This window comes from Canis lupus, chromosome 19 (genome assembly GCF_003254725.2).
Source record: "Canis lupus dingo isolate Sandy chromosome 19, ASM325472v2, whole genome shotgun sequence".
Classification (NCBI taxonomy): Eukaryota; Metazoa; Chordata; class Mammalia; order Carnivora; family Canidae; genus Canis; species Canis lupus.
The window spans coordinates 13050682-13592380 of NC_064261.1; the positions used below are offsets into that span (position 1 = coordinate 13050682).

The following is a 541699-nucleotide window of genomic DNA, read 5'->3' on the forward strand; positions in this document are numbered from 1 at the left end:
AGGACAGTAATCATATTTTGTATGACTTGATAAAAACATGTCTTTTCATTAACACACTGAACAAGCAAAATAAACAAACCCTTACTCTTAACAAGTATTTTTAAAGACAAATTCAGTAAATCTTGAATTTATGAGAACTCGGTGAATCATTAAAGAAGGCTTCACCTTTGTGTGGCCCATATGGTTTTCACATCTAGAGATATGTGCGATGGGTGAGGGCAATGCCATTTCTTATAAAATGGGAGACAGTGTATTATCAGAGAAATCAATTTTACAAAAGATTACTTGTGGTAGTTGAGAATCTGGAAATTGATTCCTTTAAGATGATTTATGCCTAGGTAAACTTCTCTGAAAGTATTTATGTGCTCCTGGGCATACCCCCAATTTGAGTATCGCTGTGTTACACCATACTACCTTGACAACACAAGGAAGTTTCTAAAGTGTTTTTGTCAAACTTGGGAGATATATTTATGCCTCCCTTTACCCTTAGATTATATGCTCTGTTTCATGAGAAAAAAGTCGTGAGAGGCAATGAGTGGCAGTGGGGGGTAGGGGTCACTGGAGTGTCACTGAGCCTGGGAGAGGCCATGGGTCATGGAAAGGCAGTTTCTCATATCCTGCTCAGGGACTGGATATTTATGGTGAAGCAAAAGTAATATAGTGGTGATGCTGGAAAAACATAATCAGCAAAATTATTAATAAATAAGAGTAGAGAATTAAAAGTGAAACCATATCATAACTCAGATTCAAGACCTGGTGACCAATTCATGGAATTCATGCCCTTGCCAGTTGTTTTGAGTCAATAGAAATAGCAGCATCTAAGCACCCTACTACCTCTATTGAAGTAAGTGAGCCACCACAAGGACAGAAAAGTGTTCATAATTTCATTACCCCAGGACAACAAAATTAAAAGGAATCTGACTTTTCTTACTGTTTTGAGATTAAATTCACGAGATTCAAAATATTCATAGCCTATTGGAGAAAATATCTTTACAATCCTGAAGATTACTTGTCCAGTGCTTAGCCCTAATAATAGCTAGTGTTTAAAAAGGGCTTTAACAGATGCACTGTTAAATGCTTTATAATCTTTATAACACTCAAAGTAAATGCAATTTTGTAGATGAAGGATTGAATTTAGGTGACTCAGGATTCAATTCACGTTTCTAGTAAGTCATCTCTAGAATAGTGGTTACTATACTTATGTGGCTTCACAAATCCTGGTAGGAATCTGATCAAAGCTACGGATTATCTCCCCATAAGAACTTGTAAGTATATAAAATTATACATGCTAAATTTGGGGGTCTCACAGACCCTCCACCTCTCAAAGCCTTTCTATCAACTCATAAAAGGTTGTCTTGGGGAGCCCCGGTGACTCAGCGATTTAGCACCGCCTTCATCCCAGGGCCTGATCCTGGAGATCCAAGATCAAGTCCCATATCAGGCTCCCTGCATGGAGCCTGCTTCTCCCTCTGCCTCCCTCTCTTTCTCTCTCTCTCTCAACCTGCGTCTCTCATGAATAAATAAAATCTTTAAAGAAAAAAAAAAAGGTAGTCTCCTCTTAGATTATACTGGCATTCAACTGGAAACCAGAGCATTTAAACATTAAACAGTACAGTACCATGATTATGTTGTAATGAAAGTCTACTGTATCTTTTTTTTTTTTTTAAGAAAGAGAGAGAGCGAGCACATGAGCAAGTGGGCAGAGAGAAAATCTTAAGCAGGCTCCATGACTAGCACAAAGCCCAACATGGAGCTCCACTGCATGACCCTGAGATCATGACCTGAATTGAAATCAAGAGTTTGGTACTTAAACAACTGAGCCACCCAGGCACCCCAAAGTCTAATGTATCTATTTTTTTAAAGATTTTATTTATGTATTTGAGAGACAGGGAGAGCAAGAGAGAGAGAGAGCATGAGCAGCGTAAGGGACAGAGGGAGAAGCAGACTTTGAACTGCGCAGGGAGCCTGATGCTGAGCTCTACTGAGAGACTCCAGGATCATGACCTAAGCTGAAGGCAGACACTTAATGGACTGAGCCACCCGGGTGCCCCAAGTCTAACGTATCTTAAAACACACTGAGTGGGCTCCTGGGTGGCTCAGTGACTCAAGCATCAGGTCATGACCTCAGGGCAACTGGGATGGAGTTCCCTGCTCAGCAGGGAGTCTGCTTGTTCCTCTGCCCCTCCCCTCGCTGGTGCTCTTACTTGAGGGTGTGAGCTTGTGCGTGCACATTTTCTCAAATAAATAAAAACAAAACAAAACAAAAAACACCTCACAATACATTGAGAAAGTTATTCAATTTTGTAGACCTGGAATACTACCTAAATTAAAAACAACAAAGAGCACATTCTGCTTTTTTTTTTTTTTTTTTTTTTTTTTTTTTACTGAAGCAGATATGTATAGTACATTGGTAGAAACCATTCTATTAATGAAATCATGTCTTAATTGGCCACGTTAAAAAAAAAAACTCATTGTATAGAATTAAGAAAACTGGTAAAGTAATAAGCCAGAGGTGCTTCCTGTAATTAATTGTGTGGCATATTTCCATCATGACTAACATACCATTATCTAAGAACACTGTAGTATTGTTAGTTGACAATAACCCTAAGGTAATATAAAATTTAGAATCATGTTCTGGATAAAATGTTCAGTTTAGTTTTTATTTACCATACCTAATTCTGAGAAAACATTTAAGTGCATAAATGATATTGTTCTGAGAAAACATTTAAGTGCATAAATGATATTGTTCCCTAATCATGATTTTCTCCCAAAAGAGGAGCTACCATATAGCACTCTATTAAATGGTGCTTCAGTAGGTTAAAAAAAAAAAAAAAAAAGTCTGGTTAAGATGAAGAGCTTGGAGTCTAGAGCCAAACTTAAGCTCAAATTCTTGCTCTGCAATTCAACTAGCTGTGTGATAACAATTTGCTCTAGTTATAAGAGTAACATCTAATTTTTTCATGTTTCAGGCAGGATCAATTCCCTAACTTGCTGTGTGATTTAATTGTACTGCTTAGGTTAGCCAGACAATTAAACATACGTATCTTACAATTTTCTTGTTTACATCTTGAGATTTAATCAGACATAACACTAATGAAGCATTTCCAACTTTAAAAGGACAAAAACACAAAGCAATAGTATTTTTATCTTTAACAATACACAAATCTTAAATGTTAACTATATTTATTTACTAATAACTAAGCACAGTTTGGCATTGCCCTAACAAGGTAATCATGAGTTGTTGAGACACATAGGACTATTAGGAATGCAAGAGTAATTGATTTAATTATATGTCACCACAAGATGGAGAGTTCTCTCTCACACACACACACACACACACACACACACGCACACACTTCTGTGGAAAGACTAGATTTGACTTATTCCATTCTGCCATCTAGTGGTGATATAATTAGGTATTATTCTCTATTGGATCAGTCTCCTATGCAATAAAAATAAGCAGTTTCATAAGAACTAAAAAATTAATTGAAAGACAAAATTTAAGCACAGAAAGGAAAGTGGTAACATCATTTAATATAATGGAAAGGAGGAGCATATCAGAGAAAGAAGTCAAGGAGAAATGTCAGAGTGGAGTCCCAAACTGGCAAAACAGGTTTAAAACATAAAATCTATTTTAAAATCTAAAATATGGATTTTAAAACATGACTTTCTTCCTTGTACTTAGAATAAAGAATTCTAAATATGACCTCACCTATTTCTTTAAAAAATAAGTAGTGTGGATTTAAATAATATTAACATTGCCTTTTTTTACTTATAAAACTGAAAACTACAAAATCATAAGGAAGCATCTAAGGTTCCTAAAGACTTACATAAATTTTGGATAGGGCTATTTAGATGTATAGTAGATTGTGTTTTCATTGAATAATAATGCTTCTTTTGCTTGAATTTTACAGTTAAAATTTAAGGAGTTAATTTTTTAAAAATTTTACCAAAAAAATATACATACCATGTCAAATGTACAGAAACAATATTAGAAAGCAAAGGACTAATGTTTTTGATAAGCAAAAAAGCTCTATGAATCAATCAGAAAAAGATAATCACAGAAGGAAGACATAAAGGATATGATCAAGCCATCTATAAATAATATGGTTAATAATAAAAATTACCACTCATTAGTATCCTCATTTAAATGACGTTAATAACATTAAAATAGTATTTTTTGTGTCTCAATCTATCAAAGAGAAAGATTTATAATAACCAGTGTTGGTGAAGATGTAGGAAAGCAGGTGCTGTTGGGGAAATATAAACTGTGCAACCATTCTGAGTGTTAAATGGGAATACATGTTTACTTGGAATTTCAACTCCTAGGAATTTATACTAGCAACACAGGTTTCCCCTGCTATCTGGAAGTAGAGTGTTCTTTCTTAAAAAGGTTTTACTTATATATTTATTTGAGAGAGAGATAGAGAACAAGTGTAGGAAGGGGCAGAAGGAGAGGGAGAAACCGATTCCCCACTGAGCAGGGAGGCTCACTCCATCCCAGGACCTGGGGGTCATGACCTGAGTGGAAGACAGTCACTTAACTGACTGAGCCACTCAAGACTCTGCCTGAAGTAGAGTGTGGCTTTAAATTTTTTATTATTTATGTATTTATTCATGAGAGACAGAGAGAGAGAGAGAGGCAGAGACACAGGCAGAGGGAGAAGCAGGCTCCCTGTGGGGAACCTGATGTGGGACTCGATCCCAGGGCCTGGGGGGATCACAACTTAAGTCAAGGTAGATGCTCAACCACTGAGCCACCCAGGTATCCCTAGTAGTGTTCCTTTTTTTTTTTTTTTAAGATTTTATTTATTCATAGAGACATAGCTAGAGAGAGAGGCAGAGACACAGGCAGAGGGAGAAGCAGTCTCCATGCAGGGAGCCCGATGCGGGACTCGATCCCAGGTCGCCAGGATAACGCCCTGGGCTGCAGGCGGCACTAAACCGCTGCGCCACCGGGGCTGCCCCCAAGTAGTGTTCTTAAGAAATCTTTCATAAGCTGAAATGACTTAAAAAGAAGTATCCTCCCCACTTCTTAAAAAGTATCAAGTCCTCATTGCACCACTTTGCTTTCACAAAAGACTACCTTAATACCTGTTTTTAGTAAAAGACCTCCAAAGAGGTTTTCACTTTAACAACAAAAACCATTACTATACAATGTAAATCTTTCATAAAAGTGAAGTGGCATATTATGAACTTCCCTCCAATTCTGATTTGATTTATACACAAAGATCTATCTGTAGGGATATGATTAAATTGGTGTTTAACAGCTTAAACTCGGCCACATGCTAAAATTCAACAGATGAGTATAAACTATGATGTGATGTGAAGTATATGCTGGAATATTATGTAACTTGTAAAAGTCCTAGTGTAGAAATATTAATGACATCGGTAAATGCTCACCTTTAGTATGTGGAAAAGCAGGTTATAACACTGTATGTATAGCATGATACCAATTTTGGTTTTTTCTTTTTTAAAAAGGTACTTTATTTTCTTCTTTGTGCTTTTCTAAATCCCTCAGTTACATGTATTACTTTTATAATCAAAATAATGATAAAATTTCTAATTATTACATATCACAAAACTCTTGATTACCGTATTTTCATATAAAATATACAATTTTCAAATCAAATTTACACTTGCATATTTAGGTGAGTAGAAATCTTAAACACAGGTTTCAGATGTATGTGTTCAATACAAAAAGGATACTGAGAAAATTTTTTAGATCATTTCAAGAAACCGCATTAAAGCTAGTAAGTATGATTTGGAAACTTCTCAGTGAAAAGCCAGAACTACATATCCACTTAAGAAAACATCTAGAAATTTATTATTCTAATCCCTTGTTTTGCATTCTTTTCTCAACATCTCTAAGTAAAATTTATTTTCTAAATATTCAAATTTGACTATTTCTTAAAATTACCACATCAAAATGACCCCCAAATATTAAACTATAGATTATCACTTATGCATGGGTAACAACTAATGAAAATCTTTTTTCCTGATTAATAGTCCATTTATCCAAAGATTGTATGTATTTCGATGTTGTCATCCCATAAGAACAAGACATCAAAGAGAAAATAATAATTTAGTGTATTAAACTAGCTGCTCTGCCAAGAAAATACATGTGGTAAATATAAATGGATAAATTTATAACTGGAACTTCCTTCACAAAATATAATAGTCTTCTACTAGCAGAATTTGAATATTACAGCTTTCAACTATATTCTAAACAAAATAATTAAAAATCAATTCCAATAATTTAGAATAAGTGCTTTATTTTTTAATTACCACAAAAACTGAAACTATCATTTACATCAGTTGCAAGAGCAATAAAAATCAGAAATCAATTTGCTATAACTCTTGAAAACATGAGCATAAAACAAAACTAAAAGAAACAAAAAGGAAAAACCAAATACTACTTTTAAACTGAAGATAATCTCACTACCTGTCATACCCACCTGCAAATGTACAAACAGAAGATGCATTAGAAACAGGGCAAGATTTAATTGATTTAGAACAAAATTCCTAACCAATCCCAACCCAGTTTTCAATTACTTGTGCATGTTTATTATAGAGCCACAAAAAGTAAATCTCTTCTAATATGTAACCAGCTGATGTCAATTCAGAACATTCCACACTAGCACAACAATAACTACGGAAATCATGAGGTATGACTAGAGAAGGAAAAAAGCCAAACCCAGCATCCAAAGTGCACATATTTCATACTTCAATTTAACTGCAATACAGTTCTAGTTTGGTTAAAAAAAAAATTTCCTTAAGCTATTGGTCTAAAAGAAGAGCAAATGTATTTTTTTTTGAATTTAAAAAATATATACGTAATCTTCCTTTGTTTTTGATAAGTTCAAATATGAATTGATAACAGGGTAATTGGATTCTTTAGGAAAGCTCTATAGAAGAGATGAATACAACATACGATATCTTCTTTAAGAAGTATGAGCTGAAATGTTTAGGCATTCCTTGCATTGTTTTTCTATATATTTAAGGAATGCTGTTCTTATAAACAATTGCTTTGAAAAAGAAATACTGAGACCAAAATACATTACTAGAGGATCTCTCTAAAAGGTCACCAAAACTATCCTTGCTCATGACATCAGGGAAAATGAGTTTTCAGAATTTATCTTGTTAGAAAAAAATGCTACCGCTTTTCTTCCTTTTTCTTTTTTGTGATTATCACAATCAAACATCAGAAGATTTTCCCCAAATAAATACTGATGTAAATGTTGATTTCAAGGGCAAACAACTTTTGTAAGAGTCTATTTCTCAGGCATTTCACCATCTGTTGAGACTGAGGCAGCACTGTTCTGGTGTGAATTGTCACTGGACTCCTGGGAAGTATTCCTTCTGGGACAGTTTATTGGGACCTGAAGCTGATTAGCAGATGTAGGCTTAGCAGCATTTGGTGGCTTTGCAGAGGAATTAGATGGAAGTCTATGACGACTACTGTCCTCACCAGAAGTAGATGAATGTCTTTTTCTTCCAAATTCCTCACTAATCGGGGGCTGCAAAATGTGAAAGACAATATAGTGACAATTTTACTGTTTTCCCTGCCCTCAAAATCTAAGGTCAGACTTTTTCAAAAAGATGGAAACTATGTTGGCATTTCAGTAGATTCTATTACTATAACAAAAACTTCACAGCAATTCAAGGTATTAAATTTTCTCAACTAAATCACCTTACCTATATTTGTTCATTCTTTCAATTAACATTTTTTTAAAAAAAGATTTTATTTATTTATTCATGAGAGACACACAGCGAATGAGAGAGAGAGAGAGAGAGAGGCAGAGACACAGGCAGAGGGAGAAGCAGGCTCCATGCAGGGAGCCCGACGTAGGACTCGATCCTGGGTCTCCAGGATCACGCCCTGGGCCAAAGGCAGGTGCCAAACCACTGAGCCACCAGGCTGTCCAACATTTTTTTTTTTTTTAGAAGATTTTATTTATTGATTGATGAAAGAGAGAGAGAGAGAGAGAAAGGCCAAGACACAGGCAGAGGGAGAAGCAGGCTCCATGCAGGGAGCCTGATGTGGGACTCAGTCCTGGGTCCCCAGGATCACGTCCCCAGTTAACATGTTTACTAAGATTCTTGTATGTTTTAGGGCTTGAGCTGCATTCAGGGCATAAATATAAGGCTGGGTTCCCTGCCTCCAAGAAAATGTTTCAAAGAGGCTATTTTCCTTCTTTTTTCAACTTCTCAACTGCAAAGCACTTATAACTCTAATCCCTTCCAACCCTAAACTCTTATCCTAGACTTGTTTGAATGATAGTTTAACAAATAAATGAAAGCAGCAGAGAGAGAAAAGAGATACCAAGTCAAATATCTTTAGTGAGTCTGAAGGTTTATCTAGGATTTCTAGGATAAGGAGAATGAAAAGCATTATTGATGGTACTAATTTTAAACATTTTCAAATAAATATCCATTAAGCTCCCAAATCCTCTCAGATTGCAAGCAAGGACAGGGTAGGCAGTGAAAATGTATTCTGCACTCAGAAACAGTCAGCTTGTAAGGACTTTCCAGTTGCAAGGTCTTTCCAGACTTGGGAGTCCACAACTATAACCACCAGACTATTTTCATCTGAAAACAAGTTAAGACCGTAGCCTCCTTTTTCCAATCTTCCACTGTATTTAAAAGCAGAGGCCTGAATTCTTAACTTCTGTTCAGATAGGGTAAAAGGGTAAAAGTCACTATTTATAGAGTAAGGATGTCTTTGTGACAGAAATGGCGAGGCCACTCTAGAAACATCTTGATTCCAGAGACAGGCACTTCTATTAATTCTGTTCCTGGGCTATCAAGACTATTTACACAAAATATAACACAAACAAATTACAATACTAACCAGAGATGGACCTAGCATTCCTTTCACCTCTCTCTTTTCTGTTCTTTTGACTCTTATTTTTCTTTCTTTTCCTTTTTCTTATTTTCATCTCATTCTTTAATTCTTTCCTCTTACTCTTGAAATCAAATTGTTTAAGGCTTACTCTTCTGTCTCTATATTTAACATAACATGACATGACATTCTTATCTTAATTTTATTATGTGGAGAGAAACCTAAATCCATGTTATATCAGCACATATTATGAAAGTAAAGGATAAAAGTACATAGAAAGTGAAAAATTTTTGAATTGTTAGTGAGAAATTACTAATATATCCACATCAAAGTCACTAAATCTACAAAATGTTTAATTATAGGGGTATATCAAAATTAAAGTGAACTGACAATTGTACTGTGGTTACATAAGATGTTAACATTTGGGAAATCTGGGTAAACAGAGTAAATGGGAATTTTTGCACATGTTTTATTATTTTAAAAATATTTTATTTATTTATTCATGAGAGACACACAGAGAGAGAGGCAGAGACACAGGCAGAGGGAGGAGCAGGCTCCATGCAGGGAGCCTGTGTGGGACTCGATCCCGGGTCTCCAGGATCACGCCCTGGGCTGAAGGCAGTGCTAAACTGCTGAGCCACCTGGGCTGCCCTGCACCTGTTTTAAAGTTTAATTTCAAAACTAGAAAATTACAATTTCAAAATAAAAAGTTAAAAAAATAAAAATTGTGAAAGTAAAGAAAGTCGTGATAACTCAAAATATGAAGGTAATAAAAAGACTATAGAAGAAAGGACTTAAAACTTACATCAATGCGGAAGTCTTCTAACCTCTTAAAGCTACAGAGGTATTCCTGAAGTTTTGGGTCAATAGACTGTGTCTTAGATTGAGAATATTTTAGGTAAGCCCAAAACTTTTCTAATCCATACAGCTGACCTAGTAACAAAGAAAAATATACACATTATACAAAAATTTAAAAACAATTCATATTGAACATGAGCCTACCAGCAATTAACCATTTATCTTCCAGCATATATTATATCTAGATTTTGAGAATAAGACATTGTAATAATGGCAGCAACATTTAGTAGTAAGCATTTGTTATATGAGGTATTAAATGGTTTTTATATTTTAAACTAATTTGAACCATATATAAACCTGTAATGTAGGTGCTCTTATGTATATTACTGATGAGTAAACTGAGGCTAACAGTAAAGTGACTTAACCAAGGTCACACAGCTACCAAGTGGTGAAAATGGGATTCAGACCTACATATGGATTTCGCCTAAAGCTTGCACTGTTACCCACTGTACTATTCCATCTTTCCAAGCATATTTGCTGATGTTTCAAAGAATTTTCATGCAGTGGAACATCAGTGAGTATTATCACGTTTGTCAAGGGAAAAATGGCAAAATACTACGCCATAAAGGAAACACTTGGGTGTGGTTATTTTCCAACACCTCACAGGAATGATCTTACTATATGGTGCCCCATCCTTCAACAAGAACCCTAATAGTGGCCTGAAGATCTTAAATGACCTACTCTGAAGAAAACAGTTATGAACTCCTTTTATTTAGTGACTCAGGTTTGCAATTTCCAAATAGAATAAGATCATTGGTTTTTTTGGTTTTGTTTTGTTTTACCAGATTCGTAGTCTTTTTTGGTTTCTTCTTGGAAATCTTTAAAAATTTCTTGTCTGAATTTTTTTTCCAGTCCATAACTATAAAACCTGAACAGACATTCTAATCCATACCTGTAGAGAGGAAATAGAAGGTTTATAGTAAAAATTTTGCTATGGCAATGCAAACATTTCATAGATAGAAGCAAACATGATATAAATAAGCCCCTCCCCCGCAAAGGCTTAAATGTGTGCAGGGTTTTTGTTTTTTTTTTTAGTTTAAGTGGTTATTTAGTAATCCATAGATGGCTTTGCTATTTTTGTTCACTCAACCACAGCATCTGATGGAAGTATACTGGGAACCTGCAAATTGAGAGGCAGCCCATGGACAACTACACTATGGCTCCTTTAGACAGAGCCCTCTCCTTGGTATTTGTGAAGAAATGTTGAAAAGATTTAGTGATACTGGGAATATTTGAGTTTTCCCAAACCAAGGTTTATAATGGTGTGTTTGTGCATGGTTTTAAATACTTTTGAACACAATCTTCAGTCAAGAAATATAAAGACTATACTCTTGTGCCCCAGACCCTATGTGTGGTTGATCCATTCAACTACAAATGACAAACCTAACAATGGCTCCTCATAGATCTTCCCTATTTTATTTTATTTTTTTAAAAGATTTATTTATCCATAGAGACAGAGAGAGAAAGGCAGAGGAGAAGCAGGCATCATACAGAGAGAGCCCGACGTGGGACTCGATCCAGGGTCTCCAGGATCACACCCTGGGCTGCAGGCGGCGCTAAACCACTGCGCCACCATGGCTGCCCAGATCTTCCCTATTTTAGTTATTAAAGTATACTTTTTTAAAAGATTTTATTTATTCATGAGAGACACAGAGAGAGAGAGAGGTAGAGACATAGGCAGAGAGAGAAGCAGGCTCCATGCTAGGAGCCCAATGCGGGACTCAATCCAGGGACTCCAGGATCACACCCTGGGCCAAAGGAAGATGCTCAACTGCTGAGCCACCCAAGTGTCCCATAAAGTATATTTCATAAAAGATATTTTGCTAAAATAATTTTAATTACTATATATATCAGAAAACAAATTTCCCTTCTATTCTTCTGTAACTACCTAGAGGACCCAAGACAGATTTTGGACGGGGGATTAGCAAACTATATGGGCTCAACCTTTAAATTAATTGTGATGAGTAGAACCCATGAGAATGAACAAAGTCAACAAGACAGCAGTAAAACGACCATGTCTAGCTTACTAAACTAAAACATGTCAAAATCAAAAGATTCTTCAGAATGCTTAAGTTGTTCTGGGTGCCTTACAGGAATAAAGAATACAATTTCTGGTAGTCTTTCTTGACATTACTGGTTACATAATTTTATCTGGCTTTTATTCACACGAAGGTGCGTGTGTGTCTTCTGTAGCTAGTTTATTTTCAAGATGGAAAGTGATGGTCTGTCCAGAAGAATAAATAGGTTTCTTGGCAAGCCACCAAGAGAGCTGTAGGACTACTAACTATACACCCACACACTGACCTGAGCTCTTTGCTTTGGAAGCCATTAGTGATGCTATTCTTTGAGCTTGTATGACTGAAGGCTGAGGGGACTAAAGACTAAAGAACACCAGCTCAGCAATGACAAATCACCTTGATACTTCTTTTATGGGATATTATATTGATATTAGTTATATATTAGTTTATATTGGTAAAGGCCAATAGACTACTACAATATTTGGATTTTTAGTCTTACTTTTTAGTAAACCAATTCCAAAGACCAAAAGTATGACATTAATAACAACCCAACTATGCAGCCTAACTGCTAGAGTGAAGATCAGGGGCAAATAGCCAGCCTCTCAGTTGTTATTTATTCATTTACCTCTCATTATGAGACAGCTTAGATGAGTGAAAACATAAAGGCTGAGAAGCAGAACTGTATTTGAATTCTAGGACTGTAATTATATCCCTGAAAATGGGAATAATGATATCCTACTTTTTAAGAATAGATGACATAGTATTTGTAAAGCATTTAGACCACAGCTGACACATTGAAGATACATGATAAAGGTTATTTCTCTCCTTCTTTCTTGAAACTACCTTATTGCTTAAGTTTAGTCAATGGATAGATTTAGTATTGATCTTCTTCCTAATAACAACAGCAATTTATTGAACACTTACTGTGTATCAGGTAGTATGTTAAGACCTTTACAGGTTCTGTTTTGTTTAATCTTCACAATAACCCTATGAGGATAGTTACCATAATTTCCTCCACTTTATAGATAAATGACCTTAAGCATATTGGGAATAATATCTTGCCAAGATCACAGTAAGTTAACAGGCTGGGATTCAAATTTAGGTCTGATTTCAAAGCCTTCAGATGCTTAACTACTGTGCTAAGGAACAGCTAATCCAGGCTAGTCATGAACACTGCAGAAACATACCCAAAATTATGTGTTCAAAAGCTACTAGAAACATACACAGATGACTATAGGAACACAGAAAAACTCCCAACCTAGCCTTGGACAGCCATGGGCATATCAGAAAAGTTATTACAAAGTCAAAGAACAAATTGAAATTGTTTTTAAAAAGACAAAATATGCTAAAATTAATTAGAACAATGACTTTCAATTTTTTCCAAGTCCAATAGTAAGAAAAATATTTTATCTGGTTACTAAGTCAACACAGTATGTGTGTATATACAAGCATATACATGTTTTGCAAACAATTCTTAAATGCATTTATGTATTAAGTATGAAAAATTTAGCCTTACTGTATGTTGTCAGTATGATATTTTCCAAACTACTATATTGACTTCACAACCCACTAATGGGTTGCACATCCCATTAGCACATCATACTTTGTATGAGAATATCAAAATCAGAAATAGCAAATTTTGCCTTTTGTGCCAACTCTGGTAAACTGGAAGCAGCTATTAAAACTTTGGTAAGACTATAAATCTGAATTCAAGAACATGTAACAGTGCTGGGATTGATTAGAGATGTAATAACAGAAGAGAGAGAAATAGAGGTAAACATACTATGTATCTGTCATTCCCAATCAAGATAAACATTCTGGATGAGAATTAGTCTTTATTTTTATACAAATTAGGGAAAATGTAATTTTTTTCTAGAAAAATTTATTTCTAGCATCTTGTATTCCTCTCAAAGATTACAATATCTGATTAACAGTATATTCTTATTTAAGATTTATAAGTAGAATCCATTTTTTACAACTTAAAGAATGGTAAATTTGAGTAAACAAGGAGTGTAAAATTATCTTTTTTTTCTTCTTTCCATTTCTTCTTCCTTTCTCTCATTTTCCAGGAATAAATAGTTTGCATGAGCCCACTTCATGTTCCTTCTCATCCTTTTAGTCTGGTCTCAACTCTACCATATAGACACTCTCAAAACTTCTCCTGAACATTTTTCAAAGAAGTAAGGTTTAACCTGGATGAAAAGAATGAGTTAGCAAAGCAGAAGGAGGAAGAAGAGAAGAATAAGCAGAGATGAGAATATATAGAAAAATCTAGAGGATAGAGCTTGGGTCATTCAGAGAACGTGTTCTGCACCACTGTTGCCTAGAAGACTAGAGCACACTAGCAGGAAAAAAATGAGATTTGATAGATGAGTCTGGACATATCATGAGAGGCCTTATTTGTTCTTGGTTTCAGGCATCTTAACAACTAGTTTGGCTCTAAGTATTTGTGAATTTGCAAGGGAGGTCTCTAGTGGCTCTTTCAGATTTCTTTTGGCCTTTGTGCCAGCCCCCAAGGTGGTTCCAAATAATCCTACCTCCTGATATTCACAACCTTGGGTAGTCTCCTCCTATCAGGTACGGTACCAGGGTTGGTCTGTGTGAATAATACAATATTGCAGAAGTGATGGTATGTTACTTGCAAGCACAGGTTATATAAGACATCAAGGATTCCTCTTGGAAGTTCTCCAACTTTCTTAGATCATTTGCTCTGGATGAAGTCATGTTGTTAAATGCCCACCGGGAAGCCTATGTGGTGAAGAACTAAAGCTTTCTGCCAACAGTCATGTGAATAGGCTTGAAGAGGATCCTCCAGCCTAAGTCAAGTCTTCAGAGGCTGCAGCCTGATCTAACATCTTGACTGCACATGAGACCTGTGAGTCAGAACCACCCAGCTAAGCTATTCCTAAGGTCCTGACCCTTAGAAACTATAAACTAATAAATGCTTCTGAGTTTGGGGATTCCTATGCAGCAATAGGAAATGAATATAGCCCTCTTTCCAGTTACGTTATGCTACCCTCATAGTTCAAAACTGGGCCATTTCAGTACTAGTTTTTAAATTATTTTTTTGAAAACTCCCTTTAACTGTAAAAATGTGAGAAAATATTTGACCTGTAATTTTCTTTTGCATCTTCCCAAGCAAGTTGTCTAAATTCCTCATACATTTTTTTATTGAAGTGATCTCTGAGGAAAAAGGACCAGAAACGAAAGAGGGTATTCATTTCTTGGGACTGGCCAATTCCCAAGCGTTTTCTCTCTGGAAAAGTTAAAATAATAAAACATTTTTTTTTTTTTGGTTAAAGAAACTTATTAAAGTCAAATCAGCAGACATTTTACATGGCTTAAAATAAGAAAAGCTAAAACATATTAATCTCCAAAATGTATCTGGGTTTCTTCTAAGTAAGGGATAAGTATGAATCCATTTTCTGACTCATTGCTCAAATTTAAGCATTTGTCAATGGTAAGAAGAATATGCTAAACTTTCTTCATGTAGCTAAGCTACAAAAATACATGAAATACATAAGTAATTAAGGTAATTATAACAAAATAAAAGAATATCTTAGCCTGATGTTAAATATCACATTTTTAAATATTATATTTTAGTTTTAAACATAGCTACACAAAGGACAAGCATCTTACCACTTAGGCATCTTCGACGATACTTGTGGTACACTTGTTGGGTAAAGCCATTTTCCTTCAAAAGTTCATGAGAAGGGTGCTGGAACTTTGGGAATGAATGAGGAGTACATCCATAACCTCCTACTAGTGGTGCACCTTCTGAAGGTGAAGCATTTGAACTGCTGTTTGAGGAGGGGGGAAAAAAGCCTTCAAACTGAAATATCAAGAACCAAGTGTTTAAACCAAGTGTTTAAACAATTTGTGCTATTTGTTATTGAGTCTGAACAGTGGAAAAGACTAAAACTAAACTAATGACATAAAGATCTACGTATGAATTACTTTTTATATTCAACACACAGGTATATTCAGAAGTTGATAAAGAACAAGGTTATAAATTCCCATACTAAAGTAGTAAGTAGAAGCAGATAACTGAATAGCTAGCTTATTCCTCTGCCAGATCTGTTATTAGTTTAGTTTAGTTTCCTATGGTATTGGAGAAATTTCAATTTTCATGAGTAATTAAGTAAATGATGTAAACTGGACAAATGGAAATGAGAAATAAAATCTGGTACAAAGGCAGTAATTTCATGAGTCCAAAGACAAACTTGCAATTCTGTACATCAATTCCACTTCTGAAATAGCTCCTAAATCGATCTCTTCTTTTTTATCTGCACTTCATTATTCAAATATAGGCTTTCTTCCTCTTTCACTCAAACTAACCGGTCTCGTTTCTCAAATCTCCCTCCTTCTATCTTATCACCAAAGTGATCTTCCTGTGTTTTGTTCTGTTTTTTGTTTTTTGTTTTTGTTTTTTCAAAGTGATCTTCCCAAGACACAGATCTGAATCAGTGGTTTTCAACATGTGGTCTATGGATGCTTCCCAAGAACTCTTCAAAAAGTTTGCAACTCAAGACCATTTTCACAATAACACTAAGGTATTATTTGCCCTTTTCACTGTGTTCATATTTGTACTGATAGTACTAAAGCAATTGGGTATAAAACCCCTAATGCAAATGGAGGCAGTGGTACCAAACTTTAGATATTAGTGATTATATTATTCACTGCTACGCATGCGCAAATTTTTAAAAATGCCAGTTGTTTCAACGTAAGATGTCCTTGATGGAGCAAAAAAATTAATTTTGTGAAATCTCAGTCCTTAAGTACTTGTCTTATTGTGTGTGACAAAATGGGACAAAAGCTTTAGTTTTGCAAAATGAGAAAGTTCTGGAAATGTTTCACAACAATGTGAATATACTTAATACTACAGAACTGTACACTTAAAATGGTTAAAATGGTATTTTTTGTGTGTGCTTTTTAATCACAATTTTTTAAAAATGGCAGGGGGACCCCAGGGTGGCTCAGCGGTTTACTGCCTGCCTTCTGCCCAGGATGTGATCCTTTAGTCCTGGGATCGAGTCCCACATCAGGCTTCCTGCATGGAGCCTGCTTCTCCCTCTGCCTATGTCTCTGCCTCTCTCTCTCTCTCTGTCTCTCATGAATAAATAAATAAAATCTTAAAAAAAAATAAATGGTGGGCATGCCTGGGTGGCTCACTTAGTTAAGCATCCAACTCTTGGTTTCAGCTTGAGTCATCGTCTTGGGTTCCTGGGATTTAGCTCCCAAGTAAGGCTCCATGCTCAGCTCAGAGTCTGCTTGTCCTTCTCCCTCTGCTTCTCCCCACCTCCTTCCACCCTCTCCCTCCCTCAAATAAATAAAATCTTTTTAAAAATGCTATGGAAGCATAAAGCACTTTTGCAGCATTATCAAAGTACAATGGGTATTTTTATGGACTGTTTGTTGAATTCCTAGCCCCTAATATAATGGTATTAGGAGGTAATTAAGTCATGAGGGTAGAATTCTGATGAGTATGGTAAGTGCCCTTATAAAAAGAAACATAGAATAGCTTGCTGCTTTCTTTCTGCTATTTGCCATGTGGGGATACAAGAAGAGAGTCCTCTGCAAAGCAGGCCCTCAACCAGATACTGATCTTTTGGGACCTTTATCCTGGAACTGTGAGAAATAAATTTGTTGTTTAAATTATGGCATGTGTGCTATAGCAGCTTGAACTGAGACAATTATCTAAAGTCAAAGCTCTTGTGTGATAAAGTTGTGAGTGGACCTAGTTGATTTTTTCATGGAACATAATTTTTAATTAGAAAGCAACAAATAAACTATGGTTATTCAGACTTCATTTTGTGTTAGACATTTCCTTGTAAATGAACAAAATGAATCCATAATGTCAAAGAAAACAGCTTTCATACAAACATTCCAATTTTGGAAACCTTGTACTTGTAACCATGAGCCTGATAGTTTACACTAATACTTAAAGACTTTTCTAATAAAATCAGTGGTGCTTTTTTTTTTTTAAGGAGTTTGTGTGTGCATGTCTGCATGTATGGTAAAATATATACGATATTTAGAATTTTAACCATTTGTAAGCATGCTTACTCTTCAACTGCATTAAATATTCACAATAATATGTAACTATCACCACTATCTATACCTAAAACTTCTTTATCATCCCCAGTTTGTGGACTTTAAAACTCCATTAAACAATAATTAGGCTTTTCTTCCTTCCCTCAGCCCCCAATAACCTCTATTCTACTTTCTCTCTTTAAATTTGACTGTTCAGGGTATCTCATATACAAGTAGGATCATATTATATTTACCCTACTCAGTCCCATTTATTTTATTAAGCATGTTTTCAAGGTCCATCTGTGTTGTTGCTGCATAAATTAAACTTTCATTCTTTTATATGGTTGAATAATATTCCATTACATGTATATACCATACTGTGTTTATGCTATAATCTGTTAATGGACATGGGTTGTTTTCATCTTTTGGCTGTTATGAATAATACTTCTATAAACATGGACATAAAACTGTTTGTTCAACTCCCCGTTTTCAGTTCTTTTCAGTTCCACCTCTACATATCTAGAGGTGGAATAGCTGGCTCATATGGTAATTGTATGTTTTAATCTTTTGAGAAAATGACAAGTGTTTTCCATAGTGGCTGTGGCATTTTATATTTCCACAAACAATGCTCAAGGGTTCCAATTTCTCCACATCCTCACAAACATTTATTTTGAGATATGTATGTATGTATGTATGGATGTTTGTATTTAAGTATGCACTCCATGCTGGGCGTGGAGCCCAACATGGGGCTTAAACTCATGACCCTGAGATCAAAACCTGAGCTGAAATCGAGTCAGGTGTTTAAGCAATGGAGCATCTTAGGTGCCCCATATTGTCAGTTTTGGTTTTTTTTTTTAATTATATATATCAGACAGCTCAGGATGCCTTAACAAAAGACCACAGACTGGGTAGCTTAACAGAAATTTATGTTCTCACAGTTCTGGAGGCCAGAAGTCTATTAGAAGGTGGAGGAGGGGCAGTAAAATATGCTCTAGACTGAGAAGGCACTTTGAGACCAAAAATCAAAGCCACTCCATACTGTTTACAGTTTTTTATTCAGGGCAATTTACTGAAAAGGGGATTGGGTGGACGGATGATCTTGGCACTATGCAGCTATTTTCCACAAAGTCCAGACCTTAATCTACAGAATTTATAGAGCAGTGGTGGGGAGTTTGGGCGGGATATCATTGTGGTGAGGTCAAAAGGTAGTTATCTAAATTAGCATCATCTGTATGCCAGAGGGATCTCTACTACGTTATCTGAAGTGGTGCAGTCTAGGGGTACCTGGATGGCTCAGTGGTTGAGTGTCTGCCTTCAGCTCAGGTCGTGATCCCTAGGTCCTGAGATCAAGTCCTACATTAGGCTCCGCATAGGGAGCCTGCTTCTATGTGTCTCTCATGAATGAATGAATAAAAATCTTAAAAAAAAAAAAAAAGTGGTGATGCAATCTATACACCAGAAGGATAATCAGAGTAAGCCTTCCCTCATTCCATCTAGAGTATACATTAACCTCCAATGGGCCTGGAACATGTAGCCCTGTGGGAGGTCATTGTGCAGACAAGAACAAGATGGAAGGCAAAAGATAAGAGTAGGTATTGTCAGTACTCCTTTTGTAGGAGTACTAGGTCAAAATGCCAGCAGCACTGGTTTCTGGTGAGGCTTCTCTTCCTAGATTAGAGAGAGCTACCTTCTCAATGTGTCTTCACATGGCTTTTTCTCTACATATATATAGAGATTCCTTGTGTCTCTTCCTCTTCTTGTAGGGACATGAGTCCTATTAAATTAGGCCCCATTTTTATGACTTAACTTTAATGCATCTCCTTAAAAGCTGTCTCCAACTATAGTCACACTGACGGTTAAGACTTCAACATATAATTTTAAGGAGAAACTATAATACCATCCTAGTAGGTGTGAATAGGCATCTCTTTGTGGTTTTTGTGTTTCTCTAATGACTAATGATATTGAACATCTTTTCATTGGCTTATTGGCCATTTGTATATCTTCTCTGAAGAAATAAATGTCTATTCAAATATTTTTGCCAGTGTTCACTTCGGCAGCACATATACAAATATTTTTGCATTGGATTTTTTTTTTAGTTGTCAAGTTTTTGGAGTTCTTTATATATTCTAAGTATTAATCCCTTACCTAATAAGTGATTTGCAAATATTTTCTCCTATTGAGTAGGTTGTCTTATGACTCTGATACTATCTTTTGATACATAAAAATTTTTAATTATGATAAGTATATATTTTTTTCTGTCACCTGTGCTTTCGGTGTGATATTCAAGAAACCAATGCAAATCTAAAATGATGTAGATTTTTCCTTTATGCTTTCTTCTAATAATTTTATCGGTTTTTCTTAACATATTTTTAATTTAAATTAATTAACATATATTATTGGTTTAAAAGGTAGAGGTCAGTGATTCATCAGTCATATATAATTCCCAGTGCTCATTATATCATATGCCCTCCTTAATGTCCATCACCCAGTTACCTCATCCACCCAACCCCTCAACTCTCCAGCGACCCTCAGTCTGGTTCCTATGACTACGAGTCTCTTATGGTTTGTCACTGTGATTTCATCTTACTTGACTTTTTTCCTCTCTTCCCCTATTATCCTCTGTTTCTTAAATTCCACATATGAGTGAGATCATATGATAATTTACTTTTTCTGATTGACTTATTTCACTTAGCATAATACATGTTAGCTCCATCCACGCCTTTGCAAAAGGCAAGATTTCAGTTTTAAAGATGGCTGAGTAGGGCAGCCCCAGTGGCACAGCGGTTTAGCACCGTCTGCAGCCTAGGGTGTGATCCTGGAGACCCAGGATCGAGTCCCACATCAGGCTCCCTATGTGGAGCCTGCTTCTCCCTCTGCCTGTGTCTCTGCCTCTCTCTCTCTCTCTCTCTCTCTCTGTCACTCATGAATAAATAAAGCTTTAAAAAAAAATAAAGATGGCTGAGTAGTATTTCATTGTATATATGTACCACTTCTTTACCCATTCATCTGTCGATGGACATCTGGGTTCTTTCCATAGTTTGGCTATTGTGGACATTGCTGCTATAAACACTGGGGTGCAGGTGGCCCTTCAGATCACTACACATTTGTATCTTTGGGGTAAATCCCTAGTAGTGCAATTGCTAGGTCATAGGGTAGCTCTATTTTCAACTTTTTGAGGAACCTCCATACTGTTTTCCAGAGTGGCTTGTGCCAGCTTGCATTCCCACCAACAATGTAAGAGGGTTTCCTTTTCTCTGTATCCTTGCTAACATCTGTTATTTCTGGACTTAATTTTAGCCATTCTGATGTGTGAAGTGCTCTCTCTCTCTTTTTTAAAAATTTTATTTATTTATTCATGACAGACAGAGAGAAAGAGAGAGACACACAGGCAGAGGGAGAAGCAGGTTCCATGCTGGGAGCCCGACGTGGGACTCCATTCCGGGTCTCCAGGATCACACCCCAGGCTGAAGGCAGCGCTAAACCGCTGGGTCACTGGGGCTGCCCGTGAAGTGCTATCTCATTGTGGTTTTGATTTGTGCTTTCCTGATACTTAGTGATGTTGAGCATTTTTTCAAGTGTCTGTTGGCCATTTGGATGTTTTCTAGGGAGAAATGTCTTTTCGTGTCTTCTTCCCATTTTGTGATTGGATTATTTGTTCTCTGGGTGTTGAGTTTGATAAGTTCTTTATAGATTTTGGATACTAGTTCTTTCTCTGATATGTCATTTACAAATATCTTCTCCCATTCTCTCAGTTGTCTTTGGTTTTATTGTTTCCTTTGGTCTGCAGGAGCTTTTTATCTTGATAAAGTCCCAATAGTTCATTTTTGCCTTTGTTTCCCTTTCCTCTAGGCACCTGTCCAATAAGAAGTTGTTCAGCCGATGTCAAAGAAGTTACTGCCCGTGTTCTTCTCTAAGTTTTGATGGTTTCTTATCTCATATTTAGGTCTCTCATTTATTTTGAATTTATTTTTGTATATGATATAAGAAAGTACCACAGTTTCATTCTTTTGCATGTTGCTGTCCAGTTTTCTGAACACCACTTGTTGAAGAGACTGTCTTCTTTCCCTGGTTTGTCCAAGATTGGTTGACCATATAGTTGTATGTTCATTTCTGGGTTTTCTATTCTGTTTCACTGATCTATGTGTCTGACAACCTTTTTTACAAAAATGGAAAACTTTATTTTCAAATCATACGAAATTGAAGGAGTTCTAAGAAGCCAAAACAATCTTACAGAGGAAGAATAAAATTGGAGAATCAACATTTAGTAACTTTGAAAATTACTACAAAGCTACAGTATTAAATTAAATTAAAATATTATGGTCCTGGCATAAAGATGGATAAGTGGACCAATGGAATAGAATAGAGAGCCTACAAATAAACTCTCATGTGTCTGGTCAGTTTATTTTCAACAAGGGTGCTAGAACTCTTCAGTAGAGAAAAGAATCATCTTTTTAACAAGTGGCACTGGAAAAACTGAATATCCAACATCCAATATCCAGCAAAAGGATGGATAAGGATGGATCCAGAACTTATTCCCCATACAAAAAAAATAATAACTCAAAATTGATCAAAACAAATGAAAAATGAACTATTGGGACTTCATCAAGATAAACAGCTTCTGAACAGTGAAGGAAGCAATCAACAAAACTAAAGACAACCTACAGAATGAGTGAAGATATGTGCAAATGACATATCTGATAAAGGGTTAGTATCTAAAATCTATCAAACTCAACACTCAAAAACAAATAATCCAGTTAAGAAATGGGCAGAAGACACGAATAGACATTCTTCCAAAGAAAACATCCAGATGGCTAACAGACACATCACTCATCATCAGGGAAATACAATCCAAACCATGATGAGATACCACCTCACACCTGTCAGAATCGCTAAAATAACAACATAGGAAACAACAGATGTTGCTGAGGATACAGAGAAAGGGGAATCCTCTTACACTGTTGGTAGGATGCAAACTGGTGCATCCAGCTGGAAAACAGTAGAGAGATTCCTCAAAAAGTTAAAAATAGAGAACTATCCTCTGACCCAACAATTGCACTACTAGGAATTTACCCAAAGAATACAAAAATACTAATTCAGAGAGGTATATGCACCCCAATGTTAACAGGAGCATTATCAATAATAGTCAAATTATGAAAAAGCCCAAATGTCCATTGACTGATGAATGTATAAAGATGGAATATTACTCAACCATAAAAAAGAACAAAATCTTGCCATTTGCAACAATGCGGATGGAGCTAGAGTATTATGTTAAGCAAAAGAAGTCAGGGAAAGACAAATACCATATGCCTTCACTCAGGTGTGGAATTTAAGAAACCAAACAGATGAAATACAAAGGGTAAAAAAAAAAAAAGAAAAAAAGAAAGAGTGGCAAACCATTAAACAGACTCTTGGGGATCCCTGGGTGGCTCAGAGGTTTGGCGCCTGCCTTTGGCCCGGGGCGTGATCCTGGGGTCCCGGGATCGAGTTCCGCGTCCGGCTCCCTGCATGGAGCCTGCTTCTCCCTCTGCCTGTTTCTGCCTCTCTCTCTCTCTCTCTCTATGTCTATCATAAATAAATAAATATTAAAAAAAAAACCAGACTCTTAACTATAGAAAACAAACTGAGGGTTACTGGAGGGTGGGAGGATGGGTTAAATGGGTGAGGAGTATTAAGGAAGGCTCACTCCATGATGATCACTGTGTGTTGTATCTAAGTGATGAATCACCAAATCTTACAGTTGAAAGTAAAATTATACTGTATGTTAGCTAACTGGAATTTAAATAAAAATTTGGAAAAAGATAAAAAGGCTGTTGGAATTTTGATAAGGATTTTATTGAATCTATAGATCACTTTAGTTAGCACTGATATCTAACAATATTAAGTCCTCCTATCCATGAACATGAAATGTCTTTCCATTTAGTTAGGTCCGCTGTAATTTTTTCAGCAATGTTTTGTAGTTTTTAGTATACAAGACTTTTACCTCTTTGTTTAGATTTTTTTCCCCATAAGTATTTAATTCTTTTAAGTGCTAATGTAAATAGAATTGCTTTCTTAATTTCCTTTTCAAATGTTTAATGCTGGCATACAGAAACACAACTGATTTGTGTTTTGTACCCTGCAACTTTGCCAAATTTTTAAATTAGCTTTAGTATCTTTCTTGTTGATTCTCTGGGAGTCTATATATAGAATCAGTCTATATATATCTGTGACTGGAGATAGTCTTACCCTTTCCTTTTTAATTTGATATCTTTCCTTTCCTTCTCTATTAGCTCTGGCTAGGACTTTCAGTACAACATTGAATACCAACAGTGAAAGCAGGTATTCTTGTCTTGTTTCTGATCTTAGGAGGACAGATTTCAATCTCTCACCACTGAGTATGATGTCACCTGTGGGTCTCTCATAAATACTTTTTATCATGTTGAGGGATTTTTCTTCTATTCTTAGTTTCCAAATACTTTGTAATCATAAAGAAGATGTTGGAGGGCAGCCCGGGTGGCTCAGCGGTTTAGCGTCACCTTCAGACCAGGGCGTGATCCTGGAGACCTGGGATCGAGTCCCACATCGGCCTCCCTGCATGGAGCCTGTTTCTCCCTCTTCCTTTCTCTCCCTCTCTGCGTCTCTCATTAATAAATAAACAAAATCTTAAAAAAAAAAAAGATGTTAGATTTTGTCAAATGTCTTTTCTGTATCATGTGGTCATTTCCTTAAATTCTTTTTTAATTTTATGTATTTATTTTAGAGTACGTATACAAACGGGAGGAGAATCCTCAAATTGACTCCCCATTGAGCTTGGAGTTTGATATGGTGCTTGAACCCAGGACCCAGAGATCATGACCTGAGCCAAGATCAAGAGCCAGCTACTTAACCAACTGAGCCAGCCAGGCAACCCTAGCATTTCCTTAGTTCTATTAACATGATGTATTTTCTTATGTTGAACCACCCTTGCATTCCTGGGATAAATTCCACTTGGTCATGGTGAATAATCCTTTCAATATACTGCTGGAATTTTTAAATTAATTAATTAATTAATTTATTTATTTATTTAAAGTAGGCTCCACGCTCAACATGGGACTGGAACTCACAACCTTGAGATTAAGAGTTGCATGCTGGGATCCCTGGGTGGCGCAGCGGTTTGGCGCCTGCCTTTGGCCCAGGGCGCGATCCTGGAGAACCGGGATCGAATCCCACATCGGGCTCCCGGTGCATGGAGCCTGCTTCTCCCTCTACCTGTGTCTCTGCCTCTCTCTCTCTCTCTCTCTCTCTCTGACTATCATAAATAAATAAAAATTAAAAAAAAAAAAAAAAAAGAGTTGCATGCTCTACTAACTGAGCCAGCCAGGTGCCCCTGACAACTGCTGGATTTCATTTGCTAATATTTTGTTGAGAACCTCTACATCTATATCCATAAGGTACACTAGTATAAAATTTTTATTTTCTTGTGATGTCTTTATCTGGTTTTGGTACTAGGGTAATGCAGGCCTCATAGAATAAGTATTCCTTTCTCTTCAATTTTTTGGAAGAGTTTGAAAGGGATTAGTGTTAATTCTTTAAATTAACACTAATTAAGTAGAATTCACTTCAAGTAAAGCCACTTGGTCTGGAATTTTCTTTGTTGGGGGACCTTTGAATAGTGGTTTGATCTCTTTACTCTTACATATGGGTTGAGAATTTGTATTCTTGAGTAAGTTTAATGTGTATGTTTTAAGGAATTTGTGCATTTCTTCCAAGTTATCTATCTATTGATGTATAATTGTTCATACTATTCTCTTTGAATCCTCTTATTTCTGTGAAGTTGGTTAGTTGTTTCCATTTCCATTTCTGATTTTAGTTATTTGCATCTTCTCTTTTTTTTTAATAAATTAATTTTTTATTGGTGTTCAATTTACCAACATACAGAATAACACCCAGTGCTCATTCCGTCAAGTGCCCTCCTCAGTGCCCGTCACCCATTCACCCCCACCCCCTGCCCTCCTCCCCTTCCACCACCCCTAGTTCGTTTCCCAGAGTTAGGAGTCTTTATGTTCTGTCTCCCTTTCTGATATTTCCCACACATTTCTTCTCCCTTCCCTTATATTCCCTTTCACTATTACTTATATTCCCCAAATGAATGAGAACATACACTGTTTGTCCTTCTCCGATCGACTTACTTCACTCAGCATAATACCCTCCAGTTCCACCCACGTTGAAGCAAATGGTGGGTATTTGTCGTTTCTAATGGCTGAGTAATATTCCATTGTATACATAAATCACATCTTCTTTATCTTTGACAACCTAACTAAAGAAACTTTGTTTTGTTGATCGCAAAAGAATGAACTTTTGTTTTTGTTTTTTTAGATTCTATTCATTTATTCATGAGAGACAGAGAGAGAGGCAGAGACACAGGCAGAGGGAGAAGCAGGCTCCATGCAGGGAGCCGACGCGGGACTCGATCCTGGGACTCCAGGATCACACCCTGGGCCAAAGGCAGACACTCAACCCTGAGCCACCCAGGCATCCCTCAACTTCTGTTTTTACTGATTTCTCTACTCTTTTTCCTTTATTGTTTATTTTTGCTCTCATTTTCAACTTTTCCTTCCTTCTGATAGCTTTGGGTTTAGTTCACTCTCAAGTTTCTTAAAATATAATGTTAGGTTACTGATTTGTGATCTCTTTTCTTTTTAAATACAGGCATTTATAGCTGTAAATTTCCCACTGAGCACTGAGCAGTGCATTAAGATTTGGTATGCTATGTTTTCACTTTCATACATCTCTAAGTATTTTCTAATTTCCTTTATGATTTCTTTTTCTGACTCATGGGTTAAAAGTGTGCTTAACTGCCACATATTTGTGAATTTTCCAGTTTTACTTCTATTATAGACTTCTAACTTCATCCCATTGCAGTCAGAGAAGATACCTTGTATGGTATCTGATTTAAAATTTATTGAAGTATTTCTTTTGACCGAACACATGCTCTATTGTGGAGAATGTTCTGTGTGTATTTAAGAATGTGTATTCTGTGTTACTATTGGGTAGAATATTATATATATAGGTTAGGTCTAACTGGTTTATTATATTGTTCAAGTCCTCTATTTTGTTACTCATATCAAGTTGATCTATGCATTATTGAAAGTAGTATATTGAAATCTCCAACTACTCTTATAGAGCTGTTTATTTCTCCCTCCAATTTTTTCAATTTTTGCTTCATATATCTTTTTTTAAAAAAAATTATTTATTTGAGAGAGAGAGAGGTGGGGACGGGCAGAGAGACGGAGGGAGAGAATCTCAAGCAGACTCCCTGCTAAGCATGGAGCCTGACACAGGACTAGATTCCATGACCCTGAGATCATGACCTGAGCTAAAATTAACAGCTGGATGCTTCAGGTTCCCTGCATGGAGCCTGCTTCTCCCTCTGCCTCTGTCTCTACCTCTCTCTCTCTCTCTCTCTGTCTCATGAATAAATAAAATCATAAAAAAAAAAAAAGATCTGGATGCTTAACTGACTAAGACACCCAGGTGCCCCAATTTTTGCTTCATGTATCTTGAGGGGCTATTATTAGTTACATGTATCTTCATATAATTAACCCTTGAACAATGCAGGAGTTAGGGGTGCTGACACCCTACACAGTCAAAACTCCACATGCAATTTTTTACTCTCTAAAATCTTAACTACTAATACCTACTGTTGACCAGAGGTCAATATACACAGTCAATTAACACATACTATGTATGTTAAATGTATTATATACTATACTCTTATAATAAAATAAGCTAGAGAAAGAAAATGTTATTAAAAATCACAAGAGAAAATAGTATTTATAGTGCTTTACTGAGAATCTAGAGTATATGAATCTGTGTTAATATCAATCAGTCTAGGATTTATTTTAGCAACATTCTGCACACTAGGACCAAATATAATGGAAAGAGATTTGGAGTTCTCAGTTTGAGATTTGGGGACATTAGAACCATAAAATAAGTCTAAGAGCAAGAATCTAAAATTCTATCAAAATTTATGAGACAGGGCAGCCCGGGTGGCTCAGTGGTGTAGCGCCGCCTTCAGCCCAGGGGTCCCGGGATCGAGTCCCATTGTCAGGCTCCCTGCATGGAGCCTGCTTCTCCCTCTGCCCATGTCTCTATGCCTCTCTCTCTCTGTGTCTCTTATGAATAAATAAATAAATAAAAATTTTAAAAAACATGAAATTTATAAGACAGACACAGAAAGACAAGAAAACTAAAATTTTTAATCAAAAGATAATGCAAAAAAAAAACAAAAACAAACAAAGAACAAGACATACAAAGGTGATCCACCTATTGCCATGATCACATGGTGGACTTCAAAATAACTGTGATTAGATTAATATGTTGAAGGATCTCATGGAAAAAGAGAACATGTATTGACATAGAACTTCAATAGGAAAAAGAAAAATCTTATTAAAAAGTCAAATGGTGGGGATCCCTGGGTGTCTCAGCGGTTTAGCACCTGCCTTCAGCCCAGGGTGTGATCCTGGAGTCCTGAGATTGATTCCCACATTGGGCTCCCTGTATGGAGCCTGCTTCTACCTCTGCCTGTGTCTCTGCCTCTTTCTGTCTCTCATGAATAAATAAATAAAATATTTAAAAAGTCAAATGGTAATATAAAATATAAGAAGTACAGTATCAGAACTGGAGAATCCTGTAAGGAGGTTGTCAAGAAACTGGAAATGGGTCAATAAAAATTATCCAACGTGAATTACAAAGAGAAAAAGAGTAGAAAAAAAGAGAGGAGATCATCTAAGAGCTGTGAGATATTAGCAAATATCTAATGTATACATAATTAGATCCCCAGAAGAAGAGGGAATGAACAATAAGAACACAGGGCAAAAAATACTTGAAGAGGTAATAGATGAAAATCTTCCTAACCAAATAAAAGATAACAAACAATTTAAATCCAATAGCCTCAGAGAACCACAAGCAGGATAAATCCCTTGTGTATCCACACATATTTACGCATACATCCATACCCATACTAGATCCATCAAAGACTTTAATACCTAATAAGAGTATCTTTCAAAACAGAAAAAAACTTTTCTTGATTAGCAACAGTTGACAGAATCCACTGTTAACAGACGTGTACAAGAAATGAAGAGCACTACAAATGGTAAAAATAGAGCAAATGTTTTAAAAATGGGTCATGTTGGGGTATCTGGGTGGCTCAGTTGGTTAGGCATCTACTTTCAGCTCAGGTCATGGTCTCAGGGTCCTGGGACTGAGCTGCAGAGATTGTCTGTTCATCTGGTTCCTTGCTTAGTAAGCAGTCTACCTTACCCTCATCCCTTGCCCCCTCATGCACTCTCTCTCAAATAAATAAAATCTTTAAAAATAAATAAATAAAAATGTCTCACGTCGCTTGCCTTAAAAGCTAACTGTCTAAAGAAAAATAATTAACAAAGCATAGTACAAAGGATGGGAGGAAATGGAACTTTACAGTATTAAGATTCTTATGCTATACATATAGTCGTATAACAATATTTGAAAGTAGACTAAATTAAAATGTATATTATGAACAGAAGACCAGAAAAAATAAGAGAGATAACTGAGAAGCCAATGGTACAGATAAAATAGAATTATTATAAAAACTCAATTGATCCAAAAAAAAACAGAAGGAAAAAGAACAAAGAAGAAACAAGATTAATAGAATATAAGATGGTAGATTTACAACCAACCATATCCATAATTACATCAATGTAGACAATCTAAAAATAGGAATGTTGATAGTGGGTGAGGCTGTGGTGTGGGAGGCAGGACATGCAGGGAGTATAAGGGAACTCTTAGTACTTTCTATTCAATTTTTGCTGTGAACCTAAAACTACTCTTAAAAAAAAAAAAGGTCAATTTAAAAAATTCACACTCACTATTATAAATATCTGACTGTCACCCCTTAATTAAGCTCCAGAAAGGCAGGGACTGTAATTATCTTGTTCCCTGCTGTATACTCAGTGCCTAGAAAAGTGCCCAACACAATGTTAAGCCCCTGCTTTCCTGATATATTTTACTTGTGGAAAAAGGTGGAGTGGTGCCTGGGAATGAATAAATCATTATATAGATAAATTATTAATAACAAAAGATATAATGTAATAAAAAATGAGTTGTAAGAAAGATATTCCTGACTAAATGTTCCATTAAATGTTCTAACTAAACCAAAAGTTATTGACTAAACATCTTTCCCCATTATTTGTTGATCTCTAGATATAGTGCTCTGATTAAAAAATATATATATATCCTGGAAAATAAACGCTCAAAATCACTTAGAACACAAAATGTATACAATAGATATACAAAAAACAGATACACATTTTATTTATTAAGGACAATATAATGAGAACAAAATGTAAAAGGATCAAATAAATATCACTGGAAAGACAGAGGCGGGGATTTTCAGTTCATGATAAACTTACTAGCTTGTCTTTGAATGAAAATATTTAATCTTTCCCTTGTAGTAATCAGTCAAAAAACATTTTTTCTTAAAGGTAAGTTTTCTTTTAGAAAGTAGGTCAGATAATTATTCTGAAAATATCTATATAAACACAAAATGGGTTTACAAGAAACACAAAGCAATTAGCAGTAAATCACCTCTGCATCCACTGTATAGGACAAAACATACCATATTATATTATGTAACTGGCACTATATCAAAGGTTTTCTCTATCATCTCTTTTGAGGTAAATAATAGGCTTTTTAAAAGAAATTCAAGCTAAAAAAAAAAAGCACTTACTACTAACAATCAGCTAATCTAAGTTATTTCCTGTAAAAAGGAAAAATCTCAAAATAAAAATGTGTTTTATTTCCATATTCTTTATATAGTTTGAATGGGTTGTTTAGCATATTAACTCACTAAGAACATACTATACTATTGAGAATCTGGAATCTTACATAAACCTAAGTTTTTTTTTTTTTTTTAAAGATTTTACTTATTAATGAGAGACATGGAGAGAGAGTGGGGGCGGGGGAGCAGAGACACAGGCAGAGGGAGAAGCAGGCTCCATGCAGGGAGCCTGACATGGGATTCAATCCCAGGTCTCCAGGATCAGGCCCTGGGCCAAAGGTGGCACTAAACTGCTGAGCCACCCGGGCTGCCCAACCTAAGTATTTTTTATCTAAGAGAACACATTTGTGGAAAAACTGGTTTAAATGGGAAAAAAAAATTGTCCCACTCAATTATTCCTTAATGTACTTATTAGAAAATTGTCCCACTTATTTCCCCACCTTTGGCTTCATTTTAAAAACTATTTATTAATATAATTAAGTTTTAAATATTCCAAATGTCTAATTAGTACCTGTTTTCAACAAACTTAAAATAAAAAACAAAGCAATGTTTGACAATTATAGTACCTGACAGAAGATGTTCTTGGCCCGTGATCTCTGGAATCCATTACCCAACCAACATGACATTCTAGAGGGGGATTTGTACTATGTCTCGTTTTTCTTTTTCTTGGACTCTAAAGAAAAAGAAGTCAAACATTGCAATTATTTCAGTAGTGTGAACTTCACAAGTAAATTAAAACCCTCTGACTGTAAACCAGCTCAAACAGTTTCATACTGTGGATGACATTATGAAATCACATGAAGTCACAAAACTCAAATATCTCACATACAAGTTACAAAACTTAACAAAGAAGATCCTTTGCTAGGTTTCAACACAAGGATTACAAGATATACAGCTGAGTGTGATTCTTCATTATATCATCTGATTGACATTAATTACACTACAATTGTAAAGAAGTTATTCCTTAACCTGAGAAAACATCACTATGGTAAAAATACAATTTTAAGTGAATTCTTACAATCTAAAATATATATTTTTCAAAATATGATAAAACGAAAAAGTCTCATTTTGTAATATTAAAGGATATACAATGCAGGCTTTATGTTCCTGGTTGTTTTGTGTACCTTTACATCAATAGCTTTTGGTTCTTTAACAACAGGATAAAATCTTGGTGTTTTGTTTGGATCTTGTAACCTGGGTGTTCGAGGTGTTTTAGGTGTCCTCACAGGATGAATTCTAGGAGATTCTGGAACTGCTGTGGGCAATGAATGGGCCAATGTTGCTAAAGATATTCCTGAAACATCAAACAGCTTCTGGGCTGATTCATCACTCAAATCTGCAAAATAAAAAGCTAGTTCAATGTACTTAGATGCTAAGAAAGTATTTTATGCTCAAAAGAATTTTTCATTAGAAACATTTCAAATATGTAGGAATAAAAAACACTTGTCTGCACATCACCTAGCTTTTACTAGATTTTAATTTTGCTGTATCTGTTTCTGACTTTTTTAAAACAAAAAAATAGGCTGAAGCCCACTGTATAACCTTCCCCAATCCCATTTCACTTTTCCTCCTGAGAGACAACTAAGCTTTCAAATTTGGTATTTTTATCTATTATATGCATATACGTAATAACATTATTTTGCATAATTAACTTTACACAAATGACATCATACTCTATGTATCTTTTTACAAGCTTTTACAATCATATTTCGAGACCTGATTATTCAAGTTCTACTCATATAGCTTTGTTTGGTTTATTCACTTTTACTGCAGAATATTATGCTGTTATACAACTATACACAAATTTATCCATTCTCCTGAAGATATATATTTATATTATTTCTAAATTTTTGGTATAATCAAAGATGCTGCAATGAACATTGTTAAACATGTCCCTCTGTACAGATAGATGTGAGCATGTCTCTAGGGCTCATATGTGAAATGGAAATGTTGACTAAAATGACACATGTATCTTCTGACTTACTGAGTACTGATTGCCAAGGTCCTTTCAATAATGAATGGTTTCACCGATTTATAGTCCCACCAGCAGCATGAAAAAGTCTTAGCAATCTAATACCCTGGTTAAGACTAGGTTTTGTTTAGACGTTTAAATATTTTTCTAATAGGATTTAAATCAGGCTTCCTGCATGGAGCCTGCTTCTCCCTCTGCCTGTGTCTTCTCCCTCTGCCCGTGTCTCTGCCTCTCTCTCTCAGTCTCTGTGTCTCTCATGAATAAATAAATAAATAAATTTTTAAATTTTTAATTAAAATTTATTTTCTTATATATTATCCCATTAGATGCTAAGAACAAGTCCCAGTGGTTCCCTGAAAACAAGGGCCATAATCTTTATTTGTATACTAATGCCTACGATAGTGCTAAGAAAAAAACATACCAACCAAATGACTGATAACTGAGTTGTGTTAATACAGATTTTCCTTGGACATAAAAGTTATGCAATCTCAAGGATAAAACTATGATCATACACTGAAAAATATGTAAATCCAGCACCTCTGTAAAAGAAATATGTAAAGATCTAGGAACAATAACAGTAAGCTAACATCCAGATTATGGTCTCCAAATTCCACTTCCCATTGATTTGGTTCTCTAAAAGAGATATAGTCTGGAGCACAAAGTATAATATCAGCCTGGGAAATCCTGAGTCAGAAAGCAGTGAAGTTAAAAAAGAAAAAAGAACCTAGAATAGGTCATAAGGATACAGCAGCAAACTTCAGTGGACCCCACTAGTCAAAAATGAAGTACTCTCACCACTAAAAATAATGATAGAAATTGATTAAACATGTCAAATAAGTAAGTTCTGTGAATTCATAATGGTACCGTAAAACTTAATCACATTTGTAAGTTGCTAGGGCACAAAACTTAACTCTTCTAAAAACTGATAAACCGAATACAAGAAATAAGCAATTTTCCTTCCTTCCTTGGGAAGACTGAACTTCAGAGCAATGAAAGTGTTGATAAAATAATATTCTTCTTCATAGAATTCTAGTTAAAAAATACAGAAGGTATGATAGAATTAGAAGATTACTATTTTGCAACTCTAATGAAATAGAGGATCTAGGGAATATTCATTGATAACTCTTAAAAGCATTTAGTAAAATGTTGAAGGGAGATTCAACATCAAAGATACAATCCCTGAAAGGAACAACTGATAAACAGGGCTTCACTGAAATGAAAAAACAAAACAAACAAACAAAAAAAAAACATCTGATACACAAATGACACTGGCAAGAGAAAAAGACAAGTCAAACTAAAAGAAAATATTTGCAAAAGACATATCTACTAAAGGACTATTAGCCAAAATATATAAAGAACTCTTAAAATTCAACAAAAAGAAAACAAACCAATTTAAAAAATCTGAACAGATACATTAAAGAAGAGATACATATGACACATAAGCACAGGCAAAGATGTCCCACATCACATGTTACCACAGAAATATAAATAAAAATCAAATACCACCACACACCTATGAGAATGGCCAAAATCCTGAACTCTGGAAACACCAAATGCACACAAGGATATGGAGCAACAGGTTCTCTTATTCATTAGTGGTGGGAATGCAAAATGGTATAGTCACTTTGGAAGACAGTTTGGCAGTTTTGTACAAAACTAAACATACTCTTACCATATGATCTAGGAATCACCATTCCTTGGTACATACTTAAAGAAGCTGAAAACTTATGTCCACACAAAAACTTGTACAGTAGCTTTATTCATAACTGCCAAAACTTGGAACCAATGAAGATCCTACAGTAGATGAATGAAAAAACTATGGTATATCCAGACAATATACAATACTGTATATTATGCAGTACTAAAAACATATGAGCTATTAAACTATGAAAACACATGGAGGAATTTTAAATGCATATTACTAAGTGAGAGAAGCCAATGTGAAAAGGCTACATACTGTACAATTCCAACTATTCAATATTCTGGAAAAGAAAAGCTATTGAAACAATAGATCAATGGTTGCTAGGGGTTGGAGGGATGGTGGGAGGAATGTGAATAGGTGAAATCTAGAGGATTTTCACTTTGTATGATACTATAGTGGTGGATACATGTCATTATACATTTGTCAAAACCCAAAAAAATGTACAATACCAAGAGTGAACCTTAATGTAAACTATGAACTTTGGGTAATAATGATGTGTTGGTGTGGGTTCATCAGTTCTAACAAATGTATCACTCTGATGTGGGATATTGCTATGAGGAAGCAGCATCCTTCATTAGATGGGTAATAGTCATGTAAGCTCAGGGGAGGGAGAAAATGGGAAATCTCTGCATCTTAGTCTTAATTTTACTGTGATCCTAGAGCTGTTCTTTAAAAAAGTCTTTAGAAAAAAAAGTTGAAACTTTATGATGAGTGGATCAGGCCAATAACATTTAAACCTAATAATGATCAATCATAGCAGCAGTAAAAGAGAGCCTAAATACAGTATATGATGTAATTGGAAGTAAATAACTCCTTCTAAGAAATAGTCTTGTGACCAGAAATATAAAAATCCTGAATATACTAAATCTTCCACATCTAAATACTAGTTCATATGGAATAGAGGAGATAAAGGAACATACTGAATGATATGAAGATACAAACAGTTAAATCTGGATTATAAAAAATCTTATGACAAATTAATCAGTTTCTTCAAGTCATTGGCATGGAAAAACAAGAGGAACGCTTACAGATTAAGAGTAACTTAATTGTCCTATCGATCAAGTGGAATGTATGTACCTTTTTTGGCCCTGATTTAAACAACCAATTTGAAAAAGTACATACCAGACACCAGGGAAAACCAAACATAAGCTGCACATATATACAATGAAGTATTTGCAGAAGAAATGATATTTGAATGAAATGAGACTCAACATGAGATACCAGAAACAGATGGGGAACAAGGTACAGACGAAAAAAAGAATGTCAGACTATTAACAATTGTTGAAATTTGGTAACATAAAAAAAAAAAAAAAAAAAAATTTGGTAACATAATTACTTGGGGGTTCATTAAATAGCCCCCTCGACTTCTGATTTTATCCAACATTTCCATATTAAAAATCAAGTTTATTTTCAGGTTTATATTTATTTTATTCCAGATTTAATTACATGTAAATTTTACCCACCAATAATAGCAGATATGTCAATTTTGTGAAGACTAAAACCTATAGACTGTTATCTCAAAAGAAACATTTTACAAAATTTTTACAATCTATATACCAATTTAAAATATTGTGAGATAAAATTATCAAAAATGGTTAAGATAAGCACAAATATGTAAAATATTTACAGTAGATATAAAAATTTTATTGCTAGAAATAAGTAATTAGGGAACAAGAATATATTAACTTTTTTTTAATCAACTATAAGCCTAGGATGAAATATGAGTATCATCTGGATATTATACTTCTTAATCAAAATGATGGGGCATCTCTTGTACAAGAATGTTCAAAAATTATTTTTTAAAAAAATTATTTTTCATAACAGCAATAACTGGAAAAAATAAAAATATCAACTGTTGAATAGAAAAACAAAATGTATTATGTACATACTATAGAATACTATTTATCAATATAAAAAGAAGCAAAGGACCAATATGAGCAATGTCATGGATTAACCTCAAATATATTAGTTGAAAAAAGTTGGATGCATGACAGCATACCATATGGTTCCATTTATATGAAATTTCTACGAAATGCAAAAACATAGAGACAAAAAAAGCAGATTACTAGTAACCTCAAACTGAAGTTCAGTGTTGAGACTGACTGCAAATGATCATAAGGGAACTTTCTAGCATGATGAATTTTTCTAAAACTGTATTGTGGTGCTACTGTATAAAAACTATACAAAGTTACTGAAACTCATGAAACAATACACAAATGGGTTAGTTCTAGTATGTAAAACCGTATCTCAAAAAAGCTATTTAAAAACAAAACAAAACAAAAAACAAACCCAGCTCATCTACTCTTCAGGGAACCTCAATTGTAACCGTCTATTATACAATTTTCCTACAAGTTTCTCAGAGTGATATTTCAGAGAACTAGGCAAAAGTACTGATTTTCAAAGTATAGTTCCAACCAGCATCATCAGCATGACATAGGAACATGTTAGAAGTATATATTTTCAGGTCCTACCTCCATTTACTAAACCAAAAATTCTGGGTACAGAGTCCTTTAATTTGTTTTAACAAGCCCTTCAGGTGAATGCAATCTTGCTAAAGTTTAAGAACCAATGGACTAAGGGGTATGCTAACTATTCTTCTACTTAACATATCCCAAATTTTTACTGCCAAATCAAATCTTTGCACAGCTGCATACCTGAACCGTATGAACCTTGTCCCTAGTATGTATTGTTTTTATAGATAGAAACTGCCTTTAATAGTATTCAATATTACGCTATTGGTGATCAATGAAGAATGATAATAAAAAATGCTACATAAGGACCAGCAATTTCGTTTCTTTTATAAATACAATGCCTTTGAAGCAGCAGATGTTTTCTGTAAATGCAAGATTGTATATAATTTTGGCTTTTCAGGTTATAAAGTTGTTGTTGAAACTACTCAATCCTGCCACTGTAACACAGCCACAGACCACATGTAATAAAGGTATGGCCAGATTAGATTATATGGCACGCCAGTTTTGACTCATAATGTATATTCACTGAACCTGAAGAGTCAGAAAGATATCAAAATACTGGATTTATAATTTGCTGCAAAAGAAGTTATTACAACTACATTTTATGTAGTTGTAATAAGGTAGAGGAAAATATAAACATATCAAAAGAGATAAAGATAACAATAACAAAACTTCTAGAGAAGAAAAAAATAAACACTGAGGGGAAAAAATGCACTGAATGGATATAAAAATATATTAGACACAGCAGAAGAAAAGAGATGAACTTGAAGAAATAGGAGTAGAAATAACCCAAACAAAACACAGAGAGAGAAAAGAAACCGGGGGCGTTGGGAGGGAGGGAGAGAAGAGAGCATTAGTGAGACATGGAACAACTTCAAGTAGCCTAATATACGTGTAATTGAGATCTTGTAATTGAAAAGGAAACAGAAAAGAAGTACAGAAAAAATAAAAATTTAAAATGTCAACTATTAATTTTAAATAATTCTGAAATTTTTCCAAATTTGATTAAAAACACATCTACACACAGATTCAAAAACCCAAAAGCCCCAAGTGCAGGAACACGAAGAAAATTACACCAAGGCAATCATAATTAAATTGCTTACAATAAGAGATAAAGAGAATATATTAAAAACAGAATCAATAGCATTTATCCTTAGCAGAGAAAAAAACAATTAAAAAATTAATAAAGCCTCAGGAATCTGTAATAGGACAACAAAAGGTCTAGAATGGATGAAAGAGTGCAAAGCTAAAAAAACTTTTTAAAGAAATAATAGCCAAAAACTCTTGAGTTTGGCTAAAGGCATTAATTACAGATTTAAAAAACTGAGAGAACCTCATAAAGAAGCCCATGCCCAGACACACCACCCACCTAGGTGCTGAAAATTCAAGACAAATAAAAATTCTTGAAAGTTGCTAGAGAAAAAGAACTAATTATATGTATAGATTTAATGACATTTTTTTTTTTTTTTTTAAATAAGAAAACATGGAAGCCAGAAAGAAGTGGCATGACAGTTTTAAAGTGCTGAAAGGGGGCGCTGGATGGCTCAGTTTGTTGAGCATCCATCCTACTCTTGGTTTTGGCTCAGATCATGATCTCAGGGTTGTGAAATTGAGCCCCCACATCGTTGTTGGGCGCTGCACTCAGTGGGGAGTCTATTTCAGATTCTCTCTTGCTCTCTCCCTCTCCTTCTGTCCCTCTTCCCCCACTCACATGAACCACTCTCTTTCTGTTTCTCTCTCTCAAATAAATAAATAAATCTTTAAAGTGCTGAATGAAAAGAACTGTCAATCGAGGATACTATACACAGTGAAAACATTGTTTGGGAATGAAGGTTAGATAAATACATCATCAGACAAAGGAAAACTAAGACAAATAGCCAGCAGAACCACCTTCAGAGAACTGCTAAAGAAAATATTTCAGACAGAAGGAAACGACATAAGAAGGAAATGTGGAACATCAAAAGTAGAGGAAGAGCAAGAGAAATGGTAAATATCTTGATATGTATATTCTCCTTTCAAATTCTTTAGAATATACTTGGTAGTTATCATTCTCAATGGGGAAAAACTGAGAGCTTCTCCCTGTCAGAAATACGGCAGGGATGTCCACTATCACCATTGCTGTTCAACATAATAGTAGAAGTCCTAGCTTCAGCAATCAGACAAAAAGAAATAAAAGGCATTTGAATCAGCAAAGAAGTAGTCAAACTCTCACTCTTTACAGATATGATATTCTATATGGAAAAACCAAAAGACACCACCCTAAAATTGCAAAAACTTTTACAGAAATTCAGTAAAGTGGCCGGAGGTAAAATCAGTGCACAAAAATCAGTTGCATTTCTATACACTAACAATGAAACCAAAGGAAGAGAAATTAAGGAGTCAATCCCAGTTACAATTGCACCAAAACCCGTAAGATAATGTAGGAATAAACTTAAATAAAGAGGGACACCTGAGTGGCTCAGCAGTTAAGTGTCTGCCTTTGGCTCAGGGTGTGATCCCAGGATCCGGCATCAAGTCCCACATTGGGCTCCCATTGGGGAGCCTACTTTTCCCTCTGCTGTGTCTCTGGCTCTCTCTATGTGTGCCTCACATGAATAAACACATCTTTATTTAAAAAAAAAAAAAAAAAACTAACCAAAGAGGCAAAGGATTGGTACTCAGGAAACTATAGAACACTCATGAAAGAAATTGAGGAAAATACAAAGAAATGGAAAAAGGTCCCATGCTCATAGATTGGAAGAACAAATAATACGAAATTAGAAAAAAAAAAAAAAAAGGCAACTGTTTCCTTTTTCTGCCCTCTCTGGATTATCTGTAGTTTTTTTTCTTCTAATTTTAATTTTCCTATGGAAAGTTTGGCCATATATGGCCTTTTTTGTATAATTATTTTATAATTTATTTTAATGGTTACTCAAAGGATTATAAAACACAGACTTTGCACAGTTTACTGAGAAGAAATATTTTACTCCTTTAGTAGGAATGTAGAAACTATTTTCAGTGTGTTTCTTTATGCTATACTACCTAGAGCAATCTATATATTCAATACAATCCCTATCAAACCACCATCAACTTATTATGTTGGAACAAATAACTCTAAAATTTGTATGGAACCAGAAAAGACCCTGAATAGCCAAAGGAATGTTGGAAAAGAAAACCAAAACTGATGGCATCACAATTCTGGACTTCCAGCTCTATCACAAAGTTGTAATCATCAAGGCAGGATGGTACTGGCACACACAGATCAATGGAACAGAAGAGACAACCCAAAAATGGACCCTCAACTATATGGTCAAATAATCCTTGACAAATCAGAAAAGAATATTCAATGGAAAAAAGTCTCTTCAACAAATGGTGTTGGGAAAACTGGACAGTCACATGCAGAATAATAAAACTGGACCACTTCCTCACACCATACATAAGAATTGACTCAAAACAGATGAAAGACCTAAATGTGAGACAGGAATCCATCAAAATTCTAGAGAAGAACACAGGCAGCAACCTCTATGACCACAGCTGCAGCAACTTCTTACTAAACACATCCCCAAAGACAAGGGAAACAAAGGCAAAAATGAACTATTAGGACCTCATCAAGATAAAAAGCTCTTGCAGAGCAAAGGAAACAGTTGATAAAACCAAAAGACAACCAACAGAATGAGAGGAGATATTTGCAAATGACATATCAGAGAAAAGGCTAGTATCCAAAATCTATAAAGAACTTATCAAACTCAACACCTAGAGAACAAATGATCCCATCACAAAATGGGAAGAAGACATGAACAGTCATTTCTCCCTAGAAGACATCCATGGCCAACAGACACTTAAAAAAAAATGCTCAACATCACTCGGCATCAGGCAAATACAAACTGAAAACCACAAACTCACACAGGTCAGTATGGCTAAAATTAACAAGTCAAGAAACGACAGATGCTGGCGAGGATGCAGAGAAAGAGGAACCCTCTTACACTGTTGGTGGGAATGCAAGCTGGCACAAGCCACTCTGGAAAACAGTATGGAGGATCCTCAAAAAGTTGAAAATAGAGCTACCCTATGACCTAGCAATTGCACTACTAGGGATTTACCCCAAAGATACAAATGTGTAGTGATCTGAAGGGCCACCTGCACCCCAGTGTTTATAGCAGCAATGTCCACAATAGCCAAACTATGGAAAGAACCCAGATGTCCATCGACAGATGAATGGGTAAAGAAGAAGCGGTACATTTATACAATGAAATACTACTCAGCCATCTTTAAAACTGAAATCTTGCCTTTTGTAACGGTGTAGATGGACTAACATGTATTATGGTAAGTGAAATAAGTCAGTTAGAAAAAGTCAATTATCATGATCAATGATCTCACTCATATGTGGAATTTAAGAAACAGAGTATCACAGAGGAAAAGAGGGAAAAAATAAAATAAGATGAAATCAGAGAGCGACAAACCATAAGAGATTCATAATCATAGGAACCAGACTGAGGGTCGCTGAAGAGTTGAGGGGTTGGGTGGATGGGGTAACTGGGTTATGGACATTAAGGAGGGCATGTGATATAGTGAGCACTGGGAATTATATAAGACTGATGAAGCACTGGCCTCTACTTTCAAAACCAATAATATATTACATGTTAATTAGTTGAATTTAAATAAAATCAATTTTTTTTTAAAAGTAAAACTTAGATGAGATTTTCAATGAATGAAGATATGACCATAGGATAAAGAAACACACTGAAAATAAGTTTCTACATTCCTACCGCAGGAGTAAAATATTTCTTCCCAATAAACTGTGCAAAGTTTGTGTTTTACAATTCTTAGAGTAACCATTAAAATAAATTATAAAATAATTATACAAAAAAATTATATAAACTTACCATAGGAAAATTAAAATTAGAAGAAAAAAAACTACAGATAATCCAGAGAGGGCAGAAAAAGGAAAAAGAGCAACAAAAAGTAGAGAACAAAGAGAAAACAAATAGTAAATGGTGGATCTAAATCCAAACGTATTAATAATTACTTCAGGGTAAAAAAAAAAAAATTACTTCAGGATAAACAGTTTAAACACACCAGTTAAAAGACAGATTGTCAGATTGAATTAAAAAAAAAAAATGACTCAACTTCTCTTACATAATCAGAATGGCCAAAATAAAAAAGACAAGAAATAAGAAGTGTTTGTGAGGATGTGGAGAAAAAGAAGCCCTCTTGGTGGTGGTAATGTAAATTAGTACATTTCTGAGGAAAACAGTATGGAAGTTACTTGAAAAATTAAAAACAGATATATCTTATGATCCAATAATTCCACTACTGGGTATTTACCCAAAAACACTAATTTGAAAAGATATATGCAAATTCCCCTTGTTTTATTGCGTTATTTACAATAGCCAAGATATGGAAGCAAACTAAGTGTCCACACACAGATCAATGGATAGAGAAGATATATACCGCACAGTATGCAATATTCCTCAGCCATAAAAAGGGATAAGATTTTGCCATTTGTGGCAACGTAGAAAGAACTAAAGGATACTAAGCTAAGTGAAATAGTCAGAGGAAGTCAAATACCGTATGATTTCACTTATATGTTGAATCTAAAAAACAAAACAAATGAATAAACAAAAAGAAGAATCAGACCTATAAACACAGAAAAAAGCTGATTGTTGCCAGACGGGTGGGGCTTGGGAAGATGGGCAAAATAAGTGAAAACAAAATGAGTGAAAGGAAGCAGGAAATACAAGCTTCTGGTTATAGAATAAGTCATGGGAATAAAAGGTACACCATAGTGAATATAGTCAATGATGTTGTAATAGCACTGCAGGGTGACAGATGATAGCTACACATGTGGTGAGATACGAAGTATACAGAGATCCTGAATCAATACGTTGCACACCTGAAATTAATGTAACCTGCGTGTTAACTATATTCAAATAAAAGAATTTTTTAAAAAGATGACCCAACTGTATGCTATGTATAACTAACTTAATAGGCTAAAGCAAAGGAGGGGAAAAAATACACTGTATATCATGCAAACAGTAATCAAGACAAACCTGGAATGGCTATATCAAAATAAGATAAATTAGATTCAAAACAAAGAAAATTACCAGAAATAAAGGCAATATTTACTGAATAAAAAGGTCAACTCACTAAGAGGACACAAAAGAGAGGTGAATTCCACCTTCCCCCCTTTTTGTTCTATTCAGGCTCTCAATGGACATTGGGGAAGACAATCTACTAAGCCAATTCAAATGCTAATCTCATCTAGAAATAGCCTCATTGAAAAAATCCAGAAATACTGCTTAACCAAATATTCCGTCATCCTGATCCAATTAAGTTGACACATAGGATTAACATTACAAAGGATAATACATGAAAATCAATCATATTTCTATATAATAGCAATAAACAATTAGAAAGTAAAGGTTTTAAAGCAACATTTACAATAGCACCAAACCATAAAATATTTATGGATATGGCTAATAAAATATGTACACCCAAAACTTGTATCCAGAATAGAGAACTCTCAAAGCTCAATAAGAAAACTAGGGGTGCCTGGGTGACTTAGCTGGTTAAGTGTTTGCCTTCAGCTCAGGTCATGACCCCCAGCGTCCTGGGATCAAGTCCCACATCGCTGGGCTCCCTGCTCAGTGGGGAACCTGCTTCTCCCTCTCCCTCTGTCACTCTATCTGCTCGTTCTCTCTCTCTCTCAAATAAACAAATAAAATCTTTTTAAAAAACTGAATATACACTTTACTAAAAAATTAAAAATACAAAATAAGTTAATAAAAAGACATTTAAAAATAAAAAGAACTCAATAAAAAAAATTAAAAGTTTGAGCAGATATTTTACCAGATATACTAATGCCAAATGAGCACATAAAAAGATACTCAACACTGTTAGTCACAATGAGATACCGCTACATATCTATTAGAATGGCAATATTTTTTTTTAAACCAAGTGCTAGTGAGGATGTGGGGCAATTGGAACCATCATGCATTGCTGGTGGGAGTAAAAAAATCATATAGCAACTTTGGAAAACAGGCTTAACAGTTCCTTAAACATACACTTACAAGACCCAGCAATTCTAAGTCTTTACCCAGATGAAATGAAACATATTCACAAATTTGTAAGCAAATACTGATAGCAGCTTTATTCATAATCACCAAAAATTAAAAACAACAATACATGCCCTTCAACTAATGATAAACTGCTTACATCCAATGCAATGGAATACTACTTACCCACAGAAAGGAACAAACACCACACAAAAATATGGATGAATTTCAAATGCATTATGCTAAATGAAAGAAGCCAGACTCAAAAGACTATTTTCTATGTGATTTTATTTATATGATATTCCGGCTAAAATATAAGGACAAAAAAAAATAGGAAACAGGCTGCCAAAAAAGTTGGGCATGGAGTTGATGAAAAAGAGACATGGGAGAATGTGTAAAGCATAATGAACTGTGTTTTAGAAGGTGACAGCTACGTAATTGTATGCATCTGTCAAAATCCCAGAAACTGTACATACAAAAAACATGAAATTTAATGAATATAAATTATATTTTAAGTTTTTTCAAAGAAATCAAAATGATAACTCTGGATCCTTATAAGGTGGTCAGAATGAAAGGAGGGGGACAGGTTAGGAGCCATTAAAATTAACAAATGGGAAAATGATGGTATCTTCTGCAGAGTGATAGAAGTAGAGACGGTGAAAAGTGGTCAGGTTCTGGGTATATTTTAAGGAGTTATGAAAATAATCAGCTAATGAATAAGATATAGAAGTTGAAAAAGAAAGATCAAGGATGACACCAAGATTTTTTTTTTTTACCTGTTAGAAAATGGAATTAATATTTACAGAGATGCGGAAGTCTGTAAGAAGTCCTTGGAAAGGGGTGACAATTCAGACTTGGTTAAGATTTTGGACATGAAATTTGGGATGTTCATAAAACATCCAAGTGAAACTGTTGACTACACAGCTGATGTTTATAAAAACTAAGGATGGAGGTCTTTATCTACACATATAAATTTGATATTCATTAGCATAATGCTATTTAAAACTATGAGACTAAATACTGAGAAGTTATTGAGGATAAGAAACAAATGTGAAGACTGAGTCCTAAATCATCCATAGCTTGGGGAAATGGGGAAGAATTAGCAAAAAGACTCAATGAAGTAGAAAGAAAATTAAGTAAATAGTGTCTCGGAAGAAGAATGTGTTTCAAGACAGAGCATAATTGATCTAAAGCTGATGTTAGGTAAGATGAGGATTGATTTAATACATCTTAAACATGGAGAGATTTGGAGGCACTATCAAAAGCTGATTTAGGGTGTGACAAGCAGAGGGCTGTTTGGATGCGGTATAGGGGATAAACAGGAAGACAGATACTGAAGACCGTGAAATCAAACACCACCTTTATGCCTTAAATTCTAAATGGCATCAGCAGTTTTTTTTTTTTATTAGTATCATTGTTTTATAGCATTTCCCACTTTTTTAATCTTTATTTTTAAAAAAGATTTTATTTATTTTAGACAGTGCTTGCGAGTAGGAGTGGGGGGGACAAGGGGATATGGAGAAGGAAAGAGATCATCTCAAGCAGACTGTGCGCTGAGCATGGAACCAGACACAGGGCTTGATCTCACAACCCTGACCTGTGACTTGAGCTAAAATCAAGAGTCCCACACTCAAGGTTTCCCCTCACCCCTTTTAACCTTTTAATCTTTCTGTATACTCTATTCAGCAGAGAGCTGAATTTTCTTTAAATTCATCGATAATTGTTTTTCAAACTGAAAGTTAATCTATTTGGCACTTTTTTTATCATAGCAATACTGGATTGACTTTATCTTCTTAAGTTTCGCTAATTTAATTTTTTTGTTCCTATTCTTTAAAATTGGAAGTTATAGCACAAAAATAAAGATTGATATATGACTTTAAAAATGGAGATTATTTATAAACTGAGAACAAGAAATTAAGCACGAGGGATGCCGGGTGGCTCAGTGGTTGAGTGTCTGCCTTGACTCAGGACGTGATCCTGGGGTTCTGGGATCGAGTCCCACATCGGGCTCCCTGCATGGAGCCTGCTTCTCCCTCTGCCTATGTCTCTGCCTCTCTCTGTGTGTCTCTCATAAATAAATAAATAAAATCTTTAAAAAAAAAAGAAATTAAGTACCAAAGAAATTCAAGTTTTCCAAGTACACTGTATTAAATATCTGAGATTTGTGCAAATATCTGAAATTTAATTTAAAAAGCTTACTTTACCTAGGAAGACAAAATTTTAAAGAAACATAGAGTTGATACCTATGTACCCACCAACTAGATCAACACATAAATTCCAGATGCAGGCAAGCCTATGTGCAGACCTTTCAAATGGGTTTCTCCCCTTTTCTTAGGAGTAAACCACTATATTAAATTTTTTGAGTTAACAATTCCCACTGCTCTTCACGGTGTCTATGTGCTATGCATATACCATGAATTTTATGTTTCATATGATACTAGATTTAATAAACTCCTTTGTGTCTAGCTTATTTTATACAACTTCTATTTTTAAGATCAACCCATTTTGTCACAATGAGCTTTAGTTCTTTCATTTTCCACTGCTGGATATTTTTCCTTTATGTGAATATAACACATCTTATTATACAGTCTATTATAAATGGGCATTTAAAATTTTTCATTTGTTTTTTTCTATTATGGCAATGTTACTATAAATGGTCTTTTGGTAAACATTTACAAGAATATCTCTTGAAGTGAAACTGTTGGTTTATAACATGATATGTCACTGTGGTTAAAACTGGCAAATCTCAACAAAGTAAAGATGAGAGCATCTTTTCATATTTACTGGCCATTCACTTTTTCTCTGTATGAATTTCCACTGTTTCATTTATTATTTTTTCTACTAACAGTAACAGTTTTTCATGTTGATTTTCACAGTTTTAGATTTTTATGATACTAATTTTTTGTTACTTTTATACACTGCAAAATTCACCTCCTAATTTAGGACTTTCATTCTCTCCATGATGTACTTAGCAGCATAAATTATCAATTTTAATGTACTTAAACAAGACAAAAAATCTTGTAATTGGGCTGAACACACTTAGTGGAATACCATAAAACTTATATTTTTTGAAGTATAAAGTTGTTTAAAAGTTTAAGGAGGGGCAGCCCCGGTGGCTCAGTGGTTTAGCGCCGCCTGCAGCCCAGGGTGTGATCCTGGAGACCCTGGATCGAGTCCCACGTCAGGCTCCCTGCATGAAGCCTGCTTCTCCCTCTGCCTGTGTCTCTGCCTCTCTCTCTCCTCTCTGTGTATTCTCATGAATAAATAAATAAAATCTTAAAAAATAAATAAATAAAAGTTTAAAAGAGATTTAGGACCACTTGGGTGGCTCAGTCAGTTAGGCATCTGCCTTCAGCTCAGGTCATGATCTTAGAGTCCTAGGATCAGGCCCTGTCTCCAGTGCCTGCTTATTCCTCTCCCCCTGCCTCTCCCCCAGCTTGTGCTTTTTCTCTCTCTCTGTCAAATAAATAAATAAAATCGTTTAAAAACATAAAAGTTTAAAGATATTTAAAAGAAGTAAACTTTCAGTATTCATAGTAATAATATAATTTAATATTATTCTAAAACTATTTTATCAAAGGATAAACAAGTAAATAATTCTGCTACTGTGGTTAGGAACAAAGTTTTTTTTTTCATGTAGGTAAAAAGCAGTACAAATACAAAATCACACAAATTAAAATTATAACCTTTAATCCTAAAGTTGAACAGAAAATATCACCATGAATTTATAAAGTATTTTTCTTTAAAAAACAATTCTAAGCTCTTTCAATTGAAAAAGCCTAGAAACAATAACTAACTCAGTAGCAACTCAAGTACTTACAAAACTTATGCCTGCTGGCAAACAAGAAAGTTAACGTCTCAACTCCACTATCACAGAAGAAAGCAGTGAGACGTAGACCTGAAGCTAAAAGCCAATAAACTGATGAGTGGCAAAAGCATCAATATGAGGGGATCCCTGGGTGGCTCAGCAGTTTAGTGCCTGCCTTTGGCCCAGGGCGTGATCCTGGAGTCCTGGGATCGAGTCCCACATAGGGCTCCCTGCATGGAGCCTGCTTTTCCCTCTGCCTGTGTCTCTGTCTCTCTGTGCCTCTCATGAATAAATAAAATCTTAAAAAAAAAAAAGCATCAATAAGATAACTACAATATGGGTACCTGAGTTGCTCTATTGGTTAAGCTGCGATCTCACAGGGGCCTGGGACCCAGCCCTATTATTAGGCTTTCTGCTCAGCAGGGGGTCTGCTTCTCTTTCTCCCCTTGCTTCCCCACCTCGTGCTCCTTCCCTCTATCTAATAAATAAAATCTTAAAAAAACTTCAATACAGTGAAACACATCTAATGCATTTATGAAACCATAATGATAATTTAAAAATGAACAAAAAAATTAAACCTCATTGGTGACCAATGAAATATGTTAGGGAACCAACTCATCACTTTGAAAACTAGTGAAGAGAGAAAAAAAAAACTGAGCATTTATTCTCTTTCCTGTAAGACCTCTATCTCAGGATAAACAAATAATCAATTAGGGGGATTTCTTTTTATGGAAGTATTCTATCTACTAAATTTAAGAAGCAATGACAAAAATAGAATCATCACCATTTGGCAGTCCCTTGTGACATAAAAGCTCCAAGCAATGATTATCAATGGCTATTAAGGCCACAAAGAGACAATTGAGCATTATGTGCCTCCTGGTAGAAATATTCAGTAATTATATATGACATATTCTTGTAAAAGTTTAAGCCTCAATCTGATCAAGTCTCTGTATCAAAGTAACAGTTACTGACAATTCAGGACCTGAAAACATGTTGAATGAGACCATGGAGATGTAATCATCAAAATTCAGAATATGAGACATTATAGAAGACAACAACCCAGTTCCTCCAACAATAAATTGCAAGGAAAAAAATTACTTTGAACTTACAAACAAGACCTATCAACCTTAGAATGTTCAAACATACATGGATCCCAATTTTTTTTAAGTGATAAATGAGGAAATGTGAGCACTAATTAGATACTTGATATTAAGGAATCAATATTAATTCTAGATGTGATAATGACATGTTATTTATATGTTTAAAAGAACTCTTTTGAAGGACACATACATGAATATATAGGAATGAAAAAATCTGAACAATAATTATTAGATGTTTGCATCAAAATAATCCAGTGGGAGTAAAGACAATGAGTGGAACTGAGATGAAACGAAATTGGCTATGAAATTAAGTAGCAAAGGGCACATGGAGGTTTTATTACATTACACAATTTGTTTTATTTTGGCATATGTTTGAAGCTGTCCAAATTAAAAGTTTTTTTTTTAAAACTGCCTTCATGAAACACTATAACAAAATCACTTACACTTGCCTGAAAATGTCAGATTCCATTTATGTATCTCCCAAATGTATTCATATGTTCACACTAAGCTAAGGCCGTAGGACAAAAGAATGTTAGTGGTATATTTTAAGGAATCGGCAAGTCAGTGAAAAACTTTATTTCAAAAAGAGAAACATTGCCAGCAATCTTAAAATTAAATGAAACACATAAAGAACCAACCAATTCTGCCTGCTTTTCAGTAAGCATCTGGGTTTGAGCATAATCTGGGGTTATAACAGATGACTTCTAGATCACCTGCCTATTCATCAAGAATAAAGTGAGATTATGCTATAAAGCTGACTTCTCAAATTTACAGTCTGTAGTTTCAAGTCTCTCAAATGTTTTGAGGTTCACCAAAGGATAAACAAAAGTCGACTTTTAAAATTCTAGTCTTTTACCAGATACCTAATGCTTTTTTTCCACAGATAAAAAAGCAGCAAACTTTTAAAACAATTTAGGACTGCTTTAATATTATTCAAAAACTATTACACACAAAAGCAGATTTACATACCTTGCCTGGACTGTGAAGGTGCTACAGGAACTTCTTGGTTTGGCTCAAAAGGAAGTTCAGGTGTTAGGTTTTCAAACTGTTCTTTACTAATGAGATTTAGCTTCTTAAAGTTCTCAACTTCTTGCTGAAGTAGAATGGAGGAATCTAATTACTAAACTGGCTAGTAGAGTAACCAACAAACAATAACTGATACCAACCTCAAAAAAGGAGTTTAACTATAAGAGAATAAAAAAGTCCTAATAAAGAATCTAGTATTATACTTAACAATTAATGTTGAGAATTTACAAGAGGCACAGAGAACCCAAAAGTATTATGAATAGTATACAATCCAAATACATTATAAGAGCATACATTCTAATCATTCATTATTTGTTAGGCATTTACACACAAGTCCACTAGCATATTATAGAAGTTACAAAGTAATCTAAGGTATGTTTCCTACCCTTAAGGAATTTGCAAGTTAGATGGAAAAATAGAAATGTACACATAAAAATTAATACAAGGCAGCATTTGAAAATGGTAATATTTGGTATAAGAATTGAGATCATCAGGGAGGCATCACAGAAGACATGGAACAAGAATAAGAAATTTAGAGACAAGCATTCTAAATTAGGAAATGTGAGCAAAGATGAGACGCTTGGAATAAGCAACCATTTCTTAGAAAATAATTCAGTTAATGAGAAAAATCTCTGTAGAATCAGTGGCAGAAAGGCCTGATATAGAAATGAGAGAAACCTGTTAGAAGACCTTTACACCAGGCTAAGAAGTTTTCACTTCATATTCTAGTAATGGGAAATACGTGATGAAAGATAAATCTAGATGGCCCTGGAGGTTCATTTCCAAACCCCATTTATAAGGTTAGCAGCAAGGAGGCTCAGTAGGTCTGAATTTTTTTGAGCTCAAAGGAAAACTAGGCCATACCTGCCCCTTGGGTTGCTGAGGCTTCCCCTTTCTAACAACTGTTACACAGTCATTTAGATGTTTTCTGCCCTGACCTACATATATAGAGAGGACTACAGAAAAGAGGCCAATCTCTAGTGTAAGGTCACTTGGTCATGTGCATGAAGACCATTCATGCCTGCCCTAAGCTGTGAAATAAAAAACATCTGAGAGACTCCCTGCACACTACTACTTTTTATAAGTTTCCTCCAATAAACCCTATATCACATCTACATCACTCAGTGTTAATGGGTCCATGATCCTTTACAAAACGAGATTCAAAGAGGGTTTTAGCAGGTAAAAAACATAACAAAACTGTCAGATGGACCAAACTATATATCATCATTACAAAACAATCACAGTACCTTGCTCATAAAAGCTAACCAAATAATGTTTCCCTTCTGCCTTCAAACATGAATAGTTGTTATCTTACATCATTCATTAGATCCTGCTAGCCTTTTAAACTAGGATCTATCATGTTTTCATGAAAATACATTAAATGATTACTTCAGCTTCTGTACCTGTGCCAATACTGCTTTCCCCAAAGTCTTCAATAAGCTCTTTAAGCTAATCCAGAGTCATCACTCCTCACTGTCCCTTATCTTGCTATAGTGATTATTAGCAATTCCTACTAAAAAAAAAATTTAGCTATGACTATCATATGCCAGAGATAAATAATATAGTTCTAACCTGATGGGGACACTAAAATAAAATGCTTCCATTTTATTTTAAACTTTTTAAAATAATTTAATAAGGTACCATATATACATATACACACTAGAGAAGTGCATAAATCATTAAGTACACATCTCAATGAGTAATCAAAAGTGAACTGACCTGCATGACTACTATTCAGGTAAATCTTTATTTTCAGCACCCTAGAAGTAACTTTCATGCCTCTGCCTCTCCCTAAAGACAATCAATTAGCTGACTTCAATTGTATAGGTTTATTTTGATAGGTTTTGAACTTTATAAAAATGTAATCATAATATATGGTTTCTTTTATACAAAATTATGAGATTCATCTATAAGAGGTCAGCAGACTATAGCCCCTAAAGGCCAAATTGGTTTTTGTAAAAAGTTTCGTTGGAAGATGACCACACTTGTTCGCTCACCTGCATGTCTGCTTCATTGCTACAACTGAAGTGTAGCTGGGACAATGTATGACTCATAAAGGCTAAACTATTTACTATGTAGTGCTTCAGAAAAAAAATTTCCTAATCCCTGCTCTATGGTATTCTATTGAATGATGACATCATAGTTTTTAAAACTTCATTACACTGTTGGTAAGCATTTAGTTCCTTTCCAAATCACAGGAATTACAAATAATGTTGCTATAAATATATTTTTACAAAACACTTCTCTTGCTGATAAAGATACACATTTTTTAAAAGACTTTTAAATTTTATTTTAGAGTTGGGGGGGCAGGGGGAGAGGAAGAATCTCAAGCAGACTCTGGTGCCCAATGTGGGGCTCCATCTTACAACCCAGGGATCATGACCTAGCCAAAACCAAGAGTCAGATGCTCAACTGACTGAGGTTCCCATGCACCCCAAAGACACACATTTCATTGAATGTTTACTAGAACTGGAATTGTTGAATAGAGTGGTATGCTTCTACTTTGGTAGAAAATGCCAAATAGTTTTTTGCAGTGATTGTGCCCATTTATGTTCCCACTAGCAGTACATTAAAGTTCCTATTGCTCTACATCCTTACAAATACCTGGTATTGTCAGTTGAAAACTATGTAGCCATTCTAAAAAGGACCAAACTATGGATAGACAAACTTGGATGGACCTCAAAGGCATTATGATTAAAAAATACCAATCTCAAAAGATCACTTGAGGTACGATTCTATTTATAGAACATTACCAAAATGACAAAACTGTAGAGATGGAAAACAGGCTACTGGTTACCAGGGGTTATGAACAATAGAGGGGAGGCATGTGAATATGAGTCTAACAGCACAAGGGAGATCTGTATGGTGATAAAATAGTTCAGTTCTTGACCGTGATGGTAGTTACATAAATCTACATATGTGATAAAATGGCATAAAACTATACACACACATTTGTGATAAGAAATGTCAATTTCTTGACTTTAATATTGCACTTTACTTATGTAAGATATAAACTTTGGAGAGAACTGGGTGAAGGGTACACTGGATCTCTCTGTACTACTTTCCCAACACCCTGGAACTCTAATCTCAAAATAAAAATTCAAAACATTAAATATATAGCCACTCTGATAGATTTATCTGTAATCACATTATGGTTTTATTTTGCATCTCTTTGATTACTAATAGTGCTAAAAACCTTCAATATATTTTAGTTGCACAGCCTCTTTTGTGAAGTGACTATTCAAATCTATCATGCATATATTAAGATTTCATTTCAGAGAGAGAGAGATGGTGAGAGAGACAACACCCCCCAATGGTGGGGGGAGGGGTGAGCAGGGAGAGGTACAGGAGCAGGGAGCAGGGAGCCTGACATGAGGCTCAGTCCCAGGACCCTGGAATCACGACCTGAGCTGAGGCACATGCTTAATCGACTGAGCAACTCAGGTGCCCTCAATTCTATTACTCATTTTTCTATAAATTTCTCTTACTGATTTATGAATGCTTTTTTTTAAGATTTTATTTATTTATTCATTGGCGACAGAGAGAGAGAGAGAGAGAGAGAGAGAGAGAGAGAGAGAAGCAGGCTCCATGCAGGGAGCCAGACGTGGGATTTGATCCCTGATCTCCAGGATCACGCCCTGGGCTGCAGGCGGCACTAAACCGCTGAGCCACTGGGGCTGCCCTTATGAGTGCTCTTTATAAAATGTAACTTTTCTTCCACGTTCTGGAAGAAGGAACTTGCATTTTCACTCTCTTATGGTGTCTTCTGGTGAAAAAAGTTCTTTTTAATGTAGTACATTTTATAAGTCATTTCCTTCATTGTGTAACTTCCTGTTTAAGAAATCTTTCGCCTTTTGGAACACTCTTTGACTATTGCTGGGAATGCAAACTAGTGCAGCCACTTTGGAAAAGAGTATGGAGGTTCCTCAAAAAGTTAAAAATAGAACTATCTTATGATCCAGGAACTGCATTAGGTATTTACCTAAAGTATACAAAAATATAGATCTGAAGGGGTACATGCACCCTGATGTTTATAGCAACATTATAAGAGCCAAACTATGGAAAAAACAGAAACATCCTTGAGTGATGAATGGATAAAGAAGAGGTGGCATGTCTGTGTGTGTGTGTGTATGTTTACATATATAAAGAGGTAGTATGTATATATATAAATATAAATAAATATACGATGGACTATTTACTTAGCCATAAAAAAGAGTGAAATTGGGATCCCTGGGTGGCTCAGCAGTTTGGCGCCTGCCTTTGGCCCAGGACGTGATCCTGGGGTCCTGGTATTGAGTCCCACATCAGGCTCCCTGCATGAAGCCTGCTTCTCCCTCGGCCTGTGTCTCTGCCTCTCTGTGTCTCTCATGAATAAAATATTTTTTAAAAAAGAATGAAATCTTGTCACTTGCAACAACATGGATGGAGCTAGAGTGTATAATGCTAAGCAAAATAAGTCAGAGAAAGACAAGTATCATGATTTCACACATGTGGAATTTAAGAAATAAAAGAGATGAACATATGGGGAGGGGAAAAAGTAAAAAAAAAAAAAAGAGAGAGAGAGAGAGAAGGGGAAACAAATAACCTAATGATAGAGAACAAACTGAGGGGTTTTTGGAGGGAGGTGATTGGGGAATGGGCTGAATGGGTGATGGGTATTAAGGAGGGCACTTGTGATGAGCACTGGGTATCATATGTAAGGGGTGAATCACTGAATTCTACTCCTAAAACCAACAGTGCACTGCATGTTAACTAAAATTTAGATAAAAATTTAAGAAATTTTAAAAAGGAAATCTTTCCCCTTTCTAAAGATGCTATATACCCCCTCGTTATAATTTTTCACCTGATTATGATATTAACATATTCTGTTAAAAAGTTTGGGGAGCACAAGGTAATAAAAGCAAAAAGCAACATACACACACCTATCATATAGATAGTATCATCACCTAGAAATTTTATTATTTTACCTTTCACATTGAGAATCACAATACATACAGAATTGATTCTTTGTGTATAGCAGGAGCTAAGGGCCAATGTGCACTTGAAAAAAATGTGTATTCTGCAGATGTTGATGCAGTATTTCACTATGTCAATTAAACAGTTAACTGTATTTTTGCATTTTCTATTTCCTTACTTATTTTTTGATCTTATTCTAAATCTTTCACCTTTCTTTATAAGACAAGTGTTTCAAAAACTCCCACTATGATTATATGGAACACTTCACATATTTGTGCGTCGTCCTTGTGCAGGGGCCATGCTAATCTTCTCTGTATCGTTCCAGTTTTAGATGTGTGCTGCCGAAGAGAGCACCAAAAACTCCCACCATGATTATAAATTTTTCTGTACCTGTCCATTTTTGACTTATGTATTCTGATGCTATGTTATTAGATGCATACACATTTAGAAATATATTTTCTGGGGATCCCTGGGTGGTGCAGCGGTTTGGCGCCTGCCTTTGGCCCAGGGCGCGATCCTGGAGACCCGGGATCAAATCCCACGTCGGGCTCCCGGTGCATGGAGCCTGCTTCTCCCTCTGCCTGTGTCTCTGCCTCTCTCTCTCTCTCTCTCTCTCTGTGTGTGTGTGTGACTATCATAAATAAATAAATATTAAAAAAAAAAGAAATATATTTTCTGGGGCAACTAAACTTTTTATACTTATAAAGTGTCCTTTTTTATCTTGAATAATTCTTGTCGCCTTAAAAATTCACTTTATCATCAGACTTACACCAGCTTTGTTGTGTTTATTGTTAATATTTATTCAAATCTACAAACATATTTAGCCTTTACATTGCTCTTCATTCTTTTCTGAATCTTCAAGCTTCCTCCTAGAATCATTTTCAAAATCTTTTTTTTTCAAAATCTTTTGACATCTCCTATGTAGTCAAATAGCCTGAAAAACTCCCTTTAGTATTTTCTTTGAAGTAGATCTGAAAATAAACTTTCTCATTTCACAAAGCTGAAATTATCATTTTACTTTAATTTTTAAATAAATTCATTAAGATATAATTCATATATCATAAAATTCACCTGTTTTAAGTTTATAATTCAATGATTTACTTTTATTCCAGAACACTCAGTTCCCTTTCAGTACTGTGCTTGTATCATCCCATTGTTACCTGGATTCCATTATTTCTGCTAGGAAGTTAGCCATAAGGATTTTTTTTTTTTTAATACTGTAGCTTTTGAGTGCATGGGTGGCTCAGTCAGTTAAATGTCTAACTCTGGTTTCAGCTCAGGTTGTGATCTTTGGGTCATGGGACTAAGTCTCATGTTGGGCTCTGCGCTCAGTGCAGAATCTGCTTGAGATTGTCTCCCTTTCCCTCTGCCCTTATCTCTGTGCTTTCTAAAATACAATAAAATATTTTAAAAAAATTTTAAAAACTGTAAGCTTTTAAAGTAACCTGTCCTTTCTCATTGGCTTGTAGTATTTGTTTTTGGCAGTTTTACAATGATGGCCTTGGTGTGGTTTCCCTTGAATTTATCTTCTTTGGAGTTCCTTAGACTTCTTAAATTACCCCTCTTCAGTTTTGGTAAAATATAACCCATAATCTTTTAAAATATTACTTCTGCCTTATTCTCTCACTCTTCTCTCTTCTAAGAATCCAATCAGGTATATATTAAACCTTTTGACTATATCTCCTATGTCTTATACTTTTTTCTGTTATTTCCCACCTTTTTTGCTCCATGCTTCACTATGGAGTCTTTTGACCTATCTTATAGTTCAGTAATTCTGCATTCAGCTCTACTTATCTACTTTTAAGCCAATTCACTGGGCTCAGTTATACTTTTCATTTCTGGAATGTCCATTTGGCTCATTTTTAAAGTTTCTAGTCCTCTGCTGAAACTCCTCACTTTTTTAAAAGCATATTAACAATAGCTAACAAAATCTGTTTTAGAACTCTGTTCTCTAAATCTCAATGGATCTATTTCTTTTGTGGGTTTTTTTTCTACAGATCATCCTGTCCTCTTATATGCCTGATTTTTTTCAAGATTTTATTTATTTATTTATTTATTTATTTATTCATTCATTCATTCATTCATTCATTCATGAAAGACACACACACACAGAGAGAGAGAGAGAGAGAGAGGCAGAGACAGAGGCAGAGGGAGAAGCAGACTCCATGCAAGGAGCTCAACATGGGACTCCATCTCGGGTCTCCAGGATCACACCCTGGGCTGAAGGTGGCGCTAAACCACTGAGCCACTCAGGCTGCTCAATGCCTGATTTTTTGAGAGTCAGACATTATTATTAAAAATTTGAGGACTAGGATGCTATTTTCCTCCAGAAAGGATTTGTTTGCTTAAGTCAAATGGCTATAAGCATCAGAATGCTGATTCAATAAAAGATTAAAATTATTAAAACCAGGGAAAATCACATATAAAAAGCAAGCAAAAATTGTACACCTAAAATGGTTAAAACAGTGAAATATTTATGTATACATCTACAATTGAAAAAAGACATTCAAGAAAAAAGAGAGAGGCAAGTAGACCATCTTGTTGTGTCATAAAGTATGGAAAATGCTAAACAGATGAGGACATATCAGCTGTCTATGAGTCATCTTGAGAGAGTTCTAACCTGACCAGATTTGAGACATTTTGAACATCAAAATTAATAATTACAAGGGCACCCAGTCAGTTAAACATCCAACTCTTAGTTTTGGTTCAGGTTATGATCTCTGGGTTATGATATAAAGCCATGCTTCAGCTCTGCATTCAGTGAGGAGTCTGCTTGAGATTCCCTCTCTCCTTCCCTCCTTAACCACCCTCCATACTCTAATATAAATATTTTTTTAAAAAGAATAATGACAGGAATAAAAAAGGAATCCATTTGAGAGCCCATACTGACACTAAAAATAAACAGTAGAGAATTTTTTTTACAGAAGAATGCAAGGTAATTAACATAAAGGAAACAAAAAAATTAAAAAATAACCATCATATAATAACCACAATAATAATTTATTCAAGCAACAATGGAGGTTAAAACACTGAGTGGAGCCTGCTGGGGAGAGGTTTCAAATGGTCACTCCAGGGACCCCTGGGTGGTGCAGCGGTTTGGCGCCTGCCTTTGGCCCAGGGCCCGATCCTGGAGACCCGGGATCGAATCCCACATCAGGCTCCCGGTGCATGGAGCCTGCTTCTCCCTCTGCCTGTGTCTCTGCCTCTCTCTCTCTCTGTGACTATCATAAATTTAAAAAAAAACAAAAAAAAAAAAAACACAAAAAACAACAAAAAAAAACAAATGGTCACTCCAGAGATAACGTATTAATTACAAAGGGAAAAACGTACTTTTACAATGAGGAAATATAGTACACATCTTGATAACCAAATGACCAATTCTATAACTGACATCATTATGTCTCCTGAGGTAATGTATTGAACAGTGCACATCCCTCATGTAATATTTCTGCCAAAATATTTCACTTGAAATTAATCATATGGAAATGCCAGGCAAATCTAAACTGAGAGAAATTTTTACAAAATTACTGACCTGGATACTTCAAAAATGTCAATGTCATGAAAAAAAAAAGGCTGAAGAACTCATCTAAATGAAAGAGCATTAAAATATGTAATTCTAAAAAAAAAAATGTAATTCTAAAAGCAACGTGCAATCCTTGGTTAGAGCTCGTATAAAAAAGGAGGGGGGTGGGAACCTGGGTGGCTCAGTGAGCTAAGCATCTACCTTCAGTTCAGGTCATGATCCTGGGATCAAGCCCTGTGTTGGGCTCCCTTTTCAGTGGGGAGCTTGCCTCTCTCCATGCTTGTGTGCTCCCTCTATCTCTCTAAAATAAAAAAGTGAAATCTTTAAAAGTAAATAAAAAGTTTTAAAGGACATTAAGATAATTGGGAGAAATCTAAATATGGACTGTATATTTGGTAATAGCATTCTATCAATGCTAATGTGCTTGATAGTTATGGCTAGGTAAGAGAATGCACTTGTTTTCAGGAGATACAGGATAACAGATGTAGTGGCAAAGTAATGTAATGTCTACAACTCTCAAATTGGAAAAAAATCACATATTTTATATACAACTATGAATGTATTATATATAGAGAAATAAAAGCAGATGTGGTTAAGATATTAACAACTGTTGAATCTAGGTGAAGGGTATATTGGTGTTCATTATATTATTCTTTCAACTTTTCTAAAGGTTTGAAACACTCCAAAACAGAGGGAATAAAATACAGATGTATATGACTGATAAATAAACATGTTTATAATACATATTAAAAATAATACACTTAAAAAATAATACACTTTAATATCTTTCAGAAGTATATATTTATCTACAATTCATATTGGCAAGAATAAAAAGAAGTTTAAGCAGGAAGGGTTCTCCTCAGCCAAGTGTTTGTAAACAACCCATGGTACTTCAACTTTCTCATCTGCTATTTATATCAATATGAACTGCACTACAGATGGCAGAAAGAGGTGAACAGTTAAGATTTTTTTAAAGGATGAAAATTACCTTAGAAAATACAAGAAACCAATAGAAAGAAAAATTAAAGTTGAGACAGAATATGTCCTTTTGTGGATCATGATCCCAGAAACCATTTATTTTCTTGGCTTCTTCAAATAAAACTGTATGTAACTACACATATTTTTTTTTCACCTAGTAAGTACTAGTGGACATTCTTTTCTTTTTGTTCCCCTCTTGTGCTTTTCTATACTTAAAAGTTCAGTAATTTTTCCAGTTTTAATTCTCCCTGCTATACTAAAATCTGCATTTCTGGCTTTCTTACCATCTCCAGGATTTAGAGAGAAGATAAAAGACATTTTAGATGAAGAGATACCAATCAATATTTTCAAATCTAATCTCAATATCATTACCTTTCAGTTTTTTCTTAATTTTCCTATTCCTACCACACTGATACTACAAATCGTTTCTTTAAAATCTCTTCCCAATTTGTCACTTTTTCATTCTCATAAATCCTAGAACATAATCAGCTATGAATGAATATTGAAAAAAATAATAATATCCCTTTGGCTCAGCATTTCATTTCACTATTGATTATTATAAATGAGAATTTTAACTCATTTTCTGCCCTCTCCAACTCTAACCTAGGCTAATTCTATTAAATTAAACCACATTAAATCATATTTTGATCACATCACTTTATAAGAAATGCAACTGCTCCTCATTCTAAATTCCTACATAGCTTTCAAGATACTTGACAGTCTGATCCCAAAACCTACCCAAACAATTTTAAATTTCAGTAAAGTAGCATCACTAACATTTAACTTATAGAAATTAGATTTAGTGGTGCCTAGGTGGCTCAGTCAGTTAAACATCTAACTCTTAGTTTCTGTTCAGGTCACGATCTCAAGTCCTGAGATATAGCTCTGTGTCAGGATCCATGCTCAGCAGGGAGTCGGCTTGAGGTTCTCTCTCCCTCTCTGTCTACCCTCCCACCCTTAAATATCTTTTAAAAAAAGAAATTTGATTTATATTTGTGCAGAAATAACAATAACTGCAATGTATCAGCAATGCAACTGCCATTCTACTCAATAAACAAATGTATTAATGTAGTTAAACCCTAAAAGGCTAACTCACATAAGGAAAAAAACAAAAAAGAATGTGTACATTTTAATAATGTCCTGACCACTGGAAAGTTAAGTGTCCAAACAAGTATAGTTACAACAAATCCTCATGGGCCTAATTTTATAATTAAAGGGTTTGTCTTGCTTTTTGTTTTTAAGTAGGATCTATGTGTAGGGCTTCCCTGCTCACTGGGGAGCCTGCTTCTCCCTCTCCCTCTGTCCCTCTCCACTTGTGTTTTCTCTCTCTCTCTCTCTCTGGCTCACTCTCTCTCAAAATAATAAAATCTGTAGGAAAAAAGAGAAAATAACCACAAACTAATATAAAGTAGCTATTTTTAGCATTGAACAACTATCAGTGTAAGACTGGTCTTCGAAAGGAGAAATTCACGAGGTGGACTCCACCATCACCTGAGCTTTCTTTTTGGATACAATTTCCCAACCATGGCATAGGAAGCTTCAGCCCAAGGAAAAAATGGCTGTCCTGCTGAGCTGAGAAGGTAGTGCTTAGCATTCCAGGAAGCTGAAGCAATGGAATCTGTGAAAAGAACATTAAAGAAAAGGGAGCTATGAAGGGTAAGGGGGCAGTAAGTTCAAGTACTGGTTAGATCCCTGATGGCTAATCTACATACAAGAAGGACAAGACTTCCTGAGACATATCCAAAAGTGGCTGCTATGGGGCTGAGCTAAATAGGTACACAGGTCCACAGTGTTGGGAAATGGCAAGCAGGCAAATCTAGTTGATAATGGAGACCCCTTATTAACCACTCAATAATACCCAGGTGCACCAGGTGAGATACACCTTAAAAAATAGGACTTGCTATAAAATAAAGCCCATACCGTAAAGAAGGATCTACTCTAGGTTTTCTAGCATAGCTTAACACAAAACTTGGCAATATGTTGGGTAAGACAGTTTAGAGATTAAGTTCTGTCAAGCTAAAGGCTTTCCACAAATCTGACCAAAGAGGAAAAATCAAGCCCACACAATTCCAAGGTGGCCAGCCAACTGAATAAGAAAACCAACATTCAAAAAGGGAAGGGGACATCATCTATAATCTCCAAAATATAGTATTTACAATGTTCTGTAAAATATTTTTTAAATTATTAGATGTGAAAAAAAACAGGAGGGACGCATGGGTGGCTCAGCAGTTGAGCATCTGCCTTCGGCTCAGTGTGATCCTGGAATCTGGATCGAGTCCCCCATCGGGTTCCCTGTGGGGAGCCTCATTCTTCCTCTGCCTATCTCTCTGCCTCTCTCTGTGTGTCTCTCTCATGAATAAATAAATAAATCTTTGAAAAGAAATGGAAACAGGAATATGTAAGCCACAGGTCAAGAAAAAAAAAGCAGTCAATAGAAATTATCTTCAAGATGTCTCAAATGTTGGACTTTAAGACAAGAACTTTAAAGCAACCATTACATATTTATGTTTGATGAAATGTTGGAAAAGATAGCTTCAATGAGTGAACAGATAAGGAATCTCGGCAGAAAAACAGCAAACAACAAAGAACAGAAACTATAGACCTAAAAAGTTTGTATTGAATAAGTTTAAAAAGAGTGCAAATGGCAGACAAAAGGTAGGTTATTAAAGACAGATTAGTAGATATAATCCAGTGTGGGCAGCCCAGGTGGCTCAGCGGTTTAGTGCCGCCTTCAGCCCAGGGCCTGATGGAGTCCCATGTCAGGCTCCCTGCATGGAGCCTGCCTGCTTCTGCCTCTGCCTATCTCTGTCTCTCTCTGCGCCTCTGCCTCTCTCTCTCTCTCTCTCTCACATGAATAAATAAAAACTTTAAAAAAAAAAAGATATGATCCCATATGTAGAACAACAACAACAACTAAAAGTAAGAAAACAAAGAACCTCAGGATCTCTGAAACTACAAATTGGTTTAACAGACATGTAACTGAAATACCAAAATCAGAAAGTAACAAAGAATAGGAAAAAATAATAGCTGAAATTCTCGGAGTTTTGAGGAAAATTTCAAATAATCCCAAGAATTTCAGTTAACCCTAACCTGAATGTATTCAAAGAAAACCAGACTGAGATACATCACAGTAAAATTGAAAATGAGTGGTAAAGTGGAAATCCTGGAAGTAGCCAAAGGGGGTAAAAACACACCTTACATACCAGGGAACAACAATACAAATGGCTGCCTTATTAGAAACAGAATATCATCTGTAAAAATGCTAAATGGAAAAACTTTCAATCCAGAAATTAGTGTGAAATAAAAACATTATATCAGGCAAACAAAAGCTGGGATGAACTGTCAGCAGACCTGCACTAGAAGAAATGCTAGTAAGTGCTCTTTAAGCTGAAAGAAAAATGATAGCAGATAGAAACATAGTATGGGGCACCAGGGTGGCTCAGTTGGATAAGTGTCTGCCTTTGGCTCAGGTCCTGATCCTGGAGTCCTAGGATAGAGCCCCACATCGGGCTCCCTGTTCAGCAGGGAGTCCTCTCTACCTCTACTCCTTACTGGCTCTGCTCCTTACCACCACACCTCCTCTCTCAAATAAATAAAATCTTTTTTTAAAAAAAGAAACATAATACAGAAAAGAATTAAAGGGATAAATATAAAATACTAATATACTAATTGAAGTAAATCAGAGAAACACAAATACAGTATTATTTCACTTACACATGGAATCTAAAATACAAAACAAAACAAATGAATAAACCAAAAACAGAATCAAACCTACAAATACAGAGAACAAACTGATGGCTGCCACAGGGGAAGGGTTGGGGAATGAGCAAAATGGTTAAAGGGGAGTGGGAGATACAGGAAAACCATTAAGGAATGAATAAGTCATCAGGATAAAAGGTACACCACAGGGAATTTATCAATGGTATTATTAACAGTGTTGTATGGTAATAGAATGTAGCTACACTTGTGGTGAGCATACCATAAAATATAGACTTGGATCACTATGTTGTACACCTGAAACTAATGTAATATTGTGTGTCAACTATATTCAAATTTTTTAAATTTAAGTAATTTTGTGCTGATGGGGAAGAAAAGATTTTTTCTCTTCAATGTCTTTAAAAGACAGCTGATATCTTTGTTTTTTAACACAATTGATACTTTAAAGCAAAATAATAACATTTTAACATGAGATTTAGAATATATGTAAAAGAATATAGCAATAGCACAAAGGTAATGGAATCATTTTTTTGTAATTGTATATTTGTAATTTGCATTATTTGTATTTGTAATTGTATTTGCAATTTGTATTAAATGTTAGGTGAGAAGTAAAAAGTATAAAGTGGTACAGTCCTGGCTCTAAATAAACTGTGAAGTTAAGGAAGAAGCAAATTATTAGCCCTAGAGTAAACACCAACATAAAAACTATAAGGAGGTCTAACTAATATTCAAAAGAGGAAATGAATTATAAAAGGTTTGTTTAACCCAAGAGGATCTAATACTTAAAGGTCTCTAATACTTAATTTTAAATCATATTTCTAAATAATCTACAAACAAAAGATATCACAAGGGAACTTATAAAATATTTCAACAAAATGATAACACAGCAGATCAAAATTTGCCAGAAATTAAATGAAGCTTAGAGAAATTTATAGCTTTAAATGACTGTAACAGGAAGAAAGGTTTATTAGTGAATAATATGTTTGTTTTAGGAAGCTAGAAAACAAGAGAAAATTAAATCCAAAGTAAACAGAAAAAATAAATAATATACGGCAAAAATCAATGATACAGAAACAACACTGAAAACATAAAACTACAATATTGTGTGAAACATTTTTCACTGTGATTTTAAATTACATTTTCCTAATTAATAATAAGGCTAAGCATTTTTTCATTTGTCCATTAGTCACTTGGATTTCCTCTTTTCCAAAAACCATATCCCTGACTTTTGGCAATTTTTAAAAGGGGCTTTCTATTTTTACCTATTGAGTCTTTAGAATAATTATTTGGTGCCATATACATTGTAAAATATATTCTCTCAATTTGAAAATTATCTATTTTCTATAGAGTATTCATTAATAAATATTTATTTTGGGTTGTTCTTTACAATTTTTATTAAGGTATAATTTGCATTGTTTCAGGTGTACAATATAATGACTCATTACTTACTACTCATAATAATGTGTATGTTTAACCTCCTTTATTTCACCCATCCCCTCACCTACTTCCCCTCTGACAAAGTTTTTTCTCTATATTTAAGAGTCTGTTTTTAGGTTTTTTTGGTTTCATGTGTATAAATTCCACAAGTGAAAGCATACGGAATTTGTCTTTCTCTGACTGACTTACTGCACTTAGTATTCTATCCTCTAGGTATATCCATATTGTTGCAAATAGCAAGAGCTCATTCTTTTTTATGGCTGAATACTATTCCACTACATATATGTATTATATATAAAATATTCCACTATAGTGTGTGTATGTGTAGGAATAAAAAACACTTTACATACATATATATGTAACACTTCTTTCATTCATCAATGCACACATCAGCTGTTTCATATCATGGTTATGGGAAATACTGCTACAGTAAATGTAATGGATGTATATCTTTTTTAATTAGGGGTTTTGTTTTCTTTGGGTAAATACCCAGTGGTGGAATTATCAGATCATATGGTAATTCTTTTACCTTTCTGAGGAACCTCTATACTGTTTTCCACAGGGGCCGTACCAGCTTCCATTCCCACTAACAGTGCACAAGAGTTCTCTTTCCCACACCCTTGCCAACATTTCTTATTTGTGTTTTTTATTTTAGCCATTCTAACAGGTTATAAAGTGATCTCTTCTTGTGGTTTTAATTTGCATTTCCCTGATGTTTAGTAATGCTGGGCATCTTTCATGTGTCTGTTGGCCCTCTGTTATGTCTATCCAGGTCCTCTGCCCATTTTTGGATTATTTGCTTTTTGGTGTTGAGTAAGTTCTCTATATATTTTAAATATTAGCCCCTTATTGAATACATCATTTGCAAATATTTTCTCCCATTCAGTAGGTTACCATGTTGTTTTGTTCATGGTTTCCTTCACTGTGCAAAAGCCTTTTATTTTGGCATAGTCTCAACAGTTTAATTTCACTTTTGTTTCGATTGCCTCAGAAGACATATCTAGAAAGAGACTGCTATGGCTGATGTCAAATTACTGCCCATGTTTTGGGAGTTTTATGGTTTCAAGTCTTACTTTAAGGTCTTTAGTTCATTTTGAGTTTACTTTTGTATATTATGTAAAAAGGTGGTCCAGTTTCTTCGTTTCCATGTAACTGTTCAGTTTTCCTAGCACCATTAGTTGAAGAAATTGTCTTTCCATTATATATTCTTGCTTTCCTTGCTTCCTTCCATTATATATATATATCCATATATGTGTGGGTTTATTTCTAGCCTCTCCATTTTATTCCATCAATCTATGTGTGTATTTTTCTGCCAGTACCATACTGTTTTGATTACTATAGGATTGTTATGTATCTTAAAATTTGAGATTGTAACACCTCCCGCTTTGTTCTATCTTACTTAACATGCTTTGGCAATCTGGGGTCTTTTGTGGTTCCATACGAATTTTAGCATTATTTGTTCTAGTTCTGGGGGAAATGTTTTTTTTTTTTTTTAAGATTTTATTTATTTATTCATGAGAGACACAGAGAGAGAGAGAGAGAGAGAGGCAGAGATACAGGCTGAGGGAGAAGCAGGCTCCATGCAGGGAGCCCAATGTGGGACTCGATCCTGGGACTCCAGGATCATGCCCTGGGCCGAAGGCAAGCCCTAAACCACTGAGCCACCCAGGGATTCCCTCTGGGGGAAATGTTAATTGTATTTATAAAGATTGCATTACATTTCTTTGTAGTGGTACATTTTATTTGTATTGTGTGGACATTTTAACAATATTGGGTCTGCCAACCCATGAGCTCAGTATAGCTTTTCATCTGTTTGTGTCGTCTTCAATTTCTTTCATCAATGTTTAATAGTTTAAGAGTACTGGTCTTACAACTCCTAAGTTAAGTTGATTCTTGGGTATTTATTCTTTTTGGAGCAATTGTAAATAGGATTATTTTCTTAATTTCTCTTTCTGCTTCATTATTAGTGTAAAGGAAGCCAACAGATTTCTGTATGTTAACTTCATGTTCTACGACTTTACTGAATTTATCTTTTCATCAGGCAGTCATTTCTAGTAGTTTTTTGGTGGATTCCTTAGGGTTTTCTAGATACAATATCATGTCATCTGCTAAAAATGAAAGTTTTACTTCTCCTTTGTCAATTTGTAAGTCTTTTACCTTGTTTTCTTGTCTTATTGCTGTGGCTATGACTTCCAGTACTCTGCTGAATAGAAATAGTGTTACATCATCCTTGTCTTGTTCCTGACCTTAAAGGAAAATCTGTTTTTCACCATTGAGGAGGATGTTAGCTGTGGGTTTTTCATATATGGCCTTTATTATGTTGAGGTATTTTCCCTCTAAACCTATTCTCAGTTATCATGAATGGATGTTGTACTTTGTCAACCACTTTATCGGCATCTGTTGAGATCATCAAATAGTTCTTATCCTTTCTCTTAATATATCGTGTTGACTGACTTGTGAATACTGAACCATCCTTGCATTCCTGAAATAAATCCCAATTGATCACGGTGACTAATTTTTAAAAATACGTTGCTGGATTTGGTTTGCTAAGATTTTATTGAGGATATTTGCATCTATCTTCATCAGAGATACTGCCCTGTAGTCTTATGCTGTCTTTACCTGGTTTCAGTCTCTGTTAATGCTGGCTTTATACAATGAATTTGGAAGGTTTACTTCCTCTACTATTTTTTGTAACAGTTTAACAAGAACAGGTATTAACACTCCTTTAAATGTTTGGTGGAATTTACCTGTGACGCCATCTAGTCCTGGACTTTTGTTTCTTGGGGGTTTTTGGATTACTGATTTAATTTCACTATTGGTAATTGGTCTAATTCTCCCTTTATTTCTGAATCACTTATCCATTTCCTCTAGGTTGTCTAATTTGTTGGCATAATATTTTTCATAATATTCTCTTATAATATTTTGTCTTTCTGTGGTGTTGCTTTTTTCTCCTTCATTTCTGATTTGTTTTCTTGATGAGTCTAGCTGAAAGTTAATTTCACTTATCTCTCAAAGAACCACTCCTGGTTTCATTAATCTACTTTTTTAGTCTCCATTTCTGTTCTGATCTTTATTATTTCCTTCCTTCTACTTTTTCAAGCTCTTGTGGGCATAAAGTCAGATTGAGTTTTTTCTTGCTTCTTGTATTAGGCCTGTATTGCTACAATCTTCCCTCTTAGAACAGCTTTTACTGTATCCCAAAGTATCTGGAACATTATATTTTCATTCTCATTTGTCTCCATGTATTTTTTTATTTCCTCTTTGATTTCCTGGTTGACCCATTCATTATTTAGTGACATGCTATTTAACCTCCATGTATTTGTGTTCTTTCCAAGATTTTTCTTTTTTTAAGATTTTATTTGAGAGAGAGAGCAAAAGAGGGCACAAGCAGGGGGAGGGGCAAAGGGAGGAGAAGCCCAGCAGGGAGCACGACACAGGGCTCAATCCCAGGATCATGGGATCAGGACCTGAGCTGAAGGCAGAGGCTTAATCAATCGAGTAATCCAGGCACCCTCCAAGCTTTTTCTTGTGATTGATACAACAGTGTGAAACTGTGATACCCAGTTTCACATTGTTGTGGTTGGAAAAGATGGTTTCAATTTTTTTAATTTGAGATTTGTTTTGTTGGCCTAATATGATTTATTCTGGAGAATGTTCCATGTGCACTTAAGAATGTGTATTCCAGGGGTGCCTGGGTGGTTGGTTGTTTAAGCATCCAGCTCTTAACTTTGGCTAATCACGATCTTGGGGTCCTGGAATTGAGCTCCACATCAGGGCTCCATGCCCAGCACATAATGCTTGGGATTCTCTCTCCCTCTCTGCCTCCTCCTGCTTTGCTGATGCACATGCTCTCTCTCAATCGATAAAATCTTTTTTAAAAGCAAAATGTGTATTTCATTGTTTTTTTGAGTGGAACATTATGAATATATATCTATTAGGTCCATTTGGTCCACGTCATACAAAGCCACCATTTCGTTGATTTTTCTGTCGAAAGATCCATTAATGTAAATGGGGTTAAAGTCCCCCACTATTATTGTGTTTCTGTCAATGTCTTCCTTTATTTCTGACAATGGTTGCTTTATGTATTTAGGTGCTTCCATGTTGGATGATAAATCATCTTGTTGGATTGTTTCCTTCATTATGTAGTGTTTTTTTTTGTCTCGTTATAGTCTTTGCTTTCAAGTCTATTTTGTCTGACAATATATATTGCTACGCCAGCTTTCTTTTCACTTTCATTTGCATATGGTAAATGTTTTACTATCCCTTCACTTTCACTCTGCATGTCTTTAGGTCTATTTTATTTTATTCTTATTTTTATTTATTTATGACAGTCCACACAGAGAGAGAAAGAGGCAGACACAGGCAGAGGGAGAAGCAGGCTCCATGCACCAGGAGCCCGACATGGGATTCGATCCCGGGTCTCCAGGATCACGCCCTGGGCCAAAGGCAGGCGCCGAACCGCTGCGCCACCCAGGGATCCCTGTCTTTAGGTCTAAAGTGAGTTTCCAAAGTCACTGTATAGATGGGGGGTCTCTCTTTAAACTAATCAGTCGGGATCCCTGGGTGGCGCAGCGGTTTGGCGCCTGCCTTTGGCCCAGGGCGTGATCCTGGAGATCCGGGATCGAATCCCACATCAGGCTCCCAGTGCATGGAGCCTGCTTCTCCCTCTGTCTGTGTCTCTGCCTCTCTCTCTCTCTCTCTCTCTGTGTGTCTATCATAAATAAATAAAAAAAAAAAATTAAAAAAAAAATAAACTAATCAGTCATCCTGCATCTTTTAATTGGGATAGTCCATTTACATTTAAATAATTGAAGGTATGTACTTATCACCATTTTGTTACTTGTTTTATGGTTGTTTTTGTAGTTTTCCTGTATATCTTTCTTCTCTTGCTCTCATCCTTGTGGTCTCTTAGTGATTTGCTTGGATTCTTTTTACTTTTTGTGTGTCTATTATAGGTTTTTGATTTGTGGTTATATTAGGCTCACATATAACATTTTATGCATATTGCAGTTTATATTAAACTGAGGGTCACTTAAGTTTGAACCCATTCTAAAAGCATTCAATTTTTATTTTCCTTACATTTTATGTATATGATGTCATTCTTTACATACGTGTCTTTTTATTTCACGCATCCCTTGACTGATTTTTGTAGATATAACTGAATTTACTGCTTTGTGCTTTAACCTCCATACTGGTTATATTGAAATAAAAATTAATACACTAAAGGGAATCAATAGCTGATTAGAAGAGGCAGAAGAATGAATCAGCAATCTGGAAGACAGGGTAACAAAAAGCAACCAAGCTGAACAGGCAAAAGGAAAAATTATAAAAAATGAGAAGAGATCAAGGGAACTCAGTGATATCATCAAGCATATTAACACTTCCATTATAATATCAAGTAAGATCTAGAGAGTCTTTTATCCATTAGTTTTAGAAAAAAGTCAGTAATAATCTACTATCCTTATATTTTCCTGTCTGATCTCTTTGGTCTAAAGCCTCTAAAAAACTTCCTCTAAAAGAAATAGGCTTTAGTCTCCTACTGCTCACTATTAGGAATCTTTGATTTTTCTAAGAACCTTAGTCTCTCATTCTACAAAAATGACTTTTTATCTTCATCACTCTCGACATTTTCACTAGCACCATAACCTTGACCCAGTTCACTGAGAAAGATTAAATCATGAGGAGCTCACTCCCTCTATTTCCACCACCAAATCTACAAGCTCTCCTACACCCATGTTCTACTTCTCTCCAAATAAAGACAGGATCACTTTGAAAGGCCAATACCTCTGTATAAATGCTTCTCAACTAGAAGTGACTTTGCCTACAACCCCCCTAAAGGGTTGTTTTTTTTTTTTTTTTGTATTGTTTTGTTTTGTGGGGGTAGGGTTCTACTGGCATCTGAAGGGTAAAGGCCAGGGATAATGCTAACAATCCAATGTTGCACTAGACAACCCCCACAAAAGAATTATCTGATTCAAAATGTCAATAGTACTAAGGCTGACAAACCCTGAATCCACATGCTCTGAATCCTACCCAGTCGCTGAAAACTTAGCCCTGTTTTTCTTCTCCCTTCTATACTTTCAACTCTCCCTTTCCACTCCACCATTCCCATCACCATGTAAATGTTCCAGTACTTTCTAGTCTTTAAAAATACACACACACACACACACACACTGCTCATGTTCCTTCAAGTAATTTCTCCATATCTTATACCAGCTTAATACCCATATTATTCAATATAATATTTAATACTCACATACATGTGAATGTATTATACTCATATTTCCACTAGTCATTTCTTCATTCAGACTTTTCCCCCAATTGTTCCACTGAGGTAACTCAGCAAGTTTCTTCTTTCCTGTTTATGAAGAGGCTTATAACTAAATTCAATGGTCAATTATGGTAGCTATCTATTGCATAGATTTTCTGATCTAATTATCTCCAACCACCCACCCTACTCCCAATAACATCATCACTATAAATTACTGGGAGATCGTGTATTCAGTAGTCAGTCATGTTCACTACCACATTCCCAGCTACCAGTACTGCCTGGCACATAGCAGGCTCTCAAGTATTTATGTTAATGATTGAATCCCCAGCAAAGAGTTAATTATTATAAAGCTACTGTATCTGAAGAATGTATATTAAAATAAGGCACTGACATATACAAGGAATTATGGCTGGAACTTAAATAATGGGGCAAAACCTGAAATCAGGTCTCCTGATTCACCTGTCTCTCCAGCAGGAAATAAATGCAAAACATTACAAAACAATTTTTTTTTAAGATTTTAAAGTAATCTCTACCAATAATATGGGACTTAAACTCACAACTCCAAGAGTCTTATGCTCTACCAATTGAGCCAACCAACCACCCTTCAAAACATTTCTAGAGAGAAAGTGACTATATGTGGTTTGGGGCCTCATGTTGTGCATGAGAGGAAAGTGATCTGAGTGTCTTTCAGACTAAGGTATTAGGAGGAAGAATTAAGAATTTTACATTTTAAAATATACAAAAGGACTAATCATGGAAATGTCTAATACTGTGGCATCTAATAACAACCCCACAGGCTATACTTTGATGTCAGAATTTCTATGTAAAGCTTGAATCTTCTGCATTCTTTAAATTCCTAGTTTTCCCTGCATTGGTATCATCCATTATTCCTGGCCCCACATAACGATATGGCCTGTGCTCTTTCTCACATATGCCCAGTCTTTACAGTTTTCAAGTATTTATAACCCTATGAAGTACAGAAGAACAATCCCCATCTGAGATTCACAAAAGTAAGTTTTTGGTCCAAAACTGTACTCAGTGAACTTGTGCACAAGTTGATTCTTGGTCAGGAATAGGCCTCAATGTTGCCAGAGAGGTTCTCACTTTGGTGGTGTTCTCTAATGAGAAGGGGAACAGCTCAATTGGTGGTGAGGGAAAATTTAGATGATTCTCTTGTCAAGTCAAGAGGATGCTAATATGATGTCTGCCAGGTGATGATGTGGTATCTCCTGGTTAATTTGTACACCATTTCCAGCTATATACCAAAGACTTCTCCACAGCTGAAGTTCCTTTCACTATCTGCAACAAATACAGACAAGGGCCTACCTGCATTTTATGGGGAATGTGGCAAGAGACAGTGAAGTAGTCAGCAAAATCAAGAGTAAGTAGCAGCCACTGGGTATCCACAATACCAGAACATTTTCTGGGTCAAGGCAGAAGAGAGACCCCCCACTCAGCATACTCTCTCAACAATGTCTCTGCAATGGTCTCGATCATTCAGCAACTGGAAATATTTTCTTATACAACACAAAGCCAGTAACTCCAAGGAGAACTCTGGAAATTGACACTTAGACCACCAGTAATAACTTCACACAATACTCCAGGAAGTATTGGACAAAGCTGGCATACTGTACAACTGCAAATGTTATGAGCCTACAGATGAGATAAACAGGCTGACCGATGTGATTCAGAAGCTTTCAATTTGAAGGTTCCTCCTGAAATGCTGGAAACAAAGGTATGAGCATATTTAGGTTTCCACATAAGCAACTTGGACAGTGAGTGCAATGATAGAGAAACTGGTTGTAATGGTTTCTCTCCACTGTTCTGCAGATTCAAACTAAAGATTTCTAGTTAGGGGGCGGTATCATGAGAGATAGTAGACTGGGTAATTCCTGAACCTCATGAACCCAGAGGCCAGCAAGCAATATGAGTAAAAAAGACACAGAAGCCCACCAGCACATCTCTGGGATGGAAGGCCCATCTGTATGTCTTCTATTAATAGTGCCTTCAACACGGTCCAAGTTTCCACCACCAACCCAAACAGACCACTGGACAAGAAGATGAATAGTTAGATGCAAAGAAACAAAAGACAGACTCAACCTACCTTGTGTTTTAGCCCAAGGAGCAACAACCCTGCAGCTCCAAGAAGTGAATTAGTCAGCTTTGGCTTGCCTCTTCTTGTCCCTCACATCCCCATTCATGCTAGCCTGGTTTTAAGTATTGTTATAAAACATGCCATACAGAAGAATGTATTAAATATACATGTGCAACTTATCCAGAAAACATTCATATAACAACTAGAAACACAATACTGTTAATACATTAGAATCCCTGCGTATCCTAGTCCCTCTTTCCCCCAAAAGCACCGAAATTCTGACCTATATGATCAATCATTCCTGACTTTTCTTTATATGACCTTGTATGTATATATACGTTTCTGAAAGATACATGTTTGACTTGACCTGCCCTTGAGCTTTATGGAGTCATATTCTGTATACAATCTTTCTTAACTTCTTACACTTAGCTGTTTTATAGATTCATTATAAAGATGTTTATAGCTGTCACTCATTTTCACTACTATATAACATATACATTGTTTACTATACCATAACATGTCCAGTCAGTAGCTGATAGGTATTTTGGTTATTTCCAAACTATGAATATAACGAACAACTCTATACTGTCATGTATTGTTCCTGACATTTTTAGGTTCCTCTAATGCAATGTTGTCCAATATAAACATAATGAAAACCACAAGTAATTTAAAATTTTCCAATAGCTCCATTAAAATACTTTTAAAACAGTGAAATTTTAATATTTTATTTAACCAAATATTATCATTTCAATATGCAATAGTTATAAAAATCATTGAGCTCGTTTACATTCTTCTTAACTAGGTCTTCAAAATTCAATATTATACATTTAAAGCAAATCTCCTCTTGGACTAAACACATGTAGAAAACTCAACAACCACATGGGTTAATATTGGAACAATGCAACTTAAAAGCATATTCTTATACAGATTCTAAGCATAAGATATGGATTTACACTTTTTAGTTCCATATATTAACGAAGTTCTTATTCCAAATACTCCCAAAGACTTCCATCTGATGTTTTAATTTCGCTGATATGGGTTTTATGAAATATTTCACTGACATTTTAATTTGTATCTTCTTGATTAATAATGTAGAATACTTCATGATTTCAATCATCTTTTAATGAGTTCATATAATCAGTTTTCTACTGTATCTTTTACTGATCGGTACCCTTTTAAAAATTTCCTCAAGTAATCAATCTCTATGCCCACCATGAGACCTGAACTCACAACCCCAAGATCAAGAGACGAGTGGTCTACCAACTGAGCCAACCAGGTGTCCCTCTGCATTTGTTTTACAATACTTATCACATCATAAATGGAAACTATTTTTTCTTCACTTCATGAACTACATATGCACTTTTTGATGTTAACAGAAAATTTTTATGATAAATTTTTAAAATTTTGTACTTTGTGATTATGCCTTTTGTGTCCACTTAAGAAACCTTTTGCTACTCTGAGATCATAAAGATCTTTTACTACCTTTCCTTAACAACTTTTTTGCTTTTGCCTTTCACTGGAATAGATTTGAATGACACTAGAAAGCAGAATTTCACTTCCCCCTGCCACACGCACAATTTTTTACCACCATGTAATAAAAATCCCATTTTCTCCATGATTTCTAACTCTATCTTTCATTTGCCAAGTGTTCATATAAACATGCAACTGTTTTGTGATTTCTTATTCCATTTCTATAGTCCATATCTTTAATTTGCTAAAATAAGTTGCCCTGCTTTTATAGGAATGTGATGAGTTTCTCGTTCCTTACATTTTCATATAAATTTCATTTTTTAAAAAATACCTTATTTATTTATTTAACAGAGAGAGAGCAAGAGCACAAGTAGCAGAGCGGCAGGCAGAGGGAGAGGGAGAAGCAGGCTCCCAACAGAGCAGGGAGCCTTAGGAGGAGCTCAATCCTAGGACTCTGGGATCATGATCTGAGCCAAGACACTTTAACTGACTGAGCCACCCAGGCACCCCTCATTAATTTTAGAATCAGCTTATCAAATTCCTCTGGAAAAAATCTGTTGAAAAACTTACTGGTATTTAATTGACGTTTGAAATGATTTTGGGAAAATTACCCTCTTCATCACACTTTCAAACATGAACTTGGTATTTCTCTTCCTACTTATGTCTTTATTAACATCTTTCAATTATTATAATAATCTCCTTAAAAGCCTTTTACCTCTTTTTTTTTTTTTTTTTTTTTAAGATTTCATTCATTTATTCATGAGAGATACAGAGAGAGAGGCAGAGACACAGGCAGAGGGAGAAGCAGGCTCCATACAGGAAGCCCGACATGGGACTCCATCCCGGGTCTCCAGGATCTTGCCCTGGGCTGAAGGCAGCACTAAACTGCTGAGCCATCCAGGCATCCCATCTTTTACCTTTTGAAAGGTCTACCATCCAGGCATCCCATCTTTTACCTTTTGAAAGGTCTACCTTTTAAAGATCTATTCTATGGGAGGCAGAAGGGTCCCTCAATGATATCCAGATCCCAATTCCTGTAACATATAATTATGTTAAATAAATAGCAAAAAGGAATTTGCACACGTAATTCAGATTTCTAATAAGCAACCTTAAGATAGGGAGCTTACTCTGGATTAAGCAGACAACTTCCTCCAACCAGACAAAAGAGATGTGGTGGGAGAAAATCTCAAGCAGATGAGAAGCAAGACTCCAGCAGCTGTTACTGATTTGAAGACTGACAGTGCAATCTAACTTAGAATGCCGGTGGTCTAAAGGAGTCAAGAGGCTCCAGTCAAAATGAAAGGAAAGACCACAAATCTACATGTAGCCACAAAGAACTGAATTCTGTAAACAACTGAATAAACTTGGAAATGATTCTCACATAAAACCCATAGATAAGAGCTCAGGCAGGAACACCTAGATTTCCATCTTGTAGACCTGGAGTAGAGAAACCAGTTGGCTTCACCAATAATATAATCTACAAAATTATGTATTTGTGTTAGTTCAAGCTGCCAAATTTATGATAATTTGTTATGGCAGTCAAAGAAAATAAACAGGGATCCCTGGGTGGCGCAGCGGTTTGGCGCCTGCCTTTGGCCCAGGGCGCGATCCTGGAGACCCGGGATCGAATCCCACGTCGGGCTCCCGGTGCATGGAGCCTGCTTCTCCCTCTGCCTGTGTCTCTGCCTCTCTCTCTCTCTCTGTGACTATCATGAATAAATAAATAAAATCTTAAAAAAAAAAAAAAAACAAAGAAAATAAACAGATTCACAACTACTCTGTACAATTAAAAAATAAAATCTTAAAAGTCACTATAAATAAAACACTGGGATCACATCAAACTAAAAAGTTTTTTGTTTTTTTCAAAGAAAGAGAGTGCACATGCAAGAGTGTGGGGGGCAGGCAGAAGGATAGAGAGAATCTTAAGCAGGTTCCACACCAGCACAGAGCCCAACATGAGGTTGATCTCACAATCCTGAGATCATGACCCAAGCCAAAATCAAGTCAGACACTTAACTGACTGAGCCATCCACATGCTCTACACTAAAAAAGCTTTTATACAATGAAGAAAGTCATCAAAAAAAAAAAAAATCTAAATGGGAGGCAATATTTGCAAATGATACAGCTGATAAGGAGTTAATATCCAAACTATATCAAGAACTGTAACACCAAAAAGCAAACAAACAAACAAACAAAACAAAAAGTATGATTTAAAAATAGGCACAGGACCTAAACAGTTTTCCAAAGAAGACATTCACGTCAACAAACATATGAAGATTATCAGTGTCACTAATCATCAGGGAAATGCAAAGCAAAACCACAAAAAAACATTACTTCACACCAGTTAGAGTATCTAGTACAAAAAGACAAAAAGTAACAAGTGTTAGCAAGGATGAGGAGAAAAGGGAACCCTCTCCCAATGTTGGTAAAATGTAAATTGGTACAGCCACTATGGAAAACAGTATGGAGGTTCCTTAAAAAGTTAAAACTAGAAATACCATATGACCCAGCACTTTCACTTCTGGGTATTTATTCAAATAAAATACTAATTTGAAAAGATACATGTTTATTGCAGCATCATTTATAAAAGCCAAGATATGGAAGCAAACTAAGTGTCCACCAATAGATGCATGGATAAAGACGACATGGGATATAGATATAGATATATCTTCCATGTGATGGAATATTATTCAGCCATAAAAAACAAAATCTTTGCCATTTATAATGCATTATGCTAAGTGAAATAGATTTGATAAAGACAAATACCATGTAATTTCACTTACATGTGGAATCTAAAAAACAGAAATAGACTCATAAATAGAACTAATGGTTACCACAGGAGAGGGGGGTAAAGGGGATTAAGAGGTGAAAACTTCCAATTATAAATTACAGAAATGAAAAGTACAGCATAGGGAATATACTCAATGATACTGTAATAATTTTATAGGGTGACAGACTGTGGTGAGCATTTTATAATGAGCATGATTGTCAAATCACTATTGTACACCTAAAACTAATACTGTATGTCTACTATGAGTCCATTTTTTTTAAAAAAGTTATTATTTCCACCTAACTGCTGCTATATAGAAAAAAATTTCTGGATTTTTAAGGTTTTATTTATTTGAGACACACACACACACACACACACACACACACACACACACACATACACACACAGCATGAGCAGGAAAAACAGACACCTCACTGAGCAGGGAACCAGATGCCAGGCTCAATCCTAGGACTCTGGGATCATGATCCAAGCCAAAGGTAGACACTTAAGCAACTGATCCACAAAAAATTATTACCCAGAAAACTTAGTAAGCAAAATTTCTAATTCTGATCACTCAACCATAAAAGACTTTTGGATTTTCTGTATTTTCGTTCTTTCCTTACTGGTGTAACAAAGATATTCCAGTGTATTTAATAGATTTGACTGTGAGCAGCTCTTATTCTGATTACAAGAAACTGGCTTCAATTTCATCATTCACAATGTTTTGTGGGTTTTGCAAAAACCCTTTTAGGAGACTGCATTTTATTCCCGTTGCAAAAATACCTCCTGTGTGCTTCAAATGTATTTTTTGCATTTATTAAGGTTATCACAATCTTTCTCTAATCTGTTCATGACAATTGCATTGACTGATTTTTCAACTTTACAACTTGACTTACAATCAATTTGCATTAATGAAATGAAAATGTGGTTATCCTCTTTCTTTAAAAACAATGAATTTGATTTTCTTTAAATTTAAAATATTTATACCTAGATAACCTGTAAAGCTGGATATTCATTCATATTCTCAGGAATTTCTCATTCATGTTTTCAGGTATCAGTATCAAGGTTATGCTCTTTTCAAAAAATAAGTGGCATATTTCTTTTTCCCCCCACTCATTCAACAAAGTATCTGCATACCTACTATTAGCTGTATTCACTGGAACCTCGTGCATGGCTGGAATTACACCAATTTTAGAAAAACATGCTACTTTTTTTTTAAAGATTTTATTTATTCATTCATGAGAGAGACAGAGAGAAAAAGGCAGAGACACAGGCAGAGGGAGAAGCAGGCTCCATTCAGGGAGCCCGACGTGGGACTCTATCCCGGGTCTCCAGGATCACGCCCTGGGCCGAAGGCAGGCACCAAACCACTGAGCCACCCAAGGATCCCACATGCTACTTAAAGCCAAATTTTCTCCAAGTCTGAAGATTTATAAAAATGGTTTCTATCAACTTCCTTTTCCAATAAATTTTGCTAAATTACATATTTTTCTAGAAATTTTTCCGTAACTATATATCCAAATTATTGGTCTAAAATTCCTTCTTAAATTTCTCTAGTCAGTAATTACATCCCCAATTTCACTACAGTGAAAAGAGGTACATTTTCCTCCTTTTTCTTCATAAATTTTAGTCTTTTCAAAGAATTAAGTGGTGGTATGATGAATTTTGTTGTTAGATCTAATTATTTAATTCCATATACTTTTATGGCGATTTGTTCATTCTTTTTTAAACTTCTACCATCTTGGAAGCTATAGCAGCAGATTGTATTGTTGTTCAAAGCCTGCATTCCCTAAATTAAGGGATCATGCATACTAACTTTTTATACCTTTTGAGAATATACATCTCCAACCGCATAAATTTAGCCACATCATTTGCTTTAGCCAACTGAATGTAGGAAATTACATAAAGAACATTTAAGCATCAACTTTAAATACATCTATACATTTTAGCTCAGCACCTCGCTCATCCAGGTATGTGAACGAATAAGCAAGTACTATATAATGGCTGCACTTTTTTCAGCATGAATCCCCAAAATGAAGAGACACATACACACACAGCTGCAACAGCCAAACCAAAGCCAGTATCAAGCAATATAAGAATTCTTATTTAAGTCTCTAAGATTTCAGAGAAATTTTTTATATAGCAGACTTATTAATTTCAAGCTTTTCCTCTAATATCTGCAGTTAAGCCTATCTCTTTAGGTGTACTTCTTAAATTCAGCAATCAGTACATTAGAAATTTTCTAATTTCCACTATTGATCTCTTCATTGGTGAGTTAATCAACATATAATCTTTGTTCTAAAACATACAGCATCTTATTACTTTACTTAACTTTTAAACTAACTTAATCCCACTAATAGTGTTTTATGTAATATTAATGCCTTGAAATTCAATTTATACACCACTGAAACTCAAAGTACTACAGATATGCTCAGAAAGATCATGTACTCTATAGAAGATAGGTACAGTTATTTCTCAAATTACTCTGATTTTTTATTGATTAGTCCTTGTTTACTTTGGAAGTAAATTAAATCACAATGTGACTGTGGATCTGTTCTATCTATCATTTGTTTGATATTAAATACATTACATTTTAAAGTTATACTTTTCAGGAATCCCTGGGTGGCTCAGCAGTTTAGTGCCTGCCTTTGGCCTGGGGCGTGATCCTGGAGTCCCAGGATTGGGTCCCACATTGGGCTCCCTGCAGGGAGCCTGCTTCTCCCTCTGCCTGTGTCTCTACCTGTGTGTGTGTGTGTCTGTGTGTGTCTCATGAATAAATAAAATCTTTAAAAAAAAATTAAAGTTCTACTTTTCTGGGGTACCTGGGTGGCTCAGTCAGTTAAGTGTCTGCCTTTGGCTCATGTCATGATCAGAGTCCAGGGATTGAGCCCCATGTTGGGCTCCCTGCTGGACAGGAAGCCTACCACTACCCCTGCTTGTGCTGTCAAATTTTTAAAAATTAAAAAAAATGTTATTCTTTTCTGATAGTCTCTTTTAATCATCACAAAAGGACTCTTTAGCACTTGTAATGCTTTATTTTTTCAAATCTACTTTGTAAAACAATTATGGTATCAATATGTTTTTTTTTTTTTGCTTACTTTTTTTTTAAATTTTTATTTATTTATGATAGTCACAGAGAGAGAGAGAGAGAGAGAGAGAGGCAGAGACATAGGCAGAGGGAGAAGCAGGCTCCATGCACCGGGAGCCCGACGTGGGATTCGATCCCGGGTCTCCAGGATCGCGCCCTGGGCCAAAGGCAGGCGCCAAACCGCTGCGCCACCCAGGGATCCCTTTTGCTTACTTTTTATTTGGGAGGTAGCTAGATGCTTTTATAATTTTTACTTTTAATTGGAATAAAAAACCTTAATTTAAGATTTACCATCCTAACCATCTGTAAGTGTACATACAGTTCTGTAGTATTCAATATATTCATTGTTAAGCAACAGACAGCCAGTTTTTTTCATTCAGAGAAACTAAAACTCTATACTAATTAGCTCCCCATTTCTTCTTCAGCAGCAACTGCCATTCTGCTTTGTTCCTATAAATTTGACCTCTTTAGTACCTCACTTTAGAGGTGGAATCACATGTCTTTGTTGCTTATTTCACTTATGTCCCCAAGGACCATTTATATTGTATTATGTGACAGATCTTCTTCCTTTTTAAAAGCTGAGTAACATTCCACTAAATGCATATATTTTGTTCATGCATTCACCTAATGATGGGCATTCGGCTTAGTTTTTGGCTACTGTGAATACTACTGCTAAAAACATAACTATACAAATATCCGTTCAGTTTTTTGAGGGACAGCCATACTGTTTTCAATAGCAGCTATATCATTTTATGTTCCCACCAACAATGCATAAGGGTTCCAATTTCTCCTCATCCTCTCCAATAACTGCTATTTTCTGGGTTTTACTTTTTATTTTGAAAGTAGCCATTTGGGATGCCTGGGTGGCTCAGCAGTCGAGTGTCTGCCTTTGGCTTAGGGCATGATCCCGGAGTCCCAGGATCAAGTCCCACATGGGGCTTCCTGCATGGAGCCTGCTTTTCCCTCTACCTATGTCTCTGCCTCTCTCTGTGTTTCTCATGAATAAATGGATGGAATCTTTAAAAAATAAAAATAAAAAAAGAAAGTAGCCATCCTACTGAGTGGGCAGTGATACTTCATTGTGATTTTGATTTTTTTAATAAACAGTGATCATTGAACATATTTTCTTTTTTTAAAATAATAATTTTTATTGGTGTTCAATTTGCCAACATACAGAATAACACCCAGTGCTCCTCCCATCAAGTACCCCCCTCAGTGCCTGTCACCCAGTCACTCCCACCCCCCGCCCACCTCTCCTTCCACCACCCCTAGTTCGTTTCCCAGAGTTAGGAGTCTTCATGTTCTGTCTCCCTTTCTGATTTCTTCTCCCTTCCCTTCTATTCCTTTTCACTATTATTTATATTCCCCAAATGAATGAGACCATATAACGTTTGTCCTTCTCCAATTGACTTATTTGAACATATTTTCATGTGTTCATTAGACACTTGTAGATCATCTTTGGAGAAAAGTCTATTCAAGCCCTTTGTTGATTTTTTTAAACTGGGTTTCTTGCTGAGTTGCTGGATTTCTTTATATATTAAAAATATTAACTTTTAATCAGAGGATATGCAAGTATTTTCTGTAGGGGACTTTTTCATTGTTTTAAGTTAATATACATAAGTTATTTATTTTCATGAATTCCAAACTGTTTTTATTATATGCTTTGGGTGTCATATCCACGAAATCATCACCAAATCAAATATGAAGATTCACCCTGTATTTTCTAATAGTTTGTCTTTAATCTTTAAAATCTTTTTACATATGATGTTAAGGGAAGGGTCCAACTTTACTCTTTTACATGTGACTAATCAGTTTCCCCAACACCATTTGCTGAGATGGTCTTTTCCATGTAGTGATCTTGGCACATATATTGAAAATCAATTGATCATACAGTTGACTCAAAGGTTTATTTCTGGACTCTATATTCTACTTCATTTATCCTATGTCTGTCTGTATGCTCATATCACACAGTTTTATCATAGTTTACTGTTTTGAAATTAAGAAATGTGGTATTTCCAACTGTATTCTTTTTAAAAACTTTTCTAGCTCTTCAGGGTGGCATAGGATTCCATATCAAATTTGCCTAATTCTGCAAAAGATGCCATTAGGTTCTTGAGATTGCAATGAATCTGTAGATCACTTTGGATAGCACTGACTTTAACAAGAAGTTATTAAGATATAATTCACATATAGTACCATCTACCCCAGTGTATGAGTCAACTGGTTTTTATCATACACAATTTTGCAATCATCATCACAATCAATATTACAACATTTTCATCACTCCAAAAAGAAACCCAGTACCCATTAGCAATCACTCTCTGCATCCTACCAAAGAAATTTCTACCCTACACAATCACCAATCTAATTTTTGTTTATTCTGGATATTTCATTCAAGCAATCATACAGTATGTGGTACTTAGCATAATGTTTTCATGTTGCAGTGTGTATCAGTAAATTCATTTCTTCCTATTGCTAAATAATACTGTTATATGGTTAAACCACTTTTTGTTTATCCATTCATCAACTGATTTTCTTATATTATAATCATCCTAGTCTATATGAGGTGGGATTCTCACAGTGATTTTGATTTTTCATTCCTATGGTAGCAGATGTTAACTAATTTTCCATGGGCTTATTAGCCATTTGTTTATCTTCTCTGGAAAAGAAGTCTATTCAGATTCTGTGCTCATTTTATAATTGGGTTGTCTTTTTATTATGGACTTATCAGTTCCTTATTACAAATAGAAGTCCTTTAATAAAAATATGATCTGGAAACATATTCTCCTAATCAGCTTTTTTAAAGCATTTTTACAGTTTTAGCTTCAAGCAAAATTATAGGAAAAATACAGAATTCACCATACCCTATTCCTCTAGAGACTCCCCAATATCAACATTCTGCACAAGTGTTTACATTGGTTACAAACAGTGGGCCTATGCTGCAACATCATAATCACCTGAAGTCCATAGTTTATACAAAGTTTCACTCTTGGTATGTATATCCCATGGGTTTTGATACACAAATAAAGACATGTATTCACCATTTACTATCCTATAGAAAAGTTGAACTGCACTATAAAAACCTCTCTGCTCTGTTCTATTCATTTATTCCCCTCCTAAACCCTGGCCATCTTGGATCTTTCTACGATCTCCATAGTTTTCCTTCTCCAGAATCTCAAATATTTAGAATCATACTGTAAGTATGCAGCCTTTACAGATTGGATTCTTTCATTAGTAATATGCATTTAAGATTCCTCCACTGATTGCTCATTCCTTTCCAGCAATGCATAATATTCCATTATCTAGATATAGCACAGTTTATCCATTTACCTGCCAAAGGATACCTTGGTTGCTTCTAAGTCTCAGCAATTGTGAATAAAGCTGCTGTAAACAACATGTGCAGATATTTTTTTTAACATGTGCAGATATTTAAAAGTAAACTCTACTTTCAACACAGGGCAAAACCTCACAATCCCAAGATCAAGAGTCACATACTTTATTGACTGAGGCTGCGAGCAGCCCCAACATATGCAGATTTTTGTGTGGCCTTAAGTTTTCAGTTCCTTTGGGTAAGTACCAAGGAAGGTGATTACTAGATAGTGTAGTAAGGGTATGTTTAGTTTTGTAAGAAAACAAACGTGTCTTCCCAAGTGGCTGTTAAAATTTTTCATTCCCAACAGGAATGAGAGTTCCGATTGCTCTATATCCTCAACATTTGAGGGTTTCAGGGTTGTGGATTTTTGTTCATTCTAATGTGGACATAGTACTATCTCATTATTTAAATGTGCATTTCTCTGATGGCATGATGTGGAGTAAATGTTTATCCACCAACTGTACAACTTCTTTTGGTGAAATGTCATCTGTTCAGATCTTAGCCCATTTTTTAATCAGGTTGTTTTCACATCATTTAATAAAGTCTTAAAGAAAAAAAATTTTAGTATATTTTGGATAACAGTCCACTATGTGTCTTTTGAAAACATTTTCTTCCAGTATGTGGTGTGTCTTCTTACTATGGACAGTGTTGTTTGCAGAGCAGAAGTTTTTTTTCATTTTAAGGAAGTCCAACTTAACAATTTCTTCCTTCATGGACATTGCTTCTGGAGTTGTACCTAAAAAGTCATCAACCAGGGGCACCTGGATGGCTCCACTCGTTGAGTTTGACTCCTGCTTTCGGCTCAGGCTGTGATCTCAAGGTAGTGGGATTGAGCCACTCACTCGTCAGGCTCAGCATGGAGGTATGATCCACTTTGAGTTACTTTTTGTGAAAAAATACAGTCTGCGTCTAGATTAATTTTTTTACATGTAGGTGTCAAGGTGTTCCATTGCTATTTGTTGAAAGATTATATTTTCTCCATTGTATTACCTTTGCTCCTTTGTCATAGATCAGTTTACTGTATTACTGGAAGTCTATCCCTGGGCTCTCTATTGTGTTCCATTGATTTGTCTATTCTTTTTTTTTTTTTTTTTTGTCTATTCTTTTACCAATACCATACTGTCTGAATCACTGCAGCTTTATAGTAACTCTGAAGTCAGGAAGTATCAGTTCTCTTAACTGTTCTCCTTCAATGCTGTACTGCAATCCTGTTTTTCTGCCTTTGTATAAATTTTAGAACCAGTTGGTCCATCTCCACAAAATAAATTCCTGGAATCTTATTGATTGGGATTGCATTCAATCTACCTATCAGTTTAGGGAAAACTAAAAAATTTGAGTCTTCCTGTCTCATTTAGTAGTTCTTTCTTTCATCAGTTATCATTTTCCTCATAGAGATCTCATACATATTTTATTAGTTTTATACCTCATTATTTCATTTTAGGGAGAGGTGCTAATGTAAATAGTGGTTTTTTTTTTAGTCACTTTCTTCAAGATGTTCTCTGAAGGACAAAATTTAAAAATTTTTTATGATACCCAATTTTTTTCTTTTGTTGCTTGTGCTATTTGAGTCATATAAGAAACCACTGTCAAATACAAAGTCATGAAGATTTTCTTCTGTCTTCTTATGTAATACATAATATTAATACATAATACATAATAATATATGTATTACATATATTTACATACATATTACATATATGTATTTACATATATACATATATATGTAACCATATTACATATATGTATTTACATATATATACATATAATGTAACCAATTTTATTTACATATACTCTGATGACATTATTTTTGCTATCTAAATACCTGGGTTTATTAAATCTACCACTTTACGGCTGCCTGAGTGATTCAGTCAGTTAAGCGTCCAACTCTTCATTTCAGCCCAGGTAATGATCTCAGGTCATGAGATCAAGCCCCAAGTTAGGTCCCACACTCAGCACAGAGTCTGATTGAGATTCTCTCCTTCTGCCTCCTCTTCCTCACTCACTCTTTCTCTCAGACAAATAAACAAACAAATCTGCCGCTTTATTTTTGTGCTAGAAGCCCCTTCTTATTCTACATTTTCCCTTTCTCCTAGTTTCACAGTTATTTCCTCTAATTTTTGAATGGGTGTCCTTCAAACTGCAGTACAAAAACTTTAAAAACTAATCAGTCTTTTCACTAGACACAAAAGTACCTTAAATACTATTCACTTATTTGCTCTCTCCAAGTTTGTGTTCATGTTAAATCTCCAAGACAGTTATATAGTTAGTATTTAGATTTATTCACATAGCTCTTGCTTTGTTCTGCAGTCCTTTCTATATATCTGGCATATGAAATAATTTATTCCACTTTTGCACTTTCTCTTGATGAGGCTTTCCTAGTTACAATCTCTCTCGTTATATTTCACCCTCTTACATAAAAGACATTTTTTGCAAGGCATACAATTATAAGTTGATAGCTATTTTCTCTTGGTATATTAATACTATTATTCCATTGTTTGTTGCAATCGACTGTTAACTGTTGGAAAGTCAGCTGTTCACTGTCCTTTAAATGTAATCTTCCTTTTTTTCTTTCCTGGCAGCTCTACTGTGGTATCTCTCCCCAATTCAGAAAAAGTCCCAGATATTACCTCTTAAAATAATGACTCTATCTAACCCATTTTCTCTCACCTTTCCTTCTGAAACTAAGATTGTCTATTTTAGACCATTTTTATCATTCTATTTCACATTTTTTTCATCTTTTTTCAGAAATAAAAAGCTATAAAATCCAGGAGCTATTAAATCCTATAACTTGATTTGAAATGTAGTAAATAATAGCAAAGACTCCCTGGAATATCATTCCATATTCTTTCATATATTCTATCTCTTCGTCTTTCTGTGCTGATTTCTAAGTAGTTTATTGTAAACGGTCTTCTAATTCAATGATTCTCTAATTGTATCTAATCTGCTGTTAATTCCTTCAATTGATTAATTTTAACCTTAACTGTTTTTACTTGCAGAAATTCTAGGAATGTTATTGGTTTACAATTTCTTCGTCCCTACACATATTTCTTTAAGCACAGTAAACGGCTACTCCATATTCTGTTTACTAATCCTATTATCTAAATTACTTCAGGATATGGTATTCTCACATTATTACTCACATGTGGTACCGTATTTCCTTGTTTGACTATTAATTTTGTGAGCTGCTCACACTTTCCTTTTAAGATAATTTGAGTAAGTTATTCAAGGTCTAGGATAAAAGTAAATGTCCTCACAAAGGAGCTATATTGGCTTCTGCTAGGTTTCTGGGAAATTAACAGGTCACAATCACATTAAATTCATGATTAGTGTTTACATTAGTCATTTAGAATTAGTCTGGGTGGCTCAGTTTACATTAGTCATTATGAATTTGGGACGTCTGGGTGGCTCAATGGTTGAGAGTCTGTCTTTGGCTTTAGGGCATGACCCCGGGTCCTGGGGTTGAGTCCCACATCAGGTCTCCCACAGGGAGCCTGTCTCTCCCTCTGCCTATGTCTCTGCCTCTCTCTGTGTGTCTCTCATGAATAAATAAACACATAAATAAATTTTTAAAAATAGATACTAAGAATTTAAGTTGCATGATTGTAAGTACTAGGTCATGTTTTTTTTCTTCCTATTCTGTTCAGCACAACTAGGGAAATTCTTTTACAGTCCTTAGAGGAGCAAGTGAGAAAGCAAGTTAAGTCCTCTTTCACTGAGGATCTATTTCTTTTAGGCACCAATGAAGACTTGCTGGAATCCCCAGCTTTGGCTGAGCCCCAGGTTTGTGTCTTCCCCCCCTTTATTTGGGGGTGTTCTGCAAAGTTGATCTCCCAAATTCCCCAAATTCCCAAATGGTCTCTAGGACAACACTGGTTTCAATATGCCACACTTCTTTATGGTTTTCTTCTGATAGTAACTTACCTGGCCAATCTTTAAGAATTTCAAGTAGGTGTTTTCTCATCTATTTAAAGGCCATCTGAGTTGTTCTCAGCAGTAAGAACATGGCAGAAACAGAAAGCTTATACTCAGTCTCGTGCAGTTCAATAGAACTTCTGGATCCAGCAAAAACTCCTTTTGCGAAGTCAGAAAAGATCACCAACTAGGACACCTGGGTGGCTCAGTGGTTGAGCGTCTGTCTTCAGCTCAGGTCATGACCCCAGATCCTGGGATTGAGTCCCACATCAGTCTCCCCACAGGGAGCTCTCCCTCTGCCTATGCCTCTGCCTCTCCCTCTCTGTTGTCTCTCATGAATAAATAAATAAAATCTTAAAAAAAAAAAAAAATAAACCACTGTATTGATTTGGCATTCTTGTTATTTGTATCTTATTCAGTCTGTCCAGTTCTTGACACATCTGATCATTCTTTTCCCTAAAGTCAGTTTTTAGCTTCCACAGCATCACTTCCTATTAAAACTCCTAAATGATGATTCCTTGGGGCTCAGCTCTGGGTTTTATTTCAACATTTCCTCTGCTACCAAGTTACCTTAAGTTACCATACCTATCTTCTAGACTACTTTTTAATAACCTCCCAAGTGGATTTCTTCTGGTACTCTTGTACCTTTCTATCTAGTCCATTTTCTTTTCTTTTTTTTTTAAGATTTTATTTATTTATTCATGAGAGACATAGGCAGAGGGAGAAGCAGGCTCCCCACAGGGAGCCTGATGCAGGACCCGATGCTGGGATCTCGCTCAGAGCCAAAGGCAGACGCTCAACTGCTGAGCCACCCAGGAGTCCCTCTAGTCCATTTTCTATCACAATAACCAGAGTTATCTTTTAAAATAAAAATTAGGTGGCTCAGTCAGTTAAGCATTTAATTCTTGGTTTCAGCTCAGGTCATGATCTCAGGGTCGTGACCCCACATCGGGCTCCACACTAAGCACAAAGTCTGCTGGAGATTCTCTCTCCTCCTCTCTCTCTGCTCCTCCCCCTGCTTGCTCTCTCTAAAATAAAATCGTTTAAAAAAGAAAAAGAAAAATTAGATTATGTCCTACTGCCTCTGTAATACTCTCCAAGGTACTTTATTTGAACTTTAGATAAATTCCAAACTATTTAACATGGCCCACAAAACCATAAATGATCAGACTTCTGTCTATATACTGCCATAACTGTCCTCTTCTGTAATACTATGAACAAATGGGCTTGTTTTCAGTTTTTCACATATACCAAATTATTTCCTCCCTCAGATCCTTGCCACTTGCCATTTCCTTTTCCTACTACATGGTTTACCTGGTCTTTGCAGGGTTTAATCTTATGCATACTTCAGATTTCACTGTAACTATGACTTTCTCAGAAGTATTCATTCCCTGACAATCCAACCCAGTAGCATCCTGTTCTTTTCCTTTAGCATGTTTATCATAGGGGTACCTGGGTGGCTCAGTTGGTTAAGTGTCTATCTTCAGCTCAGGTCATGATCCCAGGGTCCTGGGATGAAGCCCCATGTTAAGCTGCCTGCTTGTGGACAGCCTGCTTCTCCCTCTCCTCCCTGCTCCCGTTCTCTCTCACTCTCTCTCAAATAAATAAGTAAAATTTTTTAAAATTCTTTAAAAAATTTTTTTGATATATTTATGATTATTTATTGTGGGTTTATTTCAATGTCTGTCCTCCCAATGATTTGTGAAAACCAGGCATGTAGAGACCCTATTGTTATTTTCCCATTCCATACATAGCACCTAGCACAATGTCTGGCCCACAGCAGGAGTTTAACAAGTATATATTATATCATTATCTTCTTTCCCTTTAAGCAGACCCACAGGAAAAGTACAACTGTAATCAGAAATTACATGTTGAACAAAATTAGAAACAAGGGGAATAAGTCAGGTGATAAGAATGTACATACAGGCTAAAATACAATATACAGGGATCCCTGGGTGGCTCAGCAGTTTGGCGCCTGCCTTTGGCCCAGGGCGTGATCCTAGAGTCCCGGGATCGAGTCCCACATCAGGTTCCCTGCATGGAGCCTGCTTCTCCCTCTGCCTGTGTCTCTGCCTCTCTCTGTGTGTCTCTCATGAATAAATAAATATCTTTAAAAATAAAAAATAAAATAAATAAAATACAATATGCTTATGAAAGAGCCATAATGCTTACAGACATATAGCCAAGATTTCTTTCCCCTAATATTTCATTGATAAGTTGGTAGATGCTGGTTTTTAATTAACTCAATATATGGCTTTTCATTATTGTTGTCTACACTTTAGTGAAAGCAAATAAATAATCACCTACAAATGTTTCTCAAGATGGCCTGAAAGTTATTAGGAGCTCAAAGAATTTCCCCACAGAAGCAATATTATCAACAGTGGTTAGATTTTCTTTGGTTAGTTCATAATGTTTAATCCATAATCCATTTATCCATTTAACAAATATGAACTGAGCACTACTGTGCCAGGAACTGTTGTAGCACTAGAGATAGAATAGTGTACAAAATAAGACAAAAATTCCCATCTTAATAGATCTTATATCCGTGTGATCAAAACAGAAAAGTGCAATATACAGAAAGGTAGATAGTGAAGAACAAAGCAGGGTAGAGAGAGAGGAATGGAGAGAGTGTAACTTTAACCTACTATTTAATTTATTTCTAGCTCTTTCTGTTCCAAAAAGATTTAAGTTAGAGATTACTTAGAGAACCTAAGTATCACAAATAAAATAACAATGCTTAGACAAGGAAAGACTTTAAACCAAGACACTATAAAAACACACTTCCTTTTCATAGCAGCAGACAGAGAGAACTCTTCAGGCTCCTAAGTCACAGAAAAGTTACAATAACCTGAGGCATCGTCTCCAAAAAAGCAATGGCTAGAGAAGGGAAGAGGATGAATGCACTGATAGAAGTTCCAGAAAGAAGAAGAAATGAAGAGCCAAGAAGGAAAGCACACTTCTTGTTAAGGACATGAACCTCCATGGACTGCCACTTTCTTCTATTCAATCACTAGTTGACAGTGATTTCTTCCTACAAACTGTAACTATTTCTGACCAAGATCTCTCTTTTATTTGGCATAGTATAGTTACACAACTTACCCATTATTCTATCCCCCAAACAAATATTTAACTTTTTTAATGTCAGAAAAGGAACCCTTTAATTCCTATCTTTATCATTAAAATTCCTATGAAAGGAATGCAGAGTGTCAGTAGACTACTCTGGTTCTTATATATTTTACCTTAATAAAATATCAGAATGTGGGGTGAAATTCAAGAAGATAAAAAATTGGAACAAGGTTTCAAAGAGCACCCCTAATACAAAAAGGGTGCTTGTACAAGCAGAGACAATCAGCTACTTTAATATGCTATCCTTTGTCCACAACCAGTTCCACTACCATTAAACAGTACCATAGACTAAGGAGAGAATGATGAAAGGGAGCAACAAAAGTAAACCTTCTCTAAAGCCCTGCTCATTTAGCTGGGGTGATAATAGGCCAAGGTAAGAAATGAGCATATAAACTAAGCTTGTCCATAACTTCAGATTTTTTCCTTCTTATATGAAATAGCCTCCTTATTGTTTTTCACTTGAAAAAAGGCTTTTAGTCAGTGAGTGCTAATTTTTTTGAAATTAAAGTACTCATTTCACTGTCATTTTAATAAAATTATTTCTCAGGTTATGACTATCAGATATATTCTGGGAATTTTTCAACATTTTATTTATTCATATTCAAAATATAATAAAATAAAAGCTTCAAATTCAGGAAAATGCAGGGAACCAACATATATTTTAAAAACTGGTATCAGCAGAAATGTTAGCCACAAAAAATTACCTTTATGGCTGTGTGTTTGTTTTCATCTTCTCCCATCCATAGATCCTGTTCATAGTAATATAAGCCATCATTAATGACTTTAGCAAGTTCAGATGTAATTTTTGCCCGAGACATGTGGTTGCCTGTTCGATCTCCTCCAGGATGTTTTCTCATGTAAGGTGGTGTCTGAGTGACAATTAAAATCTTGTTTAAATCCTGGTCATCAATTTCATAATCTGAATCATTATCAGACCAATCCGTAAATGTGTTTTTTCGTCCTTCTATTTGTTCTATCTCTTCATCAAATAAAAAATCAAGCTCTTCTTGCTCTTGCTCATCTGAAGGATACAGCTGATTTGATGCCTCTTCAGGTAGAGATGATGATTCCTGATGGAAGAAAAATGGCATTTTACTTATAAACAAACATTTCTGTCACTTTAAAAATAAACATCACATAATAATGTTACAAATTAGTATTATAAAGCCTGTAAGCCCAGCGACTAGTTAGCAGGCAAATTATGAAAGAAAATCAAGACAGTATTGTTCTGACCCACTAAATGCAAAGAATTTGCTAAACACTTAAGCTTAGCTAAACAAAAAACACAAAATTGAGTAAAAGGAGGATTAAAGAAAGACTCCTTTAAAATTAGAATGGTGGGATGCTGAGGTGGCTCAGCGGTTAGGCATCTGCTTTTGGCTCAGGGCTTGATCCCGCGGTCCTGGGATTGAGTCCCACATTGGGCTCCTTGCATGGAGCCTGCTTCTCCCTCTGCCTCTGTCTCTGCCTGCCTCTCTCTAGGTCTCTCATGAATGAATAAATAAATAAATAAAATCTTTAAAAAATAAAATTAGAATGGTGCCTAAGTCCATCCATTTTAGCAGACCAACTCATCTTACAGATGAGGGGGAAAAAGGCTTAGAGATATGAAATTAATTTGTCCACAATTTCTGAATTAGTCAGAACTAGAACAATCAAGGTTTTCTGACTTCCAAATTCAATAATCTTCCTAGTCTGAATCCTCGCAATTATATTAATGCCATTAGCTAGGTTTCCAATAGCTAATCCCTCTGCCCAATCTTCACCCTCACTTACTGTGGCCTGGTTTTCCTATTAAATTTACCCTAACCTGCACTAAACTGTTGAACTTGACCCTTCCTGAAAAGATTAAAATTGCTTCCTATTAGATGACATAACAAGTCCAAAACATTAGATCCTAGATCTTCTAAAATCCAACCTAGTCTAGATTTACAAAATTCTTAACACAAAAAAAGACTTCTCACTGTCATTTTCCAAGGCCATTCTTTGACCAGTCCTTATCCTTCAGCAAATGCTAACTCTCTTCTGCCTAGAATAAAACAATCCCTCTCTCTCAGAATTTCTATTAATGCAGCATATAGTCATTCAGCCAATAATTATCTGGGTCCTCACTGTGAGCCAAGTACTGTTCAAGGAAAGGATATACAATAATAACTAGTAACTGCCCAGACAGAGCTAATACTCTAGTAACTGGAAGACAGTCCATGATGCTTTTACTTAAAAAAAAAAAAAAAAATAGTTTTAACACATTATGAATATATTTAAAAACAAAAACTATATACCTTTGTATTCACATTTGCAAGGGCATGAAAAAAGTCTGAGAATAAACACTGAACTGTTAATAATGGTAAACCTTGGACAGAGTCTCTTTTTACTTTATATCAGTTATATTTAAATTTGTTTCAAACAAAAATTTTTCACTCATGAGGAAGAGACAAGAGATTTGAGGTTGAAGAGGACTTAACTGAGCATACTTATAGTAATGATTCACAGTAAAGAAAAGAATAAATTCATATCAATATAAAAACAAGTATTATACCATCAGAAAAATCAGAAATTGTTCTGACTTTCTGGAAGGTAGAAAGCCAATGGGATTGGACTGATAATGAATAAGGCTAAAGGAAACAGCAACTTTGAATCCATATAAAGACAGACACTTGTTCCACTGAAGTCCTAGAAAGTTCTGAGATGGTAAGCAAAATGAGCAGGAACAGACTATGTGACAGCCATTAAAATGGATATTTGAGAAACCAACTATAGAATATAGCTAGAACAGTCCATCCAACACCCTTATCTGAGAATATGAAGTTATAAAATCTGCTCCTGACTTAAAGTCCAAGAATTGCTTTCTAAACAAAAATTTGCTAAGAGAATGTTCATGGAAAGAAGCTGAACAAATCCCAGTATTATTCTAAACTTCTAGAACAGGGTTGTGGGGAAAATGATAAGATAATTTTACCAATGAATATAGTACACTAAGGAATTCCATCTCCCAGAGAAAAGTACTGATTTTATCAATTCTGGAGATCCAGAACTAGCATGACTATTCTCTGCCAAGGTCTAGAAGTCTAACAGGACTTTTACTCTTAACCAAAAGTGTGCACAATCACACCTCACATTCAGGAGAAAAGCTGTCTGGATGAGCAGATCTTCAAGGCCACAAAAGAAGTCCATACCAATTTATCAGTAACTAATATGAACCATCAACTAAAGATCACCACATATTAAGAAATAATCATAACCCTAAAAGAGGACTCAAAAAAAGGTGGAAATATCATAATACAGAATCTATTTTAAGTTTCCAACTCCAGAAAAACAGTAGCCAGATGATAAATCAAACATCAGATAAAAAATACCAAAACTTGGAAAAAAAAAAAAGAAAGAAACATAAGTTTTCCCCAAATAAAGGACATGAATATTCAACACAGTAAATAAAAACAAACCAACTCGAGTATATCATCTGAAATTTTAAGAGTGGGGATGAAGAAATAATCTTAAAACCTCAACAACAATAAAATCACCTGATACAAAAAAATCTAAAGGGACGAAATTTCACAAGAAAAAACTGACCAAGGAAACAGTGGAAAAAGCTTTTAAATTTCTAAAACTATCTCTGAACAGCTATACCCACTCCAGAATGTATATTTTTAAATGATCATTGTTTTTAATAAGTATGTTAGCAATGTTGTCATTAAGTAACCTACCTTAGCAGGTATCACTGAAATATCTAGGCCCCCAGAACCTACAGTCAAGTCAGCTTTCCTCCAAGCCAGATCTTTACTCTGTAATAGCAGAATACATTTCAGATCTTACTAATGGCACCAACAATCTTTGGCCATAAAACTGAAGGTCCTAGATTTTATATGATTCTCTTTCCACTATTAAAACCAGATGCAAAAAACAAAAACAAAAACAAAAACAAAAACAAAAAACAGATGCCGGGCAGCCCAGGTGGCTCAGCGGTTTGGCCCTGCCTTTGGCCCAGGGTGTGATCCTGGAGACCTGGGATCAAGTCCCACATTGGGCTCCCTGCATGGAGCCTGCTTCTCCCTCTGTCTGTGTCTCTGCCTCTATCTCTCATGAATAAACAAACAGAATATAAATAAGTAAGTAAATAAATACATATATACATACATACATACCAGATGTCATTAGCAATTTTCTGGCCCTATATATCGGAATCCAATATCTACCCTTCCAAAAACTCTTTTTTTCTAATTGAGTCAAAGATGCTATTAATTTTAACAGGAATCATTATTTTGTTTTTAAAAATCAGAACAATTTTGCTTTATTAATTAGCACACTCCCTGATTTAAGCCCCTTTAGAAAAAGAAATCAGTTTTGGAGAATTTTAAGTTGCTTGGCACCCAACTAGTCTTTGTATTAATTTCTGGTACTTCGTAACTTTCCTTTGCCAGCTCCTGTAAGAAAGAGAAAATATTTCTTTTTTTTTATTTGAGAATAGTTGATACACAACGCTGCATTAGTTTCAGGTGTACAACATATCAATTCAACTAAGCTTTATGTTATGCTGTGCTCACAAGTGTAGCAACCATCTGTCACCATAAAATGCTCTTACAATATCAATGGCTACATTCTCTATGTTGTATCTTTTATTAATATGATTTATTCATTCCATAACTGGAAGCCTTTATCTCCCTCTCCCTTCACCCATTTTGTCTATATCCCCTCATCCTCTGCCCTTCTGGGAAACATCAGTTTGTTCTCTGTATTTACAGGTCTGAGTCTGCTTTTTTTTTCACTTTTTTATTTTGTTTTTTAGATTCCACCTGAGTGAAATCCAATAGTATTTGCCTTTTTCAGTTTGACTTATTTAACTTAGCGTAATATCCCCAGATCCAAATGTCACAAATGACACGATCTCCATCCTGTTTTATGGCTAGTATTCCATTATATATGCATACCCTATCCTCCCTATCTATTCATCTATCAATGGACACTTAGGTTGCTTCCATATCTTGCCTATTGTAAATAATACTGCAATAAACATTAGCATGTCTTTTTGAATTAATACTTTCATTTTCTAAATTTTTTTTTAATTTTTTATTTATTTATGATAGTCACACAGAGAGAGAGAGAGAGAGGCAGAGACACAGGCAGAGGGAGAAGCAGGCTCCATGCACCGGGAGCCCGACGTGGGATTCGATCCCGGGTCTCCAGGATCGCGCCCTGGGCCAAAGGCAGGCGCCAAACCACTGCGCCACCCAGGGATCCCAATACTTTCATTTTCTTTGGGTAAATACTCAATAGTGGAATACCTGATCATATGGTAATTTTGATTTTTAAACTTTTTAAGGAAATTCCATACCATCTTCTGTGGCTGTATCAATTTATTCCCCTACCAACAGTATATAAAGTAGGAACCATTATTTTAAAAGAAATATTGAAATGTGGAGTTTTTCTAATGTGAAGGAAAACACAGAGATCTTGGAATAAATACAATACTATACAATCTTTGTCAATGATCCAGGACACTATCCTTTTGTTTTGTTTTTGTCAGGACATGGTCCTTATCCTCCCTAGCTATACAGCGATGTTATTTGCCATGATAAATATAGAAACTAAGTTCTTTAGAAAATCTTATTTGGAGAAAGCTGCTTTAGGTTTTTAAAAACTTATTTTATTATAATAAATTTATTTTTTATTGATGTTCAATCTGCCAACATACAGAATAACACCCAGTGCTCATGCCGTCAAGTGCCCACTTCAGTGCCCGCCACCCAGGCACCCCTACCCGCCGCCCTCGTCCCCTTCCACCACCCCTAGTTCGTTTCCCAGAATTAGGAGTCTTCCATGTTCTGTCTCCCTTTCTGATATTTCCACTTATTTTTTCTCCTTTCCCCTTTATTCCCTTTCACTATTTTTTATATTCCCCAAATGAATGAGACCATACAATGTTTGTCCTTCTCCGATTGACTTACTTCACTCAGCATAATACCCTCCAGTTCCATCCACGTTGAAGCAAATGGTGGGTATTTGTCATTTCTAATGGCTGAGTAATATTCCATTGTATACATAGACCACATCTTCTTTATCCAGTCATCTTTCGATGGACACCGAGGCTCCTTTCACAGTTTGGCTATTGTGGACATTGCTGCTAGAAACATCGGGGTGCAGGTGTCCAGGTGTTTCATTGCATCTGTATCTTTGGGGTAAATCCCCAGCAGTGCAATTGCTGGGTCGTAGGGCAGGTCTATTTTTAACTGTTTGAGGAACCTCCACACAGTTTTCCAGAGTGGCTGCACCAGTTCACATTCCCACCAACAGTGTAAGAGGGTTCCCTTTTCTCCGCATCCTCTCCAACATTTGTGGTTTCCTGCCTTGTTAATTTTCCCCATTCCCACTGGTGTGAAGTGGTATCTCATTGTGGTTTTGATTTGTATTTCCCTGATGGCAAGTCACGCAGAGCATTTCCTCATGTGCGTGTTGGCCATGTCTATGTCTTCCTCTGTGAGATTTCTGTTCATGTCTTTTGCACATTTCATGATTGGATTGTTTGTTTCTTTGCTGTTGAGTTTAATAAGTTCTTTATAGATATTGGAAACTAGCCCTTTATCTGATACGTCATTTGCAAATATCTTCTCCCATTCTGTAGGTTGTCTTTGACTTTCGTTGATTGTATCCTTTGCTGTGCAGAAGCTTCTTATCTTGATGAAGTCCCAATAGTTGATTCTTGCTTTTGTTTCATTTGCCTTCGTGGATGTATCTTGCAAGAAGTTACTGTGGCTGAGTTCAAAAAGGGTGTTGCCTGTGTTTTCCTCTAGGATTTTGATGGAATCTTGTCTCACGTTTAGATCTTTCATCCATTTTGAGTTTATCTTTGTGTATGGTGCAAGAGAGTGGGCTAGTTTCATTCTTCTGCACGTGGCTGTCCAATTTTCCCAGCACCATTTATTGAAGAGACTGTCTTTCTTCCAGTGGATAGTCTTTCCTCCTTTGTCAAATATTAGTTGACCATAAAGTTGAGGGTCCACTTCTGGATTCTCTATTCTGTTCCATTGACCTATGTGTCTGTTTTTGTGCCAGTACCACACTGTCTTGATGACCACAGCTTTGTAGTACAACCTGAAATCTGGCATTGTGATGCCCCCAGCTATGGTTTTCTTTTTTAAAATTCCCCTGGCTATTCGGGGTCTTTTCTGATTCCACACAAATCTTAAAATAATTTGTTCTAACTCTCTGAAGAAAGTCCATGGTATTTTGATAGGGATTGCATCAAACGTGTAAATTGCCCTGGGTAACATTGACATTTTCACAATATTAATTCTGCCAATCCATGAGCATGGAATATTTTTCCATCTCTTTGTGTCTTCCTCAATTTCTTTCAGAAGTGTTCTATAGTTTTTAGGGTATAGATCCTTAAAAAGACTTATTTATTTTTATTTTTAAATTTTTTAGAGAGAGAGAGCATAAGTGGGGGAGGAATGGGGAGGGAGCATGAGGGAAGTGAAGATAATCTCAAGCAGACTCTGTGCTGAGTCCCACATGGGGCTGGATCTGGCCACCCTGAGATCATGACTTAAGCCAAAACCAAGAGTTGGACACTTACCCATTGAACCACCCAGATGTCCCCTCCTAAAGGGGGTAAAAATAATAAGAACCACCTCTTTTAACATTTAAATACAACATGCTTAGCCACCATTGCTAATTAAAATTTGATTTTAGGGTTTTGATTAGGGTCTTCCAAACTCAGCATTCCTGACCTGTTAGACATGATAATTCTTTGTTTTGGGGAAAGGGGGGTGCACTGTAGGATGTTTAGCAGGATCTTTGGCCTCCACTCACAAAATGCAATAGCACTCCCCCAGTTTTAACAACCAAAAATGTTTCCAGACATTGCCAAATACCCCAATGAAGCAAAATTTCATCACTCCATTCCTCCAGTAGAGAATCACTCTTAAATCCCCTCATGCTTCCCTTCTTCATGCTGTGATGGTAAGGATAAAGAGCCTTATTTATAATATTCTTCAATCTGATAGTCTTCTTTATCCTTCCCAATTCCAAGTCCTATTATTTTCAGTGACCTTACCTTCTCCTTACAGAGCTTACTTTCAATATTTGAATCATTGGAGTACCACTCTTTCTGCATTTATTTGTGGTAAACTTTTTACTTTGAGCTAATAGTACATTCATATACAGTTGCAACAAACAGAAAACTTACAATTTTTTTTACCCTGTTTCTCTCAATAGTAACATCTTAAAGTATATAGCACAATATTACAAACATATACACTGAAATGTAAAATAACCCATTAATCTTACTGAAATCTCCCACTACTTGTACTTATTTTATTTTATTTTATTTTTTTTGTACTTATTTTATTTATGGTTTAGATCAGAGCAATTTTTAGCACTTTTGAAATTTTGTGTATCCAAACATGAGTCAAAAATACAGCAGTTCTGCCATCAAGAATCTCTCCTGTGGTTTCATAACATCTCACTCCCTCATGCACTCTTAAGAAATCAATTTTTTCCTTTCTCAGCATACACAAAAATCACCAAAACACATATATACCTGATTTGTACCCTTTATAAATAATAAGGTCACAAATAATAACAAACTGGTAATACAAATTCACAATTTATAAAGATTATCAGCTTTAAAAAATTTGAATTTAGTTACAAGTAAAAAGACCATGTCAAAATATTCTTAAATCATTTTTTTTTTAAGATTTTATTTATTCATGAGAGACATGCAGAGAGGCAGAGACACAGGCAGAGGGAGAAGCAGGCTCCATGCAAGGAGCCCGATGTGCGATTCAAACCCAGGAATCTGGGATCACTCCCTGAGCCAAAGGCAGGCGCCCAACCACTGAGCCACTCAGGCGTCCCAAGATAAATTTTTTAACTTATTTTCAACTACTGAGTAAACTGTTTTTACTTATGGCCAATGGATCCAATTTTTACAATTTTTTAAACTTTTCCAAATTGTATATATTTACTTGACAAACAAAATACACTGGCCTTACTACAGGAATGTACTACACTTCACTTGGTTTATAACAATTTACCTTCAATTTCACTGGAGATGGACGATGTCTCTTTTTTACTTCTATCCAAGGTTCTGAGTCCAAGTCAGGCAAACTAGTAGACAAACCTCTAGACATTGCTTGAAGATTACTTGTTTCAGTATTTTTCTTTGGGTTCAGCAGACTTCCAATTCTTGGAGAATTTGGGGCAGATTCTAAAATTTTAAGTTAGTACTTAGTTAAAACAATGGTTTTCTTACTGATAAAATACTTCATTTTCTTTACTTGGGCTTGATTTTTTTTTTCCAACAAAAACATGATCAATCAAATCTCAATTACAATTTTTCCAAAGACTTTCAAACCTGAAAAGATGTAATTTAAGATGTATCTGAGGGAAGCCAATGAATAATAGATAAAAGAAATGTCACCAACTCTTACACAGATCACATTCATTTAAACTTCTTAAGCATATCAATTGAGTCACTCACTGTGATAATACATCTAATTTGGGAGTTAATTCCCTGTGAAACCTTAAAATCTATCAATTATAATGAAATTACGGAATCTCAAACACTATTAAGCCATAGAGTAAATGCATATTTTATTCAAGGCAGTATCAGTCCTTTACTGTTCTGTTATAATCTATAGTAAGGCAGTCATTATTCATAATTTTCTTATTTCCTTTGCTTAAAGAGTTTTACCTAAATGCAATGTACCCACTTAGCTCATATTGGATACTATAAAGAACAGAATGCCACATTATTAAACTGCACTGCCCTGGGCACCTGGGTGTCTCAGTCATTTAAGGGTCTGTCTCCCTTCAGCTCAGGTCAGGAATTCCACATCAGGCTCCCTGCCCAGTGGGGAGTCTGCTTCTCTCTCTACCCCTCCCCCCATGCTCCTTCTGTCTCTCTCAAAAAATAAAAACCTTTAATAAAACAATTTACATTGCCCTGGCCATAAAATTTAAAACATTTTTTAAAACTCTGATGGAATTAAAAATGCTTTTCTCCACACTATATAATCAAAATAAATGCATGCTCTATAAATAAAATCCTAATCACTTTAAAATTTTTTTAAAAGTCAAAAGAATACTTATTTTAAGTTATAATGCAATATGTACTTCCTTTGGACAAAATGTTTTAAGTACAAATTAATACTCTAAAATTCTAAACATCATTTAATTTAGTCCCGAAAGTCAGTTACTTGAAAATATTGCAAAGGTTGAATATTACATATAGAAAGCTGATATAAATCAACAGAAACAATTCTTTTATTTACTAAATGAAAATGGAAAGGCACATTCCAGGAGTTTGGGTTTGAGAAGAATATTCCAAGATTTTACTCTCATCTACTACATGCTAGAATCAAATAAGTTATTATCCTCTCCATGAACACAGTTAGATCCAGGATTCAAATATCAAATGACTACATTACTTTTTTTAAGAATACATTGCTTCGTAACAGAAAAGACTCTAAAACTGCATTGTCCAGTATGTAGCCACTGGTCATATGGAGTTAATGAGCACTTGAAACAGGAGTAGTCCTAACATGTGCTAGTAAGTGTAAGTAAGATACATATCAGATTTCAAAAAAATCTAAAAATATAAAATGGATCTTTTTTTATATTAATGTTAATTAATATAAAATTTTTATATTAATGTTACAATATTTGGGTATATTAAAATATTTTAAGTATCATTAAAATTAGTTTCATTTGTTTTATGACTTTTCAGGTTTTAAAATTATTAGGGTTACATGTGCAGCAAACATTGTATTTTTATTGGACATTGCAGCTTACAACTTTCTTAGTTAACAGTACATATATTATCAATTGATCCACAGAGGTAGTACCAGTGAAATGCTAGACTTGGGCTGCAAGTATTAATATTAAAGTTATAGGAATGGGAATACATTAAATAGCAGAAAACCCTATTTCTAATACTATAAATCACCTATGCTCATGCAGTAAAAATAGACTGAGAACCACCACCCTAACAAGTACGAGAATTAACTAAATTACTACGCATAGTTCACATATAAATTATAAGAACACCACCTGGCACATGGAAGGGAAAATCAGTTAACTACTATTTTTAACACAGAAATTTAATCTTTAAATGCTTACTTAAGTTTATTATATAATCATCTCTAAATACTCTCTAAGCTTGAAAGTTTCTATCATGAACTCAACAGTTTTACTATATCCACAACATGTGCTTATAAATTAAATGACATCAAAATACCAAAGAATTTGGGTAAGACAATAAAATTTAGAATAGTCTGAGTTTTTAAAAGGAAATATTCACCTTGTAATTACTTATAATTACCACATTATCTCTTTTCTTTTACAATGAAAAGACTTCAAACATTATGTGTACAAATTTTAAAGGTAATGGTAAAGCCCTAATCTTCCAAGAACAAATGAATATTACTTGGATGACTTGACATTAAACTTACAGATAAAAATTTAGATGCATACTTTGACACTTAAAGGTTCTAATTTGTGAAAACATAGAAAAAAGTTTATCTTTGCTGTTTTCATTAATTGAAAATTGTCAACATCACTCTCCAGAGGTAAATCACCATATATATTCCATGATTATCTATCTAATTTCACTTCTTTATCCACTGTGAAACCAGGTAATTATATAGATTGCTTTAAAAGGATTAAATACTTTATGTGTGGCACATTCAGGAATACTTCTGTAACTTTTCAAAGGAAATTCCACAGCTTATTCAAAAATCATTAAGGATCCTTCTACACATTTTTCAAAGAACCAAAAACAATACCAAAAAACCCCAAGATGGTCAGGTACCTCTCTCAATTTTGATGAATGAAATCCTTTTACTTAAAGAGTTGATACTATAATACTATATCCACAGAACTGTAAAACCTAAATTTTAAAATTAACATCTTACCATTCCCATAATCAACATTTTCTGGTGCATTGAGGTCCTCTGTTCAGTGCAAAGGTGAACTCATGTTACACAATTCAACCTCCATAGAGGGAAAAATAGACATTTTAATTTCTTTGATGGAAAAAAACAAAAATGTTTAAATATCTAACCATATAAATCCCTCATAAAATATACATCAATGGTTATGTTTTTGAAATTTAAAGTCTTCTCATCAGAGAGAGAGGATATAGATAAAATTTCTTTACCTAAAGGTACAGATAAACACCATCTACATTTCCTATTCCTACATCCATTTCAAATTTTTGGTGGCATAATTCTCTCTAATGAATTTAGGACCTAAGGCTTTCTCATCAGAGGATAACTATTAAGGGCAGAAATTCATGGAAAAGGCTGAATTTACGTATTTATTCCTATGGCGTAATGTGAATCTGTGTAATTCTACGAACATTCTTTCTATATACCTTCATTATCCATCTAATTACAGATCTATAATCTAAAGAACCTAAGAACTTTGACATTTAAATATACAGTGATTTGTTTTGATAATATGTATGAGATGTAAATGAGTGTATATTTAAAAAACACAAAATGTACAAGACATTGTGATTTTATTCTTGCAAATTTTATTAATAATGCATAAATGGTTAAATGAACAGGCATCACCAAGTTAACTGACCTACCTTAGCTAACCTGTGAAAAAAGTATTTTCTATTTTTATCTAACCCACCTAATGCCTGTTCATAAGCAGGTTAAAAATGTCATCTTGGACCCCAAATTTACACAAATAAATTAATCTAACTCATACAATCAGACATTAAGTCTTTAAGAAAACCTAAAAAATATCACTTTTCTTCAACTTTTAAAACATCTGCCCAAGTTGCTTGCTAAGGTTAGAGGCACAGAGGGCTGACAATCAAAGGAACACTAAATAAAAATATCTGTCAGACTGTCCATCGGTACTTTATTGATGGCAGGTCTCACGTCACGTACTGGTGTATAAAAAATATATTTTGAGGAGTTTAGAAAAAAAATAGTCTTGTTTATTTCTCAAATTTCTTATCCTTCAATGTCCACATTAACACATCATATAGTCCATGTGAAGTAAGATGACAATATGGGAGCTGTACACTGTACACTACACAGAAGAGCAAATCAAATAGCAAAGGACCTAACAATCTGGGAAATGCCACTCGTGCCTCTCTAGGTTTGCTTTATTGATTGGGACGCAGGTACACAAGTCTGGAAGGATAAGACAGTATCTTGCAATATTCCCAGAATGATAATTAACTTTCCCACCATAAATAAAAGTAGCACATGCAGCTCAGGCTAATTACACACAAATGGGTGGCTCCTATAAAAACCACTGCAGTCCTCTGGTCTCTCTCCTCATCATCACAAAGGCGTTTATCTCCAGTGTAGTGGTGGCCCAACCTCCTCCACAAGGAGTCGGGAGTAGACATTCTTGCACAGCAGTAAGTCTGGTCGCTTTCATTTCTGCAGCACGATTTGTTCCAATGTTTATAATATTTCAGTGAGTCACCTATTCCTCTGCATATTCGATCAAATGACATCCAAGCATCAGTAGATCATCACCCTGACTGAAAAAAGTTTAAGCACACACATTTTTTTCCCAAGAGGGAATGTCTTAAAAATGATCCAGGAAAATAATTCTTAATATTAAAGCAGTTTTTGGAAATTCTAATCACCATGAATCCTTTAACCTATAATAACTTCATAACAGTACCCCAATGCTGCTTTTGAATATAGGTCATCCCATCTTTACGAGATTGAAGCACACTAGTAACAAAATTAAAGTCAGCCCCACCCTTGAGTCTTAAGACTTTTAAACTACTTTAGACTACACCAATCTTACAAGAGGAAACCGACACAACATATCTATAATCATCTAGGTAAAATTAAGATAGGTATAAATTCCACATATGACAAAGTACACAATTTAAGAATAGGGCAGAGCTTTACCCATAATTCTTAAATCACTTCGTAACTTATGGCTCTGAGGGGTGGGGGCAAAATGAATAGAATTTAGAGCATCAAAAGTCATTTAGTTATCTTTTAATTTTTCTATAGAATCTAAATAAACTTTTTTAAAGGATAGGCAAATTGGACAAAATAGCCCACCATTACACTGCTTGCTCTAGAAGAAAAGCTGTTACCTGTATGTGAACAAAAGGCTTGGCCTGGTACAAACTCTGGGCAATCAATCAGTTGAGAGAAGTCTGTTTGTGGCACACTACGTGGAGGAGGGCCTGGAATTGGCCACTTTTCTGGTTCTATCTTTTTTCTCATTTTCTCATCCACAATTTCCACTTCTGTGCTATCTTTCAGTGCCTATAAAGAGATATTTTGATCTATTAAAGAACTATCATTCAAAAAACTATAATTGTACATACTATACTTCTAATAACCTAAAAAAAATTTTAATTTGACAGTAGCAGAAATTATCACAGTAAATGTTTCAAAAATATCAATGAATTAATTACTTAGAACAAATCTCTAAAGCATTTGCCCCTGTGATAGGTAACAGATATCCTCATATAACATGCAACAGATAACTTGGTTTTCACAACAGAATAGGATTATTACATCAACTAGAAGCAAACTACTTTTACCATAATTTACTTCCAGTTTTATTCTCTCATATTTCCTTTTATCTTACCTTAATACCACCAAATAAAATTAACTCTATTTTAATAATTATCACCATTACTTAAAATACAAGAAATACACATACACATTCCTGACAATACCCTATAATGTACACAGAGAGGAAACTGAGGCTCAAATAGATAAAGGACCTTGATAAAAATCACAGACTGCATATGAGGCAATACTAGGACTCATATAATATACTGACCACCACTAAAACTCTTAGCCACTGGCTATAGTGCTTCGCAAAATAAATATGCTATAATTTAATGATAAAATAAAACTAGGAAAAAAAAAACCCTCAAAATAAGATTTATTGATCTGAATTCTACCTGAAATTCAAGGGTACTCACCTTTTAAGAATTAAATCAGGAAAAATATAAATATAAAAACTGAACATATATGTTATTTTATAAAAGTTAAAACTCACCATATTTTAGTGAAAGAACATATTATATGCATTACTTTTTACATGTGTATGCCCCCCTTAGTATTAGTATAGTACTCAGTTTGCAAGTTATATTTTCTGTAACTGGACAGTACTTTAAAATTATTAAAATTTATTTTTTCTTTTATTTTAAAGATTTTATTTGTTCATGAGAGACACAGAGAGAGGCAGAGACATAGTCAGAGGGAGAAGCAGGCTCCACGCAGGGAGCCTGATGTGGGACTCCATCCCGGGACTCCAGGATCACGCCCTGAGCCAAAGGCAGACGCTTAACCACAAAACCACCCAGGCATCCCTAAAAATTATTCTAAAACAAATTTGGATGGGAATCAGGATACTCTGAAAAAATAGTCTGAAATACGGAATAAAGGAATTAAGGAAGAAACCTATGATAAGGGGTTTGAATTGGTGATAGCTATAATTTTTCCTAATATATATTTTCCTGGTTTTATCTACTGAACATTTTAGAAACAATGACACCCTAGTAGCAAACCCTGGTATACCCAGGATCCAGATCCTCACCACAACATGAATGAATTTCAAAAACTACCAATGAAAAAGTCAGGAGACAGAAGAATCCCATTAACTCAAATGCATACAAATAAAACAGATAAAATTAATCTACGCTAATATAATCAGAAAAGTGGTTTGGGATGGAGCAGAGGGTTGCGGGAGGAGCAGGACCGACTGACTAGGAAGGGCCATTAAGGACGTTCTTAGAGTAATGGGCTAGATCTTTCTGAGGGTAGGCTTATACAATTTCGAAATTCAATGAACCTAAGACTCCTGCATTTTACATACACCTGAATTAAAAAAAAAAACACTTTGAAACTTTCCTATTGTTTTCAATTTTTCAGAACAGTGTTTGGAAAAAGAATGCCAATATGTTGATAGAATATGGAGCAAGTGAAACATTCAATGGTGGTACTTTTAACTGGTTCAGTAATTTGGAAAAAATGTTTAGCAGTTATCTACAAAAACTGAGTGTATGTATGTATCCTATTACCCATGATTTCAAAGGAAAATAAGTGCATGTGACCATCAAAAAATATGTACAATAATGTTCACAACAGTACTACAGATTCAAACTGGAAAGAATCCATGTATCTATAAATAGCACCATGGAGAAGTATATTGTTTTATATTCATATAATGAAGTTCTGTCCCAACATGGATAATGAACAACTGTTACACACCAAAAACATGGATAAACCTCACAGAAGTGATAAGGACAAGTCAGATAGAGAAGAGTACACATACTGATTAGATGAAATTGAAAAACAAATGAAAGCTCTGAGGAGCAATTACCCTTGAGGAGAACAGTGGTACAGGCTAGGAGAGGGCAAAATGGAACTTTCTGGGACACTGTAAACGTTCTCTATCTTAATCTAGGAGGCAATTACACAACTATATACATTGAAAAAAGTCATCTGTGATCCTATAATTTCTAATATACAGTGTACAAATCATGTCTCAATGTAAAAAGAAATTGAGTGGGGGAAAAAAACCAAAGTTGTTTACATACGACTACTGAATAATCTAATATATGCTTTTTTTTTTTTTTAGAAAAAGGGCATTATAAGATATGTAGTATAACATGTACTAATCTCAGGAGAAATAACACATAAAAAGGAAGTAACACTGATTGTTACCAAGAAAAGCTTAACTAGTTCACTGTTTGGGAAAGATGAGAAGGAAATTTGTCACTACATACCCTCTGAATTTTAAATCACAGGGAATTTATTCCCTATTGAAAATGTTCAGGAAGAAAATAAAAGAGAACAGAACTGAATGTTGTGATTTGGACCTTCAAAACATCACACAAAAATTATATTTTATACAAAATTAAGAAAAAGACCTAGACAAAACAAGAGTTTTATTTAAACCAAACCATGATTATCTTGAACTCCTAAACAGTGAGTTATAGTATTCAATTACTATCTCTGGGGGAGCCTGGGTGGCTCAGTGGTTGAGTGTCTGCCTTCAGCTCAGGGCTGGGATCGAGTCCCACATCGGTCTCCTCACAGGGAGTCTGCTTCTCCCTTTACTTATGTTTCTTCCTCTCGGTCTCATGAATAAATAAATAAAATCTTAAAAAAAAAAAATTCTGGATACCTGAAGGCTTTTCTAATTATTAATTTAGGTCCTTTTCTTAGTGGTATTTATTACTATGAACAACCACCAATGTTAGAATATAAAGATAATGTATTCCTAGTTCCTGTCCTATGCCTCATACTAAAAGAAAAGATTTCCAAGTGCAAAGACTTAGAGATAAGACAGAGGCACACAGATTGAGGAACCATAGTCAGTCAATTTGGAAGATAGTTTCAGATGAGAATAGTATGAATAGCTTAAGAGCCTTATAAATATTACATTAATTACTTCTCTTAAGCCCTTATACTCTATTTTAAGTATAATTTGCCCTATTTTTACAATGAGAAAACAAGCATGAAAAAGTAACTTAGTTATACAACTGATTAGCTACAGATCAAGGATTAATTGAATATTAAAAAAAAAAAAAAGTCACGAATAGCTCTCAGCTGTGGAGCAAAAATCAAGAATGCAGTAAACTGGATCTACCATATGATCCAGCAATTCCACTTCTGTGTATACACCCAAAGAAAATGAAAACAGATTCTGGAGAGATATCTGCATGCCTACGTTTACTGCAACATTATTCACAGTAGCTAAGATAGGGAAACAAACTAAATGCCCAACAACAGATGAAGAGCGGCATGCAGGCATGCATGCAAGCATACACACATACACACACACACACACATCAGATATATCCATATAGATCTATGTATCAGAATATTATTCAGCCATGAGATAGGAGAACATCTTGCCATTTGCAACATGGATGGACCTTATGGACATTATGCTAAATATGGTAAGTCAGAGGAAGACAAGTACTATATGATATCACTTATATGTGGAATCTTAAAAAGTTAAACTTAAAGAAAAAAAGTAAAATGGTGGTTACCAAGAAACAGCAGGTGGGGGGATAAGACTGATGTTTTTTAAGAGGACTAACTTGCGCCAAGTTGTGAATAATCCAAAGAGATTTCATGCACAGTACAATGACTACAGACAATACTGTATTATAATTATGTGATAAATATCACTATAATAGCAATCATTTAATGCTATATATATATCAATGTAAAAAACAAAAGCACATACAGGAAGCTGAAAATGGATGGGAAGAAACAGATTCAGTAAGATTGGATGTGTAGAAAACCTCAACCAAGGCAGATAGGGGTGTGAAATAAAATAGCTTCTTTTGAGGGTTTTTCAAGAAAGGAAAGACTTGAGCATATTAAAATACATATAACAAAAAGCTGATAGAATTGAAATGAAGATCCATAAAAAGGAGTCAACAATAGAAGGGCATCCTTGAAGACAAACAATAATAGCAAATTCTTATTTAGGGCTTACTATGTGTGCCAGATACTATATCATTACACATTTCATCTAGACAGCCCTATGAAGTATGTACTGTTACCATTTCCACTTTACCGAAGTCTCAGGACAATGCACAAAGTCACAAAACTACAAGGATGTGTATGCAGGTTCTCAAGTCCATGCTCTCAATATGCTTATATTTCAAAGCCCAATGAAACCTGACATTCTTAACAGAAAAATGACAACTTCCCCACTGTAACCAACAGTGGTGCAAAATGAATATTAAGTGAATGTAGACCTATGCTGTTCTAAATCACTGTGCTTGGGACGCCTGGGTGGCTCAGTGGTTGTGTGCCAGCCTTCAACTCAGGTCATGATCCTGGGATCCAGGATCGAGTCCCTCATTGGGCTCCCTGCGAGTAGCCTGCTTCTCCCTCTGCCTGTGTCTCTGCCTCTCTCTCTCTCTGTGTCTCTCATGAATAAATAAATGAATCGTTTAAAAAAAATAAATAAATAAATCACTGTGCTTATGTATTTCTGTATTTCATAGAAACACAGTAATTCTAACCATAATAGTAACACAAAAGTTCTTTTAAATATCTCATCCCTAATGCTTTAAGTTATAAGGAAACAGATAATCAATAACCTAAAACCTATGCCTGAGGACTTAATGGAAACACCAAAAGACCAAAAAAGCATACAATAATGAAATTACAACAGATTTCTAAAGAAATACAGAGTAGGGGAAATCAGTAACAAATTCACGAAAAATGACAACTGAGGTAGATTTTTGCTATAGGATGACAGAAGTAGTTAATAAACTCATTCTACTATGAATATAATAACATTTTTCTGAAGACTAAGCTTTGCAGGAAAAAACTAAGTTTTCTTCAAATTATAGTATAAAGAAACTTTTAGATGTTTTCTTTAAAATAAACAAATGTTATAATGGCAGTACTTGACGTAATTTCTTTCATAAGACAAAAACTCAATTACACATTAACAAATAGCAAATCACTAGTTTATATTGTTTTTGAAATCTTGAATCTTCCTGTAGTTAGTTTTTAAATCATGGAGCACATAGGTTTAAAAAAAAATTGCTAGAAATCAAAGAAGTCTGTTAAAATAAAAATATGAGTCCAAACCTGGGAAAAAATATTTGTAAAATACAAAGGACTTGTATCCAGAGGAACTCTTACAATTATAAGAAAACAAACATGCCATTAAAAATAGGCAAAATATGTGGATCTTTTCAACAAAAAAAGGTACACCGAAGGTAATTAACACAGAAAAAAGATGCTCAGCATCATTATTCATTAGGGAAATGCAAATTAATACCATAATGAGGGACACCTGGGTGGCTCAGTGATTGGGCCTCTGCCTTCAGCTCAGGGCATGATCCTGGAGACTCCAGATCAAGTCCAACATCGGGCTCCCTGCATGGAGCCTGCTTCTCCCTCTGCCTATGTCTCTGCCTCTCTCTGTGTGTCCCCCATCAATAAATAAATAAAATCTTAAAAAAAAAAAACACACACACACAATGAGAAACTACTACATATCTATTATTCCAAAAAACTGATAATACTAAGTGCTGATAAGGCTATATAACAAATGCAACTCATGCAAAATGGTCAAACCCACTTTGGATATCTTTCTTACAGTTAATATACTTAAATTAAAATACATGCCAGCAATCACAATCCTCAATATTTACCCAACAAAAATGGAAACATACACCATACAAAGACCTTTCTGCTTTACTCATAATCTCTAAAAACTGGAAACAATCTAAATGTATATCAACCAATGAATGGATAAACTGTGGTACATCCATACGGTAGAATACTAATCAACAATAAGAACGAACTACTGATAATGTACATGAATAAATCTCAAAAGCACTATGCTGAGAGAAAGAAATCAGAAATAAAAGTCAACAAACTACATACAAACATGTAACTATTTTTTTTTTGGAAAAAGCAAAACTAAAGGGACAAAAACCAGATCAGTGGTTTCAGGGGATATGTATGGGAAAAGGGATTGCTACACAGGGGCACAAGAATGTAGGTCCAGCAAAACTATAGTAAAAGGGCAAATTTGATTAAATGTATACAGGGAACAGAAAACCAAAAATGTTCAAAGCATTTCTACAACAGTGCAGACCAAAAAATTAATAAAAGCATTAGAATACAAGTGGAAAGACTATTTCAAATTAGCCTTTCTACAGCTCAGGAAAAATTCTCAAAATTTTAATGAATAGAAATATATGGTATTTTGCAGCAACCCAAGAAGACTAACGGACCTAGAAGATCCAAGTTTGAAGGATCAGGTTAAAAACAGGTGGAAACATCATTAATGAACACCATGAGGGGTTTTCCAAGGTTAGACATTTTTTTTTAATGAGGAAAAATTTTATTTATGCATTTATCATTTATAGTATCCTTAATTCTTTTGTGTACATGCTTTATAAAATGAAAAAAACCCATGAGATGTAGTCTAAGCCTTAGGCAACTACAGATGATTTTTGCATTTTGCCCTTAAGGTTTTTAATATACTTTTCAGAGCAGTTTTAGGTTCACCACAAAATTGAATGTAACTGTTTTGTTTTGTAACTGTTTTTGTAAACAAATAATTACCTCTAAAATGAGATTAAGGTTTGTAGTGAGAGCCTGAACACGGTGGAAACCAGCAATCAGGGAAATAGGCAAGAAACCTTGTTCATCCATCTTTCTCCTAAGAAAGAAGTCCCGCTCTAAATTTTCTATACTGAAGTAATATTCACTGAAAAAAAGAAACATAAACAAAAAGAAATGAACATAAGTTTAATTTATTTATTCAAAAGGATATAAAAATATCTATAGCTTCTATGTCAATGGCTTTAAAATTATTTTATTAATAAATAAAGATTATTTTAAAGATTAAGATTTAAATACATAAAGATTAAATACAACTGAGATATATAGGGTAAATACAAGAAGGAGCAAAACCCTACTGAGTTAATAATTTCTTATCCATGAGTAGCAAGAAATTTAGAATACTGATTCTCTTCCAAAAACCTAACATTAGGTAAAACTGATCTAAGTAGAAGTATAAAGAATTAACCAGCATTTTACTTTAAAATAATTCAGTAACTGATTTTTTTTAAATGAGTCAATTAAGTGAAAATTTTCATTAAAAGTTATTTTAACTAGCTTCACTTAAAAACTAAATAATGACTAAACACATCAACAGATTCCCTTCCAACTTTTTCCCTATCACTATGCAGAACATTAGTTTTGGAAGTATCCTTTGTCAAGTTTATGGAGTAGATTATTACAGTTTCTGTTTTGTTTTTCAAATTGATAGGGTACTGACACTGTTTACTATTTCTGAATCCTAGCAATCAGCACAATGCTGAGTAAAAAGTTAGTGACTACAGAAGCACAGATATACACACAATAAATTATATATTTGTAAGATCTCCCTTTTTCTTTGATGGAGAGAACTATAAAAGACATTAAGAATAAACAGAATATATGGCTAAACAGGAATATCTATTGTACTATGAGGTACATGGAGATAAAAATACAGAAAAAGGTTAAATACCTTAATCTTCTCTAGGAAAGTACTGTGAGAAATGTAAGTGAAAAAACTGCATAATCAATAACTACAAGTTCCAAGACACAAAGATAATACATATATATTTAATAATGGCATTTGAGAAACACATTTAAAATTACAGCCTCCATAAAGAATAATAATAGGATTCTAGAGAGACCAAGAGGACAAATGGGGGGAAATGCAGAAAAGAATACAAAAGAAATACATGACATCAATGATAATATGGCCTATGGGTTAATAATCCTATAATGCTTCCAAATCAAACAGTTTTCAAAGATCAGTGGCAAATCATGAGAAAGTACACCAGATCATATACTTTGGTGTTAATACTGGGTGACTAAAGATATCCTTGAAACATTTAGGTGAAATTCTAACTTTGAAGAAATAATCACCCATAAATGAGAAATGACTTTAAGCTACTTTTCACTGGGAGAAAAAAGTCTTAGTTTAGAAATGTAAATACGTTATTTCTTTATACTCAGATATTTATCCGACTATCAAAGCTCCCCTTAGATGAGTGAAATATTACTGACATCTCACTAACACCAGTAAATCATTTACTCATCTTAAACACTGAAGAAAAAAACATTCTGATTTTGTTATACCTAAAAAAAGCCCTTTTCACAGTGCCTGGCATGTGGTGGGCACATAATACATGTGTTCTATTTTTTGTGACACTTCAAAAATCCTGATTTTCACAGGCCTGACATAGTAGGCACAAAATACATATGCTTAAATTCTAAATTTTCACAAATTATGACATTTAATTTAATCACAAATTAAAACTGTTCTTACACAAAACTTCTCAATCACCCTATTACCTACAGTATATATGTCTTTAAACTTCTAACGGGATACAAACTACTCATCTTTAAATCTGAATGCCAGAAGAGACTCTCCTGGCTAGAAATCATCAAGATCTTAAATTTTTAATATTCTGACACCAAAAATGATAAATTATCAATATATTTTTCAGTTAAATAATCTTAAAAACTCAATCATCCATAATAGTTTTAAGCGTCTTCAAAATATATTTAGCACAATTTTCCACAAATGCAAGAAAGTTTTTTACTAACTTCTCAAAGAGAAAAAATGTAAACCCTAATCAATGAGCCTACGAGAAACCTCAAAGATAACAAAGATAAAAAGCATGACTCCTCAAATCCAGAAGTCCACTAATCAAAGAATGATTAACAGTAAAGAGCCTTTCTAAACCTGCTGCTCTAACATCTGCCAAAAACCCTACTGCTAAAACAATAACCAAAAAAGGAGTCATGCCCAATGTTGTGTCTGACATTTTATTCAGTGTCCTAGGGGACATTATCATGTCCTACCTTAGAAGCTCTGGATTCTACACTGCATGATCAGAAACTTTGTCAACACTGAAGTAGCTCTGCTCCTCCCTCACTTGTATGAGCACACTGGAGGCCGATTATCCTGACATGGAGTTGCATATCCACTGTCAGGTCTCAGAAGGGACCTGGCAGTAAGAGTTACAAAAAAGACAGGAATAGTGGTTTGAAGTTGATAGCCACATGCCAGGCACTTTCTGCCCATAAAAAGGCCCTTTTCTTCAGTGTTTGCGTCAACTGTAACAGAAGAAGCAAGAACAAAATAAGCAAGCTGCTTCATATTGTATGTAAGCCAATCAAATCCACCAAGAAGGCATCCCAGGAAGATGCCTGGATGATGCTGATGAAAAAATTATTTTCTAGTAACAGAGTAGAGTCAGTTTTCTTTCTTAAGTAAAGGCAGATGTTTTTAAGATGCTTATAACTCTTTCAAAACTAGGCTTTTTTGGCACTTTTTAAGAATAAAAAAAAGTCAAATTTCAGCAAACTGGTTATGCAAATCACTTGGGGACATTTTTTTCACCACTGTATAAACACACTATATAAATATGCAAAACATTCTGTACAATACTAATGTGTACAAGGGTTATTTTTTTCTTAAAGACAATAGAATATTCTAACTTCAACTTCAGTATTCAGAAGGCAACCATTATGAGTAGAGTAAAAAGTCTGAACTACAAAAGACGTAGTTCCCTTTCAATGTGTCACAAAGAAAACTTAGAATTCTGAAATCATTTGCTAAGAAAGTAAAATATATCACCATATTTTGCCATTTATGTTCACTTGCAAATTTCAATATAAATGTATATTTGCAAATAGGAAATCAGGCCTTGTTCAACTTCATATATATACATAATCGCAGTTTTATATTTACCCACTCATCTACTACCACGACAATATCCTTTCAACTAATATCCCTTAAACAGAGAAATACCTGAACAGTAGACAAAGCGGGCATCTTATATAACACAACATGAACCAATGTAAGTTTTTTTAAAATATTTCATATATTTTACTAACATTTTCTAGAAAACATATAACACGAAATTCTTCCAATTTTACTAATAAACAGCTTAGAAAATGCATTATAATGTATTCACTATCAATGATGTTAAAGTTTGATGTTACTATCCCATCTATGTCTGACTTACATTTGGCGTTTAATATACTCTTTAAGCAATGCTTCTTCCACAGGATACACCTGTACACCTGTACCATCATCATAGTAATACATCATACTGGTATTAAGTTCTGTTTGAAATGGCTGATCAGTCCTTTCACCATGTTCTCGATAACCATATGAGTAATCGAAGTTCACTTGATGTAAAGAAAAAAGAAAAATGATTAAAAATTAAAAAAAAAAAAAGAGAAATAGTCCGTATAAAGAAAAATCCAAAGTATTACAACGGATAACAAATAACACTATCTTTACTATCAGACCAAAAAAAAAAAAAAATTAGTTAAAATATTATATGGAATAGGGGAAAATTAAAAGGACTTGCACACTTTTTCAAACTTCATCTAATTTAACAAAAAATTAATGTCCTACGTCGAGGATTTCCTCTGCCTCGTCCTCTTCCCCGTCCTCGGCCTCTTCCTCGGCCTCTAAAGGAACCTCGGATATTGCCACCCTCACTTCTCACACTGGAAACTTCATCTTGATCGTCTCTCTTTTCTCTATCACGCCTCCAACCTTTTAAAAACAAAATTATTTTTATACATTCCAATCTGCAACAGTGAATATCATGATTATTTTTATGAAAACATGGAAACTATCCCCTCCACACTTTGTAACTGGTTATTAGTAACCAGGCATTCTTCAGATAGATACAAATTTAAGAGATTTCATAGGAATTTGTCAAAATGTCCCCAGCATAAAAGAAGGCCTACAATAATATCGACATATAAAGAAGACATTCTAATAAGTAAAATAACATAATAAAAAGATAAAGAGGTCCTTTGTTAAAATGGTACTGTTGAAGATTCAAGGAGTTCTAAGACAACTGACTTTGCATTATACAAAAATTAAAAGTAACTTTTTATAAAATGTTTAAGGAACAGTTGCCTCAATTTAAATAAAAAACATTCCTTTTAAAGATAAAAGGAAATGAAAACACAGAACAAACTAGAAGAGGGGCACCTGGGTGGCTCAGTCAGTTAAGCGTCTGCCTTCAGCTCAGGTCATGATCTCAGGGTCCAGGAAACGAGCCCCCTGAGTCGGGCGTTCCCTCCCCCTCTGCCCCTTCCTCCTGCTTGTGATGGCACTCTCTCAAATAAAATCTTAAAAAATAATGGAAAATATCTGCAGTACAATATAGGAATTATATCCAGGATATATATATATAATGCATTAGTGCACATACACACATAAACATAGTAACTCAATGGGAAAAAATGGCTAAAAGACAGGTACACAAACAGGTATGCAAATGGACCATAAATATAGAAAGTGGCATTCAGCCTCGGTGGTCATGAGAAATGAAAATTAAGACAGAGTATTAAGACAGGCCGACAAAATTTTAAAGTCCTATGATATCAAAGACTGACCAAGACAGAAAAAGGTTGAACACTGTATACCATTAGCAAGAGCAAAGCCAGGCACATCCACTTTGAAAAACAATTTGGAAAAATCAAATTCGAAGGTACATATATCTTAGAGACCAAGGTTTTTCAACCTTGGCACTGTTGACATTGTAAGCCAGATAGTGTAGGGAGATGGAGGATGTTTAGCATCATCCATGACCTCTACCCAAGAGATGCCAGTAGTGGGCACTCACCCCCCACCCACCAGTTGTGAAAACCAGTACTATCTCCAGACAATGCCAAATGCCCCCTTAAGGGGGAGAAGGGGGAATCACTTCCATTGAGAACCACTGCCCTAGATCCTCTTTAATGCGTATCTTAATATAGTCTTTTTCAAACACATCTGTCTCAACCCACAGGAAAGTCTTACTACTCTCTATGTTACACCCTAAAACACACAATTTTTTTTTTTTTTTTTGTAATTTAAACAGAATTGTTGGGGTGCCTAGATGGCTCAGTCAGTTGGGTGTCTCTGCCTTCAACTCAGGTCATGATCTCTGGGTTCTGGGGAAGAGCCCCACATCTGGCTTCTTGCTCAGCAGGAACTCTGCTGCTCTCTCTGCCCCTCTGCCCCTCCTCCCCCACTGCTTGTTCTCTCTCTCTGATAAATAAAATCTTAAAAATAAACACAATTGTCATGAAAAGCATATTCTGAGTGAAGCACTCTAGAGCCTATCAATTTCTTTAAAAACCTGATCATGACCCAGTACATCAATTGCATAATGCACTCATGGGCTGCAATCCGAAGAAATTACCCCAAAGAGTGTGAGGTTGAGTGTCTGCCTTTGGTTCAGGTCCTGATCTCAAGGTCCTGGGATCAATCCCCGCGTGGGGGAGATGGGGTGGTCCCTGCTCAGCAGGGAGTCTGCTTCTCCCTCTCCCTTTGCCCCTCATCACCTTGTGCTCTCTCTCATGCTCTCTCAAATAAATATTTTTTAAAAATAACAACCAGAAACAATCCAAATATCTACCAATAACAGATTTGATCAAATAGTGAAATATACATAAGCAGGGAAAAGGACTCACAACAATACAACCAACATGCATAAATCTAAGAAAATTAAAGTGAAAAAAATGAGTGCCAAAGAATATATTGATGACATCATACTGAATGGCAGTTTCAAGTAAAAATACTCAAAAACCAAACATTCACGCCTTTATTTCTGGGAAGAGAGGAAGTGGGATGAAATTGAAGAGGGCACACAGGGAAGTTCAAGGGTAAAGGGCAATGGTAATATGCTTTTCTAAACTTGGTGCTAAGTTCCCAGCATTGATCAAGGTTCGTTACAACCTTCATGTTTTCTTACATGCCCAATATTTACTTTATTTTAAAGATTTTATTTATTTATTCATGAGAGACACAGAGAGAGAGAGAGAGAGAGAGAGAGGCAGAAACACAGGCAGAGGGAGAAGCAGGCGCCATACAGGGAGCCTGATGCGGAACTCGAACCTGGGACTCCTGGATCATGCCCTGAGCTGAAGGCAGGCGCCCAACCGCTGAGCCACCCAGGCATCCCATATTCCCAATATCTAGTAAGAAAAATCGTTAATTATAAATATATATTACTTTAATATAACAAAGTAATATATTTGAAAAACAAAGATACAAAGGTAAAAAATGTCAGTTTTTCTGTAGACAAGTTTCATAATTTTAAAGTCATATTTTGTGGACAACTGAACAAATATAACTAGATTTCAGATGATATTAGGGAATTACTGTTGATTTTCCTAGATGCTGCAACTTCTTAGGACATCAGTGCTGAAGTGTCATGTTTATCTGCAAGTTACTTTCAAATGATTCAACACATAGGTGAGTTAAATATAGCAAAATTACCAACTCTAGGTAGTGGTTAAACAAGTATTCACTGTATAATTTCTTTCAACTTTTTGTGTGTTAAGTTTTTCATAATATAACTGGAAACTTTCAGGTGGTAGTATTATGTTTGTAATCTTTTTTTTTTAAGATTTTGTTTGTTTATTTATTTATTTATTTATTTATTTATTTGAGAGGGAGAGAGAGCACAGAAAAGAGGGAGAGAGCACAGAGAAGAGGAAGAAGCAGATTCCCCACTGAGCAGAGAGCCTGACATGGGGCTCAATTCCAGGAATCTAGGATCATACCTGAGCCAAAGGCAGACTGCTTAACCAACTGAGCCACCCAGGCACCCCTGTAACATTTCCTTAAGCTTCTCCTTTCACAGGACAACATATACACTTTGAAAATTATCAGACCTAAGATTTCAGCAGAGACCTATAAAACCAAATGCCTATCTAATTGGTGTAACATATCCTACTGTCCTCCTCTGCTTTCTGAAATGTGAGAAATCCTGTTGACATAACATATCTGGGAAACGATCTTTAATTTTAAGTAATAACATTACATGTGAACGTAGTTTATACATGTATAATTTATAGCTCAGTAAAGTTGACTCTTTAATAAGAGTCACAAATAACCCATAAGAGGCTCTCATTAGCCAAATCTGGGATAATCTAAGCATCGAGCTAAAACCTCTCGGTAATGGATTATAATCCACTGAAAAAAATAAGCCATTAAGTCCACATTGATAATAAGGGAAGCCATTCCTTAGAGTGGAATGTCAACTAGTAAATATAGAAGTAATGATACAGTAAGAAAAATCAGCATTTGCAATGATTATGGTAATAACTAAATAAGACAAGAATCATCAATGGAAAAGTCATGTGGAAATCTGATGAAAAACTGGGTATTTCCAAAATTTCAAAGTCTCTCGCACAAATTACACATTAATTATAAGGGAGAAAAAAGCATATCATAAAGAAACCTAGAGCACATCACTTTAATGAAGTGCTCAAAGTTAACTAATATCAGCAATAAGATAAACCAAGATCATGTGCATTTCCATGCACTGAGAAGAAAACCATTTAATTTCTGCAGTATTCCCACCAAAAATTCAAAACCCAAATCCATTCATGAAGAAACATCAAAAATCCCAAAGTGAGAATTATCTACCACCTGTCTCAAAGTCTTCAGGGGAAAAAAACAATGTCATAAAAGATGAAAACAGAAGAACTATTCCAGATTAATGGAGACTAAAGAGAACAAACGATTAAAGCAATGCATATCACATTAGATCCTGGAAAGGAGGGAGAAAAAAAAACTGAAAAGGACATTATGGGGAAAGTCAGCCTGTGAACAGTCATACCACATTACTGTTCTATATATACTCTAAAAGCATTTAGTGTTAAAAGGAGCACAGTGGGGACACCTGGGTGGGTCAGTCAGTTAAAGAGTCTGCCTTCCGCTCAGGTCATGATCCTAGGATCCTGGAATTGAGTCCCACATCAGGCACCCTGCTCCAAGAGGAGCCTTCTCCCTCTGCCTCTGTGTGTCTCTCATGAATAAATTTTAAAAATCTTTTTTTTGAGGTGCCTGGGTGGCTCAGTGATTGAGCATCTGCCATCAGTGCAGGGCATGATCCTGGAGCCCGGGATCAAGTCCTGCATCAGGCTCCTTAGGGGCAGCCTGTTTCTCCCTCTGCCTCTCTTTCTGTATCTCTCATAAATAAATCAATAAAATCTTTTATAAATAAATAAATAAATAAAAATCTTTACAAAATAAAAACTTTTTTTTAAAAGGGCTCAATGTCTGCAACTTATTCTCAAGTAGTTTGCACTTTACACAGTTATTAAAATTGTGAACATTGGGCAGCCCAGGTGGCTCAGTGGTTTGGCACCGCCTTCAGCCCAGAGCGTGATCCTGGAGTCCCAGGATCGAGTCCCACGTCGGGCTCCCTGCATGGAGCCTGCTTCTCCCTCTGCTTCTGTCTCTGTCTCTCTCTCTTATGAATAAATAAATAAAATCTTTAAAAATAAATAAATAAAATAAAATTATGAACATTAAGTTCTTTAGTGTCATTTTTCTCTTAGAAGGTAACTTACTTCGTGTATCATTTCTCCTATTATTATATGATGATTTATTTGCATCAGGTTGACATCTTGAGCTGTTCCGAGATCCTGGTCTTTCTTGACTGTCTGGTCTTACATCATCTAAGTGGAGTGGTACCCACTTGTGCTTATTAGCTTGAAGAAAACCAAATAAAATCATTTAATGACAATGTACAATTTTCATTAAAGCTTTGCAATTCTGAAAGGAAGCTAAATTTTAATTAAATGGAAGACATTGTCTGTCCTTAAAGGTTCTTGTAGAGAACCGAAATAACTTTCTTTTCACAGAGCTCCCTGATAAATTTGTCTGTGCAAATATTTATAAAATTCATGTGAAAAGCCAATTGATGGAATATCATTATTATTCTTTCACTTTCAAGCAAAATACCCACTCTTTTGTTTAATTCTGATGAATAAACAGTACATGCAATACACTACTCCTAACACTTGACTCTTACACTTTAAAATGGGGTATATCTACGACCCAGCAATTGTACTACTGGTTTATTTACCCCAAAGATACAAATGTAGTGATCTGAAGGGGGACCTGCACCCCAATGTTTATAGTAGCAATGTCCATAATAGCCAAACTGTGGAAAGAGCTCAGATGTCTAGAGCCATCGACAGATGACTAGATAAAGATGTGGTATATGCATATACAATCACTACTACTTAACCATCAAAAATAATGAAATCTTCCCATTTGTAACAACATGGATGGAACTAGAGAATATTATGCTAAGTGAAATAAATCAGAGAAAGACAATTTTCATATCATCTCACTCATGTGGAATTTAAGAAATAAAACAGAGGATCATAGAGGAAGAGAGGAAAAAAATAAAACAAGATGGAATCAGAGAGGGAGACAAACCATCAGAGACTCTTAATTATTGGAAACAAACTGAGGGTTGCTGGAGGGGCAGGTCATGAGGGGACAGAGTAACTAGGTGATGGACATTAAGGAGGAGGGCACATGATGTAATGAGCACTGGGTGTTAATATAAGACTGATGAATAACTGACCTCTACCTCTGAAAGTAATATGTTAATTAACTGAATTTAAATAAAATTCAAAAATAGAAAAAAGAATGGGGTATATCTGGTAGGACATTGCACTGTACACACTGAAAAAGGTTGGCTGATGATTCAAAACACTTTGGTTTTTTTTTTTTTAAGAAATTTATTTATTTATTCATGAGAGACAGACAGAGAGAGGCAGAGACACAAAGCAGGCTCCATGCGGGGAGCCCAATGCAGGACTTGATCCCTGGACTCCAGGATCAACGCCCTGAGCGTGAAGGCAGGCGCTCAACCACTGAGTCACTCAGGCATCCCATGTCTCAAAATGTTTAGTTTTCTACTCAATATATATTTATGACTAAAACAAGAAGACTCATGCGCAAAGGAAAAACTACCAAGGTAATTAAGGGAAAGGGAATTATCAGTATGCAACCACAGTACTGATTTCCTATAAATCCTACAAACTATGGTCGGACAAGAAAGAGAACATGAAAGAATCTGTGAGATTCTCTAGTACAAACAAGTCCTTCTTTTAAAGATAAAAAGAGGGATTCCTGGGTGGCTCAGTGGCTTAGAGCCGCCTTTGACCCAGGGTGTGATTCTGGAGTCCTGAGATCGAATTCCACATTGGGCTCCCTGCATGGAGCCTGCTTCTCCCTCTGCCTATGTCTCTGCCACTCTCTCTCTCTCTGTCTCTCATGAATAAATAAAATCTTAAAAAAAAAAGATAAAAAGATGTGTGCTCTAAGGAGAGTCAATTCATGACTCTTAAATTTATATATAAAAACCTGGATTTGGGGATGCCTGGCTGTCTCAATCAGTAGAACAGCAACTCTTGATCTTGGGGTTGTGAGTTCAGGACCCATATTGAGTGTAGAGATTACTTAAAAATAAAATTAAAAAATAAAACCAATCTTTCCTTCAGAGGTGCCTGGGTAACTCAGTAGTTGAGCATCTGCCTCTGCTCAGGGCATGATCCTGAAGTCCTGGGATTCAGTCCTGCATCAGGCCTCCCGCAGGGAGCCTGCTTCTCCTTCTGCCTATGTCTCTTGTTTCTTTCTTTCTGTCTCTCATAAAGAACATTTTTTAATTAATTAATTAATTAATTAAAAACTTGGGGGCAGCCCCAGTGGCTCATGGGCAGCCCTGGTGGCTCAGCGGTTTAGCGCCACCTTCAGTCCAGGGCGTGATCCTGGAGACCCGGGATCAAGTCCCATGTCAGGCTCCTTGCATGGAGCCTGCTTCTCCCTCTGCCTGTGTGTCTCTGTCTGCCTCTCTCTCTCTTGCTGTGTCTCTCATGAATAAATAAATTTAAAAAAAAATACTTGGATTTTATTGTTGGCTGATCAGTTTTAACTGAAAGCAATTAAAGGGACACCTGGGTGGCTCAGTGGTTGGGCAGTTGCCTTCGGCTCAGGTCATGATTCCAGAGTCCCGGGATCGAGAGCTCTCTGCATGGAGCCTGCTTCTCCCCCTGCCTGTGTCTCTGCCTCTCTCTCTCTCTCTGTCTCTCATGAATAAATAGATAAAAATCTTAAAAAGAAAAAGAATATATCTAAAAAAAATTTTTTTAAAGAACATACCTATGCCCATCTCTCTACGTGCAACTTCATTCTATACTTACATAGAATACAAGTCAAATGCAAAAAAGGAAAGCCTAATAGTTCAAGAATGTTACAAAAGCAAATCAGTTACCATTGCAGATGGTATCCTGGAGAAATCTAATAAAATACCCATTGGTGACTAATAGGAACCAACTGATTAATTCTTCATTACTACAACTTTCTTCAAAAAATTAAAATCAAAATGAAGATAAATTGCCATTTGCAACAACAGGCATTATGCTAAGTGAAACAGTCAGAAAAATACAGTATAATCTTAATTACATGTGTAATCTAAAAGGGCAGAGTTCACAGAAACCGAAAGTAGACTGGTGGTTGCCAGGGGTGGGAGAAATGATATAGGTGGTCAAGAGGTACAACCTTCCAGTTATAAGACAAATAAGTTCTGGAGATGTAAATAATATACAGCATGATGACTATGTATTTGAAAGTTGCTAAGAGATAAGATCTTAAAAGTACTCATCATAAGAAAAAAAATTATGACTGGAAGAGGATAGATATTAACTAAAATTGTGAAAATCATTTCACAATTTATACATATATCAAACCATTGTGTTTGTGTATCTTAAACTATACAATGACATGTATCAATTATTTCTCAATAAAACTTCTGGGAAAAAAAAGCAAAGTTTTAGAGGAACTAACCTCTCTTTCGTTGATTACTTGACTGAGCCTCATCCTCACTGGCATTTTCACCAGGACCATCTAATTTTGTTTCCCGGCTTTCTTTGCTCTCACTGTTAATTCTCTTTTCAACCTTGTCTTCTCTTTCTTTTCTATTTTGTGGTTTCTTATTTCCTTGGCTGATGACACTGTGACACTGCAAAAAGTTTTTCTGAATGAAGTAATATCCATGAACATTTTCACTAACATATCCAAAAATTTGTGCTTAGTCAACCTTTTCTAAATACTGTAAAACAAATAACAACTTTTACCAAAAACTACTTTTCAAAAGATACTGTTAAAAGTCAAGCTACAGATTGGGAGAAAATATCTGCTAAGTATTTGATGAAGTACTTGGATCCCAAGTACATAATGCTGTGTCAAAATGCAGTAATAAGAAAACAACCCCATTTTTTAAAAAATGGGCTACAACTGAACAGACGCTTCAACAAATGATATATAGATAGCAAATGTAAATGGAAAGGTACTTGGCATCATTCATTAGTCAGAGAAATGCAAATTAAAACTACAGTGTGATAGCACCACACATCTAATAGAATTAGATTAAAAAACTAACTACACTGAATATTAGTGACGCTGAGACACAACTGGAATTCTTATACACTGTTGGTGGGAATGAAGTTTAGTAGTTTCTGAAAAAGCTAAACAAATAGCTACCACACAATCCAGTCATTCTGTTCCTAGTTATTTACCCAAGAAAAAAGGACAGAATATATCCATGCAAAATTTTGTACACAAATGTTCATACAGCAGCTTCATTTTTAACAGCCAAAAATGAATACAAATATCCATTCATAGATGAACAAACAGCATTTCATTCATAAAATGAAATAATACTCAGCAGTCAATAAGGAATGAATTTCTGATACACATTAACGACATACATAAATCTCAAAGTATTCAAACTAAGTGAAAGCCAGGGGGAAAATTCATATTATAGGACTCCAGTTACATAAAATTTTAAGAAATGAAAATTAATTATAAGTAACACAAAGCATATCAGTGATTGCCTGGGTTGATGGGTGGAATATGACAGGGAGAATTATAATAAAGGAGTGTGAAGAAGCTTTTGAGGTAACGGTTAGGTCCATTATCGTGATTTTGGTGATGGTTTCACAGGTATACATAGGTCAAAACTTATCAAATTGTATACTTCATGTGCAGTTTATTATATGTTATTTATACACTAATTAAAGCTGTTTAAATATATTATCTACAACCAGAAAGCAATACTGTACAAATTAAAAATAGGAAAGTGTAGTATCAAATGAAAAAATGTAACCAGATAACTATATATGGTAACCCTCCTCTTAAAAGCCCCTGATAGAGTATGTCAGAACCATCTTTTAGTTTCTTTCATAGTTCAAGTAAAAGTCCATTCATTGAACACTTGATTTGATATATACACATATAACATATATGTATATAATTAGCACTTCAATACATATTAAAAAGATTATATCAAAAAACATAGCAAATTCTGAAACAAAACAGGCTTCAAATTAGATTCATATTAAAAATTAATCTCTTTTGGGGTACCTGGGTGGCTCAGTCCACTGAGTACCCAACTCTTGATTTCAGCTCAGGTCATGATCTCATGGTAGTAGAATCAAGCATGCTTTAGGCTCTGAACTCAGCAAGGAATCTGCTTGAGAGTCTCTCTGTCCCTCCCCAACCTCCGTATATGGGAGGCTCTGTGTCTCTCAAATAAATAAATCTTTAAAAAAATTAATCTCTTTAATTGTAAGCATTACATTAAGATAACAGCATGGCAATCACCCTTCCAAATGTAAGAACACCTCCTGAGAATACAATCAGATGAAGACAATGTGATAAATAAAACCAAGTATCTGAAAAATGGGTTCATAAGAAAAGTTCTCAGCACTTCTTTATTAATGTAATTCCCTAAATCTGAAGTAAAATAAATTCTGCATGTTGAAATGAGAATATTTTCCCTTTATTAAGAAAAAAGCCTTAAAGCAATACTCACTCCAGTGTTCACTAATTCACTTGGTGTTGGCCAATTCGCCATATCGCTGAAATCACTAGCCTAAGAAGTAATAAATAAGTGTTACATCTGCAAATTAGAAATCTTATGTAGAAAGAATATTTTCTAAAAGTGAAAGCAATTTTAAAAATTACCTACATACAATTATATGCAGGCATTTGCCAAATTAATTCAAAAGCTTCTCCAAATAACAGAACACTGAAATAACAATGCTTGGGTCTTATGATCCAACTTCAAGCACTATTTAATGAAGCTGACTACAGTGACTTACATAGGATAACGAAACAAATTAATATACACAGAATTTGACAAAGGCTACAACTCTCTAGTATATCGTATAACAACTTTAACCTAACATCAGTGATACAACTAAAAGAAAAGTACACAGTAATCTAAAAGTTTCTAACATATCAATTTTCAAAATCAATACAGCTAAGAAGTATTTCATGTAAAAACATACCTTGTTGGATTTCTTTGTCTTGAGTTTTCCTGCTTTTATAATTTTAGGGGAACTGAGCTCTAAAAACAACAACAACAACAACAACAAAAACCATGCAGAATTGGTCTTACAACCACTTAATTCAACATATTAACTATTATATCAATTTCAGTAAGCCAGTGTTGTCATCATTTCCAACAAAACTCAAAGTTCTGAGAGAAATTTTTAACAAGAAATCAACTATAATTCAAACATAGATTCAAATTGGTCTTCAGTGTTCAAATCAAAAGTAAGAAATATCAGTTTAAACTGCTTGACCAATCATTTCTCTCACAGAATACAACAGGAAAAAATCAGAAATATAACATGTTTCAATACAGTAAAGTTAGGAACTCACTTTCCAAAGGGATACATTTTGCTATACAATTCATATATTGACATTCATCAAGGACAATCCAGACAATAAATCAGAAGACTTCAAACAAGGATAACATGTTTGACAATCATAATAGGTTGTATATAGGTAAAGTCATAAAAAATAAAAGTTTGTACAAAACTATCATAGTATTACCACGTGTCCCCATCTTATTTAAGACAGTAGTTGACAACAGAGACTGACTCTCTAAATCAAAACTTTACATTGTCTTTTAGTTTTTGGTTCATTACTTAGCAACTAGATGGTATATCACCTACTGAACATAATCTAAAGTAAATATTGAAAAGCAGAATAAACTTGGGATCTGTTATCTACAAAAAAACATAATAATCCAGCAAAAATGAACCCATAAAATCATGACATTGACCAATTCATAGAATGAAGCAATCTTTGAGTTAAAACTCAAAAGCGGGGCAGCCCCGTGGCACAGCGGCTTAGCGCCACCTGCAGCCTGGGGTCTGATCCTGGAGACCCAGGATTGAGTCCCATGTCGGGCTCCCTGCATGGAGCCTGCTTCTCTTTCTGCCTCTTTCTATGAATAAATAAATAAAATCTTAAAAAAAAAAAAAATCAAAAGCAGGGATCCCTGGGTGGCGCAGCGGTTTGGCGCCTGCCTTTGGCCCAGGGCGCGATCCTGGAGACCCGGGATCGAATCCCACGTCAGGCTCCCGGTGCATGGAGCCTGCTTCTCCCTCTGCCTGTGTCTCTGCCTCTCTCTCTCTCTCTCTCTGTGACTATCATAAATAAATTAAATTAAAAAAAATCAAAAGCAGATTTTTAAAAAGAATACTTATCAAAGGAAGAAGGATGGAGGATTAAGATGTTACCAGGGATGGACATACAAGGATCTGGAGTATTACAGTAATTCTATTCCTAAACCAGGATAACAAGTACCCAAATATTTCTTTCATTTTTCTTTATACTTAAAGTACACCTATATATGTGTAAGTGTATGCACATGTGTAAACGTGCATAAGGATAAACATTTCATTAAGAAAAATTAAATACAAGAATATGGGTAAATAGGGCATAAAATGGGGACAGGAAAAAATCTAATTTAATAGAGAACAGTATTTGCCTGAACATTATCTAGAATTTGAATGAATTATGTTCTACATATACTATTTACCTTTTATGAAAATCATACAATATAGGACATTTATGGGACTTTCCCTTCAACAAGGTGGAAAACATGTCCCAAAATACTGCTAAGTCAAGTAAATTAAGTATCTGGTAGTTACAAAATAAGCCTTATACAAAATATTTGATGTAATGTTAAGTAATAAGGGAGAGGGCACACAAGCAGATTTTATTTAGCTTTATTACAAATCAATTAGACATTAACAATCACAAAATTAAGGTCAGAAACTAAAGATAAAAAATTATTCTGACCACATAAAAATCAACTTTTTAACTTTGTTACTAAACGACACAATTAAGTTACTAACAAAATTTTTAAAGATACTTGAACATGATAGAAAATTAACCTCTTGATTTAAAAACCAATATGGTTCCATATTCTACTCAGACATGGATTATAACATCCAGCTAAAAGATAATAAATAAGTTGGGAAGGAATACTTATTTCTTTGCACATTTAGAAATTTTAAAATGAGATTTTGATTTCTACAAATTATTTTGGACTCAAAATCTTTAAGTTTTCTTTAAATTTTAATCCCTCAATTTATGTCCTGTAAAAAATCACTAAGCTGTACACCCTGAAACTAACATAGCATTAGTATGTCAACTATACTCAAAATACCATAATTTAAAAAAATACAAATGGGGCACCTGGGTGGTCCAGTGGTTGAGCATCTGCCTTTGGCTCGGGTCATAACCCGGGGTTCTGGGATCCAGTTCCGCATCAGGCTCCCTTTGGGGAAGCTGCTTCTCCTCCTGCCTATATCTCTGCCTCTCTGTGTCTCTCATGAATAAATATTTTTTAAAGTATTTTATTTATTCATGAGAGACAGAGAGAGAGAGAGACAGAGACACTGGCAGAGGGAGAAGCAGGCTCCACACATGGAGCCCAACGTGGGACTTGATCCCTGGACTCCAGGATCACGCCCTGGGCCAAAGGCAGATGCTTAACTGCTGAGCCACCCAGGCGTCCCTAAATAAAATCTTTAAAAGAAAAAAATACAAATGGCCAAACATAAAATGGCATTCAATTGCACTAGTAAAGAAATGTAAACTAAAACAAAATACTTTTTACCTATTATATTGACAAAAGAGAATGCTAAGTATTGGCCAGTCTACAAAGAAATGGACGTTTCTCAGGGCAACTTGGATGGCTCAGTGGGTTAAGTGTCTTCCTTTGGCTCAGGTCTTGATTCCAGTGTCCTGGAAAATCTAGCCCAGTGGGGAGCCTTCTCCTTCTGCCCCTCCCCCTGCTTGTGCTTGCTCTAACTCTGTCAAATAAAATCTTAAAAAAAAAAAAAAAAGAAGGAGGAGGAGGAAATGGACATTTCTCTCATGCTGTCGTTAAAAGTGTAAAATAGCATACTCTTCCCAGGATAATCTGTCATTTAAAATAACATATAACTTTTAATAATGCAATTCTATTTCTGGGAAATTACCTGGGAAGCAAGACAAAGTACAAAGATGTCTGTATAAAATGAAAGAAGCCCATCAGGTTTTAAAAAATAGTTTACAAAAATAGGACCGGTAAAACAAGCCTAAGAATGGTAATTTTAACTAAGAGTTTCCCATGTTTCAACTAAAATGGAGGAAATTGACCTGGATATTTATAGAGAAAACCTAAGACTGAAAACGCAAGCCAGTCTAGAAAATTAAAAAGTTAAAATTAAAATATATTATGCATACATTGTTTTCCAAATAGGTAAAACCTAAGAAATAAATTTAAACTGCTAATGGCTTCAAACATATACCTAAGTATACATGAACAGTACGTGATCTTCATATTTCTATTTTTCAAATAGCACTAGTGAGACACTAGACTAGTGCAACTTTTTGAGTAATATTCCAGTATCTTTAAATCGTTATTCTTTAACTCTGGGAATCTATAAGCTATAACCTGTAAACCTCAACTGATATGGAAAACTATCCATTTTAAGGTCTTAGACACAGGAACCAATAACTGCAACACTATTATCTAGTCAGGTAGATGCAACATCTTCAATTGTTAACAGTGATTTATTGTGCACAGTTAGGATCAAAATCCCTCGTTATTCAAACTGTGATACGTCAATCAGGATCACTGACATCATCTATGAACTTACTAAAAATACAGAATATCAAGTCCTACAGAATCAGATCTGCATTTGAACAAGACCCAAAGTGGAGGGACGCCTGGGTGGCTCAGCGGTTGAGCATCTGCCTTGGCTTAGGCCATGATTCCGGAGTCCCAGCCCGGCATCCCAGCCCAGGATCGAGTTCCACCTCTCAGCCTCTCTCTGCCTCTCTCCCTGTCTCTCTCATGAATAAATAAAATCTTAAAAAAAAAAAAAAAAAAAAAAAAACCAAAGTGGATTCCTAAATGCATTAAAATTTGAGAGTCACTAGTATAATCTCTTCTCTTTAAAGACTGACTCTATGTCTAACACCATAAGATGTCTGTTACAGCAAGATGACATTTGGTTATAATTTTTTTAAAGCCAGATTTTTTTTATCAAATTAATAAAGTCCACAAATTGAGTACCATTTAAATGAAAGCCATTGCTGTGGACAATATACAAACAAGAAGACAGCTTTTGCCTCAAAGAACATTACAAACTGGAAGAAGAGATAAAAAATGAGAATATGTAATCCCAGTACAAGACACTGAAGGATAATTTCTGTGAGAGATATGGAATATTAAGGGAGAGCAGCTTAGAGAGGTCAAGAAGACTACATAAAGGAGTCAGCATTTGAATTTGTTTTTCAAGGATAAACAGAATTAAAACAAAGGGAATGATGATGAGCAAAACCTTAACAGGCAAGAAAACATAAGGCATTTAATCCAAAACAAAGAGTACACAGAAGGGTACATAAACAAAAAGAAGCAAAAGGCTAGAAAACTAGGGTAAGACGGGACACATTACAGGTTCCCTCCCAATTTAAGTATTCTCTTAAACCAATGTGTAGGATATTTAAATAGTTGGGGGGGGGGGTGTGCAACGACACAGGGACAATTTTACTTTAATTTTCATAACTATAATCTTTAGCAAAGTTTTAATTAAGCAAATGTACTGATAATTACCAATATTTCACATAATTTTATATTTAAGGGAGAAATATAGTAAAATGCCATTTTGCTACAGTGAGTGCTTTTAAAAAAACTACTTCTTATTACTCTAAAAGTGAGAGAATCAACTTGTACAGTCACTTTAGAGAGCAAATTGTCAAGTAATACCCTATAACCTAACAATTCCAATTTTCATCATCTATCCTAGAGAAAGTCCGACATATCCACAAGAGGTATGTAATTTTTAAAGTAGGTTCCATGCTTGGTGAGGGGCTTGAACTCACTACCTCAAGATCTACCACCTGAGCCAGTCAGGGGTCCCCAAACTCAGTTATTGTAAAGAGAAAAAAACAATAGGGTCAATTAACTTTCAATCAACTTTAAATGAAAAAATGGAGGATGATATTAAGTTCTAAACACATTTGCAATACACTATGTTTGAAAGTAACTATATAGAAAGGTCTGAAATATATATTCAGTAAACAAGTAGCACCACTTATCTCTTTTCTTTAAGATTTTATTTATTTATTCATGAGAGACAGAGAGAGAGAGGCAGAGACATAGGCAGAGAGAGAAGCAGGCCCCATTCAGGGAGCCCGATGTGGGACTCGATCCCAGGACTCCAGGAGCATGCCCTGCGCCAGAGGCAGGCACTCAACTGCTGAGCCACCCAGGGGTCCCTGATTATCACTTTTCTTGAAGACATCTATAGTTCTGTTTTTACAAGGAGAATGTATTTATGTATCATTTACATAACTTATTTAAAATGTTTTTAGGGTAATAATAAAGCTTATTTGTGGTTTCTGGGAAGCAGACTTTAAGAAAAAGTCGAAAAAAAAAAAGAAAAGACAAGAGCTGAGGAGGTCAGAGAAGATCAAGGATGAAAAACATGGGAAAAAATCGGTGTATAGAATGTCTTCACGGAGTAAAAATGCTGAAATTATATTAGACAGCTGAATTTTGATATGCTGAATGCAGCCATAACTACTGGTAAAAAAATCAATAAATCCCATATTGTGGGGCACCTGTGTGGCTCAGTGGTTGAGCAACTTTTTGGCTCAGGGTGTGATCCCAGGATCCAGGATCAAGTCCCACATCAGAGGGAGCTTGCTTCTCCTTCTGCCTATGTCTCTGCTTCTCTGTGTCTCTCATGACTAAATAAAAATCTTTTAAAAAAAATAAAAACACAAAATTGCATATTGTGATTTTAATGCAGGTCTCCAACAAAACAATTGAACTACTTTAAACAAGGACAGGACAGACAGCAGGACAATCCTTTCTGGTCTCTTGACTGAATTCAACACTGTTGTGACACTGTTCTAGGCCTCCTGGATAAGCCAGGCTCCGGTTGAAAAGAAGGCCTTATCTAGTTTAAGAGGAAGAGCTATACATAAGCCAAAACGATCCTACAAGTGGAATAAGGTGTCTCACAAGGGCTGAAAGAAGCAAAAACAATTCGCTTGCAGTTCAATCAGAACTGTAGTTTCTAACAGGGAAAATTCATGATTATCTGTCCTGAAATAATCCCCTTCATGTCCTATGTTTCTATCTCTGATAATAAACTTTTATTTTGTTTGTAATAAAATTATGTGAATGGAATCCCTATGTATCTTTAAGAGAGTGACAGTAAATCCAGGTTTGGCCAGGACAAGCATGGTTTAAGTCTATTATTCCAACATAATATCCTTCTCTTTGCCTCTACAATATCCTGGTTTGTCGGATAAATTACATAGGCCCTTTACTAACAGATTATTGCTATTTTGTACCTACTCTGAACCTTAAAGGTCCTCTGCTATTTCATTGTTGCAAATTTGCTTAGGAGAATAGGAAGCCAAGGGGGGAGGTGGGGGGGTTATGGATGACACTATGTTATTAACTAGAAGAAATGAATACACCCATTTCATTCATTTACAGGGCTCAGACAAATTGCCAGAAGTCAACTAGCTAGTTGGTAACAATATCTGCACTAGAACCCAAGTCTCTCAAAACAGTGCATTTCTAGACCATAATCTCTAAATTACTCAACTACAAATAGAAGTTGTGGTAGAACAGCCGGCATTGGGGAGAGTTTATAAAGTTACTACTCAACTCCAAGTAGTGAAAAATGGTATGCCTGTAAAGCACAGAATGGATTCCAAGAATAGAAAGAACTGCCTAGGGACGCATGGGTGGCTCAGTGGTTGAGCGTCTGCCTTCCGTTCAGGGCGTGATCCCAGGGTCCAGGATTGGGTCCCACATCGGGCTCCTTGCCGGGAACCTGCTTCTCCCTCTGCCTATGTTTCTGCCTCTCTCTCTGTGTGTCTCTCATGAATAAAAATAAAATCTTGAAAGAAAGAAAGGAAGAAAAAGAAACTACCTACAATGAAACATCAACAAAACTGAAATTCCCCTGAGCCACATATAACTGAAATATCACCTTGTTCTTAACCTCCATCAAAGACTAAGATCCCCAATGAAGGCACCTGAGGTTACTTGAACTGTTACTTTTCAAAAGGACATTTCCAATTAGAATTCCTGAGTCTTACCTTGAAAGTTTTAAAACCTGTCAAATTAACTTTACATTCAAAAGACAGTTCATTTTTGGGGTAGTTCACTGAATATAAATTATAATTGTGCGTAAGTCTAAAAGTAGGGAGCTTGGACAGCCCATTAACATTCATTAGGGCTTTCTCTTTGCTAAATTAATGGAGATAATGCTTTATGATTTTCGTTTGCTTGAGTTAGTGATAGTAGTAAACAGATTAAAAAAAAAAAAACAGATCTTTATAGCTAGAAGAGAATGGCCATTATATTGAGAGCAAATTTCTAGGCAGTTTTTTCTGCAAGTGCCAAAATTTATCATGAATGATGAGTAAGTATTACCATGTCAAAGCCAAAGAAATCAACACTTCTCACTCTACTGGAGTTCCTCTTAAGAAATGTTAATATACCTGCAAATAATGTATTTATAGCAATCCCTCTACAGTTATACCACATCCTTTAATTCACTTGATCCTCGTAAACCTGTACACATGCTCATTTTCCCCATTTTATTAACCTTTAAGAAAAAAAGTGAAGATTTGCAATAGTTATAATTTCTATATAAAAAGTTCAAGGGACGCCTGGCTGGGGTAGCGGTTAAGTGCCTGCCTTCAGCCCACGGCGTGGTCCTGGACGCCCGGGATCGAGTCCCACATCGGGTTTCCTGCGTGGAGCCTAATTCTCCCTCTGCCTGTGTCTCTGCCTCTTTCTGTGTCTCTCATCAATAAATAAATATTAGGGGAAAAAAGTTAAAGGGATGCCTGGGTGGCTCAGCGGTTAAGCCTGCTTTTGGCCCAGGGGTATGATCCTGGAGACCCGGTGAGTGAAAGTGAGTACCGCACAGTAGGTAAGCACACAGCCTGGAACCAGACTGCCTGGCTTTGAGTCCCATTTAAAATGGTTTCTATCCCATACGGATGATTGTAAAGAATAAATGTAAAACGGAGCCTGCTTCTCCCTCTGCCTGTGTCTCTGCCTCTCTCTCTGTGTGTCTCTCATGAATAAATAAATAAAATCTTTAAAAAAAAAAGTGTGCTGGATACATAGCATGTTCTACGTGTTAGCTAGTAGTTAGTAATATTAATTAACTGTGCACATATTACATTTTATTTATTTATTTTTTTTAAGTAGGCTCCATGCCCAGCGTGGTGCCCAATGCTTGGTTCACACTGACGACTGTGCGATCAAGACCCGAGCTCAGATCAAGAATTGGACACCGGGCAGCCCGGGTGGCTCAGCGGTTTAGCACCTGCCTTCGGCCCAGGGCGTGATCCTGAGGACCCTGGATCTAGTCCTGCCTGGGGCTCCCTGCGCGGAGCCTGCTCCTCCCTCTGCCTGTGTCTCTGCCCCCCCCCCCCTCTCTCTGTGGGTCACTCATGAATAAATAAATAAAATCTTAAAAAAAACAAAGTTCAATGAACTTACTAAAACTTAATTTAGAAAATGAAACTAGGAGACAACTGCCTTTTGCGTTGTTTAGCACGTTCATTAAACTCAAACATTAAAACTACGACCGAGATGGAAGCACCCGGGGCCGCACCGCGCGGTCCTCTCCCCTAGGAGGGCGGGGACTGCCCTCTACCTAGCGCGCGACCCGCCTCCCGCGTCCACTATCCTCGGTCCGACCTATTTTCCGCCACAATCATGATTCCGAGCATTTTGTCAGCAGCATTACTATGAACGATCTCTTGTTTCAAAAACGGAGGGTTTCAGCTTACCAGTGATTTCACCACCACCACCACCACCACCACAAAAAAAATCACAATCTCACTTCCACTTCTCAATCCCCTTGCTCCGACTCGCTTCGCCCACCCCCCCACCCCACCCCACCCCCACCCCCTTTTTTTTCCTACAAGTCCACGAAAACTTTCCCATAGGACCAACTGCACCATCTACCTGAAGTCGGCTCTCCCGGGTCACTATGCCGCTGGGGGGAGGGGAGGCGGGGAGGCAGGGGGAGGCGGGGGGAGCAGACCTCGAGGGAGGCCGCGCCAGCCCCGCGCCGCGGCTGCGAACCTCCCGCAGTGCCCCCACCCGTCAAGGAGAACCCGAGGTCCCACCTCTTCCTGCCGCTCCCTTCCCAGATGTCCATTTATGTAAATAGGCAGCGTGAATGACACCTTGGAACAGAACACCTCCGAGTGACAGGGAGAGGCGGCCCGCCCCTCCCCCAGCCCCACGACCGCCTCTGCAGCCGCGAGAAATCCCCCCTGCACACACCCTCCCAGCGCCCGCCGCCCAAAACCACAGACCTGCCTCCAGGGTTTCCAGGGGGCACGGCGGCGGCCCCGTCCCGGCAGGGGACAGGTGCTGGGGAGGCTTTTTGGTCCAGGGGTTCTCTTTAGGCGGCGGCGGCGGCGGCGGCGGCGGCGGCTGCAGCTTTTCCTCCCGGCCGGCCGCCGCCTCCTCCTCCAGGGCGTCCTCCGCCCGCGGGGCCCTCGGGAAGGGTGGCGGGGCTCCCCCGCCCGAGGGGCCCCCGGCGCCGCGCGCCTTGCGCGCCAGGTGCAAAGCCAGGGGTCGCACGGGCACGGCCGCCTGCGGCACGCTGCGCCCCAGCACCAGCGCCGGCGACGGCTCTCCCCGCGCCCCCGCGCTGATGGCTGTCGCGGCCTCCTCGCCCTCGCGTCCGGGCGCCGTTACCAACAGCGACTCCTTCTCGGCGGCCACCGCGGGGGGCTCCTCCCGGGGCCGAGCGGCGGGCACCGCCGACATGGTCCCCTGGCCCCAGCCGCCCCAGCCAGGGGGGGCCCGCGGCCAGGGAGCCCGACTGCCCGTCTCTCCGCCGGGGAAGCGACCGGCTCCGGCCTGGGGCACAGAACCCAAAAGCCCGGCCGCCGCCGCCGCCGCCGCCGCCACCGCCGTGCAGCGCCCGGCGCGCCGCCCCTCCCCGCGTGGAACGGAGCGCTAACCGCCCGCCGCCCAGCCCGCCTCGCAGGCTCACGCTCCGAGCCAGACAGCAAGCGCCGGGCGCCGCAGCCGGGAGCCGCGAGCCCTCACCTGGCGCAGGCAGCGGCGCAGGCGAGGCGAGGCGAGGCGAGGCAGGCGAGGCAGGCGAGGCAGGCGAGGCAGGCGAGCAGGGGCCGGGAGACCTCTAGCGGAGCGCAGCGGGCGCGTGCCCGCACAGCCGGTAACTGCTCCCGGGGGTGGAGGCGGGGGGCGGGGAAGGGGCGGGCCCGGTGGGCGGGGCGAGGCCGTGGGGGCGGGGCGGGGCGGGGCGGGGCGGGGCCTCCCGGGCGGCGTGACGTGGCCGCTCCCCGGCTCCCGCCGTCGCCAGGCCGCCGCCCGCGCTGCCTGACTGACGAGCCCGCCCGGGTGCCGCCCGGCCTGAGGGCGCGGCCCGCCGAGGGTGGGGAGGGAGGGCGAGCTGGCCGAGTCGGCCGCTCGCGGGCCCCCGCCGCCGGGACTGCGGGAGCAGGGGCGGGGCGCGCACCGGGCCTCTGTGACTCGCGGCGCGCGGGCCGGGGCGGCCTACGCACGTGGCCCGGGCGGCGCGGGGCAGGTGGACCCCGGGTCGCGGCGGCCTCTGCCCGCGACCCAGGCCGGGCCCCTGACCGCGCCGTTCCGTCCTTCTGTCGCCCGGTGAAAAAGTCCCCCCACCCCGAGATTTGGGAGGGTGGGCACCGCGATCACCGGTGATCCCGAGCCACGTCCAGGATGGAAGTTGTGTAATCTGCAGGTAACTGTTTGTGAGACCTTTGCCCGGGCGATCGGCTTAGTGCACTTCCCGCCCTCATTTCCACCCTCGAACCGAGAGGTTTTTTTAAAGTGTTCCTGAGCAACACAGCTGGTTAATATTTCGCCGACTTTGTGTTGCTGTTGTTGTTGTGACCCGCCCCCTTAATTTGTAGAGATAACACTTGTTTACAAATTAACCATGTTTCCTAATTTTTTTTTTCTTTTTCCTGGAATGGATATACGTTTAACAGGTAGAACCTGGGCAGCTCCCGGTGGCCCAGCGGTTTAGCGCCGCCTCTGGCCCAGGGCGTGACCCTGGAGACCCGGGGTCGAGGCCTGCGTCGGGCTTCCTGTGTGGAGCCTGCTTCTCCCTCAGCCTGTGCCTCTCAGTCTCTCATGAATAAATAAATTAAATCTTTTAAAAAATTGTTTAAATAAATAAAAGGTACAACTATGTTCTGATGAACTCCACTAAGAGCTTTCTACCTGGCACTGAAATTGAGTGAGTGAACATTGGTTTCATAGGCACGGATTTGTGACTTAGTAAATGTTGATGTCGCTGTGCAAGGTCTCAGAAAAGAGGTTTGACCCCGTGAAAATTTTTTCACCAAAGGGACACCCCCCCACCCCACCCCCGCCACAAAAAAAAAAAAAATCTGTATGCGTTTGTATGCACCTGGCCAGGGGTCCCTTCTGGCTTCCTCTAGAGCTGCCTAACGAGGCAGTAAGCTTGTACAGGACTCTTGTCTCAGGGGTCTCTCTCTTCAAACTCGAGATGGTTTTCATTTACTCAAAAGTTGTACTAGGCATTTTTTTTTTTTTTACCGTGTTCCCACTTGGGGATAAGTATTTCCTTTTTTTTTTTTAAAGATTTTATTTATTCATGAGAGATACAGAGAGAGAGAAGCAGAGACACAGGCAGAGGGAGAAGCAGGCTCCATGCAGGGAGCCCAGCACAGGACTTGATCCCAAGACTCCAGGATCATGCCCTGAGCGGAAAGCAGACGCCAAACCACTGAGCCACCCAGGGATCCCTAGGTCCCTAGGGATATATATATTTTTTTAATTTCCCTAAGGTTAGCAACCTATTCATACATTACAACAATTATAATAAGGCCTTTCTTGTTTTCCCGTATCACTGGTTTCCAATTTATCTGACCCTAAGCAACCTTCAGAACCCAGGACCAGTTAAAGAAGCCCTGTCCTTACCTTTACTCCCAAGGAGGCATCATCTTTACTAGCTCCGTTATTGGTAAAGCTTTGTTTTGTTAACTATAAACTCGCTGCCCTTCAGGTTAAAATCAGCCTTTTGGAGTCCTGCCAGGTAATGCTTGTTCCATTTACAAAAGCTCAGCAACAAATTCGCGCTGGTTGTGACTCAGAGAACATCTTCTATTTTACCATCTATTTAAATACGGATGAATTAAAGACTGATTCTCTTGAAGGAAAGGTTATGGATGGAATGGTTTTCCAAAGTTAGATTCATATGGGCTACCTAACCATGGTCGGTGGTTTCGTTTGTTGCTGTTTTGTTTTGTTTTGAAGTGAAGAACTGTAAAGATGCTTTATTGAAGAAATACAGGAGTTTCTTGGAAATAGGTTGTGCTTATAGGAAAAGAAGAACTGGAGGGCAAATGTGTACTCAGAAGGTCTCTAAAGAATTCAGTAGTTTGGGATGCCTGGGTGCCTCAGATGGTTAAGCATCTGCCTTCCGCTCAGGTCATAATCCTGGGATTGAGCCCTACATCAGGCTCTCTGCTCAGCGGGGAGTCTACTTCTCCCTCTTAGTCTCTCTTTCTCAAATAAATAAATTTAAAAAAAAATTCAACAGTTAGCATATGGTGATCATCACCATAGTGCAGTGCCACTAATGTCAGTAAGGGAATTGGCAATTTGTTGCCCCCTTTTTTAAATATTTTATTTATTTTTTAATATTTATTTATTCATGAGAGACACACAGAGAGAGAGAGAGAGGCAGAGACACAGGCAGAGTGAGAATCAGGCTCCCTGATCACGCCCTGAGCCAAGCGCAGACGCTCAACCACTGAGCCACCCACGTGTCCCAAAGATTTTATTTATTTATTCATGAGAGACATAGTGGGAGAGTGGCAGAGACACAGACAGAGGGAGAAGCAGGCCCCCCGTTGGGAGCCAGATTCGGAACTCGATCCCAGAGCCCCAGGATCACAACCTGAACCAAAGGCAGATGCTCAACCACTGAGCCAATCAGATCCCCTGTTGCCCCTCTTTTAAACACATATTAATAACTATTTCCACATAACTGCCTCTTGGAAACAAGGTCACCTTTATCTTCTATTTGCCTTTCCACCCTTTTCCTGCTCTTGTGCCAGGCAGGGCTGACCTGTCCAGATTGCACCAAAGGATCCCCTCACAGTCCTTGATATTTCAATGGGTTCAGGCAGTAGGAAGTAATCTACAAGAGATAGGAGGCCAGAAGGTAATGAGGTCATAGTCTATGTTCCCCAAGCTTGTGAATTTCATATTCACCCAAGATTAACTGCAGATATTCAGTTAACCTCTCCAATTCTTACCTTTGTCCCTTCAGGCCTAATAATAACTGCTAGTCCTTAGGATACTATATTATGGCCTGTTGGTTTCCCTGACTCGGGCTGCACCTCTGTAAGTCACCCTTCCAATAACTCTATTCGGATTATGCAGTTGAAGCTTTTCCTCTGATTTTAAGATTTTATTTTTAAGTAATCTATACACCCAATGTGAGACTCAAACCTACAACCTCAAGATCAAGAGTCGCACACTCCACCAACAGCCAGCCAGGTGCCCCCATCTCATTTTTGATGGGACCTTGACCAACCTAATTTGCCATTGCTGAAACTCCATTATGGTTTTTTGTTTTTTTTTAATTTATGATAGTCACACAGAGAGAGAGAGGCGGAGACATAGGCAGAGGGAGAAGCAGGCTCCATGCACCGGGAGCCTGATGTGGATTCGATCCCGGGTCTCCAGGATCGCGCCCTGGGCCAAAGGCAGGCGCTAAACCGCTGCGCCACCCAGGGATCCCTGAAACTCCATTATGTTAAATCATTTGGCCTCTGCTGCTAATTGTCAGATTCTTCCTCTGTTTCTTAGTTCAAAATCAAGAAAGACTGGCTCAATTTATTTTTTGTAGCCAAATCATTTTCCATCTTCCTATGAATTATTTGCTCTTGAGTAGAGTGTCTGTCTAGCCTGGAGGAACAAATTATTTGGTTCAAAACACTACCATCAAGGCAATGAGGGTAGGAGAACCAGTTAGTATGAATGTAAGAGAGGTACATCCTTTAACCAAGTTTTCTTTTTTTTTTGTTTTTTTTTTAAGATTTTATTTATTTATTCATGAGAGACACAGAGAGAGAGGGAGGCAGAGACACAGGCAGAGGGAGAAGCAGGCTCCATGCAGGGAGCGCAACGTGGGACTGGATCCTGGGTCTCCAGGGTCAGGCCCCGGGCCGAAGGCAGCACCAAACCACTGAGCCACCCGGGCTGCCCTAACCAAGTTCTCTTAGTCTTTCCCTATCTTAGTGAATGGCACCACATTCCAGTCTGTGTAACCCAGGAGTCATCATTTCATTTCCCCTTGCCCTCACTCTCCATAATTCATTCCTTTTCAAATGTTTCTCAAGCATCTGCCAGGCAGTGTTCTAGGCACTCACCAAGACCAGTACCTCCTGAGGGTCAAGTCCTGCTTTCCCTGCTACCACCATCCTACTGTCACACCCTCTTAATTGGCCTCTCTGCCTTCACTTAGATTTATTTGATAAAACTGTAGAGGTCACATGAAATACTACCTATAAAATGCTTATCAAAAACCTTGGCCCAGTGATACTACCTATTTTTATTGCTTTTAAAATCACAGACTTAACCAGAATAAATGACCTTAATTTTACTGAGCTACTGAGAAGCCTGGTTAGTTTATTTATTTATTATTTTTTTTAAGATTTTATTTATTCATGAGATCCACAGAGAGAGAGAGAGAGGCAGAGACACAGGCAGAGGGAGAAACAGGCTCCATGCAGGGAGTTCGTTGTGGGAATCTATCTCGGGACTCCAAGATTAAGCCCTGGGCCAAAGGCAGGTGCTAAACCACTGAGTTACCCAGGGGTCTCCTATTTATTTATTTGTTTATTTATTTATTAATGGAAAACTGGTACATATAGGGTTATCTTTTCAAAGAAGAGAAACTGGTTCTCTGAACCCTAGAAATTATGAAACACTTAAATTATCCTTATACAAACTTGATGATCCTATTGTTCAAATGAACCTTTTAAAAGATGAATCTTGTTTTTCCTGTTTAGAGTATGCTTATATATTGTGAGATGATTGAACCTCGTCTTTCTCCCCCTCTGCCTGGTGTCCTAGGAAATTAAAGTCCCATGAGAACATCAAGATCTTTGTTATTATTACCAGTACAATTTAGGTTCAAGTTGGTAAAAACCCAATGTACAAATAGCTGTACTGTATGCTAGAGAAGTTTCAAAGAATGCATTAGATATAAATTATTTCAAAGTCCTGCAGTCCAAGGAGAAAATAAAACTGAACCCAGAGATTTATTTTAACGTCTTATAAAATAGCCACTTTTTAAAAGATTTTTTTTTTTTTTTAAGATTTTATTCATTTATTTGAGAGAACAAGCAAGGAGGGAGGTGTTGGGGAAAGGAGCAGAGGGAAAGGAAGAAGCTGCAGGGAGCCAGATATAAGTCAGGGAGCCCAATGGGCAGGGGGCTCATCCCAGGACTTTGAGATCATGACTGGAGCCAAAGGCAGCCATTTAAATGACTGAGCCACCCAGGTACCCCCAAAAGATTGATTTTTTTTTAAAAGATGTACTGAGCCATCATTACCTCCAAGTTACAGAGCCTTGGGCCCTGTTTATCAGAATAATAGCTTTCATTATGAGCTGAATGCTCAGATAAGTACTGCATACTTCCAATTATCTTTAACCTTCAAGGCAGGGTCAATGCTACTGTGTATTTGAAAGGCTTTGCATCTTCTTTTCAGTAAATAAATTATCAATCTTAGATACTGTGAGAATAAAAGAGTCTTTAGAGATTTTTGCTCTATTTTTACTTAACTACAAATAAGTAAAAACACTGTGCTTGCTATGCAAACATAGTTCAAAACAAATCTAGGCTACCTTGCAACCAAATTGCTGTTCCTAAATGAGTTACTCTCTTTACTTTTAGGTAAGTTTTAATAGACCAGTGTAACAGAAATAGAAATAGAAACTCTAAGAACTTTAAGTGTCAGCCAATAATAGCTAAGGTTGATATTCTAAACTGTCTTTCCTGTCACACTATTTAGTATTCTTTCTTTTACAATAACTAATAACAAATAATAGGAAATAATATTTAATCTTTTTATACTCTAAAAATAAACTGTAAGCTCAAGGAAGCATAACTTTTTCTTTTCCAGTTTTCAAAGAAGATGACTTTCAAACAATAACGTTGGTAATCTGTCTGAATTATTCCTATCCAGTTATATTTAATGTTAGTATAGCCTTATAAATACCAGTGGGTGCCTGGGTGGCTCAGTGGTTGAGCCTGAGCCTTTGGCTCAGGTCATGATCCTGAGGTCCTGGGATCAAGTCTTGCATCGGGCTCCCTGCAGGGAGCCTGCTTATCCCTCTGCCTGTGTCTCTGCCTCTCTCTCTCTGCATCTCTCATGAATAAAAGAATAAAATATTTTAATAAATAAATAAATAAATACCAGAGGTGAAGGATAGTTGGAAAAAAGATAGGCAGGGCAAGGGGGCCCCACCCTAAGAGGAAACCACCCTTAAAAAGATTTTACATCCATCCTGGAAGGATCCCTCCACCCTTTTCTATACAAAAATCTGATTGGATGACAGGTGGAGGGAGGGTTAATCAAATCAAACAAGCCCATTAAAACCCCTAGACTTAGAAACTCTGATGGCAACTCTCTAGGGTGCCCTCCCTCTTTGGGAGCTTTGTACGCTATCATTCAATAAGCTTTACTATCGCTCAGTAAATCTTACTTTGCTGTCCACCACTCTTCCTCTGGTCTACCTCTGACACCAATGGAGAAGAAATCCTGTAACACTAGCACAACAAAGAGATTTTTTTTTTTTTAAGATTTTATTTATTTATTCATGAGAGAGAGAGAGAGAGAGAGAGAGGCAGAGACACAGAGGGAAAAACAGGCTCTATGCAGGGAGCCCGACATGAGACTCTATCCCAGGTCTCCAGGATCAGGCTCTAGGCCGAAGGCGGCACTAAACCACTGAGCCACCGGGCTGCCCCAAAGAGGAAATCTTTAAGTTCAGGTTCAGATGAACTTAACTGGTTGACATCAGAAAAAAAAAATAACCTTTGTAGAGAAATTAAGAAAAAGTTCTTAACAGCTTTTTAATACTTATCATGGTTTATTTTAATCAATCGAATAAATATTCACCGAAAGCTTACTGTAATTCAGTAACTAGGCTAGACCCTGGGGATACACTGGTCAATTCAGGAACTTAAACAGACAGAAGACATTATGCAGTGGCTTTCATACCTCATAAGTTGATAAGTACAATTGAACCAGAAGTTTCACAAACCCCTACCTACCCTTACTAAATGAATACATTCTTATGTGATCTATTCTGTTCCACTTCACTTATTTTAAAAAGCACTAAATTAATTAACTTCACAGCGCAGGTACAGATTATAAACTACAGTTTAGAAAATGACAGTAGGGATCCCTGGGTGGCGCAGCGGTTTGGCGCCTGCCTTTGGCCCAGGGCGCGATCCTGGAGACCCGGGATCGAATCCCACATCGGGTTCCCGATGTATGGAGCCTGCTTCTCCCTCTGCCTATGTCTCTGCGCCTCTCTCTCTGTGACTATCATAAATAAATAAAAATTAAAAAAAAAAAAAAAGAAAATGACAGTAGCACAATGATTAAACTGAAACTAGATTATCCGGGTTCCGTTGACAGCTCTGCTGCTTCCTAACACTAAAACAGGTCAAATTCCTTAACTTCTCTGTGATTTAGTTTCCCCATTGGTGAAACACGAATAATGGTTGTACCTACTTTGTATGGTTGTTGTGAGAATTAAAAGTGTTAGTTTATTTAAAACTCATTGAGTGGTGCCTAGCAAATAGTAAGGCCCATTAACTACAAGCAATCATTGTTATTATTTTTTTTTTATTTTATTAGAGACTAACAAAAAGCAAACTCAGTAACTACAGGTTGTTGATGACTGTTATGAAGAAAACAGATTAAGGAGGTAAAATTTAAAGTGAGAATTAGGGCAGCCCCAGTGACCCAGCGGTTTAGCGCCACCTTCGGCCTGGGGTGTGATCCTGGAGACGCGAAATCGAGTCCCGTGTCCGGCTCCCTGCGTGGAGCCTGCTTCTCCCTCTGCCTGTGTCTCTGCCTCTCTCTGTGTGTCTCTCATGAATAAATAAATAAAATCTTTAAAAAAATAAATAAAGTGAGAATTAAAGGATGAGGGACTCCTGAATGGGTCAGTGGTTGAGCGTCAACGCCTTTGGTTCAGGCCGTGATCCCAGGGTCCTGGGATCAAGTCCTGCACTAGGCTCCCTGCATGGAGTCTGCTTCTCCCTATGCCTCTCTCTGTGTGTCTCTCATGAATAAATAAATAAAATATTTTTTAAAAAGAGAGAGAATTAAAGGATGAGAAGGAACAAGTTATGGGGCAAGTATTCTATCAAGATGAATATCATATAGTTTGTGAATATAGGTGAAGTTCAGTAGGGTGAGGTCCAGAGCCAACAGCCAAGAAAGAATGGAGACATCTTTAGTGTACAATGGTGATTTTATTAAAGCACTGGGACGACACCCATGGGTGGCAGAAAGAGCTGCTACTGTGAGGGGGTGACTGATTATATACTTGGGAGTTGGGGATAAGGAAAAAGGGAGGTTTTCAAAATAATTTTCGTATTGCTAAAGGGGACCTACATGATACTGGAGGCCTTGCCATTGTCAAACTAAGATGGTTTTTCCCTCTAGTTAAGCATTAACATTAAGACAGTTGGGAACTTCCTTCTGGAAGTTAGATTATTGATAAGAATGCTTTTTTCTTGTAAATCACTAGAACATTTTGTAAACAGAGAGACTTAAATCTTGCTGGATTGTAATCTCTGTAAATTAACCACTTGTTTTTTTTCCTTCCCTTAGCTTTAGGGCAGTCAGGAGTGCCTGAGGACTGTCACACTTATCCCACCTGGGAGTGGGGGCGGGTGTTATGGGGTGTCATCCTGTGCTTTTGTCCTCCCCTTGCTTTCTGCTCCTTCATTAAATGGAGCGTCATGTTAAGGATTCAAAGATGAAGCCGGGGGTGGGGGGGTTACCAAGGCCCAGAAAGAGGTGGTTTATAGTAGCACATAAACAAAGCATGGCTGAAAATGAGGCTGAGAGATAGCCTAAAACAGACCTGCAGGGGCTTCTAGATTATGGCAGAATTAGTTTTTGTTGTTGTTATTGTTTTAAAGGTTTTATTTATTTATTCATGAGAGACACAGAGAGAGAGAGAGGCAGAGAGAGATGCAGGGAGCCCCATGTGGGACTCGATCCTGGGATCACACCCTGAGCCAAAGGCAGATGCTCAACCTCTGAGCCACCCAGGCATCCTTTATGGCAGAATTTGAATTTTATTTTCAGAGCAATAGTAAGCCACTGAAAAGTTTGAATAATTAATTCTCCTGTTGCTGCAATACGGAGAATAAAGGGGGATAGTCAATGGCAAAATACAAAATGTGAAAAACCAAGAAGCTGTTATGGTCGTCTAGGATTGAGATGGTGGTGGTCTGCCCTCAAGTAGTGGCCCTACAATATGACAATACAGTGATTTAAGATTCATCTTGAGGGGATCAGTCCCGGGATCGAGTCACACGTCGGGCTCCCGTCATGGAGCCTGCTTCTCCCTCTGCCTCTCTCTGTCTCTGTCTATTGTGAATGAATAAATAATTCTTTAAAAAAAAAAAAAAGATTCATCTTGGAGGGCAGCCTGGATGGCTCACAATTTAGCGCCACCTGCAGTCCAGGGCGTGATCTTGGAGACCCGGGATTGGCTCCCACATCCGGCTCCCTGCAGCCTGCTTCTCCCTCTGCCTGTATCTCTGCCCCCCCACCCTCTCTGTCTCTATGAATAAATAAACAAAATCTTTTTTAAAAATCCATCTTGGAAATTAACAGAACTTGCTGATCTGATAGATGTGGAAAATAAAGAAAGAAATCAAGTTCTAAGTTTCTACCTAGAATAACTAAAGTAGAGGCTGAGATAGGCGAGTGGATATAGGATCTTTGCCCCATTTTCTTAGCATGGAATGAAGTAGGAGAAAAATTGGAGAATTAACAGCAAGTGGTACACCCTACATGTAAAATCTGAGAGACTAAAAATATGAAGAATGAATTTAGGAAAGTCATGTTCCACCTCATTAAAAATCAGGGAAATGCAAATTAAAATCACAGTGAAAAAACACTGTACCTCACCAGAATGGCTTAAAAAAAAGTGACGCTATCAAAATTGTTGATGAGCATAGGAGTTAATGGGAACTCTTACACATCTGTAATATAAACCAGTACAGCCATTTTGGAAAACTGTTTGATAGTATTTCCTATAGTTGAACATGAAGACATTTCTACCCAGCCATTTTACTCTTGTTATATGTATATACCCAACAAGAATGTGTGCACACATGCACCAAAAAACACAAGCAAGGTGTTCATAGCAGCATTCTTTATAATAACTCTTAACTGGAAATAATCTAAATGACCATCAACAGTAGAATATAGTGGCATAGTTATTCAATATGATACCATATGATTTTAAAAAATGAAGAAACTACAGATACAAGTAACAATTTGATGACTAGCATAGACCTAATGTTAAATTGTTTGGCTAAAAAAATGGTGGACATAAACCAATTCACTGTGATTTATATGAAACTAAGTTTGCGTAAAGTTCAAAAAGATAAAAATTATAGTGTTAAAAGTAAGGATAGTAATTACCCTTGGGAAGAAGGAGGGAGTTGAGAAAAAAAAAATGTGGGGGCAATTGAGTGGCTCAGTCGGTCCAATTCTTGATTTCAGCTCTGGTCATGATCTCAGGACTGTGAGATCAAGCCCCATGCCCAGCTCTGCACTGAGTGTACAATCTGCTTAAGATTCTGTGTGTCTCTTTGTTCCTCTGCCCCTCCCCCGCTTGTGCATGCATGTGCACACCCACATGCTCTCTCCCTCTCTCAAAGAAAAAGAAAGGTATGGGTAATCTGGGTGGCTCAGTGGTTGAGCAGCTGCCTTTGGCTCAGGTGGTGATCCCAGGGTCCTGGGACCAAATCCACATCAGGCTTCCTGAAGGATGCCTGCTTCTCCCTCTGCCTATGTCTTTGCCTTTCTCTCTGTGCCTCTCGTGAATAAATAAATAAAATCTTTAAAAAAAAGTATGAGGAATATGATTATTCATGGTAATGACTCAAGAAATTGCCTGTGAATGCTCAGAGGATCATAATAGATTGTTTATTTTTGAATAATTTCCCTGTGTATGTGCTCAGTTCTCTCATCTATAAAATAGGGATAATAATGGTACCTACCTCATAAAGTTGTGAAAATTAGATTCGTTAATATACATAAAATGCTTGATATACTACCTAGCCCATGATATTAAAAATGTTGAAATGTTATGTATTGTTACCACAGGTATGTAGTGATAGAGAGGGGACAATGTCTTTAAAAATTTGTACATTAATTGGCCAGTGTGCTATAAAATATACAATTGACCCTTGAACAACATGGGCTTGAACTACGCAGATCCACTTATACATGGGTTTTTTTTTTCAATAAATATAGTACTGTTAATGTACTCTCTTTTCCTTATAGCTTTCAAAGTAACATTTTCTTTTCTCTACTTTATTATAAGAATACAGTATACAAGACAGCATAAAAATATGTGTTAATCAACTATGTTATTCATAAAGCTTCTGGTCAAAAGTAGGTTACTAGTAAAGTTTTGGGGGAGTCAAAGGTTATACATGGATTTTTGACTGTGCAGGGGTCAGTGTCCCTAACCTCCACATTGTTCAAGGCTCAACTGAATTAAATGTTGCTAGTGTTTTCTTGAAATGAGAGGGCCGTGGCTCCTGAACTTGAACATTTCTCAAAGTGGCGATGGATGTATCTGTCCTTGATAGATAAAGGACACAAATATAAAGACACCTACTAATTCCCTTGCTCTCCATTGCTCTTGATTCTGTGATGGCCAAACCTGGCTTCCCATCAAAACTTGCCTATAGATAAAGGATATGTAGATTAGTGAAGACAATAGTCTAATTCAGTGAATAGTAACATTATTCATTGAAAAACAGTAACTTGTGTTTGATATTTAATGCATCAATTTCTATAGTTCATCATTGAAGAGAAGATCTATTTTATTTTCTACTTTAGTTTTCAAACATAAACGGAAGTAGAGAATATTGTAATGAACTCTCATTTACCTATCATCCAACTTTAACAACTAACCACATTTTGCCATTGTTGTTTCATTTATGTACACTCCTGTATTAGTTTTCTATTACTGCCATAACAACTTCCTACAAACTTAGTGACTTTAAACAACACAAATTTATTATTTTACAAATCTGTAGAAGTCCAACATAGGTCTCATGGGGCCAAAATCAAGGTATTGGTAGGGCTGCATTCCTTTATGTAGCCTCTAGGCAGGGAATCCATTTTTTTGATCTAGCTTCTAGAGGCTACTCACATACCTAGGCCTGAGTCTTTTCCTGCATCTTCAAGGCCAGCAATGGTGAGTTAAATCCTCACATCACATCTCTCTGACCTCCTCTATAGTCAAAGCACTCTTGCCTCTCTCTTATGCTTCCTCCCTCTTCCACTGTGAAGGACTCATACTGTTAGATTGGAGCCATCTGTATCCTGTAATCCAGGATAATCTCCCTATCTCCAGATCCTTAACATAATCACAGCCTCAAAAATCCCTTTTGCCTTTTAGGGTAACACATTCACCAGTTCAAAAGCTTAGAATATCTCTACAGAACTTTTACTTTCTGCCTACTACAACTTCCAAATACACACACACACACACACACACACACACACACACACACGTTACTGTTTCTTCCTGAACTATTTTATTTTTTTAATTCATTCATAGAGACACACACACACACACAGAGGCAGAGACACAGGCAGCGGGAGAAGCAGGCTCCATGCAGGGAGCCCGACGTGGGACTCGATCCCAGGTCTCCAGGATCAGGCCCCAGGCTGCAGGCAGCACTAAACCACTGAGCCACCGGGGCTGCCCTTCCTGGACTATTTTAAAGTAAATCCTAGACATCATAAAATTTTCCTATAAATGTACAAATGACCTACTTATTAATAAATCCATTGGATTTTCAGCCTTCATTTTTATTTTCCTCCAGCTTTATTTATCAAAGTTAAGTACTCAATGGTAGCTAATAATTAATAATACACACACATAAATACTACACACTATTCTAAGTGCTTTGCATATGTCAACTCATTTAATTCTCAAAGCAGCTACATAAAATAGAGATGATTATTTCCTCCATTTTCAGATGATAAGACTGAGAGTGAATAAAATGGCTTGTCCAAGATCATTACATACAGTTAGGAAGTGCCAGAACAAAAATTTAATCTCAAACATAGTTCTCCGTAGTTCATATTCTTAACCATTATATTATACTGCCTTTCCTTTTCCTTAAACTTGTTCAGCAATACTAAAAAGTAGCTTGTTGTAATTTATTTTTTAATCCAGTTAATCAGTATATATGGCATATCCAAATGGTACAATACTGTTTATAGTGTTTAATAGAAAAGAAGTCCTACCTCACTGAGTCCTAATCTGTAAAGTCAGCATATTTCAACTTTGACCTGCCACTATAAAACATGAGGATTTAACACACTAACATGATCCTATCCTCCATTCCCCTATTTTTGATGTTTGTAGGGTTTTCTGTTGTTTACTTTAAATAACACTTAAATGTTTACTTGAATATTCTATCAATTTTAGAATCTCTTACATCCTCACTCTGTAAAATGAGAATATATGACCCAACCCTTGTTCTATCTTCCAATTTTTGTTTCCTTTGTATTAACATCTTAACCTTTTTGATTGTGAAATATAGCATGCACAGAAAAGTGCCCCTCAAAAGCAAAAACACACAAATGTACAAATTAATGGGTAAAGTGGACAACGATGTGATGGCTACCCCAGTTAAGAATTTGAACTCCCAGGGATACCCTGGTGACTCAGTCCGTTGGACATCTGACTCTTGATTTCAGCTCAGGTCATGATCTTTGGAACATGGGAGCAAGCCTCACATGGGGCTCCATGCTCCATGGATAGTCTGCTTGAGATTCTCTCTGCCTCTGCTCCTCTCCCTACTTGTATACACAAGCACAGGATTTCTCTCTCTCTCTCTCTCTCTCTCTCTCAAATAAACCAATCTTTTTTTTTTTTTAAGATTTTTTAATTTATTTATTCAGGAGACAGACAGAAAGAGAGAGGCAGAGACATAGGCAGAGGGAGAAGCAGGCTCCATGCAGGGAGCCCAGTGAGGGACTCGATCCCGGAACTCCAGGATCACGCCCTGGGCCAAAGGCAGGTGTTCAACTGCTGAGCCACCCAGGCATCCCTCAAATAAATCAATTTTTTTTAAAAAAAAAGGAAAGAAAAGAAAAAAAAAAAAAGAATTAGAAGCCCTCTGACATTCAATTGCTGAGCTACCCAGGCATCCCCAGTTTCTGGTTTTCCTTGAGTTCTTGATTTTCCTCTTTTCTCTGCCTCTGTGGTATTACATTCTCATTGTTTAACTTCTTCTTTTCTAGCCACTTCTCAGTCTTTCTCTTTAATTCTTCTTTGCTTAAACATTATTTGATGTCTTAGGCTAACAGATTTCCAAACTGTGCTCCCTAAACTCTTAGAATGTTGGACACTCTTTTAGGGAATCTTTAAGGTTGAGGTCAAAACTATTCTAATAATAATATTAAGATATTTGCCTTTTCCCTGTTGATATCCGTACGGATGGCACAAAAGCAATAAAAAAATAAATCTGCTGGTGACTAAGCACGAATCAAGCCAGTGGCACAAACTATACTAGCAGTCATTGTATTCATCTGCCACACATTCGTAGTAAAAAAAACACAAATAAAAAAATAACCCCAAAACTGCAAGCTCCACCTAAGAATGACCTTGGTGAAGCAGTACAAATTATTAATGTGATTAAAGCTTAACCATGTAAATGAGTCTTTTGATATTCTGTGTGATGAAATAGGAAGCACACATAACTCATTTCTACTGTATATTACAGTGTGATGGTTATCTTGAGGAAAAGCACTGAGATTAAGTGAACTAGCTCCTTTTTTTTTTTTTTCAAGGAATCCATTTGCCCTTGAAAGAATACCTGAAAACAGACTAGGTTTATTCATGCTTAGATAATTTGGCAGACATTTTCCCAGAAATGAATGAAGTGAACCTGTCATGTCAATGAAAACAACTGATGATATTTGTTGCTAGTGATAAAATTCAAGTTATCAAGAGAAAATTAGAATTGGAAAATGTGTAACTACAGCTCAGCAGCTTCCCAATGCTTAAGACTTCTTTTTGATGAAATCAGTTGTCATTTTAATAATATACTCTTTTGATGTTGTGTAATGAAGTGTGTCCATATTTATATATGTCAATATATATAAATTATATATATTTATATATAAGTCAATATAAGTACTGCGTAACTAAGCCAGTAGTTTTTTAAATGACTAAAAACATTACCAGATCATACATTGGTAAGGCAAAGGGTAAGAAAGACTATTGGCTTTCCTTTTCTGACTTAAATGTTTTTACTAGGAACACCTGGGTGGCTCAGCGGTTGAGCGTCAGCCTTTGGCTCAGGGCGTGATCCCGTGTCCTCGGATCGAGTCCCATATCGGGCTATTTGCGTGGAGCTTGCTTCTCCCTCTGCCTTTCTCTCTGTCTTTCATGAATAAATAAATAAAATCTTTTAAAGAATGTTTTTACTATTACTACATAGTCCTTAAATATGAACAACCATATTTATTACTATTTAAGTGTTTGATTCCAATCATAAGCACTAGTGAAAATGTATTACTTAGAAAATAATTCAGGGTTATATGAATATTCTAGATCAGGACTCGGCAAACTATGGCCCATGGGCCAAATCTTGACCAGCACCTATTTTTACAGGTGCAAGCTAAGAATGGTTTTTACATGTTTTAACTGTTAAAAGGAAGAACTTTTTTGTGACACATAAAAGCTATATAAAGTTTGAATTTCAGTTCCATAAATAACTTTTATTGGAATACAGCATGCTCATTCACTTACATATTGTCTGTGGCTGCCTTTCACACCACAAAGACAGAGTTGAGTCGTTGTGAGAGGAACCATATGTAGTCCTGTCATCACTTTGTACTATTGCTAAAAGGCAAATATCAAGAGAGGAATCTAATAGGTTTCCATAAATGTGGGACGCCTGGAAGGTTCAGCCATTGAGTGTCTGCCTTCAGCTCAGGGTGTGATCCTGGATCCAGGGATCGAGTCCCATGTCAGGTTCCCTGTGAGGAGACTGCTTCTCCCTCTGTCTATGTCTCTGCCTCTCTCTCTGGGTCTATCATGAATAAATAAATAAAATCTTTAAAAAAATACCATAAATGCTTTCCAAATGATGATGAATATATATACATATAAACATATAATATGTTTAATTAAAAGCATTTGCTTACAAATGTATGTCTATCAGTTTTTGGCAACACCCATCTGTATGAAAAGACATTTTCAAAGTTGAAATATACAAAATCAGCATTAACAGGTGAATATTTGGAACAGATTTTTTTTAAAGATTTTATTTATTTATTCATGAGAGATACAGAGAGAGAGAGAGAGAAAAAAAAAAGGCAGAGACACAGGCAGAGGGAGAAGCAGGCTCCACGCAGGGAGCCCGACATGGGACTCGATCCCAGGTCCCCAGGATCACACCCTGGGCTGAAGGTGGCGCTAAACCGCTGAGCCACCCGGGCTGCCCTGGAACAGATTTTGATGACAGGTCAATAGAGTGTTTTCTGACACTAACCACCAACTCTTTAGTTCTCCAGTTGTCATACAACCAACTGGGTGTCCAACAATTCAGTTCAGTTCTGACACTACCCAGAGTTAGTGTCCAACATCACAGGTTAAAGGACTCATTCCCACAAGTCTACCCTTACTTCAGACAGCAGCCACAAGTAGGGTACCCAGGCCACCCACACTTTTGCCCATCCAACTACAAATCAATTCCCATACTCCTTCCTTAGATTTGATAATTTGCTAGAATGGTTCGCAGAACTCAGGGAAACACTTTATTTATGCTTACTAGTTTGTTATAAAGGATACAACTACAACTCAGGAACAGCCAGATGAAAAAAAAATGCACAAGAGAAAGTATGGGGAAAAGGTATTCAGAGTTTCCATGCCCCCTCTGGGCATGTTACCTTCCCAGCACCTCAGTCTACTCATAGAAGCTCTCTGAATCCCACCATTTAGGAGTTTTTCTGGAAGTTTCATCACTTAGGCATGGATGATTAAACCATTGGTCATTGGGGATTAACTCAAATTCCATCCCCTCTCCCCTATTGTACTGACTATATAATAAAAGCCAAAAAAAAAAAAAAATCAGTGTACACATTGCCAAGGTAACCTCCAAGACCACTGTGTTTATCAGCAAAAACAGGGGAATCCTTGATGATCCTTCAGACCTCAACTTGCCCACCAATTTCAGAGGAAGAATGGGAGACATGGAGTGACAGAAGTTCTTCTTGGGGTATTTGGGCCTAGAGGTTAAAGAGGACTTAAACAAGTAGCAAAAGGCCAGGCTTGAACGGCAACTGCACAAAAGCTTGCCCCCTCTTCTTGAAAGATTTCTCAGGGCAAAAAGCAAGGATATGACCAGAGCATCAGTCTGGCCCTAAGTCATCCGTAAAAGGAAAACTGTGCATTCAGGCTGGGGCCACCCTGCTATGTGGAGCCTTGTTTATCCCTGCAGGCTTTGCCACTGAATTGATGCTCTTTCAGGAAGTGAAAAAATGAGCTTTCTAGCCATAAAACTAGAGGCATCTTTATAGGCACCTTCAACCAACAACACTTCTGCAGCCAGAACTTCAGACTTGAGAGGAAATGTCTCAATTGCTGCCTGTCCCTGAGAGGAATTTCTTTCCTACGGATGGATCTTCCTTTGGCTAGATTAGTGACAAAACTGAGTTGCATGGGAATATAAATTACAGGGGCCAAGAGTGTAAGTGCCTTGCTTACCAAGAGGAGTGGGGGACGAACAGTCCAGCTCTCTTCCAGCTGATATTAAAGCTCTCTTTAAGCTAGATATTAAAATTATATACAAACTAAAATAATGCACTATTCACAAAATTTTTTTCTATTGAAAACAAAGTTATTTTTCATTAAGTGTTATTTATGTTAATATTTGTGAATGAGCAAGGTAGAATGAGATCATACTGGACTAGAGTGGGCTCAAATCCAATAATTGGTATCCTTATAAAAAGAAGGAAATTTGGAGACAGATACAGAAATGAGAATGCCACAAGAAGGAAGCAGAGATGGGAAGCAGAGATGCTTTCACAAGCCAAGGAATGCCAGGGATTGCCTCCCATTACGAGAAGCTAGGAGAGGGGCGTGGAATAAGTCCTTCCCTTGAGACTTCAGAAGGAACATGGCCTTGTAGACACCTTAATTTTGGACTTCTTACCTCCAGAACTGTGAGAGAATTTCTGTTGTTTAAAGCCACCAAATTGGGGCGCCTCAGTGGCCTTGGGGCGCCTCAGTGGCCCAGTCGGTTAAGCGTCTGCCTTTGGCTCAGGTCATGATCCTGGAATCCTGAGATCTAGCCTCATGTAGGGCTCCCTGCTCAGCGGGAAGTCTGCTTCTGCCCCACTCCCCACCCCCGCTCCTTCTCTTTCATTCACTCACACTCTCAAATAAAATCTTAAGAAAAAAACCCCCACCTACCTAATAAAAATGTTTATATAAGTGTGCATATTCCATTACTTAAAAAAAAAAAAATAAAGCCACCAGTTTGTGATACTTTTTTTTTACAGAAGCTTAGGAATCTAATACAACATGTAATAGGTTTATCATTGTTATTTTTAAGTTATATAAAAATATTCATTAATTTTAATTTGTAGTGTGATAATATAATACTCATAAACAAAAGCTCTTTAGGGTCTTCAAATTTAAAAGTACCGAGTTCTGAAGCTAAAAAGTTTGAGAAATATTATCCTGTGTCCTTTTCCTTCCCTGGGCTCCTCAAAATCTTAACCAAGTCTGTATTATCTGATACCATATAAACACCAGTGACTGCAAATTTTTATCTTCTGCTCAGACCTCTGAGCAGAAGCTCTAAGTTTCCAATTCATATATCCTACTGTCTATTTTTAGACATCTGAAAATCTGTATTTGCCAGACTAGCTTCTAGATCCACCCCCTCACACTGGTCTTCCAGGGCCCTCTCTTTGAAAAGCTCCACTTACGTGTCCCCCATTCCAATCCATTACCAATCCATCATCAGAATGTCTCCGGAATCCATCCAAATTTCTCCATATCCACTAACATCATAATTTTAGCTATCATCTGGACCACTTTGATAGGCTTATAGTTGAGTCCCTTGCATGGCCCCCTTGTAGGGGGTTAGTTGCGTTAGTTGTTCTTATGCAGCCAGAGAGAACGAGCTATTTAAAACGCATTAAATCATACTTAATCCCCCCATCTCCACATCTCTCCAGCCCATCCTCACCCACACTACCTGAAAAAACCTTTTTTTTTTTTTTTTAATTTATTCATGAGAGACACAGATAGAGAGGCAGACACAGGCAGAGGGAGAAGCAGGTTACCCGAGGGTAGCCAGATGTGGGACTCAATCCCAGGACCCAGGACCATGCCCTGAGCCAAAGGCAGATGCTCAACCACTGAGCTGCCCAGGCATCCCACACTTATTTTTGGGAGCAAATTCCACTAGAAAAAATCTAATTCTGTGATAAATTTTTCTATAATGCATTTAAGCCAATTTCATTTTCATATTAGTTTTTTAACTAAAATAATTTGTTTTGATCAATTCTTGTCCCTCTTAATTTTATACTGTGAATTTTCTTTGAAGATCTTTATTTTGACTCATTTTCCCAGGTCACATTTGCAGTTCTAAATAAAGCTTGTCAAATTTTTATAAATTCATAAATTTTTAATCAATATCCCTTTAGCTGTGTTTGCTTTCATTTTATGTTGATTAGTTATTTCATGAACTCTAATATTTACTGGATTAATTCACACTAAAACTGTTATCAAAAAAAATGTGAGTCTTCATCCCTATATATATATTTTTTTACTTGTGCAATTACAGCCATCATTACTTTTGTTTTCTGTTGCTTATTTCTACAAGTATTTTATTTACTGATTATTAGAATTTGTTCTTTAACTAATAAGCTGTCCACTTCACATAGTTCAGGATTACTTTATTATCAAAATCCTTTACCAGCCTAAAAATTCTTTCAATTCCTTGGGGGTACAAAGAACATTCTCAGGGTCATAACATTCTGCTTTGTAAATATGTATCTTTTTGCTAAAGTTTTTCTTATTTTCATATACTGCTATGCAACCAATTCTGCAACTTGCTTTTTTTACCTTAAAATATTAGATTGGTTGTCCTGGTTTTAGGGAAGCTTTTTAAAAACTAATTCATCAGTTTATTTCTCTATTTTATTCACTTTCCAATACATCTGAGTTTTACTTGATTTAGAAGACAGGTGGCTGAAAACAGGGCAGATGAGCTATATTGTGGAAAAAGCTTTGCCACCTTTTTATAGGAGAAATGTTTATCAGAATTCCAGACTGTATGCTGAAATAAATACTTGAAGGTGTGTTACATCTGCAACATTTAAAGTATATTTTCGAGTTTGGCAAAAGATTTGGCACTGAAGAAATATTTAGATATTTTGGGCTAGTCATCCACTCATAGAAATTTACCATATACCATTAAACTCAAAGAAAACAAAAATGACAGCATTTGGGTTTTTTTTTTTTTTTTTTTTTTTTTTTAGTGTTTATTTGAAATAACACATGCTATGGCAAAACTTTTTAGCAATAAGGTCATTTATTGATAAGTTTGATTTGTTGTTCTATCTATTCCCACTCCCCTGATAATCATTCTATAGCCTTTCAGTTTTTTTTCTATGCATATTTTTTTTAAGATTTTTTTAAATTTACTTATTCATGAGAGAGACAGAGAAGCAGGCTTTCTGCAAGGAGGCTGATGTGGGACTAGATCCCAGACACTGGTATCACACTCTAAGCCAAAGGCAGACACTCAACCTCTGAGCCCCTCCCAGGCATCCTTTTTATGCTTATTTGTTTATCCATTTTACCATACTGTATATGATTTCAATTAATAACTCTTTGATATATTTATATATCTATGTAAAGGTAAAACTACTGTTAAAAAGCTGAAGATTTCTAGTCCCTATTAAGTGGTTTTGAATATCTAAGCTCTGACCTGATTTTTTTTGTGAGGTGAACTCATATATACTCACATCCATATGGAAGTACCAGATAAGTTTTTTTTTAGCATCAAAACATTTTAAGTAAGAAAACTTTGTTCTCTTGGTGCCATTGCTCTTCTTTATTACTGCTTACAGAATATAACTTCTCTGATCACGGGAGTATGCAGATCATGATATAGCTCTTCTGCAGCAGCTGGATCATTTAGCCATTGGCAAAAGGTGGGGTGCCTGGCTGGCTCAGTCAGCAGAGCATGCAACTCTTGATCTCATGATCCTGAGTTCAAGCCTCATATTATGCATGGAACCCACTTAAAAATTTTTTTTGACAAGTGGCTGCTGTTGATCATTCAAAACCATACTAATTTTGTCTACTATCATTTTAATAACTCACAAAACATTTTAATTACAAAATTACACTTTACAACAGAATTAACTCCAGTCTATTTGTGTTGCAGCACTTGGAGTTTCATGAGAATGAATGATGTTCATAGTAAATATATGGTATCTAAAAGAAAAACCTGGAGGCATCACAGTTCTGGACTTCTGTTATATTACAAAGCTGTAGCAATCAAAACAGTATGGTACTGGCACAAAAATAGACACATGGATCAATAAAACAGAATAGAAAACCCAGAAATGAACCCACAACTGTATAGTCAATTAATCTTCCACAAAGCAGAAAAGAATATCCAATGGGAAAAACACTGTCTCTTCAACAAATGGTGTTGGGAAAACAGGACAGCAACATGCAAAAGAATGAAACTGAACCATTTCTTGCACCATACACAACAATAAATTCAAAACGGATGAAAGACCTAAATGTGAGACTTGAAACCATAAGTATCCTAGAAGACCTCTTTGACATCAGCTGTAGTAACATTTTTATAGATATGTCTTAGAGGCAAGGGAAGCAAAAGCAAAAATATTCTGTAAGGACTTATTCAAAATGATAAGCTTCTGCAAAGCAAAGCAATCAATCAACAAAACTAAAAGGCAATATACAGAATGGGAGAAGATAGTTGAAAATGTCATATCCAATAAAGGGTTAGTATCCAAAAATCTATAAAGAATTTATCAAACTCGGGCAGCCTGGGTGGCTCAGCGGTTTCGTGCCATCTTCAGCCCAGGGGATCGAGTTCCCACATCAGGCTCCATGCATGGGGCCTGCTTCTCCCTCTGCCTGTGCCTGTGTCTCTTTCTCTGTTTCTCATGAATAAATAAATAAAATCTTTAAAAAAAAAGAATTTATCAAACTCAACACTCAAAAAATGAATAATCCGGGATGCCTGGGTGGCTCAGTGTTTGATGTCTGCCTTTGGCTCAGGGCACGATCCTTGGTCTAGAAATCGAGTCCTGCATTGAGCTCCCTGTGAGGAGTCTGCTTCTCCCCCTGCCTGTATCTCTGCCTCTCTCTCTGTATCTCTCATGAATAAATAAATAAAATCTTTAAAAAAAGAATAATCCAATTTAAAAATGGGCTGAAGACATTTTTTCAAAGACGTACAAATGGCCAACAGACACTTGAAAAGATGCTCAAAATCCCTGATCGTCAGGGAAATATAAAACAAAACTACACTGAAATATCACTTTACACCTCTCAGAGTAGCTAAAATCACCAATACAAAAAACAACAGGTGTTGTCAAGGTTGCAACCACTGAGCCCCTCGGCCTGCCCCTTTACTGAGGTTTTGTTTTGTTTTGTTTTGTTTTGTTTAATTAAATACTCATGTCTTTGGGCACCCCGGGGGGCTCAGCGGTTTAGCGCTGCCTTCAGCCCAGGGTGTGATCCTGGAGACCTGGGATCAAGTCCCACGTCGGGTTCCCTGCGTGGAGCCTGCTTCTCCCTCTGCCTGTGTCTCTCTCTGCCTCTGTGTGTGTGTGTGTGTGTGTGTGTGTGTGTGTGTGTGTGTGTGTGTCTCATGAATAATGAATGAATAAATAAATAGAATCTTAAAAAAAATAAAAATAAAAACCTCAGTAAAAGCATGGGTATTTACTATGAAATATAGGATAATAGTATACTTTAACTGGACACTTGGAATAATATATATTTCATAGAAGGCTGCGTATTATGCTAATATCTATGTCTTAAAAAGATAGACTACCTAGAACATTTAATGCCTAATTTAAAAATATTATTCCAAGACTGAAAATTCAATCATAAAATAATAAAAATACTCCTATTTTCTTGTTTAACAATGTTCAAAACAACACAAGGTTATCAATCAGAAAAATTAAGGATAGCCAATTATGAAATCTTTTGGTTTTACAGTTAGCTTTGAAATATTTCTTTCTTATTCAAGGAATTTGTTCTGTTACCCTTTCCTGAATCAATAGTTGCTTCTCTCCTGGATCAGTCCCATAAATATATAGACAAACATTAATGTCTACTATCAAACAAAATTTAATTTAATTTTTTTAAAGATTTTATTTATTTATCAGAGACATAAAGAGAGGCAGAGACACAGGCAGAGGGAGAAGCAGGCTCCACGCAGGGAGCCTGACATGGGACTCGATCCTGGGTCTCCAGGATCCCACCCTGGGCTGAAGGCGGTGCTAAACTGCTGAGCCACCAGGGCTGCCCACAGAATTTATTTATTTTTTTAATAATAAATTTATTTTTTTATTGGTGTTCAATTTGCCAACATACAGAATAACACCCAGGCCTCATCCCGTCAAGTGCCCCCCTCAGTGCCCGTCACCCATTCACCCCCACCCCCCACCCACCTCCCCTTCCACCACCCCTAGTTTGTTTCCCAGAGTTAGGAGTCTTCATGTTCTGTCTCCCTTTCTGATATTTCCCACACATTTCTTCTCCCTTCCCTTCTATCCCCTTTCACTATTATTTATATTCCCCAAATGAATGAGACCATATAATGTTTGTCCTTCTCCGATTGACTCATTTCACTCAGCATCATACCCTCCAGTTCCATCCACGTCGAAGCAAATGGTGGGTATTTGTCATTTCTAATAGCTGAGTAATATTCCATTGTATACATAAACCACATCTTCTTTATCCATTCATCTTTTGATGGACACCAAGGCTCCTTCCACAGTTTGGCTATTGTGGACATTGCTGCTATAAACATCGGGAAAATTTAATTTTAAATCATTTCCCCATCTAATTATGCTGGTCTTTCTTGTACGGTTTCCCAAAGAGAAGCTTGCAGTTGCTTGCTATCTTTACAACCTGGCCTTTTTTTTTTCCTCTATATAAATTTCTCAAGAAGATATTTCAAATGAGATACCTAATAAAGGGTTAGTATCCAAAATCTATAAAGAACTTATCAAACTCAATATCCATAAAACAACTAATCCAGTTAAGAAATGAGCAGAAGACATGAATAGACATTTTTCTAAAGAAGACATCTAGGGTAGCCCGGGTGGCTCAGCAGTTTAGTGCCACCTTCACCCCAGGGTGTGACCCTGGAGACCCAGGATCGAGTCCGTTGGGCTCCCTGCATAGAGCCTGCTTCTCCCTCTGCCTGCGTCTGTGCCTCTCTCTCTCTCTCTGTGTGTCTCTCATGAATGAATGAATGAATGAATGAATGAATAAATAAATAAATAAATAAATAAATAAATAAAGACATCTAAATGGCTAACAGACACTTGAAAAGATGCTGATCATTCATCATCAGGGAAATACAATCAAAACCATAATGAGATACTACCTCATATATGTTAGAATCACTAAAATTAACAAGCCAAACAACGGGTGTTGACAAGAATGCAGAGAAAGGGGAACCCTCTTGCACTGTTGATGGGAATGCAAACTGGTGCAGCCACTCTGGAAACAATAGGGAGGTTCCTCAAAATATTAAAAATAGAACTACCCTATGATCCAGCAATTGCACTACTAGATATTTACCCAAAGGATACAAAGATACTCATTCGAAGGGGTACATGCACCCCAATATTTATAGCATTATCAACAATAGCCAAACTGGAAAAAGCTCAAATGTTCATCAACTGATGAATAAATAAAGAAGATGTGGTATGTATATGCAATGGAATATTATTCAGCTATCAAAAAGAAAGAAATCTTGCCGGTTGCAATGACATGGATGGAGCTAGAGGGCATTATGCTAAGTGAACTAAGTCAGAGAAAGAAATACCATATGATTTCACTCATGTGGAATTTAAGAAACAAAACAGCTGAACATATGGGAATGAGGGAGAGAAAGAAACCATAAGAGACTCCTTTTTTTTTTAACGTTTATTTGTTTTTTAAGATTTTATTTATTCATTCATAGAGACACACAGAGAGATAGAGGCAGAGACACAGGCAGAGGGAGAAGCAGGCCCCATGCAGAGAGCCCGACGTGGGACTCGATCCAGGGTCTCCAGGATCAGCTCTGGGCTGCAGGCGGCGCTAAACCGCTGTGCCACCGGGGCTGCCCCCTTAAGAGATTCCTAATGATAAAAAATAAACAGTTGTTGGAAGGAGGTAGGTGGGAAATGGGCTAGATAGGTGATGGGTATTAGAAGGGCACTTGTATGTAAGTGATGAACCACTGAATTCTATTCCTGAAACCAATATTGTACTGTATTTTAACAAACTAGAAATTAAATAAAAACTGTGGGGATAAAAGTGAGAAGAGAAGAACTTTCAGATATACAAGCTTCAAAACCTCCTATTACTCCTTTCTGAGGAAGCTTTCAGAGGATGTCCTGCTTCCAAACTGGGAAGAAAACCAAGAGAAAGGAAATCAGAGGAACCAGAAAACCAGAGATTCAACACAAGAGAAGAAATAGTAGTATTAGAGGAAAGTAGGCTGGAGAGAATTAGGCAAGGTAGGTCACCAGGGTTAAAAGTCAAACTTACATATTATTAAAAAATCTGGCAAAATCATTGTTATGTTGCTTGGCTGATCTCTCTACAGAATTTGGAAAAAAGTAAAGTTTTAAGTACATAGGAAAGGAAGCAAAGCAATTCACTACAGGAAAACAAAGTGTAATTTAATAGAATATGCTTAGCTCAGCCGTGAACAATTTTTACTTAGTCATAGTAATATAAATATTATACACTCATTTGAGGACAGCCCAGGTGGCTCAGCGGTTTAGCGCTGCCTTCAGCCCAGGGCATGATCCTGGAGATTCAGGATCGAGTCCCATGTCAGGCTCCCTGCATGGAGCCTGCTTCTCCCTCTGCCTGTGTCTCTGTCTCTCTCTCCTTCTGTGTCTCTCATGAATAAATAAATAAAATCTTAAAAAAAAAAAAAAAGTATTGGACACCTAACTGACTCAGCCACCCAGGTGCCCCTTACACTGTGAACTTTTAAGCAATTGTTTTCAAAGAGGATATTGCAGTCGTTCTGAGAAAAGATAACGAAATCTTGAGCTAAGACTGTGTAATGGGTTTGGAAAGGAGCAGAAGACTATTGACGTGTTTGGGAAATAACAAGCCTGGGAACTGAGTCGGTATGAGAGGAGAGTATAAGGGTCAAGGATGTTCCTTTTTGTTTGAGTAACTGGATAGGTGGTGGCTACCAAAATCTATATGAATAAATAAGAATGGATTGGGAGAAGCTTAGGAAATTCCTTACAGGTGACAGGGATAATGAGTTCGATTTTGGATATTTTGAGTTCTCAGATACCTCTAAGTTGACTTTAGAGGTTACTGAATTAAGATTGATGGAAGTTAAGTCAGCAAAGTTAAGCTTAGAAGATAAAACATAGCTCTCTGGTGTACATCTCTGTTCTAAAAATTGTAATTAATGAGGGTTAAAGAAATTGAGGAATTTATTTAGGAGCTGGCAAGTGTTAGGACTGACGTGGGTTCCAGTAAAAGTTAGGATGAAGAACACATTGGGATGCTCAAAACTCATAGGGATGTTGTATCCAGTGGTAGAACTGAGAAGAGTAAGACTTTTCCATCAATTTAAAAGAAATATTTAAAAATCAGCTTAGGTAGTTCAGTTGGTTGATGTCGGACTCCTGATCTTGGCTCAGGTCAGGTCTTGATCCTCACGGTTGTGAGTTCAAGGCCTGAGTTGGGCTCCATGCTCGGTGTGGAGCCTATTTAAAAACAAAAATCAGTTTATGTAGGGTGGTTAAAAAATTTGGGAAATATGGGGATCCCTGGGTGGCTCAGCGGTTTAGCACCCACCTTTGGCCCAGGGTGTGATCCTGGATTCCCGGGATCGAGTCCCGCATCGGGCTCCCTGCAAGGAGCCTGCTTCTCCCTCTGCCAATGTCTCTCTGCCTTTCTCTCTGTTTCTCATGAATAAATAAATAAAATCTTTTAAAAAAATATGCATTTGGTTAATCTTTTCCTCCTCTATTCTGATGAATTCAGTTCAACGAGAGACATGATTGCCTAAGTTCTAATTTGAAAACCTAAAGACCTGGTAAGTGTCATGACACAGAAGAAAATTACTAGCCTAGCCCCCAGAATCTTTATTCATTTTTGAGATACAAAAGAGTGATTTAAAGACATGACCCTAAAGCAGAAATATGAGCAAACCCCAGATAGTCCTGATGGTACAATTCTGCAAGTGAACACAACCCTGTATCTTCTCAAAGTAGATTTTATTACTCAAAAGGGCTTCCCAGTACATCTCTCAGATTACCAATTTATTTTCTTCTACTTTGTAATCTAAGACGACGTTGGTATAAAATAACATCTAGAAAGAAGCCAGTGAAGTAATAAATGTGCAAATGTATTTATAGTTCCAAGTAAAAAATAAATTTGCATTCCATATTATCATTGTCTCTCAATTAGCCAGTTGCTTTGTTGAGGAGTTGTTGATGTGGGAAACAAAGGCAGTAAAATTATTAAATTTCCTTACCATCTACTGCCCGTTGACAAGTCCTTGAAACAGGCAGAGTGACATTCCTCTAGGGGCTTAACTGCTTCAAGGTTGATACTTTGCTAAGGACAAAAGGCAATCTTAGCCCGACCCCCAGGATCCTGTAAGTCTACTTTAACATATAAAAATTTCTTTGGAAAAAAAATTCCTTTGGGAAATAAATAAATAAATAAATCTTCCTTTGGAAACTTCCTTTATCTCTACCCGCCCCCCCCACCACCACCACCCCCAAGATATGTGTTGGCAGTCATCCCTCAAGCATGACCCACCAATATACATCTGAAGGGGCTCATGACTGAGTTTTTACTAGCCAGTAATACAGGACCTTTCCTGACAATAGCTGGCCTCCTCAAGATCCTGGAAACCTTGTTTCCAAAATACCTGGGAGGCTTCCCTTCCTGCTCCCAACTTTCAATGGGCCACTCCTCATGACCCCCGTGCAGCTCTTTCTGCTCTATCAGGTCTTGTCCCCCTGCCCTAATAAAACCACCTTTTTGTACCAACGACGTTTCAAGAATTCTTTCTTGGCCATCAGCTTCCAACCTTGACATCTTCCCTACATCATTGTGACTTGAGGAAAGAATGCTCATGGTTGAGTATCTGCCTTCTGCTCAAGTCATGATCCTGGGGTCCTGGGATCGTGTCCTGCATCAAGCTTCTTACGGGGAGCCTGCTTCTCCCTTTTCCTATGTCTCTGCCTCTCTCTGTGTCTGGCATGAATAAATAAAATCTTAAAAAAAAAAAAAAAGTAAAGAATGCTCAGCAGGTGAAGCTGTTGAGTACTGGTTTAGAGTTGAAATTTGTAAAAACTCAGGGCAGGATCAGTAATTGTCTTCTGCCTAAGTATAAGGTCTTAAAGTCCGATGTCATCTACAGGGCAAGGGAAATGGATCAAAGGTGTGAGTTGGTAACAAGTGTCTCTAAAACATACACTAATACAGGCAACTATTTTGTTGACTGAGATGGATGGAAAAGTCCAGGAATAACTGCTCTGGAAATGAATGATTTCTAAAGACATGCTTTAGCTTTTCAAAGAGCATCATATCTGCGTTTTTAAAAGTAATTTCATAAGGTTAAGAAGGGAAGGTGTAATCTTTATGGTTAAAGAAAATAAAGGAAAGAGGTTAGCATTTCTGAGCTTATACTTGTCTCTGCTTTAAGTTGCCAAGATGAGTTAAAGTTTAAGATTTAAAGAAGCTCTGCTGCACGAAAGTGCCCAAATCCACCCCCAGCTCATCCTACTCACTAACACATCTACCCATAACAAAATAGCAGAAGCAAAAGGAACACAGGCCCTCTTGGCTACTTTAATACTTCTGAGGTGCAAAGAACACCCATAATTATCAGGAATTCCTTTCCAAAATCTATGTTGATTTACTGACTTTACATTCTTTCAACAGCTATTCCTCTTCCTTGGAGACCTTTAAAGCACACGGTTCTTAAACCTGGCTGCACATTAGGATCACCTAGGGAGCCTTAAAAATACCAACTGCAAGCCAATTGAATCTGAATCTCTGGGGTAAGAGAGATCCAGCATAGGTAAGGACACTCACTCATCTGCTTTTAAAACTCCCCAGGTAATTCTAATATGTTCCAGGCCTGAGAGCCAATTAGAGCCACGGCCCTTTGTTTCTTAAAGTGTAACCCTTGGACAGATCACATCAGCATCCTAGGAAACTCGTTAGAATACAAATTTCTCGAGCCCTGCCCCACTTACTGAATCAGAAACTCAGGGTAGTGGGGTCTGGAAATCTGTGTTTTAACAAAGTTCCAGGTGATATCAATGCATCTAAAATCTGAGTACCAGACTCTAATTAGCTGTTTTTGAAAATTTAATGTGTATTTGAACCTTCTTATGCAAATGCAGATTCTGACTCAGTAACGTTGGGGTGGTGCTTGAGATTCTACATTTTTAACAAGCTCCCAAGGATGCTGCCAATCTACTGACCACACTTTCAATAGCAAAGGGCAGGATACAACTTTATTTCTATGGAATTATCTAGTACATTATATAGGAAAAACAGCTATACCTCAGTTAGTCACAGGTTTATACACAGAATAGACTTTTTGTGCTAAGTTTACATTTTCTTTCCATTAACACAATCTGGTGAATCTGCACATTAGCTCTCTTGGTTCTTTTTTTTTTTTTTTTTTTTTTTTAAGATTTTATTTATTCCTGAGAGACACAGAGAGAGAGAAAGAGAGGCAGAGACACAGGCAGAGGGAGAAGCAGGCTCCATGCGGGGAGCCCAACGTGGGACTCGATCCCTGGTCTCCAGGATCACGCCCTGGGCCGAAGGCAGGCGCTAAACCGCTGAGCCACCCAGGGATCCCCACTCTCTTGGTTCTAAGGAAAATCTTTCTGGGTTTTGTTCCCAAATTTTCTAAACTGTTTTCAAAGTCCTTCATGAAATCATTGATTTCCTAGGATTCTCTCTATAAGAATATTCCTAGAATTAAGCTAGTCTACTCCTGCAAAATGATCCAAATGTACCTCTATTCCCTTTGTTTCATCCGCCAAAATCTATTTCCAAACCCAGTTTCTATAGCAGCCTCTGCCCAGCATCCTCACTTCTCAGTCTTACAGTTATCTCTAGATTTTAATTGCGTGTACATTTACTAGCATAAATCTAAATATATCCAAGAATTATGTCTAATTATACAACATTCATATAAGTATGATCTATCAGAATGCTGGTTTCCCTGGGATCACATGTATTTTGGTGGGGGGAAATCTGGCTCTTGTTGCAGATACGGAATACTAACTATTCTGCTGGTCTCCCTTATTTCTGTCTTACCTTGTTTGGTGTATAATAGAACTAAGGAGGAACACACAATTCAAGTTTGAATACATTAATCAAATGCGACACAAGTATTCTGTATTCAGAAAAAATCCTCTTGAATATATGAAATAATTAACTTTTTAAATATACTTTTATTGTGAAGTATAAAATATCTGGAAATGATTTAAAATTTTTTCAGTAACAGTGTTAGTTCAATAATCTTTATGAGAGAGCACCACATTAAAAATTACATTCATAACAATCTAAAATGCGTATGCTAAAATAATTAATAGTGATTACAACATTAGTGAGTCATGAAATTCAGAGGCTTTTCTAACCATAGATCTAAAACTGGGGTTTCAAACTCAAGTGTGTTCAGGGCTAAGATGGAAACACAAAGTAGTGAAGTAGCCTGATAAAAAAGGGAGTCTATGAGACTGGCAAACTAGGGAATGCATGCTCAGTTGAAAGACTTTTCAAATTCAAACAAATTTTGAAATATTATGCATACTGAATAAAACAGCTGTGGGCTAAACTGCTTTGTATTGACTGCCAGTTTGCAACTCGGGCCTAAATGATTTTTTAGCAGTTTATGTACCCAATTTTCAAATTGGCAGACAGCATTTTAAAAAATGTATCTATCTCTATCTATATCTATAGATACAGATATAGATATAAAGCTTGAGTCATTATTTTGGGATAAATGGATAAAAAAACTGTAAGAAAAGTTATTTTGTACCTTAATCAATTTAGGAAGTTGCATGCATAATATTCTTAAAAACATCTGGTTAAGAAATGAAATTTTTAAAATACTCTTTCACATTTATTTGGGAAAAAAACTAGTTATGCCTAAGAGTTAATTAAAATGAGATGAAATTTCATTCTTTTACTAATAGAAAGTCATATATCACAATACATTATTGCTTAGTAAGAAATATTTAGGTGAAAAATAAATATTGGTTTTACTAAGGCGTAATTCAGAAAGCAATTCAATCATATTGCCTCACTATATAATAAGAAAATGTTTGAAATTCAGTTGACAACGCATTTTGCTTTATCTTTAAAGGGTATTTTGTTTAAGAATTTTCGTACATTTTATACTTTCGGTTAAAAGTAAAGGTTCTAGTCTGAAGATATAAAATTACGATAGACCAAATGGCTGTAACCAAATTGATTTGGTTTGCTATGTCAAAGCAGGCTTACAGAATTTACAGTTTTGTATACCACCAATGACTTCACATTAGTGACTTTTAAATAGTTTTTAAAAGTAAAGATGATGGAGACATTAAAGTGATAAATAAAATCTTTTAAATGGCTATGAAGGCACATTATAATTTAAGGTTCCTTGCTAGACCAGGAATACATATTTCAAAATAATCCATAAACAATACAGATTTCAAACAAATAAAACTCAAATATATTTATTCCAAACCTTGATACAATTCCCAAAAATATTTTCTACCTTTTTCAAACATTTTAGATCTTAGCTTTAGAAGTTTAACATAAAAAGAAAGCACCAAATCTAGCCATATAATCTCCCACTTAAAAAAGTTAGTAGTTATGGTATCTTTTTCTGTAAAGTTCTATGGAACAAGTCAATTTCATATGTGGCCTTTAATTTCTGAAATGAAAAAGCCAAACCTGTTAAATATATCTACCTAAAGTTAGATGTTTAGCAAACCCAGAGTAGGTATATAAGAAATGTTAAGACACAGTATCAAGTAATGCGATAGGTGTTCCCTTATTTGCATTTTTCATGAATTAAAACTTTAGGGGAAATATGTTTGGCATCATTTTTTAACCTAGTATTTGGCAAAGTTTTAAAGTCCAGCCAAGTCATATGCATCTTATCTGCATTCCCACATTTGTTTTATATTAAAACCACTTAAGTATGAAGCAATTGGGATTTTTTAGAATTCAAAGTTAACACTGATTTTATACATCATTAAGTATTTCCATGGCAGAAATTAAAGTTGAAGATAAGAAAAAACATGTTCTCAAATCAAGTCAATAGTAGAACTATCATATAAGGGTATAGAATACATGCTGATGTATTATACACTTAGTTTAAGTAGTTCTTTAAAAACCAATAAGTTTTCTATGAATAAATTTAATTAATAAATTATTCACAATTAAAATATAGTTTTCATAAATAGTAACAACAGACTAGATATTGCATATATGGGATTCCCACAAAAACAATAACAAAATACTTCAACATTATTTTATCCAAATATTGGTTTACAATTATTCAAATGTATTTAAAGAGCATTGTTGACTGATCATAACAATGAGTTCCAGACTAAATTGATAGCAATTAGATATCGTGCTGTCCGCTTGTTCTTCGTATCATCAAAGGATGAAATTCCTTTTATAAGAAACATGATGGCCATACTGGTTACATATAGTGATCCAATTAGTTAGCATATTTACGGAGGAAGCGTTCAAATGCATCATAGATGGCTCGTCTAAAATTAAATATGAAAGAAAAACTATAGGTAATGAGCATAGAAAGAAGACAGTACTTTTTTCAAAAAAGATTTTACTTATTTGACAGAAAGAGAGTGTATGTGTGGGACCACAAGCAGAGGGGGCAGAAGGAGAAGCAGACTCCTCGCTGAGCAAGGAACCCAACATAGGGCTCAATTCCAGGAGTTTGGGATCATGGCAGACACTTAACCAACTGAGCCACCCAACTTGCTCAGATAGTACTTTTACTGTAAATTATTTCCAAAGTTACCTGTGACTTGCAACCTAACTTCATCTCCAAATAGCTCTGAAAGAGGCAGGTACCTAAGGGTGGGTGTTTGGATCCATGTAACTTTACTGCTGGTAAAAAACCTCAAAAGTGCTTTCAGCTGATGGTGTATTCAGGAGCATTTTTTTTGTGCCTTAGAACTTATATAATATTTATGTATTTATATAATATATATGCAATATAAATATGTATGTCACTTGTTGAATATTTTTTTAAGTTTTTATTTACTTATTGAGAGACCCAGAGAGAGAGAGAGAGAGAGAGAGAGAGGCAGAGACAGGCAGAGAGAGAAGGAGGCTCCATGCAAGGAGCCCAATGCGGGACTTGATCCCGGGTCTCCAGAGTCACGCCCTGGGCAGAAGGCAGGCGCTAAACTGCTGAGCCACCCAGTGATCCCCAACTTGTTGAATATTAATTGGCCACATAACTTTTCTTTTTCCTTCTTTAAAAATTTATTTATTCATGACAGACACAGTGAGAGAGAGGCAGAGACACAGGCAGCCTCCGTGCAGGGAGCCCAATGTGGGACTCGATCCCGGGTCTCCAGGATCACACCCCGGGCTGAAGGTGGCGCTAAACCACTGAGCCACCTGGGCTGCCCCACATAACTTTTCATAATGTAGTATTCAACCTTTTTTATAAATTATGATAAGGATGCTTTTTCTTCAGAAAAACACATGTTCTTAGCAACTGAACTAAAAGCAAAAGCCTTAGTTTCCAATTTTACCTTCAAAAAGTGTTTTAATGGGATGCCTGGGTGGCTCAGCAGTTGAATGCCTGCTGTCAGCCCAGGGTGTGATCCTGGAGTCCCAGGATGGAGTCCCACATAGGTTCCCTGCATGGAGCCTGCTTCTCCCTCTGCCTATGTCTCTGACTCTCTTTCTGGGTCTCTCACGAATAAATAAATAAAATCTAAAAAAAAAAAGTGTTTTAATATTTTAATTGGACATTTAAGGTGATATCTAAGAGTTGAACTAAATGAGTGACAACATACAAAGAATTATTTTTTGGATTAAAAAGAGGTGAAACATGTCAAACATATAGTACACACAATTCTTCTATTATATAGCTATGCAGCTGGCAGTTTTGAAACACATCATGCACAGGGCACTAATTTAAGTACTTTATGTGAACTTATTTAATCACTAATGATTAATATAGCTCAATGATACCTTTTGCCATCAAATTTGAATAGAAGTAGAAATAATATGGCCTATCAAAAAAATGGAGTCATAGAATAAGTTTTTATAACTTCTAATAAGTGCTAGAGTCATACAAGGTTATTAGCATTAAAACCAATATTTCACTTCTCATTTAAGGTTCAATATTCACATGCTACTAAAAAACAGTGCTGGATTTTTCTACAGATGCTCATGCCATTCTGAGAGAAGAAAGTGGAATGAAAAACTCATGATGAACCAAAGCAAGTTTTAAAACCCTGGTGTTCCTCCCTATATCCTAAAATACCTGGATATTAATATTTGAAGAGGATAGAAACACAAATAAAATATGCCTATCATATGCTGCTTCCCTAATTCTTTAAAGAAAAAGGAGAAGAGAAGGATGGGATAGGAAAGAGTACCACAATGTGATAACTGAGGGAGGCAAGGAGAAAAAAGACTAAACGTACAATAAAAATACTTGATCATCTATATTTTTTGAGGCAAAAAAATTCCAAAAACTGAGCAAATAAATAGATAGATACCTGTTTGGACCAATCATCTTACCTGAAGAGTCCTTGTTTAAACAGATAAGCACTAATATGACCCCCTTCTAGATATCGGATTTCACAGCCGGGCCAAATTTCTTGTAGACTTCGAACTCCTGTTCGTGGAATATAAGCATCTTCTTTGGCTTGCACCACTATAATAAGGCTTGGATCAACTGGAACTAGGGATAGAATTTTAAAAGATGCAACATATATATACTTTTAAAAAGCTCTAAGACTTTTGTACAAATAATATTAATCATATTAGAAAATGAAATACACCTGACAGCACACTAAGCAAAACATCTGTCAAACAAACCTTTTTATTTTTTTAATTTTTATTTCTTTTTATTCTTTTAAAGATTTTATTTATTTATTCATTACAGACACAGCGAGAGAGAGTGGCAGAGACACAGGCAGAGGGAGAAGAAGCAGGCTCCATGCAGGGAGCCTGACGTGGGACTCAATCCCAGATCTCCAGGATCATACCCTGGGCTGAAGGCGGCGCCAAACTGCTGAGCCATAAGGGCTGCCCCAAACAAATATTTAAAAAGATTTATTTATTTACTTATTTATTTGAGAGAGAGAGGGAGGGAGAGCACATGTACTAGCAACTGAGCTAGTGGGAGAAGAGGCAGAGGGAAAAGCAAACTCCCCTTTGAGCAGAGTCTGATGTGGGGCTCGATCCCAGGACCCTGAGATCACAACCTGAACTGAAGGCAGCTGCTTAACCAACTGAGCTATCCAGATACCCCTAAAACTTTTTGATTAAGTTAAAAATCAACTATAATATAATACCATAACATTTATCTCTAATACAATGAGATGAATACTTTTAAGAAGATACACAATCTATTTTTAATTAATTAATTAGATGTTTTTAGATTTTTTTTTTAAGATTTATTTATTTATTTATTTATGATAGACATAGAGAGAGAAAGAGAGGCAGAGACACAGGAGGAAGGAGAAGCAGGCTCCATGCACCGGAAGCCCGACGTGGGACTCGATCCCGGGACTCCAGGATCGCGCCCTGGGCCAAAGGCAGGCGCTAAACCGCTGAGCCACCCAGGGATCCCCTGTTTTTAGATTTTCATGGATAAAATATGATACAGTTAAATAACCAACTTATTCTGGAAAATACATTCTAGAGCCAACAATAGACATACTCTTGAAAATAGGAAATTATTTTGTAAAGCAACCTTAAAAATATTTCAAAAGTTTTTACACATCAGCATTTTTTATTTTTTTTTTATTTTTTTATTTATTCTTTTTTAATTTTTATTTTTTTTTATTTTTTCACATCAGCATTTTTAATTTCAATATAAAAATTGGTACCTGAGAAATTTGCCACATGAGTACATTCATCCATGACTCCTTTCATGAATATTAAAGATTCTTTCTGAAGATTGTTTCTTCTTTGTTCTTTACTAAGTAGGTGATATGACTGTGGATTGCAACTTGTATAATTACTTTTGTTGGTTGGAAGTGTTTGATTGAAGGATTCCATCTTAGAGGTGTCTTGCAGTAAGAGTCCTTCTGATGTGGCACTGATAGATGTTTTACTAGATTTATGGCACTCACTAGGTTTTTGGGATACAACTTGGTCTGTCATATCTAAATTTAAAGTTCTAGAAACCAGATTAAGGTTAGTTAGCTTGTCTGTGCTGATAGGGAAGCGTTTCACAAACTCTTGTCCCATTTTGAAAGAATCTGTCTGAATATACAAAAGAAAACATCATTTAGTATAAAATACATTTTATTTAAGAACCTTGTTAAAGACAAAACACAAATGTCCACCAATGGATAAATGAATAAATAAAATGTAGTACATACATATAATGGATTATCATATAATCTTTTTTTATTATTTTTTTTTATTAATTTATGATAGTCACATAGAGAGAGAGAGAGAGAGGCAGAGACACAGGCAGAGGGAGAAGCAGGCTCCATGCACCGGGAACCCGACGTGGGATTCGATCCCGGGTCTCCAGGATCGCGCCCTGGGCCAAAGGCAGGCGTGAAACCGCTGCACCACCCAGGGATCCTGATTATCACATAATCTTAAAAGGGAGTGAAACTCTGATACATACTATGACATGGACGAACTTTGAAGACATGGTAAATGAATAAGCCAGACACCAAGGACAAATACTGTATGATTCCAACTTTTATAAGGTACCTAGAGTAGTCAAATTCATAGAGACAGAGAGTTGAGTGGGAATTACCAGGGGCTGAAAGGAGGCGGCAACAAAGAGTTACTGTTTAATGGGTACAGAATTTCAGTTTAGTGAAATGAAAAAGTTCTGGAGATGGACTGCAGTGATGATGTACAGAGGTGATGGTTGCACAACAATGTGAATGCACTTAATAACATCGTGGAGCTGTATGCCAAAAAATGGTTGAAACAGTAAATTTTATGTTGCATATATTTTATTACAACTTAAAAAATAAAGAAAAAAGAGATAAGATTATTCTGAGGACTAGGATAAATAAATGACATACTATATTGCTAAATGTCTCCTATTAAACAGTAAAGGGTATCATTTAGTCTGCATCACATTTTTATTGTTAAGGTTTTGAAATCATGACCTGCCTTCATCTCAGAACTTCCAAAAGCCTTATAAGTGTATCCTGGCAGTACCATATCAGCCACCTCAAATCCCTTTCTCAGGTTAAATGAAGAAGAATTAGAAATTATCAAGGAAAAAAGAACACCTATTAAAATCTCAAAAGTATGTACTCAGTTTAAGGAGTTGTAAGTACAACATAATTTAAGTAAAGATAAACTTTGTTAGGGACTCCTGGGTGGCTCAGTGGTTGAGCGTCTGCCTTTGGCTCAGGGTGTGATTCCAGAGTCCCAGGATCGAGTCCCACTTAGGGCTCCCTGCATGGAGCCTGCTTCTCCCTCTGCCTGTGTTTCTGCCTCTCTCTCTGGGTCTCTCATGAATAAATAAATAAAATTTAAAAAATAAAATAAAAAAATAAACGTTTTTAAATACTAAGGGCAGAGTCAAAAGAAAAAAAATGACAACCTCGGAAAATATATTTGCAACTTATATGACAAAGAGCTAATTTGCTTTATTAAGCGCTAGAAGTGAATACAAAGCTCAAAACCACAATAGAAAAAGTGAGTTAAAAAAAAAAATGAGGGATCCCTGGGTGGCGCAGCGGTTTGGCGCCTGCCTTTGGCCCAGGGCGCGATCCTGGAGACCCGGGATCGAATCCCACGTCGGGCTCCCGGTGCATGGAGCCTGCTTCTCCCTCTGCCTGTGTCTCTGCCTCTCTCTCTCTCTCTCTATGTGTGACTATCATAAATAAATAAAAAATTAAAAAAAAATGAGCAAAGGACATGCACATAAAAGTGACCGACAATGAAATATAAATAGCTCTTAAATTTAGAAACATATTCAATTTCACTTATAATTAAGTAAATTAAATAAAAACAATCCCAATTTTCACCTCAGGTTAACAAAAAACAAAACAAAACTTTTAAGTTTGCTAACACACTAAATTTGTGAAATTATGAGGAAACATAAACATGTTCCTACTGGTAGTATAAACTGACATGACTAGAATTAGATAAAATCTAACCACATTACAAGTGCAACATTTCTAGGAATTTATACTTATGAAATGACGTATGTACAAATTTCTTCATTGTAGCACTGTTTATTACTGGTGAAAAATGAGAAACAAACAGGGTACTAGTTAATAAATCATGGAACATCCATCCACATGACTGATTATTATGCAGCAGTAAAAAGAAAAAGGAAACATTTGTGTATAAAAAAAGGTAAGGAAAAAGTTCATATTTCTATTGGTTTGAAAAATTCCTTGAAATATTAATAAACAGTGGGTTATTTATTGAGGGAGATAAGACCTACACAAATTGGGAATAAGGGTAGGACTTGTTTAATTGTATGTCCTTTTATATTTCATGATGTTTCAACTATATGATTATACAATCTCCTTCAAAAATTAAAGAATGAAAAATTGGTTGAAAGCAAGAGAAAAACCAAACCCAACAACATGGCTAACAGAACAAATCACTAAAGTCATCCAGACCAAAGAAATGTAAAAGGGAAAGGAAGTTTAGAAACATTGAGAAATGTAAGATCAAGCACCTCAGAATTACTCAGAGTGGTACACCAACAACTTTAATTATTTATTTATTTTAAAGATTTATTTATTTATGATAGACACACAGAGAGAGAGAGAGAGAGGCAGAGACACAGGCAGAGGGAGAAGCAGGCTCCATGCCAGGAGCCTGATGCGGAACTCGAACCCGGGACTCCAGGATCGCGCCCTGGGCCAAAGGCAGGCGCCAAACTGCTGAGCCACCCAGGGATCCCCCATCAACAACTTTAACTGCTTTTGACTGGAAAACAGTTTTAAAAAGAAGGAATAAAGAATAAAAGAATAAAAAAGAAGGAAGCCATCTTGAATTCCTTGACTATGCATTACTGTGAACTAGTTCCGAGACAAAAAAAACTTGTATACAACTACCAAGAGTCAGAGGCACAAGAAAGTGCCGGGTAAGACCACACTGCCATTTTAGACAACCAAATTTTTGATTCTCTCTTTAAAAAGATTTTCATATTGAGTTTTCTCATAATTCTCAAATATAGGCATCTTTTTTTATTATATGTACAGGAGGACACAAGGAACTAACTAGCCCGTAGAGGTATTTTGTAACCAAGTACTTAGGCAAGTAATTACCTTCTGAGGTTATACAAGACAGACTTTACAAGAATGAGATTTATAGTAGTATAATTATAAAAAGTCCTAAGAGTAGAGATTCTCTTTTTCTTTCCGAGATTTCTTGAGATTCTCAGTAACTTCCAAAGTGAATGTGTAAAATTTAAAAATTCATAAAAGAACAAAATTCATGAAAGGAATTGACCAATCACCTTAGGAGACCAACAGGGAACCAATACATTATCCTGAAAACTGACAAATTAAGGGAAGAATCAAATATTTATCCTGCCTTTCCTATATGAACTAAACTACTAGGTAACCAAATAATAGATAAGTGCCTTTTTATATAAGCGTTCAAACTAATAAATACAAAAGTATCAGCATTTTGCAGCCCTCCACTAATTAATAGACATAAGCATTAAACATCAATGGAGGCTTACACCACAAAATAGAGACAACCAGACATTATGTGCTTCCTATACTCCTACCAAAGAAATAAAAACTGAATTTAATTGAGCTTCGAGACCCAGCTGCCAACTTCAGGCAATATAGAGCATGGGTGAACGTGCTAAACTGTACCATGAGAATGCAATAAAAAACAGCTAGACTGTGAGAAACTCCACATGTAAATAGCCTAAATTCTTCAATAGATAAATTATAAGGAAAAGGAAAAGAATAGAAGTGAATTTACAGATTAAAAGATACTGAAAAGCACATCAAATAAAAGAATTGTAGTGTCTAAGGATACACATTTGGACAATATAATTATTTTAAAGGTAGAAAAAAGTAATTACTATAAAAATCAGGATAATGATAAATACTGGGGGAGAAGGGCTTTTTAATTAGGACACATGGAAGTGGTTTCTGAGTTAGGTGTTCAATTTCTGTTCCATTGTTCTAAGCCATACATTTGCATTATAGGACTTTTTATATTTGTATTTTATTTTTAAATGAAGAATCTTAGAAACTAAAAAATAGTACTGCTTTTTTTAAAACAAATTCATGATTCTTTTTAAAAATTTTAATCATTAAACATAATCATTTCCCCCCATGTTATGCAAAGATTAAAAATACTTACTCCACAATATTCAAGCATGTGAATAATTTCTTCTTCATAAACTGTCTGTGTATAATACTGCTTTTCCAGCTCTCTCCAATTAATTGATTTACTCAGCACACCCTGAAATAACAAACTCAGTTAAGAACAAATTAGGCCATAAAACATTTTGTCCAATAATTTTATTATTAGTGTGCAGAAAAGAGTAAACATAGCAGGCTTGAAATTTCCTATCTTTAGAAAGTCCTGCTTGCAATGTTAGCCCTTGATAAGAGTCTGGAAACTTAACTAATAAACATTTCCTCACCCCAATCTACATCTTCTAAATGATAAAGCGGGTCACTGTGCCTAAACTGCTTGTACCATGTAGTTTCTGCTGAACATGTACTTTCCATCTGGAATTTTGGTACATGTGAGACAGAGGGTGCCTAAGTGACTGACCCCTGAAACTCTGGACTGCCAGGCGCAATTGAGCTTCACTGATGGACATTTTGCACATACTATCACAACCCACTGCTGGATGAATTAAATACATCTTGTGAGATTCCAATGGGAGGTTGTGTTTGATTTCCTTTGGACTTTGCCCCATGTGCCTTTTCCCTTTGCTGATTCTGTATTGTATCCTTTTGATATAATAAGTCTTAGTCATGAGTAAGATTCTATGGCAAGTCCTGTGATTCCTTTTAGAGAATCACCAAACCTGGAGGTGGTTTTGGGAACCCCCAAAACAATTACCTTTAATTATATATACCTATCGAAATATTAATTGCAATTAAATTACCGTAGTGAAGACCCCAGATGCTGTGGACCAAGACAAACATGGAATCAACGGCATGGGCTTAGGCCAGTTGGATACTGCTAAGGAAGCCATCTGCAATACGTTTAAGAGTCAGTTAGAGAGCTTCTGTTTAAATTTCTATTCATTAAAATGAAAAGTATTTAATATTAAGCAATAGTCTGGGTGGTAAATGGTGAGATAAGACATGAACACAAAATCTCTAAATACTTGGGGCACCTGGCTGGCTCAGTTGGTAGAACATGGAACCATTGATCTTGGAGTTGTAAGTTTGAGCCTCACAGTGGGTATAGAGATTACTTAAAAATAAAATCTTAAAAAAAAAAAAATTTCTCTAAATACTTACAAGAATGTCTAGTGACCTTCTTAAACTCCCCAAATCATAAATTCAATAACAACATATAACTTCCCTCTTAGAAAATAATACAGTATATTGGAAAATTTTAAGTAATCTCAAGACCCTTCCCAGAGAACTACTTTCCTCGGGGTAAATATAGAGCAAATATGCTGAAATGTAGATGCTAGGCAGCAGGTTAATCATATTCATTACTGAAACGACTTGCTCAGGTACAGCAAAATCACAACATAGCATAAAATCTCAGACCTTTGAGGCTGACTGAACTACAAAGCAGATTACCTAACTGATATAAAGTAATGTAGTGTGTATGTTTAGAAAAGGGAAAAGTTATTTTTGGCTAGAGGAATCAGAGAAGGCTTCATGAAATGGCTTTTAGGGGAAATGAAAGATGAGATTGTCTTCCATATAAAAAAAGACAGTATGATCAAAGGCAATATGGTGAAAAAGTACAAAGACAGGTAGGAAAACAGCCAATATACTTTAGTTTGGCTGGTCAATTGGGACACATGTGGCCAATGGAGGGGGAGATAGTCAGGTTTGGAAGGATTGAATGGTATCAATCTTAGAGTTAGAGGTCCCTTTTGCTCTGTATATAATGGGGAATTAATAAAGAGGTCTGAGCAAAGGAGTGGTGGCATTGTCAAAGAAGTGATACAAGGAAGCTAGAATGATAGTAGTTTCCAGGATTGATTAGAGAGGGTAAGACCTGAGGTAGGAAAACCAGTATAGGAAGTAATTCAGGTGAAAGTTTTAAGACCCCAATCTAGGTCATAACAATGGAAACACTACTAGGTAAAAAAAAAAAAAAAAAAGAAAAAAAGAAATCCTTTTCTACCCTTCAAGTTCACTAATATTTTTTTTTAAATCAGTTTTTGAATACATATATATATATATATATATATATATATATATATATATATGTATAGTTGTTTCTTTTTAAATGTATTGAGTGGCTATATGGCCAGATAACAAACTAGAGCATATTATGAGCCCTTCCTGAACCTACTGCTTCATGGAGAAAACAAATTGCTAGACAAGTAATCATAGTGCAGTGAAAGAAGTACTAATGAGAGATGAAGTAAACTCTGGAGTTAGGATGGGAGTCAGGAAGAGCTTCTCATAGGAAGTAAGCTCTAGACTGGAACCAGAAGGGCAAACTGTGACTTGGCTAGGAATGAAGAGGCCCCTGAGAGATGTCAGCATCTGGCATAGCTAGAGCCCAGGGCAATAGCAAGCCTTTGACAGGTTTTAAGTAGGAAAGAACGGAGATGAGATTTAGGAAAATCACTCTAGTTATGTTATGGAGAAAAACTTAGAAGAAGATTAATGAGAGAAAAAGACGAGAGACAGAGAAACCAATTGGGAGGCCATCTGAGTACACTCTAGAAGACAAAGGTAAAACAAGTTGGTGACACTGGGGATAGAGATAAGATATAAATGAAAAGTATTTTCCAAACTCACTATCTTCACCAATTTAACAGCAAAATAAGGCATTTATACTTGAGATGTGAGAAGTTTTATGAAAAATCAACTTTTAATAAAATATTAATCAATACCTGAGCTATAACTGTGAAGTAATAAAATGTCTCCTTAAATCATACCCAAAAAATCATTGTAATTGGAACAAAAGTTTGAAACCAGTTTCTGCTTTTACCAAAACTAAAATTAATTCCATACCTCAAGTGAATTTTTAAAATAACTACATTCTCTAAATCTTATGAACATAACCATAATTAAATATCAGTTGAAATTAAAAGGCTTACATGTCCTCCCATGGATATTCCGGTCATTCCTAGAGGTCCATAACCCTCTCTCTCTAGCCAGTGCAAGAGAGCTGTAGATTCTAAAACAAGAGCTCCTCCCATCACAAAAAGGTCAGACACGTTTTTTAAGCTGGACCTTCTAGCCTCACAAGACAAAAGAGAAAATTATTTATGTATTTACATTTTAACATATGCAGATTTCAACAGGCAGCAAGATTTCATGTTTTTTTTTTTTCATGTTTTTCTTTTAAAGGACCAGATAGCTGAGTAAAACAATGAATAAATTGATGGAATTAGAGTGCTAACATTCTACAGTTAATTAAAACTTATCTTTAAAGCTATATCTGCTCTTTATTGAATCTTGATTGAATTTCAATTATTTAACTATTTTTGAAGCCCAGGAATAGTATTTATTTGATAGTGTTCAAAAAAACTGTTAAAAAACCCCATTTATAGTTGTCCCTCCTATTATCACAACATAACTTCAAGCATAAATATTTTTAAAAAGCAATGTAAAAGAATTTGACCTAATATTTATTACTTCTAAAATCTTAAATGTTGCTTATTTTCACAAAATACACAATTTATTAATATAATCAACTGGAAAATTTTGGTTTTTAAAGATTTTATTTATTCATTCATGAGAATACACAGAGAGGAGAGAGAGAGAGAGGCAGGGACACAGGCAGAGGGAGAAGCAGGCTCCATGCAGGGAGCCTGACATGGGACTCGATCCCGGGTCTCCAGGATCATGCCCTGGGCTGCAGGCGGCGCTAAACCACTGAGCCACCGGGGCTGCCTGAAAATTTTGATTTTTTAATTGTACAATTAACATGTTATTATCAGTTTCAGCTGTATACATATATGTATATAGACATACTCATTACTCAGTGCTCACCATGGTAATTGTAGTTACTGGCACTATACAAGGTTATTAAAATGTTCTTGACTATATTCCCTATGGTGTACTTTTCATCTCTATGACTTATTTATTTTATGATTAAAAGTTGGTTGGAAAAGTAATTTTTTATAAAAATACATATTTTGATTAACTTAAAGGCCAATTCAACTAGAATTTTGTCTTTAGAAATTAATTTTACATGTAAGTACATTTCCTCAGAAGCAGCACTTACATAGATCTTTTTAGATTCCAGAACCATTCTTATACAGACATACTTCATTTTATTGTACTTTTGAGATATTGTATTCCTTAGAAATTGAAGGTTTATGGCAACCCTGTGTCGATTAAGTCTATTGGTGCTATTTATTCAACAGCATTTGCTAACTTCATGTCTCAGTCACATTTCAGTAATTTTAAAACTTTTTTGTAATAACAAAAAATACAATAGTATTTGTTATGGTGATCTGTGATGTTATAGTTGTAGTTGTTTTGGGGCACCATGGAACTGCAAACTTAATGGACAAATGTGATGTGTGTTCTGATTGCTCCCCTGACTGGCTGTTCACCTCCGTCTCTCTCTCCCACCGTCCTATTCCCCAAAGACATAACCACCTTGAATGTAGGCTAGTTAATACTCCTACAATGGTTTCTGTGAGCAAGTGAAAAGGGGAGTCACATGTCTCTCACTTTAAATCAAAAGCTAGAGGGCCACCTGAGTGGTTTAGTGGTTTAGTAGAGCATGTGACTCTTGATCTTAAGATTGTAAGTTCGAGCCCTATGTTGAGTATTGAGATTACTTAAAATCTTATAAATAAACAAAAAAACAAATAAATAGAAATCAATTTTAGTCTATGTGCTGCCGAAGCGAGCACTAAATAAATAGAAATCAAAAGCTAGAAATGATCAAACTCAGAAAGCAAGGGATATCAAAACCTAAGATAGCCCTCATGCTGCAGTTAGCCAAGCTGTGAATGTAAAGGAAAAGTTCTTGAAGAAAATTAAAAGTACCACTCCAATGAACATACAAAATAGAAAACAAAATAGTTTCCTTGCCAATGTGGAGATAGTTTTACTGGTCTGGATAGAAAATCAAAACAGCCACAATATTCCCTTAAGCCAAAGCCTATTCCAGAGGAAGGCCCTACCTCTCTTCAATTCTTTGAAGGCTGAGGAGGTGAAGATGCTGAAGAACAATTTGAAGCTAAAAGAGGTTGGTTCAAGAGGTTTAAGAAAGAAAGCCATTGGGGCACCTGTGTGGCTCAGTGGTTAAGCGACTAATTTGATTTCAGCTCAGGTCATGATCTCCGGGTCATGAGATTGAGCCCCACTTCAGGCTCCATGCTCAGTGGGGAGTCTGCTTGAGATTCTCTCTCTCTCCTTCTGCTCCTCCCCCAACTCTCACACACACACTCTCTCTCTAAAATAAAATAAATCTTAAAAAGAAGAAGAAAGGAAACCATCTCTATAACAAAGTGCAAGGTGAAGAAGTGCATGCTGATGTGAAAGCTATAGCAAGTTATCCAGAAGATCTAGCTGAGATAAATAATGAGAGTGACTACACTAAACAGATTTTCTTTCTTTCTTTTTCCTTTTTTTTTTTTTTTCTTTTTGCCATCTAGGACTTTCACAGCTGGAGAGGAGATATCAATGCCTGGCTTCAAAGCTTCAAAGAAGGGGCTGTCTTGTTAGAGGCTAATGCAGCTGGTGTCATTAAGTAGAAGCCAGGACTCATTTACCATTTCAAAAATCCTAGGGCTCCTAGTAATTATGCTAAATCTACTATTTCTTGTTCTATGAATGGAACAAACAAAGCTTAGATGACAGTGTATCTCTTGACAACACAGTTTACAAACTATTTTAAGACCACTGTTGAGACTAACAGCTCAGAAAAAAATTCCTACTGCATTGACAATGCATCTAGTTACCCAAGAGCTCTATTGGGGAGTAAAACAAGATTAATGTTTTCAGGCCTGCTAATGCAACATTCATTCTATTGCGCATGGATCAAGGAATAATTTTGACTCTCAAGTCTTATTATTTAAGAACTACATTTCATAAGGCTATAGCTACTATAGATAATGATTTCTCTGATGGATTTGGGCAAAGCTAATTAAAAACCTCGTGGAAAGGGGTCACCATTCTAGATGCCAGTAAGGTCACTTGTGATTCATGAAAAGAGGTCAACATATCAATATTCACAGGAGTTTGAAAGAATCAGATTCCAACCCTCATGGATGACTTTGACTTTCAGTGGAGTAACTGTAGATGTGGTAGAAATAGCAAAGGAACTAGAATCAGAAGTAAAGTCCGAGGATGAGACTGAATTGCTGCAATCTCATGATAAACCTTTAATGGACGAGGAATTGCTTCTTATGGTTGAACAAAAAAATGCTTTCTTGAGATGGAATCTAAACTTGGTAAAGATGCTATGAAAAATTGCTGAGTGACAACAAAGGATTTAAAATATTACATAAACTTAGTTGATAAATCAGTGGCAGGGTTTGAAAGGATGGACTCCAATTTTGAAAGTTCTGTTGAAGGTAAAATGCTATGAAACAGCATCCCATGCTTTAAAGAAATTGTGAAAGGAAGAGTAAATTGATGTGGCAAACTTTGTTATTGTTTTAAGAAATTATCACAGCCACCCAACCTTCAGTAACCACCACTCCTGATCACTCAGTAGCCATCAACATTGAGGTAAGACCCTCCACCAGCAGAGATATGACACTCTGAAAGCTCTGATAATGGTTAGCATTTTTAAGCAATAAAGCTTTTTATTTCATTTTATTTTATTGAAGTATAGTTGACACACAATGTTCCATTAATTTCAGGTGTACAACATAGTGAGTTGACAAGTCTTTATGTTATGCTATGCTCACCACAACTGTACCTATCATCTGTTACCTTATACAATATTATAATACCATTGACTATATTCTCTATGCTGTACCTTTTTATTCCTGTGACTTCTTCATTCCATAACTGGAAGCAATAAAAAATATATTTTTAAAGATCTATTTATTTATTTTAGTGAGAGAGAGGTGGAGGGCAGAAGGAGATGGGGAGCAGATTCCCAGCTGAACAGGGAACCCAACACGGGGCTTGATCCCATGACGCTGAGATTATGACCCAAGCCGAAATCAAGAGTTGAAGGCTCAAATGACTGAGCCACCTAGGCGCCTCAGCAATAAAATATGTTAAAATTAAGGTATGTATTTGTCTTTAGAAATAATGCTATTGTACACTTAGACTATAGTATAAACATAATTTTTATATGCACTGGAAACCAAAAAAAAATTAAGTAGCTTTATTGCAATATTCCCTTTATTGCAGTGGTCTGGAACTGAACCCACAATATCTCCAAGGTATGCCTGTATAGTGATAAAAGACAATACTATCTTATTAGTAAAGCGTCCAAGTTAGAATCTATTTTCAAAATTTAGTTCACATAAAGACATACATAGTTGGCTACTGGATGAAACCTTGTCAAGATGTACAAAAATTCATTTTATCAATGGTTGTTTATTATGTGTATATGTAGAGTGGTTCTGCACAAAGAACCAGGTGCCTGCCATAGGAATGCCAAGTTGTGAAAAACAGAATTCTGGCCCCCAAAGAGCTTATTATATCCACTGTCCTACCACATCCTCCTCTCAGAGCTCTAAGTCCATAAGGCAGAATTTCTCTCTATGGAAACTCTGTCAAAATAGATCATACATGTGCTTCCTCATAAAAGAGCTCATTACCCTTATATTTGTTTCCTATCCTCATTCCAATGATCTATTTATAATCGCATAATTTCCCTGATTGTTTTCGCCTTGTATGGAACTTTGAATTCTCAGGTATACCTCAGTTTGCTCTTTTATATATAAGTTACTGAGGTGGGGTTCTGGGACAGTAGTTATTTCTAACAGTGAACCCAGTCTCAAAATATTTAAGAATTTTTGATGAAAATAGGCATAAGAGGCCTTTTAAAAAGTCAGATAAAAATAATTTAAATTACAAGCCATTTCCTATGATGAATTATTTGAAAAACTCAAATATATTGGTGTATTATATCTCTTGGATATATGATATATAATAGTATATTTTATAAACATGATTCTCACATCAATTCTGTGTGGAAGAAACTATATAGTATTTCTACTTTATAAATGAGGTAACAAATACTCAGACCAAGATCAATTATTAAATGGCAAGTTATGATTGTAACCTATGTCTGTGTGACTTAGTCAAAGTCAATCTTTCTGTTAAAACCATGTTGCCTCTAATTATAACCCAATAAACTCTTTTGGGTTTTTAAGCACCAATAGACAGGGTAAAAATGACACACCTAATTCTGAATTCAGAGCTCAGTTCCTGAATAAGAATTCTTTAACTATTTAGCTTGGACATTAATTTTCAGATTTCACAAAGTTTATTCATATATGTATATTTATACATATATATATAAATGTATACATATGAAAAAATACATTTATACATTTAAAAAAAAAGTAGCCTCCAAGCCTAGATGGAGCCTAATGTGGGGCTTGAATTCACAACCTTGAGAGCAAGACCAGCTGAGATCAAGAGTCAGATCCTTAACCGACTGAGCCACCCATATGCCCCTCACTAAGTTTATTCTAAACTATCCTCCAAAGTTATAGCTTTGCTTCCAACCCATCTCACTTTCATCTGTACCTCTTCCATGTCATGACCACAGAGAACATGTGACTTCTAAATCTACCTTTCCAGAACTTTATAACTACCTACTTAACTTTTCCACCTGTAAGTCTAATAACATCACTAATTTAACACATACGAGTCAGAACTTTTGATTTACCAACAATATCCAATTTATCAACAAGTCTTATTTCAACTTCAAAATTATATCTCAAATCCATTAGAACTTCTTTCCATCTTTACTGCCACTACCTTAAAGTTGCTTTCTTCCCCTGCATTGTTGCAGTAGCTTTCTATTTAATTTTCTGCTGCTGCTCTTGTCTTAGTAAGCCAAAATGAGCCTTTAAAAACACAAATCAGGGATCCCTGGGTGGCGCACTGGTTTAGCGCCTGCCTTTGGCCCAGGGCGTGATCCTGGAGACCTGGGATCGAATCCCACGTCGGGCTCCCGGTGCATGGAGCCTGCTTCTCCCTCTGCCTATGTCTCTGCCTCTCTCTCTCTCTCTCTCTCTCTCTCTCTCTCTCTGTGACTATCATAAATAAATAAAAATTAAAAAAAAAGATTTATATAAAAAAAAACACAAATCAAGTCCTCCAAAGTTTTACAACTGTACTTACAGTAAAACTCGAATCACATGGCTCTTCATAAATCTGGCCCTTGCCTACATTTCTGACCTTATATTAACTCTCCTATTTCATGCTTATAACAGGCTTTTCATTTATTCACCCTCTCTTCCTCAAGGTCTTCACCTTGGTGGCTCCTTCTCATATCATGTCCTTATAGCTAATACTACTTCAACCCTGCAGCTACCCTCTATTATTCTTCACTTGATTGCCCTGCTTTATTTTCTTCATGGCATTGATAAATATCCAAAATCATCTTATTTATTTTTATCTCTCATCCTAGAATGTAAGCTCTATGACAGTAAAGACCTTGTCTTTTTGTTGCTATCTTTCCAATGTCTTAGATCAAACATTTATTGAATGAATTAAAACCAAAAACAATATAGATTATGGAAATACAAAAAAATTGCCTTCAAAGTTCATTATTTTAAAAGACCAAAAAGAGATTATCTTCAGATTACCTCTACCATAAATTGTAAGAAGATTGGTGTTTTATTTCATGAAGTAAATGTACTTTAAGAAGGAAAATGTATGAAACATTTCTTCAATTACCATTTTACAAATAAAATATATCTTCCAGAGGCCTACTAAAAATTTCTCTTATCAAACATTTTAAGTGAAAAAGTTTAAAATAAAAATTTAAGTCAACATTCCTACTATAGTTTTACAACAGAATTATTTCCCCAAATAACATTTGCATGTTAAACTTAAAAATGATTAACTGAAGACTAACAAAAATTTTAATACTGCTGAAAATTTGGTATAAAGACTACAAAAGTGAAGGTGACATATACTTACATTTGGTCCTTGGGTTTCCTGCAGCCATTTAAGAATGTGGGTCAAAGAGAAAGTTTTAAAATAATTAAATACAGTCTGTGTCTTAAACACATTAACTTAAGCAAATTAGTTATATTTGTACACAATTTGATACTGAAATAATTATTTTCTAGTTATCTCAAATAGGCTGTTTTGTTGGAGTTCTCAGGTTTTTCAACTTATTTTTCTATTTTCTTTTTAAAAACATCTTTATTGATGACACATACCATACAATTCACCCATTTTAAGGGTACAGTTTAATATGTTTAGTATATCCAGAGTTGTGCAATCTTCAACTTAATTTTTAAAATGAAGGTTTTTTTCATGTTTATATGTTGATTACAGAAAATCTAGAAAATACAGAAAAGCATATTAGAAGAAGAACTACTTCATCTACAGACAACCATATTCATATTTTGGTGTTATTTCCAGTATTTTTTCCTTATGCACAGTTTTTTTTAGATTGATTTTCTATTTTTAGGTTTTTTGCTTATCTATGTCATACCATAGAGTTTTGTTTTTGAATTTTGCATATTTTTCATACATTATTGTAAACTTTTTAATAATAACCATTAAAATTTACTGAATGTCTGTTATTTACCAGGCATTCTAGACAGTATTAACTACTTAATACTTAGAGTGACCTCAGAGATTATTCCCATTTACCAATGAAAAATTGAGGTACTAAAAGGTTAAGTAACAGGTCTGAGGTTATACAAATGGTAAGTGGTAGAGCAAAAAACATAATTAACTGTATAACATTCTAATATTATGAGCCACAATTTACTCAACCATTTTTTTATTGTTAGACATTTAAGCTATTCCTAATATCTTACTATTATAAATAAAGCTATATGAGTATCTTTTCTCTTTTCTATTACTTTCTCTTTTGTTTTTGTTTTTTTTTTTTTAATGGGGAGAGGGGCAGAGGGAGAAGGTGAGAGAGAATCTTAAGTAGGCTCTATGCACAGTGCAGAGTCCAATGCAGGGCTCAATCTTATAACCCTGAGAGCATGACCTGAGCTGAAATCGAGTTGGATGCTTAATAGACTGAACCACCTATGCACCCCCCCCTTTCCTTTGTATTTTGTCCTTAGAATAAATTTCCAAGAATCAAAATCACTGTCAAAAGACATAACATTTTTTAAGGCTCCTGATACATATGGTAAAAATGCTTTCCCAAAGTATTAAACTGGTTTTCATAGCCAATAGTAATAAGAGTGCCTATTTGTTTTTACAATAGCCTCACAACTATAGTGTTTTATTTTTAAAATATTTGGTAATGTTGCTTTAGCTTTGCATTTCTCTTATTACCAGCAGCGCTGAATATTTCTTTATATCTGTGCATCACTTTCGTTTCTTCTTCTGGGAATAGTCTGACGTCATCTTGAAAGTTAAGTTAAGTACTGTTCTAAACCTCAACTGATGACTTAAATGTAAATGCATTTAAAACATGAGGGTTTCCTTAACAGCAAACATTTGACTTATTAATATTAAAATCCAGCATAAGTTTTACAAGAAAAAGAAGTACAATTTATCTTTATTATACAGTAGAAGCATAATCCCTACATTGGTTTTTTAAAGGCATGAAATAATTTTTCACTGTGTCCTTGCTTCTTAAATATTTTCTCAACTGACAACTAAATTTAACTGGTTTAGAAAAGCTGGTTACTATCATTCCTTTTGATAACTAAATCTGTGAATAAATAAATAAAGGATTTCTAGGTATTACAAAAGGATATAATAAGGGTTTTCTAATAACAGAGAGGCCATTCGGGCTTCTTTAATCATAGGACGAGCCATTAGCGTTCGTCGTCTCCAGTAATGCTAAGGAAAGAAAAGATGACATACTTAAAGAATATAATAACCACATCTGTGTTACACACAATATGTTAACAAATTATGGATTAAGGTATCATAATAGAGTCTTACATGATCTCCCGTTCCAGCAAGATGAATGCATACAGGTTTATATTTGCTGTTCCATTCTTTAGGAACTATAAGTTGGAACCTATTTAAAACAAAACACATCAATGAAATTCTCTTTAACGGATTTTTTTAACTAACTTTCAATTTGTAGAAGTTACATAATTAAATTATTTGGGAGAAAAGATCATTCAGATTTTTGACATTCAAATTATGATTAATGTTTGCACAAAGGCAACTAAGATATTATAAACTTGCTTTGTATTAGGATATTAAGATATTCAGTACAATATAAATGCAGAATTTATTGTAATCATTTTTACCTAGTTCAATACAAGTTTATCTTTTTATTTTTATTGAAGTTCGATTTGCCAACATATAGTATAACACCCAGTGCTCATCCCATCAAGTTCTGTTCTCAGTGCCTGTCACCCAATTACCCCACCACCCTGCCCACCTCCTCTTCTGCTACTCTTTGTTCGTTTCCCAGAGTTAGGAGTCTCTCATGTTTTGTCACACTCAATACCACAAATATGCTTTATAAATGGCATAATGAGGGATCCCTGGGTGGCGCAGCGGTTTGGCGCCTGCCTTTGGCCCAGGGCGCGATCCTGGAGACCCGGGATCGAATCCCACGTCGGGCTCCCGGTGCATGGAGCCTGCTTCTCCCTCTGCCTGTGTCTCTGCCTCTCTCTCTCTCTCTGTGACTATCATAAATAAATAAAAATTAAAAAAAAAATAAATAAAATAAATGGCATAATGATATATTCTTATTTGGAAAGAAACCAATATATATAAGTAAGTCTTAGAAAAAACAGTTCTTTAGATAGCTCTGATTTTTCTCCTTATAGGAATAATGCTTGCTGTTGTTGTATCAATAAAGTAGTTTGTCATCAATTTTGTTTTTCGGGCAGCCCGGGTGGCTCAGCAATTTAGCGCCGCCTTCGGTCCAGGGCATGATCCTCGAGACCCAGTATCGAGTCCCACGTCAGGCTCCCTGCATGGAGCCTGCTTCTCCCTCTGCCTGTGTCTCTGCCTCTCTTTCTCTCTGTGTCTCTCATGAATAAATAAATAAAAATCTTTTTAAAAAATTTGCTTTTCAATTTGGAGTGTAAGAGCAATCCATGGTAGAAAAAAAAGTTTTCCGGGATCCCTGGGTGGCGCAGCGGTTTGGCGCCTGCCTTTGGCCCAGGGCGTGATCCTGGAGACCCGGGATCAAGTCCCACCTCGGGCTCCCGGTGCATGGAGCCTGCTTCTCCCTCTGCCTGTGTCTCTGCCTCTCTCTCTCTCTCTGTGTGTGTGACTATCATAAATAAAATTAAATTAAATTAAAAATTTAAAAAAAAAAAAGAAAAAAGTTTTCCCTACTTGTCATCTTCTTATTGTAGTATTTTGCCTTTCATTTGATGTTTTTTCCATATAGACATTCTAACAGGTATGAGGTGATATTTAATTGTGGTTTTGCTTTTGGTATTTGGCATTTCGGGGTCTGTTTTTATGCTATATCATTTTCTTGATGATTAGTGATGTTCAGCACCTTTTCAGGTACTTGTTGACCATATGAATATCTTCTTTGGAAAAATGTCAAATTAGTTACTCTGTCCATTTTTTAATCATTTGTTTTTCTGCTTTAAGTTGTGTAAGTTTAGATATTTTGATACTAAACCCTTATCAGATATATGATTTGCAAATATTTTTTCCCATTTCATAGGTTGCCCTTTCCTTTTGTTGATAGTCTCCTTTGCTGTGCAGAAGCTTTTTTAGTTTGATGTAGGCCTAGTTGTTTATTTTTGTTTTTGTTGCCTTGCTTCGGGTGTCAGATCCAGAAAAAATTTAACTTCAAGACTTGATGTCAAGCCGGTGACTGCCTATGTTTTCTTCTAGGAGCTTTATAGTTTCAGCATTATGTTTAAGTCTTTACTCCATTTTGAATTAATTTTTGTTTGGTGCAAGATATTGGTCCAGTTTCATTTTTTGCCTACAGCTGTCCAGTCTTCCTAATACCATTTACTGAAGAGACTCTCCCCATTGTATATTCTTGGTTCTTTTGTCACAAATTAAGTGACCATATATGGTGGATTTATATCTAGGCTCTCTATTCTCTTTCATTGATCAATGTGTCTCTTTTTATGCCGATTCCATACTCTTGATTACTATAGCTATATAGTATAAAAATTTGAAATCAGGGAATATGATGCCTCCAGATTTGTTGTTCTTATTCAAGATTGCTTTGGCTAGTCAGGTGTTTTTGTGGTTCCATACAAAATTTAAGATTATTTGTTGTATTTTTTTGAAAAATGCCATTGGAATTTTGATAGAGATTGTAATACATCTGTAGATTGCAAACATATGGATGTTTAAACAATATTCATTTTTCTAAGCCATAAGCATGCAGTATGTTTCCATTTATTTGTATCATCTTCAATTTCTTTCATCAATGTCTTATAGTTTGCAGCATACTAATCTTTCACCTCCTTGGTTTACATTTATCACTAGGCATTTTATTCTTCTTGATGCAATTGGAAATAGGATTGTTTTCTTAATTTTTCTTTCTGATGGCTTGGTATTAGTGCATAGAGATGCAATTGATTTTCGTATATTCAGTTTGTATCCTGCAACTTTACTGAACTTATTATTAGTTCTAACAGTTTTTCGGTGGAGCCTTCAGGCTTCTCTATACATAATGTCATGTCATCTGTAAACAGAGACAGTTTTATCTCTTCCTTTCTGATTTAGATGTCTTTCTTTTTCTTGCCTAATTGCTCTGGCTAGGACTTCCACTATTCTATTGAATTAAAGTGGTGACAGTGTGCATACTTGTCTTGTTCCTGATCTTAAAGGAAAAAAAAATTTAGTTTCTCCAATGGGACATGATGTTAGCTATGAGCTTGTCATATATAGCCTTTATTATATTGACGTATGTTCCTTCTATATAGTTTGTTGAGAGTTTTTTTATCGTAAATGGATGTTGAATTTGTCAAATGCTTTTCCTATTTCTATTGAGATCAACGTATGATTTTTATCCTTCATTTTGGTATAACACAGTGATCGATTTACAGATATTGAACCATCTTTGTATCCCTTGGATAAATTCCACTTAATCATGGGACATGATCCTTTTTGTGTATCGTTGAATTTGGATTGTTAGTATTTTGTTGAGGATTTTTACATCTATGATCATTAGGAATATTGGCTTGTAATTTTCTTATGGCTTCCATGTCTGGTTTTGGTATCAAGGTAACGTTGACCTTGTAAAATGAATTTAGAAGGCTCCCTCCTCTTCAATTTTTTTGAAGAGTTTGAGGAGAGTCGTTTTTAATTCTTCTTTAAATTTTTGGCAGAATTCACCAATGTAGCCATCTGGTCCTAGACTTGTTTTTTGTAGGAAATTTCTGATTACTGATTAAATCTCCTTTTGGTAATTGGTCTGTTCAGATTTTGTATTTCTTCATAATTAAGTCTTGGTAGGTTGTACTTTCTAGAAATTTATCCAATTCTTCTAAGTTGTCCAATTGGTTGTTGCATAATTGTTCACAGTAGTCTCTATGACTCTTTTATTTATATATCAACTGTAATGGCTCCTTTTTCATTTCTAGTTTTGAGACTTCTTTCTTTACTTCTTGGTTAGTGTAGATAAAAGTTTGTCCATTTTCTCTATCTTTTCAAAATTACAGCTCTTAGTTTCATTGTTCTATTATCTTTATAGTACTATTTATTTCCTCTTTGATCTACACTAATTCCTTCCATTAACTTTGGGCTTAGTTTGTTCTTCTTTTAAGTTCCTATTATAAACTAAGTTGTTTATTTTTATAAAAGATCTTTCTTGGGATCCCTGGGTGGCGCAGCGGTTTGGCGCCTGCCTTTGGCCCAGGGCACGATCCTGGAGACCCGGGATCGAATCCCACATCGGGCTCCCGGTGCATGGAGCCTGCTTCTCCCTCTGCCTGTGTCTCTGCCTCTCTCTCTCTCTCTGTGACTATCATAAATAAATAAATAAATAAAATTTAAAAAAGTAAATAAAAGATCTTTTTTCTTAATGTCAGTGTTTACCACTATGAACCTGCCTCTCAGAACTGCTTTTGCTGTCCTGTGTTAAGTTTGGGTATGTTGTATTTTCATTATCATTTGTCCCAAAGTGTTTTTTGATTTCTCTTTTGATTCCTTCTTTGACCCACTGGTGTTTCAATAGCATATTGTTTACACATATTTTTGAATTTTCCAGTTTTCTTCTTGTTCTAGTTTCATACCAGTGTGGTTGGAAAAGATGCTTGATATGATTTCAATTTCTTAAATTTATTAATATTTGTTTTGTGACTGATATATGATCTATCCTGGTGACTACTCCCTGTGAATTTTAGAAGAATGTATATCCTGATGCTGTTGGATATGTTTTGTGAATGTTAAGTCCATCTGGTTTTTTTTTTTTTAGTGAGTCTCTTTATTGTTGTGTGTGTTGTTGTTGTTGTTTTTTTTTTTTTTAAGATTTTATTTATTCATGAGAGACACAGAGAGAGAGCGGCAGAGACACAGGCAGAGGGAGAAGCAGGCTCCATGCACCGGGAGCCCGAGGTGGGACTTGATCCCGGGTCTCCAGGATCAGGCCCTGGGCAGAAGGTGGCGCTAAACCGCTGAGCCACCCAGGCTGCCCTGTTGGTTTTTTTTTAATTGAAGATCCCTTACTGGTCCTGTTTCCATGAGTGCCAAGACCAGGAGAAAAGGGGAGGGGAACCAGGCGGTGCAAGGAAGGGTCATCTCCACAACATTCCATTTATACACAGAACTAAACAGACAAGCACAGAGTCACTATTGCAGTTAGAAGTTTGCAGCATGGGGGATCCCTGGGTGGCACAGCGGTTTGGCGCCTGCCTTTGGCCCAGGGCACGATCCTGGAGACCCGGGATCGAATCCCACGTCGGGCTCCCGGTGCATGGAGCCTGCTTCTCCCTCTGCCTGTGTCTCTGCCTCTCTCTCTCTCTCTCTCTCTCTCTGTGACTATCATAAATAAATAAAAATTAAAAAAAATAAAAATAAAAAAAGAAAGAAGTTTGCAGCATGGGAAAAGGGAGGAACCGGTGGGGACTGGAGTGTCGTTAAAAAAAAAAAAATACAGGCTCCTCCCCAAACTGAGGTGCCTAGGGGAACTTAGTCTGCTTCAACCCAAGAGGAATCAGAAGATCAAAAGGGGTTTGGGAAAGCCAGAACCATCAGGGATAGAGGGAGGAGGAAGGTCCAGGGGGTGAGGGGGCTGTTTGGCAACTGGGGTGAAGAGATTGCCCTCCCCCTGCTGGGATCCCCCGAGTCCCTTTGGTCTGGCAGGAAGGGGGCAGCTGCAACCCCCATGGGCAGGTCTGGGGCTGCCAGATGCTCCAGGCAGGGGGCTGGAGGGGGCTCACAAAGGCTTGCCCTCCAGAGAGATGATGGCACTACCCCCAGTTTCTCTGCCAGGGTGCAGCGGTCCTTGACCTCCTCATCGCAGTTTGCTTGTAATTCATGCTTGATCCTGGTCAGCTTTTTTTTATTGATGGCATCCTTGAAGCTGGCATAAATCATTTTGCTCTTAAAGGGTGCAGATTCAGATGCCCAGAAGATAAACACCAGGTCCTCCTTCTTGTTCTTCTTGGTCTCATAGGTTGCATCATAGAGGGCATAGCGGCAGTCCTTGTCTGGTAGCATCTTGACAAAGATGGCGAAGGGGTTGTCTACATTCTGGCCCACAGTACCTACCAGGATCTCCTTGCCCTCCTCAAGGATGATGTCCTTCTTGTCCTCACTCAGGCAGAAAAGTACTGCCTTCTTGCGCTTCTTCACCTCCTCTGGTGTTGAAGACTTCTGTACCTTCATGTCACTGAACACTTTGATGACACCGTCAGAAACGGCCACGCCCAGAGGCTATGTTTCCAGAAGCGAAAGGGAGATAGCAAAAAGGCCAGAAGAGATGAGAGCCGCTGCAGCTGCTGCCAGGATCCGACTGAACCAGGTCCATCTGGTCTAATGGATAGCTTGAATCCTATATTTTCTTACTGATTTTCGGTTTGGATTATCTATCTATTGTTGCATGTCAGGTATCAAAGCTCCCTAGTATTAATTGCTGCCTTCCAAGTTTGTTAATTTTTTTATATATATATTTCACTCCTATATTGAGTGCATAAATATTTACAAATGTTATTATATTCCCATTAGATTGATCCCTTTACCATTATATCATGACCTTCTTTGTCCCTTATCCAATATTTGTCTTAGAGTCTATTTTGTATGATATATAGCTACCTCTACTTTCTTTTGATATTCATTTGCATGGAATATCTTTTTCCATCCCGTTCAGTCTATGTATGTCCTTCTATCTGAAGTCTCTTTTTTGTTTAACAGGTTTTTTTTAGTTTATTTACTATGTAAGTTATCTCTACACCCAACATGGGGCTCAAACGCATGACCCTGAGATCAAGAGTCACATGCTCTTCCAACTAAGTCAGCCAGATGCTCCTGCAAGCGCTAAGTCTCTTATAGGCAGCATATAGTTGGGTCCTGTTTGTTTTTAAGATTTTCTTTATTTATTTGAGAGAGAGAGAGAGAGAGAGAGAGAGAGCGTGCGCACAAGTAGGGGGAGGGGCAGAGGGAGAAGGAGAAGCAGACTCCCTGCTAAGCAGGGAGCAGGACATGGGGCTGGATCCCAGGATGCCAGGATCACGACCTGAGCTGAATGGGCAGACGCTTAACCAACTGAGCCACTCAGGAACCCCAGGTACTGTTTTTTAATCCATTCAGCTGGTCTGTCTTTTGATTATAAAGAGTTTAGTTGATTTACATTTAAAGTGATTATTGATAGATACAAATTTATTATTGCCATTTTGTTTATTGTTTTCTGGCTATTTTATTATTCTTGTTCCTTTCCTTGTTTTTGTCTCTTCCTTTGTGATCTGATGATTTTCTCTAGAAGTATGGTTAGATTTCTTTCTTTTTGTCTTTTGTTTATCCAATAGGTTTTAGCTTTGTGGTTCTATCAGGCTTATATAAATCATTTTATATGTATAACAGCCTATTTTAAGTTGATAACAACTTAAGTTTGAATACATACTAAAGCTCTCTATATTTTTATTCTGCCCCACCCCACATTTAATGGGAATAATGCCAAATAATGACTGTAATTAATACTAAGCAATTAAAAATAACATGGAAATGATTTTCTTATAATTGTAAATTAAAAAAAACTTACTACTTTAAGTTTCTGGATAAAAATTCTTACCTTGCAATAACAGATTCAATTGGCATTATATCAGGCACATAGTGGGCCATGGGGGAAACAAAGTGTCCATCTAGGATCTTACAATCTGATTGCTCTTCAATCTAAAAAAAAAAAAAAGCAAAACCAAAACGTAGACATGTAGACTAAGATATCTTGGTCTTCATACATGTTTTCCTATAAAAAAGTTCTATTCAATTAAAAACTTTGACTACATATTCTTTCTCCCCCAGTTAGTTGTTTTTTTTTTTTTTTTTTTTTTTTTTTTTAAGATTTATTCATTTTAGAGAGAAAGCAAGCAAGCTCAGTGGGTAGGGGCAGAGGGAGAGGGAGAGAGTCTTAAGCAGACTTCGCACTGAGCATAGAGTCCAATGTGGGGCTTTGATCTCACGATCCTGGGATCATGACCTGAGCCTAAACCGAGCCTGACACTCACCTGCCCGTACTATCCATGCATCACCCCCCAACTCAGCTTTCAAAGACATAGCTCGGGTGGCTCTGGGGTTTAGCACCGCCTTCAGCCCAGGGCATGATCCTGGAGATGCGGGATCAAGTCCCCACGTCAGGCTCCCTGCATGGATCCTGCTTCTCCCTCTGCTTGTGTCTCTGCCTCCCTCCCTCTCTCTCTCTCTCTCTCTCTCTGTGTCTCTCATGCATAAATAAACAAAATCTTAAAAAAAAATAAAAAAAAATAAAAATATATGGTTCAGGACACCTGGGTGGCTCAGCAGTTGAGCATCTACCTTTGGCTCAGGGCGGGATCCCAGTCCGGGGATTGAGTCCCGCATTGGGCTCCCTGCAAGGAGTCTGCTTCTTGCTCTGTCTTTATCTCTGCCTCTCTCTGTCTTTCATGAATAAATAAATAAAATCTTAAAAAAAAAAAAAAAAAGACATGGCTCTTACACATTTCCTTTCCTTTTACATCCTTTACTATAGCATAGTTGGAAAAGTAAACTATAAATAAACCTCATTTGTACAACAGCACGAAATAAGTCAAAATAAATCAAAATAAAATACTAGTTGGAAGAATTTAAAAATATAAAAATAAACATGAGAACAATTTACAAATAAACTGTAAAAATAATTTACTGCAATCAAATAAGGGTTGACTTGATGTCAAATATGTTAGAATGGCTCATTTTAAGCAATCCATTGATGCAATGAGTCATGTAAACACATTAAATAAGAATATGTATCTACATACATAGCAAAGGCATTTGTTAATATTTAACACCTAAACTTCCCCTCCTCAAATAGTTATACTTTAAAAGATTTATTTATTTCAGAGATTCAGAGAGTGCCTGTGCACACGTGCACATGAGGAGGGGCAGAGGGAAAGAATCTCAAAGACTCCCTGCTGAGCAGAGCCTTACCTAGGGCTCTACCTCACAACCCATGAGATCACAACCCAAGCAGAAACCAGGAGTCAGACATTTAACTGACTGAGCCACCCAGGTGCCCCTCAAATAGTTATTTTTTTAAGTAAAAATTTTTTATCAGGACAATAGTCAAAATTAAATTAGCAGTAAACACTACATATTTTTATTAAAATTGGAAACAAAAAACTTTATCTATGAGCTTATTTTAAAACACAGCTTATTTTAAAACACAGATTCTAGCCAGCAGTGTCAATATTTTTTATTAAATAATCCATTTTTTTTTTTTGGCAAATGACTTAAAATGCTTTTTTCTTTAAAAAAAAAAAAAAGATTTTATTTTTCCATGAGAGACAGAGAGAGAGAGAGAGAGAGAGAGACAGGCAGAGGGAGAAGCAGGCTCCATTCAGGGAGCCTGATGCAGGACTCGATCCTGAGGCTCTAGGATCATGCCCTGGGCCAAAGGCAGGCACTAAACCCCTGAGCCACCCTGGGATTCCCTTAAAATGCTACTTTATCATGAAGTAAGTTTTAATAAATTTTGGCAAATCATTTTCAATCCTTTATTGGTTCGTATTAGCCTATCTTCTTTTTCCCCATTTTTTAACAAGTTTCTTTTAGTTTCCAAGTTTTAATTTAAATTCTAGCCAGTTAATATACAGTGCAATATTAGTTTCAAATGTAGAATTTAGTGATTCATCACTTAGCATACAACACCCAGTGCTCATCACAAGTGCCCTCCTTAATATCCATCACCTGTTTCACCCATTCCACTACCTGCCTCTCCTCTGGTACCATCAATTTGTTCTCTACAGTTAAGAGTCTGTTTCTTTGCCTCCCTCTCTTTTTTTCCCCTTTGTTCCTTTGTTTTGTTTCTTAAATTCCACATGAGTAAAATCATATGGTATCTGTTTTTCTCTGACTTATTTCACTTAGCATAATACTTTTTATTTAGCTCCATCTATGTTGTTGCAAATGCTAAGATTTCATTCTTTCTGATTGCTGAATAACATTCCATTGTATATATACACCAGTTAGTCAAAAAGGAGAAACCCAAATGCCCCTCAGCTGATAAATGGATAAACAAGATGTCACATATCTATACAATGGAATATTATTTAATAATAAAGAAGTGAAGTACTGTTAGATAACATGGATGAAAACTGAAAATTTGCTAAGTGAAATAAACCAGATCCAAAGGTCTTTTACTATATAATTCCATATGCAATGTCTAGAATAGGTGAATTCATAGAGATAGCTGCCAGAAGGTAGGAAGCTGTGTGGAAGTGGGAAGTAACAGCCAATGTTATATGGGTATATGGTTTCTTTTTGGTGAGATAAAAATATTCTGGAATTAGGTAATGATAGTGGTGAGGACTGCACATCTTGGGAATGTAGTAATAAAAAACAACAGTAAATTGCACATTTTAAAAGGGTGAATTCCATGGCAGGTGATTTATATCGGTTTTTAAAAACCAAGAGAGACAGTGATGGGGAGAATAGAGAGAGGAAGGAACTCTCTAAGAATGCATTCCAAAATCTTAAAGTAACTCTTCCTTGGGAGAGAAATGGAATTAAGTGGTGGAAAGTGGCAGAAAGTTCAAGAGTTTTGATTTTTTACTTGGTATACTTTTAATTTGTTTAAGTCTATGATTTTTTTAAAAAAGATTTTATTTACTTATTAATGAGAGACATAGAGAGAGACAGAGGCAGAGACATAGGCAGAGGGAGAAGCAGTCCCACAAGGAGCCCGATGTGGGACTCAATCCCAGATCTCAGGATAAGAACCTGAGCCGAAGGCAGACACTCAACCGCTGAGCCATCCAGGCATCCCAAGTCTATGATTTTTAATAGAAAAAAAGAAAAAAGAGAAAATAGAAATATTTAGCAAAATTGAGGGAGAAATGTTCTAAATTCAGAAGCTACAAAAAGAAGAGCTATATGGTATAGACAAGGGATTTCTAATTTATAAAATTTTGTTTTTAGCAGTGGAACTATTTTGAAAAATGAAATCTTCTAAAGATATGCAATACATATAAGAGATGAAACTAGAGTTACGTAGGTTAAAGGGCAATAAGGGATGTGAAGCCCAGGCATTTTTATCCCCTCCCCAACAATACCTCAATTATTCAATTATATAGACCTAGAACTGCTTTACAGAAAAACATGGTTGCTAAAAAAAACAAAACTATTTCAAATATATTTTCTCATCTTCTCTAATGATAAGCCATTTTCTTTTTCTTTTTTAAGATTTTTATTTATTTATTCATGAGAGACAGAGAGAGAGAGGCACAGGCAGAGAGAGAAGTAGGCTCCTTGCAGGGAGCTTGAGGCAGCCGACATGGAACTCGATCCCTGGAGTCCAGGATCATGCCCTGGGCCTAAAGCAGGCACTAAACCGCTGAGCCACCCAGGAGTCCCTAGCATTTTCTTTCTATCCTTCTCTCAACAATTAACTACATAACGTTTCCCTGATGTTATTTAAAAGCTGTTTTGGTAACAACTTCTCATGCGCAGATTCTCCAACTAGAATACTTCCCTGCATTACTTAGAATTATTCTGAAATGTTGAATAATTTATTTTAACCCTCCTGATCCTAAAGATACAAAACGAGGCTCAAAAACATTGAGACTTATCGCTTCTCAGCCTTTTGGTTAAGATCAAGTGAAACAGATCAAGACTTAAATATTTTCGTATATATATATATTTTAAGGTTTATTTATTTATTAATGAGAGACAGAAAGAGAGAGAAAGAGAAAGAGAGAGGCAGAGACACAGGCAGATGGAGAAGGAGGCTCCATGCAGGAAGCCTGACGTGGGACTTGATCCCGGGACTCCAGGATCACGCCCTGGGCTGAAGGCAGGCGCTAAACTGCTGAGCCACCCAGGCTGCCCAATATATTTTCCTATATTTAGGCAAGTACCAAATATATGCTCTCAAATATACATGAATTATAACTATAATAAGCAACCTTTTAGGATAATATGGTATTTATTTTAATAATATTAAATTAAAATCTATGTTGTACTCATGTTTTGTTTACTATTATACTCCAACATTCAGCCTACTCTTTTTTTTTTTTTTAAAGATTTTATTTATTTATTCATGAGAAACACAAGAGACAGAGGCAGAGACACAGGCAGAGGCAGAAGCAGGCTCCCCGCAGGGAGCCCAATGCAGAACTCGAACCTGGATCATGGGATCAGGACCTAAGCCGAAGGCAGACACTCAACGGCTGAGCCATCCAGGCGTCCCCATTCAGCCTACTCTTGATACATATTTATATTAAACCAGAATCTCTGTAACTTCATTTCTCTCATTTGAATACCTTATCAATGTGTACTGGATAATCACTTGAAACCAGATTCTGACATCTTTCTCGATTTCCAATCATCTTTCTGAATTCGAAGAGTCTATTATAAGCAGGAAAAAAAAAAAGAAAAAATTCATTATGCCCACTGTACTGAAAATGATCTATAATGCTGAAAAATTTGCAAGTCCAGTTCATAAGCTATGTCAAAATTTAATTTGAATCATTAGAGGAAAAAGAGGAATCTACTGGTTTTTATTCAAGTTGGACATTTTGCCTCATAAAATATGTGAGAAATGTCATTGTTCAAAAAGCAATTAACATATACAAGACTCATAATTAAAGGGATAAATCCTGAAGATTCACTTTCTTAAGTCCAGATATTTCCATGAGCTATGGTGTATCTCAGCTTTATCGTCATAACAAATACAAGTTACCCGAGGAAGCTAACTAAGTCCCTGGAATGCTAAGCAACTTAAAAATAATTAAAGTTAAAAATCTAGTTTGTATTTAGGAGCTCTTTATTTTTAATTTTAAAATAGTTCAACAGTTCGATTTATGATTATATGGTTTAAAACAGGAAATAATTAAAAAGGCAAAAGGAAATAATTACATTTTATATACTTTTAATGCTTAATTTGTCATTTTATATTTATAGTAAAGAATTTTATCACTAAAATTTTTTTAAATGTTTACGAAAACAAATTTAGAATAAGCATTTTGAAAAAAAAAAAACTCACCTTTTGAGATCTTCTGGCCTACCCCATCCTCTGATAAAAAGTTTTGTGAGGAGAAGTCTTCGATATAGAATATCTAACTTGCTCACACCCATTAGTAGCAAACAAACATCTATGAAACAAGATTTAAAATGACTTTAAAATATTTTATTTTAGGCAGGTGGTCAATTTCCTAACCATCTCTTTAAATATCAGGTGAAAATTAAAGATTGATCTACTTTTTGTAACTTTCAAATATACAAATATGTATTTTTAACTATAGTTACCATGCTATACATTACATCCCCAGAACTACTCACCTTATAGATCTTAAAAGTAGTCATCACGCTGAGTGAAGTAAGTCAGTCGGAGAAGGACAAACATTATATGTTCTCATTCATTTGGGGAATATAAATAATAGTGAAAGGGAATAGAAGGGAAGGGAGAAGAAATGTGTGGGAAATATCAGAAAGGGAGACAGAACGTAAAGACTGCTAACTCTGGGAAACGAACTAGGGGTGGTAGAAGGGGAGGAGGGCGGGGGGTGGGAGTGAATGGGTGACGGGCACTGGGGTTATTCTGTATGTTAGTAAATTGAACACCAATAAAAAATTAAAAAAAAGAACTTAAAAAAAATACAATCAGTAGAAAAGATTAGGAGTGATTGGCAGTGATTGTTGTTGAATGGTAAAATAAAGGGGGAGATTTATATTAAAAAAAAAAAGTAGTCATCACAAGAAAAAAATGTGTAGCTATGTTAGGTGATGGATGTTAAACTTACCACGTTAATCATTTCACAATATATACAAATATCAAATCATTTGCTATCAACTTTAATATAATGTTATATATTAATTAAATGTCAATAAAACTGGGAAATAAGTTAAAGACTAAGATTAAACTATATATCTTGAATTTAGTCTCTTGGATATAAGACACACGAAAAAAGAACTTGGATGAAAGTAGAAAACATAAACTCTGTATTCCTTTAGGGCAGGATCTTCCCATTCTCAGCACAGTAATAGTAAACGCTCTTTCTATATATATATTAAGATTTTATTTGAGAGCAAGAGCAATCGAGAGAGAGAGAGAGAGAGAGAGAGAGAGAGAGAGAAACTGAGCACAAGTGGGGGGGTGAAGGAAGGGGGAGAGAGAGGGAGAAGCAGGTTCCCCACTACAATTGGATAACAATTCTAGTGACTCTTACTTACTGCCAAGCACCATTTTGTACAACTACAAACACACATACACACATTTTTTATTTTACATACACACATTCTTGTTTAAATCTCTCAGCAACTTTATGAAGAAAGATCTATTACCCCAAGATGAGGAAACTGAGCCACAGAGAAAATAAGTGATTTACCTAAAGTCACACAGCTAGTAGTAGGCGGAGCTAAAACTGAATCCCAGGCACACAGTGAGATCTAACTATTCTACGCTGCCTGTCTACTACACTATAGTGCATGAAAAGTAATAATCAGTGCTACTACATTGTACTACTTTTCAATTTTACCAAACATTTCTTAAATATATATTTTTTTAATTTTATTTTTTAAAAATATCTGCCTCTGTCTTTTCAAAATGAATGGTATAGTTTTGACTTGTGGACAAAACCTGATTTATTCTACTTAGAAACATGGAAAATGGAAATGTGCATTTTCACCAGTGAACGTTAGTATTTCTTTATTATTTTGAATATTTTTATGGAACTATCCCTATGTTTTATACTTCTCTTTGATTTGTAACAAAATTAACTTAATGCTCCTCTCTGTTTACATAGGTATATAATCAAACCCACCATCCAACTGGGCTGGCACTTGTTTTTGTGACTGGACCAGCAAAAACAAATCATTCATATTGCCTCTCACAATTCTCAGGACCAAGAACAAATATTTACTAGATAATATACTTGTTAAACAATATAATCTAAAGACAGAATAAAGTATTTAGTATTTTTTAATACCACCCAACTCTTTTTTTCACAATTTCCATGTGTTATTCAATTTTTTTTTTTTGAAGATTTTATTTGTTCATGAGAGACAGAGAGAGAGGAGAAGCAGAGACATACACAGAGGGAGAATCAGGCTCCCTACAGGGAGCCCAATGTGAAACTCGATCCCAGGACCCCAGGGATCACACTCTCAGCCAAAGGCAGATGCTCAACCATTGAGCCACCCAGGTGTCCCTCAATTTTTATTCTTGATAAAAATTTGGTTCTGGCATAATAATGCATATCCAGCTTTATTATACTACTTCTATCTACCACCATAAATAAACAAACTAGGATTCTGATTACTAGACTCCATGAATTATCATCAATTAGTTCCCCAAAGCTAAACCATTCTAGGACAGTGTAACACAAATAAGTTTCTGAACTTTAAGAATATGACCTTTTTCATTTAGGCAACAAGTATTTATTTATTAAATACTTATAATATGCCAAGAATTATATTAGGCCCCAATATAAGAAGATCAAAGCACATTCTTCCTCTCACAGATCTTATAATGAAGTAAAACAATTTTTTTTAAATTAAGCAAAAAATAGACAGATGATGACAACACTATAATGATAATATAACAAGACAGTGTAAGAAAGACCAGAAGGCTCTTTTGATAGTCAAAAAAGTTCCACTTAACCAAAGACATAATACTTAAGCCAAGACCTACATAACAATATGATGTCGACAGACAAGACTTTAAATTGCAAATATCATTAAAACCATATACTTCCTGAAGTCTACTCATGGACAATGTTTCAATGAAGTCTGTAAAAACTATCTAGTCAGTAGGTAAAGGCAAAGCACAGGAACAAATAATTTATGTAAGAGGAAAGGCAAGAGAAAATGATCACACAGTCTCTTCTTTATTTGCTAATTCAAAGATGCTCATTGTAACGTTTTTATTTTTTTCATTGTAACATTTTTAAATTCAAAGTAGACATAGTGAAAAAGGGAAGAATGGTCTTGTTTCTATTACCTCCAATTCTACTTTTCAGAGCTATTTAGTGCTAACATTTTGGAATATTTTCTCTTTGACATTATTTACTACCTACACAAACTTTAAAAACACTAGTTACATTACATATTTTTTAATAGATTTTATTTATTTATGAGAGAGAGAGAGAGAGGGGCAGACACAGGCAGTGAGAGAAGCAGGCTCCATGCAGGGAGCCCAATGTGGGACTTGATCCCGAGTCTCCAGGATCACACCCTGGGCCAAAGGCGGTGCTAAACCACTGAGCCACCTGGGCTACCCATATTACGTATTTTTGACAGGATTCAAACATAAAAATATACAGAAGAGGAGTGACTGGGTGGCTCAGTTTGTTGAGTGTCTGACTCTTGGTTTCAGCTTAGGTCATGATCTTGAGGTCGTGGGATCCAGCCCTGCAACTAGCTCTATGCTCAAGGCAGTCTGCTTGAGATTCTTTCTTTTTCTCTCTCTCCCTCCCCCCCCCCCTTTAGAGCATTCTTTCTCTCTCTCTCAAATAAATAAGTCTTTTAAAAAATATATATGTGTGTATATATATATAGAGAGAGAGAGAGAGAAAGAGAGAGAGAGAGTAAAGCTGAGAAGTCTCTCTTCTTTACTTCTAAGTTTCCTCTCCTTCCAAAAGGTAACCATTGTATTTAATGCTGTATACCCGTGACTCCTATCCATTTATACATGTACACATATTTTAGGAGTTTTTGGTGTGTTTGTTTTTAAACACAAAAGAGACTAACAACATTATTTGTCTTTTTCCAATGTTGTTCCTCACCCTGCTGATTTATAGGACTGCCTCATTTTTTTATATTAGATGAGTTTAGCCCATTTATATTTATTATTGTGATACTTTCTGGATTTAGTTGTTATTAAAAAATTATTCACATTTAATTGTTTTGCAGTTGAGTGTATATAAATTAGAAAGAGCTGTGTTTAAGGTTCAATATGTCATAATGGCTTTAAGAGCATGAACTCTTTTCTGGGTTGCACCCTCTACCATGTGACTTTGAACAAATCAGTTATCCTTTTTGTGAATCATCTGTAAAATGGGGAATAATGACAGTACTTACCCTTTAGGATTGGTTTGAGAAGTAAATGAGTTACTATTTATGAAGCATTTTAACAGTACTTCACAAAAGTGCTATATCTATGACTAATGGCAACGATATTACTGGTTATCCTTATTGTGGGGCCTCCCAATCAGATAGCAGGGCCACCAAATATGGGGTGATATGTTCAGATGGATGCCAGTAGTGCAGATAGTGAAAGAATTCATCCAAGCAGAACAACAGAGATAGAAGTTTACTAAATACACGCAAGGAAGTGGCCAGCAGGACAGCAAAGACTGTATCAGAAGTCAGTGATGGGATGCCACAGTTTGAAGGCAGAGTGAGGGAGTATGGGGACTTATGGAAACTTTCCTTTTTTGGTAGTCTTAGGAAAATTACCTTAGGTAATCAAGCGTGGGGTGGGGTGGGGTGGGGTGGGCGAGGGAGAAGGAGAGAGAGAATCTCAAGGAGATTCCCCACTAAGTGTGAAGTCCCATTCAGGGCCTGATCCCATGACCCTAAGATCATGGCCTGAACAGAAATCAAGAGTGGGACGCTTAACTGACTGAGCCACCCAGATGCCCCAACTAATACCTACTTTTTAATCTAGAATTCTATAAACTTAGATCTAGTTCTAAAACCTATATCCCATTTTTAAAACCCTTTCAAGCAGCTCTTACAAGTGTTGTTTTGGTGCTTAAATGTGTACAATGAGTTTCCCATATATATCCCATTTATGATTATCATAACTTATGAAATATCCTTTTTGTAATGTAACCAATAGTGTGTTCAATCCATATATTAATTTAGTAACACTGTTTTTTTTAGCCTTTCCACCCAGAGTTTTATTTGCTCCATTAATATTTTATTCTATCCTTTATGTATTTTTTTTCCTTTATGTATTTTTATGAAACATGACTATTATTTGTGATAACTATTATGAATAGGATTCCTTTTTCCTTATACTTTCTCTTGAGATGAATATTACTATTTCATAAGAACAGTTTATTCTAGATTTTTCCCTTCAATCCCACAATTGTTGTATTAGAATTGCATTCCAGGAACGCCTGGGTGGCTCAGCAGTTGAGCGTCATTTTTTTTCTTAAAAAGCAGATTTATAAAAATCCTTAGGATAGTAGATTAAGAAATGTAATCCTGGAATTTGGTAACATGCATGGAACTTTTTTCACTTTATACTTGTGACCTTGGGTTTCTGATATGGCTTAACTTGTAAGAGAAATTGAAGAGATAGTACGGTATGGTGGAGAGATGCATATTCCATCACAGAGGAATAAAGCTTCCCTAAGTATTTGATACATTCATTCCTGGAATACAATTTTTTTAAAGATTTTATTTATTTATTCATGAGAGACACAGAGAGAGAGGGGCAAAGACACAGGCAGAGGGAGAAGCAGGCTCCATGCAGGGAGCCTGATGTAGGATTGGATCCTGGAACTCTGGGATCATGTCCTGAGCCAAAGGCAGATGCTCAACCGCTGAGCCACCCAGGTGTCTCAAGATATTTTAAATAATACACCTAGTTGTAGGGAATAACGATCTGAAAATGAAAAAAAAGCTAAGGAATATTTTTAAAAATAATTTGTACTAAGTGTATCTTATTACAAAATGGTATCTTGTAGAATTCTGCATGGGAAAATTCTAATTAATGATATAAACATAAACCTTGTGTCTGTTGTTAACAGGTTTAAAAATAGTATCTCAAAAGAACAATGTTATAAATAGAATAGAGGAGAGATGCCTAAGTGGCTTAGCGATTAAACGTCTGCCTTTATTGAGGAAATTCAAAATCTAATAATAATAACTAATCTTTTGTAATATAGGTCTAGAAATGAGAAAAGTGAAACTTTTTTCTTAGGATTTTGTGTAATGGGGGTTCAAAGTTAGTGCCCTTATCACCAAATTGGATGAATGGATAAGTAAAATGTGGTGTAAACATACAATGGAATATTATTCAGCCTTAAAAAGGAATGAAATTCTAACATATGCTACAGTGTGGAAGAACCTTGAGGACATTATGCTAAGTGAAACAAGCCAGTCGCAAAAAGACAAATACTGTATGAGTCTATTTATATGAGGTACCTAGAATAGCCAGATTCATAAACAGAAAGCAGAAACCAGAATCCCCAGGGGCTGAGGGGATGGGGAAAGGGGGCGAGTATTATCTAATGTGTAGAGAGTTTCAGTTTTGCAAGATGAAGACTTCTATAGATGAGTGGTGGTAATGTTTGCACAACACTATGAATGAATTTAATACCACTGAACTGTACACTTAAAAATGGTTAAGATGGTAAATTTATATGACATATATTTTACCACAATAAAAAAAAAGGAAATTTAGAAACGAGTTAATTTGATAATCTATCTTCCAAATTCTTCAGAAGTTAACTGATACTTTCTTTCCCTCTTGATAATTTCTCAGTAAGCATAAGTAGTTCATTATCCTACTGATCTAAGAACAGATTCAAAGCATGTATTATTCTCTTCATAAAAATGCCATGCCATGATTTAAATATTTGAAGGCCTCACTAATGCTTTTAAATAGAAATTTGAAGAACAGGGATCCCTGGGTGGCGCAGCGGTTTGGCGCCTGCCTTTGGCCCGGGGCACGATCCTGGAGACCCGGGATCGAGTCCCACGTCGGGCTCCCGGTGCATGGAGCTTGCTTCTCCCTCTGCCTGTGTCTCTGCCTCTCTCTCTCTCTCTGTGACTATCATAAATAAATAAAAGTTAAAAAAAAAATTTAAAAAAAAAAAAAAAAAAAAAAAAAAAAGAAATTTGAAGAACAGATCTCTTTAACTGGTTTCCCTAACCTCTCACTTCCTTTTCTTGAGGATTACTTTCCAAGAACCCAGCCTACCTGGGTTTTCTGCTTTAGGGTCTCATCTAGCTTCAATCAAAGTATCAGCTGGGCTGTGTTCTCATCTGGAAGCTTGAGGGAGGAAAACTTGCTTACAAGCTCACTCAGCCTTTCTTCACAGCTACAGGGATGCAAGTGTCAGTATTTTGCTATTTGTCACCCAGAGGCCAACCTCAGCTCCTAGGGGCTATCCATGGTTCCCTACCATGTGGCTCTCTTTGTAGGCAGTTCACAAAAAAGCAGCTTACCTCTCAAGGCCACCAGGAGAGTGAGACTGAGTATGCTAGCAAGGCAAAGTCTAATATAACCTAATGTAAGTATGGGAGTGTCATACTATTAGCTTTACCATATAACATATCATCATATCATGGGCCATTTATTTTCTCTATAATGGCTGGAAAGGGATGGGGGCTGATGTCTTCCTCTGTAACATGTACAGCTTCAACAGCAAAAAGCAGATTCCATATTCGCATTAAAAAAAAATCCCCCCCCAAAATCCCAAATTCCAAAACTCATATTTACAGTAAGAAGAAAACCCCTCATGAGACATCCTATTTTTCTACCCAATATTCTTCTCAGTTGGTAAACAAAGACAAATAAATATACAAAAATAAAAAGTTCAAGGGAAGCAGGAAAGGACCTGAGAACAATGAACTCTTCAAATACTTTCTAAAGTACTATGTTTGTTATATGTCTAAGTTGTTTAGTCATTTCTAATTTTCAATCCTATACCAGAAAAGCTTTCCAAATCACTTTAATTCCATATAATATAAGCTATAACAGTCAGCATTCAAAATCTAGAGCCAGTACATTCCTTGCTATATTTACCTGCAATGAACGACTGGCCAATTAAGTTATAGAAAACAAATCAAATACACACATAACTTGCTATAAGTTTGGTTATGGAGTTTAGGATTACAAAGAACTTCTTGAATCCCATTTCAGTCCCAAGAATAATATTAAAAACCAGGTTTTTTGGGACGTTCTAAACACATAAGTCAGCAGCCCCGGTGGCGCAGCGGTTTAGTGCCTGCCTTTGGCCCAGGGCACGATCCTGGAGACCTGGGATCGAATCCCACGTCGGGCTCCCGGTGCATGGAGCGTGCTTCTCCCTCTGCCAATGTCTCTGCCTCTCTCTAGCTCTTTCTCTGTGTGACTATCATAAATAAATAAAATTTTTTAAAAATAAAATAAAATAAACACATAAGTCTTCTGGGTAGGGCTAACTGCTATCCAGTGCCATCATGATAACCTAAGTCTAGGGTAAAGATAACTAGTTCACCAGAGAAAGGCACCATCTAGATCCACATAAGATACTTAAAGCCTCTATATCAGGCTGGATTGACACCAGTGAGCTTCTGCAGAGACAGGATCCATTTTTGAAGTATATATCAAGCCAAACAGACACAACTGTCATCTATGTTTTAATATAGCCAGTGCAAAAGGAAAAATCGAAGTACTTCTACAAAAATAAACTTCTACAAAAATAGAAGTTCTACTGCAATGCTAAGGAATGAAAAGTCTTTCCTAGAAATGAGCTCTATTACTGAAGCGGCACTCAGTGTCTATATAGTACTTACAGTGCCATATACTACTTTTATCTCCTATTACTCTAATTGTTTTTTTAAAGAGAAAAACATTATTCATGAGAAACACTGAAAGAGAGAGGCAGAGTCACAGACAGAGGGAGAAGCAGGCTCCATGCAGGGAGCCTGATGTGGGACTCGATCCTGGGACCACGATCACGCCCTGAGCCAAAGGCAGATGCTCAACTGCTGAGCCACGCAGGCATCCCTATCATTCTAATACTTAAGCATTTAAACAATGAAATCCTGGTTTTTTTCCTGGATTTTTATCTTCATAAAGTTGACACATAAATAGGAAGTTTATTTGCTCAGTTGTTTTGAGAGGTGGATATTTAAGAAGTCATGGAAGGAAATTCAACAGGTGGATTGTTTCATATCCTATGTGAAACACTGAGGAAATAATCTAATCTCTCTTCAAATTTAGCTCTACTTTTCGATGGGCTTTAAAGAAAGTAATTAAGAGTCTTAAAAGATTTTTAAAATATTTCTTTGGGTGCACTGTTCCTAAAAAATGATTTTTTTCTTTCTTTTTTTTTTTTTTTCCTATAGTACAATACACAGATCTTACTTAGATTTCACCAGTTCTACACACACCCATTCCATGTACTTTTGTGGTCTAAAGTCATCACTTGGAGGTAGCAATGGAAAATAGCAGTGTCAGAAGACCTGGGTTTCTTCACTAGCTATGTGACCTTGAATGCCACCTTAATTTACAAAACGGGAATAATATCTGGCCTACTATACACACACAGTAGCAAATTATTCAATTTACATAAAAATTGATCACTTGTTTTGATATATTTTAGGAGATACAGGAAAAGATTCTTCTTAAAATTATTTTTATAGGAAGGCTGTTGGTGAAAAAGCACCCGCTTTACAGTCAGGAGTCCTATGTTTCTTGGATTCTAGCTCTGTTACTTACTAGCAGTGTGACCCTAGGAAAATTAACTACTCTTCATGCTCTCACTTTCCTTGTATGCTTGACAGAATCCTAACACAGAAGATTGTTGTAAGGATTAAATGAGGTAAGTCAATAAGCACTCACTCAACATATATTCATCTAGCAATTATTCTTCTTGGTGCAATACTGGTTAAAAGTTCCTTTGTGGGGATGCCTGGGTAGCTCAGTGGTTGAGGGTCTGCTTTCCGCTCAGGCCAGGATCCCTGAGTCCCAGGATCAAGTCCTGCATCCAGCTACCAGCAGAGAGCCTGCTTCTCCCTCTGCCTGTGTCTCTAACTCTCTCTGTGTGTCTCTCATGAATAAATGAATAAAACCTAAAAAAAAAAAAGTTCCTTTATGAAATACACACACACACACACACAGTGCTAGATTTCAGGGATTAAAAAAGAAGTCACTGATACATTAAAGCAACCTTATGGCAAACACACACACACACAAATGTTTTTTACCAATATACCCTCTTGGAACCAGTCATGGGAATCTGGTAAATTCTTGGAGCTGTTACAAACAAATTTGCAAGACTGAATCCAAGCACAAAGTATCAGGTCTGGATTCAGAAAACAGTTCTGGGGACGACTGGGTGGCTCAGCGGTTTAGTGCCTGCCTTTGGCCCAGAACTTGATCCTGGAGAACTGGGATCTAGTCCCACGTCAGGCTCCCTGCATGGAGCCTGTTTCTCCCTCTGTGTCTCTGCTTCTCTCTCTCTCTCTCTGTCTCTTATGAATAAATAAATAAATCTAAAAAAAAAAAAAGAAAAGAAAACAGTTCTGAACTAAGAGGGAACACATTTCAAATTTAGCTGCTCACCATGGAATACGCCTGCTAGGATAAACACAGGAAGGTCACAAACAAGACAAAAGCCAAAAGTCATGGCCTATATACCACAGAACAGATAACTAATATAGGGCCTGGCACAGGGAAGCTGCTTATAAATATTGGTCGAATTAACCGAATTGAGTCCCAATTCTGCCACTTTCACACCAAGCGGCTCTGGGTAAGTTGTCTACTTCTCTGAACCTTAGTTCTCTATAAAACAGAAACGTGTCTGCTCTACCTATCTCACAGGACCAGTTGTAATCAAATGAAATCACATGAGAGTGTATCAGTCCTAATAAAACAATAATCATGACACACATAATGACCACTGCTACCAATTAGCTTACAAGCCTACTCGCAGAAGATGTTAATATGTAAGCACCAGGAAAGAGACTGCATCAAGATCTACTGAAACAAAACTGAAACACCCGTGCTTTCTAAAAATGTCATCTTTGGGCAGCCCGGGTGGCCCAGCGGTTGAGCGTCTGCCTTCAGCCCAGGGCCTGATCCTGGAGACCCGGAATCGAGTCCCGCGTCGGGCTCCCTGCATGGAGCGTACTTCTCCCTCTGCCTGTGTCTCTGCCTCTGTCTCTCTCTTGCGTCTCTCATGAATAAATAAATAAAATCTTAAAAAAAATTAAATTAAAATGTCATCTTTATGATGAAAGGAGCCGGTCACTGCTACACCGAGGCTGGGCCTTTTCCAACCCCCAGGTTACAACAGCAGGGTCTGCGGAGTGACATGCATCTTGCAAGACTGAAAATCGCCCCGTCCGCGCAGGCGGCGGGGAGATGCCGACCTGAGGGTCAGCAGATTAGAAAGAGCTGGCCCCCCACCTGCACAGCCCCACGCAGGCCCCAACGAGGCACTACCTTTGCATTTAGCAGCGCGAGACAACGGCAGCGCCGAGACCATTGCACCTTCCACGGCGGGTCAGAGACCGCCCGCCCGCCGGCCTCCCCCGGGGCGGCCACAGCGCGCCCTGAAGCCCCGCCTCGTGCGGGGCCCGGACCCCCGCGCCTGCAGCCGAGCCCGCGCCTCCAGTGCCTGCCTCCCGGCACGTAGGCAGCGCGCGCAGGGGCTCGGGGAGCGCGGCCCGGACCTGCTGCGTACTCACTGGCCGAGCCGAGGGCGCCTGCTGTCCAGCCGCCGAGCCTCCTGGAACCGCCGCTCCCCTGGCTCCCGGGACTCGCTTTCCCTCGGAGCCCCAGCAGCAGCGACAGCAGCCTCTCCAGGAACGCGGGAGCCAAAGGGCGCAGCCAGCCAAGGCTGGGGAGGCGGGGGAGCCGTTTCGTCACGCCCCGAACCCTCTCAGGCCGTCGCGCGCACGGTCCCAGGCGCCCGAGACACCCGCGCGCCCCAGGAGAGCGAGGACGCAGGGCCCCGCCCCCGGCCTCTTCCCGCCCTGCGCCGTCGGGCCTCCCACGTGACTGAGTCTCTGCCCCGCCTCCCTCGCCCCGCCCACCCCGAATTGCCGGGCACGCACGCGCACTTGCGCGCTCGCGCTGACAGCTTCGGCCGAGGGGAACGCGAGGGAGCAGGAGGTGTCGCGAGAGTTGGCCTCACCGCGTCGGGGGCGGCGGAATCATGGCGAGCCTGGGGTTGGAGGCTGAGCAGGAGCCGCTCTTAGGCGACCGCACACCCGGAAGCAGGTGAGCGGATGTTGGAGGAAGGCCCCCTCACCTTCCTGCACTGTTGGGGCTGGCCCCCTCGTCCGGCGTCAGCCTCGCTGCGCGCGCAGCGGTTGCGCGCGATCCGGCGGTGGCTCCTGCTGCCGAGGCGCGAAGTTCGGCGGCGCGGCGAGCCCGCGGGCCCTGGGGAAGGCGTGACCGACCTCCAGACGCGCCCTCGGCCCTCCGCCCGCTGCCCCCTGCGTTCCCTGTCCCCTTGGAGCTCCTCGCTGCACGCGTTTCACGGAGGTTCCGAAATGATGCTTTTAAGTGGATACTTGAAGATACTCCTCCGTTTGGCTAAATTGCGCGATGACTTTTGATACCTTGTTAGCAGGTCAACCTGTACGAAACGGGCACACCTTTCCCCTTTGCCAAGTATATTGACTTAATTTCCCAGAGTTTGAGGATGAACTGTATGTAGTTCGACTCCTAATCCTGGTTGTATTGGGCCTACTTTACGGACAGTAATTCAGATTTGTTACAGTTTGTCTCACTACGCAATGAAGTATCTATTTTTTTTTTTGTCTTTAGGAAAACGGGACTATTTTCTTTGAAACGTAATTTGTCAAATTAATTGATACACATGGGATCCCTGGGTGGTGCAGCGGTTTGGCGCCTGCCTTTGGCCCAGGGCGCGATCCTGGAGACCCGGGATCGAACCCCACGTCGGGCTCCCAGTGCATGGAGCCTGCTTCTCCCTCTGCCTATGTCAAAAAAAAAAAAAATTAATTGATACACATTAAGCTGTCGACGACCATGTTAAGTTTTGCACATTTGTCTTTTAAGCACCGAGCTTTTATTTTAACCACTTTGTTTGAAACTCCCTGGGCGCTGTGTGTCTTTGGTCTCTGATTTACTAGACGGACTATATGTCTTGCAATTAAAAAAAATTTTTTTTAATATTTTATTTATTTATTCATGACAGAAAGAGAGAGGCAGAGACACAGGCAGAGGGAAAAGCAGGCTCCATGCAGGGAGCCAACGTGGGACTCTATCCGGGGTCTCCAGGGTCATGCCCTGGGCTGCAGGCGGCGCTAAACCGCAGGGCCACCGGGACTGCCCTGTCTTGCAATTTTATCTACACTTTACTTGCAGATCAATATGGTTATTACCAGTGCCGAAATATGTCATAATAGAAGGATGTCCTCAGGGCCCTATTGAGACATCTTGGACTATTTGCTTCTATACTAGTTTATTTTACACTATTTTCTTACTAGTTTATTCTATACTTGCTACACGTTTAACGTTTTATGTCTGCTTTTTAGCTTTTCTACCTGTTCTGTTGCCGGCAGACTCTTCCTCAACATATTTTTGTTACCTGTTGACGACACCAGTTTTTGTTCCTGTCAGCAACGTCTCTTCTCCCAACTTTGAGACTTGTAGTTTGCTGCTGTTTTGAAAACCATATCCAAGCTTAATAGAATTATGTCCAGTTAGAACATGGAAGCTATGACTAAGGGCTAACCCGCTCTCTTATTAGTCAGGTGCATGTGCTTCAGGGCATACACTTTGTGACATTTGGATTTATCAAAGTTTTTGCTTCTACCTGATTCTTGGCTGTTTTTCCCATAGATTCAGGATCCTTGAGTTAATAGATGTGGTCTCATAGTATATATTCTACAACTGTGTCCAAGGAAATCTGCTTTAAAAAGTGATTTTTTCTTATTCTTATGTACTCCTATGCTTCATTTATTTTTTTTTCTAAAGATTTATTTATTTATTCATGAGAGACAGAGAGAGAGAGGAAGAGACACAGGCAGAGGGAGAAGCAGGCTCCATGCAGGGAGCCAGATGCAGGACTTGATCCCGGGACTCCAGGACCAAGCCCTGGACCAAAGGCAGATGCTAAACCGCTGAGCCACCCAGGGAACCCCCTCATGATTCAACTATATCTGAGTGAGTGATTGAGGCTCATTAGGGTGCATCTGAATTCACATGTTCTGTCCAAAAATAAAATAGTTGATCATTTTAAAAATTAGGATATATTTTAAGAATAATTCAATACTCTTTTAAAACATAGATTCCCTAGTAAAATGAACATATGTATTACTAATTGTCAAGCCCTGCTCGCTTTGAGTAAATTGTAGACACTTCAGCCTAGTTCACCATCAACTTTACCTCACTAAGAAGGTTAGATTTATTTTTTATTTTTATTTTTTGAATTCTACCAAACATTTTTAATTAATTAATTTTAAAGATTTTATTTATTCATGAGATAACACAGAAAGAGAGAGAGGCAGAGACACAGGCAGAGAAAGAATCAGGCTCTAAGCAGGGAGCCCCATGTGGGACTCAATCCCAGGTCTCCAGGATCACGCCCTGGGCCAAAGGCAGACACCCAATTGTTAAGCCACCCATGCGTCCCCAAACATTTTTAAAAATTCAATTTGCCAACGTATGGTATAACAACCAATGCTCATCACATCATGTGCCCTCCTTAATGCCCATCCTGCAGTTCCCTATCCCCCCAGCCACTTCCCTTTCCATAACCCTTTGTTTCCCAGAGTCAGGAGTCTCTCGTGGTTTGTCTTCCTTTCTAATTTTCCCACTTGGTTTCCCCTCCCCCTTATGGTCCCTTTCACTATTTCTTACATTCCAGATAAGAGTGAAACCATATGATAATTGTCTTTCTCCAATTGACTTACTTCGCTCAGCATAATACCCTCCAGTTCCATCCACATTGAAGCAAATGGTGGGTGTTTGTCCTTTCTGATAGCTGAGTAATATTCCATTGTATATATAGACAACTGCTCTATCCATTCATCTGTTGAACGTCTCGGCTTCTTCCTATAAGTTTGGCTATTGTGGGCATTGCTGCTATAAACACTGGGGTGCAGGTGTCCCATCATTTTACTAGGGTATTTTTATTTTTAGCTTCTTGAGGAACCTCCACACTTTTCCAGAGTGGCTGTGCTATTTTGCATTTTCACTAGCAGTGTTAGAGGGTCCCCTTTCTCCACATCCTGGCCAACATTTGTTTCCGGTCTTATTAATTTTAGCCATTCTCACTGGTGTAAAGTGGCATCTCATTGTGGTTTTGATTTGTATTTCCCTGATGACAAGTGATATGAAGCATTTTTTCATGTGCCTATTGGCCATGTGTAGGTCTTCGGAGAAATGTCTGTTCATGTCGTCTGTCCATTTCGTGGTTGGACTGTTTGTTTTTTGGGTGTTGAGTTTGATAAGTTCTTTATAGATCTTGGATTCTAATCCTTTATCTGATATGTCATTTGCAAATATCTTCTCCCATTCTGTAGGTTTCCTTTTAGTTTTGTTGACTGTTTGCTTTTTATCCTGATGAAGTCCCAATAGTTCATTTTTGCCTTTGTTTCCCTTGTCTTTGGGGACGTGTCTAGTAAGAAGTTGTTGCAGCTGTGGTCATAGAGGTTGCTGCCTGTGTTCTTCTCTAGGATTTTGATGGATTCCTGTTTCACATTTAGATCTTTCATCTATTTTGAGTTTATGTATGGTGTAAGAGAATGGTCTAGTTTCATTCTTCTGCATGTGGCTGTCCAATTTTCCCACATTATTTATTGAAGAGACTGTCTTTTTTCCAGTGGATATGTTTTCCTGCTTTGTAGAAGATTAGTTGTAAGAAGGTTAGTTTTAATTTACTGGTCTGGGGAGTCCTCAGTGGTCTCCACTTACCCCATTTATAGTGTTTAAGAGAACAAGAGGTTACCAAACTTTTTCTGTAAAGGCCCAGATAGTAAATATGTTAGACTTTGCAGGATGTGAGGCAGAATCAAAGATACTATATAGGTACTTAGATAACAAGAAAGAAAACAAAGTCTCACAAAATTTTTTGGTAATGAAATTTAAAATATAATAAATGAATAAATTTTTTTGCAATACAAATCCATGATAGGAATACCATTCCTTTTTTAGGGGTGGCATTTTGCTTAACTAGAGTTAAGGGTCGATGTTTTTGGGGCATCTGGGCGGCTCAGTTGGTTAAGCGGCTGCCTTTGGTTCGGGCCATGATCCCAGGGTCCTGCTCCACAGGGAGCCTGCTTCTCCCTCTCCCTCTGCTGTTCCCCCTGATTGTGTTCTCTGGCTTGCTCTCTCTGTCAAATAAATAAAATAAAAATCTTTTTTTTTAAAGGTGATTTCTATTAAGTTGCTCACAAATATTCGTTTGTAAAAACTATTCTTCAGTAGAAACTGGTGATCTAGAAACAGGTGATAGGTTTGATTTGGACTAAAGACTATAGTTTGCTGATCCTTCTTTTAGAATATCCTAAAATGTTAACAGGTGCTTAAAATTTTTCTTTGCAACTCTAGCCTAATTTCTGTAATACAGATATTACTAAGCCTTCTGGTCTTATAGAACATATCCTTATAGAACATTCTCAATTTATTTTTATCTTCTAAATTCTGTACTGTAATACCATTACACTGTTTTGTCAATGAGCACACATTCTTTTATCTTCTTTGAATATGGGTTCATTTGCTCTTCAGTAGTTCACAAATGCTCTCGCTGGTAAATATGGTTTTTTTGTTTTTGTTTTTAAGATTTTATTTACTTTTTCATGAGAGTCACACAGAGAGAGGCAGAGACAGAGGCAGAGGGAGGAGCAGGCTCCATGCAGGGAGCCTGATGCGGAACTGGATCCCAGGACCCTGGGATCACATCCTGAGCCAAAGGCAGACGCTCACCCACTGAGCCACCCACGCGTCCCTCTCTGGTAAATATGTAATTTTATTTTTCCCTCAGTAAATCCAGAGTCATTTTTTTAAAAATAAAGTACTGCTGTTTACCCAAGGCTCCTTGTATTAAATAATAATCTATTGAACCTAAATTTGGTACTTTTTACTTATTCCTGTTAAATTTTATCTAATTTATTTTGGTGATCAATTCACTCCAGTATTTCATGTATTCTTCCTAGTTTTTAAGTTACAACTTTGACAAATTGTCTTGGAAGTTCAGCATTCCTTCTTATGCCTTTATGATACAAGAAAGAAACCTTCAGAAAGTCAGTCTTAGCCATGTGACATGGTTGGTTGAATCATCACAGTTAAGAAAAATATAATAAAAATGGTTAATGGGGCACCTGGGTAGCTCAGTTGGTTAAGCCTCCAACTCTTGATTTCAGTTCAGGTCATGATCTCAAGTTGGTTAGATCAAGCCCCCGTCAGATTCCATGCTCAGCGCAGGGTCGGCTTCTCTTTCTCCTTTGGCCCCTCCCACTCACACTCTTTCTAAAATAAATAAATCTTTTTAAAAAAATTATAACTTGACTGAGGGACAGTTATATTCTCCTACGTTCCTACACTCTCCAGCAGAATAGAAAGATGCACTTCTTCACCAGACTTATACTTTTTGAATTAAAAAAAAGTAAAAAGTAAAATTATTTCAAAAAATTTCAAGTCCATAGAAAAGTTGAAAAAAGAGTACAATGAATACCTGTATACCCTATCACTGTTAGCCTTTACCATGCTGCTCAAATCTCTTTCTATATGCACATACACCCACATATACCTTTTTGCCAAAATTCCCAAAAGTAGTTTGCGGGTATTATGACACTTTATCCCAAGTATTTCAGTCATCTTCTTCTTTTATTTAAGATTTATTTTTAGGGAGTGCACACATTCTTGCAATGGGAGAGGGGGAGAGAGAAGCAGACTCCCCGCTGAGTGCAGAGCCTGACCTCACAATCCTGAGATCATGACCTGAGCTGAAACCCAAGAGTCAAAAAAAAAAAAAAACCCAAGAGTCCACTTCTTTACCACCTGAGCCACCTAGGTGCCCCTGCAGCCTACATCTTCTCAAAGCAAAAACATTCCTTTACACAACTATGTCACTGTAACTATAGCTAAAAATACAATACTAATTCAAAATATCATGCAATATGTAGCCTATACTCAAGTTTTTTTCAGTTCCAAAAATATACTTTATAGCTATTTAAAAAAAGACAATAACAGGATCTAGGGACACTTGGGTGGCTCAGTCAGTTAAGCATCTGAATCTTGATTTCAGCTCAGGTCATGATCTCTGGGAAATAAGCTTAGGTGATGATCTTGGGTGACGGGATTGAGCTCCACATCAGTCTTCGAGCTCAGCAGAGAGTCTGCTTGAGATTCTCTCCCTCTCCCTCTCCCCCTTATCCCACTCATGTTCACTCTCTATCACTCTCTCTCAAATAAATAAATCTTTTTTTAAAAAAACGGAATCCAATTAATGGTCATGCACTGATTTTTATATCTTTTTTTAAATTTTTATTTATTTATGATAGTCACAGAGAGAGAGAGAGAGAGAGGCAGAGACACAGGCAGAGGGAGAAGCAAGCTCCATGCACTGGGAGCCTGACGTGGGATTCGATCCCGGGTCTCCAGGACCACGCCCTGGGCCAAAGGCAGGCACTAAACTGCTGCGCCACCCAGGGATCCCCTGATTTTTTTTTTTTAATTTTTATTTTATGATAGCCTCAGAGAGAGAGAGAGAGAGAGAGAGAGAGAGGCAAAGACACAGGCAAAGGGAGAAGCAGGCTCCATGCACCTGGAGCCTGACGTGGGATTCGATCCCGGGTCTCCAGGATCGCGCCCTGGGCCAAAGGCAGGCGCTAAACCGCTGCGCCACCCAGGGATCCCTCCCCTGATTTTTATATCTTTTTAAGACTCTCTCAATCTATAACCTTCCCCTGATTTTTTATCTCTGTTGTTTCCAACATTGAATCCTTGGATAATTCTAGGTCAGTTTCTTTCTTTCTTTCTTTCTTTCTTTCTTTCTTTCTTTCTTTCTTTCTTTCTTTCTTTCTTATCTTTCTCTTTTTTTTTCTAGGTCAGTTTCTGTAGAACATCTCACATTCTGGATTTTTGGCATGTTTCTTTTTTTTTCTTAAGATTTTATTTATTTATTCATGACCGGGGGTGGGGGGGGCAGACACAGGCAGAGGGAGAAGCAGGCTCCATGCAGGGAGCCCAAAGTGAGACTCGATCCCAGGTCTCCAGGATCACACCTCGGGCCGAAGGTGACACTAAACTGCTGAGCCACTGGGGCTGCCCAGCATGTTTCTTTTTTAATAGATCAGATATTTCTGGCAAGAACATCCCATGGGTTATGTTGAGAATATCCCAATATATTAACATTAGGAGGCATCAAATATCCAGCCATCCCACTATTCAGGATGCTAGGCTTGACCACTTGGTTAAGAGGGTGACTGCTGTATCTCTCAATTACAAAGCCTTATTTTCTATTTTGTGGTTACTAAGTAGACAGTGGGGTGATACTTTAAGACCCTGTGACTATCCTGTCCTCAACAACTTTTCAACCAGTTGTTTTAGGATCCATCAGTTATCCTTTCTTTCATATATTATTACATGGAGAGTAGTGATTAAATAACATTTTTCTAATTCTGTCATCCTTTCAATATTTAATAGCTGTCATTGAAAGAAGAAAGATTTTTGACTGAGCTCCAAATCAAGTTGAAATTAAACATTTTTATTATATTTTTTTCAGAATCAAATTATTTACTTCTCTTGATTCCCTAACCTAGATAAGATATGAGCAAAATAGTTATTTGAAATTTTCAGGCTTATTTTAATGATTGTTTTTATTAGTGATGGTCAGTTTAATTTCTGATATCCAGGAAATAATAATGGTTTCATTAAAAATATAATACCCAATGCTGGAAAGTGATACCAGAATCCAGTGCTGCAGGATTGAATAATGGGTACCTTTTGCTGATACGTAATTATCTATCTTATGTTCCAGATTCCAATATATTGATTTCCAAATAGATGGTCCCTGACTTATGATGGCTTAACTTATGATTTTTCAACTATACAATGGTACCAAAGAACCATACTTCAGATTTTGAATTTTGATTTCTTCCTGGCCTAGTGATGTGTGGTAGGCTACTCTCTTGTAGTGCTAGACAGTGAGCTGCTACTCCCAGTCACTTGATCACCAATATAACCAATTTATACACTTACAGCCATTCTATACCCATACAGCCATTGTGTTTCTCACTTTTAGTACAGTATTTTATAAATTACATGAGAGTGCTCGCTTCGGCAGCACATATACTAAAATTGGAACGATACAGAGAAGATTAGCATGGCCCCTGCGCAAGGATGACACGCAAATTCGTGAAGCGTTCCATATTTAATAAATAAATAAATAAATAAATAAATAAATTACATGAGATATTCAATACTTTGTTATAAAATAGGCTTTGTTTTAGATGATTTTTCCTAACTGGGCTAATGTCAGTGTTCTGAGCATGTTTAAGGCAGGCTAATTTAAGGTATGATGTTCAGTAGGTTAGGTATATTAAATGCTTTTCCAAAAAAAAAAAAAAAAAAGAGAGAGAAAGAAAAAAAAGAAATGCTTTTCCAACTTAATGTATTTCCAATTTATAATGGGTTTAAACCCCATTGTAAATTAAGGAAGATCAGCATGGGTATTTGGGGTTCTGGTTATTAGAGGGGGAGAGGGCTGGAGGGGCAGAGGTAAAGGGAAAGAGAGAATCTGAGGTAGGTTCCATGCCCAGTGCAGAGCCCAGTGAGGAGTCCCACTTGGGGCTCAACCTCACAACCCTGATGTCATGACCTGAGCTGAAACCAAGAGTTGGTTGCCTAACCTACTGAGCTACCCAGGCACATCTGGGGTTCTTCTGTTTTTCAAGTGTGCTATATTATGGTGAAAAGTCTATTTTCATGGAATGGAATATATAATATTAGAAACTTTATATTTATTATATTAGCAACTAATATACCTGGCACATAGTAGATCTAATTAATGTTATCTTCTTCTTCGCACTCTACCACACCCAATCACATCACTTTTGAAAAAAGAAAGTTCCTTTTTTGAAGACTAACTTGACAACCGTAAGGTCTATTTTAGAAAATAGCTTTGGAACATAAGAAGACATTCTGTCTGTTGTGCTTATATTATTTGAAAATATAAGGCTCATAGTAAGGTAAATTTATTAACTCTTTCTGTATGTGAATGTGAAAATGCAATGAATCCATACACACCCTCATGTATTACCTAACTGAAGGAGGATAGAGCTTATCTGGTAACCCATGTTGGAGCAAAGGCAAGAATGTCTTAGGGCTCAGAATGTCTTAGGTCACAACATACTTTTCTGGTGTCACTTCTACATTAATTTTGCTTAAAGTACCCAGCCAAAATAGCTTCCTGCAGCAAACTCAATTTACTGTCGTCATATAGAATCTGTCTTACTAATGACATAATTATTTTTTAATATGTAATAGCTGTATATCCCATCCACAGGAGATCTAATTGTTGTAGCTAGTTTGATTTATTTTGATATACTTTATTTTGTCAGTTTAACAAATTTCAACACTCAATTTGTAGCAGGTCAATGATAGCCAAGTAATTGGTTGACAAAATGTTATACCCTTTTAAACTACGTCATGTCTCCTAAGTTTCTATGTGTAATGATATGTTAATATAATCCATGGAAATTGAAAGAAAAATTGCTTACTCATAGATAATTAGTATAGTAAAAACCAATATTATAAATTATACCTCTGTCGTATCTTCTTTATTACTTTAGGAGAAAGAAAATAAAATTGTGCCATAGAAAGATTGGCACATAATGAGATAACATTATACTACTTTTTCTTCTTTAATCCTAGAGAATGGGATATTTTAGAAACTGAAGATCATTATAAGAGCCGATGGAGATCTATTAGGATTCTATATCTTACTATGTTTCTTAGCAGTGTAGGTAAGTATTAGAAATTATATATAATCTTAAAAATTCAAATAAAGTATCTTATTTTAGTGTCACTTAATTTTTAAATTACTTATTATTTTGGTAAAAATCACATAATATAAAATTTTCCATCCTAACCATTTTTAAGATCAGAAGTGTTACATTTGTCTACATGATTATATAACCTATCTCCAGAGTTTTTCATCTTGCAAACCTAAAACTCTGTACCATTAAACAACTCCTCGTTTGCCCTTTCTCCCATGTCCTGGCAACCACCATTCTTTCTGTATCTACTTCATATAAATGGAATCATACAGTATTTTTCTTTTTGTAACTTGCTTATTTTATTTATCCTATTCTCAAGGTTCATCCATGTTATAGGATGATCAGAATTTCTTAAGGCCTTATTTAAGGCCTTCCCCCTTGGTGGGGAAGAAAATCTTTTCTTCTACTTTCTTAAGTTTTGTAGCTTGCCCCTGCAAATGAAAGCAATGGAAGACAGATCAACAGAATGAAATCTTGTCATTTGCAACTACATGCTACATGAGTGGAGCTAGAGAGTATAATGTTAAGCGAAATAAGTCAGGCAGAGAAAGACAACCTAATTTCATTCCTATGTGGAATTTAAGAAACAAAACAAAAAGCAAAGGGAAAAAAAGACAAACCAAGAAAGACTTTTTTTTATACGATTTTATTTATTTATTTGACAGAGAAAGAGCATGAGTGTGTAGCGTTCTCCAGTGCACAAGCAGGGCGAGCAGCAGGTAGAGGGAGTAGAAGCAGGCTTCCCTTTGAGTAGGGAGCCTGATGCAGGGCTCTATCCCAGAACCCTTGGATCATGACCTGAGCCAAAGGCAGACACTTAACAGACTGACCACCCAGGTTCCCAAAGAAACAGACTTAACTAACTATAGAGAACAAACTGATGGCCAATCAGAGGGGAGGAGGAAGTGGGGGGGATGGGTGAAATAGAGGAATGGGATTAAAGAGTGCACTTGTCATGTTGAGCACTGGGTAGTATATGGAAGTGTTGAATCACTTATTGTACACTTGAAACTAATATAACACTGCATGTTGACTATACTGAAATTAAAATAAAGTAAAATTAAATACTTCTAATTTTTAGCACTCAATTATCTAAAATTATAATTTTAATTTTAATAACAAAAAAGGAAAATTTTTAACTTTAGGTTTTAATTAGCATGTTAAACATTTTACCTGTTTATAAGTTTCTTGTTTTGTGTGTGTGTGTGTGTGTGTGTGTGTGTGTTTAAGATTTTATTCATGAGAGACACAGAGGGAGGGGCAGAGACATAGGCAGAGGGAGGAGAAGCAGGCTCCATGCAAGGAGCCGGATGTGGGACTCAATCCCAGGACTCTAGGATCACACCCTGAACCGAAGGCAGATGCTCAACCACTGAGCCATCCAGGCGTCCCCTGTTTATAAGTTTTTGATTGTGAAATTGTAGCCTTGATTTCAAATATTAGTTTACTCTTTCAGTCCTCTTTTCGTCAAAACAATGTCAATTCAAAATACATTAAAATGAAACTAATAACTAAATTATTTTTTTAAATAGGCTTTCTAAAAAGAATGAAGTATTGATACTGGTACAACATGGATGAAACTTGAAAACATGCTAAGATAGAAGCCAGACACAAAAGACTACATGCTGCATGATTCTGTTCATAGAAAAGTCTAGAGTAGGAAAATTAATAGAGACAAGTAGATTAGTAGTTGCTTAGGGGTGGCTGATAGGATGGAAAACAGCAGAGTAAAGGGTCCAGAGTTTCTTTGTGATGTGACTAGAATGTTCTAAAATTGACTGTGGTGATGGTTGCACATATCTGTGATTATACTAAAAACAACTCATTGTATACTTTAAATGAGTAGGATATATGGTATGTGAAGTATATCTTAATAAAAGTGTTTTTTAAAAAATAGCCTTGGGACACCTGGGTGACTCAAGGTTGAGCAGCTGCATTCCGCTCAGGGCATGATCCCAGAGTCCCAGGATCGAGTCCCACATCACACTCCCTGCATGGAGCCTGCTTCTCCCTCTGCCTATGTCTTTGCCTCTCTCTGTGTGTCTCTCATGAATAAATAAATAAAATCTTTTTTAAAAAATAAAAAAAAATTAAAAATAGCCTTTATAAAATTTTGATTGGACATGCCTAACATTTAAAATTGACAAATAGGATTATAGTTTATCATTACAGCTTTTAAGCAATAAAGAATAGTAGAGATAATGAATTTTCTTTTAAGGTATAGCCGTATTGAAGTCTCTCAGTTGTTTACAGCTACTGTCCCATTTAGATGTTCATATTCCTTTCTGGTTGTCTTCCTTACAGTCAATTATCTCTGCCAAAGAGGGCTGCCTGGGTGGCTCAGGGGTTGAGTGTCTGCTTTTGGCTCAGAGCATGATCCTGGGGTCCCCAGATCGAGTCCCACATGGGGCTCCCTATGGGGAGCCTACTTCTCTCTCTGCCTATGTCTCTGCTTCTCTCTCTGTGTCTCTCATGAATAAATTTTTAAAAAATCTTTTAAAAAATTATCTCTGCCAAATAACATGGATTAGAAGTCTACCACTTCCTGTATAACAGAATAGACTTTCCTTCATTCTTTTCTGCTATAAAAACTTAACAAAACTTTCTATTTACGGTAAAGACATGTGAGTACGAAGAAATAGGTCCTCTGCTTTTATTATCTTAATTATGGCCAGGTTCTATAATTATATCTTGTTTTCAAGTCTTTAATGTTAACTGATAAATGAAACTGCATTACTTGGTAAATTAAACGTTGTGGGGCATAAATTTGTAAATTCAGAATGATATTTTAAAGTCCATGTTACAATTTTTTTTAAAGATATTATTTATTTATTCATGAGAGACCGAGAGAGAGAGTGAGAGGCAGAGACACAGGCAGAGGGAGAAGCAGGCTCCATGCAGGGAGCCTGATGTGGGACTCGATCCCGGGACCTCAGGATCATACCCTGGGCTGAAGGCAGATGCTAAACTGCTGAGCCACCCAGAGATTCCCCCCATTCTAACAATTTAAAAATTGTTCTATAAATAATGATGAAATTATTTTTAAGTATAAATAACAGCTTTTGCCTCTTTACAGGATTTTCTATTGTGATAATGTCAATATGGCCATATCTCCAAAAGGTTAGTACATTTCAATCTGTTATTCTATTAAGTAGCTACAATGACAGTAACTCTTATGTAGTTAAGAGTTTTCTTAAGAGTCTCTTTGGTATTTTATTGATTTAATTCTTACTAGAGTAACTTGAGATAATAATTCCCCAGAAGAGGCTTAGGTAAGGTGATCTAATGTTTTACTGTGCAAACTAGAACACTCTTGAAGTGAAGGGAGTACTTATCAGGGAAACAGGATTATACCTGGACAGTCCCAGGCAAATGTAGATGTGTGGTCACCTACCTATTCGCCACTTGCACATCCCATCAGTACCCACTCCTTGATAAAAAAGAAACTATACACAGTCTGAATTCTCAAAATGTACAGTTCTATGGAATAATTTTGTGCTTTACTATAGAATTAATTTGAGTTGTCAGGTGACATTGGGTTGTTTTTTTTTTTTTAAGATTTTATTTATTCATGAGAGATACAGAGAGAATGAGAGGCAGAGACACAAGCAGAGGGAGAAACAGGCTCCATGCAGGGAGCCCGACATGGGACTCGAACCTGGGTCCCCAGGATCATGCCCTGGGCTGAAGGTGGCATTAAACCACTGAGCCACCTGGCTGCCCTGTCAGGTGACATTGTAAAAAGAATAGATAATATATGTATTTTGATGCTGTGGTTACTAGATGGGAAGGAGGGAGTGACAAAAAGAAGCAAGTTAAGCAGGTACCCTGACATCAGTTAATCAAGTCCTGCCAGTTCTATCTTTTTTTAAAAAAATATATTTGACATATAGCATGATGTAATTATCTGTCAATTCTATCTTAAATCTCCAGTAAGAAACTTACTGAAAATCAGTAAATAAATTGCAGACATAATTCATCTATAACAGCATTTCAGTTAAGGTTCTTGATGGAGTTCCTCCGTACTCTCCAACCTCTTATTCACTCCTTAAACTGGTACGATCTGATTAACTCCTCTGCTACCTTGAAACTGCCCTCATCAAGGTCTTCAATGATTTAATTGCTGATCAAATAGATACTTTTCACTCCTTTCGGTGACATTTGGGTAGCATTTGACATTGTTGTCCTCTCCCTGCTTCTGAAAACCCTTTCTTAGCTTCCATACATTTCTCTATCCTGGCTTTCCCCTTACATATTTGTTCTTAAATTCTTTTGTAAGTCTTCTTTATCAACCTGTTCCTTTTATGTTGGTTTTCCCCAGAGGTTGGGCTGTGTATGTATGTGTGTTGTAGCCTAAATCCTAAGCCTTGGCCCACGTTATATCAATATCCAACAATTTGTTAGATACCTACTTGAATGAACCTAGCTTCCTAGGGGCTTTATACATTTTCTTTTTTTTCTGGAATGCTTTCCCTCCCTTCATCTCTCCTTTCCTCTGTCCTTCCTTTCCACCCTACTTCCCGATTATCTTTTATTCATTCTTCAAGGCTTTGTTCCAGTGTCACCTCTTCTGAAAAGCCTTCCCTGATTGTTCCCCAACCCAGTTTGAGTTAGGTTTTCCTATTCACTTTAATACCCCCTGTATCATTATCATTTATCATTGAATGTTATAAAAGTCTGTTTATAGAGAGTTAACTTCCCTACCAGATTGTTAAGATGTTCAGATGGCTTCAATAAAAATACTAGACATATTTGATGAATACTTAGAGATTTAAAATAATGCCTGTGATTCAAGAAGCTTATTGACATTTCATATTTCATTTTAGATTTTTTTAGTTTCTATGGATATTTAACTTTTTGAAAATGCTGACTTTTCTATTTTCTTTTTTTTTTTTTTTAATTTTTATTTATTTATGACAGTCACAGAGAGAGAGAGAGAGGCAGAGACACAGGCAGAGGGAGAAGCAGGCTCCATGCACCGGGAGCCGGATGTGGGATTCGATCCCGAGTCTCCAGGATCGCGCCCTGGGCCAAAGGCAGGCGCCAAACCGCTGCGCCACCCAGGGATCCCGAAAATGCTGACTTTTAAAATGACAGATATTTTAAAATAAATATAAGGACAGAAATACAAATTTCATTTTTACTGATTTGGTGCCACATTTTCAGTGCTATTTTGAAATTTATTTGAAAATTAATCAAAAAATTATATTACATGAAATTATTACCCATGATGCTAAAAATTCTTTTTCTTACTGGCAGAGTTACTAGAATTAAAGCAAGATATTTAACAATTCTAGAGCAATATCTTCTTTGCCAAAAATATATTTCCATATATCAAAACTCTTTATTTCCATGGTCCCTGTATTCAGTCTGTTTAACCTCAAAATTATCAAAGGGAAGATATTTACAGTAATTCAGTCTACTCAGCACAATATGTTGAATTTTGAAAAGGTACACTCCTTTCTCCAGAAATTTGAAATTTCTTCAAAGGTAAATTTAGTAAGTACATGAACTTGTAACTAGTTCTCCAGCAATACAAATAAGAGTTTCATTAAAGAACTTACCAACTAATTTTCTCAAGTTTTTTCATAACAATAGTGAAAGCTCAGTGCGTGCCAGGTAAAGTACTAAGACTTTCACCTCTTGATATTCATAACAATGTTGTGAAATGATTATTATCACTCCTGTTGGGCAGATGAAGAAAGTTAGGTAGCTTGCCCAAGGTCACACAGCTAGAAAATGACAGAGCCAAACCTATCTGAAACCAAAATCTGATTCTTAACCACAGTGCTGTGTTACCTACTATCTTAATAAAACTGACATATTAGTAAAAACAAAGTACTAAGAAATGTTAGTTTTTATACTGTATAGGTAACATTCATTAAGTGCATATATATGCTGACATTGCCCTAAGCACTACACATGTATTGGCTCAAATAATTTTTTTTTAAGATCTTATTTATTTATTCATGAGAGACACAGAGAGAGGCAGAGACATAGGCAGAGGGAGAAGCAGGCTCCTCGCAGGGAGTCTGATGTGGGACTCGATTCCCTGACTGGGATCACTCCCTGAGCCAAAGGCAGACGCTCAACCACTGAGCAGCCCAGGCATCCCTGGCTCAAATAATTCTTATAACAACTCTCTGAAGTTATCTTCATTTGATAGATAAGAAATTAAAGATTGTGATTCCCACGCCCGCCCCCCCCTCCACCCCCCCCCCCCCCCCCCCCCCCCCCGCCCCGCCAGCTACTCAAATACCAGATAAGTAAAACATGGTTTGGAAACTCCTTGGTGATGAAACTCAGTTTGGAAACTCTGTATTAACTCATCTTTGTATCCATATTGCCTAGCACAGTTTTTGTCACAGGGAAGGATTCAACGACTGTTAGTTAATAAGCAATAATCTATAAGTAGATTATTAAAGAGGCTTGGAACACCCATTTTCATGTCTTAATTCCCAAAGCAAAGCATGAAGATTTCTAGAACTTTGACTTTGTCAATATTTTAACATGTTTAGAGAATAATGTTTTGAAATTCAATACCATGTCTTTGGAATTTAGGAAGGGTTTTGGTTTCTTCTTTTTTTTCAGAGAAGATACAGATCCAACTTTCACTGAAGTGTACAAAACTAAACAAGTTAATTACAGATGATTACCAAATAATATACATCCATAAAGGTCTAAAAGTATGGGTGTGGGGCGCCTGGGGTGGCTCATCTAGTTAAGCGAACAGCTCTTGATTTCAGCTCAGGTCATGATCTCAGGATTGTGCAATAAAGCCCTGTGTGGGACTCTGCTCAAAGCAGAGTCTGCTTGAGATTTTCCTTCCTCCTGTTCTGAATGAATGAATAAAATATTTTTTAAAAAGTTTGGGTGCATGTGTGTGAGAGAGAGAGATGGTTTCAGAGAGAAACAGAGAGGCAGGCAGACAGACATGGGCTGTTAGGGGGATGTTTCTAATTAAAAAAAAAAAAAAAAGAGAAGAAATTCTGGAAGACTTCCCAAAATCAGTTACACGAGAGCTGAGTTTTGAAGGTCTACAGAAGTTGGTTTCCTAAAGAAAAGGTGGAAGCCAGGGAATTGGGAGGTTGGGAAGGCATTGCTGGTGGAAGGGGGCAGTAGAGAAACCAGCACAAAGGCTTGGAGGCAAAGAATTTGACTCATTTTGGAAACTTCAAACAGTTCTGTGTGGTTGGAAGTTAGAATTGGGGGAAGGGTACATGCAGAGAGAGAAGTTGAGCCAGGAGAGACAGTGGCCAATTTATGAGCTAGTTTTTCATAATAAGCAGTTTGGATTTTATTCTGAAGACAGTATGGTAGAGATAACCAGAGGTGGCCAGAGGACCAGAAATAAGATACTGTTACTACTTTGAGAGAGAAACACACATGAGCACAGATAACAGTTCAACTGCTGAAGTGATACCTTCTGTTACAGTGTAGAACCTGTATCTCTTAAAACATTTTACTTTCCTGTTGCAATTCTAGCAGAATTCTAGAAGGTTCCAGTTTTCCAGTCACTGTAAAGAATAGAAGCCAATTAAAATAAAAGTTTCTATTGGTCTCTGGAAAATATTGTTAATATTGTAAGCCATCCCTGAGAGTTAGCTTCTGTCCATGAGACGGATACTTGACTTGATATCTGAAAAGACACTTTCATCCTTTTGCTTTCAAACCACTACACATTTATCTTAAATTGAATTTTTACTGCTTTTTTGAAAATTAATTAAATTTTATGACATGAAGTGATTTTATATTTTAATAGATCAAAGGAACTAAAAGGTAATATGGGTAGAAAATAAAAACCAGAGTGCCTAAAATAAGAGATATTTTTAAGCTAGAACTTTAATATTGTGTATCATTATACATAATTACTCTTATTTCTCATCTCCTGCAAGAAAATGTACCTAAATATTTCCATTTTAAACTACTTAAAAATATCTTTAGAAAAGATAAGGCTGTGGTTTTCTTTAAGTTGTTCTACCATTTAACTTATATACGTTTAATCTCACTTCCTAAATTTAATGGTTCTTATTTTTCCAAATTCCTGTATAGGAATACCATATATATATTTTTTAATCTGTCAATTTATTCCATAGTCTCTTTTGTAAGCTAAAATTTTGTTTTCTGAAAGTATTTCATTTTCTGAATTTAATCATTTGGTTTTTTCCTCAACATTCATCATGATATATAAACCCTCTTTCAGTGTCTATGTTAAATGGAAGAATTAGTAATAGGTTTTTGGTTTTTTTTTTAAGATTTTACTTATTCATGAGAGACACAGAGAGAGAGAGAGCCAGAGAACAGGCAGAGGGAGAAGCGGACTCCATGCAGGGAGCCCGACATGGGACTCCATCCTGGGACTCCAGGATCATGCCCTGGGCAAAAGGCAGGCGCTAAACCGCTGAGCCACCCAGGGATCCCAATAATAGGTTTAATGAGAGAATTGCCTTTCAGCTTTTGTGTTTTTGTTCTCTGTAAGCATTTGACTACTGTGCCTAATTAAAAAATATATATATATTTACAGTGCTAATGGATATTTAGCTTATGGAGTAGTATAAGTCTAAATAATTGTATTTACATTATAAGAATTAAAGAATGGCATGCTATTTTTATGATGCTCTTGTTTTATATATGTAATGTGATTTGGGGTTTTTTGGGGATTTATTTTTTAACAAGATTTTTTATGAACCAGAAATTCCCATAATCATTCTAAAAAATGAAGTTTCCCAAGGATTTTTCCTACTGTGTAGTGAATTGGTAACACATTTAATTGTAATGTTAGAAGTTTGAATCTCTTACTATACGTAATAGTGTTATAAAACTTTTATGTTAGAATTATTATTTTTTATTTTTTTATTTTTTAAGATTTTATTTATTGACTCATAGAGACAGAGAGAGAGAGGCAGAGACGCAGGCAGAGGGAGAAGCAGGCTCCTTGCAGAGAGCCTGACGTGGAACTCGATCCAGGGTCTCCAGGATCACGCCCTGGGCTGCAGGCGGCACTAAACCGCTGCGCCACCGGGGCTACCCTGTTTTTTATTTCTTTAAAAAGAAATGTTACATGGTCTGAAAAATATAAGTTTTAAACTTTACTTTTCTTGGATAACAATTCTTAAAGCATTTTTATACTTTTTTTCTGCAGATTGATCAGACAGCTGATGCAAGTTTTTTGGGCTGGGTTATTGCTTCATTTAGTCTTGGCCAAATGGTAGCTTCACCTGTATTTGGTTTGTGGTCTAATTATAGACCAAGAAAAGAACCTCTTATCATCTCTCTCTCCATTTCGGTCGCCGCTAACTGCCTCTACGCCTATGTCCACGTTCCAGCCTCTCATAACAAATACTACATGTTGGTTGCTCGTGGATTGGTGGGATTTGGAGCAGGTAATATGTATGTATGTATATGTTTAGCTGTGTCCAATTCACATTCACCCTGACATTTATGGCCCTCTCTCACCTGATGTCACCACTTCTCAATCTCATATCTTTACATATAGATCTCATTGCAAATAGACAAATACCTTTACTATTATTTTGGCTTTGCTTGCTCATGATGTTTCCATTACCTATAGTTTCTTTATTCTGTTCCCATCATTCTTTATCCTTCAAGATTCAGCTCAAATTCTACATCTTCCATAAAGCTTTCTTAGGTAACACAGACCCTTCCTTTTTCTAGCATGTCTGTGACACCTGCTTATATACTGTTTTGTACTGTCTTCATCCTTTATTACCAGCCATACAGTAAACTTTTTATAGAGATAATTTATGACTTCCTAAAATATTCTGTAACCCCCTGCAGAGTCTCCTGAACATAGTAAGAACTCAATACATCTTTTTAAAATCAAATTGATAGTGGATTTCTTTTTCTGTTTCTTATATTTTCGGTCCTAATCATGCAGAGTTTGTAACATCCTTGTTTTAAAAGCAGTTGTGGCAATTAGTATTATGCTGTTCACTCAGTGCTTTCTCCATATTTAACGAAGAAAAAAAGTAACATTTCTATAATGCCATATTTTCATTCATTCAGATCTTTGTGTTTTCATGTTACTAAAAGCAATATTTTCCATTAATTGATACATTTGCTCAGTGTACATGCTTTGTATGATCATAAAAAGGAAGTAGTGATATTTGTTCTGTATAAAGCCAAATTGAATTTTATATGAAGAATAATTTCTTTTACTTGGAATTACTGTATCTTTTTTTAGGAAATGTAGCAGTGATTCGATCATATATTGCTGGTGCTACTTCCCTTCAGGAAAGAACAAGTTCAATGGCAAATACTAGTGCATGTCAAGCATTAGGTTTTATTCTAGGTCCAGGTAGGTATTTTTCACATGTCATTACTTGGGAATTACATGGGAAAACTTTTGAGGTTTAAATGGAATCTAAGTGTAAAACCTCATAGTTGAAAAGAAACTGGTATTTTTTGATCCAACAGGAGGCTAGGCTTTTTATATGTGTTAACAAATGTCCTCTAAAGTAAATGATATGTTTCATTTTACAGATTAAGACACTAAGGCATAGAGAATCTAAGTAAATTATTTAAGGTCAGCCAGATAGCAAATGGGAAATATGAGGTTCAAACCTAACTCTGACCCCTATGTTCTGTGAAATAATCATTTAGCTAGACATCTCCATAATACTTTGCTTTTTTCCCCATTTATTAGAAACAAAATTCTTTTGACTGAAGGATTTGAGGAAACTTATAGGAGGTTCTTTACTCTTTTGCTCTTTGCCCATACCTTTCAGACTTTTCTAAGGTTGAAGAAAATGAAAGAATTTTTAAAGATTTATTTACTTATTTATTTGAGAAAGGGGGAGCACAAATGAGAGAAGAGACAGAGGGAGAGGGAGAACCAGACTCCCCACTGAGCACAGAGCCTGACTCAAGGCTCCATCCCAGGACCCTAGGATCATGATCTGAGCCAAAGGCAGATGCTTAACTGACTGAACCACCCAGGTGCCCCCAAAATGAAGGATTTTTAAAAGGCTATTTAAAGACTATTCTTCGGGGATTCCTGGGTGGCTCAGCAGTTTGGCGCCTGCCTTTAGCCCAGGGCTTGATCCTGGAGTCCCAGGGTTGGGTCCTGCCTTGGGCTCCCTGCATGGAGCCTGCTTCTCCCTCTGCCTGTGTCTCTGCCTCTCTCTCTCTGTGTCTTTCATGAATAAATAAATAAAATCTTAAAAAAATAATAAAAAATAAAAAAATAAAGCCTGTTCTTCCAAATCTTCATTTGAACTCTGAGTGTAAAACAATATTAATGAGATTTAATACTTCCCCAAGACAAGTAGATTTCTGCAGATTCATAGATTAGTAATTTTTATGCTTAGAAAAACATTGAAAAACCATGTAATTGGCTGATGCTATGAATATTGCGGTTTCGAATATCATCACTTTGAATCCAGCTCAGTTTACTTCATCATTAATATCCCACCCTTACACCCTGTTTCCATTACTTCCTTTTAGGTAGCCAAGGAAAAGCTCTATAAAAGAGAGTCTAATTTATCCTTCATCAAAATCTAAAGTTTCAGTTTAGTATTCTGGAGTGAAATATAAGCACACATGTAGAATAATTGTATCTATGACTGTATTATAAAATACATGAGGACAGGGCAGTCCGGGTGGCTGTGCCTGTTTAGTGACTCCTTCAGTCCAAGGCATGATCCTGGGATGAGGTCCCGCATCGGGCTCCCTGCCTGGAGCCTGCTTCTCCCTCTGCCTGTGTCTCTGCCTCTCTCTCATGAATAAATAAATAGTCTTTAAAAAAAAAAAAATATATATATATATATATATGAGGACATAGTCTGGGTCTTTTTCATTTATCCCTCTACCCTCAGTATCTAGCACAGTACTTGGTATAGACTTAGGTTCTCAGTAAATATTTTGACCACATAAGTATTTTAAAGATTAAATAATGATAAAGTACATGAGGTAAAAGCATGTAATAAATCTCATATAGCATTTTATTTTACTTTTTTTTTTTTTTTTTAAGATTTTATTTATTTATTAATGAGAGACACAAAGAGAGGAAAAAGGGGCCGAGACACAGGCAGAGGGAGAAGCAGGCTCCATGCAGGGAGCCTGATGCGGGACTCGATCCTGGAACTCAATCCGGGGACTCCAAGATCATGCCCTGGGCCGAAGGCAGGGGCTAAACCGCTGAGCCACAAAGGGATCCCGTCATATTGCATTTTAGAGCCAAGAAAACTGACGTTTAGAGACAGTATCAGCTAGTATAAAGGCAGACAGGACATTAGGAAAAAAAAAAAAAAGACCACTAAAATTTATATCGCCTTGTTCATTGATTTGTCACATTTTCAACCTAAGAATACAGGAAATAATCAAAAAAGGAAAAGAGAGGAAAAAATTATTTTAAAGGTTATCTTATTTAAATATTTTATATTATATATAGATGAGTAAATGTAGGCCTGAAGAGGATTATATGACCTTTCCTGTAATAACCACATTAACAGCACTAGCATTTGTTGAATGCTTACTATGTGCTAGATACTATCCTAAGTGTTTTATGTATAGTATATTACTTCATTCTTACCTTAAGGTTACATGTAAATTATGAGAACAGCCAGTTGTAGAATCTAAATCAGGAAAGCAAACTAGTACTCTTCCAATCTGAGTTTTGCCGTAGAGCCAAAATTTTAAAAATATATAGAATTTAAATACTATATGCACAGTAAAGAAATATTGACTTAAAACATGACATTCTATTTCTTAAAATGAAGTTGTGATTTATTTATGAAAGAAATTGGATAATTTAGATTTCCTGTGGAGATATTTTTTAAAAAGAAAGATACTGACAAGTTACTTTAGATATAATACTTTGTGAATGCATGTACATCAGTATTTCCCAACCTTTTTCTCATTGTTGTCCCTCTATTGAGCCATTTTAGGCATTTTTTTTTTTCCCTAGTACCACAGGTCAATTGTATATCTTTTATGTACTGTTATGAATGTCTATACTTTATACAGAAAAAGTAATATTTTGTCCCCTTCCCCGAACTTTCTTGCCTCTATTGAGATGCATGATATAGATAAATGATCCCATAATGTTGCTTCCAATCTCATGGTAAATGTCTTTCAGAGTTTTTTTAGCTTCTGCTTCCTACTTACTAATTCATCTGTATACATTTTATTTTATTAAGTTTTTCAGACTTGTTTTGCACTCATTGGAGAAAAGGGCGTGACATGGGATACCATTAAACTACAGATAAACATGTATACAGCACCAGTTTTACTTGGCGCATTCCTGGGAGTTTTAAATATTATTCTGATCCTTATTCTATTAAGGTAATTAGGTATAAGTGATAAACTACCTTTTTAGATTGTGAAATTAAATAAGCATTATCATTAATGGAAGATAATTATCCCTATAAAGCCTTTATTTGGCTTTTGATGTCCATAGTTGTGTTCATGTTTTTTCGATCAGCTAATAAATATAGTACTCATAACTGCTTGATATAGTTACTTGATATAGTACTACTTGATATATTAACTATAGATTTCTAAGTAGGGAATAGCATGAAAGCAGCATTTAAGTAGATTAAGGATTGGTATCAACCTTAAATACAAAAGTTACTTATAGTATATCTCTCTTATCTTTTATATATTAGAAGAGATTTTTATAAAACTACAGACGTTTTATTACTTTATATTTCTTTGGACTACTTTATCCAAGGACCCAAAAACATTTATAAAAAATGTTTAAAATCACTGGAAAACTTCAATATTTATTAAAGTAGATCATGTATGCTTTTGAATGAATATTATTTTTCATTTATATGATAATATAGTAAGAATTGTAACTTGTATCTTTTAAATTTTGTTGGTTATATTTCATCGGTAATAATTTTCATTACTCAGAAGTCAGTTAAAAAAAAAAAGAAGTCAGTAAAAAGAACTGTATCAGAATGTGCAAAAATAGAAGGCTACCAATAAATTATAATCATTTATTATACTAAGTTTTTATTGGATACAATACTTATGTTTTTCTTTTTAAGAGAACATCATGTGGATGACTCAGGACGACAGTGTAAAAATGTTAATTTTGAAGAAGGTACTGTTAACCTGTTTGACTAATTACTGTAACATTATCAAAATGTATCTGATGATTCTGTTTGCTATTTACTTGGATTTTGCTTCTGGGGATAGTACAGTGGGTGACTGGGGAGGATCTTCAAATTAGAAAGTTACTTAAATTGATTATTTTTTTAAAAAAAGCATGCCCAGATCAGTTATTTGGTGTTCATGATTGGTAAGGTTAAAACCATGGCTAAAAATCACTTCATCTTGTTTGTAAAGAGCCAATATCCTAAAATCCTCCAGTTCTTTGGAATGATTTCAGTAACTTTCCTACCAAATGTATCTTTCTATCTCAAGCATTTACTTCTTTTTTTTTTTTTTTAAGATTTTATTTATTTATTCATGAGAGACACAGGGAGAGAGAAAGGCAGAGACACAGGCAGAGGGAGAAGCAGGCTTTCTGCAGGGAGCCCGACATCTCCAGGATCGATCCCCGGTCTCCAGGATCAGGCCCTGGGCTGAAGGCGGCGCTAAACCACTGAGCCACCTGGGCTGCCCATCTCAAGCATTTCTTTACTTCATCATGGGAATGGATTTGTCTTTTGTATTTGTATTTTAATTTTTTTTTTTTTTTTTGGATACTCTACAAAGGTACACTTTCATCCCTTAGATCTTTCTCTGGTTCAGAAGTAGGGACCCAATCTGGTCAGTAGGTATATTTTAGTAAATAAACCATTATTTCAGTACTAATTATGTCCTCCTTGGGGAGTGTCCCCCTCTGTGCAAAAGATTGCAACTCAGTTCTTGCCTTTAAGGAGTTTGTGAAGTTGTGAAAAAGACATAGTGTTATTTTACCAAGTACTTTAATAGCCATTTTATTTTAATTTTCACAATAAAACTAGTGGAAGATAAAATTAAAAGTAGTAAGGTGGAGAGCAGAGTGGTGAGGAACGTTAGTAAGTTTTTGAAAAAAGAAGTATGACAATAGATTCCATGTGAGACTAATCCAGATGTGTGAAGGTCTGAACTAGGAGAGCAACTTAAGAACAGAGAAGGGATAGATGTGAGTTTTTGAAGAAAAAAAAAAATCAAGATTCTTGATAGTTTGGATAGGGAATATTAAGGAATAGGGGGAGTTGTTGAAGAGGTCTATCGGGTTTTGAGTCTAGATAAATGAGAGAATGGGAGAGAACAAGAATTTAGGAAGGGACATTGGCTGAACATAGAAAATGATTTCTAAGCTAAATCTACTGCTACACCAGAACAACTAAAAAATGCTGGAGTCATTTGTAATTTTGGCAACAGAGATCAAAGCTAGAGATACAAATTTTAGAGTAAGCCAGTGAAAAACACTACAATAAAGAGAATGAGAGAAAAATGGAAAGGAAGGGGTAGATGAATCAAGTGTGGCAACATACTGTTGAATATAGGGGCTGAATATATTTCAAAATAAAGGAAAGGAAGGAAGGAAAGAATGGTGAGGAAATACCAGCAGGGAGTATAAGCTGTTTTGCTTAAAATGTGAGAAATAGGATGCTATTTAAAAGACCTATCAGGTTAAAGGAATGAACAAGTAGAAGAGGGTGAGTATAAGATGCTGAGAAAAGGAAGAAACATCAAAAGCAAAATCTTTCAGAAGTTGGAAGGGGATAACAATATCGATCAGTGCTTCGCGGACTTTTAACATGCTTAGAAAGCACTTGGAAACCTTGTTAAAATGCCACTTCTGAATCAGTGGGCCTGGAGAGAGGTCTAACTAGGGTTGCCAGATAAAACACAGGACAGCCAATTGAATTTGAATAATTTTTTAGTATAAATATGTCCCATCCAGTTAAATTTAGGTTTCTGAAAAGCAATGAGTAATCTTTTAGTATAAATATGCCTCAAATATTTCATCAAACATTACTTTTCTTCATCAAACATTCCTATATTTAAATTTCAAATATTGCACGGAAAATACTTAAAGTTGTTATTTATCACAAATTCAAACTTAACTGGATATCGTGTATTTTTATGTACTAAATCTGGCAAACCTAGTGAGATTCTGAGCATCTACATTATAATAAAGCTATCATGGGAGCTGATGCTGCTGGTCTATGAACCATACTGGGGAGCAGAGTTCTTGAACCACACTGTCCAATATGGTAACCACCGGCTATATTTGGCTATTTAAATTTAAATTAAATGACATTTAAGAAATCCCTCAATCACAGTAGCAACATTTCAAGTGTTTAATTATGGATATATGGCTAGTGGCTGTCTTAGGCAACATGGTGAAACAACATTTCTATCATGTGAGAGTTCTATCACACATCACTGCCCTAAAGCACAAATGAGAGTTTAGAAAGACCGATTTATTTTCTTTATTAAGAATTCTATGGGAAAAAAAAAAAAAGAATTCTATGGGGATCCCTGGGTGGCTCAGCAGTTTAGCGCCTGCCTTCGGCCTGGGGTATGATCCTGGGGTCCCGGGATCAAGTCCCGCATCGGGCTCCCTGCAGGAAGTCTGCTTCTCCCTCTGTTTGTGTCTCTGCCTCTCTTTCTGTGTCTCTCATGAATAAATAAATAAAATCTTAAAAAAAAAAAAAAAAGAATTCTAGGTACTTCAAAATATTCCCAAAAAAAAAAAAACATTTTAAAATTTCAGTGTAAGTATTTAAATAAAATGTGTCCGTTTTTTCCCTATTATTAAACATATTATCATTGGATAGATTAGAATTTCTAGTTATATAGTCTTTGAATCATCAATATATTAATATAGTGTTTTCTTAAAATTCTTAAAATTTGAATAACCAGGCAATCCTCACAGTCTAGGATGCAACATTTCTGAGCTTTCCCACTGAGGCCAACAGTGGGTGGAGGCTGTAGGAAACTAACCACATAGGAAGAAAACTCCAGTTTGAGTTAGAGCAGTGTTGCTTTTTGATTCAAGGAGTAAAGATTAGCTTCTAGATGATAATGGAGAATCAGGAAGGTCTCTCCAAAATAATACAAGGCCCACAAGGACCAGAGTCAAGAATCCTGAGATACAGAGTCAATGTCTATTATGAAAAAAATTATAGAAACTTACTGTGTCTTAGGAAAGTAGCCCCTTGCCCCCTGCTGCTGCTACACATACACTTAGATACACTTAGATAGCATAAAATGAACACATTCTTGAATTATTTGCCAGAGTTACTCTGAATAAGTGAGTTATAAAACAGCATGACAAATGTATATAAGTAGATATATATGGCTTCACACTTCTCAGTTATATCAGGAATAGCTAATATTGAGTGTGCAGCTTAACTACATAGTTCAAGGTAAGTCAGTACACTTACTTTGCCCTCCTAATTTATAAAACCACCATCAAATCTTGGTGGTTATTTGCAATATATGTATGTGTGTGTGTGTGTGTGTGTGTGTGTGTGTGTGTGTGTGTGTGTATATATATATATATATATATATATATATTAAAGATTTTATTTATTTATTCATGAGAGACACCGAGAGAGAGAGAGACAGAGACGTAGCCATGCAGGGAGCCCAATGTGGGACTCCCATCTCAGGACTCCAGGATCACACCCTGGGCCAAAGGCAGGCGCTTAACTGCTGAGCCACCCAGGTATCCTGCAAAATATATTTCTTTGTGAAAATATAAGTGATAACATAAAGACTTTGAGAAAATGTGGTAATAACATAAAGATATTTACTAATACTAATTTCACATAGCATTGAAATTCAAAATATATAGCCACTGAAGTGAATGAATCACAGAACTAACTGATTTAGTAAACTATTTGAGATCTTCATTGAAATCCTCATAAATTTAAGATTCCAGTAAAATAGAAAAAAAAAACTTGCAATGGAAATTTTTTTTTTTTAAAGATCTTATTTATTTATTGAGAGAGAAAGCACGCTTCAGTGGCTGGAGGGGCAGATGGAAAGGGAGAGATAATCTCAAGCAGACTCCACCCTGAATGCAGAGCCTGTTGCAGAGCTCTGTCTCACAACCCTGAGATCATGACCTGAGCCAAAACCATGAGTCAGATGCTTAAGTGACTAAACCACCCAGGCACTCACAATAAAAACTTAAAATAAGTATTTTTAGTATGAGATCATTTTATAGAATTTTATAAAATATATTCCTATTTTGGATTGAGAATAAGCTAATAGAAAATATGAATGCTTCCTATAGATAAGACAATTGAAGTATATCTCCTGGGAAGAAAATTCACTTTATTTTTAAATGCCATTTTAGAAAATTATTTCTGTCATATAAATCATTACTTTTAAACTGCTTTGAAGCCTAAAAGTGATTTTAAATGTTTAGTCAAAAAAATAATAAATAAATGTATGTTTAGTCATAGAATTTGCTACATATAATTTCTATACTGTTTTAGTGTTGTAAGAAAGTTTAAGTAATATAATTTTTCTCCTGTTTATTATAGCAAGTACAGATGAAGTTCAGGTTCTCCAAGGAAATATTGATCAAGTTGCTGTTGTGGCCACTAATATTGTGTTTTTCGTGATTCTATTTATCTTTGCCCTTTTTGAAACGTAAGTTTTATTCTGTCTTCATCTAAATCATACTATATGAATAACTTGCATTTCTTGATGCAACATTAATCAAGCATATCAATGTTCTCAAAACTTTAAGACATTTTTTGTCATGATGTAAAAAGTATATATAAATTTTATGCTTTTAATTTGAATATAGTTGATTCTCTGTAATCTTACTACTTTATCTTACTTCCTTATAAAGAAATCTGTTTCACTAGTCTTTCCTTTCTTTCTCAGAGTTTTATGATAAATATAGTTATAAAACTTCAGTGCCATGATTTAACTAACTTTAAGCTATATAACTATTTATGTATATGAGGGTCAGTCTGGTAGTGTTAACTCTAAGTGCTGATCCTGAAAACTAGTATATTACAAAATTTCTGCCTTGTGTAGGTTTGTTGACCTTTAGCTATCATATGACTTTTTTATTTTTAAAATGCCTTTCTAGGATGCCTGGGTGGCTCAGTCTGTTAACCATCTGCCTTCTGTTCAGATCATCATCCCAGGGTCCTGGGATCGAACCCTGTATTGGCTCCCTGCTCAGCAGAGTCTGCTTCTCACTCTCCATCTGCTTCTCCCCCCATTCATGCTCTCTCTCACTCTCTCTCAAATAAATAAATAATTTTTAAAAAATGAAATTAAATGCCTTTCCATTATACTGTAAAAATAGTACCTTCTTGGTATAAATATTCTAAACACTAAAACTGTATCTCCACATCCACTTCTTTCCCTGGAAGTAACCACTGCTAATAGTTCAGTATTAATTTTTCAAAATTTTTTTTCTATACAGTGTAAGGACTAGCATGTGTGTCTATTAAATCAACAGATTGTGACATTATCATTTGAAATTTTGGTTTATTCCTTTGTCAATAATTTTAACATTTGTATGCCAGCACATGTAAATTTTCTTTATTTTTTTATTTTTAAAATTATTGAGATAGATGAAAGTTTCAGTTCATCTGATTTGGGAGCATTTTTTTAAATTGTGGTAAAATATACATAACATAAAATGTACCATTTTAACTATTTTTAATTTACAATTCAGCATTAAGTATATTCACAAATGTTGTACAACCATATCCAGAATTTTTTCATCATTCCAAACAGAAGCTTTCCACCCATTAAACAATAATTTCCCATTCTGCCTCACCTAGTCCCTGGTAGCCTTTATTCTACTTTCTCTGTGAATTTGGCCAAGCTAGATACCTCAAATAAATGGAATCATATAACACGTTTCCTTTTGTCCTTTTGTATCTTGCTTATTTCACTTAGCATGGTGTTTTTAAGGTTCATCCATGTTATAGCCTGTATCTGAATTTCATACCTTTTATGGCTAAATAATATTCCATTGTATGCATATAGTAGTTTCGTTTATCCATTCACCTGTCAATGGATATTTGGGTTGTTTCCACCTTTTGGCACTTGTGAATAATGCCATGATGCTGTGATGTTGGTGTACAGGTTATCTGGTTGAGTCCCTGCTTTCAGTTCTTTGGGTTGTATACCAAGAAGTGGATTTGCTGGATGACATGGTAATTCTATGTTTTACTTATTGAGAAACTACCAAACCATTTTCCACATCAGCTTCTCTGATTTTATTTTATTATTTTTTTTTAAATTTTTATTTATTTATGATAGAGAGAGAGAGAGAGAGAGGCAGAGACATAGACAGAGGGAGAAGCAGGCTCCATGCACCGGGAGCCCGACGTGGGATTCGATCCCGGGTCTCCAGGATCACGCCCTGGGCCAAAGGCAGGCGCCAAACCGCTGCGCCACCCAGGGATCCCTTCTCTGATTTTAAAATAAAAAAATAGTGATGTTCTTTTTTTTTTTTTTTTTAAGAATGAACATTTTAAGTATGTTTCAGTTCCATTTTGTAGCCAGTTAATAGAGGGAATAGAGTAGGGAAAGAAGCTTGGCAAGGAAGGAGACAGACATATAAAAGAATACCATTCAGAAGTAGAAAAGAAATACATACATTCAAAATAGGGGTGAAAGAGACTGAGGAAGAAAAAATATAACACGTTTCTAATAATTATAGTAACACTCTTACTATTATGTTATTACTTTTTAAACCAATTTAAACCAATTTAACCATGATTAGTTAGAATGGTAAAACTTATGGTTGGTTTGTTCTTTTCCTGTCCTTCAGACTTTTTTGCAATGTGGATATATTACTTATAATTAAAATAGATATTAGTAAATAAAAATACAAACAGCCAAACAGTAGCTTGTATAAGTAACAACAAAATGTGCTTTTTTTTTTTAAAGATTTATTTATTTATTTATGATAGACATAGAGGGAGAGAGAGAGAGAGAGGCAGAGACACAGGAGGAGGGAGAAGCAGGCTCCATGCCGGGAGCCCAACGTGGGACTCGATCCCGGGAGTCCAGGATCGTGCCCTGGGCCAAAGGCAGGTGCTAAACCACTGAGCCACCCAGGGATCCCCAAAATGTGCTTAAAATGTGTTTTTTTGTTTTTTTGTTTTTATGTAGAGCTGGTGTCATTAAGGGATGCAAATTCTTTAATGTGTCAGTATCATTATTAAAGCTTCTATTTCACATTTATCATGACTATAATTTCAATAAAATAAGAATAATTTGTTTTTCTTAGGATTGTTACTCCATTAACAATGGATATGTATGCCTGGACTAGAGAACAAGCTGTATTATATGATGGAATAATACTTGCTGCTCTTGGAGTTGAGGCGCTTATTATTTTCATGGGGATTAAATTACTTTCCAAGAAGTAAGTTATGTATTTTGTTTCAGTGAATTTTAAAATAGACCTTTAAAAATGACAGACTTTTAAAAGACATTTAAAAATGTCTTTTTTAAAGTGAAACATGAAATAGAGCTAACATAAACAAGTGTGTTAGTAAAAATATTTAAAGTTTTTCTCTTCTTATGTATTACTTTCAGTCCTTGAATGTTTTGCAAACAGATTTAAGGTTTATTAAGGAAACATGATATTTCTATACCATATGGCATATTCTTTGGTAAAACAAGATATTTTACAAAGTGAATTAATTGTCTTCTAATATATCTTTTGTATATTCTGTTTTATTTAAAGTATTTTTAAAAGTGTATTTTAGAAAACTTTATCTGCTGTATGGTAATATATATATGCAACAGAAAAGATTTAATGGTTAAGTCTGGAAAATTCTGATTAAAATAACCAAACTTCTGTACTCTAAAACTTCCACATCTTCAGTACATATATATGATGTCACCATAATGACAAAGCTATTATGTAGCATTTCTCAAAGTTACTTGTAACTTGACCACAGAACATTTTTTATTTTTTAAAAAAGATTTTACCCATTTATTTGACAGAAAGAGAGAGAGAGAGAGAGAGAGAGAGCGAACACGAGCAGGGGGAGAGGGAGAAGGGAGACTTACCACTGAGCAGGGAGCCAGATGCGGGTCTATATTCCAGGATCCTGGGATCCTGTCTGAGCCAAAGGCAGACACTTACTAGACTGAGCCACCCAGGCACCCCAAGAACATTGCTTTAAAGAAGCGTTTTGTAAAACTACAGCTGTAAAGAACACGCTTTGGGGAAAGTACATGTATAAAATTAAGTTCATTCATATAGTCTGAGATGGGACATTAGTTGATGAATTTAAGCAATTCTAACAATTTAATATTCCTAAAATGCTTTAATAATACTTCAGAACTTTTAAAGTTGTAAAATCAATTAACAAATCTTGAGTCAGTGTGCAGGGTGAGGTTCGATGGGAGATACTATGAAGATTCCTATGCTTATAGAGCCAAGTAGAGGGTCCACGATAAAGACACAAACATAGACATAGATTTATATTCTAAATTAAATAATAGAAAATGCATTACATCTTCCTACAGAAAAAGAACAGTCCTGCTGATAAGCATTCTTATAGATTATCCAACTCCATACCTTCAAAGAGCCTGTATTCTATTCGGTGGGAAAAACCAATAAACAAAAATATGATGTCAGGTAGTGGTAAGTGCTATGAAGAAGAATGGAGAGAGGAAGAGAATAAATAGTAGCAAGGGCAGGGTTGGAAGAGAGTGGCAGTGTTAGAAAGAAGCAGGAAGGCAAGTTTGGCCAGAGCAGAATGAAAGAAATGGCAAATGGGAGAACATCAGGTTAGAAAGATGTGAAACCTGATAGGTATTCTGAGGGTGATGTGAAGTGATTTTATTTTGTTTTGGAAAGTCTTTGGTCTTGTTTGTATATTTCACTTTTTATTATGGAAAATTTCTAACATATACAAAGGTTTAGAGAGCATCATGTCCTGAATTTCTAATATGCATTACCCAACCTTAGCAATTACTAATCCTTGGATAATTGTGATTGATCTATACCACTACCTACTCCACACTCCCTATCCCTATCCTCTATCCCTGGATTATTTGGAAGCCAATCCCTGATATCATTTCATATCTTCCATAAATATTTCAGTATGTATCTCAAAGTTAATGATGACAACGTCATCACATCTAAAAAAATTAACCATGGGGCACCTGGGTGGCTCAGTCAGTTAAGCATTGACTCTTGATTTCAGTTCAGGTCATGATCTCAGAGTTGTGAGATGGAGACTTGCCTGGCTTTGGCTCTGGCTGGGAGCCTGCTTGAGTTTCTCTCCGTCTCTCCCCCCAGTGCATACACACATAGTGCTCTCTTTCTCTCTCAATTAAATAAATCTTTAAATAAATAACAAAAATAAATTTAAAAATTAAGTGATTTCTCACTATCATCAAATATCCAGGCAGTATTCTAATTTCCTGTACTGTTTCAATAGTTTTTAAGATTTGTTTTGTTTCATACTGTTTTGTTTCACAACTTACTTGACTAAGTTCCTTAAGTCTTTTTTAATCTATAGGCTTTCTGTATTCCTTTTTTTTCCTTATAAATTAAAGAAACTAGGATGTATGTATACTTTATAGTTTCTCACATTTTGGATCTTGCTAATTGAATTCCTGTGGTGGGTTTTTAATTTTTTTTTAATTTTTATTTTTTAAGATTTTATTTATTCATTCATGAGACACAGAGAGAGAGACAGGCAGAGAGACAGGCAGAGGGAGAAGCAGGCTCTATGCAGGGAGCCTGACATGGGACTGGATCCTGGGTCTCCAGGATCACGCCCTGAACTGAAGGCGGCGTTAAACCGCTGAGCCACCCTGGCTGCCCCGGTTTTGTTTTTGTTTTTTTAACATTTTCCTGTGTTTATTATATTTCTCAAAAATTGGAACTTAGATCTAGAAGCTTGATAAAATTTGAGTTCAATTTTTTGGCAAGAATATACTTTATATGTGGTATTATGTGCTTATATCAGGAGAAATGTTACATTTTGTTTATCTCATTTTACACTGTTAATGACTTGATCATTCCTAGATTCATTAATTTAATAGATTATTGTACAGTGCTGGGTTTTAATTCCGTTGTGTCTTTATTTAATTTTTTGGAATATTTTCTTTAGAATCTTCTCATCACCAACTATTTGTTTATCTTGAGGTACAGTTTGTATAGGAATGACAAGAAGACTATTTCCTTTAATTAACTGATTTTTTAAAATAATGAGTTGGCATCCTAACATTCTCTAAAAGTAACCAAGAGTTCTTTTTTTTTTTAAGATTTTATTTATTTATTCATGAGAGAGACACACAGAGAGAGAGGCAGAGACACAGGCAGAGGGAGAAGCAGGCTCCACGCAGGGAGCTCGACATGGGACTCGATCCCAAGTCTCCAGGATCACACCCTGGGCCGAAGGCAGGCACTAAACTGCTGAGCCACTCAGGGATCCCAAGAGTATTTTAATAAAATATGAATTCATATATTATAACATTTTTATATGTTTTAACCCACTGTCATTACTATTATTTTTTGTGTTCACACTGTTGTGTTTTTGGCCAGCATTTTCAGATTGGCTCAGAGTACCTTTATGTAGATATTAGAAGTGCCTGGTAGACTGATAGCTTCTATATTCTCTAGTATGAAAAAAAGTATCCAGGCTCATCTTTTTTTTTTTAATTTATTTATTTGAGAGAAAGAGAGCAGGTGTGGGAAGAAGGCCAGAGGGAGAAGCAGGGAGACTACCTGGGGTTTGATCCCAGGACCCTGAAATCATGACCTGAGCCGAAGACAGATGCTTAACTGACTAAGCTATCCAGGCTGCCCTTCCGGGCTCATCTTATACATTTTCTATTCCAGATCTGAAATCCGCTGGTTCTATTTAGTAGAAATTTATATTTAACATTCATATTAACTGGTATATGACTAAAAGCATCAAGATACTGTATCATAGTTTTTAAAATATTAAAGTAATGAAACTATGTAATACTGTTTTATTTTTAAATTACAGAGTTTCTGTTCTTTAACAGGATTGGCGAGCGTGCTATTCTACTGGGAGGATTCATCGTTGTATGGGTTGGCTTCTTTATCTTGTTACCTTGGGGAAATCACTTTCCCAAGATACAGTGGGAAGGTATAGCCATACATGTTTCTATAATGTTAACCCCTGTTATTCATCTAAAATTAGCAAGTAATGTACTGTACTAATTTTATTTTTATAGATCTGCATAATACTTCAATTCCTAATACCACATTTGGGGAAATTATTATTACTCTTTGGAAGTCTCCAAAAGAAGATCACAATGAAGGACCAACTGGTTGCCCAATTGGACAAGCTTGGTGCTTCTACACCCCCATGATCCACCTGGCCCAGTTCCTCACATCAGCTGTGCTCATTGGAATAGGCTATCCATCCTGTAATGTTATGTCCTATACATTATATTCAAAAATTTTGGGACCAAAACCTCAGGTGAGTCAATTACTCTGATACTGCTATTGCAATTAAATGAAATATAGTTGTAAGCATTCACATTTTTTGCTACCATTCTCTATTTTTATACAAGCTGACTTAGCAGATTTTTATCATATTTAGCACTTTTTTTAAAAAAAAGATTTGATTTTATTTTGGAGAGACAGAGAATAAGTGTGAGAGTGAGGGAAGAGGCAGGGAGAGAGAGAAAGAATCTCAGGCAAAAAATAAAAAAAATAAAAAAGAATCTCAGGCAGACTCTTTGCTGAGTGCAGAGCCTGATGCGGGGCTCAGTTTCACTGCCCTCAGATCATGACCTGAATCCAAAACCAAGAGCCAGACACTTAACTGACTGAGCCACTCAGGTGACCCTCAAGTTTTATTTCTGACTCTTGTTTTTAGTAGAAGTTGTTTAAATGGTCACAAAATGAAAATATTAATTTCTTCTTTAAAAATTACACCAGTGGTTTTACATTTTCAGGGCAAAAATTAATGTTTCTATTGAAATAAGGCAGAGAAAAGAAAATGTTTAATATTGTGTTTTTAAGCTATAATAAACACTTCTGAGTTTTTTAACCTATAAAATTGTTTTTTCAAATTTTTAAAATAAAAAATAAAAGCATATTATAAAAGCAGATTACAAAAGATAGTTGTAACAAAATTCAAATAGTTTGAAATGTGTACAGTAGAAAATGAAGGCTTCCCTTAGCCTCAACACACTAAAGCTGACCCTTGTCCATTTGTATACTTCTGGACATTTTTTTTCTTTTTTTTAAAGATTTTTATTTATTTATTCATGAGAGACACAGAGAGGCAGAGACATAGGCAGAGGGAGAAGCAAGCTCCCTGCAGGGAGCCCAACATGGGACTTGATCCTGGGACTCCAGGATTATACTCTGAGCCAAAGGCAGACACTCAACCGCTGAGCCACCCAAGTGTCTCTCAAGACATTTTTCTTTTTTTTTTTTTTAAAGCTTTTTTCTTTTAATTTTTTTTATGATAGTCACACAGAGAGAGAGACAGGCAGAGGGAGAAGCAGGCTCCATGCACCAGGAGCCTGACATGGGATTCAATCCCGGGTCTCCAGGATCACGCCCTGGGCCAAAGGCAGGCGCTAAACAGCTGCGCCACCCAGGGATCCCACAAGACATTTTTCTATACCTGTTCAAGCATATGTACACTCATGCCTTTTTAGAAAAAGATAACACAGAATATATCTTATGTATATCAATTTTTTTGCATCTTGAATTTTTTTACTTAATAGCCATAGTATTCTTTCCATGTTAGTGCATAGAGATGTTCTCATTATAAGATCTTACTCCATATAAGATCTTGTTCTTTTAAGCAACGGATTAGCAGTCCATTCATTAAATATACCATAATTTAGTTACTTAATCTACCATTGATGGACCGTTAAGTTATTTTCAATTTGAGGATATTAAAAGTATTGCTGCACTATACATTCTTGGGTAGATTGTAGGGTTATAGTTTGGGGGGTACAGTAGTTGGAAGAACAACCTTGTGGTATAATGAAAAGTGATATAATGGAGTCAGCCAAACATGCTTGGACAAGTTATTTGAATTTTCTGAGCTTCAGCTTCCACATTTGTTAAATGGGGATAATAGCAATTGTAGAAATTTGTGAATGTTGGAAACAATATATGTAAAGCACCTAGCAGAGTGTTTGGCAGATAGTAAGTACAAAATAAATGTTAGCCATAAGGATAATTAAAAAATTATATTGTAAAAAAAAAAAAAAATTATATTGTTTCCAGGGCTTCAGGTGACACTGCTTGTCTCTTTATACTACTTTATTTTTCTTAAACTGACTAATCAAGTAAGTTTACTGTTTGTTAGTTGCTGTATTTATAGAGAGGCATTTTATATTTAATTTAAAAGGAAAAAAGATGGAAAAAGTGATTCTTGTGAGTTTATCATAGTTTGGTAATAGTAGTATCATCCTTATTATTATTAATTTTTGTATCATCCTTATTTTTAAACTAACTAAACCTGAATATCAATCTGCTTCTCCCTCTCCCCTCCCTGCCACAGGGTGTGTACATGGGCTGGTTAACAGCTTCTGGAAGTGCAGCACGGATTCTTGGACCTGTGTTCATCAGCCAAGTGTACACTTCCTGGGGCCCACGATGGGCATTCAGCCTTGTGTGTGGAATAGTGATGCTTACCATCATACTCCTGGGTGTGGTTTACAGAAGGCTTGTTGCTTTTTCTGTAAGGCATGGAAGGATTCAAGAGTAACCTGACACAGGATGCCTGGGTGGTTCAGTGGTTGGGCGTCTGCCTTTGGCTCAGGGCATGATCCCGGAGTCCCGGAATCAAGTCCCACATCGGGCTTCCTGCATGGAGCCTGCTTCTCCCTCTACCTTTGTCTCTGCCTCTCTCTCTCTGTGTGTCTCATGAATGAATGAATAAGGTCTTAAAAAAAAAAAAAAAAGTAACCTAACACTATGATGGAAAGTACTTGTTGTATGGGACTTCCTCTTCCAAGGCTCTGCTAGATCATTATTATGAGTCAGTTTCCAAAAGTCAGGCTGCAAATATTGTATATTTTTAATTACAAAAACATATATTGAATAATACAGACAATTCTGTGTGTAATTGTGAACAGTGACCTAATATAAAAACACTGGTTCACAATTTCCTTATTTCAAAAAGATATTCTATTATCGCGTCTCTTTTGGCGTTGCATGAACTCATGAGTGAATGGACAATGATTTATAAATATGAAGTTGTACTCTTAGACTGCAGAGGTGTCATGAAAATAATGAGAAAATATGCAGTGAAACCATAAGGAGAGTTCTGTATGAATTAACTATAACAAAAGAATTAAATTATAGAAATTACCTAAATAGAAGTACCTATGTTTGAAGATACCTACTTTTTATTTATTAAAAAAAAATGCAGCTTCTATTTTCAGTTTTCCTATGAAATAAAAGTCGTGACTCTTAAATTTTCTATTTACCAGGGCCTGCCATTCTCCCTGACATTCTATAAGTCATTATTTTTAATACTACACCTTTTGTCCTATTTTAGTTCACGATCTCACTAAGTAACCCCTAAGTTAATGGGTAAGCACAAATAATGCTAATATTTGAGCACTAAAGAGGATTAAGAGATCCAGATGAATTACACTACCTTTAATAGGACTAATTACATTTTTCTTTCAAGTACTAATTATTCACTTTCAAAATGTAAGTCAAGTGTGTTACTATTTATTCAAATTATTGACATTTTCAACTCCCTTAAATTCTGGAGAAAAACTATCACTTTAATTATTTACTTTTCCCATCTTTTGGTAGTGACAAGGAAGACATACAGTTTGTTTTCAAACTATGTCTCCGTAGCTATTCAGAACTGTAGAATTTTAAATTTGCATGGGCCATGACAGCCCTAATCTAATCTAGTTAGGCTAATAAATATTTGTGGTAAAATTGCTTTACTGTAACAGCGTACTGAGTTTACTTGAAGTTGGCTAAATCACACTATGTATACATTTCTACCTCTATGTAAGTTGAATACTGATAAGAGGAACTAGTATAGAATTATGTATACTGATGATCAGTATTACCAAAAAATACAAAAATATTTCTAAATATTTTTCCAAATGTTTCCTATTCTAAGTTCTGTTTTCAAATCTTAAAGTAAATACGTAAACACTATAATCTGCACTTTATACTATGTTTGCTATACTCTTTCTTTCTTTCTTTTTTCTTTCTTTTTTCTTTTTTTTTTTCTTTTTGGCTTGACCAACAGAAATTTATTTCTCACAGTTCTGGAGGCTAGAAGTCTAAGACCAAGGTTGTCATCAGGGCTGGTTTCTTTTGAGGTCTCCTTGGCTTGTAGATAGATATCTTCTCCCTGTACCTTTTGTTTTTCCAGCTTTATTGAGATATAATTGATATATAACATTGTGTAAGTTTAAGGTATACAATGCATTGATTTGATGAACTTACATATAGCAAAAAGATTACCACCATAGCATTAGCTAATACCTATATCCTATCACAGAATTATCATTTTTTTTTTTTTTTTTGGTGAGAACATTTAAGATCTACTCTCTTAGCAACTTTAAATTATATAATACACTATTATTAATTGTGATCACCATGTTGTACAGTAAATCCCCAGAACTCACTTATAACAGGAAGTTCTCTGACCAACATCTCCCCATTTCCTCCACCCCCAATCCCTATCAACCATCATCCAACTCTCTGCCTCTAATAGCTCAGCTCGTTTAGATTTCACATATAAGTGATATCATATAGTATATGTCCCTGTCTTTCTGTCTTATTTCACTTAGCATAATGACCTCAAGGTCCATCCATGTTGCCACAAATGGAAGGATCTCCTTTCTCATGGCTGAATAATATTTCACTACATACGCACATCTTCCTTATCTATTCCTCTGTTGATGGACATCTAGGTGGTTTCCATGTTTTGGCTTTGTGAATAATGCTGCAATGAACATGGGAGTGCAGATGTCTCTTTGAAATCCTGCCTCCTCCTTTGGAACAGTGCACAAGGGCCGGCCCCCTTTTCTTCACTTCCTCATCAGTACTTGCTATTTCTTATATTCTTCATATTAGCCATTGTCACTGGTGTTAAGTGACATCTCATTGTGGTTTTCATTTGCATTTCCTTGAGGATTAGTTGATCTGGAACATCCTTTCATGTATCTGATGACCATATGTATGTCCTTTGGAAAAATGTCTTTTCAGATCCTCTGCCCATTTTTTTTAATCTTTTTTTTTTTTTTTTTTTTTTTTTTTAAGTAAGCTCTACACTCAGTGTGGCACTTGAACTCATGACGCCAAGATCAAGAATCTAATGCTCTATGGACTGAGCCAGCCAGGTGCTCCTCCTCTGCCCATTTTAAAATCAGACTATTTGGTTTTTTGTTATTGAAATTTGCCATACTCATAAATCAAACTTCAGCTCTAATAGAAAGCTTAATCTGACAGAAATCTTGATTAAATTTTAGAGATTGTTTTTACTCATCTTCATCTCCCATAGAAAGACTCTGCTTTGGTTAGACTTATCAGAGCCATAGCCAGGGGTTTCTGGCTATTTGGTCAAGACCTGGGATCTCTCTTCTTTGATGTTCTGCAGCTCTTTCCTCAGTCTTACATTTTTTGGGTCACTTCTAATCCTAAAAAGAAACACCCTTGGTTTAGATAGTGTGTACAATAGAAAATAATGGTGATGATGAAACTAATATTTATAGAATTCTTCCCATATTGCAGGCAATATGTAATACAGAGTTTAGTTTTCACAGCAGTCCTATGAAGCAAAGTTACTGTTATGATTCCCATTTTACAGATAAAAGAACAGGCACAGAGAAATTAAGACATTTGTCTAATAAATATCTGTCTTTAGACTCCACACTCTAAACCACTAAATTTGTTAGAGTGGGGGAAGTAGGCCAGAAAGTTGCAAGAGCAGTTAATTGCTTATTTTAGTGTAAATTACATGTACTGGTGACTCCTGTTAGTAGAAATATTAGGAAAATATAATATGAAGTCCACTAATTGAGGCTGTTATCTTAGCGTAACAGACTGTTTCCATCCAAGAATATGACATAGAGAAGTTGCCCAACTTCCAAAGATTTATAATATCGAATAAAATTCAGCTAAACTATGATTTTACAAAAATGACTAACATCTTTCTTTTTATTAAGAGTGCTTTCTTTTCTGGATTATACCACCACACATCTTGCCGCAGAAGACGACAAGGAAATGACATAGGGTTGAGGAAAAGGCAGGGGGATAAAGTTTCAGGAAAAAATCACTAGTTGAGGTCTTGAGTGGGTCAAGTGGATTATAAATTGGAAAAGATGATAGGTATGAAAAGCTGCTGAAAATAGTTTGTATTTCAGAAAAAATAAGTTTTTGAAAACCAAAACTTAAAGTGATTTTTATATTTGAAGGGATTTATAACTTCAAAAAGCATCTCCATGTTACCTTGCTAAGCTGGCCTACATTTAAACTCTTCAAGTTATCTTGCATAAAGTGAAATCTGTATATAATATTTGTTTGGTCTCTAAAAAGTATACACTGTTTATCTGCATCTGCTCAAATTCTTGAGATTAACTTATTGTGAGAGGATATTTTTCGGTACCTTTTTCGACTACTGCAAATTTATTTGTAATTTAATGTATTTTAACATTGCGAATGTACATTTTCTAATAAAATTATTATGTATATGTACCATAAGCCTTAAAAGTATTTACTCATACTTTCAATACATATTCAAGAGATACCTACTATGTACCAATCACCATGTCAAAATCACAGAGCACCTCCCCTCATGGGACTTACATATTGACAGGAACATTAGACATTAATTAGTGAAGTGGTTGCACAAATGATTATGTTTAAGGGAAGGGCGACGAGAGAGATGTATAGGAAACTATGGGGATGATTAACAGAGGGTCTGAGCTGAACAGGAATGTCAGGGACTGTTTTGCTGAGGATATAATGGTTAACTGAGGCCTGGTGGAGAGAAAGGTTTGGACTGGTGCATTTCAGGCCAAAGGCATGGCAGGTGCAAAGCCCTGGAGGTGGTAAGATATTGGGGCTTTCATGGAACCACAAATAGATCTAAGGTGGTTAGAGTACAGTGACTGAGAAAAAGTCTTATTAGTTGAGGATATAGAGGGGCAATTCAAGGTCTTGTAGACCTCGGGCGGTAGGTCTCCAGTGGTAAGAGGTATTCTAACTTTACGGATGGTTGGAGTTAGGAGTCTAAAGAATGTCTTCAAGACTCTTTTTTCTTTAGTTCTACATGCTTGACTTTATTTTCAGGTACTTTCCATTCTGTGGCAGGTTGGGCACTGTCAGCTCCAATCTTGCAACATCTTTGTAAGTCACAATTCCAGAGAAAATTAGCTCAGGCAGAAATATCAGAAGAGGCTCCAACTAGCCAACTTTAGCATATATACCTATCCCTGAACTGCCCAGATGGGCAGGGAATGGAATCCTCTACTAACCCAGGCCTGGATCCTGCGTCCATTCTGGGAATGCAATTTGTATGTGGAAGAGACAGGAGGGGAAGAACCTGGTCAGGCTTGTCTTAATTACATGGACTAAAAAGATTTAAAACTGAATGGAGGAGTTTCCATCAAAGGAAGGTCTGTTGAGCTGACAAACAGATGTTTATTACTATACCGTCACCTCCTGTTTTCTCATCATTGCAATCGTAGAAAATATTACATGCACCACTGTGGAAAATAGATGAAGTTGCTTGTCCCCAGCTTCTTCAGACAACATAGGCTCCACCAATCAACTCAGCTCTGAATTGGTCAATTTTCCATTTAGGAGTATAACGCATTTGTGACATACCAATGTCAGGAAGCATGATACCATATTAGGTATTTTGGATTTAAGAGAAATGGGAAGACATTTAAGGTAATGTGGTCTCTAAAAAAGAAACTTGTGCTCGTAGAAATGTCTGATTCCAGGTGCGGGGTAAAATGAAGTTAAGACATCTTGTGCCAGAAAGCAAGAGTGTTCTCAAAGACTACACAAGTCTTGCCAAAAGGACACAGGAGTCAAATAAAGAGACTACTACTGGCCCAAAATAGGGCAGTTAAAGGATTGAAAAGAGTATCTGTAGCTGATTTAAACACAACAAATATGTGAAAATCTATGAGTTAAAAATGATATTAAAAATAAGAAATGGGCTCCTGGTATCTCAGTTGAGTGACCAACTCTTGGTTTCACTCAGGTCATGATTTCAGGGTCATGAGATTGAGCCCTCCATTGGGCTCTGAGCTCAACAGGGAGTCTGCTTGAGGTCTCTCCCTGTGCCCTTCCCCAACGCTTGCTCTCTTTCTCTCTAAAATAAATAGGAATGCCTGGGTGGCTGAGTCAGTTAAGCATCTGCCTTCAGCTCAGGACATGATCTCTGGGTCCTGGGATCGAGCCTGACTCCTTACTCAGCGGGGAGTCTGCTTCTCCCTCTCCCTCTGCTCATGCTTTCTCCCCCCACCCCTTTCTCTCTGTCAAGTAAATAAATAAAATCTTTAAAAAAAAAAAAAAAAGCCCTATTAGTCACCTGTGGTTCACTAGGTTGCTAGGGCTTTAAATCTTTATTCTGAAAACCAGAAAATAAAGACTCAAGCATTTATTCTGCTTTTCACATATCTAAACTTGCTGAGGGAAAGTTATTTCCCATAGAAAAATCCAAGTTAGGAGCACCTGGATGGCTCAGTTGGTTGAGCATCCAACTCCTGATTTTGGCTCAGGTCATGATCTTAGGGTTGTGAGATCAAGCCCCATGACAGGCTCAGCATGGAATCTGAGGATTCTCTCTCCTTCTCCCTTTGCCCCTCTCACTATTCACCACACTCTCTAAGAAATAAATCTGTTGGTTTTTTTTTTTAGTTAAATCCTGTGTGTTTTATTTAAGGCCTGGATCTGTATTTTCTAGGAGCTCACAGTCTAGTGGGAAGATACATACATGTGCAATTTTAATAATATTGGAAGCACCACAGAGAAAGTATGCACAGTTCTGTAACAGGAGCCTAAGGGAGCCAGGGTCTCATTCCACCTAGAGGTGTCAGGTAGGGTTTCTGTGAAGGGAGGAAGGGTAAAAAGTCTGAGAGGCTTGATTCTACTACCTCTCCTGAATCATGTGACCCAGCTCAACCTCCTACCTCTGGTGACTTTTGCCTCATAAGAAATAAATCTTAAAAAGAAAGAATCCAAGCTAATATATACAAAGTGAATAATATAAGGATCTCCATTTAGCAACTTCTAGTGAAGTAATAGGGGTAACAATCATCAATGAAGGCTAAAACAACTAGGGGAGGGGGTCCCTGGGTGGCTCAGCGGTTCAGCACCTGCCTTTGGCCCAGGGTGTGATCCTGGAGTCCCAGATTCGAGTCCCGGGATCGAGTCCCACATCGGACTCCCTGCATGGAGCCTACTTCTCCCTCTGCCTGTGTCTCTGCCTCTCTCTCTATCACGAATAAATAAAATCTTTAAAAAAAATGAAAATAAAACTAGGTGAGCCTTAATAAAGAACTTTCTGAAGGACTAATGGGCTGACAACACCCGAACCCACTGATTATTCTTAACATCATTGAAACTGGGTAAATTTTATCTCATGATTTGATGATTTTTCTATGAGGAAATACATAGCACCACCAGAATATAGTCAAGCCTATAGGTATAAGCTACCAGTTTATAGGAAATTCAGAGAATCTGCAAATTAAATACTACCTCCGGGTAGTACACCTAAACCCAGAAGGCAATATATTTTGTAGATCCAGTTTCTTTATTAAAAACAACAACAACAACAACAACAAAACAGGATGCCTGGGTGGCTCAGTGGTTGAATGTCTGCTTTTGGCTCAGGTTGTGATCCTGGGGTCCTGGGATCGAGTTCCGCATCAGGCTTCCTGCAGGGAGCCTGCTTCTCCCTTTGCCTATGTCTCTGCTTCTCTCTCTTGTGTCTCACATGAATAAACAAATAAACAAAATATTTTTAAAAAAATAAGTAAAGAGATCAAAGAGATGAGAAGAAACTTAAAGATCTTTTTTTGGATCCTGTTTCAAATAAAACAAATGTAAAAGGATCCATTTGAGACATTTGGAGAAATTTGAAACCAAACTCAATATTAGATGATATTAAGGAATTATTGCTAATTCTGAGATGTGAGGTAGTATAATGGTTATGCCTCAAAGAGGCTCTTATCTGTTAAAGATAGATACTGCAGATAGAAGTTAAATGATGTTTGGGATTTGTTTTAAAATACTCTAATGGGGAAAGAGCATCAGAATAGATGAAACAAGATTGGCAAAATATTTGTTGAAGTTGGGTGAAAGATACATGGAGGTTCCTTATACACTTACATGTGTACTAATGCATATTTAAATTTCCACAATTAATTTAAACTTAATAAAAATCAGCTTTGTATTTTAGAATGATTTGGCTGAACTGTGAAGTATGTGCTGGAATGGGATGTAGAGGACATTTATCCTGTTTGTGGCCACTCTTCATTTCCTGACAACTCTTATACATTTGGAGAATTTCTCACACTGAGCCTCTCACATAGAACCCCAGACTCTCATCTACCCTTGCAGCTAAGGCATGAGCATGTGTTTCTGACTCCTGTGAGATGTCATAAGGAATTGGGCAAAAAGAGGAAGTGGGCAACATGAGAAAAATGGACTTTGGTGATGGAGCAAAGTCAGCTGTCAAATTTTGGAGACAGCACTGGCAGAGCTTCTGGAACCTAGTTCCTTAGCTTTGTCAGCATGGCTGTGGGATCTGTGCCAAGCAGGTGTGGCAGGTGTCTTTTCTGGGGCAGCTCCTACATTCAGAGATTCAGGCATTGGTCCTAACTGCAAAGCTTGAATCTCTGTCCATTCTAGAGGTTCTATGTACAAATAACCTTTAATAAGCATATTCTCTGCTTGACCTAACTAGATTAGATTCAAATGTTTGCACCTAAAAACTCTGATACAGGAGGCAATAGCAGATGTTTGGAGACAAGCAGTGGTTTAAATGAGTAATGCTGGCGACTCAGACTAGGGACGTGGCAGTGGAACTGGGATTTGAAAGCACAGCATATAAAATATATTTTAGAAGTAGAGGTGACAGGATTAGTTGATTAATAAGGCAAAAGAAGGTGTTAAGAATGACTTCTAGGATTCTGATGCGAACAGCTGGAAATACAAGTGCCATTTAACAGGATAAATACTGAGGAGGAAACAAGAAAATAGTACAGTTGAATTAAATGATATTCTTACAGACAAGAGAAGCATGCAAGATATAGGCCCATAAAACACAGTAAAACTGAATATCATAAAATGAGCAGAAAGAAATTATGAAATAATGGAAACTTGAAAACAAAGACATAAATCATAATTAGAAATGAGGCAATTCTTTAGTGAAATTGAGAAATAAGAGAATAGGAAGATATGAAAATGTTTCTTATTCAGGAAAGCATAAGAAATTTAAAAAATGATCTCAACATGAAGGCCAAATTAGAAAAAACACAAGAATAAAGAAGATGCTATAGATAATTTCATAAGGGAAATAAAAGAAAAATGAAAATTAAAATAACAGAAATAGGGATGCCTGGGTGGCTCAGTGGTTGAGCTTCTGCCTTCAGCTCAGGGTGTGATCCCAGGGTCCTGGGATCGAGTCTTGCATGGGGCTCCCTGCATGGAGCCTGCTTCTCCCTTGCCTCTCTCTCTGTGTCTATCTCTCATGAATAAATACATAAAATCTTTAAAAAAAATTTTTTTAAATAAAAAAATAACAGAAATAGAGATAAAAATGATTCTGGGGGCAGCCCTGGTGGCTCAGTGGTTTAGTGCAGCCTTCAGTCCAGGGTGTGATCCTGGAGATCCAGGATCGAGTCCCATATTGGGCTCCCTGCGTGGAGCCTGCTTCTCCCTCCCTCTGCCTGTATCTCTGACTCTCTCTCTCTCTCTCTCTCTCTCTGTCTCTCATGAATAAATAAATAAAATCTTTAAAAAAGTGATTCTGGAGCAAGTAATGGGTATAAAAACTAAGCACAGATGACATATATAGAAGTCTAAAGAAAACCAAAGCAATGGAACAGAACAAATTCTACAAACTATAAGAAAAATTTGCTAAAATAAAACTCAAACATACATATGAAAATGGCATACCAAGTACCTGAGAAATTGACTCAGAATGGTCTACTGTCAAATATTCCATTAAAAATATTGGATTGTTTTGCTTAGCATAATACCCTCTAGGTCCATCCACATTGTTGTAAATGCCAAGATTTCATTCTTTTTGATAGCTCTGTTGTAAATACATACCACTTCTTTATCCATTCATCTGTCGGACATCTGGGCTCTTTCCATAGTTTGGCTATTGTGGACATTGCTACTATAAACATTGAGATGCAGGTGCCCTTCAGATCACTACATTTGTATCTTTGGGCTAAATCCTCAGTAGTGCAATTGCTGGGTCATAGGGTAGCTCTATTTTCAACTTATTGAGGAATCTCCAGACTTTTCCAGAGTGGCTGCACCAGTTTATATTCCCACCAGCAATGTAAGAGGGTTGCCTTTTCTCTGCATCCTTGCCAACATTTGTCATTTCCTGTGTTGTTCACTTTAGCCATTCTGACTGGTGTGAGGTGGTATCTCATTGTGATTTTGATTTGTATTTCCCTGATGCTGAGTGATGTTGAGCATTTTTTCATGTTTGTTGGCCATTTGAATGCCTTCTTTGGAGAAATGTCTGTTCATGTCTTCTGCCCATTTTGTGTCTGGATTATTTTGTTCTTTAGGTATTGAGTTTGAAGTTCTTTATTGATTTTGGATACTAGCCCTTTATCTGATAAAACATTTACAAATATCTTCTTCCATTCTGTAGGTTATCTTTGATTTTGTCAACTGTTTCCTTTGCTGTGCAAAAGCTTTTTAAATGGTTGCTGGAGGGGATGGGGATGGGGGATGACATAACTAGGTGATGGGCATTAAGGAGGGTATGTGATGTAATGGGTATTGGGTGTCATATACAACTGATGAATCACTGAACACTACCTCTGAAACTAATAGTACATTATATGTTAGTCAATTTTATTTTATTTTATTTTTTAAGATTTTATTTATTTATTCATAGAGACAGAGAGAGAGGCAGAGACACAGGCAGAAGGAGAAGCAGGCACCATACAGAGAGCCCGACGTGGGACTTGATCCCGGGTCTTCAGGATCACGCCCCGGGCTGCAGGCGGCACTAAACCGCTGCACCACCAGGGCTGCCCTGTTAGTCAAATTTAAATAAAATAAGATAAATTTTAAAAAGTACTGGATTAAAAAAAAGTGGGTACAAGTCAAAATGGCTAAGTCACGTAGAAAGAAAGGAAATCAGATTGCAATCAGACTTTGTGATGATACTTTATGCCAGAAGTCAGTGGATTAACACATTTAAGATACTTAAAGAAAGGCAGTGTGATTCATCTATTTTTTTTTTTTTTAGTCAAGCTGACCTTCAAGTATAACGTCCATAAACTATCACGAAGAACCCAAGGAATATTGTTTTCATGAGCTGTGAACAAATTTCAAACAACCGAGATGACAAGAGACAATTCAGCGTAAGGAATGGTGATGAGCATTTTATATATTATCTCTAGAACTAAAACTAAATGATGGAAATAAAGGTGACAGAATTATACATAATGGTTATAGGTTCTGATGATGTAGGTATAGTAAAATTATCCAGAAACTGTGGATGAATGGAGTAGAATAAGCTTGCTGTTAGCTGTATTGTTATTTATTGGAAATGGAAGGATATTACTTTATTTTTTAAATTTTATTTATTTATTCAGAGAGAGAGAGAGAGAGGCAGAGACACAGCCAAAGGGACAAGCAGGCTCCATGCAGAAAGCCCAATGTGGGACTCGATCCAGGGTCTCCAGGATCACGCCTTGGGCTGCAGGCGGTGCTAAACCGCTGTGCCACCAGGGTTGCCCAGGATATTACTTTAAATGTTAGAGGGAGAGAAGAGAGAAGAACTTGTGAGATAATTTTAATATTGCTTGTGTTAGAGAACTAATATAGGCAGTATGTAAAATTAAGGAAATCAAGGATATTATGGAAAGGTAGTAGAGGTACCAGTAAAAATAGAGGTAACCAGTAGAATAGTTCCCTAAATACCAGACATACAACAATGGAAGAGCTTATAAAAGAAACCACAAAATGAAAAATTACACACATATATAGAAGACATATAAAAATAGATATAAAACAACAGCAAACAAATCAATCATATCAATAAGTGAAAATAGGATGAACTCATCTTTTACAAGAAAAAAAGATTTTCATCTTTTTGCTGACAAATCCAACACTAAGATGTGTACAAGAGACATTCCTCAAACAAGCACAGAAAGATTAAAAGTAAAATGTAGGGCAACCCCGGGTGGCTCAGCAGTTTAGCGCCGGCTTCAGCCCAGGGCATGATCCTGGAGACCCGGGATCGAGTCCCATGTTGGGCTCCCTGCATGAAGCCTGCTTCTCCCTCTGCCTGTGTCTCTGATTGTCTCTCTCTCTCTGTGTCTCTCATGAATAAATAAATAAAATCTTTAAAAAAAGTAAAATGCTAAGTATAGATATTCTAGACCAAAGACATTAGAAGAAAGCAGAGATCAACATCTTGATCTCACAAGGTGGAAATTCAAGCAAAAAGTATCAAAAGGCAACAAAGGATACCTTATTATGCTTAGTGTTACAATCACAAAAATGTTATTAATATTTGTGTAATTAATAAGACATTAATACCTATTATTATAAAGCAGAAACTATAAGAAATGCTGTTTCACCACAATAAAAATTAATTTAAAGAATACCTATGAGTTCACAAATATACCAAAAACAAAAACCTTATTAGTTACTTTTGGTTGTTTCTAGAGCACAAACTCTTTTTATTCTGAAAACTAGAAAATAAAGGAAAAAAATAAGCATTAAGCCAGACTTTTCTGTATCTTCTTTATTCCTGGTTAACCTGATAATAACATAAAATTCAGAAAGAGTGATAGAATTAGAAATGTCATCACTTTGTAAAACCTAATGAAATCATGAATCTAGGTAATGATCATTATTAAGAGTGGAAAAGTCATAGGGAACTATAATGCACAGGTCCTGAATCCACTAATCAATTTTATTTATTTATTTTTTAAAGATTTATTTATTTATTCATGATAGACATAGAGAGAGAGAAAGAGGCAGAGACACAGGAGGAGGGAGAAGCAGGCTCCATGCACCGGAAGCCCGACGTGGGATTCGATCCCGGGTCTCCAGGATCGCGCCCTGGGCCAAAGGCAGGCGCCAAACCGCTGCACCACCCAGGGATCCCCGTCACTAATCAATTTTAGTATCACAAAAAAGAGGCAACAAGTTATTATACATTCCCAGTAGTAAAAACAGTACCAGTTAAGAACTATTCTTGTCCTCCCCCCTTTTCCTCTAACACCCACCCCAACCAAACCTAAATCTAATCCTGTTTCTAGATCTTTTGGAAAATTCAGAAGATCCATAGTAAATGATACCATTGGGATGCAATCTATTGATTCTAGAAGTTGAGAAATGCTAAAGAACAAATTACTGTTTCACTAACAAATAAATGGCAGAAAATATGGTAAAATAGGAGTAAATAAAAGATTAAAATATGGGGCACCTGGGTGGCTCAGTTGATTAAGTGTCTACCTTCAGCTCAGGTCATGATCCCACGTTCCTGGGATCCTGGGATGGAGCCTCCCTCCTCAGTGGGGAGCCTGCTTCTCCCTCTCTCTCTGCTGCTTGTGCAAGCACTCTCTGTCACTCTGTCAAATAAACAAAATCTTTAAAAAAATAAAAGATTAAAATAAAAGATTAAAATGCTAAGTGAAGTAAGTCAGAGAAAGACAAATACTGTATGAGCTAACTTATATGTGGAATCGAAAAAACTGAACTCAGAAATAGAACAAATTGATGATTACCAGAGGCAGGGGATGAGGGGCCCTGGGGGTTGGGGTGGGGAAGGAGGATGGGGGCTATGGGTGAAGGTGGTTAAAGAGTAAAAACTTCCAGTTACAAGAAAAATAAATCCTGGGGATGTAATGTTTCAGCATGATATCTATACACAACTTTCAAATATACAACAATACTGTATATGTGGAAGTCGCTAAGACAGTAGATATTAACAGTTCTCATCACAAATGGCTGCCCTTGTGGCAAGCATAGCATAATGTGTAGAGAGTAGTTGAATCACCACCGCTCTACACCTGAAACAAATGTAACATTGGTATCAAGTATATCCAAAAAAATGGTTTTAAATAAATACACACCACAAAGTTCTCAAAGACAAAAATTTTAACTTTGTGATGTTATTACTGTTAACTAAACTTGGGATAATCATTTTTGTGTACGACCTTTATCTACCTTTCTTGTGGATAAAGAAATACTAGGGGGTGGGGAGTTAAAGATGGCAGAGGATCCTTGAATTTGCCTCCTCCTTGGAACATAGCTGGATCAATATTTAACTATTTCAAGCAACTAGGAATAAGATCTGAGTGTTAAGGAAACAATCTGCATCGTTGGAGGGAAAGAACCTGGCAGAAGCAAGGTGTGGAGCCTGAACTGGCAGAGGAAAGTGGTGCAGCTGCAAAGGGGAGGAGGCCTTTTCGTGGAGCAAGGTCAAGGAGAAGAAGAAAGTGGGAGAGAGCACAGCATGTTGGAATTGCATTATAAGCCATGGCGCGATCACCTGGGCCACATTGGGAAGAGGGTATTTTGCTTCTCGAAGACAGAAGGCCAGGTGGGAGCCATTGAGTGGCACTCAACAGCAGGGTCAGCAGTGTGTGCGGAGGCCAGAAAACCTCTTCACCACCCTTTGCTGGAGCCACATTGGCTTAAACCTCTGTGTGTGCAGAGTAGCTGCTTTTCTGCAGCAGATCTGAGCAGAGCAGACAGGAGCAGACTGCAGATAACCTGGTCACCAATTTTCGTCATCTGCCACAATAGATTTAAGCTCTAAATCTTCTGGGATTTAGAAGAGCTCTGGGCTCTTCTGGGACAGATGGGAGTAGGGGACTGAGATGCGAACAAATGGCTGATAAACTGAGCGTTAAACTCTAGCCTCTGCGTGTGCACTGTGCCACTGCTTTTTGGGAACGGGATGGTGCTGGGCATGCCCTGAGCCTCTCCTCCTGGGGACAGAAGTGGGCTGCATCTTACCAGGCTTCTAAAACTTGGGAGTTTTGAATCTCAGTCACTGGGCTGAAAATACAGAAGATATTTTCTGAAAATACAGAAGATAAAATACAGAAGATCCGTGGCTCCAGGCACGCCAATGGCCTGGGCGCAGACCCGTTAAAGGCAGGGAAGTGATGAGAGCCTGGTACACAGATTGCTTGCTTTTCCTTTTGGAAAAGGAGTTCCCCTCCCCGGGGACAAGAGTGTGGGGTGATGCCAAATTATCCCCTCACCTCTAACTCCCCCACCGCCTCCCAGCACAGTCTGACTTCAGAGGGAAACACAGCGCCTCCAGTGGACACTGAAGTCCCCTACACTAAACCTCACCACCCTGCACGTGGCAGGGGCATCTTTACAAGGGCAAGTCGGCTTGTGAGGCAGCCTAGCAGAAAGGCCTTGTGAGGCCTTTCTCAGAAGACCAACATAAGGCCCTCGCATCTACTAAGTCTACTGATAAAGAATGCTCCAATACTCAGCTTCTGGTAGAAATAGGACCAGACTTGCTTTTTTTTAATTTTAGTTTTTTTGAAAAAAGATTTTATTTATTTATTCATGAGAGACACAGAGAGGCAGAGACAAGGCAGAGGGAGAAGCAGGCTCCCCACAGGGAGTCCAATGTGGGACTTGATCCTGGGACTCCAGGATCATGCCCTGAGCCATAGGCAAATGCTCCACTCAGCCACCCCGGTGTCCCTAATTTTACTCTTTTCTTAAGTATTTAAATTTTTAATCTTTCCATTTCTTATTTTCTGTTCATTATATTAATTATATTATATTATATTATATATTCTTTTTCTCTTTTTTTGTATCAGGTTTATAATTTTTTATTCATTTGTTGGTTTGTTTCCTTCTCATATTTTTCACATCAGGCTTTTTTTTTTTCCCCTATTTACTTCTTTCTGTACTTTTTCCCCTTTTTCTTTCTTATATTTTATTTTATTTTTAAATCTTTATTTACTTATGCATGAGACACACACAGAGAGAGAGAGAGAGAGAGGCAGAGACACAGGCAGAGGGAGAAGCAGGCTCCATGCAGGGAGCCTGACATGGGACTCGATCCCAGGTCTCCAGGATCACACCCTGGGCTGAAGGCGGCACTAAACCACTGAGCCACCTGGGCTGCCCCTCTTTCTTATATTTTAAAACAAGGCTTATAGTTTCTGTCTGCTTAGATTTTTGTTCCTTCTTCTTTTCTCTTGTCCTGGATCAGGTTTCTCTTTTTTTGTTTTCTTCTTTTTTATTTTATAGGCTTATCCTGACAAACAAATCAAAGCATACCAACTTAAAGGTCCAAACACTCTCCACTACAAGCAAGGAGGAACTTCATAGAGGAAGGACCAGTGGGAAAGAGCAGCCAAAACACAACAGCAGGACGTACACAGCGTATACTAGAAACAGTTCCTGAAGTTTTTGTTATTATTTTGTTGTTATTTTTCTTTTTCTTTCATCCTTTCTTTTCTGGACAAAATGATGAGTTGGAGAAGTTCACCCAAAAGAAAGAAGAGGAGGTAGTACTCACTGCCAGGGATTTCATCAATATGAAAATAAGTGAGATGCCTGAACTAGAATTTAAAACAACAATTATAAAGATCCTAGCTGAAAAAAAAAAAAAAGATACAAGCTGGGCTTTAAAAAAGCATAGAAGATACTAGAGGATCCCTTACTGTAGAGATAAAAGAACTAAAATCTATTCAAGCCAAAATTAAAAATGTTATTACCAAGATGGAGTCCCCAATGGAGCCTTTAAAAACGAGGATGAATGAGGCAGACAAGCGAGACAGTCATATAGAAGATAGAATGATGGAAAATAAGGAAGCTGAAAAGAAGAAAGAAAACTACTGGAGCATGAAGGGTGACTTAGAGAACTCTATTTCATAAAATGAAATAATATCTGGATGATAGGGATCCCAGAGATGAGTGCGAGAAAGGGACAGGCTTATTTGAACAAATTATAGCTGAGAACTCCCCAAATCTGGGGAAGGAAAACAGGCATTCAAGTCTAGGAGACACAGAGAACCCCCCTCAAAATCAGTAAAAATAAGTTAACATCTCAACATATAATAGTGAAGCTTGCAAATTTCAAAGATAGCGAAAATTCTGGAAAGCAGCCTGGGACAGGGGGCCCTTAACTTACAAGGGTAGACATCTAAGGCTGGCAGTAGACCTGTCTAGAGACCTAGCAGGCCAGAAAGGACTGGCATGATATATTCAGCATGCTTAATGGGAAGATAATGAAGCCAAGAATACCTTATCCAGCAAGCTGTCATTCAGAATAGGAGAGATAAAGAGTTTCCAGGGACAAACAAAACCAAAGGAATTTATGAATCCTAAACCGGCCTTGCAAGAAATATTAAGGAGACCCTTTGAGTGGGAAACAGAAACTAAAAGTGACAAAGACTAGAAAGGGACAGGAACTTTACAGGTAATATGATGGCACTAAATTCGTATCTTTCAATAGTTACTCTGAATGTAAATGGACAAAATGCCCCAATCAAAAGACACAGGGTATCAAAATGGATAAAAAAAAATAAGACTCATCTATATGTTGCCTTTAAGAGACTCCTTTTAGATCTAAAGACACCTCCAGTTTTAAAGTGAGGGGGTAGAGGACCATTTATCATGCCAACGGCCATCAAAAGAAAGCTGGAGCAGCCATCCTTATATCAGACAAACTACCTTTTAAACCAAAGGCTGTGATAAGAGATGATGAAGGACACTACAGCATAATAAAAGGGTTTATCTATCCAACAAGAAGTTCTAACAATTGCAAATATTTATACCTCTAATGTGAGAGCAGCCAAATATGTAAACCAATTAATAACAGAATTAAAAAACTCATTGACAATAATAGTAGGGGACTTTAATACCACACTCACAACAGGGGACAAATCTTTAAGCTGAAGATCAACAAGGAAAGAAGGGCTTTGAATGACACACTGGACTAGAGGGACTTCACAGATAGATTCAGAACATTTCATCCTAAAGCAGCAGAATACATATGCTTCTTGAGTGCACATGGAACATTCTGCAAAATAGATCACACACTGGGTGGGTCACAAATCAGGTCTCAACGAATACAAAGAGATTGATATTATATGATGCAGATTTTCAGAACACAATGGTTTAAAACTTGATGTCAACCATGAAAAGTATTTTGGAAGAAACACAAATACACAGAGGTTAAGGAGCATTCTACTAAAGAGTAAGTGGGTCAAACAAAAAAAATTAAGGGAGACACAAAGAAATGGAAAAGCATTCCATGCTCATGCACTGGAAGAACAAATTTTGTTAAAATGTCTATCTTACCCAAAGCAATCTGCAATGCAATCTCTATCAAAATATCATCAGCATTTTTCACAGAGCTAGAACAAACAATCCCAAAATCTGTACAGAACCACAAAAGACCCCAAATAGTCAAAGTAATGTTGAGAAAGAAAAACTGGAGGTATCAGAATTCTGGACTTCAAGCTGTATTACAAAGCTGTAGTGATCAAGACAATAGGGTCCTGGTACAAAAATACACACAGATCAATGGAAGAGAATGGAGAACCCAGAAATGGACCCTTAACTCTATGGTCAACTAATCTTTACAAATCAGGAAACAATATTCAGTGGAAAAAAGATGGTGTTGGGAAAACTGGACAACAACATGCAGAAGAATGAAACTGAATCACTATCTTACACCATAAATAAACTCAAAGTGATTGAAAAAATCCATCAGAATGCTAGAGAAGAGCAGGCAGCAACCTCTTTGACCTCAGCTGCAGCAACTTCTTGACAGACATATCTCCAAAGGCAAGAGAAACAAAAACAAAAACAGGACTACTGGGACTTCAAGATAAAAAGATCTTACACAGCAAAAGTCAACAAAACTAAAAGGCAACCTATGGAATGTCAGAAGACAATTGCAAATGCTTTATCAGATAAAGGTTTAGTATCAAAAATCAGTAAAGAACTTATCAAATGCAATACCCAAAAAACTTAGTCAAGAAATGGGCAGAAGACATGAACAGCCATTTCTCCAAAGAAGGCATGCAAATGGTCAACAAACCACATGAAAAAATGCCCAACATCACTTGGCATCAGGGAAATAGAGATAAAAACTACGATGAGATAGCACATCACACAGTCAGAATGGTTAAAATGAACAAGTCAGGAAGCAACAGATGTCAGTGAGGATGCAGAGAAAGGACAACCTTCTTACACTGCTGTTGGGAATATAACCTGGTGCAGCCACTCTGGAAAACAGTATGGAGGTTCCTCAAAAAGTTGAAAGTAGTGACCCAGCAATTGCACTACTAGGCACTTATTTAAAAATTATAAACATAGTGATTCAAAGAGGCACCTGCACCACAGTGTTTATAGCAGCAATGTCCACAATAGCCAAACTATGGAAAGAGCCCAGATGTCCATCATCCATCATCCACAGATGAATGGATGAAGATGAGGTACATATTTACAATGGAATATTAGCCATCAAAAAGAATGAAATCTTGCCATTTACAATGACATCAATGGAAATAGTATTACGCTCAGTAAAATAAGTCAGTCAGAGAAAGACAAATACCATATGATTTCAGTCATATGTAGAATTTAAGAAACAAAACAGATGAACATAGGGGAAGGAAGAAAAAATAAGATGAAAATAGAGAGGGAGGCAAACAATAAGAGATGAACTCTAGGAAACAAACTGAGGGTTGCTGAGGGGAGATGGGTGGGAGGAAGGAGTAATTGGGTGATGGGCATTAAGGAGGGCACCTAATGTCATGAGCACTGGGTGTTACATGCAACTGATGAATCACTAAATTCTACCCCATAACTAATAAACAGTGAATGTTAATTAAGTTGAATTTAAATATAGAATTTTTAAAAATACTATGCAGAACTTAAAAAGCAGTATCTGTAAAGGAAGTCTGTGAAATTGGACATTTAGAAATTTTTGCTTATCAAGTCATACTAAGAGCGTGAGAGCCTAAAATAGTAAAGACATTTGCCACATGTCAATAGACAAAGGATACATATCCTGAACTCTTCATAATCACCAAGAAAAAGCCAGACAACCCAAGAGAAAAAAATAGGTAGAAGACATAACAGGCACTTCATGAAAGATGAATATCTAATAACTATGTAAGATTCCAGCCTCTTTAGTAATTAGGGAAATGCATATTAAAACCACAATGATCACTATTCCACACTTGTCAAACTGGCAAAAACTTTAATAGATTGTAACACCAAGTAATGATGGGAGTGTGGAACAATATAAACTCTTATATGTTACAGGTGGAAGTGTAAAAAAATTAGGCATTATCTCCTAACATTTGAGATGCACCAATATTAAAGTCCATCATATTCAGTTCTGAGTAAAACTCTAGTGAAACTTGTGTGCATATGCACTAAAACACTGTCATACCAATACCGTTTTTATAGCCAAAATCTGGAAACAATATAAATATTCATCAGCAGTATAATGGATAAAAAAATTACAACATATTTTATTTATATAGTGGAAATGCTATATACACAGCCACCAGTCCAGATAGGAAAAGGAAATCAGAGGGCTCCAGAGAGCTGTATTCAAAGGGAGGGGAAAAAGGAAACAACAACAAAAACTACAGATAATCAGATGTGTTTGACCTAACAAAGTAACTACAGAAAAACACAGTTGTTCAAGAAATGTAATTCTAACGTGGTACATAGTTCAGCTATGAATGTTTTCATAGTCATGATAATGTAAAGTGAATATTAATAAACCACTACTGTACCCTCTCAAAGAAAATCAGTATGAAGAGTAAAAGATATTAAAGGAAACTAAATCTCAAAGAAGGCAGGAAAGAGGAAAAAAAGAAGGAAACAATAGGTATGTGGTACAAAGCACAAAAGAAACTGTAGACATAAATACAATTGAACCATAATGCCAGTAAACATATCAGAAATGATAATAAATATGAACATGGTAGACTACAGAGGTTATCAGATTGGATTAAAAAACAAAATGCAGCTATATGGTATGTATAAGAGAAGTACCTGAAACAAAGGTACATTCAGACTGAAAGAGATAACAAAAAATACACCTAAGTGAAGTCTGTAAAAGCAAAATGTATTTAGCCTTCAAAATTAAGCTAGAAATTTCTTTAAATACTTCCATTTTTTGAGGGAAATTCTTCTTTCTTATATTTTTTCCCTAAAAGAAGCGCTTACATGATTTTCCTCCTGAAACTGGATTACCAATGTACTAAAATGTGTTACTTCTAAAGGATATTGCTAAATTACTTTTCATTAATTTAACACCTGAAAGTGTCCTGTTCCTCTTAGCAAGCACTATTTTATTATTTTTTACCAATCTCTTTGATAACAGGATATGATTTTAATTTTGCGTTTCTCCAACCATAAATGTGGTGAGCATATATTTCCTTTTGATTCAGTATATGTAGTTCTGTCTTTGTGAATTATCTGCTCCTATCTTTTGTCCATATTTCTATCGGGTTGTCTTTTTCTTATTAACTATGCAATTTATGTTGCAAATTGTTTTTCTACTCATCGCCTTTGGTAAAAACATCCAAAACGATGTTGAATATGGCATTAAATATTCCTGTCTACTAGATGTAATTACCTCAAATGTTTCTAATTCTAAAAAATAGCAGGAAACATTAGGTTAAACAGTCTTTATCTTATTTATAGTTTTATTTCATTCCTATTTTACCTTGAGTATTAGAAATGGCTGTCTATCAAATATTTTTTTTCTTCATCTTAATTATTGCTTTAAGTTCTACAATGTTAAAATGTTTATCATTAAAATATGCAGATATTTTCAAATACAGGTAGAGAACCAAGGTATTTACCATTTGCAAAATTAATTTTGAAAATTTAACTGGTTCCTAAACAGGGAACAAAATTTAAAAATGAGCTTACTAGTAACTTACTTTAAAATAAGTATTTAATTAAATAAATCAAAAGATAAAGCAACTTATCACTGTATTTATTTTTTTATAAAATGCATTTTCAGAAATGTTTCACTGGTGCTACAAAAATAAATATAAAACAAATATACATGTTTACATATGTTACTTATAAATACACATTATTTACATGTTCAAAAACTTCAGCATGTTTTTTTCATGATTCTCAACATGTCTGAGAAGTAGAGAAAACAATTTAAAAAAGCATAAATATACCACACACCATTTATATTTTTGCTTTTAAAAAACTGTTCGATACAAATATATGAACACAAATTTTGGGGGTATATGTTCTAAGAGCAAAGTCCGGTATACAGTTTTAATCTATGACCTGTACATTTTATAAGTTTCATTCTGCTTTGTTCTCTAATTAGAATACATCCATTATGGTATAGATTAAACCTGTCTTTTATAGAAAGGCTTTCTGAGGAAGTTATATTAAAAAAAAAAGTCACTTTACTTGAAAGCCAACAAGTTATTTATTAGACTTATAAATCTAAAAGGAGCTTCAATCATTCAAAACTAGGAGATGGATTAGAAAACATCAAAAGGATGGAAGAAAGACACTGTAATTTCTGTTTGATGTAATCTGGTAATTTTTCATTTTCTCCATACCTAAGTGAAGCAAAAGAAAAACATAACTTAATTAAATGGTTTGTATGAGAGTACCAAAAGATGTATTATATTTTTCAGTAATTCTTCAATGAAAGAGGCACCTCAGAAAAATTACACAAAATTATTTAAGTAGATACCTAAATCAAGATAAGCATAACCAATTAACCAATTTGTTTCCTTTTAAAACAGGCCACTTTCTAAATGTATTTAAATAATAAAAAGAGGGGATCCCTGGGTGGCGCAGCGGTTTGGCGCCTGCCTTTCGCCCAGGGCGCGATACTGGAGACCCGGGATCGAATCCCACATCGGGCTCCCGGTGCATGGAGCCTGCTTCTCCCTCTGCCTATGTCTCTGCCTCCCTCCCTCCCTCTCTCTCTCTCTCTCTCTGACTATCATAAATAGATTAAAAAAAATTAAATAATAAAAAGAAAATTAAAAATAATAAAAAGAAAACTTGAAATGACTTTATAATTTCTAAAGCAAGTTGAAAATTGGACTCTTCATTAAACTGACGGCCTTAATCTAAAGAACATACAAAACCTTATTAAATCATTTATTTCAACATAGAGAGGAAAGAAATTATATAGCAAAAGGCTAAATCCCAACCATTATTTTATGAACTTACCTAGTTATTTGACCATTTGGTGATGTATAACTGATAGAAGATACTCCTGCCTGCACGACCAACTGGGACCCATCATTGAACTGAACCCACACAGCTCCACTAGTTAACTAGAAAAATAATAAGCATGCAGAATTACTATACTGTAGGAGACTTGAAGTTCTTAGAAGGTACTCATGTTTAATAGGTTTTTCACATAGATAAAACAAAACAAAACAACAAAACAAAACAAGAAAAACAAAAACAATGCTCAGAGCACCTGGGTGGTTTAGTCGGTTAAGCATCTGACTCTTGATTTCAGCTCAGGTTAAGATCTCAGGGTCCTATGATCAAGCTCTGTGTAGGGCTCCCCACTAAATGGGGAGCCCCTCTGCCCCCCAACCCCTCACACTTTCACACCCTCACGTGTACTTTGTCTTAAACAAATCTTAAAAAAAAAAAAAAAAGGCAACCTTCTCAGGAACTACAAATATGAGGCAGTGATGGTAGTAGCATTAGGAATATTCACATCTTTTCAGATTATTCCTTTAATAGCTAAGGCATTTATAATATTAAAATTATTTTAAAAAATAAATAAAATTATTCTAAATTAATCGTTTCCCATTCATTTCTACTACAATGTCTGAATAGTTTTGTGTCATCCTCCCACTCCAATAGCATCCTAACCAAGAAGAGATTTAAGAAATAACGAAAGTAACATTTTCTTAAATTAGGATCTTCCTCTATTCTTTGCACTTGGGACACAGAATTTCTCTTTGGCCTGAGAACATTACACCTTTGCAAACTTATCCCTTTAGTCACTGATATTTGATATAGTTACTAATACACAATGTGGCATTCCAAACAGCAGAGAGAAGTCATGGACACTGGAATCAAATAGACCTGGGTTTACATTCATCTCTGCCAACTACTGAGTAGGACTGTGCAAGTCAATCAATAATTATAAGCCATAATTTTACTATCTATAAAAAGAGGTAACATCACCTTTACTAGGTTTTAATTTGGGGAATAAGACAATATATATGAGAAATAGGGTACCACATAGCTTATTCAATATATGCTGAGTTCTCTTCATGTATTTCCTACCCCCATAAAGGTCTAAAATGCATTTTACTTCACTAGCAAGTAAAAATTACATGTACTATGCTCAAGTCTCCAATCTTTAAGCTTTCAGATAATATATACATACAGGCTCACACCTACATATAATTCTGTAAGTTTGAAACTTAATGTGGACTTAATTTTTAAATGCAAAAATCCTTTTCTGCCAAATGTAAGTTATTCTAATAGATTACAAATAGTTTCTAAAACTTAAATGTCATGAATATCATTCTTAATTCCTGACAAGTAGCCATTATTGTGACAATTCTATTGTTTTTAATTTATATTTTATTTTTATTTTTTGAAGATTTTGATTTATTTGTTCATGAGAGAGAGAAAGAGAGAGAGAGACAGAGACAAAGGCAGAGGGAGAAGCAGGCTCCCTGCAGGGAACGTGATGCAGGACTCAATCCCAGGACCTTGGGATCACGACCTGAGCCAAAGGCATACTCAATCACTGAACCACCCAGGTGCCCTTAATTTAGATTTTAAATTGAAGCATAATTGACATATAATGTTACGCTAGTTTCAGGTATACTACATAGTGATTCAACAATTCTATATAGTACTCTGCTCACCATCTGTCACTGTACAACATTACAGTATTATTGATAATTTTCCATATGCTATACTTTTCATTTGTCATTTATTTTACAACTGTAAGTGTGTACCCCTTAATCCCCTTCACCGAGTTTGCCAATCCTCCTCCCCTCTGGAAACAACCAGTTTGTTCTCTGTATTGATGAACTTCTGTTTTTGTTTTGTTTTTTAGCTTTCACATGTAACTGAAATGATATATTTGTTTTTCTCAGTCTTATTTCTTTTTTTTTTTTTTCAGTCTTATTTCACTTGCCATAATACCCTCTAGAACCATCTATGTTGTCACAAATGGCAAGATTTTATTTTATTTTTTTTTTATGGCTGAGTAATATTCTATTGTGTACATACACATACTTTTAAAAATGTATGTATGGGACAGCCCTGGTGGCACAGCGGTTTAGCACTGCTTGCAGCCCGGGGTTTGATCTTGGGGACCCTGGATCGAGTCCCACGTCAGGCTCCCTGCATGGAGCCTGCTTCTCCCTCTGCCTGTACCTCTGCCCCTCTCTCTCTCTCTGTGTCTCTATGAATAAATAAATAAAATCTTTAAAAAAAGTATGTATGTATTTATTTATTAATCAATTTTAAGTAGGCTCCATGCCCAACGTGGGGCTTTAACTCAGCCCTGAGATTGAGTCGCAAGCTCTACAGACTAAGCCAGCCAGACACCCCAACACATATATCGTCTTTATCCATCTATCAGTGGACACTTGGGTTTAAAACTTGTTTTTAAAACTTTAAAAACAAAACGACAAAAACAAATCACTTATGCCTTAGGAGACAATCTGTTATTAGCAATATCTAGAGTTTTCCAAATGTACACAAATAAAAACATAACCAATGTAAAAAAAGGTGTAGAAACTTTCTTGCAAAGAGAAATCTTTAAAAAATAAATTGTATTTTCTGATAATTGTCTAATTACTATGAAAACTAAGGATATTCAGTGAAAAAAATTCCCTTTTCTAAAAATTCTCACCTGTGTAGCCCAACCAACATTTTTCACAAAAACCGATTTCAAAAGTTGTGCTGATTTAGGAAGACAATCTTTAAGACTACTAGAAGGAATGTTTGTTCCAGAAGCTGCAGCTGTAAAGCCACATCCTTCATTTGTAACCATCTATAAACAGTAAAAGACAAGATATTATTCCTCAGTGTTTTTATAAGCCAAGCAAAACTGAAAAAGGACTAGATTTTCATTAGCTTACAATAATTTTTAATAACAAAGTTAAAAAATTAAAATATAACCACATAAACAAGAAACTTCAGATTTAAAGTATTAAAAACATAAACATATAACTGTATTATGGAAAGAGAAGAAAATCAAGAGTTGCTGTTTTCATGTAGGCAAATTTATATTTTTCCCTCAAGGTATAATTTTTCATACTGCTATTGTAGTATATATGTAGGTCTGTGAATATACACTCACAGATCCATTTCTTTAATGTCGCATTTCCTATATTGCTATATAGTCTTTACAGGCATGATAGTTCATAGAATAAAAATTTACATTTATGTAACCATAGGCCTATCATGGATATTAAGGCAATGATATTTTACTAGTAAAAATAAAATGATATATACATATAATAATATATTTAGCTTTTTGCCAGAGGGGCAGGTTAGACTTCACTGTGGTAACATTTAAATTGAGACCTGAATGATGAGAAAGAATTAGCCATTAAGAGTTTGGAGAAAAGTTCCAGGTCAAGTGAACAGCATGTGAAAAGGCCCTGAAACTTACTTGAAGAACTGAAAGAAGGCTTTAGAGAACTAGAATAAGGCAAAGAGAGTACAGGGTAAAGTAGGCAAGGAAAAAAAAAAAAAAAAAGTAGGCAAGGGAGAAGTAGACAGGTGAGAGTAAGGTAATAGTATGGAATTTATATTTTATATGAAGGACATGAGACAATGACAGAGTTTAAAGTATAGAAGTGATGTATTTTTACTTACAGAAGGATTAAGTATTGGTGTTGGTTTTGGAGAAGCAGCACTATTTATGATCATTTTATTCAAAGATGCTCTGTCACTCATCAGGTAGTTTGGATCCACAGAAGTAGGAGGTGATAAGGCCTTAGGTGAACTAGTATTACCAGGTTTTCTGAAGGGAAAGAAATGTCCAGATATATTCCCTTAAAGCTTTCAACTTACAGAAAACTAAAAAATGTCCAAAATGTAAACACCAAACCTTTTTTTAAACATTTATGACACATTTTAGCCATGTTTAAACATTTTTCAAACATTTACCTTCCTACAATTATTGGGAAAAAGGGAGCACTTCCACTTTTCTTTTCCTCTTCTGAAATTACGGATTCCAGTGCTAAGCAAATACGATGGCCCTGTTTCAAAAGAACAATAATGCTTTTTGTCATTATTTCACCTGTCATTTGGAATCAAACTTTTTTAAGATTTTATTTTTTCATGAGAGACACACAGAGAGAGAGAGAGAGAGAGAGAGAGAGAGGCAAAGACATAGGCAGCAGGAGAAACAGGCTCCCCGAGAGGAACCTGATGCAGGACTTGATCCTAGGAACCCAGGATCATGACCTGAGCCAAAGGCAGACACTCAACCACTGAGCTACCCAGGTGCCCCTGGAATCACTATTAATTGGTATGAAAAACCTACCATAACTAGGTACATACCTCATCTGCATGGTCCATATACAATTTTATTTCCCCTTTCAAGGTATTGATTTCACTTTCACCTTTTAAGGTATAAGATTTCCCAGTCTTTTCAATCACCTGAATTAAATCTTCAGTTTTGTGTATCTTTGCTCCTTAAAGAATAAGAAGAAAAATGCTTTTATCATTTCTTTAAATATTCCTATGTTTATATTCATTATCATACTAGTATGTAAAGATCAAGTTATTTATATTCACTTGCTGACCATGAATAAAATGAGTCTCTGAATGTATTCAATAAATACAGACCATCCATTTTCCTTTTCTGCATACAATTGGCTTAAGTCTGATACTTTTATGGTATTTAAAAAAAATCACTGATCTCATACGAAAACATAATTGAAGGATAAGTATAATGATATGTGTACTGTGTGTTTGTGCTAGGTGTCCCTTAAAGGGAGCTTTACAGATTAAAAAGTAAACCATCCTTATAGATTAAGAAAATGATATTCTCTAGGTCAAATCGATCCTTTAGCCACATTTATAATTTTTACAATTTGAATATTTGAATTTCTAATAAGAAATAGGATATTGTTTATTTCAGGTGATTTTGTACTATCAAGCTAAATGTTGTTAAATCCGAGCTAAATAAGGAAAGAGGACTAATATACATATTGGAGAATAAGTTGTTTACATGAAAATATATAAATAAATTTGGTTAACATAGTACACTGTATTGTGTATTTTATTTGTATGAATATATAGCTTAAAAACTTGTGGTGCTGAATTAAAAAAACCACAATTACTAAATTATAAACTAAAGGGGAAAAAAATTACCATTTCTAAATGGTACTTACCATCATAAAACCAAACCTCAAAATCAGCACCAGGGGAATTCTCCATCAAAATGCATTTAGCATATTTTGTAAAATAAGTGATTTTGGGTGATTTAGATCGTACAAGGTGTACAAATCTAGAAGCATATTGATATTTTCGCCAGTACTTCTCTAGGAAAGAACAGAAAAAAAATTAGCTATTATTAGGAAATAAAGTGCTGATTTGACATGTAAATTCTATAAGTTTAATACTGATTTCTACTCTTCCTCAAAAATTCAAGTTCATAGCTTAGAAACCTCATTACCAAAATAAAGATATTTTAGTGATCCAACTCTTTTAATGAAAACTAAGGACAGTATAATACAATTCCCAAGAAGTATATAACAAATTATGATGAGTAGTACCATGATTATTTAAAAAATCTCTTTCTTTGAATCACTGACATCTTATTATAAGTAATTATTCCTTCTTATAAGTAATTATAATAAGAAGATGTTAGTAATTGAAATGAAAAAATTTCTACCTGAGATATCAGTATCAGACTATTAGGAAACAATGTAGTTCTTTTTATGCTAGTAAAGCATAGAGTTTTATGGTCCTAATATACAAAAGTCAGGTTTTACATTTCCCTGTAACTACAGTCAACATAGTATTTAGTCTTGTCTATCTGTTTTGATTTCTAATAGGGTTATAAACAGGTTTTCTTGTTTGATTCCAAAAGTCAGTTCAGCCAAGTCTTATTACTATTCAATATTTAATTCCCCTATCCATAATATCCAGAAGCTGAACAAGGAGTCTATGGAGCACAGTAATGGTCTCAAAAGTCAAAATTAGATACTTTATGTTGAATTTTAAACAAGATTCTAGACAAATTAGTAACTAAATAAGTGTACATATTATACTTGTGTGATAAACAACTAATATTCCATAGGTAGTTTTTACTTATAGAATATGAATAAACATTAGATTAGTAAGGTACACCACATCTCACCACATATAAAGAATAAGAACATGAGCTACAGACTGGCTGAAGCAAGACATTTATAATCTATGATATCCACATATATAGAATTTATGTATATATAAATCCATTATCTAAATATATTCCCTGGTAAATTTACATACCTGGTAAATTGTCAAAGCTGTACCTACTAATGTTGTCAGTAGGGGGTGGTGGTCTATCAGCAAGAGGAAAACCTCTTCCATCATTCGGATAATAAATAGTGATCTGCCAAAAAACATTTTAAGAATTCTAATCATATGCTGTTAAGTTAGAGTGCTTTATTTTGTTAATAAAATTATGAAAAGAGCTCACATGTAAAACTTATTTTGTTGAAAATGCTAAATATTCTCTAGAAGTAATTATTTTGCTTTCCAAACTTAAGTTTAAAGTTTAGATTTTGTACAGGTTGTAATTATTTTAAAGCTACGCTAGTTAAATATATGTAGTCTACTACTTTACTTTTTGAATTTAACATATTAAGAAAACCAATTAAAAAAATTTAACAATATCATTGTAGAATAAATTGGAATGCTAAATGCTTAATGAAAATTTAAAGTTGCAAGATAATAAAGCAAAGTTACATTACCATATTTCCATCACTAGATATTTGAAGAACTTCTTTCACATATTCTTGAGATGTATGCTCCTTTAGAAGCTCCACACAGACCTCCTCTGAATCAAGTATACTAACCTATACAACGAAAAACTAGGGTTAATAACAATTCTCGTTTACTGTAATAGCTCTGACATATACAACACTTAAAAGCAATACTTAACCATAGCAGAAACAAAAATTACAGTCAAAATCAAATGGCTGCTTCTCAACAACAATCTACATCAGAGGTGTAGTTGAGCACAACTGTGAAACATAAGGAGCAAAGGTAAGAAGGTATAATTAAGTGTGAAATGATAACCAGGGGGCAGAATGAAAGCAGAAGGTAGGGGTGGAGAATAAGGACTCTGAAAAGACAAGAGCAAGCCAAACAAAGGCAAGACTGGATGAAATAGAAAACAAGGTATGAACAGGAGGAAGATGGAATTAAAAAATAAAAATCACTGTTTCCAATTCACACAATTTAAACTCTAAACTTGATTTTCTGTATGGTCTTCTTAAATAGTTTCAGATGTTAAAAAAAATTTTTTTTTCTAGTTTACCTTTTTGATTTGAAACTGGAATACAGAAACATTTAAAACAAAAGCAAAAGGTGATATTAAATATTAATTTAGTAATTGGAATTGTGAATAATATTTAACATAGTATTTAACCACTGTTACTTTTAAGTGTTTCTCATTATCAATAATTTAAAACTCAAAACTTATCAGTATCAATTCACCATTCTTAAAGTAGCTGGAAGAAGAACAAAAGCTATTTTTCCATAAACTCTCAGTCTCTTCTTTCAAATGAGTTTATCATGTAAATATCAGAAGTACAGGAACTAAAGAGACATATTTAATATAAGAAACCACATACTCAAAGAAAATATCATATAGTAATTTAGAAAAATTGTTGACATACCACAGCCTTTTTGGTTTTCTGTCTAATTGGTTTTAACCTGTAAGCAGTCAAAGGAGATGTAATGCCTCGTAATGTACATTTCTGATATGGTGGCTCCATTCCCCTAGTCTTGTTTTGTTCAGAAAGAGGATCAGAGTCATAAATAGATTCTTGTTGAATTATTTCAGGTTTACTTTGAAATGCAGTCATATACTTCATAGTATTCAGCTGTTTTGCAGAATGTACGTTATCAGAAGCATCAGGGCTCTTTTTGACTCGTGTATCAGTCCAAGCATTTCTTGATGTGTCCTGCAAATCTGGATGGCCTTGGAAATCTCTGTTTGGGCCAATGCTATTGTGCTCAGTAGTTTCTCTGAAATGAGCTATAATATACCCAGAATGAAGTAATTTAGTGAAAAATTAATATAACACAATGTCATGCTGGTATTGTTTTTTTGAGGTACAAAAAAAAACCTGTAAAAAAAATCTACATAATATTTAACAAATAAGCAGTTTTAAGATATGACATAATAAATGACTTTAAAAGAATATTTTAAGAAATACCTTTATACTCCTAAAATTAAGAAAGATATTATTAAACCTATTTTCTAATGACTGCCTTTTGTATTATGAAATTAGTTTTTCAACTGAGGCAAAATTGAGGGTCACTTACTAGTTCTAAAACAAGTAATTTCCAATGCTCCAACAAGTACAGATTTGAGGATATCCCAGGTAATCATTCTCAGTAAGAAGTAAATTTATCCTCTTTAAGCTAAGGACTGTCTGTTCTATCTTATAAAATATGCAAGTAAGAGCAAAAACAATATATGAAATAGTTTTACTATTATTAATATTTACTATCACAAGTGTATCTGCACTACATTTTTAAAGAGTTTTTGTTGAATTTTACCCATTTATATTTCATATGTTTGAGAGTTCACAAGGGATCATTATCTTTTTAAAGCCCTTAAAATGATTAGACTATATAGATATCTATAAGGCAATTATTCAAATGCTTAACTCTAAAAATATGTATTGCAATTTTTTTCCCTAAATGACTTTTTTTTAGTGCTTTCCTTCCCCCTACTCCCATTATGACAGAAAATATTTTGTACCCAATAATATACTTTAAAATTGCAGTGGTGGGGATCCCTGGGTGGCTCAGCAGTTTAGCGCCTGCCTTTGGCCCAGGGCGCGATCCTGGAGTCTCGGGATGGAGTCCTGCGTCAGGCTCCAGGCATGGAGCCTGCTTCTCCCTCTGACAGTGTCTCTGTCTCTGCCTCTCTCTCTCTCTCTCTCTCTCTCTCTCTCTCTGTCTAAATAAATAAATAAATCTTAAAAAAATAAAAAAAATAAAATAAAATTGCAGTGGCACTACTAGATTATAAACAAGCTTATTTCTCCATCTCAGATATCTCCATACTACTAAATAAAAGTATCTATAAACACAGCAGGTTAAGTGCAAGTTTAAGTACATGGCAATTTTATAGTTTAAAAAAATAGAAATTTGAATCATCAACAAGTACACATAAAAAGATTAATTCCAGGATCCCTGGGTGGTGCAGCGGTTTAGCGCCTGCCTTTGGCCCAGGGCGCGATCCTGGAGACCCGGGATCGAATCCCACATCGGGCTCCCGGTGAATGGAGCCTGCTTCTCCCTCTGCCTGTGTCTCTGCCTCTCTCTCTCTCTCTGTGACTATCATAAATAAACAAACAAACAAACAAACAAACAAACAAACAAATAAATAAATAAAAATACTTAAAAAAAAGATTAATTCCCTTTTGGGCTCTTGAAAATATATTTTTTAAAAAAGCAATACACACTTGAGATAACAACTGTGCTTAAATTATAGTCATATTATGTACTCCTTGTCTGAAGTAATATAATACTTTGTAATCTCCTCCTCCCCATATGTTTTTTTTATTCTTTTTCTTCACCATTATTTTCAACACACCTTCTGTGAGTCTGTTATGTTCATTAATAAGAAATGTTGAACTTCCAAACTCTGAATCTAAAATAATGACTTCAGGGACACCTGGGTGGCTCAGTGGTTGAGCACCTGCCTTTGCCTCAGGGCATGATCCCGTGGTCCTGGGATCAAGTCCCACATTGGGGTCTCTGTATGGAGCCTGCTTCTCCCTCTGCCTACGTCTCTGCTTCTCTGTGTCTCTCATGCATAAATAAATAAAATCTTTAAAAAAATTAATTAATTAATAAATAATGACTTGGAATGACAGCTGTTTAAAAATGTTAGGTTTTTGGGGTACCCGGCTGGCTCAGTCAGTAAAGCATATAATTCTTGATCTGAAGTCCTGAGTTCAAGCCCATGTTGGGCTTAGAGCTTACTTAAAACAACAAACCGCCACCCCCACCAAAAAAACCCATTTAGGTTTTAGTAGTTGTATACTTTATCATATGTGAGGTCCCATTAGTAAACCATGAATTGTCCACATCAGCTTCTACTTAAAAATAAGATCAACCATCTTTTGATTATTTTATATGCACTGATAGTTAAGTGCTTATTACAGATACACTGCAAGAACAGAGAGATAGAGTAAAGTTTATGAGCCAGACTGTATGGGCTGGAATCCTGGATCCTCTGCTTAAAGGCAGTGTAGCTTGTCAAATTAAGCTCTGTGCAATACAGTTCCTCAGGTGTAAGACAGGGCTAATGATATTATCTTCATATTTTTTGAGTGTGAGAATTTAATAAGTTAATATTTGTTAACCATTAAGGATAGTAGCTGATAAGCAAATACTCAAAATGAGTATTTATTATTACTGTATTGTAATACAGCTTATTGAAAATATATTTTCTTTTTTAACATGTATTATTTTCTTAAGAAAACCCAAACATATAAAAACAAAACAAAACAGAAAACTCACGCTTTATTTGCAGATTCCCAAACCACTGCTGCACCATTTCAGTCTGAGGTGTCTGGTCTGGAAATGGAAAAGGAGTTTTTCCTGGACAAAGATGATTGGAGCTAAACAGAGAAAAGAAATTCTGATAAACAAAAAATTATCAGGTAATAACTTTTGAAGACAAAAAATATTTTAAAAGGTAGTTACCTTTTGATCTGAATACTTAAAAATTTTAGAGTAACTATAGAAACCAATATTGGCATAATTAAGTTGTCTTTAAGAAGTTAAACTTCTAGACCAAAATGCCCATAGTACTGTGACATTTCTATATGGCTACTGCGCTGTTAAAATTTAAGCATAAAAATCAAAGATCAGAGAAAGGAAAAAAAAATACCAGAGTCACTAAAAAATTAGCTCTCATGTGAGAAGGAGTCAATAATATGATTACTCATCACTGGCTCACCTTGTGTGTGTGTGTGTGTGTGTTTTGTGTGGTGGGGCTAAAAAAAGGAGGGGAGAGAGAGAGAATAGTTACTACTGGAGTACTTTAGGGCTCAGACATGTTCAATATACTTCACACTGGAGACTTCCTTTCTACAAAAAAAAAAAAAAAATCAGACTAAAAATTCTCAGGTATTAAAACATTCTACAAACACATTCATGAGACTATATACTCATTTTGAAAGAATTTCTTAACTACAAATAAAAAGTCATTCTGGGGTGCCTGGGTGGCTGAGTCAGGTAACAGGTAAGTGCCTTCTGCTCAGGTCATGATCTCTGGGTCCTGGGATACAGCCTCATATTGGGCTCCCTGCTCAGCAGGAAGTCTGCTTCTCCTGGTCTCTAACAAATAAATAAAATCTTTTAAATAATTAAAAAAAAATCATCATTCTGATTCTCTAATAGAAATCATAATTAAGAAGTACCCAGAAACATCTGAAAATGTTAAAAAAAAATCAACCCTCAGTTACATGCAGCTTCATATTTGTGCTAATAGAACATTAAAAAAAATGCTTTTTTTTTTTTTTTTTAAATTTTTATTTATTTATGATAGTCACACACAGAGAGAGAGAGAGAGGCAGAGACACAGGCAGAGGGAGAAGCAGGCTCCATGCACCGGGAGCCCGATGTGGGATTCGATCCTGGGTCTCCAGGATCGCGCCCTGGGCCAAAGGCAGGCACCAAACCGCTGCGCCACCCAGGGATCCCTAAAAAAAATGCTTTTGATAGAATTCTTACCGTGCTTGATCATTATCAGGTCTTTCAAAAGATCCAGGACTACTGGATGCCTTTTCTTTAAAGAAGTGAAAAATATTGACATCGCTGTTTGTAGGTGAATATCTTTCTTCATTTTCATCTACTCCTGATCTTCTGGGCTTTGAAAGCATTTCTGCTGAGTGACATCGTTCCATTGTGTATGTTTTTGCTCGAGACTGACCATTAGAAGTGTCAGATCTATCAGAGGAATGGGCTCTACGAAGGTATCTAGAATGTGGCCTTTCTTCTGCATCCTGGATCACTCTTCCCCTTCCCCTATTGCTGGTTTCTTTTTCTTGATTTCCCCACTGAGTATAAAGACTGCTTCCATCTCCTGAAGAAGAAAAATCACTTGAATTTTTATTCTTTGGAAATACAGTCACTTTATTTGGGAGTGGTTGACCAATCAAGAGTCTTCTTCTGTCAAATAAACTACCACTTATACTGGTACTGGAAGAAGCTGTAATTGCAGTAGAAATTGTGGCATGTCCACTATCAATTGAGTCTTCTACAGTCCCTAAATCTTTACTTTTTGTTGAGGAATTTCGGGACATAAAAGGATGGTCTAATACTGAAGACAGACTTAAACGATCTGCTGGATTTCTACGAAGTAACTGGTGAATAAGGTCCTTGGCCTCTCTTGTCAAAAAAGCTGGCATTTCATAATCTGCCAATACTACTTTATTTAACGTGTTCTTGACTGTGTCAGTGTCAAAAGGTGGTCTCCCAATAAGCAACGTGTAAAACATACAGCCCAAGGACCAAACATCAGATTCAAGTCCATGTGCACTTCGAGTTGCAATTTCTGGTGAAATATAATTAGGAGTTCCACATAACGTATAGTGCTTTTCATGTGGCATTTTCAATTGAGTTGCCAGCCCAAAATCAGCAATCTTGATGTTCATATTACGTGTAAGTAAGAGATTAGAAAGTGTGAGATCCCGGTGTAATATACCATGAGAATGGAGATACAACATTCCTGTGATGATCTGGTGCATAAAGTGTCGAGCTGTTGGGATGCAAAAAATAAAATTTACAATTTAGAAAATATGAAAGATTAAGTATTTATTTAGAATTTTAGAATTCAGTTTTTAGAAACCCAAGTACATGTACCACAGTATTACATTAAAACACCAGCTTGTAGCTTAGTTTTACTATCCAAAAGACTACTATAATAATTTCATAATATTCTTTAGTTTTCTAAAGAATATTATGAAATATTTCCTTTCCTTTAAGACAACTAGGCACTCCTAATCTTTGTCCTTTCTAACTGATGAGTTTTCTATATAGTTAAGGAAAGGTTAGTTATATTAGCAATTGGAAGAGACTAGGGTAACTAGGGTACATGGAAGTCCAGAACAATTAAGAGCAAATATCTATAATCATACAATTTATAAATATATTCTAACTGTAAAAAAGAAAAAAGAAAGCTAGTTCCTCTGATGTGCTCCCAAACCCTCACAAAAAATAACCACTGTTAATAGCATGTATATATTGTTTTACGCTTTGTGCTTATGTACATTTACATGAACAGAAAAACGCTATAATAAATGCTTTAAAAATAAAAAGGTATAAAAATATACAGTTTCATTACTTTTTCCCTACTTCATACTCTTTCTTGAAGTATTTCCACGACAGTACACATAAATCCTATTTTTATTTATTTTATTTTAATTAATTAATTTATTTTTATAAATCCTATTTTTAAAAGATTTATTTATTTTAGGGGCACCTGGGTAGCACACTCATTATGCAAAGGTCTGACTCTTGGTTTCGGCTCAGGTCATCATCTCAGGGTTGGGAGACAGAGCCACAGGTTGGGCTCTGTGTTAAGTGGGAGTCTGCTTAAGATTGATTCTCTCTCCCTCTGCTCCTCTGCCCTGCTCTATTTCTCTCCCTCTCCAAAATAAATAAATCTTAAAAAAAAAAAAAAAGTATCAGGGAGGGGCAGAGAGAATCTCAAGCAGATTCTGTGGGGAGTGTGGAGCCTAATATGGGGCTCCATCTCAACACCCTGAAATTACAACCTGAGGGGAAACCAAGAGTTAGAGGCTTAACTGTGTCATCCAGGTCCCCTAAAAATCTTCATTTTATTTAATCGCCATTGATGAATATTTGGTCATTTCTGATTATTTCAAAATTACAATAAAACAACAACATAAAAAAGAATATGGACAAAATTACAATAAAACAAACAAAAGGAATAGGGACTCCTGGGTGCTCACAGGGACGCCTGGGTACTCAGTGGTTGAGCATCTGCCTTTCGCTCAGTCCTGGGATCAAGTCCCACATCAGGCTCCCCACAGGGAGCCTGCTTCTCCCTCTGCCTATATGTCTGCCTTTCTCTATGTGTCCCTCATGAATAAGTAAAATCTTTAAAAAAAAAAAAAAAAAAAGGAATAAATATTTTGTACATGTTTGTTTTCTCATGCATATGTATGGGTTGGTTCTCTAATGTTAAATTCAAGAAGTAGAAACTGGGTTGAAGAATAAAATTCAGTATTTTAATAATTGCCAAACTGCCCTCCCAAAAAGGCTGTATTTTCATGTACATCCTTGTTAGCATTGGGTAGTCTCAATCCAATGAGTAAAAAAATGGCACTCACTATTTTAGTAGGCACTCTTACAATTACTACAGAGTTGGAGTATCTTTTCATGTATTTTTTTGGCCATTTGTACTCTTTTCTGTGAAGCAGGGTTATATTCCCTGCCCATTTTTCTATTGGATTACCCTTTTTGAAAGGCATCTTTTATATTTTTTAATATTAACATTAATTTGCCAGTCATATATTTTACAAATATTTATTTCCCATCTTGTGTTAAATTTGACTTAATCTTTTGTCATACATATTCTTAATTTTAATTAAGTCAAATTGATGATTCTTTTCCTTTATAGCTTTTGTAGGTTCTGGCTTATTTAAGAAGGCTTACTGTTACAAATTATTACAAAAAAATGCAATAATCATCATTAATCTGTTTACGGATATTCTTCAACTTGTATTACTACCTTATTTTGAGTCAAAGTATATGAATATTTGCATAATTTAATACAAATGACCAAATTGTATTTCAAATGGGTTATATAGACTTAAATGTACAAAAAAATCTAATAGCAACCACATTTATTAGTTGTACCTGCAATCTCAGTTACCAGGGTAAGATAACTAGAAAACAATCATTTGTGTGATGACTCATGGACTTATTTGATACTGATCTGAACTACAATAAGTTATTTATAAGAAACAAGGGAAGTTGAAACTGACTATACATTTGGTACTAAGGAATTACTGGGTGTGATGATGACTTTGTGATTATTATTTTTTTTTAAAGTTTGTATTTTTTAAAGATATATGCCAAAATATTTATAGACACAAAGATGTCTACAATCAGCTTCAAAATATTCTGGAAAATTGGGAGAATAGGAAGCGTACAGATGAAACAATTTGAACATGTTTTGGAAGCTGAGGGTTCATTATACTAGTTCCTCTACTTGTATGTTTGACATTTTCTACAATAACTGATCTCAATAGTTATTTGTGTTTGACTTAGGAACTACTTTATAGACATCAAAAACATTCTAAAAAGTTTCTCTCTGGATCTGAAAGGATAGACACTAAATAGCTACCAATGATTTAATTAATTTAAAATGTGGTTTTGGGGAAAGATGGATAACAAATTTCTCCTTTTACTTCTTCTTCAAGTAATGCTTGAATTACTTGTAGGAATTAACAGCTTTTCTAATTTTGAGAGTGGGGGGAAGTCTCCTTTCGTATCCTAAAGTAATAATGTAAATGGTTTTATTAAGTATTACAAAATAGCACATTCTTCAAAAATTAGTTTTTAAAGTATAAAATTCATATATACAAAAAGAAAAAAAGCAGCCACCTACCTTCGTTTTCTGAGAATGGTTTCATTCTGTTCTTTAGATATCTATTCATTTCTCCATTATGGCACATTTCTAATACTAGATATACATAATTGTTATCTTCAAAATAGTTATACAGCTGAAATATAAAAGGGCATAATAAATGGTAATATACAAAAATTCTGTGTCCTTTGTCACTTCTATAAAATTTGTATTACCTCCAAGATAGAAGGATGTTTCAACTGGCAATGTATTTTCACCTCATTTTGGACTCTCTGTACCATTCCAGCTTTGTACATGGCTTTCTTATCTATCTAAAAATAACATGAGACATTTAAATTTTGGTGATAAACTTCCAAATGTGAAGTTTTCAAAAGTTAACTTTGAAGAGAAAGTATACTTTAAAATATTCTTAAGTCCTTTTATTTACCTCTTTATGAGATCAATTTATTCTGGTGTTTGTTCTCTCCATGCACCCAACAGAGTGTTTGGCAGAGTAGACATTCAGTAAGTTTATCCATTGCATTCTAATACTCTCTTCCAACTTAAAAAATTTAATAGCACAACTATCATATCTATAACAACAACAAAAATCTAGCCAAGCTTTATTTTTTTTTTCACCCTGTTCCTCTTTTTTCTTCCAGACAAACTTTAAAATAAAGCTTCCCTTCCCAAAAAAAAAAAACAAAAAACAAACCAAAAAACAAAAAACTTCCCTACTGGTTTAGATAAGGGATTCTTAATTTGCTTATGATACTCCTATTAGACTGACCCGTAACAATAAAAAATAGTGTTTTAGGTTGTTAAAGTGTAATACAGAGCTATGTACAAGTAGCACTCATTATTATAAACAAATTGTTTATTCTTTGATTTCTATCAATTGCTATAAGTTTGCATAATAACAAGTCCTAGGTCTAGTGAACATTAATGAAAATAAAACATTTAAGCATACTCAAGGATCTCCTAAGGCATGTATAAGGTCAGTTGCTGGACTTGGCATTAGTCTTTTTGTGTACAAGCAATGGGTTCTTTCTACTCTAAATAAAAAAAAAAAAGGAGGGGCTCGCAGGTAAGGAGTTTCTGACATCTTAAGTCACCTAACTCCTTGCAAAGTAGAGGTGAGAAGTCGATGGAGATTTTCTTACCATTTTGATTGCAACTTCCAAACCAGTGTGAATGGACTCAGCTCTGTAGACACCAGCAAATGATCCTTTACCAAGCAGATTTCCAACTTTAAAATCCTTAAAAGTTAAAATTAAAGATATTGTGTGATGATTCACAGGAGAAAAAAGAAAAAGAGAAGACAGGAAGAGATCGGAAAAAAGATGATAACAATGGACAGAAAGGGGAATATGAATTCAGAATTCAAGCAGGTGTTACACCTCGATACAGCAGGTGTCTGGAGTGGAAAGCATGTTGACGCCTTGCAGGGATCCCTGAAAGTCCGAGCTGGGCTTCAGACGCAGGACCCAAATGAAATGCTTCCTTAACCCCAGTGCAGCTCCAGCACCTTGCTCCCAGCCCCAGCCAACCCACGGGGGCAGAGGGCTGGGCTGGAATCCCGCCGCAGCTCCCGCCGGAGGTAACTGCCATCCCCTGGGAGAAGGGGGACGCACATTCGCCCAGCTGTAGCGCGGCAGCCCCGGCGGGAGGGCCAACTTGAAGCCTTGAGAGGAGACGGGCGGGGCCGAGAGCAACTCACCTGTTCCCCCGACACTCCAGCCTGAGGGGCGGGGCGCCCCGCCCCACACAGCCGGGCGGGCGGTTGGGGCTCTCCCAAAGCACCTCGGCGCCCGCCCCGCAGCTGTTAGAGTCACCGGTTCGAGTCCTGCCACTCCAACTCCCTCTCTGCCCCCCTCCATCCCCCGGCCCCGCAGAGGATTGCCAAGTCTTTTCACCTCGATCTTCTCCCCGATGCAGGTCGCCATATTTCCAGGCCCCGGCCTGTGCTCCCCAGAGGAGCTCCCTTCACGCAGTCCCTTCGAGGCAGCGCTCCAAGCAGCCAGCCGGTCTTGGCGCCCATCAGGCTTGGCTCTCTAGGCCGCCGCTCCCGGCGACGGCTGCACAGCCACCGAGAGGCCTCCGCGGCACCTTCCGAGACCTGGGCGGCGCCTCTGCGCTCCCATTTTGAAAAACTCCCGCCGGTTGCCGTGCGGGGCAGGCCGTCGGTGACGTAAAGAAATTGGCCGCTCCGGATAGGCTGCGCTGGGCGCGCATGCGTGGCAGGCTCTCCTTGGCCGGGCGCCAGCGTCAAGGCCCTAGGGGCGGAGAACCGGAAGTGCTCGTCGCACCCCGCGGCGCCGCAGGGGTGTGTCGGCCGGCGGGCTCCCAGAAGGCCCAGTCCGCCGTGTTTAAGAGCTGGTCTGGAACGTGAGACTTCCCCGGTAGGCTACTCACGTGACGGCCTTGAAAACTACTTCCGTTTCTATCAAGGGTTTAAAATGATTTTAAGTTTTTAAAAAAGATTTAGTGTGGGCAGCCCGGGCCGGGTGGCTCAGTGGTTTAGCGCCGGCGGCCCCGGGCGTGACCCTGGAGTCCCGGTATCGAGTCCCGCGTCGGGCTCCCTGCGTGGAGCCTGCTTCTCCCTCTGCCTCGGTCTCTGCCTCTCGCCTCTCTCTCTGTGTCTCCTGTGTCTCTCATGAATAAATAAATAAAATTAAAAAAAAAGATTTAATGTATTTATTCATGAGAGAGGCAGAGGCAGGGAGAGGGAGAGGCAGGCTCCCCGCGGGCAGCCGAATGCGGGACTCGATCCCCGGCCCCCGGAGGACTCCGGGAAGCCCAAGGCCCGCGCTCAACAACTGAGCCACCCAGGTGCCCCGCGGTTAAGATGGTTTTAAAAATTCAAACGTTTAAATTTGACAGAACACAGGGGGGAAAAATCACTACCTGTCTTTAAAAAAAAAATATATATATATATATTAGGTTTTTAATTTATTTATTCATGAGAGACCCAGAGAGAGAGGGAGAAGCAGGCTCCCTGCCGGAGTCGGATGTGGACTCGAACCCAGGGTCCTGGATCATGACCCAAGCCAAAGGCAGATGCTCAACTACTGAGCCACCGAGGGATCCCCCTCATTACCGTCTTTTTTTTTTAGGATTTATTTATTTATGAAAAAGAGAGGCAGAGGGAGAAGCAGCTTGCGGGACTCGATCTCGGGTCTCCAGGATCGCGCTCTGGGCCAAAGGCAGGCGCCAAACCGCTGAGCCACCGAGGGATCCCCCTCATTACTGTCTTTTTGTTTTTTAATAATAAATTTATTTTTTATTGGTGTTTAATTTGCCAACATACAGAATAACACCCAGTACTCATCCTGTCAAGTGCCCACCTCAGTGCCCGTCACCCATTCACCCCCACCCCCCGCCCTCCTCCCCTCATTACTGTCTTAAACACCCTTTACACTTGTGCGTTTACTCCTTAGATTTTAATAATATATGTATGTAACGAGTGTGTTTGGTGCTTTAAGAAATTGAACTCTATTCTTTTCTTTTTCTATTCTTTATTTTGGTAAATTGCTGTTACTTGAGTCATTTGTATTAGCAACTTACATTTAAGAGATCTCACACACTTCGTGCAATGTATTGATCAAAGGAAACATCTATAAGGTTGGAATAATCCATTTTTCGCAGATGAGAAGATGGTGATACTTATTAAGGATTTATAACAAACTACACCACAAACTTAGATCTTTTTTTAAAGACTTATTTATTTGAGACGGAGTGGGGTGCAGAGGGAGAGAGAGGGACTTTCAAGCAGACTCCCCACTGAGTGGGGAGCCACAGGTGGGCTCCATCTCAGGACCCTGAGATCATGACCTGAGCTGAAATTAAGAGTTGGATGCTTAACCAAATGAGCTGCCCAGATCTTCTGTTTCTAAATAGGAAGCTTTTTTCTTCTACCTTAATGGGTATATTAAGTTTACTTAAGTTGGTGTACCTGCAAGCTTGTAAGAGACTTGAGAGAAAAGTCAAATTTTCCCCTTCATTTGTAGAAATCTTACCTTAAAGATTATATGTTATAATGCTTGAGCAGTTGGTTCCAGAGTCCAGTATTCCAATTAGACTTGCTTTTGCTGTTAAATTTTCAGAAATTCATATAATTCACTATCAATGTGGGTTTTTTGGGGGGATATCCTTTGTTCCATTAATATCAGGTATTATATTGACTTGTTAAAAACACAATTTTTCTTCTTGTTTAATTCCAGTACAGTTAACATACAGTGTTAAATTATTTTCACTTATCATATTTTCATTTAAATTATTTTCAGGTGTAAATATAGTGATTCAACAGTTCCATACATCACCCAGTGCTCAACACAACATCGCCTACTTTTTTTTAAAAATATTTTTTAAATTTATTTATGATAGTCATATAGAGGGAGAGAGAGAGGCAGAGACATAGGCAGAGGGAGAAGCAGGCTCCATGCACCTGGAGCCTGACGTGGGATTCAATCCTGGGTCTCCAGGATCGTGCCCTGGGCCAAAGGCAGGCGCCAAACCGCTGCGCCACCCAGGGATCCCCGACATCGCCTACTTTACCAATAATCCTCACCCTCCTCCCTTCTGGTAACTATCAGTTTATTCTCTATAGTTAAGAGTCTGTCTCTTGGTTTGCCTTTCTCTTTTTTCCTGTTGATCATGTTTTGTTTGTTAAGCTCCACATGTAAGTGAAATCATATGATATGTCTTTCTCTAACTTATTTCACTTAACATTATACTCTCTAGCTCTATCATGTTGCAAATGGCAAGATTTCACTCTTTTTATGACTGAATTATATACTCCATTGTGTATAATAACCACTGCCGCTTTATCCCTTCATCAATTAAAGGACACCAGTGCTGCTTCCATAATTTGGCTATTGTATATAATGCTGCTATAAAATCGGGGTGCACATACCCCTGGTATTTATAGCAGCAATAGTATTTTTGTATTTTTGGGGGGGGAGGGGTAAATACCCAGTAATGCTATTACTAGATCATATGGTAGCTCTATTTTTAACTTTTTTTTTAAAAAAAATTTATTTATTCATGAGAGACACAGAGAGAGAGAGGCAGAGACACAGGCAGAGGGAGAAGCAGGCTCCATGCAGGGAATCCGATGTGGGACTGGATCCTGGGACTCTAGGATCATGCTCTGGGCAGAAGGCAGGCACCCCAACCACTGAGCCACCCAGATATCCTTATTTTTAACTTCTTAAGGAACCTCCATACAGTTCTCCAGAGTGGCTGTGCCAGTTTGCATTCCAACCAACAGTTTAAGGGGTTTCCTTTTTTCTCCACATCCTTGCCAACACATTGTTTCTTGTATTGTTGATTTTATCCATCTGACAGGTGTGAGGTGATATCTCATTGTAGTTTTGATTTGTATTTCCCTTGACGATAAGTGATAATGAACATCTTTTCATGTGTCTGTTGGCCATTTGTATGTGTTCTTTGGAGAAATGTCTGTTCATGTCTCTGCCCATTTTTTAATTGGATTATTCATTTTTGGGGTGTTGAGATTTATCATTTCTTTTTTTAATCAGTTCTTTATATATTTTGGATACTAACTTTTTATCAGGTATGTCAGTTGCAAATATCTTCTGTTCTGTAGATTTTCTTCTATTTTTGTTGATTGTTTCCTTCGCTGAACAGAAGCTTTTTCTTTTGATGTAGTCCCGGTAGTTTATTTTTGCTTTTGTTTTCCTTGCCTCAGGAGACATAGCTAGAAAAATGTTGCTACAGTCAATATAAGAGACATTACTGGCCTATGTTCTCTTCTAGGATTTTTATGGTTTCAGGTCCCACATTTAGTTCTTTAATCCATTTTGAGTTTATTTTTGTGAATGGTATTAGAAAGTGGTCTAGTTTTATTCTTGTGCGTATAGCTGACTAGTTTAACATCATTTATTGAAGAGACTGTCTTTTTCTCATTGGATATTCTTTGCTACTATGTTGAAGATTAGCTGACCATATAATTGGGCTCATTTCTGGGTTTTCTATTCTATTCTTTTGGTTTATGTATCTTTTTGTGTCAGAATGGTACTGCTTTGATTACTGCAGCTTTGTCATACATCTTGAAGCCTGAAATTGTGATGCCTCCAGGTTTGCTTTTCTTTTTCAAGGTTGGTTTGGCTATTTGGGATGTTTTGTGGTTTCACACAAATTTCATGATAGTTTGTTCTAGGTGTGTGAAAAATGCTGTTGGTATTTTTATGGGAATTGGATTAAATGTGTAGATTGTTTTGAATAATATAGGCATTTTAACAATATTCTTTCAATTCATGAGTATGGAATGCCTTTCCTTTTCTTTGTGTCAGAGACAATTTTTCCAGAGTGGTTTTAGGTTCAAAGCAAAATTAAGTGGAAGGTACAGAGATTTCCCATATACTCTCTACTCCTCATGCATACTTTTTCCTATTATCAATATCACTCACCAGAATGGTACATCCTTAACAAGTGTGAACCTACATGGACCCATCATAATTACCCAGAGTCCATAGTTTATCTCAGGTTCACTATTGGTATTGTATGTTCTGTAGATTTGCACAAATGTATGAAGACATATATGTCATTACAATTTCAGAATATTTTCACTGCCCTAAAAGTTCTCTGTGCTTCTTGAAAGTTCTCTGTGCTTCTTCTATTCACTGCACCCTCCCACCCATTAGCAACCACTGATCTTTTATTGTCTTCATAGTTTGAATTTCTAAAATGTTGCATAATTGGAATTATACAATTTTCATATTGGCTTCTTTCACTTAGTAATATGCATTTAAGTTTCCTCCCATGTCTTTTCATGGCTTGATAGCTCACTTGTTTTTAGCACTGAATAATATTTCATTGTCTGGATATATTACAATTTATTTAGCCATTCACCTATTGAAGGACATCTTAGTTGCTTTCAATTTTTGGTAATTATGAATAAAGCTGCTATAATTATCCACTTCCAGGATTGTCTGTGAACATAAGCTTTTAATTCCTTTGGGTAATTACAAAAAAGCACATTTTCTGGACTGAATGCTAAGGTATGCTTAATTCCATAAGAAACTGCCAAACTGTCTTCAAAATGATTGTACCATTTTACATTCTCATCTTCAGTGAATGAGTGTTCTTATTTCCATATCTTAACCAACATTTGGTGTCAGTGTTGTAGAGTTTAGCCATTCTATTAGGTGTATGGTGTTATGTTGTTTTAATTTTCATTTTCTTGAAGACATATGATGTAGGATATCTTTTTATATGCTTATTTGCCATTTGTATATCTTCTTTGGAGAGGTGTCTGTTGAGGTGTTTGGCCATTTTTTAATCAAGTTATTTCTTACTGTTAAGTTTTAAGAGTTCTTTGTATTTTGGATAGCAGCCTTTTAACAATGTTTCTTTTGCAGCATTTTCTCCTACTATGTGACTTCTCATTCTCTTGAAATTTTCTTTTACAGAGGAGGTATTTTTACTTTAATGAAGTCCAGTTTATCTATTTCTTAATGGATTATTAAACCTTTGGTGTTGTATCTAAAGAGTGATCACCATACTCAAGGTGATCTAAGCTCTCTCTTATGTTATCTGCTAGGAGTTCTATAGTTTTAGTTTTATTTTATGTTTATGATCCATTTTAAGTTAATTTTTGTGAAGATCATAAAGTCTAGATTCTTTTTTTTTTTTTTTTTTTTTTGCACTTGGATATCCAGCTGTTCTAGCACTATTTGTTGAAAAGACTTACTTTCTTTTGTATGGCCTTTGCTCCTTTGTCAACAATCAGTTGACTATATTTAGGTGGGTCTATTTCTGGGCTCTATGTTCTTTTCCATTGATCTGCTTGTGTGTTCTTTCAAAAACAGCACATTGTCTTGATTACATTAGCTTCATAGTAACTCTTGATATCAGGCAGTATCTAACTTTCAACTTTGTTTTTCTCTTTCAGTATTGTGTTGGCTGTTCTGGGTTTTTTGCCTCTCCATATAAATTTTAGAATTTTTGGTTTTAAATTTTATTCATTTTTAATTTAGTATAAATTATTAATTTAGTATAGTTAACACAACATTAGTGTGTTAATATCAGGTATGTAACATAGTGATTCAACAATTCTATACATTGTGCTATGTTCACCAGAAGTGTGGTTGCTGTCTGCCACCATACAATGCTATTATATTATTGACATATTCCCTATGCTATACCTACCTTTTATTCCATGACTTATTAAGATCATATTTGGAAACCCTGTATCTTCTATTCCCCTTCACCATTTTGCACATCTCCCAGCCTTCTCCCTGCTAGCAACCATCAATTTGTTTTCTATATTTATATGTCTGATTCTGCTTTTGGTTTGTTTATTCATTTTGGTCTTTTGATCTCACATTTAAATGAAATCGTGTGCTATTTGTCTTTCTCTGTCTGATTTCACTTAGCATAATACTTTCTGTGACTATCCATGTTATTGCAAATGACAAGACCTCATCCTTTTTTAGTGTGTGTGTGTGTGTGTGTGTATTCTTTATCCATCTATTGATGGACACTGGGTTCCTTTCATATCTTGACTATTGTAAATAATGCTGCAGTAAACATAGAGGTACATATATCTTTTCAAATTAGTGTTTTGTTTTTCTTTAGATAAATACACAGTGGTGGGATTAGTGGATTATATACTATTTCTTTTCTTTTTCTTTAAAGATTTATTTTTTTTAAAAAGATTTATTTATTTGAGAGAGCGCAAGAGAGAGCACTGTGTATTAGTGGGGGAAGGGACAGAGGGAGAGGGAGAGAGAATCCTACACAAGCTTCATGCTGAGAGGCTTGATCCTAATGGAGGGCTTGATCTCACATCCTTGAGATGACGATTTGAGCTGAAATCAAAAGTTGAATGCTTAACCGACGGAGCCATGCAGGCACCCCTGGATTATATACTATTTCTATTTTTAATTTTTTGAGGAACCTCCATGCTTTTTTCCACAGTGGCTGTACCAATTTACATTCCCACCAACAGTGTGCCAGTGCTCCTTTTTCTCCACATCCTTGCCAACATTTGTTATTTCTTGTCTTTTTGACTCTAGCTCTTGTGATGGGTGTAAGGTAGTATCTCACTGATTTACATATTCCTGATGATTACTAGTGTTGAGACTCTGCATGTGTGTTTTGGCCATCTGGATGTCTTCTTTATAAAAATATCTATTCAGGTCCTCTGCCCATTTTTAATTGGATTATTTTTGTGTGTGTTGAGTTGTGTAAGTTCCTCATATATTTTGAATATTAATCCCTTGTCAAATATATCTTTTGCAAATATCTTCTCCCATTCAGTAGGTTACCTTTTTGTTTTGTTGATGGTTTCCTTTGTTGTGCAAAAGCTTTGTAGTTTGGCATAGTCCCAATAGTTTATTTTTGCTTTTGTTTCTTGTCTTTGGAGACATATCCAGAAAAATGTTTCTTTGGCTGATGTCAGCTGCCTATATTCTCTTCTAGGAATTTTATGGTTTCAGGTCTCATATTTAGATCTTTAATCCATTTTGAGTTTGTGTATAGTGTAAGAAAGAGTTCCAGTTTAATTCTTTTGTATGTGACTCTCCAGTTTCCCAGCACTATTTATTGAAGACTCTATTTTCTCCCCATTGGATATTTTTACTTCCTTTGTCATAGATCAATTGACTATGTAAGTGTGGATTTATTTCTGGATTCTCTGTTCTCTTGCATTGATGTATGTGTCTGTTTTTGTGCCAGTACCATATTGTTTTGATATCTTTGTAATATCTCTTGAAATCTAGAATTGTGATGTTTCTAGCTTTTTTCTTCTTTCTCAAGATTGCTTTGGATATTTGGGGTCATTGGTGGTTCCATACAAATTTTAGTGTTATTTGTTCTAATTCTGTGAAAAATTCTATTGGTATTTCAGTAAGGATTGCACTGATTCTGTAAATTGCTTTAGGTATATGGACATTTTGGCAATATATTTTTTTAAAGATTTTATTCATTTATTCATGAGAGACACAGAGACACAGGCAGATGGAGAAGCAGGCTCCATGCAGGGAGCCCTATGTGGGACTCCATCCTGGGACTCCAGGATCACACCCTGGGCTGAAGGCAGGTGCTAAACTGCTGAGCCATCAAGGGATCCCAATATTAGTTTTTCTAATATTAGTTTTTCTGATCTATGAGCATAGAATATCTTTTCATTTATTTGTGCTGTCTTCAATTTGTTGCATCAGCATTTTACAATTTTTAGGGTATAAGTCTTCCACTTCCGTGGTTAATTTATTCCTAGGTGCTTTATTCTTTTTGGTGCAATTGTAAATGGGACTGGTTTCTTAATTTCTCTCTGTGCTACTGTGTAGTGCATAGAAATGCAACTGATTTCTGCGTCTTGATTTTGTATCCTGCAAGTTTACTGGATTCACTTATTTCAAGAGTTTTTTGGTAGTTTTTACGGTCTTCTACATAAAGTTTCTTGTCATCTGCAAATAGTGGCAATTTAAATACTTCCGTACCAATATGGTTGCCTCTTCTTTTCCTTGTCTGATTGCTATGGCTGGGACTTTCAGTACTATGGAGAATGAAAGTGGGAAGAAAATGTACATCTTTATCTTGTTCCTGATCTTAGAGGAAAATCTTTCAGGTATTTTTTTTTACCCTTGAGTATGATGTTAGCTGTGGGTTTTTCGTATATGGCCTTTATTATGTTGAAGTATGTTCCCTCAAAATCCATTTTGTTGAGGATTATTATAATGAATGGGCGTTGAATTTTGGTCAGATGTTTTTTCTGCATCTATTGAGATGATAACATGATTTTTTTATCCTTCATTTTGTCAGTGTGTATCACATTGATTGATTTGTGAATATTAAACCACCTTTCAGCCAAGGAATAAATCTCATATGAACATTGTGACTGATCCTTTTATTTACTTATTTATTTTATTTTATTTTTATTTATGATAGTCACAGAGAGAGAGAGAGAGAGAGAGGCAGAGACACAGGCAGAGGGAGAAGCAGGCTCCATGCACCGGGAGCCCGATGTGGGATTCGATCCCGGGTCTCCAGGATGGCTCCCTGGGCCAAAGGGAGGCGCCAAACCGCTGCGCCACCCAGGGATCCCCTGTGACTGATCCTTTTAGTGTATTGTTGAATATGGCTTGGTAACATTTTGTTGAGGATTTTTACATCTATGTTTATCAAAGACATTGGCCTGACATTTTCTTTTTTTTGTGGTGTCTTAGTATCAGGATAATGCTAGTCTCATAGAATATGTTTGGAAGCTTTTCTTCCTTTTTCATTTTTTAGAATTATTTGAGAAGAATAGGTATTGAATCTTCTTTAAAATGTTTGGTAAAATTTACTTGTGAATCCATCTGGTCGTGGGACTTTTATTTTTTGGTAATTTTTAAACTACTGCTTCAATTTCATTACTTGTAATTGGTCTATTCAGATTTTCTATTTCTTCCTGGTTCAGTCTTGGAAGATTTTTTGTTTCTAGAAATTATCCATTTCTTCCAGGTTGTCCAGTTTATTGGCATATTATTTTTCATAATATTCTCTTAAAATCCTTTGTATTCATGTGGTATGTTATTACTTATCTCCATTTCTGATTTTATTTATTTTTATCCTTTCTCTCTTTTTCTTGATGAGTCTGGCTTGGGTTTATCAATTTTGTTTATATTTTCAAAGAGCTGGTTCTTGGATTCATTTTTTTTTCTTTTTTTTAAGTCTCTATGTAATTTATTTCTGCTTTGATCTTTATTATTTCATTTCTTTTACAGACCTTGCGCTTTGTTCGTTCTTTTTTTCTAGTTCATTTAGGTGTAAAATTAGATTGTTTATTTGAGTTTTATGTTGTTTCTTGAATTAGGTTTGCTTGCTTATGTGCTACCCCTTAGAACTGTTTTCTCTGTGTCCCAGAGATTTTGGATGGTTGTGTTTTCATTTTCACGTGTATTTATTTATTTTAGTTTCTTCCTTGATGTCTTTATTGACCCATTGGTTGTTTAGTATCATGTTTAGTCTTCGTATGTTTGTGTGCTTTCCAGTTTTTTTCCTGTGATTCATTTTTCATTTCCTACTGTTGTCGTTGGAAAAGATGCATGATATGATTTTGGTCTTAAGTTTATTGAGACTTGTTTTGTGGCCTAACATGTGATCTATCCTGGAGAATATTCCATATACACTTGAAAAGAATGTGTATTATGTTCTTTTTTTTTTTTAATTTTTTAAATTTATTTATGATAGTCACAGAGAGAGAGAGAGAGAGGCAGAGACACAGGCAGAGGGAGAAGCAGGCTCCATGCACCGGGAGCCCGACATGGGATTTGATCCCAGGTCTCCAGGATCACGCCCTGGGCCAAAGGCAGGCGCCAAACCACTGCGCCACCCAGGGATCCCTGTATTGTGTTCTTTTTGGATAGAATGTTCTTTATATGTCTGTTATATCTTTTTGGTCCAATGTATTATTCAAAGACACTGTTTCCTGATTGATTTTCTGCCTGGATGATCTATCCATTGATGTAAGTGGATTGCTACTGTCCTTGACTATTACCATCACTTTCTTCCTTTATGTCATTAATATTTGCCTTATGTATTTAGGTACTCCAGTTTTGAGTGCATAGATATTTATTTATTTATTTTTTATTTATTTATTTTTGCATAGATATTTATTTATAATTGCTATATCCTTGTGCTGGATTCATCATTTTGACGTTATATAATGCCCTTCTTTGAGTTTTGTTACTTTGTTTTATAATTTTTATTATTTTTTTAAGATTTTATTTATTTATTCATGAGACACACACACACAGAGAGAGAGAGAGAGAGAGAGAGAGAGGCAGAGACATAGGCAGAGGGAGAAGCAGGCTCCATGCAGGGAGCCCGACATGGGACTCGATCCTGTCCTGGGTGGAAGGCAGACACTCAACCCCTGAGCCACCCAGGTGTCCTGTTACTTTGTTTTTTTAAAGTCTATTTTGTCTGGTATAAGTATTGCTACCCTGGCTTTTTGTTTGTTTTTTGCCTTCCATTTGCATACTGAATGTATTTCCATCCTTTTACTTTCAGTCTGTATTCATCTTTAGGTCTGAAGTGAGTCTCTTGTAGGCAGAATATAGATGAGTGAGTTTTAAAAATCCATTCTGTCTCTCTATGTCTTGTGATTGGAGCACTTTTACATTTACATTTAAAGTAATTACTGAGGGCAGCCCAGGTGGCTCAGCGAGCACCGCCTTCAGCTTGATGTGCTTGATGACTTTGGTGGCTGGATGGAGTTGTAACTGTATATGCTAGTTTTTTACAGCATGGCTTTTTACAGAAAGAATAAGGAAAAATGAAAGGAGAAAATAATAAAAGAAGAAAACAGAGAAAGAAAAAATAAAAAGAATTTTAAAAAGAGAGCCAAAAAGAAAAGAACAAAACCAAAAAGAAAAAAATAACAGACATTTTAAAAAGTAAAATAAAATTTAACCCTGCCCCCCAAACTGCAGCTTGTTTTCTTTGCCTTAGCACTTCACGGTAACTAGTGTGGACCTGTGGTCCCTGACCTGGCTGGGGTCAAAGGCTCACTGTAAACCAACCTGTTTTGGTGTGGACATTTAAAGTGGAAAGGGAGAGAGTGTTCGCAAAATTCCTCAGCACTTTTTTTTTTATCCATAATATTTACTTTATTATTATTTTTTTTAATTTATCTTTTATTGGTGTTCAATTTACTAACATACAGAATAACCCCCAGTGCCCGTCACCCATTCACTCCCACCCCCCGCCCTTCTCCCCTTCTACCACCCCTAGTTCGTTTCCCAGAGTTAGCAGTCTTTACGTTCTGTCTCCCTTTCTGATATTTCCCACACATTTCTTCTCCCTTCCCTTATATTCCCTTTCACTATTATTTATATTCCCCAAATGAATGAGAACATATAATGTTTGTCCTTCACCGACTGACTTACTTCACTCAGCATAATACCCTCCAGTTCCATCCACGTTGAAGCAAATGGTGGGTATTTGTCATTTCTAATAGCTGAGTAATATTCCATTGTATACATAAACCACATCTTCTTTATCCATTCATCTTTCGTTGGACACTCCTCAGCACTTTTTAACCATGGCTTTTTTTTCCTGTGTCCCAGTGTGTCCAGAGCTGATACAAGCTTGTAGACTCTGGGCTCGCTGAAGCTGCAAGCTCATTAAGATGACTAGACCCACATGTTACATAGTCCAGACCCTGCACATATAATAGAGATCATATGGTACTTTTGTGGTTCCATACACATTTTAAGATTGTTTGTTCTATTTCTTTGAAAAATTCCATTGGAACTTTGATAGGAATTGCATCGAGTCTCTAGATTAATTTGGGAAGTGAGGACATTTTAGCAATAATCATTCTTCCAATCCATGGGCACAGAATATCTCCGTTTGTTTGTGACTTTGATTTCTTTTATTAATGTCTTATAGTTTTTAGTATACAGCTCTATCACCTCCTTGGTTAAATTTACTCTTAGATATTTCTTTTGAAGCAATTGTAAACAGGGTTGTTTTATTTCTCCTTATGATAGTTTATTATTAGTGTATAGAAACATAACAGATTTTTATTATTTTTACATTTTTTGTTTATTATTTATTTAGAGCATGAGCAGTGGGGAGAGGGGCAGAGGTAGATGGAGAGACAGAATCTTAAGCAGGTTCCACACTCAGCATGGAGCCAGAATTGGGCTTGATCTCACCACCCTAAGATCATGAACTAAAGCCAAAATCAAGAAGTCAGACACTTAAAAGACTGAGCCACCAACCACCCCAAAAAGTAGCAGAAGTTTGAGTATTGATTTTGTATCTTGCAGCTTTACTAAATTTATTAGTTCTAGCAGTTTTTGTTGGAGTCCTGAGGTTTTATATATATTAAATCATGTCCTCTGCAAAAAGAGACAATTTTACTTCTTCCTTTCAAATTCTGACACAATTTTTTTTCTTGCTTGATTTCTCTAGTTAGAATTTCAAATATTGCATTGAATAGAAGCGGTAAAAGTGGATACCCTCATCTTAGAGGTGTTCCTAGTCTTAGAGGAAAAGCTTTCAGTCTTTCACTGTTGAGTATGATGTTAGCTGTGGCCTTGTCATATATGGCCTATTATGTTGAGGCATATTCCCTCTATACCCACTTTATTGAGAAGTTTTATCATAAATGGATGTTAGCCTTTTTCAAATGCTCTTTTTGCATCTGTTGAGATGATCATATGATTTTTATACTTCATTTTGCTAACGTATATCACATTTATTGATTTGTAGATACTGAAACATCCTTGCATTTCTGGAATAAATGCCTCTTGATCATGGTGTATGATCCTTTTTATGTATTGTTAAATTTGGCTTGTTTATATTTTGTTGAGTTTTTTTTTAAGATTTTATTTATTTATGAGAGAAAGAGAGATGCAGAGACACAGGCAGAAGGAGAAGCAGGCTCCATGCAGGAGACCCGATGTGGGACTCGATCCCCGGTCTCCGGGACCAGGCCCTGGGCTGAAGGCAGTGCTAAACCCCTGAGCCACCAGGGCTGCCCTTGTTGAAGTTTTTAATGCTTATCAGGGATATTGGCCTGTAACATTGTTTCCTTGTGGCATCTTTTTATACCAGATTAATGCTGGTCCCTTAAAATGAGTTTGATGAGTTCCCTCCTCTTTAATTTTTTGGAAGAGCTTGAGAAGGACTGGTATTAATTCTTCTTTGAATGCTTGGTAGAATTTATCACTGAGGCTGTATGTTCTTGGATTTTTGTTTATTGTGAAGTTTTTGATTACTGGTAATTACTAGTCTCCTAACTAGTAATCAGTTTGTTCAGATTTTCTATGTCAGCATGATTCAGTCTTGGTAGAATGTATGTTTATAGGAATTTATCCATTTCTTTTAGGTTGTCCAAGGTTGGCATATGCTCATTCATAGTAGTCTCTTATGATCCTTTGAATTTCTGTGGTGTCCAGTTATAATATCTCTTTCATTTCTGACTTATTTGAGGCCTCTCTTTTTTTTATGACTCTTGCAAAAGTCTTTTTTTACTTTTATCTTTTCAAAGGACAACCTCTTAGTTTCACTGATCCTCTTGTCTTTTTAGTCTCTATTTCATTTATCTCTGCTATAATCTTTTTTATTTCCTTCTACTAACTTTTTTTCTTTTGTCCCTTGAGATGTAAAATTAGGTTGTTTATCTGAAACTTATCTTGTTTTTTGAGGTAGACATTTGTTATTGTGAACTTCTCCATGCTTTGGGTGCATCACACAAATTTTGGTATATTTCCATTTTCATTTGTCTCAAGTATTTTATTTCTCTTTTGATATTTTCTTTGCCTCATTGGTTGTTTGATAGCATGTTGTTCAGTCTCTACATATTTGTGAATTTTCAAGTTTTATACCATTGTGCTTGGAATAAAGACTTGACATGACTTTAGTTCTCTTAAGTTTATTATGACTTGTTTTCTATCCCAATATATGACCTATCCTGCAAAATGTTTTATCGTGCTTTAAGAGAATATGTATTCTGTTGCTTTTGGATATAATATTCTGTATATATCTGTTAAGTCCATCTGCTCTAATTTGTCATTTAGGCCAATGATCCTGTATTGATTTTTTTTTTTTTTTTTGTCTGCGTGATCCATCCATTGCTATAAGTGAGGTGTTAAAATATCCTACTATTAAAAAAATATATCCTACTATTACTGTATTGCAGTCTATTTCTCCTTTTAGGCCTATTAATATTTACTTTATATATTTAGGTGCTTCTGTATTGGGTACTTATTTACAAATGTTATATCCTCTTGGGGTTTTGACACCTTTATCATTATGTAAGTCCCATCTTTGTCTCTTATTACAACCATGTTTTAAAGTCTTTTTGTCTAAGTATAGCTATTTTAGCCTTGTTTGTTTGTTTCCATAGCATGGAATACTTTTTTTCCATTCTTTCACTTTCTGTCTGTTTGAATCCTTATATCTAAAATGATACTCTTGTGGGGCGTATGGATGGGTCTTAGTTTTTTTTTTTTTTTAATCCATTCAGCCAATCTATGTCTTTTTTTTATTTATTTATTTTTTATTGGTGTTCAATTTACTAACATACAGAATAACCCCCCCATCTATGTCTTGATTGAAGACTTTAGTCTATTTGTATTTATTTATTTATTTATTTAGTTTATTTGTATTTAAAGTAGTTATTCATAAGCATGTGCTTATTGCCATTTCATTATTGTTTACTGGCTGGTTTTGTACTTCCTCTGTTTCCTTTTTTTCTTCTTTGCTCTCTTTCCTATGGCTTAATGACTTCCTTTAGTAGTTTACTTATATTCCCTTTTCTTTGTCTTTTGTGTATTTGTTATAGGTTTTTGCTTTGTTATAACCATGTGGCTTATGTATGAAAGCTTTGAGTATATTTTAAGTTAATAACATTTTTAGTTTGATTCCATCTGAAGCTCAACATCTTTACCCTTACCACTGATGATTTATGTTTTTGGTATCACATATTACATTCTTTTTTTTTTTCTTTCTTTTTTTTTTTTTTTTTTTTTTTTAAGTAAACTCTATGCCCGACATGGAGCTTTAACTTACAACCCAAAGGTCAAGGGCATGCTATACTGACTGAGCCAGCCTGGCACCCCACATTTTACATCTTTTTCTCTTGTGTATCACTTATCCCTTAACTAATTAATTGCAATCATAGTTTCTTTTCTTTCTTTCTTTTTATTTTTTTACTAGTTTTGACTTTTAACTTTTATGCTTAGTTTATAACTGATTAATCCACCATTTCTTTCTAATTTTTGTTTATTTGTTATTTGTTATTTGTTATTTTATTTAAATTCAATTTGCCAACATATAGTGTAACACCCAGTTCTCATCACATCATGTGCCCTCCTTAATGCCTGTCACCAAATTACGCTGCCCCCCACCCCCCCGCCTACCTCCTCTTCTGCAACCCTTTGTTTGTTTCCCAGAATCAGGAGTCTCTCATGGTTTGTCTTCCTCTCTAATTTTGCCCCCCTTCCCTTATGGTCCCTTTCACTATTTCTTATATTACACATATGAGTGAAACCATATGATAATTGTCTTTTCTCTGATTGACTTATTTCACTAGTATAATACCTTCCAGTTACATCCACATCAATGAAAATGGTAGGTATTCGTCCTTTCTGATGGCTGAGTAATATTCCATTGTGTATACCACATCTTCTTTATCCATTCATCTGTTGAAGGATATCTTGGTTCCTTCCACAGTTTGGCTGTTGTGGACATTGCTGCTATGAACGTTGGGGTGTAGGTGTCCTATCATTTCACTACATCTGTATCCTTGGGTAAATATCCAGTAGTGCAATTACTGGATCATAGAGTGTCTCTATTTTTAACTTCTTGAGGAACCTTCACACTGTTTTCCAGAATGCCTACACTAGCTTGCATTTCCACCAACAGTGCAAGAGGGTTCCCCTTTCTCCATATCCTCACCAACACTCGTGGTTTTCTGTCTTGTTAATTTTAGCCATTCTCACTGGTGTAAAGTGGCATCTCATTGTGGTTTTTATTTGTATTTATCTGATGTCAAGTGATGTGGAGCAATTTTTCATGTGCTTGTTGGCCATGTGTAGGTCTTCTTTGGAGAAATGTCTGTTCATTTCTTCTTCCCATTTCATGACTGGATTGTTTGTTTCTTGGGTGTTGGGTTTGATAAGTCCTTTATAGATCTTGGATTCTAGCCCTTTATCTGATATGTCATTTGCAAATATCTTCTCCCATCCTGTAGATTGTCTTAGTTTTGTTGATTGTTTCCTTTGCTGTGCAGAAGCTTTTTATCTTGATGAAATCTCCATAGTTTATTTTTGCTTTTGTTTCTGTTGCCTTCATAGATGTGTCTTTTAAGAAGTTGCTGTGGTCAGGGCCAAGAACGCTGTTGCCTGTGTTCTCCTCTAGTATTTTGATGGATTCTTGTCTCACATTTAGATCTTTCAACCATTTTGAGTTTATCTTTGTGTGTGGTGTAAGAGAATGGTCCAATTTTATTCTTCTGCATGTGGCTGTCCCAATTTTCTCAACACCATTTATTGAAGAAGCTGTCTTTTTTCCATTGGATATTCTTTCCTGCTTTGTTGAAGCTGAGTTGACCATAAAGCTGAGGGCCCATTTCTGGGTTCTCTATAATGTTCCATTAATCCATGTGTCTGTTTTTGTGCCAGTACTGTACTATCTTGATGAGCACAGCTTTGTAATATGGCTTGAAGTCAGGCATTGTGATTTACCCAGCTTTGGCTTTCTTTTTCAACTTCCCCTGGCGATTCAGGGTCTTTTCTGGTTCCATACAAATCTTAGGATTATTTGTTCCAACTCTGTGAAGAAAGTCCATGGTATTTTGATAGGGATTGCACTGAATGTGTAAATTGCTCTGGGTAACATTGACATTTTCATAGTATTTATTCTTCAAGTCCATGAGCATGGAATGTTTTTCCATCTCTCTGTATTTTCCTCAATTTCTTTCATAAGTGTTCTGTAGTTATTAGAGTACAGATCCTTTACCTCTTTGGTTAGGTTTATTCCTAGGTATCTTATGATTTTGGGTGCAATTATAAGTGGGAGCCATTCCTTAATTTCTCTTTCTTCAGTCTTATTGTTAGTGTATAGAAATGCAACTAATCTCTGTGCATTGATTTTGTATCCTGCCACATCGCTGAATTGCTCTATGAGTTCTAGCAATTTTGGGATGGAGTCTTTTGGATTCTCCATAGACAGTATCATATCATCTGCAAAGAGTGAGTTTGGCAATTTGGATACTTTTTATTTCTTTTTGTTATCTGGTTGCTGCAGCTAAGACTTCTAGTACTATGTTGAACAACAGTGGTGAGAGTGGGTATCCCTGTTGTGTCCCTGACCTTAGGGGAAGAGCTCTGTTTTTCCCCATTGAGAATGATATTTGCTGTGGGCCTTTCATGGATGGCTTTTGTGGTATTGAGGTATGTTCCCTTTTCTCCCTATGCTTTGAAGAGTGTTAATCAGGAAAGGATGCTATGTTTTGTCAAATGCTTTCTCTGCATCAATTGAGAGGATCATATGGTTCTTGTCTTTTCTTTTACTAATGTGATCTGTCACGTTGACTATTTTACAAATGTTGAACCACCCTTGTAGCCCAGGGATAGATCCTATTTGGTCGTGGTGAATAATTCTTTTAATGTACTGTTGGATCCTACTGGTTAGTACCTTGGTGAGTATTTTGGCATCCATGTTCATCAGGGATATTGCTCTGTAATTCTTTTTGATGGAGTCTTTGTCTGGTTTTGGGATCATGATAATACTGTCCTACAGAATAGTTTGGAAGTTTTCTTTCCATTTCTATCTTTTGAAACAGCTTCAGAAGGATAGATATTATTTCTTCTTCTTTTTTTAAATATATTTTATTTATTCATGAGAGACACAGAGAGGTAGAGACATAGGCAGTGGGAGAAGCAGGCTCCCTGTGGGTGAGCCTGATGTGGGACTCAATCCCAGGACCCCAAGATCATGTCCCAAGTCGAAGGCAGACGTTTAACCACCGACCACCCAGGCATCCCATGTACCACATCTGTATCCATTCATGTATAGATGGACATTTGGATTGCTTCCATATCTTGGCTATTGTAGATACTAATGCTGTAGTAAACATAGGGATGTATATATCTTTTCAAATTAGTGTTTTTGTTTTCTTTGGTTAAATACCCAGTAATGTAATTACTAGATTATACGGAAATTCTATTTTTAGTTTTCTGAGGAAACTGCATTCTCTTTTCTCTAGTGGCTGCACAAGCTTGCATTCTCAACAACAGTTCATGAGGGTTCCTTTTTCTCCACATTTTCACCAACATTTGTTTCTTTTATTTTCTTTCTTTTTTTATTCTAGCCATTCTCATAGATGTGATATTTCATTGTGGTTTTAATTTTCATTCCTCTGATGATTAGAGATATTGAGCATCTTTTCACATGTCTGTTGGCTAACTGTATGTCTTCCTTGGGAAAATGTTTATTCCAGGCCTCTGCCCATTGTTTTTTTCTCCTCTGCCAAATTTTAATTGGATTAGTTGATTTTTTTTTTTTTTTGGTGTTGAGTTATATAAGTTCTGTATAGATTTTATATGTTAATTCCTTGTTAGATATATCATTTACAAATATCTCCCATTCAGTAGGTTGCCTTTTTATTTTGTTGATGGTATTCTTGATTGTGCAAAGCTTTTTAATTCGCAGTGGTCCCAAATAGTTTATTTTTGCTTTTGTTTCTCTTGTCATAAGGAGACAAACCTAGAAAAACATTTCTATGCTAATGTCAAAAAATTACTGTTTTCTTGTATAAATTTTACAGTTTCAGGTCTTATATTTAGGTCATTAAATCATTTTGAGTTTATTTTTGTGTATGGTATCAGAAAGCTGTCCTGTTTGTTTTGTTTTGCATGTAACTGTCTAGTTTTCCCAGCACCATTTGTTGAAGAGACTATCTTATTTTCATTGTATATTCTTGCCTTCTTTGTCATAGATCAATAAACTATAAAAGTGTTAAGTTTATTTCTGCACTCTCTTTTGTCAGTTTACCTATGTGTCTGTTTTGGGGCCAGTACTATGCCATTTTCATTATTCTAGTTTTAAAATATTTCTTGAAATCTAGAATTGTGATATCTAAGCTTTGTTTTTTCTCAGGATTCCTTTGAGATCAGGAGGTCTTTGTGGCTCCATATGAATTTTGGGAGATTTGTTCTAGTTCTTTGAAAGATTTTGTTGGTGTTTTATTAGGGATTGCATTAAATCTGGAGATTACTTTGGGATATGGACATTTTAACAATATTCTTCAATCTGTAAGCATGGTATATCTTTTTATTTGTTTGTGCCATCTTCATTTTCTTTTATCACTGTGTTTAATTTTCATAGTACAAATCTTTTACTTCCTTGGTTAAGTTTATTCCTAGGTATTTTATTCTTTTAGGTTCAATTATAAGTGGAATTGTTTTCTTCTTCTTCTGCTATATTATTAGTGTATAGAAATGGAATAGCTTTTTGCATATTAATTTTGTATTCTGTGACTTTACTGAATTCATTTATCAGTTCTACTAGTTTTTTGGTGGAGTCTTTAGGGTTTTCTACATATAGTATCATGTCATATGCATATAATGAAAGTTTTACTTTTTCCTGACCAATTTGGATGCCATTTATTTATATATTCATTCATTTATGTATGTATGTATGTACGTATGTACGTATTTTTATTTGATTGCTGTGGCTAAGAGACTTCAGTACTATGATGAGTAGAAGAGTGAGAATGGACATCCTTGTCTTGATCCTTTTCTTAGAGGAAAATCTTTCAGTTTTTCACCATAGAGTATGATAATTAGTTGTGGGTATTTAACTTATGGCCTTTATTATGTTGAGTATGTTCCCTGTAAATCTTTTTTTTAATTAAGAATGGCTGTTGTAATTTGTCAAATAATTATTCTGCATGTATTGAAATAATTGTATTTTTTTCCCCTTTCTCTTGTTAATATGGTGTAGCACATACTGATTGACTTAAAAATATTGTAACATTCTTGTACCCCTGGAATAAATCCTGCTTGATTGTGGTGAATACTTTTTTTTTTCTTGCTATATTGTTGGATTCGGTTTGTTCATATTTTGTTGAAGATTTTTGCCTGTAAGTTCCTCAGAGCTAATGGGCTGTAGTTTCATTTTTTGTAGTGTCTTATCTGGTTTTGGTATTCAGGGTAATGCTAGCTTCATAGAATGAATTTGGAAGCTTCTATTTTGGGAATAGTTTGAGAAAAATAGATATTAACTATTCTTTAAATGTTTGGTTAGAATTCACCTCTGAAGTTTTATGGTCCTGGACTTTTGGTGGTTTTGATTTTTTTTCATTACTGATTCAATTTCATTGCTAGTAATTGGTCTGTTCAAATTTTCTTTTTAATTCAGTTTTCAGATGCTACGTGTTTCTAGGAATTTTCTATTTCTTCTAGGTTGTCCAATGTGTTGGTATATAATTTTTCATAATATTATAATCTTTTCTATTTCTTTGATGTTATTTCTCCTCCTCCTTTTCTGACTTATTTGAACCCTCTTTTTTCTTGATGAGTCTGGATAAAGGTTTATCAATTTTGTTGATCTTTTCAAAGAGCCATGTTCTGGTTTCACTGATCTGTTCTATTTTTTCTTTTCTTTTTTTTTTTTTTTTTTTTACTCTATTTCACGTATTTCCTTCCCTCTACTAGCTGGGGCCTTTTTTTTTCTTCTTTTTTTTAACCTCCTTAAGATGTAAAGTTTGGTTTTTGGGTTTTTTGTTTTGTTTTGTTTTGAGATTTTTCCTTGAGTTCAGCCTGTGTTGCTAAAAACTTTTCTTTTAGAACAGCTTTTGGGGATGCCTGGGTGGCTCCATGGTTGAGCATGTGCCTTTGACTCAGGTCGTAATTCCAGGGTTCTGGGATCGAGTCCTGCAGTGAGCTCCCCTCAGGGAGCCTTCTTCCTCTGCCTATGTCTTTGGCCTTTCTCCCTGTGTATCAAAAATAAATAAAATCTTTTTTTAAATGTAATTTTTAAAAAGATTTATTTATTTATTTATGATAGATAGAGGGGGGTGCAGAGACACAGGCAGAGGGAGAAGCAGGCTCCATGCCGGGAGCCCGACGCGGCACTCGATCCCAGGACTCCAGGATTGCGCCCTGGGCCAAAGGCAGATGCTAAGCCGCTGAGCCACCCAGGGATCCCCTTAAATAAAATCTTAAAAAAACAAACAAACCGGCTTTTGATGTTTCCCAAAGATTTTGGTGTTGTGTTTTCATTTTCATTTGTCTCCATGTAGTTTTTGATTTCCTCTTTGATTTCTTGGTCAACTCATCCATTGTTTAGTAGCATGTCATTTAGCCTCCATGTATTTGTCGTTTTTTTCTTATGATTGATTTCTAGTTTTTATTACCATTGTGGTTGGAAAAGATGCTGAATGTGATTTCAGTCTTTTTTAACTTATTGAGACTTGTGGCCTTACATGTGATCTATTCTGGAGAATGATCTATGTGCACTTGAAAATAATGTGTTTTCTACTGTTTTGGGATGGAATGGTTTCAATATATCTGTCAGTTCCATCTGGTCCTATTCAAAGCCCCTGTTTCTTTGTTGATTGTCTATCTGGATGATTTATCCATTGATTTAAGTGGGATTTTGAAGTCCCCTACTATTATTGTCGTACTGTCAATTTCTTTATTTCTATTAATATTTGCTTTATGTACTTAGGTGTTCCCATGTTGGGTGCTTATATATTTATCATTTGTATATCCTTTTATTGATTAGTTCCCTTTATCACTTTATCATTATGTCTTTCTTTGTCCTTTGTTGCAGTCTTTGAAGTTTATTTTGTCTGATATATGTAATGCTACCCCAGGTTGGTTTTTGTTTGTTTGCTTCCATTTGGATGTAAACCTTTTTCCATCCCTCACTTTCAGTCTTTTCAGTCTACATGCTTTACGTCTGAAATGATTCTCTTGTGGGTAGTGTATAGAAGAATCTTGCTTTTAAAATTTTTTTAACCATTCAGTTATTCTGCATCTTTGGAGGTTTTACATGCAAAGTACATAAAAGTAATTATGGATAAGTAATTATGGATAAGTAAGTGATTATTGCCATTTACTTCATAGTCATGGATAAGTAAGTGCTTATTGCTATTATGTTACCTGTATTATGATTATTTTTGTAGTTCTTTGTTCACTTCTCTTGGTCTTCTCTCTTATGCTTTGCTGGCTTGCATAGTGATATGCTTTGATTTCTTTTTCTTTATTTTTTGTGTATCTATTGCAGGTTTTTGATTTGTGGTTACCATTAGGTTCATATATAACATTTTATGCCTATAGTACTCTATATTAAGTTGATGGTCCCTTGAGTATGAACCCATTTAATAGCACTGAACTTTTACTCTTTGCTCACTGATGTTTCATGTATATGTTAACATAGTTTACATTCTTTTATATTATGAATCCCTTGACTGATTTTTGTAGATATAATTGATTTTAGTGCTTCTGTGCTTTAATCCTTGTACTGGCTTTATAAGTGATTAATCTACTACTTTTATTATGTTTGTATTTACATGTGAGATTTTTTTCTTTTATCATTTTACTTCTGATTCTGGCCTTTTCTTTCTACTCATGGTATTCCCTTTAATGTTTCTTGTAAGTCTGGTTAGTATTGATGAACTCCTTTAATTTCTGTGTTCCTGGAAAACTCTTTCTCTCTCCTTTTATTCTGAATGATATCTTTACTGGATAAAGCATTTTGTTTGCAGGTTTTGTTGTTGTTGTTTTTCAACAACAACAATAGTACTTTTCAGTACTTTGAAAGTATTTTATGCCACTCTCTTCTGGCCTCTAATTTTCTGCTGAAAAATCTATTAGCCATATAGGATTTCCCTTGTATGTAACTGGTTTCTTTTCTCTTACTGCTTTTAAAATCTCTGTTCATTACTATTTTTATGCCATTTTAATTATTGTGTGTCTTGATATGGATCTCCTTGGGTGGTTTTTGTTTGACATTTTCTGGGCTTCATGGAACTGGATGTCTGTTTCCTTCTGTGTTATAGAAGTTTAAGCTTTTATTTCTTTAAATAAATTTTCTCTTCTACTTCTGGGATGCCTGTAATGAGAATGTTATTACACTGGATGATGTTACTGAGTTTCCTTAACCTAGTCTCATTTTTTATCTTTTTTCTTCTTTTTGCTTTGTAGCTTTTTTTTTTTTCAGTACTCTCTCACAACTCACTGATTTGTTTTTCTTTCTCTCCTTCCTCCTTGTTTGACTTTCTGTAGTGTGTTTTTAATTTTAGTTATAGAGTTTTCTTCTCTGGCTCTTATATTTTCTATTTGTCAAATGTCTTACATTCTCCACTCTTTTTTCAAGTCCAGTGAGTATCTTTATGACCATAACTTTGAATTTTTTAATAGGTATATCCTTCTCTCCATTTCATTTAGTTCTTTTGCTGTGGTTCTGTCTTGTGCTTTCATTTTTGGTATATTCCTTTCTCCTCATTTTCTTTCTTTGTGTTAGTTTCTGTGTGTTAGGAAATCATCTGTGTCTCCTGATTGAAAGATATGGCCTTATGAGTAACAACCTGTGGTACCCTTTAGTGCATTGTCCCCTGTTCATCAGAACCAGGCACATCAGAGCTGTCTCCTGAGTGGGTTTTGTGCATTCCATTATTGTAGCTAAGCCTCATTTGCTTTCAATCCAGTCTGCTGCAGTGGCCCATCTTGCCTCTTGTGGGTTGGGTTGGTCCTGTGCTGTTAACCACTAGTCTGGGGATGTTGTGGGCTTGTAATTGTGCAAGGTGAGCAGTCAGACTAGATACTTGTCTTTAGACCATTTGTCTGGGCTGGGGTCTCACCAACTATAGCCAGCAATCCTTGCTTGTCCACTGAGAGGCTTTTGTTGGTAGGTGTGGCCTGTAATTAGTTCATATGTTTGCCCAGACCTTGTGCTGGGGCTGCAAATGCATTGACCAGCAGAGCACTCCCCCTGCACTGCCAGTTTGGCTGCTGGGACTGTGAAGGTCCTGGGGTGTGTGGTCATTTTCTCTTCTCTGTGGGGCAGGAGTCACTTTGCAGTGGTGCTAGTCCTTGCTGGGTCTGCCTTCAGGATAGAAAATGGAAGGAGCCACTTTGGGGGGACTCCTGCTAGGTGGGGCAGGTTGGATCTGGAGGAGAATCTTCTGCATAAGAAGGGGGAGGGGGCGTGTGGTGGTTGAAAGTTAGGTGGAAGATGTTTATGCTTTTTCATGCAGATATCCCACTATTTAGATTGGAGGTGGGGAAGAAATGGTGCCCACCAGCAATTTTGTTCTTGAAGTCTCCTAAAGATCCCTGCCCCTTCAGCATACATTGAGGAATTAGTAATCTTTGCAAAGTGCTACTTCTGTACTGTATCTTGGTGGGACCTCAGTTTTCCTATCATCCTTTGGCTCTCCCAGGGCTGAATCTGCTAAATTTTACCCAGATTTAAGCTCCACTGATTGTAAAAATTCATGATAAGCCCTACTATTTTTCAAAGTCAAATGTAATGGGACTTGTTTTCCCAGTGTAGTTGCCATATATGTGGTGCCTGGTGTGAGGTGTGTTCCTTTCCCTTCTCCATGCATGTGGTATCTCTCCTGTTTGTGGTTAGTCTCACTGAGACTTTGGTTCTAGACTGCATCTCCACCCTTCCTGCCCTTTCGCATGTGTCCTCCTCTCTACAGTTAACCATTGAAGGTCTGTTCTGCCAGTCTTTGGGTAGTTTCCTGTGTTCAGCGCACCTATGTGGCTATTAGGTAGGTGTGTCTTTGGGACATGATGAGTTTAGAATCCTCCTACTCCACCATCTTCCAAGGATCACAAGATTTTTTTCCTTCAACACTTTAAACATACTGTGCCATTCCCTCCTGGCCTACAAAGTATCCATTAAAAAATATACTGATCGTCTTTTGGTATTCCTTTAATTTTTTTTTTATTGACGTGTAGTTGACATAGAATGTTACACTAGTTTCAGGTGTACATCATAGTGATGTGACAACTCTTTACATAATGCTATGCTCACAACAAGTGTAGCTATCATGTCACCTTTCAATATTATTAAAATACCATTGACTACATTCCATATGCTGCTGCTTTCATCATCTTGTTATTCATTATAAAACTGAAAAGTTTAGGGTTCTTCTTTATGTAAAAAATTGTTTTTCTTTTGCTGCTTTTAATATCTTTTTGTCTTAACTTTTGACATTTTAATTATGCTGTATCTTAGTGTGGGTTGCTTTGTATTCATCTTTTTTGAAACTCTCTGGGCATCTTGAATCTGGATGCTGTTTCTTTCCCTAGGTTAGGGATGTTTTTAGTCATTATTTATTAAGACAAGATTTTAACCTTTCTTTTTCTGGGACCCTTATGAGTGTTAGTCCACATGATGTTACCCTATAAGCCCCTTAAGATATTTTACCTTTTTTCCATTCTTTATTTTTTTAACTGCTCTGAATAGATGAATTCCACTGCTTTATCTTAGAGCTGACAGATCCTTTTCTCTATTTCATGCAATCTGCTGTTGAACCCCTCTAGTGTACTTTTCAATGAGGTTATTGTATTCTTTAGTTGTGACTTTTAATATTTTCTAATATTTCAAATCATTCTGAACACCCAAAGAAATTGAGCTGAGGACTGATAACAAACTACAACCAAAAGGAAAAAAGAGGCCACGTCTTGGAAGGTGGTTGGTGTAGAGACATGATTTGGAGAACAAAAGAATCACAGGTGCTGTGTAGGGATGGGAGCCCTGATCACAGAGGAGAGAATGAGAGCAGGACTCAGGGGATGGCACAAGAAAAACACTTCTCTAAAACCACTGACTGGGTAAATGAGAGGGGCTGGTTATCATGAGACTTTACAAGCAGTAGAGCTCAAAGACTGAGGTTTAGAAATCTATGCCATTGCTGGGGTAGAGCCTGGCAGGCATACCAGGTGCTTCACAGGTGCTCCTGTGAAGGAGGGCATAGGCATAAAAGTGGACATTGTGGTCTGAAGATCCCCTGGGTCACATTGGGAGAGTTAGTTCCCTTTCTTAGAGTGCATTTGGGAGAGGTCCATGGCTTCTCTGGGGACAAAAGAGCCAGTGAGTGCCATTGAGCTCTCCCATTCATTAGCATAGGAGTAGAGACACCTTCTGAGGGCAGCTAATCTGGATGTGGCTTTTTGATGCACTTTACCATGAACTCCAGGCCCCCGTGTGTGTTCATGCAACTGCCCTCCTGGGACAATCCAGCACTGGCCACACTGTGGTGAGACCAGTGTGGGTCCATGTTATCCCAGGTCCCTACAAATTGGGGTTTTGAAACCCAGCAGGTACACCTGAGGTGAACCACAGGAGCACTGTGCTACTGGATGGACCAATGATTCAGAAACAGGGTGGAGGCAGGGATCTGAGGAATGCCTGGGACTCACAAGGGGAGATTGATCACTCTTATGTGAGGCTTCCTGAACAGTGGTGGGTATGATCTCTCTTCTCTGGGGCTGAGAGAGCTGGTTAATGCCCATTTTACCCCTGCCCCTCAGCACGGGTAGACTTTAGTGAGCAGCAAAGCGCCCACACTGGAGGCTTGAGCTGCTTACACCAAACCCTGCCCCTGCTATGTTCTCCAGGTGCTTTTTATTTTTACTGGGGCAAGTGTGCCTGTGAGCCAGAGCAGCAATGGGCCCTTCCCGCAGGAGACCAGCACAACCCCCTGGATGCACCAAGTCTACTGACCATAGAATGCTGCAAAGCTTCAGTTCTAGTGAAAACAGGATCTAAGGGGATCCGTGGGTGGCTCAGCGGTTTGGCGCCTGCCTTTGGCCCAGGGTGCGATCCTGGAGTCCTGGGATCGAGTCCCACGTCAGGCTCCCGGCATGGAGCCTGCTTCTCCCTTCTCCTGTGTCTCTGTCTCTCTCTCTCTCTATCTATGTCTATCATAAATAAATAAAAATCTTAAAAAAAAAAAACCAGGATCTAAGCTCTTTTTTAAAGGGTGGGGCAGAGGGAGAAAGAATCTCAGCAGGCTTCATGCCCAGCATGGAGCTCATCACGGACCTCCATCCTACAACCCTGAAATCATGACCTGAGCCAAAATTAAGAGTTGGTTGCTTAACTGACCAAGCTACCCAGGTTTCCCAGGATCTAGCCTCTTTTAAGAAGCAGACCAAAACACACCTGGTTAAAACTCACTACACACGGGACAAGGTCCAAACACTCCCCATGGAAGCAAGGAGAAACTGCAGAGGACTGACCAGAAGTAAAGAACAGCCAAAATACAACAGCAGAGTGGATATAGCATACATGAGATACTTCCTAAAGTGCCAGGCCATGGACAGTATATGACTTGTTCTTAATACAGTCATTAAGAAGGAGCAGAAAACATAACAGGCTTTCCTAACACACAGAAGACAGAGACCTGGACAAAATGCCAAGATAGTGGAAGCCACTCCCAAAAGAAAGGGATCTAGTCAAAACAGAACTAGAATTTAAAACATCATGGATTTGAGAAAGGCATAGAATACACCAGAGAGTCTTTTACCACAGAGATAAAAGGCCTAAAAACTAGTCAGACTGAAATAAAAAAATGCTATAATTGAGATGTGAAACCATCTGGAGGTAATGACCACAAGGATGGAAAAAACAGAGGAATGAAAATGTGATAAAGAAGATAAAATTTTGGAAAAATAATGAAGCTGAAAGGAGGAAAGAAAAATATTGGATCATGAATGTAGACTAAGGAAACTCAGTGATTCCATAAAGCATAATAACATTCATATCATAGGAATCCCAGAAGAAGAGAGGGAAAGGGGGGCAGAAGGTTTATTTGAGCAAATTATAGCCAAAACTTCCCTAATCTGGGGAAGGAGACAGACAGCCAAATCCAGGAGGCACAGGGAACTCCCATCAGAATCAACAAAAGTAGGCCAACACCAAGTCATATTGTGGTAAAATTTGCAAAATACAGTGATAAGGAAAAAAGTCCTGAGAGCAGCAAGGGAAAAGAAATCCCTAACTTACAAGGGAAGACAAATAAGGTTAGCAGCAGACCTGTCCACAGAAATCTGGCAGGCCAGATGAAAATGTCATGATATATTCAATGTGCTGAATGGAAAAAACATGCAGCCAAGAATACTTTATCCAGCAAGGCTGTCATTCAAAATAGAAGGAGAGATACAGAGTTTCTCAGGAAAACAAAAACTAAAGGGGTTTGTGACCACTAAACCAGCCCTGCAAGAAATATTAAAGGGGATTCTGAATGGGAAACAAAGACCAAAAATAACAAAAACTAGAAAGAAAATCTCCAGAAACACCAACTTAACAGGTAACAACACAAGGGCACGAAATTCGTATCTATCAATAATCACTCTGAATGTAAATGCTCCAATCAAAATACATAGGGAAAAAAAAATACATAGGGTATCAGAATGGATATAAAACCAAAACCCATCTGTATGCTGCCTATAAGAGACTCATACTAAACCAAAAGATACCTACGGACTGAAAGTGGGGGAATGGAGAACCATTTATGCTAATGGATGTCAAAAGCAAGCTGGTGTACCCATACTTGTAACAAAAACTAGATTTTAAACCAAAGACTATAACAAGAGATGAAGAAGAAGCATTATATCATAATGAAGGGGTGTATCCAGGAGATCCCTGGGTGGCTCAGCGGTTTAGTGCCTGCCTTCAGCCCTGGACATGATCCTGAAGTCCTGGGATTGAATCCCACGTCGGGCTCCCTGCATGGAGCCTGCTTCTCCCTCTGCCTATGTCTCTGCCTCTCTGTGTGTGTGTGACTATCATAAATAAATAAAATTTTTAAAAAAAGCTGGTGGCATTTTGATAGGGATTGCATTAAATGTGTAGATTGTTTTGGATAGTTTAACAGTATTTGTTCTTCCAATCCATGAGCATGGAATGTTTTTCCATTTCTTTTTGTCCTCTTTCTTTCTTAAGTGTCCTATAGTTTTCAGAGTACAGATCTTTTACCTCCTTGGTTAGGCTTATTCCTAGGTATCTTATGGTTTCTGGTGCAATTATTGATTCTTTGATTTTTCTTTTTGATGCTTCATTATTGGTGTACAGAAATGCAACAGAGTTCTCTGTTCATTTTGTATCCTGTGATTTTACTGAATTTATGTATCACTTCTAGCAATTTTTTGGTGGATTCTTTGGGTTTTCTTTCTTTTTTTTTTAATGATTTTATTTATTTATTCATAGAGACACAGAGAGAGAGAGAGAGAGAGGCAGAGGCACAGGCAGAGGGAGAAGCAAGCTCCATGCAGGGAGCCTGATGTGGGACTTGATCCAGGGTCCCCAGGATCAAACCCTGGGCTGCAGGTGACGCTAAACCGCTGCGCCACCGGGGCTGCCCCTTCTTTGGGTTTTCTACAGAGTATCATGTCGTCTGGGAAGAGTGAAAGTTTGACTTCTCCCTTGTTGATATGGATACCTTTGTTTTGTCTGATTGCTGAGGCTAGGACTTCCTGTACTATGTTAAATAACAATGGTGAGAGTAGATCTCCCTGTCTTATTCCTGGCCATTAAAGAAAAACTCTGTTTTTCCCCCTTGAGGATAATATTAACTGTGGGTCTTTCATATAGGGCATTTATGAGGCTGAGGTATGTTCCCTTTATCCCTACTTTGTAGAGGGTTTTTATCAAGAATGGATGCTAGGGGATCCCTGGGTGGCTCAGCAGTTTGGCGCCTGCCTTTGGCCCAGGGCGCGATCGTGGAGTCTCGGGATCGAGTTCCGCATCGGGCTCCCTGCATGGAGCCTGCTTCTCCTTCTGCCTGTGCCTCTGCCTCTCTCTCTCTCTCTCTCTCTCTCATGAATAAATAAATAAAATCTTAAAAAAAAAGAATGGATGCCATACTAAGTCAAATCCTTTTTTTTTCTGCATCCATTAAGAGGATCATATGGCTCATTTTTTTTATTAACATGGTGTATGACGTTGATTGATTTGTGAATATTGAACTATCCTTGCAGCCCAGAAATAAATCCCACTTGATTGTGGTGAATGATTCTTTTAATGCACTGTGGGATTCTATTTGTTAGTATCTTGTTAAGTTTTTTGCATCCATGTTCATCAGTGATATTGGCCTGTAATTCCCTTTTTTAGTGGAGTCTTTGGTTTTGGAATCGAGGTAATGCTGGTCGCAAAGAATGAGTTTGGGAGTTTTCTTTCCATTCTATTTTTTGGAACAGTTCTAAAAGAGTATGTATCAATTCTTTAAATGTTTGGTAGAATTCTGGGAAGCTATCTGGCCCTGGACTTTTGTTTGTTGGGAGATTTTTGATTACTGATTCAGTTTCTTTGCTGGTTATGGGTCTATTCAAATTTTCTATTTCTTCCTGTTTGTTTTGACAGTTTATATTTTTTAAAGAATTTGTCCATCTCTTCGAGGTTACCCAATTTTTTGGCATATAATTGCTCATTCTCTTATAATTGATTATATTTCTGTGGTGTTGGTTGTGATCTCTCCCCTTTCATTTGTGATTTTATTTGGGTCCTTTTTTCGTTAAGTCTGGCTAGAGGTTTAATGGTTTTATTAATTCTTTCAAAGAATCAGCTCCTAGTTTCATTGATCGTTCTACTGTTTTTTCTCTGTATCACTTATTTTGGCTCTAATCTGTATTATTTATTCTGCTACTGGCTTTAGGCGTTATTTGCTATTCCTTTTCTAGCTCCTTTAGGCGTAAGGTTAGGTTGTGTATTTGAGACTTCTTCTTGATGTAGACCTGTATTGCTATATACTTCCTTCTTATGACTGATTTTGCTGCATCCCCAAGGTTTTGGACTGTTGGGTTTTCATTTTCATATGCTTCTATGTATTTTTAAAAATTCCTTAATTTGGGGGGATGCCTGGGTGGCTCAGCGGTTGAGCGCCTGCCTTTGGCCCAGGGCACAATCCTGGAGTCCTGGGATTGAGTCCCGCGTTGGGCTCCCAGCATGGAGCCTGCTTCTCCCTCCTCCTGTGTCTCTGCCTCTCTCTCTCTCTATCTCTCTCTCTCTCTCATAAATCAATCAATCTTAAAAATAAAATTATTAAAATAAATTCCTTAATCTTTGGTTAACCCATTTATTCTCTTTAAGATTTTATTTGAAAGAGACAGAGGGACCACACGTGTACACAAGTGGGAGGGAGTGGCAGAAAGAGGGAGAAGCAGGCAGACTCCCCTACTGAGCAGGGAGCCTGACTTAGCACTAGATTCTCCAACCCATTCATTCTTTTTTTTCTTTTTAAAGATTTTATTATTCATGAGAGAGAGAGAGAGAGGCACAGGCAGACTCCATGCAGGGAGCCTGATGTGGGACTCGATCCCAGGACTCCAGGATCACGCCCTGGGCCGAAAGCAGGCGCTCAACTGCTGAGCCACTCAGGCATCCCCCATTCATTCTTTAGTAGGATATTCTTTAACTTCCATGTATTTGTAGTCTTTCTAAATTTTTCTTGCTATTGACTCCAAGTTTTATAGCATTGTGGTCAGAAAATATGCATGGTATAATCTCTTTTTTGTATTTGTTGAGGCCTGATTTGTGACCTAGTATGTGATTTATTCCGGAGAATGTTCCATATGCACTCAAAAAGAATGTGTATTCCGCTGCTTTAGGATGAGATGTTCTTAATATATCTGTAAGTCCATCTGGTCCAGTGTGTCATTCGAAGTTATTTTTTCCTTGTTGATTTTTCTGATTAGATAATATGTCCATTGCTGTAAGTAGAGTGTTAAAGTTGCCTATTATTGTGTTATTATCAATAAGTTCCTTTATGTTTGTTATTGATTTATATATTTGGGTGCTCCCAAGTTGGAGGCATATTTACCAATAGTTAGATCTTCTTATTGGATACACCCCTTTTAAAAAAATATTTTATTTATTTATTCATGAGAGACACACACACACACAGAGGCAGACACTGGGATTCCTGGTTCTCCAGGATCGCGCCCTGGGCCAAAGGCAGGCGCTAAACTGCTGCGCCACCCAGGGATCCCCACCAGCATTTTTCATAGAGCTAGAACAAACAATCCTAAAATTTGTACATTACCACAAAAGACTGTGCTTAGCTAAAGCACCCTGGAAAAAGAAAAGCAAAGCTGGAAACATCATAATTCTGGTCTTCAAGCTATATTACAAAGCTGTAGTGATCAAGACAGTATGGTACTAGTGCAAAAACAGACACATAGATCAGGGGAGCATAATGTAAAACCCAGAAGTGGGCCCAAAACTATATAGTCAACTAATCTTCAACAAAGGAGGAAGAATATCCAATGGAAAAAAGATAGTCTCTTCAACAGATGGTGTTGGGAAAACTGGACAGCAATAATAAGAATGAACTGGACCGCTTTCTTACACCATACACAGAAATAAATTCAAAATGGATGAAAGACCTAAATGTGAGATAGGAATCCGTCAAAACCGTAGAGGAGAACACAGGCAGCAACCTCTTTAACCTTGGCTGTAGCAACTTAATAGACATGTCACCAGAGGTAAGGGAAACAAAAGCAAAAATGAACTATTGGAACCTCATCAAGATAAAAAGCTTCTACACAGTGAAATAATCAACAACACTAAAAGGCAACCCATTGAATGGGCAAAGACATTTGCAAATGATATATCTGATAAAGGGTTAGTATCCATAATACACAAAGAACTTACCAAACCCAACACCCATAAAACAGTCAAGAAATGGGTAGAAGGCGTGAGTAGACATTTTTCTAAAGAAGACCGACAGATGGCTAAGACATATGGAAAGATGCTCAACATCACCATCATCAGGAGAATACAAATCAAAACCACAATGTGATACCACTTCACACCTGTCAGAATGGCTTAAATTAACACCACAGGAAATAGCAGATGTTGGCAAGGATGATAGGAAAGGGGAACCTTTTGCACCGTTGGTGGGAATGCAAACTGGTGCAGGCACTCTGGAAAACAGTATGGAGGTTCCTCAAAAATAGAACTACCCAATGGTCCAGCCATTGCACTAGTAGGTATTTACCCAAAGAATATAATTATACTGATTCAAAGGGATACATGCACCCTGATGTTTACAGCAGCAGTGTCAACAAGGGCCAAATTATGGAAAAGCTCAAATATTGACTGATGAATGGATAAAAAAGAGGTGTGTATATATACCTCAAAAGTGAAACAGGAAGAAATATATATATATATATATATATATATACACACACCATATATATATGGAATATTACTCAGCCAAAGGATAAAAATATCATTTGCAATGATGTGGATGGAACTAGAGTGTATTATGCTATGTGAAATAAGCCAAATACTGTCATTTCACTCATATGTCGAATTTAAGAAACAAAACAGATAAATATAGAAGAGGAAAAAAAGGAGAAGCAAACAGAAGAAACACTTAACTATAGAGAACAAATAGGGTTGCTGGAGGGGAGATGGGCAGGGGGATGGGCTAAATGGGTAATAAGGGGGGCACTTACTGTGATGTGCAATGAGTGAAATAGGTAAGTGATGAACCACTGAATTCTACTCCTGAAACCAGTTACTCTATGTTAACTATGTTACTCTATGTTAAGTATGTTAACTAACTACAATGTAAGTAAATAATTGATACAAAGAAACAAAATAAAGATTAAAACAGTAGGCTGGTGAAAATTTTTTAGAAAAGGAAATTGAATTATGTGTCAAACTGTCCAATGTCAGTGTGGATGAATAGGACAGTGAGCGAAAGTAATCATGAAGACTTTATTCAATTCCTGTGCTATTTCAGGTAAGAAGCAAATAAATCCTCTTCAGTGTTGCATTTTTTTTTTTTTTTATCATGGAATGGCACCAGGCGTGGGTCAGAGGATAGTGCTGGCAGTGGAAAATTGCCTCCCTGCTGAAGAGCTGGACAACACACTCCTATCATTTTTGAACTTGGGATTTAGGAGAAGGAAAAGGGAGAATGGCTAGGAGCACAAAAGTCCTGAGTCAGTCTTAGTCAAAGTCCCCTGATAAGGAAGTCTTGGTAGAGGCTCCACTGTACAGAGGCCTCTGGGGGGCAGTTGGGCTGGGAATGCCGAATGTGTATCAGCAACTTTGGCTCAGGGCTAGAAGGAGGCTCAGAGTCCTTGACTGCAACTCCTTCGAGAGACTGCAATACACTGACTGTGCACCAAGTTTGTTGTGAGGAGGGCAGTTTTTCCCTATGAGGCCAGCTTGGTAAAGCTTGTGTAATTGCTTGTCATTGAACCTGAAGGATCACAAGGTTTTGGCCTGGAACCACATGTTGTGGCACTTAATGTTAAAAGTAGTAACAGACATAAAGGAGGATGTATATGCCACAACAAATTAAAAAAGATGTTAAAACCCCTTTGCACCAAGGAAAGATAAATAAAAGTATTAGAAATTTAGAAACCTGATTTTTAAAAATGTCCCGACAGGAGATAGCATCACACCATTTAGAAATGGTATTGAATTAAAACAGATATATATACACATGTGTGTCTGTATGTAAGGTCACGTAACAGCTGTCTTATAAATTATTTCAGTTGCACTTCATTTGTGTTGCTAAGGAAGAAAAGCATCTGAGACAACATTTGCACAAATCAGAGGCTGGTTTTGGTTCTGGTATTTTAGAGCACCAATTACTTGTCATACATATCACTCTTATCTTGTGATCAAGACAGTATTTTTTTTTTTTTAATGTAACCTCTGTGCCCAGCATGGGGTTGAATGCATGACACTGAGATCAGGAGTCGCATGCTCTACCAACTGAACCAGCCAGGCACCACAAAACAGTATTTTTTAATACATTTAATATTTAGAGTTACCCATGCATTTGTTTTCTTTTTTTTTTTTTTTTCTGTGCATTTTTTTTCTGTCTGAAGAATTCTGTTAGTATTGCTTTTGGTGTAGATTTGCTAAGAGCAAACTGGTTTTTGTATGAAAGAATATTTTCTCTTCATTTTGAAGGGTATTTTCACTGGGACTAGAATCCTAGGTTAGATTTTTGTTTCACTTTACTATGTCAATAATGAAAATTTCATTCCTTTGTCTTCTAGATTCTCTAATTTCTGTTGGAAAGTCAGTCATCAACTAGTCTTGTTGCTCCTTAGAGGGGGAATGGTCTTTGTTCTCTGGCAGCTTTTTTCTCTTAATCTTTCAACAATTTTACAGGGCTCTTAGAAGATGATCATTGTTTTGGAGCTCTGTGATCAAGGAGGAAAGCAGTAAAACATGAAGTATAAGAGTTAATGGTCCAGCTCATGTTGGGCTTTGCAGGATATGGTAAGGACTTTGGGATTTACTGAATGCTGCGGAGATCTATAGAGTGTTCTAATCAAAGAGTGATCCGTGGTCTGATTTACACGTTTTAAAAAGGCTAAATTTGTGTTGGGAATGTCAGGAAGACCCATTAGTACACTACTGTAATAATGTAGATGAAGGACAATGGTGGCTTGGGCTTTTTTTTTTTTAATCATAAATGAGCAATGAAGTGTACTTTCAGCATCTGTTAAAATATTTAATTAGTAAAGTGGAGAATGATAAGAGATTTCCTAACAAAAAACCACTCTTGCATCCTTGGAATAGCACTAATCTGATAGTATATTTTTAATGTTTATAAATTTGCTAGTATTTAGAAAATTTGTAATGGATGCAAGAGTGGATTTAGGAAAGTGATTTTATTCTTCATACCATCCTTTTCTGGTGTGGTACATCAAAAGCACACTGTCAGACTGGCTTTATAAATGGAATTAGGAAGTTTTCTTAAGTTTAAAAGCTCTCATTTCTAGGATATTTGTGAAATATTCTGGACTTATCTTTTATGGGTAAATTTCTAACTCAAAACTGATTTAATGGTTCTTTTTTTTCCCCCTTGATAAATTTTGCTAGAGGCTTTAAAATAATTATTTTCAGATAGAGGTTTTGATTTTGTTGATCCTTTATTCCATTTCCTTAGTTTCTCTTTTTCTTTCATTCTGATTTCCTTAGGGTTTATTTTGCATAGACGGTTTTTTTTTTTTTTTTTTTTTTTTTAAAGACTATTAGAGAGAGAGGAGGAAGGGGCCGAGGGAGAGGGAGAGAGAAAATCCCAAGCAGGCTCCCCATCATAGGGCTCAACCTCATAATCCTGAGATCATGACCTGAGCTGAAACCAAGAGTAGGACACTCAACTGACTGAGCCACCTGGGTGCCCCAAAGTAAAATATTACTCCAGTTGCACATTACCAAGTCTTATATGCAGCTTTCACTTATTTAAATAATGCTGGACACCTATGTGTATTCCTCTGTATTGCAGTGAGAAAAATCCAAGAGATCTTTGAGATTTGAGGTGCATTTGCAATTTTTTTTTAATTTTTTATTTATTTATGATAGTCACAGAGAGAGAGAGAGAGAGAGGCAGAGACACAGGCAGAGGGAGAAGCAGGCTCCACTCACCGGGAACCCGATGCGGGATTCGATCCCGGGTCTCCAGGATCGCGGCATTTGCAATTTAAGATAAAAAATATCTTAAAAATATATTAAAAAGGTTATATGTCATTTCATTAGAAGTATTCAATTTTTTAAAAAATTTATTCATGAGAGAGAGAGGCAGACACACAGGCAGAGAAGCAGGCTCCATGCAGGGAGCCCAACGTGGGACTCGATCCTGGGCCTCCACGATCACTCCCCAGGCCGAAGGTGGCACTAAACCACTGGGCCACCGGGGCTGCCCTAATTTTTAATATGCCTTGTTTTCTGAAGTTAGTATTTTCAATTCAAGCATATGGGCATAAGAATTTCTTTCAGGCTGTCTTCATAGATTCCTTCTAGTCTTTTTTTCTTTTTAAGATTTTATTATTTATTCATGAGACACACAGGGAGAGAGAGAGAGGCAGAGACACAGGCAGAGGGAGAAGCAGGCTCCACGCAGGAAGCTGGACGTGGGACTTGATCCTGGGTCTGCAGGATCACGCCCTGGGCCGAAGGCGGAGCTAAACCACTGAACTCCTGGGGCTGCCCTACTTCTAGTCTTAATTGTTATGTTGTCTGAAACTCTGTATGACGGTCTTTGGTCATTCACTGAGATTTGCTTTATGGTTTACTGATATTTTTATAAATATGCCACGTGTAAAGTTTTACCTAACAGTTGAGTGACAGTTTAAGTATTAAATCTAGTTTTTAAAATTCTATTCTTTTATATACTTACTACCTCTCAGTTATCACTGATACTTTGGGCCTAAATTTCTCTTTGTGTTAATTGCTTTGTAGATTTCAAAGCCTGTTGTTTCAGTTTTTAATTCCTGGTGAATTGCTCTATTTATCATTGTTAAAGCTCACTTTTTATCTCAAGACCTTTTTTTCACCTTAAAGTCAATTTTATCTGCTTAATAGTTTCACAATTTCATTTGGCATTTTTTCATTCCATCAATTTAAACTATCACGTCATTGTGTTTACGGATTATCTTTTTAAAAACCACATAGTGGGGATCCCTGGGTGGCACAGCAGTTTGGCGCCTGCCTTTGGCCCAGGGCGCGATCCTGGAGACCCGGGATCGAATCCCACATCGGGCTCCCGGTGCATGGAGCCTGCTTCTCCCTCTGCCTGTGTCTCTGCCTCTCTCTCTCTCTCTCTCTCTCTCTCTGTGACTATCATAAATAAATTAAAAAAAAAATTAAAAAAAAAAACCACATAGTTTTTAAACTGGCAAGTTTATAGTATTTACGTTTACTGCGCCTACTGACATTCAGATTTCTATTGTTTGTGTGATGTGTTTTTTGCTTGTTTGCCTTCAACAGGGTTCATTTTCTTAACTACAAATTGTTTGCCTCTTGCTACTTTTTTTTTTTTTTTTTTTTAATTCACGAGAGAGACAGAGACACAGGTAGAGGGAGAAGAAGCAGGCTCCTCGCAGGCAGCCTGATGCGGGACTCGATCCTGAGACCCGGGACCACTACCCAAGCCAAAGGCAGACAGACACCCAACCGCTGAGCCACCCAGGTGCCCCTAATTTACTTTTAATTCAACCTAACCCTTGCTAGCCTTAAAACAGTACACAAATCCTTTCAGGTTTACTTTACATAGCTTTTAACTACCACAGTGAACTTAAAATAGGAAACCAAAATAATTGTTTGGCAATGCTGCTGCTGGACACTAGTTCAAACTGCCTTCTTGGCATTTGCAGGTTTACATCCTTCTTGGCATTTGCAGGATGTAAACCGTCTTCAACCTTTTCTTCCTTACACTTAGAATTTTTAAGGATTAAGTATTGGGAGGTACTTATAATCAACAGACATTCCTCCTTCACCTCTGGAAGGCAGTGTCTTTCCTGTTTAATTACTACTGATTTAGGTTTTGCAACAAACAAAACAAACCTAAATCCTATCCAGTTCTCCCAAATTCAGGATAAGAATAGGACTGAAATGCCAATTGTTAAGCCTTCTAAGACTTATCAAGTATTTATTTGCATTTCCTTGGACAGTCTAAAGTACATGGGGGTATAAGCATTTTTCTAGACAGAGGATACATTAGCCTTCAATTCTTTTATGTTTTTTCTATCCCTAGAAGATTAGGCACCAGATGCTCTATCTAGACCATAGGACCTCAATCATTTTTTTTTATCCCAACAACCTAAACTACTTGATACATTTTTGTCAGGAACAGGGATTTTCAAACAGGAGCTATTATAAGACTCACTGGAGCATGGAGTTCTTCTCTATGCCTACTGAAATGTCATTTATTCAAATGAATTGAAATCTATTCACATTCATTTATTCCCCCATTTTCTCTTCCAGTACATAAGGCTAAATTATTCTGACACAACACATCCAAACTATTTTAGTTTTCAGAATCAATAGCATCTGAAGGTTTAAAAATTTGCCCATCTAAAGACCCTCGTCAATAAGCAAATTTTTATAAATGTCTCTGATGACTTGTCTACAAACTACCATCAGGTCAATAAAATTCAATATGTGAAAATCAAACCTCAGGTGTGCAAAACGCATGGTTCATGGAGTAAATAGATTACGTTTATTCTAATTACATGACTTGACAATGTGCACTGTCATCCAAAAAGTAATTGCATTTATTATCAATTGCTATTTCTTGACTAGTATGAAGATGTAAATTTACATAAAGTGTTTTATATACTTTGATCCTGCCATTTGTAAACATTTTTAAGGATGTTTGTGAACCAATATTGTATGCCGAATCTATATTATTCCTAGAACGTTACCAATGTAACATCACAAACCATTCTCATGTTGACTCATTGAAGCTGAGGGTCTATTACATGAGGAAATCAGTTGATTATTTTTATACACATCACACTTGGTTATGATTTTATGCATTGCACTGGTTACTCTTTGTATTGAAAACAAACTGGGAAATTAAAGTAGGAACTAAACTGCCAGATGTTGTTTTACACTAATGACTAGAGTCAGAGTCCCATGTACATAAATTATTTTAATAGTGAAGAAAAGAAAAAATGACTTGGATGCCACACTGTTAGAACTAAAACAATTTGATAATTTCATTAAAAACCTGCTTCTATATACTGTAATATTAAACAATGGCTTCATCCTACCAAGTATAAAAGGTAACCACTTTTAACGTGAGTTCCCTAAGACACTAAGCCATAAAATTTTATTTCAGGGACAAAAATACAACACTTTATAGCATTACCTTGATTTCCCTATTTCTAATTACATTTTAACATCTTATTCTGGATGGGTCCATATGATTTCAAGGGGATTTTAACTCAAGGTCTTGGAAGCAAAAATGTAGGAAATTCTAAACAAGAAGATGCACAGCACATGTATGTAAATCAGAAAGCAACAGTGAATGGAAGGTGGCTAACCTTTAACTATTTTGAATTTTGGACCCTTGTTATTTTGTCACATTGATATTTGTTTTAAAAGTAAGGAATGTTGGATTTCTTAATACATGATAATTCACAAAACTGACCTCTTTTGGTCCAGAACTACTTAAAAGTATTCTACTTGTAAGTATTCTAAGGCCAAAACATGAAAAATCTTTAAATTTTAGAGATATTATGTATGGAAACTTAAAACACGACTTTTCAAGTATGAATTTAAGAGTCAAAACATTCTTCACAGTTAAGATTTGGTATTTAAAGGGGGACAAAGGTAATAAAATTAGCTATCAAAGTGGTAGAATAGCAGTGAAACTATTTTTAAAAATCCACGAAATAAAAGCCCTAAAGAATAATCTAAAATAAAAAGGCAAAATATGCTTGAGAAAAATAGGAGAGCCTAGAACTGGATGAGAGGACAAATAAAACAAGATTAACCAGAAAGAATAAGATCATTTCCATCTACAGTTTATACACATAAAAGAAAGACATACTGGGGGGAGGAGCAAGATGGCGGAAGAGTAGGGTCTCCAAATCACCTGTCTCCACCAAATTACCTAGAAAACCTTCAAATTACCCTGAAAATCTATGAATTCGGCCTGAGATTTAAAGAGAGACCAGCTGGAATGCTACAGTGAGAAGAGTTCGCGCATCTATCAAGGCTAAGCATTCTTGATGAATGTGCCTGCCATTCAGTGACTCTAAGAGGCTGAGCCCCTATTAAGTGAAGGGAATGTACAGAGGCAGCACCCACTGGGGCCAGAGAAGACTGAAGGAGGCTCGAGACCATGGCCTGGTTCTAGTGTAACTGATAAATAAAGCCGACTCTCTGAGCTGAGTTTCAGGGAGAAAGGTACTGATGGGAGTCACTCTCTGAAGAGGTGAACCATGAAGCAGAAACGAAAAAGGAAGCATCTAGAAAGGACAAGTTCCCCACAAACTGTAAAGAGGTCAAAAGCAAGTACTAACGTAGAAGTTGTTCTACAGCATGAACAAAGCGCAGTGGCCTCAACTTCAGGCCAGACAGAAAAGAAAAGGAATCTTCTTCCTCTTCAGAATGCTTCAGCACCTCCTCCCAAGAAAAGCTCACTGGTGCTGGAATCCTAGAATCAAGCAAATGTGATCCACCACCTGGCCATTCTTTGGAAGACAATACTCCGGTCCCTGAGGCAAAAGGTGAATCAGAATACTTCTGTTATTCCTCCTTGAGTCATCTGTCTTCTGCAGAAATCTTAAAAAAGCAGAAGGATACACCACAGCCTGGTGAGAGTACCTCACAGGAAGAACACAGTGCCGTTGTCTCAAGTGACCTCCCCTGTGCCTCTGACAATAAGAATACTGAATTCTGGAAGAACCAAGAGAATGTGCCTCAGCCTGAGTCATATGTGGTCTCTCCTGGCAGTGAGATTGCAGGAGAAAAGTCTTCCTCAGAATAGTCTGCATCTCCCCTTCTGAGCAAACAATCAAGAGAGCAAAAAGGCAACATCTGGAATAAAATAAAATATCTACAAACCAAAAAAAAAAAAAAAGAAAGACATACTGAATTTCACTTATCTTTGTACAGTGCAGATGGGTTATTTTTAGGTATCAATATACTTAATAATCACCCTGTGACTTAGAACATGACAGTAAAACAAAGATTATACTGTTAATTTTTGTTATGGTTATGGACTTTGACCTGCTTGACAGGCTGAGTCAAGTGTTCATGATTCAATTATTAGTTTTTTTTCTTTGACTTGGATGTTCCCAGTCACTTATAACAACATATTTTAACAGATGTGCTTTTTCTTTTAGTACTTCTAATAATATGCTAGAAGTATCCTTGGGGATCTGGAAGACGAAAGAACCGTTACCACCTATTAGGTAACCTGACTGCTGCCATAGACATTTAAGTTTTCTTCTTCTAAACAGTTCCAGTTTAACATTCTAAGAATTCCAGGCGCCCTTTGGGTAAAACAAATACCCTTGAATTTAGTAAAAAAAAAAAAAAAAAAAAAAAAAAGTTTAAACATCTGGTTGTTTTATAAACCCAAAGCTGTTTTCTTAGGAAACAGGAGTATATAGAACACTGATTTTAGTACATTTTAGAGATGTGAAAGCAAAATAGCTCAAGTCTTTTGTTTTGGTTAAGAGTTTTGGTCTTTTTGATTTGCATTAAATTTGTCACTTTTGTATCAAAAGATAAAGAATTATATGCTTCCTGGGAACTTTTAAAATAAGACTTTGGATTAAATAAGACCTTGACAAAAAAACAAAAGGTAATTTTAAACCTTTTTCTTTTTTGATCGAAAAGTCTTCTGAAATTGCTTTAAGATTAGAGTTTGCTAAATGATAGTTATAAAACACTGTAGAGTAAGAGGATAATAAAATATTAGAGGCACACTTTATAAGCATCCTTACTACCTCTGTCATTTGAAAAGTTATCAGTGGCTAACTTATCAATGCCATCAGATTTTAAGTATTCATACAATTAAATTATGCCTATCATTAAATTTTATAGGATCAAATATCACAAAGCCAAATTCCACTTAAAACTTCCAGAGTTTAACCACAAAATAATATGTACCTTAGACTTGAAGTTTTTGGTTGTAAATTTCTAGAAGGTGAGAGAGATGAAGTTCTGTTTCTCATGTCCTTTAATAGTCCCTTAAATGGTGTATGTAAGATCAACGCCAAGGTTTCAGTTGTTGTGAACTACTAAATATCAGCTATTAAAAACAAAACAAAATCCTGATGGGAAGGTTTATAGGTTTATCATTATAACTAAAATTTATGAAAATGAAGGAATGGTTCTATTTATTTTGGGTCAAACTGAAGTCAGGTTACTGGATTACTATATTTGAATGCCCATTGTCTTTTAAATCTTGATAATTTTTCAAAACAGTTCAAGATGTGCTAACTTGGATAAAATGCTTTAACACTTATCATTATATTGAAAATTGAGCCCTGAAATTTATTTTAATATGGTCTTCTATATAGGAAATAATCCTAAATACACTAAAAATTGGCCAAGAAACTCTAAGAAATCTTTATTGCTTCTTAATGAAAGTCTAGTTAAATTATACTCTTAAACTAAGATTATCTGTTTATTCCAAAAGCCCAATTCTTTGTTTTAAAACGTAAGAATTCTGTATGTTGCTAAGGACCTGAAGCATCACAAACTTATTTAGCAATCTTTTTTTTTATAATCACAGTATGGGTATCAGGAGTTGGATTCTGAAATCAAGTAATTTCTATTTTTCCAAAGTGTAGTAATCATCTTAGATATTTTTTATATATTCGGTTCATATTTGATCTTAAAACATTCTAATTTTCTGTCTTGTAAAATAACTTCTAAAATAGTGGGCTTTTTATTTTGAAGAAAAGTTTTCTTATCTAGTCTTGCATAGATTTCAGTGCAGATCAAAATTAAACTGAACCATATCTTCTACCCAAAACTGTATTAAGGAGAATGAATTTTCCTTTATTAACATATTCAATAAATAACCACATCATAAGGTTAAAGGGCTTTTGAAAATATCATTTTAGCTGAATAAGTAGGGAAAGTATACATACTATCTTTGGATGTACTTAAGTAAAATGCTCTATAACTGCAAAAACTGGAATGTTATATATCTGACTAAAACATAGAACTATATAAACTAAAGAGAAGGAACAGAATATGTCAGGCATAATTAGACAATTCAGATGCAGAAAGGGTTATTTCCTCATTTGTTCACAATAAGTTTTGGAACTATATAGCTCCTAACGAAGTGGGTGGAGATTTTCTTGTTAACTTCAAAAAAAGCTATAAACTCCCAATGTGTAGTATTGAAATATTCCTAACTTTGATGCACTTCCTGAAATGAACCTTTTTGTTCACCTTTTGAAGGAAAGTAACTGATGCTTCAAAGAAAACAAAAAGTACTTCATTACTAATGGATATGATTAGTTCACTTTTAGAGTATTCAGACAAGGTTAAATTTAAAGATGAGAAGACATTAAAAATATATTGGGTCTATAGGATTTTTTAATCCAAAAAACGGACATCTCCCTCAAAAGGGATGAATAAAAATCCCTGCAAATGCACCGCTCCATATTCTCCCCTTTCAGTGCAGACTACATTGTAGAAACAAAATCTCTCTTAAGAGAACTATTTGTGAGAAATAATGACTATCCCTAAAGATACTCAACTCTCAATTTTTACTACTTAAGAAAAGTCAATAGTAATTGTTCTTAATATAAAGGTTTAGCTTTGGGGAAAAGTGAGCCTTTCAAAATTTTAACTTAGGTTTAATCTAGTTGATTGGCATGGAACACAAGTGCCCATGGCATTATCTATGCTTCTTGTAGGTTTGGAAAGTCATTTCAGTCTGCTCCCTTATTTAAATAGTTCCAAGCCTCTGAACTGAACAATGTGAACAAATCTGGTGATGAAGCACAGACTAAGTCCTTAAAATATCTTAATTTCACAGTCCCTTGTCCCATAAAATATATATAAGCACCACCAAAACTGGAGCCAAGATCTGAACAGGTGATGTAACAGCAGGAACTATAATTTAATCACATCATATCATATTACACTTATGTAACATTCTATATTTTGCCTGTTGATATGTAACATAGTTAAGTTTATTACAAGCATTATTTCCTAAGACTTACGGTATAAGTACTTCTTTTCAAGTATTACCGCGTATTTAATAGTGTTTACCTATTTCTTAACATTAAGTAAATCAGTGATAAATGTATATAATGCGATACACATTGTGCCATTTCTCCCTACCCTGTGTTAAGATATTAACAAAATCAATTAAGAAAACCAAAACAACTATTGAAATTGAAACAAGGCTATCAACATCACAGATGCGTGTCGGAGTAGGTCAACAGCATTTCCCCCTTAACATGAGGGTATTCTCATCAAAAATGCTTCTTATCTTTAGGCTAGTATTACTTTAGCAGCAGCTGGTCTTCAGGACAAGTAGATCAGAAGTTTCAAGTGAAAATGACACTGAATTACTCTGAGAAAACATCAATCCACATTCTAATAAAAGATGCAAACTGCTGGTGTCACCGTAACATAAAAATTGTGTTTTCCCTTTTTTAACATGTGATTTAGTTCATTTATGTGATGACAACACTTTGAAGTTCTCATGGCACACCAATGAGATTATCTGTTTTAATATTTAAATTATAACTACAATAACTAGAAAAAAGTCAGTGCCTCAGTGGCTTTAAACCACATCAATCTCAATGTTTTTCAAAATGATGATGCAATTAAATCTATGCTTCTGCAACAATAGTGCAATACAGTATCCTCTCCTGAATACAGGAGTTGAGGTTTATCCAAGTAGAAGCTTTAAATAAGGTAGATTGTTGCCAAATACATATCAGTCTTGCATGTTTGATACAACATGTATTAGGAAAGCTAAAACTGACTTGTAAATCTATACTCAGCTAAAGCTTCACATAAGCAGCAATGGAAATGAACAGAGGTGCACTCAATATAAAACACTTTTCAAAACTACTGCAAAAAACAAATGACAAAAAGTGGTTAAGAACAATTGAACATATGTTGTGTGTACCACATGTAAAAGGAAGAATGGACCTTGTGGTTGCTTGCACTGTTTGAATTATGTGAAGGTGAAATTAAGACTTAGTCCACTTCCATCTCTCCAGAAGATTTAGTATGCTGGGAGCTGTCTTTTGTTGTATCTGCTTTAGTTTCAGTCCCACTCTGTCCATCCATTGGTCCATTGTGTTCACTATTAGCTTTTGCTTTGTCTTCAGCAACCTCTACTTTCGGTTTGGGCTTGTAAATGATGGGGTTACAAAAATTATCCAGGTCCTAAAGACATGAAGAAAAGTGATTATATTAAAAATACCACAGAACAGGTTACCATTAACTTTCTAAATTTCCACATTACTGTGACATTCCTGAACTTATGTTAGCTCAGTTAGATAACCAAGTTTCTTCAAATACGTCAATGAAGCATCACTTCTGGGTTAGTGCATGTTAGTGTCGACAGGGAACTCTTAAATCTTTAATAATAATACTTTGTATCTAATCTTCCTAAAAACTGGTTCCTTATAATGACAGTTTTCTTGGGCAGAAATAATTTTTAATTTATTCCTTTAAATTATGCCATCAAAAAACACCTACTTTATAAATTGATATTTACAGGAAAACAGCTTTAATAAGTGGAATTGTAGAACTACATTGAAGGAAAATGTGAATTCATGAATGTGAATGCAATTTAATAATTTAAAGTAAATACAATGTATTTTTTCTATCTTGGCTTAGTTCTTTTTAACAAGGAAATAAAAGACCATTAAAATCCGTCAAGACCAGTGTCAAGAGATTGGCATAGGGATGGAAAGATAAGGAGTTAACATCCTGGGGGGATGTTTTAGTGGCAAACTGCTCTTACCACACTCTATATCTCATTTGATTAGGAACAAACTATTATAGCTTCTTTGCCAAACTTTCTTAAAAGGAAAATACTTTTATTTGATTAAAAAAAAAAAACCCAAAACCCTGAAAATACACTGAACTAGATTAAAAAAAAAAAAAGCACCTGAAATTTCATCTTCTAGATTAACATTAACATTTTAGTGAGTATTCTTTTAGATATATGTCCATGCAGACACATACATGCAAACCTACAAATCTATGAAGATACTTCCTAGATTTATTTATACAGCGAGAGAGCTGTACATTTAGATTCTGTAATCTTTCCTTTTTCACTCAGTATGTTGTATACATCTATCTAAATAGATCTCTGTATCTAAAATTATGTAATGGTTGCAAAGTGTTGTATGGATGCTTCAATTTATCTAGTTTCTTACTGATAGGTTATTTGTTTATTGCAATTTTTTGCTAATTAATAAGCAAGGGTATTTATGTGCCTATACTTATCTAATGTTCAATTTATGATGAATTCCTAGAATTGTGATCTCTGGGTTAATGTGTACTTCATTTATTTTTTAAAAGATTTTATTTATTCATGAGAGAGAGAGAGAGAGAGAGGCAGAGACACAGGCAGAGGGAGAAGCAGGCCCCATGCAGGGAGCCCGATGCAGGACTTGATCCCGGGTCTCCAGGGTCATGCCCTGGGCTGAAGGGGGCGCTAAACCGCTCAGCCACCTGGGCTGCCCTGTGTACTTTCTTTAAATTTCTATACATATACAGACACAAAATATAACAAATTCAACTAAGTTGCTCAGGGAGAGCATCCATTTCTTCCCACCCTTGACAACTTAGGACAAAGACAATGTAAACACATAACCATGAATCAGATGAAAAAAAAAAAATGGGTGAGAAGAACCTGAGGAGGATGAACACCTTTTCATGTATTTATAGGACATGTATACCTTCTTTTGTCCATTGCTTATCCAATGTCTTTATTCATTTTTCTACTTAGATGCTGATCTTTATTATTGTTCGTCTCCATATTTTTCATGGTGTTTTTTTTCTATGATAATCTTTAGACTGGGAAGTTTATCTCAGAAATAACTTTACCACAGAATTTTACAGTTTTCAAATAATGTCAAACATCTACAAAGTTTTACAACAGAGACTTAGAAGTCTTATCTAGTCTAGAAGTCTGACATATTTAGCAGTAAGAAATTGTCATATTGCTTTATTTCATTCCATATGACACTTAAAACGTAAAAAACCAGCCTTGTGTATGTGACTAAATCAAGGAACAGGATGTCCTACCTAGAATCTTTTTTTTTTTTTTTTTTTGCAAAATTAAAAATTAGCCTTAAATTTGTTTCTGTGAGTTTTTTTGAAAGTTGAATATTTCCCAAAGTATGGCTCCCATTAAAAATATTTAATGCTTGAACACATTAAGCAGAATTTTATAAGTTACTTACCTTTGACTTTGCAACTATTTCTGAAACTTTCACCACAGGATCTTGAGTGAGACTTAGTTTGTTCTGTGCATTCATCTTACTGTTCAGCCAACTCATGGCTTCACTAATGTATTTTTCAACTTTTTCCACATCAGCAGGATCCAGATGATCGTATCTTTCATCCTATTAAGTAACAGATTTATTTCAGTAAGCATCAATTAATAATTTCCTTTTAAGAGATTTAGATTCTTACTGAATGCATGCCTCACACGTACCCACGGAAATAAGCCACATACAAATTGCATAGAATTGAAGACTGGGAGAAAGAAAAAAATCAGTTCTCGATTTTTAAAAAGAAAGGTTTTCTGAAGAAGTCAGGTTTGCCAAGAAATGCCTAGTGGACAATATTCAGGAGAACAGTTCTTAGCCAAGAAAAAAGCTGCATGGAATTGAATTTGTTAGAAAATAGAGAGAAATAAGGGAAGAAGGCATACTGCAAGCTAGACAGAAAATTCCCAATATACAGCAGAACGTTAAGGAGAATTACAGAGAATGCGGTGTTTTAAAACTGCAAAGCTTAATCCCATATGCTTCCTTCTGCTTGTATGATTACATATACGCATACTTGATCTTGAACTCAGTTTCTGGGTCTCCACATTTTCTTGAATCCCCTCCTACTTCATGGATCACATCTTAAATTCCTTCTCATTCATCCTTTTATATGCCTGCTTTCAAAAAAAGTAGCCTGAACCTCTTCCCTTAACTCCAAACTCTATATCCATCTTTCAATTTGAATTTCTATTTCTAAAGACTGAAATGACCACCTACGTTTCAAAGTCCTGATCATACCCCCACCTACTCTTCTCAGTTCCCCCCATATTAGTAAATGGCTGATTTTATCCTCCCAGGCCATATCTCTAGTCATTTTTGACTCCTTGGTCACATTTACATAAAAATCTGTCACCAGATCTTACTAGGTCTGCCTTTAAAATATGAGCAAATATCTGACCCCTTCAATATCCAAGGTTCAAGCTTCTATCATTTATTATTCTAATATCCCAATTAATGTGTTTCTGTATCCTTTAAAAAAGTCAAATTATATCAGTTCTTTTTTTTTTTTTTTTAAGATTTTATTTATTTATTCATGAGAGACAGAGACACAGGCAGAGGGAGAAGCAGGCTCCATGCAGGGAACCCAACGTGGAACTCAAACCCGGGTCTCCAGGATCAGGCCCTGGACTGAAGGCAGCGCTAAACCGCTGAGCCACCCAGGCTGCCCCAAATTATATCAGTTCTATGGTCAAAAACCTCCAATGGATATCTCAAAGCCAAACTTCTACAACAGCCTAGTAGGCACTAGGCCCTTTACGATATGGCAACTGCTAATCCCGTTTCCATTGTTTTAAGCCACTCTTGCCTCCTTACTGTTCCTCCAACACATTCTCCCCTAGAGGTTTTGTAACCACTTTCCCTTTTCTTTTATACTTAGGTTGTCTTGAGCCCTCACCTCCTTAATTCTTTCCTCACAGTATATCATCTTATTAGTCTGCCCTTCTGACAAATCTCCTCCACATTTGGTGATTGACTTTTTCAATAGCCCTTTCTATCTGACTACTATATTTATTTTTATTTTTTCTATCTGACTACTTTAACTTATTTACTGCCTACCTTTCCCTATTGAAGCATATTAGAAATGGGTTCAATGTCTTCTTTGATGCTTGTAGTTCGAGCACCTTGAACTGATGACAGCCTGGCACATAAGAAGAACTCAAAATCTTTGAATATAATTGAAGTCTTGTCTTGCTTTGGGTATCTAAAATCCGCACACTCGAAGACTACTAAAATCTGGGGAACGGGGCCATGTAATTGCATGTGGATCTCTAATGCCAGATTTCAAATATTCTTGTTTTCATTTGTCTGCTTCCTTCTTACCTTTCCATTATCCTTATATTCTCTCTTTGTACCTGTATGGACAATTTGGACACTGACAGTAGCGGGCATATTCACAGTCAGTACCTGGATTCTTTTCAGTTGGCTGGATTATGATCTTTACAAAATTCAAAATCTATTTGTAAAATAAGTAACCTCTTTCCACATTGTGTAGCAAAAAGTAGTATAGCAGTTAGGAGTCTATATGTTAACTTCACACTGTTCAGGTTTTAATCCGAATTCCATCATTTACAACCAGTATAATCCTTGACAAGTTTCTTAAGCACTGCAGTTTTCTTATATCCTTGTGAGAATAAAGTGAGATAATCCATGAAATGTGTTTATATTCACTGTTTTATAAACAGTTTTTAAATTTTTTTTTAAAGATTTTATTTATTCATGAGAGACACAGAGAGAGAGAGAGAGAGGCAGAGGCACAGGCAGAGGGAGAAGCAGGCTCCATGCAGGGAGCCCGATGCCGGACTCGATCCCGGGACTCCAGGATCACGCCCCGGGCCAAAGGCAGATGCTTAACTGCTGAGCCACCCGGGCTGCCCTATAAACAGTTTATGTTATTATGAAGATAACCTGCCTGAATCTGGTGTTAGCCTCTCCTGTTTACTGATTTTAACACCAGTGGTAAAAACTGGGGAAATTATAGTGAATATTTAAAGTAAGGGTCAGCAAACTTGTCCTGCAGGCCAAATCCAACTAGCTACCTGTTTTTTTTTTTTTTTTTTTTTTAAGGTTTTATTTATTTATAAGGGAAGGGGGAGAGAGAGAATCTCAGGCCGACTCTGCATGGAGCCTGTAAAGCCTAAAATATTTACTATTTGTTCATTTAAAGAAAAAGTCTGCTACTCTCTCAGGTTTAGAGGGAAAAAATGGTAAGCTTAATTTTGTCAAATCTTACTGTTATGTCCAAAAGGAGAGATCATTTATATAAATATTTGAGGCTTAAAAACAGTGAAAAAGGGATCCCTGGGTGGCGCAGCGGTTTGGCGCCTGCCTTTGGCCCAGGGCGCGATCCTGGAGACCCGGGATCGAATCCCACGTCAGGCTCCCGGTGCATGGAGCCTGCTTCTCCCTCTGCCTGTGTCTCTGCCTCTCTCTCTCTCTCTCTCTCTGTGTGACTATCATAAATAAATAAAATTAAAAAAAAAAAAACAGTGAAAAAGTTAAGGGTATAGATTTTAGTTTGTATATATGAGAGAATATAGGGTACAGGAGATTACAAGTGTCCACTGGACTGGAGAACAAAGAGCAACCAAAAGCAAAAGAGGCCAAAGAACAAAATAAAGCCTAACAGAGTCCTGTCTCAAAGGAGGCCTGTGATAATACAAAGTCCAAGAAAACTTTTTTCACTGTGTCAATAATGAAATCCCTAAGAAAAAAATGGATTTAGTCACTGGATGAAAGTGTGATTTTAAGGAATTTTAAGATATTAAATTCACATAACTGTGTATTTTAAGGAAGTACCCTTTAACAATGATTTTCCAATAAAAAAAAAAAAAATACAGGTTTTTTTGAGAGAGAAAGAGCACGTGCCCATAAGCCAGAGGATCCCAAGCAGGCACCAAGTTCAGCATGGAGCCCAGCACAGGGCTCGATTCCAGGACCCTAAGACCATGACCTGAGGTGAAATCAAGAGTCAGACACTCAAATGATTGAGCCACCCAGGCGCCCTTCCAATAAAAAAAGTTTTAAGTTTGGTACACAAGGTTTCTGGAATTTGGTGGCACAACTACTATGAGCTGAGAATTTGCACACTGACCCAGCTCTACCATGTAACTATACACATGCCATCAGCAGCAGTGGGCCTTGTGTCTTCCGTACCTTGTTTCTGTATGCTTCTATCACTTTCATAACAAGCTGAATCTTTTTTCCCAAGTCGTTTAAAGCTTTTGGTCTCTCTTCATGTTCCATGTACCTCATCTGAATAGGCTGGCCATATTTCTGTTATGAAATTTTTTTAAAAGAAAAAGGTTATTAACAGAAAACAACTTTTAACAGAAGACAACTTTTATTGGACCTTTACATGATGATGAATAGGAAAGAAAGCTGGCCAGATAAAAATATGCCTCTCCTCTGTTTCCTTACATGAAAGTAAATTCCAGTAGTTATTTCCTTATGCAATCCTGAGATGCCTAACTAATGATTTGTATCTCTCATTTATTAAGACTATTTCTTGATTCCTCTCAAACACAAAGGCAACACTTTTAATTTCTTCAAAGTTAGGTGTTAAAAATTTACAGAATTATTAAATAAGACCATAAGGACAATTTGGTACAGAATTCATGTTTGAAACTTGGTTTCAAATATTTCTGTGTATAACTCTGTAAACAACATGATTACTGGGATTTCTGGATATGCAGCTTCTGTAACTTTGAGGAGGGGATGCATTAGAACAATGAATACCTATTTTATATTCTTTATCATTAAAAAAAATCAGCTTATTTTAGAATTTTAGATTTTCAGATAAGTTATAAAGGAAATAATTGAGCATCAAGTACCCCTCTCATTGCTATCCTCTAATGTTAACATCTTATTACATACACTTGTCAAAACTAAGAAATCAACACTGACACAGTACTATTAACTGAACTCCAGACCTCATGTGGACTTCATAATTTTCTGTTCCAGGATACCAAATTGCATTTAGTTTATTTACATCATATTTTTATTATATTATATGTATTTTAAATATTATATTTATTTGATAGACAGCAAAAGCAGGCGGAATGGCAGCGGGAGAGGGAAAAGCAGGGAGCTCTATACGAGATTTGACCCTAGACCCTTGGGATTATGACCTGAGCCAAAGGCAGATGCTTAACTGACTGAGCCACCTAGGCACTCCTTATTGTAAATGTTTTTGAAAGAGGACCAAGGACTGTATTTTTTAACAGCCAACAACAACCACAACACAAAAGCCTGTGGAAACTTCTGTAACATTCACTTCTGTGGTTACTTATATATTTGGGGTGAAATAATCCGAAGAGCTGCTGGGCTTTTCAGTTATTTCTACTGACCCCAGCTACCTGGCTGCTCCTAATGCCCAAAATATATACATTCTCTTAGGGACATGGGGAGTAACACCACCTCCAAGATAAAATGTGATAAAACCTAGTTTCGCTATCATAAGCTTAGGTTTTCTAGTTGCTTTCTAATTATTCCATTTGGAAGTAATTTACTGGCATAAAGGCAATTTTAATCTTTGCAAGATATTAACACTTTTGCTTGTAAGTAACTTTTCTTACATTCCCTGCCTCCCCCAAGTCCTAAAGAGCTGCCTTTTTCCATAGTCTAGGAATCATTATCAATGTCATCTGTTTTTCCCTTGCTAGTCAGAATGGCTCAAGGACCAGCAGCATCAGAATTTCTTGGAGGCTTGTTAAAAATGCAGAATAATGGGCCCACCACCTTCAGATATATATATTGAATCCTAGTCTGCATTTCAGCAAGAGCTCCTGGTAATTCATGTGAACATTAAAGTATTGCTATGATCTATCTACATTAAGAAGAAAAGAAATTTCCTATCATCCTTGTAATCTGAACTTAGAAGTATTTTTTTCAAGGTAGAGTAGACAAGCAGAAAGAAAAGAGTAATAATGGTCCTTTTAAAAAATCATTCCATTGACCTAGAAAAGGAGACTTGGTGGCCAGATCTATTTCTTTGTGGAAGGATATTTAAGAGCAGGAAAACTATTTTTGAATTTCTTCACTGGTCAGCTATCCATTACAGTTGCAATGTGAAAATACAAAAGGGCTGTATATTACTCTTCAAACTCTTAACAGTGAAGGGGGAGAGAAGCAGAGAAAGGGTGTATACTCTAATGGATAAGAAGGGATCAGGTTCACAAATCACTTCTCAATGACATTTCAGAAATATATGGCTAATGTAAAAGTAGTAACGCTCTAATCATCTGCTACGTATTCATATCTGAAAATCCTAACAAATATGAGTATACATTATTTGATTTACATGATATTGAAATATCATGTAATATTACTGACCTCTAAAAATGCTTTTAAGATCAGAAAACACTTCTTTCTACATATATCTTTCTTTAGTATTCTGCAATATATTTATTAAAAATAGACTGCTTTTAAAGCATGATTTTTAGGAAAATTTAATGTTTTATTCAAAACTAGCATGCACTTTAAAGAATTTACCTTTAGTTCTTGAAGCTTATCCACATAAATTTGTTTAGGTTGGTCCTCTCCTTCTTCATAAAGCCAATTTTCTGTGTCTTCCAATATTGCAGACAGTTTATTCAAGTCCTAATTATACATTTAAGAGACACTGACTGAAAAATGCTCTCCTTAGAAATAAAAGTTATCAAAGGAATGTTTTTCAAGTATAAAAGAGTAAATTTCAGATTTTCTGGCTTTGTATTCATAAACATGTTTTTTACCATAGTTCTACAATTAAGAGAAATAACTAAGAACCATTCCTAAAATGGCTCAAGGAGATTGGCAACAGTAACACATTTGGTATGTTTATTTACATAATTTGTATTAACATTGTCAAACAAGATTTTTTCAGTCGTTTTTTCAATATTCAATGTTTTTTCAATATTTTCAATATTTCAAACAAGAGAGAGTGGACTGGGAGGGGGCAGAAGGAGAGAGAGGGGAGGGAGGGGCAGAGGGAGACAGACAGAAGCAGACTCCCTATTGAGCATGGAGCCCATGAGATCATGACCTGAGCCAAAATCAAGGGTCAGATGCTTAACTGACTGAACCACCCAGGTGCCCCTCAAATAGTTCTAATAAAAAATTATAAAATTTAGACTTACTTCTTGAGTGATGAATTTTTCATAGACTGTGCCCAGCTTGTCTCTAAAATCATATACATATTCTTCAACAGCATTCTTAGCATCATTTCTTTCTTTCTCTAATTTATCTTGCATTATCATCTTCCCCTATTCAAAATGTTTAGATTAGTTGCTATTAAGACTATGCAGGAGAGTCATCAGGGAAATGCATATCAAAACCACAATGAGATATCACCTTATAACTGTAAGAATGGCTAGAATCAAGAAGACAAGAAATAACAAGTGTTGGTGAAGGTATGGAGAAAACCCCTCATGCAGTGTTGGTGGGAATGTAAATTGGTGCAGCCACTGTGGAAAACAGTATGGAGGTGGATCTAATAATTCCACTATTGGGTATTTTTCCAAAGAAAACAAAAATAATTATATGTATTCACCCCCATGTTTATTGCAGCATGATTTACAATAGCCAAGAAACAGATACAATCCAAGTATCCACTGATAGATGAATGGATAAAGAGGATGTGGGCCGTGTGTGGGTAATGGAGTATTAGTCATTATAAAGGATGAAATCTTGCTAATTGCAACAGTATAAATGGACCTATGCTAAGTGAAACAAGTTAGACAGAAACAAATACCATATGATTTCACTTATATGTGATCTATAAAACAAAACAAATGAATAAACAAAGAGCAAAGATAGGCCCATAAATAGAAGTGATGGTTGCCAGAGGGGAGATGGGTGGGCGGATAGGCAAAATAGGTGAAAAGGAGTGGAGAAACTGGAGATACAGGCTTAAAGTTATGGAATGAATAAGTCATGGGGATAAAAGGTACAGCATAGGGAATACAGTCAATGGTATGATAACAGTGCATAGTGAGAGAGGAGAGCCACACTTGTGAGCATACCATGATGTATATACAGACTGGTTTATCGCTATGTTGTGTATCTGAAACTAAAGTAACATCGTGTATCAACTAGACCTCAGTTTAAAAAAAAATAAATATGCATTAGGGAAATGCAAACCCAAACTCCTTCATACCTACTAGAATGACTATAATCAGACATGGATTATAAGAAATGGACAGTGTTAGTGAGGATGTGAAGAATTTTTAACCCTTGAAACATTGCTAATTGGGAATGTAAAATGCTATAGCTGTTATGTAAAACAATTTGTTGGTTCCTCAAAAAGCTACACAAAGAATTACAATATGACCGGCAATTTCACTTCTAGGTATATAATCAAAGGAACTCAAAACAGCTATTTGTATGCTAATGCTCACTAAAGCATTATTCACAATTGCCAAAAGGTAAAAAACGAATGGTTAAATAAAATGTATATATCCAGTGCAATATTATTCTATTATAAAAAGGTATAGAGTTCTGATACATGTTACAATACACATGAACTTTGAAGATATGATGCTAAGTGTACAAAACCAGATAACAAAGGACAAATATTTTATGATTACATTCATATGATTTATCTAGAATAGACAAATCCACAGAGACAGAAAGTGACCAGAGTTTATTGGGGGGTGGGGGAAGGGAAGAATAGTAAGTTATTAATGATGAAAGACTCTCTGGGGTTATGAAAAAGTTTTGGAAATAGGCAGTGGTGACAATTGCACAAAATTGTGAATTTAATAATGCCGCTGAATTGTTGTACACTTCAATGAAATAGTAAATTTCAGGTTATATACATTTTATTAGTTTTAAACATTAGTAATGTGTAATATTACAAAGGCACTGAACTGTACACTTTAAATGGGTGAACTGTATGTTACGTGAATTGTATCTCAATTTTGAAAACCCCACATAGACCATGTCATTGTACATACCAGGATTAATTCCCTGGCTCCCCATTTACTAGTTTTGAGATCACAGGAAGGTCACTGAACCTCTAAGCCTCAGTTTTCTTATCCTAAAACAGAATACAACTAGCTACCTCTTAGGGATGTTAGTAAGATGGACATATTTCACATAAAATTTTAGTATTGTGGCTAGCACATAACTCATCCCGAATAAATATTAGCTCTGGGAGAAGATATAATACAGTGGTTGTGATCTTGAGCTTTGAAACAGACTACCCAGATCCAACTCAAAGGTACTCTCTGGTCATGGATGATTTAGTCCACCTGTTCCTGTTTCCTCATCTGTAAAACATAAACCTCTAACAGTACTTATACCTCACAGGTTTGTTTTGAGGATTAAATGAGACCTCAAAGTCTCATGTAAAGAGGCTAGAAAATATGATTATTGTTATAATTAAAGCAAAGAAAAAATCTGAGGATTGTAAAATATGATTATTGTTATAATTAAAGCAAAGAAATAAAGAATCTGAGGATTGTAATACCCAAAATTTTCACTTTAACAGAAACATAATGTTTTAAACAGAAGACTACAGTGCACTGACATTTGGAATCTAAAATAGTGAGACATTTAAAACCTTAAGAAAGATTTTATACACAAAGTTTGCCATAGCAGCGCTTGTCTACAATTTATTTTGGCAAATTTGGGGAAATTAGTCTCAAAACAAATTCTGAATTACTCAGGTCTTCAGGAGTGCTTGCTTTACCTAAAATGCAGCAATGCATTTTATTAGTTAATAAATAGACAAAAAACTGTAAAGTCAAAATCTCTTGAAGAATTCCAAGAATAATGCACACTGATGGGAGAATATGGGGAACTTCAAAGAAAATTGACCTCCTTTAACGACAGCCAAGCCTGTAAAAATAACCACTGCTTAAATAAAACTTTCAAAAATAAAATTACTTTTTACACAACTGCTAGTCAAGCAACAAAACTCTTTAAGAGACTGTAAAATTAAACACATAGACACATAAAGAAAATTTCAAGAATGACAACAGATCTTAAGAAGTACTAAACGTAAGTCAGACAAACATTTTGAATAGAGCCTTATCTTTAAGAACAACACATTAGAAGAGGGGAGCTGTTAACACTTCCCCTTAGACTGTGTTGGGTGTTAGTGCTAAAGTCAGAGTAACAAGGGGGTAAGAATCAACAGTATTAGAATGGTCTTTCTTTATAGTGGAGAAAACGCATGTTTTTTCACATAGCTCTGATAAAAGCTACACTGTACATGACATTAATATAGCTCAGTATTTTGTCCAAAATAAAGTAGTTCAATTATTTATTTAATAATTCCTTAAGTTATGGACTAGTTCCCAAAATTGGTGGCGGTGGGGGTGGGGGTGGGGGTGGTAGTGGTGAATAATCATTGACTTCTACAAAAATTTCAGAATACACTACCACTTATTTCAACATCACCTGAGATTTACATACCTCATTTTCAATGTAGCTGTTGAGAAGATCTTGGCCCAACTGTCTACACAGGCTGCTCTGAATAGGCAGATCAATACTCTTGACTTTTCCTTTTTTAATGGTCTGGTTTAATCGATCTTGTTTGTCTGAGGGAGCTGACTGCAAAGAGAAATGCAAGAGAAGTACAAATTTCTAAAGCCAGTTTGAAAATAGATTTAAGTGATTTCAGATGAAACAAAAAAGTAAAATCAAAACTATTACCATCTATTTTACATAATACTACTTTAATACGGGTAGTATTTTATACTCTGTGTACACTAAATCTTTTAATATAAAAACTACTGAGATGGAAATGCAAATTAAAGCCACAATGAGATGCCACTTCCAACCCATTAGGGACAACAATAACGAAAAAAAAAAAAAGGAAAATAACAAGAGTTGGTAAGGATATGGAGAAACTGGAACCCTTATAAATTGCTGACAAGATTATAAAATGTTGAAACCATCCTGGAAAACAGCTGGGCAGTTCCTGGGTGGTGAAACGCTATAAAAATTATTGTAATAATAGTTGCAAAACTCTGTATTAAAAACCATTGAATTGTACACTTAAAATTGGTGGACTATATGGTGTGTAAACTGTATTTCAAGCTGTTAAACAATTAAAGCCAAAAATATCAAATAAAATTAAAAATCCAGAAAAAGACTTAATTGAAAAATAATTTCAATTTTTAAGTTATTGGAGAGCCTAGGATTTGAAACTGAATCTTTATAACCTCTGAAGAAAATCTGTACTTCTAACCAATATAGATTCAATTCTGTTCAGGTTAGAAAAACCTGTTGAAGATGGTATTTAGAGCATCTAGGTCATTGGGTTAGGGTCTCTCCCTTTTATTGGCAAGGACTGTCTCAATAAAGTAATGACTTTCAATGAAAGAGTTATCCTTTAAAGTTTTACTTTCAAAAATATTTTGCACAAAGGAAAATATTTTATGATATGCAGCAAAATGCTTAATTTTGAGATGAAAGAAAAAAATTTACTGTCAATTTAAGTTTTCTTCACTTAGCTTATTCCATTTCCTATTTTTCTGGGATTACATTGTTTTTGAATAGACAAAAAATTACTGAAAAATGCATTTTTTTTCCTACCAAGGAGATAATTTTACTTATATTGTTAGGGTTCATTCTTTTTAAAAATCCTCTATAATTCCCTGAATTGTATTTATTCTGGTTATAGGCTTCTATACTTTTCCACATTACTAAGATTTAAAATATCAACTCTATTAAAAGCATGCAATATAAAGTAAATATATTACTCAAAACATCAATCTCTAAAAGACACAATCATAAAAATAGTAAAACACACCTTTGTTTTGGTTCCTGTATGATCGATTTCCTCTTCTGGGGTATGTTCAGCATGGCATTTTTGATGCCCTCCTTCTTCTTGGTCAACTTGCATTTTATCCTGGATAGAAAATATGTAATTGCAAATATTTGTATAGTGTCTTCCTTTTTTTTTTTTAATAAGCAGCATCTTAGTGTTCAAAACTGCTTTGTAATATGTGAACATAGTACAGTAGAAGGTTTTCTTTTTTTTTTTTAAACTTTACTCCTTTTTTTTTTTTTTAAAGATTTATTCATTTATTTATGATAGACATAGAGAGAGAGAGAGAGAGAGAGAGGCAGAGACACGGGAGGAGGGAGAAGCAGGCTCCATGCTGGGAGCCCGACGTGGGACTCGATCCCGGGACTCCAGAACCGTGCCCTGGGCCAAAGGCAGGCGCTAAACCGCTGAGCCACCCAGGGATCCCAGAAGGTTGTTTTTCAAATGAGAATACAAATAAACAGATTAAGGAAGAGAAAAAGATCTATTTGATGCTATGTGAATAAATGGTTTCATTCAGCTGTGGCCAAATAACTGCAAAAAAAGAAAAAAAAGAAAGAAAACTGTTCTCAAGTTAAATTCAACAACCTAAATTCACAAGGATAAGCTTATGAAAAAAAAGAACATTAAATTTGACAAATGTTTATAAAGAACTTAATGTGGGAAAATAAGATACAAAATATGTGTATTACATAAATTCGGTATTTTTAAATGTAGTAAAATACTCAGTACATCCAAACTTTCAAAGCAGATGTCTCTGTATTATTAAAATGTAAACTTCAAAGATTTTTTAATGTCTACAGGACAAACTTTCAATCAATAAGACTGTTAAAATAGATTCTACTTGGTAAATAATCACAAGTAATAGATTTTCTGGGTCTTTCTTAACCTTATTTATGACCATCCTCCTAAAAAGAAGCAAGCTTGGAATTCAGCAATCAGTATAATTTAAGTCTTCTAATATATTCAGATTATAATATATAAAATATAAACTACCTTTGAGGCTATCATAAATAGTACTTATTTGTGCCAAAGAGAAAAATAAGTTAGACGATAATTTACACCAGTGTTCTTTGCAGTTAAAGGGTCAATTATTTCCGGGATGCCTGGGTAGCTCAGTTGGGTAAGCAGCTGACTCTCGGTTTTGGCTCAGGTCATGCTCTCAGGCTCCTGGGATGGAGTCCTGCGTTGGGCTCCACCCTCAGTGGGAAGTCTGCTGGAGGATTCTCTCTCTCCTTCTGCCCCTCTCCCTGCACGCTAATACATAAATAAATCTTTGAAAATATTTTTAAAAAAAACAAGTGTTTCTGATATTCCACTCCTCACCACCTCCATAACCAACTTCCAAATATACAATTTCCCCTACCTGATTGAAAAGAGGTGAAAAAAGTAATATAGTGGTGAGTTAGTGTAATGAAGAAGGCACACAATTCTATTTCATGTAAGACTAAGAAAAAAATGCTGCCAATTAAGTAGCCAAAATCAGTTAGCATTTTTAACTTTATACTTATTGAAAGAGCTCTTCTATTGTGTTTATATCTCTAAAAGATAAACATATAAAGTGGTTAAGGTATTTCTAAAACTTCACATTCATAATCCAACTCTTTTAAATCAGTTAATGAAGTATTTTTCTACACAATATTGTCCGCTGTGCCATCAATAGCATTAGTTACCCAGCATTTGTTTAAAAATTGCTCTAATATGGTCTCTAATATTTTCTTGTAAGCCACTGATACCTATTCTTCAAGTGTTTTCTTTATCGTACTAAGGAGTCAGTAGATTGTTTTCAGACAACCATGACTCAAAGCCCTTCCATGAATGGTCTTTAATTTGTTGGCAGAAATGTCAAGGTGCCATTGCCAAGTCATGCCACTGGGAATAGCAACCAAATTCACACATGTACAGGTGATGAGAACTGTATCATGATAATTGCCATCAGCAACAGTGAGTAGAGGATATGATCATCTGCAAGACCTACCCTGATTTCAGATATATTAAAAGTGGAAAGCTGTACAGCTTACAACTTATTTGAGAGTAACTTGAAATGATTTAAGAAGGTTCATACAAATATCCACAGTGGGGAAACTGAAGAAGTGCTTCTAGACTCTGGCTTCTCTAATAGATTTTAAATTCCATGAGGGTTGAGATCATTTTTTTGTTCCCTGCTATATCCAAATACACATTCTAGTGCTTATAGTTACTTGCTAAATAAAAAGTAATTAAGAATAAAATCCACAGGTGCCTGGGTGGCGCAGTTGGTTAAGTTTCTGACTCTTGGTTTCAGCTCATGTCAAGATCTCAGGGTCACGAAACTGAGCCCCGCATTGGACTCTGTGCTCAGTGTGCAATCTGCTTGATATTCTCTCCTGCACCTGCCCTTCTAGGTCATGCTTTCTCTTTAAAACAGGTAAGTAGGGCAGCCCTGGTGGCCCAGTGGTTTAGTGCCGCCTTCAGCCTGGGGTGTGATCCTGGAGACCTGGGATCAAACCCCAAACAGGCTCCTGCATGGAGCCTGTTTCTCCCTCTGCTTGTCTCTCTCTCTCTCTCTGTGTCTCTCATGAATAAATAAGATCTTTAAAAAAAATAGTAAGTAAATCTTTAAAAAAAAACCAAAAGAATAAAATCCAGAATCATTATCATGACCTATATAAAAACTTCACTGGATTTGTTCCTTGACCTACCTTACTTTTTTTCGTAACACTCTCCCCACCTTCTCCACTCCTGTATGTCATACATCAGCTATCCTTGTGTTTGTTAAAAAAAGGTGGGGGTGGGGGGGCTTTTTGCCTCAGGGACTTTATACTTGTTATTCACTCAGACAACTACAAACCCACTCCTTACCTTCAAACTGCTTTTTCTTTTTCTTTTTTAGATTTTATTTATTTATTCATGAGAGACAGAGAGAGACAGAAAGAGAGGCAGAGACACAGGCAGAGGGAGAAGCAGGCCCCATGCAGGGAGCCCGATGCGGGACTTAATCCCAGGTCTCCAGGGTCATGCCCTGGGCTGAAGGTGGCACTAAACCGCTGAGCCACCTGGGCTGCCCCAAACTGCTTTTTCATCTTTCAGGCTGGCTTACCTGTTCCTTCCTCACAAGTGGCTTTCCTCATCACTATCACATAGTGTCCACTATGCATCCCCCCTCAATTTCCTATATATTTATATAGTATCTTGTTGCTTCTAGCCTGTCCTTTCCCACTAGAATGTAAGTTACAGATAGATAGGGACCTTTTCTTCCTTGGCTATCACTATATCATATCCTCAGTGCCTAAAACAGTACCTGGTACATGTAATCGGATATTTTGAAAAAATAAAAAGATAAACCACAAATAGTAAAATCCAAGTATATTAGTACAATGAACAGAATATAGTCTTTCTGATCTCTGGTTTTGTGATAAAGCCTAAGCTGTGATAACTTCTTAGTATGACCATACATTAATATATATACCTAGAAGTATCAATTTAATTTTGAGATCTCCTTTAAAGAAAAATCAACATTCTGTTTTGATTTTTTTTCAGGAAAATCAAAGCTATCTTAATTTTTTTTAAAGCTATCTTAATTTTTAATGAAAAAGAGGCTCATAAAATAATGTTTCATAAATCCACTCAGGTAAAAGACAAAAAAAAAAAAAAAAAAAAGACTCCTGCTGCTTACTCGGTTTATGTCAGAGCCAACAGTGTCAGGCAGGCAGGAAAGAGTAAAAAGAACTTACTACCACTTACCTTACCTTCTCCTCTAAAACTGAAAGCAGTTATCTTCCAAAGTCTACTCTGATTTGGTTCTCATTTTTTGGGAGGAAGGGAGAAATGACTTATAATGGTACATAAGCCCTATGCTTTTAAACTTCTAGATACAGAATTCGATAAACAAATTCCAGAGAGAACCATTAAGAAATAGAGCATACAAGATACTTTCTACACAGGATACTCAGCCATCACCCCTTGTTAGCAATGATTTGGAAATAAACTACAATTTATTCAATACCTATTGTATCAACTATGGTAGGGATTTAAAAAGAAATAATATATTTGGAGTATGCTAGCCAAAAATGCCAAAGATATGATGCATGATGTTAACCTTTCTTTTTCCCTTGATTATATATGTTGGAGACGGAATATTTAGGAACATCTTACTTACCTAGAAAAAATACCTTATATGGGAACACCAACTAACTGTAATGTTCCTATAAGCCAAAACACTTATGGTAAGCAAATAAGGCTATGAGTGGCCAAAAGCAGATGTCATAACCTCATACTCTTTATTCAGAGATGAATCCCTCAAGTCCACATCCAGATTATTCTCAAGGACACACTAAGTGAATTTCAAGCCCACAGACAAAATAAAAGCAGAAAATAAGAAATGCTAGAGGTGGCAGAAAAATGGGTGCCATATTACTGTTTTTAGTGCCCGGGATTCAGTATATAGAGAAAACTAAAGGTCTCAACAGAGACTTTTAAGAAAAAGAGGTAAGAAAATTGAAATGGTTATGAGGAATTCATCCTAAAGGCATACACAGTGCTCTCAATATTAGTAAAAATAAACCTTAACAGATTGAATTTACATGTCTGACAAATTATGAACAATTAAGAAAACCAACTTTTCAAAAAAAAAAAAACTTTTCACCTATTATTTTTCCATTAATTATAAAAAATTGACTATCTTTACTAACAGATTAGGACATTTCTTTTCTCAATTCAAGGAAGGATGTAATAGCAAAATAGTACATGGTAAAATGGAAGGAAACGCCATGATCCTTAAATTAGGAGTACTTTAGAGAGCAGAATTCTGATCAATGAAGATTTTAGAATAATTATTAATAAAAACAGACAAAAAAGAAAACTTCAAAAAATGGAGAAATGGTCTTGAAATTAAAACATTTTTTTAAAGATTCATTCATCTTTGAGAGAGAGTGAGCGCACAAGCAGGAAGAGCTGAGGGAGAGGGAGAGAAAATTATTAAGCAGACTCCATGCTGAGCTTGATCTCACAGTCTGAGAGCACAACCCGATCTGAAACCAAGAGCTGGATGCCCAACTGATTACCACCCAGACGCCCCCAAAATCCATTCTTTTTTTTTTTTAATTTTATTTATTATTTATGATAGTCACAGAGAGAGAGAGAGAGAGAGAGGCAGAGACATAGGCAGAGGGAGAAGCAGGTTCCATGCACCGGGAGCCCGACATGGGATTCGATCCCGGGTCTCCAGGATCGTGCCCTGGGCCAAAGGCAGGCGCCAAACCGCTGCGCCACCCAGGGATCCCCCCAAAATCCATTCTTAATACACACAAATACACAAAAAATCTAGGGTGGGTCTCCAATTATGATCAGAACAAAAAAAATCTAACATAGGCCATTAAAAACAACTTATAAATAGTACATATAAAAAGATGAAACCTTTGTGTAATGGAATATATCACGTTCTCCTATGATTCCCGCATTTATAGTATAGCAAGAATAAATATAGTGTAAGGGTCACGTAACTCCTTCCTAAAGAAATAAACTGTCAAAATTTTGTACTAATGTTACTGAGTGTACAGCACACTATTGTGTTCAAATACCAACCAGATATCCCCTAAGCCCAGATAGATTCTTTATTAAGGATGTACTTTATCGGGATCCCTGGGTGGCGCAGCGGTTTGGCGCCTGCCTTTGGCCCAGGGTGCGATCCTGGAGACCCGGGATCGATTCCCACGTCGGGCTCCCGGTGCATGGAGCCTGCTTCTCCCTCTGCCTGTGTCTCTGCCTCTCTCTCTCTCTCTCTCTCTCTGTATGACTATCATAAATAAATAATAAAAAATTAAAAAAAAAAAAAAGGATGTACTTTATCAATCTAAGAAAAGGTATATGTACAGTTCAAAATGTATCAATCTGAACTCTTTAAAGCTAAAAAGCTAGAAAGCTAAAAAGCTAGCCATAATACAGTTTTTAATGGAAATAAAAAAGAATTCAGGAAGAGGACTCTAAACACATGTTTCATATAAGGCTAATAAAGATACAAAGCGTCTAAGGAGTTTAAAATGTGAAAGAAGTCAGCATTTAAAATTATACTTTAAAAAATCATTCTTTGATGTTTCATCAAAAAAGTTTATACTGATTCCTACAATAAAATCTCCTCAGAGATTTTTTTTCAACTAATAAGGTATCAGTTATGATTAAGAAACAATGTACTTATTAGAGGAACCTTGCAATAGGTTTTCTACATACCACATCATCCTTGCCTTCATTCTTAAATGAAGTTTCTGTCTCCATAGGAGCATCACTGTGATCCCCTTCTACATTTTGCTTCTCAATTACTGATGCACTGGCCACACTGAAGATTCCATGAATGTTAACACGAACTTTAACCTTCACTTTGGAACTATCACCATCAGACTGAGGCAAAACATTCTGAATAGTGAAGCTCCCTTAAGGAAAAAAGTGCTTTCATTAGTACATGGATTTCTGATTAACTTATTCAAATTCATTCATTCAATAATTTGATTATTATCTTTTAGATGAAGACAAATAATCATGAAACTATCACATCCAGATTACTGTGACCCTAGATAACTTTTTTTTTATGTTAATAAACCTAATATTAAGATTTAGACAGGTTAAGCAGCCTGCCCCAAATCATCAATACTAGGACAAAGGTAAGCTGGAATTTCAACAAAGGACAGTTTGACTTAAGGCAATATAGCTTTTAAATATTTTATAATATTGCTATTCTAAAACCAAAATAACAAAATTCTACTTCTGAGTTTGAAAACAAAATGAACATTATCCTTTTGCTGTAAGTTTTGCAAATCATAATCATCTTGGTAATTCACAAATACAGCAACTTAAAAAAATTTCACCCTATAGCAAAATTGCAGTTATTCAGTCACTAATACCTACAGAGATCATATTAACTTTCACTTGAAGAAACTGTTTTATTTTCAGTATTTTTAAAAGATTTTTTAAAAAGATTAAAAAAAAAGATTTTATTTATTTATTCATGAGACACACACACACAGAGAGGGAGAGACATAGGCAGAGAGAGAAGCAGGGTCCATGCAGGGAGCCCAAAGCAGGACTCAATCCTGGGACTCCAGGATTACGCCCTGGGCTGAAGGCAGATGCTCAACCAAGCCACCCAGGCGTCCCAAGATTTTATTTTTAAGTAATCTCTATACCCAACATGGGGTTTGAACTCAGAACCCTGAGTTTAAGAGTCACATACTCTTCCAACTGAGCCAATTGAGTGCCCCTCTATTTTATTTTAAAAATCCATAATATATAATGATATCCATAATAGAGAACACTAGGCAGAAAAACTGAGGAGTAAAAATTTGGTTGACCTTTATTATAGGTTGAATTGTGATCCTCACCCCCAAATGAATATGAAAGTCCTATTCTCAAGTACCTCAGAAGGTGACCTTATTTGGTAGACAGTGTCTTAGCAGAAAAATTAAAATGAGGTCATCAGGGTGGGCTCTAATCCAATGGCTGGTATCCTTATTTGGAGACAGATACACATATAGGAAGAATGTCATGTGAACATGAAGATGGCCATGTACCAACCAAGGAGAGAACCTGGAACAGATCTCTCCTCAAAGCTCTCAGAGGGAATCCTGTCAACACTTTGATTTCATACTTCTAGCTTCTAGAACTGGAGACAAATTCTGTTTAAGCCACTCAGCTTGTGGTTCTTTATTACGGAAGACCTGGCAAACTAATTACACCTTCCATAATTTTCTACTGCTTTAAGTAACGTATTTGAAACAGTCATATTGCTCCCTTTTTAGTCTATCAATAAAAGCAATACGTATAGAAAACTTAAGAATTGTAAATTATTCCTTCACTTTTAAATATAAAATCATACTTTGTTTTGTGTATCTAAAAAGATTATCCAGCTAAAACAGATATTACAGTCCCCAATTCTCACTTTTGTATTAATCCAATGATATGCATTCTGGTTGTTGCCAGGGAACCAAAGTTTAAAGTCAGAATATACAGTCAGTCTGGCAGCACAATTTCAACTTACTGATTAAGGATTTTTCCATAAAAAAATGACCCTCACCCCCTTTCAGGCAAATTTCAGAGCATTTTAAATAGAGAAGTCAAAATGAATTAAAAATACTCAAACCTACTGCTATTCCAGGATAAACTCTGAGCACTAAAAAAGTGCATATTTAGAAAAAAGTATGAGTATCTTTCAGTGTCAGCTTAGCTGAAATATCAATTTATTTATTTCCTTGATTCAAATACTGATATATTTACAAAAAGCAAAAGTTTCTGAAATTTTTTTTTGTATTTTCTTACCAATTCTTGGATCAGGATAAGGCACTTCATGTAAATTAGTATAAAATGCTTCTAGTTCAAATGGTTCCTTCTTGTGGAAAGTAATGACTTTTGAAAATGGGGCAGGATGATTCTTACAGAATACTTCACATTCCCTAAAATGGAGTGGGAAACAGTTAAAAACAAATAGGAAGTTGTCTATGAATCTCATTATAGAATCCATGTCATTCCCAATTCAAAAGCAGCAATTTGAAGAGCTCTATCCACAAATGTAAAGAAAAAGAATTACTGGTTTTGATATGAACATGCAATTTGATAGGTTTACAGCTCAAAGTTTTTAGAATGTCTGTCATAGTAACAGATAATTCTATCCTACTAAAAAAGGGAAAAATAATCGGGATTAGGTATAAGGCCAATATAAAGGGATTAGTTTTTTGCTCACCTATGTGTATCAAATACTATCCATTAGTTTCCAAAATACTTGTCATATATAACCCTTTTTACTCTAGATCCTTTTAAAAAAAACATTTGGGAATAATTTCAAATTTATAGAAAGAAGTAAAAATAAAAATAGAATAAGGAACATCTGTTATCTTTTTTTTTAAACATTTATTTATTTATTTATGATAGACATAGAGAGAGAGAGAGAGAGGCAGAGACACAGGAGGAGGGAGAAGCAGGCTCCATGCCGGGAGCCCGACTAGGACTCGATCCTGGGACTCCAGGATCGTGCCCTGAGCCAAAGGCAGGCGCTAAACCGCTGAGCCACCCAGGGATCCCCAGATCTGTATATCTTAACTAGATTTACTGTCAGCATTTTATTCCATTTGTTTCATCATTTAAGTGTACACACTCTGTGGATGTGTACATTTTTTTCTAAACCAGTGGAGGGTGTTACATACATTCTGGTCCTTTATACCTAAGTACTTCAATGTGTATTTCCTAACAGGGATATTCTTTAATAGAACCACAGTACTGTCAACTGTATAAGTTTACACTGATAGTTTAACATACAATCGACATTTTCCTTTTATCACTGTCCTTTATAGTATTTCCTCCTCTTCAGCACAGAAAGATTTAAAACCTACATAACGGGCAGCCCTGGTGGGGCAGTGGTTTAGTGCCGCCTGCAGCCTGGGGTGTGATCCTGGAAACCCGGGATTGAGTCCCGCATCGGGCTCCCTGCATGGGGCCTGCTTCTCCCTCTGCCTGTGTCTCTGCCTCTCTCTCACTCTCTCTGAATAAATAAATAAATAAGTCTTTAAAAAAAAATTTTTTTTAAATTAAACCTACGTAACAATTCCCATTCTTACTTAAATACTGTAACTGAAATGGCTTATAACTCTTGTTTACAGTGGCCCAGAAACTGACTCTATAATACTATTACCATCACCCTACTCATTATGCAAGGTTTGAAAATCTCACATTCATGGACCTTCCCCTCTATCTTGTTTTTCAAGAACCTACAATATTTTTCACTTTCTTGTTGTAATCACTAGGATAGGTTTTTCAATTTAACCCCTCCTCTCAATGTTTCTTATAATTTTTTTTCTGGATCACTGTATCTCTAACTGAAATTAACTTTAATTATTTAAAAAGTTTATTTAAGTTAATCTCTACACCCAACATGGGGCTCAAACTCATAAGCCCAAGATCAAGGGTCTCATGCCCTTCTGAGCCAGTCAGGCACCCCTGAAAGAACAGCATTTCTTGCCTCAAAATTGACATTAATACATGCCACTTACATGCTCTGCAAAACATTCAGGTCAGATAATCTATATTTTTGGAATTTGTACGAAAATTTTAGTTTTTCAGGGGTGTGGATGTAAAAAGCAGAGAACAAAATTTTATTTTATTTTTTTAAAGATTTTATTTATTTATTCATGAGAGACAGAGAGAGAGATAGAGGGGCAGAGACACAGGCAGAGGGAGAAGCAGGCTCCATGCAGGGAGCCAGACATGGGATTTGATTCCAGGTCTCCAGGATCACGCCCTGGGCTGAAGGCGGCGCTAAACCTGAGCCACCCAGGCTGCCCAAGAACAAAATTTTAAAAGAAACTTCAAAACCTAAATATAGGTTTACCTTATTGTACAAGTTATACTTCTGAAAAGTCATCAAATGTATTATTTGAAACACAAATTTTTGGCAGGGAAGCAACAAGCTATTTAAATCTTTAGCAGTTATGGAAAAATAATGTAAATGTCAATTAAAGCATGAAAAGATTGTAGCTTACAATAGTCAGAAATGCAAATCTGATAACAAAGTACTTATTTTCACTTTCAGAATGTTCCTTCTAAAAGAATAGAAGAAAATGAGCTACAACAAATAAACAATGTTAAAAGGAATATAAATTAGTATAATCCTTTTAGTGAAAAAATGTGGCAGTACTGGTTAAAATAATGCTCATATCCTTTGGGTCAATTTCAGTTCTATACAGTTGTCTTACAGATATACCAAACACAACTAAACAAGGAGATGTGTACGAGGACTTTCCTAATAGCACTGCTTGAATCAGAAAAATAGGGCTTTAGGGTGTATTGGTTAAATTAATTATGGCAAAAGTGCTGAGAAAAAAGTCACTGTTGACATGGAAAGTTAATATATAACACTTTAAAAAGCAAGTTGCACTGGGGACACTCAGACAATTACATAGGTACTTAAAAAGTGCATGCTTTTATTTTTGGATATTCAAAAAAATGGAGCAATATAAGCACAGCTGTTAACAATGGTTACCTTTGTAAAATGAGCTAAGTAGGAGGTGGGTATAGCAGATGCAGGTTTTTAAAGTTTTTATATTTCCATATTGTGATTTTTATTTGAAAATATTGATTTACCTTATAATAAAATACTAGTTAAAAATATGCCACCATGGTTTAAAGACTATGTAATATTTTATAGTTCCTTTTTTCTAATGTTTTACTTAAAAGTATTTGAGACTTTTAGAAGTGTAAATTCCTCTAAGTTCAGAAAGTAGGTTCAATTGGTTATTCACAATAATTTCTAACCAAGGCTTCAAAAGTAACTTACCCAGTTCCATCTTCAAAAGAGGTCTTCCATCTTAATGTGATTGAATAGGGAACAAGGTCTGTTATAGAAAATTCACGCACTTTAAATGCTGGTGAGAGAATCGCACACTGAAAATAAGATGTATACCATATTTAAATCAACAAACGCAAAACATACTGGTTACCCTGACTGAACCACTTATCAAAGTCTTGTAATAAAGTTACATTCTAAAATTACTGTCTTTTGGTAACAGCTAGTTTAAAGTGTCAAGAGAACTCTATGACCTTACAAAAAAATATTTTTAAATCTCAAAAAATAATTTTAAGTGGAAATAATTATAAGAATCCATAAAGTAAATGTTCTTTCACTAAGCACAGACATATTGTCCCTATGACACTTTAAAAACAAATTAGAAAGACACAAGATTTATTTATCAGGAATAATTTCAATTTACTTTTAGCCTATTGACAACTGGTTGCAACAGAGAATATTAAAAGGTCACTTTAAGCCTATCACCACATTTCTGGCAAAGTATACACTGTTAAACAAAAAAAAAAAAAGGATTATTAATCATACCTGTAATGCACATCCTCTTGCAACAGCTTCATCAGCATTTAATGTGGTACTTATGTCTTTAAGAAAGAATTTAGTGATTTGTTCTTTCACTGCAGGAATTCGTGTTGCTCCCCCTACAATTTCTATACTACTTATGTCTTCACGTTGCAAGTCTGGAAAGCAAGATGTTTGGGGGTTTTTTGGTTTTCTTTTTTTTTTAAAGATTTATTTATTTACTTATTCATAGCGACAGAGAGAGAGAGAGAGAGAGAGAGAGAGAGGCAGAGACACAGGCAGAGGGAGAAGCAGGCTCCATGCAGGAAGCCCGACGTGGGACTCGATCCCGGGTCTCCAGGATCATGTCCTGGGCCGAAGGTGGTGCTAAACCGCTGAGCCCGCAAAATGTTTTTAATTGAGAAAAATTAGATAGTCTATAAAAATGTGAACAAAAGACTTTGGAAAGTACTTTTTTTTTTAAAGTTAATTTCCTTTTTGCTAAAACAACACTAAATAAAAAGAAGATAAAAACAAATTTTGGAAAAATGCAAAACTTAATATTAACTAGGTATCAGGCGTTGCACTTAGTCCAGATGACAGAGTAACAATAAGAACAGACAAGTACCTCATGGACTGTTCAAAGTCCTTCAATTTTCTAACTTTCACCTCACAAATAACCAAGAAGTATTAATTGATTACCAAAAACCTTAACAAAAGGCGATCATGTCCCATTTCTACTTTATTTTCATCATAGACTTTATAGTATACTTATATGTAAACACTTCCGAATATAATATAATTTTATGATGTAAACAATAACATGAGCCAGGAGCTGTTCTCATTAACCCAGATTCATAGTGCCCTTACTCTTATGAATGAAGTTATAATCTCCCTAAAATGAAAAATATTCAAAAGACATGAAATTTTTGTTGCTTTTACCATTTCCTACCCCATTCAAGTGAGTTAACGTCATGACACAATTTTGATGGTTATTCTAGTGATTACACTTACTAGCTTGTTCCATTACTGCTTTTAATGGTGGCTCGATCCTGGTGAATAGGGAAGCACACAATTGTTCAAATTGAGCTCTGTGGGAAAAATGAAGTAAAATTCATCATTTTGGGATGTAAAACTCAAATATATCTTCTAAAGTAACACAGTGAAAAAAAATCAGACATGATCTAAATGTAAAATAAGCCAACACTTCTTAAACTGAAAACATACATGGTACCTGTTCATTTTACTAGAAACATCAAGGTCATTCATAAAACACTCAATGTTCAGTGGAAGATCTGATGCATTTGCGCTCATTAGCTTCTTCAGTTTTTCACATTCCTGATATAAACGCAACAAAGCCCGAGAATTTTCTTTCACATTTATCTTATATTTGGTCTTGAACTCCTCACAGAAGTAGTCTACTAAAGCCTCATCAAAGTTCCTGCCACCCAAATATGGATCAAAGGTGGTAGCCAAGACCTGTTAAAAAAACAAAAAACAAAAAAAAAAACCAAAAAACAAAAAACAAAAAACAGAAACAGTAAAGAACTTTCAGAAACACAAATGCTTTTGAAAAGATAAAAACCAAAAAACACCTTTTAAAATTAAAGTCAAAGGCAAAGAACTTGTCAGAAATCACAGGGATATCAAAACTTGCTGTGGGTTATACTAATTATCACTTATATTTAGCCAACATACTTAGCCACTTTGAGTTATCTGCTTTGGGTTACAGATCTATATATCATAATCATTCTATTTCTGAAATAACTGAGTTTCAATTAAAATTTCATTATCTTATATCCACTGGTTCTACAATAGCACTGAACAAGTAGACCAAAAACCAAGTTCAAGAGAGCAAAGAAACTCCTGAGCATGTAACCAAAATACAAGAGCCAAGAAAAGCCAATCCAAAGATGAAATCTAAATACTGCAATTGGTCAATTTACAGGTCAGGAATTAGGCCTTCTGACTACTATTTTAAACAAATAAAAAGCTATTTTTTTAATTTTTATTTATTTATGATAGTCACAGAGAGAGAGAGAGGCGCAGAGACACAGGCAGAGGGAGAAGCAGGCTCCATGCACCGGGAGCGCGATGTGGGATTCGATCCCAGGTCTCCAGGATCGCGCCCTGGGCCAAAGGCAGGCGCCAAACCGCTGCGCCACCCAGGGATCCCTAAAAGCAAGCTATTTTTATAAAAATACAGAATAAATAAAAGAATACATGAAAGACCACAAAATAAAGAATAAAGAGGAGAAGAATTTAACATAATAAACTTATTGGGCAATGAGCCCCAGCTAGTGGAAGAGGAGCAGGTAAGTCACAGAATTTCAACACTATAGCTCTTGAAAACACAAGAGCAAGATATCTAATCTCCCAGGATAGAGGGCACAAATGACTACTTACACTAGTCACTACTAAAAAAAAAAAAAAAAAAAAAAAAGGAAAAAAAATAATAGAACCTTACAGTTAGGGATGGTTCATCAGGTTTTTTTTTTTTTTTTTTTTTTTTTTCCACAAGGATGTGTGATGAAACAGTAAACCCTACAGAAGGTGGTAAATGTAATCTGATTGGGATGTTATCCCACAGACTAGTATGGGAAATCCATGGATCGACTTCTTGCTAGATCTAGGACTACCGAAAATTAAATGCAAAATTGTGTTGCCATGTGACTAGTGCAAAAATGTATCCTTCTGGACAGCAGAGCCACATATATGGCTACTCTAAAGTATCTACTAAAAAGGAAGAAAGGAAAATGTTCTTAGTGTACAAGACTAAATAGCAAAGATTAAACCAATTTACAGAAAACTACTCTATACTCATTATGAGTCATTTCCCTTGAGTTTTCTGATTACAAGTATGATATTATAAACTGTGAGATAAAAGGCTCTAAAAGGTCCACTGGACCTTTTAGAACCCAAAGTATTTCATATTTTAAGCAAATTCTACAAGTAACTAATGGAGAAAGAGAGAGTACATATGTACAGATATATAAGATGATCAATGTAAAAATGAATATAAAATCAAATACAAACTAAGATAAGCACACAGACATAAAGAATGCCACATTGTAGAAAATTATGACAGGAACCCCTGGATAGCAAGGTCTATAAAAATAAAGGGAATCATTTTAGGAAATGTTTTCTAAGTATATTTATGGACAATAATGTACTTAATGCTCCCTGATAGGTGACATAACACCTTGACAATAGCTAATATATATTACAGTATTATATGGCATTCCAATCATTTTATATTCATTAACCCATTTGTCCTAAAAAAAAATTCTGAGGTAATTACTCATATTATCTTCAGGTGGGGAGCCCAAGATTTGAGGAGGTTATGTAACCTGCTCAAGGTTATAGTTTTTAAGTGGCAGAGCCAACATTAAAATCCAGGCACTAAAGTTTTTCTATATAGTCTTACATGCTCTTAACCATTAAACATCCATATAGCAAATAATTCACTTACTTTAAGTTTTCCTTTGTTAAAAGCACAAACTGAGACCTGGTAGGCAGAATGTCCCATATCAATAAATATTACATTTCTTGGTTTCTCATCTAATGGGGGAAGATCCTGTTTATAAATTCCATATGCTAGAGCAACTGTGTAAGAACAAAGAAATAATGTTAATATCAGGATAGCAGTCACCTGGAAAACAAAAAGTAAGTCATTTTGATACTACACTATATAAAGTAATATCAATTATTAGTTTCAAAGTAAATTAACTTTTCATAATTTGGTTACTGTTTTTAATTTTTAATTTTATTTTTTCTCTACCCATCTAGAACTTAAATCTTAGAGCAAATGTAAGACATGTTTAACTTGTAGCAAAATACTATACTCCAAAACAAAAGGTTACAGGAGCCAGTACATAATGAAAAAAGATAAATGCTTTATATTAAAAAAATTTTATAAAATACTTTATTTTATAAAAATTAAAAACTAGAGCAATTCTTCTGACAGTGATTTTCAAACTGCAAAGTGCTCACCTGCAGTAGTTTCATTCATCAACCTTAAACAATTTAAACCTGCAACCTGTGCTGCAGCCATCACAGATCTTCTCTCAGCATCAGTGAAAAAGCTAGGAATCTGTTAATTTAAAACAGTAAGGAAATATATTGGTTTGATTTAATAGATTTTAAACATTTCATCAATTAAAAATGTAAAAAACTACTCTAAAACTTATGTAGGGCAATATAACTATTCTAAAACTTACGCAAGGCAAAGAATGGTGTCCTAATTAAATAAGCAAGAAAAAAAATACTGCTTTGTTTTGGCAATTTCTATACCATAAAGTGTTGACCTAAGTATGAACACAAACTTAAAACAGTTAAGAAGATGGAATAATATTGCAGGATTTCTAAAATATGCTCATCCAAATCCTTCTTTGTATTGGGCTTGCTCTATGAAAAAAATGTTTGTTCACATTTAATAATGAAAAATGGAAACCCCAAGACTTAAAATGAGATTAAATATATTTTGGTAGGGATGCCTGGGTGGCTCAGCAGTTGAGCGTCTGCCTGAAGCTCAGGGTGTGATCCGGGTCCCTGGGGTGGAGTCCCGCATCAGATTCCCTGCATGGAGCCTGCTTCTCCCTCTGCCTATCTGTGTCTCTCATGAATAAATAAATAAATCTTTAAAAAAAAAAAAGATATATAATGAATCCTTTGTAGCTGTTAGAAACAATCAGGCAGATCTGAACTATCCTGAACAGTATATTGCATTAGAAAAAAGGACATAGGGCAGCCCAGGTGGCTCAGCGGTTTAGCGCTGCCTTTGGTCCAGGGCCTGATCCTGGAGACCAGGGATCGAGTCCCACGTCGGGCTCCCTGCATGGAGCCTGCTTCTCCCTCTGCCTGTCTCTGTCTCTCATGAATAAGTAAATAAAATCTTCAAAAAAAAAAAAAAGAAAAAGAAAAAAGGACATAATGTAGCATGATTGTGTACGTATAAGCTACCAAGGAGAATATAATACTCAGAGGTCTATAATGGCTGTTATCTCAAAGGGAAGGGAGAACTATATATTGCAGGGGACTTATGAGGAGCATGTACTTTTCTTAAAATCACCAAAAACATTAACTGAGACTTCAACTTACAGTTAAGATTTACATATACTTAGTTCTGTCAAATTAAGAAGCACTTTGATTTGTGTGTACAGATTTCTGAGAAGCTAATTCAGTAGGGACGCCTGGGTGGCTCAGTTGGTTAAGCATCTGACTTTGGCTCAGGTCATGATCTCAGGGTCCTGGGATGGAGCCCTGAATTGGGCTCCACACTCAGCAGGGAGTCTGCTTCTCCTCCTGCTTCTCCCCCTGCTCATGCTCTCTCTCTCTCTCTCTCTCAAATAAATAAATAAAATATTAAAAGAAGCTAATAAGTATATTCATGTACAAAATAACTTGGGGCTCTTCCAATTTAGTTCCAAGACAACTTCCAAAGTTGTCTCCAATTGTATTACTTTTTAAAACAAGAAATTTCATTTAGCAGATATTAACAATTGGAGAAGAACTTGAATTTTGATATACTTGTTTATCCTTATTATCCTTCTGACAAAAATCTAAATTATAATATAGATGTCATTTAATACTCATTGAGCACTTATGTACCAGGTACTTTTCTAACCACTTTAGGATATAATAGTGCATAAAACAGAAAATACTTCCCTTCCCCTTGTAAATAGGTCATAACGGGTCTACTGCACTAACTACAAAGTAAATAATGGCAGAGAAGTTCATAATGCTCTCTTTCTGACACTAATTTCTGATGTGAATGTACCATCAAGTATAGTTAATAGGGATGGATTTGAATTTAACATGGATTTTAAAACTCACCCCACTTTGATGTACACTTTCAAGTGGCAGTATAGTGGAAGAATTGTAAGTAGGGGTTTGGGAATGAACTATTGGGTTTGATTTCTGCTTTACCACTTATTAGCTCTGTTGATTTTAGCAATTTATTTAACTTCCTTTTGTCTGTTTTGTAATCTACAAAACTGGAATTAAAAATATCCTACCTTTATGGGGTGGTTCCGAGGATTAAATGAGTTATACATATTAAATGCCAGTAACAGTGTCTGGCCAATGGTAAACTCTTTTATTAAATGATTAGAAAACATGGGCAGCTGTGGTGGCACAGCGGTTTGGTGCCACCTGCAGCCTGGGGTGTGATCCTGGAGACCTGGGATCGAGTCCCACATCGGGCTCCCTGCATGGAGCCTGCTTCTCCCTCTCCCCGTGTCTCTGCCTCTCTCTCTCTGTGTCTATGAACAAATAAATAAAATCTTAAAAAAATGATTAGAAAACAAAATATTAAAGTTCTCTTATTTTCTCTCATTTAAAAAATTCTAAATATCTATAAAAAATCTCATTACTAAAGTCACTGAAGAGTTCATAATCTGATTCTATTTTTCTGATGACACAAGACCTTTTTTTAAGACTTGAATTTAGGGAAGTTTAATAGTGTTAGAAATATATTCACATTTAGGTGACAACATGTAACTTAAAAAAGTTATCAATATATAATGAGATTTCAAAGGATAGAGTAAATGATGAAATGTTTTAAGAATTTTTTTAAGGGATCCCTGGGTGGCTCAGCAGTTTAGTGCCTGCCTTTGGCCCAGGGTGTGATCCTGAGGACCCGGGATTGAGTCCTGCATGGAGCCTGCTTCTCCCTCTGCCTGTGTCTCTGCCTCTCTCTCTCTATGTCCATCATGAATAAATAAAAAATCTTTAAAAAAAAAAAAGAATTTTTAAAAAGATTTTATTTATTCATGAGAGACAAAGAGAGAGAGAGAGAGAGAGAGAGAGGCAGGTGCAGAGACCCAGGCAGAGGGAGAAGTAGGCTCCATGCAAGGAGCCTTATGTGGGACTCGATCCCAGATCCCAGGATCACACCCTGAGCCAAAGGCAAGATGCTCAACCAGCCTCTGAGCATCTGCCTGAGCCACCCAGGCGTCCCTGTTTTAAGAATCCTTAAAGAAAGATATTTTCTTTCTGAAAAATACTGCATGATCTCAATTATATGTGGAATCTACAAAAGTTGAATTCATAGAAGAGGAGTAGAGTGGTGGTTACCAGGAGCAAGGAAGTGGGGGAAATGGGAGACACTGGCCAAAAACTACAAAGTGTCAGTTATGTAGGATGAATAAATTCTAGAAGTCTAATGTATAGCATATAGTGTCAAAAGTTAGTAATACTATATTATATACTGGAAATTTGCTAAGAAAGTAGATCTCAGGTGTTCTTGCCACCAAAAAAAAAAAAAAAAACCCAAAAAACAGTGCATGACAAGATGTTAATTAGCTTAACTGCTGTATATGTATCATTTCACTATGTATATGTATGTCAGAACATCATGCTCCATACCTTATATGTAAACAATTTTTTTTTAAAGAAGGCACAATGGGATTCTGGAGAGTGATAAATATGTTTATAAACATATTAGTCATATAGTGATTGATGATGGTTATGTTAAAATTTCTGAAAGTATAACATGCTAAATATATCCAAGTTTTCATTTTAAAAAGGATTTTTTTCTTTCTGATACAGAATATACATAATCTCAAATTCCCAAATGGGAATTTTCAGTTTTGTCATAAAATGTTAAAGTCCCTACAACTAGGAAGTTAAGGGCAACCAGGAAAGATTCTTATGGATAACTGGCAGGCATAGCAGTCACTACTCATATTCATTTTTTTTTTTTTTTAAGATTCACAGATTATCACAACTGACTATGGGAAACTAACTCAATCCTAAACTTTACCAAATAAAGTCATTTTTTTTTAAACCTAAAAATAAAAATGGGTTTACATTATTTACTTAAATAAGAACAGAAAGAATAAAGGAAAGGGAAGAAAAATATTTAACAGATCACTGATATATTGGAAATTGTGATTTAAAAGTATAAATTACTGTGACACCTGGGTGGCTCAGTTTGTTAAGCATCTGCCTTTGGCTCAGGTCATGATCCCAGGGTCCTGGGATGGATCCCCACACTGGGCTCCCTGCTTAGCGGGAGCCTGCTTTTCCTTCTCCTAGTTGAGCTCTCTGGCTCTACCTGTCAAATAAAGTCTTGAAAAAAAAAAAAGTATTCATTATTGAAGTAAAACTTACTGAAATCACACAGTCGGCCACTGGTTTCTTCAAAGCATTTTCTGAAGTCTCTTTAAGTTTGGCCAACAGCATTCCAGTAACTTGCTCAATTGCAAAAGGTCTCTCTTCTTCTAGGTACCGCACCTAAACCAAAAGTTCAGATATTTATTGAGTCATTTATTCGTCCAACATGTATTTTGTATTTACTCTAAACATGACAGACTACAGTGAAAAAGAGTTATATTCTGAAAAGATTATTCTAGTATTATACCCTCTCATTTCTAAAGTTCAAGTGCCTTACACATAGTAATGTAACCAAATTGTTCTCAAAAATATCTTCTTGCATTAGATCTCTGCCTTTCACAAAAGCAATTTTTATCATTCACTTTCCAAGCACATAACAAAGGAGAAAAAGGTCAATCTTTTGAAAGTTAGAACTTTTCTGGGTTTGACATGAAAGCCTTAGTCACACAGTTTTAGGAAAAGCAAATGAGAACATCAGGGAAGAAAAAAAATTTCTTGGGGCAGCCCTGGTGGCGCAGTGGTTTAGCACCGCCTGCAGCCCAGGGTATGATCCTGGAGACCCGGGATCAAGTCCTACATCAGGCTCCCTGCTTCTCCCTCTCTCTGTGTCTCTGCCTCTCTCTCTCTGTGTCTCTATGAATAAATAAATAAAATCTTAAAAAAATATATTATTAAAGAAAATACGTACAGTATGTATTATTCCAAGGTTTCTGGGAGATAATCATAAATTAAATATTAGAGATGTATATATAAAATTTCAAAATTATGTTTAGACCAAATAACTGGTTTATTTTAAAGTCAGGTTTAAGAGTATGTTGCATTTAAGCACACAAAAGGGAACTTTACAATGCTTCTTGACGAAGGAATACTGGAAGATGTGTGGTTTAAGTAATCAAAACTCTTTTATAACAACCAATAAACTTGTGAGCAATACAGTTACCCTGGAACCCATATAATAACTATATTTAGTTTACTGAGGAAAAAATATGTCTTCTGTGTCCTCAGTGGACAAAATTTTATTCTATAACACTAAATTTTGGAAGAGCTTCTCTCAAGCAGCACAATGTATGTGTGTACAAGTGTATATATGTGGCCATGTTTACCTCTATAAAGTACTTATCAGTACCTCACTCCACTTTATAGCTAAACAGTATTCCATTGTATAGTACCACATTTTAATTATCCATTAATCAGCTGATGAACACTTGGATTGTTCCTACTTTTTGGCTATTATGAACAATCATGTACAAGTTTTTGTGTGTACATATCATTCAATTCTCTGGTGTATATAACTAAGAGTCAATCTTCTGGGTCATATGGTAACTATGTGTTTTGAGGTATTCTGTCAGTTTCTGAGAAATCTACAAACCTGTTTTTGTTAACCAATCCATAACTTACTGTCTCAGGATATAGAACTAAAAATCAAGAATCCATCTCTTACTTGGAAGAAGAGTTTGCTTTAATATAGCAATTAATATATTTATGGGGTCTATTTTTCTAAATCACTTATGCCTCTGCCTTTATCACTTGAATATAGTTCACCTCTAAAAGTTCTCCAAAAAATCATTTTTCCTTGACAATAAAAGTATTGGTTAGATTTTAAAAATTACCTAATCAGAATTTTTTTTTAAGATTTTATTTATTTATTCTTGACAGAGAGAAAGAGAGGCAGAGACACAGGCAGAGGGAGAAGTAGGCTCCATGCAAGGAGCCCGATGCAGGACTCGATTCCGGGACTGCGGGATCTTGCTCCCAGCCAAAGGCAGACACTCAACCCCTGAGCCACCCAGGCATCCCCTAACTAGAATTTTTTTTTTGCACTCACTAAAGCTTACTACAAAAACCAAATTTTGGTACAGATGTACTGTGTCCAGAGGAAAAAAGTTAAATTACAAACAGGCAATATTAGATTTGGTTTTTTGAATTTAAATGTTTGTACCCTAGGAAGCTTACCTTAACTCCTGCACTTCCATTTGGCATCTTCTGCAGTTCATAAGGAAGCCTGATCCTTTCAGTTTGCACGATAGGATCATCAAATGATCTCCCGTGAAGCTTTTTGAAGCCATGAATTGTATTTCTTACATTCGTGACTATCTGTTGGCAGTCAACACTTTTATTTATCAATACTTAATGCAAAATAAACACTACATAATATTTTAATAAGACCACCAAATCTCCTTATCCTACACATTTAAGTTTAGAATTACACACAATCATTTGTCTAGTTTCCAGCTGATAGTAAAATTATACAATATGAATGCATGCATCTTATCTATTGCCCGTCAAATTCTCTTCCTATTCTAGGAACGTAGAATCAAAATTATTGTTTTCAAAAAACAAAGAACAAAAGTGTAAAACTTTTCAAATACAGTGAAAAATCTATCTACAACTCATCTCTGGTTTTCCTTAACACTTTTGCTCTAATGAATTAATACATTTGATTTCTCTTCCTTCCACTTTAATTACTCTATTTACATTACAACACTCTTCCTTATTGCCCCCTTTTTCTTTTTTTCCTCTTAATATCTAGTTCTTTGTGAAATTTCTCATGTACTGAGAATGAAATTTCTCACTGTGGAGAATTGATCCTAGGCTAGTAAATTTAAACTATTACTGTATAGCATAATGCAAAGTTCAGGTGTCTAAATTTGCAAATGGCTTGTATTTTAAGCAAAGTAATTTTTTCTTTAACTAGAACATGAAGTTCAAATGACAGGGTATTACTGGGATCCAGTTGTTGCCCTCTTATAGTTAAAGCCAAATAGATCTTGCTCTTCAATTATGAGATGAAAGCTATGGGGATGCTGAATTACCACACTGATCTCTTTAGGAGAACTAACTTTAGTTTGCTTTCTTCAGAAATTCTGTTATCTATAATACACTTAGAAGATCACACATAATAAGAGATGTAAACTTTAGTGAAGAAGTCATTTTGGCACAAACTCAAACATCTGTTTATGAAAGTGGAAGAGAAGATAAATATTTTCATATACAGGCCAATTAGAAGACAACCTTGATAAAAGTCTTAAGCAAAAATGCCTTGATAAATGAGTCAATTATTTCTACAAAGTCATGAGGAAAAAAAGCCCAATTAAACAAAATTATTTTATGAGGAAAAGACAACCCAGGTACACATTAAAATGTAAGAAGTAATTGTTAAAGGCTTTTGGTTCAGGAAAATAAAGTCCAAGGAAAATGAACCTCTAACAAGGAATGTTAAATGTAAATGTTTTACTTCTAAGTACCTTGGAAGCCTAGAAATATGAACAGAAATATGAATACTGTTTAAGTATCATATTTCATGTAAAGTAGCCATACTGGGTTACTCTGGAAATTAATTTTCCATCTTTCCCACCTTCTTTTACAAAGACATTGGTTACTTGTTGAAGTGTATATTCTAGATCAGATACCTCATAGAAAAGTGACCATATAGGGGAAAAGTGGTGTCATATGGTAGCAATACTCTAACTTCACAATGAAAAAGACTTTTAAAAAAAATAAAATTAAAAAAAATAAATAAATAAAATAAAATACAATTTAAGAAATATTTTGCAACCCCTCAATGAAAATACTATCTATTAAAACACAAAGATACTCAGGTCTGTAAATTTCCCTTTTTTCTCTTAACTACGTAAAGTGGGAGCTTAGTTACCAAGATTCCATTAATTCTTCCTGTAAGTCAAAACATCTACATTAACAATTTACCTGGCTCTTAGCTGCATTTCCAATGGCTCGAGTTCTTGATCCCAAAGATATACAGGCTCTAAATAGGAGAAAAACACAAAGTTTGTTCCCATGGTATGTTTATATTAATATGAAGAAAATGAATTAAGTGTATTAATATAATCATGTATAGTCTAAAAAATTAATACCAGAATTTTGCATATTTTTGTTTCATAAGTAATAGAACAGTGGTCAGGATGTTAGAATTTTTAGAATAAATATTGCTAAGAGCTGGTAATGTTCTGTTGGCCTCCAAAATTGTTTTTCAAATTCTGTTCGTCTAGAACCTACTAAAAAAAATTAATCAAAAAAAAAATTAACTGTGTTCAGTAAGACCAGCCTGCATGGATCTAAGTCCAGGCTCTGGAATCTTGTAGAAATTACCTAACCATTATTTGTTTCAGTTTCCTATCTGGAAGACAGTGATGATAATACCTACTCACAGGTTTATGTGAGAATTAAATGAGTGAATATTAAGTAAATGCTTTGAACACTATGATTGCTATTTTTTATTACTATATTTAGATATAATTCTGCTTATAAAAGATAAGTGTGGAGCAACATTTTCATTCAAATATCATTTCATGTTGTAATTCAAGAAAGTGCTTCCTCAACCAATAACTACCAATAACTATTTACAAACTCTGTGTGTATACCAGCTACAATCACTGTTGTTGGAAAATCTACAGTCTACTGAAAAAAAAACAAACAAACAACATACAGGACTATGAACATATGGACTGTGGATACTAGTGAAAAAGAATAATCACTTTAATATGATAAGGCTTTAAGTGGAAGAGGTGATTTCTGAATTAAGATCTGAAAGAAGAAAAAAAAAGATCTGAAAGAAGAGAAAAAATTTTAATACACATCTATTTGTTGGAAAGAATATTCCTGGTATGTAGGTATACATCTATTTTCAATATGTTAACCAGAGTGATCCTCTTGAAGACTAGGGTCATGAAATTCCCCTACTGAAAGCCCTCTAATGGTGTCTTGTCTCACAAAAAAAAAAAAAAAACTTAAGTCTCTCCAATAGCCAATAAAATCCTTCCTGGTCTGGTCCTTGGCTGCTCTACCCTGTAACTTCCATCTAGGCACACTGATGTCCTTGCTATTTCAAGAATAAGGCAAGCACGCTTCTTCCTCAGGGCTTCTGTATATACTATTCTCTATCTCCGGAACACTTCTAAATATATCCACATGGCTTACACTCACCTTCACTTCTTTCATGTCTCTGTTCAAACGTCAGCTTATCATCAACACCGTTTCTATCTTAAACAACATTTTCTGCTCCTCCCAACATATACATGTCCTACTACTTACACCTAATTTTATTTTCCTGCATAATGCATCACCATCTGATACAATTTACTGACTGAATCTCCACACCAGAGCATGAATTCCTATGAGGGCAGAGATGTGTACTCTATTCCCTTCCATCTGCACTATCCAATATGGTGGCCACTAGCCACATGTGGCCAGTAAAATTTAACCAAAATAAAGAATTGAGTTCCTCAGCATTATTCAGATTTCAAGGGCTTAATAGCCGTATGTAGCCAGTTGGTATACAGAGAACAGAATATACATAGAAGAGATACACAGAATAGAAAGTTCTTTTGGGCAGTATTGGTCTAGATCATTATCTGGTAATACAGCAAAGGTACCTATTGAATGAAAAGAAAGATGGCTCCTAAGGATAAGGCTGATTTGGAGAGTAGGAGGAATAGAACTTGGCTAGTTTCATTTGACATTTTGATAGTATAAGGATCAGATTATACAGGGCCTCAAATGACAGGTTATAAATCTAAATTTATTTCAGTAAGTAAAGGGAACTCATTAAAGGCTTTTGGATAAAGAAGAGAACATTCCATGCTTATATAGAAGATGAATTGAAGAGGAAAGATCCCAGAACAATGCCTTTTCTTTCTTTCTTTCTTTTAAGATTTTTATTATTTATTTATTCAAGAGAGACAGAGAGAGAGAGGCAGAGACACAGGCAGAGGGAGAAGCAGGCTCCTCGCAGGGATTCCAGGATCACACCCTGGGCCGAAAGCAGGTGCTCAACCGCTGAGCCACCCAGGTGTCCTGCTTTTTCTTTTTAATAGACTTCATACCCAGCATGGAGCCTAACTTGGGGCTTGAACTCAAAACCTGGAGATCAAAACCTGAGCTAAAATTTATCATCAGACACTTAACTGACTGAACCACCCAGGCACCCTTCAAAACAGTGTTTTTTAAGGGATGAACAAGACACTGTCATATTGGGGACCACTGTATTTGCAAGGAATTAAATTCATTTAGTTAATTTAACAGATTTTGATTGAATAATAATTATATCCGGCATGCTGTTACTAGAGGTATAGTGAGGGGAAAAAGATATGGTTTGGGCTTTCTTGGAACTTACAGTGCTATAGGCTCACACAAATGAAAAGTAAACTAGGTGCTACAGTAGAGGGTATGCATGGTGTTATAATATGGAGTAGATAATAGAACTGACCTACAGGAGGGTGATCAGGAAAAACTTACTGGAGGAAGTGATGAGATTTTAAGGAAGAGTAAATGATGATGAGAATGGCATTAAAGGATATTTGGCAGAGATCATTTTAACCAGTGTGAACTGATAGGACTAAGGCTAGAAGTCATCAGTAATCTATATCAGGATGATAGCTGAGACAGGTGAAGGAATTAAGAGATATTTAGAAATAAAACTCAAAGGACTCAGTGACAGATTAGATCTTCACTGTCCAATATAGTAGCCACCAGCCACATGCGATGATTAAGCATATAGAATGTGGCTAGTATGAACTGAGATGTATTCATTTTAAGTTTGAAACATACCCCAGATTTTTTTTTTTTAAGATTTGTGTGTGTGTGTGTGTGTGTGTGTGTGTGTGAGAGAGAGAGAGAGAGAGAGAGACAGAGAGACAGAGAGACAGAGAAAGGCAGAGACACAGGCAGAGGGAGAAGCAGGCTCCATGCAGGGAGCCCAATGTGGGACTTGATCCAGGGACTCCAGGATCATGCCCTGGGCTGAAGGCAGGTGCTAAACCACTGAGCCACCCAGGGATCCCTGGATTTTGAAGATTTAACGTTTAAAAAGGAATATAAAATAGCTTACTGATTTTAAAATAAATAAGATTTTGGATATGTTGATTTAAATAAAATACATTAAAATTAATCTCACCTGTTTCTTATCTTTTTAACATAACTACTAGAACATTTATGCATGTTGCTAACATATTTTTCCCAAAGAGTGCGGGAATAGACAAGAGGAAGAGGCAAGTGCCATGACTAATTTATAGGCTTTCAATTTGCATAAAAGGGTAAAGTGGTGTTATTTAATGAGACATAGAACACTGTAAGACAGGTTTGAGGATGGACCATCACAGTGCTAATCAGGACATGTTGAGACTGAGGTACGTTTGAGACATCCAAGCAGATCATCTCTTCCAAATAACTCCCTGATTCATTATACTCCCTGCCAGAGTAGGTATTTGCATACCTAATATGGTTATCAATGTAGATGGTTGGCATTCCAACCTAAAGTTCATTAGAGTAAATATGGATTTTCTATCTCTTAGCCTACACTTTATTAAAACCTGTCCTTCTCTCAACTCCATTACTTGTGCACACTTATGAATACTTTTAATTTTTTAGTACTAGGCTACCATCACTTGAGTACATAGAAAATCTTGTTCTTAGGTTGATTCTCAAGAAGTTAACTTCTGTTAGAACACTAGAGCCAAATAATATTGATTCATCTATCCTTAAGTGCTAGATTCTTTGTAACATGCTGAACAATTGTATCACTTCACAGAGAAAGCTTAACTGTTATCTATCTTTATTAGATATTCTCTGAAGTTAAAAGTCGACAACTCAAACAATTTAGTGTTACAGCTTGGAAATACCCAATTACAATACACAGGAAACCTTCCTCATATAGCTAAATGGCTTCAAACTCCTTCCTTTAATATTCTTTCAAAAAGATTCTGGAATCCAACTATTAAATAATTACTTTCTAAGTACCTTCAGAATAATCAAAATACCTAAGCATCTCTCAAAACTTTTTACCTGACTTTGCTAACACCAAGGGAAATAAACACATTATACTGTACTTTTAGGCTGACATAAAAGTTTTTATAAAAAGGATATTCAATAGTTGACCCAAATGTACACTGCACAATCCATTTGTCTTATGCTTTCCATACTTTATTTCAAATAATATTTAGAAATTCCATTTTATACCTAAAAACAAAAGAAAGGGTTTACAATGCAATTTAAATCTGTAATTTCCAATCTGATATATTGCTGCCACAGTGGTAATCCCAGATTGTCAGAGAATGCCACAAAAATTCTAAACAAACAAAACTTCTAAATGTCCTATGTCACTGTCGGTAGAGGAAGAGTATAAAAATCAAACGACAGGTATTAGCTTTAGAAAGCTATATTCTGGGGCACCTGGGTGACTCAGTCGGTTAAGCATCTGACTCCTGATTTTGGCTCAGGTCATGATCTCAGTCCTCCATGTTGTACTCCGCCCTCAGTGGGGAGTCCACTTAAGATTCTCACTTGCCCCTACCTCTTGCTGTATGCACACACTCTTTCTCAAATAAATAAATTTAAAAAAAACCTGTATTTGTATTTTCCCTTAAAACTTATTTTCAAAAAAATTTTTTTTGTAAGACAAGCACTATCGGGTTGGAGAAAACACTATTGCCAAAACTATGAGATTTCTCACCTAACAGGTCAGTACTCTTTAAATTTGTTCACTTCTTTGTCAGTCTCCACTAAGGATTCAAAGCCTCTTGATTTTACCACTTTCATTTTAAAAATAACTCTATTTAAAAAATTTTCAGCTTTCCCTTTCCAGTTTCCATAAGATCACAATTACTATTTATAACCTCTTGTGTTATCAAGTTAATACTAATTATAGCTGAATTAATGATGAGAGGGCAATCAACTGGTTTAAATCAGGGGGTGAACGATGCCAGGAGCACTTACCCCACTCCTTATCCCTAGAGTGACAACCAAAAATGTACCTTTAGATATTGTCACATGTGCCCTAAGGGGCAAAATCTCCAACTGAGAACCACTGCCTTATATATAGCATCACTTTCCAAATACTGTTCTATGGACTATTCCTTGGAGATTCAAATAAGTTGGGGAAAACATTCTTTCCTGGGAGTGTTTCAATGCCTATAAACAATGGATCTGAGAAGTTCTGAAGTAAAGAAAACATATGGTTATTATTTCTCAAGGTTAACTATCTGGAAAAAAATTGCCCTACAAGAAGTGGGGGAGGAACGTTCTCAAGAAGACTTATGGTTGCCATTTGCTTTCTAGCTTGCTACTTAGAAAAATAAGACTTTTTTTTTCTTTAAGATTTGAGAGAGAGAGGGAGAGAGAGAAGAGAGAGAATGTGTGCATGCACGAGGGAGGGGCAGAACAAATCCTCAAGTACCCAGATGAGAGTGGAGCTGGACAGAGGGTTCCATCCTAGGGCGCTGAGATCATGACCTGAGCCAAAATCAAGAATCAGCCACTTAACTGACTGAGCCACCCAGGTGTTCCCAAAAATAAGGCTTCTTTTAGGCATATATGATTTAGTAATAACAAAAACTTTTCAGTCTTTCAGTATGGACAATGGATAAAACTTTTTAACACATAAAAAATAAAAATCTCTTTTAAGACTTTCTAAACGCTTTTAATAAACATGCCTAATTCATAAATTGGTTCACAACTTGAAACTATTAACAGAAATCACACACGGTTGAACCTTGAAAAATGAGGGAGTTAGGGGTGCTGAATCCTTGCAGAGAAGAAAATCCACGTATAATTTTTGACTTCACACGTAACTACTAATAGCCTACTGCGGACCAGAAGCCTTACTGAGAACAGTTGATTAACACATATTTTGTGTTATACCTATTGTATGCTGTGTTCTTACATTAAGCTAGACAAAAAGAAGTGTTAAGAGAAACACACTATCAGTAGTGTACTGTGTTTATAAAAGAAAAAAAATCCACATGTAAGTGGACCTGCACAGTTCAAACCCATGTTGTGCAAGAATCAACTGTACATAGGTAGACACATATAAAAAGCTGCTTAGTTATATTAATTTAGATGTATTTAACTGATACATTATTTGAAAAGCTGGTTATTTTAAAATTCAACAGGTCAAATTCCAATAACAATGCACAATAATTTTAAAGTTCTTTTGATTATGACTGCCTAAACAAGGGGTCTGCAAATTACCATTTGCCACCTATTTATATAAAAGCTTTATCAGAACACAGCTATGTATTAATTTTTGTAGTGACCACATACTAAAGACTACCAAAAGCATGTTAAACACCTTAAACTCACAATAGATAATATGTAACTTGTACTTATCATTCCCTTGTCTTCTAGAAACTTTTCAGAATTTCTCACCCACAAATTCAAGGCAATAACTAAAGATCAATTGTGTTTAAAAAATAAAGATTTTATTTTATCACAGAAAATATTCATACTAAAATATTTTATACTCCTAGCTTTGGCCATGCTAATGTGTGAGTCTTTTCACTCCTCTCAGCACAATTTAAAAAAGCAGCAAAAGTATTCATTGAATCTTTGTTTTCGTCAATAGTAAAATAATAATTTGAAATGGCCACTAATAGTGCATCTTTCAATGGAATACTGTTCAACCATTTAAATAAATGAGATAAATTAGGTCAGAAAGGCTAAAATCAACACAAGAAACAACAGGTGTTGGCGAAAATGTGGAGAAAGGGGAGCCGTCTTGTTCTGTTGGTAGGAATGCAAACTGGTGCAGCCACTCTGGAAAACAGTATTGAAGATCCTTAAAAAGTTAAAAGTAGAACTACCCTATGATCCAGCAACTGCTGGATTTACCCAAAGGAGCTATAGAGTATTATGCTAAGCGAAATAAGTTAGAGAAAGACAAATACCATATTTCACTTGTATATGGAATTTAAGAAACAAAACAAACGAGTATAGGGGAAAAAAGAAAAAGAGGCAAACCAAGAAACAGACTCTTAACTACAGAGAACAAACTGATGGTTACCAAAGGGGAGGTGGGTGGGAGGTAGGTTAAATCAGGTGATCAGGATTATGGAGTGTACTTGTGATGAGCACTGGGTGCTGTATATAAGTGTTGAATCACTAAAATGTATACATGAAACTAATATTACAATGTGTGTTAACTGAAATTTAAATTAAAAAATAAAATTTAAAAATGAAGTAAATTAGAACCATACCCACAAGTTTAAGATGTCCACAATATATTTTGAAAAAAAGTTACAAAATATATATAATGTAATTCTACTTTCGTTAAAACAAATAGAAAAACATCCAAGTTATGACACGTACACTTGCATAAACTAGAAACACACATATTAAAGTCTACAAGGTGGTTGGGAAGGGCCAGAGATTTACTTTCCCATTTGTATTTAAAATATTTTAAATCAAAGTTTAACAAAAGCTCATAATAAAATACACAAAGCCAATTCATACGGTACAAAGAATATTTAAATAAAATGTAAAAGCCTCCTCTCCTACTCTCCAACTGCTATTACCATAAAAACTGCTCCTACCCAACTATAGCCACTATTAACCTCCAGAGTTGGCATTTCCTATGTATAAAAAGGTTTGTTTTTAATACCCCAAAATAAGTGATTTCTACCTGTGTGCACTGAAGAGGACATCCCAATGTAATGTATAAATAATCTATTCCCATATTTTCAGATTATTCAAACACAGGTAAAGAAATAGGGAAAAATGAACACAGAAAACCAGAGAACTGAATACTAAGTCTGATCATACAGAATTTTGATAAAATACACCTAAGAAAAATCTCTTGAAATACATTCACTTAGAAAACCCATTTTCTTTATTGTAAAATATGTTCATAAAAATTCAAAACATTACAGACTACATACTATAAGCACACCTCCCCTAATCTACCTACAAGAAATATGCAGTTTGTAGTTTATAGCCTTCCACACTGCTTTCCTCCATAAAGTTATACTAACCTGTTTTGTTTTGGTATGTATTTTTATGAATTTTTTTCATGTTCTTAAAATAACTTAAAAGCATATTAAAACATTTTAAAATAGTATTTCTTGGAAACTAGTAAAAAAAAACAGATGAATTTATTGATTTTAAAAATAGTATTTCTTGGAAACTAGTAAAAAAAAAAAAACAGATGAATTTATTGGTACTAGAGCAAAGATGCTTCTCAGCCAGATAATTTGTTCCTTTTTTTTTTTTTTTAATTTTTTTTTTTTAATTTGTTCCTTTGATTGTTATATCCTCATTAACCTAATGTGGATATATCATCCTTATACCAATGGATAATGGAAGGACATTGGGGTTCTGGGGTAAAAGAGGCCTGAAATTGAATCAGTTTCATCGCTTACAAGTTCTTGGTCAAAACACTGAAGTTTGCTTTAAGCTTCTGAAAAAAGCTAGTATTACCTAACTCACAGAATTGATGTAGTATGTATAACAATGAAGCACAACACTCGTCACATAGCAATCACTATGATCAACAAAAGCAGCATGGTTTAGCTGATCACATGCTTTAGTCTAACACTGAAAGAAGGTTCTTGGCTACAGTTTTCTTTTCCCATGTATGAAACTAATCACTTTAATATAATTAAGCCTGGGATGGAAATTCCAATCCCCACATCTATATTTAAGTGAAGAATAGGAACTTATCCAAAAATGTGCCTACTCAGTTTTCTAAGAATTTATTTGAAGGAATTAAGGGTCAAAATTAAGTTACAAAGGCAGTTATTGCAGTATGGCTTATAAAAATGTAAACCACCTGACTATCCAAGAAGGAATGGCATTAAACAATGAAACTAATGGTATAAAAGAATGTATTACATAGAGGCTACCAAACAGACTATAAATATAAAGTATAATCTATCACTGAAACACAGAGAAAACCACCTGGAAGTTTTATTTCTGGATGGAGAATTAAGTTTTTACTTTCATCTTTTAATGTGACTACATTAAACAATGAACATGTACAATTCTTTTAAATAAGAAAATGTTCTGAAATTTTTTCCTCTTCAGCTTATGCATTTTTTTAAATAATAAATTTATTTTTTATTGGTGTTCAATTTGCCAACATACAGAACAACACCCAGTGCTCATCTCGTCAAGTGCCCTCCCTCAGTGCCCGTCACCCATTCACCCCCCCCCCCAGCTTATGCATGTTCATTTCCTTCTCCCTCTTCCATTTATGCATGAGAGGAGAAGAGCAGCTAGGACAAGCCTTCCAACTTTACAGAAGGGAAATCTGAAGAATAGGTTAAATTGCTTGTTCTTGGTCCCTTAACTGTAAACCCAAAACTTAAGCCAGTATCTTTTCATTAACTTGTCCTTGGTTTATACACCAGACCTTCCCATGTATAATCAAGTATGTTAAGGAATGAAACATTAAAAAGCATAAATGCCAAAGCCAACTAAATGGAACATTTCCTTCCTCTTTCCACAAGGTCTTTTTACCAAGTATTGGGAAATACCTAGGTCTTATTACCTTGATGTCAGTCACTGGAACAGGGGAAAAAAGTTTTGAAAGCTAGTTATAATATGTATCATTAAATACTGTGGTATATTAGAAAGGTTACAAGCTCTCTAATAGTTACACTTTTTCCAAGATTAGAAAGGTTACTAGTTCTCTAATAGTTACACTTTTCCCAAGATATGCATTCTATAAACAAAGGTCCAGGGATCTGGAAAAGCTGTTTTCACTCAATAATTTAAGCTCCGCAAAATACAGTGTAAGAACCGACTACAGTGAAGTTATTAGTTCAGTAGCAATAAAAAATCCTACGATAAATAACAGTACACATCCACAAAAAGGAGGGCAGAGTTGCTGATGCAAGCTAAGTAAGAATACAATACTCTCACTTTAGCAGTTTTCTAATTTGGATTAAGTTCATTAAATCTAGGTATTAGTGGCTACATACAGATCAGAAATATATTCGGTCTCAGCCACAGAGAATTAGCCAACATGCGTAGAATTAGCCAAAGTGTGTAGGAATAGTAACAGAGACTTCTAGAACATGAAAATGAGAAGCCTAATTTTTAAAGAACTCTCTGTAAGTCTGGCCAGGTTCTTTAAAGAGTCATGGACTCACTACTTAGACTTCTGAGCCCGGAAATGCAGTATGGGTCCTACAGTTCTGTTTCTGATCTTTTCGGATAAGGCTTTAAGGATTAGAGGAATGTCCATCCTACCCCTCTCTTTTTTTCCATGGGTTAAGTCCCTGAAGGCAGAGACTGCCTCCATTAACCTCTGTTCTGCTGAAAGAGGACAATGGAATTTACTGGTTCTTTTCTGGCAGCCTGTATCTTGTGGGGGCTTCAAACAGATCTTGCAGACAAAGTCATAAAAACAGTTCACAATTACTGCTTCACCCTTTCATTGTGTATAAAGGCTGGAAAACGACCTGAAGCAAAACTTCTCACAGTACTCTAACGATTAACTGACCCCTGCTCATATTTGAGAATTTAAACATGCAAAATTTCAACAGAATGTATATATCTAGAAAAAGGTGTTATAAAACCTTCCAGAATATTCTTTGAAAGAAACCAAAGCACAGACTGCTTCAAGTAAGCTACTCAACATCTCAACATCTTTTAAAATTATTCATAAACTCATAGTAATTTTATAATTTGGCCTAACACTGATCTTAAAATTAAGTTTCATGTTTATGTAATTATATTTTGGGCCATCTAAAGCTCAAAACGAGATGTTTCGTTACTTGTCCACAGAAAGTTAAGCCACGAACAGTTGTTCACAAAATAACCGGTAACAGGAGCTCACAATAAAAGGCTAGTTTATCATAAACCTGTCTTAATTACTCTTTGTCTACTCATTCTCTGCCAACAAACTTCCCAGACCAGAGAAACAATGGAACGTGTGGAAACATGTTTCCATGACATAATGCCACTCCTGAGTCTTTCATTAAGTGTTCATAAAAGAATCACTCCACAATTATGTTTATACAGGACAGCGGCCTCTGATTCTTCTATAATTCATTCTGCAGAAATTCGCTTTTGCTAGGGTCTGGCTGCACCACTTTCCGTTAATGGACGTACATTACCAGTACAATACAGGAGGCCAACAACTCCCATCCCCGACTCCTTCCCTAGTAATGCATCATTCATATACGCCACTGGAAACCAGTCCCATTACCTCGAATTTTCAAGGACACTGGGGTAAAACCCCCAACACTTCAACAATTTATCCCCCCGCCACCCTACCCCCCAAAAAAGGCTTTCGGACCAGATAAACCTCCGACTCATCTTCTGAGGTGTGCAGTCTACGCTCTCATTTCTTACTTTTCTGAAAGCTGTCACGCAGCGAGAGATGGGCAAGGGAGGAAGGGCAAAAGGAAGAATTCTTCACTCAGCTGATGGGAGACACCCGCCCGCGACCGATAATCCCACGCAAGCCCTACGGGAGGTTAACCACACGTCTTTTTAGAGATTTGTTCAGGGTATCGAGCTGATGCTGTCTGCACCGACTGCCCCCCACCCTCCGAAAACTAAAACAGGCCGGCGGGGGAACAGAGGCAGGGTGGTGATGTGGGCGTGTGTGGGTCCAGAAAGGAGATGCGCAAACTATTAGAGTGGAGTCCCCCGTCCTTTAAGGAAAAGCAGCTTTGCAGGGCGACGAAGTCCGGCTCCCACCTGGGCCCGCCAACCAGCGGTCTCTAGAGACTGCTGCTGATGGACTGCACCTGTCATCACAAGGTTCGGCGGGCAGCGGCAGAGACCAGCAGGCAGGACCAGCGGAGGGTCGGGGTTGTGATCAACCAAGGCACTTACGGGGTACACCTGTCGCTGTACTCATTGGCGATGGTCTCGATGCCGCCGCTCCTTGCTACGGCGATGTAGCAGTTGAGAAAGCCGAGGTCAATGCCAACCACAGACATCCCGCCGCCCGATGGTCGGGGTACTTGCGCTGAAGCCTCCCGCGCGGGAACCGCGTCCTTTTCTGAGCTGCTGCTCCAGGAACTGGGGCTCCTACGAGAAGCGAAGGAGAGGTGACCCCAAGTCGCTACGCAGTAAATCTAGGGCAGCGCGTCCGGGAGCAGCGGAGGAGATGGAGGCCTCCGGCGCCGCTGCCTCCGCCGCCTCGGTCTCTCCCCACTGCGGCTCGACCGCCTCCAACCGGCAGTTACGGGGCTCTGCGCCTGCGCGCTCGGCCGCCGGGGAGGTGCGCGAGCTGCCGCTCTGCGCCCGAGGCCGCTCCACGCCTCGACTTCGGCCGCTTCCGTCAGTACTCGGGCAACGGCTGCCCGACGAGCTGAGGGTTCGAGAAAGATCTGGAAGATGGAGGCGGCCGAGCCAGCCGCGGGGTGGGAGGGAGAGGCGGAGCGGGGAGGACCCGGGAGGAGAGGACGGCAGGCGAAGGCAGCTGGCTCGCCATCGCGCGGCCGCTGGGAGAAGTGCGGCCGGCTGAGGTGAGAGGCGGGCGGGCGGGCGGGCGGCCCCGCGCGCGCCGCCGCGGTCGGGCTGTCTGGGGCCCCCCGGGTCACGCGGGGCACAGCGCCGGGACGCCGCCGAGGCCGGCAGGCGCTGGGCTGGCCGCCTCCGCCCTCCCGCTCGCGAGCGGCCCCGCTGCCGCAGCACCCACCCGCCGGCCTCGCCGCCCCGAGGGGCCCATGTGCCGCCAGCCGGGGCGCTCGCACTTTGACCGCGCGGTCCTACCGCCCGCCCGCCCGCCGCGCCCGGCTCTGTGAGGTGGCGCCCATTGTGCCGCGTGGCGGCCTCGCCTCGCCTCGCCTCGCCTCGCCTGCAGGGGCGCCGCCGTTCCCGGGGAAGGGAGCCCTTTCGGCCCGTTTCATGTCCCCGGCTACAGTGCCTTGTGTGGAAGCCGGACACATTTCAGGGGCTCTGTTTTCTCCTTTACGAGGCCCTGCGATGCTGGACACCCAGCCTGTCGGGAGAGGAGGGCACGCGGACAAGTTTCCCTTCGTGCGGCCTTACGCTACAAAGAGGCAGCCTCCTGCGCTCCCCTCACCTCTGAAAACCAGCTTCACCGGCGGTCGACCTTAGGTGTGCGTCGCCATGACCCTCCCGGGGCCGCCTGTGCCCTGCCTCCCGCCGCCGCAGCCCGGCGTGGCCCGGCCGCCGGCCTTCTCCGGACCCGCAGCAGCTCGTGTGACTGGAGCTTACCGGGCTCGGCTGTCCCGTTCCCCCGCGGTCACGTCTTCGTGGGCTCCCCGTTCCCTCTCTCCCAGCTCTTCCAGTGTCTCCTCGGCCGTCCCGCCCGATTCTTTGTGTGTCTCCTGCTTCCTCTTTGTTTCCATCTGGAAATGGACTTCTTTACTACTCCCGTCGTCCGTGCTTGTTCTCTTCTTAAAAGAACTTAGACTTCTTACTACCAGCAATGCGGCAACAGCAGCGGCGGCGAGCGTGACGATAGCGCCTGCGGCTGAGGCTAGGAGTAACGGGAAATCCATTCTCCAGGCTAACACTAAGGACACTGGAAAGAATGGTAGTAGGCTCTGGTCTCCAGACTTTCTGTACTGAAGAACCTCATCTCTCTCCCCATCTCACAAGCACCCAGGAAGACGCGGAGCTCCGGGTCGGTGCGGTCCTCGGTCCTCGGCCCCCTGGGATGGGGCCAGCCTGGGTGGAGGGACCTCCCAGCAGGCAGTGCGTGAGCGGGGCAGGGACTGGGCACCGCCGCCCCCGGTGGAACCCTGGGCCCCCAGGCCTACTGGGCGTCTCTGGCTCCTACCTTTCCTCCTCAGTTATCTTATCATCCTTTTGAGCCCGCCGCTCTCTAGATTTTTTTCCCCCCAGAATTATCCTGAATCTCTCCCAGGGCCATTTATCTATCCATGCTTATTGGCTGTAAAATTTGAGGGTGTGAGAATAATTTTTCTATTAAAGAACACTTAAGAATATTAAGAATAAAAAGAAACAGTTGGGGTCAGCAGCAAGGGGTTAGCATCACATTCTTTACAATTACTGGGAGGAAAACATAGTATCTAGTGGCTAAAAGCACGGCAAGCTTTGGGGTCACATAGACTTCGGTTGTAGTCCCAGGCTCACCCAACTTACGGCAGTATGACCTTTGCCAAATTACTTAATTCACCAAGTCCCAGGTTCAAAGTCTGTCAAAATGATGACAAATATACCTACTATACTCTTTCTATGATGAAATAATGTAAGCCTAACAATAGTGCCTAGTTAGGCACTGAAAAGGCCAAAACATGGTAGTTATGTCTAACTGTTGCTAGAATATAGGAATTATATTTATTTACATTGAGCCATGTATACAGCTACCTTGCTGCACTCTCATAAATTCTAGTATTTGTAGAGTTTCTTCGGTTTTCTGTGCATAGAACCATAAGGCCTGAGAAATAACTAATTTCTTCTTTAATCCTTCCACTTCTTGTTTTTTCTTATGTTGCCCAAACTCTTGAATATGTTGAATATGAGCCGGAGGGATGAGCATCTTTGTCTTGTGCCTAACATTAAATACTTCTGTTTATGATGTAAGAAGTTAAAATTATCCTCTAGTTTGCTAAGTTTTTTCTAAGTGGACATTGAAACTTAACAAATGTCATTTGTCTATTGGAATGACCTTTTTCTTCTCCCTTAATCTATTAATGCGGTGAATACTAATAGATTTTTCTAATATCCTTGTGTTTCTGAGATAAACCAGTTAGGCCACGACATTCTGATTATTTTTAGATGTATTGGATTTGGCTTTTGATTATTTTATTTAGAATGTTTACATTTATATTTATAAGCAAGATTAAATTTTCCTTTCTTTATTGATCTTCTTGATACCAGGATTATATTGACCTCATAGAAGTTGAGAAATTTCCTTTTTTCTCTTCGCTGGCAATGTTTTGGTAAAGTAAGCCTGTAAACATCTTGACTTGGAGCTTATAAGATTTATGACCCTGATTAAGTTTCTTTAGTGGTTATAGTCTATGTTTTCTATTATTTCTTGAACCAATATTGATTTGTATTTTTACTGACATTTTGCCATTTCATCTAAGTTTTCACATTTGTCAGCATAAAGTTGATTATTCACTTATGAGTTTTGAGACTCTTGGTAGTCACATATCCACTTTTTCATTCTTAATATTGTTTATTTGAATCTTTTTTTTCTTGCTTCCTATTACTATTGCTTTGTTAGAAGAACAGCTTTTGGTTTTCTTGCCTTCTTTATTATGTCTTTGTTTTCTAATTCATCTGCTCTTTATTATTCCCTTCTATATTTTTATGTTTACTTTGTTCTTTTTCTAATCTCCTGAGTTTAACACCTAGCTCATTAGTTTTCAGTCTTTCTTTTTTTTTTTTAAAGATTTATTTATTTATTTATTCAGAGAGAGAGAGAGAGAGAGAGGCAGAGGGAGAAGCGGGCTCCATGCAGGAAGCCCGACGCGGGACCTGATCCCGGTCTCCAGGATGACGCCCCTGGGCTGCAGGCGGCGCTAAACCACTGAGCCACCGAGGCTGCCCCAGTCTTTGTTTTCTAATACATATATTTGTAGCCACAAATTTCCTTCTAGATACCATTTTAGCTGAATCTCTATCTGAATTTTTGAACAACTGAGCTAGGAGGCAATAGAGATAAAAATATCAGCATTATTACTGATAAAACTGGTATTATGGAAATATGTTTTATAGGCTTGTAATTCCTGCACCCTAGAATTAAGCAGGCTTATTTAGTTATAGTAAAACACCCAATTCCACACTGAGACCTATCCCTGTAAAAATCCAAGACTAGACCAGAATGTCTGTAGGCTCCCATGAGAAGTGATAATGAGGCTAAATTATTCCCAAATTCACCAAGTTAAGTCACTTTCCCCACCAAAAAAAAAGTCTTTTAGCCAAAGCTTATTTAGGTTTACCAATATGTTTACCAATTTGTTGCTTATTGCATCCCACTCCTTCCTTCTGGGTTGTTTTCCTTCAGTAATTGTTTAAATAAAGGTCTCTGGATGCTAACCTGTTTGTTATTCTCTGAAAAATCTTTCTTTACCCTAATTTTTAAATAATAATTTAGCCACGTGTAGAATTCTTGTCAGTTACCTTCTCTTATCTTTTGGTATCCATTACTATTGAGAGGACTAAATATTGTTTATTTGAAAGTCATAGGTTTGTCTTTTTGTCTGATATTTGGTGGCTTAATTATGGTGTGCCTAGTTATGGATTTCTAAAAATGTATTCAGATAGTTTTGTTAACCTGAGAATTATTTTTTTAAGCTTCTGGAGAGGTCTCAGACATTATTCATTTGATTATTGCTTCTCATCCCTTCTTTTCAGTTTCTTTTGAATCTCCTATTACAATGTGTCAGTCTCTTTATTCTAACCTCTATAACTCTTTGCCTCTTTTTGCCATCTGTTTTTAATCTCAAGGACGCTACCATTTTTAGATGTTCATTTTCAAACTTGTCTGTTTTTTCATACTGTATGTTATCACTATTTCTCTTCCTTTAAAAAAATCTATCATTTAAAATGTTCTAATTTTATAGTCTCTTTTATCACATTTTTAGTTCTTGAATGCTAATTTTGATTTTTTTTATTGTTTTACCTACCAACTCTGCCACACGGTGCTTTATTTCCTCATATGATTTATAATATTTTGACCATAAATTCATCTTAACTAAGGCTACTTTTATTGTGGGATTTTTGTGTTCCCTGGGTCACAGTAGTATCCCAGAGACATTTTGTTATATTTGTTAGAACCCTGAGGAGTCTCACTGGTCCTGGAACAGTTTTAATTTTTCAGTTTGAGAAACACTAAGATAGATGGAGACTGACATAATCAGATTGAAAGTTTATTAATGAGAGACAGAGAGAGAGAGACAGACAGGCAGAGGGAGAAGCAGGCTCCATGCGGGGAGTCCAATGTGGGACTCCATCCTGGGGTCCAGGATCATGCCCTGGGCCGAAGGCAGGCATTAAACCGCTGAGCCACCCAGGGATCCCCATAGAGACCCAACTTTGAGTATGCAAATGAGTACAATGCTCTAGGACAGGGGTTCTTTACCTATGGGATCCCCATTCCCCAAGGGATCCATAGACAGAATTAAGGTGGGATTGTCTTGAACTAAGCTTTAGCTAAAATTTAACATTTCTTTCAATTATGAAAATAGACACAACTCACAGTAGCATTTTTAAAAAAGATTTTATTTTAGAGAAGTTTTGTTTTAAGATTTGAGAGAGTGGGCGAAGAGGCAGAGACAGAGGGAGAGAGAGAAACTCATGCAGACTCCACACTGAGCATGAAGCCTGACAGGGCTCAATCCCACAACCGTTGAGATCATGACCTGAGCCGAAATCAAGAGTTGGACGCTTAACCAAGTGAGCTACCCAGGCACCCCACAAATCACGGTACTATGAATAGTATGTGATTTTTCTCCACCAATAGAAATCAGATATTTTCATACCACATTATAATTACTGGATATATAATTTCAAACAAATTTATGGTCATTTTTACTGTGAAATTATAGTAATTAGACCACTACACCTTGTTATTGTTAAAAAGGATATATTACTATAACATAAGTTTGTAATCTTACATATTTTAGTAACCGTATTTCAAGTAGTTTCCTTTGTAATTCTATATTTTATTTTATGGATTTAAAACTATTAAAGGGAGGGATTCACAGGCTTTACTAAGTTGTCAAGGGTGTCCATGACATGAAATGGAACCCCTGCTCTAAAAGATTAGAGCAAAAGACTGAAGGAAGGTGGGTCTCTGAAGGAGTTTATACTACTTTATTTTTTTTAACTTATTTATGATAGTCAGAGAGAGAGAGAGAGGCAGAGACATAGGCAGAGGGAGAAGCAGGCTCCATGCACCAGGAGCCCGACGTGGGATCCGATCCTGGGTCTCCAGGATCGCACTCTGGGCCAAAGGCAGGCGCCAAACTGCTGCGCCACCCAGGGATCCCTCTGAAGGAGTTTATAGAGCATACCCTGATATCTTAGACTGCTTACCTCCCAACTATTAAGAGAAACACCTGTCTTGTTAAACCACTATATTTTTGAGTCTGTTACAGAAACTTACTCTCTCTGAACTTATTAAAGTATCTTGCATTACTGAAAATGAATCCTCAAGGCAATGGCAGTCAAAATGGAAAAACAAGAAATTTTTTAGAAGTAGAATTTACAACAGCAAGTGGTCTATTTGCTGTTTGACTGAAGGAGAAGGTGGCCCCCCAGGCTTCTAGTGTGGGTGACTGGGTATATTGGTGTGTACTGTTAATCAAGGTAGGGGTCAGGGTAAGAGAAGCCACTTTGATTTGAGACATGGAATTAGGTCCCAGAAATGTTGGATTAGAGAAGTCTGTGGTAGGGGAGAAAGGGATACAACAGGCAGTCAGAATTACATCTGGAAACTCATAGAAGGAATCTGGGCCAGGCTAAAGAGAAATCTTGAGTGTAACAGGCATATTGATAGTATCTGAAACTAAAGATATAAAAGAAATAAACTAGAGAGCACACAGAAAGTATGAAGAGCTTAGAACTGGCCCCTGCAGAATGGTGGAAGAAAAGTAGCTCCTTTGAATTTACATTTAAGTCAATCAGCTAAAGAGAACAAATGTATCATTTCTTATTTATGTAGCACAATGTTCATTTATGAACAAAAGACTGTTTCAGAAGTTTTATTCAATTGTACCCAAGTTCTATTAATGAAAAAGCATCAACCTAGAGTAGGAATATAAAACAGGAAAAATTTCCTCTGGGCCTTCAGGATTCTTAGTACATATATTTTGTTGCTCTTTTGTCTTTTTTTTTCCCCCTAGCAAAGTCTGTTGTGAGAAAACAATGTAAAATTCACCAAAAGAGATACAGTTTTATTAAGTGTAAATGACTACAAACTTAAAAGATTATCTTTTTTTATGGAAGATATATTTTAATGAAATAAGTAAAGATGAACTGAAAGGATGAAATTTCAGGAATTATTTGGGGCATACAGTTTTAGGGCGGGAAATTAAAACTCCTACCCAAGAAATTCCTACCCTCTTCCTCTACTCAAGAAGCATTGGTAATTTAAGATGAAAAATTGTACACATTTTAAATACACTTTAGCTATGCATTTCCCCAACATTTGTGTTAACATAAAAAAATTATTTGTGAAATCTCCATTATTACTTTGCTTACTTTAAATAATCTATAATAAATAACAGCTTACCATAATATATGATTTTACCTCAGTTCAGGATACCAAGTAACATTTCACTTCATTTTGTCCTAAGTATACATCTTCCAAACTTCAAAACATAGACTTTCTGGTTTAGTGATTTAATAAATTCCTGTTTGCCTTCTATTCAAACTATTCAAGATTTTATTTTTTAAATTTTTATTTATTCATTCATTCATTCATGAGACACAGAGAGAGAGAGAGAGGCGCACAGAGACACAGGCAGAGGGAGAAGCAGGCTCCATGCAGGGAGCCCCACATGGGACTCATTCCTGGGGTCTCCAGGATCAGGCCCTGGGCTGAAGGCGGTGCTAAACTGCTGAGCCACCCGGGCTGGCCACCATTCAAGATTTTAAAGACTTCTTTCCTCTAAGCATGTCTCTATACAAATTAACTTTTATATTTTCTTAATCTTTATATGGGAAACTATTCCTAATATTTGATTTTTTTTTTTTTGTGGGCCATCTTGTCTTCCTTTTGTTATGGCAAACACAACTGCAATAGTATAGAACGAAAGGAATTTATTTTCTATTTTTTTTTTTCCTAAAACTTTCTGTATTATGTGGACAACTGCAAGATGTTGAGAATTTTCAAAAGTTATTTTCCCCCTGATAACACTAATATATTAAAAAATTCATTCCAGATTATTTTCCCGAAAATGTACCTCTGTGCATGAGGAAGTTCACTACTCCATTTCTGTACAATCCACAGCCTCCAAAATCTTTTTATAGTTTATCCCCTCTAACTTAACATTTCTTTGCCCACTAAAATGTTAAAATCTTGGGGATTTCAAATGTACTATCTTCTACAACATTTCTGAAAAACAAGACAGACTCTTGTGTAACAAACCTTGGAAATGCGGTTTTCTGTCTTTAAGTCAGTTCCAAATTCTGCCAAAATTTTGTTATTCTCTTATTAGTGAAGTTAGACTCAAAGAAAAAAACCTCATATATTAACAGTTTTAAACTTTATTATCAATACAGAGTATACTAATTTTCAAGGGTATATTTTTATTACAAGATAAATTCACATTAGCCAGATTTTATTTATTTTTAAATATTTTATTTGTTTATTCATGAGAGACACACACAGAGAGAGAGAGAGAGAGAGAGAGAAAGAGGCAGAGACACAGGCAGAGGGAGAAGCAGGCTCCATGCAGGGAGCCCGATGCGGGACCTGATCCCGGGACTCCAGGATCAGGCCCTGGGCCAAAGGCAGGCACAAAACCACTGTGCCACCCAGGGATCCCCTATTTATTTTAAAGATAAAAGCAGACACACCATTTTATATCTTTTCTTTTCCAACTACATGTTTACAGTGTCATAAAGTCATCAATTTTTTATGATCAGGTCTAGAATCTGTGCTTATAACAGCTATATGATAACATAAACTATACATAGTAATACCTGAGTTGTCCTAATAGAGATGTTGTAGAAGAAAGTTTGCCCCTGCCCATAAATATGACGACATCTCCTGATAAGCTTTAAGAAATATTTTTGTCAAAAAAAAAAAAAAAAAAAAAAAAAAAAAAAAAAAGAAATATTTTTGTCATATGATTTTAAAAGATGGGAAGACCTTATATTAAGAGAAGAGCATTTAAAAAGAATATACTTTCATTTCTTAGATTTTAGTATTATACATTTTAATTTTTCATCACAAAATAAAAGGACTTTAAACTAATAGAAGTAACATATACTACTTATAAGTAAAATGGCTCAATAAAGTAAGCTTGAGTCTAAGTAGGAAGAAACCCACATTTATCTGATTTTTAGTATTTAAAATCCTTGAAAAGGCATCTGTTTTATTGCAGAATTAGCATTCTAAAAAAATACCGACAGTAATAACACACTATCAAATTGTATACAAATGGCAGCTATGTAATTTGTATGTTTAACAAGTTAAATATATGTATTTCTTAATTTAATCTCCTGATGAACTACCTCTAATATCAATATTAAGAAATTCTTTAATTTTATCATACAGTACCAACACCAAAGCACCCCCTGTACCACGAAGAATATTGGAGAAGGCACCACGAAAAAATGCATTGACTCCCTCATGTTGGTATATCTTCACAAAGCAGTCTAAAGTTCCTTTATATTGCCGTTCAACCTCACCACTCTATATGAAGATAAACAAATAGTTCGTTGTTATTTTAATATTTTTCATCTTAAGGTATATTTTTTTTAGTACTGAGGACAAATAAAATTAACACTGTGTTGAATAAGTATGTAATGGGCATATATTGAATACTGTACCCAGCGGCTGGAGGACACTCATACTTCTCTGGCACACTTGAAAACTTTTCATATATTAAGCTTAACAAATTTCAAAAGATGGTCATCACATACTATGATTTACCCTCTCACTATATTGCAACTAAGTGAGGAACTGACAGCAAAAAAGGTAACTAGAAAAATATCAACTGATCAGATAATAAGAAATACACATCTTAGAAGATACTTAAAACCTAAGAATAACCACGCAACTCCTTAATGCAGCTTGAATGGTAACTTATAAGCAAATTAGTGACTTTGAAATATCAGAAAGGAAAAGCTGAAAATTAATGAGCAACCTAAACATTTTTAGAAAAGGAATAAACCTAAAGAAAGAAATAAGAAAGTAGCCAGCAGAAATTAAGGAAATAGGAAATAAATACAACAGAAAGCATAAAAGTCAGTTAGTTATTTGAAATACTTTACTGACAAATCTCTAAAAACACTAAGGAAAAACAAGAAAAGGTTCCAAAATTATAAGAAACATCAAGGGTATATCATCACTGCAGATGTTCCAAAGATTAAGAAAAAGCAAGATATTACAAACAACTTCACAACTATTTTGATAACTCAAAAGAGATGGACAGATACCTTAAAAAAGGTAATTTACCAACAGGATAAAAAAAATAAAACATTAGGATAATATATGAAATTCATTAAAGTAATCCAAGCAGTTGTTTGAAATCCTTCTTATAGAAAACCAAATGTCCACAGGACTTTTTATGTGAGCCGTACTAAACATTCAAAGAACATTTAATTCCAATCTTACAGAAGTTATTTTAGAGAAAAGAAAAAGTGGAAGATTCCCCCAAGTATGTAATAAGGCTTGTATAACCTTGATACCAAAATTAGAATAGGACAGTTCAGGAATGAAAAACTACAAGCCAAAGTCACTACACAATGCAAAACTCAACAAAAAAACTAGAAAATCAAACCTAGCTAAAAATATAAAATACAGTACATAATGACAAAGCTGGGTTTATCCTAAGCATATATGGTTGGTTTAGCTCTGGAGAACAGATTAATGCAAAATACTAACACATGAAAAAAGAAAAATGAAATCATCTCAAGGGATATTGAAGAAACAGGACTACCATTTATGATTAAAAGCTGTTGTAACCCAAAATAGAAAGAAATAGCCATAATATGATAAAAGATAACTATAAAAACCCCACAGCTAACATTCATTTTCATAATTTTGAAGGCATTCCTATAAGATTAGCAAAAAAGGTTGCCAGTTATTATTTCTTTAATATAACACTAAATCACGGGTCTCAGCCAGTGTAAAAAGGCAAGAAAAGGGAAATAAGTTTAAGTATTGATAAGGGGAAGAAACCTAGTATTATTCACATATTATACACCTAACATGTGTAAATAAAAGAGCATACAACTTCAAAGTGTACATATAGATTAGCATTTGTAATAGGGTTTAACAAAGTTGCAGGTTATAAAATGAACATACAAAAATTAAGGTACTATTATGGGTTGCACTGTGTCCCCCCCCCCCCCCCCCGATTCATATATTGAAGTTCCAATGCCCCGTACCTCAGAATGTTACTATATTTGGAGACAGGGTCTTTATAAAAGTAACTAAGATTAAATGAGCTCCTTAGGGTAGGCCCTAATCCGATCTGGCTATCTTTATAAGAAGAGAAACAGAAAAAGGACCAAAGGAAGACACAAGGAGAAAGCTGTCTTCAAGCCAAGGAGAGAAGTCATCAGAAGAAATCAACCTGCTGGACACCTTGACTCAGACTTCTAGCCTCCAGTACTGCGAGAAAAAAAGTTTCTATTGCTTAAGCCACCCAGTCTCTGGTACTTTGTTATGGGAGTCCTAGCAATATACACATAGATCTAAAATCCCATACGCTCACAGTTTTTTTCTGAATTATTTTGATAGTAAGTTGCAGATTATCATGTCCCTTACCTTTAAACACTTCCATGTGCATTTTCTAAAAATAAGAATATTTTCTTGCATACTCAAAGTACAGTTATCAAAATTAGAAAATGTGACATCAATATAGTACCACTTACCTAATCCATAGTCTATATGCAAATTAATTTTCCATTTAAAACTTTTTTTCAGTGTATTAAACTAGAGTTAGATACAGATCAAGAGGAAACACACATGTAAAAGGAAAAAGGAGTAACTTTAAAAATAGTCTATGAGTGAAGTAATAATAGGTATGCTTTACCACTTCAGGTGGCCTACAGGGTTCTTCCAGGACCAATGTGTAGACATAAAATGAGTATACTGATAGTAACTAAAGTACACACTACTTAGGACAGTATCTGGCACGTAATAAGCATTATATTACTATTCTAGCTTTGCAGCCTCATTATTTTCAATTGCCCTCATGAAACATATCATCTAGGTATACTGAACTACTACTCAAGTCATATCTCTATGTATGATTTTCCCCCTCTGCTTAGAATTCTCTGTCTGGAGAAAAAAAATGGATTTATAGATTTAACTTTTCCAAGGGGCTACATCTGATCACTTTAAGCATTTTAGGTATCCTCCTTCTGCTGGATTCCTGGAAGCTCTGCACATTTCTATTTAAAGCATTAACTATATGCATTCAATACTATGCTATGAATTTGGAAGCAGGTTCTACCTTATTTTGTGTTGCCATAACTTAGCATAGATTAGGCACTCAAATATTTGCTGAATAAATGAATGTAACAAGTAAAAACTGAATGTACCAAAATTTTGACTTGGAGATTTATATTTATTTTAAAATATTTTATTTATTTATTTGAGAGAGAGTGAGTGAGCGAGCAGCGGGGAGGAGCAGAGGGAGAAGGAGAGAGCGAGCCTTAAGCAGACTTATGCTGAGCACAAGCTCAACACATAGTTCAATCTAATGACCCTGAGAGATCACAACCTAAGCAGAAACCAAGAGTCAGACACTTAATCGACTGTGCCAGCCAGGCACCTGGAGATTTATATTTAGAACATAGATCATTTTAAACAAGTTTTCAGGGGTGTCTGGGTAGCTCAGTCCGTTAAGCATCTGCCTTTGGCTCTGGTCATGATCCCAGGGTCCTGCGATTGAGCCCCATATCAGGCTCCTTGTTTGGTGAGGAGCCTGCTTCTCCCTCTCCCTCTGCCTGCCACTCTCCCTGCCTGTGCTCTCTCTCTCTCTGTCATATAAATAAAATCTTTAAAAAAAGAGAGCAGAAAAAATAAGTTTTCATCCTTGGAGTTAAAAATTATTTACTTTTATTAAACTATACCTACAACAAATAATGACATACGTCAGTGACCTGTGACAGGGTTTATTCTACTTAACCTAACATTCATTTAGGATAGATATACTAATCCAATCCCTGCCACCCCCCTCCATCTTTCAAACAATATGTTAATAGGAGTGGAAAGCATTTCTACTCTGATAACAGAAGAGGAAGAAACTTTTGCTGGATGATGGCTGTTTTGGGGTAGGAAAGGATGTAAGACAGAATGTATCATGCATTTATTTTAGTAAGTAAAACAGATGACCTGCCTTTCAGCCAAAAATTTTCTAACATTTGAATAAATTATACTTGAATATCAAAAATATTGGAAAATTCAACTAAACTCACAAATAATAAAATACCTGCATCATCATGCGTCTTCTAACTGTGTCAAAGGGATAAGAGAGAATTCCAGAACATGTGGTCACAACTTGAGCAATGAAAAAGGAGACAAGAAATGGGGTTTCCTTTGGTTTTGGTAATAAGCCCTAGAAAAGAAAAACATGTCCAGTAACCATGTAAATTTTCAAAATATCTTAAATTCTCAAGTCAAGGGGTAAGTCTTATAATGAAAGAGGGTTCAATTATACTTAAAATACAATAAAACACATTTGGATTTAATGTGGAAAGATTAAAATGGTATCAGGAGATCAGTAAGAAAGAAATATGCCACGCATGGCTTTACTTTAAAAAGCATATCTGAAAAAAGAAAGCATACTTGCTATCACCAGAGATTTTTTATTAACGGCAAACACTAGGGGAGATAGTAGCCGGTGACCAAAAATTTTTTTTCATAGCTCTTCTTCACACAGTTGAAAAGAAATTAAATAATGCCCGATATTATCATCAATAGGTATTTGATAAGCAGCTTTAAAACTCTAAGCTAGTAAAGAAGCATTCTTAAATTTCAAAACTACTATAGGTGATAATAGAGAAAAGCAAAAGGAGAACATACATAAAATTTTCCATGACTAAATAAACATGCATAAGAGCCTGTTAATTTCCATTAACTTATTCTGTCTAAAAAATACACAAGAAACTAAACAAGTAACATGTCCAGACCACAATAAAAATGACCTTCCATTACATTTATATTAATGAGGGAAGGCAGAGACAATGTGTAAAACATAAAATTTCCCTTAAGTTTTAATCTTATTTAGTAAATGATACATTAATTTCACTACTTCCTTTTGGAAGTAACAGCACAGGATTTTTGTTTGTCACTTAACATAAATTACTTAACTATTCCCAGGTTTTTTTCTCTTTACAATGGGGATATTAAAAGCTATCCTAGGATACTGCAAGGAAGTACTTGACAAAGTTCCTAGAACTAAGTAGTAACTCAAAAAATGGTACTCATTATTACAATCTTCCTCTTTCCTACTTTATGGAAATGCTGTTAAAATCTGGAACTAAAAGGCAAATCGCAGAACATCCTGGAGAATATAATACAGAATCTAACAGTACTCAATAGATAACTGAGCTGTAGTAGCATTTATTACATTTAACTAGTTATACCTTGCCTACTTTTGAAAATGATGATATACTAAGCTGATTATCTGCCTATAAGAAAGTGATAATAAAATGAATGTAAAATCAGAAAAACTGTTAGAAGATGCATTTCTATTTTCTAAAGATTTGATTATGATGTAAGCCTAATTAGCATTTTTCCTATTTGTAACACGATGTATAGTTAGTTGCAAACTGCACAAAAATTTAATGTTTGGGTTTATGCTTTATTTCTAAAGTCAGATCCATAACAGTTATAATTCAATAAGGTTATGGCAAAGTCATGATTTAACAGAATTCTATGTTTCTTATTTCATCATTTATTTTTATTTCTGTAATTAAAGGTAAAAGTTCGTATCTGCTGAACAAACTACTAATTAAAACAATAAAAAGAAACAAACCATGTATTTAATATATATTAGTAAAAGCCCCAAATTACCTTAACTGTGTCATATGCTCCAAAATAGGAGGCTCGGTACACAACGATGCCCTGAACTGAAACACCAAACCCTTGGTACAAACCGACAATTCCATCTGATTTTGCTATTTTTATAATACAGTCACCTAAACCCTTGAATTGTCGCTCTTCAGGACCTAAAATAAAGCCATTTAAGATATATTAGCAACATTATATATTAGATAAACACTTTAATCAAAGTAAATTAACCTTATAGTTTTAATATATCTGGAACTGCCATTCAGAAATTTTTTCTAATAAAAAAGAACAAAATGAAAAATCCTCCCATTTGTTTAAAGAGAATTAAGATTTCAAACAGAATCCTAAAGAATTCTAACTGAAATATCAATCTCTTATAAAAGCAATCTAATTCAAGCAATTTGACTGGCTTAAAACATTTCAACAAAATTACCAGAAGCTACTAATTGGGGTTCAGAAAATACCTGGGAATGAAAAATTCTATGACTTGCTTCAGTTGAAAGGCAGAAAGATACAGGAAAAAGACAAACCTAAAAACTAGTAATTTTTAGGATCATTACCATTTTAGGTGAGTTGTCATTTTTCCAGTGTCTGCTAGCTTCATTTTTATTTTCCCTTCACCTAGAACTCCACAATTTTTAAAAAATATTGTATGTAGGGCAGCCCCAGTGGTGCAGCAGTTTAGTGCCGCCCAGGGTGTGATCCTGGAGACCCGGGATCAAGTCCCACCTTGGGCTCCCTGCATGAAGCCTGCTTCTAGCCTGCTTCTCCCTCTCCCTGTGTTTCTGCCTCTTTCTCTGTGTCTCTCATGAATAAATAAATAAAATATTTTAAAAAAATATTGTATGTAGAATATAATCTACAAGATAAACCAAATTCTCTCAATTCTGAGAGAAAAGAAAACTACAGAACTGAACTAAAAACACAATACAGGAGTTTTAGTCACTTTCTTAACAATAAGAAATTTTAAACTGCCAGTTAAACATGTTAGATGGAACTGATATTTTTATCTTTGCTCAAACCGCTACCCCTTCTGAGGCATTTTCTCTAAATCACTTATCTAAAATTGATGTCACTCCCTGTTCCTAAATATGTATTTCATGTCATTTATTGCTAAATGACAGTGTATTTTTGTCATCCATTTTTTTATTACTTGTATCTTCCCCTAGACCATAATGTACATAAATCACGAACTCCATATTTTATATCGGATGTCTAGGTTTGTGTCTTTCATCTTATATCTGAGGCAGGGCCTAGATCACAGCAGGCACTGAATTAAGTATTTCTTGAATGACTCTGTTTTCTTAAGAAATACTACTAAAATGGTAATAAAAGATTACAACAGGTTTAAAGTCATATAGGCAAGAACAGTACATGGCAGAGAATGAAACCCACAAATTTTAGCAAGATGTAAAGGAGATGGAGAAGTGTTAACTCAGCAGAAAAAGTTGAAACCTACGTTCTTGCAGAGAGAAAAGCAAGCCATTTTACTCCTATAACCGTTAGAGGAACTAAGTATTGCTCTTCTGGTGAAAGCAAAATAGCATCTGGATTCTTGAGCAGCCAAGTGACTTACTCCTCTGCCATCCTCAGAACTGAATACAAGGTGCCAGAATGAAAGGGGCCAATTGAGTTACTTCCTCAATTGCTGAAAAAAGCTTCACATAAAGATAGAGCATTGTGAAATATCAAGATCAGGGATATAAGGTAATTAAAAAAGAAAAAAAGTCACATACAAAGGATCAGCAGTTAAGGGATCAGTTTCTTAAGAGCAATATCAGAAACAAGAATCTAGAGATGCTTTCAAAATTGTGAAAGAAAGAAACTTTAAAGTAGAATTTTACATATGGTCAAATATTAAGAAAAAGGGTAAAACAGAGACATTTTTAGACTTGCAAGATCTCAATATCTTCTATGTACTTGAAAAAAAAAAAAAAAGCTCAGAAAGCTATTAAAGAACATAATCTACCAAAACAAGAGTATAACAAAAACATAGGAAGATGTGACAAAATAAGTTAAGGACAGAGGCAAAGGGAAATCTGTAGGATAAGAGCTGTATATGTAACCCAGAGAGGAGCCATAGTTGAATTAGGAATAAGCTATGGAGCAATACAGAAAGTGGCTCTCTAGGAAAAAACTGTGAGTTACAAGAAGTCTTTGTATTTGCTCTTTTGTTACTGCAGTACTGGCCTTCACCTTCCACCTTTTGAGGGAAAAGAAAAAAGTAGTAATCTTTAGGCCCTATGACTCTACCACTTGGTTGAGAGTAAGATTTTTAGAATGTATTTCATGTTGTCATTATAGCATAACTCTACAATGAATAATACTTCACTCAAAACACAAAGAAGGGGAAGTTAGTATTTTAAAAATCCTATACCTTTTCCAATATCAACACCTAATCGGGTTCGGGCAAAGTCCAGAGGATAAACTACACATAAAGATGTTGCTCCAGCAGCTCCACCAGAAGCCAGGTTTGCCAAAAACCACCTCCAAAACTGAAACATATTAATTAAAAAGTAGTTATTAAACTATAGAATCTGTTTAAAATTTTATAAAACTGCTTTTTATAAACTGCTTTTATAAAGTAAACATCTATAATAATGTATATATTATCCAAAATATTTTCCTTCATGTCCACGAAGCCTTTGTTTCTTTCCAGGCAGTCTGGGAGATACAGTTTAAATGCGGATATATAGAAATTCCAAGACATTTTAATTGCCTCCAGCAAAAGTAGCTCAAATTAGCAAAAGAGGACACATAAGACAATCATCTCTGTAGACTATATAAATTTTTAATTAATACTAGTGTTAATTATGGCTAAAATATCAGGCATCTATGGAGGCTTTGTACCTTTTTTTGGTATGGGAGGCAATAATACTTCATAATGCGATAGTTTTATTTTATAATTTTATTAGATAAACTCAAAAACATTTTCAACTGCTGACAGGAAAATTGGCAGAAATATTATAATATAGTTGAGCAGCATGTAAATCAGGCTTAATGGACTGCTGAGGTTCTTTTTGATAAATTATTTAAAATGTGCCCTGCTTAGGTCCAGTAAACTGCTTTTCAACATCTAGAACTTAATGGAGAAGAAAGAATATTTGAATTGGAATGGTATTAGCATTTCATTCTTTTTTATTGCCAAATAATATTTTCTTTCAAATAATATTTTATTATATGGATTTATCACCTTTTATTTTTTATTTTTTTAATATTTTTTAAAATTTAAATTCAACACCACATTTTATTTAGCCATTCATCAGTTCATGGACATTTTAGTGGTTTGCACTTTTTTTTTTTTTAATTTTTTTTTAACTTTTATTTATTTATGATAGTCACAGAGAGAGAGAGAGGCAGAGACACAGGCAGAGGGAGAAGCAGGCTCCATGCACCGGGAGCCCGACGTGGGATTCGATCCCGGGTCTCCAGGATCGTGCCCCGGGCCAAAGGCAGGCGCCAAACCGCTGCGCCACCCAGGGATCCCGGTTTGCACTTTTTTGAGGCCAAGATTCTTAATTCATCTGTTTATTTCACAATACATGTCATGGGCCTTGCCCCCGAATAATTGTAATATTCAATAAATATCTGTTTAATGAGGTATTAGGAATCCCACATACTGTTCTCAGACTCTCATGGTTCCTTTTCAGTGAAACTCTTAAGTTTTGTATGGGTAGCCATGTTTTATGATCACCCAGAGATAATCTGATCAGCAGACTGCATCTGACCCCAAGATAGCTAATCCACAGTCTAGTAGATAATCTGTAACCTGGTAGAAAAAGATGAGCTGTACCAGATTCTATTTTTTGGGTATCTGACTCTAAAATTCAATACCAACTAGCAGGAAAGGACAGAAATAGAAACATTAAATAGCTATTTTTAGGTTTCCATCCTCTTCGAAACTGTTGCCAGCTTTAAATCCTCTTCCAATAAAAATTACACATATATAAACACACCTTTAGTGGTTTAAGGTATTCCTCAAACATGCATGGGTCCCAGGAAGGCAGATCAATGACTTTCTGTGTGGACGATCATATAATTTATTATTCAAACCATGATGCTTCTGACAGTGGGACTTTTGAAAACATGACACAGACAGGCAAAACATGGATAAACAGTATGGCCAATCTTCTGATGGAAGGAAGGAAGGGGGAAGGAGGAAAGAATGAAGGGAGCAAGGAGTGGGAGAAAAGTATCTGTGGTGAATCATAATCTTGCAAGTATTTGTGTACCAAACAAAGTCTATCCCTCCACAATTAAGCCTGAAGATAAAATAGACCCAGAGGACATGGTATATCAGTATAAATCAAGAGTTTCAGTTGTTATAAGTCAGTAATTTCAGATATTATTATATTGTAAAAGGAGAGGGCAAGGAGAGGAATCAGGGAAGGAGAGGTGGATAAAAGAATCTGAGGGTTTTAGAGGAAAATAATCTTGTTTATTTTTAACTGTTGACAAATAGCTACTGTGTTAATAAACTCAATGATGCGCTGAAGAACAAATGCCCTAGGATCAAAGTTCTAACAAAGTTTGGGCATGAAAAAGTGCTGGGAGAAGTTCTAGTCTTCCTTGCTGAGGGTTGTATTGGAAGCTACTAAAAGGTGGCAGAGAAACATTTTGTGCCCAGGCTCAGCTAAGGTTCACCCAGTCTAGTCACCTCAGCTGAGAGAGAAATAGAGTAACAGTTGAAGGATCTGAGTTTGGGAGTTAGAAAGACCTGAACAATTGACTTGGTCAAGCACTCTCACTTCTGTGTCTTGCTTTCCTTACCTTTACATTTAGGATAAAAATAACTACCTCAGAGGGTGAGGTGAAAATTCAATGAAACAATATATAGTAGGCATACAGCTCCCCACCATGGTTGTTGTTTTATTTTTTATTTATTTTATTTATTTTATTTATTTTATTTATTTATTTATGATAGGCACACAGTGAGAGAGACAGGCAAAGACACAGGCAGAGGAAGAAGCAGGCTCCGTGCACTGGGAGCCTGACGTGGGATTCGATCCCGGGTCTCCAGGATCACGCCCTGGGCCAAAGGCAGGCGCCAAACCGCTGCGCCACCCAGGGATCCCTGTTTTATTTTTTAAAAGTAGGCTCCACATCTGGCCTGGAGCCCAAAGTGGGGCTTGAACTCAAGACCTTGAGATCAAGACCTGAGCCGAGATCAAGAGACTGATGCCTAACTGACTGAGCCACCCAGGAGCACCTCTGCCTGAACCATGATTATTTTTTAAAAACTTTTTATTTTGAAACAATTGCAGATTCACAAGAATCCTAAGAAATAATACAGAGAGAGTCTATTAAATCCTCCAACTAATTTTCCCCAACTATGTAGCATATATATAACATAACTATATATAGCATAACTATAGTAGAGGAAATCAACACTGATAAAAAACTTCTTATCCAGACTTCACCAATTTTTTAAGATTTTATTTACTTATTTATGAGAGACAGAGAGAGAGAGAGAGAGGGAGGCAGAGACACAGGCAGAGGGAGAAGCAGGCTCCATGCAGGGAGCCCGACGTGGGACTCGAATCCGGGTCTCCAGGATCAGGCCCTGGGTGGAAGGTGGCGCTAAACCACTGTGTCACCTGGGCTGCCCCAGAATTCACCAATTTTACATGCATTTGTGTATTTAGATTATGCAGTTTTATCACATATGCAGATCCATGTGACCATTGCCACAGTCAACAGTTCCATGATAAAGATCCCTTGATGCTATCTATCCTTTTACAACCATAACCACCTCCCTCTCTTCTGGCAACCACCACTATGTTTCCATCTCAATGATTTTGACATTTCAAGAATGTTATATAAATAAAATCAGAAAACAACTTTTGAGATTGATTTTTTTCCACTTAGCATCTGAAGTTGCTGCATGTATCAAGTTCTTTAAACAATTGTAAAATATACATAACATAAAATTTACCATTTTAGTCATTTTTAAAAAGATTTATTTAGGGCAGCCCAGATGGTTCAGTGGTTTAGCGCTAGTGTGACCCTGGTGACCTGGGATCAAGTCCCATGTTGGGCTCCCCGCATGGAGCCTGTTTCTCCCTCTGCCTGTGTCTCTGCCTCTCTCTCTCTCTCTCTCTCTCTCTCGGATAAATAAAAACTTAAAAAAATTAAAAAAATAAAAAAAATTATTTATTTAAGAGAGGGAGACAGAGACAATCTCTCTCTCTCTCTGTCTCTCATGGATAAATAAAAATTTTTAAAAAAATTAAAAAAAATTTATTTATTTAAGAGAGACAGAGAGCACACACACCCACATGCAGGGGTAGAGGGAGAGAGAGAATTTCCTCAAGCAAACTCCCTGTTGAGTACGGGTCCCAATGTGAGGCTTTATCTCAGGACCCTGAGATCATGATCTGAGTGAAAACCAGGAATCAGGCACTTAACCTACTGAGCCACCCAGGGCCCCCCGCCCCCATTTTAGCCATTTTTTAAATTTATTTATTTATTTATTTATTTATTTTTTTATTTTATTTTTTATTTTTTTTTTTACATTTTAGCCATTTTTAAGTGTATATTCAGTGACACTAACTACATCCACAATACCATAAGAACATCACTCTTTTTGAGGTGGCTGAGTGCTGCCTAAGCCAGTTAAGCATCTGACTTTGGCTCAGATCATGATCTTGGGGTCCTAGTTTCTGTGTGAATGTAAGTTTTCATTTTCCAGGATAAAGCCCAAGAGTATAACTGTTGGGCTGTATGGTAAGCACATGATTAGTTTGTAAGAAACTATCATGCTCTTTTCTAGAGTGGTAGTTAGTATTTTACATTCCCACCAATAATATAAGAATAATCTAGCTTCTCTACAACCTCACCAACATTTGGTGGTGTCACTATTGTAGCCACTCTGATAGGTGTGCAGTGATATTTCACTGTGGTAGATCAGTCACTTTTAAACTCACATAATATATTTGCTTTTTCTATCTTTCTTGCTTCTTTTAAGACCAGGTAAGAAATCAAAAATATGAATTTTTCTTTTTTTTTAGTTCTTTCACTTCAGGGAGGTGACAAAGATGAGATAAAAATTTGATGGCCAAAATTGTAAATAAAAGGATCATTAATATCCAAATTTAGCAAATAATGTGTAATTAAATATATTACTTAATTATGACTGAATACCTTAACACCCTAAATAATGTCTTCATAGAAATACTAAAGATGTTTTTATCTCAGGCTCCACTTTTTTTTAAAAAGATTTTATTTATTTACTCATGAGAGACACAGAGAGAGAGATGCAGAGACATAGGCAGAGGGAGAAGCAGACCCCATGCAGGGAGTCCGATGTGGGACTGGATCCCAGACTCTGGGATTACGCCCTGAGCTGAAGGCAGACGCTCAACCGCTAAGCCACCCAGGTGTCCCAGGCTCCACTTTTTAATCTGAAATTTATTCCAGATACTTAGCAAGGATCAGAGTTAACTTTAAAGCTTTTAAAGCAATGTTATTTATAGTTAGGAATAGATGCCAGTAATATAAATATTCTGGTTAACTCAGGAGTTAATTTCTCCATTTGGCTTGGTCTTATAGAATTTATTTTCTTGGGGAGGTGGGGTGGGAAATGTTCAGTAGAGTTAATTCATCAGGCCTCTATTGCCCAAACCCTTCATATACTGCGATCTTCAGGACCAGTCCCTGACCACTTCCTTCAAAATAATTTCTAAGCCCTTGGAATATCATACCTGATAAAAGTCTCTTTGTATGCCAGAGGTTCGGGGCTACACCAGACAGTTTATGCTAGCATATCAATTTATGGTGAACACCAGTTTTTGTATGCTTGGAACACTGGGCTAACCTTTTTTTTTGGGGGGGGAGCTAACTTATATCAGTTTGATCTCTTAGGTTAGGGGGTGGTAGCTGGAGTCTAAGTAGCTAAAGACAGTTACATTCCATGCCTATGCAACTAACTCCCCCCAAAATCCTGGACATCAATGTTCAAGTGAGCAACCCTGTTTGGCAACACATATTTACTGTCACACATTATTGCTGGGAGAATTAAGTGCTGTCCATATGACTCTACCAGAAGAAGACAAATAGAAGCTTGTGTCTAGTTTCTCTTGGAATCTGTCCTATGTGCTTCTTCCCTTTGCTGATTTTAATCTATATCCTTTTTGCTGTAAAAAAAAAAAATGAGTGTAATAGTTTTTCTTAGTTCTTTGAGTTCTAGTGAATACATGAGTTGGGGAATTCCTCATACAGGTTCTGAGTCAAGAAAAGTTCCAATTATCACAGCAGTCAGCTAAAAAAGATAGGAATATTTTTCTGAGTGCCTATCATAAAGCACAGTACAGTACCATGATAAGCATTTTACAAGTAATCTCATCTAAACACCACAAGCTTTCTTCAGATAAGAAAGCTAAAGCATCACAGAAGTGACTTTTCACAAATTCACACAGCTGAATAACAGCATGAGGATACAAATCTAGGTCTTTAAAGTCTGAACAATTTTCATTACCTTTATACCTCCCATCACATAACAATGCAAATCACTCAATAAACATTTGTTAATGAAATATAAGTTATGAAGAAATGGGAATAAGTGATAGGAAAAGAAATTTTAAAAGACAGCAACAAAAAATGTTCCACAAACAGCTGCTTTTGTAAAGAACCTGCTAGGAGAGCTCAGTTGGTTGGTTGGCTTTTTAGGAGAAAGAGAAAAAGAAAAAGGAAAGGGGAAGAGAGACTTTGTAAGGGTAAAGGGACACCTTAAGAGTAATGCAGGTGGTATAGCGTATGTGGAGGCAGCAAAACAAATAGAAACCAAAACAAATGACATATAGTTCATACAAGCAGGAAATTTTGAAACTGAAATTCTGTCATCAAGGGAGTGATTACCTTGAAAGAGAAGGCACCTTTTCAATAAAAAAATAAAATAATTCTTCAACTTAAATTTATTGCTTTCCTGCTTGTTTGATTGGATCTTCTAGGCACTTTAAACTCAGCCAAACAGAGCCTTAGTCATTAAAATGCAACAGTGTACTTCTTTAGAAAATTAATTACTTCAGATATATTGGAATACAGATCTGTGGATTGCTTTTTTGAACTTTCCTAGTGCTGTAGAATAGTGATTATAACATGTATTGTTTTAATTATTATTTCTTCTACCACTCAGCACCTTCTCCCTAAATAAAACATCATAGGTTAAGGCAAATCCCACTACTTCTTAAAAAATAATAAATATTAAACTGTACTCACCTGTTTTTCTTTATTAACTCCAGACATGAAAAGTTGTTTGTATTTGTCCTTAAAAGCAAAGTTTAGAGCTTGTGTTGGAAAATACCGGATAACATTTGCCAAATTGCCACGCCAATAACTGAAGAAGCCTACAAAAGAAAACATATTAAATATAAACTTGTATTATCAAAAAATTCCCATAGCTTTAAAAAACTTATTTGAACTAAAACTCATACCCTTTCTCATGAGAAAAAATTAAGTCTATGTGTGAATTCACTGAAGAAAACAGGCAGCGTGGGACTTCTGGGTGGCTCAGAGCTTGAGTGTCAGCCTTCACACCAGGGCAAGATCCTGGAATCCTGGGATTGAGTCCCATGTTGGACTTTCTGCATGGGGCCTGCTTCTCTCTCTGCCTATGTCTCTGTCTCTCTCTCTCTCTCTGTGTCTCCCATGAAAAAATAAAATCTTTTTTTTTTTTTTTAAGAAAGAAAACAGGCAGTGTTAACTCCATGTACCCCATTCCAATTTTGTCAATTTCCAATAAGAAGCCTTAGATACCTAAAAATCTACGGAAAGTATTATCAATTGAATATAAGGTTTTTCCTAGTAGAAAAAGAGTCACTAGTATTTATCAGAGAAGCTAGTGATTAACCCTTAACCTCATTTCCAAATTAGGATATGTAATTCCTATGGTTAAACAAAATTGGTTTGTGTATAATACATATGAGAATGAAAAAGTAATAAAAGTATAAAGTCGGGGCACCTGGGTGGTTTAGTTGGTTTAACGTCTGACTCTTGATTTTGGCTCAGGTCATGGTCTCAGGGTTGGGAGATCGAGCTATGAGTGGAGCTCTGTGCTGGGTTTGGAGCCTGCTTAAGATTCTCTCTCTCTACCTCTGCCCTCCCTCCCTTTCTCTTTCTCAAAAAAAAAAAAAAAAAAAGAGTCTATATCCTTATCTTTACCTTCTGGAACCTAGGCAGAAAAAGGATCAATTTACAATTCAAAGCAGTCTCCAGGGGTCAGACAGAGAGAGACTGGAGAAAACTTTCCAGTTCAATAATCTTCCTACTTCAAATCTTCATAGATTGACCAATCCTTAAAATTCAGTCATTGTGTTACCCCTATTAATTCAGTGTTACCTTTATAATCAAGCTGCCCTACAATACAATAGGCTATCTCTTCAGCAGCCATAGTTGTTTCTACTAGGTTGCAAATTGTCCAACGGTTTGATCCGGCTATTCTGAATGGGATACCTCTAGTCCCAGCTTGGAGAATACCCAGAATCAGTCTTCTAAAGATAAAGATTCAGATGAAAATAATCTCAGTTGACTGGGCTGATATGCTTAGAAACTTAAAGTTATATTTATTGTTAACTAAGAAAGTCTTCTTTGTGGGGGGAAAAAAACAACATAGAATCTCCGTGAATCCCAAACTACATGTAAAGCAACTGCACAAAGGTAATTAAGAAGCATATTTAATAGCCAAGAAATAATCTCAGTACTCACAACTGACTCAGTCTTCACTAGGACACTTAACACACAATGGTAAATGCTACCACTTCCTAAGTATTTAATATGTGCCAAGCACTGGCCAAAGGCTGTGTGTTACATTTAATCACCACATTATGCTTTTGACGTAGGTTCACCTATAGTACTCATATTATACATGTGTAAACTTTAAAGTTTAAAAACTCTATACAGACATAGTTAATAGCCAACCAGGATTTAGTCACATCTTGTGTCAGACTCCAAAACACTACTCTAGGTTTGGGTTTCTGAAGAAATAAATCTTTAAAAGTCCTAAAATTATTAAAGAATGGTAAAGAAAGCTCTTTCTTAAAAAGGAAAACATTATTAAAAAATTTTTGAGACAATATTAACAAAAACAATAAATTCTAATAACTTATTTTTATTCATTTAATCCCCATAACCACCTATGAAGAAGGTACTATTAGTCCTTCCATTTTAAAGATGAGGGAATGAGTTTAAAAGAACTTCTAACTTGTCCAAGGGCACTTAGAAAACTGTACTTCTGGAATTCAAACCCAAACAAACTGGCTCAATAATTCAGTCCTTTATCTACAATACTTTTCCATAAATAATCACGGTTATTTTCTATACTAAGAAAAGTCAACTTTTTCTCTAATGGAAGCAAAATAAAAATCTTAAAACATAAGAAATATAAGCAAAATTTTTTTTTGAAATATAAGCAAATTATACAGGAATATTTCTTACTAGTTATGGCCACATGAAGTATGAGGGAGGTTGGTGAATCTAACTTTTGGAGATATTTTAAGTTATTTTTAAGTTCTTCATTGCTAATGAAAACATTTAAGAGAGCATTTGTAATTTCTTAGAGGTGAGACCTCTAGAAGAGACATACAGAGAATGAAATATGACTGTATAAATGATGTTGAAGAATAGGACATGGTTTTCTAGACCATGGTTTATTGTAACACAACAACAGGTTAGGGAACCCTGGGTGGCGGCAGTTTAGCGCCTGCCTTTGGTCCAGGGCGCGATCCTGGAGACCCGGGATCGAATCCCACGTCGGGCTCCCGTGCATGGAGCCTGCTTCTCCCTCTGCCTGAGTCTCTGCCTCTCTCTCTCTCTCTCTGTGACTATCATAAATAAATAAATAATTAAAAATTAAAAAAAAAAAAACAACAGGTTACTGGCAGAAGACAAAGTCAATTTTAAAAGGATCAAAAAGAACATATTGACTGGAAAATTGCCAATATGATCAAATGGGATTTTTAAAAAAGATTTTATTTATTTATTCATGAGAGACAGAGAGAGAGAGGCAGAGACATGGGAAGAGGGAGAAGCAGGCTCCACCCAGGAATCCCATTTATTATTATTTTTTAAACAAATGGTTTTTTCTTCAACTTAAATCCCATTTGAGGGACACCTGGGTAGCTCAGCAGTTGAGTGGCTGCCTTTGGCTCAGGGTGTGATCCCGTGGTCCGGAGACTGAGTCTGGCATTGGCTCCCTGTGAGGAGCCTGCTTCTCTCTCTGCCTATGTCTCTGCCTCTCTCTGTCTCATGAATAAATAACATCTTAAAAAATAAAATAAAACGGAGTTTAGAAAAAGTGTCATGTATCAAAAAAATACTAGAATTTCCATTTTAAACATGGGTTTTAAATATTAATAGTCATTTTGGAATTGGCTCACTTAGCTGAATGATACTGAGATATTATGGGTTTTTAGATTACAAGTTATTAATAATTCTGTAATTATTATTATAGTTTGAATTAATATTTACTTCACAAGAGTGTCGTACACGGGTGCCTGAGTGGTGTCCAATTCTTGATTTCAGCTCAGGTTATATTCTCGGAGTTGTGAGATCCAACCCCCCACTGGGCTCCACACTCAGAGGGGAGTCTGCTTGAGTTTTTGTTTCTCCCATCTCCCTCTACCCCTCCTCACTGAGCACACACACTTTCTTTCTTAAATAAATAAATTAAAAAAAAACAAGAGTGTCATACATAAGAGTAATATAAAGGTTTGTAACTTTGGCTAATGAATTAAATATAAATGGAAGACTTTGATGACAAAGACATCTGGAAATTAATATGAAGCCATGACAAGGTGCTGTGTTTATTATGAGTCAAGGGGTTTGCTGGAGTTGGCTGAAGAATATATCCTTTTTAGCAAAAATGCATTTGCCTGAAAAAAAAAAAAAACCTAGAAAATTCCCCAAAATAAATGTTAATGTCTCAATAAAAATCTAGAAAGAAATAAATCCCTTGAAGTATATATAACAGGAAAACTGGCAGCTCTTAATGGGTTATGTCTGAAATAATATAATCTCACATACCTTAAATATTTTTGCATATATTTCACAGAATTCATGGATTCCCTGAAGCTACAGTGTCAGGTTAAGAACTCCTCTTTGGGGGCACCTGGTTGGCTTAGCCTTGGTTAAGCTTCTGCCTCCTGTTCAGTTTGTGATCCCGGAGTTCCGGGATAGAGCCCCACATTGGCCTCCTGCTCAGTGGGTAGCCTGCTTCTCACTCTCTCTCTACTCTTCCTCCGACCTTGTGTTCGCTCTCTCTTTCAAATAAATAAATAAAATCTTTTAAAAAAAACCCTCCTGTTTTAATCTTTTTCCATAGATCACCCTTAACAAATTATTATTCCTTTCTTTGCATCTCACTGCTATACCATGCTCTTAGTTGCTTCAATTCCTCTGCTAGAGCACATAGGGAAAGGAACCTCAAAGTGAAATTCTAAATGTATTTTCTACAAAAATATTATTTTGGGGGGGCCAGGTTTCAAGGTTTTATTCAAATATACTTTAAGTACACTTTGTATCTATGTAGGTTGCCTCAGACAGACTACAAAAACCTACTCTATGTATAATGCAAGCTAATCCCTAAATATATTCATTTACAAACGAGTATCAGGAATACATGTTAGTAAATTTAGGAAAGCATACATACCAATTAAAGAGTTAAAATTTATTGAGCTCTAATTGCAATAGATATATGGTTGAATATTTTATAAGCATGACTTTGTTTAATCCTCACAACTATCATATTGGGTAGGTACTATTACTATACCCATTATACAACTGAGGTAACTGAGGCTGAGAGAGGTTAAATAAAAATTGCTGAAAGTCACAAGGTAAGGAAAAGGCTGGGACTTGATTCTAGAAACTGACTCCAAACCTAGAGCTATTAAATCTATACTGCTTCTCCATAAAAATCCACTCTGGCTAAAAACAGTAGTATTTTTTGGTGTATCATCCATTCTGGGGGTGCCTTGGGACCCTATTTAAAAAAAGAACAATTCATTCTGAATAAAAATATTTTTATATTTTTATATAAAAATTTTGGTCAGAATATTTTTGGTCAGAATAAAACAAGAGAAAAGAGTGATGCAAATGCAACAGTATTTTTTACTCTCTCTAATCATATAGAATAAAAGGACAGTTTCCCAAGATATAATCACAAAATAGATCAAGAAAGACATAGTGATTGTGGTATCTTTCTCTGTTATTAATAAAATATCAAAGTTTTTGACTTAATTGCTAAGAAAAAAATAATCTCTTCAAAATCAAACGCTGAGAAAAAACTATTATAAACTTAATTCTGAGAAAATAATTAAGAATTAAAATAGAACAGACAAATGAACACGGGAGAAAAAAGAAATGAGGCAAACCATAAAACAGACTCTTAATTATAGAGAACAAACTGAGGGCTCCTGGAGGGAATCCAGTGGGCAGGAGGATGGGTTAAATGGATTATGGGTATTAAGGAGGGCAGGTATTGTGACGAGCACTGGGTGCTGTTTGTATTTATACACCTGAAACTACCATGACCATCACTGTAAGTTAACTGGCATTTAAATAAAAACTTGAAACCAAAAAAATAAAAGTATTAAAATAGATCTGATGGGAAAATGAGAAAAAGTTATGAGGCCATTTACTGGTGAACTTATTCGCCAAGAATGAAATGCTAGGGATGTTTGGGTATATATATTCTAGGCTGGTCAGCTACAACATGTTTTGATAATATGTCTATCAGTAAAAAAAATGTAAGCATGACTTTCAGATATGTATATACTAAAAAAATCATATATATATATATGTATATATATACACACACTGCACACTTTAAAAATATACCCGAAACAGAAATTAAAGAATGTAATAAAGATTTTTCATTTAAAAACTTCTTAGTTAGTACCTAGTACATAGCAGACTTGCTAGGGATAGCATTAGGAACAAATTTGTCTTACGGAGCTTATATTTTGAGGGACAGGACCCAGGGAAATAGACAATGAACAAATAAATATGTGGCTATAAGAACAAAAATAGTATATCGAGATGGAGGAGTGAGGAAGGGCTATAGGGTGGTTGGGAAAAACTGGCCAGGAGATATTAGGGTTCAACTTAGCATTCATTTGAACAATTAATATTTTTAGGTATCTTGCTAATCATGATGGCTTTTTTTTGTTTTGTTTTGTTTTAATTTTTATTTATTTATGATAGTCACACAGACAGAGAGAGAGAGAGAGAGAGAGGCAGAGACATAGGCAGAGGGAGAAGCAGGCTCCATGCACCAGGAGCCCGACGTGGGATTCAATCCCGGGTCTCCAGGATCACACCCTGGGCCAAAGGCAGGCGCCAAACCGCTGTGCCACCCAGGGATCCCTAATCATGATGTTTTTATACCATCATTTGCTATTATCTCAAGGCACCCTTAGGGTAACGTTCATTCTTAAGAACAGTATACACGAACCTATATTTCAAATAGACTTCTTGATAATTTCAAATACTCAAATAGCCTTCTCTCTATAAATCCAATTGGCAAACATAAACTATGTTTATTATATAATAATCGAGGAAAGGTGCCTATCATCCCTTCTACAATGTGTAATTCATACTTTTTTTTTCAGAATGCCTTAGTATTCTGTAATATATAATTTACATTTGGCCCATGCACAGGTGCCAGAGCTAACTCATATACCAAGTATCAGTCAAGTTTATTTTCCCATTTTATTTAAAGTCAATGCCTAATACTTTCTTACCATACCCCAAAACACTGTCTTCAAGATATAAAAAAACCTCATGGCCAGAAACTCCTAAGAGAAAAAGGGAATTCTGGTAGGTGCTTAAAAATGAGCCGCACAGATCAGATCTTTAAAAGACTATATTTACAATATATTAAATAAAACAATTATTTTAATTTAAAATATTCTCACATATCTGCATATTGTGCCCAGTGAAGAATTATAGCACAGACACCAAAACGTTGTTAGCTGTGCTGATTTTAGTAGTGATTTGTCTTACTTTCTGCTTCTTTATGTTTTATAACTTTCTATAATAAACAATCATTATTTGTGTGATAAAGGTTTAAACAGTATTAAATAAAAGTATGCAAACAAAGTTGGAAGGCCCTACAATCAACAAAAGAATAGAATAAATCTTTAAGAATAGCATCAGTCAAGATTAATTCAGAAGCTTTTAAAAGCCAAGGAAAGCTTATAAAAAGAGAGGTACCCAAAGAGAGGTTTAAAGCTGAGAGATCTATTCTTGGGGCAGAAAGAATGCAGAGATAAGGTAAGAAGACTGCGAGAGCATATACTTGTGCCTTATGAATTCATGTCTCTCAGGTTAAAGAGAAGCCTAAAGAGAAGCTATCAGTAAAATTAGAGCAAACATGAAACACAAAAGAAACTTCAGAACATTTGAAAGGGGGATGTATCTTGATTTTCAAGAGCAATAGAAGGTAAATTCCAGAAAATAACAATTTCAGAACTTGATTGCCTAGTAAAGTTCCAGAATGATTTACCATAGTGATTCTTAACCTCACCAGCCTCAAGTCCTCTCTACAGAATAAATATTTTACAATACATCCTTCACTATCTAGAAATAGAATTCAAAGACTGTGACCTCTTCGACAATATTTTACAAATCCATATAATGCCCTCCCTACTATATAGGAAGAGAAAATAAAGATGTTTTGAATAGAATAGGTATTTTAATTAGTAAATTGATGAGGCATGAACGCACCATAGACAAAATAGTCAGATGCTTGCTTCTACTTAATAATGTTATCATTAAGATACCATTAATATTTCCTGTAAAAAGGATTAATATATTTGTGTATATATACATACAATCATCATGAATTCAATAGTTAAGTGGGTGACCAAATATCACAAGAACTGGTTAGTTTTCCCAATGGTGAGCAACTCTCAGTACAATTTTTTTGTGGGGGAGAGGGCAGCGGAAGAAGGAGAGAGAGACTTAAGCAGCTTCCACACACACCCAGCGCGGAGCCTGACACAGAGCCTGATGTGACTCCATCTCACAACCCTGAGATCATGATCAACCCTGAGCCACTCCTCAGCACAATTCTGAACAAAACAAAGTATAATATTCGTCCTCCCATGGAGGCTGCTATGTATATGGACATTATATCCCAGATCGTTTGTAAGTAAATCAGAGTTAGGTTTTGGGCTTAGAAAACCATAAACAGTGGGAGAACTGAATCATTCAGCCTGCAGGGTAAGTGTTCGCTGTGTAGGACTGGCCATGTACAGCAGCAGGATGTTTATCATCCCTGGCTTTGCCTTTTACATCACTGCAATTAAGGATTACACCCTTCTACCGTGCTAAACAAAAAATTTCCTACAAGTCTGTAAAAATGCCCCTAGATGGCAATATTATCCCTGTCATGAATCCTAATCTCTTAGCATAGAATATACCATGGTGTGTATATTCATAACAGAGACTGCATATAGGAAAAAATATCTTAAAGTTCTGCTTATGATCATTTCATTGGAAGGAAAATGGGCACTGGAACACTATTCAGAACAATCTCTATTTACAAGAGCTATAATGAATATGTTTAGGTTTAAATATCATTTACAACACTTAAAATAAGAAATAAATTAGTGCTCATCAGCACAATCGGACCAGAATACTTAACTTTACCTGACTAAATATCTAAAGCAGATTAACCAATAAGAGAGTCCCCTACTTCTCTGAAGAGGTCTTAGAATATTAATTAAGAAGAGATAGGTTCCTACTTTCCTTTAAAAATCTTGGTGGAGGGCAGCCTGGGTGGCTCAGTGGTTTAGCACTGCCTTCGGTCCAGGGCGTGATCCCGGGGACCTGGGATCGAGTCCCATGTCCGGCTCCCTGCATGGAGCCAGCTTCTCCCTCTGCCTGTGTCTCTGCCTCTCTTTGTCTCTCATTAATAAATAAATAAAATCTTAAGAAAAATAAAAATAAAAATCGTGGGGGGAAGGAGAAGCTTTGATAAAACAAATGGGAGTGGAGAAATGTGAAGCACTATGAAAGATCTGAGCTCAGCTCCCCATATGGGCATTTTAAATTTACAGCTTAGATGATTGATGCCTTAAAAGTTATACTCCACCCAAAGTACTATACCCAGCAGGTCAAGAGGAGTTGCAGCTATATCTCTGGGGAGAGAGCTTTTATCATGAAGAATAACCACAGACTTAGGAGTGGAAGAGTTTAAGCCACTTCTCTTCTTGTTCAGAATACATAATAGACCTATTTCTCTTTTAAACAGAGTTTTCAATTGGATACAACTACATGGGTGGATTATAGAAAAGTCGTTAACAAATTTATTCTCTTATGCACTTAGCTAACTTAGGATCAGTTCTGCAACAGGAGGGTTATTTAATGGTTAACAGAGCCTTCACTACTCCTTGTAAAGCATTTCAATAAAACTGGAAAAAAATTAGAATTTTAATTAAGGCAAAGCTGATGCAAAATACTACTGACTTTATTTAAAATTTTTATATTTTGCTGGGATCTCTGGGTGGCTGAGCGGTTTGGCGCTGCCTTCGGCCCAGGCCGTGATCCTGGGATCCCGGGGTCGAGTCCCGCATTGGGCTCCCAGCAGGGAACCTGCTTCTCCCTCTTCCTGTGTCTCTGTCTCTCTGCCTCCCTCTCTCTCTCTCTCATGAATAAATGTGTAAAATCTTTAAAAAAAATAATAAAATTTTTATATTTTGCTCATCTTGGATTTTTCGCATTTTGACTTTTAAAAAAATACTGCATTAAATTATCATTTGTTTTTATTGAGTTTTGGCGGGGCAGGGGGGGGGGGCGCCACAAATTTGCAGGGGTAAATGCCTCTTTGGTTTCGGCCCTGGCCTTCAGTAGTTCTCAAGAATAAACAGAACCTCTTTTTACTGAATAAGAACTAGAGTACTGGGAGGCTCAGATGGTTCCACATTTGGAGTACTTTATCTCAAAAGTGTTATTTCTGGGCAGTCCCGGCGGCTCAGCGGTTTAGCGCTGCCTTCAGCCTGGGGCGCGATCCTGGAGTTCCAGGATCTAGTCCCACGTCAGACTCCCTGCATGGAGCCTGCTTCTCCCTCTGTGTCTCTGCCTCTCTCTCTCTCTCTCTCTGTCTCTCATGAATAAATAAAATCTTTTTTAAAAAAGTGTTATTTCCACAAATATTTGAGCAACTTAAAGCACCTGTTAACATATCAGCAAAGTACCTAATGGCATCTCCCTCAATCCTACGGGGTGGGGGTGGGGGTGTCAACCACTTTTCTTCTGAGCTGGACACAACTGCCCCAAGGTGTAAACCCTGATGTTAAGGAGAAAACTAAGACGAGGAGAATGTGGTGGTCTCTCCCACCCAGGACTGGCCACCTTACAGGCCTTCTCGGCGCCACAAAGTGTAGCCTCTTAAATTGGTTAAGAAACTGAATTTTAGGGGATCCCTGGGTGGCTCAGCGGTTTGGCGCCTGCCTTTGGCCCAGGGCGCGATCCTGGAGTCCCGGGATCGAGTCCCACGTCGGGCTCCCGGCATGGAGCCTGCTTCTCCCTCTGCCTGTGTCTCTACCTCTCTCTCTCTATATATATATATCAGGAATAAATAAATAAATCTTAAAAAGAAATAATTTTAGGGATCCCGGGGGGGCGTGCTCAGCGGTTTAGCGCCGCCTTCAGCCCGGGGCGTGACCCCGAGGGCCCTGGATCGAGTCCCATGTGGGGCTCCTTGCATGGAGCCTGCTTCTCCCTCTGCCTCTCTCTGTTTCTCTCATGAATAAATACAATCTTAAAAAAAAATGAATTCTCAACAGGTGAAGAAATAAACTCATCCCCGCCAGATGCGGCGGTGGTGCAGTCCGCTCCCCACAGGCCCCACTCCCCCGCCTCCCCGTTTCTGGGAAGGTGAACGGGACGGGCTGGCACGGCTGCCTCGGGTACGCACCCTGCTCGCGGGGGATCCGCACCAGGCAGTCCATCATGCCCTTGTACTGCGTCTCGGCGCTGATCTGCTTGGACGACGCCTGCACCTGCAGCAGCAGCTTCACCCGCTCAATGGGCGCCACCGCGGTCTTGGACACAGCCGCGGCGACGCCGCCCGCCAGCAGGTCCTTCCCGAAGGAAGCGGGGTCAAAGAGCTGCTTTCCCGACTTCTTCTCTAGCCTCTTCTTCGGAGGTTCACGCTGCATGGCGGGGCGCTGGAGGTGAAGACGGGCAGCGGCAGCGGGAAGCAGGCCTGAGGAAGACGACGAAGGGAGGCGGAAAACCGCTTCGGCGTCGTCCTGGCGGGAAAGTAGCGCGCAGGATGCCGGGAGATCAGCGCGCAGGGCCGGGTTCCCCGGAGCTGCTGCGCAGGCGCCTCCAACGGCCTCCCGCCTTCCGGCACCAGACACGTGACTCCCGACACGTGGCTCCTCCGCGCAGGGCGCAGCCTGGACAAGCCTCGCTGTGGGGCGGGGTCCGCGGGCCGCGGGTGCGCAGGCGCAGAGGTGCCGGGAGCGAGCCGGCCGAGCGAGGACCGTGCGAGGAGGTGGGCAGCCGAGACCGGGGCAGCGTCGTGAGGCAACCGTGTGGGGCTCGCCAAGCGTAGTTTCCATTCCTAGGGTTGTTACCCTCCCATTTTTCTCTTGCAAACCACTTCAATTTCTGCTCCTTCTGTTTGGCAGGGATTTTTATCTAGTCCCGTTTTAAGTCTGCCTTTGCTGGTTGCACCCCCAGTACCTTAGTTTAACATGTTCCTCATTCTTCTGAATTTTATTGAAATTGGTAGTTTTATCCGGAGCAGTAGTTCTTTATCCAGACTGACCTGAGGGGACAGGGCTCTGCTGTTTTAACTAAGATTCGGGATTCTAATGTACAAGGGGGAGAACTAAGGGCCTGTTCTAGAACAGTGTTTCACAACCTTTTTATTTTAGGACCCCCTTTCCCTCATAAAAAGTTAAGACCACGAGGAAGCTTGTTTTTGTGTTATCTATATATTGGTATCATTTCAGAAGGTGAAACCGAACATTTAAATATTGATTCATCCGGTGGCTCAGCGGGTTAGCGCCGCCTGCAGCCTAGGGCGTGACCCTGGAGACCCGGGATCGAGTCCCACGTCGGGCTCCCCGCATGGAGCCTGCTTCTCCCTCGGCCTGTGTCTCTGCCTCTCTCTCTCTCTCATGAATAAATAAATAAATAATTTAAAAATATTGATTCACTTAAAATAATAAACCATGATGTAAATAACATTTTTAAGTAAAAAGTAACTTTTTTTTCCAAAACAAAAAAATGAGAAGAGCCTTGTTTCGTATGTTTAAAAAATCTCTTTAATGACTGGCTTAATAAAAGACAGCTGGATTTACATGGCTGCTTTTGTCCCTGCTGTGCTGTGCCACACCACGTGTAGCTGCTGGAAAACTCCACTTGCACTGAGAGAATGAGTGGAACAAATCGCTTCTTAGTATTAAGAAAAGTTTTTCTCACGGTGTCTCAGAAGAGGTCTTGGTGACCTCTCTACTTGACATCTATACCCATACGGCACTTTGAGAATTCATTTGGAGGCTTACCAGACCCAGGTCTGACTCTGGGCAAGAATAGGCGGTAGGGGTACATCTGTCCTGCACATAATGTCTTGCTCTATTTTCTTTCACCTTGCTTTTTTTCACTTTGTACATCCTGGGGATACTTCGGTGGTAGCATTTAATATATTCCTGATTTCTTTTTATAGCTCGTTTGATAGTTGCTAATATTGTTTTATCATCTCATAACTCTGTAGGACCAGCAGTCTTGAAACTATAAAACATGAGTTACTTTTCTGAACTTGAGGTTCTAGTTTTTTCATTTTTCTTTCTTTCTTTTTCTAAGATTTTATTTATTTACTCATGAGAGACACAGAGAGAGAGGCAGAGACACAGGCAGAGGGAGAAGCAGGCTCCATGCAGGGAGCCAGATGTGGGACTCATCCTGGGACCCCAGGATCAGGCCCTGGGCCAAAGGTAGTCGCTCAACCACTGAGCCACCCAGATGTCCCTCTAGTGTTTTTATACTTTTAATACTACTTGTCACTAGTACAAAACCATATATTTAGACCAGGATTGGAGAGAAGGAATTTGTTTACATTTTGATTACCTCACGTAAAACCAGCTGGTAAGTCCTACTGGTACCATGTTTGGTGCTACCTTCCTTTCTATAGCAGCTTATTCCACTCTTAACTGGCTTTTTAGCCAAATCTCTCTCCATTTTACATGCTGCTGCCAGATTAATCTTTCTGAAACAATTGCATTAATCATTATTCCTAGGCTTAAAAGATTTAAAGTTGTCTCATTGCATGAACTTCAAAATCCTTTGTGAAATCCATTGCAAATTCAAGAAGTGACTGATGTTTTATCTGCAAAAATACGAATGAAAGGCTTTAGTCTCCTTTAAGGGAATTTGAAATATTAACAAGCACACAGGGAAAAATTTAAGGAGGGGGAGGGGAATACTTGAGTCACACTCCAGGCAAGACTTTTTAAGGTGCCAAGAGAGGTCAAAGGAACATCTCTGGTTACAGGGAGCATACACATCTCAGAAAGAAAAAGCAAGTGTTCTCTCCGGGGAGATTTTCTCTTCCTTCCTTTCTTGCCTCCCTTTCCCCTCCAATCCCACTTTTGACTCTATAGTTGACAATGTTTATAGCATATTGCTTTATATGCTCAAGCGTATTTCTGACATATATTCATTCATAGAAGACAGCAAAAGTGAAAGTACTTAGAAATGTAGCTTTTCCCCCCCTAAACCTTAAGAGCTATGAATCAGCTCTTTTCAATACACTGAGCTAAAAACGTTTAGCTGCATTGCATTTTATTTACTGATTTAGGGAATAAAAAAAGTTCTGATGATTCATATGTTGATATTGAAAGTATAGAGTCTCAGGGCCTTTGAGTTATTCACTCAGATTTCCTTAGAAATCAGCATGGTTAGTTATCTCTTAGTTCAGTTCTAGGGTCATCTCAGCAATCCTTTTCCTGGCCACTCTATTTCTCACACTTCATATCCCATTTTCTTCCTTCACTTTTTTTTTCCTCTTAGCTTTTATCAATATATTTTCTTTATTTCTTATTTGTTGCCTGCCCTTCCCATGGGAACATCAGGTCCCTGAAGGCAGGAATTTTTAGCTGTTTTGTTCACTGTTTTATCCCTGGCATCGAGAACAGTACATGGCACAGAGTAGAAAGTCTATATTTGCTGGATGAGTGCATGAAAAGACAACACAACTGCAAATAAGCCTCCAAACCATCTTTATTAAAGACTATCAATATAAAAATAGCTTCAGTTATATAGAATATAGAAATACAACTCTACAAAATTAAATTATATTCACACAGTTTAGGTAATAGATAAAAGTTTTAGTAACATTTAATAATATATTTTAAAATATCCAAAGTATATACATCCTTGTTCTCAAAAGTGTTTAGTGCTGAATAACTTTTCTCTGCTTTTTTTTCCAACATTTTGTACAGTAGCAGGTATCATTTAGCTGACTCCTTGGTTTTTAACCAATGGATATCATCTAATAATAATAAGTGGTGGTGGTGGTGGTAGTAGCTAGCACTTTTATAGCACGTGACATGTGCCAGGCACTATTTAGAAGGAACTTACACAGACAACAAATAATTATTCACAATATTATTTTCAAGAATGTTCAAAGCAGACAAATCTAGTAAATTGGTTTCATAACTTTTACCATTTGTATCAGAAATATAAAAAAGTAGGCACCACAAATTTACTATCTTGTGATGTGCATCATCATTAACAGTTCCTTGGCACAAAATAAGAAACTAACATATATTCATTCTAAATAAAGTTAAATGCTTGCTAAATAAAGTTCTCTAATCTAACAAAGAAACAAAAGAATGCTAAAGAAAGGGGAAGGAGGGAGAAGGAAGGAAGGTGTAGAATCTAAAATGTAGTTTTGGGGGGCTAAAAGATATATGATGGTGATTAAACAGTACCTGGTATTTCCAAAAATGATAGTTCTACAATCTTTTGCATTAATAATCTGGTAGAAGGGAACATTTGCAGAATGCTAATAATGTTTCTAAATTAGCTAAAGCATACTCTCTGGGGTATCTGCACCATCACTTTGTCCCCTTTTATTTAATAAAGTAGCAGATAGGCACTCTTTGGCCAATAACCAGATTGATCTTTCAGATGTGTATCTGAATATATTTGGAAAAATGGGCAGCTAGGTTTAGTTTAGTTACAGTGCTTACTTTGGTATCCATTTAGAGATGACAACCACGATGTTTGGTTTTATTTGTTAAAAAATGCAATGTTTAAAAAAAATGCAATGTCTCTGCAACAGGGTATATATCTATAATATAGCAAATGATTTTTCTCTTATTAAGTAGTCTATTTTGTCTTTTTATTTTAGTTATTGATCGGTGATCTCAAGATGCTTTGACACCAGGAAAGCAGTTCAAAAGACCAAAATTTCATTAAACAAAACAGAAAAGGCCTTATAATGAAATCCCAGGTTTTAGTTCAGTCTTTTGAAACTCTGAGATGATTAATAGCTACATTTATTAATAAGTCTTGGTATTGAAAATAGCTCCTGGTGTTTTGGGGGACACATTAAGAAATTTTAGGTATTTAATAAATACTTTTAAACAAACTGCCTTATTACCCACATATGTACACAGAGCTAAGGCAGTGGTTGAGTCTATCTACCATCCTGACCAATACTGTGATCTTAAGGGGAGGATATTTCCAGCCATTTTGTACATTTCAAGAACCCAAGTTTCTTGCCCTGATTTAAATGCTAAAGTTAAGGCCCACAAGCCACTAATAGGACAAAAGATCTGGATGAAAATCTCTTAAGCTGATTATACAGAGAGAACAGTGTTTCTTCTAAGCCACCCACTGTGTTTTACACTTGGTTCTAACACAGAGGCCCATGTTCCAGGCGTTCAAGGAGGGGGCAATAGAGACTGACTTTAGACCTGTTGGCAGAATTTCCCTTCCAGAGCTTAAGTCCTGAAGAAGAAAAAAACCCAATATTGTAGTCTTGGGGGCATATGAGACTTCAGGAGGATCCACTGGGTAAAGTGTTAATTAACAATGCAGTATTTGTTAGGTTTTTCCTTGTTTTCTCAATCCACCAAATTCCCACTGCCAAAGAAAATTCTTATCTCATTAGTTTTCTTTCTCTACTAAAGGTCGGTCAAGTAAACTATTGTTCATTAAGGTACCTCCCTTTGGTAAAACCCAACATATAACTAACTATAAGGCAGACATTAGTATTTAACAGAAGAAGTCATCATAGGATTTCTTTAATCCAACTTTTTCAGTGTTTTTAACATGATTAGATTTTTTTTAAAGATTACATATAGCTGTCCTGAAATTCACGAACTGTATAAAATGTGTGTGCATACCTGAAAAAAAATAAATTTATGTACAAATAGTTCAAAAACTATATTCTAGTCAAAATAGAGCTGACGAAAGAGTAAAGAAAATCAAATAAATAGAAAAATAAGTTAAATTTTCATTCCTCAGTTCTACCGCATGGTGAGGTATCTATTAAAATGATTAAACTAAAGAAAAGAATTTGATCTAATAGGGAATCAGTACTTGGACATTACAAATGTAGGTACTGAGCAGTAGGCAAGAAGAAAACTGCTTTGTTACTTAAGAGGGACTTTAGAAGTCTCAATACAATCATCTCATTTGTAATGAAAATTCTGAACTCAGAGAGGTACAAACACTTGCTTATTGTCAGAGCACTAATTAATTCAGGACCTGGTCACACCCTCCAGATTTTGTGATTCTTTTACCAGATATCATTATTAGTCTTGACAACTAATATGTCCTCTATTAATTTTATATAACACACTTCACATTATTTCAAACTAGTCAATAAATTAACATTATATACTGGAATGGAAATAAGTTAACAATCCCTTCTTCATATTTTGATCAAGTATCTTTTCAAAAGTCTCACAATACTATATAAGATTTAGTGCATCAAATCCAAGAGCATATCATCTCAATATTTAACAGCATTATGTTCAAAACTGAACAGGTAAAAGAAGCTACCCTTATCTTCTTGTGTATGGGTTTCAGCAATTCTAATATCATTCTCTGTTATATGCACAGTTGCTGTGCATCAAGAAAACACAGCTACAAGGTTAATCCAAAGAACAATTTAAAAGCCATTTCTATGGCAATTTCTGTGACTGAATCATGAAAACAGACATAAAGTTCTTGAAGTTTGGGATGAAGAAAAAGTCTCCTGTAAAGGAAAAGAACACACTCATTTCAGAAATTCAAAAAACAAAAATCAAAGGGGAAAAAACTCCAACCTTTCAATTTATTTTATTTTATTTTTCTTTCTGACAGAATTCATAGTGAATTAAAAGCCACTAATCTAAATCTATAGTAGGGGGAAATACAGCTAGATTTATTTTTAAATAAATAAAATATGCCATAAGTCAATTATTTTTATTTTTCCAGAGTGTAAAAAGCCTATTTGATCAATATATATTACCCTTCAGTTTTAAAATATTAAATCTAGTCATTATTGTTATAATAAAGCCAACTGTATTATCATCATTAAGTATAATTATTAAACATTGCCATTTACTTTCTAAATGTTAATTATTATTAAAACATTAAGTATATGATTGTTTTTTGTATAGTATTGAATTGGAAATACCACTGAAACTTTGATTTTTTAAAGTTAAAATTTTTATATATTTAGTGAACACTAGTATATATAAATCAAACAATTTAAATAAGATATTTTGCCTGACTTCCTTAAATCTCTCTATTCTATATAGATCTGCATCATCATAATTCGATACCTCTTGATTCTTTCTAGTCTAGTTCAACTGTTGTGAATGTAGTTAAGGCTCCGCTATATACCTGCATGTATGCCTAACTCTATCTCTATTTTTTTCTGTGTCCACACCACGGACCCTTTGCTGCTCCTAACTCCATCTCCCAATAGCACAGCTCTGATCACACTACACAAACTTGAGCTTATGCTGATGCTCCTCCCATGCTTGGTTGGTGACACATCACATTCACAAGGAGCTTATTAAAAATACAGAGTCCTACTATCCTAGATTTTGTTAGTAGGCCTGGGGTGGGCCATAGGCATCTCTGATTTTAACAAGTGACTCAGGTGATTCTAAATCTCATGGACCAACACACAGGATTACTGCTTTGGTAACATTTGTCTTACAGTTTGGTACTGCATGGTAGGTGTCTGCATAACATTGGTCTCACCTAACTCTGTGTCCCTTCCTCCATCAATTCTTTACCCCAACTCAAAGAACTTTCAGTGCCTCAACATTTCACTCAAAATTAAATTCCTTAGTCAGAAATTGAAGGCTCTCTGCAGTGGTCCTAACTTAGCTTTCTAGCCTGATCTTTCATTTTATCTTGTATATGTCCCTTATCATGTTGGCAAATCGGTCTACTCAAGTGCTATATGCCTTATGATTCCCCTTATTTCGGTCTTTGTTCATCCCATCCTTTTTCTAGAATGTTTTATCCAAATCTAATTCATTTCAAACTAGATCAAATGAAATCTATAAACCTTCCTTTGTAATCCCAATGTAGATTTTTGCCCCTTCCTATAGGATTTGGTTGTATCAACTAACTTATTCTATCTAAAAAAAAAAAAATCTCTGTATATCTATAAATACATATATATTTGAGCATATTACATATTTCTTCTGGTGGATATAAGACTGTTGATGCAATGATTATGACTTTATATTTGTGTTTGCCATACCACCCTCTCATCACCACATTTTCCCAAGCATAATTCCATTTACTGAAGTGTTACATATTTATCAAGTGACTCTGTGCCAGGTGCTGTTGCAGGTACCAGTGGTAGACAAGACATACACAGTTCCTGACCTCAGAAAGCTAATGTTGTAGTGAAGGGGAGAAAGACCGTAAACAAGAAAAGAAACAATAACCAAGTAGCCGCTTTAATGCAGGAAAGAGATCATGGATTCTCTTTTTGAGGCTAGTACTGATCTGAATATCAAGAAGCCAGATATATGAAGGTTAAGAGGTAGAACATTTCACACAGAAGGAATTGTAGGAACAAGAATCAATGGATGTCAATGTGGCTTGCACAGTGGATGAAGAAGGAATGATAGAAGGTGGAAACAGGTGGGGCAAGGACTAGGTCAGTCAGGGTCTCATAGTTGGTGGGTAGGGTGGGGGGGGAGAAGGAAGAGGTGAAGAAAGGAAACAGGGAGGAAAAGAAGGAAGTAGGGACAGAAGGAAGGCAACAGCAGTAAAATTGTGGAGTCATTATCTTTTAGTGTATTACTACTATAATTTTATAAGGTAACCAAATCAGCTTTTTATTTTAATAGAAAAAGCCTTGGCAGTCAGAGAAAGACAAATACCATATGATTTCACTCATATGTAGACATTAAGAAACAAAGAAAAATAGACAAACCAAAAACCAGACTCTTAAATACAGAGAATAAACCGGTGGTTATCAGAGGGGAGGTAGGTAGGGGGATTGGTGAAAGATGAGATGAGGATTAAGGATTACACTTATCAAGAGGAGCACTGAGTAATACACAGAACCGTTGAATCATCATATTGTATACCTGAGACTAATAACACTATGTTAATTATACTCGAGTTTAAAAATAAAAGAAGAAAAAGTGAGAAGACTTAAGAGGAATTTAAAGGAGATACTTAGTAAATAAAACAAAATTCTAAAATGTATTAAAATATTATAGCAGTTAGAGGGACACCCGGCTGGCTCAGTTCGAAGAGCATGCAACTCTTGATCTCAATGTCATGATTTCAAGCGCCACACTGGGTGTAGAGATTACTTAAATAAATAAATAAATAAATAAATAAATAAATAAATAAATACCTTAAAAACATATACTATAGTTAAATTAGCAATTCTATGCCTGTATCTTAAAATGTTTATCTCTTTTACAACCTTTCTTTCACTTTTCTAACATTTTACTTCACTTTCAAATACTTTTTTCCCGACTTACCCTACTACCCAATAAGCCATAACTGGTGGTGCTTTTCTCTGATCTGTCCACTTTTCAGGTGAGCATTCAAACAACACACCATGTTCTCTCACAGGGTTAAGAGAAGATATGGAATTTGTAGAACCTGAATGATCTCCACCATGTAGTGCTTTCTTTTTCTGTAAATTAATATGTATTATTAGTATTAGCTGGTATTAATAATGTTATTTTAAAAATATAATAATGTTACTTTAAAATGTTTTCACATACAGATTTGAATTGGCTGATCCTAATACTTAAGTGCCTAGAATGACACCCTTCTTATCTGTGGGAAATTTTCTGGTTTATTTTTAAATTTTATTTTATTATTATTTTTTTAAGATTTTATTTTATTTTTTTTTTAAGATTTTATTTATTTATTAGAGACAGAGAGAGAGAGAGAGAGGCAGAGACACAGGCAGAGGAAGAAGCGGGCTCCATGCGGGGAGCCTGTCGTGGGACTCCAGGATCACGCCCTGGGCTGAAGGTGGCGCTAAACCGCTAAGCCACCGGGGCTACCCAAAATGTCTGGTTTAAATACCATCTCCTGAAAGAGACTTATTGGAGTAAAGTTGAAATCTCCCAGAAAACATTTTGTCCACAGCTCCATATTATTAGTATTTATATTAATTATCTTAGCAGTTTATAGGTCTATATTCCCCAGTAGATTATATGCTTTTTTCCAAGGCAGAGACAATATGATTTTCATCTTTGTATGTTTGAAGCAGCAGGGCCTAGTACATGGTAGGCCCTTAATAAGTAGATTAGTAGGGGGGATCCCTGGGTGGCTCAGCAGTTTGGCGCCTGCCCAGGGGGTGATCCTGGAGTCCTGCGGATCCCACATTGGGCTCCCTGCATGGAACCTGCTTCTTTCTCTGCCTGTATCTCTGCCTCTCTCTTTGTGTTTCTCATGAATAAATAAAATCTTAAAAATAAACAAACAAATAAATAGGCTACTAAATTAATAGATGATTTTTTAATAAAACTAAAACACATATACTTAAAATAGTATTGTCTCCCCCTTTCATGCATACCCTCTAAATTTCCCATTGATTAAATTATTAGCAAAACAATGACTCATTTGGAATAAAAAGACTTTTTTTAAGGATCAGGCTAAAACAGTGGAGTGATCCTTGATTCTTCTCTTTGTCTCAAAATCCTTATCTAACCCATCAACAAATCCTTTTGGCTCACCCTCCAAAATATATCCAGAAACCAGAAGCCACTAATCATTTCTTGCTTTGAGAATTTCCATAGCCTCCTAATTGGCCCCTCCTCCACTCTCGCTACACTACAGAGCTTGTTCTTCACACAGTAGTAGCCTGAATGATCCTTTAAAAAATGTAGGATCATGAACTTCCTCTGCTCAGAATTGTCCAAGATCTTCCCATCTCCTTCAGAACAAACCCGAAAGTCCTTAAATCTATCAGGCCATGTGCAACCTGGCTCTGCTAACCTTTGCCATCTCGACTCCTAGCACTCTCTTTCTTGCCGGCTCCAGCATTCTCAGTCACTCTTACTTCGGTGGCTTTGCACTTGCATTTGCTTTCCTATCTGGAAGCCCTACCTGCAGATTGCCACTTAACTTGCTTCCTCACTTCATTTAGGTCTCTGTTCAAATATTATCCTATCTTACTTGAAACTTTTCCTACCTAACATATTATACTACTTGCCAATTAATTAGTCCTCTCCATTAGAATATAATAGGCAGTTAGTTAGACAAGATCTGGAGGCAAAGGTGGTGATAAATAGGTGACCCGATAGAAGCCTGAGGGCACAACATCCTGGCTGTGGCTTTTAACATCCAGGCCTAAATTAAGGCTTCCAACAACCCTGGGCTGACTGACCAAAAGCCAGTGGAGAAGTGTGCTGTCTTCTTAGACCACTACCCCATGGTAACCGATAGCTTCGCGATAATATATTTACATTGTGATTTCAACCCCTTCCCCTCCATGGAGAAAGATGGCCACGACAGTTCTGGCCAAAACCCTATAGGGTCAGTAGTTGGGAGTAGTCAGTCTACTCCCAACTAGTAGGAGTCCCTTAGAGAATTGAAACCACGTTGGTAGGAGACCGTCCTAGCTATGACCCGTAACCTATGCAAACATAAAAAGGAAAGATCACCCTAACCCTGATGCGACTGCCATCTCTGGGCCTACCTGCTCTTTCACCTTAAAAGTGTACTGTCCCCTTTTTAAACTGCTTTCTGGGATGCCTGAGTGGCTCAGTGATTGAGCGTCTGCCTTCGACTCAGGGAATGATCTCGGAGTCCCGGGATCAAGTCCTGCATCGGGCTCCCGGCAAGGAGCCTGCTTCTCCCTCTGCCTACCGGTCTCTGTCCCTCTCTCTGTGTCTCTCATGAATTAATAAATAAAAATCTTAAAAATAAATCCCTGCTTTATGCTTGCTACTTCTGGCTTTCTTTAGTTAAGCATGGATCCTCACAGAAGTCCTTTCGGGGAACTCAAGAACTCAGACCTCCATTCACACAATGCAGACTCTCCCATTGGTAATAGCTTCGTGAAGAAAGGGACTTTGTTCACTGCTATATCCCCACCACCAGAGTAGTGTCTGGTGCATAGTGGATACCTAAATAGTTCAATAACATGAGAAAGGCTAATTTATAGTACTATTACTGAATAAGTTAATGAAAGATTCCCTTATAGAATCTATTAGTTATCTTGAAAGGAAAGGAGCATAAGACCACAAAGCACATAGAGATATATATATGGTTAGACATAACATAACATAACATAACATAACATAACATAACATTTTTGCTGGATATCGATTTCTGAGAGCTCAAAGAAGAAATCCTATAAGGGGCGCCTGGGTGGCTCAGTCAGTTAAGCATTGGACTTTTTTTTTTAAGATTTTATTCATTTATTCATGAGAGACACAGAGAGGCAGAGACAGAGGCAGAAGGAGAAGCAGGCTCCATGCAGGGAGCCCCCGACGCGAGGCTCCATCCCGGGACTCCAGGATCATACCCTGGGCCGAAGGCAGGTGCCAAACTGCTGGACCACCCAGGGATCCCTGCGTCTGACTCTTGATTTCAGCTCAGGTCAGAATCTCAAGGTGGTGAGACTGAGCACTGTGTCGGCCCCATGGTGAGCATGGAGCCTGCTTGGGATTCTCACTCTTCCTCCCCCTCTGCCCTTACCCTAGCTTGTACGTGGCTGTGCTTGCACAAACAGGCTCCCTCTCTCTCACTCAAAAAAAAAAATAAAAAAAAAAAAAAAAAAAAAGGAAAGAAAGAAAAAATTCAAAAAATCCTGCAAGAGTCAGAATTTTATTGTGAATGAGTTCTAAGACATACTTCAGCCCGCTTACTTTATAGCTGAGCAAATGGGAAGAGTCAAGGCTCAGTCCAAGATACCTTATTCCCCGCCCAATGTTCTTCTACCTTTAAACCCAAGTTCTTCACAATTTTAGCATTCTTAACACACATATGGCTGTATACATTACAATCATTTTCAGAAGGGTGCTTTGTTTTTTGTTTTCGTCTATGTGATGTTTGACCACTGACAAGTAAACTTCTGTATGTTTATCCTTTTCAAAAAATCAACACATACTTTTCCCTACCATTAAGATAATCTAATTGATTTTAAAAGTATATACAACATTACTACTTATCCAGAGATATAATATTAAATGAAACTTCATCCTGGATTAAAAAGCAAGCAAACAAGAAATGAACCCAGAGGCTAAAACATTTGCAACAGTATTGTGTCTATTGCTGTACCTTACCCTATTATGTTACAAAATACCTTATACTACTTATCTAATAATTTAAAGAATTATCAGACTTAACAACTAGTAGGTACTACTGTCTAAGTAATGGCTGACTCACAGATATAAAAAAATGGAGGCTAATTTACATTATCAACTATAATATTCTATTCTGCTATAGAAAAACACAGGCCCACCATTTTCTGGAAAAGCAATCCAGGACATCAAACTCAGTATTATGAAACAAAGCTTTTAAGTTAAATATTGTTAGTATAATCCTTTTGGCAGTCATTATGTACTCTAGTTAGACTGAGTGACTGCTAAAAAAAAAAAGTAAATAAAAGTTGTTAGTGTTGGACATATTGATTAAAGAGCTTTTAGAGTATTTAGGGATCTGAAACAAAATTGACAGAACTATATTTATACCTCTTCTACCAATGTCTGTTGGAAAATTGCACGAATGGAGAGACAACACTGATGGAAATTCTTTATTAGTTGAGGGTGGATAGAGCCACTTAGCTGTGCCACCTCTTCATGGGTTGGAGTAATAAAGATCCCTTGCACAGTTTCTAAGGCAACATAGTGGAAAAGTGTGTTCTCAGGACCAGATGTTAATCTTGAAAAGAACAAAAAAGAAAAAAGATATTTAAGTAAACTTAAAAATATTGCTTCATTTTGAATGTTGTATGCTCCAAGCTTTTTATCTTCAATGTAATGTTAGAAGTGTAATTGGGGCAGGGCAACTGGGACAAATATTTAAGTCCCATTTTTTTCTTAACTAAAGTACAGGCTAGGGTTATTATCAATTCCTTAATGGAGACAGATATTACATGGTGTGTGAGGATAGATACACAACAATTGCAAACAACTTAATCGTTCTTTTGCTAAACATAAACAGCCCAAACTGGCTAAAGCCCACTTTTTCCATGGTTGGTAATAAATAACTCAGCCTCTTTCTGGCCCAGATACCCACAAGTCATAAATAAGGAATCAGCCTAGAGTTGACCACATATAAGAACACCTTCCAACAAAATAAACACATTTAAATTAGTAGCATAAAAGTCAAACTGATGATCCTGAAGAAAAACAAAATTACCACCCACTGCAAAGCTGGGTTAATATTCTGGAATACTATGGCAATTACTTGTAGTATTCTACTATTCATCATTACAGTCTTCCTTCCTTTCCGTGTTCTCTTCGTTTTCATTTCTCCATTCTTTTTCTCCATCCTTTCTTCCCCTATTTAGATCTCAGATAGGCCAGCAGAATCTATAAATACTGCTTATTTCTACTAGTGGTAAGAAGAGCTAAAGAACAACAACAACAACAACAGAATAATAATAATAGTTATATACTATGTGCCAGGATAGGTGCTGTAAAATACATTAGTCTGAATTCTAATAATGATCCTGTGAGATGTTAAATAGGTAGTAACCCTCATTTTAACCATGAGGTTATCAATCTTCAGAGATTTCAGATTAACTTGCTTGATTGAGGTCACTTAGCTAAACAGCTGAGTTTAGCTATCTTTGAAGCATACTCCACTAAATCTTGCTTTTTTCCTCTCTGTTGATGTCTTCTGATTGGCAATTCAAGAAAATGTACAGAACAGAAACGATTATTTAAAAAGAGCTATTAATAAGATTCCTTTTTTAAGGGAGGTTTAGAATTAACATTTTTGTTGTCTTTCTTAACTTTCTCTCAAAAAAGCAAGCAAAAACCAAAAACCAAAATCTCCCACAACACAGTGAACAAATTTAGCTCTTGCAAATCACAAAGTCACTCAAAGTATATCTCAGTGATATCTCAGTGTATACACCAAAAGTTTAAAAATTATCAAACAAGCAATTCCCCCATGGGAATACAATATTTGTAAAAGCACATGTTAAGTCAGATTTATTCCTTGGAAAGGTCGTTCTGGCAGCAGAAAATAGATTCAGGGTAGGCTGGGAGTTGGGAGACTATTGTAGTAAAACCAGGTTAGAGAATGGAAGCCTGATCCACAGTAGAAACAGTAAGGGCTAAATGGATTAAATAATTAGGAAAATGCAAAATAGATAGGACTTGGTTACTAAATGAACTGTTTTGTGGGTATTATTATTTTTAATATGTTATACATTCTTATTTTACAAAAATATATACATACATATTAGGATAGTATATTATATACTGGTTTATGTCATACTTTTAAAATTAACTATATAGTATCAACATCTTTCCATGCCAATAAAGAGAATAAACATTCATCTGTAGATTGTTTTAAATAGCTATGATTTACATCACATAGGAATTTATATTTAAGCTAATGAACTTGGAAAACATTTCCTTTTACTAAAGATAAGGCCAAAATAACACATACACTAAAAAAGTAAGATGTGGGGTTAATAAAATTTCAAAGCAGTACTTTTTGCTAAATGGAAGACTAGCGTTTTGGAAGGGTGCTTCAAAGCTCCACAAAAGGTTTGATTTAGATTTGTTTAAAATGTTCTTAACTATTAAAAAAATTAATCATGATATTTGAGGCATAAAATACCAATTTTTAACACACGAGATACAGATAAGTTACCTTGTTTTTGCCCTAACTTCAGAAAAAAAGCTGTTTCTGACAACTCTGTGACATGTATATTTGAACTTACTACAAAATGTTTCAATGATTAAGATGGTAACAGTAGCGAATATTTTTTGTGTGATTTCTACTCACATGTCTGCTTATTCAAATTAAAGTGTGCAATTGAGTTTGTTACATACTAATTGATCCCACACATGATATAATTCAACATTAGTAGGCAAAGGTCAGACAAATCTAAGTTGCTGAACATGCTCCTCTCACTCAGTAACTTTTGCTTCAGAATTCCCTACTTTCCCTAAGTTTAAGGTTTTATTTCTTTTCTAAAATGAGAGACTCTGAGAGATATGCACTGAGGAAGTTTATTAGGGAGACCTTTGGGGAACAACACAGAAAGTGGGGGGAAGTGTGAAGGAAGCAGGATGGAGCAAAGGAGAAGCTGAACCACAATGCAGTCAAAACAAAGGTCTCAGCAGACACCACTTGGAACTCAGAAGCTTGGATGGCCTTTTAGAGTTGTCTTGAATTTAGGGAAGGGGTCAAGTCTTTGTATTCACTTACCTATTAGTCACTAGATGTGGGCTATTCCCAGGGAGATACAGTAATCTTGGCCGAGTCAATAAACTTCCAAACAGAGCAAAGCCAGAGAGGGACTCGGCTGTGAGTAGTTAACAGCCATTACCCCCAAATACTGGGAAGGAGTACCCTGGGTTATGGAATATCTGGGCAGCAGACCACAGAATCCACCAAAGTCTAAAAATAGTAAATACTATAATTTAAAAATTAGACATACAAAAGGGAGGTTACCTGTGGAAAAGAGATAAAGGGGGACTTTCACATTTTGAAACATTACTCTGTTTTTTAATCTCTTGTAATAGGACATGTTCCCTATATGGTACTGAGAAACATTAGTAAATTAGCATAGACACTACCTTTAATATGTAAGATGTACCATAATTACATTTTTGAATGAAATAAAAAATATATTGGATTTTACTTTCTTTAAAATTTCCTCAAAGGCATGAAGTTTAAGTGAAAAAAAGGATATTATAAGGAAGTTTCTTACTTCATTGTGTTATATATTTCCAGGTCTTTTTCTGAAAGGTCCTTTTTCAAGTTCCCTAAATGAAATGGATTTGGAAGAGTAGCTTTCTTTTTAGTGACCTGAAAAAATACAGTTAAGTATATTAGGTTGTATCTAAGAATGGAATCAAACGATAAATAGTGTAAAAACTGAAAATCTAAGAGAACTACTTAATATTTTTCAATGTTTCCTTTAAATATTTTTGATGCTAACTTGTACCTCTTGGCTTATCCTTTGCTAACAGTGATCTCAGGCTACGTATTAGGACATGATACTTCTTCTTGAAAACCTACCAGAGCCATTATCAAGTTTTGTTACATTTTATTTGTACATGTACTTGTCTCCCTCTCTAGACTTTGTACTTCTCAAAGGCATGGGCTGTGTCTTATCTATCTTTGTATCTCCTCATGGCCCTTGGCATATAGTAGGTGTTTAATCAAATTTGCTGAATGGCTCAATTGTAATTCAATTTTTCTTAGGAGCTATTCATGGCTCTTTAAATCTCTTACTTCCGGGGATCCCTAGGTGGCGCAGCGGTTTGGCGCCTGCCTTTGGCCCAGGGCGCGATCCTGGAGACCCGGGATCGAATCCCACATCAGGCTCCCTGCATGGAGCCTGCTTCTCCCTCTGCCTGTGTCTCTGCCTCTCTCTCTCTCTCTCTGTATGACTATCATAAATAAATAATAATAAAAAAAATAAAATAAAATAAATCTCTTACTTCCTAAATTATGTTTCCTACTAATTTCACTGACAATGAATACAGTAAGAATATATTTCCTAAATACATCCACTTAGGGCTCTAAGAATGCTGTATTGTTCGGAATTAGAAGATGGAATCTATGGCTATTTATGCCACGACACTCAGAATCTCATATTTTATTTGTGCCCTTTCTCAGATTCCTCTTTTTTCATGCCTTGTCTGGCATCGCCTCCATCAACCCAACTGACAGTTTCAAAAGTGTTTTGAAAGAGAAGCATCATTAGAATGGGTATAAGATCCCTCACAATGATTACTTTGGTCATCATTTGGATACATTATATTTTCATGGAGAAAAAACATGGAAAAAATGATAAAAACAAATAAACCTGAAAACTGAACATTCTCTTTGCTTTATAATCACATATTAAATTCTTGACTATGGAGACCAGACCTTCACAGATGCAGATAAAAATAAACAAAAACAAAAACAAAAAACTATAAAAAACCGATAGAGTAAAAAAAAAAAAAAAAAAAAAAAAACCCGATAGAGTAACACATACATACACAAATATTTACGTATATATTCTTATATATACATATATATATAAGTTTCTGATTTTCTTTTTGTTTCTGCTGAATATTTTTTTGGTTATTTAGTCAGATCAGCCCTCTAAAATCCCCCATGACTAGGATGTTCTCTATTAACATTGTGAATGCAGAAGAAAGATGAACATAGAAAGCAGGGTAAGGAATTTCCCTACTTGGTAAGTAGTGTCAAACAGCTGTCCTGGATGCTATTATTTTATTACTTGATATAAAACAAGTTATAAATAAACAAGTAATTTTCTTTTTGGTTCTAAATCACTGGTCTGCCAAGAGTAACCACAACCACTAGTTCAAATGAAGAATGATTTGCCATTAAAATTTTTCTTGCATTTATAAAATAAGAACTGGGAAGACAGCTTAGCTCCCAGAATTTACACACTTGAATGAACACCAACCTTAAGTAAGGCTCCACTTTCTTCTGAACCGTCAGAACCCTGAGATTCTCTTTGTTTCCATAATGCATCCGGGGTAGTGTGGGGGCTCAGGCCAACACCTTCTCCCCCTTCGCAACCATTGTCAGATCCTCCACTACTACGGGAAGGACTAGGCTTGCGTGTCCTTAAGGAATAGTCACCAAAAAGAATTCTTCTGCATGTTGGAGAGGTTACTACCTTGGAAGTACCTGGTAGTTTACTGAGAATAGGTGAGGTTGTCAAACTATCTAATTTTTCATGTGATCCAGTAAGGAACCAGTCAGCGCAAGACAAACAGGGGCTTGGAGAAGATGTTAGCTGTTCATTTATGCGACAATCTATTCCTTCCAGCTGGTGAAGAGTTGTTTTGACCTGATCCACATATATACAGTCTGGTCCAGGATTCCCAATAGCTTTGGATGCACAGCCTCCAGCTTGTAATAGTACACATAACATATAATGCTTCTATAAGAAAAAAATTAATATAGGTTTAGTTACATGAAAATGTTTATATGTAGCATGCATGTATAAATTTATGAATACTAAAAACATATGGCATAGTCATATAATTACTAAAAACTCCTCCCTCCCTTTGTTTCTTAGTTATTCTCAACGCTTCTTGATCATCCTTGAAAACAAATATTCATTTATATTGCCTTCTCCTGGTACACTATCAACTACTACTTTCTGGCACATGACACAAGGTAGCTTTCAAAGAACCACAATTATTGGAAGTCCTTTTATTTACAATTACGTTTATTCTGATTCTATATCTTCTTCATGTCTCTATTTCCCAAGACAAACTAGAGGGCAAAACCAGTAAAGTAATGAGAATAAAAGATCTTAACCTGATAAAATCTTATTCTGGATTTCATTAATATTCTCCATATTCTTCAATATTCTCCAATATTTCCAGTATTAAATGGATGTCAAAGAAAAGAAATAAGGGACATACATTTTCTTGAATATTGGCATCTGACATGCTCATAATTTTAAATTATTATGGTTGCTTTCGTATATATTTATAGTAAGTAGCCAAAAAAAAAAAAAAAAAAACAAAACAAAACCAACCCCCAAACACACACACACACACACACACACACACACACACACACACAGAAACCAAAGTAAACTTACCAAGCCAACAATTAGCAAAAAATATCTGCCTTCAGGTTCCTGAAAGACTTCAGTGTTTGAGTCTGTAGAAGGTTGGAGGTGATGTTGAGGAAACACTTCTCTCCATATAACCAACTGACCAATTCTTTGTTTTGCTGCTAAAGGCAGTAGGCAGTAGTGGCGACAGTATATAGCAATATCAATAAGGTCCTCCTTAGGCAAATGACTGCATATCAAATACCCCTTGAATTTAACCACAAAGAACAAAAATCAACCAGTGATATACAGCAATAATGCCATAATATATCTAAGAGTTTCATAGGTACTTCACTTGGCTTAAAATATTCCAGTTTCAAATGGAATAAAGGCATAGTGAAAATAAATTTATTTTCCCTGAGATCAATTAGAGATCTATGATTTATGTTAAGTTTACAATAGGTAGACTTTAGCACAAAGGAAGATCACCTGAGTAGTATAAGCCTGAGTGGCCAAATTAGAACTGAATTCTGAGGATGGAAAGTGGAAAAGAGAAGCAAAAGGTAAGGTGAAGATAGACTTACTTTTCACTGTGTACCATTCTGTACTGTCTGATTCTTTTTTAGATATGTTTTAAATTGTGTTTAAAATTTTTCAGGAAATATGAAAATACTTAAATTCATTTGATGCTTAATTTGCTGTACATGGAAGTCAACCAAGTATTAGATTTACGAAAAAGATACATGGTTATGTCTGAAGATAAGAAAAAAAGTACAATGTTGCAAAAAGAAATCAAGAAAGTATTGCTCTTTTCTCTTACACACCTGATTTCCTTGAATATTGTATCTCCTTTGCATATCTGCAAATACTTTAGAATGTAGTAAAATCAGAAATATTTATTTTATTTGTCAATATGTAGGTGCCAGTTTTGTTTCTTTTCTAAGACCTTAATTTTATGGTAATCACGTTCAAGGGAAAAGGGATAAATGTAATTTTCATGTTTGTAGAAGTTTGAGAAAATTCACTTTTGGTCTGTTCATATAGCAGTTGGACATTTATAAAAATTTCAAACTTCAACTTACCTTGTAAAATAGAGAAGATCCTAAAATTGTATACAGCCGTCTCATGTCATAGTAATCCTCAGACTAGGGGAGAAAAACCACAGTGGATTTATATTCTTTGTTTTTTTATTAGTTAAGCTACAATGGTTAAAATGGCAATTATATTGTTTAGTAACTGAACTTCTCATAGTGCCTTTTTTAGAAATGAATATACTAGGGTATTAGGGTGAAAGAAAATGTGCATGTATTTTTGACTGAAAACAATTTCATCTTTTATTCTTCTAAGATACTGTTGGTTAATGATACCTAAGAACAGAACATAAGATTAGTTACTGTAAGAGGGATTAAAACAAGTCTATCAAGATAAAAAAGGTTCTACGATACATCATCTAAAATATGCCATTTTACCAAATAATATTTTTGAAAGTACAATTTGATACAGCCTATTTGAGAGCAACTGATTACTATATACAATAAAATTAAATACTCGTACCCTTTGAGTAATTTCAGTTCTAAAAATCTATAGATATGCTCAAACAGGAGAATCAAGATTTTTGTATAAAAAGTTAGTAGCAGAGCTATTTATAATATGCAAAAGTGGAGATAAAATCAAGTTCAACAATGGAGAATGGTTAATAAAATTAGGTATGTTAAAAAAAATTAGGTATGTTCATACCATAGACTATCACAGGTCTGCTAAAAAAATAAGGTTGATCTATATGAGCATGCACAAAAGGTTTTTTTTTTTTTTTTTAAGATTTATTTTATTCATTCAGAGAGAGCGAGAGAGAGGCAGAGACACAGGCAGAGACTCCATGCAGGAAGCCCGATGTGGGACTCGATCCCGGGTCTCCAGGATCACACCCCGGGCTGCAGGCGGCGCCAAACCGCTGCGCCACCGGGGCTGCCCCACAAAAGGTTTTATAGGATAAACTGCTGAGCAAAAAATGCAAGCTACAGAACAAAATATTCACTATGATCTAATTAAAAAAAATAACACCCTCAATGATACACGTGTATAGATGTGTGCTTGTCTGTATGTATAACTATGTTCCTGCGGTGTAGAGAAAAAAGCCTGGAAGAATAGGTTTCAAACTGTAAGAAAACTGTAAGAATAGATACAATTAGGGATAGGACTGGGGGAGAAGGATGAGGAGGGAGGACATTTGTTTTCAATAACCATGCTTGCATTTTATCCAATATGCATGTATTACTTCAATAATCTAAAAAAAAAAGTCAATGAAACCTAAAGGAAACTAAAAGACTAGAAATAACCTAAGTATCTTTCAGTTGGGGAATGGATAAAAAGTTTGACACATTCATACAATGGAATACTACTCAGCAATAAAAGGACTGAACTACAGATGCATAATAGCATGAGTGAATCTCAAATGCATTATGTTAAGTGAACTAAATCAGACCCCCAAAATTACCTATTATCAAATTCAATTGATATGACATTCCAGAAAAGGTAAATGTCCCATGAGGACAAAAAACAAATTAGTAATTGTCAAAGGCTGGAGGTAGGGAGAGGGGTTGACTATAAAGGGGCACAGAAGAATTTACCAAATATAAATTATACCTTAAATCTTAAATCTAATTTCACAAAAAGTTTAGAATAGATCCTTATTTTCATTTTTTTAAAGGTAGAATTCAAAAAAAAAATAAAGGTAGAATTCACTGTGAATTGTTCTGCCAGTTTAAAAAGAGATTTTATTATTTGAGAGATGGAGGTACAGAAAGCGAGGGAGAGAATCCTCAGGCAGACTCTCCGCTGAGTGCGGAGCCTAAAGCAAGGCTCGATCCTAGGATGTTGGGATCGTGACCTGAGCCGAAACTAGAGTTGGTCACTTAACCAACTGAGCCATCCAGGTGCCCCTGGTCTGCCAGTTTTGACAAATGGATATAGCTGTGTTATGTGTCACCAAAATCAAAATATATAACAATTCCATGTACACATCTGCCAAATTTTTTGCTAGGTATATTCCCTTGCATAATAAACATATTGTAATTTGTCTATTTACCCACTGATGGGCACTTGAATTACCTGAATTGTTTCGTTTTTGGCTATTACAAATGAAGTTGTTATGGACATTCCTGTGCAGGTCTTATATTGATATAGATTTTCATTTCTCTTGGGTAATGAGAAGAACAGAATGGCTGAATCATTTGGTAGGTGTATATATAGGTTATTAAGAAACTGCCAAACTGTTTTCCAAAGTAGATCTATGGGGATTCCTTGGATACAACATCAAAACACAATCTATAAAGAAAGAAAAATTGCAACCAGCCATTTCTCTTTGGAGTCTTGGTTCCTTTTAATGAGAAGTATTATTTATACACCATAGCCTGGGTGCTAAGGGCAGTCATCACTCCTGGGATGATCACTATTTCTAGATATTTTACTGGACAGAGTTAGGAAATGTATATATATTTTTAAAGATAAACTAGACTGATATTTCCAATTTCAATACATGTCTATAGGGTTTTTACTTCAATATTACAATTCAATTCTTTACTTTCATATTACATGTGTGTACTTTTCTCAAAGCCCAGTTTATAAGGACTCTAAATGCAATTAATCATTATGTGTACATTAAGTAACAAATACTTTTAACTGAGTAAAACATTTTAAGGCAAGCAAAATAGATTTTGTTCATGTGAAAATACAGACGCAAAGCTATGTATCTCAAAATTATTACATGCCCACTTGAAAAATATTTAGAATAATGGCTGATTTACAAAATATGAAATCACCATTGAGCCTTTCCTAAAATCCACTGTTTCTCTTACCAGTTCTGCAAAATCTGCAGCCTCCAAGTCACTCAATGCTGTGTCTAGCTCCATCTATGTGAAAAAAAAAAGTAACACAAAACATTTAACTCATATTATTTAGTGATGGCCTCATAAAAGTGCTTAATAATTAGCTGAAGAATTGAATAAGTATCTTTCTCCTTTGTGATAGTTAAGAAATTTCCCCAAATAGAACATGTTGTTTTTAAGTTTCAGAATTACAGAAAAAAGTTTATGTAACATATAGTTACTTCTCAATTAAATTTCAATTATTGCAAAATAAGCTTCACTCTGTATTCAATGCAAAATAAGTACAAGTTTAAAAATTGCTTTCTAGTTTTGAGTTAGAAAAATTTTGAACCTACTAAAATTCTTAGAGGAAAATAATCAATTTTAATATTCTCAATCTATTTCGAGGATTTTCTCTCCCCTCTATTAACTGTAAACAGATTCTTTGAAAATATCAACATTCCTTCTTGTGTCTTTCCTACATTCTATATAAAAGGACTCTTAATCTTTATTTATGGATTAAAACATGAAGGCAAGAGTTCCCCTGGAATCTGGCACAGTTTAGCTTCCCTACAGAGTTAGAAAAATCTTACTTAGGATTTAGCTTTCGTTTCTATGGAAATTGCCTGAACTCTTTCATGTATTTGTTCCTCCACGAAGCATTCACGATATAAAAACAGAATAATTTAATCTGTAGTTTAATCCGTAATGCATATATGTAAATTGAAAACTACTGGCAATTAAAGCTGGTATATATGCGATCTGTAGAAAAGAATCCTTTTTTTTCTTTTCCTTTTTCTTTTAAATGCCAAGGCACTCTCTGCAGGACTATTTCACAAACTGTGTCTTACTAACATGACAAAAGCTTTGGAAACATTAGTCATGCCTTTCAATGCTTTTCACACACTATGACTTATTACTCATTTGTGACCTACATTTTTCTGCATCTAGCAAATATTTCATGTACTCCTTTTTGGGGCTATAGTTCTCTTGTGAAAAACTAAAGGACAAAAAGAAAATTACCCACTTGTGGATTTTGATCTCACAAATACTAATGTTTAGTGGGTTGCTATTCTCACTACTGAGCTCTATAGGCTAATATACGATGTTACTGTAATTGTTTCTTCACATTCCTTAAAATAACAGGCAAAATATCTTTTCTCTTAATTATTCTGTTATACCTTAGAAAAAATGACATTAAGAAAAAGAATATCTGACAAAAGCAACACACTATATAATTATGATTTCTTAAAAGTATTATAAATTGGGATCCCTGGGTGGTGCAGCGGTTTGGCGCCTGCCTTTGGCCCAGGGCGCGATCCTGGAGACCAGGGATCGAATCCCATGTCGGGCTCCCGGTGCATGGAGCCTGCTTCTCCCTCTGCCTGTGTCTCTGCCTCTCTCTCTCTCTCTCTCTCTCTGTGACTATCATAAATAAATAAAAATTAAAAAAAAAGTATTATAAATTTGGAAGCTGCTTAAATTGTAAAGTAAGATGAAAGACCTAATTTTTATTTAGAAAGAAATATTTATCTTCATCAGTTCACTGTACTGGATCTTCATTACCAATGGCTTCTTTTAACTCTGATCCACTATCCTGAAAATAACAAAAAGTCTAAAAAAGAGAGAAGATAAAAAATTACAAGGCAACTGGTTCTGATTTTTATTTATGACACCCAAGATTACCTTGATTTCCTGTGGAAGTGTGAGCCATCGAACTCCAGGGAGACTGTCTAAAAGCACTGCACTGGAAGCATCATATTGTTGTGCGCTTGGACAGGCACTGGATTGTAGTTTAGCAGGCTGAAGTGCTCTTTGAAAGAACAAGTTGAAAAAATGATCCAAACGAGGAACATTCTCAACCTGGCAAAAGGCACTGAAGAAACAAGAGCTGTAAGTCATAACAACATGTGAAAATGGTAGTTCTCTTGGGCATGTTCCTAAGGAAACTGGATCTTTCCCAACTACATAGGCTCTCTTCCTGACACCTTTTCCTTATGAAGAATTACTGCTCTAATGTTACTGATGGAATGTGTTACGAAATTCATTCCTGTCAGTATTTTTTAACCAAAAACCTACTTTCAAATGTATTGTATAGATGGTATTATGGAAGAATCACAGGGCTAACACAAGTGGTATATCTATGACAGAATGGGCTGAAGTACCTTTTTTGTAAAAAAAAGAAGAAAAAAGAAGGAAGAAGAAGGAGAGGAAGAAAGCTGCTTTTACTTTATTTCTTTATTTAAATTTCCAGTATCTTTCAGGCAAGATCAAATAATAGATATTGAGCTTTGTAATAGGACATATCTGGCTTTGAATCTTACCACTGCTTTTACCAGTGGTAAAAAAAAAAATCGCAGAAAAATCATCTAACCTTTCTCTGAACTTTTGTTTCCAACTCTACAAATGGGGATAATACAACCTGACTCACATGTGAAGTACATAATAAGTACTTCTTACTTACTGAATACAGTAAGCACTTAATTAGCCTAAGTTATTTCTCCCTTTTTCACTAATGAAGGCAACACTATTGAAGAACTCAAAGAGAGAGAGAGAGAGAAAGAGAGAGAGAGAGAGAGGTAAAGAAGAGACAGACTAAACACTTGGTTTTAGCCATGCAAAAATAATATAGCATTGCCTGTAGCCATTCATTCGAATAGCCCACTTCAAAACACAGTAACTAGTATATATACCATTAATACATCAGAATAATAATCATGGATTCATTCAACAAATTGCTTGAGTGCCAACTATGTTCTAGGCACTATTCTCACTGTTGGAGGTATAATAGTAAAAATGTCAAGACAAAAGATAAGGTCTCTGCTTCTGTGGAGCTCACATTCTAATGGAGAAAGACAACAAGTGAACAAACAGTAAAAACATGAACTCGTACAAAGAACCATGCAGAGAATAGGATCATGTGGATGGGTGGTGTGACTGGTTGGCTAATTTAGATAAAAAGTTGGGGAAGAGTCTTTGAGAATGGGCATTTAAGCTGAGATCCCAATGTCAAGACCCAGTGAGAGGAAAAAGCACAAAAGCCCTAAGTTGGGAACAAGCTTGGGCAGGGTACCAGCAGAACAGCACAGAGGGGTGGGTGGTTTGAGATCCGAAATCAGAAAGTCATGTAGGAGACAGATTATAATGTACAAAGATCACTTTAACTTCATTTGGAAACTAAGGTGGCAAGAAAACCAGTTAGGAGACTGCTGTAGAAGTAAGAGATGGTGGCTGGACAAGGTAAGAGTGAAGATGGAGAGAAATGAATGATTTGAGATGTGTTTTAGAGACAGACTGTTTAGAATTTGCTGAAAGTTTGGCTGGGAATAGTGAAGGAAACATCTTTAATCTGATCATAAACTAAACTTTGTGAATATATTTTTTCTGTGCCTCACAGAAACTAACCAGTTTACAACTTAAAAAAATAATTAAGTCTTTGGACTTTTTAGTCATCATAATTTTTCACAGTGTGCCTTTAATATCTTTCATAATTAGAAAAAAACTTATTAGAAATTGCTACAAAATGACAACTAACAACATGTTGGATCCACACTGCTTCTTGGTCTTAAGAACTCAATGGATAGGGGATCCCTGGGTGGCTCAGCAGTTTAGCGCCTGCCTTTGGCCCCGGGGCGCGATCCTGGAGTCCCGGGATCGAGTCCCGCGTCGGGCTCCCTGCGTGGAGCCTGCTTCTCCCTCCTCCTGTGTCTCTGCCTCTCTCTCTCTCTCTCTCTCTCTATGTCTATAATAAATAAATAAATAAATCTTTAAAAAAAAAAAGGAACTCAATGGATCTTCACATTTACTATCTTAGTTTGCCTTTCAAATTCTCACTAGACTAAGAAACTAAAATTTGCTGCCAATTTTGTGATACTTCCAGGTATATGGAAACTAAATTTCAAAACGAAATTCACAGAAATTAAGTGTCCCTCTGCCCCCAACCTAGTTCATTGGAATTTGCAGAACAGCCTGAACTGAGTGTCTTAAAGTATGCAATTCACTGCAGGAATTTAATCTTTAATTATCTCTGATTTTATGAAAACAAAAAGTTTTAATTAAGGCAAAACATAGCAAGGTTTGCTCACCCAGTGTAAATTTAAGGAGATTGTTTACAACTGTATCCTTACTCTTCATTGGTTAAAATTTCCTTATTAATAAAAGGTAAAAGCACTGTTTGTGGTTGCCTGGCCTTTTGTAGTTCACACATTTAGAAAATGCTAATTAGTAACTGGGTTTGAGAGGGACGTGTCTCCTAAGAGGCTCTCAGAGGAGAAATTCTACAAACTAGACAATCCCAAAGGCACAGCCACAGAAAATTGTTTCAGGCTGCTTTGAGACTAGTGACAACAAAAAAGATCCGCAACAGACAGAGAGCTGACACCACTATGGTTTGGAAAAACATAAACAGCTTTTGGATTTTTATATTGATAGATTCCTAAGGCTTTGAAAGAAAAGGTATCATTTTAGCTCTCTGAAGTACTGGAACTTAGAAAAACCCCACAAACAGAAAAATCTATTTTTCATCTGTAATTTTATGGGTTCAAATGTTGAAGTTACCTCAAATTGCCTCCTTCAGATCAAGAAAGATGCATCATATTGTACTGCAAGGTTAAAAAAGCAAGAAGCAGGAAAATATGCATAATATGAGCCCACATATATTAAAAAAGAGAGTATGCACACCGTATTCATATTGTATAGAAAATAGGTGAAATGATACACATGAAACTAGTCAATACCTTCTTTACTGTGTCATTTATTTTAATAGTGCATTTTTTTACCAAAAATTTTTTTAACTAAGAAGAAATCACATTTTAGGATAGTGAATTTGACAATGCTCTTGTAAAATCAGAAGAAAACACAAACAACTTACTTAAAATCTTCTTACTCTTTTCTGTATCTGTTCTGAAATGCTCTTTCTTACATTTTCTACTACGGAAATACATCAAGTCAGAATATAATTGTTGTTCATCACTATTCACATTATTTCACTACACTAACATGAGACCAGAAATGAAAAAGCAAAGGATCATGCCTCGAAAATGTAAAATAAAGCCAGTAATAAAGGATGAAAAAATCAGAGGAAGAAGGAAAAAAACAAATAACTAACTTGCCAACCAAGAAAAAGTATTAAGTACAAAAGGAATTTAGAATCACATACTTAAAACTTGAGATTCATTTTTTAATGAGCATTGATATCTTCATTATTTTTTATATTATTTTTATTAACTTTAAATTTCAGTATAGTTAGCATACAGTGTTATGTTAGTTTCAAGTGTATAATATAGTAATTCAACAATTCCATACAATCAATGCTCATCACATCAAGTGTACTCCTTGATCCCCATCACCTATTTTCCCTACCTCCTCACCTACTCCCCTCCCCTCTGGTAACCATCAGTTTGTTCTCTGTGACTAAATGTTTTTTTTTAAATACAAACCAACAAAAAACTTGAGATTCAACTCACAGAATTACTTACCTATCTAAAGAACCATACATAAATTTTAAGGTTTGGGCAACATCTTCTATCATATTCCTTAGCTGAGGAAGAGGAACTCTAAAAAAAGCAAAAATGCATTTGTTAAAAGAAGCAGAACATCTTTACATTTTATGTGTAAAGAATGTGAAAAGTCTGTGTGTCAACTACTATTAGTAAAGCTGTGTAAAAAGGTTGTTTACGGCTTTAGCAGTTGAAGACTCCGATGTCTAGATATGGAGTTCTAGCACTGGTCAAGTAGGGACTTTTATACCACCACCTAAACAGAAGTTACTTAAGCCTCTTTATGGTTTAGGTTCCTCATGTCTAAAGTGGGGCAATAGTCACTAAGCCCTTCTCAGATTCATTTTGAGAATTACATAAAATTAATGCATATAAAGTAGTGCAGTACCTGGGCCCACAGAAAAAAGTGCTAAATTCTTGATATTTTCCAGTATTACCCAGATCTCAAGTGAACCTCCAACTTCTTTGACAATACACCTCTAAGTGAAATAGAGAAAGGAAAGAAATAAATGGACTTAACATTGTTTTCAATGGAGCCTGATAAAATTTCTACAGAGTAGGTCTTATTATGCCTATTATATAATGGGTAAGTGGAGGTCTAAAAAATTAAGTAACTTGTGCAAGGACACAAAGGGAGTAGAACCTCCTGTGGGCAACCATCTTCTTAGCTCTGAAGTTATTCTCTTCTACTATCTCACAAGGATTTCCAGGTTGGGTTCCCATTATTCACTGCAGCCATCATAGGAAGACAATCCCTACTCCAAAAACACATGTCCCTGGGTTATACTCCCAATCTGGTTTTTCTGTGGTGTAGCACTCTTCTCATTTTGCTTGTAAAAGGCATAGTGGCAAAGAGGGGGATGCACAGACGTGGTATTAAGACAAATGAGAAAAAAAATCCCAGGGTGGCCACTTCAATCACAAACCACATGCACAGGATTGGAGGTACAAAGACCTGTCAACTGACAGTGAGGAGGTGCTTGCACATGATCTCTTAACACTCTATTTCTCAGTTTGAATGAATTAGGAGAATAATTCCTATCTTTCATGGTTATGTGAAACAAGATGGAATGAGGAAAAAAGTTGGTACAGGGTGGAATAAAGGAGATCTTCAAATTCATTCCAATTTATAAGCCAAGTTCTCCAGGATAGGAATAACTAATATTTAAGGACACCCTCTATGCGCACCACCCAGTAATAAAGATTGGAAAATTGGCTAGAGTATCCCCTATGTGGCACAACTTTGATCTGGAGCACAGCTGTGATAGCCTGTTTTTAGCTTCAGAGTAAAGCACCTCCTGGAAACTGTCTCTATCTGCATAATTAATTCGGCTGGTAGCATCAGAATTCAGAATGTGGCTGAGCAGCCTCTCTGCTCAGTTCCTTAGCTGGGCCTTTCTTTTCCCTGTCTACACTATATTTTAGCTCACCACTGCATTAACTGTTTTCTTTCTTCTACCTTTTGGGCAACTATAAAAGTGGAAAGACAAATGTTTTACCCCAGTATTACAACCTAAAGTAACTCATAATGGGTGTTCTCCAATTCTTGTAAACCTATATTTCAAAACAACTCAAGTTTTTCATAATCCAACTCACTGGCATAAGGCAGTACCCTAGCAGGGTTCATAAGAGTCTCTTTTTAGACAGAAAAATACAAATTAGTTGGTTAAAGAGAGACACCATGCCGTAATATGTCATAGCATCATTATTCTTCACATTAAACATTTGAACCACACAGGAAATACTTGGAGAAATGAAAATGAAAACACAGTGGTCCAAAATCTTGGGGATGCAGTGAAAGCTGTTCGAAGAGGGAAGTTTATATAGTAATACAGGCCTACGCCAACAAATTTTAAAAAGTATCAAGGAAATCTAACGTTACCCTAAAGGAGCTAAAAAAGCAACAAAGCCCAAAGGCAATAGAAGGAAAAACATAATAAAGATGAGCGTGGAAACAAAATTTAAAAAAACCTTTGAACCATGCATTCATGATCAATCATATCTCTTCCTTTAAAAGAGAATTAGATACCTTTAAAACACAATTGTTTTGATATTTTTTCATTGTAGCCGCCTTAGGAGTTCCTGTCCCTGGTATAAAAACATGTCCACAAATTGTTCAGCACTCTTCCTCTCAAGAGGTAGAGTTTAATTACCCTCTCTCTGAGTGTGCGCTGCACTTAGTGACTCACTTCTAATAAATAGTATATGGTGAAAATGACTGAATCATTCTAAGACTAAGGTTCCTCTCTTTCTCTATTTTGAAGAAATCTATTTCTTTATCACTTGCTTTGGGGGAAGTTAGATGACACTTTGTGAGGACACTCAAGCAGCTCTATGGAGAGAACCATGTGGCAAGAAATTAAGGACTCCCAAAAATGGCCATCTGTGTAAATCATCCTGGAAACAGATACTCTAGCTCCAGTTAAGTCTTCAGATAACTGTATCCTTGGCCAACATTTTGACAGCAACCTTAAGACAGATCCTGAGCCAGAATCACCCAGCTAAGTTGCTCATGAATTCCTGACTCACAAAAATACTTATGAGATAATAAATGTCTACAAAAGTCCCTAAGTTTGATATAAATTGTTATCCAGTAATAGATAACTAATACACTGCTATATAATGAAAGAAATCTGGTTAACAATGTTAATAATAGAAAATATTCATATTCATGTTCAGATTGGCTGTATAATGCATTTTTTGAGGTCTACTTTATTCTTTCTTGGGAAACTTAAAGTAACACCAAAAGAAAAGTTGTCTAAATTGGTATTCTCTAAAATTGTGTCATCCACATACTATAGTGTTTATTTTGATATTTGATTATTATTTGGTAGACGATATATGATGATTCTATGGACCAAAAGGTTAACACTAAAATGTGTTTATAGCTTAACAGAAGTTGCCAAAAATTTTTTTAAAGCAAGGAAGAGGGGATTCCTGGGTGGCTTGGCGGTTTAGTGCCTGCCTTTGGCCCAGGGCGCGACCGTGGAGTCTCAGGATCGAGTTCCGCATCGGGCTCCCTGCATGGAGCCTGCTTCTCCCTCTGCCTGTGTCTCTGCCTCTCTCTCTCTCTATGTCTATCATGAATAAATAAATAAAATCTTAAAAAAATAATAATAAAGCAAGGAAGAGTCTAAATTCCAAGTTTTAAAATACCATTGAATAGGGACATAAGCCTAGTCTAACATGAGTTAAATCCTTCTCCTTGGGGCTGTTCTCCATATTCTTATTCCATTTTTCCTCAGCTTTTAGTGTCTTGTGACATTAGGGAAGTAATGTAGTAGAAAGAATTCAGACTCTCCTTCAATTTCCAATTCTGTTTCTTCCAAGTAATGTGACCTTTGGCAAGTTATTTAATCTTCTCTTGGTTTTACTTTCCTTATTTATAAAATGGGGCCAGAGATCATGAAGTACATCTGGAGCCGATTTTAAAGATTAAATGAGATTAATGAATGTAAAGTACCTAATGCAGTCCTTGGGTTCATGGTCTGCTCATCATAAATGCCAACCCAGTTCTTGCCTTGAACTATAAAAATAAGATATATTTCAAAATACATGCAAAAAGTTAAAAAGGAGAACATGATAATTAAGACAAAACATTAGAGAAGTTACTCAATTTTTTAAAAATATTTTTTTATTTACTTGAGAGAGAAAGAAAGAGAGTGAGCACAGAGAAGGGGAAAGAAGCAGACCCCCACTGAGCAGAAAGCTCGATGCGGGGTTCGATCCCAGGTCCCTGGGATCATGACCTGAGCCAAAGGCAGATGCTTGACTGACTGAACCACCTATGCGCCCTGAGAAATCACTTTAAAGTTAAATATTTGTTACAGCTGACCCTTGAATAGTGCAGGGGTTGGGGTGCCAACACCCCAGGCAGTTGAAAATCCAAGTATAACTTTTTAACTCCTCCCAAACTTAAGTACTAATAGCCTACTATTGACTGGATGCCTTATTGACAACATAAACAGTTGATTACCACATATGTTGTATGTCATATGTATTATATACTGTATTCTTACAATAAAGCAAGCTAGAGAAAACATTATTAAGAAAATTATAAGAGAAATGCCATATGTTTGTATCATCTGTTTAAGATGAATCATCTATTTGCTAGTTCCTATGTCAATACTGTCTTATATAATATAAAAAAAACATAGATGTTACATGTATTACTAACACTAGATGTTCAAAATGAAAAGATATTAAAAACAAATTCATATTTATTTACATACAATTCGTGCATTAATAATGAAGCAGGAGCAATATGATTACTTTATGGTAGCCTAGTGTAATTGACAGTGTTGCTTCATGACAGCCTAACTCATACACTAGAGAACGAATCATTATAACATTTTTGGGGTATACCATATTATATTCATAATACAGTACTGGAAATGCTTACATTTTTTAAAAAAACGTCACTTACCTATGATGATAGATTGATATGCAGTTTTCCCCCATTATAAGAAAGAGAGGCATACTATTTGGTCATGTAATTTTTTGAAAGCAAAGTTATAAAACAGTAAGAAAACTAACACATTATTAATTTTATATTAAATATCAATCACCCTAAGGATAGATTATTCCCTTCCACCAGAGTCTTATACATGGTGGTCTACAGGATGTCTACTTAGATGATGATGATGATGATGACACAGTTCTTGCTGTACAATTATTAGATTTTCACATGAAGACACATATATGTATAATAGATACGTTTATCAGCTATATGTATGATGATTACTTGTTATTCATTAAGTGAAAGTGGGTCATCATAAAGATCTTCATTCTCATCATCTTAATATGGAGTAGGCTGAGGAGGAGGAGGGGTTGGTCTTGTGGTTTCAGGAGTGGAAGAGGCAAGATGTGGAGATGAAAGGATAGGAAGGATGGGCAGGCACACTCAGTGTAACTTTACAGAAATATGTGGTAATTTCTCTGCTTTTTCATTTCTCTGAAAACATCTCTGTATGATATCAAGCCTTCTTAAACCATTTGCTTTATTATCCATGCTCATATCATAGAAGGGTCCATGTCATAAAAGAAGTCAAAAGCAGTCCTGAAAAATCAGAACCCTTCTGCCAGATTGTCTAGTATCCATTTGTTTTCTGGCACTGCTTCTTTTATGTCTTCTCCCTCAGCATCTAGCACTGGTTCAGAAGTACTCATTTCCATCCATCAAGTCATCTTTTATTCATTCCTCTGGTGTGGGATCCCTCTATTAGCTATTGAATTTCTCTAAGATCTCTATCTTGAAACCCTTCACCTCTCCTGGCCTGCCACCTTTTTGCCATATCCACAATCTCTTTCATGATTTCCTTGATTGGCTCTGTCAGAAATCCTGTGAAGTCATGCACAGTATCTTCTCCAGCAGGAATTTATTGTTTCGGGCTTGATGGCTTTCATGGCCTTTTCTGTAACAACAATAGCATCTTCAATGGTGTAATCCTTCCAGACTTTCATGATGTTCTCTCCAGTGAGGTTCTCTTCCATAGCATTGACAATCCTTTCCATAGAGTACCGTGTGTAAGGAGCCCTAGAGGCTGAATTGGAGATGTTGTGTTTGGGGGCAAATATATTAACATCTTTGGTGTTGAACTCATGGGGTTCTGGGTGGCCAGGGTCATTGTCCAATATCAAAAGAATTTTCAAAGGCAAAGTATTTCCTGACCTTAGGGACAAAGTTTCAATGGAACCACTCCAGAAAAAAGGTTCTCACTGTCCAGGTTTTCTTGCTATACAACCAAAAGACTGGCAGCTGGTTTTTATCTTTTTCCTTCAAGGTTTGAGGTTTAGGAACTTTATAGATAAGGGCAGTCCTGATTTTAAAGTCCTGATTTGACTGTATTTGCACAAAACAGCAGTTAGCCTATTCCTTCCTGCCTTATATCTTGGTGCTCACTTTTCTTCTTTACTAATGTCCTATCCAACCAATATTCCCCCCCCCCCCCCCCCAGAATAGGACACTTTTGTTGGTATTAAAAACCTTGAGGCAGATATCCTTTCTCTTACTGGTTTTCTTAATGGCATCTGGGAACTCATCTGTTGTCTCTTATCAGCAGAACCTGCTTCTCCTGCTGTCTTGACATTTTTTAAACTAAACCTCCTTGTAAAATTGTCAAGCTGTCCTTTGCTGGCATTAAAGTCTTCCACTTTGGATCCTTCACCTTATTTTTGCCTTAAGTTGTCATATAATGACTTTTTTTCTCAAATCATATTAGAGTCTATAGGTATGCTTTTCTTTTCTTTTTTTAATTTTTTTTTCTTTATTTATGATAGTCACACAGAGAGAGAGAGAGAGAGAGAGAGAGAGAGAGGCAGAGACACAGGCAGAGGGAGAAGCAGGCTCCATGCACCGGGAGCCCGACGTAGGATTCAATCCCGGGTCTCCAGGATCGCGCCCTGGGCCAAAGGCAGGCGCCAAACCACTGCGCCACCCAGGGATCCCCAGGTATGCTTTTCTTATAGCAATCCTATGCCTACATAAAAGCTGCATCTTCAATACAAGATAAAAAGATATATCACAAAAAGTGCAGTGTTTTGCACCTGCTGGCATAACTACAATGACAGTTTCACGAATTTCCTTTTCTTTTTCACAATGGCCCACATGCTGGATTTATTTATCTTGAAATGGTGGGCAACTGCAGTTGCAGACCTCCATCTACAGTATATATCAAGTAATTTGACTTTGTGTAATGTCATAACTTTTCTCTGCTTCTTGGAAGCACTTCTAGCATTACTACTAGCACTTCATATGAGTCTCATGGTGTTATTCAAGGTTTACATTATTGCACTAACACTAAACACAATGAAAAATATGCAAGAACTGTGAGAAATCACTTTTTTTACTGTAATATACAATTTACTGGAAAGACCAACTGGTCACATGGAGATGATCAGTGTCACAGAGAGTTGCAAGCAGATAATCATTAAGACTTGAGCTCACTGTGATAGCAATAGGAGGTGGCTGTAAAATTATTACAGCAGTATGCAATATAGTTAATTTTATGCAGTTATGATTTAATACTGCATCTTTACATTTGTTCACATTTCTCTCAACTGTGAACTGCTCCATCTAAGTGTTTGTATGAGTAAGTTTTGATAAATGTTAACTTTTAATAATAAGACTTATGTATATTGTACGGTAGTAATGATAATAAAAAAGGCTAGTATCTACATATATTTTATGCATTCATGATATTATACCTTTTTCACAATTTTTTCAATATTACTAGGCTACACAGTTCATCTTTAAGTTTTTTCATACTGTTACAAATCTCCAAAAAAATCTTTCAATATATTTATTGAAAAAACCCCACATATAAGTGGATCAATGCAATTCGAACCCATATTGTTCAAGGGTCAAATGTATTTTGCCAAAGGTGCTGAATATCAGGGCCAAATACCTTTCTGCTTGACCTTTAGTTCTCCAAAATTCCCAACAGTAAAAAACTGTGAACACATAAAATCCAAATCACAATCTTGTCAAAAGTTTGAGCAGAGGAGGTCTTCTCTCAGCCACCTCTCTACTGGCCAAATCTCAGAAGGAAATGTATTAAAAGCCCTGCCTTACTAATTGTTCCCACCACTTTTCTGTTTTTAATGAACTAATTATTTTGAGAGAGAATGAGAGCAAGCAAGTAGAATAAATGGCAGAGGAAGAGAAAATTTCAAGCAGGCTCCATGCTCAGCACACAACCTGATGCATGGCCTGATCCCAGGACCCTGAATTCATGACCTGAGCCGAAATCAAGAGTTGGACACTTAACCAACTGAGCCACCTTAGTGCCCCTTCTCTGTATTCTTAATTCTAAATTAACACGGTAGCTACCGCACTGGTGCAACAAATCTTTAAATGGTAAAACTGTTTGAAGGAGTTTGTTTTTGACAAAAATGGCATAATTTTAATGAAACAGACTTTGTTAGCAGTATTTTAGAAATCATTTTAAGGTCAAAAAAAAAAAGATCTCAACTTACTCTTCAGCAGGCAGGCCAATTAACAACAACTTGTCAGATTCTTTCCAATAAGCCACATGGATTTGTCTCCCATTTAAAAGAAGGGATGAGCTAAGAAAAAATAGAGTGAAAGTAAAGTTAGAATATCTTTAAATGTCATAAAATTATAAACAGTCACTCATAAAAGATTACACATGGTTTGATTTAAGAACTGCATGCTTAATGAAGCAAATTTCTTGGCATATACCTAACTGCCACATAGAAAAGACAAGTAATTATATAACAACAAAAATATACCCTGAAATATTTTTTTAAAACCTACAAAAAGCTCTAGGTCAAACAAAAGTAGACCTATTACAGTAATAAGTACTGAAATTCTTTCACTAACATTAGGTGATTGTATGCTATTTTTCTCAAAAGAAAGTTTCCAATAGTAGGCCAATTTTTTTTAAGATTTTATTTATTTATTAATGAGGGACACACACACACAAAGAAAGAGAGAGAGAGAGAGAGAGAGAGAGAGAGACAGGCAGAGGGAGAAGCAGGCTCCATGCAGGGAGCCCGACGTGGGACTCGATCCTGGGACTCCAGGATCACATCCTGGGCCGAAGGCAGGTGCTAAACCGCTGAGCCACCCAGGGATCCTAGTATGCCAATTTAACAAATATTTTCTCACTGCTTATTTATGAACATGATTTATTAAGAGAAACTACAAAGAAAGGAAGACACGGTCTCGGCTCACAAGATAATAATTCAATACAGGACACATAAATAAACAAGTAACTAAAATGTAAGTCAGATTTAAACACGTTCTCAAGGGAACTTTTTTTTAAAAAAGTTTTATTTATTTATTCATGAGAGATACAGAGAGAGTGAGAGAGACACAGAGACATAGGCAGAGAGAGAAAGAAGCAGGCTCTCCTGCAAGGAGCCCGATGCAGAACTCGATCCCGGACCCTGGAATCATGCCTTGAGCCGAAGGCAGAAGCTCAACCGCTGAGCCACCCAGGCATCTCTCTCAAGGAAACTTTTAGAATAATGTATATATTCATTGTGATGATGGTTTCAGGGTCTATACATCTCTGTCAAAACTCATCAGATTGTATATTTTACATATATGCAATTTACTGTACTTTAATCAAGTTGGAAAACAAATTAAATATGTTCTTTAAAGAGATATAATAATGAACTATGAAAACATAGAGAGCATAATGATTCCATCCTGTAGTGTGGGTAGGTGGTGGGAAGAAAAGAAAATAAACACATATTCAGTGTTTTATTTCTTTAAATGAGAATACATGTATTAGGTTTTATTTGTTGAGTCCTTAGGATATAATGTACCTTTTATACTGCAATAGATCAGTGTGTAGATTTTAAACATGAATTGCTAAATAGACTTTTTTTCAAAAGGAATATTATTTTTGCCCTAATAAAGCTTAAATATATATATGCTTTTTGACAAATATTAGATTCTTTGTATAGTCAGATATTAATATCACTATAGATTTAAAATAGTGTGTACAATAAGACACACATATTGCTAAGGAGTCATTTTCATATTTATTGTTTCAAAAAAAATTTTCTACCTATTTTTACTGTTTCCCACATGTTTAATCAATATCTTATCATTAATAACAAGACCTAAATATCAAATAACATCTACCCTTTAAAGTAAAAAGAAATAAATCAAATCCACATGGAGAAACTTAAAACAAATTTTATTTCCAAAAAGATTAAAATGGAGGCCTGCACCTTGAAAACATTATACTGAGAAGCATCACAAGTAACCACATATTATGATTTCATTCACATGAAATGTCCAGTACAGGTGTTTTGTTTTGTTTTTATGGCATGAAAATATTCTAAAATTGACTCTCATGCTGGTTGCACAAATCTGCAAATATACAATCACCAACTCATGCACTTTAAATGGGCAAACTGTAAGATAAATGAACTATATCTCAATAAAGCTGTTTAAAAAAACAAAAGGAGGTCAGTAACATGTTTTTTCCCACATCATTAATTTATATGATTTCCTTTAATGCTAAAATGTATTATTATTTACTATTACTGTTATTTTTATTATAGTCAAATGCATACTATTTGCTAGACATTATGATTCTTTTAATCTAATCCTCTACAGGCATTACCATCACTATTTTTTTTAGATGTTAGATTTTTATTTAAATTCCAATTATTTAATATACACTGTAATATTAGTGTCAGGTGTACAATATAGGGATTCAATACTTCCATATATTGCGCAGAGCTCAAGATAACATGTGCACTGCTTGATCCCCATCTCCTAGTTAGCCCACCCCCTCCCTACTATGTCCCTCCTGGTAACCAGCAGTCTGTTCTCTGTAGTTAAGAGTTTGTTTCTTTGCTTTTCTCTCTCATTTTATCTTCCCTTTGCTCGCTTGTTTCTTAAATTTCACAAGTGAGTGAAGTCACTTGGTATTTGTCTTTCTCTGACTTATTTTGCTTAGCATAATACTCTCTAGCACCATCCATGTCATTGCAAAGATAAAGACTACACTAAAAAAGAGAAATACAGGCCAATATCTCTGATAAGTATAAATGCAAAAATTCTCAATAAACTACTAGGAAACCAAATCCAACAATACACTTTAAAAAAGCATTCACCACGATTAAGTGGTGGATTTATTCCTGGGTTGCCAGGGTGGTTCAATATTTGCAAATCAATCAATGTGATTGATACATACATTAATAAAAGAAAGGATAAGAACCATATCATTTCAGTAGATGCAGAAAAAGCATTTGACAAAGTATTATATTCACTCATGATAAAAATCCTCAACAAAGTAGGTTTAGGGAGACTATACCTCAATTATCATAAAGGCCATATATAAGAAAAAACCCAGCTAATTATCATCCTCAAAGGGGAAAACAGAGCTTTTCTTCTACTACCAGGAACAAGACAGGGATGTCCACTCTCACCACTGTTATTTAACATAGTACTGGAAGTCCAAGCCTCAGCGATTACACAACGAAAAGAAATAAACGGCATCCAAATCAACAAGGAGGAAGTAAAACTCACTATTTGCAGATGATATCAAACTCTGTATAGAAAACCCAAAAAATTCCACCAAAAAACTCCACCAAAAAACTGCTTCAACTGATATACTAATTCAGTGTATCAGCAGAATACAAAATCAACATACAGAAATATGTTGCATTTCTCTACACCAATAATGAAGCAGCAGCAGAAGAAATTAAGGAATCAATCCCATTTACAATTGCACCAAAACCCATAAGATACCTAGGAATAAAACTAACCAAAGATGTAAAAGACCTGTACTATGAAAACTACAAAGCACTGATGAAAGCAACTGAAGACATCACAAAGAAATGGGAAGACATTTCATGCTCATGGATGGAAAGAACAAATATTGTTAAAATGTCTATACTACAATCGATACATTTAATGCAATCCCTATCAAAATACCACAGCATTTTTCACAGAGCTAGAACTATCAATCCTAAAATTTTTATGAACCACAAAAGATCCTAAATAATGAAAACAATCTTGAAAAAGAAAAGCAAAGCAGGAGGCATCACAATTCTGGACTTCAAGTTCTATTACAAAGCTGTAGTGATCAAAACAGTTTGGTACTGCCAAAAAAACAGACATATAGATCAGTGGAACAGAACAGAAAATGCAGAAATGAACCCGCACCTATATGGTCAGTTAATCTTTAACAAAGAGGAAAGAATATCCAAAGGGAAAAAGATAGTGTCTTCAACAAATGGTATTGGGAAAACTGGTCAGCTACATGCAAAAGAATGAAACTGGACCACTTCCTTACACTATTCACAAAAATAGACTCAAACTGGATTAAAGACCTAAATGTGAGGGGCACCTGGATGGCTCAGTGGCTGAGTGACTTTGGCTCAGGTCATAATCCTGGGGTCCTGGGATTGAGTCCTGCATCAGGGTCCCTGCAGGGAGCCTAGCCTGCTTCTCCCTTGGCCTATGTCTCTGCCCCTCTCTCTATGTTTCTCATGAATAAATAAATAAAATATTAAAAAAAAAAAAAAGACCTAAATGTGAGACCTGAAATCATAAAAGTAGGAAAAAATATAAGCAGTAACTCCCTTGACACCAGTTGTAGAAATATTTTTCTAGATAGGTCTCCTTAGCAAGGGAAACAAAAGTAAAAATAAACTATTGGGAGGGATATCATCAAAATAAAAAGCTGCAAAGGAAACCATCAATAAAACTAAAAGGCAACCTATGGAAGAATGGGAGAAGATATTTGCAAATGATATATCTGAAAAAGGATTACTATTCAAAATCCATAAGGAGCTTATAAAATTGAATGCCCCCAAAATGAATAATCCAATTAAAAAATGGGCAAAAAAAAAAAAAAAAAAAAAAAAAAAAAAAAAAAAAAAAAAAAAATGGGCAAAAGACATGAATAGACATTTTCCCAAAGAAGACATCCAGATGGCAACAGACACATGAAAAGATGCTCAACATCAATTACCATCAGGGAAATCCAAATCAATACTACAATGAGGTATCCCCTCACCCCTGTCAGAATGGTAAAATCAACAATAGAAGAAACAATAGGTGCTTGGTGGAGAAAAGGGAAACTTCTTGCACTGTTGGGAATGCAAACTGGTGCAGATACACTGGGAAACAGTATAGAAGTTCCACAAAAAGTTAAAAATAGAACTACTCTATGATCCAGCAATTACTACTAGGTATTTACCCAAAGAATACAAAACCACAAATTCAAAAATGATACATATACCGTGATGTTTATAGCAGCATTATCTACAATAGCTAAATTATGAAAAGTGCCCAATGTCCATTGACTGATGAATGGATAGAAAAGATGTGTGTGTGGGGTGTGTGTATATAAATGGAATATTACTCAGCCATAAAAAATAAAAATCTTGCCATTTGCAATGATGTAGATGGAGCTAAAGTTAGAAAAAAAAAGTATCATAAGATTTCACTTAAAATGTTTTTTTGAATGCAAATTTAGACACTAAATGTAGCCTCAGTTACTGAAGTCTTAAAAATGAGCCCTATGATTAAATATAACTTTTATTTAGGAAAACAAGGAAATTCTTTCTACTGTATTGCAGATCTTATCTTTTAAAATCACAGAAGTGTCATTTTTATCAGAAGACGGTAAAAGTTAAAGCCTTAAAAAATCCAACTTTATATTTTATGTATTGTGGGGCTCTTAAAATCTGAGATAAATGTTTTTTGTAAAGCCCAAAATTGTTGAGTTAAGAAAGAAAAATGGGTTGTAATCCCTAGATTTTATTAAAAAACAAACAAACAACAAAAAACTCAAAAGTTTTGAGCACTCTCCTCCCATAACTTAAATGTGGCATTTCAAAGTCAGGGCTTAACAAATCAATGTGGAATGGAATATGTGGCTCTATAACTGACTATATGGTGTATTCTGTTTTTCCAAAGGTTATTTCACAGAAGTCTTGCTTTTTTATCATTGAGTGAACCTGCACAGGTAATACTGCATTCTGACTCCTCTTCTTAAAGTGTTTATGTTTTCTATCTTTTTCTGTCATAGTTGTAAACAGACTATTTTGAACTACAAGAAAAATTCAGTGTTCAGTCATTTTTACCAATCAAAAAAGTATTGCCTAGCAAGTTAATAATCAAGAGAAAATTATGTAAAAGCCTAGACTCAACATAATGCCATGCTCAAGAGATACCACCTTCATGAATAAATTCTAAACTATAGGTCATTTGTCCAACTCTGCTATGTAGTGTGCCAAAACACCACATCTACAGCTGTATTGAGAACCTATACCTCTATATAGGTGACTGGTAGAAATAACTTGGGTGAGAAACAAAATACCTGCAGATATCACATTTGCTGTACAGTTATCTATACGATAGATATAAGTATATTTGTATAATAGACACTTATCTTAGTATTTTGTCAGAACCAAGGTACAGAACTTGCAAGAAATAGAATTAAAGTTAAATTAAAATCAATTCTTACCTAGTAACTTGTGTCCCAGTTACATTTTCCAACATGTCACAGAGTGTAAGAAATATTCCTCTCACACTTTTAAGTTTCTGAGATGCATCAGATACTGGACAATGATAAAGAATTTCCTGCTATTAAATGAAAACAAACACAAATGATCAACCCCCCATATTTTTCAACCATTATTTTGGTAATGGAAAGTTCAGATTCTACTATTAAGAAAAGAACAAAAAAAAAAAAAAAAGAAAAAAGAAAAAAATAAAAAAAAAAAGAAAAGAACAAAAAAATGAATCCTTTCAACTTCAGAGGTAGTTTAATCCAAACAAACACAAAGAGGGAACTATGTCTGGAATTTTAACACATTACCATGTATTTAAAACACTACGTCTGAAAGTAAGTTACAGACTGTCAAAGCTGGTTATAATACTAAAACATATACTGAGTAGGACAATGATTAGTTAGAATAATTCAAGTAATTTCACTGTTTTAAACTTTAATCTCCTTTACAATAAACTCTTATATTTTTCATTATACAAATTTTCGTACCTCCTCTAGTAGCATATCTACACAGATGCCACATGTAACTATGAGAGTCTTTAAATTTAATTACTTTCATTATTGACATTTAAAAGATGATCTTCGTCATCTTTGGTGAAATCATCATTAAATCTTTACTTAAACCCAAGACAATACTACAGTTAAAATTACAAACTAAGTATATAAAATTATAGTAGCACAGACAGAAAGTAGTATTATGATGTTAAAATATCTGTCTTATATTTAAAAGTGTTTGCCCACCGCAAATTAATCTGAGTTTAAACTTTAAAAGAAAGCACATTATAAATTATGGAAAAAAATAGATCTATAAGATAATTTTTAAAAACTTAATTTTTTTTTTATTTTTAAGAAGAGCATGTTCCCAGTAAACAGTTTCACAAAATAAAATAAATTTCAAAATCAGGATGTGCATTGTGCTAGAACTTCTATACAAAAGGATGAATCAGTCTGTATCTTACTTTTTTGTTATGACTTAAAACAACATGCTGTTTTTCTCACAAGGCAAATTAAAACCTGGCAATATAAAAATTTCTAAATAGAAACCATAGAGAATTCGGAGTAGCTCCCAGTAATGCTATTTAATATTTAATATCCCTAAATATTAATACAGCTACTATGGAAAGCCCAAACTCCTAAAATACATTTTTTCCTTGGTTCTCTCTCTAAAGCGTTTTCTACATCTTGTTTTGGTCTCTCTTTACAAGAAATAATTATGTGACTTAGTGTCCATGTCTTGGCAACTTTTACATTAGGACAAATATAAATGATAAACTGGACACACCTTTTTTAATACTTATTAAGCACATTCAGCACATGCAAATTGCTATAGAATATGTTGGTCAAATACACTCTGCCTAACACTCAAATTTTCTTGCAATATTTCTAAGGTAAAAACAGTTATAAAAATTTTATCTTTAGAAATTAAGCCAAATATCAGTTAAGATCTTCAGTCATGCTTACTTAACATATTTAAACCTTGACTAGAAAATACACATTGCATTTAGCCAAATATTAAACACCACTTTAAACAAATAACCATATAGTAGTCTTTGATTAGGTTCTTGAAATTTCCAAATCTCATAACTCTTTTTTCTACCTCTGCAGCAACCAGCCCAGAAAGCCTCACTATTAAGGACCTGGCATACTCTACAGTTCCTAATCAATTTAATTAGCTGTATTTTTAGGTACTTGTTAGTAGCATGCATTTGCAGCAGCTCCCACTCTGTACAGTAAGAATAAAAAGCCTCTCCTAATTATAGTGTTGATAGAGAGCTGTCAGCAGACAGAGACCTGTTCATTTGAGAAACATCTACACATTTTCCCATGGAAAGAAAGGCAAAGATGACAAAAGGTCTCAGCGGTATTCTGCTTCAAGATGACCTATTAAGTTTCAGGGTGCTACCATCCCAGAATTTTGTTGTGTGTTTTATAGAATAAATAGTTAATTTTCTCACTTGTTTTAAAAGTATAAAGGACAATTAATACATGCAAGAACTCAGAATAATTAATTTTAAGTCCCTATATTTTCAGAACACAGAAAATTACAAAAAATACATGTAAGTAAATCCCTTCTTTTCCATTTCAGTTATTGATGAAATTTTGTTATACGAAGATGCAACACAAGGAAATGCACGCCTTGGATAAAATGGCTTTGGCAATGAGAATAGAGCCTGCAAGGACTTCAGGAGCAAAGAAATGTAAATTAGTAAAAACTTCTTAGATCTCACTTCTGTTTGAAGCATTATGGTAAACTAAATGCTTTGAGAGACCCTCATGCTGTAAAACAAATAGAGTTATGGCTAGAACATAACTTGTTGAACTGCCGGATATGTAAGAAGTAGAGAGGCTTCTAAGGACATCTTCTCCATACCCTTTCAATCCCCTTCCCTGGAACTGCTTTGCAAGCTGCAAAGCAAACAAACTGCAATCCCATCCCTCAGCTGGGACTGGTGGACAGAAGGAGAGAGGCAGGGATGTCTTGAGGGTTGATGCCTACAATAGTGTCAACCAGGACACTGAGTATTGGGGCTAACCTAGGACCACTGTGTTAAACCCGGACTCTTATAGAGGCCTGAAGTACCCTAGGTCAGTGGCAGAAACAGAGGAAGCAAATTCTCTCTGGAGGAATTCTTTGCCACTTTCCGATCATAGGACTCCCAGAGATAAAATTGAGCAGTAAGTCTAGTAGGTGATCATCAAGGACACAAGAAGGCAAACCACCACACATCAGAGTCCTCTTAGGACATAGAGATGGAAGAATGGGCAGATACAGAATAGAAAAGAACACAGAATATGTATGAAATACTTAGAGAAATAAAGTATAGAATCACTAAGACAAGCAAGCAACAAGAGACTAGGCAATATGGAATATGACCAGGAATATGGCAGATTTGAAATGTAGATTAAAGACTTTTCAGGAACTCCTCAAAATGAAATTTTTAAAATAGAAAACACAATAGAGAGATTAAAAACAGTTTGAACATAGCAGAAGCAAGAAATCAAACAAAGAAAATAAAAGATTCCTTATAGAGGAACGACTGATGGTAGACTTAACCACAATCATTTAAGTCAGAAGACCAAGGAATACTATCTTCAAAGAGATTAGAGAAAATAACTTTCTACCTGAATAAGCAATGCCATGTGTCAACTTCATCTTCTTCCTCACTACATAGAAAATCTACATTTTCTTACCTCCTTGCATTGAGAGAAGTTCATATAACTAGTTCTAGGCACTAGAACATGGGCAGAAGTGGTTTAAGCTAGGACTCTGAAGAACTGTCTCATGGGATATTAGATGCTTTTTCTCTTTTCTCCTTGGTGAACTAGATGTAAACAATCCAATGGAGGATTCTGAAGCCTTTGGAAATCATGGAACTGCTAGATGAAGGGCTCCAACCACTGAGCCACATGAGCAGGAACATTTATATTGAAATGAGAAATAAACTATTATGTTAAGCCACTGAGACATCAAGGTTGTTACAGCAATTGGCCTATTCTGACCAATGCAATGTAGAATTACAAAGCACCTTTCAAGAAGAGGTGAAAAAAACACTATCGGATAAGTAACAACAAAAAGAATTCAACATCGAGAGACTTTCACTATAAAGAAATGCCTAAAATATGTCTTAAGAAGAAGAAAAATGATCAAATAAGGAAAGTCTGAAATGGAAGAAAGAATAGTGAGTAAAGAAAATGGTAGAATGTATGTAAATTTAAAGGTTTATTTGTTTGAAGTATAATGCATAAACCGTGCATTTTATAATGTATTACTTACATGTTTTATAACGTATATAGTAGAATAATAATAAATAGTAGTAGGACTAGTATAATTATCCCCAATTTCTGAAATTAAAGAATAACAGCATGGGACATCTGGGTGGCTCAGTCGGTTAAGCATCTGACTCTTGATTTCAGCTCAGGTCATGATCTCAGGGTCCTGAGACTGAGCTCCACATTGGGCTCTGAGCTGGGTGTAGAGCCTGCTTAAGATTCTCTCTCTCCCTCTCCATCTGCCCCACTTCCCTAATCCCTGCTGGTGTGTGTGCACACTCTCTCTCTAAAGTATATAAATAAATCTTTTTAAATAATGATAGCACTAAAATACTGAGGAAAATAGCATGTATGTGAAGAGTGAATAGTTGGAAATAAGGTGTACTAAGGACCTTGAATTATTTTGAAAAAGAGTTAAGGTAGTGTATAGAATCTGCTAAGACAAATATAAGATTTTAAGAGCAATCACCAAAAAAATAGAGCATAGAGCAACCAATGATAGAGAAGAAAAATATTATGGAATAAGTAGCTCAAAAAGAATTCTTTAAAGAAGATGGTAGAAACAAATTCCAGTATTTCAGTATAATCTGTATAAATGGATTCAATTAGGCTTGTCAGAAGACTGCTATGTGTAAGAGACATATCAAAATAATAAAGACAAAATAATAAAGAATAACTGAAAAAAGTGGTTATTCACTTGAAAGGCTATAAAAGAGTCTTATTCTCTTTCTTTGCACTTTTGAGAAAGCACTCACCTCTTCCTTTGATGTTTCTGAGTCGAGCTGCAGTGTGAGATACATAACGATGTGAGGAGTGTTTAGGATATTTTGCTGGATACCTTCAACTTCTTCTCCCCATAGAAGTTTGACTAAATCACTTGTGTTAGACTGTGCCTTTTTCTGTCTTGGTTGAGTTGTTTCCTTTTTCACAGCATATGCATTTTCAAATGTCAGTTTTACCTTAACAAAACAATGTGTTAATTTTTCAACAAGAGAAGGTCAGCTGCAGTTTTCACAAAGAAGGGTCTGTACATGCACAGACATTTAGGTATGCTGAATACAGCTAAAAATCATCCTAGAATATGAGCTCTTTGATGGCTAGGAATATGTATTCTATTTACATTTGTATTCCCAGCTCCTCGCCTAGTTTTTGGCATATATTATTACTACAGAATTTGGCACATATTATATTTGGCACATATTATATTTATTGAGTAAATTTATAATTCTCTGTACAAAAATTTATTTACTTAATCACTGTATTCTAAGTTACTGACAACAAAGAAATGCCATGGAAAAACAAAAATTCATAAGATCATATAATTTCAAAAAGAGGAACACTGTATTATGAATGCTGATAGCTCATCTGGGAAGGGTAAAGGAAGAGATTCAGGAGTAAGAGGAACTGCATACAACCAGATTAGCTTTTTTTCCAAGTGAGGTGATATCCAAATATTTTTCTCTTAGGCATTCCTTGTAGTCCATTAAAATAAAGACCGAGGAGAAAAAAAACCTACCAACATGCTGGATCTGGGACTATGAGCCTGAGAAAGTTACCTATCAGTTTTACCAAGATAGTTTTATTTTCACAGCCTGGTGTCATCAGAGAAGATTGGTAAGAATCTAGAATGTGGCCATGTTCCAGTTGTTGAAAGGTAGCTTCCATTTCTCAATTAATTTTCCTTGAAAAAGGAAATTGTGTCTAGATGCCAGTTGGCCAAAAATAACTTGTTCATTTTAAAGAAGCATCGATGTGTGTCTTGACTAAAAGAAGTTTTCACTAGATACAGCTAATTTCATGTAATAAGAACACTATCATAAGTTATATAACCACAAAGTAGTCCTGATGTTTAAAATCTTATCAAAATACAGATGAGTAAAACAGGATATTCTAACTGTAATAATCCATAAGTTTCAAATTTAAACATTAAAGTATAATGACTCTTTTATTTTTAAAATTAGATTAAATTTTAAGTCAAAAGATAAATTCATGTTTGATCAAGAAAAAATCTACTCAATATATGTATGTTACATCATCACACTGTGTATTTTTAAAAAAATCATGTACAACCTAAATATATATAATTTTTATTTGTCAATCATACCTCAATAAAGCTGGGGATGGGAAATGTCTAGCCAGTATTTAAAAGCAGATAAACTATACACATTAAATTCCATTTTAGACAAAAATCTTTAAAAGTTATCATCAAGATAGGGGCACCTAGGTGGCTTAGCGTCTGATTCTTGATTTCAGCTCAGGTCATGATCTCAGGGTCTTGGGATCAAGGCCCACATCGGGCACAGAGGGGAGTCTGCTTGTCTTCCTGTCCCTCTGCCCCTACCCCTGCTCACTGTCTTTGTCTCTCAATCTCTCTAATAAATAAATAAATCTTTAAAAAAATGATTATCAAGATAGTAATAAATAATCTCTAATTTTTAATCATTTGTTACAAGAGATGCCATTTTTAAGGCCAACTTTATTTAGTTATTTATTTTTTATTTAAGTCCGATTTGCTGACATATAACACCCAATGCTCATCCCGTCAAGTGCCCCCCTCAGTGCCTGTCACCCCATCCTCCCCACCAGTCTCCCTTTCCATTACCCCTTGTTTCCCAGAGTTAGCAGTCTTTCATGTTCCATCACCCTCACTGATATTTTCCACTCATTTTCTCTCCTTTCCCCTTTATTCCCTTTCACTATTTTTTACATTCCCCAAATGAATGAGGCCATATAATGTTTGTCCTTCTCTGATTGACTTACTTCACTCAGCATAATACCCTCCAGTTCCATCTATGTCAAAGTAAATGGTGGGTATTTGTCATTTAAATGGCTGAGTAATATTCCATTGTATACATAGACCATATCTTGTTTATTCACTCATCTTTCGATGGACACCGAGGCTCTTTCCACAGTTTGGCTATTGTGGACATTACTGCTAGAAACATCGGGGTGCAGGTGTCCTGCCGTTTCACTGTATCTGTATCTTTGGGGTAAATCCCCAGCAGTGCAATTGCTGGGTCGTAGGGCAGATCTATTTTTAACTCTTTGAGGAACTTCCACACAGTTTTCCAGAGTGGCTGCACCAGTTCACATTCCCACCAACAGTGCAAGTGGGTCCCTCTTTCTCCACATCCTCTCCAACATTTGTTGTTTCCTGTCGTGTTAATTTTTCACCATTCTCACTGGTGTGAGGTGGTATCTTATTGTGGTTTTGATTTGTATTTCCCTGATGGCAAGGGATGCGGAGCGTTTTCTCATGTGCTTGTTGGCCATGTGTATGTCTTCTTTGGTGAAATTTCTGTTCATGTCTTTTGCCCATTTCATGATTGGACTGTTTGTTTCTTTTAAGGCCAACTTTATTTATTTATGTATTTATTTATTTATTTATATTTGTTTGTTTTATTGGAGTTCAATTTGCCAACATATAGCATAACACCCAGTGCATCAAGTGTCCCCCTCAGTGCCCGTCACCCAGTCACCTCTACCCCCCCTCGATCCCCCGCCCACCTCCCCTTCCACCACCCCTTGCTTATTTCCCAGAGTTAGGAGTCTCTCACGTTCTGTCTCTCTCCCTGATATTTCCCACTCATTTTCTCTCCTTTCCCCTTTATTTCCTTTCACTATTTTTTATATTCCCCAAATGAATGAGACCATATAATGTTTGTCCTTCTCTGATTGACTTTAAATATGATAAATACTAATACAGCCATTCTTTTTAAAAATGAGCTTTATATATTTTTATAAAAGATATTAAGCATATTATTTTTAAAAATTTATTCATAATCCTACCAGCCCATTCAACTGTTAGTAATATACTATAATACAAATTTGTCCTGATGAATAAAACCTTCCAAAAGACAAAAATCTAAATACTGTTTTTTTGTTGACAAGGAGTGACTATTTATTTATTTATTTATTTTTAAAGATTTTATTTATTTATTCATGATAGTCACAGAGAGAGAGAGAGAGAGAGAGAGAGAGAGAGGCAGAGACACAGGCAGAGGGAGAAGCAGGCTCCATGCACTGGGAGCCCGATGTGGGATCCGATCCCGGGTCTCCAGGATCGCGCCCTGGGCCAAAGGCAGGCGCCAAACCGCTGCGCCACCCAGGGATCCCCAGGAGTGACTATTTATGATTATATTCAATTTTGCTTCTCTATAGCTGTCTGTGGCATCTCAAGGGCACTAAATTATCTGTCTACCTACAGTGAATTAAGTTAAATAAACATCTTTTCTAAAATAAGTCTCATTTATTTTATTAACAAGTAGAAAAGAGACATGAGGTCTAAACTCATCATATGTATATATTCAGAGTAAAGATAAACTAGGTCAAGATCAGCAGTAATCTGTATAGAAAATAGGAGGGGAGAAATTCTTCATAAAATTTTCCTGAGGCCTTTACAAAACATGTAATATTCCAAATGGAAAAGATCAGCCTTTACTAAAGTTTTTATGTTTGCTATAAACCTATTGAAAAATGGGCCCTCGATACTACAACAGTGTATAAAAAAAGGCTGAGTAGAAATTTGGGAGGAAAATAATAAGCAAACTAAACAATAATATAAAAAAATTAGAGATCCTATATGGGAACAATCAAGCATTATCTGATGAAACTTAATATATAGTTAAGGTCAGAGACAGCTGAAGAGACTGTTTTAGAAATGATCTTACAAAGATGAAAAAGAATATTTTGGTGTGAGTTTTGACCTAAACAAGAACAAGTAAGCATTAGCCTAAAGACTATATTCTCAGAGTTGTATCTATTCTAGTAAGTAATGCTCAAAATGTGTATACATAAATAGAAATATAAACATGACCACAAACATAAAATCCTTGAACAAGGATCTCATGAAGTAGGCGGCCCCGGTGGTGTAGCGGTTTAGCGCCGCCTGCAGCCCAGGGCGTGATCCTGGAGACCCTGTATCGAGTCCCACGTCGGGCTCTCTGTATGGTGCCTGCTTCTCCCTCTGCCTGTGTCTCTGCCTCTCTCTCTCTGTCTCTATGAATAAATACGTAAAATCTTAAAAAAAAAAAAAAAAAAAAAAAAAAAAGGATCTCATGAAGTGAATGGCTTGGTGGTCGAGGGCCTCTTTACCGGAGAATGAGGATTTAAGGGTGTCCAAATAAAATATACGGGAGCCTTTGGTGGTGTTCCTTGAAAATGTGAGAAATCTAAGAATTTTAGGAAATCCTGAACCCAGAGCTTATGACAGGTTAGATGTCCTCAGCATTAGTCTTTGGTGAGGAGGTATGTATATGAGTGGAGAGGATGGGGAGAAATCTGACAAAGGGAGCATAAGATGAGTTGCATCCTAGGGAAGTTAGGTGTCACAGAGACAGGTTGGGTCTGTTGGAGTATCTGTGAGAGCTTTGCATACAAGGCAAAAGGTGGTCTTCAGAGAAAGAAATGTGCCTCCCAACAGGGAAAGCATCTTCCAGCTGAGATTCTTGTGGGTAGAGAGGTCAAAAGATCAGCTGTGACTCACCAAAAATGACAAAGGGAAATGAGGTGGTAAACTCAAAATAAAAATTCACTAATTTTACTTTGGGCAGCAGTGACAACCTAAAATTTAAGACTAGTTTGTTATGCTTAGTGAAAAATGACATACTTGAAAATGAACTAATGTTATACTTGGCAAACAACTGCACTTCTTTTTTGTGGTGTAAGGACGCTTTCTCCTCACCATGTTAAAAACTCAAACAAATACACTCACCACAGACCCATCCATTAAAATTCTTTTAAGAACTATTTTAGCCACCATTCTTCAGATTTAAGTAAAGTCAGCTCCATAATGCAAAGATAATTACACTTCAGCAAGACATTTTGAAAAGTTTACATGTTAAGTAGCTTTAAATGTCAGGATATCTGGTTGCTTTGATAAAATAATAATGGATGAGACAAATAACTAAATCAAGAGTTATGCACTATTTTAAAAAGGGGGTTGATATACATAAATATTAAGGATATATTTTACAGAAAATTTTATTAAGAAACATCTAGAGTGGAGTGCCAGGGTGGCTCAGTTGGTTGAGTGTCCAAATTGATTTTGGCTCAGGTCATGACCTCAGGGTCATGAGACTGAGCCCCAAGTCAGGCTCCACACTTAGCATGGAGTCAGCTTGGTGTTTTCTGTCTCCTCCTTCCTTTGCCCCTCCCCCAGGTCATGCTCTCTCTCTCTCTAAATAAATAAATAAAATCTTAAAAAAAACAAATAAATAATCTAATATAAAATAGTTCACATGAAACTTCTTATAAAAGGATTTTCTAGGATGCAGTTGAGTGTCTGCCTTCGGCTTAGGGCATGATCCCAAGATCTGGGATCGAGTCCTGCATCAGGCTCCCTGCAAGGAGCCTGCTTCTCCCACTGCCTATGTCTCTGCCTCTCTGTCTCTCATGAATAAATAAATAAAATCTTAAAAAAAAAGGGGGGGGGTTCTGTTGTTCCTCCGAGGACATTAACCTGTAACATGTTTCATCATTCCTCATTGCCTGTCTCCCTCAAAATGTTTTTTTGTGTGTGCAGTTTGCCCATCCTTTCTTCCTTTCCTTCCAGTTCAGGAAATGATGTGCCTTTCCCTGGATCAAAAGACATGCCCTCCATAACTCATCACTTCCAAAATCTTGTTTTTTAATTATCCCCTCTCTACTTCTATCTTCAACCCTTCCATTTAACAAGCAATGTCTCTTCAGCCTCTGTCAAACAAACAAGCGAATTCTTTCTTTCCTACCATGCCATCCTCTTCACAGATGGGAACCAGAAAGGTTGTTAGAATCTGGAGCAGCTCCAAGAGTAGACCAGTCTCAACTCTGCCCCATGGTTCTCATGGGGTCTCTCTTACAGCATCTATGCTGCTATTTGCCTGTCTGATTCTTTCTCCTTTGTCTGGCAGATTCTTTGAATATTCCTCAATCAAAATTCTGAAGAAATTGAGTCAGACTCAACAAATTATCTCTCCTTGATCCTCTTCTCTTTTGGGCAATCTCACTGAGTTATTCAAGATGAAACCTGGAAGGGATCTTGGACTTTTCATTATCCTGTAGGAAGTATTGTCCTTTTTGCCTCACATTATTTTAAATCTAATCTACTCCTTCCTCATATCCACAACAATGCTCTGCTTAGGCCTTTATCACCTCTCTTCTGGACTGCTGTGAAGGTGGTCACCTGGTTTCCCAACCTCTAGTACCATTCAGAGTGAAATATTTCTAAAAGGCAAATCTGATCAAGCCAGTCCTCCACTTTAAAATATCAACACAGATGGTACTTCTGGGTTCTGAGAATAGAGATTTACAAATTTATTTATTTTTATTTTTTTCCAGTCTATTTCCTAGTATTTCCACAGCATATATATCACTTTTGTGGAACAAGGCAATAATAAAAATTAAAACATTCCACCTAACCATCATCTCCTTTAAAAAGACTTTTCCTGGGACGCCTGGGTAGCTCAGCACTTGAGCATCTGCTTTCGGCTCAGGGTGTGATCCCAGGGTCCTGTGATCCAGTCCCCCAACAGGCTCCCTGCAGGGAGAGCTTCTCCCTCTGCTTATGTCTCTGCCTCTCTCTTTGTGTCTCTCATGAATAAATAAATAAAACCTTAAAAAAAAAAAAAAGAATTCTCCCCTTCTCCTGGACCTAAAAAGTACTTGAGAGGTAAGAGTCCAAGACTAATATTCTACAGGCTGATCTCCTACAAAAGGAGTTGTCTTCCTCCAAAGCTCCAGGAAAACAAGCTATGGCCCAGTGCTTAATACAATCAATCCTGGTCAACTGCAAAATTTGAACCCAGGCTCCCTGATCAAGCCGGGAATGGGTGGCATATACTATAATATATATAATTATGTGCTTGTTAAATAAATGAGTGCATAGAGCTGCAGCAATAAAGGTCACAAAGTTAGTAATTAGAAGGGTACTTGCATCTTTGTTCTTGTCACTTTAGATATAAAACCGTTTTCTCAAACCCACAACTTCTTATTTAAAAAATTTCAAACCTACAGAAAAGTTGTAAGAACATAATAATTGCCCACACTTTATTTCTCACCCAGTTTCACCAATTGTTAACATTTTGTCACATTTGCGTTCTCCTTTTCTCTTACTCCCCTCTCCTTCCCTCCTCACCCCCACTTTCTGTATTCAAAAAAAAAAAATTTGGCTGAATCACTTCAGAATTATCTGCAGACAATTTAATGCTTCATTGCTGAATACCTGAGCACACATATCCTAAGGATAGGGGCCTTCTCCTACCAACCAAATACAATTATCACACTTAGGAATTCGAATATTAAATATAATACTGTTCTCAAAGTCTGTGCCCAAATTTCCCATATTGTCCCAATATAGCTGTTCCCCACTGCAATCCAGGATCAATTAAGGATTAGCTAGCTACTGTATTTAGTAGGATGTTACTTCAGTCTCCCTTAGTCTAGAACAATTCTCTAGCCTTTTTTTTCTTTCAGGACAGATAATATTTTTGGAGAATCTAAGACAACTATTTTTGCAGAATGTTAAAACTTGGCTTTATTTTTTTTTTTAAGACTTAATTTCTTTATTCATGAGAGACACACAGAGAGAGAGACACAGACACAGGCAGAGGGAGAAGCAGGTACCCTATAGGGAGCCCGGTGTGGGACTCGATCCCAGACCCCAGGATTATGCCTTGAGCCAAAGGCAGACGTTCAACCGCTGAGCCACCCAGGCGTCCCAAAACTTGGCTTTAAAAGAAATTATTTGGGCTTTTTGTACCTCACCTAGCAAGTAAGCTTCACCTCTGGATTTCATTCTGGTATTCTGAATTTATTTATAACAGACTCATTTAAAAATCAATCACAGAACTGCAGAGTTGGAACTGGGCTCAGATACATTTGCTCAAATCTCCTCTGATTATAGCTGAGAAAACTGAAATCCAGAACAGTCTAGCAACTTGCTCAGAGCCAGGTTTAAATGGAGCTCTGACCTCATTCTACCACATTACCGCATGGCAGATGTAGCTCCTGAGGACATGCTCTGTCAGATGACAAGAAGCTTTCAGACCATTTTTATACACCGAGTAGAAGTTTGAAATATTGCCATTAGATATTTCCAAATTTAAATGTTAAAAAGTCTCATACAGTAGTCTTTATAAATCAGCATTCCTCTTCTCTGACTGCTTGAATAACTGTTTCAGACGCCAAAGACAGAAAGCAGGTAAAGCAACTTTTTCCGGGACCTCAATTAGTCTGGCCCTCAGTTCTGGCCCAGCAGGGACGGGGACACACCCAGGTTGTGTGAAAAATGGGAAGGATCATGCGCTGGAGTCAGTTTCAGCTCCCGGAGTCATTAATTCTGCAACCTTGGAGAAATCATTACATCTCTCTTAGATTCTTTTTCTTCACATATAAAACAGAAATACAATTATTGGTATCTTACAGACTGTTATGAAGAATAAATGAGATTACTAAGAGAAATGATACTAGCAAAACACCCATGTACTGCTTGGTATGTACAAACACTAGTTCCCTTTCCAATTCTACTCCCACCTTCCCTGAACCTCCTAGTTTACATGGGTAGTAGGGACAGGCTTATACTTTACCTCCCTTCCAACACTAATGATTTAAGAAAAACATAGTTTACTAATTAAACATTATCTCTGGCTAAAGGAATTTTAACTACGTTCTAAATCATTATTAAGGAAACATTATGCTAAATGCTGGTGCTTACTTGAGTATGACACAGCTATAATACCAATTCTGCTAGTAAAAAATATGCATATATGTTTATACTCAAGGGGTTAAACTAGAATAAAATATTCCAAAATATTAATCATGAATATTCTCAGATGGTGGGATTTTTTTGTTAAAGATTTTATTTATTTATTCATGAGAGATAGAGAGAGAGAGAGAGGCAGAGACACAGGCAGAGGGAGAAGCAGGCTCCATGCAGGGAGCTTGACGTGGGACTCGATCCTGGGTCTCTAGGATCATGCCCTGGGCTGAAGGTGGTGCTAAACTGCTGAGCCACCCAGGATGCCCAGATGGTGGGATTTTAAAAGATTTTGTCTCTTACTTCTTCACATTTTCCAATTTTTACAATAAGCATGTATTACCTTTATAATAAGAAAAAAAGTTTATTTTCTAAAATAATAAAAAGATTTTAATAATATACATCTTATGATAGGATTATATTCTGCAATTATATACTGTCAAAATCACTGTGAACTTACATCAGGAAGGCAAGAACGTGCCAGAGTGCTGGAGTATAACATATTCTCTGAATATGATAAATTCAAGCAATTCAAAATTCAAAACTGTTTTTCTTCCATTTTCAAAACAAACTGCTGTTTTTTTCATTTAGGCACAGGGTGTACATATTGGCACGTAAGAGCTGTGTGTGTGTGTGTGTGTGTGTGTGTGTGTGTAAATACAGAACCACACTTAATGCAGCAAGATGTTCATGCCATAAAAGGCAAACTGGGCAAACAGCAGATACACGACTCCTATTTCATACTTAACGAGGACATGCAAATAGTGGGTGGAATTGTACCAAAATATTTAAATCATTATTTCTTCCCTTTTTTTTTTTTTTTTAAACTTCTGAGTGTGCTTAGCTGAACTTGTACATGTTAGTTAAACATCAGTAAAATGTGACTTCACTGTAAACATAATTTGGGAAGACAGAAGAGACATGGTTGAACTCCAGCAACAGTGGCAGGCACCTGCAACTGATGGAGGCGAGAAAGCAGAGGCCCTGACCCGGGGCTCAGGTGCAGCCAGTTTACTGGGGGGAAGCTGAGTTAGTTGTTACAATACTGTAATTCTTCCTTAGTGATTGCTAAGTAGTTGCTGTCTGAGCCCCATCAGGTGTGCTAGTACCCTGGCTCACCCTGCGACCTCTCCGCATCTGGGACAACAGTGTACCCTATTTCAGCACGATGGCTGCTATCTGCCTGATTGTTAATATTTCAAACACCACCCCATCTCTACTGGCATTTCAAACACCACCCCATCTCTACTGGCATATCTCTATCCATTCCTAGGCACTGCCGGTCACTGGCTATACCATAGTTATTCTAGCACCTTCATTTTGCACTTCCAAAGGTAGCTACTTGGATAGAGCATCCATGTGTGTCTTTGGGGCGTGTATGTTTGTGTGTGTGTGTGTGCATGCACGCACGCATGTGTGTTTTAAGAGAAAGAAGAGAAAAAAAGAGAAAGAAGAGAACATAAGGGAAATGTTATTTCTTAGAAAAAAAATAATTTCATCATGGGTCCTTTCATTTCAGAATCTCAAATCAGATGCAGGAAGATTTTTATTTATCCAGGATTCTGTTCTTTTTCCTGATCAATCCAGAAAGTGCTTCATCCTCTCACAGTCTGATGGAATATCTAACCTATCTAAAGCACATCATCCTCCCTATCCCTCAAAAGACAGAAAACTAATTCCTGATACTAACAGGAGCAGAGCATTCATAAAAAGAAAGTACACCATTTTCAAAATACATCTAATGACCTAAAAATGTCATCATCTATGATACGAAATGTCAATGCTTAGACTATCAAAATAACTATTATAAAAGAGATTTCTTTTTACCTACAAGGAATGAAAAATAATTCACTAGCTCAATAAAAGCTCAGGAATAAGGCTAAACTAGATATCAGGAAAAAAAATCAAGAAAATAGTATAACTAGTTTTTAAAATAAACAAAGCCATGTTAAAAAAAAAACTTCACAGGAATAGTGATGTTAATAAATCAGAGAAAAGAAAATTCCATAACTGTTTAAAATGACTCCTCTAAGAACTGGATTTTCAACATGTATAGTAGTTATAATAGCAGGTTGGTCATGATATATTTTCTTATTATTGTCATTATTCCTGCTTTACATAGGAGTTTGTTTTTTTTTTTTTTAAAGATTTTTATTTATTCATGAGAGACACACACAGAAAGAGAGAGAGAGGCAGAGACACAGTCAGAGGGAGAAGCAGACCCCACGCAGGGAGCCCGACGTGGGACTCGATCCTTGGTCTCCAGGATCAGGCCGTGGGACTCGATCCCGGGTCTCCAGGATTAGGCCCTGGACTGAAGGCGGTGCCAAACTGCTGAGCCACCGGCGCTGCCCACATAGGAGTTTTATTTGTAGATATTTCTTTATCTATTTAGAATAATCTCCAAAAGCTAAAAATGTTAACAAGAGCTAAAATTTTTTACATAGTCAAGCATGTAAGTGTAACTCACCTTATACATAATAATTTTCAGAATCTTAAAAAAGAAAACAGTACAAGTTGTCCTTATTTTCTGTAACCCATCATAAAATACAAAAACCGTTCATACCTGCATAGGTCCAGGAATGCAAGACAGAACTCTCTCTATGTTCTCAGAGGTCACATCAACATCGTTCACAGCAACAAGGACATCACCTGAAAACAGAATAACAAAGGTTGTTGTATGAATATACAAACATTAAAAACTAACTAAAACTTAGAACATTTTTTTTAAAAAGCATCTATTCCAACCTCTTCAAAGTACTATGGAATTCATTATGTATTATTATATAGCTCATAGCAGCAGAGCTAAGCTCCCATTCCACTCTTTTCTTATATTATAATGCAGCCCAATGTTATGCGATCACTAAAGACAACCTATGGATATTTAAAGAGATGAATATTCTCATTTCGGATACAATTGGGAGGATTATGTCAACTCAAAGGACAAATACAAAATTTGTAGCATTAACCAAGTACTTACACAGTAAAAAATTTGGCTGAAACTGTAATTAAATTCATGTGGTACATCATAACTCAACATGCTGCAGCATTCACTGTTATTATTGATCTGTGTCTATACACAGCTCTTTGTTTCAAAGGCCCCAACCATAACAAAATTCACAGCATATTTTGGTAAAAGCTTCTTTTCCACGGCTTTTCTGTAAATGTGTATGTTTATCAAACTTTCATAAAATAAAGATCAGTGTTAAAATGGAAATTTACTTTTATAACACAGAGGTAATATCAATATATCAGTGAGTTTTTTATTAATAGAAATATATATACACCAAGGTTATTTTCTATCATTCCTAAATATATCATTAGGAAATGGACCAAATAATTAATATTCATCTAACAGATATTTATTGAGCACCTACTGTATACCACGCACTGTTCTAGGCACTACAGATAGAGAACTGAATAGACGAAAATCTCTACTGTCACAGAGCTTCATACTCTGGGGAAGACGGATAATAGACATGCATACAGATAATAGTGTTAGTAGACAATTCTCCATCAGTCCCTCATGTTTTTGTACATCTTGTAAGGCAAGGCACTGAAAGTCCTTGTTCTGGATTATTATTTCAAGAATGTTTGTGTAGTGAACAGCCTTGAACAATAGAGCCAGTGTTGTGGGGAGTAATCATCTGAAAACATGTCTAACAAAACTCTAAAAGCAGGAGACATACATGTATTGTCATAACAGATATGAAAATTAATTAGAGTGAGTGTAGTATACATATTTTTAAGTGTTTAGTAGAAAATTTTCTCTTTCTGTAACAGAAATATTATATCCACTTCTCATTCTCTCAGATATTTGTTTTCCTCAAGTTTTTCTCAGCATCTCTGTGACTCAGAAGTGGCAGGCTTCCTGGACATTGTATCACTGCAGTGGGCAGCAAAGTTCTTTCTTAACAAGCACACAGAAGTCATTAGTATGCCCTGCCAAAGGCTGAAAGGAAATGAACTGCGTGAATTGGTTTGAACTATTAGATAAGAAATGCTCTGCAAATTACTGATGGAAAATTTTATCAAGATACATTCAAAAGTTAAATAAAATAGAAAGAGGTGAAATCAGTTTATCACAGTGCTTAAATCAATTCCTCAATGTAAAATTAATATTTGAGAAAATCCAACAATTTCTCAGCATCTACTTATATCAAATGCATACTGAAAGGCACCAAGGGCTATGATAATATATATGCCAAAGTTTGTTTACTGCTCTACTTATACTATATACAAAATGAATATACAGTTTAAGAAATTATTATTATTCTTTAAAGATTTTCAGAGAAAGAGTACGCACATGCATGCATGAGCAGGGAACCCAATGAGGGGGTGAGGGACTCAATCCCAGGGCCCTGGGATCATGACCTAAGCTGAAGGCAAATGCTTAACCAAATGGCACTCCAAGGTACTCCGAGAAACTATTTTTAAAACGAAACTATTACACATAAATCTAGAAAAAAGATATACGTAAAATGTTGCCTTTGGGTGTATAGGCTCTTTTTTTCTAAACTATTACGTTAAATAAATATTACTATTATAAAAAAATTAAAGCTCATTATTTTACCAAAAAAACCCGACTGTGGTAGGCAGATGAATGGTCCCCTAAAATTGTCCACATCCTAATCACTGAAATCTGTGAATGTTACCTTACATGGCAAAAGGGATGTGGCAGATGTAATTAAGTTAAGGATATTATCTAGGTGGCCCAACGTAATCGCAGGGTATTTATAAGGAAGGAGCCAGGAGGGTCAGAGTCAGAGAGAAGCTTGAAAATGCTATGCTGCTGGCTTTGAAGATGCAGGAAGGGACAAGATAAGGAATTCAGGTGGTCTCTGAAAAGTTAGCCAAGGAAAGAGATTTCTAGCCTAGAAAATCCATAAGGAATGCAACTCTGTGGATACTTTGATTTTAGTGCAAGAGGACCTATTTTAGATTTCTAACTTCCAGAACTGCAAGATGATAAATTTGTGTTGTTTTAAACCACTAAATTTGTGGTAATTTGTCACAGCATCAATAGAAAATGAATACATCTGTGTAACAATACAAAGCAGTCTTGGTTAAGACCCAAATAGGAATTAGGGACCATGAAAGATAAAGAATAGATCTGGATATACAAAGTTCAAAGAGGTCACTGGAGAAAAAAATAAATTAATCTTGTTAAAAGGAGAATTTATGCACAGAAGGACTGGGAAATATGTATGTGCCAGTGTGGTGGAATCAGGCTGTGAATTTAAACTGGTCTTTTAAACTAAGCTGAATTTGATTTAGGGGAAAGAAAATCTGGCTTTTGAAACATAGTTACCATATTGCTATTTTATACATTCAAATCAATGCATTTACTGTCCGAAAAATTCTTAAATTTTGAGAGAATTAACTTTATTATATATACATATATATATATTTTTAAAACACTTTTTTTTAAAGATTTTATTTATTTATTCATGACAGAGAGAGAGAGAGAGAGGCAGAGACACAGGCAAGGCAGAGGGAGAAGCAGGCTCCATGCACGAAGCCTGACGTGGGACTTGATCCCAGGTCTCCAGGATCAGGCCCTGGGCCGAAGGCAGCGCTAAACCACTGAGCCACCCGGGCTGCCCTTATATATTTTTAAAGCTCTAATAACAATTCCTCATTTATAACATGCAGGCATAATCAGAAAATTAAGGTCCGTCCTAATTTCTCATTCTAGAAATCCTTGAATAATGGTGGCTCATATACTAGAACTATCATTCAAAATATTTAAGTCAAATATCACATTCCCTGATGATGCTGGATAAGAAACTGGTGCAAGGTTTTTATTTCTCATTAAAATAGAAAACAAAACTACAGAAATTTGGAAAAATTATTGATGACCCTAGCACTATAGCCATAGTCATTTTCATAAATTATTTTTAGTCTTTACCTATATTGACACAAATGATGTATAAAGGAATGTCACCCTTTTAAATCTCTCAAGTAATAAGAGTTTTTATGTTGGTACATAGTATTTAGATTATAATTTTAATAGTCAAATAATGCATACACTTATTAAATTATAATTCAAATAACCATACTCCAGTTTGACATTTTCATGCTTTTTATTTTTTATTATTACTAAAAAATGTTTAAATAAATGTTTTCATGCACATAGTTTGCCTTCTTTTACATCTAGGGTCAGCAAACTTTTCACAAAGGGCCAGATAAGTAAATATTTCAGGCTCTGAAGGCCATATGGCTTTTGTTGCAGCAACTATTCTACTCTGCAACTACAGCTCAAAAGCAGCAATAGACAACAAACACATGAATATGGCTGTGTTCCAATACAATTTTATTTATCAACACTAACATTTGAATTTCATATAATTTTCATATGTAATAAAGTATTCTTCTTTTGATTTTTTTTATTTTAATCACTGAAAAGGTAAAAACCATTCTCAGTTTGCAGACTACAAAGATGAGTGCTTGGCCTGATCTGACATACAGGGCATGGTTCAGAGATCTGTTTTAGATTATTTCTTTTGGATAAGTGTATCAAATGGATTAAATGGGTTAAGTGGTACATTGTTATAGCTTAATCCTTATTTCCAATTACATTTTGAAAGGATTAAATAATTTCTTTTCTTTTTGGCTTCAAAGAGAAATCCTTTGGCACTTTCCCCACTCATTCAAGTGAGCACCACAGCAAGTGAAAGAGTTTCTGAAAATGGAAATCAGAACTTGTAGGTCCCAGCTTTATCAACTGATTGACCTCTGTTCTTGGATAAATCATATAATCCCTCTGGTACTCATCTGTAAAAGGAAGTGACTGCACCAGATGCTCTCTAGGAAGGCCTAAAAACTCTAATTCTACCTTTCCAATTAAGTCACTGCTTGTTTCATTCCTTTTCTACTGGGTCAAGTACCACAGGCAAAATGTGGGAAAGAAATGATATGAAGGAGAAGAGACAAATACGGCAGAGATACTTTAAAAAAACTGAAACACTGGGGTGGCTCAGGTGGCTCTGTCGGTTAAGCGCGCAATTCTTGGTTTTGGCTCAGTTATGATCTCGGAGTTGTAAGATCGAGTCCCAAGCTGAGCTCCATGCTCAGCTCAGAGTCTGCTTGAGACTGTGTCCATTTTTGTCAGCCCCTCTCTTATCTTGCTCTCACTCTCTAAAATAGATAAATAAATAAATCTTTTTTTTTAAAGGGGGAAAAAGAAAATTGAAATGTTTCAAGTTTTACAGAAGGTGAAAATGAAAATATGTATCAAATAACAACATGTAAAATATTAGAGAATAAAAACCATTCATTAGATGCTCACAAAAAACCGAACCTATCTTTTTAAAAAAGCACTGCAAATGTTTAACTGGAAACAAGCGGAATGTCCATCAACAGTGAAATGTAAAAATGAATATACAATGGAATATCACATATCAAAAGCCTGGATATTTCCCAAGATTATAAAATAAAGAAAATAAACACAAGAGAATATACCCTATATTTTTCTATTAAATGAAGTTTAAGAAGAGGTAAAATTAAAAAAAGAAGAAGAGGAGGAGGAAAAACCAACTCTGTTGATAGAAAACTTGACTTTCAGAAGGAAGGAGGTATTAACTGGGAGGAGGCACTATGGAACCTTCTGGGTACTGGAAATGTTCTTTGGGTGGTAGTTACACAGGCATATACATATGTCAAAATTCATTCAATGTATACTTAAGATTTGTCCATGTTATGAATGTTATACCTCAAAAAGATTTCTAAAAAGTAAAAAAACTTCAAAAAATTTAAAAGAGAAATAGCACAAGTGTGTCATACAAAACAAAGTTATTCAGTGATCACAGGTGAGAACCTTAGAAGTTACACAAAAAGCACTTAAAATAAAACTTTTACTGTTAATGTGTTTAGAACATTAATGTGTGATTTCTTTAACCCTATCCTTTCCAATCCTTAAAAAACACCTACTTAAACTAGCAAAACTGGGTCATCTTGATGAAAAAAAAATCACCAAGGTGATACATAATTTCTAGGATGCAGGTAAAAAGAGGATTTGCTTTGGTTTAGGGATACAGACTGGCTACTCGTAGTCAAGGAGCAATTAGCTGTCAAACTTTTTTTTTTTTTAAGATTTATTTATTTGAAAGAGAGAGAGCACCTGCATTCACGTGCATGGGGGTGGGAAGGAGCAGGGAGGGGCAGAGGGAGAAAGAGAATCTCAAGCAGGCTCCACACCCAGCATGGAGCCCAACACGGGGCTTGAACTCACAACCCTGAGATCATGACCTGAGCCAAAATCAAAAGTCAGATATTTAACTGACTGAGCCACCCTAGTGCCCCTCAGCGGTCAAACTTTAAGAAAAACTCAGAAATAAAAAATAAGGAGTTAAGTCAGCAGAAAGAACTGCAAAAATGGCACCAGAAAATGCAGCAAACCCCCCAGAATCCCAGTAAAAGAAGAATCAGAATAGAACATGAGTTCTACTGTCATGAAAGGGAAAGAATGAAAACAGTCACCAGTCTCACTGTGTTGGCCAACACACTTTAGTCAAAGGAGGGTCATTCTCCAGCTAAGACAATGGCAGAAGTCACCCCAGCATACTGCATTACCAGGACAAAGTTTTCAAGATCCTCCTGCATATGGGGTTACCTCACAGTTCAACCACAGAATTCAGTGTGAAATGAAACAATGAAAGAAACAAATGAGAGAATTCCATCCTGTGGGATTATCAAAGTCACCATGACATTTTAATTGTCCATTATTTATTCCCAAAGTATGTGACTTTAAAAATATACAACATAACCATAAAATTAAACATCTGAAAAAAGAAAAAAACATTTATAATGTCTCCACACAAACCCAACTCTACTAGCATTTTGCTGCATTTATATTTACTTCTAATCATTTTCCCCTATTTTTCTACATAGTATGTACATTTATTCAATAACTGTTTTTGAGGGCTTATTTATCAACCAAACCTTTTGCTATGCATCAAGGATGAAATAATCATTTTATTCTGACAATTTTTTTTACATATTGGTAAATCATAAACTCTTCCATTATGAAACTGAAATGATGAACTTCATTTTTTTTGCCTTTTTATTGCTACTCAATACACATGCAGAAAAGTGCACAAACTGTAGTAGTACAACAGTAAATTATCAAAAAATGCACATATTTATGTAACTACATTCAGGCCAAGAAGTATACTCTGAGCATCATGTGTATCTTTAAATTATTTTAAATATAATCAACAGGACTATATAGTAGTCTCTCCCTCTCTATAGTTCATTCTCTTTCCTCCCACACAGATGGTATGAGAAGACAAAAGCGTCATTCCTAGAGGATTCAGCAGACTGGAGTGAGGATCAGGGGAAAGTAAACATGGAATAGGACGTTCACTGATCATAACCACCTCTCCACTAGGGTTCAAGAGAAATGGGCAAAAAGAATTTTAGAGATTTGTCTACAAATCAGTCCAATTAGGTCCTGAACAGAGGCCCCAGATAAATATAGGCGTTTCCCATCTTGTGGTATCCTAAAATTATGGTGGTTGGCAACAACCAGGCAAGATTTCATAAGCATGAATTCTGGCATCCTCTGAAAGAACAAAGAATAAACCTTAGAGACATTTTACAAAAGAGGAAGTTGAGCACCTGAGAGAACGTAAGCATGCATTAGCTATCTGTTACTGCATAACAAATGACCACAAAACTTAGGTATTTATTAATTAATTAATTAATTAATTAATTAATTTATTTTTAAGATTTATTTATTTATGATAGACATAGAGAGAGAGTGAGGCAGAGACACAGGCGGAGGGGAGGGAGAAGCAGGCTCCATGCCGGAAGCCCGACGTGGGATTCGATCCCGGGACTCCAGGATTGTGCCCTGGGCCAAAGTCAGGCACCAAACCGCTGAGCCACCCAGGGATCCCCCAAAACTTAGGCATTTAAAACAACCACCACCACCTATTATCCTTCTTGGTTCTGGGGCTGACTGGGCTTAGCGGAGGTTCTCACTCAGGGTTCCTCATGTAGTTGCAGTCAGATGGTGGTTGGGGTTGGAATTATCTGGAAGCCTTCTTCACTCATGTGTGGTAACTAATTGATGCTGCAGGGCGGCTGAGACCTCTGTTGGGGTGATTAGCTGGAATACTACTCGTGGCCTCTTCATGTGGACCACCCTTGCTCACACAATGAAAACTGGACTCCAAGAATACTAAGCAGAAGCTGCATCACCTCTTATGATTCCACCCCTGAGATCACATAGTACTAGTTAAGCTGTAGTCCAGGCCCACAGGGGTAGGGAGGGGAGGACCCAAAAACTTAACTCTTCATGGAAGGAGTATCAACATGACGTTGTAAGAAAGGAATAGGGAGATCTTGTTGCAACCATCTGGAACACCCACTGCATAGATGTCCTTCCTATGTGATTTCGCCCTTGTAAACCCCTATCACTGCACTTATCATACTATGTGAAACTGTCTACCTACTTCTTTTTTTTTTTAAAGATTTTATTTATTTGACAGAGAAAGAGAGAGCAAGCACCTGCAGGGGGAGAAGCAGAGGAAGGGGAAAAAGCAGGCTCCCCACAGAGCAGAGAGCCCCACGTGGAGCTCTATCCCAGGACTCTGAGATCATGACCTGAGCCGAAGGCAGATGCTTAACTGACTGAGCCATCCAGGCCCCAGTCTGCCTCTTTCTGACCCATCTCTTCCATCACAGTCTGAGCTTCTTAAGAAGTGTAAGTGGATCCTTAGAGTAATCTTTGTATTCCTGACACTTAGCAAATGTTCAAAAGTTTCATTGAATCAATGAACAAATGCAATTTAGACTAAGAAATATTTTTAAATGTTTCTAAAGTAGCTATAAAAGTTTATCTAATTTTTTTTAAGATTTTTAAAAATTTATTCATGAGAGACACAGAGAGAGAGAGAGAGGCAGAGATACAGGCAGAGAGAGAAGCAGGCTTCCCGCAGGGAGCCCAATGTGGGACTCGATCCCGGGACCCCAGGATCACACCCTGGGCCCAAGGCAGACACTCAACCGCTGAGCCACCCAGGTGTCCCAGTTTATCTAAATCTTATAGGCTGAGTCAACTTAAAAGACCATGAGTTTTTAAATCTGTTAATAACTTAAGTTTCATTAACAATATATTTTCACATTTGACTAATACAGCTTTATCTAAGTAATAAAGTTGCTATGACTCAAGCATTATATCCAACGCTAAAAATGTATTAGCAATACAAAATGCTCACCTTAATATATATTCAGAATGACTTTTGGATTTTTTTCCCCTTAAAATTGATGAAATGTTTTATGACAAGCACCCTTAAAAGGAAATTTATGTATAACATCACTGTTGCTAAATATGCCAAATGAAACAGCTTAAAACCACTCCAAGAATTTAGTGTACTCAAGTGCAAACATACAATTTAAAAGTATTTTTATTCATAAATTACATATTTTTATATCATGCTGTTGGATATAGGTCATTCAAATCTAAATCATCATTGTAAAATTAGCTTATTTTCTTTCTCTTGTCAGCAAATATAACCAAGATGAAATATAATTATATAATTCAAAACTCAAAAATTAGTTAAGCTATTCCTTGGCTTAAACGAGGCACACGCCTCAACTTACCAAAAACCTTATTTAAGAACAGCATGGCCTTCCTTGAAGTACACCATGCTTAACAATTTCACTATTATCCCAAATATCACCAAGCAGTCCTTAATCTGTTGAGACTTTGGATAGAATTCTGTTTTGATCATGTCTCACAAAACATCATTAATCATGAATCTCTGCACACAAGAACTGATATTTACCAGCAACACTTACCAATTAATATCTGACCACTCTTCATAGCAGATCCTCCTGGTAGCAGGCCATGGACCACAAGTCTCTCTCCAATGCCCTGTTTCCCACTTTTTTTCCAGCTCCACTTAGTCTGATGAATAATCCCAACCAGTACTTCCAGAAGCTTGAGCTGCTCTTTGGCTTTGGTTACAGTTAACTTTTTGGGGTTTACATAAATATTCACATCTTTATACCGCTGTTGGACAACAACTCCTGTTTTTGGGTTGGACTGATGCTTTAGAATGGACACTGGCTCATTGTCATTGCTATTTTTTTTATTGTAGCGCTTGGGTAAAAGACTTTTACTTTTTAAAATTTTGGTAAACCGCTTCAGCTTAGGTTCATACTTTTTTCCTTCTTTGTAATCTTCTTCAATTATAATTTCATTTTCACTGAACCGGACATGGTTCACAGTAGGAGTCTCAGGAAGGAGGCTTTCTTCTTCATCTTCACTCAATTCCAAATAAAATAATTCTCCATTTTTCTGCACATTGTCCAGCCATTCGGGTTCAACATCACTATAAAAAAGAGAAAAGATATTCTGAATAGCAGCCAAACATAAGAAAAATAGTTATGTTTTTTGGGCATGGGCACGCAGGGAGGTGGGAGGAGGTGAAAATTCTTTGATTCTTTCAAAGTCTCACTATTTCTGATTTATTGTAAGCATCAACATTATTTCCTAGGACACTTTTTAAGAGTCTTGAAGAACTGGGGTTGGAGGAGAGGGAATCAAAAAAGCATAGTGAGGGCAGCCCAGGTGGCTTAGCGGTTTAGTGCCGCCTTCAGCCCAGGGTGTGATCCTGGAGACCCGGGATTGAGTCCCACGTCAGGCTCCCTGCATGGAGCTTGCTTCTCCCTCTGCCTGTGTCTCTGCCTCTCTCTCTCTCTCTCTCTGTGTCTGTCATGAATAAATAAATAAAATCTTAAAAAAAAAAAAAAGCATAGTGATAGAAAAGAAAAAAGAAAAGGAGATGGCCTTCTAGAACCTAAGATTTTTTTTCATTTTAATTCAGCCCTTGTTCACTTTACACCATTTCACTGGACAATAATTTACATTAATAGTTGATTGTTCAATTATATCCAGATATAAGCCATTTGGAAATTGGACATAAAAACATCCTGTTTGCATAGAAATTATTTAGTATGTTTATGTTAAAATGAAAACTAAAGCCTATTGTTTTTAATAAATTTGTTTATACGATAAATTTTCAAAACATTCACCTCACCATAAACTAAAATCTTTGCTAAAAACTAGTTTATAATCACAGTTGATAAAGATCGCTTCTACAGCCTAAAATTTCCATTAAACTTGTTTTTTTATAAACAATTGTAAGAAAAGTAAACCGCATATTACATAATTTGTCATGTGATTGTTAAAAAAAACTTTTAACTGAAATAGGCCATTGATAAAAACAAAAGTACTTCTATTAAAATGGCTGAAACAGGGATCCCTGGGTGGCGCAGCAGTTTGGCGCCTGCCTTTGGCCCAGGGCGCGATCCCGGAGATCCGGGATCGAATCCCACATCAGGCTCCCGGTGCATGGAGCCTGCTTCTCCCTCTGCCTGTGTCTGCCTCTCTCTCTCTCACTGTGTGCCTATCATGAATAAATAAAAAAAATAAAATAAATAAATAAATAAATAAATAAAAATAAAATGGCTGAAACAACATTACAAAACAAAATGCTTATCTTAAGGTATCAATCCTAAATACAAACTCAACCCTGCCTGTTCAATGTAATGAACACTACCTTTCAAACTGCTATTTTTAAAATAAAACTGGTTACAGTGGAAAATAAAGTATGTAAAGAGAATATTTCAGAAACACCAGCTGTAATATTCTGATGTAAAAGGGTATAATTTGTGTTCTAATCATTCCATCAAATAGAAAGACATTTCTGTTTTCTGCACTATTTATTAGCAACTCTTATTCTTTTAACTTAAAAGTCAACTATTTCTCTAGGAGCACCTGGGTGACTCAGTTGCTTAAGCGTCCACCACTTGAATTTGGCTCAGGTCATGATCTCAGGGTTGTGAGATCCAACCCCGTGTTGGACTCTGTCCAGTTGTGGGGCTTTTTGCATTGGGATGGAGCCTCCTTAAGATTCTCTCTCTCTCCCTCTCCTGTGCTCCTCCCCTCTACCACCCAAACCTGTGCACACTCTATTACTCTCTAAAAAAAAGTCAACTTCGCTCTAAAAGTTGTGAAAATTACTTTTAAAAAATGTATTACTCTATTACTCAACTCTGAAACTAACTACTGATCTCATCTGTGGTTGGGAATTTTTAACTATATATTAATGGTTTAAAAAAAGGCATATCCAGGGCAGCCCCGGTGGTGCAGCGGTTTGGCGCCGCCTGCAGCCCGGGGTTTGATCCAGGGGACCCTGGATCGAGTCCCGCATCGGGCTCCCTGCGTGGAGCCTGCTTCTCACTCTGCCTGTGCCCCTGCCTCTCTCTCTCTCTGTGTCTCTATGAATGGATAAATAAAATATTAAAAAAAAAAAAAGGAATATCCAGCCCCATATATAAAACTAACATTTCTTTGGCACTTATTGGTTCCTAATTGTGGCATTATTTTAGCACCATTTAGCATCAGGTTTTAACCATTTATCAGATGTTTCAACCATATCTATCTGTACCCACAGAAATTAGTATTTACTCTGAAGAATCTAAATATTTCCAATCTAGATAACTATGTACCATGATTTAAAATGGTACAATGTACATATCATGATTACACATAATTACATATGAAGATATATATCAGTTTAAACACTGAATGAAATTATTTGCTTTATAATCTCACTCTTTTAATCTTTAAAATTTGAATGGGAAACCATTTTTTGACTTAAAGATATTTTCAGCTTGCAGGGAGCAGGCACAGGGCATTCAATCATGGAGCAAATGAACAGTGCAGGGCACTTGGAAAGTACTAGAATTGTAATGATTAAAAAACATCAGTTCCTTCCCCTGTCTAGTGGAGAAGAGAAAGTGAGAAAGAATTCACAACAATACATATGGTAAATGAAAGACAGAGGTCATCTAGTTTATCCTGGGATTGAGGATCAGGGCAGGGAGAATTTCTGGCAGAGGAGACACAGAAGTTTGTTTTGTTTTGTTTTGTTTTGTTTTTTTCAGAAGTAAGTTTTAAAAGAGTAGGTGGTTGGTGATGGGGATATAGGGAGCTGAAAGAGAAAAGACAACTCCAAGCAGAAGGAACAGCATAAGCAGAGGCCTTGAAGGACTGTCTCCATGCCCATGTGGACAACTAAAGCTAGTCTGGAACATACCTCAACATCATAAAAGCCACATATAAAAAACCCACAACTACTGTCATCCTCAAAGGGGAAAAACTGAGAGCTTTCCTCTATAATCAGGAACAAGACAGGGATGTCCACTCTCACCACTGTTACTTAACATAGTACAGGAAGTCCAAGCCTCAGCAATCAGACAACAAAAAGAAATAAAAATCAACATCCAAATCCACAAGGAAGAAGTAAAACCTTTAATATTTGCAGATGACATCATACTCTGTAGAGAAAATCCAAAAAACTCAACCAAAAAACTGCTACAACTGATACACCAATTCAATAAAGTTGCAGAATACAAAATCAACATTCAGAAATCTGTTGCATTTCTCTAAAATAACGAAGCAGCAGAAGGAGAAGTTAAGGAATCAATACCATTTATAATTATACCCCAAATCATAAGATATCTACAAATAAACCTAACCAAAGAGGTAACAGATCTGTATTTTGAAAACTATAAACATGTATGAAAGAAATTAAAGATGACACAAAGAAATGGAAAAATATTCCATGCTCATGGATTGGAAGAACAAATATTGTTAAAATGTCTACTACCACCCAAAACAATCTACACGTTTAATGTAATCCTTATCAAATTACTACCAGCATTTTTCACAGAGTTAGAATAATCAATCCTAAAATTTGTATGGAACCACAAAAAAGAAAAACAGGGGCACCTGCGTGGCTCAGTGGTTGAGTGTCTGCCTTTGGCTCAGGTCAGGATCCAGGATAGAGTCCTGCATCAGGCTCCTCATGGAGAGCCTGCTTCTCCCTCTGCCTATGTCTCTGCCTCTCGCTCATGAATAAATAAAAAAATCATAAAAAGAAAAAAAAAAAGGAAAGCTGGATACATCACAATTCCAGACTTCAAGTTATATTACAAGCTGTAGTAATCAGTATGGTACTAGCACAAAAACAGACATGTAGGTAAATGGAATAGAATAGAAAACCCAGAAATGGATTCACAACTATAAAGCCAACTAATCTTTGACAAAGCAGAAAAGATATCCAGTAGAAAAAAAAATAGTCTCTTCAACAAATGGTGCTGGGAAAACTGGACAGGAACATGAAGAAAAATGAAACTGGACCACTTTCTTATACCATACACAAAAATAAAGTCAAAATGAATGAAAGACATAAATGTGAGAACTGAAACCTTAAAAATCCTAGAAGAGAACACAGGCAGTAACTTATCTTAACATTGGCTATAGTAACTTTTTCTAGGTAGGGTCCCTGAGCTCAGCAAGAGAAACAAAAGCAAAAATGAACTATTGGGACGACATCAAAATAAAAATCTTCTGCACAGCAAAGGAAACCAAAGGCAACCTATGGAATAGGAGAAGATATTTGCAAATGATGTATCTGATAAAGGATTAGTATCCAAAATATATTTAGAATTTATCAGGGCAGCCCGGGTGACTCAGTGGTTTAGCGCCGCCTTCAGCCCAAGGCATGATACTGGAGACCCAGGATTGAGTCCCATGTCAGGCTCCCTGCATGGAGCCTGCTTCTCCCTCTGCCTGTGTCTCTGCCTCTCTCTCTGTGTGTCTCTCATGAATAAATAAATAAAATCTTAAAAAAAAAAAGAACTTATCAAACTCAACACCCAAAAAACTAATAATCCAGTTAAGAAATGGGCAGAAGACATGAATAGACATACATCAAAGACATTTCATACATTTCATCAAAGACGACATAGATGGCCAACAGACACATGAAAAGATGCTCAACATCACTCATCATCAGTGAAATACCAATCAAAACTACAATGAAATACTACCGCACACCTGTCAAAATGGTTAAAATTAACAACACAGGAAACAAAGATGTTAGCAAGGATGCAGAGAAAGGGAAATCCTTTTACACTGCTGATGGGAACAGAAGCTGGGTAAGCCACTGTGGAAAAATATGGAGGTTCCTCAAAAGTTAAAAATAAGAGCTACCAAAACTAGAAAGAACCCATCAAAAAGAAGAATTAAAGACCAATATCTCTGCAAAAATTCTCACCAAGATACTAGCCAATAGGATCTAACAGTATATTATGAGGACTATTCACCACAACCAAGTGGGATTTATCCACGGGATGCAAGTGTGGTTCAACATTCGTAAAACAATCAATGTGATAGATCACATCAATAACAGAAAAGTCAAGAATCGTATGATCCTCTCATCAGATGCAGAGAAAGCATTTGAAAAAATACAAAACCAATTCCTGATTAAAACTCTTCAAACTGTAGGGATAGAGTGAACATTTCTCAATATCATAAAAGCCATTTATTAAAAGCCCACAGCAAATATCATTCTCAATGGGGAAAAACTGAGAGCCTTTCCCCTATGATCAGGAACACGACAGGGGTGTCCACTCTCACCACTGCTATTCAACATAGTACTAGAAGTCCTAGTAATCAGACAACAAAAAGAAATAAAAGGCATTTAAATTGACAAAGAAGTCAAACTCTCTCTCTTCACAGATGACATGATACTGTATACAGAAAACCCCAAAGACTCCACCCCAAGATTGCTAGAACTCATACAACAATTCAGCAATGTGGCAGGGTACAAAATCAATGCACAGAAATCAGCGGCATTTCTATCCACTAACAATGAAACTGAAAAAAGAGAAATTAAGGAATCAATTCTATTTACAATTGCATCCAAAACCATAAGATACCTAGGAATAAACCTAACCAAAGAGTTAAAGGATCTATATTGTAAAAGTTACAGAACACTTATAAAAGAAATCGAGGAAGATGTAAAGAGATGGAAAAACATCCCATGCTCATGGATTGGAAGAAAAAATATTGTGAAAATGCTTGTGCTACCCAGAGCAATTTACACATTCAATGCAATCCCTATCAAAATACCATGGACTTTCTTCATAGAATTGGAACAAATAATCCTAAGATTTGTATGGAACCAGAAAAGACCCTGAAGCCAGGGAATGTTGAAAAAGAAAACCAAAGCTGGGGGCATCACAATGCCTAACTTCAAGCTGTATTACAAAGCTATGATCATCAAGACAGTACTGGCACAAAACAGACACATAAATCAATAGAATGGAATAGAGAACCCAGAAATGGGCCCTCAACTCTATGGTCAACTTATCTGTGACAAAGCAGGAAAGAATATCCAATGGAAAAAAGACAGCTTCTTCAATAAATGGTGTTGGGAAAATTGGACAGCCACAGGCAGAACAAAACTGGACCATTCTCTTATACCACGCACAAAGATAAACTCAAAATGGTTGAAAGATCTAAATGTGAGACAAGAATCCATCAAAATCCTGGAGGAGAACACAGGCAACAACCTTTTTGACCCTGGCCATAGCAACTTCTTGCAAGACACATCTATGAAGGCTAGGGAAACAAAAGCAAAAATGAACTATTGAGACTTCAAGATAAAAAGCTTCTGCACAAGCAAAAGAAGTAATCAACAAAACTAAAAGACAACCCTACAGAATGGGAGAAGATATTTGCAAATGATATCAGATAAAGGGCTAGTATCCAAGATCTTTAAAGAACTTATCAAACTCAACACCCAAGGAACAAATGATCCAGTCATGAAATGGGCAGAAGACATGAACAGACACTTCCCAAAGAAGACCTACACACAGCCAACAAACACATGAAAAAATATTCCATATCACTTGCCATCAGGTAAATACAAATCAAAACCACAACGAGATGCCACTTTACACCAGTGAGAATGGCTAAAATTAACAAGACAGGAAACAACAAATACTGGCAAGGATGTGGAGCAAGGGGAACCCTCTTGCACTGTTGGTGGGAATGCAAGCTGGTACAGCCACCCTGCAAAACAGTGTGGAGGTTCCTCAAGAAGTTAAAAATAGAGCTACTCTATGACCCAGCAATTGCACTACTAGGTATTTACCCCAAAGATACAGATATAGTGAAACAAAGGGGCACCTGTACCCCAATGTTCATAGCAGCAGTGTCCACAATAGCCAAACTACTACTCTCACTTCCCATACTCTGTTCTTTGAGAGTGCATCACTAAATCTAGTTCACATTAAAGGGGAAGAAAGATTAAGCTCCATCTCCTGGAGCAGGAGTATCAACATATAATATTAATTTCTTTAATGTGTTATTAATAATAGTTGTAATGAAAGGTTGTGTTTTTAATACATCTCTTTCTAGTAGAACTAACTTGAGAGTACAATCTTTACAACTCTGTTAAACTTTTTAACACTTTAATCATTTGTGTACTTGATGCTTAATCTAAATAGGAATTAATCATCTGGAGTAGGAATAAGGAATCTTTCAGGAATACTGAATTCACTATTTCTTATATTCCCCATATGAGTGAAACCATATGATGATTGTCCTTCTCTGATTAACCTATTTCACTCAGCATAATACCCTCCAGTTCCACATTAAAGCAAATGGTAATTATTCGTCCTTCCTCATGGCTCAGTAATAGTCCATTGTCTGTTATTGATGTGATCTATCACATTGATTGTTTTACGAATGTTGAACCACACTTGCATCCCGTGGATAAATCCCACTTGGTTGTGGTGAATAGTCCTCATAATATACTGTTAGATCCTATTGGCTAGTATCTTGGTGAGAATTTTTGCAGAGATATTGGTCTTTAATTCTTCTTTTTGATGGGTTCTTTCTAGTTTTGGTAGCTCTTATTTTTAACTTTTGAGGAACCTCCATATTTTTCCACAGTGGCTTACCCAGCTTCTGTTCCCATCAGCAGTGTAAAAGGATTTCCCTTTCTCTGCATCCTTGCTAACATCTTTGTTTCCTGTGTTGTTAATTTTAACCATTTTGACAGGTGTGCGGTAGTATTTCATTGTAGTTTTGATTGGTATTTCACTGATGATGAGTGATGTTGAGCATCTCTTTTCTGAGATCCTACGGTACAAACTGCAAAGCTGTCATTGTGTAAATGTCTTTTGATGAGGTTATTTTGTTTATTCTACTTTTCTCTGTATATTTATTGTCTACTTGCAAAGTTTGAGGACACTTTTAATTGGTTTTCAAGGCTCTAACTGCTGTAGTAAACATGAGCAGAGTCCTTCCCAAAGAAAGATTTGCTAATTTGCAAATAACCAAATTCACTTACATAAACGGTGACGTAACTATATTAAAGAAAATAAACTTCAGACAATGCTAATAAGTTTCTCAATCCATATTCAAGAATTATACACTATAATGTTTTTTCTTCTAAATTACTGAATCTCTCAGGTCTTTTTTGGGTTTTTTTAAAAGATTTTATACATTTATTCATGAGAGACAGAGAGAGAGAGAGAGGCAGAGACACAGGCAGAGAGAGAAGCAGGCTCTATGCAGGGAGCCCGACGCAGGACTCCAGGATCAGGTCCTGGGCCAAAGGCAGCGCTAAACTGCTGAGCCACCCAGGCTGCCCTCTCAGGTCTTTATTTACATTGTCAGCACGTTTTAGCAATTGAAATGGTATTAGTATTTTCTTGGTATCTAAAAGAAAAGTTCTAAATAGCCAGACCTGCTGGTTGATTTCTTTAAGAAAAACAGACTTTTGCTACTACTCCAAACCTGTTACAGTGTATTTTTTTCCTTTTTAGTGAGCAAAAGTACCAAAGTAACCAAAACACATAGTTACATGGTGCTAATATGTACAGCCTGACAATTCTAGGAAGAGAAAAACCACACACCATAAAAGTATCATAACAGATGAATATGGATTCTATCCGATATTTGCTCATCACTGGTCTCCCCAATGTTTTTCTATGTTTGCTTTTCTGTGCTCTACCAGCAATATCTAATTTTCATCCTCGAAGTCTTTTGATTGGTCAAAGTCTATGCTAGATGTTATAGCAGCTTGAGGGGAGGGGTGGGGATGGGCTGGTGTTCTTTCTAGCCTAGCCACAGTCACCAGTGGAACAAATATGAAGCATGTTAGAGAAAAGGAAGGGATCAGTCAGTAAACTACTGGGTACTCATTGCAGGAAATAAATATTTACATCTGGAACACATCTCCATTGGAACTATGTTAATAATGACCCCACTTCCAGGACCACATTCCTTACCTCCTTACCTCCTTAGCTGAATCTTCAGCTAAATGGAGCATGTTTACATATCACTAGGTTAGGGATAAGATTTGACCCTGGCAGAACTGAAATCATAGACCAGAAAAACATTGTGTGATAGGGCATTTTTGTACTTTTAAAGGTGTCAGATGGACACAGGGCTCATCACCTAGCTAAAATGCAAGTACTCAAGATGAAGTACAAAAACTGCTATAGGAGAGTTGAATTTGGAGAAATTAAGTCTAAGAAGGATCAAAAAAGGTTGCAGGAGAAGGTAGCACTTAAGTGGGACATCGAATGATTTTCACAAGACAGGAAGAAGGGGCATTTCAGAGAGAACAAAGTATGTACAAATATAGGTGTGAAAGTACACAAGAGGTATGAGAATGGGTGTGTATTTCAGTGTAGTAACGTTATGCACTGAATGTTTGTGTCCCCCTAAAATGTGAATGTTGAAACCCTACTGCTCAGTGTGATGGTATTAGGAGATGGGACCTTTGGGAAGTAATTAGGATTAGATGAGGCCACGAGCATGGAGACCTCATGAATGGAATTAGTGCCCTCATAAGGGTCATGAGAAAGTTTGCTTGTTCGTCCTGCTCTCTGCCATGTGAAGATACAAAGAGAAATCAGCAAGCTGTAACCTGGAGGAGGATTTTCACAAGAACCTGACCATGCTAGTACAGTGATCTTGGACTACCAGCCTTCAGAAATAAATTTCTGTTGTTTATAAGCTACTCAGTCTATGCAATTTTTAAATTTTTTCATGTATATATTTATTTTGAGAAAGATAGTGTGGGCGGGGGGGGGGTGGAGAGAATCTTAAGCAGACTCTACACCCAGTCCAGAGCCTAATGTGGGGCTTGATCTCACAACCCTGAGATCATGACCTTAGCCAAAATCAAGAGTCAGACACTTAATTGACCCACCTAGATGTCCTATGCTATTTTTAAAATAGCAGCCTGAGGTAAGACAAGTAGGAATAAAGAAGGCTTTAAAGAAGTAAGATTATCAAAGATGAGATCAGAAAGACTAGGGGCAGATCTAAAACAGCTTGAAAAATCATCCTAAGGAATTTGGAATTTATTTGGGAGGCCACTGAGCTTTTGAGTACTATAGAAAAATGATTTAGTGTGTGTGTGTGTGTGTGTGTGTGTGTGTATTCAGAACAGTTTTATGTTCACAGTAAAATTGAGCTGAAGGCAGAGATTTCCAATATACTCCCTTTTTCCCACATACATGGCCTCCTCCATTATCAACATCCCCCACCAGAGTGATTCATTTGTTATGCTGGATAAACCTATAGTCATATATTATAATCAACCCAAATCTATAGTTTAAATTATAGTTAACTCTTGGTGGTATAGGTTTAAGTATGAGTTTAGGTAAATGCATAATGACATGTATCATCCACCATTATATTTTCACATAGAGTAGTTTCACTCCCTAACAGAGTTATCCTATTACTTAAACTTTAAAATAAAAGAATTAATGAAGACCCATAAAACTTCTCAATCAATACCAGGAAGATAGTTTTCATGTTAAAGAAAAGCCATAGGATCCCTGGGTGGCTCAGTGGGTTAGCGCCTGCCTTTGGCCCAGGGCGTGATCCTGGAGACCCGGGATCGAGTCCCACGTCAGGTTCCTGTATGGAGCCTGCTTCTCCCTCTGCCTATGTCTCTGCCTCTCTCTGTGTGTCTCTCATGAATAAATAAATAAAATCTTAAAGAAAATCCATGTAGGGGATCCCTGGGTGGCTCAGCGGTTTAACGCCTGCCTTTGGCCCAGGGCGCGATCCTGGGGTCCCGGAATCGAGTCCCACGTCGGGCTCCTGGCATGGAGCCTGCTTCTCCCTCTGCCTGTCTCTCTCTCTCTCTCTATCATGAATAAATAAATAAATAAATCTTAAAAAAAAAAAAAAGCCATGTATTTGATGAGAAATATATAGGAGCCTTCTTCCTTCTTTCCCATATATTTCAAATTGTTCAGAAAAAATAATTTTGAATTAAGAAAAAAAGAAAAGCATGTCTTTACTAGGTCATCTACACAAAGATTTCATAGAAATGCTTGTACATTCAGCCTTTAGTTTTCTCTTTAACTACACTGCCCCTTAAAATATGTAGTATTCTCATACTGAAGATACAGAGGAAGTTATGAAACCTCTAACAAAGATGAGAAAACTTGTTATAAGAGACATCTCATAAAATGATAATTTATAACCAAAAACTCTTCTAATTCTGAACCCCTCAGGGCAAGCAAAATAAGCCTGTAAAAGGATTATTTGCCTTCCTCTTAGAGAATCTACTACTGTTTGTATATATCAAATCACCACATTGTATAACTTAATATATACAATACAATATATACAATTTTTGTCAGTTATACTTCCATAAAGCTGGGGAGAAAATGAAAATCAGGTTGGATTAACCCTCTTCCAAATCAAATACATGTCACCTCTACCATCAATCTCCTCTTTGTCCTGTCAATTCTTCATCATCAACTGTTCACAATTTTCCTGTTCCTAGGATTTAAGCAAACCTTCTCTCAGTTAATGAAAGTCAGAGTTAAGTAAACACTCTCATTCCCATTTTAACACGTGAAAACTGATGCTTTTAGAATTCATGTGACACATTAAGGTCATATGACTAGTGGTGGGGATTAAGAGTAGGGGTCACAGGTTGGCTGACCCCTACTTTCAATCCAATACTTATTACACTGAACCAGGATGCTTATATGAGGCAACTTTTTTTTTTAAAGATTTTATTTATTTATTCTTGAGAGAGAGAGAGAGAGAGAGAGGCAGAGACACAGGCAGAGGGAGAAGCAGGCTCCATGAAGGGAGCCCGACGCGGGACTCGATCCCGGGTCTCCAGGATCACACCCTGGGCTGAAGGCGGCGCTAAACCATTGAGCCACCCGGGCTGCCCTTGAGGCAACATTTTAAAGAAATTTCATTATAATTGAAATGTTGAATTATCTGCACAATACAATCATCAGTAATCAAGCCTGACATATGATTAGATATATTTTATAACTTAGCCTTCTCTTCCTGATCATAGAGATGACCTGGTGAAGGACATGGATATTTGCTTCATTTTATTTAGTTTCACGGTATTATTTATGTATGTGTTTAACTCTAGTTTTTTAACTTATTTATTAATGAGAGATACAGAGAGGGGGGGAGGCAGAGACACAGGCAGAGGGAGAAGGAGGCTCCTTACAGGGAGCCCAATGTGGGACTTGATCCCGGGACTCCAGGATCACACCCTGGGCTGAAGGCGGCGCTAAACCGCTGAGCCACCGGAGCTGCCCTTTAACTCTATTTTTGATCCAAACTGCCACTATATCTTTCTGTAGTAGGTTCTCTAAGAGAAAAATGATTTAGAACTGTGTTCTAGAAAGCAAACTGTATGAAAAAAGACTGGAATTAAAAGATGAGCCATCTAGATCAGTCAGAAAGCTACCCCTCTCTTATTTGGGAGAGGTAAGTGCTTTAAGTCAGGCAGTGCCTCTGAAGAAACAAAGAAGGAGGGGTGGATATCAGAAAAGGAAGTCAACAAGACTGGAGACCTATTAGATCTAAAGACATGAGCAAGGGAGCAAGGAGAGAGTGATGTCAGTAAGGCAGGCAGTGCTAGAGGAGAAACAGGGAAGACAATAAATTATCTTCAAACATGCTGACTTGGGAGTAGAAAAGAAAGAGTAGCAAAGAATTGCCATTTTTCATCATAAACTTAGTTTTATATACTGTTTGAATTTTTAATCTATTTAATTTGATAAAAGAGAAATTCAAAGAAAAAAGTCAGGGTTCAGCACAGGAGAAGAAAAAAGGAATTATCCTAAATTGGATGTTAATACAGTATATGGCATCATGGACTTCAAAACATTTTGATTCAAGTATATCATTCCCATGTTAAAACCCAAGAGAAGGATAAATTTTGGTACATTCATACAATGGAATTTTTTTTTTTTTAAATGTTTGTTTATTTATGATAGTCACAGAGAGAGAGAGAGAGAGAGGCAGAGACACAGGCAGAGGGAGAAGCAGGCTCCATGCACCGGGAGCCCGACGTGGGATTCGATCCCGGGTGTCCAGGATCGCGCCCTGGGCCAAAGGCAGGCGCCAAACCCCTGCGCCACCCAGGGATCCCTGGAATTTTTTTTTTAAAGTTTTATTTATTTATTTATGAGAGACACAGATAGAGAGGCAGAGACATTGGCAGAGGGAGAAGCAGGCTCCCTGCAAGGAGCCCAATGTGGGACTCGATCCAGGATCCCAGGAACACGCCCTGGGCTAAAGGCAGACGCTCAACCTCTGAGGCACCTAGATGCCCCTATACAATGGAAATCTATTCAGAAATTTAAAAACAATGAACTACCTATAGGCAACAACATGGGTAAGTTTCAAAATTATTATGAGTAAAAGTCAGACAGAAAAAGAGAGTCCAACTCAAAAAAAAAAAAAAGAGAGTCCATATTGTTCCATTTTTACAAAACTCTAGAAAATACAAACTCATCTATAATGACAGAAAGCAGATAACTTGGCATTATTGCAAGTAAATGTATGATTTCCATTATTTCAATACTGAAACTAGTCAATGATATTCTCAACCCAACTCATCCACAGGTATTATCCCTGAAGTTTCCCCAAGGACTTGCCAATGTCTACACTAATCTAAAATTATTTTCCTCTTATATTCTTTTTTTTTTTTTGATTTTATTTATTTATTCATCAGAGGGAGAGGCAGAGACACAGGCAGAGGGAGAAGCAGGCTCCTTGCGGGTAGCCCAATGTGGGACTCAATCCCAGGACCCTGGGATCATGGCCTGAGCCAAAGGCAGTCGCTCAACCGCTGAGAAACCCAGGCTTCCCTCCTCTTATATTCTTAATCAAACTTATTAAACCTAGTATTTCACTAGAATGTACTCTAAAGTAATTTTACCTCAAAAATGGTCACCTTAATGACAATTACATGCAGAAACTGGTTTTTAGTTACAAAGCATGTATGAAATAATAAATTATGCCAATAATTAACTAAAACATGGAAAGTTCAGAGTATTTCATATGAATCAATGAGTAGCATTACTTCCTTAATAACAACCTCTGTGTAAGCAATGAAAAACAATGGGCAATTCCTATCTCTTAGCTTTGATGAAAAAGATCAAGTTTACATTCGTGTGCCTTTGATTAAGAAGTGATCTTATCCAGGGGCTCCTGGGTGGCTCAGTCAATTAAGAGTCAACACTTGGTTTTGCCTCAGGTCATGATATCAGGGTCCTGAGATCAAGCTCCGAGTCAGGTTCCACACTCAGCGAGGAACCTGCTTGAGATTTTCCCTCTGCCTGTCTCCCTGCTCAAGTGCATACTCTAAATAAATAAATAAAATCTTTTTTATTTTCTTTTAAAAAAGTAATCTTGTCCAAACTGGGAAGACCACTTCTGCAGTGGTGACTCTGTGGTTAGAGAGGTAAATAGGAACAGAATAGAATGTGGTGAGATCAGCATATCAATTCTCATGTCCTACACATCAAGAAGGGCCAAACACAAAACCTGAATTCTTGACAGGAATTGAAACATAGACCAGCAAAACATTTTGCAACAGAGATTTACTGTACTTTTACTATTAGAAGAATAAAGACACTGGAACATCTCAAGTAATGAGCAAATGACTCACGTGGAAAGCTTAATGCCCTTTAAAAATATATACATATATAATATATATAAATATTTATACATGTACATAAAATACATATTTACATGTACTTTTAATTTTAAAATGTTTTGAGATAACAAGTTTTCCTAAAACAAGGTCCTCAGATTGCTCATTTCCTAGGAAACAGGGCTAGCTCATTTACCTTCATCCCATTAAAATCAGGACACGCCACTGGCAATCCGGCCTCCTAAATTCCTACACTGAAACACTGAGCTGTGTGGCCGCGGGAAAATTACAGATTCCCTCCCAGCTCAAAGTGTGTGACTCTAAGATGTAGAAAGAAACCAAGAGCTTGATGATTCTCACAAGGTCTAGGATTCCCACAGCAAGACCAAGTAAGGCTTCCTGTAACAACCCATTCTTTCCATTCAGTGCCTCAACCATCATAACGCTGTAATTATTTTTTAAATGACCACAAATTACACAAAATACTTGATATCTTCCTCAAGAATATAATCGGTCCTGGGGGCAGCCCGGGTGGCTCAGCGTTTTAGTGCCTGCCTTTGGCCCAGGGCATGACCTTGGAGACCCCAGATCAAGTCCCACGTCGGGCTCCCTGCATGGAGCCTGCTTCTCCCTCTGCCTGTGTTTCTGCCTCTCTCTCTCTGTCTCTCATGAATAAATAAAGAAAGAAAACCATAGCTGGGGGCATCACAATGCCAGGTTTCAGGTGTAGTACAAAGCTGTGGTCATCAAGACAGTGTGGTACTGGCACAAACAGACACATAGATCAATGGAACAGAATAGAGAACCCAGAAGTGGACCCTCAACTTTATGGTCAACTAATATTCGACAAAGGAGGAAAGACTATCCACTGGAAAAAAGACAGTCTCTTCAATAAATGGTGCTGGGAAAACTGGGCATCCACATGCAGAAGAATGAAGCTGGACCATTCTCTTACACCATACACAAAGTATTACACCAAATACTCAAAATGGATGAACTCAAAATGGATGAAAAATCTAAATGTGAGACAAGATTCCATAAAAATCTGAGAGGAGAACACAGGCAACACCCTTTTTGAACTTGGCCATAGTAACTTCTTGCAAGATACATCCATGAAGGCAAGAGAAACAAAAGCAAAAATGAACTATTGGGACTTCATCAAGATAAGAAGCTTTTGCACAGCAAAGGATACAGTCAACAAAACTCAAAGACAACCTACAGAATGGGAGAAGATATTTGCAAATGACGTATCAGATAAAGGGCTAGTTTCCAAGATCTATAAAGAACTTCTTAAACTCAACACCAAAGAAACAAACAATCCAATCATGAAATGGGCAAAAAACATGAAGAGAAATCTCACAGAGGAAGACATAGACATGGCCAACACGCACATGAGAAAATGCTCTGCATCACTTGCCATCAGGGAAATACAAATCAAAACCCCAATGAGATACCACCTCACACCAGTGAGAATGGGGAAAATTAACAAGGCAGGAAACCACAAATGTTGGAGAAGATGCGGAGAAAAGGGAACCCTCTTACACTGTTGGTGGGAATGTGAACTGGTGCAGCCACTCTGGAAAACTGTGTGGAGGTTCCTCAAAGAGTTAAAGAAAAATAGACCTGCCCTACGACCCAGCAACTGCACTGCTAGGGATTTACCCCAAAGATACAGATGCAGTGAAAGACCGAGACCCCTGCACCCCGATGTTTATAGCGGCAATGTCCACAACAGCCAAACTGTGTTAGGAGCCTCGGTGTCCATCGGAAGATGAATGGATAGAGAAGCTGTGGTCTATGTATACAATGGAATATTACTCAGCCATTAGAAACGACAAATACCCACCATTTGCTTCGATGTGGAGGGGCCTGGAGGGTATTATGCTGAGTGAAATAAGTCAATCGGAGAAGGACAAACATATGGTCTCATTCATTTGGGGAATATAAAAAAATAGTGAAAGGGAATAAAGGGGAAAGGAGAGAAAATGAGTGGGAAATATCAGAAAGGGAGACAGAACATGAGAGACTCCTAACTCTGGGAAACGAACTAGGAGGGGTGGTGGAAGGGGAGGTGGGCGGGGGGGTGAGGGTGACTGGGTGATAGGCACTGAGGGGGGCACTTGATGGGATGAGCATTGGGTGTTATGCTATATGTTGGCAAACTGAATTCCAATAAAATTTAAAAATTAAAAATAAATAAAATCATATATAATTGGTCCTTACTGAACAGCTAGAGCACACTAAGCAGTCATTAGTGACTGCTTCTCCCTTACCCTGCTAAAGATAATGGTAATTTTTTTTTTACATATTCCTACGGGAAAGTAATTACCAAGCGACTTTTACTCCTGAAAACACATTAGATACTTGTAATCATTGCTCCTAAATAATGCACTTAAAGTGTCATCCTAAAGCTGACTCCTGTGGGCAGTCCATTATGGGATTGGTTGACGTTTTGGCACCTACACCTTTTCACCGTTACTCATTCATTTCAAACCACCACTAATTTACTATTCAAAAAGAAAAAAAAAAAGAAAAGAAAAAAAAAATCTTATTCCGTAGCAGTAAGGAATAGATTCCCTCAAAGGTGAAGCAGCATTGGGTCCTATGAATCAAAGGAACCTCTGCATTATTATTAAGGATTAAAAAAGTGGAAAATAACACTCATTTTTGTATTTAAAAAAAAATCACATTATGACATGCAGCAGAAAACAAGAAAACCATGAGAACGTATGGGAAAATACAGCAGAAATACCCTCAAGATTTTGAGAAGTTGTCCTTGATGTGAAGACTAAGGGAGGAGGGGGGGGGTATTTCCTTTTTCTTTCTTTTTTTTTCAATAATCTATCCATTTTTATAACAGAAGGGAAAAAAAATCTATAGGACTTAAATAGTTGATAAGTAAAACCTGTAGGGTATCCCTGCACTAAAAATCGCAAAGATCCTGGGGATCCCTGGGTGGCGCAGCGGTTTGGCGCCTGCCTTTGGCCCAGGGCGCGATCCCGGAGACCCGGGATCGAATCCCACGTCGCGCTCCCGGTGCATGGAGCCTGCTTCTCCCTTTGCCTGTGTCTCTGCCTCTCTCTATCGTTCTATCATAAATAAATATTTAAAAAAAAAAAAAGATCCTAACGCTAGGGAAGACTAAGCACGTTTTGTGAACCTCGGAACCCTCACGAGGGGAGGCTCCTCGGCGGACGATCCTAAAGGCCCACAGAAGCCGAGGCCGGCCCGTCACGGCGGCTCACCATACCGCACCAGGCGCGCGTGGCTCACGTAAATCCCACTTATGACAGAACCTCAAACAATCCCAACTGCGCTAAGCCTCCGGCGGTTGCCCCGCCCCACGCGGAAGCTCCGCGGCCCCGCAGGATGCACCGGACTGTCCCTCTTCGAGCCCCTTACACGTAATCGCTACTCGCTGAGGAGTAGGAACCCGAGGAGCTGACCCGGTCTTCACGATCGCAATCCTCATCTTCTTGGGAAGACGGGTCTTCAGGGAACTCATCCGGGCTGCGACGCGAGCCACACGAAACCGGAGACGCCATCCTCAGGCGTGCAAGAGCTGCAAGCCGTGTGATTCAAACCTCGCAGCTCCGGCTCGCCGTACCCGCCATGTTGTCTCCGCGAGGCGGGCGGGGAGGGGCCACGTGACCGCCCATCCTCGGCTGCAATTGGTGGCCGCTCGGGTTGCCACGGCGACGAGGAAGCTTTCCTGGAGCGCGCGAGAACTACGGAAAGAGGCCAACCAGGTGAAATTTCCAGGGGGGCGTCTGAGTCGGAAGAATTTAAGTGGTTGAAGCTTCACCGCGTAGGGTCTCCTAAAGGCACTCTTGGAGCTGCATAATGTAGTAACAGCGGAGACCCACTGGGGTGGTGGTGATGGTGGTTGTTTCCCCCTTTTTCTTACAGTTTGCACTTTACCCTGTGTTTCTATGCGCAACAGGTGCCCAAAGCCTTAGAGGCACTCAGCCTGGGGTTTTCTTGAGGTAAAGGTAAATCTATAGGACTGGGGCAGCCCCGGTGGCTCAGCGGTTTAGCGCCGCCTTCAGCCCAGGACGTGACCCTGGAGACCCTGGTTCGAGTCCCGCGTCGGGCTCCCTGCATGGGGCCTGCTTCTCGCTCTCTCTCTGCGTCTCCAATAAATAAATAAGAAATTAAAAAAAAAAAAAGATTAACCCTTCTCTCCCTTTCCTCTGGGCCTCGGCCTCTTGTGCTGGGAAAGGGACGCTTTTGAGCAACGCCCTCTAGGTGTTAACGTAAACGCGCTCCATTGTTTCTTTGCTTTTCATACTGTTTTGGCAACTGCAAACATTTTTTATAGTTTTCCCAAGCAGACGTTCTAGAGTGCTTCAAATGGGTGGCAGTGTTGTGAAATCACCTGCAGGTTCGTTTTGCAGCGCAAACTTATGATTTGAGGAAGTGTCCTCATCCCCGAGTTGGAAATGTACACTGATCGATTTTATCGGTGATTTACGAATACCTACATCAAGTATTTTTTTCCCTAAGTACAAAATGATTTGAGAGTCGGCCATTTCTCAAAGTACTTGTTCTATCCATACACTATGCTCAGTATTCACATACTGTGAAACAAATATCTTTATACTAAAAGAAACTGAAGCGTTAGTCATCTTCATGGTCAACCGACAAGGCAACAAAGAAAAACTGAACCTAAGTCATTAACTGCTAGATTATGTTTCTTCCTCGGGATTCAGGAATTCAACTATTATAGTCTATTCTAAGAAAATAAAGGACGCAAAAAAAATTCTGAAATTTGTGAAAGTGGAAGGAGGAAACAATCTAAATGTTCAACAGGGAAAAGTTAAATAATGACATGAAATATGAATATTATGCTAATACACATGTTTTCAAAGAGTTACGCATGGGGGATATACTCATGGTATAGCAAGTAAAAAAATGATATAATTATGATCTCGGGATCCCTGGGTGGCGCAGCGCTTTGGCGCCTGCCTTTGGCCCAGGGCGCGATCCTGGAGACCCGGGATCGAATCCCACGTCGGGCTCCCGGTGCATGGAGCCTGCTTCTCCCCCTGCCTATGTCTCTGCCTCTCTCTCTCTCTCTCTCTCTCTCTCTCTCTGTGACTATCATAAATAAATAAAAACTAAAAAAAAAATTATGATCTCAATGAATAGGTGCTGGAGATTCAACTTAAACTACATGGGTATTTTATGACATATAGTGGTAAGTATCATGAAACATGCAGAGTTCTAAGGAATACCCAAGGGAAAACAGATTGGGGTGTAGAGGGCCACAGCAAATTTCTTAGAGGAAGTCTAAACTTCTCTTGTTATTATGGAGTACCGCGTTTCAAAAGGTAGTGGGAAATGAGTCCTGCCATGGCCCAAAGTGGTTATATACATGAAGAATTCTAAAGAACCTGAGCAGTAGCAGGCTAATAGTATTTAAACTTTCAAGATGCAATTTAGTTCCATTTGTCTCATTAAACCATGTACATTTGAATATCCTAAGTTTTTTTGTTGTATAATTTCTAAATGTGCTTTTCTAAATATACCAGCTATTGAATATTCTTTGCACTTTAATTCAAATTAATTAATTTTTTAAAAAGATTTTTATTTATATATTCATGAAAGACACACAGGGGAGAGGGAGAGACACAGGCAGAGGGAGAGAAGCAGGCTCCATTCAGGGAGCCCAATGTGGGACTCCATCCCAGGACTCTAGGACCTGGGCTGAAGGCGGCGCTAAACTACTGAGCCACCCAGGGATCCTCTCAAATTTATAATTTTTTTGTAATTTTATTTATTCATGAGAGACACACACACAGAGAGAGAGAGAGAGAGAGAGGCAGAGACACAGGCTCCCTGCAGGGAGCCCGTGGGTCTCAATCCCTGGTCTCCAGGAGCAGGCCCTGGGCTGAAGGCAGGGCTAAACCCCTGAGCCACTCGGGGTTCCCTATAAAATGGTTTTTATCTTATATAAGAGCTATAGAGCACAGAGCTTATACCTGTTTGTTTAAAATTATAATTTAAAAAGTTTAAGTCATCCCCGGAAATTCACAACAGGGTTTTTTTTTCCCTTAAAAAAATACATATCGCTCAGATTGGAGAACTAGTTCATAAAGGGATAATGGGGCAAAGGAGGTTCTTGAGGTGGCAAGAGAAGATGGCATCTAAGGCACAGATGGAGGGATATGATCTTGCTGATGTGACTTCCTTAAAATTGATTCCTAAAGAAGGGCACAAGTGTGGATGCTGATTTGCCAGTTTTAGTCAGGAAGCTGAGATAATCTCTATGTAATGGTGTTTATTTTCTCAGGTAAATAGAAGTCAACCTTGCCAGCTGAAAAAGATAAAGGAAGTAATGGGGTTAGAAGTTTGAAGAGAATGGATCCAGGAAGGAAGGGAAACAAGTATTTTTATCAGCACTGAGACCCTCAAAAAATGTTTTAAAATCAGAGAAACAACATTATTTTTAAAAGTTGGAATCATTATATGTTTCACATTAAAACATACATACTTCTTCTCACCACAATATCAAATGTTAAAAATTACTTAAGATTCCATTCCAAAATTAAAAATGCTTGGGGTACCTGGCTGGCTCAGTTGGGAAAACATGTGACTTTTGATCTCGGGGTTGTGAGTTAGAGCCCCACATTGGGTGTAGCGAATTCGTAAGTAAATAAACTGTTAAAAAATGCTTTAGGCAGCTATCTAATAAGTTGCACTTATTTTAAAAGCATCTTATTAGAAGTTTAAAAAAAGGACATTTAAAATTTTAACACAAAAACATATTTTCTTCATATAAATGACACTGTAAGTAAATTAAGAAACAAAACAGGTGAACATAGAAGAAGGGAAGGAGGGGATCCCTGGGTGGCGCAGCGCTTTGGCGCCTGCCTTTGGCCCGGGGCGCGATCCTGGAGACCCGGGATCGAATCCCACATCAGGCTCCCGGTGCATGGAGCCTGCTTCTCCCTCTGCCTATGTCTCTGCCTTTCTCTCTCTCTCTCTGTGACTATCATAAAAAAATAAAAATTAAAAAAAAAAAAAAGAAGAAGGGAAGGAAAAATAAAATAAGATAAAAATAGAAGGAAGAAAATCATAAGAGACTCTTAACTATAGGAAACAAACAGGGTTGCTGGAGGGAAGGGGGGGAGATGGGTTAGTTGGAATTGAGTGATGGGCATTGATGAGGGAGGGCACTTGATGTCATGAGCACTGAGTGTTATATGCAACTGATGAATCACTAAATTCTGCCTCTGAAGCTAATGATGAATCACTAAATTCTGCCTCTGATGCTAATAACACACTATGCATTAACTAAATTGAATTTAAATAAAAATTTTAAAAAATAACACTGTTTTTTCCTCTATAAACATCTAATAATTTCATACCTTGCTCATAAACCTTCAATGCCACCCCATCAGAGAATAAAGTCCAAACTGCGTAGTCTCTTAAAAAAAAAATCCAATTCTACAAACAATTGATTACCAATGAGGAATTAGATGCCTTATTTCCTGCATTAATCAAGTTAATCAAATGTGCCCAACCTGTCAGATCAAAAGATCCCCTGGGGTTTGTTAAACTGAGAGATTTTAAGGCCTTCCCAACTTCAACAGGATCAGAATCTCCAGGGAAGCTGGCCTGGAAATCTCAATTTTAAATAAGTGTCGCTGCCCCTCAGTGATCCCTAAAGTTAAGGTAAACTTGGGAAACACTCCCCTAAGCCTTCCCTCACTTCTAATATACCTGCAGGCCCACTGACCATTTACCCAACAGGCTAAATCCCTTCCCATCTTCTTACTTTGAACCTGGCAGGCAGACTTTTCCCTGCTCCAGAACCTACCATCTACATAATCTTGAGCAAATCAACCTCTCCAAGCTGCGTTTCTTTATCTATGGATTCAGATAGTGGTACATACTTCATAGGACTGTTTGAAGTCCAATAAGTTAATGCATGTAAAATACCTAGCACATAAACTATCAATAAAACTTAAAAGCTATCTTACAAATCATTTACTTACATAGTTCTTTCATTGTGGAATGCGACTTATCCAAAATACTACATTTTCCTTCAAGATTCAGTTCTATGAGTACCCTTTTGAAGAAGACTCCTACACTCTTTTCCTATCTCAGTGACAATTCCTCTTTCCACCTTCCCCTCCTAATATATATAATAAAATTGTTACAAGTATCAGTCTGCTTAGTATCTAAATTATTTAGGAATGTGTCTATCTTTGCTACCAAATGACAGATTCCTGGAAGATATGACTGGATCTTTTTTGTTGTTGTTTTTCAGTCTTTCATCTTACACAAGGTTGAATAGGAACAGGAAGTGCCACATTAAAGTATCTCTTTTTTTTATTAAAGATTTTATTTATTCATGAGAGACAGAGAGAGAGAGAGAAAGAGGCAGAGACACAGGCAGAGAGAGGAGCAGACTCCATGCAGGGAGCCTGATGTGAGACTTGATCCCGGGTCTCCAGGATCACAGCCTGGGCTGAAGGCGGCGCTAAGCCACTGAGCCACCCAGGCTGCCCTAAAGTATCTTTTAAGAAATATTCTTCACACTAGATATGTCTCTGAGTTATGTTAACTTTGTTGGCTAGTCTATTTCCATATGTTAGTTTAATAGACAAAAGGTTACTACTTTGCTTGATCTTCCACAAAAGAAGAGTAATAGCAATCACTTTATATTCTTATTTAAATTTTCAGGGTGTATATTAACTAATCATATTTCTAATTTTATATATCATATTTGTACTAAACATCTAACAGCCTTAGATATACTGGAGGTGATGAAGAACAGAAAAAAATAACATGCCATTTTCAGGGCCTTTTAAAAAATACTTTGTTTCATAATAGCAATTTCAGGAAGACTTAAAAGAGACTGGAGTATATTCTCAATTTCTCTTTTCCACAACACAGATGGCCAGCCATCTACTGAGCACTAAAATATGTTTAGTTTAAAATATATATGAAATAAAGTCCTTATCTTTCATAGATTACCATCTCAATTGGGCAAACAATACAATTCTGACATAAAATACAACATACACCAGATAAGAACATAATTAAATATTTAGTATCTTTAGCGGGTTTAACAGCTCTCTGCCTAGTAGTAATGGAAACTAGCAATGAGAAGTAAACAGGGCCACATGAGGTCATGTCCATTAAAAACTTTTAAACTGAAAGGAAAAATGCATGGAGCTTAGCATTGTTAGAAACTAATTTGTATCATCTTAATTGTGAATAGTGATATAGTTCATGAGCTATATGGTAATACTGACAACCCCAACCATTTTAAAAATCATGAATAAATAACTTGATAGACCACCAAAATAGCATTTTAAAAACTGAGGCTTCACAATGTGAGATTTTTAAGATTTGGGATTGAGTCATCTAAGATAATATTTCAGCAATCCTGTGTTTATAGAATTACATTATGATCTAAAATTCTAATTTTTCTATGTAAAAATTGAATTACCTGTAAAAATGTATGGAACTTGTTCCATAGAGATCATGCATTCTCTATTTGAATAATAATGAAATACAGATGAGAATACAGAGGTACGTAAAAGTAACTGAAGTAGATGGCACGAAGCTCAAGCCCCAAACCCTTCATTTATTCCTACTTAACCTCATTTTATACTTTCATTTACAAACTATAAAAAATTTGGTGAAACATACTACTGCCTTAGATCAGTAGCTGCCAACCAGAAGGAAGAGGAGCCTCCTTAAAACAGGAATACAACTGCTGCAGAAATTGTTGATGGCTGACAATCTGCCAATGAAGAGGAAAGTAGGAAGCAAAAAGACACAAGAATTACATTAAAAAAAAATCATAGCTTATAAATGAAGTGCCAAGTGCCCCTAAAAGCATCTAAAAAAAGAAAAGAAAACTACTGCATTGCCGAACCCTACAGTAATTTGATAATATGTGAAAATGCTTGATAATTCCTGAGTACCATGCATTTTCTAGCCAGAGAAGCCACATTCTCATCGTGATTCTGGCACTAATAACTGAGCGAATGTGGATGAAATCAGTTTCATCATCTGAAGACAGAAATAATAATCCCTGCCTACTGTACAGGGTTGCTAAGAACCATATGAGATAAGCCTTGGAATTTAATGCCTACACCTAAAGAAATAGACGGTGTGTGTGCTATATGCTATATTTAAATTCTTTATTTCATTAATTTTTTTAGTTTTTACTTTTTGAATTTAAAGGATATTTTATTCATCAGGAATATTATCTAATTGGGACACCTTTGTCCCTGATACGTCTGGATATTTGAGGTATTTTAAATATGCATATTTTTGCTGTTGGCAAAAGTCTGAAGTTTAGGTCATCAAACATTTTCAGAAACTTACTTCTAGCTCATTTTTTTTTTTTTTTTTTTTTTTTTGCTGGCTTAGATGTCAGACCACACTACCACTCTGTCTGGGACCAGTTCCCTATATTAGCCATTAGGCTTTGGGCAAAAGTCACTTAGCTGACTTTTCTGAGTCTTTAGAAATAGCTATCATTCTGTGTTTCATTTTAATTTTTTAGGATAGCTTTTGACAGAACTTTTATAGAACACTTACATATCTGAAATTCACACCACCACCCTGTGAGGTGGGTATTATCCCTTTGTATTACAGAAAGAACAGGAAAATAAAGACAAGTTAAAAATCTTGCAAGTCACACTACTAGTATGCAACAGAAACAGGACTCCAAGGGAACGAATAAACTCCAATAGCCTTTTGCATAGATTTTTTTTAAAGTCTTTGCAAAATACTAATGAGCCCTAATATAATGATTTGGGTACTTCTTATAATCAAGGTGACACAAATATGTGTTCACTTACTTAAGTAAAAGTAACTGAGAAACAATATTGAAGCACTTCCTTGACTCCCAACAACTTATATGTAACTTCTAACCAAAAAGTGGGACAGCTTTTTTGCTCCAGCAATTGTTATTTTAGTCTTAACCATATTTTGTATCTGACACCTCATGCAGAGAAAAGTTTGCAACTTTGCTTCAATTTTGGTTTGGCTGAAGTATCTTTTTCAAAAGCACAGCAATTTAATGCTTTACAGTTTTAAAACCATATTTGCAACAGAAAACACACAAGTAATTAAATAAAACTTATCCTTTAAAATAAGATATAAAAATAAAATAGACTAGTTTGCTATTTTTTCTTGTCTATGAACTTTCTACGGCTCAAGGCTATTGGTCTCTTTAATGCAATTGCCAAAATGTTGCGTATATCTTACAAGGGATGTTTTAAAGGAAAAACATAAATATTTTGTAAAACTGATATAAAAAAATAGACCATGCTCTGGACTAGTCAATGCTAGCTATAGTAAGTAGATGAACATGGTTTACAGGTTATCTGGTTTCTCTAATTTCTATTACATTATATCTAAATTTATAAATACAAGTAAAAGACATTTGAGGAAAGGAACTTATGTGAAAATATAGTTCATTAAATGAAAGAGAAATCTCTATAGATGTCTCGATTTTTAAATATGTTTGAAAACATTAAATAATAAATAACCATTAATAAAAATGACGCACTGCCAAAACAAAAAGACTTTCACGTAATGTTGAAAACAAAGCACTGTTAGCCATGATACTGACAAACACATTTATAGTTTCAGATTCCATTGGTTCTTATAGCATGTGGGAGCAGTTATTTGTAATTCAGAAAGAGTAGTTTTTCATATACTGAGCAGGTTTATTCCAGAAACACTCCACTACTTACTTCTGAAATAATCATTTCAGTCTTGATGACTAGAGTTTAAACATATTCTTTCGCCCTGGTTCATTCAGACACATTTGTGCTTCGGATCTGAAACCCTGCAGTGCTAATCAGCTTGGAATTTTTTGGCACCTGACATTTAAAATATGAAATTCTGTTGCAGCAGGGTCTTAAGCTTACAACCCCTCCCAGCTTCATCAAAGTCATGCTGTGAATGAGTTTCTAGTTAATATTTTTGGGGGGGTTATTTCTGGACTGTAATTTTATCAAATGCAGGGGGATCTGTCTTTGGGAAGTTAGCAGAATCCCCTTTTAGCTACTTGTTTGACAATATTTTATTGTATATGGCAGGGGCTCTCTTGGGGGGAGAGGGAAAGGAAACCAACTGCGGAAAATTGTAGGTTTCAGAAGACAGCTTTTAAATCGAAGAGACCCACTTTCTTCCTTGCACAATGTCTTTCTATTTTACTCACACTTCCAACAAAACAGGGTTTCTATGGCTCATATGGTTTTGTACAAAGACTTAAAAGGGTCACTTGAAACGTTTACAGATGAGAGAACTCACATAAACCTCCCCCCCCCCGACAGATATTTACTAAGGGCCACTTACTCTTTCTCACCACAAATGTATTCAATAGATACTTTTGATATATTTCTAAAAGTTTTCCCCATATCATCATGTCTTAAGAAGGCCAAGGCTTTTCTGGACTTAAAGCAGCATTTACTGCCTGACATCTCATCCCTCCTCTCTTAACCTTAAAACGGAAAGAGAATTAGCTATCCATATGGATCCTTAGTTCTTTATTTCCTGTAAACTTGTCATAGTCACCATGAACATTTAACATTCGTTGGCCTATTTTGCATAAAGTATAAGGTTGGGGGACGCCTGGGTGGCTCAGCGGTTAAGCGTCTGCCTTCAGCCCGGGGAGTGATCCTGGAGTCTCGGGATCCAGTCCCACGTCGGGCTCCTGCATGGAGCCTGTTTCTCCCTCTGCCTGTGTCTCTGCCTCTCTCTCTCTCTCTCCCTCTCTCTTTCTGTCTGTCTTTCATGAACAAATAAAATCTTAAAAAAAAAAAAAAGGATAAGGTTGGTCGAAGGTATCTAGGCAGTAAATTAATCACTACCAGTTTAGGGAAAGTTGGGGTTCTCGTCCTTCTTGGAGGAGCTCTTAAATCTCTTTTGTGTAGTTATGTGTGTAGATGCACGCGCGTGTGCCTTGGTGTGTGTGCGTGTGTGTTTGTGTTAGAATTTAGATTTGTTAAGGGATCCCTGGGTGGCTCAGCGGTTCAGTGCCTTCCTTGGGCCCAGGGCGTAATCCTGGAGTCCCAGGATCGAGTCCCGCGTGGGGATCCCTGCATGGAGCCTCCCTCTCTGTGTGTCTCATAAATAAATAAAATCTTAAAAAAAAAAAAAGAATTTAGATTTGTTAAAAAGTGGCTCATTCTAAGTCCAATAACAACCAAAGCCCAAACAAAACTCTCAGGTGTTTTTCTTTCTTTCTTTTTTTTTTTATTTATTTACTTATGATAGTCACAGAGAGAGAGAGAGAGAGAGAGAGAGAGAGAGAGAGGCAGAGGGAGAAGCAGGCTCCATGCATCGGGAGCCTGATATGGGATTCGATCCCGTGTCTCCAGGATCGCGCCCTGGGCCAAAGGCAGGCGCCAAACCGCTGCGCCACCCAGGGATCTCTTTCTTTCTTTCTTTCTTTCTTTCTTTCTTTCTTTCTTTCTTTCTTTCTTTCTCTCTCTCTCTCTCTCTCTCTCTCTCTCTCTCTTTTCTTTCTTTCTTTCTTTTCTCTCTCTCTCTCTTTCTTTCTTTCTTTTTCTCTCTTTCTTTCTTTCTTTTTCTTTTTCTTTTTCTTTTTCTTTCTTTTTCTTTTTCTTTCTTCCCTGAAGAAAGTCTAGAGGTGTTTTAAAGAAAAGCTTTGCTGAAATGTTTGGAGCTTCTTAGCAAGCGGAGTTCTCTGGCCCGAGTCCCAGCGGGGACACCGGGGCGGCTCCGGAGCATCCGAGGCTGGGAAGGGCGGGGTGCAGGTCCCTTCGCCCTCCCGCGGAGAAGCCCGAGTAAGACTCTGCACGCGGGGACCCCCCCGCCCCTCGCCCCCTCGCACTGACCTGTGGAAGAGGACGCGCTGCACCGAGTCCAGGTCCTCCAGGCTCCGGGGGGCAGGTGTGGGGAGGCTGGACCGGCCCGCCCGGAACATGCCCGCGCGAGGCTGGCGGCGGGGCTCGCGGGGGTGGCGGGCGCCCAGCGCGCGGGGCCGGCTCCTGCAGCGCCGCCTGCCTGGGCACCGCGGGGGCCGCGGCCGGGGGGCCCGCAGCGGGAAGACAGGGCCGCCGGCGGGGGGCGCCCGGAAACCTGCGCCCGAAGCAAGGGCGGCTGTGTGCAGCGACGCCCGCCCCCGAGCCGCGCGGCTCTCGGAGCCCCGGGGCGCCCGGCCCCGCGCAGGTGGGCGCAGCGCCGGCCGCCACCCCGCGGGGCTCCGCGAGCGCACAGGCGCCCCCTCCACCTCCAGGCTCGCGCGCCCCGCGGACTCGTCCCCACCGCGCGGCGCGGGCCTCCGGCGGGCGGTCCCCGGCTGCGCGCTTTCGCCGCCTAGTGCTCCTCGCCGTCCCTTCCCGGGACACCGGGGTCAGGCCCCGCCCCCAGCAGGGAAGCTGCCACCTGCCGCGTGGGGGGCCGCGCCGAGCCAGGGGGAGGAGGCGCGCGGCAGCCCCCGCGGGGAGGCGGGGACGGGCGGGAACCCAGGCCAGCTGGCTTTGCGTCGTGGGGGAATGGACGTCCGTCAGTCCTGCTAGACGTACACTGATCACCTGTGGTGCGCCAGGCTGCGCTCTAGCCTCCAGAGATGACAGGATGAAGCAAAGGTGGTGGCTCAGCGGTTTGGCACCTGCCTTGGGCCCAGGGCGTGACCTGGAGACCGGTCCCGCATCAGGCTGCTTCTCCCTCTGCCTGTGTCTCTGCCTCTCTCTCTGGGTCTCTCATGAATAAGTAAATAAAATCTTTAAAAGAAAAAAAAAAAAAAAAAAGGTGGTGGCTGACCAGTCTCATGTGGACTCCGTATTCTCTTTCTGGGATCTATGGGGTTTAAAAGTAGATTTCACCGGAGAAGACAGCATAGGCGGTGAGCTTGGGTATGGTGACTTTTAAACGCAGCACCAAAAGCCCAAGCCATGAAAAAAAAATTGATAAATTGGACTTCGTTAATATTAAAACCTCTGCAAAAGGTGCTGTCAAGATAGTCAGACAAGGTATGGACTGAATGGAAACATTTGCAGGGACGCCAGGGGGGGCTCAGCGGTTGCACATCTGCTTCCAGCCCAGGGCGTGACCCTGGAGACCCCTGATGGAGTCCCGTGTCTGGCTCCCTGCAGGGAGCCTGCCTCTCCCTCTGCCTGTGTCTCTGCCTCTCTCTCTCTCTCTCTCTCTCTCTCTCTCCCTGTCTCTCATGAATAAATAAATAAAATATTTTTTTAAAAGGGAAATATTTGCAAAAGGCATATCAGAAACAGATTTGTTATCCAATATACACAAAGAACTCTTAACATACAGCGAGAAAAGGAACAACCTGATTTAAAAAATGACAAAAGACCTGACACACACCTCACCAAACAAGATATACAGATAGCAAAGAAGCATGTGAAAGGATGCTCCACATCATAGGTGGAGCCACATCATAGGTGGCTCCACATCATCCACTAGAAAATTGCAAATTAAGGCAACAATGAGATACCACTACAGGCCTATAGAATGGCTAAAATCCAAAACACTAGCAACAGCAGGGTGGTGAGGCCGTGCAGCAACAGGAACACTCATTCACTGGTGGTAGGGATACACAATGGTACAGCCACTTTGGAAGACAATTTGGAAGTTTCTTACAAAATAAGATCTGTTTTTCCAGTATAATCCAGCAATCACACTCTAGCATTTAATTTATATGAATTGAAAACGTATGTTTACACAAAGACCTGCGATGGATGTTTACAGCAGTTTTATTCATAACTGCCAAAACTGAGAGGTAGCCAAAATGTCCCTCAGTCGGTGAATGGGTAAACTGATTTATCTAGACAATAGCATATCGTTCAGTGGTAAACAGAAATGAGCTATCAAGCCATGAAAAGACAACAGAATCCTGAATACACGTTACTAAGGCAAAAAAGCCATTTTGAAAAGGCAACATACCATATGACTCCAGCTGTATCACATTCTGGAAAAGTTAAAAAAAAAAAACATTTTGAAAAGGCAACATACTATATGACTCCAGCTGTATGACATCCTGGAGAAAGTAAAAAGATCAGGGATGTTAACAGCAGTTTTATTCATAATTGCTCCAAACCAAGAATCAGTGATTACCCAGGGGGCTGAGGCGGTGAGGGGGGAGGGTTAATACGGAGCTCGGAGGATTTTTAGGGCAGTGAGACTCTTTTGTCTGATGCTATAAATGGTGGATGAATGGAGAAGAGACTGGAAAACGTTTTAGTTAGAAGATACTACTGATTATAGATACAGATTAAATATAAGTAGTAATAGATTAATTTAAAAGTGTATGGTTATTAGCTGGGACTTGGCTATTCATTGTAGGATTTCCAAATGCCATTACATGTAGAATTTTTCTCTTGGGTTGGTTTCTTAAATCCTGGCTGCCAGGATTCTGGGAATTGAGTGGGTAGAGAATGGAGAGCTCATTTCTTAATATATATATATATATATAGACTTTTTTTTTTAAAGATTTTATTTATTTATTCATTAGAGACACACAGAAGCAGAGACATTGGCAGAGGGAAAAGCAGCTCCATGCAGGGAGCCCAATGTGGGACTCTATCCTGGGACTCCAGGATCACTCCCTGAGCCGAAGGCAGATGCTCAACCGCTACTTCCACTTAATTCTTCTGTCTTCAGTAAATTCTTCTGTCTTGCTTCACCTTCAGTCTACACTTCACCTCGTCTGAAAATGTTATTGTCTTTTGATTCAGAAATTAATCTCAAAGAAATGATAAAAAATGAAAATCATGATGTTCATTATAGTATGTTATCACAACAAATATATAAAAGGTGTAAATGTCCAAAATTAGTGTAATACTTACATAGCTTAAAGTACACTCAGACAATGAACTGATATGTATTTATTAAAATGAAATTTAAATAGAATGCTTAATGGCATGATAAAATGTTTATGATTTGAACGTCAGTGAATATTCAGGAGACAAAAGTGTACATTCAGACTTGTTAACTATATAAAATTTAGGAAAAATTGATTGGATGGATATTCACCAAATCTTAAAAATGATTGCATCTGGAGGCAGAGCTGTGAGTGATTTTTATTTTCTCCTTTATGTTTTTTCTGTATTTTTCAAAAATTTAAACAATAAATATATATTACTCTTAGAATCAGGATGTGTTCACATATAAATATGAGGAAGAATGATTTTTTTTCAGAGTATTTTTTATTTTTTTTAATTTATTTTTTATTGGTGTTCAATTTACTAACATACAGAATAACCCCCAGTGCCCGTCACCCATTCACCCCTACCCCCCTCCCTCCTCCCCTTCCACCACCCCTAGTTCGTTTCCCAGAGTTAGGAGTCTTTACGTTCTGTCTCCCTTTCTGATATTTCCCACACATTTCTTCTCCCTTCCCTTATATTCCCTTTCACTATTATTTATATTCCCCAAATGAATGAGAACATATAATGTTTGTCCTTCTCCGATTGACTTACTTCACTCATACACTCTATGTATACATAGACCACAGCTTCTTTATCCATTCATCTTTCGTTGGACACCGAGGCTCCTTCCACAGTTTGGCTATCGTGGCCATTGCTGCTATAAACATCGGGGTGCAGGGGTCCCGGTGTTTCATTGCATCTGTATCTTTGGGGTAAATCCCCAACAGTGCAATTGCTGGGTCGTAGGGCAGGTCTATTTTTAACTCTTTGAGGAACCTCCACACAGTTTTCCAGAGTGGCTGCACCAGGTCACATTCCCACCAACAGTGTAAGAGGGTTCCCTTTTCTCCGCATCCTCTCCAACATTTGTGGTTTCCTGCCTTGTTAATTTGCCCCATTCTCACTGGTGTGAGGTGGTATCTCATTGTGGTTTTGATTTGTATTTCCCTGATGGCCAGTGATGCGGAGCATTTTCTCATGTGCATGTTGGCCATGTCTATGTCTTCCTCTGTGAGATTTCTGTTCATGTCTCTTGCCCATTTCATGATTGGATTTTTTGTTTCTTTGGTGTTGAGTTTAATAAGTTCTTTATAGATCTTGGAAACTAGCCCTTTATCTGATACGTCATTTGCAAATATCTTCTCCTATTCTGTAGGTTGTCTTTTAGTTTTGTTGACTGTATCCTTTGCTGTGCAAAAGCTTCTTATCTTGATGAAGTCCCAATAGTTCATTTTTGCTTTTGTTTCTTTTGCCTTCGTGGATGTATCTTGCAAGAAGTTACTGTGGCCAAGTTCAAAAAGGGTGTTGCCTGTGTTCTTCTCTAGGATTTTGATGGAATCTTGTCTCACATTTAGATCTTTCATCCATGTTGAGTTTATCTTTGCGTATGGTGAAAGAGAGTGGTCTAGTTTCATTCTTCTGCATGTGGATGTCCAATTTTCCCAGCACCGTTTATTGAAGAGACTGTCTTTCTTCCAATGGATAGTCTTTCCTGCTTTATCGAATAGTAGTTGACCATAAAGTTGAGGGTCCACTTCTGGGTTCTCTATTTTGTTCCATTGATCTATGTGTCTGTTTTTGTGCCAGTACCACACTGTCTTGATGAGCACAACTTTGTAGTACAACCTGAAATCTGGCATTGTGATGCCCCCAGATATGGTTTTCTTTTTTAAAATTCCCCTGGCTATTTGGGGTCTTTTCTGATTCCACACAAATCTTAAAATAATTTGTTCTAACTCTCTGAAGAAAGTCCATGGTATTTTGATAGGGATTGCATTCAACGTGTATATTGCCCTGGGTAGCATTGACATTTTCACAATATTAATTCTGCCAATCCATGAGCATGGAATATTTTTCCATCTCTTTGTGTCTTCCTCAATTTCTTTCAGAAGTGTTCTATAGTTTTGAGGATATAGATCTTTTACCTCTTTGGTTAGGTTTATTCCTGGGTATCTTATGCTTTTGGGTGCAATTGTAAATGGGATTGACTCCTTTAATTTCTCTTTCTTCAGTCTCATTGTTAGTGTATAGAAATGCAACTGATTTCTGGGCGTTGATTTTGTTTCCTGCCACGCTACCGAATTGCTGTATGAGTTCTAGCAATCTTGGGGTGGAGGCTTTTGGGTTTTCTATGTAGAGTATCATGTCATCGGCGAAGAGGGAGAGTTTGACTTCTTCTTTGCCAATTTGAATGCCTTTAATGTCTTTTTGTTGTCTGATTGCTGAGGCTAGGACTTCCGGTACTATGTTGAATAGCAGTGGTGAGAGTGGACATCCCTGTCTTGTTCCTGATCTTAGGGGAAAGGCTCCCAGTGCTTCCCCATTGAGAATGATATTTGCTGTGGGTTTTTCATAGATGGCTTTTAAGATGTCGAGGAATGTTCCCTCTATCCCTACACTCTGAAGAGTTTTGATCAGAAATGGATGCTGTATTTTGTCAAATGCTTTCTCTGCATCTAATGAGAGGATCATATGGTTCTTGGTTTTTCTCTTGCTGATATGATGAATCACATTGATTGTTTTACGGGTGCTGAACCAGCCTTGTGTCCCAGGGATAAATCCTACTTGGTCATGGTGAATAATTTTCTTAATGTACTGTTGGATCCTATTGGCCAGTATCTTGTTGAGAATTTTTGCATCCATGTTCATCAGGGATATTGGTCTGTAATTCTCCTTTTTGGTGGGGTCTTTGTCTGGTTTTGGAATTAAGGTGATGCTGGCCTCATAGAACGAATTTGGAAGTGCTCCATCTCTTTCTATCTTTCCAAACAGCTTTAGGAGAATAGGTATGGTTTCTTCTTTAAACGTTTGATAGAATTCCCCTGGGAAGCCATCTGGCCCTGGACTCTTGTGTCTTGGGAGGTTTTTGATGACTGCTTCAATTTCCTCCCTGGTTATTGGCTTGTTAAGGTTTTCTATTTCAAGGAAGAATGATTTGAAGAAAATTTGGCAACTGAATTCTAAGGTGAAAATTTCGAGTGATCTACTTTAGATTTCTGTTCTCAGTATACATAAGTGATTTTGCAAAATATTGTACAATTTAAGGATACATGGATAACCTGCTTTTTCAAAAGGCCCCTTATGAATCTTTTCATATAGGGAATAGTTACTATGTAGCTATTTTGGAAAATTACTAAATTGTGTTTTTAGTGATTTATCTTTTGCTTTTAACTATCAGATAACTTTTCCTTAACTTCAAATTTTGTGAGAAATGTGTGGTGTTATAGATCCCTATTCAGTTACGTTTTCATGATAAATCTGAGTTTCTGTATGTCATACTGTCTTAAAGTGAGGTATATCTATAGCTATTTGTTTACCCTTAAAAGCAAAGAGCTTTCTCTGGCTGTTGGAGAAGAGGAAGTTAGAGAGCTCTGCAGGAGAAAAACTGTAGAAGACATTGCTGGTTTAGAGATGGCGGGGGTGGGGGACACTATTTGAGAAGGAATGTGGGGTGCCTCTAGAAGCAGAAAGTGTCCCTGACTACCAGCAAGGAAATGGGGACTTCAGTCCTACAACTACAAAGAACTAAACTCTGTCAAATAACCTGAATGAACTTGAAACAGGGATTTTCCCCAGACCCTTCAGATAAGGTCTTAATGAAGATTAAACTCTGATTTTGCCTTTGTGAGACCATAAGCAGGTATTCAAGCCCTCCTGGGCTTCTGACCTATATATAGCATGCTGAGCTAATAAATGCATGTTTTTTAAGGATACTAAGTTTGTGGTCATTTTTTTTTAAAGATTTTATTTCTTTATTCATGAGACACACAGAGAGAGAAGCAGAGACATAGGCAGAGGGATAAGCTCACTCCCTGTGAGGAGCCTGATGTGGGACTTGATCCCAGGACTCTGGGATCACAACCTGAGCCAAAGGCAGACGCTCAACTGCTGAGCCACCATGGTGCCCCCGTGGTCATTTTTAATGTTTGCATAATATAAAGCTAATGCAGAACATTTTCAAAGTTGGTTATGGGAAATTGTCTATGGAACCAGTGGGTCCTGTGGGTGGCAATATTTCTGGCAGTGGTTGGCAGCTCTGATGCAGGCATGGTTTCCATGACACTACACTCTCCTGGCTTTAGTCTTATGTATCAGCTGGTTCCTCTGCCTTCTCACAAACTCCAAAGGTTGGAGTGCTCCCCTCAAGACACATAATAACTGCCTTCAAATATCTGAAGGGCCATCATGTGGAACAGAGATTGTTTTATCCAGTACAGCTTCTGAAGTTAGAATTAGGACAAGTAGACTTTTTTTTTTAAATATGAAGGTGGATTTATATTTAATACATACTGCAAGTTGGAATCTTTGGGAAGCTAACTCTGAGATGGAGATTCACACGTAGAAAGTTTACTAGGAAGTGCTGTTGGGATCAACAACTGTGGAGAGAGTGAAGGGAGCAGGACTGGGCAGAGTAAGAAAGCTGGATGCAGTGCAGACTCAAAAAGGCTGCAGCCAATCCTACAGGCTTGAGATGGCATGATCCTGCAGAATTGTTCTGAGTTAGGCAAGAGGGGACAGGCTTTTGCATCTTCTTATCATTTCAGAAAAGAGTTATGATGGTGGGCAAAGTGACTGTATTCAGCTGAACACCTCCTCTTTTTTTTTTTTTTTTCAAGAAAGAGAGGAAAGGGGGAGGGAGAGGGAGGGAGAGTCTTAAGCAGGCTCCATGCCCAGCACAGAACCTGATGCAGAGCTCATTCTTATGATCCTGAGATCATGACCTGAGCCGGAATCTAGAGTAGGATACTCACATGATGAGCCACCTAGGTACCCCAGCTGAGGACAGTTTCTGGAGAGGACTCAGCTGAGAGCCTCACCTGTCAACATTCCCAGCACAGTGGGGAATGAATGCCTCCCTCCTAGGGGGCAGAGAGGGTGCAGAGAGAGGACTGTGGTGGTGCCTCACAGCATTAAACACAATGTCTAGACTCACTAGGGTGAAGGGCTCTCTGTCACTGGAAGAGTTTATCAACAGAGGTTGCAGGACCCTAGCAAGGATGTGCACAGTGGAATCTGATATTGAACAGAAAATGAAGTGGAGCGTGAGTACTTGGAGAGTTTCTGAATCCCTTTTTCTTTTCTAGTATTTCTGGTTGTTTCAGTTGTCCATGCCAACACGGCCTCACTCTTGCAGCTTTGAGGTGATAATCATTTGTATACTCTCTCACTTAGGAAAAAGACATACTATGGGTAAAAGCATGTACCTGCCAGGACAATACATACATAAGGATGTCTAGATTTTTTAAATTACAGAAATTTCTTGATCTCCACCCAGAGAGATTAGCTTTCATCAGCTTTTACAGTTGGCAGAACAGGCTTCTCTACTTCCATTTACACCTCATCATTTAGGAGGGGTCTTTTATCTTAAAGATAGATTGAAATTATTTTCACTTATCAGGACAGTTTTATTTGTTGAGTAGATGTTCCTTTATGAAGAACTTGGGAATCTACTATTGTACTAGAAAGTGGAACAAAAGATAGACTTCAAAAGACCTAGGCCACAAAAGATTCCAGAAGGATGGGTCCCCTGGCAGGGAAAGGATGGAAAAAGTGAAGTGAGGGGGAAGCTGGATAGGAATAAGGAAGAGAAATGGGGCTTCTTGGTACACACCAGTCTATGTACTATAGATAGTAAAAAAAAAAAAAAAGTTTTGTACCCTTTGGACTCTATGTGTGTCCATGATTGAATTATAAGATGGTGTTCTTTCTGCTAATGGTCTGTACCTGTTTGTATGATCCACCAGACTTTGAGGGTGCAGGATGGCAAAGTTAAAACAATTAAGCATTTCTGACTTTTTCTCATTTATTTAACAAATATTTATTTATTTACTTACTTACTCATGAGAGACACAGAGAGAGGCAGAGACATAGGCAGAAGGAGAAGCAGGCTTCCTATGGGGAGCCTGATGAGGGACTCCATCCAGGACTCCGGGATCACAACCTGAGCCAAAGGCAGACTCTCAACTACTGAGCCACCCAAGTGCCCCTATTTAACAAATATATAATGAGTACTCCTAAATGAATATTACTGTGTTGTCATTTAGAAATGCTTTGGAAATGCTTTATTACCTAGTTCTTCTTCCATTTTTCAAACTAATGGAAGCATCTTGTTTGATTCTCAGGCTCCCAGAGGCCCAGGGATCCCAGCCACTTTTTCATGAATTTGCTCTCAGCTCAGACCCACCATGCTGTGCCCTCCCACCAGGCTGTTCCCACTGTTCTCCTACTGGAATTTAGTAGGACCATCTCTACCTCTATTATAAATATGCCATTGATACATATTTACCATTCCCCAGACCACTGAAGCCACATTTAGACTTTTTTATCCTAAACATTTAATAAATATGTGGAGATTGGGGATCCCTGGGTGGCTCAGTGGTTTGGCGCCTGCCTTCGGCCCAGGGCGTGATCCTGGGGTCCTGGGATCAAGTCCCACGTCAGGCTCCTTGCGTGGAGCCTGCTCCTCCCTCTGCCTGTGTCCCTGCCTCTCTTTCTTTTTCTCTCTCTCTCTGTGTTTCTCATGAATAAATGAATAAAATCTTTAAAAAAATAATAAATATGTGGAGATAGATAGAACGATAGGCAGGTGGATAAAGTTTTATTTGCCTAGATCCAAAACCTTTCATCATGCAAATCCTTAGAATACAATAGGTGAGAGCTGCTCCTTCTTTCTCCTACTCCTCTCCCAGAGGCCTGGCATATACCTCCCTCTTCAGGAGCTGGGGATCAATTGAGTAGTATAAAAACTGCTAGTGACACACCTAACTTCTTGAGTTGGAAGACACAACTCAGTCTTAGAATACAGGCGTGTGTTTCAAACATGCTTTGGGTTCTGTGTGTTTGTGTGAGCTGCTGACTTTAATGTTATTTAATAATGGGCTGGACCATCCTTCACTCTACCTTTAAGGGCTTCACACAGGTAAGAGTGAGGTGAACCTAAGAATGTTCAAGAACCTGTGAGGGAGGGAGAATAGACAGGGAAGTGCTGCCGAGCCCCTGTGAAGTACCTCTGAGTCAGTCACGGTCCACATATAAATAATGATATTGTTAAGTGGTAAAAATAAAGATGATGTGTCCACATAATGGAGGATTAAGGAAATGAAATGAAACCTAAAGGGAAATGAGGCAATGGCTGCACAGAAAGTCAGTGGTTATCACATCTGGCTCGTGTTTATTTTGGAGGCACATTTATGAATGAAGACACACAAAAACAATAAACTGAGTTGAGGAGAGAGAATCTGGGGAGGTGAGGGTGGGGCAGAGTAGCCGAGAGGAGGGTGCATGGAGAGGAGAGGGCTGTGCAGCTATTACCGATTCAGACTCTCCTTGCCCTCTGTGTGCAGGCATCAGTTTATAAACCAACGGGCGTTCATTGACGATTCATATTTATTTTCTCATTCTCTCATTGCTTCTTCACTTATTAGCTGCCATTGCTTTGTAAAGATGAGCTCCCTCCACCAGCTTTTCAAAGGATTACTATGGCCTCCTGGATATCTAAAAAAATATTTAAAGTCCTATAATCTATTCCATAATTACTCTTTTTGATCCTCAACTTTGTCTAGCCCTTGTTCCTCCTCTGAACGTCTTCATCAGTTTTTCAGGCTTCCCTTACTTTCTGACACAGTAAGACTTTGCAGACTCTTCTGTGCTTTTCCTGCCCCAAAGTTATAATCAGCCATTTATCAAAGAAGTCCTTTTTCTTTTTTTAAGTGGGTAATGACATTTGGACAGGAAGATCTGGGTGTTGGGAGACAATTCTCCATGGTTCTCTCATATTTCTATATGTCTTGTGAGTGATAGAGTAACTGCCCTTTGTTCTAGACTGTTTCTTCAAGGGTGTTTGTGTAGTGAACAGCCTTAGAGGATAAGCCTCCCACCAGAACAAAAGGCAATTTTGTTTATTGTCCCATATAATGAAGATAATGTCTTCCTCTGGAGTGAATCATAAAGAGTGGGAAGGTTGTTCTCATTCTACAAGGCAGCCTTTTCATTCTATAAGATTTGGATTCCTCAAGTTCAGGATCCTCTTGTAAAAGAAGCCATGGTATGTGTAGACATCACCTGGCCCTTTTCATGTTGTCCCGTGGGAATTGGGGCTGGGTCACCAGCACAAATGCTGATACTCTGGCAGTTGCTATTTCTTGTTGCTAACTCAGGAGCTCCTGTGTTCTGCTAGCATTTGTTACACTATGGCAGGCTAGCTTATCAGGTCGTCAGCAGGATAAAGTCTCAGACCCTGTACAGTTCTTGACACTGGGGAATAGGTGTATTTGCTGCTGCTAGTATGTCATTGCTTCTATGCCCTTTCAAAGGGAGAACAAGGAATATATTTTTAAAAAATAAGTTGATATACTAATACTTCCTATTCTGAAATAATACCACAAGGGTCTTCCTCTCCTTCCCCTAACCCATATTTACATTTTTCATCTTCCATAGAGAGAAACTCAGTTCCCAAAATATCAATACATTCACTCCTTTGTTCTCTCTTACAATTAGGATATAATTGAAATTCAGATTAGAATTATTATGCCAACTGAAGCCAAATCTTCTAAGCAGTTCTTTTTGTTTTGGGAGTATGTCAACTAAGGATACACTCAGATTACTATATTTTAAGATATTTTCATTTTATTATTTTATTTTTTTAGCGGGGGTGCAGACTGAATCTTTTTTTTTTTTTTTTCAGAGTGAATCTTAAGCAGGCCCCACACCCAGTGCAGAGCCCAATGTGGGGCTCCATCTCACAATCCTGATATCATGACCTGAGCCGAAATCAAGAGTCAGGTGCTTAACTGTCTGAGCCACCCACGCACCCCTATTTTAAAGATGCTTTACTTAATTCTGTTATTTCTTTCTGTGATTGTGTTATCGATTCAATATTTAGTTAGGTTCAGTTTTTTTTTTTTTTATTAAAACCCAACTTTAGAGTCACATAAATATTTAGCTCTATGGATGTTCAATAGTTTATTCAACTAGGCTGCTATGAATGGGCATTTAGATTGTTCCAAATATTTTACGATTACCAGTAATGCCACATTGAATAAACTCTTTTTTGGAGAGGAGCTGTATCTTCAGAGTAATTCTGAGAGGTGAGAATGCTAGAGCAAAGAATAAATGGATATATAGTCTTGGTAGACATTGTCAATCCCTGCTCAATGGACTATATCCCATTTTGTACTACCACCTGGAAAATTTGCAAATGCCTGTTTCTTCATAGATTCAAGTGTGCAGTGAAAAGCTCCTGAATTTTTGTCAACACGAGAGGTAAAAAGTAACATCAGTATTGCGCATTTCTTTTATTATAGGTTAAAATTATGCATTTTTGAATATGTTTAAGGGTATTTATCTTTTTTTTCTTTTAGGTTTTCTCTCCCTCTTAACTTTTAAAAACTTACTTCCCTCATGGTTTTATTGAGGTAGAATCGATGGATAATAGAATTGCACACTAAAATATCCAATTTGTTGAGTTTTAGAATATATATATGTGTGTGTATAATGAATACACTAATTACCCCCAAAAGTTTCCTTTTCACGACCTACCTCTTTTTCATCCCTCACTCCCATTCCTGGGCAAGCACTGACCTCCCTTCTATAACTTACAGATTCTTATTCTATCGGATTTCCCATTTATTTTGAGGTAAGCTATTCCCAGTGCTATAAAAGCTCTGAGGAGGGGCACCTGGGTGGCTCAGTGGCTGAGTCTCTGCCTTTGGCTCAGGTTGTGATCCTGAGGTCCTGGGATTGAGTCCCACATCAGGCTCCCCAAAGGGAGTCTGCTTCTCCCTCTGCCTGTGTCTGTGCCTCTCTCTGTGCGTCTCTTGTGAATAAATAAATAAAATCTTAAAAAAAAAAAAAAAAAAGCTCTGAGGATTGTTGCATCTGCTCCTTTCTGGAGGATTTTTCTCTGGCCTCGAGTGTTTCCCTCACATGCATGTTTTTTCCCAGTACTCCCCTGAAGACTCCAGAGGAATCCTCTTTAGATCCCTCTGTAGAGGAGTCTGGCTACACAGCCCTCTCCTCTCCCAGCATCTTTGTCCTCTCTGGTACTCCTCCCCACTCTCACCTCCCCAAATCTAACTCTGTCTCCTCAGCTCCATGGAGTAGCTGGCCTTTGTTTGGCCTCCCTCTCCTTTTGTTGTGGCCTGGAAACTCTCTGCAGTCAGTAAGCTGGGGCCATCTGAGGCATGACTTCATTTGTTTTGCTTCTCTCAGGGATCATGCCTTGTGTTGCTTGTGGTCCAGTGTCTGAAAACCATTCTTTCTTATGTTTTGTCTGGGTTTTCCAGCTGTTTCATATGTGAGAGTAATCTGGTCTCTGCTGCTCCATTTTGGCCATGGTCATAAGGTTCCCCTTATTTTTTCATGAATTCTTTACATATTGGAGAGATCGGACCTTTATATATGCTACCTGTTCAAATATTTTCTCTTAGTCCGTCTTTTATCCTTTGACTTTGTTTATGGTGGTTTATTTTTCATAAAAAAGCCTTTTCTTTTCTGAATGCTGTCACATTTAGTTAACATTTTCTTTTGTTGTGTCTGGGCTTCAGATCACTTTATTTTATTTAAACTCAATTAATTAACATAGAGTGTATTATTAGTTTCAGAGGTGGAGTTCAGTGATTCAGCAGTTGTATGCAACATCCAGAGCTCGAAAGCCCTGTTTCCACATACACTCCTAGGGGTTGAGGCTTCAACATATGAATTTGAGGGGAGACACAATTCAGCCCACAACAGGCCATATTAGGAATGGGTATAAAATTTTGTCAGGCTTTTTAGCATTAATGAAGATAATCATCACTTTTGCCCTTACTTATATTACTATAATAAATTATAACAATGGGCTTCTTAATATTGAATTATTTTTATATTACTAGAGTAAATCTCATATGAGCACAAGTATTATTTCTTTGATGTTTTGGATTCTGTTTGCTAATATTTTATTAAGGATTTTTGCATTAAAATTCCTAAGTAATATTGGTCTGCAATATTTTTGTCTTGTTTATCATGTGTACATATCAATGCTATACTTGCTTTGCAAAAGAATTTGGGAGAACTGTTTATTTCCTTATGTACTAGAATAATATTTATGCCATTGGAATTATCTGATCTTTGATGCTTTCAGGAGAATTTGCCTATGAAATCATCTGCAGTTGGTGTTTTCATGTGGGGTGGTTCCTTAATAACTTTTACAATTTTTTTTCTATATGACTTTTTAAAACTTTCTGTCTTTATCAGGACCAATTGGATACATTGCATTTTCCTAGGAAATTATTCAGTTAATTTAGTTCACATTCATTTACAAAGTAATCTCTTATGACTTTAAAATTATCCTATTTTAATGATTATTTCCTTGTTATAATTTCTTATTTTGTGGAAGCCTAGTTACATTTATTGACATGTCTTAAGCATTTGGTTTCAACTCTGTCCTTTGAGAAATACCTATTCCTTGATTGGTGATATTATTTCATTCCTGAAATCCATAGCATAAAAGTTTAAAAATATCTGTGAATTTTAATGAGAAAATTACAATGTATTCCATCTTTACCAAAGATAACCAAACCACGTTTCATAGACTGAAAAAGTATATATCAATTAAATCATGTAAGTATAAGTAATACATAACAATTTGAAAGTAAATAAATTCAAATTGTTCATAAAATATTACATGATGACAATTTCTTGTGTTCTCAAAAGGAGAAAGAAATGATTTGATAGTGGGTGATAGAAGAGGGTGCAAAAAAGTCATTCCTGAAAGGTTCATTCTTCTTTCCACATGATTTTTATCAGTTTTACCTTAAGAAGGCTCATGATTATTTTGCACTTAAAATTAAAGTTACAGCAATTGAAAACATCTTCAGGGCAAAATAAAACATAAGATAGCTTTGATACACATGCACATAGCCAACGAACTGCAGAGTGCAGATCTGTTGGTAGAGATAGGCCTGCTTAGCAAAATATCAGATCATCCAGTCATGGAGCTCAATTCAAATATGCTCCATTTGAAATTTTCTTACCAGAAATGTATTGTGTAAATTAGTGACTATCTTTTACTATTCTTTTCTTAGAGATTTATTTATTTATTTTAGAGAGAGAGAAAAAAAGAGTGCCTGCAAGCTGGAAGGAGGGAGAGAGGGAGAGAGAAAGAATCTCAAGCAGACTCCCTGCTGAGCAAGGAGCCGACTCAGGGCTCAATTCTAAGACCCTGAGATCATGACCCGAGCTGAAATCAATAGCCAGTTGCTTAACTGACTGAGCTACACAGGCATCCCAGTGACTGTCTTTTTCTAAAACTGCAACATTAAAATATCACTTTTTCAAAAAAGATTTTATTTATTTATTTATTTATTTATTTATTTATTTATTTATTTATTTATGAGAGAGCGAGAGTGCACATGATTGAGGGGAAGAGCAGAGGGAGAGGGACAAGTAGACTCCGTGCTAAGCTTGGATCCCTACACTGGGCTCACTGCCCCAACTCAGAGATCATGACTTGAGCCAAAATCAAGAGTTGGACACAACCAAATGAGCCACAGGCATTCTCAAATAGTACTTCTTTACAGTGAATTTAGCTAGTATAGTTTGAAAATAGATATAACAAGAAAAAAAAAGAGAGCCTGAAAAGCAATATAACTTTTCAAGAGTTTTTAAAAAAAAATTAAAAAAAATTTATTTATTCATGAGAGACACAGAGACAGAGGAAGAGACATAGGCAGAGAGAAGCAGACTCAATGCAGAGAGCCTGATGTGGGACTCGATCCCAGGACTGCTGGGATCATGCCCTAGGCCAAAGGCAGTCGTTCAACCGCTGAGCCACCCAGTGTCCCAACTTTTGATAAAAAGTCATTGAAATCAACAATCATTACATGAATTGAATCTGTATTTCAATGTTATTGCTCTAATCGATAAGAAAAGCTAAAATTATCACATTTACCTTTATTCTGGTAGGGATATTAATGATTCATCCAACATATTGCTCCTTTAGACACAACATTTCTTAGTTTGGTAATCATGTCCTTTCAAGTTTTAACTTAGCACCTTGATTTATACTTTCAATTGTTCTTGTATAAAATTCCAAGCTGTTAATTCGTTTAAAAGATCTCACAATCTGATTCTCAGAAATCTTTCCAAATCTTTTATTTTCCTCCCTTCTCCAAGAACTTTGTGTTTTATGCTATGCTGACGTGCTTTTACTTTTTAACATTTGACCTACTCAAATGTAAAAGCTGTTTCTTTACCTTCAGTAACCTTAAGGCCTTTTGTTTTTCCTTTTATAGAGGAGACTCAGCTTAAATTTCACTTATTTGGGAAAGTATTCTCTGTCTCCTAGATCAGGTCAGTCATTAGGTTCCCTTGTTCTGGCTTCCACAGTACCCTGTATTTCTTTAATTACAATAGCTTGTATTGTAACTGCTGGCTTCACTGTATGTCTTCTGAACTCTCAAGCTCCAAGCAGCAGGCATTGTTTATCTTCTTCATTCCTAACTCTTCATCATATAACAAGCTCCCTGTAAGTATTTCTCTCATGGATGAGAGAATAAATAGATAAAACAAATTGCTGCAGTAAATAGGTTCTTTTAAAAGTATATCAAGCCTACCATTAAAAAATAGTTTTTTGATTGCAAAAAATTATTTATTTGTGTCTGTATCTGTCGCCCTGCGATGAGAATGAAAAGAACTCTGAGGCATAGGTACAGAGAAAGTAACGCCTCCCAGCTATGACAAGTGACATGTGAAAAAGCATGTCTACATTATAAACATTGCTAATTTAATCCTTTAGCTTCAACTGAGAATTGGCATAGAAAAAATTTGAAAATATTACACTTTATAATCTAAAACCTACCCAGTATCACTCCTATAGAGAAGGTATTTTACAGAAAAGAGAGATGATTATGTAGCAAATTGGAGATTGGGGAGAACTTTTTCCATAGTTGTTGATTTGTTTAAGGATTTACTATGAGTTTTAAATTAGATTCTTAACTTGTTCCTTTAGAAGAATGTAGACATTTGAAGCGGTATTAATTACAACTTTAGGGATCCCTGGGTGGCGCAGCGGCTTGGCGCCTGCCTTTGGCCCAGGGCGTGATCCTGGACACCCAGGATCGAATCCCACGTCGGGCTCCCGGTGCATGGAGCCTGCTTCTCCCTCTGCCTGTGTCTCTGCCTCTCTCTCTCTCTCTCTCTCTCTCTGTGACTATCATAAAAAATAATAATAAAAAAAAATTACAACTTTATTTTAGAGAGTTAACAGTATTTTTAACTTTAGTGATCTCGTTTTATTAACACTGCACTTTCAGCTAGTCTGTGCTATTTGTAAAAATTATCTAATTTTAAATGGTGACAAATATTGGCGTGAAAGCACTCAAATGATTTTTACAAGATGACTTAAGAGCTATGCATAATCAGCCTAAATCTGTATCAAATTAAGAAAAAAAAGGGGTCTCTTCCCTTATTTTAAAAAGCAAAAGAGCTCCACCTGGTGTCGAAGAAAACTACTGAACAATTTTTATTTGATGATTTAGAAATTTTCATTTTCTATAAATTGTAATTCATAATGCTTTTCTCAGTATCCTATTCTATTTATAGGAGTGCTAAATATTGTTTCTAAATTATGCAGAATTAGCTTTTTTTGTGGAAAAAAAACCCTAATGCATTTCTGATAAAAATGGGCCTTTCCTCTAATGTTTTATTTTTTATTTTTTAAAGATTTTATTTATTCATGAGAAACACAAAAAGAGGCAAAGACACAAGGAGAGGGAGAACCAGGCTCCCTGCGGGGAGCCCCATGTGGGACTTGATCCCAGATCCCGAGTTCACACCCAGAGAGAGCCAAAGGCAGATGCTCAACCACTGAGCCACCCAAGTACCCCTTCCCTCTAAAGTGTTAAAGAGTTTTAGAAAAGTTTCTCTTCCGTGCATGTCCTTCATAGTACCTGTGGTGGAACAGTAGCAAAGCTCCTCATGGATGGAGGGCTCCAGCTGCTGTGCTTTGAGATCCATCTACCCCTGGTTTGTCCTAGGCCATACTTCCTACTGGCTGCTCCAGCCAAGGACTGAATACAGTAATACTGAGGCCCACCTCATCCAGGAACACAGGTGTGACTCCTTTGTTGGCCCACCTTGTCTCCAGGACGTCTCAGATGTGTCCATTCAACCATCTCTCAATCTTATTCTTGCAGATTAGGCTTGCATACAGTCTGAGAGCTCTCCCAGCTTTCCCCAGTTCCCTCCTTATTTCCTTGTACACAGGCATTTCCTTCTAATAAAATCCTTGTACTTTTCATTTATGCATTTTAAATAAAGATTGCATATAACTTAAGGGGTACAGCATGATGATTTGATACATATATGCATGGTGACATGAATACCAGATTCTCAAGCTAATTAATATGTCACTTCCTCCTCCACTTGTGTGTGTGTATGATGAGTGCTGCTGAAATCTACTCTCTTAGCATATTTCCAGTGATCAATGCAGTATAATTAAATATAATCATCTGCCCATACCTTAGATCTCTGGCTTATTCATCCTACACAACTACGACTTTTTACCCTTTGACCAATGTCTCCCTATTCCTTCAGACCCTGATAACCACTCTTCTACTGTCTGCTTCTATGAGCTCTACTTTAAAAAAATTATTGTTGAAGTATAATTGACATACGTTATATTAGTTTCAGGTATGCAACATATTGGTCAGACAATTCTATGATGAGTCAGCATTCACCATAGTAAGTATAGTCAGTCACCATCTGTCACCATACAATGCTATCACAATATTATAGACTATGTTTCCTCTACTATATTTATCTCTGTAACTTATCTATCTTATAACTGGAAGTTTGCACCTCTTAATCCCTTTTATCTATTTCACCAATCCTTCCACCCACCTCCCAACTAGCAACCACCAGTTCTCTGTATTTAAGAGTCTGGTTTTTTGTTTGTTCATTTGTTTTGTCTTTTATATTCCACATATACTTGAACTCATATAGTATTTGTCTTTTTTTGTCTTATTTCACTTAGCATAATACCCTCTAGGGCCATCTGTGTTGTTTTTGCAAATGGCAATGTATTATTCTTTTTTGTGGCTGAGTCATATTCCTGTGTGTGTTGTGTGTGTGTGTGTGTGTAGCGCATCTTCTTTGTTCATCTATTGAAAGATACTTTGGTTGCTTCCAAATAAATAGTGCTGTAATAACATAGGAGGGCATATATCTTCCCAAATTAGTGTTTCTGTTTCCTTTGGGTAAATATCCAGTAATGGAATTACTGGATCATATACTATTTCTATCTTTAATTTTTAAAAATAATCAATTAATTTATTTATTAGAGAGAGAGAGAGAGAACAACCAAGGAGGGATAGAGAGGGAGGGAGAGGGAGAGAGAATCTCAAGCAGACTTCATGCTGAGTGGTGGGGCTAGATCAACATGGGGCTTGATCTCATGACCCAGAGATCATGACCTGAGCTGAAACTAAGAGTTGGACATTTAATAAGGTAAGCCACCCAGGTACCCCTCTTTAATTTGGGGAGGAACTTTCATACTGTTTCTACAATGGTTGCACTAGTTTACATTTCTACCAATAGAGAAAGAGCGTTCCCTTTTCTCTACATCCTGGCCAACTGTTGTTTCTCATGTTGATTTTAGCCATTCTGACAGATGTGAAGTGGTGTCTCACTGTGGTTTTGATTTGCATTTCCCTGATGCCAAGTGATGTTGAGCATTTTTTCATGTGTCTATTGGCCATCTGTATGTCTTCTTTGGACAGATGTCTATTCAGGGGGCACCTGGATGGCTCATATGGTTAAGCATCTGCCTTCAGCTCAGGTCATGAGCCCAGTGTCCTGGGATCAAGATCCTCGTCAGGCTCTCAGCTCAGTGAGGAGTCTCTTTTTCCCTCTCCCCACTGCTCGTGCTCTCTCTTTTGCTCTCTCTCTCTCTCATAAATAAATAAATAAATAAATAAATAAATAAATAAATAAATATTTTAAAAAATGTCTATTCAGGTCTCTGCCCATTTTTAAATCAGATTATTTGGGGTTTTTTTTGGTGTTGAATTATGTAAATTCTGTATAGATTTTAGATGCTAACCCCTTATTGGATATATCATTTGCAAATATCTTTTCCCATTTAGTAGGTTGTCTTTTGGTTTTGTTGACGGTTTCTTTTGCTGTGCAGAAGCTTTTTATTCTGGTGTAGTCCCAATAATTTATTTTTGCTTTTGTTTCTATTGCCTAAGGAGACATATCTAGAATATATTGTTTGAGGTCGATGTCTAAGAAATTACTGCCTATGTTTTCTTTTAGGATTTTGTGGTTTCACATATCAAATTTAAGCCTTTGACCCATTTTGAGGTGTGTGTGTGTGTGTGTGTGTGTGTGTGTGTATGGTATAAGAAAACAGTCTAGTTTCATTGTTTTGCATGTAGCTGTCTATTTTCCCGGCACCGTTTATTGAAGAGACTGTCTTTCCCAATTGTTTACCAAGTCCTGTCTCCTTTATTGTGGATTAATTGACCATATACCTGTGGGTTTATTTCTAGACTGTTCTATTGATCTATGTGTCTGCATTTGTGCCAGTATCATACTCTTTTGATTATTATTACAGCTTTGTGGTATAGCTTGAAATCTGAGGTTGTGATACCTCCAGCTTTCTTCTTTCTCAATATTGCTTTGGCTATTTGAGGTCTTTTGTAGTTCTATACAAATTTTAGGATTATTTGTTTTTGTTCTGTGAAAAATGCTATTGGTATTTGATAGGGATTGCATTGAATCTGTATATTTCTTTGGGTAGTATGGTCATTTAAACAATATTAATTTTTTGAATCCATGAGCATAATATATCATTCCACTTGTTTGTAGTATCTTCAGTTACTTTCATCAATGTCTATCCTTTCATGTTAAATCCTGTCTTGGTACTTGCTTCTTAGAGATCCTAGCTACTATGATACCACTCCTGGAAGTTTTATGGAAAATGTGGAAGTGGAGACATGTCTACTAATATCTAATATTACTTCTAATATTAATAATATTATTTAATATGGAATATTCTAGTGTCTGGGTTGCCTAAATTTTGGTTCATATGTATTAAATTAGATTTTGACATCTTAAACTCAGGTCTGAGTCTCTCCCTGCTTGGCTAACTAGTGTATGTGTGGAAAAGGGCATGTGTCTTTTGAGCCGGCTAGGCTTTGAAGCTCCATGGTCACATGTTGGATTTCTAAGTTAGCCGACAATCTTATTGTTTGTATCAGTGAAAAGGGCATTTGGGCAAGAATGAGTATGAATCCAGACAAATCCAATACTTCCTCTAGAAAAATGCCTTCAAGGATTTTTTTTTTAAATGTACAGAGGGAAGGACTTGAACATCATTTTTGTACCCACATGATCAATTATATTCAGTATTGCATTTCAATATTAAGTGCTGGCAATGATTCAAAAGCAGATTCAGATGTATTTGACTTTATCATTGAAATGGGGCATACACTTCTGAAATATTCTAGGGAATAATCAATGTTACAGAGTGAAAAACACTTTGCAGTTCTTGACAGAAAGGCACTTGAGCACCAGTAACTTACAACTCCTGGAAACTGCCCAGGGGTCTTGTGTCATGGCTATGTTCTTGGTTTACTTTCGACTCTCTGATAATAAGTATTACTGATAGTAAGTATAGTGATAATATCACTAAAAGGTAATACAACTCTAGGAAAATAAAACTTCACGCTACTTTGTAGTGTGGTATAATGGAAAGAACCATAGCCTGAGAGATAGAATATCTGCATTCGAGTTGGCTTTGCTACATGATGACTCTTAAGACCTTGGGTGAGCCACTTACCTTCTTTTGACCTCTGTTTCCTTATCTTTAAGATGGTGGTATAAATCTTTAACTCCTAACCCTGGGAAACGAACTAGGGGTGGTGGAAGGGGAGGAGGGCGGGGGGTGGGGGTGAGTGGGTGACGGGCACTGAGGGGGACACTTGACGGGATGAGAACTGGGTGTTGTTCTGTATGTTGGTAAATTGAACACCAATAAAAAATTAATTTATAAAAAATAATCTTTAACTCACACAGTCATTAGACTTGAAATAATTCTCACAGAAATATTTGATAAACTAAAGCACCACATTAAAGTTATATTATCATTGCTTAATTGTATTTCTTTTTAAAAATATTTTATTTTTTAAGTAATATCTACATTCAACATGGGGCTCAAACTCACAACCGAGAGATCAAGAGTTCACATCTCTAGTGACTGAGCCAGCCAGGCACCCCTATTTCATTGTATTTTTAATGGGATTATCTTTTTAAAAAATATTTTATTTATTTATTTGAGACAGAGAGAGATAGAGTGAGAGAGAGAGAGAGAGCAAGCAGAGGGAGAGGCAGGCTCCCCACTAAGCAGGGAGTCCAACATGGGGCTCAATCCCAGGACCCCAGGATCATGACCCTAGCCAAAGACAGATACTTAGCTGACTGAGCCACTCAGGCACCCCAATTTGTAATGAAATTATATGCTAAAGAAGTCCTGTAGGTATTCTGACCTTTTACGGGAGGTATGGATTTGGGGACTAATTACATGTATATTGCTGTTTTAAGAATGATTCCTAATGACTTTAGCTTGGAGTTAGTTAGAAAGACATTACAAGAAAGTCGGGGTATGTGTCTCAGGTGTGTCAGCTGCCCCATATCTGAAAAAATCTGAATAGCTCTGATTTCTATCACTCTTGTGTATACATTATAATAATATCTATTATCTACTCAAGACAACATTTAACTAAATGTCTTGCTACTCCATTTTTTATGATATTTAAAGCATTATACACATTCAGATTAAATTGTTTATGAGTTTGCTTTTTAAGTAGTTATGAAAATAATATTTACATATTCAATTTATCTTATCAAAACTGATATTCTAACAAGAAACACTAGGGGGCATTCATTGCTTTGTTCAAAGACATTTGTATACTTTAGTTTTATACTTTCAATGCAATTTGTTCATATGGTTGAGAAATAAAATATGAAAAATTTCATATTCTAAAATATTCAGCATAGGGAAAATTCATGGTAATTACTATCAGGGCAATTTAAGAATAATATATGTTATAAAAAGTAAAAATGTTGGTTAACAGATTTGTGTTTTAACATAGTTTAGATTTATATAAAATTAGCAAATCTAGGGGTTTACAAAAAAGTCAGCGTATCACTGAATACTAAACAAACAAATGTAAAAATAAAAAATAGATAGGTGGGCAACAGGGCACAAGGATACCCGATATATACTGAGGTTATAATGGAAACAAATCCTTAAATAACTTTTAATGTGACGATCTCTATTGAAATCTATCAACAAATAATACAAAATATCAAGTTTTCAGATTTTCTAGCATGGAAAAACAAATTTAACATAACATTAGATTTACCTTTATTTAAAATGCACATGAGGGGATCCCTGGGTGGCGCAGCGGTTTGGCGCCTGCCTTTGGCCCAGGGCGCGATCCCGGAGACCCGGGATCGAATCCCACGTTGGGTTCCCGGTGCATGGAGCCTGCTTCTCCCTCTGCCTGTGTCTCTGCCTCTCTCTCTCTCTCTCTCTCTCTCTCTCTCTCTGTGACTATCATAAATAAATAAAAATTAAAAAAAAAATGAATAAAATGCACATGGACTTTGAAAATATAAAAATAAATTATGGCATAGAAGTAACATTAATGAGTTAAGTGAA

General features: G+C 36.6%; 8 protein-coding genes, 1 long non-coding RNA gene and 2 other non-coding genes across 64 annotated transcripts; 3 read left to right on the forward strand and 8 right to left on the reverse strand.

Moving 5' to 3' along the window:
* Nucleotides 1-6255: 6255 nt before the first annotated feature.
* LARP1B (La ribonucleoprotein 1B) lies at nucleotides 6256-136297 on the reverse strand. 28 transcript variants are annotated; one of them, XM_025420593.3, is made up of 20 exons: nucleotides 136167-136297; nucleotides 126049-126107; nucleotides 125571-125630; nucleotides 123542-123716; nucleotides 120250-120390; nucleotides 115298-115441; nucleotides 114900-115065; nucleotides 111433-111577; nucleotides 104448-104622; nucleotides 99394-99566; nucleotides 94066-94143; nucleotides 91066-91431; nucleotides 60594-60720; nucleotides 31657-31868; nucleotides 31099-31205; nucleotides 15361-15521; nucleotides 14833-14977; nucleotides 10486-10595; nucleotides 9651-9778; nucleotides 6256-7520 (listed from the first exon to the last, which is right to left on the reverse strand). In XM_025420593.3, the coding sequence occupies exons 3-20, from the start codon at nucleotides 125610-125612 to the stop codon at nucleotides 7275-7277; spliced, it is 2841 nt and encodes a 946-aa protein (XP_025276378.3). In that variant the 5' UTR covers nucleotides 125613-125630; nucleotides 126049-126107; nucleotides 136167-136297; the 3' UTR covers nucleotides 6256-7274. The 28 variants fall into 28 exon arrangements, 23 of the variants coding, with proteins under 23 accessions (XP_025276378.3, XP_025276371.3, XP_025276372.3 ...); XM_025420586.3 differs by lacking the exon at nucleotides 136167-136297 and adding an exon at nucleotides 135422-135628; XM_025420587.3 differs by lacking the exons at nucleotides 60594-60720; nucleotides 136167-136297 and adding exons at nucleotides 49589-49712; nucleotides 135422-135623.
* LOC112642809 (U6 spliceosomal RNA) lies at nucleotides 54850-54954 on the reverse strand. Its single transcript, XR_003125468.1, has one exon. It is a non-coding gene; the product is annotated as a U6 spliceosomal RNA (small nuclear RNA).
* MFSD8 (major facilitator superfamily domain containing 8) lies at nucleotides 136161-263522 on the forward strand. Of its 15 annotated transcripts, XM_049097270.1 has the most exons (16): nucleotides 136499-136845; nucleotides 165625-165763; nucleotides 175137-175266; nucleotides 182666-183743; nucleotides 184078-184254; nucleotides 223279-223370; nucleotides 226480-226523; nucleotides 232546-232786; nucleotides 233608-233721; nucleotides 236564-236708; nucleotides 237419-237474; nucleotides 241871-241979; nucleotides 244597-244731; nucleotides 248346-248449; nucleotides 248538-248785; nucleotides 250838-255012. In XM_049097270.1, the coding sequence occupies exons 5-16, from the start codon at nucleotides 184241-184243 to the stop codon at nucleotides 251042-251044; spliced, it is 1509 nt and encodes a 502-aa protein (XP_048953227.1). In that variant the 5' UTR covers nucleotides 136499-136845; nucleotides 165625-165763; nucleotides 175137-175266; nucleotides 182666-183743; nucleotides 184078-184240; the 3' UTR covers nucleotides 251045-255012. The 15 variants fall into 15 exon arrangements, with proteins under 15 accessions (XP_048953229.1, XP_048953227.1, XP_048953226.1 ...); XM_049097272.1 differs by lacking the exons at nucleotides 136499-136845; nucleotides 175137-175266 and adding an exon at nucleotides 136161-136296; XM_049097269.1 differs by lacking the exon at nucleotides 175137-175266.
* Nucleotides 167140-213422, reverse strand: ABHD18 (abhydrolase domain containing 18). Of its 8 annotated transcripts, XM_049097280.1 has the most exons (14): nucleotides 213114-213400; nucleotides 211264-211493; nucleotides 201742-201850; nucleotides 201020-201104; nucleotides 196318-196418; nucleotides 189084-189162; nucleotides 188892-188978; nucleotides 187134-187159; nucleotides 180146-180284; nucleotides 178010-178099; nucleotides 177250-177351; nucleotides 172809-173187; nucleotides 171493-171655; nucleotides 167140-169475 (listed from the first exon to the last, which is right to left on the reverse strand). In XM_049097280.1, the coding sequence occupies exons 2-14, from the start codon at nucleotides 211268-211270 to the stop codon at nucleotides 169424-169426; spliced, it is 1419 nt and encodes a 472-aa protein (XP_048953237.1). In that variant the 5' UTR covers nucleotides 211271-211493; nucleotides 213114-213400; the 3' UTR covers nucleotides 167140-169423. The 8 variants fall into 8 exon arrangements, with proteins under 8 accessions (XP_048953237.1, XP_048953238.1, XP_048953236.1 ...); XM_049097281.1 differs by lacking the exon at nucleotides 211264-211493 and having other exon boundaries at nucleotides 213114-213422; XM_049097279.1 differs by lacking the exons at nucleotides 211264-211493; nucleotides 213114-213400 and adding an exon at nucleotides 212869-213013.
* LOC112642780 (cofilin-1-like) lies at nucleotides 193355-196277 on the reverse strand. Its single transcript, XM_035702236.2, has one exon. It carries the CDS (start codon nucleotides 194916-194918, stop codon nucleotides 194253-194255), a length of 666 nt encoding a protein of 221 aa, XP_035558129.1. The 5' UTR covers nucleotides 194919-196277; the 3' UTR covers nucleotides 193355-194252.
* Nucleotides 221674-221780, forward strand: LOC112642807 (U6 spliceosomal RNA). The gene has a single exon (XR_003125466.1). It is a non-coding gene; the product is annotated as a U6 spliceosomal RNA (small nuclear RNA).
* A 7200-nt stretch (nucleotides 263523-270722) lies between the features above and the next one.
* Nucleotides 270723-291529, reverse strand: PLK4 (polo like kinase 4). Of its 2 annotated transcripts, XM_025420567.3 has the most exons (16): nucleotides 291259-291529; nucleotides 290506-290601; nucleotides 289579-289674; nucleotides 289385-289499; nucleotides 285478-286504; nucleotides 284260-284360; nucleotides 281394-281755; nucleotides 280464-280568; nucleotides 280000-280102; nucleotides 278895-279044; nucleotides 278059-278192; nucleotides 277663-277754; nucleotides 277369-277516; nucleotides 276398-276538; nucleotides 273724-273830; nucleotides 270723-273098 (listed from the first exon to the last, which is right to left on the reverse strand). In XM_025420567.3, the coding sequence occupies exons 1-16, from the start codon at nucleotides 291286-291288 to the stop codon at nucleotides 272996-272998; spliced, it is 2910 nt and encodes a 969-aa protein (XP_025276352.1). In that variant the 5' UTR covers nucleotides 291289-291529; the 3' UTR covers nucleotides 270723-272995. The 2 variants fall into 2 exon arrangements, with proteins under 2 accessions (XP_025276352.1, XP_025276353.1); XM_025420568.3 differs by lacking the exon at nucleotides 291259-291529 and having other exon boundaries at nucleotides 289579-289670.
* Nucleotides 291530-336181: 44652 nt separating this feature from the next.
* On the reverse strand, nucleotides 336182-388160 carry HSPA4L (heat shock protein family A (Hsp70) member 4 like). 2 transcript variants are annotated; one of them, XM_025420564.3, is made up of 20 exons: nucleotides 387735-388160; nucleotides 386382-386579; nucleotides 374511-374568; nucleotides 372759-372899; nucleotides 370803-370925; nucleotides 366681-366780; nucleotides 366160-366293; nucleotides 363922-364166; nucleotides 363702-363778; nucleotides 362715-362866; nucleotides 362160-362266; nucleotides 359153-359286; nucleotides 357074-357273; nucleotides 350852-350950; nucleotides 349510-349647; nucleotides 346227-346352; nucleotides 345601-345708; nucleotides 343264-343383; nucleotides 339520-339681; nucleotides 336182-337486 (listed from the first exon to the last, which is right to left on the reverse strand). In XM_025420564.3, the coding sequence occupies exons 1-20, from the start codon at nucleotides 388019-388021 to the stop codon at nucleotides 337295-337297; spliced, it is 2901 nt and encodes a 966-aa protein (XP_025276349.1). In that variant the 5' UTR covers nucleotides 388022-388160; the 3' UTR covers nucleotides 336182-337294. The 2 variants fall into 2 exon arrangements, with proteins under 2 accessions (XP_025276349.1, XP_025276350.1); XM_025420565.3 differs by lacking the exon at nucleotides 387735-388160 and adding an exon at nucleotides 387193-387277.
* A 4181-nt stretch (nucleotides 388161-392341) lies between these two features.
* On the reverse strand, nucleotides 392342-421510 carry SLC25A31 (solute carrier family 25 member 31). Its single transcript, XM_025420566.3, has 6 exons — nucleotides 421115-421510; nucleotides 410416-410543; nucleotides 403577-403694; nucleotides 401203-401357; nucleotides 399617-399742; nucleotides 392342-395862 (listed from the first exon to the last, which is right to left on the reverse strand). The coding sequence occupies exons 1-6, from the start codon at nucleotides 421356-421358 to the stop codon at nucleotides 395662-395664; spliced, it is 972 nt and encodes a 323-aa protein (XP_025276351.1). The 5' UTR covers nucleotides 421359-421510; the 3' UTR covers nucleotides 392342-395661.
* Nucleotides 421511-424413: 2903 nt separating this feature from the next.
* On the reverse strand, nucleotides 424414-507752 carry INTU (inturned planar cell polarity protein). Of its 4 annotated transcripts, none has more exons than XM_025420561.3 (16): nucleotides 507500-507752; nucleotides 489075-489610; nucleotides 479833-479918; nucleotides 468289-468492; nucleotides 463718-463833; nucleotides 457728-457817; nucleotides 449730-449807; nucleotides 445939-446128; nucleotides 444244-444297; nucleotides 441472-441534; nucleotides 440435-440656; nucleotides 439280-439762; nucleotides 437561-437658; nucleotides 434355-434544; nucleotides 430179-430336; nucleotides 424414-427423 (listed from the first exon to the last, which is right to left on the reverse strand). In XM_025420561.3, exons 1-16 carry the CDS (start codon nucleotides 507640-507642, stop codon nucleotides 427312-427314), a joined length of 2823 nt encoding a protein of 940 aa, XP_025276346.1. In that variant the 5' UTR covers nucleotides 507643-507752; the 3' UTR covers nucleotides 424414-427311. The 4 variants fall into 4 exon arrangements, with proteins under 4 accessions (XP_025276346.1, XP_025276347.1, XP_025276345.1 ...); XM_025420562.3 differs by having other exon boundaries at nucleotides 445939-446065; nucleotides 463718-463836; XM_025420560.3 differs by having other exon boundaries at nucleotides 463718-463836.
* On the forward strand, nucleotides 507712-508266 carry LOC125753039 (uncharacterized). Its single transcript, XR_007403885.1, has 2 exons — nucleotides 507712-507846; nucleotides 508007-508266. It is a non-coding gene; the product is annotated as an uncharacterized LOC125753039 (long non-coding RNA).
* Nucleotides 508267-541699: the final 33433 nt, after the last annotated feature.

Bases quoted from the DNA above. Each gene is read 5' to 3' on its own strand.
- LARP1B (XM_025420593.3), bottom strand. From the start codon at position 125,612: ATGGCGAATTGGCCAACACCAAGTGAATTAGTGAACACTGGA. The intron at 31,206-31,656 runs GTACACAAAACA...CTTTTTCTTTAG, and splicing joins CAAAAGCTATTGATGTAAAG to AGTCCAAGAAAAAGAAAAAC. The intron at 7,521-9,650 runs GTAAGTTTTAAG...CACATTTTGCAG, and splicing joins TAGAAGACTTCCGCATTGAT to CCCCCGATTAGTGAGGAATT.
- LOC112642780 (XM_035702236.2), bottom strand. From the start codon at position 194,918: ATGAAGGTACAGAAGTCTTCAACACCAGAGGAGGTGAAGAAGCGCAAG.
- ABHD18 (XM_049097279.1), bottom strand. From the start codon at position 212,911: ATGGTCTCGGCGCTGCCGTTGTCTCGCGCTGCTAAATGCAAAG. The intron at 188,979-189,083 runs GTAAGACTCTAT...TTCTTTCCTTAG, and splicing joins TTGCTGGAACGGGAGATCAT to CATTACTGGAGACGACGAAC. The intron at 169,476-171,492 runs GTAAGATGATTG...ATTTAATTTTAG, and splicing joins TTTAAACAAGGACTCTTCAG to ACGAGCCATCTATGATGCAT.
- MFSD8 (XM_025420569.3), top strand. From the start codon at position 213,584: ATGGCGAGCCTGGGGTTGGAGGCTGAGCAGGAGCCGCTCTTAGGCGAC. The intron at 244,732-248,345 runs GTAAGTTATGTA...GTTCTTTAACAG, and splicing joins ATTAAATTACTTTCCAAGAA to GATTGGCGAGCGTGCTATTC. The intron at 248,450-248,537 runs GTATAGCCATAC...TTATTTTTATAG, and splicing joins TCCCAAGATACAGTGGGAAG to ATCTGCATAATACTTCAATT.
- PLK4 (XM_025420567.3), bottom strand. From the start codon at position 291,288: ATGGCGACCTGCATCGGGGAGAAGATCGAG. The intron at 286,505-289,384 runs GTAGGTGGCTGC...GCATCCCAACAG, and splicing joins ACCATTCTCAGAAAACGAAG to CTCGACACTTTATGCACCAG. The intron at 277,755-278,058 runs GTATGTACCTAG...CTTTTGAAACAG, and splicing joins ATATGGACCATGCAGATGAG to GGCCATCGTATTTGCTTAGC.
- HSPA4L (XM_025420564.3), bottom strand. From the start codon at position 388,021: ATGGATTTCCCGTTACTCCTAGCCTCAGCCGCAGGCGCTATCGTCACG. The intron at 366,294-366,680 runs GTGAGCACTTTG...GTTCTTACACAG, and splicing joins GATGAATGAAACTACTGCAG to TTGCTCTAGCATATGGAATT. The intron at 364,167-366,159 runs GTAAGTGAATTA...TTTTTTTAACAG, and splicing joins TTAACAAAGGAAAACTTAAA to GTCTTGGCTACCACCTTTGA.
- SLC25A31 (XM_025420566.3), bottom strand. From the start codon at position 421,358: ATGCAGCGTGAACCTCCGAAGAAGAGGCTAGAGAAGAAGTCGGGAAAG. The intron at 403,695-410,415 runs GTGAGTACAGTT...AATATGTTTCAG, and splicing joins GAGTTAATAAAGAAAAACAG to TTTTGGAGGTGGTTTTTGGC. The intron at 399,743-401,202 runs GTAATTTGGGGC...TTTCTTTTCTAG, and splicing joins GAGCATATGACACAGTTAAG to GGCTTATTACCAAAACCAAA.
- INTU (XM_025420560.3), bottom strand. From the start codon at position 507,642: ATGGCGTCTCCGGTTTCGTGTGGCTCGCGTCGCAGCCCGGATGAGTTC. The intron at 479,919-489,074 runs GTAAGTGTTGCT...TTCTGTTTTCAG, and splicing joins GAGTGGTCAGATATTAATTG to GTGATGTCCTTGTTGCTGTG. The intron at 430,337-434,354 runs GTATAAATATAG...ATTAATTTACAG, and splicing joins AACAGACATTGGTAGAAGAG to AAAAAGAAAGCACTACATGG.